Source organism: Anopheles ziemanni, chromosome 2 (assembly GCF_943734765.1).
Source record: "Anopheles ziemanni chromosome 2, idAnoZiCoDA_A2_x.2, whole genome shotgun sequence".
NCBI classification, from domain to species: Eukaryota; Metazoa; Arthropoda; class Insecta; order Diptera; family Culicidae; genus Anopheles; species Anopheles ziemanni.
Genome location: NC_080705.1, coordinates 33,485,934 through 34,009,745, shown reverse-complemented (window position 1 = coordinate 34,009,745; position 523,812 = coordinate 33,485,934). Strand labels below are relative to the sequence as shown.

Below are 523,812 nucleotides of genomic sequence, written 5' to 3'. Positions count from 1 at the left end.
GAAATTGATTGAGTGATAGAAGACCAAACGAGTCGGTCCGGATGCATCGCATGCTGGAAGTTGTAAAACAAAAAAACTCCAAACGGATTGAAGAGCAAGATTTCTCGAATAAAACGAACGGCGGCACACTTCCGGCGGTACCGTTCCGGTTTGTGTACAAATCAAATCGGTTTAAGTGAAATTTATTGGCCCCGTAAAACGGACCCGAAACCCCCGGCTCGACCGGCTGCTCTTTTATGGGTTGTGCTTTTATTTTTCAATAAAAATCCTTCCCCCACCAACCCCCCCACCGCTCTTCATCCTTGATGGTTCCAAGGTTCAAAGTTCGAGCGCGCCCAAGAATTTGGACGGAAGAGCGAATTGAGCGTGGCAAGGATTAAGCCATGGCCATCGGTTGTTAAAACAAATCGCGCACCCGCTGGAGAACGGCGATGGTTCGAATGGTTGTGTGAAAGGAATATCAAACAGAAAGGCGGAAAGGACATTATCGCAGCGGAATGGATGGCCCAAACGGGAGAAACCACCATCGAGACGACTGAAAGAAATGCAAATCAAAGTCGGCATCGAGCGGGAAGCGGAGGTAAACGTTGATTTTACATTTTCCACTGAAGAAACCTAATTCTAGCTAAGCCATTACGTTACGACTAAATTATTTTGCGTGTAATAAATTTTTGATTAAATAGCATCTCCCAGGTGCCGCGGGTATTCGTTTTGTAGAAATGAAGGTTGGTGAATATTGTAAACGAAACGATCCATAGCCGAATTTAATTAAAACAGTACCCTCGTCGTATAAAGGTATCGAAACCAAATATTAATATCATAAATATTTTATGAAATTAAAAAAATAAACTTATTTCATTTTAGCTTTAAAATTCACGAAACAATTTAAAAGCGCAACCAGTTCAAAATTATTCATGGAATTTTCGGTCAACCCCACCGGCTTCCGCCGTGATTGTACGACCACCGGTTGCACCTTTCAACTCGAAACTGAACGTGATGAAATGCACAAGCCAGCCTGTTTTCCTTCCCAATGCATCAAGCTTCATGCAAACTTCATGCCAAAAAAAAAAAACGGACAGATCTCATAAAAAGGCAAGCAAAACATGTTCCGAGTAGCTTCACCCCCGCGGGAGAAGCGAAAGCTGCCAAATTCAATCCTTCAAGCACTCGCCCAACGTTGAACTTTCCCCCTGGACAAAGATTGGATTATGGCACGGCGCTTCCGACGGGCCCGTTCGAAAGAAAACGGGACTGACCGAGAGCAGGTTTCAAAAAAATCCAGGTTTACCCTCGTCGAGCGAAATCGACAGCTGACCAGCCGAAGGATACGATCATTTCCTCCCCAATGCCAATGCTGGCCACTTGTCGGCCGGACGGGTGGCCTCTTTTTATGTTCGTTTTATTTTATCGGGTCATGTTTCGAACCGACCACGGCAGTGCGAAGAAATTGTGGTGAAGAAAAGGGAAGCCACCGTTGTGCAACTGTAACAACTGGGCCAGATGGAAAAGTTACAAGCAAACGAAGAAAAAAAACGTTTCTCTTTAACGCGCCCCGCGGTGAGCTGCGATGGGCGAAGCTAGGGAGAATGCAAAATAGGGACCCGAAAAAGTAAAATCAATAGCGGAAAGCCGAGACCGAGCCGGAAAGCAAAAATGTCATAGCGGTGGAAAATTGGATAAATGCCTGAAAAATCGAACCCAAGCAGATGGAAATGGTAAAAGCAGAGGAAAAAGTCGAAAGTGGAGCAGGGAGCATAAATTCTAGTGCTGGCAGCATGGAAAAAAGGTAACACAAGATACGATTTCAAACGAAAGGACACCGTACGGTGCCATTAGTGTAAAAGTCCGTGATCGGACCGGGAGTGGTTCTTTTTTTCTGCACGCCCTCACATTCGTTATTCGTTTATCGAACGGAACATAATTTTTACATGCTACATACAACCCGTTCCATCGAACCCAGCTACCCGTATGGGCCAACGTGGTCTGTGATAAATGACCTCCCGGCGCGAATGGTTCTGAATGACAATTCCGTGGCGCAACACGGACGACCCGATGACCGGCAAATGGTCAACCGGCGCTAATGGTGTTACACTCGCCGTTCTCGTTACCCCGCGCGATATGTATGATCAAATATGCACCTTTTTCTGTCCATCCGTCGGCATGGAGAGGGCAGTGAAAGTTGCAACATAACCTAGCCCCCCCCCCCGGAATGCCAACGGACGTGCCACGGTGTCGGTGGATTACAAATCGATAACAGGTGTCGAAGTCGACCGAGACCAGGCTGTTGACAGACCAGAAAGCTGTTCGCACTTTGATTGGGTTGTGCCCGGAACTGTACGCCCACGCTTGGAACGATGTAGTATGTGGTTAACCACGACTTGTCGACCACCGTGTCCGAAGTTTACCCTTACCGTACCCCGCTGGGGGTTCCGGTCGTGGGAAATCAACAAGTGACACTCTTTCTCCCTCTTTCTCTAGCCAGCCTTCTTTTCTCCACGTATGGGGCAACAATAACTCAATGCCCTCGAGAGAGGATGGTAACCCTGAACACCCCAGCCATCGGCACATTTTCCTCCCATAGGGAAGTTGGCAAAACCCTCGCTGAACTCACCATCCCGGCTTAGAGCAGTTCCACAATTCACACCGACACTGCTGGCTTTCTGCTCGCATTCATAGTAAAGTTGAGGCGTTGATGGAAATTCTTGAACTGCGGTTTGGTTAGCACTCATCCGGAACTGGCTATCCCTCGGATATCTCCGAACCGAGCGCGCTGAATGGATGTCAAACTGTCAACTGCAACAATATTGGGCATCATCGGTTAGCCAACAGCGATGGTGGGAGTCTTTAGCCGTTGGGGAGCCGTTATGGCGTGAGGTGGGTGGAATTTGGATGGACAGCAATCGATGTCGGTAGTTTCGAGGTCACGCCTCTGTTTGCAGTAATTACGCAATCCACTTGGGCTCTAAATACCACCAGGGAAAGCAGTGCTTAACATCACGTCACAGTGTTGTAATATTTATCTGTTTTCGTTGTTAATGACTACAACTGTTGCGGCCACACACGAAAGTCTATCGACAGTCACATTCACATGCGATCGCTAGAAGCAAAACAGTAAAAAAATACGGAAAGTGAGTGGTTCTTTCATAACCTCTACCATTTTCATTCGTCTAAGTACATCACATTTTCAAGGACGGTCTCCGGAAACTGTTAACCAACGAAACGGATACCGGTGGGGAAAAGTTGTTCCAATTACTTTCTTCTTGAGAAAACTGTTGGAAAAGATTTAGAAAGCCGCAACAATGGGGAATACATTCGTACCAACTCCGGGGGTAGCGGTGCAAATTTTACAGCTTCACGCGTCCAACACTTCTGGTGTGTCTTTTCTGGTGGGCGAATATGAATGGATTGTCCGGAAGCATAATATTTTCCCGGACAGCATGCATCCGCACCGAAGTGGTCGGATGGCTTTCTAGTGTGGCATCATGATACAGCTCTCAATGCAGCGGTACGAAATATAGAAGGCCGGAACAAAAAATGGTAAGTGAGCGGCTAGGCAAGTTTATGGAAGGAAGTAAGAATTTCTACATTTCCCGCAGAGCACTAACAGCAGAAAGCCATCGAGTGGGTATAACGATGACGCTGGAGTGCAACGCTCAAGACCCACGGAAATCGGTACGATGGAGCCAGCGTAAGATATGCCTGGAACGCATAACTTTTTCCTGTCTTTTCCTATTTTTCCTGGCGCCTTGGTCCTCTTTGCTACCCGTACTTGCGATTTGCGCTTGAATGCCTCAAAGTGGAATGAAGAATATCAAGGGCATAGAAGTTATTCCAATGTTTTTGCGAGTGACTCAATATTTTGATTTTTGGGATTCAGCTTTAGACAATTTTGTAAAAAGGACATATTTCTGTTTGCGTTCAAATTGGTTGAATTGTATCGTATTTACGTATCTTATGGAATGTTAAAACATTTTCTGCAGCACGTGTCTGCTTGTGGACTAACTATTATAACTAAAACCAACCAATTCTATTTATTTTACTAACTTTATCCAAACGAACTAAAACTGACTCAACTTCCTTTGATGTACTTTGATTAGCGCATGACGTCGTTGAACCTTCCTGCCATCTTTTTGGTGACCAAGACTCTTGCGGCTCCTCAGGAATCTTTCGAGCTATCGCGAAATTGTTTTGCTTTCTTCTGCAGGCTGCTGATAGAAGCTGCTCTTCGGCCGGTTCTGACGCACCATAATAAAAGTGACTCGCATTCTTCGGCGTATCACTGGTTCGTTCACTTGTCTTTTGTACTGTTCATTTTTTCATGGGAAAACTTTATGGCTTTACTACCTTGCTTTCTTTGTCCCTTTCTCAATCTCACAACCGCTTGCTCAATTGTTGCCGAATGGCTAGGGAATCAACGACAAGAGTTTGATGTTGCTCTTATCGTATGTTTATTTATGAGATAAAACCGTGGGTGAATGTCGGGACTTTTGAAACAACGTCCCACAATGGAGAAGTGTGGATTTGGAACTTGTTTCAGGTTGCTTTAACATGGTTTCATGCTTGGGGCGGTGGGCAAAATTTAAACGTTTTATTAAAGTATTTACCTAAAAAAATAAATCCCAATATACTGTAAGGAAGTGTGATCAATAAATTCTTTCCATTTAACACTAGTTAGTTAAACTGTCCCACCGAACCACAAATGGTGTGTCCGAAAATGCCACCGCCTCGAGGGATGTTTTATGGAGAAAGTTCGGTGGTTAGCATGCCGTACGATGACCACCAGCGTTGGTCATTATCTTTTATGCTGCGTCCGATTGGACCTTTCTTTCGCAAATGTGCAAATGTTCCTTTGCGATTGTTGGAAACCATCCTCTGTTCCATTTCTGTGATTTGCGTACCATGGTACACTCGTGCCAAGCCGCTTCGGGCCGTGATTATTACGTTTTTATTTACTGCAATCATCCATCTACGATGCGCATTTATTTTTGCCCAAATGAAGCTAGATGGGCATGATTTGTGGCGATGTAATTTACTCCTGCAGTGCTGGAACTGGTTCAAGGGCTGGCTAGGCATTGCTTTGTGGGAAATGTTTGCAACGGTCCTTATTTCATAATTTGCTGAAACTTTTCCGAATTAAATCGGGCGGGTTTCCACGGGCTCGCATTATATTTTTAGAGCACCTAATCATGGTAAGTGCGAAAAAATGGTGAGTACAATTTTTGAGCATGTTTTTGTTTTTTATCAGGCACTTTTACATTTCTCGTTTTATTTTGCGATTTTTGTATTGTTGAGAAATTGTCCCATTTTTTTGGGACGTAATGCTCTTAGGAGTTTACAACGTGGAGAAGTGGCCGAAAACGTTGTAAAATGCCACAGACAGGATAATCGTTGCCCATTAGCATGATTTCAGTGTTGCTAAATATAGCAGACATAATTTTTCTCCAAAGTAAACCAAAAGAAAACAACATCAGATATAAGGAACGGGTTGTTTGCACAACACATCCGCACGCTTTCATCATCCACCGTTCCCGGTCTTTGTTTTTCAACTATCTGATCTCATTCAAGTGCGGAGAGTAATAAAACCAACGCTTTTCGATGATGACACGATTAATGGCCATAACCCCCGAGCGGTGCTCTATCAAAACACGCGACCCAATATCCGGCTTCAATCAAACAACACCAGCCTCTGTTTGCTGAAGCTCGGTAATGAAAACGGATCCCTCTCCGGTCGGATCTCGCTCCAACGCTGGCCCGCGTTGTTTGGGTTCTGTGATTTTTTGTGTCATTTTAATTTTGGTACTTTGAAACAAGTGTTGTTGTTGTGGTCGTTTCGAAAGGGGATTCCGGCACTCCCGGGCGGGCACCGTCAGTGGTGGTTTAGGCTTCGCTGGTGGCGGTTCCAATCGAAAGACAAACCCCGTAAGGGAAAGGCGGCCAGGCCGCCAGCAGTTTCACCTCGGTTAGTGCCAAACGTTGGAGCGGGCCTCATGAGGAGGTTCGCCTCGCTACGGTCACCCATTAAACGCTTGATAACAACTCAAATATTTTCCCATCATTAACGAGTATTCAATCTAGCTGAGGAATGTGTGTGTGTGTGTATGTTGTGCTTTCCCTTACCATCCGCCCATCCTTCCTGTGTCGGAAGCAACATTGCGGAACGGAACGTACCGATGGACGAGGTTGATGGAGCAAAACCTTGAACAAGTCTTGCCTACAGCAGCGACCCATGGACGGATAGCGAAGTGATTGGTTTCGGGTGTGGGTGAAATTAGCCCAATTGTTGCAAACAAACGTTTGCCGTGAGTGATCTTTGATTCGATAGACATACCGGGAGCGATGCGGAATGATGATGGTTGTGCCGTAAGATATCCGGGAAGGTTCTTATCCAGAGGAATAATGTGATATCTACCCTCGCAGCCGTTGTTCCACTTGAGGCTTATCCGTAAATTGAACATAAACCAGCAGTGACGCTTGTTTTGCTGATTGTGTTTGCCAAAGTAAACGAGTGGTTGTTGACGTGGTCGGCCCGATGTACTGATGGGTTCTCAAATGGATACAATAAACGCTTTCGAAACGCCCTCGGGAGGCTCTTTGACATGTTTGATTTAATGTTTCCAGCTGAGTGGTGCATAAAGGACATGAAAGGAGGAAGTTGACTGCACCGTAGCTTATATCATGCAGCTGTGCTGAGTATCATGACAAAAGTGATGTTTTTATTCGGCAAATGGAGATGCCATCGGCATGATAAATGAACAGATAACACCTGTTTGTTTAGACTATACCAATTGTTAGCTTACATCGACAAATGTAAACAAACCATGAAGTAATAACATTAATGTCTAGAGCCAGTTCACTTAACCCAATTACAGGATTGAGATCATGGCGCGTCACCACCATTACTTTATGGTACCGTGCTTCATTGTAAATAAATTTTAAGTGTTTTATTCAATGAAGTACCGCAAATTGGTTCCCATTAATTGAGTAAATCCATTCTATGATGTTGCTGATATTATAGGTCATCGGTGTTGTTACTTTCCATTTTTCCACCATAATCCAGGCAGTGTGGTGTTAATTGGAGTTTTATGTTTATTGAACGACACCAGAGCGATGACGTGCAAACTGAATTAAAGTACCGCTTTGACGTAAACGAGACAAGCTTAAAACGTAGAATAAAAGCTAAAGCAAATGCGACGGGCAAGCATGTTAAAGAAAATCCTGCAATGGAAAGTTGCGATCTTCGGCGTCCGGGAGCTTGTGAAAGCATGAAGATGATAATCTTGATTATTTCATCGCTGAACGCTCTTGCGGGTACTACAAAATGGTTGCGCAAGATTTTCCCTCCTCTTTCCGGATCAATTTAGTTGATGCAGTAAAATCAATTCCGGGACCTTCTTTCCATTCACAATGAACGGAGCTGCCACCAGCTGGTAGCTGTGCGGTGCGCTTGTTTTGAATGATTTCCCGCAGGATGTTATTGGCACGACACGCTGGAGAGTTGGGAAGACGCTGAATCTTAAAATATTGGGCACAGGTGTCGGGCGTGGAAAGCGTGCCGACTCGGTTCGTTCCACCGACGAAATCACGTCAACCATCAATCGCGGAAATTCAATTGTCCAATCATAGCACCAAGAATGGGGCGCGGTTGGTGGTATGATGTTTGTAAAGTTTGTTCATGCCGGTGGATCAAATTGTGTGTTAGAAAAAGCAATATCAAACTAGGATTTTTTATTGATTTTGTGACACAACTCTGCCTTCGGGTAAAATCAAGCAGCATACAATTGAATACCATAGATCCCATTCCATTGAACAATTTAAGTATGTTGTTTTTGGTGAGAAAACAAAAACGACATTTAATCCGAACGATTAACGAAATCAATCAATCAGGCCATCAAACGGTCTTGTAAACTGTATTTAATTACATTAATCCACTTTCACATCAATGATGATATTGAAGGTAGAATGTTGAATGCTTTTACATAAAAACCACACCTCAACAATGGCCGTTATCGACTTACTAGTGGGTGATGTAAATGGCAAAGAGATAAAAGCACGTAGTTGAATGAATAATAGCAGTTACAGCGGGTGGAGACATTCTGTAACTAATTCAATCAATGTCCAACATGTCAAATTATAAACGCACGATCAGATGGTAACGAGGTTAACTGTATTTATATCGTTAAAAGTCTGGTTTCATTGTTCAGATGTCTTCAGGACAATGCATTTTGTTGTTTTAAAGCAAAATAATTATATCATATGACCCATATTGACTTGTTTTTATAACATGCCAGTTTCGGATGCCAGGATTCAGAGATGTTGGATTTCTTTTGTTTTAAACGCATAGAAACACAATAAGGAAGTAATTATTCTGTAGACAATTTCATTAAGGAATGTCGTACAGGTCAGCATTAAAAATATTATTGGTCGGAACGATTAAAGATTCAATTAAAGCACATAATACAACCTTCGGCGAACGGCTGCTCTTCACATTTAAAAAAAATATGTAGTTCTATATCCAGACTCGACTAATCCTATGTAGTTCTCCTCATTGCAGGTGCTGCTGGTCTCCTCCACAGCTTGATTGCAGCAGCTTCAATCGAGTGTCTGTCGGTGCGAGTCCTTCTTCGGCGAACGATGTACGGCACACGGTACTAGGGAAGGACAGGACAACGTAGTCAGAGAAGTGTTCCTGGGATGAGCGAACAGCAACCTTCATCAGCCTGCCATCAGTAGTGTTACGTTTGTTTCGTACGCCCTGCGCCCGTCGCCCGAGGAATTTCACGGGAACACTTAACGAAAGCAGTCGAGTAGCGGTTCGCAATTCGTACGGCTCGAGTGGAAAATGATGTCACAGCATCTGAGCTCGATGCTGGAGCACCTGAAGATGGGCTCGTTGATGAGTAAGGGTGGTGGTGCCGGCGGAGCGAAGCAGCAACAGGTGCCGCCAGTGTCGACCGGCTCGACCTCTTCGCCGACTGTTGCCGTCGTCGGGAACGGAAGCATTGCTGGCGCCCCGAACGGTTGCGCGAACAACAACGTGCATTGCGGCAGCGGTGCTCCGCTGTCGAATCATCAGAACAACAACCTGCACCACCATAACCACAACAACAACAACTGTCAAAATGGAGGTGCCGGAGTGACAGGTGCCAAAATGGTCGCAGATATGCCGGTGATAGTGGAGCGAGGCCGTTGCACGACCACGGTGGTGGAGGTGAGCGGCAAGTCGGCAAATCACGTCGGTGAGGATCGCCGTGGGTACGACGTGTCACGGAAGCGGTGCAGCATTTCGGTCCAGCAGCATGGCGTTGGTGGTGGTGGTGGTGCATCGGAAGCAGGAGGTAATTCGCGGTCGAATTATCGTGAGCTATCGCCGGCTTCGCTGCGTATCCATCGCAAGTCATCGCATGACATCCGGAACACGTTGCTAGGGCCGGACGGGGAGGCGTTACACCTGCACGATCCGTCTGGGAAGGGTGGGGACGGGCTGGGCAAGATGCCGACCGTCGTGAAACCGATCAAGCTGAAGAGCATCATCACGAAGGCGGAATCCTACGACACGATGCATGGCAAGGCGAGCGATGTAAGTAATATGGAACATTGATAATAGTTTTCACAATAATCTTTATGAAAAATAGGTGAAATATTTTCTTCTTCTTCTTGACGTAACGACCTCTTGGTCATGCCTGCCCGATAAGGGCTTACGAGACTTGTTTCCCTGTTGTACGTGGATAGTCAGTCCTCTCGTACAGGGGAGGGTCCGGTCTCGGTTGGGATTCGAACCCACGCCGTCGAGGTGGTGAGCCCCGGCGAACATGGGCCGATTTTCTAACCGGCGCTACCGCTCGGTGGTGAAATATTTTAATTATACTTATTTCTATAAAATGAAACATTCCTTTCTAAACTATTCGCAGAATCAGTCATTTTATCTGTAAACAAAGGCAGTCCAAGTAAAACAAATACCATTTTAAACATCACAAACATCTTGCCATTCACGTGATTTATCATGGCATATCGTGTAAGGTTTATTGCACGTCTTTCAATGTAAGCATGCAGCTTATGGTGCTTGCTGACGGATGTATTTTTCTTTTCATGTTTTCAATTTGCATATCCTGCTCCTCGGTGCATGTTTCGTGCCAAGGAATGTTGTTCAGGAGTTGTCTCTCCCTCCCTCCAGAAATCCTTTAACGACAACTTTTCAGCGGTCATAGTTTCACCGTGACCGACCTCTGCAGAACGCGTTCTTCCGATGGCAGAACTCACCGGCAGCTGTGTGTGCCGCTTCCAGCGAAACATCTACGAGCCGGTTCGCTACAATCGCAACAATGCAACAATTGTGGTTTGCTGATGAAAATTTATTATTTGCTTTGAATCTCTGTACAGCGAACTGCGACCGATCGAGTCGTTGACAGTGTCGGATACTGTGCGAGGGGGATAAAAACAGGTCGTCCTCACATAGTCGTACGAACTGATGGAGCTTTGGCTACGTTGAACCACGTGCGCGTTTCCTATGACCTCGGCGGCAAAGCAAAGCATAAGGCCAAACATAATCCTTTCGATGTCGCGATGTCACCGGACCCAACGTGCCCGTTGCCGCGCAATGAATGAGGGCAATCGTCGCTTTCCATGAAAGTTGCCGGTTGCGTCTCGCATCGATCGAGCAGAACTCATTCGGTACGGCAGCATTTCATCGCCCTATCTCCATCGCTGGCTCCGAATGGCAGTTGACGTTCGTGGTGTGCTTGCGGTGATTTGCACGAGAACTGGCGCAACTTGCGAAAAAGTCCTTAGCCATCTTTCCGGTAATGTGGCGATAATCGTTTCCGACATAAATACGCGAGTCAGGAGGGAAAGTGGTTGGCTAGCGGGAGTGTTAAAGACTTGCTCATGGACTGACGTTTTTGTGCACAGTACGAGACATATTTAAAGTGGATCTGCTTGCGTTGGGACCGGATGAATTCTCGATCCAGTAAGACATTTGTGTGTCAACACTTTAATTCTAACCACAAATGTTGCCAAAACGATGAATGTCAGCTGCCAACACATGGCGGTGATGTTATGGTTTTCGCTCGGATTAAGAAATAACCCAGCGAAACACATTCTCATGCCCCCTGAGCCGCATCTGTGGTTTGGAAAAGTTACCGTTTTGTTGAAGCATTGCTCCGAAAGTGACAATTTTCCCATACCGATGCTACTCACACTATATTTCCCCGGCCTAGCGTTATTTCTATTTTCGTAATGAGGAAAACCACTGGAAGTATGTGACGGAGCGAATAAAACAAAACACAAGAAAAACCCGAACCCAAGAAAAACCAAATTGGAAAACTCCACCTCAAAGGCGACGGCGGCACATCGCCGGGTGCAAGATAACATGAGTTGCATTTTAACTTTGCCCGACATCGTGGGAAAGTTTTCCGCAGGAAGCAGTTCCGAGCCATCCCTTCCTGTGGCGCATTTTGACTGCTTCCTCATTTAAGGAATTTTCATCACTTTCATCCCCCTCCCCCTCACGCTACCCTACCCGCTGGCGTGGGTAGTGGGCGGAAATATTTTTTTCCGAAAATGGAACACCCTTGGAATTCAACTCTGGTTCATTTTTCTGTATGACCAATGTTTTTCACTTCGGTAGGAATTTTCCTCTAACCGGTGATGAGAATGGTTTTTAATTTCTTTTTTCCAACTCTAATTACTTTTTATGACCGTGTTGGTCAGGCTTGTTGGTGGCCGTTGTCGTTGTAATCGTCGTTGTCTTCGTTGTGAGTGCATGCATTGCGTTATCATTTGTTTGCTTGCATTAAATTTTCGAGTCAAAGCGCTATTTTGGTAAAGATTATCTTGAGAACTATCTTTACTTTTAACTTGCTGCTGACGAAGTGTTTATGTAAAATGTACAAGAAAGATTACGTATCGAAATGTAGAGGTTAAGGCTTTTTAGTAGACGTATCGAATATAAATTAAATTGTTTGCTATTCTTTAACTTTCCTCGCGTATCATAACAATGGGGTTCATTATTATCACATTGCAGGAAAAGTTGGCAGTGTTAAATGCCAATAAGAACATGATATTGCCCACTGAGTGACAGTTATGCAGTATCACCTTCGTAATCTACCGTATAAGACCATCACTCATCGAGCAATTCCGTACAAAAAGATGTTTTCAATGCTTCACCACGTGCTTCGGAGGCTCACTAGCAAAGGAGGAAGTTCTTCCACGCTAAAGGTGTAAATGGTGCCTGTCAGTCAGCGCTATAACGGTGGCGACAACTGGTACCTACTGGACGCTCTCAGGGCCTCGGCTGGGCGCTTTAACACTAGCGACCATTTTCAGCCGCAAGTGTCATAATTTAAACACGTCATGGGTACCTGAAAAAGTGTGTTTAAGGCAAACGATGTTTTACAACCTTGGCTACTTCTGCCACCAACCGCCTTCACGAGTGCACTCGTCGAGTGAGTACAGAAAGTCCGAAGAAGTATCACCGATGAATGGAGAGTGTCTGTGCTTGCCGCCATTCAAGCAGATGATGCAGAGCAGAGCAGAGATTTAATTAAAGCTGGCATCCCTTACTCACCCGAACGAGCAGGCACGCTGCCTCAAGCGAGCCGGTATTGATTCAAGGATATTGTCAATTTGTTCTGCTCCGAGTCAGTCGTTTAAGCTTCGTATTAAGACCCCCTCCTCCCGTGGCTATCTACGGAGTATCCTTTAAATGAATTGTGAAGCAGATATTTCGGTCTATTTGAGGTGGACATCGATACTCATACTCAAACTTGCACCTTGAAGGGAGTTCTTCTTCTCCCTTTGAAGTGGACGTATTGCTTCGTCATAAGGAAGTCCCTCAAATGATTATGACGGGGCTTAGACATTGTTCAAACTTTTGCCATCATTCACGTGGAGCTTCTCCGTCTCGAAGGATTGTTGCCGAAGGAAGGATGAATGGTGCTTGTATAGTTTAAGGGAGTTTCTTCAATGCTGTGACAACATTGTTTCACTCTGACACGAGGGTGACGTAGAAGGAACGATAGTCGTTATAGTTTGGTAAATGATTTTATTGCATCCATCTTCTTGGAACGATGGCTGAAGTTCCTGATCCTTCACCGATAATAAATCGTTAAATCGATCGGAACGAGGACTCCTGGTGGGTTTACTGGTTTACCACCCTGATAGCAATCGATTTGCGTAGTAACTTTATTACCAATTACGGCCTTTCCCCATCCAGTTCCTTCGTCCTGTAAGCTGCTTTTCGGGCAGATGGCAGCTGAGGTTGAGGTTAAGGAGGACGCTGCTTCAATACAATCGAACGATTATTTAGGTAACATTGGAACGAAGCAAAATCTTCGGAGGAAGATGTAAAATTTCCTACTTCCCGTTACGTGGCTGGGGAAGAGTTGCTTCCGACATTCTGATACGCCAATCAATCAGATAAACAGCTCGACCAAGAGCCTCCAACCTCGCCCGGAAGCCATTCCAATGCTGGTAGAAATATTTAAAATGAAGAAATTGGATCCCTTGACCCTAGAGAAAGCTAGAGCCGAAGAGTATTATTTAGTCGTTTACAGCAATTATCCTCTAGGACGTGGACTGCAATGTCCTTCCCCAGATGCTTTAAGCGGGCAACGTACGCTGGTTCTCTGGCCGAGTCTGCCTGCCTGAACAGAAAAGCGACCCAATCGTTCCATTTGAGATCCATTACTTCCGTTTAAAGGATCCCCAAGGATCCGGAAGAAAAGGACCTCCACCTTTCCCCGCTCGGAGCACGTTGATTAAATCATCTCAGGTGGTCGTTGGGCTCTGGTGGCGATGGCATTAGATGCTGGTGCCCATTCTTTCCGCTTCATGCCGATGCTGCAGACCAACCTCAGACCATCGCCCGCAGGAAGGGCATCAGTCGCTTATTATTGCAATCCGGTCACGGAAGTCCGTCGTTCGCTCGTTCGTTCGTTTGTTCGTCCGTTCTTATCGGAACACTCTCGCCTGAAAAAGGTGCACGAGGGTGGAAAATTACCACCGACCCTCCCCCTGGAGGCGCGTGATGTTTCTTTGTGGATGGATTTCCTTTTACTTTTGCGACGTGCTTGTTTACACTCTCCCTCTGCCCAATGCCAATGTTGACCGGTTGAGCTTCTTCAAACGGTGGAGCATTAACTTGAAGCAAGGCGCTCGGTTGGTTCTTTATCCTTTCGCAAGATCACGAGGCGCTGAGGGTTCGGAGTGTAAGAGCACGATAGGAAGCAAAACATCACGAGGAGGGAAAGAGAGATAGATGGGTTTTGCAGAAGATGACGGATGACAACTCCAGTGGATGATGGCTCTATTAACTTGTTTACGTGCCAAATCAGGTCGTGCATCGTGAGATTACCCAATTTTTCACACCCCGCACTGGCCCAGATGGTCAACCTTCGTGAAAGGATAATTTTCGTGGGAAAATGGATCGAAAGTAGCGCTTGCTCTCGTGCATCCCTGGAATGAAGCTGTTGGCTAACGTACGTTTAGGGACCAATGGCGACATCTTTAAAAGAGTTTCCTTCCCCGTTAGATAGAATCTGAAAAATAGCTCCCCTTTTTCCCACGATACGATCATGAAGCTGCTGGTAATGCAAGTACGTATGTGTGTGGGGTGAGAAAACGAGCAAATTTATTTTTATCTACCCGATGGTGTCGTTTTGCTTCCGTTATCGATAATCTTTCTCCACCAGCTTCTGAAGAGGACCAACCCCAGGACACCGTTCTCGTGAGTTGGTTGGTGGTAAAAGAATTATTATTATTGTCACTTCTTTACTTCTCAGTTATGTGCTTCTCACTGTGTGTGTGAGTGTGTATACATCCGCAACGATATGCAAGAGGGGGGATATCGTTTGCTTTTATCTCGTATCGCAATGGAATGGATTTTTCCCGCATGCCGAGAAACATCCCTGGCGAAAAGGAATCACCACTGACGTTGAAGTTCTTTAACGGAGTTAGTAACGCTAAGTCCTTCGTCGTTTGGAACGTTTTGTGCCGGGGACATGACTTTTTCGCCCGCTCGAAGTGACTCCCCTCAGTGATCAAGATTAAAAAATGAAAAGGGAAAAGAAAGCACGGAATCTCTATTTGACATTAAGGCAAGTCTAAAAGGTAGTGGGAGCCGTGTGACTGCTCGTTGACTGACGGTAAATAAATTGGTTCCAATTTGTATATTTAACTACGTTTAATTTGCCGGTATTTTTTCCTTCCGCCTGGTTTACAATATTTTCAAAACGTAAAAGATGCCTATAAAGGTATGAGAAAATATTTAAAAAAATATCCGTAGGTACCTTTTCTTAACCATGGGGTTGTCGGGCATAATTATTCCGTAAATCTCTGCTATTATTTTGCGATGAAGAAATTCAAAACATGGATCGCTTTCACGACTTTGTGCACCGACACCATTGTTATTAAAGTGGGACTTTCACGTTATCCGGGTCGATCCTTTCTGGAAGTTTACACTTTCTTACGTGGGATGGATAATGGAAACAATTCTTCACGTTGGTAACTCTTTTTAAGATGTTTTCCTTCCGTTTTCCTCTTTCTCCGTTTGTGTAGTTGTACGGTGGAAACATTTTTCTTTTCCTTGTAACACCTCCCTCCACTCAGCAAGATTTTTCCACGGGCATACTTTCTTTTCTAACGGCTAAGAAAGCAAAGAAAAAGAAGAGAAAACAACACTTCCTCCTGACAGCTTCTTTTATTCAATCTGCGGCTTGGGAGAATGTCTTGCTGGATGCTGAATGCTGTAGCGCAGTGGATTACAGCAGCTCCTACCACGGCGAAGACCTGATGTCGTGCGGTGCTGGTGAGAAAAGATTTCACTTTAGCCTTAACCGAGGCCGACACCGGGCCCACCGGAACTTGGGCTCGTACAAAGTGGATGAAAAGTGACTGGAATTTAATGAGATTGTACTTAGGCAATTACCATACGGAGTGTGTATTTTTTTCCCACCTCCCGGGCCACTTTTGCGCTCAAGAGCTTAGGGAGATTTGTAAGCAGTTCTTCTTGTCGCTAGCCACCAGAGTGGCAGGGGAAAAATATAGAACTCACACCCCTCGAGGGGGTTTGTTTGATTACGGCAAAAGCATACGCCGGTAACGCTTTTCTTCCGTTGACTTCACGCCGCGACCTCGCGCGACCCGCCTTCACTCGTGTAATTCAATTACTTTGGGCCGTACATACCCAATTTGGAACGCTTATGTTAATCGTGGAATTTTCACAGTACACGGATCTCACGTGCTAGCGTGTTCGATACTGCACTCGTGGGCTTTTCCGGGAAATTTTCGCGTGCGAATGAAAATCGTTGATGCCGAACACCGGTAGGCTGGGAATTGAAATCGGGGATCGTTTGAGGGGCAATTTAGGCTCAATCGATGTCGGTTCGGTAGGATTTTACAAAGCCGAGCGGAAGGGACGGGTGGAGGCGTGTGAGTGCTTGTAGGCTTATTGTAATTTAATCTACCCTTGAAGCAGACAATCAATTTTAATCGCAGGTGTAAAACATGCAAAGATTTGCTTTCGATTTCGTAGGTTTGGAGTATTTCAGCGAGAGAACGAAATTTTCCATTTTCCGCTTCCATGAGTATGTTTTCTTGGAATATGTTGCTCTGATGTTACCCCAACATTTCAATTCGATCAAACGGTTATTGAAATTTCCAAAAATGTTTATCATTTAAAAAAATCAGTTGATTATTTGGATTTGAATCCCGAGTTGGTGAGTTCAAGAATGAGAAAAGCTAACATTTACTTTGCTATGAGTGTTTCATGATTAACACAAAAAGAGGACCCATGGGATCCTTTGTGTGCCTTGGGGCCACTTACAGGCCTTATTGCCTTCCATTGTGTTTTCAACAGATCACGACTAAGTCGTTCTAACTTCGTTTAAACTGAGGATTAAATTTCAATTCAAAACTTTACTCCACCGAACCTTCCTGGTCAGCTTCATGTGAGGGTGTTTGTTTGTTTCCCTTATGATCCATTTTAGGAGAGCAGCAGATGCTACCGCTTTAGCAGATTACCTTCGACAGCCGCAGGCCTGGCTTAAGGCCAAACCAGAGAAGATCTTGACCAATGTAGGGCAACCTAGTGAAGTTTTCTGGTGAAGCTAAAGAACGTTTGCTTTGGACCAAGTTCTGCTGAGCAAAGTCATCAAGTATTCATCACATACAGGCCTCATTATTTCGTTTCCCAGAGATCGCAGTTGCCGGGGGGTAATCTAACCTGATGCTGCTGTGCTGCTCGGAAGTCAAGGCCATGATGGGCTTCAGCTACTCCTTGATTCGACGCATCGAGTGCAAGTTTAAGAGTGGACAAGCATTGTTTTACTGAATCAGCATTATCTGTAACATTTTATGCGCAATTGAAAATCTTAAGGTAAACTGTTTTTCATTTATGGCCTTATTTTGTTTCTGGATTGCTCTAGGCTAGTCCTATTAAGATACTTTGAAAACTTCATTCATTAAAGTGAATTGTATAGCTTCCTGCCAAACATGGGATGGTCTTCTACTAAATCGTGAAAGTTTTAAAAGGATTTTTGAAAAAGATAACAGAATGAACTGTCGCGAACCCAATGCAAGTACAGCTAACGAGAATAATTGCGCTTGATATTCTTTCTATTCCAAGAACATTTCCGGGGTTTTCGAATGTTGTCCTACTCTAGATATGCTAGCAAAAATTAGCATACAAGGTTTTTCCCGAAAAAGGAACACCTTAATAGCTAAGGAGAGAAAATTAGATTGTGGAAGCATGATAAAATAAACAATCCGAGTAAAAATACAAAACCAAGAAGGACATCAATAGCGCTCGAAACCGCAACGCTGCTAGTGTTCCAATCGATTAAAAAATTCAAAAAAATGGTAAAACATAATGCAAAAATTAACCATCGCATGAATAGATCTTACCATTTGCATGTTCAACCGAACACGACATCGTTCCGGTTGGGCTGGCTTCTCTCCATTTTCATGATCATCTGCAGCAAAAGCGGTCGTTCTCGGTAAATCTGTGTCCCAAAACGGCCGTTAAATCATTTTCCCGGCGCGCGGAAAATGATATTTTTATTATCTTACCCCACAGCAAGGGGGACCGGCAAAGTTGTCGGCGGACACTTCGCACCGAGAATGCCATTTTCATCCCCGAAAAACTCTCCGGGGGGACCTTTCATCCCCGGAATGTTGAAGTGGAAATCGAAAGAGAAAGCGGATGGAAGATGGTGGCTGTTGTCCATTATTTTATCTTTATTTTCAAATCGCACCGGACGTCCAGACGCGCGTTTGGAGACAGGTTTAACGTTGTGTTCAAAGTCTGGGGGGTTGGTTCGAATTTCCGACGGTTCTCAGGAAGCCAATGTCGCCCGGCATGTCGCTAGAGAAACAGTTTTAATTCCGTTAAATATGGTATAATATCGTTGGGCTCGAGACCGTCCCCGGAAGCGATTCTGGAACGGTTGATGCCATGAAAAATCCCCACGACGATAGATATTGCTCGGGTTCAAGGTATTTGGAGATTGAGACGCCTTGTTCGATGGTGTTTGACGCTGGTTCAACCTGCCGATCGATTGTGGAGCGTAATTAGTATTCCGGAGGGTTTTAGGTTGGGGATTATGGCGTTTGCGGTTGTGGTCACATTTTCGTTAAGCCATGATGAATATTCAGGGGTACTCTGGGAAAAAGTGGGGGATACTTTTATACCTGCTCTATTATCATAATCGGGTCAATGATTTCTCACGCGTTTTTTTGCAAAACATTAAACGTTCTTATAAATAGGAACCTATTTTTGACATTTTAGTCCCTTGCACAATCAAAGATCGTGTCGATAACATCTACATTTTATCTGGGCAGGGCAGGGCAATGCAAACCAAACAAAAAATGAACACAAATGAAGGAAGTCAGAATGTCTGAAAATGATGGTTCCATTGATTTGTCGATCCGTGCTAAGTGCTCTTAAGAATTTCTCGCCGAGTTCACTTTTCGTTTTCGTTTGAAATGCACCGTGGTTCACTTCAACTGGACAAACTTTCTTTCAAATGGTAATCAAGTTTACAATTCTGTTGAAAATATTATTCATACCACCCCGACACGGCATCACGGCAGTATCTGCTGCAGTGCCGACGGAAGGAGTTTCTAGTGGAGTATTTTATTCATACCGAGGCGAATAGTCAAGTGTCAAGTGGTACGACGGAGCCTCTCTAGCAACAGGTCCAGCGGCAGGGAAGCAAGATGACAGACGAATTAAACGGCAACCAGTTAAATGCGATGATAAATTTCAACTTCCCCATCCCGGACGGAAGCTTGTTTAAGATGGGAGATGAATGAGGTGTTTGTTGTTAGCTTTCTTGCCTAAATTTAGACAAAGTGCAGTGCACTGTATACAATTTTATCTAATGGTACTGAGTTAAATTTAAGAATGACAAAGTCGTACCAAAAAAGGAAAATTTGGTCGTACCTTAAAAGAAAAGCCGATGAAGTTGGCGTTAAAAATATCTAAAAAGGTCAAACAATCATTCAATGCAGAGTGACTGTTTCTATCAGAAAGAATGTTTATTTTTCTCAGCTCAACTCTTCAAAGGCAAGTCATGAAAACTTCATAAAGTGACCGAACAAGTTTTTCGCCCAATATTTATTTCTTGAGTCAATAGTGTATAAATAAGGCGGCGATCTAAAAACGAAAAGAAAAGCGAAACTTTTTCTTAGTACCGTCCCTGCAACCTCTTCCATGGCAGGGTACAAAAGGGTCTTGATTTTGTTTGTTCTTGCTTTCATCGAAAATATGGTGGCCTGGCAAAAGGTTTGTGCTTCACCGTCACGAGCTTTGGAGACTGTGCTCTAGTTGCAACATCTGGTAGTATCAAATACCTGATTTGTTGTGTTGGACTATTTGATGATAACTTTTTCGTCTATAAAAGCTGCATGTTTCGATGTCATTATTTTTAAATTTATTTATGTTGATTCAGACGAGCATTAAAATTGAAGAAAACTGCTTATCTTTTATTGTCTTATTGTATTTAAAAGATCTTATCATTTTGTTGAAATTGTGAAAATCGTGATAAACTAATGACCGGCACTATCTACATAATTGTTTAAATGATTCTCTTTTTATCTCAATTGCATGACTTTTAGTCAATTGCTCTAACATTTGTGTAAATAAAACCACCAACTTTTTCCTGATTGACACGATAAAACTTCCACTTTTTGTGATTTGATAAGCATTACTAAGTGTAAATGCTTCTTGATGGTGGATTTAGTCCTGCGGTAGGGAAAACACTGAGGAAAACGCTAGCGACGAAAGTTAAACATGAACTTGATGAAATGATTCCAAGCAATAGCTTGCATAAGTGTCGGACAAGCTGGTGGCCACTGGAAAATGCCAATTGCACCGGTCAACGCTTGCAACGGAAGATACCGAGATTGGAAATACCGACGGTTGGGGAAATGTAATTTACACTTCAATTTAAAGTTATCCGGTGTCGTTTGAATTTCACGGTGTCAGTCGGTTGTGGGGATCCAACCTTGGTCAAAGAGAGCTTACTTTACAGGTTCGGTGAACGTGGTTCCAGAGCAATAGGGGGGTTGTATCCGTAAGGGTAATTTGAACAAGAGTCACGAATATCTTTGATCATCCATTGGTTGTCGTGAATAATCCTTCGACAAAAGATTACTCTCCGAGCAAGAGTCAATTAATTTAATGAAAAACGCCTGAAACTCTACGTGATTCATTAACAACATCCTTCGAAGGACAGAAAAAGAAAACTAAAAAAGTAGAAAAAAACTTCTTGAAAAGAGTGTACAGCATCATCCCAAGATGATTGACCACTGTCTGAAACGGACGCACGCAATAAAATCTCGTCAACCTTTTACGCTTCTTAGATAACACTAAATTTACGATGAACCCGAACCGCTAATCTGCACAAAAGGCATTGGTCACGAGGTCGCGTTTTATCGTATACGACATTAAACATAATGTTTGACCTGCCCACGTTTGCCTCGTCCAACAATTCCTTCGTTGTTCGAGCTTCTACAGATGATAAAGCGTAGGATGGTCGGATGAAGCCTGGTTTGGTTGAGCACGTGGTCCCGCGGGAAAAATAGACTACAATACCGAAAAGACGAAACAAAACCACCGAGGGTTGAGAAAAATGGTAAAAAAATGCTCTCACAAATGGAAAGTTTATGAGCGCAAATGAGGTTGGCCATTTGGTCGTTATAAATAAATCATCACAGGCTCTGCAGGGTAGATATGGAACCACTCGAGTCTTGACGGTACCATGAACGTTGATCTGGATAGATGAAGCATAATTAGCAGAAAGTAACAAACTCTCATAATTTAAAGGCACATATTGAACGAGCGAAATATGAAATATGAATCGTATTCTGTTCGCTGCGGTTATACATATTCATTTAAAAGTGAATGATTATTATCGAACATTATTTCAAAATGGAATCATATCTTAGACAAAAAAGGTAACATGGTCTCTATGAAACAAACTCCATCCAATCCTCCAATCATTGATTTCCTTTGGAGAATTGCTGACCGTAATGTTTGACTTGGTGTATGTCATCTCTATTTCCTCTTTGCGATCACTCTTCATTTTTTTTTTGTTTCGTTGATTTCCGTTTATTATTTTCCTTCGCCGATGCCTAGACAAGTTGCCTACGCCAAGCGAGGGATAAAAAATATTTTATTTCCAATCATTTGCTTAATCAACACGCAACAAGCGCGTAATTCCTACATTGAAAAATGATTTTTCTAAATTATCCGTGACTATACATCCTCCTGATATGAAACCTGAACAGAACATCTAGATCTAGGTTTTTAGATAATGATATGCACATTACATTAGCAATATATTTTTTTCAATTGTTGAAAACTGACAATTTGAATAGCGAAACCATCAAAATATTTACATAGGCCATCCCAACCAAACGCACATGGTGGACAGTCTGCCACAAGTCTCGACCCATCCTTTGACGACCAGCCGGCAAACACGCGACCAATGTTTGGGCAGCAAACATTGTCGAACGCTCCGGTTCGACTATTTGTATATTCAAAACAATTTCACTCGAATGTATGCCCCGTGCGGGAACTCCCTGCCGTGCGCTTGCATTCCTCCCCGGGCGGAGGATTTTCACGAATTTTCACCGGCTTTCGGCACCTTTACCTTTTCGCCAGAGCTAAGCAATGTTTATGCTAATGTTACCGTCTCCGTCTCCGAGTTGGAGATAGACTTTTTCATCTGACCAAGCGACCACCGGGCCCACCCTTGGGTATCCTTGATCCCGTGGTCGTGACGTGTGGTTCGTGTAAATGTACTAAATTCTTGTCATCTGGCAGACCGCCAAACCGAATGTGAAACCGCCGGGTGGGGACAACGTTGAAGGTGGGTGCGAAAAGGTAAACAAGAAGCGAATAAAAACCCCTGGAAGGATGATGACGTCGCTGGAAAGGATACCGCCGGCGTGGGTCCCTTGCTGAGCCGGTGGTTGGGATCTCCTAGGGGAGGTAATATTCCACGAGCAGGTTGTTCGTGAGCCCGACCACGCAACGAAATATCATTTCGGAAGAATCTTTGCTAATCCCCTTCCCAGAGCACCAGGTGCACCGGGCAGCTGGCAAGCACGTGCACGTTCGGTGAGCCGAAAGCGGAAACAGCAATAAATGAAATGAAAATTGTCATTGTTATTGTTTCGCATAATGTGCTACGAAAAACAAGGGCAACGCGGTGTCGCTGACGATACCGCTGACCCAAACAGGAAATATCCGGTGCCCATCTGCGGACGGTGGAAAGGAAATGAAAATTGAAAATGAAGCGCAGGAAAATTCGAAGATTTTCCATTTTTACACATTCTTGTCGGAATGGAGCATACTTTCGTGCAAACAAATTGTGACGTTTTTATTGTACTTCTCACAGACTGTGTTGTTTCCCACGAAGATTACATTCATACATCTTTTATTAAAAAAATACTTTTTAGTAAAAGATTTTCCGCCAAATGATGATACACCTTTTCCTACTGTGTTTCAATTCCGCCGCACAGGAAAGATCCGGTCTGGACATTTTTCAGATCAGTAGAAAAATAAAAACGTTAAGTATACATGTGGAGAACAAATCAGTTTACTCGCCGGTATAATGTTTTATACTCTGCTCATTACATGGTGAAATGAAAAGGATTAACGGATAATGTGGGGATTAAAAGAATACGGATGTTATTATGTTTACCCTTTCGATTTCCGGATCAAATCCTCAATTTACCGTTTAATCTTTTGATTATGGAAAAAAGGACCGGATGATCTGTTTGAAGCCATATTCATATCGTTTTTGGAGGTATTTTGGGAGGGTAAACCAGTTTATCACGAACATATTTCTTGAGAACTTAAGGTTTTGGAAATTTGAAATATTCTATTGTTGGAAATTTAAATCATATTTTTCTCACTCCAAAGCAAGTTCTGAGAAAATTCCCATTTAATTTATTAAGTGTACGGAAAGGAAAATTTAAACACGGGAAACTATTATTTTGTTTCCCTCATTTGCTCGTGAACTATGCAAGATTACGTCAGCGAAAGCACCGGAAGCGATTTGACATGTCGCTGAATTTAATATTTCTCATAATTCAACCCGCCACCGGGCGGGACGTTTTTCTTCCCTCCATACTACGCGATGCGCTTTCACACAAAGACATGGTAGGGTCGCTCGGTAAATATGTTGCTAAATTACTTCGTGCTGCACGGAGTAAGGCTCCATTTTTCATCCCTTCACTCTGAGGGCAGCACTATTCCCTAGTTTATCCTCGAGGATGCTTCCTCGTTTACAGAGCGTATGCACAACAACAACGGGAGCAATCTCCAGTTTGCTAGCTTAAATCGTAGCTTTAGATGAGAAGTCGCGTTTGGTTTTGCCGCTCGTTTTTAATATCTGATTTTTGCTTGTTTCCTTTCCTTTCTTCCTCCCATACAGGTGATGTCGTGCTCGCGTGAAGTTTGCATGGGAAGCGTCATGACACCGCATCTCATTGGGACGGAATCCCGCAAGTCGGATGTGGTTCAGCAGCACGCAAAGGATTTTCTCGATCAGTATTATTCCTCGATCCGACGGTAAGCCAGCTTTAATGCGCTGTTTAGTTAGTTTTATGCAATAAGAAGTTATGATAATGTTTAATATTGGTCGTGATACATTAACAAATTAATCCATTTGTGCCATCCTAATTCATCACATGGCAATTAAATGAACTTTTATTTTCAAAAGCAAAGTGAAGAGAAAGATTTTAGATGTGAAGCTTTTTTTCTCTCTCGAGTAATTGCGTTAAAGCATCCGATGGAGGCGCCTGGTTGTTTTTACAAATAAAGCAGTCGACGAAGCCAGACTACCATTAAATCAAGCAGTGTTTGCTGAGTTCGGCATTTTCGGCATCCAACATGAATCACATGTTAACGATTTATGTTTTTCGCTGCTTTCATCATCTACTTTTATGCATATCTTACCCACGAGCACCTTTCTTGCTCACCTGAAGTGCTTGTATTCGGGCCTTTTTTCTTCTGTGTTTGCCTTGCTACGTTTCAGAACGGTGAAAAATATGCTCCACCCGTGAACGATACGATAAACAAAAACAAAAGAACATCCTAGTTCGCTAGAAGTCGGAAAGGGTTCTTTTGCCACTACCGCGGACCGTGTACTGCAGTGCAAACATGCCTACATATATACACATATTGACAAACGGTAGGGAAGCAAACCGATGATCCTACGCGCGGCCTCGCTAGCATCAGGGGACGATCCGTTTAGTAAGCACGTATGCCGGCACGATCTGCGTTCTCCTTGGAAGCGGTCGTTTTGTAGCCCCCCGAGACCGAGATCGAGTCTCCGAGCACTTGCACGAAAGAGGATTGCTTTTATACGCCCGCTCTGCCTACAGACGGAGGTCGTATCTTTTTCCCAACTCCGCGCAGATTCCAGTGGCACGTTTTTCCTCCCCCAAACGTACCCACATAAGGCATGTTTGAAGGAGGTGAATGGTGACTTTACATGTGGGGGAGCAAAATATGGCTTTCGAAGTTTTTTTTATTTCTAGCTTTGTTCATCCTGAGGGTGGTTGACATTTTTTTCTCGAAATTCAATTGGATTCTTGTGCGCTACGTTTTCAACTAGGGACCACAGGTTTCACACCAAAAGGATTCAGAAATAGCGAAAAAGAAAAATACTCAGTTAATCCGGGGATTATTACGGTGATATGTTAGGGATTTTAACATTTAACTTGTGCTTTAAACCATGTAGAGTACGAAACCGGATAACATTGTAATATAAAGTGTTTAGTCGAAATGCTCACACTACGATTAGTTTATTATTAGGGTTTTACTAAATGATTTTAGTACAATTGTGCGCAACAACTTTCATACTGTCCAAATATGAAAAATAAAAACTAAAATAAAGTGTTCGATTAGATAGAGAAGATATTTAAATTGAATGCATGGGAATTACTTAGTCCACTTGTTTAAAGAAAACTTTCATATTGGTATAAAGTATTAAGCGATATTCATATAATGAGCTAAGCCGGTATTTTATACATTTATTTTAAATTTGGGTGAATTTACTTTAGCACAAAAATAGTAGAAATGGTAAATCTCGTTTACAATATTGTTTTCAAAGAAAAGCGTTCCATATACGTTACGTTACGCGGAGAAAACTTTTCCATGTCGCTCGAGAGCGGCTGTGAGTTTGAGCATCTTAACTAATGCGCAAATGTTCCACAGCTTGTCATCACTATCCAAATCGTATGTTAGACCCACGGGGATACAATGCACTTTGTTTGACACGCCACAAGTTCCTACCACTACCGGTTGAAGTTCCGGACTTCCTCTACCACCTGCTCATTAGCGTGTCCAATGCAGCGTACGCTCGCTAACTAGCGATGGTGGTTTTTGGTGGAAACTTGGGAACGGTTCGACAGCTCGATAAGGACGCCAAGCGAGCCACCCATTGTGCATGTCACTGCAGCCGACGCACAATCGCAACCGCCTAACGATGCATCTATCTCGCGGCGAACAAGTGCTGGCATGCATTTTCCGAACGACCTCTAAGGGGTTTTAGATGGTTCGTGCCCGTTGAATGATCTGTCCTGCAAACCACGGAAGTTGTTGGAGACGGTAGATATCACCAGCTGGAACGGGAACGTAAGTGAGGTGATAATGGAACCCTCGGGGAAACATAATTACAGCTAGGTCGGTGTAGGAAATGAAAGTTTTGGCACTCAGAAAGTAGCTTGTCGTACAATGAGGACTTTGAGCGTTAGATAACACTCCGCTCTCGTTGTTAGGTATGAATATTTTGCATATAGTTCATGGCGAAACCAAAGGCCATGGTAACATTTTGTTTTAATTGTATCAATAACTCAAACGAAAATGTCACGCTTTGAATAATCTTGGAAGTTCCGTTTGGCTTTTTGAAAATCCTTTCTTTGCCTGTTAAGGAATGAATAACATTTTATTCGACTTCTAATCAGCACACTGCAATTTTTCTGGTTTGCATTGAGTCTGTAACGAATTGGTATCTATCTTGCAAGCAGCGGATTGCTTTCAATACCAAGTAGATAGCATTCGTTGTTCAAGCAGTGTTACAAATAACAAAATCCCTTATTTGTTTCGTAGGACCATCATTAGGATACGGATGTACAAGGAACTCGCCAAAATAGCAATCGATACGAAGGTTATAATTAATGGCCGGTACATCGGTATCGGAACAAAGATTTTCTCTGTCCCACAGTTGGCATTTCTTTGCGCCCAGATTTTCGCAAAGTTTGCGTTTCGATTTCGATTTATCTTCTCAAATGGTTTGACTAGTCGATTTCCTTTTCAAAATGGAACTCGATTTGTCGTGATCGTCGTATTTTCTTCTATTTGCAACCAATTTTTCAAGTTGTTAATACCGGTCCGTTTTATGAGACGAAAGATTAAACTGCGTTGATATATGTTATTTGTAAGCACTCAAGAGCAAATTTGTTAAAGACAACTTAGTCAATTCAGGTTTAAAATGGATTGATTCAGTTCTGAACAAAATATTAGTTCTAATATTCAAAGTTTATTTTACCTCATTCTATAAATTGCGCTAGGTGCAGTTTTATGTTTTAATATTTTCTCACATGGATTAAAGATTAACTTTTCTACATTATATTTATATTTGTGTTTACTCACTCACTGTTTTAGATTCACGATTAATCCATGTTCAGTATCGTGTTGAGCAGCGTTGTATTCCTTTATAATTCTTTGAAAATCTCATGGTCCAACTCAAAAAACCCATCCTTCTCAGAAGCAAATGCATACGCGCATGAGGATACTGCATCAAGATTGCAGTGCAGCTGAAGTGCACATCAAACAATGTGCAATTTGTATGGTAATTGAAGAGAGACACATGCCACTTAAAAAACGGTGCCTTCTCAGAACAAAATCGCTTCCAATCGTTTCCCGATCGTCTTTATGTGTGACGCTTGCGTTTGTTCGCCGATCAGTCCCGAGGGAGCTTAAAAGAAATCGTGTTTGTACGTTCTCTCTTCTTGTTGGCGGCTTTTATTCGGCAAGATCTCGCGCCAAAGGAAAGTGAGTGATCGAGGGAGTTGAAATTTGTCGTATTGAAAAGTATACATTTGTTCCGCTTCTAGATACACATTTTCTCTTTTCTCTGATGGTTATATAGAACGATTTTGGTAGTACGAAGGCAACCGGTTAGCTTTTGTGACATGTTTCACATTGAAATCAGTGTTTTCTGTTCAATAAAGTTTATGTTAAGGTCTACGCTATACGGTGGTAAATGTTTCTATGACATCGAACTGGTTTTGAATGTTAGTGTTGGTGGGTAAAATTGAGTACCGATCTGTGTCAAATCGCGAAGAAATTATTTGGAACGTGTGTTCAATGCAATGTCAATTTTCTCTCAGCTTTTCTAGTTTCAAAGACCTCTTTCATATTCAAGTTTCCCGGTTACCGTTTTCGTCTGCCTCGGAAATAAACTGCATATTCCTCAATTGCAATCGCTTTATTTGGGAGGCATGCGTTGCCTGATGTTGAAGTGAAACTGAAGGCATCCAAACAACAGACTGTGTTAGAGAAGAGGAATACGATAACGAAACAAATTGATTACCGGATGCCACGGTTGAATGTTTGTGCCGTCTCGTACGTGGTATTTCACTCGAAACATCGTTCTCTGCTCGAGCAAACCATCCCGAAACAGTAACGAAGGCATGCCGTCGGAAAAGGCTGGACGCGCTTTATCGTCGTTCGATATTCATCTCACGTTTAATGTGCCTCTGTAGCGTTTGACTGTAGTCTCCCGAAAGACGCGGCGAGTGGAAGGAATTAATTTTCAATGAACGTCGTCCACATTCCCGTCTGAACGGCTGCTGATGAAGTGTTGGTACCCTAACGCCCTGCGCTCGACCAAACCGGCGGACGGAAAGGGTGGGCTTATTGTGAGAAAATCCCCACTCATTACATTCTATCTTTCCCGAAAGTCCTTTCGATCGACTGAAGTAGATCCGGGTCGGGGACGGGTGGAACAAACTGGACGGGACTAACGTAATGAAAACAAATAAACACAAGTCAACACGGGGAAAAGGTTCGAGTGGAAAGCCAGTGGGCGCGTGCTCCAATCGGTCTGGCACGACCTCCGTCCTTGCCGTAATCAACTTCCGGCCTTTAATTTCCCTCATTACGGCATCGCAGTAGAATTTCAATCGACGTTCTACCGGGACTACCTGGAACGACGGGACTAAATAAATCACAATTTCTGACCTTCGATCGGAAAATCCTGACGCCCACCCCTACCTTTGCCCGTAACCGGATTGTGTTGGAAATGGATTTAGCCGATTGAAAGCCGGGTGGTAGGGCCTTTGTTGTGGAGTGGCTGCAATTCGTTCCATCCGTTTGAGGCGGAAATGGTTAAATCCTCGTTCTCTTTCCCGCGAACCAACACCAAACACTCGCACATTTGTCCTTTGGTCGGTGGAAAAATACTAGTTTTTGACACACAATCGAACCGCTGCTCGGGGTTTGGTTGTGGTTTGTTAATAAACGAACTCACTTTGTGAGTGCTTGTGTGGTTTTTGTTGCATAGCGTGGAGTTGTGGCTTTGTGACCACAATAATGTGTCAGTATTTTTACAATGAATGGTGTGTGCTTTGAGTTTTTGCTATAATTCCGTGTAAAGTCTGTTGTGTTTGCAACTGTTGGATTTTATCTGTTTTATCGGATTTTATTTGGTTTTACAAATGGGAGAAGAGTTTATTTTAGGTTCGTGTAAATCCCTCCAGAGTGATTGCTTTATCATGTGTTCCTATAGAATAATTATTGCCCATCGGATGCAGACAGTGAACGTTTTCCACGGTCCCCAGCGTACCTGGATTTCTTCCACTTTTTATTCTGTACTATTTTCCCATCTGATGGTTCAATGATTTTCGATTAGCCCAGAGCATTATTTTTCCTTCCAAAAGGGCACCATTCCTTGGAGCTTTCATATAAATCTACCCATCCGGTGGGTCAACCTCTGACAAAGGGCAAAGAATTTACGACTCCCGTGACCATGCCGTGCCAGGGTTGGAATCCCGGAATCCCACAGCTGTCACCGAAGGGTTAAAAGTAATCCACCTCGGTACACAGGTACGTGTTTTGCGTTGCTTCCGTGGCGTATCTTATTATTTGCGATATCCCTTGCGAGGTAACCGTGGGACCGTCACGTTTGGCCAATGTATAAATGCCGGTATTGGGACAAATTTCGTAAAGTATTGCAATTCGCACGGTATCAAATGGAATTTGGAGGAATTTATGTAACTATTTCTGTCCGTATTTTTTATTTATCGGTCAGTTTACGTCCCAAATGGTTTCTCGTTCAGTGTAGTTTTACGGAACAGGTAATAAATTATAAGCATCATTTGGTTTTAAGCCACAGAATCTGTTGTTGTTTCAGTTAAAACGACATAAGAGCCAGTCGATCTGACGTTTCTTATATGTACTAAATATATATTATATGTCCATTTTTAATACATTACATTGTTTACGGTAGTTACAAAACATTGTAAAGTTTTCTTTCTATTGACTTGAAAATGAAATCTCGTTCGGTTCCCTTTCCTTCGACATGCGAAACCACTTGAGCGCGTTCAACAGATGCAAGCGTGGTGTCCGAGCAATATATTAAGAGAAATTAAAGAATAGCAAATTAACTTCAAAATATTGTATAGTTCGGAGTTACATCGACCACTTCGGAACAATACATATCTTTTCAATTTATGCTGTTCATTTTCTCCCACTCTGATATTAACAAGGGTATCGAGCGAATGTCTGACGCACCTGAAGTATTGTAACAATGGGTCTGAGTGAAGCTTGTAGGTTTTTACCCTATATGTGCTTAACACATTGTCTATTTTGCACCACAACAGTTACAGGATCAACACAATTCGAATATTCTATAGAGATGATACAGTATTGTACTGCTTAATTGCTGTTGAATTATTGATTGGAATAAAAAAATGAATCTGTCAAGATACCCATCACACCAGGCTTACATACTCATCAGGCCAGAAGTCATATCCAGTTATCTGGTATTTTTGATTGAAAACGAGCATCGTAAACTGCTTCATTAATCATCGATGCTCCAAGCGGCATGTTGCTGCCTGAGGGTTCGTTTTAAATTGGTTGATCATGGTAAACATGAATATTTTATGCTACATTCGACGCGCCTATGTTCGGTAGCGATTTTTAACAAATAACTTACATTCTACAAAACAACATCATAAATATCCTCGTCCTCGCTTCAATGAGTTTCGATGATGCAATTATGTTCATTTACATCACCAACAACATAACAAGATCTATCAGCATTTTCTGACGGTCCAAAACTGGATCCGATCCCCTGGTAATTTAATTTGTTACCTACTGACCCTTGGTGTGCGTAATTAATTTGGTTATTTTTGGCAACATCGCTTCTATGCTGGTCAAATGATAATGTTCCCACTTAGATTGAATTGACTATAAATGGCGCCTAAATTAAGTGAAAATTAAACCTATGTTGACTCGCACGCAGTCGATGAAGATTTTCATGGAAAAAATCAAGTTTTACCTCCTAATTAGTTGAACATGAAATGTTCTGTTACATAAATAATTTCAATGTGTCTGGGAATAAAATGAATTCATTTATTTATTTTTGAAAATACCAACGAATTCTAGCACGAGATAGAAGTAAAGGAAACATTTACCGTTCCGGCGATGAGCTGAATGATCATAGTAATTTTCCATGAATTAGGTAGACTTAAATAAGAAGAAGTTTAAACGTGGCTTTCAAACTCGTTAGAACTTGTAGATGAGTTTTATCGTCATTCCCAACCAGATCTTATCTACATCAACTGATTTCAATTCGGTTTTGCCAACGTTAGCACTCTAAGTATAAAGTTTTATTTTTATTTTATTCTTTCATTGGTAAGTGAATGGTGTCCAGACAAATTCTTGTTGGAAATTGTTTTGTTTCTGCTTTGCATAGAAATAGATTTGGTTTACGTTTTTCGCGTGTCTTTCATTTATTTATCTCCTGTTGAAATGGCTGCAATGTGAAAGGAATACTGCGTGATATAAAATAATACATTTAATTCAGATAAGTAAAATGAAGTTAAAAGAAAAATTTTAAAAGTTTATGTAAAGTTTTATTTTTAAAAGCTAATTTCATACAGCTTTCCCAGGAAAGTGTAATCAATAGGTTGAAACAATAAACAGATTATAATATTTACATGCCATATATAAAATCTTTTTGCCATAAATCTTTTACATCTACAAAAGATATGATACATGGTTTAAATTAATCTCTATCGGGTAAAAACGTCACCGAGTTTAAATACTTCCATTGTGGTATTTTCAACCACTAATCGTCCAATAATGGGATGCAGTTTTCTCCTCCATTTCGTCCCCAAATCAACTGCAGCTTATCAACTACCTACATTCAGCTAAGCTGAGTGTCAATTTGTTGGCCAATTTGCACGTCGGTTTCGGTTAGAATCACATTTGTCAGTATCAATTAAGACCTGCTCCATATCCCCGCTTCCCAAACCAACACAGTACATCACAAAGACCACTTTTCGGAATTTCACCAGCTACATGAAGTAGTAGTGTCCGTTTGCCAGGCCGTCTGGTTGCGAGTGTGGGTCGAGATCGTTTCTTTTGCGGAAGCCCACAAACGGGCTTGTGGGTGAAACGATGGTGCACTGAAACGGATAAATACTGGCCGTTCGATGGTGTGTTGTGGACATTGCGTTGCGCTACGTACTTTCGGTCCTTTGTGGAGGGTTAAAACAACTCAACTGGTGGCAAACACTCGTGGCAGGAAAATGCTCGGTCGATACATCATACAATGTAAGTGGCATTAAAATGTTATTAAACACCATGTGGGTGAGTGTGCGGGTTCGCTGGGTGGAAAACAATTTAAATGCATTTATGTGAGGGCGTGACATAATTGGTTGGAAACCGAAATACATTTAGATGCGGTCTTAATGCCTCCACACTCTCGGACAACGGTGTGGCACAGTGTTAGAGAACTCCGCTGTGAACGGCAAACGCGCTTTTCGAATGCCGGCACGCTACCGGTTGGAGGATTTAATTTATCGTGATTTCGCAGCGTCAGTGTAAATAAACGAATTATTTGATGCACACACAATACGATTATTACAACCGGCCGAGCAGTGCGAGTTCGGCGCGGTGCGTTCTGTTGTGCTCGGAAGCGTGTGATTTGTTTGCTCGTGTGAATCCTGTTTTCACTGTCGTTTTTTTTTCCAACACGAACCGTTGCCGGAAAATTAGTGGCTACTGTTATTTATCATCCACGGAACCATCCATTATCCTCTCTCTCTCGTGTTTGGAAAGATACGCAGAAAAAAACGGAACATTCTTTCCGTGCCGAGAGTTCATGCCACTAATTAGGCGGTTAATGATGGTAATGTTTGTGAAAACAGACTCAAAAAAGGCAATGTTTGTAGTGATGAAAAAAAAACACAAATAAACAATGAAGAAGGCATCCTCCATAGCCGTTGCTTTGTTCGGTGCGGTTGTTTTTTTGCGTGGTATTCCACTTTTTTTTAACGCCATTCTACGGCTGGATGCAACTTTTTCGTGCGGAAAGGCGAGTACACTAAACTTTTCGTCAAGTGCTTGGGGCACTCTGTACGAAATGCATTTTTAAATCAACAACATACAACGCATTCAGGAGCTTCAGCAAAGTAAGGATAAAATAACTAGGGCCAGAAAGGAGTTCGTGTTGTGCGAGTAAAAACCAACCACCAGGAATGTGGTGCCTTTGCAGCGATGCACCGGATTTTGATCCGTTTTCCGGTGGTGTACTTATCATCGTTAGATGTTTGGCGGAATGGAATCTTGCTGCAGCGGTTACATGGTTATCTTTCGGCGAATGATCCTATTTATCTTGTGCGATGGCTTGCTAAATGCAGGTTTTTGTGGGTTAGAGCTGTACACTAGAAATTTTACTAGCGACTATTTCGATAGAGTAGACAACAACTGAGTTAGGATAGTTTGCTCTACAGTTATCTCTTTGTATCCTTTATATTATTTAAAACATTTTGCAAATATAAGTAGTAAACATTGTACTTTATCATCGAGTAGAACGAAATTTAAAATACTATAAGAAGGAATATCTTTCCAAATAATTGCTTTTATTTCGACAAACGAAATCGAACAGCAAAACCCTCCACAAGAAAGATCGGATATTGGTGACGGTATGTTTTTGAAACGTTATAAAAATCATTCAGATTAAAAATTACTCACCATTAACCGAAAAGAACTCTCCAATTGTAAAATTTTATAACAACCATTAACAAATAATCATCATTAGCTGCGATTGTTATGCGGCGCGTGCCATTCTACCAATTTAGCTTTAATATTCCTGCCTATCGAATGTATTCCACAATAATCATTGATTATGTATACGCCTTCAGACGCACGGGACAAACTGAATCGAGCTGGTGGGCGGAAAAACAGGTCCAGCAGACCGTGCCAGGCGTTGTCTTACGCCCAATAAATGTGCCCATCTCAATTACATCCGGCACGAAGCCGAAGGGCCATGATGGTTCGCAACAGGAATCTCATACCATCGGGTGGACAGCGGGGTGGGTTTTTCCCAAGCGTGCCAACGTGACGCATGCCGTCTGGTCGCAATGGGATGTAAAACTTTCCCACGGACACGACCGTACTCCTTCCCCGGATGACCCTTGTCAGACACTCCTGTGTGCTTTTAAGACTCGCACGGCATCTCCGTCACCCTTCGGAAGGTATCCTGGGGTCACAGAGATTTAATCAAAGCCGGAAAATTGCATACGCCAGCAGAGGAAACGGTGGTGACGACTGATACGGCCGAGCTCGCCCTTTCGATCCATGATGAGCTTGTTGGACGCAGGAAGAGGCGCTCTCTTCCAACCATCAACATCATCATCCTCATCGTCATCATTGTCAGCTCGTCGTCGTAAACCTGCCGACAAATCCATTTTCAGCTCGCAATCGGAATGGGGACAAATAAAACCGAACGAACATCCTGCCCTCCTTCGTGCTACGGTGTTCGGGTTGCTATCCTCCTTTCGAAACCAACTGGACATCATTGTCGGCTGTCAGGCAGCCTTTCTTCACACAGGCTCGTGATGATGGTGACGATGCTTACGACGGATGTAAAATGGACCTGATGGGAATGACCTCTTGTGCGCGAGCAAAATAGGCCGAACGAACGTGCATTGTTGATATGTTAGTGTTTCCTTTCGCCATACGGACGGAAATATCTTCGAGATACCGGCACTCTCAAGCTACGTGCCGTCCGTCAATGCAATGTTTTGCTTACCGATATCGTCTTGTAAAATTGACCTTAGATGCATTTCATGGGGAATTTAAAATGCAAGTGTTTGCCATAGAAAGGTTCAGAATCGTTTCCTTAAGTTATGCCACTACTTATGAGAACCTTTTGAAACGAATATGCTTTGTATAACGGTACCCTTTAAAACCATCGGTTCGGTGAACAATGACTTGACAGTAGTTCAATGGCAACAGTTTCCCGAGCGCATCGCCAAAGGTCATAAAGCAGAACATCACTTTTGCAGTCACTTCCTGCGGCAAATTTTCTTCAGCAATGTTTACGGTGAACCGTTTGCTGATCATGTTTATCGTCAACATCTTGTAGCTTGGGTTGACGGTGAGGAGACGGAGTTGCTTCAGAAGAACTGAGAACGACAGCACTTGTCGCTTGATAATGACGTTTATAAACTGTTAGCGCTGCCCATTGTCCCGCTTGGCAACGGTCACTTTCTCGTCGTTTAGCGTGCCGGTGGAAAACTGCTTGCGAATCCGACGCCCGAGGGTGCAGTAGATCGAAAGTTTATCGCTCGATTGATGGCTCTCAAACCCTTTGTGGTTGAGCCCTGAGGATGAGCAGATTTGCTGAAAGATGCAACAGAATGACTTTCGTTCGGGAGGAGAGAAGGGGCACGCAGAAGGGGAAGCAGTAAAAAGATGAGATGCTCTTATGGTTCCGAGAAAACATCAAGAAAATTGCATTCAACGATATCCAAAGTAGCTCTTGCAAGGAGTAGCTTCTTGTTGGAACGTTTTGACGTATGTTATGATATCTTAATGGCAACAGGAACATAACATTTGATGTTATTGAAGATTATTTAAGATATTTAGTGTGGTATGTTTGTGGCAACTGAGTTAATTTCCAAATACAATAGATCGTATGAAACAGAAGTCAAATTTAGGTTTATTTGTTTAGAAGTTAAGAGTTAAGCGATTATTTGTATGTATTCCCATTTTTGTTTGGTGAAACTTCGGAAAAGGGTTTAAAAATATTTTATCGAAATATAAAGCAGAACCTGTTCGTCAACCTTCACCATAAGATCGCTTATTGAAATATGGTGTTCTTGTGGTTTGATTTATGTTTTTTGAATGACATGCTCATGTAAGATAAATTAATTTTGAACTTAAATAACTTTAAGTTCTGTAGCTATCAGTATCCCTGTTTTGCTTGATGGCATTAACAACTGTTGTACTAGCGTTTATTAATATTTAAATGAACTTGAACCTGTTTCAATTCAGCATTCTTTACTTTAAAAACTTGGCATACTTATGTCATGCGAAGTTGTGAAAATGAAACAGTTGACCTGAATAGAAATGCATCTACAAACTCCAGCTCCAGAGCGAAAAAAACGTGCGCAACTTTCAGCAAATTATCTCCTACTTCCGTATACCGTATTTTTTGTTTTGCCCCCTACGGACACCGGATGAACTCGGTCCGCCACTATTAGTCGGCGAAGGGAAATTTATGTTTCTGCAAGTTTCTTGCAAGTTAATTCAAACGAGCGTCTCAACGGCTACGGGTTTGCGTGTAGAACGAAGGAAGGAACGAAAGTTCAGCCGGCCGAAGGAAACTTAATCCGGCTGCAGAGCTCGGCGAACGCACATAGGAACGACGAAAAAATTGTACGGATTTTTTCAATCTGGTCCCAACCAAAGTCAGTGTCCGGGGCACTAAATTGTGGAAGATAACCAAGCAAAATTATAGCTGCTCTTGTTTCCGGACGGGACTTTTTTTAAGCTTTGCCCAGAGTTTCATTTTACTTTTCCAGAGTAGATTTTTGACCAGCTGCAGGGAAAGATTTCCTTCTTCCACCATCCGAACGTGATCACACGAGTGTCCATTTTTTTTCCTACCCGCAAACAAACATTTCACTGGCTCTACGTTCTGGTTCTCCTGTTCTTCGCAGATTGAAATCGCCCGCCCACGAAAGCCGATGGCAGCAGGTGCAGAAGGAAGTCGAAGCAACAGGATCCTACCATCTGACGGAAACCGAGCTAATCTACGGGGCCAAGCTCGCCTGGCGCAACTCGTCACGCTGCATCGGTCGGATACAGTGGTCCAAGCTGCAGGTAAGTGGCTCCGAAGCGGCTGCACGTAATTAACATTGAGGGTGGAGTGGCTGCCTAAGGAGTGAATTAAAACAAGCCTTGCAATAAACCAACACCGCTCGACGGCAAGCAGCTTATGATTGCTGAACGAGCCAGAAGAAGAAGTAAAACACTGGTGTGGACCTATGAACACAACTTGGGGAGTGATAGTTAAAGTGATTAATTATTTAAATTGAGAGTCATAGTCCTTATGTAATTAGCGTTCTTCGGGCACGCTCGGTACGGGCCAGAATGGAAGGAGACGAATTTTCCTCCCGAAGAATCACCATGCTCTACCTCAAGGTTGGTTCACGACTCGCTACTACGACCGATAGAACAAGTGGCGAAGGCTACAAAAGTGAACAGCAAAGTGGAGCAAATTGAAAGAGAGAAAATTAGAATGGCGCGAACAAAAACGAAAAAAAAACCTTCCCACCGAAGCACGCGCCAAACACGGTAGAGAAAGCGCCGAGCTGAACGCCCGACCGGACCAACACAAGGGTGTAAATTAAATGATGGAGGAGGAAAAATTAAATTATTTTCATTATCGCCTGCTTTGGCATGGGAGTGTGAACTCAACCGTACCCCGACTGCACGCCCTCCTTTGGGACCGGGCCCCGAGAACCTCTCGAGCGGAGTCGAACCTGTGGCTCGGTCTCCAGTATCTTTACGCTGGCAACAAAACGGCAACAAGCAAACGAGTCCCGTCGGTCGGTTCACTGCTTCGCTCGGGAGATGCTTTGCCATTTCTGGTTTTACGGTGTGGGTTTCTGGCTGGCCTTCGCATGTCCCGCTTTCCGAAGTTTGCATGCCACATGCCAGAAGGGGACGATTAATTGCCTAGAATGTGATAAATAGTGTAAAAATGGTGCAAACCACAGATTCTACATGACCTTTCCTTGGTTCACACTTCTAATTGAAAAGGGAAAAAGAACGATCTGTTTGGTGCAACTTCTTCGATATGAAGAACGCTACAAGATCCGGTAGAAATAGCCTCCGGGTTTTAATTAGTTTGTTTGGTTTGGACTCATTTCGTTTGTGGTTAGTCATCTGATGGGTCTGGTAACTAAAGGAATACATTCCTACCAATTCCTGCGGCGGATGGAGGCGCCTAGTATTTCATGGGTTTTCAAATGGTCGTGAAATACAAGGCGCCTCCATCGTAAACAAAAAATCTCAAAATATATCTAATGATGTAGATTGAAGGCAATTATAGTAACATACAAAATTAAGTCTTTAAGAGCTTCTTACATAACATGGTAGTATTTTGCCTTCCTCGTTGGTCATACCAAAGACCAAGTAGTGGACGTATTTATGAACGCATCTTCGTTTAAATTCATGCAATAAGAGAGTGGAATCTTTTCCGGAAATTCCTAAAATTCAGCTGGAAGGAATCCGGTTCCTTTCGAACACAAACGATACAGTAGATGGGCTGGGTCAATAATCGTGCCCGGCGCAGATTTCGCTGCCATTCTTCGGAGAAGTACAACTTACCTGTCCTTAGAAGCTTGGTTAGAAATGGTTAAACACAAACTCTTAAATCGTTCGCTGCTCAAAGCGCTTGCGGGAATTTTAAATGAAAACCCAAATCCAACGCAAAACGTAAATTTTCTTGCTCGGTGCGGGGCCCGGGTTTCATAAATTTTGTTCACCGCTCCCAGACCGAAGCTCGAAAGAAGCAAGTCGCCCGAGCGAAGGACAAAGTTGTGGAATTAAATTTCTTACTCCACTGCACCTTCGTTGCATCAGCTGGCCGGTGCGTTCTTGGTAAACCCCGGACCGAGAAGCAAATCCAACCTTCTGCGAATGACATGACCGTAAATGGACGGTGGTCAGGTATTTTTATGTGTCACACTAAGGGGACCCTTCCCTTTGATCGTCCAATTTTGGAGAGAGGCGGAGTGAGGATGAAAGAAAAACTGGCAAAACTTGAATTACCTTATGGTGAAATGAACTTCTTCTGCCATTCCGGAGTGACCCCAATGGTCCGTAGAGTGTGGCACAAGGGAGCTGAAAATGGTTTTAATTTACATCTCCATAAGATAAACAGTCGGGAAAACCCGTACGAACAAGGGAACGTAAGCCACACCACCAAACCACGACCTTCGGCCGGAAGGTTGGTTAGCGGTGGGCAGCTGTGCGGCCACCTGTGAATGGGAGAGTATTACGTGTTGGGTTTGGGGCTGCTGGAATCACCCGAGTGGCCGGCCGTACTTCTTGATCCACAATTCTCCCAGAGGTATAGTTCGAAAAACGCCAGCCAGGATGAAGTGCCGGGTGGGTGTTGTAGCAAAGAGGATAATCCTCACAAATATTCAGTATCATTCTTTCGTCCAGAGCACGGAGTGCCTGGGGAATCAAGGTAGGATTGAGGTGTTCTGTAAGGTTTGTGGTCGGGAAAGGCTACCGAGCTATCGTTCATCGTGCACTTTCGAAAATGTAAAACTGCCAGACCGATTCTGTATTCCGGTATTCGGGACACTCCTTCCGTTCCCCGGTTCCTATCGAAAATGTTTCCCAACCTCTGGACGATATAATCCGGCTTCTGTGCACGATGATCCTGACTAAGAAACGCTTTAGAATATCTTATTCGAAGGAGAAAACTGTTTCCGGATTTGCCTGTTGAATTGAAATTGGATTTAATTTTCGCCAATGGAATGAAAAATAGAATGAGAGACTAAATGGAAAACACGATACCGCAGTAACAATGGAAAGAGTTGCTTTAAATATGGTTAAAAATGTTCACAGCTGTTTCATTCGTTGGTTTTCATTGATAAACTCTTTCCAGGTTTCAATTCAAGCCGTTTACATTGGCAGACACAATCGCTTGTGTGGTTATTTTCCAATTTCATTTCACCTGGCACTTTTGTTTTCCTCCACTGATTGGCTCACACGGCTTGCATATGCTTTTACCAGTAACATCATTATTTGCATCGGGAATCCACACTGCCACTACACCGCAATGCACTTTCGCCGTTGCGCGCTGAACAAGACCTTTCATTCGTTTGGTTCCAATTGTATGTTTCTTTCCACCACCAGTTCGGAAAACTCATACCGGATGCAATTGCATTACGATGCGTTCGCCGTGCCAGCGTGGGTTTGATGATGATGATGATGCCGTCGCTGGCACGCGAATCCAATCGACTGCATAATCCGATGATCTGATCGCACTGATGATATCAAGCCGATCAACCACCAACGATAATGCTTAACGTTCGGGGTCGTGCAGCACGGCAATGGTTTTCATCGCTTTTTTCCGTTTTTATTTTTCTTGTTCATTTTCTCCCAAATACTTCCCAGGGGTAAAACGTTCAAGAACCACTCTTTCGCACGTACTCTCACTACGCCGTCTATCTTCTCTTCCCTTTCGTGCAGGTTTTCGATTGCCGATACGTTACCACAACGAGCGGCATGTTTGAAGCGATCTGCAATCACATCAAATATGCGACCAATAAAGGAAACCTCAGGTATGCTTTGCAGGGTTTTTCTTATGTGTTTTTATTTTGCGTTTTACTGCTTGTACCTGGCGCTGTAACGTTACCCGCCTGTAAGTGCTCGGTGGTGAGATTCACGTTCATTCACTTCCCTTTTTAGTATCCGGGCGTGATGTGAACGACACACGAGAGTCTATCATAGTCGAGTCGCCCCAAGAGCAGCAGTTTCCGATAAAATTTGTCCCCTTGTTAGGAATACCCTTAAAGCGACACCTTACATGTTTTGATGATGGAGAAGGGAAAAGTATCAGGTTTCCAAAGAAGCGAGCTTTATTTAAGTTTTGTTTCCATTTTCTACCTGTGAAATAGGTTCCTTGAAAATGTTGCTTTAAACTGCACTAAATAAACGTTACTGTTAAGAATTGTTACATACAAGAAGAAAACACTTGTTCAGAAATAATAAACCTTAACCCGTTCCAGGAACTATCCACACCAGATAATCAAACTATTACATTCAATTTTTCGTAAATATGTCTAAGCTAGCCCGGGCTTCGTCCGATAAGCTCATCTGATGTCCTCTCCGTTTCACACGTTTCCCCTCCGCAGATCGGCCATCACGATTTTCCCGCAGCGAACAGACGGCAAGCACGACTACCGCATCTGGAACAATCAGATTATCTCGTACGCCGGCTATAAGAACGCGGACGGCAAAATCACCGGCGATCCGGCCAACGTCGAGTTCACTGATGTATGAAATCGAACCCAACGCCGCCTCGTTCGGGGTGCCTTTCTTCCTCGCGTGTCGTCGTAGGGTTGCTCGCTAAAGTGTTTACCGTTCTTTCCTTCCTCTTTTTCTTCGCCACACGCTTTTGCCTACCTCAACATCAACATCGTCACCGTCATCGTCATCCATCGGTCATGCTGACGGCCTTTGATTTTCCGGCGCGTGGGGGGGGGGGGTGGCATCGCTTTTCCCGTTCGTCCGGGTGCCAGTTTTGCGTCAAGCTTGGCTGGAAGAGCAAGCGCACCGAGTGGGACATCCTGCCGCTGGTCGTGTCGGCGAACGGGCACGATCCGGACTACTTCGACTATCCGCCCGAGCTGATCCTGGAGGTGCCGCTCAGCCACCCGCAGTTCAAGTGGTTCGCCGAGCTCAACCTCCGGTGGTACGCCGTGCCGATGGTGTCCTCGATGCTGTTCGACTGCGGCGGCATCCAGTTCACGGCCACCGCCTTCAGCGGCTGGTACATGTCGACCGAGATCGGCTGCCGCAATCTGTGCGACGCCAACCGGCGAAACCTCCTGGAGGTAGGCAACCCGGCACGACACTGCTCGAAGCCGGGCCGGGCCCTTTTCGAGCTGCCTCGCAAACGTCAAACGGACGAGCTCGCTAACAATCCTTTCTTTCCTTTCCGTTGCGCTGCCGCTCAGCCGATTGCAATAAAAATGGGACTGGACACGCGGAACCCGACGTCGCTGTGGAAGGACAAGGCGCTGGTGGAAATTAATATCGCCGTACTGCACTCGTACCAGAGCCGCAATATTACCATCGTCGATCATCACACCGCCAGCGAGAGCTTTATGAAGCACTTCGAGAACGAAACCAAGCTGAGGTAATCGATCGATACTGGGGACAACGTCCTTTTTCTCCATTTCGGGGTTCTGGTGCTCACATGGAAAACCTCACCTTCCTTCCATTCGGCTTTTCACCGCAACTGGAAACCACGAGGTGGATGGTGTATTTCCCTGTTCCCTCCGCCTAATCGCACTCTCGATTTTTTACTCTCCACCCAGGAACGGATGCCCGGCCGATTGGATATGGATCGTCCCACCGATGTCGGCTTCGGTGACGCCCGTTTTCCACCAGGAGATGGCCGTCTACTATCTCAGACCATCGTTCGAGTATCAGGTAAGCGGTGCGGTGTACACCTGTTTTCCAATTGATCATAAATTGTGTGGTGTTTCTATCATGCACCATAAATTAAAGCCTCCGCTTCCAGGAGTGGAAGTGTTTGTGTGGAGATAAAAATGATGAAACAGTGTTGCTGTTGTTTTAAAAGGTGGCCACGGCTACAGGTGTGAATATGATCGAGCTTCCTGTTTTATTAGGCAATGAAGGCCAGAATTTGGGTACTGCTTGTAAATGATGAGAAATCATCCAAGTATTAACCATCAAGTGTATTGTTCCTGAACAAATGAACAATACTACACCTATTGCAAAGTTACTGATAATGAAAATTGTACAAACGTAAAACTGGATTATGATTTTGCAGTGGATTTAACAGGCGGAATATATGATCCATTTTACATCCGAACGGTTAGTAGTCCTCGATAGAAGCTCAATAAATGGTTATGAAAGTTTTATCCAAATTTGTCTGTTCAAACGACAAAGACAAAAAGGCTTTTCCGGAGACAAACAAAATTGAAGCCCGCGAGGCGCAGAAAAGTTCGATATCCGAAACAGGCATTTCAGTTGAAGCTGTCGACGGAAAAACGTGATCGAAAAGTTTCTGATTATCTCCCTCGATTGGGGGAGGTGGTACGTCGGTTTTTGCTCGGAATGTCAAAATGATGAAGCCCGTTTAATAAACCCTCGAGGAGCACGCGTGGTTAAACGCTTATCATTTAAAGGTGACAGTATAAATGAGTCTTACTTAGAAATACTTTGCAGGTTAAAAATAGACTGAGGGTGATTGTGCTTTTTTTACCAATATTTGAACATACTTTAGGCTAGCAGCATAGATATGTTACTGATCGGTTATTTTTTTATATTTGCAGGAATCGGCAATGAAAACGCACATTTGGAAGAAGGGTCGGGATTCGGCAAAGAACAAGAAACCTCGACGAAAGTTCAACTTCAAACAAATAGCTAGGTATGAAAAAGTCTTCAAATTATCCCAATCGAATTATCTTTTATGTCGATTACAATGTCACTCAAATTCCCCAAAAATTTAAATGGTATTATTTCAAGCGTTCATGGTTCGATCATGCAATATGTACTGGAATTTAAAATTTTTCGAAATTGATTAGAAAACAAGATACTTCTAATTAAAGATCTTTAAAAAATCAAAGACAAAACCATAAAAAACTATTTGATACGACGGGCAACTGATTATCCCCATTCTTCCTATTTCCATCAAAAACAGGAAACATAAAATTACATCACGGACCGGATTCACCCAACCAACATTATTATCCCATCTATCCGTCATGGCTTTGCTTTCTCAATCAATTTGCTTTCCTCCAATGATTACAATGGCCGCTCCTTTCCAGTGAATTGAAAACAATCTTCCTGCAGTCGTAAGGGAACGGAAAATAAAAGATTGATGAAAAAACCGATGGTCCATTTGATCATTTGCTGTTTGCCATTAAGAATCCTTTTCACTTGCCGCCGTGCTCTGTTGGCCGCACGGCCTACAACCAGACCAGTACGACCAGACGAGATAAGGACGTGTAACTTGAAGGAATTCCGGATTTTACCCGGCACGGCGGCAGCTGACGATGCGGTTTCCTTTTTTCGATACCGGAAGGACGTGTATGTTTCGCGCGTCGTCGTCGTCCCTTTTGTTGAGCGATATTTAATTTTATTTCACTTTTCTACCTGCTCCCTTCCCCGTGAGTTGGTTCAACCATGGTGTAGCGGAAATGGGGTTCGTTTTTGTTCCATCGACCTTAAAGGGATGGATGGAGGATTAAAAAAGGACCAATAACAAAATATGGTACGGTTCGGTAAAGTTGAAAGTGCCTTAACCGTCGTCCCGCTAAACGGCGTTTAATTATACTTTAAATGGAGCCCTGGGCTAATGTTTTTTTTACCATCCAACATTTTATGCTTCCTTTTTGAAGCGGGAACGCCTGCCAAAAAGCTTTCGGAGAGGTCAACGGTACGCAGATGAAAAAGGTGTTGTAACCCACACCGGACTGTTCGGGTGTTTTTTCCTCTACTGGACTTAACCTGCCTGCTTCTGTCATATTCTAAAAGCCCCGAAGTGATTGGTGATTTAACTCGACTCGCACAATGGTGAGGTGGGGTTTTCAATTAAGTGAATAGCTTGTACCTTTTGAATTTGTGGTACAGAATAACATTCCAGGGTCGATGCAATATGCATCTGTGAAGTGAAATCCTCTAGAAACTTTTTGAAATCAATGTTCCATTTTTAATCAAGCTCGTTCTTTAATAGTATGTGAATAAACCAGTGGAAAAATACTTACCATGAACCGAGCAAAGTTGTGATTCGAATACCTATTTATTATCACTAATAGCACGCATTTAAGCATTGCCATAAAATCATTGGCGCAGAAATTTTGCTCCTAATACCCAACAGAATGGTACCAAATGGGCGTCTAATAAAAATAATAACCGTTCATTCCAAACGGGACGGGAAAATTAAATCGGAAACCAGCAAACCAGTGCACGCACTGAAACCGATTCCAGCCGGGACCGGAATCGAAGAACACTGGGAGTTAATTTGTGCCCAATCCCGGTAATCGACCGACGGCACTTCTGGTCCGGAAAAATTCACGCACATCAAATGGTCCGTGGATTGTGTGTCGCCAGAAAATGTGCCACCCCATTGATCCCATTCATTTTGGCGAAAATTCACAGACATTCCCGGCGCTCGGCCACGCGTCCGAGCGCGCTCTGAACGGAGGAAAAAGAAAGAAATAATGAAACGTCCGAATGAAACGAGCCTGGAAAAGTCATAAATTTAATAGCCCAATCATAGGCTAGAATTACGCGGTCAAAAAAAAGGGCACGCACAGTGACACACATACACAAAAAAAAAACACACACACGTGTACACATAGTTGTTCAAAGCGTAGTGTCCGGAACAGTCTCCCAGCATCGGAATCAATCTACACCAAACATCAATAGACGACGGGGGGAGGAACGGTTTTCCGGAACGGTACATCAATCTCGCCTCGATCGCTGCCAGTGGCAGCTTCGAAGGAGCCCGATTGGCTTTTCATCGTGTGGAATTCCGGATGGAAAGTTATTCCTTCCTGAACAAGCAGACCACATGAACTGGTGTTCGACGGTCAGTTGAGAATCAAGCCTACTGGAACTGATTTTCCTTTTTCTTTCTTCTCAGTTTGGGCAAAAATATTAGAAGGAATGTCAAATTCAGTTTATGCCCTCAGAATCGCAAAGAGTGGATGGTGTTGGTACTTATCCATACATGAATTTGAAAGCTTATGCTTTATACAATAAAGTTGGAATTTCTGAAGCAATAATTATTGTGTAAGCGGCAGAGCAGAGTTCACGAGTTAGATTAAGAAGTAAAAATGGTACTCTAATATTTTATGTCGTTTACGAATTTTTGTTTAATGTTTCCCACTTAATGCTTCCTAAACTTTGACACCATTCCCACTCCTCCGGAACTCTGCCACGCAAGCTGTGATCCACTTTATCAATAACAGTTTACCGAGTTGCTGCTCGCGGTCACAAAAGGCGGCTCGGCACAAATTTACCAATAAATATTGACCCTCCAGTCCTTTGGCCACGGCCAACAGAACCAGACGCGCTGCTCTTCTCGCCAAGAGTACCAACCTGTTCGGGTGCCACGATACGGATGACTTTTGCATGCAAAGAGCAACGGTTCACCACTCACTACCACTAACCGCTGGAGGGTGGAGAAGAAGGGTACAGACCAATCGAGCTTAACATCACCGAGAATGCACTCCAGCTGAAGCAACATAAAGTGCCGACCAGTTGCAAAACGCGCACCCCGAATCTTTTTCGCCCACTACTCCAATCCGCAGAGAACTACAAACAACCGACTGGTTTTGGGGTTTGCGTTTGCAAATCGGACATCCAGGATGGTCTACCATTTGACTGCATGCTTGTACTGAACAGCGTTACGTGCAAAGCTAACCATAAGCTAAACGTTGGAGCATTTTCGAGCGCACGGTTCGTTGAAAAGGTTACGGGTTAATTATTTACACATGCGTTGCATCTGAGAGATGTAATCGAGAATGCTTTGAAAAGAAGATGCATCGTGGTAATTAGTGTAATGTTTCACCGATTTGTGGGGAAGAAATTAACCGAAATGGAATTGACCAATCAATGCCGATAAACAGAACGAATCAATTGGAGACGGTAATTTCGAAAGTATCGTTAGTACGATTTCGAAAAGTCAGGAAATGTACAGCGATGGCCAAAACTCAATCCACAGCTGGGAGCCGTGGTTAAAAGTATTGAGTGCCCCTTTTCCTCTCGAACCGTGCGTGGAAGGGTGTACTTTCCACTCAGTTGCCGATGTTCCCTCGAGAGGTCCTGGAGGTAGAAAACTGATTTCGTTTGATTGAATTGACCACACCGGTCAATATTAAATCGCAAAGTTCCCCTTTGCAGTGCGAAGTAAAAAAGTTACATACGGATCCACATGGACGTAGTGTTTTAATAGAAGTACAAACCAAAAAGTTTAACGTTCACCATTCAATACACTCCTGTGCTGCTGGAATGACGCAAGGCATGATTAATGTTTTAGTTGGTTTAACTTTCATTCGATTTAAGTGAATTTACCCACCAAATGTAAACCGTGTCCTATATTGCGTTCCTATAACCGTTCCTTATTTTTTAGAATCAAGAGGTCTTTTTGTGGAATAATAATGAAGTGTCACCGGTTGCTTTAAGAATCAATGGCTTCAATTTTTCCCGCAGTGCTACTTAATCTTCTAGATGTTATTTTTTCTGACCAACAATAAAAATGTATCACAGCTTGACAAAGGTTTCACATTTCCTTTGGTATAAACCCCCACCCACAGGGTGTCGATTCTCATTTTAGAACGATCACTTAATATCCGTATTAATGGAGAGTTTAATATCGGTAATAAAAATAATAACCATGCTACATTGCGCTTCGGCTCGGTACGGCGTGAAAACCACCTGTTCCTTTTCCCACGTACTCTCCGTGTACGGTAAAGAAAACGTAATCTTCCGACGATGAATGAATAAAAATCACAGCGCATTAGCAACAAGAGACGTAAAAAAAGAAGATGGGAAAAAATCAGCCATCCAAACGCGCGATGAAAAATCAGTGGATGACATTTTCCGGGCACAGTGTTTGTAGAAAAGTTGGCCGCACATTTTCAAATTTTCTTTCCCTCCCGCCAGCCCGGCCGAAAGTGGCCCAGCGGAGCGTCAAAAAAAGGCTAAACGGAAGTACCATGCTTCCATGCCATGTTACTGCCATCATCAAATTGCTAACATAACAGCCAATTTGCACCATTCGTCCGTATCCGCCCGCCTTCCCCACGCGTCACCCGGCTCGAATGACTTTCTGACCTTTGAATTCGCTTCTCCTGCCGGCACTTTCGGGAAGTTGAGCATGAAGTGACTTGAATGGGAGCCATTTGGTCACCCTCGAGCGCATTGGGTTTATTTCGCACGCGGCCTGTTCTGCTCTCGCTTTCCCGGCTGTGCATATGCCTTTTGCCGGTCTTTTTCTCTCCTCGGCAAACGGAGAACTCATCGACTAGCTAGACGTGCAGGACATGTCCTTGCCGATTTCGGTCTCCATTTCGCATGAATGGAGATGGCAATTTTTGGGGAAAAATTGAAGTTCCTTCATTCTATCACTCCCGCTCGTTCCATCGTTTTGTACACTTGATCTCGGTTCAGGTGGTTTGCAAGATGAACCGACGAACAGGGTGGGGAAAATCGCCGGGAAATGTCTTTGAAAGACCATTGGGGGAAAAACACTTGCCCCACGTAACGCATCTGCCCTTAGGGGCAGCAATGAAAATCACATAAAAATCAAATTCAATGAATATTTTCGTCCTAAAATGGGCACAAATGGGTCATACTAAAGGCTAACACATTCTTGCTTCTATAAACGATTATTGTTTAGTTTTTTGCTTGTCTCTTTACCGGACACAAGATACCGCCAAGCTGAATTAAATAGATCATGCTAATTTTTAACTCATTACGCATGAGACGACCTAACGAGAATGAAATGTTGCAGTTGGATATACTTAAAAAAACTGTCATTTTTTGAGTTGCAGCTCCTCGCATATAATGCAAAACAAGTCTTCCGATTTTGAATGTGCATTTGACGACATAAAGACATCCAAAGGATATTTGATTTTAAAATAAGAAGCATGTCTTTTTGCCTTCCCTGTCATGCTGTTAAGTGAGCAATCACTTGCCAGAATCGTCTTCTCCGAGCGCTTCAGTGTGTTGCATTTGCGGCCAAGTAAAAAATGGAAAACAAACAAACGACCAAACAAACGAGGAAGAAATACGTCCAACACTCTTAGCTGCAGATGCTCCACGCGCCCGTGTCTTGATGATGTATGGGAAAAAGTTTGCCACTCCGGTGGCGATGATGTGCGAGATGCACGTCCAGCGGAGAATTTTCGCGATTTTTCCATTGCTTTTATTGCAGCGTGTGTGGCTGCTGTTTTTTCTGTTTTGTTCAGAAGTTCTTTTTTGACACTGCAGCGACACATCGTACACTGAACTTACCGAGCAGTCTTGCCTGTTGGTGGCATATTTGCAAACATTGTTAGTATCTGCTATTGTTGCGAGTTCTGGAAGGCATTTTTCAATTCTTTCTTGTCCCGTTTTTGTAGTAGATAATATTAGTAAATAGTTTTGTGTAAATTTTGTGAGTAAGCTTTTGTATTCATTCACCATCTAAAGCGTATGCCTTACGATGAGTTTCCTTTACCTTGTGTTTTCATACACTTTTCCCAATGCATTCGGGCTTGCTTTGAAAATTACACGGGTCTTTTCTTTTCATTAGTGCATTCAAGAACCCGTCCGTTACGACATTCACGGCCTTACGTTTCGTACTTGGACGTCCTTTATTCCAGTCCTTTCTTTTTTGCTTCGATTGTGCCATCGTTTTTACCAATGACCATCGGGGTTCATTTTAACTTTTACTCACCAATGCTTCCATCTTTCTTTCCATGCTTCTGGTGCTCCTGTCAACCGTTCTCGCAGAGCTGTCAAATTTACATCGAAACTGTTCGGACGCGCCCTGTCCCGTCGGATCAAGGCGACGGTACTGTACGCGACAGAAACCGGACGCTCGGAGCAGTACGCCCGCCAGCTCGTCGAGCTGCTCGGTCATGCGTTCAACGCACAGGTAAGTGCAGGGTAAAAAAATTGCACGGGGATGTAAGAATGTCCTGGAGAGGGTTGGACACGGGATTTTTTCCCATCTTCTGTGGGCGTCGGGTAAATCGAGCACAAACCTTTCCCAGAGCAAATTTCTGTGGTACGGATGCTGGAGATGATTAGAGCACTGACACATTGATCCACCGTACGAGTGTAAGCGCTAAAAGAAGTCCAATGTAGCCACAGGCAATTACGGAAGCAAGAAGGTCCGACAGACGAACAACTTCATGTTTACTAATCAGGTAAGATTTTTCATGCAGCACTAGATGCAAAGCCAACCCAAAGTTGTGCTTGATGGATTGGAAGCAACAACGAAATGATAAAAAGAGCTTTAAGCTGCTTTTCCGAACAGTTTTTTCATAGCTTTCTTTATTCAAAAACAATTTGCTTCTTCAAATACTCCTTATAAACTTTATGGGACTCGACAAAAATTGGAAAATGTTCAACCAGACCGATTTGGCAACGCAACGAAGCTTCCACTTCTTTTCAGTTTATTTTTAAATCTATAAAAACTTGCGGCATCCTTTTTCCTTAAAATCACTTACGCAAACTTGAACCTTCGACTTCTTCCGACACCAAAAGTATGCTTCGGAATAACCAGGAAAAATTTACCGATCCTACCAGCAATGCTAAGCATTCACCCGAGAACACCCTTGTGGGAGTTCCACAACGAGACTTCTAAAGCCTTTTTCGTGCTGAACTTTTCCACGAGACAGCGCGCGTCGCACGGGCAAAGATCTACGGTTTTGCTTATTCTGACAATTTCCAGGTGCCCAAGTTTGGCTGGTTAGACCGAGCGACGGGGTTTTATTTTTATTTAATATTATTTTTCCATCAAAAACACCTTCTTTTACTTGCTGAGAGCTTCATCTTTAGCTTCAGCGTTCCGTTCGTTCGTTCGTTCGTTCATTCGTTGACATTTTAAAGTGTTTGAATACTCTTTTTCCCCCCTCTCGGCGGCGACAGCGCGCTGCAAACGTGTTGCATGTTTAAATACGCCTCGAAGGCACCCGGAGGAAACGAGCTGAAAAATGCTTCTGCTGTGTAAATCTACTTGGAAAATTCAAAGTGGCGCCTTGGGGGCCACCGGGGTAGAGGTTATGTTTATGTTATGCTTGTTTACGTTCTCAGCAAAAGTGGGCCGCATCCAAGGAGGGTGGGAAGGGGGAGCTTTTTTGATGCTTCACCAAAGGAAGAAATTGGCCTGACTCATCGTTTTGCAGCGGGCTGTCCGCAGCTGCCGAAAAGGTTTTGGAATCGTGGAAACCCCCCTGGGAGACGCATCAACACTATTTTCCACTATTACCGTTATCAGTCCTTTGCGCTACTTTTGTTGGACGGATGCCGTTGTTTGTTCCTTCTGGCGCATCCGCTTCTGCTTTCATCATGCTAAATGCTTGTTGAAATCATCGGAACAGGATTAAGATGAGTAGGAAAGGAAATGGTTGACGCTGTGTTTTTCTTCATTTTACGCTGGTAGAGCCAATTCCCGTAGATATCCTTTCTGCTGGTCGGTGGTGCCACGTTGCTGGTGGTGATTTTTTTCTCAATCACGTTCGTTTGAATTTTGCAGCGAAATTGGAAGCTCAGCCATCCGTGATGGTGTAATCATGGCGCGATTCTTTTTAAAAAGAAAATCAAAAGAAAAATAACTAGAATGTGCATTTTTTTCAATTTACTAAAAAAATCCGTTATGATGATTCTTAAATTGTCTATTTTGAATGAAACTCCAACCAAAATGTCTTATTATTAGATTATTTTGAAGGATATCAAAATGAAACCCACAAACTCTTAAGATTCAAAATATTATGTAAAGGATACTCCCAACTATTTTATTTCTTGTTTCGTTATAAAGAAAGCATACATTTCTGTCTCGGTCCAATTCCAATTTAATCTTCATCATCGTCAATACCGTCAGCAGTTACAATAACCCAAAAATACCACATCCACGAGTCCAAATAATCATTGCGCCAACCACAACCACGTGTACGATCGGGCAGTCGTCCTGCCAACGAAGGAACCGGCACAATCTCCGCCACAATTCATCCGACCCACGCTTCCGTCCACAGCCCGCCGTCACATTTCAATCGTCTGGAACGCTTTCCGCTCCACGAAGCACAAACCAAACACAACACGTCGACGAAACTGGGGGCGAAGGAAAATGGAATATTTATTGTTAGTTGTAATTTATGTTGCTTCGGTCTCGGCCCCGAAGGATAACGTTCAGCATTTTCATCCCTTTTCGCGGCCGGGTTTCTCTCATACGCGATGTGCCAATTCCTTTTGCCCGTTCCAGATCTACTGCATGTCGGATTACGACATCTCATCAATCGAACACGAAGCCCTGCTGCTGGTTGTCGCTTCCACCTTCGGCAACGGGGATCCACCGGAGAACGGCGAGGTAAGCACAGATTCTTTGTGGTTTTTCCACGTTTTTCATTCCTTCTAACGCCTAGCTTCGGTGCCTTACCTAACATTCTTGGAGAAGGAAAGCCTTCCCAGAACGGCGCTTTGGAGGTGTTTAATTAACCACATGTTCGATGTAAAATAATATCCTCAAATTAGCTGGATCCTTCGCTTTGGTTAGTGTTTTCCCCATCAGAAGCTTAACTAACGCTCTGCTCCACCATACAGGACCCCGTTCAACGACTTACGAAGCTGTGCTTAGAGTAACCAAACTCATCGAAACGCCGCCAGAACATGGAAGGGACGTTGCCTTCAGAGAGAGAGGAATTGCATGTTTGCAATAGAAGTGGAAGAAGTTTCAATGAGCCCTAGAATCATTAAGGAGTGCTTGTGGCACTTGGAACAGTGGCGCGGTTTTTCTGCGAACATATTATTTAACCCAGTTCCCGGCAGCAAATTGGTTAAATGGGTTTTATGAAGTAATCTTTTAAGTAGCATTAAAATTGAAACGAGATGTGCCATCCGCAGCCAAAATGAATTCGGTGGTCGCTTCGGTGAAGTGAGCGCTTCAGACTTCGAGAATGTGGTGTAAACAAAGGATTGCCGTAAAGATCTTGTGGTAGCTGTTAAAGGGCTTAATACTTTACTGGTTCTGCAGTGAATGCTGTCTGCTTATTTCGATTGACTCATTAGTTATCTCATTCCCATACTTTTCTCAGACGGTACATTGAAACATTGTCCTTACAATCAATCATCGTCGAAGGAGTTTGTCAACCCATAACATATTAATTCATCAAAAACCCCTTCACACATATCAGCAGACAACGCAGACTTTCCTAAACCGCCAAAACACACTTCTTGACTGGGTTTGCCAAAAAATTATACTGTTCTCCGACGGAAAAACGGTATAGAAAATTTCCTTCTCAAAACCCGCGCAGACCGTCTCGGGAACAATCCAATGTTTGCACGAAAATTCCAGCCCGACATGAATAATGAATTGTGTTACGTGATGAGAGCATGGAAATCACACGTCAAAAGTGGTTTAACATCTCACCAAACCGAAGGAAGGGGCGAAAAAAATAAACCGAAAACCACCGGATGTGTCGTGGGATGTGTCATTTATTTCGCGAACGCCACCACCTTCCCAATTTTCAATCCACACCCCATTCGACAGAGGCTCGTACTGCACGATTATCCTTCATCCTTCGGCGGTTTCGGATGCATGGGAGGAAATTTTATTCCTTACGACGATAAAGACATTCGGTACCGTCAGCATTGGCAGGTCGTTCCTTAGCTTTGCTTTACTCATCTTTATTTATGAATGTCATCATTGCGACGTGCGGTGGGAGACGGTTTTGTTTCGACACGTTAAAGGTACATTATTGTGTCCATTAACACACTTTCCTACGGATGTTTCAAGCATGTACTAACACGTTAACGTCTCTGTAAAGTGCTTCATCATGGAACAGGACCAAACATATCATGAATGGGAAATGCTTTAACATGCTTGATTTACTAGGCAAAGGTTTGCTATTTTTAGATGAAGGGCACGCAATTTTTGAGATGCTCTTCTGTAGTTGCATTTTTCTTTTATTTATTTTTATTCATTTAATTATTTTATTTTATTTTATTTTATTTTCATGTCATATTATTTTATTTTCATCTTTTGTTCGCAGTCATTAAAAAACTTGTTGGAGCACAGAAAGTCAAAAACGGTCAGTAAAATGCACAATATTTCTCCATCCGTATAGAACTTCACGGCGATCTTTCGGGAAAGAACATAAACATTCCGTTTAATTCCTTTTTTTACAGCAAGTGAACTTCTAGTGATGTGTACGAGAGGCAATTTTATTAAAATCTCAACCTTTTCCTATCGCTTATCGTTATTGTGCAGCTCTTCGCGCAGGATTTGTACGCGATGAAGCTGCACGAAAGTGGCCACCACCAGGCGCACAGCGAGCTGACCATTGCCGCATCCTCCAAGTCCTTCATCAAGGCGAACTCGCGCAGCGATCTGGGCAAGTTCGGACACCTGGGTGGCCGCAAGATCGATCGGCTGGACTCACTGCGCGGTTCCACCACCGACACGCTGTCGGAGGAAACGTTCGGCCCGCTGTCGAACGTCCGGTTCGCCGTGTTCGCCCTCGGCTCGTCGGCCTACCCGAACTTTTGCGCCTTCGGCAAGTACATCGATAACATCCTCGGGGAGTTGGGCGGCGAGCGGATGATGAAGATGGCCACGGGGGACGAAATCTGCGGCCAGGAGCAAGCGTTCCGCAAGTGGGCACCGGAAGTCTTTAAGGTGGGTACTTCTCCGAAGCGCAACCTCCGAACCGATGTCATTGCAAATTTTCCACCCTCCCTCGAACCAGATTGCCTGCGAAACGTTCTGTCTCGATCCGGAGGAGACGCTCTCGGATGCGGCGTTCGCGTTGCAGAGCGAGCTGTCCGAAAACACGGTCCGCTACGCACCGGTACAGGAGCACGAGTCGCTCGACCGGGCACTGTCCAAGTTCCACAACAAGAAGTCGACCGAGTGCTCGGTCAAGCGGCATCCCATCAATCTGCACTGCGAAATGAACGGCACCGAGCGGTCAACAATTTTGGTCGAAATCGTCGCCGAAGGGGTGAGCATTTTCCGAACCATTGTTGTAAATAGCGTTTTCCTCCTCCGAATGTCCTTTCCGGGACAGCACCAGCTGTGAAAGAGGGGAAAAACGTGAGCGCCTGCTTTCCAATGCTTTCAAAGGGGAAGTAGCGGCCCATCAACAGTTGGCTCTGTTTCCACTTGTTGCTATAATGTAGAATTCAACTAGTTACATTCAAACAAAATTCGCCGAAATTTAAGTTACAGAAAATCGTGGTATTTTTCAGTTAATCAGTTAGAAAATTTAGTTCAACAGTTGCAGTGTTATTAATTTTGAATTGATCTGGAAAAAAATAATACCTCGAAAGCTCTCGTCAAATGCCTTTTTTCCCCTGTGAGTTCCTGTTTAGCTTTGAGTGTCGACGGGCTTTTTCGTTCATATGGCTGTCTCTTTCACTAGCCAGTGAGCAACAAATTGTATTTGATGCACCATTGCAATTTCTTCAGATTGATTACGAACCCGGAGACCACGTGGGCATATTTCCGGCAAACCGGAAGGAAATCGTCGACGGTATCATTGAACGGCTGACCGGGGTTAACGATCCGGACGAGATGCTTCAGCTGCAAATTCTGAAAGAGAAGCAAACCCAAAACGGTATGTGCATAACAGAAACAGACACTTTAAGACTGCTTGAAGTTATATTTATTTGTTTGTCTCTTTTTTCAACAGGTGTCTACAAATCGTGGGAACCACACGAGCGGCTTCCGGTGTGTTCTTTGCGTACACTGCTGACCCGTTTCCTGGACATTACGACACCACCTACCAGGCAGCTTCTGACGTACTTGGCATCCTGCTGTGGTGACAAAGCGGACGAAGAACGGCTGCTCATGTTGGCGAATGTAAGACCGTTTTGGGGAAAAATTGCACCACAGAATAGAAATGTCATTACATTTTATCTCTCTCCACAGGAATCATCAGTGTACGAAGACTGGCGCTACTGGAAGCTGCCCCATCTGCTCGAGGTGCTTGAGGAGTTCCCCTCCTGCCGGCCCCCAGCAGCCGTCCTGGTCGCCCAGCTGAACGCCCTGCAGCCCCGATTCTATTCCATCTCGTCCTCGCCGCGCCAATACTCGAACGAAATCCACCTGACGGTCGCCATCGTCACCTATCGGGCGGAGGACGGCGAGGGGGCCGAGCACTACGGCGTTTGCTCAAACTATCTGGCCAACCTGCAGCCGGACGACCGGATCTTCCTGTTCGTACGCAGCGCACCCTCGTTCCACATGTCGAAGGATCCAACCAGGCCGGTCATTCTGATCGGACCCGGCACCGGTATCGCACCGTTCCGCTCGTTCTGGCAGGAGTGGGACCACATCAAGACGGAGATGGTCGATTCAAAGGTGGATATTTGTATGCTATTTAACCACTAGTCGACAGCTCTCTTCATTATACGGTTTCTCTTTTATAGATTCCCAAAGTGTGGCTTTTCTTCGGCTGTCGTACGAAGAACGTCGACCTGTACCGGGATGAAAAGGCAGAGATGGTACAGAAAGGTGTACTGGATCGGGTATTCCTCGCCCTGTCACGCGAAGAAAACATTCCCAAGGTGAATAGAGCGGGGCAGCAAAAGGCAAAAAAATCTATCCAACAACATTTTCACCGAAATGTCTTCGTCCACAGACCTACGTCCAGGATCTCGCGCTGAAGGAGGCGGAGTCGATCTGCCAGCTCATAATGCAGGAGAAGGCGCACATTTACGTGTGCGGCGATGTCACCATGGCCGAGCACGTGTACCAGACACTCCGTAAGATTCTGGCCACGCGCGAAAACCGCACCGAAACCGAAATGGAGAAGTACATGCTGACGCTGCGGGTGAGTGTGATCGTGATCGTGACCGTCGTGCTGCCCAGCAAGCGATCGTTGTCGTGAGGTGTTGTTTTGACGGGCTCCTATCGGTTAATTCATATGCCCCCTCTCTCCGAGTTCTACAATTTGTTTGCATATTTTTCCAACACCCTGGCACGTGTCCTTGTGGGAACGGTTGCAAAGAGATTGCCGGCGCCGGAGGGTTGTTGTTCGGTTAATGAGTGATATTTGCATCGGCGCCGGAAGATGATACTAATCCCACGCTAGCTTATTGAACTGCAATCCAATGAATGGTGATAAACATCATTCCACGTGAGAAATGACATGAGAAAATTGAGCAGCGCACGATTTTATTGCTGTTGAAACATCAAAAGACTCAATCGACGAATAAGCGACGAACCCGTTGTTTGATTGATCCAACTTTTTTTCCTTTGCATTTTTTTGACACTTGATAAATTAAAATATTTTCTAAGCTGAAAATGAATTTACGAAAAAATAGAACATATTTTTTAAATTGTTGTATAACACCTCGTTTTAAGGACGAGGTTATCATTTTATTTCCTGCCATCAGTCTACAAAGCACGGAACTATTGACTTAAATCTTCATAAACCTTTTCGCATCTCGCCATCAAGCAAAATGAGTTATTAAATTTAATAGCATCTATACACTGGACGTAAGCAACTCACGTTTCTCAAATAGAACTGCCATTAAAATCACCTTTGCGACAATCTATCGCGCCTCGTGTCAATTTGAATGTTTCACAAATCGTTCACCAAAGAAGCCTCGAACTCGTTGTGAACTCTCCGTCGGTCCGTTGATTCAAACGGGGTGACGAATCAATCGATTTCAGTTCCGAATCATCCTACACATGCAAATGAGTTTCGGTTAGGCTTGTTGTTATTTTTTCTTCAATCTCTCCTAAGCACGTCCTCTGAATTGCCCCTACCGCCCTTAGATGATTATCAAACGTCTTAGAACAAATGAGAGAATCGGAAAGAGGGACGTAGGGGAAAAGGTTGATTGCAACGGTATGCTGACGAACGATTGGTACGAATGAACCTGACGCGCGTTGGTCAAGCTCGGCTCGCTGCAATCGAATCGAATCGATCAATTCGACGAGCATTACGATCACGTATTGACGCGGTGAAGGTTTCGGTTCGGGCTCTCTAGGTCGGGCGATCGGGTGATCGGAGAAGTTTGTTTACGGAAGTGGGGCGAAACGGTTCCTTCCCGCTTTGCTGGTAGAGAACAATCGGTCGTTCCATTGCAATGGCCTCCGGCTGGGACATTGGCCCACGAAATGCAGCAACCCTGGTAATTGCTGGCGTAAACAGATGCATTCGGTGATAGCTCATCAAAGAGATCGCGCCGTAGCTGATTTATTGCTCGGTGCTGCTCGGAAGCTATGAAAATCAAATAGTCTATTTCTTCTTCGTTCTTTGCTTGTGTGCATTAATCATTTCATTGATATAAACCAAACTTTTTCTTCCGACAGGACGAAAACCGCTACCACGAGGACATATTCGGTATTACGCTGCGTACGGCCGAGATTCACAACAAGTCACGTGCAACAGCTCGAATTCGAATGGCTTCGCAACCGTAAGACGCCGTCGCTTTGAGCACGTTCAGTGCAAAGCAATGATTGCACCAAAGTTGGCAGACACGTGCTGCAGTCTTTATTGAAGTGGAATTATTGAACAAAAAGTAAACACAACAAGGACGGTGGATTTCAAATCCAACGACCGTTTTAACTGACCGCAACGAACATAAAGCAAGTTAAAAGTATAGTTAATCGATTCGCACATTCAAAAACATGTCTCTGTGCTGAATACAAGAAAACTTACATTTGGAAAAAGAAGCAACAAGACTTTTCTACGTCTGGACAAAAAATCTACTTTAAAAAGAATCATGTTGAAAAAGTCCTCTCTCGATTAAAGTGCAAAACTGAAATCAAACTGAACACCAACCGCGGTGGAAGGCTGAAGGCAGGCCAAACTTTTATGCCAAACTTTTAAACCTACCCGTTGTTAACTGCACCCCACCCTATACCCATATTCATGCATCGTTTGAGAACATTTTAAATCGCACAATTTTACGCACACTTATCAAACCTCTTGATGTTTGCGTGCACTTTCTGCGTGGACGAGTTAAAAGTGTCGGGAAGAAAATCTCTTCACCAGATCGTTTTACTAAAATTTCTAAAATGAGGAGCAAACAAACTAGAAGCCGGTGAAACTAAACAAATTACGCCTATACATCGAACATTTAGTTTGAGTGCTTGAGTTTTTCATTCGTTGAAAGATAAACAGTTCTATCCAACGCACGTACATTTTTGCAAGACATGCAGCTGAGTAAAGTTAACACTGTTTAATTCAAGCTAAACTAACATTTAATTCGGTTATCTAAGAAAAGGTAATATGGAAAACGGAAATAGCGGTGATACGGTGAGGGCAAACAATGTAGGATAGAAAATAGGATTGTGTCTTCAATGGAATACGAAAAAATGAAATCGTTAAAGATCACAAAAATAGATAGTTTCATCTTTAAAGTGACTTTATTACGCTTAAGGGCGAAAGAAAATAACAAGAAAAGAAGTATGTAAACATATGTGATGAAGTAAATAGATAACAGAAACAAATGGAATATAAATACTATATTACCAAGCTGACGAAACTAAGAACTAAGGCATGAAATGTAAAGTTGGTCTGAAAATGTTATGTGAAGACACAAAAAGTTACAAGAGTATCTGTTGTTATTCAATTTGCAGTTTTTCAAATCAAGTTTTCCGAGTTATTCGTATCAACAAACAAACGGGGTAGATATAATTTTCACATAAACATAATTTCCTATCTTTACAGAAAGAGCATTCAATAGTAATAGGATAAAGACCATTCACGTCAGTCTTTGTGGTAAAAACACACATTTATACTAATAGGCAGAGGTGGTTTTTTTATGTAACTGTTAAACGAATCACAAATCGCACAACATTTTACCAACGTTTCGCCACGCTTTGTCTCAGATGGAAGGACAGAAAATGTGTTGCTAGAAGCCGGAAGTAAAGATAGATGTGCTGCCATAGTCACGCAATGGCTCCTCTTTTCTGACCCTTCGCTCTATCAATCTCAGCTACTCTCAATGGATGTGTGTGTGATATTGTGAACTAACTAACTATATTAAATTTTATCGAGAAATCAAAAGCACGAACAAAACAGAAAGAGAAAAAAATATATATATGGAAATCAAAGGTATTTGAGCGAACGCAAAACTACAAAACAAGGCAGTAACTGCTGAACATAAGAAACCAACCAAATCAAACAAACCTAGCTATACATAAATATATTATTATACACTTACATATATATACACAATTCGATTATATTCTTATACACACCTACATTGCTGCTAAAAGGCAAGCCCCCCCCAGAATACTGCAATCCTTAGTGGTTACGGAGCTTCGATCGGAGAGGTCAAACAAAACGGATGGCACAATGTGGAAGGAAACTCATAACAAAATCTATCCTACCGTCATTTTAAACTTCATCATCCCGCGATTCGGATTCACGCGTATCAAACGGGTTGGAAAGTAAATTTCGTTGGCAGTGAAAGTGGCTCGAAGACAGAAGGAACATGAAAATAAAGAGCACCTGCGGGGGAAAGCCTACCCACCGGTCTGCGATCAATCGACCCGGGAAACGAAAGAAAGAAATAAGAACAAGTTTATCACTTAAATTACGATGTGAAATATTTTTGTTGCCCTTTTTAGTGGAAAGATAGAATACAATCCCTACCAGCTAGGTTGCACTGCACAAGGCGATACGTTTGTCCGAAGGAATCGCAGCTGAACACGAACAGGAAACGTGTCGATGTATTCCATCCCTTCCCGGGCAGTACAAGCCTTCAGTTCTTGCAACGTTACAGTTCATGTGTCTTATGGCCAGCAGGCAAGCTGCAGGATGTGTATGTGTGGGCTCTTAAATTTACCGCTATCGATCGCCATCCTGGACCGTCCTTCGAGATCATGGCAAACGGCCGCCATGCCAACCTTGAAAATGGAAACCAAAACGTGAATAAATTGATCCGGACAAGGTAGGTTTTGCCCGGTAGCTTCCGGAAGGAAGCAATTTCGTTTTTGGCAAAGTGTTTTCCTTCCAAATTTGATTAAAATGCTCTTTTTTCGGGGTTGAACCACTTGAACTATGGACACACCTCTGGTACAGCGCCACGTAATAGAAAAGCACACTTGTTGATTGTATTTGCATGAATAAAACAGTTTACAATTGAGCTCCAATTATGGAAAATCCAGCCATTTATTGACTCATCTGTAACATATGGAATAAATATGGTTTTTTCCCCGTTCACAAAGTAGTCTGTTTCTAATCAGTACGTTTCATTCATTTGGCTTCTATTCATTCATTCGTTCTTTCTTTCCTTCCATTTTAGGCGCACGTACAACCGGGTACTTTTGCGGAACAATATTATGCAATGGCACACAACGAGCCTCGGGTTGAGTTGGCCGGTTTACGACTCACGTTTCATTTCCCCCCAAATGCCCGCGAAGGGTGTAAATCTAAACAAAAATAAACGGCGACAAGCTGAGCGTTTGAGGAAGCAGCGAACTGAACTGAAAAGAACTACTGTTGGAAAAAAATAGCAATGTATTTTTTCTATTTTCGACGAGTAAAAATGTTCATATAAAATGCTCTCAAAATCTTTGAAGATCAGGTAAGATAAATAAAGAAGATAAAAGAGAATAAATTCATTATGTAGATAATATCAATTGTTTCTTCACCTCAAAACTACGCGACCAACATTCATCTGAAGATGTGCCTCAGAAATGAAAAATAAGCCGTAATTCAAAACGAACTTCTCCGACGCACCGAATCTCCCCCAGAACCTCCACCCCCTCCCTCTTAACTCTTTTCAGCGGGAAACCTAAAGCCCCCGTTAAAACAGGTTAACCGTGCCGCGAGTCACGCCCGCGTTCTTGGAAGCTAAAGTCGGCCAGCATTCTTTGGTTGCGAACGTCTCGAGTTGAGAAATGAGCGACAAGATGTGTTCGACGAACAACAATTGTCATCTGTTTCAACAAAACTTCCCTCCGTTGGATGTAGATTTTTCTACGCGAAAACCGGGCACGCCAATTGTTGTACGTGAATTGGCGCGAAACTAATCGAATCCGGTCGGGCGGCTATTGCTGAGCGCACCGAAACGTCACTGGTCACCAAACTGGACTTCCTCATGCGGCCGATGGAAATTTGAATCCCCCATCAATACACACGGGCGCGGTCCACGAACTTCTGGGAATAAGGGAAACCACAAAGTCACGTCTCGTTCGACGAGACCTGCCAGATCGATGTAATTCTACGACGCTCGGGGAACCAATCATTCCGATTCTGCACGCCGTTGCACAAAACGCTGCAAGCCGATCCGGGTCCGCCGGAATCGGGAATGAATGACGACGGCTAGCAAATCAAACAAGTAGCGCTCCCAGCGCGCCCCACGGGTCGGAACGGAAATCGAAATGATAATTCTGCGTGCGTTTCACTTCGCGTGTCGGATTTTCTTACGGATACACCGTCTGGCACCGGGACGGGAGGGGGGAGGGGCGGGGGGGGGGGGGGCGCTATATCGTAAAGCAAGGGAAGCAGAAAACGGAATCCACCGTTCATCACCTGTTCTAGTAAGCCGAGACATTGCATAGGTGTGCAATTTAATTTTTCGGCATCTACATTTTCGACCACGCTTCCCAATGACGAAATTGAAATGAAAATTTCGGTATGTTGCACCGTGAATGGTTAATTTTCGGTCAATTTGCTGGTTTTACGTCGTTATGCTGACACGGCTGGGGCGGGTTTTTGGTGGGAAGTTCTCAGGCGGGTTTGGTGCTTTTAGTTTTAGCTTCGTATATTTTCATAACATATATCAGTTGCACATTTTTTCTGCTACTTCTTCGCCGGAATCGATTATTTTTGTTCCAGTAGACAATTTGGCATCGGCCGATCGAATGAGGACGATCGATTATGGTGTGATTTATTGCTTACCAATTTTGTTTTGAAACATTTTGTTTTGCTACACTTTCAAGCTTCGGTAGAATCACGCCACCTGCAAATTGTTTTTCAGTCAGCTTTCTTTATCGGGCTAAAAATAAATTGTTTTGTTCGCAACAATGGTGTGGAATGTCTTTTTTTTTTCTTTATAAATAAAATACATCTAACTTATTTTGATCTTATATTATTCATTTTTCTTATAACGAATCTTTCCTATCAACATTTCCAATTACTAGTTTTAATTTTCCTTTCCGCTAACCACGTGCTTGAGTTTGTTTTTATTCGCGTTCTCTTTGTTTTTTTCCGCCCGCAGCACATCTTTCGACCTTTCAGGGCCGTTCCCTTCGTTGGACAAAAACTTTCCAAAAAAGAATTGACGAAAAATAAAAATGAAAACTCGGGGTGCCAGGCGTCTATCGGCATCAGCATCCGGTAGAAAGCCGCTCCGCCACCTCCCTTCGGGATCGTGCTGATCGTGCGAATAACTGGATCGTCACTGTCATAAATCATCGGCTCTCGGCGGGTTGGGTTTACGATGATCGAAGGCAAATCGTCCGGCAGCAAACGACATCCCGGCGTCCGTCACCAGTGCAGGATGGTGCCGGTGTCGCTGACGTCAGATCTTCCGTTTTGCTCAAGGGGAGACGAAACTCCGATCCGTCCGTTCGGTTGATGGAAGCGAGGAGGTCGAGAGCGGTGGTGGGAAGAAGTGAAACCTGGTTTCGCTGGCGCCTCACAAGAATCCGGAACACCGGCCCGGTCGACCGGTCCCATTCCTGGGTCATCTTGATCCGCTTCCCCGATCCGGAATGTGCCACCGTATGGCCTAAAGGGAAAGAGGGAGAGAGAGAGAGAGAGAGCCCGAAAAGGCCAGGGGAATTCCGCTAAAAATATCCACGCGACACGACTCACATTGGGTCTCAAAATCCGCGTGTCTTCCCTCAAGGTGCACAGTTTGTGGCGCAGGAAGCGGGATGCTGGAATGTCTGGATGCCGTCCCGAGTCTCGAAGGGGTCTGAAACGGGTCCGTTATAATTCTTCACTTTACGACCTCCTCCCCATATCCAAGCGGCATAATTTGACGATTCGCCGGTTCACCGGTTCGACGGCGGAAGGGAACAGGTTTGCTCGTATTCATCCTCCATCGGTTTTTGCCCATTCCTTTTCTCCTATAAATAGAGGTTCCCTCGAATCCCTCCTCCGGGCTCCAGCTCGGACAATTAATCAACCGGATCGTGCCACCCCGTGTCCGCGTGAAGTCGCGCGCCTGTCCCCTGGGGATGAGGCGCCACACGCTGTCCGATCGACGCTCGTGATGCAGCGTGATTCTGCCGACCGATCGACATGTTTTGACACATCCCGATGGAATCCCGTGCCGATGGGTCCGATCTTTTCGTGGATGATTAATGGAACCCGGGCGCGGTCGCGTCCAGCCCCATTCCCGGTGGCGGCATTCCTGAGCGCCAGGGTGGAGAGAGGAGTGGGGGAGGGGATGGAAAACTCCTAGAGGGTATGTAATAAAGAATCACAGGAATATAGTAATGATGAATTTAAATGTAATTAAAACACATATATTTGATAAATAAAATAAAATAAATTGTTAAGTCAGGTCTTCCAAATATATTCAATTACAAAAACACACATATAATTTCAATGCGTGTCTCTAGAAATTTAAAAAGATACAACACTGTTGAAGAAAACACACACAATCTTCCCGAGCTTGCCCGTCCCGTTTAAAAATCCTACAGAAGCCGTCAAGATTAATTGAACGATCTGTGCAGCCAACTGCAGTCGCGTCGAAAGTGGTCAAACCATGGATCGCAGCACGCCGTGACCGACAAATTTATCCACCGACGAAGCGAACCACCGGCGCCTAAGAACGAGTCTTCGAGAAAGGTGAGAGAAAAAAACAAGGAAGACAAACATGGAGGAGTCAACTCCTGTCGAATGCATTTGAACGTCCGCTTTCTTCGCCGGCTTAGAACCGGCGGTAGTTAATTTTAACTGTAAACCCCGGGGCCGCCGAGTCCGGTCCATTAACGTATCAATCAAGGTTTATAATATCGATCATCAGGTTGCGTGCGACCGGCTGCAGAAGCCGTGTATTTGCACAGGTTGACTTCTCGAGTCGGTCCAGATCGGCAGGAAGAAATTCTTTCCCGTGTCTTGGGCGGAAAGAATTGCATCAGCAAATCAGCGAATGGTGGTATGGGAGAAAATAAAAATACAATCAACCCTTCAATTAACGACCATCGCGGCTGTTAATGAGCAGCGTTGGCGCCATCCAGGAATCTCCCCGCCCTTCTCCAGCGATGATCTTCGCTATTTCTGGTACATCTTTTCTTTTTTTAACTTCATTTCTTCCATTGGACGTGTTTTCTTAATTGCCTTCGGAATGGCGTTGTGCCATTTCTGCTCACGTGCTAACGCCGCAAGCTGACGATTTAAATCATGCCCGAAAGAGAACCTTTAATAAATGGCAGTACCGCTTTCCACGCGCCGCAATAAAATAGGAAATCCATGCAGGGTTGAAGTTTTGTAGGTGCAAAATGCGTCGTTTGTGTTTCCGGCAATTAACAACGATTGCCCGGAGTTTTGTTTTTTTTGCCGCTGCACTCGGAGATTATTAGTGAGAAGATATTTTTAACCGATGTGGCGCAAAAGCAAACCCCAAAGATTCTCCCTGATTGAGGTGGCGCGTGCCAAGCTTAGGGTGTAAAGTTCTGCACCCTCCAATTCGATACTTGATAGTGATCACGATTTCCATCGAGACAAACAAGACACTAAACGATACGTCAATTCGTTTCGGTACGAGATTTGGTGCTCTAAAACAAGTGTCTACTTAGATCGGAAATAAAAAAAAGCCCGCCACGTGCCGCTTCGAGCACGCGCTGCTGACCGGTAAGAAATAAGAAATTGAAAAAAGTACGCAGCCAGATGAACTTCCAACGGTCGTGAGAGCGTGCAAGTTGAACGCGAATCGCGATCTGGATGAACGGCTCGGAACAATTGCCGGTAGTGACATTATGATGGAATTATACATATCTCTTTAATGGTTTAAAGTTTATAAAAACCTTCATCTCTTTATTGAAATAATTGCAATTGTCGTTTGAAATTTGAAAAGAATTTCTACTGATGCTGAATACTTTTGTTCTGCACAGAAGAGCCACCGTTCATCCGCTCCACGGGGACGTTCATCCGCTCTCGGCATTCATCGGAAACCGCGAGCGAGCGCGCCGCGTTCCAGGTAAATTATAAAAGCTATCGTCGGCCGCCGAAGCCGCCAGTGCAAGATAAAACGGTGCAACGTTCGGATCGGTTTGTAGGTGAGCCGCTTGTGAATAGGAAAAACGGTGGTGTGGGTCAATGTGCGCGCGTGCAGGAAACGGCGTTGGTGGTTCCGCTGTATTTTCCCAAATAAATAAATTCTCATCCTTTCCTTCGCCCTCTTTCGAATGGTTCCTTGACGAGCGAAGTTTCCGTTAACGCGTTTGTGTGTGTGTGTGTTTGTGTTTTGATAAATGTAAAGTCCTTTTCATGAAGGATATTTTTTGAAACCACGATTCAAACAGTTGTGATGCAGTAAAACTGTTGTTGTGAGTAAAAGGGGTTGCCCATCCAAAACAAGTGTGTCCAACCGAACTGTGTGGGGGAGGGTGGGAAGTGAATGCATCTGCCTCGAAAGGTTGCGTACTGCCGTGGGATTTGCCATACAGAGTTGGTTAAAAACAGAAAAGAAGAGACAAAACAATAACAATTGCGCTTTTGGGGTTTCAATCATTCAGTTTTCCTCCAAGCGTCGTGACGAAACGCCGTTGCAAAGAACAGCGCTAGGAAGAAAGGGTTTTTGATTTTTCCACGCCGCGTTTTTGGTGCGTAACGAGCGAAGAAAAATTCCTAAATTCCTCTCCCCATCCTCGAGGCCACTCCAGCGACTGGGGCGCTCGAAAATTGGCGAAATCTCGTCACCGCCGCCGCCGCCGCCGCCCGCACGTTTCGGAGCTTCGGGCTTTGTTGGCCGAATGGCTCGAAGCGCGCCGGGACGGGAGCAGCATAGAAAAAGCGCAAGCTTTCCCCGCGCGCCGACCGAAAGACACGCGCAAATGCAGCGGCAGAAGTAGTAGTTAGACGTTGTTTTCGTGCAAGCACCGTTGTTGCTGGCCGATCGCGACAAGAAGCAATAGCACAAACTCATGGCGGGTTAGTAGTAGTAGTAGTAGTAGTAGCACCAGCCGTTCGATAACAAACGCCAAACCGGGTAGGGTGCAGGGTGGACTCGGGGTTTCGAAAGGGAAATTAGTGAAAACGCCGCGACCGGACAACCGCTGTGGTGTGAAATGTGAAATGTGCGCCGGGTGCTAGTGTTTTTCGGTTAACCGTTCGTGCATTTTTGCACAGGAAACGGGGTTTGCGAGTGGGAGAGGGGAGGGGTGGGAAACAATATCAAAGTTCTTCTGGGAAACGGTACTAAAAAGGGGTCGAATTTTCACTCCCAAAACAACCTGGCCTGCGTTAGTGAAAGTAATTCAAATTACTTACACTGAACGGTCTGCAGTTACCGGAATGGTAGAGAGCATCTTCTAAAACTTTTTACCCCCGTAGGTTAAAAACTTTTCCGAATCCGAAGCTGCGCGTGGTGAAGAGCGGAGTCAACGAAAGAATAGGTTCGAATAGAGAAAACTCGACCGAAGCCAACAAACCCGTTCGCGTGAAGTGTGTTAGCAAACGAGTTTTTCCACCAGAATAGTTCGAGAAACGAGGGAAAAGCATTTTTCCTCCCCTATCGTCCCGCCCCGCCCCGAGATACGACACGAGAACGCGGTCGAGAACAACTCCCGTTGGCTCGCTTTTCATTTTCCAGTGGAATTCAAGGTAAGTTGAGCTCGCAACTCAAACTCATAAAGTTTAATAATGCAACATTCCAGCAACGACTTTGTTGTGTGGGCCCGATCTGCGATGTAACCGGACCGGGGAAAACCTTGGGTCCACCCGGTATATCTGCGGCTTACAGTCAGTCAGTCAGTCAGTATCTTCGTATCGGGAAAACACACGCGCTGCCACACGACACACGGCAAACTGGCACAAAACTATGCTGTTCGATTTTAAATATTTTATCGATAAAACAAGCGCCCACCGTGGAGGGAACATTTTGGCGTGTCACACCGGTGGGGATCGGGCTGGGTGAGAGGGGGTGCCGGAGCAGAAGGTTGCTATGCGGAGGAAGTTTTTCCTTTCCGCGCATAAATGTTGAACGTCGGGTGGGCGCGCGTGGAGGGCACGGAATTCGGCAGCCCGGTTGGGAAAAAGAGGGGAAAAAATATATAAATATTACCCGCCAAAGCAGCAACAGCGCATACAGTTACACGGCATCGGGGCACGCTCGGAAGGCATCGAAAACGCAATCAACCGTGCAGCACCAAGCCGCGGCCATCGTCGTCGATGATGATGCACTCGCTGTGTGTGCCGTTATGGTTCGCGATCCTTTTTCGGCCCTCGGTCCGACCGCTGTGGCTTGGTAGTTGTGCGAACAGGTGTGCCGGCGTTGATAAATCGCTCACCTCCTTCGCACCGGTGGAAAAGCTGGGAATTAATCACGAGGAAAAATTGCGAGTGTGAGTGGGAAAAAATCGGGCAGGGGATACCGTTTAAGGACGCGATAGAACGAAGACGAACTGGGAGAGAACCGTGGCGCATCACGCCAGACAAATGATCAAAGCGCGACTTTCTCTTTCCTTCCCTTATTATTTTTCCCCGAAAAGGAAAAGGGTCCTCCTGCACTGAAAATATTGATAATTGCTTCATTTTTCTTCGCCACGAAATAGATAAAGGGATAAAGAAGGAAAGGGCACAGAACTCAACCTATATTGGAATGGTTTTCTTATTTGAGCTACTTTTTCGCTTCGATAGCTTAATTTGTCACTGAAGCTTGTCTGATAACAGCGAGTGTTCTTTTTTTTCGGGATGGAAAATGCCGGCCGTTGCAAAAGCACTGATACCATCTACAGGAGGAAAAACATCAACTCGTGGAAAAGACAAAAAGGAAAGGAAAAGGTTCGCTTGCAAAATTGAATCAGGATTGGAAAACAGCACAAAAACAGCAAGCGAAAAAATATGAGACACAACAACGATTTCCATGCTCCATTTTCCGATACCGGGGGTGCAACGGGTCGTCCACCGTTCTTTCGACGTTTGGGAAAGTGGAGCATTTTACCGGAAAGCACCAGTGGTATTCTTTCTGTGTCATGGACAATCGAACAGTGATGGTTTTGAAATTAAATTGCAAATGACTCCATTCATTCTGTCTGTGATAAAATCAATTATGGATCCATTTCTGCATGGAAAAGCAGGGAGCTATTTTCCAGTATATCTAGTCTCGGTTTCCCTTTGCGGAAAAAGTAGGGCTCGAACGAAAATCGAAGAGTCACACCCTTTAGAACCATCAGTTTTTCATAGTTCAAAACATGTTTTTTCATCATTCGTATAGTTTTTTTTTATAAAATTGGTATTTATTTACGCGTGTACAACAATTTTTTCTTACGTACTATTTAACAATATTACATGTTGGACGAGAAACAAAAGCATTCTTTTACATACAGAATGCTTTTACAAGGAACATGTCATCTACATAGTTCGAATGACATCATGACATCTACATAGTTCGAACTGATTAAAATACAAATAATTTAATCACCATAAAAAAGTACGACAACTTCTTGCAACTTTATTCCCTTTGTAAGGCATTATTCCTCTTTTGTTTGTTCAACTTTATTGCTCATTTATGCCGCATGCAATATATATGAAGCAATTGCAGTAAACTTTGTAACCATACTAAACGAAATGTCTCAATTTCATCGTCCCCATTTTTACGGATGCATTTTCTCTGCTTTGACAACAGTCGATCTTGGTATCGATCGTGCGTTTGTCTTTGTTTGAATACTCTCTTCTTTCCATTTTCCTTTACCCACGAAACTCGTGTGGAGAAAAACCCCAACCGTCATCGCGTTTAGTGAGTTCGTCTTTTCCGAGGAAGCTGCAGTGGTGTTGGCCAAAGCGCTTCTTTTACATAACCAAAAAGTGGTGGCGAGGTGGCAAAGAAAAGAAACAAGCAAAACTATCACCCGTTCATAAGCTACCGAATCGCAACCAATCTTCCTTTGAAACCACCCAAAAACGAAACACGTGCCACCCTTTTCTTGGCCGCACGATGGTCGCCCGTTTACGAATTTATCATTTATTGAATCATTAACGGTTTATGCTTTGTTTGGGTTGCGCTATCTCTTTGGGCCAGCAGACACACTGCACAGCTTCAACCGTTTTGCTTTACCCAACGTAGCTCCATTGTTTCGGGTTTCCCTACTGTGCTCGTGTGTGTGTTTTCATAAATGGCGAGGACTGGTAGACGAAAATTCGCCAGCGCAATTTTCTCGATTTTACTTTCTCGATCGAAGAGGGTTTTGCGTTGTGCGCGGTACAACAGCCGACGTCTCGTAACCGGTGGGTGACATATTTCAACGCCGCGTAAACCCTTTCATCTTCAGGTCTGGTTCGCCCGGGGTTTTTAACAACACTTTTCCACACGACGGGGTGTTTGGTCGAACTGTGCGCATACTTTCCGAAGCGTTTTATATTTCATTTCTTCAGGATGAACGAATCGATAGTTTCGATTTTCCATTTGAACTCGTTTTGGGAAAAAAGTGTTTGTGCCGCAGATGTGCAGACAAGGCGGTTGGTTAATAAAATTGCATAAAGTACTGAAGCATTAACCCGTCTCTGTTTGTCATTTTTAAAAGATCAAATAGAATTTTAGTACAATTGGAAATTCTTTCCCAAAACTCATGGATCCATCATCCTAGATATTTCCAACTCAATGATTCCTTGTGCAAAACCGGGGATAATTTATATTGAAGGGCAAGAAGGTGGAAAATTAAACTGACAGCACATTTTATGAAAAGAATATAGTTCCCTCTTGTGAAAGCTCGGTGGCACGAAACATGCCTGACATTCCGTGACAGTTGAACAACCGCTACCACCTCGGGAGCTCTGGATCGTATCGGTGTGTGTGTGTGTGTGTGTGTGTGTGCGTGTGCGCTGCTGGAATGCGCATCGTCGCGTAGAGCCCCCTCACCGTCTCCCCACCCCACGCCAAGTGTCAAGTTCAAGTTCAGTATCCTTTTATTGCATCATCTCGGCGAGGCCGCTGCCTCGACGCTTCAGGGCTAGCACCCCTTATTACGGCAATCAGGCGGTCGGATACGCGCCGTACGATACGCGGGAACCCCTGCAGCATCCAGTTTAATGGCTTGCGAGCGGGTTATTTCGCGCATACCTTCCCGGTTACGATTTATGTAAGCGTCCGAAACCGAGACGACGGAGTGGAATGGTCGGGAACTTCTGCGGGTGTATGCTGAGCATCTCGTCTAGCTCGTTCTTCCCACCGTGCAGCGCAATCATTCCCCATCGCAAGTCCACATCCACCCCTCCTTCCCGGACCTTCGTCCGCTGGGGAGCTGAAGGCAAGCACTCCAACCGGGATCGGACGATCGGCGATGGTGTGATGCATCGTTGCGTTCGACTCTTGAACCCCCACCCGTCGACGCCCCTCGAAAGATCGATCGTACCGTTGCGTCCGTCTTGGGATGGAGAAGAAGACACCGGGTTGTCCGGCTCGGGCCCCTTGGACGCGTTTGGCTAGCCGCTGGGCTGCTGGAAAGTTCATTGATTCCTTCACTATGTGATAATTGCTGGCCGAAGATGGTAGAGAACGTGTGGGCAGATTCCCTAGTCCTGGCCCCCCAGTCCAGACGCAAAACACCGTCCATCTCCGGACGTGAGCTTTTTTCGATTTGCCGTTTTTACCCATTCCCCTCCCTCCATTTTGTTTCTACTTCAGGGGAGGACGTGCGGTTTCAAGAGTTCATCTCCCACCCTGATCCCGGGCATTACACCATCGGGCTCGGGGTATTTCCGTTGCAGACCGTGGCAGGGGATGGTCTGGCCCTGACTTTGATTCTACACCACAGCTGGTTTGCTGCTGCTGTTGCTGCTGATGATGATAATGATGTTAATGTCGGACGAAGGCGTATACGCTGCTACACATTAGACTATGGCTTGCGGTACTGCTGGGATCTGGAGAGATCTGGAGTCTGCGTTGCACACATTACATCACATACCGAAGTGAAGATCCAGCGGGCTAAGACCGTAGACCGTCGGTTGTGTGTGTGTGTGTCTTTCCAATCATGCAACCCTAGGGGCTTTTCTTCTACCAGATGATGATGACTGCGCGATCCTCGCGATTCTTTCGGAGACTACCAGCGACCCGGTGATTATTTCGGACCATCGGACGACGACGGAATGCACGGATCTCTTGCTCCGGCTACGTGAGTATAGTAAGTTCACACTTTGTAAGTCTTGGAACATCCCGGCGGTCGTTGGCGTCGCTGAAGAAATGCGCCTATTGCGAGTGATAATGAATCCTTACCGTAGCCGGACCGAAGGGCCGTCCGTTCCGCTGATCGTATCGATTAATGAGAGGAAAATTCACCTGCAATTAGCCTACGAAATACTGCACTTAGAGGCGAATAGACTATGCAGAAAGGCGTGGAAAATAAATGGATCTCTATAAATAGCGAAAACCCCGGGTTCCAGGGTGGGATCCCCTAGAACCATCCGAACCATGCTCGGGAAACATAAATCCAGCCCTGCACGCCTGGCGTCACTTTGTATCCATCGGTCTTATCGGTGGCAAGGTGAACAAATACGCGCCTTCTAGAAGGCCTTCGCAGCGTGAAACCGTTTTTGTGTGTGCAACAAGAAAAGAGTACCAAGAGCCAAAGGTTGGGAATGAAGTCCGGCTGCGAATGCAACGGTCCGCTCCGGTGGCCGTAGGCAACCTTCCACAAATCACACACACAATGCTCAATGGCCATCGTCCAAGTGGTCCGACGGCTGTCACCGTGCGTCGTCCGAAACGACGGTGATTTATTTGTCCACTCACGCCGGCGATGACCGGCGCACCGGCACTAGAAATAGATGGCGACTGCCAGAGTCACATCGGAACGTCAGACGTGCAGTAAGTGCAACCGAACCGCGGAGGCTCCCGCATCCGAACTAGGAAGGTTCCATGTCGGAGGTACTTCTTTGGGGTATGGTAAAACAACATAGAAATCACACGCCCCCCAAAGGCCCGGGACAGAAGATACTGGAGGTGGATAAGAATGATGAATTATGTAGATCTGATCGTAGGATTTGGAGTACGCACGAAAAACCGACACCCACAATTCTGCGCGAACCGACTACCAATGATGAGGGGGGCAAGTGCATGTGCCAGTTTTTGCCAACCCACTCCAAGACCAAGAGGAACTTTCTGAGGTCGTGGAAGAAGACTCCTCTACAAGGTTTTTTTGGCGTGAGATCCAATGCACGTCTTGGGGGATAGTAATTCGGATGTAAATTCGCAATTTAATTCATACTTTAGCAAGGACTTTGGCACACTCTTGCTCTCTCTATCTTTTGTCGAATCGTATTGCAGTTCAAGAAAGGGAAATGTCAGAGCGATTTAGAGGGTGCGATACGGTGGATTGGCAAAAATGGAAACCAATTGATTGTCTAGTAATTGATCCGTGCGGCCAGGCCCTGATTTGTCGAGAGCGAGGGTGCTACGCATCGAAACCCACAGCCGTGTGTGTGCAGTGTTAATGGCAATCCGCGCGCTCTCCGCGATTGTTTTTGAGGTAATGGATTTTCGAAGGTGATCGTGAACGCTCGGTTCGATACACGGTGACCGCTGGAATGTACGGTGCCCTCCGTACGTGAGGGCACATTCCATGCCTGGCGTGTTGAATTCCTCTTGTTAGTTTATTGCATCAGCTCTTCCGCTTTAGACGTCGGTATCAGTTCGAGAACCCACTAACGTACAGCTCTTTATATCAAGAGAGGTCGCTAGAATTGGAACTGAATAATCCCGAAGCTTCTCGATGAAGTGAGATATTTGGTGATCAAGTTAACATCTTCTTTGCCATGTCAAACCGTGTCAGTCGACAAGCCTTCGGAATCAAATCCGTCGTACCAGCATTGACGCTAAGCCCGCTGTAAGAACCCCCAGCTGGAATGACTCACCCGGAAGGAATTCCAATTATTCCTACTGCGTAGCAGTGGCTTCCGATCCAGATAGCCTCATCGGCAATTCCTAATGGCAAAATGCTTCGCGCGATACGTCCTCCTGTGGTTGTTTGTTGCTCGTGACTTAAGGTGATTCCTTTCTCATGGGACCCTTTTTTTGCCCTCTTCTGCGTCTTTTGGCATCGCCTGGAAGATGCGTCCGGACCAAACCGGGCCGCAGTACACGAGTCCCCCAGCTTGTAGGAAGACCGCTCTCGAACAACACATAATTTGCCTTAACGACCGCTCGCGTTCGAGAGACGTTGCCTGCCCTCGTTTGTGTGCTCACGGTCTCAACGCCGGACAAAGTCGTCTACAGCGACCGGCCTCCATGCGAAAGGGGAGGGGGGAATCCTACGTGATCTCCGATCTTGATCTTGGCAATGAACTAAGAAGTCGATTACGCAGGGGCAAGGAGCTCCGGAACGGAGGTTCTTCTGCGCATTCTGCGCAAGATTCTAATTCCAGTAGCGTTAGTCTCATTATCTGTCTTTATTCTTTGCTACCGTTGTTCTACCACTCTTGTCGACTCATGGGCCACGAACGACCGCTATTGTGGTTCGCCACAGGTAGCGATCGGAGGTTCCTGCTACCTGTAGCTGTTCTTGATCTTTTTTTTTTTTGTGGGTTTGTGTTCCCTCCCCGCATCTTTCGTGCCCATGCCCATGGTCAGGATGACTTCTCATACGCAACATTCCTTCGTGCTGGCGTGTCCGTGCGCAGGTGAAGAAGGTACGATGTAATTTGTTCGACAACGCGTCATCCTTTAAGAATCTCCTTAGTTCATGCCTTCGATCGGAAGGTATTTGAAATTCCCACGCGTGATATCGTCCCATGAATGTGTCCTGATTGGAATGGAACATAAATAAAACCTCCCCAAAAAAAAAGGGTCACCCAAAGCGCGAAGAGCGTTAAGGTAATGTCAACGAATCTCCGGTAAGGCCATATACTATCACATGCTGCGCTTCGGAAAAACAACATGTGCGTGAACGGAATACATTCTTCGTCCGAACCCGAAACAGGTTCTCCCGGCCCCCTTTTCGTGCCGGTTCCTGCCGATCTCCGGTCCTCTCATCCCGTTACCAGGGGCATTCCCACCTTGGCTTGTTTTCGTTGCCTTTTGCGCGGCACATCTTCCCGTGGACTTGTTCGATCGATCGCGTCCATGTCGAAATGGTGGCTGCGCGTACCGGCATCCCTACGGTCAGTGCATGGAATTCAACGGCACACATTCCGCTGGACGCTGGAGGTTCATTTCATCAATCCGGCGTTCCAAAATAGGTCGCCATTGCGACGCCATCAAACAGGGTCGAGCGACCGATAGCTGGATATCGGTTATGGTAGGAGGAGATGCGTCAGCTCCGATTCTGATGTGAATTAAATACGCCTGGACCACGAAAGTACGCATCGTGCGCTTCCGATCATAACATCCCGCCTTCCCCGATGCCGTCGCTCCTCAGCTCCCTCGTCCACTTTTCTCGCATTCCGTGACAAACACACATTCGATGGCCCACGCCAATGCCATTGACATCTGAATCACCGCGCACGAATCTCGCAGTTTCGTATCTCTCCGGTTTTCCGTCGCAAACGAAAAGCACAACAAAATAACTCGAATCGTAACGAACACCACCACCACCAGCGGTCTCGTGGCCCTTCTCCAAACCCCGGTGCCCGGTCGGTAACGGTTTTGCGATCGCTGCAATCATCGAATTCGCGCAACCGAATTCATCGTCGCTCTGCCGATGTCTGCATCCCCGCGAGAAGGGGCCTCCGATGCAGACCGGTGTACGGTTGTAGCGCCAATATTGCGTAATGCGCAGTATCACGCTGCTCCGGTCCCGGTCGTTGGATGGGCTGGGTGACTCCAAAAATGTGTATATAAGGAAAGAAAGCAAAACAAAACCTGTGCCGAATTTTTCGCTTCTCGTCGATTTTTATGTTGTTCACCGTTCAGGTGCAGCACCGGAGTATGTTTCCTTCCTCCCGGGCGCGGGTAGTATGGATGCCTAATGCCGGCCCAGGTTGATGCGTCAAAGCCAATACAAGACATGCCGAACGGATCATAAACCGAACGATCGATCACACAGATTGGCAATCAGCGTGGATGATGATTTAATTAGTGTCTGTGTGTGCACCGCATGTTGAATAACGCCCGTTTCTGCAAATGAGCTCGGGTGATTTTTCCTTTTTTACCTACTTCCGGCAGCGGGTAGAGAGGGAGCGAGAAAAATCTCTTACGGTTCAACATTTTTCCGCACATGTTTTACTACTTTTAAGGCGGGAAAAAACACGATCGAATGTTCGCTATGTTAAAAAACGGACACAAAACGCACAGTCATTGTGCTAACGTCTCTCGAGCCATTTTTCTTGTTTGTTTTACATGTTCTGGATCGTTTCCAGTATGGCTTAGTTCTCTGGCGTCTCAAGAAGGGAAGCTGCTTCAAACCGTCCGTTGATCGTCATCCCCGTTATCGCAGCTGAGGCAAAAAAAAAATCAAAACCAAGTAACCATCCTCCATCCACAAGTACATCCACTCCGACGATCTTCTCTTCAATTTCGTGGAAACTAATTACTCATCGAACGAAAAAAGAAACACACACACACACCTGATCAAACAAACAAACGGGCCAGCTTCTGACTCGCCGTGAACAAGCTGATGCTGAACTGTATGCACGTTGTAAAACGTGTCCTCATCCGTGTCGCGTTTCGTTGTTCCGCATGTGTGCTGTTGTGCTTTTGTGTGCTTCCTTGCCCCGTGCATCCGTGGCGAACGTCAATGACAACGTTTTATTTTGTGCTTGCGCGTTAGGTCGTGCTGTCGGTCTGTTGATTAACGCAATGATTAATTCAGTTTAAAATGTCTCAAGGGAAGCAAACAGTGTGTTGCAAATGGTTTACTTGATGGGAAAACATGCGTTCGGTTACCTTTATTTTGTACCGCTTTGTTCTCGCCGAGGTCACGCTGGGTATGATAAACGGAACGAAAAGTGCAACCCTGAAAGCTTCAACGCCGGCGTATGCAAAAAAGCAATGTCTATCACACTATGGGATGTTTAAATATCTTCCAAAACAGCTGCAGATCGTCTGATGCATACGGCATGACGTACCATCGTAGACGTCACAACAACATAATTAATAATTTGTCTCCGAATCCATCAATCCGCATGCCTGAAGGGTGGGCTGATATTTTTGGACAATTTGTTTCGTCCTCGTGTCGGCCACGAGTAATTGAATTGTAAAGTGACCGCCACCCACGCTGACTCACACCGAAGCGTCACTAATTCATACGTTGATGAGCTTTTCTGGGCCAAATATAAGGTAGGCCCCGTAATTGCCTGACCCATAAATGTCACGGTCTCTTGCATGCTTTCGTTTCGAATAGAATGGGAGTGACGGACTCCTATCTGTGATCATCGAATTTAAGGTCTTAGGGATCTCAGAATAGATACCTCTTGTCCTGTTGAATGTTTATAATAATTTAACACCAATCATACGGGAAAGTGATTCGGTGAGAAAATTAAACTATATCGGTCCCCTTAAGCGCAATAAACGGCCAAATGCCAAATTGCATCGTCTTTCGCTGCCATCAATTGGGTCTAGCGGAGTACGCATACATCAACCGTTGTTCAAGCGTTGTTGCTAACGAGAGCCGCGTTTGGTTTCGGGACATTTTGACACACCACATCCGTTTACCTAACCGTGCATAATAACCTCGAAAGAGCGAGCGTTGCAGTACGACGGCGGTGCATGAGTTGGAAGGTGTGCGCATTATTGCTGGCCGCAAGAAAATTCGTCCATGGTTCAGCAAACTGCACTGCACATGAATTATGCATCGGCCACCCCATTATTGACGCGGGTGGTGTTGAAGACGAGACTACCACAAACATACGACACATACACACAGTTAGATACACCCAAAGGAACAAGGGACAACCTTGTTAGGTGCAGGTGTAACGGAATGCATCACACAAGTTTGAAAAGGGGTTGGATCTTATCATATCGCTGAATTTCCAAGAATCTCCCTAGGGTCTGGTATGCAGCAATAACACAAAATAAAAACAAATCTATTACGCCATGCACTCGACTAGGCATTTCTATCGAGCCCTGTGGTGTGATTGGGTGGATAAATAAATGAAAGCATCACGAGACGCGCGCGGTACGCAACGACAACAATGTCCATTTAAATATGAATGAATTTCGTGATGAATGAATAACAGCAGCTGACTCGGTTGCAACTCTTATGGCGGTCCCAGGTCTGGTTGCAACCGAAGTGGCATATGATGTTATTTTCCACTTTAGCGATAACGATGGCGTGTGTTCTGTGGTAGCATTACTCCTTCCAGGGGATGAAGACTGATGCAACGCGATATATTTATTTGCGGAAGAAGACATCAGCAGACGGGTGGGGATGGGATATCGTGCCTTTGGGCAGCCGATAAATATGTCTACACGTGAGCAAAACATGTTGTCCAATCGTTACAGTTATGCCAAATCGGCAAGACGTAGAGACCGGCAATACTACCAGTTGAAGAAGTCTTCGCCGTAACAGCACTAAAGTACTTAAAGGACTAAAGAGAACGCAAATGATCTTATTGCCTATGTTTTGCAATGAACTAGTATGTTTTACTAGTATTATCCTATAGTAAATTCTTCTACTACTTTCTTCTGGTATGTTTCCAAGTACGTTTCCAGTAAATTTTTACTTATACCACTTACGATAAATATACAGAAAATAGGCTAAAGACGCTGATTTCCATTCATCGGTCGAAATAGTAAAATTGGAGACAAATCGTGTCTTTGAGGAATCATTCTGGAATTGAGTTCAAATGGGGTCATACAAAATCTTGCGAATCACTCCTGGGAAGTCGTTTGACAGCAGACTAATGAAGAAAATTAACTTAGGTCCAGGTCTTCACACTAGCCGGAAAACGTGGAATAGGAACGGTTACACACACACAGGCATACAAGCAACCGTGGTCAGCAAGCGAAGGCTTTCGGATCACAGCAGAGACTTTTAGCTAACACACGATCGGACCATCCGTCTACGTGACTACCGGACCGAATGCGTGCACTCTGCGCGCAAGGTTCAACGCTGTACCGTCGGGGTATGCACGATCGCCGGTCGATCGACCGGTTGTTGTCTTCGACCGGCTGGGCCGATGTTGGGTGCCGACCGAGTGGTGGTGGGGAGGGAGAGGCCCGGGACTGGTCTTCACCGACGGCAACGTTGGCATCGCGCGCGCACACACATATTTCGTTCCGTGCGATTTTATAGCATTGACCTTGCCTGTGCCGCCTTACTCCAGTATGACTCGCTTACCAACCCGATGCCTCCCACTGCACAAGCCCATCTAGCCACACCACAGCAGCATACCTCATGGCAGCATAGTCGCGAAACGTGTTCCATTGCGCTGGGCGTCATATAACATTACCCGTTCGACGCACACCAGCACAGGCCCAACCCCGGTGGTTCTGGTTTTTGTGCGACCAGTCCGGAGTTATGCCGGCGAAAACGGTTTAGGAGATTGTTCCGTTAGCGGTTCGGCAAAAAAAAAAGACAAGCCACTTCCGTTCCTCAATTCTAGCACATCCCGAACAATGATCCACCAGTCCATGCGTTTGGGGAGTGAAGTAAACAATGCTCCTCCAGCAGAAATTACGAATTGGGTTAACAATTAGAATCGAAAGTCAGATATTATCGAACGGGATTCTACTGACATTCAGGAATTGGAAGATCCCTACCTACGACATTCATTCAAGAACCAAAATTCGATTAATTTTGCACAAACATAAATGTGCCTCTTTCCTGGGAGAGTCCTGTACACCCAGTAATGACTCATTGGGAGCGTCTATCAAAGCCCCAAACCTACCGGAAGGTCTTGTGCCAAATTAATGGCAAGCTAGGAGTGGAGTACTGTCCATTTTTTTTATTTTCGCTTCTGCCCCGTTACCAGTTCCTTGTCTTAATCCGATTGCTAATTGTAGCGTTCACGACTACTTTGGCAAAAATACCCACTCTCAATGCGATTTTAAATCTCATTTACTCTTTTTTGTTGGTTCTTCCGGTTCTCCATTGCATTGGATCTATTTTTGGCCAGTGTTGTTTTCTTCTTTAACCTCTTTGTGCTTCAGTTTTTAAATGCGTTAGATCCATTTCATTTTTTTTTTCGCTTCTAACGATCATGTTTTAGCTTCCATTGTTGTGTTTGTGATGGAGCATGCTTTATCGTTTCCGACTTTTTTTCCTCTGTTTTTTCCTCTGCCCCTGCTCACCCTAGTGGCGAAAAATAAATGTCTGCTTCTATGATTTACGTGTGTCGCTACCTTCAACGGTACCCGTCCTCGTAATGGAGGCGCCCACCCCCTGGCGGAAAGTGAAGTTGCGCACCGGACCGGCCGCCGGGAAAGTAATCTGTTTCACTTCTGCGTAAAGTTCGGTGATGGCGTTTTACTCCAACGCAGAACCATCCTTCCCGCGACGTCGTCTCCCATGAAACACAGCCCAATCGATTGGTTGAAGCTTCTTCGCTCGCTCCAATGCAGTTTTTCCCCGCTAAAATGGAGTTTCGTACGCCGTGCCTTCACCATGGAGCTTTTCGACTTTGTTTACGCCGAAGTTTTTAGTCGTGCGCTCACTCTCACTTTGTGTGTGTGTGTGCAACGAAGTGACGCGTTCTCTCGTGCCCTGAATTTGGTTTACTGTTGTCCGTGTTGTCTTTTTGGTATCTTTTCCCCCATTTTTCGATCGGTTGCTTTTCCCGGTAGCTGATGTGTTTTTTGTGTTGGTTGTTGATAGTCGCATCACTCGTCAATACAACGATTAGATTTTCTTTCCCTTCGGTTTTCTTTTCTCCCGCTCACCGCATCACGTTTCGCCATCGATGGGGATTTTCTAGTGCACACACCACAACCCCTCCGTTTCTCCAACCCCTCCCCATGCCTGTACACCCCTTCCTTCTAAACGACCCTGTGAGGTTTGACCTAGATTTTCACTTTTTATACTGTTGTTTTGTTGATAATTCTACCCTCGCACTCGACACTCGGTGGTCGTCGATGTTGTGTTTTTTAGAGCTTTTCTAATGCCGTTTCAGTGTTCCGCGCTTGTTCGCTCTCCATTCGTCTTTTTTATCTTTTCTCTTGAATTGCAAACGGTTCGTTGTACCAAGTACCCTTTCAGAAACATTAAGCTCCAACCGATCGGTACATCGTTCTTTTTCCACTTTCCAAACCACATGAAATACACCACACCCAACCGGGTATTGTCATCCGATTCATGGTGACATGGAAGGAAAAACTCCCGGAAACCGTTCGATTTTCATCTCGCAAAAGAGGATTAGGAATTTGTCACGTGGAACGGAAAGTTGGTCGTGAAAGTGTTGGCAACGAAACTATAAGCGGATTTGGCGTTTCTGGTGGATCGAATGTTCATTACGAAAATGGGTTCAAAGTTTATTCGACCGATTGAAGCCCCAACGCGTTTGAGTTCGTCGAAGCATCATTTTTGGTGGTTGGCAAAAATTAAAAAAAAAACTAAACAACAAGACATTAAAGGTGCACGGTGCAAAGTTTCCCAAGGTCCGCCCGGCCGAAGTTTGTTTTCGATCAAAACAACCACCTCCACCGCAACGAACCGCACTCTCTGGTGGAAAGTTGTTGCTCTCTACAATAAAAAAAGAGGAAAACAAAACATAACGACGATCTGCAACCGACGAAACGGTGAAGCCTCAGCTGTCACAAGTTGTTTAACTACCAATTGTGACATAATAAACCATGGCAAAGCAACGGCCGGGTGGCCCACGGTCACGTTCTATCGAGCGGCTGTCACCGGCGATGGTCCATTCTTGCGGTCAGCTTGTCGTAAAAAAAAGTAGCTGATGCACGCTACCTTTTTAATAGCTGCCCGCCGGGTGGGTAACGGTTGTTACACTATATGTGCACTAACCTGAAGTATGTATACTCGGAGGGGTTGGGAGGGACGCCCAAAGGGGCCCTACGGACGCACGCGACCATCGAAAGCTGAGCGCAATTGAGCCAACCACAGTGTGGACTATGGGCAATAAATTCTCTTGACCTTTGTGACGGTTGTATGCAGCACCACCACCACCGCCACCGTGCTTTGCACGCATTGGTTCCTCCCCGGATGGTGAAGATGGGGGATGATGAAGTCCGGGCCGCGCGAAACGGGTGGTGATTCTTTTGCCTAGCTTGGCGATTTGTCTGATTCTTTTTTTCGTTTTCTTTTGCCACCCAAAGGCAACGGCATAATCGTGTCCCTAGCCATGACCACTCCTAGGAAGAAGGAGTAACGTAAAGGGGCTATAAATCGCCCGAAACGAATCAAGGCAGGAAACTCACGACAATGGAACGCAAGATCTCTCCTACCAATTGCCAATGGCGTTCCTTCATGAACTCCTGGTAGGCGAAAGTGGGGCAAGATGCACCGGTGGGGTGAAATGCACTGACATGGTTTAAGCTTAATTATAAGACATAAAATATAGGAACGAATGGAGGTAACAGAACACTTTAAAAATTAAGTCTGCAATCACGTAAGAGTCCCCTATTTAAGATATAACAAGTTTAAAAAGGAGAGTTTTCAATAAAACATACAGCATCATCAAAGATCTCAATTTGGCATTTAACGTATACAGAAAATAAATAAATTCCTAATCCTTTCATTCTGGTTGAGGAGACAAACACCTAAACATCCTTATTCGGGGGTGAAATACACCGGCTTGTTGAGGGACAGAATACATCAGTGTAAATATTAGGTAAAACACTCCAGTTTTCCAAACTAATCAAAATGTGTTACTTACTGAGCTAATTCAACTCAAGATTGCACATATTCTGCATTTGAACTGATAAATGATTTAAATTGTCGACATCTCGACATTTTGTATGGTGTGATAAAAGATTCATTGTTAATAAATTAATTTTCATTTGGTATAGGAAACAAATTAATTTAAATTGTTTAAAATGGTTCTTTAAAAATGGTCGATGAATTGCTCTAGTTAAGGTTTTATATCGAACTACACTCTGTACTACTTTTTGGGTAATCTAGCCCCGCAATTTTGAATGATGTGTAGAGCAGCGTGCTCTTAAAAATATTGGTTTTAGTAACAAATGTACAATTTTAATGTCGTATTGGTTATTTTAAATAATAAAGATTTGGTTTGTGAAACTTGATGGGAGAACATTAATGCTTTTCGCTGAGGGGTGCATATTGCCCCACCTTACCTTACTTGGTGAGCTTTCGCCAGCTGATTGTTGGCATTCGAGAACTCACCCAGCACCCCTTACCGAATGGGCTTGCCATGGCGTCCCGTGGGGGTTAACGGGTTTTCGCTCAAGTTCACCAACATCGGGACAATTTTTTCCTCCTACCCCCACTGCACTCGGAACCTCCATTTCCTCCCACTACCTGCCGCTGAGGAGTGGGGCCAACGGTAGATGTGGCTTAATTACCCCACAACATGTCTTTCACTTTCGTGATCTATTTCCGTTCGCCGTTCTGTTATTGTTTACTCTGTTTCGCCTGCCCGTCCACTGCGCCATTGCGAACTAATCGCCGGTAACCGCATTAGCCCGCTATCGACGTTCCACATCTAAAACACTTCTCTCACACTTTCACGCCCTTCTCCACGTTCGTTTTCAGATCCCTCCACCCAACACCGCCGGTCCACCGAGAGGATGGATAATCCCGTAGATAAACCGTCCGCCCGTCGGCGAACAACCCGCTGCAGTCCCTCCCAACGGCTACTACTTCCAGCGCCGGCACAGCGGTTCCTCGGGGCGACGATGCTTCTACTGCTGCTCACAGCGTCCGTCGTACAGACAGGTGAGTAATTGGACCGACACGCAAACACCCTCGCCCTCGGCGGGCTCCGAGTAAGTCGAGGGACTAAAATTAGAAAATACTTAACCTAGGCGGTCAAGATAATGATGTTTTGGATGTTCCCTCGGATCGATCGACAAGCTTGAGAAACTGTAAATTAAATCGTCAGCCGTGTTGAACACGTGGCCACCGAATGTGATGGGAGGGGTTTTTAATGCAGTCATCAACTAGTCATAGAGTTAGCTTTGTCTAAAAGGGGCAGATACTTGATAATAATTTACGTAAACAAATAGGCCTTTTTTTAAATGTGGCTTCTTATAAATTGGTAATCGAATTCAACAAAAAAGCTACACCCCTTAATTCCTTTGCTTGCAATGCTTCTGGTTGCAAGCCCGCACTAAAATTAATCATCCTTGAACTAAACTTCAAGCACCCGACGAAAGCAGGTCCTTCTACCTCCCGCTTCCTTCTAGAACGCGCGACCGTCAGGAAGGGTAATTTTAGTTTCATCACATCCATTCATTGACTTCCGGTACAGGCGGAGGTGCTTTTTTCTTCCCCATCTTCTGCTATTTGTTACTACCTTGTGTATGTTTTGCTGTTCCGGTGCGTTGTGCGCGGCCATCATCCCGCATTCTGCTGCATATTTTAAGCTTCCTGCGTTTGCATTTGCCATAACTCACGCGCCCGGATGAATTATGCTTAATTTGAATGCAATTAACCGGTGCCATTCGCCCGGACGGGACATTAGGAATGTTTTGTTTTTCCCTTGACGGTAGCAAGCAGTAGGCTGCACCGAAGACGTACGCGTGTCCTCATAGCCAAGAAAGAGGAAGGGAGGCAGAGAGGGAGAGAGTGAGTGAGGAAGGTTACACACATGAAGTTTTGTTTTTAGAAATGGCTCATAATTCTGTCATGGCACACTCGTCACTTGGCAATTTATTCATGTCCCGCACTAAATTAAATTCCCTTGCGGTCCTCCTCCTCCGTTGCTTGCCGATGGTGAGGCGAAGGGGTTGTCGCCGGTGGCGGGAGGTGACGGTTTTCGTACCGCGAATTATGGCCCACCCGACATGTCGTCGTCCGGTGACCTTGAACCGCGGGCGAGACCGGACGAGACCAGGGCGACCAAACAAACATACCGCCGTGCGCCATAAACGGAAGGTCTCTTCAGTTATGCAGCGTTCTTCTGCTGGCTTTGTTTTTTCTCTTTACTTTTCGGTCGTCCGTGCCATGCCTTATGCCTTCGAGCGTGCCCGGGCGATATCGCACCCAACCCTGTACATCCGGATGTGTTTGTCTGTGTATGCGTTGCTTGCACGGGGAGAAAAGTGTGGTAACGGAGGTCCTTAGCGGAGGAAGCGGACAGAACGGACCCAACCCTAGCACACACACACGACATACCTGTCTGTGTTTGTAGAGTTTGCGAGAGTGACCTTCGAACTATTAGCGGCGCGAAACCGAGACTAGACCACCAAGCGTTGGCCGGTCGGCACTGTTTGGATATTTGCTAATTACGCTTGCAAAGCACATAACTGCTGATAACAACTATGTTGACCGAACCGGCCCGCGCCGCGATGGGTGAGAAAATTTGAAACATTGTCACGACGACACACAACGACCCCGGCAAAGGTCATCAACACACCACGCATGATCCTACCGGGTGTCTTCGATAACGAGTGGCCAGTACCTGACATGACTTCCGAAACCGCGAACGTTCACTTCCGCCATGTGCCGACTTAGAACTCGCCGGTTGGGAATTCTCGAGGTTAAAGGCGTCCCCTAGGAGGCGTTAACACTGCGCTGTAACCTTTCCAAACAGTCACGTGCTGTAAGGTACGGAGGAGTTTCCCGGTGGTGAATAATTTCCAATACTGTGGATCGATATCACCGAGCCCGACCCCGATACAACCCGATTCGATTGGAGCACGCCTTGACCGGCCTTGCCTTACGACCTTACGCATACGTAATTTTATCGGCGCACTCGTCATCTGAACACCCATCCGGATCTTCCCAAAAACAACACCGTGGTCACTGCGCTGAGCTTGTGTTGTGGAAATTCCAACCATACAAAGGCTGCTACGATCTCCACATTAATTGCGGGCTCACCCACACAACTCGTCGACATTCGGATATTCCCCAACGTCACCAAACTCCCGGTCGTATCCATTACGGGTTATATCAACCCCCAATCTTGGCTCGAAACTAGCTCGTGCTTCGAGATGGGGTTTTATTCGTGGATCTAGGCTGATTGGTCAAGCGGGTGCGTTGTGACGTCGACAGGTTAAATTTAACGAGGCAGACGATGGACAAACGTTAAAAGCGATGGAGGCTCATTAAGCGGTATTTATTTTGCATACGCTTCATCCTCGCGCTAATGAGTTAAAAGGTTTCAGGAAAAGTATTTGCAAAATTAAATGAAACGGAAAAGCAAGCAATTATCGACACCTATGAGGTGGGGTTCCAATTAGGGATTAAAAGGACATCCTTTATTCGCTTTGATGATGCAAGAAGGGATTAATATTGCAGTACCGCAAAGTGCATGTTCATACTGAACTCTTACGTTGTGCCATACGGCTTAAGCTACTGGCTTAATTTTCGCTGCGAAACAAAAATCATTTTTAACTTTTACCGATGGAAGCATGGAAGCATCCCAAATACAAAAACTGTGTAAAATTTTGGATAATCCCATGTACCTTTCATCCTTGGACACAATATTTCATATTATCCAACGCAATGCAATGAAATCCTTCGTCGGAATGGAGATGGAGCAAGGGTTGCGTCATCCTTTTTTATGGCGAATTTTTGCATAATCTCCTTCTCATATTCCGCGACAACGAGGTGCAGTAAGTCAAGTTCAATCAAGTTTTTATCACCAGGTGACAGTTGACACGCAGGACGCTCAGTCCTACTTATCAGTAGCAAGTCAACCGAACGCGTCGGATGCAATTGGAGGATCGTGAGCGGACAGGAAATGAAGTTGCAGAACAGTACCAAATGGTCGTATTGAAATTGAACCCAGTCTTGCATATGGCTACTATCGGTCCAATAAAGGTTGAGGCCCCCTTGCGCTGGTAGCTGACCGTTGCAGAAACCTGAACCTTCCTCAACATAGGGCCCGTGAGGTGGCGCATGTGGGTTTCTTGTTGCATTTTCGAATCGCCCCGAAGAAAGAAGGAACGGACGGTCTTCTGCACGGTCGACACAGCTTGGCAGTGGCTCGGTAACCTTGGCAAAAACCAACATCCCCTAGGCCGCTACCGCTCGTTCCCTCCCGTCGACAGTTGCTCGCCCGAGGAGAAATGTAAATTATGCAAATTTTTCGCGTCTATCTCTAAGCGCCTATCAGAGGGCGATGACGTTCCGGATATCGTCGTTCGTGCCGTGGTCGGTGACGCTACATGCCGCATCCCGTTTCCTTCAGTGGGAAAGGGGGAAACATGAACCTAACCCGTTGTTGGGGTGAAGAATTTATCAACCTTACCTACCGTGCTCATCAGTGGTGTGATTTTTCATAGGTACCACGACAAAATGCCACGAGTTCCTGGTGCAGGTCAATGCCAGCGATGTTATGCAAGCGATGCATTTTACCGACCACGGAATTATGCAACCCGAAAGGCACCCTCTTTCAGCTGTTTCGGTCTAATTTTCACCCAAAGGGAAACGGTTTAGAAATAGCACTTCTCCACCACGAACTGGCTGCCGGCATCGAGGTAAAGGTCTTCCGAGAAGCTAGGTGACGCTTTCCCTGCGATGCACGCGAACCTACCGATATAGGTGCAGATAGGAAAGGCCTCGGAGACAACCCCTGTTGGATGAGTTTCGCTTTTAAAAAAGGCTTCGTTTGCTTCTCAAAACATGGTCTCAAATATGTGCATTGCAAGTAGGACTCTAGCATGGGGCTTTACCTACTTACCGACATGTGCGCCAAAGAAGAACGGTCATCGTGCATTTCCTGCCGGTATCGAACTCTCTGATTAATGGCCGGCAAGACACACAACACCACCGTTCATAGTTGCTTGAAGTGCTTGCGCTTGCGCTGAGCTGGACAATGAGGTGTCAAACAAAATCAATTTCACTCCAACAATACGTGCCATCCATTCTTAAGGCGAGAAGATTTACCTTGCGCTTTCCACGCCTCTGCCAGGAAATGGTGTTTGCGCGCACCGGACTTTAGCTCTATGCAGTGCGCCTAACAAACCATTTGTCACCTCCATTTGCCGATGCGCTGGAGTTCGTCAAGGGCAGTTCTTCGTCTTCTTGTGCTCGTTGAGTTCCTTCGCTGGACAAATAGACACCGGCGTATTGTGTGATGTGCAGCGGAAACTGCTTCATGCACTCCAGGCGCTACATGTGAATGCACCTTAACGATGGTCTTCGAACGGTTCCGTTCTTATTTGCCTATTTGCTCGCTCAGGTCCGTAGCGGTTGTTTCGTTTCCTTGCACTGCACGAGGCAATTAACAGGCAGGCCACATGCAGAAACCCAATCTGCGCTTCGTTTGCGCAATCGAAACTGATGATTTGCGTCGGGTTTTGTGCAAACAAAACGATGGAAAGGATGAGATCCGGCGAGATGGGTGATCGTCGGGTTTTTTGTTGTTCTGTTGAACTCGCTGAAGAGTTTCCGGCTCAATAGACATGTAGACTAGAGCACACGGATGTTGGACGTTTGCCGTTCTGGCACCCCATTCTAACCCACACGTGCGCGCTCGGTGTGAAGCGGTGATGAGCACCCTCCTGCGAGGCTCATTTAGTGACTCTGCAAATAATACCTCCACCGTAGCGCCCGCCAGGATGTGATCTCACTGCTCAGGTATGCCGGGCCTAGCTTCCCGTTTTTCGCGCGCAATGACTGGCCACGATCGGCGGCTAATTGTGATTAGGGAAAATTATAGGGTTAGCATACATGAAGAAAAAGCAAGAAACTCTCTGGAGACCAATGAGGTAGCATCCATCGGCTTTGCTAACTACCTCGGAACGATCACGGCGAGCCGGGTCTAGCACACAAATTAACTCGCTTCTAGAACCGCTGTTTTGTCCGGCACTTCACACGTCTTGGCGAATCACTTTTCCTTAATCCTCCATACCGGAACTAATAAAAACCAACCAAACCATCTAAGTCCCACACACAAAGACATGTTATTGTGTGTTTTACCTCACTGATCACCTAACTGCAACGTCTTCTCTCATACCAGAATTCTCTACACTGCATCGCTAACAAAGCGGGAACTAACCAGAGCCGCGTGCAAATGCGTGCGTGCCAGCGTCGATTAATTTGGCCGTACAGTTTCGATGATATCTCATGACTAATCTGCTTCCAAAGCTAGCAGAAAAGCATCGCAAAAAGAATCTCATTCGGGCACCTTTACCCTCCGCCGGATTGCACACTCCCGGGGCTGCTGAGAAAAACACCCCAAAGATAAATGTGCTAAGATGTGCGTGACGGACGATCACGTGAGAAATCTCTCGGCTCTCAACACTACTCGTAACAGCTTTCAATTGAGATATGATCGTGTTGCAGGGGACGGAGGAAAGTAATAATTGAAGTGAAAGAGAAAACTGGAGGTGGATGTAATGTGGAATAAGTTTTTCATGATGGTTTAAAATGATACAATTAATGCTATTTATTAAAACTATTGATAGACAAAGGTTAGAAGCTGTTGAATATTAAAATGAACAAACATATCGTTACGTGTGGAGTGTTGGAAATTGTGTTTGCCATTTATAGATTCCTTTTTATTGCAATTATACACGAGTCCAATTTATGTATCGTTTGTCATCGATCCTTCAAGCAAACAATAACGTTCGATATAAAACCATTAAAAAATCTACAACAACACAATTTAAACATTCCTTGGTTCGACAATGCTCGGCACGAAAGACATCATTACTGGTACTGGACATTACTGATACCATCGCCATCGAGTAGGAGACGTTAAAAACTTTCGTGAAAACTTATGCAACCAGTGAACGACAGACCATTGGATTGCGATTGGATTGGAGATATTTTTAGCAAAGTTTACCATTATTGTTAGGCATATAATATTGTTTGTTTGGTGATATTATTACTTTTTTTAAGCTTAGTAAATAAAACAGTAAAAAACATGGATTCACTTTGTTGTAAACGTTTTCGTTCCAACGAAGCTAGCCGAACGACAACATCGCTGAAACGTCGCTGGCGATGTTTTATTACATATAAAAAGGATCGAAGGATGGGCCTTCGGGCTCACTTTTAATTCGGTAACAATTATAAAAGCCCGATAATGTTTTTGGCATAACACAACATGCCACTCCGCACACTTTACATCAAGCACACATTTTTACATTAAGTGAATAAACTTAGTAGGCCAGAAAAGCTGGAAGTACTAAAACTTATACTTTTCACCTGGTTTCTACTTAGTCTTTTACAAAGGAAAAGGCAAAATCTTATCTCCAGAGAATCGGTAGACATCAATCATGTTTCATGTGTCTTTTAATCTTCCATTGCCAGGACCCGTGATCCGATCGCGCCGCATGATCCGCGAGATCTACGTTGAAAACTCGGCCGCCACGGTACCAGAAAACACACCAGAGCTGTCAAGCAGTAGCAGTAGCAGTACCAACGGTAAGTCACCCCTCCTTCCCTAGTGCATGGCGCTGACTCCCGGCATGCCGACAACTACAACCAAACCTCTGGGCCTCTTCGTGGCGCTAGTGCCACGCTATGCTTGGCCCGTTCGGTTACCGTTCGCATGGTGGTGGTGCTCTGAATTTGGCTTAATAAAAGTGAAAACTTTCATTGAAATTCCTTCCGCTTCTCGCTTTAACCATGCTCTCTTTCTATTTTTCGATTTTATTTTTACTTTTTTCATTTTTCGGTTTCGTTGCTCGGCGTCCGGACCGATATATGGACCGATACTGGCGTGAATTGCAGCCACGACGAGTGACATGTGCCTGTACGACGGGTCGTACGTCGAGCGGTCGGCGATTGCGTGCGAAAAGAAGCACGGTTGCCGTGCGATCCAGAAAACCGGCGAATGCTGTCCGGACTATCAGTGCGGTACGTATGGTGGGTTTCTTGGGTATTGTCTTGTTGGCCAAAAACGCGAGCCTCCTCGCGGCCATGACCCCGCGAAGGCGTTCTCGCTAGCTTCTCATTATCAAGATGCTCCACATTGCAGCCATGCTTGGTTTGCGTTGAGGTTAATGTTGATTCGGGTTTAATTTCAGTTAAATTTTCATGTTTTTCCTGTATGGTTTTTCTTCCTTACAGAATGCCAACGGGATGGCAAAACGTACGCCACCGGCGAGAAAGTGTTCGACCCGAATACACCGTGCCGATCCTGTTACTGTCAGGGTAAGTTAGGTTACAGATACAACGAACGAATGCAGTGGCGGAATTGCACTCATGCAGGCCCGAAGCGGTAAAATAAACATGACCCCTATTCAATACTAAAAAATTGTTTAAATTTTCGTCTTTTTTGTGTGTTTTTCAACAAAATCAATGTTTGCTATTACTTTTATCCTACAATCATTAATAATTCTGGATGTTCCCTCGAAGTTTGATTTTATAAATTTTGTTGTCAAACAATTCTAATTCTATAAATAGAGCAGAAAAATATATAATTTATACTTCGCTCATTAAGATCTGCACGAAATATTCGCTTAAAAATTCACATAGTTTTAGAAGACATAACGATTTTTATTTAGAATGGTATGTAGCTTTTTCAAATGTATGGCGAAATCTAACATGATATGTTAAGAAGCATTGCTGGTTATCAGTTAGATTAAACTGTTTAAATTTTTCAACGCATTATGTTTAGCCCTATGCTTAATATATTTTCACACATCACAAAAAACCTCTGAAAAGATTGGGACTGTGAAGGGATTAAGTAAAAATTTTACGAACTTGGCCCTTGGAGGCTCGGGGCCCCTTGAGAGCTTGGGGCACCCCTGAACAAATGAGGAAATTACTTTTCGCTGCTCCACTATTATCTATCAAAGATATTGTACTCTAGCGTCATAGTATTAAATTATTTCTCGTTTGTTGTGATGAATTTCCATCAAAGCCAATTACATAACTTTGACTAGCGAAGAAACAGATCGAAATGAAATTAAATTACTCTCTACTCGCAATCGACAACGGAAGAAAACTAATGGTTCGCTGGCACTTCAACTTTTGCAGGCGGTGAAATCACCTGCAGCGTGGTGAGCTGCTACAAGCGAAACGACTGCGACCCGAAGTACATCCCCGGCCGGTGCTGCCCAGAGTACGACAACTGTCCACCGCTGGGTAAGTAGTCGTCGAAGGAAGCGAAGTGGGGCTCGGAAAGCCAACCGGAATCGCGTTATTACGGTCTGGTGGGCCACCGATAATGTGTGTGCGCTCGACCGACCGGCAACAACCAACGACGATGGCGACGACGTCGACGACGACGACGACGATAGATTTAATATAACAAATCGACTTCCACTTATTTTGCTTCCTTTTTTCTCTATTTCCCGCGCACTCTCTTGTTGTGTAGAAAACTTCAAAATAACAGAATCGTCCACCACAAACACAAAGGATGCGGTTGTCGACGGTGCGGAGGAAACGAACGAGGTGAAGGGCAACTATGCCGCCGAGGCGGAGGACCTTCTGGCATCTGGTGGACTTCAAAAGCAGCACGCTCCGGTAACGGTACCGACGACGACGACGACGACGACGTCAACAACCCTCGGTCCAGCGATGACAAACGAGAATCCGCTCGGTATTAAGATCAAAGAAATCACCAAACCGGAAGAGATTCGTCTGACCGACAACCGACCGAGCGCCGGCGAGCAGCAAATGCAGCAGCAACAGCAGTTCGCGATGGCGGCGGCGGCGGCAGCGGCAGCGGCGGCCGCAGCCGGACGCAACACGACACCGGAGCCCTCTACATCTCAGAGCGAGGAACTGGTGAACCTCGAGCACCTGGACGTGAACGTACCGGACGACGACGGGGAGAATGGGACGAAAATCGTGCGCCACACCGACGGTGACGGTGTGCGATCGGAGGAGGACACCGTGCGCAAGGAGCCGTCGTCGAGCGAGGAAACGCAAAAGGTAGCCGGTTCGGTGGTGGAAAACCGCCTGGAGTCGGGCGAATCGTCCACCACGGCCGGAGCCATTTCCTCGTCGACGCTTTCCGAGTCGGACGAGTGGTTGGACGTGAAGGAGGTCGCCGAATCGTCCTCGAGCTGGGCATCGACGTCGGGACCATCGTTTGGGCTCTCCTCAACCGCCGCTCCACCGATGGCTCCCTCTACCAGCGGGCCACCAGCTGTGGCACAGGAGGAGCACGAGGAAGGCGCATCCGAGAGCAGCATGAAACTATCGAAACCGGAAAATGCGCTCCCAGCGGTGGTTCAGATCGGTGATAAGCTGGTGATTGTCGATCACAACCAGCCGAAACCGATCACCGTCATCCAGGTGGAGGAGGTGGAAGGTTTGCAGCGTGGCGAGGACGACACCGTGTACGATCAGGAGGCATACACCGAGCGAAGCCATCATCACGCGGCCGAGAGTGGTCGCGAATCGTCGAAGAAACTGAAGCTTCACAGCTCGGCCGAACAGGAGCAGGAAACGCTGTCAACGCAGGCCGATTCGAGTGGTTCGTACGAGACAATCTACCATACCGGTTCGTCGGAACAGGTGAACGCTCCCGTGTCCTCGGAGGAGATTTTCGAAACGCAACTCTATACCGAAGGCCCCGAAGATGCCGCACCCGGAGTGGTGAATGACACGCAACCGCAACAGGGAGAACCTCTCTCGGTCAGCCGGGAGGACTTCCTGCACATGGATCCAGCGCTGGAACCGGCCAAGCTGCAGCAGGAGCAGGAAGACCACACCGTGGGCGCTAGTGGAGCCGGTGGAATAAGCTCGGCGTTCGGCAGCACCGAAGAGGGCAGTACCACCATGTCCGACATGTCGGGCGTTTCGTTCAGCTCGGAAGCTTCCGGCGACGAGATGATCTACGACACGCACTTCTACACCGAAGGTCCGAACACCTCGTCCGAGGAAGCGAAAGAGCAGAAGCTGACGGCAGCGACCGGTACCGAGGAGACGTCAACCGTCGGCAGCACGTACGTGCCACGAAACCCTCCGGCGGTCGCCGACGAGCTAACGCCCCAGACGTACATCGAGGACAACGAGCCCGAACTCATCCATCCCGGGTTCCAGCCGATACCGGAAGATTTTAGCCTCCCGCAGCTCGACCAGCCCGCGATGGAGATGGGTGACATGATGGACCACCACCACGCAGGGGCAGCAGCAGCGTCACCGAAGCAGGTTCCCAAAAAGCAGGAGAAAATTCTCTCAGAAGTGCTTGAACTGAAGTCGAACGGTAGTGTCTCCACGGCCCATCCGGAAGTATCTTCGTCCACCGAGGGGGGTCCTTCGGAGCTTGAAGAATCTTCCAACTCTCCCGCCTGGCTGAAGGAAGACCCCCAGCCACAGCTGAGGGCGCCCGGTGAACCGCTCCTCATCCCCGAATGGGAACGCAAAAACGGAACCAACAGTACCAGCTCGGAGGAAGATCTCACGTCCGCTGGTGAGGATATGCGCGTGCTGAAGATGGATTCGGAGGAATACGACGATACGGTTGGACTGCTATCGACCACAGTCGCACCCTCAGCGAAGGCCGAAGTGCGCTCCGAAGAGGCCAACGACGACGACGACGACGATGATGATAATGCCGGCAAGTCGGCAAGCTCCGTCGAACAGGCAACATCGTCCGGATCGGCGAAATCGGTTCTGGACATCGACGGCCCGGCGTCGGCGAGCGCGACCGATGGTCAGGGATCGGACACGGTGAACCACAATCCAAAGAATGACGTTGAGAGTTTGAAGGCCGATGAGGACGAGAACAATGCCACCGCCGACGAAGCGGTTCCGAAGAAGGTGCAACAGTTGGAAGCGGGCGAGCAGGCGGCGCATGGTCCCACGCTGACCAGCGTTTAGATAGAGGATGTAAGATCGATGCCATGCATGTAGCAGCAGAGACAAATAGAGTGTGAGAGACAAGTAGAGTTGGGCCACGGAGAAAACCTTGGAGCCCGTCAGTAAACCAACCAGGTGCCAGTTAAACTTTCTTCTCCGTAGAGGGCTCCTAATGATTTCGGGGCTAGAGCATTATCGCGAACCGGGAACCCGCAGGATGGAACTTGTTGGGGATTTCTGACTATCTGCCATGTGCCATCGAAATTTAGATTTCCTTAGACGCTCGGTCCGCCACAACACGAGTATTGTTTCGTTATTCCCGTTGCCTAAGAAGCATTCCGGCGAGCTGCATTTTGGGGGCACGACTCAAAAATAGCGACAGTAAAGCTACTTACGTTTCTAAATAGGCCAATGAGGATCGAACTCGAATACTGTGAACCTCCCCTCCCTCCCTCGACCAGATTCGCAAATTTATTTATTTACGCACCGTCTCGTCTTCGGAGCAGCTTCCCGTTTCTAAAAAATGTCTGATGCACCAACTCCTCTGCCGGTCGAGCAATGGGTAGAGGTCGGGATGAGAACGCATCCGTAACTTCATATAGATTATAGTCCTAAGGCAAGCATCGCCAACAGTCAATCTACCGATTGGCATCATTTAACATTTCATTGCTCACAGTGCCGTATCGGTGTTAATGTGACGGTGGGATGCATCGTCCGCTTCTTGGCAACAGCGCCACAACATGCGTCCTGGAAGCGGGGTGGTGTTGGGTGGGCGCGATACCGCTTTTCCGAAGCCGCGCCATGCCGGAATTAGTTTACAACTAAGAGACTGTTGTGTTTTAGGCGCTAGTGAATAGGTATTTATTAATTATCATACTATTTAAACCCTTCCCCGGTCCCGCCCAAGCTTGACGAGTGTTCGTGCCTCCTCCCGAAACTCTGTTAGATGATTTTCCAGTTTTTTTCTGTTTTCTCGCGCCTCTCACCATATTTTCTCAACTATCAACAAAGATGTCTTGAATTGGGAAACAACGAGGGGATTTGCGTTAACACACCCACGCACAGACGAACATGTTCCAACTGGGAGGATGATGAAAGCGAATTTCGTAGCATTAAGAGTAATGAAACATAGAGAGGAAAAAAAAACATTAGCAGTCATATCCTTATTTATGGTGACCGAAAGCACGGACATAAAAACGAATCTTGTTATCTCTGTACACTGTGTGAGCCGTCGCACAATATTTAGCTAATGCGGTCCATGCTTACGGGGGAATTAAAACCACCTTACTAACCGAGTCCCCTGCGCGGGGGACAGAAGTTGCAGGGGGCCTGAAGCATTTTTTTCTATTCATAGAAGCATGTTTCACTAGTTTTTCAGTATAACCGTAACATATTATTGATAAATACAAGTATAATTATCATTAGAAGCTCAGCTAGTGTCTGGGAAGCAGGTGAATGAATGGAACTACATGCAGTAAATAAGCCTAAGAGCATAGTTTAGATGGAATAACTTAGTTAGCGAAATTAATACTATTCAAACTTGTAAAAAGTGACTACGAAACATACGGAATGGAATAAATATTTCTACGAAGATACAACAGCTACAACAGTAAAACATTAATTGACGGCTATTAACATTTATTTGATCCGAAATGCCCTTTCTTCGCTAGTGCTAGAAGGCATTAACGCCCTTCGGTTGCGACTGCTTCGATGGTTTCGAAAAACGGCTTTTTAAATGATAAATATTTCAGAAGCCAGAAACAGGCAATCGGCTTGAAATATACTGGTGTATCAACTGTTGCATACATTCAGGGGCATTCAAAAGGTTCGTCGCTTTTGCTCAAGTCTTTCGTTTTCGAATGTTTTCGGAGAGTTCCGCAATTTGTCTCTGATGTTATGAAGTGTAGCTATTCTCATATTATAAATTTAAGAAAAGATTAATATAGTAGAAACATTTTCGAAGTAAAGATAGTTCGTCCAACTGATAAAGGATCATCACTGTAATACATTAATGCCGGTGTATTCAGTTGCCATACATATTGTCAAATGAATCTTTACACCCCCGAACCCTCCATGTTCGGAACAACATAAATCGATCGATATCGACTGCACGATGGCGTTTGTAAATGCGTTCGAAGACAAGCATTCGGACCGGCGTCAAGCAGACAAGGATGGCTGGAAGCGTTTAAGTCGAACAAAAGGGAAAAAAACAACAAACACACAAACATTATCCCTCTTCCTAGGCGGAAAACGTGACTTCCACACCGCCCCCTGCTTCGGCCGGTGTGGGTCACTCCCGTGGGCGCGTGTCAGCCAATGCTATGCCTCGCGGTCCCTCAATGTGTCTCGTGGGGGGGAAAACGAGAGTGAAAGTTTACAGTTTATCACTTTTCGATTCGTGATCGACGTACGGGATCACACCGGGGGACATCCGTTGGGACCCAGCCAGCCGGCCGGGTGCTTGTCTGCGTTAGTGTGTTTGTATGTATGTGGGATCATGTTTTTGTTGGAGCATTCATATCGACAGTAAAATCGTTCCGCAGCACGCGTCATATTCGCGCGTACGCCTCGTTGACGTTTCCCTTCGCAAATCGCGATGGTTTGCTCATTTGCTCGTCCTCCCTCCAGACGATAAGCAAATCGTTATTATGTTTTGCTTTCTTTTGACGACCTCTCGCTCCATGCTTCCACCCAGTCGGACTCGTCCGCTCGCGGAACTCTTGTCTACATGTCCGGTATTTACGTTCGATTTGCATCTACCCGAAACGACTTGTGTGCAGTACTGTAGACACCTAAGCAAACACTGGACCTACGATTTTCGATTGTGATTGCGTATTATTTTAAGTGCTCATTTTTATACAATCGCAACCTGCCTTATGCAATAGATGAAATCAAATTTCCACCCACCCCACGGATTCGATAGGCATTCGTTTTCAACTAATCAACCGAAAGTGGATAAACTTTTGGTCCGTTCGTCTGCCTTTGAAGGTCACCTACTCCGATAAGGAGTTTTGCACGGCTGCAACCGTCATCTGATGTCATTTGCAACAAACTGGATTGAAGAGGATACCATAAAATTAAGGATTCTACTTTTGTAGCTTTCGATTTCAGCAAGCATCGTGTCGCTTTTATTCACCCAAGTTCGTCACTTGCTAATCGACAGCGTGCAGTTCCGAGCCAAACCTACACGCTCATCGCATCGAGGAAAAAAAATCAAATAAAATCCGATGCATCTATCTTGAGCATCACCGCGAATTTATTCTTTCCTGGTCACACTCAGTCTCCCACTCTAAAACACTCTACCGGTTTAAGCATATTCAACGTTCGGTTTCCATCGACCGCGAAGGCTTGGTGCCGTCGGGTGATAAAGTTTGTCACCGTCGCTCTTTAGTCTGGCCGCAGGTTTTGTTTTTTTTTTTTTCGTTTTCGTGCATCGAAATTCTTCCAACCAGCCCAGGAAAACCAGTTTTAGAAGATGAGAAAAATCGTAAAACCGCACGGCGCACGGTTCCAAAATTAAACAAATCTTGCCAGTTGATGTGATCGTCGATCGTAAAGTGTTCTTATCGAAAGCCAAGGAGCAAGGCAGCATTTCCCAATGCAACATAGGACGCTGGCAGAAAGTATGAATATCTGTAAATTGATGACCTTTTTTATATTGAATCAGTTTTTTTTTTAATGTTATTTAGTTTCAATTGATTAAAAAATTTTGATAAGAAAACAAAATGAGAAAGAAAGAGAGAAAAGAAAAGAAGAATATTACAAAAATATTCAAACGAATGATTAAAGAAAAATAACTGTTGCTGCAATAAGAATTATATTTTTAACTACCGAATCATCATCAACCAGGAAGTGATTATAACGTCTGTGGCGATAATGGAAATAGTAAAGCTTATTACACGCCAGGAAGTTGGTTTGTTTCGCCCGAAAAGAATATTATTGCTGAAAAAATAAGATATTTTCAAAGCTATCATGAATTGGTTTACCACCTGACGTGCAGATCTCTTTAATATCAAAGGCTAGCATAGCATTGAGACCATTGATCCCAGAGCAGTACCCTTTCAAGGCGGACAAGTGAGGCTTCTGCGCGAAGGTGTTCCTCATAGAATCTTCGGCATCCCGTCCTTCTGTACAGGTTCTAAGAATAATATTTACCAAAAAGTCCACCAAATCCGCACACGGTGATCAAAATCAAACAAAAACAAGTTCTTCTGGCTAAGAATCGTAAAAAAATAACCCCACCATATTTCTTCATCCTCCTGCCTCGACGATCGTGTTTTGGACGATAAGCAAAACACTCGAAAATGGAATGTTAAAAAAACAACACAAAGTAGAGTCCTGCAAAAAAATAAAACAACAAAAGTTTAGCATCGTCGCTAAATTCGATTTTCTCTAAAAACTTCGGAACGCGAGGAAGTGGAAGGAAGGGTGACCCGTGAAAGGCCGCTGCCGGTGGAACATAAAAATCAGCTCACAGCCCTTCCTCCTCCTGCTCCGGGATCGCGACCATACGGTAGGCTACATTTTAACCTTGCTTTTCTTATCTTTCAATTTCTCTCACATTTAAAGATGCAAATTATCTAGCTCCGTCCCGTACCGGCCAATCCGGCTCCAGGGTCGCTTCTTTGGTTTTCTCTTCGCGCTGGCGATGCGCTGGAATGAGCAAGCTGAATCGAATTTTTCTTTATTTATTTTGTTTTACATTTTTTTTCTGAATCCACATCTCCTAATTTGCTTTTTTAAAACTCACCGGCACACATACACGGACAGGTGTCCGTATGGGCGGTAGGAAGCTGGCAGATCACCAATATCGTCCATATCAACTTCCCCAGGCCAAATTTAGGGTGGAGATGTGTACAGCGAGTTTGGATGGCTTTTTTGCCTCCGCAGCATCCTGACGTGATATCTTCCGATGAAAACCAAGACACGCACACCGTACGCCATAAGAATTACGTCTGGGAGGGGAGAGATTCATATAAAGACAGCTAGCGGCCAGTCGTTGTTCTATCGTTTCGGATTACTGCAGTGGAAAAGGTAAGTTGTGCACCGTCCGCGATCGCTGAAGCTCGTCATTACGAGGGCCAAGTGGAATAAATGGATCTAACAAGGCTCCAATGGTTGAAGTTGGCTTGAGTCGGATGTCAAGTTGGAGTACGGTTAAAATAGGAGAACTCCACCTAACTCTGCCTGTTTGCTTAATTTTCCATAATTTCTCTCTCTCCCTCCAACGTCCAGTATCCCAAAGACGATGAAAGTAGTGCTCTGCCTGTTTGCCCTGCTGGCCGTGGCGTTGGCCAGGCCACAAAACGAAGGCTACCAGTTCTGGCCGGAAACGCTCGCGCGTGCCCAGCAGCTGCAGTTCGTCCTGCCGGAAGAGAAATTGCTCGACTTCCAGGTTGCCCCGCTGGTGAACCAGCGTGAGAACGTGCCGTTCAACGTGCCTGTTCAGGTGAACCAGATCGTTGTGCCCCTGGACGAACCTGCAGTCTACCAGCCTCTGCAGCGCAACGTCGACGAACTGCTCACCCGCTACTAAGCGCAAACCAACCGACCACTCGCAAAACGCCCTGGATCCTCCCTGGTCTGGAGAGAGAAAAGGAAGCAAAACGCAACCGGATCGACATATGATCGCAGATGGCTCGAACTTTGGAACAAGGAACAGGCTGGCTACGATCGGATACGACAGACAAACGCCCAGCAGCCGGATCGTCTCGCGGTGTGACGGCGCTGGGCTAGGCAAGCGCCCAATGGACACCGAGCTGGATGTTTCTACCACACGACACAAAACAAAACCAATTTTACTATCATAAGCACCCTACTCTTATGGATACAAAGTTGATTTCTTCGAATGTACAAAGCGACGAAACTGAGGGCTACGAACCGAGGAGACCAATGGTGTCGGCAGGGAGTGTCGCACACCAATCACGACAACCACGAGAAGGCAGCCCATGGCTGGGGAGGGGGAAAGAATCTCTCCCCCAGTAGCACCTCACCGTACCACCTATGGAGGCGCCGGTTACCATCACCACCTCAACATGGCCTGCCGTCGGATGAGCTTGTTGTTTGATCACTGGAAAGACTTGTGCAATTTTTACAAACTTAGTAAATCCTAAATGGAAAATAAATTTATTTTAGTGTAAACTTAAACACCTCCATTGCTTTGTTTATTATTTATTCACATAGCCTAAGTATGTTAGAGTACGATTTGTTCGCTTAAATTCATTTCATGATACCAAAACAGTCTTATTAAAGCTGAACCAGTTCCGGGTCTTCGCATGTATAATGTATAAATTTAACATCATTAATATCACCATCACCACCATCGTTATCACCATCATCATCATTATGGTTATTTCCATCATCACTATTATTAGACATATTTTCTGAAAAACTTTGTTTCCTTTTTGCTAGAAGAACTATTATTTAGAAACATCCTTACGAACGAATTAATTTAAGTTTTCTGCTCAACAAACATGTATAATGCTTAACTCTGGATTGATAAGAACTAGAAGCAAGTTATATTGGATTTGTATTGGCTACCAATAGCGCATTTATGTTTAACGATATTTTAACTTTCTATTTCTTTTGCTTTGCTCACAGAGTGGTATTCTATGGATCATTTCAAAGTGTCGATGTTAAAATATCCTACGCTGTCATCACCCGGTCATGAACATATACAACCTTAAATCTCAACCTTATCTTAAATGTTTTTTTTTTTTTAATATTGATGCATATTCTTGTAGCATCTAAATATAAAAACTACAAATCCAATGCTATTATATAGTATAACGGTTGCCTTGTTCGAGTTTTCACATTTGTTTCCGTTTGTTAAATTTTTATGGTAAACTAAAGGATGCAAAATATTTAGTACAATGGTTGTACTAAATTTTTCAAATTTTTATCATACCGACTGTATTCAGCAAATGTTATTTAAAACCGTTTGCTGAAACGGATATATTCAGCATGTAAAACAATAATTTAAATAACCACTTCTTGACTAATGTTAACAGCTTATTCCAATGTAACTGACTAATAACAAAATAAGAAACAATTGTTGATGACAACATGAATCATTAATGAAATAATCTTCCTAAATTCTTTCCTTATTGACGTATAACATAGTAGACCGTTTATTATTAACTTGGCGTGAATGGAAAATTAATGAACCGATTTGCTAAGCCACAATTGCTATCCGTTGTAAAATTTGATAACAATCAATCATCTATGATAGTCAATCATTTGGCAACAAGGTCCGTTAGTACCCGTGAAGATGTTTCAATAAACGACAAAAACCTGTTTTATGTCAATTCTTACTTCGATTCTCGAATGAAGGAAGCTGAACCTCCAGTTTTTACATTATTTTTTAAATTTTGTCGACAACTAAATAAAAAAGACAGGATAATGATTTTAAACAGAAAAGTTTTATCATTTAACGTATGGTTTCACTTTCGACTCGAGCTTCTGTAAGCACCAGCTTCAACATGTTCACCGGTACCAGAAATCTTAAGCTGTGACAGCATTTGAGCTTCTTGGTTCACCGGCTCATCAATTTTCTGGTTCCACCACTGGGGAGGATTTCATAAAGTACTTCAACTCCTTCTCACGTTCGTTCGTTCCTAGCCGAACCTGTGGTGACGACGAACGATCGTAATCATTAGCATCCCAAACCGGAGACGGCTGAGAAGAAAATCTGTCGATGGGGAGGGAAGAGTGATAGAGGGTGGGGGAGGCCTCAACAGGGTTGATTCCACGAAAAACCACGATCGTAAAAAAGTAAGTGTTGTGTTGTGTGAAAAATAGAGATGAAACAGAGGCGTAGAGCGAGAGTGCGATAGAAACCGAACTCCCAAGACTCCATGGGAGTTACATGGGATTGGATGATGCGAGGCCCTGTGCGCCCCCGGTGCGAGTGGAGGGGCGCACCGTTCGGGCATATAAAACCAACGGCATCGGTGGCGCCAACACTTTACACCGTCACCCTGTGAACCGTGTGCGTCGACAGACTCGCCGATCGTCGTCTCCCAGGCTTTCCCACATTCGAAGCAAAAAGGTAGGTGGTCGTAGAATTGCGACAGAATTCGTCGATTTCCCGGTTGGTGGCAAATAAAAGTGAATTTAACCAAACAGAAAAAATAGTTGCAGGCAGTTTACGGTAGTGTAGTGTGCAATCGTGAACCAGGGAACACAAGCATTTGATTAATGAACAATCAGCTTATCCTCTACGTATGGATTATGCGCAGAAGCTTTTAAAAAAATGGTTAACGAATTGCAATACGTAATACCCGTTCGTCCTGCGCACGTGCAGCAAACCACCCAGCGACGCCATGTCGAACGGCTGGGAGTCGCGATTGGCGCGCACGTAATCGCGTAACGCTTTCCACCGGCGGAACGGTGCAATTATCGAGAATGGTGCTCGAAATCGAAAGCGATCGCGGTGGGAAAGGGATTCGAGCACGTGAAGAAAGCCCGGATGGAGGCCATCGAAAGTGAAAACTGTTGAACGTGCCCGCGCCGAAACCTGCCGCGTTGAAGGGGAAGGAGGCGCAGGAGGAGGAGGAGGAGCGACTTCTGCTGCAGGGTCATCCAGTGGAGGTTCCGTCCCATCGTCGCTTTAATGTGATCAAAGGAAAGGAAAAGGTCTCACTGGGCGATCGGCCGAACAGTGGATCGTGTCGTTCATTAAGGCACCAGTTTTTGTTTTTTTCGGTTTAATTTTTTTTTTAAATCCACCCGGCAAGAGAAGGTGAAACGGTGGTCGAGCTCGATTACGAAACTTGCCTCCCAACGGCGTCCGTTCGGTTCGAAGACACCACCGTCTGCTCCGGGGGCAACTTCGGCGATCTGCGGCCGGTTTCATCGACTCAACTGATCTGTTGTCTTTTGGTCGACAGGTCCCCTCTTCTGTGGCCGTACGACATTCGCTCGCGTGCAAGTGGGTCACTTTTTTGGGAGTGTTCGGGTAGGATTATGCGGGCAAACGAAACTACCAGAAGAGCATCCGCCACCGGGGAGCCTGATTTGTCTGGACAGTCGACTTAATTTGGCATCGATTTATCTTCTCCTTTCGTCACCATAACAGCATCACCATGAAGGTTGCCATCTGCCTCTGCGCTCTCGTCGCCCTGGCCCTGGCCGCACCGCAGCAGCGTGATGGAGGAGCGCTCACCGACGAGGCGATCCGACAGGCCCAAACCCAGCAGCTGATCCCACAGGACGCCCAGATTCAGGGAGTCCAGCAGGGTATCCAGGTGGCCGCACTCGAGTCGATCCCCGGAGCCCAGCGTGTCGACCTGTTCCAGCTGCTCGGCGACCAGGTTCCGCGTGAGGTCATCTCGAACCTGCAGTCGCAGGTGGACCAGGTTGGCCAGAACTAAGCCTAGCAGTCACCGACGATCGAGTCCTTTGTCCGTGTCCATGAGATTGGATGTTCGGACTTCCATTCTTCGGGGCCTTATTCCCTCTAATGTGGCCAGTTTCCTACTTCAACCTTCTCATCTCTATCTCCTGCACCTCCTCCCTATCACCTACTATTTGAGCAGCTATAGTTCTATCGCCAGTTCAGTAGCTCGTTCGATCACCCGATCCTTCGTCAACCAACATCCCGATGAGCCGAAGACATCATGCGGGAAGGAAAGGAGATACATCGAACAGCAACGGGCGGAGGGGCAAATAACAAAAATCTTCGAATCTTCGAAACGTTCTCGGCTTCCTGCCACCCCAACGGATGGGCCGAGACGCTGGCTATTCTTCCACGAAGGTGCCAACGAAATTGTCTACGTCTAAGAAATTAATCTTTTCGTACGTTTGTGCTACGGAAAGTCGTGTGCGTGTTTTTTTAATTATATGCTACAAATGTTGATGTTTTACACTTAGTAAGAAAAACGAAACGAAAGACCAACGAGAGAATGATAGCAAAAAGCAACAGAGAGCTATACTGAGATGAAACAATAATAACAACACCGTTCAAACAAAATCAAAGCTGCGGGTTTTCATTCCTTTTATATTTACCACCGGATGACGAAAGCAGGCATCACAAGCTGCGTTGGGGCTGTTGGCTAATTGATGGCATATTTACACAGCTACTGATGTTATTTGAGGGAGCAAACATTTTCCGTCGCTTGGGCACACAAGAAAGATTTTCAAAAATTTCAAACCTTGAGCATGGCCACCGGTTGGATGCTGCTCCGGCCACTTCGGTGAACTTGACCAAGTAAAAGGAGCCGCTGTACAATATCCTGCTGTGAATGTCTTTTGTACCCCATGGTTCAGCTCAATCATAAAGGCCAAGTGCATACAATATGCTTTTTCCCCAAGTTCGAGTGCGTGGTAGTCGCCTCGGATATTATGAGTTTATTTTTTATGCTTTTTACAGTGCAGTTTAAACTTCGAAGTGATGATGACACATTAAAACGGACGAACGTGCTGGATGTCAGCCTACAGCCAGTTCACCCATCATTGGGCCATCATTCACTGTCAACGCGAGGTGTTCCTTCGGTCGTTCGGTCTGCAGCGAGTCATTCATCTCCAGCTTTAAAACTTCCTCGGCAGCCCGCGGTGTGGTTTTGTCGCCAACCGTCGCTATCGTAGGGTCACTCCATGGTGGTTTTACGATACTAATTTTCTCCTTTTGCTAACTAACCACCAAAAGGGTCCATAAATCTAGTTGCCCTTTGGTGAAACTGTGCATGTCTTCAGGCCTCTTTTTAGAGGCACAGTTTAGAAAACCAACACCTTGGGGTGCGCGCTCCCTTAACCGTCACAATTCATCATTCGCGGAAACCACAAGCAATACCATCCGGTTTTAGAAATACGTTGCTATAAAACATAATGGTTAATGTTCGTTTATCTTTTCTTCTCAAAACCCCTATCTGTTTTAAAACTAGCACTGATGAAACAAATGTGTAGATGTAGTGCATTTTTGGTCGCCTAATAAACCCTCCTTTGTGTTGGTTGGATCGACACGTTGAAGATCATTTAAATTTGCAAGACTAATTAGCATAGAATAAAGCATCACCTATCGATAAACAGAGAATTGATCTTTTTGTTTCGTTTCCTCCATTTTGGTTGCACCAAGGTGTTTTGCAAAAGTGTGCAAATGAGCTACAGATACATATACTTATCTTCTAACCGACGATTTATGTTCCAAACGCACTTTCTTCATCGTTCCAAAATCAATGTCAAGCAGCAAAAGTCTTTCATGCGGCTCCTGTCCTTGGTGGGGGTTGAAAAGGTTTGAAAGTCTGGTAGCACCCGTGCAGAATCGTAGAAAAGCTCCACGGTGAGGCTTAAAAAATTACCATAATCTTCACCGGTCAAGTCAAGGGCAGCCCGTGGCTCACTCACGATCACTCACGTTTTGCCCCCCAAACCGCTGGTGGTGTGGTATATGAAATTTAAAAGTGTGATAGGCTTGCCGCCGAAGATCACATTCGTTTCTTTCGGGCACACAAATGAGAAAGGTTATGGCTTTCCCCTTGGCCGTGGCCAAAGACCAAACGGTGCTGCAGGTTCTAACACTGAGCTGGTCTGGGTTTGGGCAATATTTTATGCTAATTAGTTTTTCTATCTCCGAAGACGAGCGAAAACCCACAAACAGGTATGTCTAGAGCATCGCTGGTTGGGGGGCGTTCGTCGTGCGGTGGTTATGGCATAATCTGTATACATTAATTCGGCCCGGTAATTAATGGCATCAGCACGGTAACGGATCCGGTTTGGAACGTTGTGTTTAAATTGTGACTATAGTTCTAGCAGCCCAACCTCATGCCAATATCAAAAGAACTAGTTTTTGTGCGGATCATCTTGGAGATCAAATTTGGCGAATGAATCATCAAGTCTAACCTTGACTGCTGTGAATTTGATTATTATTGATGAGAAAAGCAATCACAATGTTCCAAAAATCAATCTGGTCGATCTTCAATGCAATGTATTGTATGTATCAGAAATAGAGCGAGATTCAAAACGACAATTTATAAACTGCGTGCTTTGCGAGATAGGCTTCAAATAAATCTTATTCCCAAATTGGTGTTAGTTAGATTCCTTGTATGGGGATAAAAGCACGATTGGGATTAAATCAGCACGCAGCCATAATACGTGCAGTCCCAACGGAATTTTTAAAAAATATATGTCAGCCACGCCACCATCAGATCACTTCCTTTCAAGGTACATGATACCTGTCATACAAGTTGACAATTCAAAGTTTGTAAGGAACATGGTGCAAAACGGACCTCGGAAGCATTTATACGCATCAGCTGTAATTTACAGCAATTGTTTAGTAAAAGCATATTTAATTTATCCAAATGGATCTTTTGCACTTTCTTGTGTTTTGTTTATCAATTCCACAATGTCTCTATTTGTTGGAAGCAAAGAATTTGAATTTGTGTTTCATGGTGTGCATTGCCCCTCTTTCCCTGTTTGATTACACAAATCAACTTTCATCTAAGTACGTCCTGCAGTGTTGTGGTGTTTTGGAATGTTCTTCTGTGCCTCCGCGAAGGCAAATTTTGTTTTCATAGTCGTGGTTTCGGTCGATAACATACAAAATTAGGGATAAACAGATTTGTTCGAAAAAAAAACTGAGTGGCGACTCGTTTCACAATTAACGATTGCTAGTTTTTCGCGAGTAGACAGACAAAAATAAAACAACCGTAAGTACTCTGCAGGTGAAAAACAAATCACACATCGAATCAACGCAACTACACAGGGGAAGCAGTGTATCTGCGGAGCTTGCTGTAAGCAATCAACCCACATCCAGGACCAAGTGCGGAACCGGGGCGGGCGCCAGGATCCTATGCTCTCATAGCATGTTGCATAGCGTCGCCAGAATCCCGCTAGCGAACTATCTGCGTTGCTGCACGTCCACGGCCAACCTGCGAAAAGTACCCCCACACCGCAGCGGTGTCGCTAGTCCCCATTCGCTCGTCGAGCACAACTGTTGTCCGTTTTCAACCGGCCATCCGCTGCAGGTGCACCAACTTACGGCGTCCCCCCCGACTTCGCCCCAGCATCACCCGCTGGCGAGTATCAACACGCAAGTACGGTAAGCTGATGAGATATGACTCGACGGTACTAGTTATCGATTTTTCTCTACTAATCTACCCCGTGTCTCCCTCGTGATTGTAACTCGTTTCGTTGCGCAATTGGAAACTATTATCTTGGAACCTGTTTTGGACCGCTTACTCGGTGCATACGTCGAACAGTGCCTGCTCGAACAAGGGAGGAATAACGATGGACGCAAACTCATCGGGAAGCTCGTCCAGCACGGAGAAGGAACCAAAGTTCACCAATCGGTTAAAGCAGGAAAAATCGCCATACCTTCTGCAGCATGCCCACAACCCAGTCGAATGGTACCCTTGGGGCGATGAGGCGATCCAGCGGGCACGGGATGAGAATAAGCTGATTTTCCTCTCCGTTGGCTACAGCACCTGCCACTGGTGCCACGTGATGGAGAAGGAATCGTTCGAGAGCGAGGAGGTGGCCAAAATCATGAACGAACACTTTATCAACATAAAGGTTGATCGTGAGGAGCGCCCGGATATCGACAAGCTTTATATGATGTTCATTCTGCTCATTAACGGGTCCGGAGGGTGGCCGATGTCGGTGTGGCTTACGCCCGACCTTGCGCCCGTCACCGGTGGTACGTACTTTCCACCGAAAGATCGCTGGGGTATGCCCGGCTTTACGACCGTGCTGACGAAGCTGGCGAACAAGTGGTCTACCGATAAGGAGGATCTCACTAGGACCGGGCGATCGGTAATTGAAGCGATCCGCCGAAACGTTGACCAGAAGCGAACGGAAGAAATGGAGGACCCGACCGGTGTGGAGACACTGGAGACAAAGTTTAAGCAGGCGATCAACATCTACCAGCGTAACTACGATCCGGTTTGGGGTGGTTCGATGGATGCACCCAAGTTTCCCGAAGCATCCAAGCTGAACCTCATGTTTCACCTGCACGTGCAGGAACCGAAGCACAAGGTGCTGGGGGTGGTGCTGAACACACTCGATAAGATGGCCGCAGGCGGTATCCACGATCATGTGTTCGGTGGTTTTGCACGCTACTCCGTGGACAAAAAGTGGCACGTGCCACACTTCGAGAAGATGCTGTACGATCAAGGTCAGCTACTTTCACTGTACGCCAACGGGTACCGATTGACAGGGAAACCGCTTTACCTCGCGGTGGGAGACGCGATCTATCGGTACCTGTGCAAAGACCTACGCCATCCGGCGGGCGGTTTCTACAGCGGTGAAGATGCCGACTCGTATCCGACGGCGGATAGCGCGGAAAAGATTGAGGGTGCCTTCTACGCGTGGACGTACGGCGAGGTCAAGGAGATTCTGCAGCGAAATGCGGAAAAATTCGGCGACCTTGGAAAGGTGAACCCGATGGAAGTGTTTGCGGAGCACTACGACATTCAGGAGGCGGGCAATGTTGAACCGAGCAGCGATCCACATGGACACCTGCTCGGTAAGAACATCTTCATCGTGTACGGGTCGGTGCAGGAAACGGCGGACAAGTGTGAAACCACGCCGGAGGTGGTGGAGCGAATTCTTCGCGTTGGCAACGAGCTGCTGCACGAGGTGCGAGATAAGCGACCGAGGCCTCACCTGGACACGAAAATAATTTGCGCATGGAACGGACTCGTCCTGTCTGGACTGTCGCAGATGGCATGCGTTAAGGATGCGCCGGCGAGAAGCGAATATTTGGCCACGGCGAGCGAGCTGGTAAAGTTTATTCGCGCGAATCTGTACGATGTGCAGGCAAGGAAGTTGCTTCGGTCGTGCTATGGAGGCAGCGAAGAAACGCTAGCATCGTAAGTAGACGTTCTTAACACCCGGTTTTGTAGAAGCAATCGTATCTGTGCTAAAGTATCGTTTAAATTCCTTCCCTTGAAGAGAGCATCCCATATATGGATTTATAGACGACTACGCCTTCCTGATCAAAGGACTAATCGACTACTACGTGGCCTCACTGGATGAACACGCATTGCACTGGGCGAAGGAGTTGCAGGACATCCAGGACGAACTGTTTTGGGACCCAAAGCATGGTGCCTATTTCTACTCGGAAGCAAACTCTCCCAATGTGGCTGTGAGACTCAAGGAAGGTAAGGGAACATTCGTTAAATACTTAAGAATCATAAAACCCAAGGTAGAACATTGTTTGAAACAAAAAGGATAGTTGAAGCATTTGAACAAAAATTGTTGCAGGAATTTATGTTGTGCTCGTAAGAAATGTTTTGAATTTTGGTTAATTAAATATGTAGCTTTAAAATTTGTAGGTACCTTTAAACTTGATAGATTGTTCAAGCTCAGTTCAAAATCTTTTTTCAAACAACTTTTTCTTCCTTTAAGATTTGGATAACAGTTGTTGATACCTTCAAGTTTTAGTATTGGACACATAGCGCTTGTTGGTAATCCAAGATGGCTGTACGTAGTGCATTGCACTCATAATTATGATTATGACGTACATTACTTTTCCATCAAAGATCTCTAACATTTGGCCGCAAATTATTGAATGATTTCAAAGATTCGTATCGCCTAAAAAGAACCAATATTTGGTGTCTTCCTTTTTATTAATCAACATGCTTAACTGCGAAGCATACTGCGATTTTTACAATATGTTTTACTAGCCAAGCCTACTGTGTTCCCGACTAAATTTAAAGTTCAAGAGGTAAATTTGTCAAGTTCTATCAATTATTTCATTCACACTAGATCACGACGGTGCGGAACCATGTGGCAACAGTGTGGCCGCCCACAATCTTCTCCTGCTGAGCGATTACTTCGAAGAGGAGCGACTCAAGGAGAAGGCCCGTACACTGTTCGACTACTTCTCGCACACGACCCCCTTCGGTTATGTGCTCCCGTCGATGATGTCGGCCGCCCTCCTGGAGGAGCACGGCAAAAACACCCTCATCGTGGTCGGTCCGGAGAGTGCTGACGCGATCGCACTCGTCGATGCAGTGCGCCAATTCCACATCCCGGGCATGATCATCGTGCAGCTGAAGATCGATCAACCGGCGCACATCGAACGGCGCCGCAAGTCGCTGGACAACTTCAAGATGGTCAAGAACATGCCGACGGCGTACATCTGCCACAACAAGGTGTGCCACCTGCCAGTGACGGAGCCGGAACGGCTTTCGGAAGAGTTCCAACCGCGATACACGTTCGACTATCTCGAGTACGAGAACTGATTCTTCGAGGCCTAAGGTTTTCCAATCGTTCGCGAATAGCGTTAAACCACAACTATTCCTTACCGTACCGAGGATAAGAAAATAAGAGGATAGATGTGACGACTGGACGATGGAAAGCTGGCGGCCGTAAAAGGTGTGAGAAAAAAAAATGGCGACGATGGGATGAAATGATGAATGGCCAATGAAAATGGGACTCGAAACTAGGATAAGCTAATTTGTGATGAACCGAGACGAATATCAAATATCAAAATATGTGTGCATGTTTGTATGGAGAAAATACTCTCTTTTGCATTAAGCGTTGTTTAAAAACAGCACTGTTAGATATTTGCGTTGTTTAAGTGCTTTAGATATGCCCACTTCATCACGTCGATCGCGATCGCGCAATGACAGTTATCTGAAAGATATGAAAACTTTATCGTTTATTGTCCTTTACACTGGTAAGGGACATGTTGTTGCTCAGAGATAGACTTCGATAGTTCAAAACAGTTCGAGTCTGCATTCCCAGCCTTGGGGCAGTGAGAGAGAACCGCCGATCAACGCGTTGTTAATGTAAAATCTCTCCCTTTTTGTTTCGTTGATAATTTATTTAGCCCAGCATCACGTGTAACGTATAAATGCATCCGATAACCAGTCAGCTTGTTTTTGTTTGCTTGAGGCTGTTTTTTTAGGGGAAGAAAAACAAAATTTTAAAAATAAATGTGTTTTTTTTTGTATTTCCTTAGTTGAGAGTTGAACGATATTCAAATGCACACGAAATATATTCTATAATAAATACACAACCGTCAAGGAATACACCGGACATAATCCTTTTTGTAGAAACGCGCGTGCCAAGTAGAATGAACCGAATTTTCTTTCAATGTGATGCCATGTTTTCAAGCGAAAACCGTAGATCAACTACCGTAAAGTACTAGAACCGATGATTATCGATAAAGGGCGAAGGTGTAACCTCCGTTTGGAAGGTATCATTTTTAATATGCAATTTTTCATAGACCGTAACGCCCACGTTTTAATGTAGCGATTTAATGTTCCGGATTTTTAAATTTATTCTTAGCACAAAGAACCAATAGACAGGCAGCAGACAGGTGTCCAGACGGACGGCACAATTGTTCCCTATTGTCGTTTTGCAATTGTTATATTTCGTAGTGGAACCGAGCACTCGTATCGTACACACTCCACCGGATAAAGTAATATTTACTTGGACGGAACGAAAAAAAGCGAAGCGGGTGATTCCTATACTAGGAAAGCAAAGCAACGTGTGTGGCAACAATTTTAGAAAGTGATTAAAATTTACGAACCATCATATTTCGATCTTTTTTATATGAATGCTTCAATGCCACATAGGGTAGGATTTGAATAAAATGTTACCATTTGCTAGAGTAATTGCACAATGCAACAGGAAGGTAAAGAACTTGTGAACTCTTTTGGCCGGCGCAACATGGGTGCGGGATATATTCCGCGTAAGGAACTACCAAGTTGTGGGGCAATAGAAGGCAATTATTGTCCGATTTTATCTCATTTTATTCTCTCTCAATTTGAATCGTTCTAGAATACACCGATAAACTCTCGAAATAAAGATTTGACTCAACTGGATTAAAAACAAAAACCCCACCAGCATCTACTTTCCCATTTTCTTTCTCATTACCCTGGTCATAATATTCATTGATACCGTGATAGGTACAATAGTGTATAATACATTTATTTATAGTCTCTTCTTTCACTTTCAGCTAGGGTTTCACATCGCTCGAATATCGGTGTTTGTTGCATTGTTGCACATATGAATATAGTAATTCGTCTTTTTCCGTTTCTCAACCACCAATTTCAACAATACGCCGAACGAGCCACCCTCGGTACAAGCAGTGGGGTGTGGTGTCGGAAAACACCAGTTTCCCACATCAAATGTCGCCCGTTTTGTTCGCCACTGTTAACAAATGTCTTTCTCCTATCGCAACCGACTATCCCACGATTCATCTTTTTTTTTTTACGAATTATCCTTTTTAAGAATATAGCTACAATATGTTCATGCAGGTTTTACGATCACCATACTTTTGGGGTAGTTTTTATATTTTATTTTTTCCGCACACTTTATGGAATATTTTGCTTTCGTGCCAAAATGTTTGCTAAGGATGGTTGACTGCATTCGAGGATCAACGAGGAGGTATGTAAATGCGGACTTACGGCAGAGAAGGTTAAACGTTGTGTTACGAGCGCCTCCAAGCTCCTATATATCCGATCAAGCGTTTATCGAACTGTTGCTTGGACATTGTTTTTCCGACATTCCATGCTTAACGTATATCTGTTGTTATTGCTCTTCTTTTTTCTCACATCTTTTTTTTTTATAGGAGCCATTCTTTTGAACCATTAAAGCCTGCTTTCTTTGCCAATCACCTTTATATGGTCACTAGTAAAAAGCGTAACGCGATAACGCTTACGATTCGATATTGGAAATCAAACCAAGCACATAGCACACCCAAACAGGCGGAACTGAATATGAAAGAAAGAGAAAAGTAAAGCCGGGGGCATCAGAACATCAGCAAAAGTATCCACTAAGCATCAACACATAAAATAAAGAAAAGAAACTTGCAAATGAAACAGATAAAAGCAGAAAAAACATACACTAGCACTTACTATTATATTTTTCAAATGTTCTTACAAGAGTAGTAAAGAGGGATGGAGTTAACATATCAATATCTTGCGTTATCATGCGATTCTCTCTATAGTGTTTATCGTGTGTATCTCTTTTAAAACAAGCTGTTTTGTTTAAATCTCATTTCTTTCCCTTTTACTTTTTTACTTTTTTTCATCTTCTTTCGTTTGGACGGAAAACACCGAATCCACCGGTGTACCAGGGAGGGAGAGAGAGAGAGAGTTTAAACGAGAGAGAAACACAAAGTGGAAAAGATAGGGAAAACTGGGGAGGAATCATACCTACCGTTTTCCATTTCTAGACCACTGGTTTGTCGCTTGTCGATTTACGTTTCTCTCGCCTTTTTTCTGGATCTAATCGCTTCCTAAGCTTAAGGTGGTACCTCGTTCTATTCTTTTTCCTAACAGCACGTGCAGTTTTATGTTTCCTTGCTTCCGAGCATGGAATGATCCCTCCGGAAGGAAACTTTTTCTTCTCGACGACCGCAACGCAACATACACTAAACACGCACACACACAGCGGGGTAACACTCAGAGACACGAACTACCGGGCCAGGATTCTCAACTTCCAACAACCACACTCCACAATCCGGTTCAATTTCAGCGATCCGCTGATGCCAGGCCACATCCATTTATCCGCTCGTTAATTGTTAGTTGTCGTTTAGTAGGTGCTGATGATATCGATAGATTATTCCTTCCCTAAATCGTTTCCACCGGCCGCTCCCGTATGTTGTGGGTTAACTAGTTTTCTTTACTTATTTGCTCGCACTAGGGCCCCGGTACGGCCCAGTAAAGCTTTTAAATACTTCCCATCCCACCATACGCTAAGCACTTTAACTTCCTTTGTTTGCTTTCTGTTTCAGTTATCCCAGCGCCAGGTTTATCTCCCTTCTGCCAACATGACTCTCACTTTCCTATTGGTTTACACAGTGGTTTTTAAATGTTTTTCATATAGCATGGTTTTCTGTTTCAGCGTTATAGCTCTTTTCTATCCCTAGGAACGCGTGGAACAAATGCTTCAAACCCTCCCCGGACTGCTAATGTCTTGCCGGTGAGTCACGGGACGATGAAGTATGACGTAAGTAGTTGATGGGGCGTAGCGAACTTATACGAACACGGGGTAAGGGAATTCGGGGATTCATCTATCGCGCCGTGCAAACCCTATGCTAACAGCAAACAATGTATGTACAATCGATTAACACGAAGGCGGGCGGACATGCAACATATCCGATCCAGGCGGTGCCGGATAAAGGGGGGAGGGGGGGGGGGGGGGGTGGCCACAACCTCACACACAAACACACACGCACACGTACACACTCATCTCGCAGCACTAAACAAGCCACACAAACACCTGCGTAGAAAAGCGCCATGACATCATCTAGAAACATACATTCCGCTCGAGCATTCTATTCACAATCATCCTCTTCTATTAGTAGCCATATGGAGCTTTCTATTTTGTTCCCAGCGCCGGGACAATACATACATTTATATATGTTAGCTAGTACTAGTACGCCAAACCGGCGCGTGGATCTAATCATGGCAGAAGGGAATGTGATCTACCGCCAACGAGAAGTTCATATTTGTCTTAGAACTCTTACGCAGGTCAGGTTGCCAACGTTATGTCCCTTACCGTTCGCGGATGTGTAGCATTGAATTTTTCTGCTTCCCAAACTTTGGCGGAAGAGCAGAAGGAAGAATGGGGAGTGCGCTCGGGGGTACGATCATTTATAGCATAACGAGTTTTCATGAATTGTTCCATATTCTTCAACCGCTCCCAATGTGTTATGTTAGACAAAAAAAACAAATAATAAAACAATGTATTCTGTCTGAATTAAAAATAAAATTAAAACCGTAAACACAGCTACATACTTCGGCGGCACGGATTACACATCGAAATACCGCACCATAATATTTGTTTTTTTGTTTTTCTCCTGCTGAAACTATTGAGGGTTAAGAGTTACACTTAAAAGTAATTCACAATCAGAATATAAATAAGACTTCATGGATAAAAGATTACCCCAGCTTTAAACGATGTTCTAACAAACTGCGTGTTCACTTTATGATGGAAACAATCTACCCACTGCACACGGTGGAGGAAATGAGCGATATGCAGCCGATGCGGATGGAGAAACTGCATCAGACGACGACGTTTCACTTATCGGTGCACAATAGTTGGACTGCTGTAGCTCCGGATGATGATGATGATGATGATGATGGTGGTGGTGATGGAAGTTTTCGTTTAGGTCTCATTCGGTTGACTCCTCCGGGAATCCTGTCACTTCCGTTTGTTCCTGCACGGGGTTACCGTCCGATTGGTACGATATTCGTAGGCGCATCCTGAGCGTTGCCTGGATTGTGGGAGAAGGGAAAACCAATAGAGATGATACAACTGTTTGCTGCTAGAGCCAATGGTTTATCAATGTGTACTAACCTTTGCCGTGCTTGTGACTCGCATTTCTTGTGTTATGGTACCGCCCGGTGGAAGTGTCGAGCCGGACGGGGAAAGCATTTGCAGCGCGAAACTTCTCGGTACAGCCGCCTTCAAGCAGAGAAAAAAAGAGCAAACAAATCATGGTCATTGGCATCAAGTAATAGTTTGCGGTTTGCGGCACTATTTACCTGGAACAAATACTGTTCGAGAGTGGTAAGTGAATTGTTGGTGGCCGTCATAAGAATCTGCAACGAGCCTCCGGTATGCTTGGCGGACAGCTGCACCAGGATACCGCTCTTGTCCAGCGCGGTCAGTACTTTGGCGTGTTCCTAAGAATAGGCGGCGATAAAATTCAACTTATATTTCACTAAACTGCAAAAATACAATCCATCACTTACATCATTGTTATTGATGACCGCCGCCGAAAAGTCGCTAAACAGACTACCACCACCAGTGCTTCCCGTGGTAAGAGCTCCCGCCGGTGAAGTCGGGGACGTGAGACTTCCCAAACCACCGAGTGGCGACGATCCCAACCCGGACAGAACTGGCATCGCCGAAGGTACCACCCCCGACGTGGTCGTCGTTGGCGAAAGGTTGGAATTCAGCAGGTTATCGAGTCCACCGAAGGATGACGAATTTGCTAGCAGATTGGGCTGAACGCCACTCGGCGTGATGCCACCATTTCTTATGCTATTATCGTTGAGACTGTTCAGATCGAGCCCGATGCCACCGAGGGACGGTGTGCTGGCCGTGTTGACAGCGGCAGGTGGTGTGCTGGCCGGCATATCGAGACTGCCGAGCAGGTCTAGCAGATCCTGATTATTGCTGGTCGGCGGCGGCAGGCCACCACCAACGGTCGTTTTGCCGTTCGTTGTCGTGCTGCCAGAAATCAGCACGTCCGCCGTCGGTGTCAATCCCAAACCATCGATTGGATCGTCACCACCACCGAGCAAATCAAGAAGGGCGCGCTACGTAATAAAGCAAAGGTATTTTAAGCAACCATCTTTGTGGGGAAAAAATCAAATTGCTTACCGAATCCGATCCCACTTTGCCTACTCCAACCACACTATTTCCTGTGTTGATCATCAGTGAGCTATCGCCGTCATCACCTCCCTCGATCAGATCGATCGTGGGCTGCTGATCGTCGAACACACCACCACCATCGGCATCGGTGCCGTTCGGTAACGTTTTCTGCATTTTAGGCATTTTTTCCAGCAGCGCTGGCCGCAGGTGACTGTAGTCACGGAACAGCTGCGCGAACTCGACACCTCGCTGCTGCAGATCGATATTTAAATGCGATCCGAATGCGTCGATGATCTGTTTTACACGCGTTTCTCTGGAAGAAGACACAAAACGACATTCGTTAGTACCCTATAAAAATCACTTCTATTCCATCACTTACTCTTCCTTCGAGCGAATGCGAGTGCTTAGCTTGGCCAGCGACACCAGCGCGTACTGTTTCGTCGTCGTCGAAACCGAGGTAGACCAGAGCAGCCGCTGGTAAATATCGACGAGCTGATGTTCTGCAGGAAGTTCAACATCTTGCGGATTTAAACGTACAGTTCGTGGGGTCGAGGAACATACGTGTGATGTGCACGGGTTTGGTGATCAAGCGAATAACGGTGCGTATTTCGAGGGAGAGATAGAGAGACAAACAAATACTACATATGATACTGATCTACTAAAGGGATTGATAATGTGTACAGGGAAGTACAGGGTGCGGTAGAAAAACATCGTACACCTGAACATCTTTTCAACTCAGGAAAATCCTTTACTGAGATTTTATCTTTTTTTTTTGCTTCATCAAAGTAATGGCAATCTTTGACAGAGGCACTTGGTGCTCTGCAAGGTGTAAAGCTGGCTGTAGACGTCACATATTAATCTGTGCAGATCTTTGACGTCTACAGATTTCCTTTGTTCTCTCGTACCCATCGTCTGTCAAACATCCCTCCAGATACGAGGGTTGCCTTTTAAGTTTCGGGATTTGAAAAAACTGGTGATGCAATCTGTTAGTTAACAATTTTATCGTATAGTTTGACGTTTTTGAGGTTATACGTACTCAGAACGTTTTGACATACGAGCGCTATTTGTGTTGTTAAAAAAATGTTCAAAGTGTCAATGTCCGCCAAATTGTGGAATTGTGTCGTGGACATTTTCGTGCAATTATTTTTTGCAACTTTCGATGTGAATTGACACAGCAGTAGTGCATGAATGAACTTAATTCAACTTTTGGCGATGAAGCTCCATCAATGATCAGTATTTATCGATGGTTTGGAGAATTAAATCGTGATTGGAGTTCACTCCAAGATTAATTTCGTGAAGGTCGTCCAAAATCAGTTGTCGTTCCGAAAACAATTGATGCTGTGCGTGAACGGATATTGCAAGATCGTCATGTGACTTTTTGTGAGATAGAGACAACCTTAGGTATTACTGGGACCAGCATATACTTAATATTGCATGAACATTTATCTGTCAAAAAAATTTGCTCGTGTTGGATTCCACACAATTTGTCAATCTCTCAGAAAAAGACTCGTGTCGATTGGTCCGAAGAAATGCTCGAAAAATACGATTGCGGTGCTTCAAAACTCGTCTTTAATATCGTGACAGGTGATGAGTCGTGGATTTACGTGAATGAGCCAGAAACTAAACTGCAATCGGCTGTATGGGTGTTTCAAGATGAGCCGAATCCAACCAAAGTTGTTCACGCACGAAGCACTTCCAAGCAAATGGTCGCATGTTTTTTTCGGAAAAACTGGATTTATCGCAACCAAACCTATAGAACAACGCAGAACAGTCTATTCTGAGTGATACACAACAATTAGTTTGCCAGTTGTCTTCCAAGAAATCAAGAAATTCAACCGCCGTCGACGGATCACCCTTCACCACGACAATGCGAGCTCTCACACATCGGCTCAAACAACTGCAGTTTTGAGTACTCAAAACATCGATTTGATGAGTCATCCACCATATAGTCCTGGATCTAGCACCAAATGACTTCTTTTAATTCCCTTACGTAAAAAACAAACTTAGAGGTCAACGTTTTTCAACACCTGAAGAAGCGAAGATCTCTCAAAAAAGGCTCGTGTCGATTGAAACTTTAGACATTTTTTTAACAACACAAATAGCGTTCGTATGTCAAAACGTTCTAAGAACGGATAACCTGAAAAACGTCAAACTATACGATAAAATTGTTAGTTGGTAGATTGCATCACTAGTTTTTCCATATCCCGAAACTTAAAAGGCAACCCTCGTATCCCGAATATCTCGAGGGATGTTGGAAATAGCTAAGGAAAGGCTGTAGACGTCAAACATCTGTGCAGATTAATATGTAACGTCTACGGCTTGCTTAAGGTTACTTGGATGAATTACGAAATGAGGTTACTTGGATTGCTAGGAACGAAAGGATGAAAAACCTACTAAAACCCATATCGGTCGCCGCTGCATAGGCTGCTCGAACATGTCTCTTCCATCCTATGAGGTGAGGTGCCAGCTTCTGAGTCTCCTTTCTTTAGAGATAAGACGTACCCATGTTCTAATTCTGTTCACAGCTGGCTTGCTATTGGATACTACTGATGCGCCTTGCTTACTTCAACAAATCTTCTCTATGTTCCCGTTCCTGATCCTAAAGAATTCGTCACCGTCATCTGCCATTCTCCCATCTCTGCATCATTAGATTTAAACTATCTCGCTCCATTCTTGCCTTCTTTCCTATATGCTTATGTCTATTGCAGTTATGATTACATTGTAGCTGTGCAATTTCCAATAACAACATATACATGTAACACTTCAAGCAAACAATTTGACCAATTTTCGATTTTTTCATACCACACAAAGTAGATTGTTCCTTACATCTGCGTTATTGTAGTAAAGGATGTTTTGTATGACATCGAATGCCTTTCTAGACTACAACAAATATGAAGCTTAGCAGTGCTCTTACCCACGATACTAGCACGATAAGGAACAATGCACGATACACACACAAAAACTGGTCGGAACATGTCGCCATAATGCTTACCTTCGATACGCTCCGAGCTGAGCACCAGATCACCGTACTCGCCGATCGTCCACACGGCCACTTGCAGTAACGGTTGCTTTTCCTCCGAGTTGGCAACATTGTGGACGGAGCTCCACAGTCGAATACCGATGTAGGCCTGCTCCTCTGGCGGACTGTTGAGAATGAGATGGATCGTTGACGATACCACATCGTCTCGCACATAATTACCGGCCTACAAACAAGAAATGAGGATGAATTTAATATCGACGAATTGATTACGGTATGGCGTTTTTATCAGAAGCTTATTAGTCGTACCGCAATCAGCACACTCAGCAGCGTATCCAAACGCCAGCGAATCGACGTGGCATACCGTTCCGCCACGTGCACCATGCGGCTGCTGCACTGGGCCTTAAACTCCGGATCGGCCTTCTCCAGGAACACGAGCAGTTCCTTCGACATCGCCCGAATGTTCTGTGAGTTGATCAGCGCAAAGGACAGCTCCATGGCGCGGCGTCGGATCGACACGTCCGGATCCTTCAGGCACTCGAGTATCGTGCTCCGGTGGCGCTGAACGGCCGAAATGTCCGCGTGCACCGTCCGGAGCAGCGTGTTCAGCGCGACGTACCGGATGTTCTTATCACTGTTTAGCAGAAAACGGCCAAGAATGTTCACCGCCAGCACACGAAGGCCACCCTCGGATCTTTTTAAAACACACAAAACGAAACGAAAAAAAAAACATAAGTTAAATCATCCCGGATCAATGTTGGAAACGGATTAAGGGGCGACACTCACTTGATGTCCATAATCGAAAGCACCGTCTCGTAGAGTATGGTATTGCCAACGTTTTTGCTCGTCTCCGTATTGGTCGCCACCTGGGCCAGGATGTCGTTCATCGCTTCCGACGCATCGGGATCGTTGTGGCCCAGTATTCTCAGCAGGCGAAGGATTTTAACCTACCGGAGAGCAGGGAGCAAAGAGTTCGAGTGCAATTTAGAAGAGCAATTTGTCAACGCACGTGTCGTTTTGGATGCGCTTTTCGTAAAGCACGAAAAAAAAATAAAAGAACCCGACCCACACATACCTGCAGGAATGGATCACTGACACCGCTCACGTCGTGCTCCGGGGAGTAACCGGCCAGGATCAGATTCTTCAGGATTCGTACCAGATTCGGCACAATCTGCACCGGAGGAGCAATGCAAAGCAGCATTGCAAGGAGCATTCAGATGGACATCCACCAGGCCCGGCGAGAAGAACAGAGAAGAAAAGCCAAGAAAAAGACAAACATTAGTTGCCACAACCTATGGGGGGCGTGTTGGGGACGTTTCGACGACTGCAGTCTATACTATTCTTTTCTGTTTATTTTTTCCTTTCGTCATATTATGCAGGCTTAAGGGCGTGAGCACAAACAAGGCGAATGTGAATGCGTTTTCCATTGCTTTGGTACGTTTTTCACACCGTTGTCGTTCTTCGTCGCCATCGTCGTTCTCGGCCTCGGCCCCGTGAGGATGAGTTAACTTTTGTGTTCGAGTGTAGTATGCGTATTGTATGATTTCTATAGCACTGTATAGATGAGTGTGTGCAGATATGGCCACCAGAGTCATATGATGCTAAAGTTGAAGTGAACGCGAAAGGAGATCCGTTTCTATCTGTAAGCTCAGCACAGTCAGAGCACATTGCCTTACAGGTTTTTTTTTTTCGCTACCATCCTTTTATCATTCGCTCCGGAAAAAAGGGAATCAGAATGCAGCAGGGCAAGCACGGGGAAGAATGCAGTATCAACTAATGGAAACCGAGCATGCACCGGGAGGGAAAACCGCTGGGAGCCGGGAACCACTGCTATGTTTGTGAAGGTAATGAATTTTTATGGCCCGATCGGATAGAATTCCATTTTCCCGGCATGAAAGCGCGCTCCACCTGGAGCAAACGTGCAAACGTGAAACGATAAGCAGAAAAAGTAAAAAAATACCAACAATTCTACGAAATCGGTCTGCTATCAAAAGAAATAGCTTCCTGATTTATTACCAATCCCATTTCGAACGAGATGAAAGGAAGTCCACCGTGATAGAAATGGTGGGGAAAGTGAACGAGATAAACATTGAAAAGCACTACATATATTGCTGGATGAAAACATTATTTTAAGCCACATGTTCGAAACATGTGTTGGGAAAATCGGCAGTTCGTGTGATGAGAAAAGCATCAGTATGTGTATCACATCATTTTGGGGCGCACACTTTGAGAAGCGAATAGGTTTATGGGCCGCAATAAAAATTTGTTCACAAAATCCATAGGCATAAGGTAAGAGAAAAAATCATCTAATAGAAGCGTCAATATGTAGCATGAATACATTATAGTTGCAGTTTTTTAGGCGTCGAGCCAAAAAACTATCCGTCTGAAAGAAAACGGTACAGACGGCCGGCAGCAGTTCGTCCTTTTTGCCGGCATGCACGTTTTTCCTTTGCGAGTATGTGTCAATGGTCGAGAAACTAAAAACGAACGATATGTTTTCCTCCCTGTGTGGTTTGCATATGAATACACAAACCTTACGACAGGATGGGAAATGAAACTGATGGCCGAACGGACGAATGGAAATACGTCGAACAGAACCCGCAAGGGAATGGGCCTGGGGAAAGGAGGAAATAAGCGACCAGCCCCTGAAAGGACAGCCATTTGCCAGCCACGTACATACAAACAGACAGACACACACACACACACATGCATACACTGTGATCGGTGAAATTTAAATCATGTCGCAAAGAGTGAAACAAAATTCGACACAAACCGAGCACGGTTCATTCACAGGGCCAATATACAACAAAACACACGTAGAGCAACAAAAAAAAGCCAAATGAAGCATGGAAAAATGGAAATGTTTGCCAAACGAGCACAGCGTGTGGCCGTTCTCTGATAAATTTCGTTAGTCTTTCGGTGGGGAACGGAAAGCTCTCCAATTGCCAACGGGATTCCACCGTTCAAGGGAGATTTCCGAAAACCAGACAAACACAACGGTTTGAACAGACAGCTTGAAAGCCACAGGCCAAGCGCCACCAGACCAGACCGTCCAGTCCAGTTGAGGACGCTTAAAGGCACGTGTGCACATTTCCGAGTGCAGCAGCCCGAGCGCGAGCGAACTAATGTGCACTGCCCGATTATGAATATTTTAAGCGATACAACGGAACACAGATGACACGAAGCGATACTGCACCGTTTATCAAAGTCCAGCACGGGGCGGGAGGGAAATGGAAGGAAGCCTTCACATGCTGCGCCAACAAATCAAATCCGAATAGTAAGGAACTGGTTGGAGGAAAGTCGTTTTTTATTGGTCGTCGTATTATATGGTGCGTTAGTGTGGACGTAATAGAGTAGAGAGTGTGTTTATTGACATTGCGATTAGATGAGTTTATCCAAGCTTTCTGATGATGATTAAAACATGTGAGAGGAAAACGTAGGGAATTAATAAAACAATTGTACTAGCAAATAGTACATGTGGATAGTTTTATACAATAATACCATTTGTACAGTGGTTAAGGAGAGCGTTTGAATAAAATTGCTGTGCCAAAAACGGAACGCCGAGAAATTAAGACTTAATAAATATGACACAACTTGAAACACAAGCTTTACGGGAAACTAAAGCGATAGTGAAACACACAACTCCCCCAACCGACAGCAAATTAAACGAACATCGGTAAAGTTACAAAATCAACTTCGATCGCGCCGGTGGCCAACCGAACCGAAGCGACCGGGGGAGGAGCCCAGCAACAAAAGCAATCGCAATCGCAAACACAAACAGTAAGAAACTTTTCCTCATGGGTGGAGGGTGGATGTAATGCCAACGTCTGGGCAAAAGCATAACGGCAAACAGTGAAGAGCAGAAAGTTTTACAACTAAAACACACAGTGAGGAAAGAATGAAAGAAAAAAGGATTCGAAGGACGCCCGAAGTCCCTGTTGCGCACAGCAGGCTGTGTGTGGCTTCCTTATGCTCGGCTGGAACCGAAATAGTATTCAGCAAAAGGGAAAACTTTCCAGCAACAAACAATTCGATGCGAAAGGAAGAAAGTAAGGGACATGTGGCAAGCTGGGTAGAACACACAACTCCACAACAGTTCGCTGTGGCATTGGACTTGTGACGGAAAATTTACAAAACACACACACACACAGTAGTACCCAGAAAAAAGGACAAGCAACCGCGTTAGGCAAATAGCATTTAGTGAATGCCCGTGAAGTAGAGGCAAAAAATGTTAAACAGCTATAAGTAGGCGACGAAAACACAAACACCGACTGCTAGGACAATTTTCTACCGGAAAATGCGAGAAGCGAATGAATAATTAACGGTGAAGCGCGACACTTTACACGAAAACTGAAAAGGACTCTTCTCTCGAGGGAGAAAAAATAGGACGATAATACTACTATCTGTTTTGTATGATAAAACAATCAAGAAAGAGAAGATTGGACAGTTACATCTACCGTACGCTAATTAATGCAAGCCACACATAAAAACACACACTGAAGCTGATGGAGGAAACAGGACAAACAGGGTTGTTTCATAGCAACTGCACCATTAATTTCAACGGAACACCATCACACGCTTCCGTCGCAACCAAGCAGGAGGCAAAAGGCGAACTAACTAAATCAGCTAAATTACTATGCATGAAACTGAACGCTTAACTCTCCTCCGCTTTATCGCATGGTTTTAAGGGAGTTCATTTGGGAGCTGTTTTAGTGGGCGTTTTATGTACGAACACAAACACGAAAATAGTCTGATGGAGAGCTATCGATGAAGAAAAGTTAATACAGACTAGCGGGCAAAGATAATGTGAAAAAAAAACTGATCGTTTTTGGAGGAAGAGAGAGAGAGAGAGAGAGATAGAGACAAAACGATAGCGAGCGAGGAAGTCAGGGATGTTGATAGAGATGTGAGCATTACCTCTTGATTTCCACTATCCTGGCAAGCAATGAGCAATGTGGTTGGGGAGTAACAGCAAGAAAAAGGTTAAAAATGGGCTGTAGAAAATATACTTCTAGACGAAAGAGGCGGTTATGGTTATGGTCGGAAGGTTTCCTTTACTTCAGGATGAACGGAAACAAGTTGCCTTTTCAATCAATTGCCCTACAATCATAGTCGGCTTAGTCTACCCTTGCCTCATGCTTAAACATTCGTCGAGGAAAGGATTCTTCGTTGAGCAATTTAAACGTGAACCTACTGTACAGACTGTGTTGACGAACATACAAAAATCAAAGTAAAACTATTCATATTCATAACCCGGTTTCCTACAATGTCGGCAGTGTAGAAAATTGATCTATGTGCATTGGCATAAGTAGTCGAAATCGAATTGAAATAAAAATTTTAAAAAAATTTTAAGAATAAGAAAAATTCATTGTGTCGTTGTGGTGTATCAAACAGCGAAATCGAAAGTGATCGAGAAATTCGATCCTATACACAGTGGGTTGTTATTTCCTATGTGAAATTATATTTTACTAAAAGGAAAACTTCATCGCGATGTGAACTTTTCTACGGCAAAATTAATGCAATTGTGTTGCTGTTGTTGGTGGAGAACAAAAAACAAGCTGCGATACGCTCCTTTACTTACAAAAAGGGAGAAAAACAAACAGGATCAAAACTGCAAACCTGCTGCTACAGTACAACAAAAAGTGTTGATAATATGTTTGCTTATTTGTCAGTGGATTTGCATAAACGATCTCGGGCATCTATTTGCATAGACTTGCACTACAATACTACACAATCATACAGTCTCTAGGGGACTGGCAAACTACCTAACGAGCCCACTAGAGTTTGGCGGACAAAGTCGCGCGGCAATAAAAATATGCGCATTCTACTCGATGGGCACGCCATTAAAAAAAAAACAAACAAAACTCAATATGTATGATTTAAAAAACCACCAGCAGCAGGTATAACACATCGAACGTGGTTAACGAACCAACTAGAAAGGAGAAGAAATAAACTATGCGTATGTATATATTGAACAACAAAATCGCTCGAAACTTGTGGCGCATACCATATCTAAAGGTTGACTAGTGATTCTATGCGTCTATATAAGATAGATTACGAGAGAAAATTTAACTAACATAAAAAACTGTTGAATTGAAAAGTTAGCGGGTTGTCCTATCGGAAGGATTCCTTCGTGGAAATTAATTGTAAAAGGAGCTTCAATGACAAAGCAACGATACGCTAGAGGAAGGACCAAAGAACAAAAAATATCCCCGCTGGTCGCCAAGCAGCGATAATACCGCTAACTTTAATGTCGAGGGAAAATGTATTCAGTACGGACGGGGTTTTACCACAGTGTTAACTTAAGGGGTAAAAGTTATCAGGAGCTTTAACTGTAGAATGTAATGTGGGACATGTAAAATTGTGGTAATCAATTTTATCGAAACGAGATTTTCGCTATCTTTGCTTACCTTCTTGAAGTGATTCAGCGTGTCCGAACTCTTTTCGCACATTTCCGTTATGAGTGTAACGCCAGCGATGAGAATACCTATCGTAGAGCAGAACAAAAATCGATTATAAAACAATATAATATTTTGGTGCGTTGCTGCCAATAAATGCTACTATGCAGAGAAACCCAGAATTCCTTATGGCTTCACTTTTCCTAATCAACCAGCATGTCGCGGTGGCATAAGTAACCGTCCCTCGGTTGTTCCGTTCGGCGGCTGGGCGATTATTGCGTTAGTGTTAGCGTTGTTACATCAGCCAAGCACCAGCGGTACCCGCGGCCAGCTTCTGCCGGTGTGTCGTTGATGATGCACGTGCAAATTTTGCAAACTTGCCCTAATGAATACATCAGCATAAATTAGGTCCCGCCCGAGAATGTCAACCTGGCAGTTTCAGTTTATGACTGCCAGGTGTAAGTTGGGATCCCGCATAACTTTTGGAAGGTCCAATTAAACCATGTTATAGATAACAGCGGTGCAAGCGAACCTGAAACCATCTGAAATACTTTATCTAACTTTTTTTTCCTTTTCATAAATATTTGAAGCATGAAACATGAACATGAAAACGTTCCACATCGACGTAGCTGTTCAAAATTTTACAGTTTATGTTATAATGAAAGCATGAATTTAATCCAAAAGGACCACAGCCCATATACGTGAACGTGTCCAGAAAAAATGCCCTATCAACGATTTGCAACGATTCTCCTTTTGCAGCAAAACCACTTCCTTATCTCGTTGACGGCACTAGAGATCATTGGTATTCATGGGAAAACTCTGATAACTAGCTCGAAAAAACCTTTCCAATATGTTCGTGGATGTTCCAAGCGCAACGTGCATCGATGAATCCAGCATTTGGCATGAATAAAAATCCAGACTGGCACCTGCCAGCTGCCGCTATGAATAATTTCGCAGCAATTGAGCGATGCTCCCGGAGTGAAAAATAAACATGAGCTTTTCATGATTCGAAAATCCCTCCACGGATTGGTCCTAGATAGGATGCAGACCCTACCCGTCATCTATCGATCGATAGTAATCGTCAGTAAGGCTTGGACATCCATAAAGTCAACATTTGAGCACCGTCTATTTCAAACATGCTGATCCAGCTTTCAATCCGGAAAAAATGGGATCGCAGGTTCCTATCGTCCGCGCAAACTTCAAAGAAAAACCACGCCGGTATCATTCCTCCCATTTTCCCTCCAGTGTTACCGTGATTTTTCTCGTTCAAGAGTGACCGGGTGGCCGGCAGGAAGATCTCCATCAGTTCTGGTACCCGCTTGATGATCCGGAACGCACACAGGGCCGCTTTTTTCCGGATGTACGCGTTCGGAGAGCGCATCAGTTTCTCCACCTCGCCGGCCAAATCTCGGGCCATTTCCGGCGATGCGATCGCACCGAGCGTGCAGAGCGCCAGCCCCACGACGAACTGGGTCGGACTGTTGAGGTCACTGTGGAATAGAGGAACGAGAAGCGAGCGTGTTAAACCGTGGCAAGGATTGACACTTAGCGGCGCAAGGTTGCTGCTAGCTGTACGTACTTCTTCAGACAGTTGGTTATGAGCAGATGGACGTCCTGTCGCTCGTCGAGCAGCAGCATCGCACCGAGGTAGCCGATCCGCTTGTCGGTGAAGCGCGGGCTGGCCGTCAGCTTGAGGCACTCGAGCTGCCCGAAGTGGGCCGGATAGCCGAGCATGTGTATGTACAGCAGCTTGGCGATATTGCGACACCGCCACACGGAGTCCTCCTCGCGGAATGTGCTGCGGATGTAGGCGCACTCCCGGTTCACCACGGCGCGCTCCTCGGCCGCCGTCCGGGCGGCACGGATTTGTCGGATGAGATCGCGCAGGCGGGTCGGTGTGGGAATCCGCACTGAGAAGGAAAAAAGAAGGCGTGAGAATGGATAAGAATAATGTTGGTCATGATCGTGAAAAATCGAGGCTCTTTCGCCATGACAGCATAGCGCATTTTTCAATTCATATCGACACGTATCGAGTTTCACAGGAAGTTGATAGTGTCCAACAAGGGAATTTATAAAAAAATGCTGGTCTGCTACTGGTGAGTTTGATAAATTAATTTTCTTTGCCACCATCACCATGTGGTGTTCCCGCGGGGCGCATCATAAAATCAATTTAAAGTTTTTTCCATCGAAGAAAAATAGTTCCTAGCTTTCCCTCGAGGCACACCCCGCTCGTGTGCCACCCCGGTCTAGGGGTTGAAACCGACGCACAACATCCGGTGGTGAATGCTAATTAGTTTCAATCGATAGCACCATCGGAACTACTATCGATCCTCAAACGCTTCGTCGTTTCTCGAAGTAGATTCATAATCACACACACATACACACCAAGCGGTATGGAAAAGGAAACGGAAGTTTGTACGGTGTCCGCCGGTGCACTGAACTTCCGTCGACCGATGGAAGCAACCCTTCAGGCAGAAAAAATATATAGATGAAGAAACGGTTTCAAGGAACGGAAAATAAAACGGTTCAGACCACACCCTACACTGAATTTAAAATAAAACCAAATTCGTCTACTTTCCTCCACCATCCCCGGAAGGACGGGATGAAAATGGGAAGGGACATATACAAAGCCGTTCCAGGTGAAGGTTTCCCTAGCTGTCAAGTCCAGATGCGGTACTATCCGGTAAACGGGCGTTTATTCAGTGATTTGTTCATGCGTGCCGAAATGTTTGCTTATTTACCTCGTTCTATCGTTTCGTTGATCGCTTGTCGTATGGTGGCCATATTGAACGCTGGATTGAACCTGCAAGAAGGGGAAAAGGATGGAGAATAAAAACATAAATTTAGTATAAAGCAATCAGTATACGGGGCTGCTTGTCAATAGAGCGATCCTTTTTAAGGTCAATGGGGTTTGAGAAAACATTGTCGCCAAACACATGTCACGTCACACACCTGTGTCCCATGGAAGCCCTTCATACCTTCAACCCAAATCCCTTCAGGGGGAAAACACAGCTTAAGTAGAGATTTAAAAGTAATTTAACGGTGATTCACGGCAATCTGTAGCAAGAAGCGGAGCGCGTTCCCCAGGGAAGATGTTGTTGTTGCTGACACACACAGCACGAAGGGAGGTTGTGGCAAGAGAACACCAAACTCCCACCTCCGTCCATTAACCACAGCGAACAGGACGTTGTGGCAAGGGAATGGAGAGGCAGCAAGGGCGGGAGGAAAATAATTAGATAATTATCACTACGCAACTTTATCGGGATGGTTGGTTGGTGGCGCTATCTGTCACACCACCAACAACCTACGATCGATAGCAAACCCCACACACAGGTTCACAGTGGACAACGGGACAGAGTGGGTTTGCGACACCACCTTCGACAACCGGGAACGAACCTTTATCGGTGGATCGTCACAATCCCAGCCAGGTCATTAATGTGCGGTGTTAAAATGGAAAATATCACCGAACAAGACCGCCTTCGTCATCGTTGACCGAGGGAGGGGGGTGGGTTACAATTAATTATACTCTGTGCAGTGATGCACGAACCTATCCAACCTACTAATATCCGGTGCAGACCGTTATCGACGGCCTTCAGGCGTCACCTGGCGTCGGGTTGAGATTTCAGCAACACGACGAAACAGGACGTTGCCGTGGAAAGCAATAAAATACGATTGACGAAAGAAAAGTCGTACGGGGCTCGGTTATGCTTGGCCGTAAAATGGGAAATTATCTTCAACTACCTATTGGCAGTCGCTGGTGGCCGTTGGCGGCGATTGCGATAAGATACCATTGTTTATCTAGAAGCGTGTTGGAAGGCCTTTACAGCAGACAAACACAAACAAGATAATTTGATTGGTGAGTTTCCTCAAATGTCTTCTTTCCGAATGGTTTTATTTGGCAACATTAACATAACGAAAAATAAAATAAGTAAATACTTTTCTCCAACCGTTCCAGCCTAGGTTTTATTATCCGAGATTCAATCGCCACCGACCCAGGGAGTGTGTGTCGCAATCTCGAGCCACCAAAACCAAGGAAGCCGGATCGGATTACGTGGTGCTTGTGGACACGCCGATCGTGTGCTATGCTAATCGATGTGGCACGAAACGTGAAACCCAAGCGAGAGGGAGCAAAAAAAGCATCATACAACCGTATTATTCAGAGGGAGGATGAAATGTGTAATCATATCCCACTGATGGCGATGTCGTATGCCAGCAATCGGGGGCGGTATATGGCGCAAGGAGCACAACCATTGATTGATCGGTTTGTGGCGCTCAAGTGGAATACCGCGAGGGATCTGTACTTCCTTCCTTCCGTGATGCATCAAGGGGGACCACCTGCTACCCCAAACCCTAACCATCAGCCAGTTCATGCCACCCACTTACTTGCACACGTCAACACGGCTAACACATCGTGAGAGGGCGACGACAACAAAACCATCAACAAACGCCCCAAAGAGCATAATCATAAAGGGGCAAGAAAAAGTCGAACAAGAAGTGTGGCAATCTTTCTAGTCCCCTTTTTCCCCCGAAAGGTGAAAAAAAAACACTGTAACCTCCAGTAAAGCGTGCACTTGCCTTGGGGAAGGGAAAATGGAAAGGGACAGGATTGATGTCGACACGCCCGGGTGGATGATGTTAAATAATGGTTCAAAAATCATGTGGGTTCTCCTTGCGGCTCAACGTGCACGAGAGCACAGGACGGGAACAACGGAAGTTTATTTTCGGTGGCTGGTTTTATGTGGGTGTGCTGTTTTGTGGTCTGGAAAATGCCAACAACCGACCGGACCTGTGAAAGCTGGGACTTCGAGTGGACGTAGGTTTCCTATGACGCGAAGAATGGAGACACCTTCTCAATGGCGCTTCCTTTTGGCCATACCATCTTCTTTTCTAAAAATGTTATAATACACCAAAAAAGAAATAAACTGACAATGCCGATAAACAAAATAATAATAAAAAAGGTTTTGTCGGAGTTTTCCCGAAGCATGGATGCTTTAATCTGTGAAGTGAAAGAACAAACCTTATCGAGTATAACATTAAACACCGAAATGGGAAGGTCGAACAAAGCAAACAGATATTATGCTTGCTAGGGGTGTTATAACGTTTTGAATTTTCCAAAGTCTCTAGAATTGGTGCCGATGGTGTTGTAAGCCAATCATTCACAATTAACATGTTTATGTAAATTACATGGAGCGCGGCCTGTCCATTTTCCTTTCGTAGTGTGAAAGTGTTACATCGTCTTGAGGAAAACATTAACCGAACAAGAAAGCCGTTACTGAACAAATGGTCAAATGTAATAAATGAACATTAACAGACAATCTCGAAGCTGTTTGCACATCATGTTGAGCAATATTTGTTTCATATTTTAATTTATTTTTCATGATTTTGATGAAGAAAAAAGCAACAAGCTCACCATGCCAACTAAGACGAAGAATTGCTCCCAAAGTCACGGCTTACGTGATTAAATCTTTGATGGTGAAAGAAAAATAAGCTTCTGTAGCGAACATTCTGTGTCACAAGTTTAAATGCAAGTTTCCCTATTCTTCAGCTAAGATTCATTTCCCAGAAGTACCATATCTTTCCCACAATTCTGCAGGACCTCTCAAAGCTCCAAACCACAAGTGGTGACTGTCCACAACGACCATTCCTCCCTCCCCAGTGCTCTTTAGCATAGGTTTTTAGTGACTGCTCGAAGGTTAAACACTGTATCAGGCCAGAAGGGAGTTGAAGCGAGCGAACGCAATCTCGTCAAACCTCACGTAAGGCACGTAAAATCAAGGAGTGTACGATACGATGACGATGCGGTTCGAGTCGCCGAAAGGACATCCCCAAAATGAACCTCGTCATTATGTCATACCGGTCAGTGTGAGAGAGAGACAGAGAGAATGAGGTAAATCTGACCAGGAATCGGGGAGGGAAACGGGGTATAGTGTTGTAGATTATGATGATGGTTTCGATGGCCGGTTGGCGTGTTGCCCACTAGCAGCTTTTTCTCTATATTTTAGTGTCAAACCATTCTCCATAGGACAGAAGACAGAAGGTTCGCCGTAGAAACTGGCTCGATGAAAAGTTCTAAGCGGCCGTTGAATTTTTGAACACTTCTCCTATTAAATTTGCATAAATATGTTTACTTTAATCCTTTCCCAGTAAATGTTTATAAGCAAGGGACCAGTCACATGTTTTTATAGCATAATTGTTAAACACAGGTTTTGAACAAGCGGCATAAAACTGATGCATTACCCTTAAAGTGTTAATGATCCAATATGGATTAACAAAACCGATACAAATCTTAACTTTTCCAACACTTTAATACATAAAATCCAGAAAAGTGTAAATTGATCTCTGTGTGGAACGAAAACTGCCATTTAAAGTTGCACAAACGAACTCAGTTGAAACGACCTCCGTATATTCCGATCCCGTTGAGGTGGAGCAATTTTTTGTTGTTCCTCATGCGAATTTTGTTCCACCGCAGGACAGATGAGTCATGTGGAAAGCGTTAGGAATGACGTATTGGGGCATACATATTTATTGTTTTCTACCTATTCAGACCTATAGTTAGGTCAACACATCGGTTATAGTTTATATGATACATAATAAAACATGCCTGAGTAATACAAATTATAGGCTTTACTTACTGCCTGAACTCTACACTGATCCCAGGTGTAAACAACTAATTTAAAGGTTTGGAAAAAAACAAACATAATTTAACAAGTGTCTGAGGAATAGCCGGATGCTTATCAGTCGCCTATCAGATATACGATGCTCCTCACGTACGCATTACAAACACATTGCATTATGTAAGCGAGATAAAGCTTCGTGGTTCCATATGTTTTATTGTTAAATTATCCCTAGCACGTAAACTGGAGCGTGCACCAAAGCACATAAATTGCTGTCAAATAAATCCATTTCCAAAAAACACTGCACCTACAAATTTCTGCCTACAGATGCAGTTTCTCTCGTGCAGTGATTGAACGAAAATCCCATTAAATCCACTGCTTGGCTGCATTTATCCATTCTGCATCCAATGAGTCTCTGGGGAGTGCTTTCCCACGGGTTCCAGGTACTACCAATAACAAAAATCGGACCTGAACGTTTGTTGTTGCTTGGTTGTGCTGGCAACACACAATGACTCAGCTCATCTCCGTATAGCACCTCGAAATGGAGCTTTGTCAGCTCCGAAGAAAGCATGAAATAACTCCCGGTTTGGCATCGCGTTTGTGGTAAAAAAACTGTTTTATACAAATTTATTTGTTATTTCTAATGTAAACATGCTTTACATAGATCCAAACAAAGTCGAATACTAAAGCATCTTAGCAACTTACTAGCCAATGACAGAACTAAGGGGATAATTCTATCAGAAACTATGATTTTTTAAAGTGCTGTATTTCTCCTAATAAAGTCGAATCCTTTGCATCGTTAGATAGAATATTTTCAAACGGAATATTCGACCGAGTAGTTATAATGGCAAGTGTCAACGCAACGTTGAGCAGAAACGTGGAGAACTTCGTACTTCAAGTGAAGCTCAAACACGGAACAAAATAATCACGTAGCCTAACTTCGATCGTGTGGTGACCAATTCTAGTGATCATTTGTACCGGAGTAATAACCAGCTGGGGGCTGCATCTAATGTAGCACACGTTCTGGTATGTGTGAGTATATAATAGCAGATACACCAGTATAAGATGATGATTTTCGCGGCTACCGGGCTTCGTACGGAAGCGACCCTCTCGATGACGGTTGGCGGATGTTATTACGTGGCCATTGTAGGCTACTAAGGGTACGTCAGAAGGTGGTAGGGGGCAGTGTGGCAGACAAGCGTCATTGGACAGGTTAAGCCGTTGAGTAAACTCCACCGCTCCACTCGGGCCCTGCCTGGAAGAAGCCAAACAATGTGTCACTTTTACGGAAACAATCGGAAAGGGAGTTCCGCAGGCGAGTTTTGCATGGACGGAATTGAGCGGGTTTTGTGCATAAGAAAGCTTATGTGCTTTTCGAAAGGCTACCAAATGTGTAAAAGTCAACCCAGCTTTTGAATGTGTGTAGCTTTCCCCGGTACAATGGTTTTATCATAATCTTGCTATATTGAGATAAATTAGGAAAAAACCTACGACCGCGTAGACAGTTGAAGATTAATGAGCTCACCGTAATTAATCTAAATTGAACTTAAACGGGGCACGCTTTAGTGCAAATGTCTCGGGGGGGTGTAAAAAAGGTTTCCGGTGTGGCGGAAGGACGTCCCATTTCCCGGGACTGCTACTACTTACCCATGATCGGAGGCATTCATCGTGACGTTCTCTTCGGGGGTCGTACTACGCCGGTGGATCCTCCAACTTTCGCACGAAGATTAATGTCCAACGACGACGATGGTTTCTCTCTGGTGGTTGGCAGATGATCCTCTTTTCCTGCTCGGTCTGTTTGTCCTCCCTTCTAGGGGCTAGCAGCAGCGATGGTGGAAGTTCGCGGGAAACTCCGTACACATGAAAACAAACACTCGTGTGCAAGTGACGTCCTTTTCCGCGGTGTGCTCACTTTGCTGCGGGTTTAGATTTATCACACTCACTTCTATTATTTTTACACAGCTTTTGTATTTTTCATACACTGTAGGCGTGCTATTGGCCACTTGCCACCGGAAAGGAACAATCGGGGCGGAGGATTCCTGTTTTGTCGTCCATGAATGGTAGCTGTTGCCGTGAGATTTTATTTTACCGGATTTAACCCAGTTTTAAAGTAGGCCGATTGCTTGAAATGATGTTTTTAGTAGTTGCCTATGGAGACAAATAATATAGAATCATTGCTTGCTAAAGAAACAACTTTCCCTAATTTTAGAATAACCTATTCGATGCATGAGAGCAATAAATCCAGTGACATAGAAGTAGGTTAAATACATGGTGTAAAATTGCCTTCCAATTGGACGCCAATGAATGAATCACAAGTGGAAGCATATCAATTTACGAAGAACCTTTTCGCTAGATGCCTTTTAATTGAAAGATCTTTCGTGTATGTTGTGCTCTGCCCGTCCAACACAGACTCTGTTTTTAAGTAATTGTGCCTCGAAATCCTTCTTAAATTACAGATCGATTCCGGCGATGTAGCGTAATATTTGTAGCGGAAAAAAGGTTGACTGTCGTCAGTAGCAAATGACGTCAGCTGTTTGCCGAATGTGTGTAAATTGTTCTAGTAATGTTGTGGTCTGCCAAACGCGTACGACCGAGTCATTTGAAAAAGCAAATGTGACACGTTTCACACTTCAATGGCAAACGAAGGATGCAACTGGAACAAAGCAGGAATGCAACCGGGTGCAGTCGATGTAGGTATGGGGGGACCTTATGCAGTCAGTCGGTGTGGTTTATGAATGTTTCGTCAGCCTACTTTTGTGCCCCGGTTCTTGTCGTCTTCCATGTTCCATCTGGCGTTGATTATTAAATTGCAGAGGCCAACTGCAAATTATGCTTTCTTCTCTTCACTTTCTTTGGATGCTATTTGGAGCACATTCACTTCACAAACACATCATCGTATTGTATACAAACACATCTGTGGCCCTTGTCCCCAATGGGGAAGAAGTCCTTCAGCATACTTTCCCTTTAGGTGTTGTTTGTGGGGTACAAAATATTATCGTTTGCAGAAGTACAACCGGGGGCTAGGGTTTTACGCAAAATCTCCGCCAGTCTAGCAGATAAGCTGGCATGTTTTCACCGCATATTTGTACGAACGTGCTCGAACACTTTCCAGTTGAGTTGGTTAGCCATTTCCTGCGGTATGAAAGGTTTGTAATTCAATCAAACACCATACGATTGCATGAACAAATAAGCTCCTTTACACAGGCTTGTACTACTTCACCGAGGTCAAGATGTTGTGCCCGATTGAGCCACGAATGCCGTAGCCAGAAACAAACATCATCCGCGCAAATACACTTCTTCGACTTTTGAAACACCACTTTCTCAAGGAGGAGGCATGCTTGGAGCTTTGACATCGACACACAAACACACATGCGCACGCACAAACACACACGTCAGCATGCACCAGCCGTCGATGAGAAATCGCTTAATTCAGTGGCCACTTTATGGATACTGCAGTTTCCCGGACGCCCCGAAACGCGGTCGAGCTGGCCTTCTCGCCCGGAAGCCTACGCCCGATAGTTGGTAGCTGGCATGTAAGTGAGCTGACCCCGACATACATATCGGCACGTACAAACGCACATACATGCACTCTGGCCACCGTTCTTGCCTTCCTGCGATCCGGTTTGCCCGGACTCCAAAACGATAGGGCTTTTTTCGCACACACGGCGTTAGCGGAATGGAGCTAATGAACGAAACTCTTACTCGACAATCCACGACGACGGGAAACAGTACACTCTTCTTACACCACCGATGCAGCTACATCAATCTTTCCTGTCGAACGCAACACAACGGCCGAACAACTGGTCGGATGGTCGGGAGAGCTTTTGCAGAACCGCACCGCGAGCCGTTTTTGGCAAACGTCCACGCAAACAGACGACGTTGGCGATGGCAGAAAAAAGGGATATCACTTTTCTGCTGCTGCTTCTTCGGTTTCCTTCGAGGAAGAAAAAATGAAACTCCACTGCTAGTCGCAGACAGCGACGTCTGATCAAGAACTGAATCGTGGCGAGTCGACGGGGACTTCCAAACGTCATTTTGACGTCAAACGTCAAACAAGATGTAGAACCAAGGTTGAACAAACTGCAAGCACCTTGATCAGAATTTGAAAAATGCATAAAAATAGCCAATTTTATAAAACTTTATTATGCCTCGGCCAATTCGAACTACAGATTACTCGCGTTTGAAGACAAACAATTCAATCCAATAACGATTCTTCCGTTATTCTTAGTTTATGAAAAACTTATTTGTTTTGGAAATAGCTACACTATCCGATTCGGACAAGTGACCCCTCAAATGGAAGGTCTTTTAACGCCACACAACTTTCTGCGAAATAAATGCTTTGGTTGTTTTCTATTCTTTGAGAGAATGAATTGGGTCACGAACAACGAATAGTTCTGTAATTCAAGCAATTCAATTGTAATATACAGCCTAGCGATGGGTCGAATCGCTGTACGATTCGGAGAAGACGAGCTCACTCAGTTGTTGATGTTGGGAGTTCCTTGCTAATTTAAATTCGATTCATACACATATTTCAGCATTAAAGCCAAGCCACACTACAGACTTATTGGTACGAAAAATCTCATTTTATTAGGTTAACGAGAGTTAAAAAGCACTTAAGTGTTAAGTCGATCATGATATCAGTGATCAGGTGAGTGATCAGATATTCCCCACAACGGGTTGCAATTTGTTGCGATGAGACTTAACGTACGAAGAGGAAAGATTGGGTGCTGCGCTCCCGCGGTGTTTGCGTTATTAGACGACTAATCTTTGTGAAAAAAAGATGAATGAACCTAGAGTATAGTTTAGGTGCAAGGGTGTGTGTTGTGTGTGAATACATAAGTAATTTCCTCAAAAAGCAAATGCGAATCCGGGCGATACTCCGGGCGGCTATGCTTAACGATCGGCCGGAGTTCGGACATCGTCAATCTTGAGAATCATCTTCACGAGCTGCGTCGCAAGGACAATCTGTTGCTTTTTCGAGTGCAGCGATTCGATGACGTGATGGTCCTTCATGTCCGAGTTGCCCGTCAGCATACAGTCTACGCCCAATGTGGCACTGTTCTCCACACCCTGGCGAGACTTCAGCTCCGAGAGGGTTTCAATGGGCGGTAGACCGCTGTTCTCGGCCAGTGCGAGTGGGATCGACTCGAGCGCAACACTGAACGAACGGAACGCGTACTGCTCCAACGTGGACAGTTGATCGGCTTCACGGGCCACCGCCAGCGAGCAGCTGATTTCGGCCGCACCACCTCCGTACACAATACGCGAATCACGGATCAGTGAACGCACCACACACAGAGCGTCGTGAATGGAACGCTTCGCCTCGGCCGTGACCATCTGGTTGCCACCACGGATCAGCACGGTAACGGCACGCGTGTTCTTGCAGTCCTCGATGACCAGCATCTTGTCCTTGGTTGTACCGAAACTCAGCTCACGAACGAGACCCGCCGATCCGAGTTTGTCGGCGGACAACTCTTCGAACCGCGGCACAATACGACCACCGGTGGCGATGGCGATCAGTTCGATTTCCGGTCCACCCACCCAGCGGACGGCTGGAAGCTGCTGTTGCAGGAGCAGATGGTTCGCCTCATCATCGAAGCCCCACTGGCAGATGGCCAGAGTCGCGCCGGCATCCTTCACCTGCTTGACCATCTGCAGGAACTTCTCCTGCTCGTACTCGCGCAGCTTGCGGTAGTCATCGGCAGAGGTAACATCGAGCTTATGCTTAGTCTTCGGCTTCGGTGGCTCGAACGGGCAGGTGAGGATGGCCAGCTTAACATCCTTCAGTACCGTAGGCATCTGCGAGTGGCTCATAGTTTTGTCCACCACCACACCCTTCACCAGACAGGTATCCTCCATACGACCACCGACTTTGCACTCCAGCTTAATCAGCTCGAAGTTGACATCCTTCTTCTCCAGATCGGCCACGGTCAGCACCGCATCGACCGCGATCTCCGCCATCTGCCGGTGGCACTTATTAACAATCTTGCTTCCGAGTGTAGTCATAGCAACGCGGATCAGTGGTTCCTTGTTGTCACGCGACACCGGGAACGGCTGCGCAATCGTATCCAGATGCTTGACGGCACACTGGGCGGCCAGCTCGAAACCGTCGGCAATGCGAATCGGATGGATGCCCCGGTCGAGCAGAGATTCTGCCTGTTCGAGCAGTGCTCCGGCCAAAACGACCACTCCGGTCGTGCCATCGCCGATTTCGTCGTCCTGCGACTGACTCAGCTGAACCATTAGTTTGCCGATCTCGTGATCAACATCCATCAGCTTCAGGATAGTTGCACCGTCGTTAGTGACCGTGACCTCACCGTCTCCGCTGACCATCATCTTGTCCAGTCCCTTCGGTCCCAGCGATGATCGGATGATTGATGCAATCTGCTTCGCGGCTAAGATGTGACTCTGTGTGTAGGCGAGAGAACAAAAGTGAGGTTAGGTCGAATCGTCAATCCGGCTGTTTACGAATTCATAGTTTCGGCAATGAAAATTAACAGAAATGATGTTTAAACTAGGATACGACAAGAGTTTGATGGATGAATTGTAGAAATCATGTGTTTTTGCGATGAAACAATAGCTTTTCCAGCTCCTAACATGAAAAATGCCTCTCGAAGATTCGGTCAGCGAGGCGCAGCACCATCACACCCCACGGATGGTGGGGGTCACATCACATGCAAACTTACCTTGATCGCTTCATTGCCGGTCAGGCGCTTCTGGCTCTCCTGGTCACGGAGGACGATGAACGGTCGCCCGTATTCGTCACAGGCGAACGTTCCCGGTAAGGACATCATCTTTACGGGATTCGACGAATGAGTGCACTAGCCAACTGCACAAAGGGAAGAAAGTAGGCGATTGATGAATGAACAGATGAAGCTTTTTCCGAATTATCAATCGAAAGGACAAAAGAAACTTCCCACCTACCAAAGAAACAAATGAGTCACGCAGCTAGACGGAAAGAAAAAAGATCTTTTTCGATCCGGCACAAAACTCGAATGGCCGACTTAGAAAATCCTCGTGATATTTACGCCACTTGACGTTTTTAACAACCCGGTCGAGATGCGTTTATACTGCAATGTTGGAGAACGGGTTCACATGGTTAATGTGCGTCTACACGTTGCTGCGAAATCCCGCGACGTGCTTTTCTATGTGGGAATAAACAAAAGAATTGTGGTTAAGCTGCATTGTAAAACTCCAAGAACGATACCAATTATTATTTTAGTATGCTTTTAAGCTATTCTTATGGCTTTTTGAACGATTTTTCGTATAATTTATTGATGTGCATTCCGTACGTATATCAACTAAGAAGGCAGCATTGTGGTGCTCCATTCGGTGGCATAAACGTACTTGCTCAGCTCAATCAGTGTCACTTGACAGCTAGACAATTGCGTTTGCTGTTCTGTTCTGTGTTCAGAGTAAAATGGTTCGCGGTGGAAAATAGCGAAAGGAAAAACGGGTTTTCGTACATTCCACGCACGACTTCGACGGATTTGGTTGACCGGCACCATCGGATAGCGGCGTGGAACGCATTATTGAATTCGGTTTGTGTGGTACGCGCTTGTTTTTAGCCCCGACTGTGTTTCCGTGTCAAAAACCTTCTGCATTCGACTTCCATTCGTGAGAAGATTTGGATGTGGAGCCCCAAAGTACACTGCTGCGCTGATGGTTTTGTTACCGACCCGTGTGTGCTGTGTTGATTGTGATTTTGTTTTAAGTGCTGTTATTCTATTGTGTTCTGCTGCGGACGGTGTTGCCCTTGCGCTTAATGGTGGTCCCTTCTTACGGAAGTTAAAGTTTAATACGCACATCGTTTAGCTCATCCGCAGTTTCGGAGTGTAAGCTGGAGACAATCTCGTTTGCTAAATAATATACCACAAATGGCAAAATAATGCGTGCGCTTACTCTTCCCGTGCGGGATGTTTGCTTCCGTCTGTGCCAAGTGTTTTGCTTTCCACGGGGCTAGGGGTGTGTTCCCCCTCCCCGGGGTGGTGTGTACAGAATTGGAAACATCCTAGTTCGTCGAATGGAGTCGTTGGCCTTTGTTGTGTAGGGCGAAGCTCCCCTCAGGGCTGAACAGAAAAAAGAAATTCGTGGTGTACTTTGATCTATCGGAACGATATGATGATGGTTTTTGCATGAAGAAAAATTTTCGCAATCAAACATCGGTCAATCCTTGGAGCAAATAAAAGAACCTGCCATCGTCTGAAGCGTGAAAACAAATCCCCATTATTACGGTTGTAAAAAACTTTGTTTTTGTCAAAAAGAAAACTCATCCAGTGTAAGTGTTGATTAGGGAAAATGTTTCGCAACGAAGCTAGACGGTGGTAACCGGTACCACGACTGAATAAGGGAGATTTCCAAAAACGCCGCGATTACTGCGACCTTTTTCGCGCTGATCCACGAATTTTGGCTTGGAATTTATTAGAATTCGAGCGAATATGTTGGTATGATTTTGGTACCGTTTTCTTTTTTTTTCCTATACGAGAAACGAAAAGCGAAAACGAAAAGATCATGCTAACGCAGTAGCATCGGCACGAACACATCGTAGAGCGCCCCAACATCTTCATCCAGCAGCACCAGAAACGCCAGAATATCGTACGCACGCATACCACTTGGCATTCTTCGTTCGCCGGACGGAAGGAAGAAGGGTTTTTTTTTGGTCGAAAAAGGAAAACTTCTGCGCTCCCGCTGCGCTGCTTCCTGAAACGGACGTATTCGGGCGAAATTTTTGGACTCGTCCTTCCCGTTTCCTGTTCCTTCCCCCCTCGACCCAGTGTGTGTACGACGTCCGGATGTGTACGTGTGTGCGGAACGGCAAATAACAAAGCAGCCACATATCACTCTTGCACTCCGAGGGGAAAAGGTCAGTGGATTGCGAAACGATTTTTGGAAAGGAATTTTAAACCCGCTTCCGATGTTCTCCTCTTCTCCGCTGTTTCCTAGGGTTTTCCATCCATTTTTGGAGCTGGTTTTCCCACTGCTGCCAATGGTGATGAATTTTCTTCCACTCGAGGAGAGAGTGTTTGTGGCGGATAAATGCCACTCTTACCGCCGCCGGCTTCCGGGCCCGTGGTTCTCCACTTTTCCACCCGGCAATTCGGCGGCTGCTCGTCCTTAAATTCGTGCGTACGTGTGTACCCGGTCTGCTGGTGTTCGTATCTGCACGGGCGCCGCATCGGATCCTTTGAATCGGTCCGATATTTTGGTGTTGGTAACGTACGGCAGAAAAGGAAGCGACCCGAAAGGTGTCAATGAAATGTGGCTCGGGTTCCGAAATACGGTAACGTTGTTTTTCTTTGACGCAAACGTATCTTCCCTTCTGCTTTGAGTTGCAATTGAGCGGTCGACTGTTGCGAAAAGTGTTGGTTGTGTGACAAAATTAATGCAGTTTATCGGAGTTCAATCCTGGAAACCTTATACAGCCCCCATATTTATTGCTAACCATAGAAAGTTTTTTGCTCTTTTCATACTCCAAAAAGTGCTTGAATGGTGATCGGGGTTGAAAACAAACACGCACCCAGAACAGAAGCTCCACGTAATCATCGTTTTTGCTTGCCCATCGGAAAACACGGAAAAACGATTCAGTCATTTTCCGTAGCAAGCGTGCAGTCGAATGCGTACGTGCGTCTGTGTGTGAGTGGGCAGCGTTGCGGATGTGTGCGCGCCATTTTTTGGCAAAACCATCGGTATCCTCATCCTCGGCAGGATCCATTCTCCAGTGAGCCGGGCGAGGCGAGCGACACTGTGAAGTGAGCGAGCGAGCGAGCGATTGGGCTTGATTGTGTTTGTGCTGTGGTGCTCGTGTGCCGTGTCCTCGCCCCACGGTCGTTGGTCGTGTTTTCGTGCGCGGTGATTACGCTGCGGTTGCGATATTATCCTTCGTCGCCTGCCCGGCAAAATTTTCCGAGCCTGTCGCCGTGAGAAAGTGAGAGTGAACGTGGTGAGTAAGTGAGAGTGGAAAAGCTAGCGTGAGCCGTGCGAGCGCGCCTTCTCCTGCATTGTGGTGGAAAACTCCGGAAGTGAGTGATCGATTGGTGCGGCCGGCGTTGTGTCGTTCAGTTTCGGTCCTTCGCCATGGCAGGACCTCGCGGTCCGTCCTAGGATCCGGATCCGGTGATGTTGCGTTGCCGTGCGTCGATCAAGCGAGTGTAGATTCTTGGATTTCGCGAATCCATTTAGATGCACCTGTCCGGTTAATTTAAAAATTGATAGCAAAGCGTAACGTGAAATAATAATTACATCGATAAAATATTCTACCCAAAAGGAGTGCACGAATCAACCCAGAAGCACATCGAAAAAGAAAATAAAAGATCAAGTGTAAAAAAAATACATAAATTGAGGAAGCCAACACTCCTGATGCCCGGAGTGAGGCAGTTGCGAAAGCGAAGCGCAAAAAGGGAAATCCAACATGAAATAATCAAGTGCTAATCTCTGCTGATGAGCAACAATTGCGATCGTGATCCATCGAAACGTCTTCGTCTGCGCCACCACCGCGTTACGGATCGTTTCCGGTCGCTGCGCCTGTGAAGCCCGTGACCCGGAGCAAATTCAGCAATGACGCAGGCCATCTCGGCGGTTACGACTATTATTGCTCCTACCATCCCTTCTTCTTCTGCTACTACTACTACTTCTACTTCTACCGGCCCCGGACCGGGCACGACGAGGATCGTGATTGATCGTAAAGTGGCAAACCGTAGTGAAACGTTCGCCACCATGCGGAACAAACTTGGACGCCTTGGTGGTGGCGGTAGGATGCTCAGGGGGCCGCGATGCTGGTCGACGGTTTCACTGCTTTCAGCCGCCATGTTCCTGCTTCTGCTGCCCAGCTTCGGCGAGCACACTTTTGCCAAAGGTAGGTATATTGGGGTGTTGAACATTTGCTACGATTTTGGGGCAGACGATTTCTTTGGAGGGTTTTTTTAATAGTTTTAACAAACTCTTTACATGCTTTACGCTTGTAGGCAGAGAAATCATTCCTTAGAAGTTGGATTGAACAAAGAAGCCATTTCATGTTCAACAAGCTCCTTCAGCGAACCAACGCTTTGGTGCAGGGGTTTCGAATATGATCGAAGCGCCAGTGATGAATAATGATGACCGGGTCATGATCGATCTCCTTCCCTTTATGCCCACCGAAAGGGAAGAAGAAAAAAAATCACACACACACACACACCCCAAACCAGTTGGCTCCAGTTTTTCAACTCTTTTCCTTCATGCCGGTTCATTTTTTTCCATGCTTCCTTTCGCGTACACGATATTTTTAGCGATGACTATTTGACCATTCGCACGCTACAATGTGTCTATTTCCACCGATTGGACGTTGGATATTCCTGTACGGGTTGTTTTCTACTTTTTCCGTCTCAGCTAACATCTGCCCCATGCCCAACCGGCGGCATGCGTGTAGTTGGCACACACAATCTGTCAATCAGTTCGAAGAATGTTTGCTGCTTCGTTATTCATCATTAGGTGACATGCACTTTTTCCAATTATCTTGGGTTTTTTTTCTCCTCTGTACTCCAGCAAAAGGGAACGGAAAAGGCTGGCGCGCGGTGAGGCGCCTGTTTTTTCACACTCCTTGTGAGGGGTGCTTGCTCGCACTCCAGGTGGCCACGGATGGGTTGGCAAACGTTTTCGATACTATGTGTCGGCCTGGAGCGTGTAGTACTTGGGGTGTAAATACACCTTTAAAAAAACCGCCCTTCCCATGTTTTCCCAGTCAACCCCATCACTTATATCACGACGTGTGAGTGTTTGATTGTATGTGTTGAAGAACATTTCGTACCTCTTTTCATTAAACATCTACCATTTCTTTTTTCGGCGGTGATAAGCACACCGTCGTTTATCTTATCTTCACGTCATATATTTTTGTTCCCGCAAAAATTCGTCTCGTTACGTTGGAGAGGTCGGGTGGTATGGTATAGCTGTTAACCTGTGCGAATGGTTTTGCAATTACTCGAAATAAGCCTTATTTATAAGGCTAATAACAATGTTTTATTTCAATTCCGTGCGCGGAAACCAATGCTTATCTGCTCCGGTTTTAATTTTATGATGGGATAATAGAAATGGAATGAATTTTAAAAGGTTTTAAACATTTAGACTTAGCGCAGAGGGATAAGATTTAGTGCCGCACGATAATGCATTCACTTTCTTTCTCTCCCTCCTTCTACCGGTCCGCGGCTGGCACTTACTCATCATATTTGCAAATCACTCCCATCCCTCTTCCATACATACACACACACACGCTGGTGCATTTTGATGTGGTACTGCCTTTTGAAGAGAAGTAGTACACCAGAACCGGTAGATGATCGATCGAGACATGCAACGAAGATTGCCGGCCGGGACGAATGAACTGCAATGACCCAGTTCATGCACGATCCTTCCCCGTCCCGCCGGTTTTTCTCTATACCGGCCCCCGGGTCGATCTCCGCCCTTTCTTCAAGACGCGCTGGATCTTTGCTCGGATCTTACGGCATTCGCGTACTGTGTTGGTGGTGAGGGGACTAAATTTGCCTGCTTCCTCACGGCAAGCTGGCACCGAGTGTTTCGTATCCGCACGTGGTCGGACGGGACGGCGTGTAAACTTCGACTTCAACGCTGATGATGATCGGTGAGCGCGCCTTCGGTAATTGAAACGATCGTGTTCAATTGTTTTCAAACGAGTATGGTTCCATCTCCTCCGATTAGGTTTACTTTGACTTTTTTTTCTTCCTTGGTGTACCATCAGCGGTCATGTCGACCCATTACAGTTTTAGTAAACTTTTACCGATGACTGCTTGGGTTCTCAAACAATGGGGACGGTACGATCTCTGTTGAGTTTCGAACCTAAGACTGTCCCAGATCTCCCAGGTTTTTAACTATAAACCATTTTGAATGCAACTGTTGAATCTTGGTCTCTGTCACGCACTGTGTTTGAATTAAAACAAGGTACTTTCAGCCCTTGATGGGAAACAAAATATGTTTGGTTTTTTTGTTTTGGTAGTTTGTACAAAGTTTGATAAAAATAACCAGTTCCTAAATGCAGATGAACTTAATTGAAAAAAAAAATGACAATCTGATAATTCTTCAAAAAGTAACTTTTTCGTAAAGCTGTGTTGCGAAGGGTCTCGCAGTTATTTTTTTATTTGGACAGAACTTTTAACACAACTCAGCACCTGGAAGTTTTGGAATTTTTCGGAACAAGTTTTTGAATATTTTGAATTAAAAATTCAATTGAGGTATTGAGGGTATAGATTTCTGCCCGAAGAATTTTTATCACCACTACGCTTGTCCTCAATAAGATCTAACCAAGCTGGATCATCAGTTTTCAACGCGGCTAAGAAGATAACAACCCGCCTAGACGGTGATCGGTCGAAAACAAGCTGCATGGGAAAAATAAAACATGTCTAGACTCGCGAAAGCAAACGGAACACCCTGGTTGTGTCTTCTTGCTCCCTCGCGTCTTAGACTCACCCCTCGTTTGGCCGATCGAAAAGGTCGCTACATTCCACTTGGACCTACCCCCTTCCCGGGCGCCGCCGCCGCTCTAGCCAAGACGCCGATCACCAAACCCTACCAAACATGCAAATGCTGCAACTTTTGTTCAATTCGTCGCCCCGCGCCTGAAGCGGGCGAGAAGGTGGTGGAAATCGCCGTCCAAATGGGAAACAGGTTTTTGGCAGACGGCAGTTGTCTGGTCGATCGGGTCTTTGGACGGCGGTCCCCGGAGTTGTCTTCGCCGTTACCTTCATCGTCTAGCGGAGAGCTCGTCCGCATACACTATATAGGCTTTCGTGTCTTTGGCGGCGCGACGATCGCGCCTAGACCGGCTTCGAAGCCGCGTGCGCATTTCAGACACTTTGACGGCGTTCCCTCTTAGCCGTGGATTAAATCGATAGAGTAAGTTAGTGAAAGAGAGAACACACTGCATACACACAGACGATGTTGCGTGCGGGAAAGGGGAAGGACCACGACCTAAGCTTGAGGAAATCTTGAGAAAACTGTCTAGCAACTTGGCAGACAATCGACGCACCGGGTCTCACGGAGGGAGATGGAGGTCGAGGTCTGACGAGGAGATTCTCTCATGCACTGTTGAACCAGCTGTACAGTTGGTTCGTTTGCCAACCGTCTAGGCGTGTTAACTGGGGCCCAATTTATTGTCGTCGGTCGGATGAAATTGTTTTCGTCTTCGGAACTGGAATCGCAATCTCGGATGGGGAGTGCCTGAGTGTGTGCGAGAAAAAGGAACACATACGCTTGCATGTTTCGGCAAGAGCGTCACTCCACATTCCAAACGGTGTGAATCTTAACAGTTGGTGGAAGTGTAAAGCGATTGCATATTATTCCATGACCTGGAATGTTCGTTTCAGCGACAACATCGCGTCGGATCAGTTAAAAAAAAGAATGCAAACAAGCTTAAACCCCACATTATGATGGACACAGTTCGAATTTAAATTATTCTTTAAGTAGACGAATAATTTAACGACGCTTCCTCGAGTTCGAAGTGACTAATCTTCTCCGCAAGACGCGACAACATTGTCTCGTCCAAGTTTCCGAGGACCTGAGGGTTTGGTGTGTGTGTGGATTGGTGGGTGGTGCTAGACCTCGGAGGTCGTCAATACAGTTTGACGGATTGTTTATGCATCCTCTAGCCGGTTACGAGCCGGCGGATCAACGAACGCGCGCGCCCCGACGTTCGGTGGCGAAAATTGGGGTCGCCGGTGTTTGCGCAAAGTCTGCGCAACGATGATGGATGATGTTGGTGAAACGGGAGCCTGCTCCACCCCCCGCACCGTTCCTGTTCCTCCGCTCAGCTCTTGGTAGTAATTGGAAAGTGATTATTTTAAACATTTGCTTTTCATTATTGTAATCCACGCTCGGAGGGAATATTTTAATATTTCCCCCTCCCAAGTCAGGATGGAATTAATTTCATATTTTTTCAGCTAAATGTTAATGTAAATCTTGAGCAATGTTTTCGACTTGAACTATCTGTCGATTAACAACCTGTGTTGTGTAATGCACACGCTAAATTCGAAGGGGATCGATATTGTACCCTTCCGTTTGCTTGCAGCCTCGGCGCCAAGCACATTGCCGTGGGTTTAATTTCAAGGATTACATCCACTTGTTTGTGCCAACAAGACAGCGAGGCAGAAACCGCCGACATTGGACTGTCGTACTGTAGTGATTTACAAATGAGTCATTTTAAAACCAAGTATCGGATTTCTTTATTGATTGCTCATAACTGAGGCAAGTTTGTTTCCGTTTATTTGTTTCTAGGTTCAGATTCATGAATCTTTGCTTTAAATTTAAGATTCATGAATCTTTGAAAGAAAGATTCACTAATCCCAAAGATTAATAATTGTTTGAAAGAAAAGCCACGGATATAAAAATTGTTGCCATCTTTCTATTTCAAGATTTATTAATGGTTCGTCAAAGATTCATTAAGATTCATCAAAGTGGAAGATTGAAGAATCATGAATCATTCGGAATGAATTTATGGGTAAAGCTTCATATGAATGAATCTCGTCAAAAGATGCATAAGTTAAAACTCTACATTCTGCTAGAAGTTTTCGTAAGTTGCTCGAAAAAGCTATGCTTCACCACAGTTAATATTGATCGTTCAATTTGATCTGTTTCCACTTTCTCCGCACAGAAGAAGCTCCGAAGCAAGAGACCGTGCATAATGTTTTAACCGTCGGGTGGTAGATTGATACTAATAACTTCTAATTAATCTGCAACCAATTACGTTTGCGATTGCATTCCATTTGTGTGGATCCACCTCCGCCGGACGCCGGTTACGATTGCTGGCTTTCCACCCGCGCGAACCTGAAAAGACCACACACACACACACACACCCACATTAATCCATTACTTCGTGTGGACGCCCTACGAGACCGTCTCTAACGAGCCACCATGTCGATGCACCATGTCGATGCAAATCAATTAAGTCCGCCCGGTTTCGCCACCCTCCCACCCCGCATCATCCACCCACTCGTTACGGTGTTTCGTTCCCCATTTTCTTTTCTTCCCGCTCATTGAGTCATCAATCGAAAGCAATCACGAACAAATCGTCTTGACGCGTTGGTGTCGGGCGGTGGAAATGCGCACGGGATGATCCTTTCCGTCCCCGTCACTGCTCTCCTTGTTCTCCTGTTACTTGCCTCGGGTTGTCTCCGGTAGAAAAACCTTCCGTTGCCCGACGGGTTTCTTTACGGTTCATATTTCCTTCGCAAATCGAGTAATTTACTCGCAGTACGTGCCAAAAATGGGTGCGGCAGTAGCGAAAGACGGTGGGCAGCTGCACCATAGCTCCACCTCTCGTCGGGTAGGGTGGGTTTTAAGTGCGTTAATCTTATGATTTGCTTTGCTTCCTCATGTTGCTCTTAATGCTGCCCGATGATGAGCGTTACAGATTTGTAGCACATTTATCGGACCATTATGCGTGTGGGTGTGGGTTTGTGCCCCCCCTCCCACCGCTCCAGGAGGCGTAGAAACAACGGAATGCAAACCACTCTCCCTCGCTTGACCACGGATAACGATCATATGTCGTTGTGCTAATTTAATCTGCCACAGTTCATGAACCACCATGGCTATGTATGGTGGCATAAGGTCTTTTCTCTTGTGCATCACTGCATCGTGTGGTGTTGAGGAAACATATTCTGAGGAGCGATTCACTTCTTCCATGTTCATCACAACTTGCTTGTTTTATAATGCAACTATACTTTTTTGTTCTCATCATTACATGTTTTATCATGATATTATGAACTGTACAATTAATACATTGGCTGCCAAGCGATTTTAGCACACTTTTTTTGTTGAATTCTTTGTTGATAAAATTTGTCTATAACATTTATTCTCGGAAATCGACGATTTTCAAAGGCTGAGTAAAGACTCCGCTCCCCAAAGAATTAGTTTTTAATATTACTACTATTAGTGTTTTAGTTGCAACTACTGCTATTAATGTTTATGTTGCATTTTCATTTATTTATGAGACGAAACGAATATTTTAGAACTAATGACAGCGGGCTATCAAAAATGATAGTCATGGCAGTCAACTTGTTAAAACAGAAAAATGTATAGGTTGATAGTCGTGATACTGTACAAAAAATATACATTTCTAGCATGATTGTTGAAGAAATTTTTGAAATCATTACGATAAATAATTTTGCTGAGAACAAAATCAACTAAGGCGAACACAAACTGTATCGTTGTTTTGTTCAATGTTCCCGTACAAAACAGGGAGAAAAGGTATCAATATCGAGTGTTGTGCGTTTATTTGTTTCCATAAAGCAGCAGCACAAGGGGCCAACCCTTCCAGTAAAGTACGAACCTTTTCGCACAAACCCGCGTATCGCGCTCTGGTGGAGCGTTTGCTATTTTAATTACCCACGTGTTCTTGCTACTTTCGACCGGTGCACTGACTGCAGCAGAGGAGAGAGACTCATTAGTGAAAAAGCAAATCATAACTGCACCCACCGCGGCAAAGCACGGCCAAAGGGTGCGAAAGAGTGCGGAAAGATATGCGAACGAAAACCAAAAATAAACAAATCCCCAACCATAACATCATGAAGGTATTCCCGTAACTATCAAATTATAAGCCAAACTAATTGAAACAATTGCTGGCCGAGCGGAATGGGTTTATGTTTATGAGTGTGATTGTGTGTTTGTGGTTATTGCTTAATTCGAGTATATTTTGCTGCATAATTAAAGAGCGGAGTATTTGTTTCACTTTATTGATATCCAAATAAATTTCCAACTGAATATACATTTTTTGCGAATGTTTTAACGTCCAATGTTTATTTATGGGAAGGCTATTTATGGAGCCCTTGATCGTGCGATTTGTAGGAAACCCTTTTTTCGGTCGTAAACTCCTCAACGAACGCGTATCTACATTTAACACCGCCAAAGGGGCTGTGTATGGTGGAGAAAAATCACACGCTGCGCCGGTGTGTGCGATCAACCAGAAGGAAAAGCCTCACGATTTTCCTTCCCCGATCCGAGCCACTGGTGCCTTCCTGCGCGATGTTGGCTGCTCGTTGTCGCTCCTAGCAAACGTGAACGTACAATTAACAACCTCTTACTGTCTATGGTCAGCGTTCCACGACCACCGGGCAAAAGGGGGAGGGTAGTGGAAGGAAGAACAACAACCCAGAGAGGGGAGGGATGGACGAGCCCTACTACTCGATGGCGTTGCGTTGTGTCGAATCCAACCGATAACAGAACCCCGTGTTGATGGAATGATTGATTACGTGCGTGTGTAGTACGCTCCGGGAAACAAGTTTTCCCTCCTATACCACCCGTCCCCTCAACGGCTCCTCTCTCTAAAACAGCGATGGGAAGTGCAGTTGCAGTCGGGTGGAAAATACATTTTACTTTTTCGATGCGTTTTACTATGGATTCAAAGGAAGAAGAAAATAAAATAGCCGATCAAAGTACCGGAAAAAGGAAACGATGGAAGTGGAAACATTGTTCCGAAGGTTGTAATCTCAGCTTTAGTTCAATTCGTTTTTACACATAAAGTGTAACTCGAATCGGGTGCAATAAATCATCGTTTCGGGTGAAGGATGCTGCGCACGCGAACGCACACTCGTGAAATGTGCATCCAAATCCATTTTCCTTTTTCCTTTTTCCTTTTGCTTGTAGCGTCTGTTAATCACTATCTCCAATTCTGTCAATCATTCTACCGCTTTTCGTGTTCGTCTTTATGTTACACTTTCAATCGAAGACTGCGAGCGCTGCTGTTCGCCACTAATTGGCAAAACGCACACCCTGCACCAAAGTAACACCGTTCTCATTTGTGGTAATTGAAAACCCACCATCAGCCCATTGTTGTTCCGTTCCGGGGGGGAAATTAGGTTCAGGTGGCTGCTGTTTTTATACAACTCCTTGTTTTTTTAACATAGCATATTTCCCCAAACGTCACGAGCACGCGGGTAATAAGTGATTGATTGAGTCTCGAGCAAATCAGCATTGATATTTTGAGTGGCTCTGCACAACAACGAACACCACCAACGATGTAAGTAGGAGGTTTTACATCGTCTCGTGAAGTCGTTAATTGATTTCATTTCTCACGCCTTTTCATCGTCTTTCTCTTCCCTCTCTCTAATTGGTCGAAGAATTAATGCAACCGGGTGTATGTGTGTGTGTATGTGTGTGCGTGCCTTAGTAAGCCTGTGTTTAGCAAAGCGGTCGATCCTTGTTCCTTGAAAAACGCTTGTTTTGCCGCCAGTAATGTTCAACTACCTCCCGAGTGGTTTCGTTTATTGATTTCTTTCGTGCCTGTATGGCGCAACTGGTGGGTAACCTCGGTGGGGGAGGGTAGGAAGAAGAGGAGAGGGTGGCAAAAATTGACATACCAATTGGCAGCCGGAGAAAGCATCGCCTAATGGTCTCGGTTTAGATACTCTGCCGCTGAGGTGTGGAAGAATGGAGCTACAAGCTTTTCGTTCGCCAACGGGTTGACGTACTGTTGAGCCTGGTTCTGATGGAAATGGTTTCGGTTTTCTTCCCGATACCCCTTTTCCGATGTGTTTCCCATCGTTGATCGCATTATGCCCCGGTGTGGCAGACCGGTTCCTAATAAAAAACCAACCTCCGAAGGCAGGGGCCGGATCGACCGGTTGCATAAAAGATGGAAGTTAATTTGATGTTACTCGCTCCGGTCCTTTCTATTTGCTAAAACCAATGTCAAATTCGAGATACAATTTTAGGAAAAAGAAAGCCAACCGAAGGGAAAAACCTGGACTAATCTCCTTCATATATGGTGGTGGTGGCTCAAATATGGTCTTAAAAAACGAAACAAAAATCTTCTCCAATCGTCTCTCACCGAAAGTCGGAAGGCACAACACCGCAACAAATCAACCTCTCACAAATTTGTTTGTCCCCCAGAGACATCAACCCTTGTCCGACCGGCGTTGGCGTCGTCGCCGGCTGTCGGCTGGATTCATTTCATTTTCATTTGATCGGAGCGGCGCTTGTTTTTGCTAGTTTTTCTTTCTCCGAGCATCGTTTCGATTTTCCCTCGCCTTCGGTTGCCAAGGGGGGTTTGCTTCCTTCTAATCTCATTTTTGGGAATTGGAGAAGGGAGTTCGGTCCTTCGGTCCCGACGCAGAGAAGATCGGTAACGAAAAGAGCGCCCAAACGCCGGCCAAGGACACACGGAAGGATGTCCGTCTCCGAAGCGAACCGAATAGCGGAAGGAGGAAAGATGTCCTTAAATCATTAAGCAGACAAACATGGGCCACACTTAATGGCGCCGATAGAGGGGCGGTACAGCGATAGGGGAGAAGAAGGAAGAAAATATGGGTGCCTGAAGGAAAAACAACGAGCCAGAATCCCCCCGAGTCGGGAGCGTTCGATACGGTCAAGTTTGTTAGCTTCAGCTGTCAGATTGTTGCTTTTCTTTCTTCCTTTTCGGGGGTTTTTTCGGGAGCTTTCTTCAGTATTACGTAATTTCCTTCCGCCACTCTTGGGAACTCGGAGGCTTTTTTTGTTTCGTTGTATCGGCAATTGTGTTCCCTTTTTCCGTCTCCATTCCGGAGAGAGGTTTTTTCGCCTCTTTTTCTTTCGATAAGCTCATTTCTCTGCCTATATCAAAGTGGACTTCTCGGTTGCGAAAGGAAGGACGAGTTCATCGTACCCTCGGTCTTACAATTTACCACTTTGGTGCTGTTAGTTCGATATTTCGTCGCTGGTGTTGTGCTTTTCCCTTGAGCAATCTGTTTCCACTTTTCTTTTGCATGTTCTTATTACGTTTGCTCAGTTTTCCACATGGTAGTTTGATTTGTTTGTTTTGTTTTTTACACATGGTTTGTAAAATGAAATATATAACATCATTTTTCGAAAGCAAAAATACACGACTCCATCAAGAGTGGAGCATTATCATTATGCCTGTCTGGAGTAGGCATGTTTCTCGGTTCTGCTCGGGCTTCCGCCATCCTTGTGGCGTCGTTTTGAGTTTGAGTTAAAAGAAAACGTCTGCCGTTTTGCTTCCCATCGCCAGCTGTCATATCCTGGCGAGCGGCTCAACAGACTCCAATCGTTGCCCAACGTGCGTATGTGTGCGTGTGGCGTTTATGCGTACGCCCCAGTGCGTTCCTTCCGTCCTCCCTTCTCCCTCTCAAACACCCTCGCCCAAAGAAAGGGGAGACGACAAGATGACGGATGACGTTTGTGAAAGGTCATTTCCCTTTTATTGCCGCTCGGTCTCCGGGCGCGATGGGTGACGATGACGTCGTGCTTCCTACGTTTTCCCTTCCTTATGCGGGGGCGGTTCCCCTTCCAACAATCATACGGGGGCGGTTTTATTTTCCTTTCCTTTTCCTTTTCCCAGCATCCCTCGAGCCCTTCGTCACTGTATGTGACCCCGAGGAAAAGCCTTTTTTTTATTTTCGTTTGTTTTGTGCAGTGCGTATCTCACTTCCCCCTCCCTCCCTATTTTTCTCTCTCTTATTCTCTCTCTCATTCTAACTTTCTCTTCCTCTTTCCGTTAACCTTTCCTTGGCGTATTTTCACCACTACTGGTCTCTGCATTCTGGGTGAACGTGGAAGGAAACGCGAGGTGATTCTGCTGCCGTTTGGGACTGTCTCGGTCTGACTCTTTTTTCCGAGTGTTTCTATATCCCCTTCCCCCCAAAGATAGTGCGTTCGAATAAATTGCTCGAGACGAGTATGTCTGGGCACAGTTTGTGAAACGGAAATCATTTTACGGATTGCGTTGCGTAAATTTTCTATTGCCAACAAAAACCTGACACAATTTTCATCAATTTCAATTGCCCGGATGTACTGAGGAATAGATTTTAAGTAAAATTAATATTACTGTTATATGGATCTTGAACAATTTTAAATAGAACGCCTTCCCGAATCACTAAAAGAACTTTTTCCCGTAAAAATACAATACAAAATGGCTCTGCTCGGAATAGAGCAGACTTGCATAATTCTAGATCACTGCCACAAAAAATCGATAAATCTCAGCCCGCCCTCGTGCACGGTGTATGCAATCCTCTCCTAATTATTCTGTACGTACTGTGCCATACCACATGCTTCATGCGCAAATCATTTGCGCTCGTACGCTGAAATGATGGAGAAATAATTGCTCCCGTGTATAAACAACCGGCCGTACCAACCGGCAGCCTCTTCCGGTGCTGAAGAACAGTGTGCGGGTGTAGGTTTGTCTTCGTGCCACCGATTACGCTACAAACGTTGCAGTTGTACGCATCCGAGTGTACGCCGCCTTCCTTGCCGTATCGTACGCGAGATGAAGTGCACTACAGAAACATAAAAAAAATGGGAAAACACGGCTTCCGTTAGCAAACGGAGTTTTTCTTTCTACCACGGCGTGAATGAAAGTGCGGGTGGATCATTCGGGGTTGTGGTTTGAATGCTTTTTTCACCGTCGCAACCATTTTTTCCCTCCCTCGAGAAGCAATAGCAAACCGGCGTAAGGCATCCCGGAAAAGCTTCCGCCTCACGACTCGCGGTGCCAATGGAGACGCCCAGTACCTCACGTCGTACTAGGGGTTGGTTTTTCGTTTTCAATTTTTTCGAACAAATTTCCACACGCAACTTGCTTAACGGTGCCGGCCACCACGAAGAGTCGCAGCCTCGCAGCCATCGTATCCGTGTCTTTGTTCGATTTATCATAAAGAGGAATGAACGGCAAGCGAATCTATTTCGACGGATTGATAGGCGGCTCTCTGGAAGCGTGGGTGGCGTTGGTGTCTGGCTGTAGTCCCTTTGCCTGGTGTTCGGTTTTTCTTTATTTATTTTTTTTGTTTCGAGCAAGCAAGGGTTGCATGTGTGCCCTTCGTTTGGAATATAACGACGAGGTTAGCACCTTTCGCGCTTCTCACAAGCGCACACGACTGAAAGCTTTCCCACTCGAACCCTCCTGGGAAATGGAAAATTAATTATTCTTCTTCGACTGGAGCTGCTGGAGCTGGAGCTGGAGGTGCTTGTCTGCTGGATGGGACGCAGCTTCAAAAGTTCATTATCCTCTTTATGATTTCCGGTTCCATTGCGTGGTCATTTTCCGGACGACGGAGCGCCGGTCCAATATTTAACCGGTGAGGAAATATTGCCAGTGGTCACGACTTTGAAATATTAAGCGTCGTTTTGCATGTTAATTTATCATCAAACCCACGATTAACTAATTTTGTCAGACGGAAAACATTGTTTGATATTTTGCAAAAAAAGTGTATATTTTAAATAATAAATAAAAAGATAGTAATAAACAATGTTGAAAGGATAAGTCATATGAAAAGATTTAATTATATAATATGATAAACAACCAAAACCAAACCAGTGGTAGTTGTTCATTCAGGGCCTATTTTCGTTTTCTGTCCCTGCTCTTGCAGAATCATATTGGTCTCAACAAATCAAAAGTATCAATCGGATACCTGTTTTACATTTGTAAAATAATCATTAACAGACCTGCTTCTCAATGGAAAATTTGTTGCCCCGCATTGCAAAAATCTTTCCAAATCGAAACAAGACATTTCGTGGTAGGCAACACAGGGAAATAAAATGGGAAACAGCTTCTTTCGCCCACTTTAGAGTGTGTGTTTGTGTTTTCACCTCATTGGGGGTCGATAAAAGGAATAAAAATAATTTAAAATAAACCAAAGACACTGAACGCGAACCACCAGCTGCTGGGGTGTGGGGATGCTGGGGTGGAATGAAAACATGAAAGCTCAAATCTGTGTTGTAAAAATAAAGACCAAAAAGGCGGTCCGCTTCCTTCCGCTTGCTCCTTGACATTGACCGGTCAACGGGATGGAAGGAAAAGGGGGAACCAAATAAAGCAAAGCCGACGAAGAACAAGTGCTTGAAACTTGCAGCGCGGGGGTTGAACGCAGAGTGGGGAAGGCCTGTTTTTTTACGCCTGTAGTGTCGAAAGATAAATAAAATAAAATATTTAAAGTACGGCACTGTGATTTCCCACCGAGTGTTTGCTGCCCGGCTTATCGCCGTGTCGAAATCCGTCCCTTCGGTTTTCGCGCCGCTCGTCCGCTCATCTGTCCCCGGTTGGTTCTTTGGGGAATTTTCCCAACCGGGACTCGAACGCACGGACGAAGGGGAAGGGTCAAAAAATAAAATAAAAGAGAAATGCAAGCAGGAAAAAGCGATCCCGCATGACAGTGTGACAATGTTTCCATAACATGAACCTTTCCGTCCCAGAAGCCGGGTAGTGTGTCAGGAGGGATGGGAAGGACCATGAGCAAAGTGGATATTGGACGAAGAAAGAACGAACACCCAGTGAGGAACATTAGCAGGAATGCTGTCGGCCAACCGGGCCGGGGGGTTGGAAAGGTCAAGAGGAGGAAAAGTTCAGCAAATGAAACATCCACAACGAACGGTGTGCGGTGTCGGGGATAAACGGAAATATAAGCGCGCAATATTTTGCCCGGTTTTATCTGCCTTTCATCCGTTTAGTGTTAGCTTCGGATACTCGGAAAAAGGATATCTCCGTTTTGTTTTACTTTTTTCTTCTCCCTGTCCCCGTTTTACACCCGTGTTGTTGTATTTTCACTCGTCCATCGCCGAGGGAGTGCGCGCTTTGCATGTTTTCCCAAGCACACTTGCTGCCGGAGTTTCTTGCGAGTTTTAAGATTCATTTTTGTTTTGTCTTTGCTGCAGCCCTTTTGGTATTGTTTCAATTTATTCGACTCCTCCGTGTGTGTCCGTGTGTATGTGTGTCGCGCACTACAAAATGCGCTTGGTTTATTCATGAACCTGCTTCGCATCGCCTTCATTGCGGCGTCCCTCGGAAAAAGGGGTAACCGGAAAATAAGTTTTCCAGCTTTTTGGAAGCCATTTTTCAAGCCGAACCAGTTTCTCGGGGCCATCTCAAGGCGCACATCTTCTGCTCGGGTTCGGCGAAGAGCGCATCCCGTACTGTGTCTTGATCCTTGTTTATAAGTTTTGCCGTTTCTCCGCATCTTCACCACGCACCCCGTCTGCTTGCTTTTCTGGCCCGTTTGTCCGATGGAGGATTTGCCGACTCTTGACTTTTCCAAACCGGTCCTTCTCTGCACGACGGTGATGGCCTCTCTGGACATGCCGCACCCACCTGACCATCCATCTCATCCCTTCCCAACCCTTTTTTCTCACCTACCACCGTGTGAAAAACGACGACGCTCAATTTGGCTTTTATGGGTGTACTTTATTATCGGACATTAAGGATACACTGATTCCTTCGGTGTGCGACCCTCTGCATTAGGCGGGCGCCGTGTCCATTGTGCCGGGTGATGGGGGGGATGGGTTGTAATTTGTTGTTGCCATTGTTGATGCACACTACACGCACTCGGGCATATGCTTCAGGAAGCGGTGGAACGTTCACGCTGAGCTTCGGGTTTTGAGCAGAAGTTCACTTTTTTTTTACCTTTACAACATAATACCGCTACTAAGATTTAGATATCAATTTGCGGTAAGTGTGTTTCGAATGTTATAAAATTGACCTTTAAAACAATGACATCGGGTATGCCGTAGGCGTAAAGTCTCCATTTTTTATTTTTAATAAAATGTTATTAAAATCGTCTAACATTAGAAAATCTAACAATAACTTTCCTGGTAAGTGTTTAATTGCATAATATAAATATGACCATCGATAACAGTAAGGTTAAATACTAATAAACCAAACCAAGTGCATACCTGAAACAGTTGAAATTGGACCGGTGTTCAAACTATCTCCCGTCGTAACTTATGGCCGAACGTTTGAGGGGGTTTTCTCTCCATTTTCCGTAAACTAGGATACCGACACTTGCGCCACACACACGCGCTGCGGGTGCACCTTCAACTCAGACTCCAAAATTTTTTTTCCATCGATTTCCTCTACATGCTGCACTTCTGTGGTTTCCAATTCCTTCTGCTCCGCGTGCCACCTTGTGCAACCTTCGTTTCGGTTTCTTTGTCCTTGGTCATTGCCATTGCGGTGGCTCCTGCCGGCATCGATTGCTCACCGAATCCTGCCCGTTTGTCTGTGTCTCTGCGTGTATGTGTGTGAATCGGTGTCTGCGTTGTGAGCGCATCGACGGCCGAGGGGTCGCGTGTGAAAACCGGCAAGTTCAAGTATGTTTACATGGTGCACTACACGGCGACGGCGGGGACTGCGGCGGAGAATGTGCACACATTGCAAACCGCGCACCAGCGTTCCGGTGCAACAATGCGCTATGCTTTGCTTCGCTAGCTGAGAGTGCAACACTCGTGCGCGATTGTAAAGAAGGCGCAACTATTGGAATTAGTGTGCGGTATATGAAGATGATTGACGGGAGAGTCTGGCGTCGGGCGCTTTTTTTGTTGCACTGTAAGTTGTATGTTTTCTTTGTTTGATGTGCTAATTTTCACGTGATTGTATTTGCTTGTTGCTTGTATTAGATTGATGTTTGTTGGAAGCTGTCTTGAAAATGGTAATCGAGTGTGGGGTGACTTGTTGAAAATTTACCAAGAAGAAATAAAAATTTTCAATTTCAATTTCATTTCAATATTAATACCAAAAGCTTATACAGGAGGATTAATACCAAATGCTTCGTGATAAAATTTATGTAAAATGATACTACTCTCCTTGTAATGTGCGTAGATGGCACTACTACTTCTTGGCGTAACGACCTCTTGGTCATGCCTGTCCGTTAAGGGCTTACGAGACTTGTTTCCCTGTTGTACGTGGATAGTCAGTCCTCTCGTACAGGGGAGGGTCCGGTCTCGGTTGGGATTCGAACCCATGCCGTCGAGGTAGTGAACCCCGGCGCTCATGAGACGATTTTCTAACCGGCGCTACCGCTCGGCTGTCGCGGACCCCCCATTTCCCCCCGTTTCCCTATGGCCACACTCTATCCGATCTACTTCCTTTCGGTTCTGGAGTGCCAGAGAGCACTGTGGTAGATGGCACTCTCGTACCTATAATCGCTTCAAAAGTAAAAATAACAATCAAATTAACTAAACGTCGCCAAAGGTTTATTCAGATCATTAAGTGGAACACCTTTATATACCGACATACTCCTTGATAAATCTCGAATTCGGATTTGGTAATATCAAATATCTAATCACGAACGTAAATCTCGAACGTTCGGATCTCGGAATAAGTCAGAGCATCAATTGATTTTATATGTCGATACTCAAAGGGTGTTCAACATGGTGGGTACATTCTAATGAATTGCTTTGATTTCATTAAAAAAGACGCTTGTTACTTTTATTAGCAACTAAGTAATATTTGTTGCTTTTATTAGCGATCTGTTTCGTACCAATGGAATTGAAGAACTTCATTCGAGATGAACCCACAAGTGCAGTTAAAAATAATGCTGCTACCGTTATAGTATCATTTGAAAAATTATGGATGTAACTTGTTAATACAGGTTATTGAATTGAAATAAAGTTGACTAGCAATATAGTTCAAGAAAAACCTCAAAGCCTTCCACAAACAATAAACGCAACACGGCTCGAAAAATAGTTGATCAATAATGAGAAACACTATACCGACGAAGTGGCAGTCAAAAACAACTAAGACAAAAATAAAACGCGACTCAATAGTGAACGCTCTCAATGCACACAGTACGACAAACTAATAATATCAATCAACCTAACGACTAAATCACCGCGCAAACAAGACGAAAAACTGGCACCTCCGAACGTGGCGTGGCCCTCGAAAACAGCGCGGTTTCCGCCATTAAGCCGACCCGCAAAAGGAACTGTTTGCCTCGAGACGGCAAACGTTTCTATTCTGCCATTTGCGTCTGGTCACTTTTGAGTGACGGGTTGGGGTCCGGGGTCGGAGGAGTAGGTTTGGGGCCAGAATTCGGTTCGCTCTAGCACCGTCATTATAATCACCACCGCCGCCACGTTTGACCGCTGCTGAAACAACAACTTTCACCAATCATGCGGTGGGGCTTGGCTGTAGACTGGACCTTTTTTCCGGAAAAACATAAACGAAATGCACGACAGGATTTTTTTTTTTGCGTTTTTCGGTTCCAAAGTCTTCAAGCGGCGACGATGATTTACAAAAATTGTATAAAATAAAAAAAATGTGTTTTTGTCTACATTTACATTTTATTATTAGAACTAACATAAACATATTTGTGGCAACCTTAAAGTTATCCTTTGATAACGTTTTCTTGCATATCCCCTTAATGCATACTTACGTAAGAAAAATAAAATTCTCATGCATTTAAATCACAAGCAAATAGCAGCAAACTGAACGATCTCTGTCGTGTAGCTTTTATTTACGAATTTGTTTGTTCAAACTTGCCGCGATGCGATGTGTTTCGTTTTCACTCCGGCAGCGAAATGTGAAACATAAATACATGTGTCGAATGGCATAAGTTTGCGCTCATACGCAAACTCCCAATCACACACACATTCCTGAAGGGATTATCGTCGGAAATCGGATTCGACGAAACGGAGGGCCCGGGTCGTGTACCATTTAGGGGCTTAAGTGGCTGGAAAGTTTTCGTCATTTACCACGCAGATATTTTAAACCTTCTCGCAAATGGAAAGCAAAATGAAATTCTTCGGTTGGTTTTTGGTTCGGGGTGTGCGGGTAAATTTGATTGTTTATCTCTTCCACAAGGAGATTTATTCGGTTGGGCTCGATTGAAAAATTAAACCTTTTGCTAGTTTTGAAAGTAAAATAAATTATTTGGAAGAGGTAGTTTTGACTGAGTGGTAATGTTTTAAAAATTTGTCATTTCCAGCATCGTTCATTGCTTTGTTGGGATCAACTTTGAGGTACTCAAATAAACTCCAGGTTTTTTTTTCTCAAAGTCATTGTGAATCATTCAGTGGGAGGAGTTTTCCATCGTGGGATGGGGAGAGTCGAAAGATTCCAACTCGAACAGACCGTTAAGGGGTCGTTAAATTAAAAATAACTATGTAGGAAAGAAAAAAGACACTCTGCTTCAAGTATGCGGAAAAATTTACGATAAAAGTCGTTATTAAAAAATAAATCGTTGAAACGAGTGACACTCGATACGGGGCAAAGGTTGGTTGCCTTCAGCAGCATAATAAAACGCAAGGGCACCGAGCCGCGCGTGATGTCAGACACCGTGATTGTTGTTCCTGTTGCTGCCCAACCGGAGGCGTCCAAGCCGTGTCCTTTGCCCGGTTCGATTTGCTTCTGCGGATGCTGACCTACCCATTCCTGGGACTTCTTCGGGATGCACCGTAGTGTGGGATGATGCCATGAACATACCGGCTTTCTGCTACGGCGTGTGCGCGCATATTTCGAGGTGGGAAACCTGCTTCGATAGGTCAACGAGCAAGTTCCGCCCGAGACAGGTTTTCCACTCCCCTAGGAAGCGACGTTCCATTAAAAGGAAAGAAGAGCGCGAATGTCCCTCACCTTTGCTGGCCACCATTTTTGCATCTGTTTTTTCCGGCTGTGGGGCCGAAAGAATGATCTATGGGAAGTCGTTTTATTCGGGCGTCGTTAGGTATTTCCGAATGGAATCGGAAAACTGGACGCAACGAAGATTGAAAAAACGAAAAAAAAAACAAATCACGTCGATGCTCGGTCGCTTTTGCAGGGCGACCTCCGTTTCGCTGCCACGAAGAAAAGCTCCACAGCACAAGTTGGTGTTTCCGAGCTTTTTACGAACCTTCTTCCGTATCCTCCCCTTCTCTCCCCTTTCTCATTCGTGTCAGGGAGTTTATCGGGAGGGAAAAGTTTGATTTTCTGCCCAGCAATGACCCGGCATTTATTTATTTTTAAATTCATTTCTCACGTCCCGGAGATCGTCTTGTGTCACCGGCATTTGGTTCAAACCGTCCGGGGTGATGGTAAGTTCTCCTAAAAAAATGTTTCTTGCCATAAAAACGTTTCGTTTTATTCTACGCCAAAAGCAGGAATGGTTAGGAAAAACAAAGAGAATCAAATTTTAAGCAGCGAATTTTCACGCTAGTATGAAAAATCGTTTCGCATTAGTACGTGCCTGCAGGTTCGACACCAGCACGGCCACGGCTTTAAATTTATGTATATGTTTAAAATGTATAATTTAAAGTCGGTGCTATGGCTAGCTTTAGATGGTCCTGTTCTTCATTGAGACACAGCCCGTATGAAATCCAGTTGGAAAGTTGTAGTTTTATCAACTGATCATAAATCGTTTAAGCTATAAAACATTACCTTCTTGGCGTAACGACCGTAACGTAAATAATAAAAAATAATAGTAATTCAGTTAATTTCTCTTACACCAAAGCAAAGTTCTAAAGTACGAACGATTGCTCTGCGCAATACTTAATCTCGGCAAGAAACATTTCTGCCCCGATCGCCCTGGCTTTTGCGAATAAACAGCGATTCAATTTGAGAACGAACATCAAAAAGGATAAAATCACATCGAGTTAAGAAGGCGATTGATGAAATAAGCAGAAGCACGAAACGCGTCCGAGGCGTATGAAAATTCAAATAAATGGAAATCTGCAGTCCACGATCCAAACGCCATCCGCACAAAACGTTCGATGGGGAACAAGTAAGACAAAAACGAGTGTACTCACCAGGGCTCCTTAAGTTCGTTATCGTGCCGTCGACACCATCTTGACAGAGGGAGTCGAAGAAATGGTAAAGGAGAATGCCACAGCAAAGCTGCCACGGTAAGGTAGAAGTCTTTCCTTTCGGAGAGGGTAAGGATTTTTTCGACGATGATTTCTTATTCTTTTTTTTTTCACCGCCAACGCGCGTAGCGGAAATGATGGCACGGAAAGTGGCTGCCTAAGACGATGGCCACGTACCTCCCGTCGGGGTTTATGATGTAAATCATGTTTGATGATCGTTTCCTTGAGTCCTGGTGCCGGAGATGATGTTTGAGATGTATATTTCGCAAGCCATATTTCTCTCCGTTCCAGCGTTTGTTGCGGGGTCCAGGAAAAGCAGATACTGATGGCCGAAGCAAACGGTTCCATCGTTACGAATGGTTGCAAGGAAGTACTCTCGCAATGCAAAAATGACACGAACAAAGGGCAGGCAAACTTGCAACAACAGCGATATAAAGATTAAGCAGGACGGTTCGTTCTTTTTCCTCTATTATTGTTTTCACTTGTCCCACGACGCAGGTTCCGGCTCCTAGATCCAATTTTATGGACAGTTGTTACGGCCACAATAATGGTCTCCGGTCGGGGTTCGCTTCTTTCCTTCGCTATACGCCAAGTGTTTGACGCTCATTGCTATCATTACGCTTGTTTTTTTTTGTCTCCTCGTGCCCCGACGTGGCGACAAATTATGCTAACTTCACGGTGCCGCTGGTTTGGTTTGATAATTTTTCCTATCATCCAACCCCTGCCGCCACCTCCTCCCTCCCGTCACCGCAGGCGCGCGGTTTTTGTGCAAACAGCACTGCCTCCAATCTCCACGAGCGAAGGGTCACTTGATGTTCATCCCCAGCCAAGTCCAGCAAAGCCGGAATAATATATTCCGAGGAAGAAAAACGTAACCATAAATGTGAAAAGGTTCACCTCGCCAGCCTCTCCACCGGAGCAGTCAGATCGCTAGCAGCAACATCAGCCTAAGTTTGCGTAGCGCTTTGCATGGTGTGATTATCATATAACCGTAGCCATTATCATAATCATGGTATTGCTCTGCGTCAGCATTAGGCGATGGATGTGTTTTAGCCTTTTGCTGTTCACTGTTTGCCTTTCCCACTTTCCGGGGTGGAAATCCCTTAAGATACGCACGACGGTTACATACACCCTTTTTCAAATACAGAATACCAAAATAATGTACAGACAAACGATTGTCTTGAGTCAAGCGATACAATTTTGTAGTGACGAACGGGTTGAGTGAGAAAGTTACTGATGAATTGAATGATTTTATTTTAATGAATAAAACAAAGTATTTGTAAATCTGTTTCGATTTGATTTGATTCGATTTTCGGTTTCAAATTCCTGTCAGGTATTAACACTAGAATCCAAATTGGGGTCATTTTGACCCCAAAGTAATTTTCTATTTTAATATCTCAAAAAAAATGGCTGAATATGTTTACAAATTTCTACAAAAAGAAGACCAAGAGCCAAGTTGACTATCTCTAGAATGTTTTTAGGGGATACAAAATCTATATTGTAAATCCAGAAAAAGTGTGCGCTAGAAAGTTAACGCTTCGAAATGCTCGCGTACGGAATAACGGAACAAAGCACAGGACGGAAACAACGTATGGACAATTTTGGAATCCACGTCTTCAAGGTTTATTTTGGGACTTCATTTGTTATCTTAAAAATATGGAATTATTTTTTAAAAGTGGCCTAATATATAAGTATTATAGCGCACCCTTTTTTTAGATCTAAATGATACATTTTGAAAAAATAAAAGTTGAAAAGGATTGAAAATCGATTCACATCGTTCTTTTTTTACTTTACACCGAGCTAGCGGAATGATGAAGTAATAAATCAAAAAATTAAAAAAAAAGCCAAAAAATAGTCAACAAATATACTAAAAAGTAACAGTTTACGGATTTAAAAAATCTTCTGAAATAGTGAAGTTATAGCGTTTTAAAAATAGGAGTCAAAATGACCTCTGAAAAGCATTCGGGCAAGATTCCAAAGCAATGTATTCTTGTGTTAAAACGTCAAACAGTGAATTTAGTTCAATCCTGTTTGGGATCTTAATTCCTGTTTTAATTCTCGGTGGCTACTAACAATTCATTTTGCGTTTTCAAATTACAAAAAAAAAACTAATCAAAAGATCGTAACCAATGATCAGTTTGATTCAAATCCTCAAAAAGAGTTGTTACTTCTAACACTTAAAAGTAATAGATTTGTTTTGCTTCTTTTTATAGTGCGAATTTCAACATATTGTTAATTCTTATTCGTTTCTCGACACGATGAAACGCCTAAGCTCAGCTTTTTCGTTTGAGTAATGAATGATTTCGTTAGACGTATCGAACAAAGCATAGTTCTGTGTACTTTAAAAACTATCCGAATCAGTGGAGATATTATTATTCAGAAATCAAACGTCAGCTAATGAAATGCAAACAAACATGAGCTTCGTTGGTTCTAGTCATGACGGGTAATGTGGTTTTTGTTTGTTTAAATCTTATGCTAATGTCTCGTGGGCACATCTCTAGCAGGTGCTCAAGGTTCCCAAGACGTTCTATTTTGGAGTTGAGATAAATAAATACAAACAAACAAAAAACCCTCCAACACCTTAGAGTAAAGTCTCTAATTCATTGTGCTCACCACTTAGGGAGGGACCGTCCCGTGGTAAACGCATCACGATCCCAGCAACTTATGATTGATCGACGGATGGGTAACTCTTCACTCGCCCGGCACTAACACGCCCGAGGACAAAGCTCAAATTGGTCAATATTGACCCGGTTGGTTTTGGGTTGGTGGTGGTGGATGTAATTTGCATCGACAGCGATCTCCACTTACAACGCCGCGTGTCAAATTGTGGTTGCAAACGGGCGGCCGGCAGCACTGGAACCACCTTGAACTTATCTGGCCCCCAAAAGGGAAATTCCACTGCCGCCCAGTGTTGGCCGTTTTTGGTTTTTGTTGTATGCTTAATTTTGTACCGCGGAGATGATTGAAGGTTTTTGTGTTGTTTTTTCTTTTCTTTTTGATTTGGGGCTGCACGGGACCAAAGGCCGAGGTTCGTTCAATGACACTCAAAGAACCCGGACGTAAGTGAAGCGAGAAAAATTAATTGAATAAACATCGCAATATCTTGCCTTTCGGGTTCGAACGACGGGCTGAGATTTGATCAGTTCTACCGTTGATTTATGTTTCGACAAGTGTTTGGCATTTCTTAACCTCCTTCATGCTGTATGTCCATGAACAACGCTTGCGTAACATGGAGGCATTCGATTTCGGTGGAAACGGAAAATTGAAGGCTATTTTACGCGGACAGACTTGCGCAAGATTGTGCCGATCGAGCCCGAAGCGGATGCGACCGTCCGAGAGTGACGCGAATGATGCTTGTTCGAAGCATTCGATTTCCTGGAACGGCCCCATTCGATCGTACGAGCCTCACACTGTCGGTAATCTTTAATCCAGAGCATCTTATCACACCGAAACCGCCGGTACAGTGTTTGTTTTACGTTCAATTAGTCGCCGGATTAAGGCAAAAGAAAGAATTACTTATTGTCGAGGCACTGATTTGAGGAAAAAAAATAATAATTTCTTAAACACCAGCTCAGATAACGGCGTGGTGCTTCTGTTGTTGATTAAAGGGAAGAATAACTCAACTAAACAACGAATGAAATACACATTCAGCGTCGTCAGTTCCGCTGGCTTCCTTATCAAGCTTAAGACGAGAGCACGTCTTGGTGCGATGAAGTTACACCTCCCGTTCTAATCGGGTTAGCATGTTTGTGTTTATTTGTTTGTTCCCATGCTTAGAGCGTTGTTGTCTAGTGTGTGGTAGGGAAAGGGGTACGAAGCGGCACAAGGTTGCGTTGGGACGAAAATAAAAACGGCCAGCGGTGCTTAATTTAACACTTCTCCAATTTAACGCTCGTTTGCCAGTGCGCTGTTAGCGAAGTTTAGGTTTCGAGTGTCAAGCATCAACCAAAGTCATTGCTCATCATATTGAGAAGTAAAATAAAAGGCAACCTAATTTAACGAGGTAATAAAAGTTTGTGAATTGGAAAAATTAAATTTAATTAATTAAACTAAAACACCCTTTTCTTTTTATTGGCTAACGGGCAATTATGCAATGTTTTTTTCCGTAAGTGGTTTAATTTGCTTTGAACATTTCGCTGTTTATCGCATTTTTTCTCCCAAATTTATTTTTGTCTAATACCGGGAAGTGGTTGATATCAGCAATAATCCAAGCACGTCATCATGGAGTAGTTATAAATCAAAACGATACGCTGCTGCTTTACTCGGCTGTTATTTATATAATTTTTGCATCGTTTCTTACCACGTTCGTATGACAGTGTGTTGGTCAGGTTTCTCCTTGTAACTTCAAGTGGTTGGTAAACAGATGATCCCTTTGAACATTTTGGATGTCGAGTGTTTTCGGCAAAGAGACTGACGGTGCCACTGTTTGTGCAATGCTGTTTAGTTCCTATGGGAACCAAGCAAATGAGGTTGTATTTCAACCCCAAAAAGAACAACCCTGACCTACGCTCAAATCATCGCTCTTTGAGGACAAACTGATCGTTTGTTTTTGTTTTAAGTTCTCTGTAGTCTACATTGACTACAATCTATTATACGGATTACACACTTCTATACGGCATAGTATTTGTGCAATTATACGTACACTTCAAATCACTTCCTCCACGTTTGCCTTTCCTCGTTGTTGGCTGGCCCTTCGGTTATCTTATCTCGTGCCTCTTATCACCGTGAACGGGTTTGACTGGTAATTACAAACCCATTTTACCTTATTTCATGGTCCTCCCTCTTTCTCGCTTTCTCCGTGACTCCTTCTCGTTCGCTCCTGTCTGCTCTGAAAAGGGAAAGGGTGGGTTCGTTCGGACAGCGACTATTTAATCGATGGTGGTGTGATGTGAAGTTTTGCCTCGTGCTGGCTCTTTTTTTCCATAATTCTTTGCCTCCATTGCAACTTGTGTTGTTGTTTTAGGTCACTTTGTTTTTCCTGCACTATCATTTGTTTGCTTTTGCGATCATTAGACAAAGGGAAGAAGTGGCTCATATGTTGACACTTGGTTTACATTAGAAAATGTAGTGTAGTCGACAATGGTTTAAGTACATACAGTAGAGGGTGTAACTGTACGTGAGCTGGTAATTTAATTACTTAACATTGCCTTTCCGAATTGCTGGCTATTTTTACATATTTCCATTGACGAACTTTGATGCACCTTGTGAGTAACCGATTGTTAACCTCTCACGTAATTTCGTTTCGGTTTTCTGTGCTGTGTGTGTGTGTTTCCTAATCAGATCGACAAACTTCCCAAAGGGAACGCCAATCAATTTATCATTACTCACTCTGACAGTCCAATCAATTAGGCACCACCAACGAACCGTATCGCTCCCTTCAACAATGTTCGATTGCGAGGACAAAGAATAAATCATCCTGCTCTTATATCGCTGTCGAGTGTCGGAGTGCGCATATCTTAACTGGTGAACGACCGGCGTATGTGTAATCCTCCAGGATATTCATCATGCAACACGCCGTTCCTGGCTCCCTGTGTCGCCCTGAATGTGACGACAAACTCGTAGTACTGCACGATAATTGATGGCCACCGGAGAGGCTCTTCCGAACAAGAGAAGGAGAGAGAAGGTGCTCTGAGCGACGACGAGGACGCGGCGCAAGTCGGTGGTGATGTTTTTAAAAGTTCATTATCATTCCGGTTTGCTGCTGATGGATGCACTTTCCACCTGCATGCACGCGATCCCCCGCTTGCCGATTTCACCCTGCGTGGCTGCAAACGTACCCTCAGTCGTGTATCACTCACCGGCACATTCCAGAACGAAACACCGGACACCCGAGGTGTGTGACGGTCCGGTGGATGGTACAGTTGGATGAAGGCGGTGCGGTCCGGTTGACCACGGAAACAGCTGCTCCAACTGGCACGACCACGAACAACGACGACGACGACGACAACGACGACGAGGGCGAAACAGAGACCCATTTCCTTCTGCCATTAGTTTGTCGATGTGATTTTTATTCAAATGTAGCTAAAATGTAGAAGTGGTTGAACGAAGTGCTCGAACGTCTCGCCGGTGTTCACAGAATCGATGTTATCTGTAATTTCTGCTACTTTGTTGGCGCTCCTTACGAACAAAACGTAGAATAAAAAGAACAAAAATTCACTAATACATTTACGTCGGCCGACCGGAGGGCAACCATCTTTACCGTCGTGTTGGTTTTCCGCATTCGCAATCGATTGGATGCCATCAATTAATACTGCTTTAGCACTAGAATTTCAATTTAACCCCTACGCCATTTTAGATTTTAATTTTTATTTTTACAAAAAATAAGGCTTTTCTTAAAATCCAAAACTACATTTAAAACAAAAATTTCAGATTTTTCTGTTCGACCAGTTCCGAGAACCAACTTGACTATGCCCTAATTGACCCCTATTTTTAAAACGCTAGAATTTCATTGTTTTTGAATATTTTTCAAATCCGCGAACTGTTACTTTTTAGTATATTTGTTGACTATTTTATAACGTTTTTCGTTTTTCGATGCATTTTTTCATCATTCCGCTAGCTCGGTGTAAAGCTCGGTCGAAGTTAAGTTTTTTCAACTTTCATTTTTTCAAAATGTTTAATATAAATGCAGAAAAAACTGTGGGCTAGGAAGATAGTATGTTGAGGAACATTAAAAAAATCATATTTTTGCAATTACAAATGACGCCTGGTCCATGAATGAAGCCAATTTTCAAAGATCGAAAATAACGCCAATTCCAATAGTAACGTGTCCCGGATAACGCTTCGCAATGCTCGCTTACGGAATAACTGAACAAAGCACAGGACGGAAACAACGTATGGAAAATTTTAAAATCCACGTCTTCAAGGTCAATTTGTTGCTTCATTTGTTATCTTAAAAATTATGGAGTTATTTTTTTAAGATGGCCTAATATATAAGCATTATAGCGCACACTTTTTTCTGAACTTACATGCTTCATTTTGAAAAATTAAAAATTGATAAGGATTGAAAGTCGATTCATATCGATCTTTTTTGCTTGACACCGAGCTAGCGGAATGATGAAGTGGTATATCGAAAAATTAAAAATTCCAAAAGATAGTCAATAAATATACTAAAATGTAACAGTTTACAGAATTGAAAAATCTTCCAAACTAGAGGAGAACTTTTAAAAATAGGGGTCAAAATGACCCCTAAAAAGCATTCGGGCAAGATTCCCAAGCAATGTATTTTAGTGTTAAATTTGAAGCTAGTTTAAATTGTTCTAACTTTGTATAAATTTTCCGAGACGCTTGGTATTTATTTTTTTAACAATTTTGCTCCGCTATTTCCCAGTAGTCTTCTCGTATTATATCATTCTCTTTGTCTTTGTCGTGGTTTGGATGTTGTTGTTCTTTGCCGGCACAGCATCATCGCGTTCTTCTGCACGATGGGCCTCGTGGGAAGTGGTTTGTTTTTCTTGCAATTTACCACCGTTCGAAGGCAGTCCATCAGTTCTGCGGAGGTGTGACTAGATTCTGACTGATGGTAAAGGACTGATAAATTTACATCGCCTCGGTTTCGGTTGCCGTTGGCGTTCATTTCGATGCAGAGCGCAACGCGAGGGGGACCGCTTGATGAAGACGTCTTGAATTCATCGACTCCTGCTCGTCGTCGTCCTCGGGCCGGTTTCTTTTTTGGCAGATGGAATCTTCAAACAGTGAGCAGCGCTACAATTGAGAAATTTTCCACCTCATTTACTTTCATCCGCGCTCGGTTCGATCTGTCCCCCGGGGGAATGAGAGTGCGTGCGGGGGGTGGTTTTTCACAAACGCGCCAGTGGCAATGGTTTCCATTTTCCGCGCTTTTCGCCGTCGGGGACGTTGGGCTCCGCTGCTGGCACGCTTCCTGCCGCCCCCGGCATATATGGAAGGCGCGGGGTGTGGTGTTTGCCCGCATCAAGTTAATTGCCACCGGCGTGCAAATGTGCGCTCATCCACCAACTGCCGACGATACACTGTCGGCAGTGTTCTGCCGCTGGGGCGCTGCTTTGTGGATGATAAATTTCGCTAACCAAAAGCCGCAGGACCCTACGGCCGGAAGCAGCAGGTCTCACGAGAGCACAGGCGGGGAGGTTTTCCATCGCACGTTTTTTTTTGTACAGCAACAACTGAGAGGAAAATTCGCACAGACACTCCGTCGGGGTTCGTCAATCGGAGCGGCTGGGGCTGGGGGAAAGCGCGAGGAAAACGCGCGGCTCGATTTTTGGGGCATCGACTTTGATGGTTTTATCGTGCGTTCACTAACCTTCTGTTGACATTGAAATCGAGCACCACAAGGGAAATGCCGTTAGGTGTGGTTAGTCTGGTTGGAAAACGAAAACAAAAAGCGTCGTAGAAAAACTGAACACCTAAAACTGGTCAAAGTCATCAAACTATGGTGTTGGTGTGAAATGAGAAAAAAATGTAGAAAAAGGGAAATAAAGGCACATTAAAATGCGAAACAAATTTTTCCCCCAGGTTCTCTGCCGTGCCAAAAATGGTCCCCTAATTCGTGGCCGAAACCGGACGGAAGCTGATGTGCTCTGGCTGGAGATGCGGGGAAAAACGTGTGATGTGTCCCGGTGCTTGACAAACTTGGATAGATTTGGAAAACTCGTCGTGCGTGGCTATGTGTGTGTGTGTGCAGGGTGTTGGGGTAATAAAATTTGAATAAAACCCAACGGTTGTGCGCGCGTTATATGTTCATTTCGTCGCCTGTCGTGTCGTGCGGTTTAATGTGATGGACGTCGCTGGGGAATTTCGTCGTTTTCAAGGCAGCACCCCAAACGGGTCATTAGAGGTGGTCCGAAAACCCCATGATAATTCCGTCCCAGCGAGGGATGGGGGGCCACCACTCACCCGAGGGGTTGGTAGGCGAAACAATCTTTCCGAAACAATCATTTTATGTTGGGATGGTTCTGACGGGGGTCCCTAATGTCTTTCGGCATGGATGCTTTTTATTATCGATGTGTAACTATTTGCAACGAAAAACCCGGTGATTTGTCGCATTTTGTGAGACCCTATAAAAGTGAATTATTTTGCCTGTTCCGGTAGATTGCTTCCCGCTCATCCGTTATCTAACGAGTACCGGGTTTTCTTTTTCATTTCGTTTCATATGTAATCTGCCAAATCCATCAGCATCGACGATTTACCGACACACGGCCGACGATAACGATACGTCAATGCAGCAGCAGCAAGCGAAGGATCACCAGCAGTCGCATGGAAAGTATTCCAGCTCGAACGAGAACTTTTCCCCACCGGCGGCCGGTGGAGCGCAGGCTTTGGCGCCGGCCTCCCTGCAGGCGGCCTCGCCCCAAACGATGACACTGACGGCGGATAAAAATAAAACTAGTAAGTAAAATTTAAATCCTTCCCACCCTTCCCGAGCCTGGTTGCTGCTTTCAGATTCACTCGCCGACCCCTAATCCATCATCCGTGTTGCTCGTGGGGTGAAAAGCAGATTTTGGGGAGACTGGTGGATCAATCTTCGAAAAGGAGTCATTGGACCTTTCATTTAAGAGCCGTGTAAAGTTTTATAGATATTTCCTTGTTTTTTCTCCTATCCAATTGAAAACCTCTGGTAGTTCAAATGGAAATTGATAACTCTACGGTCAGGTCGAGACAAGAATAGGAAAACAGGGCCGACCTGTATGATGATAGGAGGTGCTGGTAAAAAGTCGCGCATTGCAGACAGAAGATTGAGCAATGTGACAGGATCTCCCAGGGATTAACAAGTGAACGACAATGTGTATGTTTGTGTCTGGGAAAAATGCTGATACACTTCCGCCCAGCCACAGGCACCCGACAGGGGAGTTGCTTTGCCTGTCAAAAGATCGTCGGAGGTAGACAAGGAGGCGACAAGCGACAAACAAAGGCGAATACAACATCCACCTTTGAGTGGAAGACATAGATCGGCTGACTGTCGGCTATACACAAGAGAATAGGAGTGTTAAATTGACTGAAAACGAGAAGGATATTTGTGTTGATCGTGGGCGAGTTACTGCGAGCCAGCGAACTTGGTACCATCACCAAGATGTCACCATGGAAGCAAACAAGAGTACGTAAGAGAAAATGAGTTTGCGTCGAAAAATCGAAATTAATTAATTTCCAAAATATGCTTCTAGATTTTTAATGAGCTGCGATGCGAGAAAAGCGTGGTGAACATCATTAACTTTATTCTTTTAGTTTGAATTTTATTACGTATAATATGTCGAATCATGGGAAGAATTGTATTATTCTTCTTCAATTTAAGGATTTTGCGTAGATCGGATAGTACCAAGATTTGTATTGTAAATTCGTCAAAATCGCAATTGGCCAATTCGGCTTAGTAATTATTATTGTTCAAAATGGTTCGACTGTTTTCAGGAAACAGGTTGCTAATCCTGAAGAAGTTAGTTGTAGTATATAACAGGGGCTGGCTGATAATTGTTTGGCCTATGATAGTAAAACACATTTTTTTTGCAAAATTATTTTTGTTATTAAACATACAACCCTTCATCGATTATAGCGGTGTTTGAATTTTTCGATACCATTTTTCTAGTAGTATTTGTCCTTGGCACAAAAAAGGCCTCAGTTTCGGCGATCATCTCTTCATCTGACGAAAATTTCTTCCCATCGAGCTTCTTTTAGAGATCTGAGATAAGGAAATAGTAGCTGGGAGTCAGATCGGGGCATACGGGGGGTGAGGAAGCAATTCGTAGCCTAATTCATGAGTTTTTGCCATTGTTTGCTCATTGTTTGTTGTTTTGCACAGAACTTTCTCATATCCAAATACTCGTGAACGATATGTTCAACACGTTCCTTAGATATCTTTAGGGTGTCAACTATCTCGATCAACTTCACATTGCGGTTGCTTTTACTAATTTTCTTAATTTTTTAATGTTTTCCTCTTAAACGCCTCTTAAACGCCTCTGTGTTCACCATCCTCAGTGCTTGATTTCGTTTAAATTTAGCATACCAATATTTGATGGTTGATTATGGTGGACCAGTGTCTTAAAACTCTTTATCAAGCATATTTGGCTTCAACTATATTTTTCCTCTTCTAAAAGCAATACTTTATCATCACGCGAAATTCCTTCTTTCCTTCTTCTTTCCTTCTCTTTCTTCTTGGCGTATCGTCCTCTTGGTCATGCATGCTCGTTAAGAGCTTACGAGACTTGTTTCCCTGTTTTACGCAGATAGTCAGTCCTCTCGTACAGGGGAGGGTCCGCTCGGTCTCGGTTGGGATTCGAACCCACGCCGTCGAGGTGGTCCTTCTTTCCTATAATTACTCAAAATACAGAAGTTCCGTCACACAAAATACTCTAGCTCACTAGATTATTGTCAGAGTGCTGTCAAATTCTAGCAGAACTCGTTTCAAGGTTGGTACAAACTAAAAATGATATGAATTAAAATCTACTAGCGCTTTCTATGTGTCAGGCCAAACAATTATCAGCAACCTGTTATTTATTTACATCTAAGAGTGTATCAAAAACGGAGGAAAATTCTTTCCCACGATTCGTTAACTGCTTTTCACATTAATTAACTTGAAGATGGGGGATTATCGCGACGCTTATGAGTGCAACGGCATCCCGTTCTGTCTAGTTAAAATGTGAAAATACCTAAACCAACTGCTTCTTACACGGCTCCCATGGATGTATGCTCCCTCAAAACTCTCATTACCGACAATTTCACTCGATTAAAACGTTAATTTGAAGCTCGTGCAATCGGATGGAACATTCTACTTCCAGTTTCGTAGCATGGACCGGCTTCGGCGTACGGCAAGTTACTCTTTTCCCCGTCTCTAGTTAAGCGATAACACTTAGAGGCAACGGGCGGGTTTCTTACCCGCACGGTCAAGTGCGATTAACCTTTTCGCCCGCCCGCCAGCTGGCAGTTTCAACCTACTGTGTGTTGCTGCTGCTGCTCAGCTTACGGGCCAAATGGCGCCATTTTCGGATGGCTTTTGGATTCAAGTTAATGCGCTTCCATTCACGGGGATGTTCCAGGTTCGGGTGACGTAAACGTGTGCGGTAGAAAGTGGGAAGAAAATGTCCAGCCCTCTTGGCGAACGGAGTGCAAGTGTTAAGGTTTTCTGGAGGACTCGCTCATGTGCCCGGCGACTGCCAGAGAAAATTGAAAGGATTGAGAACGAAATGGACGAGTGGAAATGGAATTTATACCGAGGGACCGGACGAAATTCTCGGTAAATTAAAAACCATAAATTGTAACCCATCCGTTTTCCCGGCTTGGAGGGTTTTTTTTCTCACGATATTTTTGTCTCCTTTTAGTTTTACGTTCGGGTATGCTTTTCGTACGGCATAGCATGGAGGAGCGTCTTGCGAAGATCACGCTCCAGTTCCAGCATATTCTTTCCTAGTGTGCTTATTTATGTGATGTATATTCATTACCACTTTTCTCATATCGTCGTTTGGCTTTTTCTACTTTCAGAATTATTAAAATGTCACTGCGACATTTGCAAGGACGAAAACTACGTGTGCGAAACCGATGGCGTTTGCTTCACCTCGGTGACGAAGGAAGCCGACGGCAAACACAAGTACTCCTACAGGTATGGTCTTATCTGCATCCAATGGGCCACACCGTGCCACACTGACCACAATGTGTGTGTGCGTGTGTGTGCGCGTGAAGGCAGTATTTCTAGATCGTTATCCCTCGCCACTGGCGATATTGTTTCACCAATTCACATCGCCCATTTTCTCATTGATTTGCTGCTACGCGTGGCAGCTCGCGTCGGGGGCCAAGTTATTCATATCAGAACACCCCTTTCGCAACACCCCCCACAACAACACCGTCCATGGTCCTCGTCGTATTCGTTGTCATTTATTTTCACAACAACAACAGCTAAAAAAACACATCCACGAAATCGTCATTACTGCCAATCAGCCACCGATTCACACCCCAATACCCAAAACGTTTCCGTCCATTTTCGTCAAACGTCACCCACACACTCAGCTTTCTATTCGTCGAGCGTCGTGTCCCCCCGCGGATAGCAATCAACTTTCCTTCGGTTCTTTGAAGCGTGGTGTCATCCAATAACGAGAAGAAAAAATCCCTTTCTTTGTAACACGGTTCATCGACGCACAACCGTCAACCGGGGGCCCGGTTCTAAGAGTAACCACCTGAAAAAAGGGCACCATCATACACCAGTTCATTACACATCCAATGCGTACCTATTTTCCTACTACCGGTTCTTTCTATTCGCGCTCAATATAAATAATTTTTCCGAATAAAACTCCCACCCCGCACACGGATCTAATACCAATTTTGTGTTCGTCTTTAGTTTGCCTCTCTTGTCCGTCTAACTCCTTTCCTCCATTTCTATCGTGGGCCATTCCTGGTAGTAATCGCCGAAACGACGCTTTTGCGACATCGTCCTTATCAACCTTGCAGTAAAATATGCCACCAAGCGGAAGCGACATGATTCCGGTTGGAAACCGGTGTAATGCTTGTAAATAGTCGTTTCACTTCCGATGTGCAAAAAAAAGGTTGGCAAATGACTGGAGGAGGAAGAAACAAAGTGGATACTCTTTTAACGGTCGGAGGATGTGTTCATCTTTTCCTCGCTGTGGTTGCTTGAGGATTGTAACGGACGCGATGGAAAACCGGAACGCGCACCCACAAACAAACGCACTGAAGGATGGGCAGGAAAATCTAAGAAACCATTTTAAAGGGTTGCCTTGAATTCCACTTCCACGTGAATCCTTTTTGTGTTGTGTTTTTGTGTGCGCGTCTGAGTGTTCGCAATGTCGCCCGATCCGTTGCCATCTGCACTGACTGACTGCTTCGAACTGTAATCGCCTTGGATACGATCCTTGAAGGAATAGAAAGTGTAACCAACCGCATCCGCCCAAGGCTGTTGTGTTTGTTACGGTGTTGTGTTCCTTTTGATTGCATTATCCTCTTGCGCCTTTCCTTGTGATAAGTGAAAAATCATTCGAAAAGTCATGCTCGTCCAGAAGCTTCCCTTCTTCGTTGATCGTTTCCTCGTTCTCCTTCTGTTGTTAGGAACACTTGGCTAGCTGCATCGCGCCAATCCACATTTCAAACGGTGTTTTGCGTTTGTGTTTCACCTTCACAATTGATACTGGCACTAGAATACAAATGGTGCAACCGATGGGCACCACAAGATGGCAGCGTTCGTTTAACATTGGTTACAACGGATCGGAAAAATTGAAACTAACAAACAACCCTTCAAAAACAAAATAAAAAAAAGCAACAAATCGGGCAGAGAAAAGTGGTAACGAGAAAAAGATCTGTTGTTACCATCCGGAGCTGTGTTGGAAAGTCTGCCGTATGTTTTGTCGCGGTTTTGCGACCGATTTTTTCCCATTGGCGATCCCCCGTCCCGTTGCAGATTGTGTTTTCATTATTAGTATGCTAGAGCCGTGACCATCGGTGGAAAGATGTCTAAAGATTCTTTCCCTTAACCACCTCCCCGTTTTCCTTTGCTTTTCTGCGTCACCTTGTTTGTCATTCCATTCCCGCCAGCGAACAGTAATCCGGAACGGCATTTCCCGAGAACGCGTGTTCGAGGAGCGTTTTAATTAAATCCAATAATAATTTCAAGCAAATTCATGTCATCGTCCTTGCGCGTCCTTCTTCTATGTGTGTCTATTTTGCTTCGTCGTGAATTCCCCCCCCCCCCCCCCTCAAACCTCCGTTGGATTATGATGGTGGCATTCGTCTGCTCATAAAGGAAGACAATTTTTTTTTACAGCTTTCCACACTAACAACAACTTCTGGACGTCGCAAAACTTCTGCTGGAGGTGGATTCGTCCATTCCGACGCTTCTTACTTTTCATCGTTCCACCGGTCTACGATTTCCGTCCGTGTGGCATGGTAACAGTACATGACTTTTCCGCGGCTCATTGTGGGTTCCTTATTAGGAGTCGTTTCACGTAGAAAACTACAGCTGTTTGTGATGACCAGAATAATGATGTGGCTACCAACAGCACCGGCCATGGACAACTTTCGGTTTTTCTCTCTCGATTTGTTGCTTTTTGGAGAAGTTGTTGTTCGTTTTCTTGTTGCTGCCGTGGAATATATTCATATTTCTTCACTGTTTTCTTCGCTGGAACCTTTTGAAATTATTTCGTCTTTCGGAAAACTCTGTTGTTCGAGAATGTCCTCTCTCGTGTGCTGTCCATACAGTATTTTTCCTTCTTTCATTTCTCTTGTTTTCTGTACTGTTCTGTTTGTTTCTTATGTTCTATACTTTCTTGCAGAGAGTAAAGTTCAACAACCAATCGATAACAATTATAAATTAAATAGTAAGGGCATCCATTGTAGATATAAAACTATTATTTTTAAACTCTCATTTGTTAGAAACACATTTCTTTAGTGATTAGGTTCCCGTTTGATTTTTTATTACAGCATTGCCCTTTGCTGTTGAACGGTTCTTTCGTTTTGGCAATGCTTCATCTTATTGTTTTGTTTCATATTTGCACTTTTATTTCCAATGTTGATGCACCCATTAATTCATAAGAGTTCGATTTAATCATGATGTTTAGAGTGGTTGTAGCGCATTAGCTATAATTTTAAATCAAAATTTTGCTACCACATTCATTTATCGTGTGATAGTATCTTTAACGTTTTCCATTTTATTTTCTCCCACCTTCTGCTCATTCAGCTTTTCATTTCTGTTTCTGTTTTTTTTCTCTCACTCTCTCACTCCCTGAAAGAAAACAAGAAATACCTTTTCACTTCATTTCACTAATATTTATTTTACGAGCGACATAAAAACGCAATAAAATTGCAAAGTTATGGCATCGATTTCAGTTCGGTTTTTCCACATTTCTTTTTTTTTATAAAACAATCTTCCTACTCCGTTCTCACCCGTTCGTAGCGGGTTGTTTCGAAATAAAAAAAAAAGAACATCAAATTAACCCTTACCAATCACGACCAAAGACACGAAAACATGCCGTTTTACATCGTGACCGGGAGGACGATCGACGCAACGATTACTAGGGAAAAGAAGGACAATTTTCCAACTCATTCGAACCATTTCGTTCGGCCGTCGGGTCGGTGCGCTACCGCACGTCGCGCTATTGTGGCCCTTCATTGTCGTCAGATTGGGGAATGGAATATATAAAATAAATAAATCGGATCGAGCTAGGAGGCGGTGGCAAACGGTTTGGAGGTGGCCAATTTCTTCTTTCGCGGTCCGTTGGTGGTAAATGATTTCTCCGAGAACTTCGGAGGGAAAAATGAAACGATCAGAGCCCGTTTTATCGATGTAAGCATATGTGTGGCAACATTAAAACATGCTCACATGGTGGGCTTCCGTTTTTTTTCCCTGTAAACATTCAAAGCTGTAACGAACAAAAAGAGAAGCTTCCCACGGTGGGCGCCTTCGATGTGGTATTTTTATACTCTCTTTTTTCATATGCCACACCAATTTTCCTACCCCTTTCGTGCAACCTTTTCAAGGCAGAGGGAAAACACAGCAGCAAGCCTGCACACTAGCGCCACGCAAGTATTCCACACCGTTTGGTAATTTTATGGCGTCTCGCAAAAGTCGCGGAATTGAATTCGAATTGTAATGGGATTGCGCGCTACATTAGCCGAATTGTTTCTATTTCTAGGGGTATGGAAAGGTGGGTGGAAACTGGGTGCAGATGTATTCCAGCAAAATCTGCTTTTCGATACATAGCGTGGTGGCTATTAATATGATGGCACATGTTTCACATTTCATAACCCGTTTGAATATCTAGAAATTGATTTTCATTGCGGCATATGCTCATTGACGATTATTTAAAATTGCCAAATGTGCGGCCAATTTTAAGACTTCATTCTTGTTTTTGGAAGAAAGCTTTGTTGGTTGAAATGTTCAACAAATGTAAAGCATGGTCATTATTGCTGCTGTAGGAAATAGAAAAAAAGATTAATTTGAACATCCGAATCTACTTTTCAACGTATCAAAGGTATTGTTTTTCGTAATGGGCTATTTCCCGTAAGATTAGATTAATTTTGCTGTCAAAGAAAATAAACCTCCATTACCACCGCGGATCATAACAGCTGCACCCAGCATTCATTCGTTGTAGTACAGTTAACGGTGACTGCGTGTTAATAAGGATTTGATTTACGAGCATGCTGTCTGGGTCGATCGAAGAAGCTAGCTCCGGTAGCCTCCCCGATTACCCCTGGAGAGATGCATTCCCCCTCTGGCAGCCATAGGCTCGGGCGCTAATTTTCCATTTTCAACGCCTTCCCTCGGCGAGTAGTAATCGAATGCGGGAGTGGTTTGCGCTAGGGTTAACTACCCGTCGGCTGATTGGACGGAATCCCGCACCGAGGCGAGGTTTGGCCAGAGCGGTCTCAGGAGGACGGTGGGGTTTGATTTTAGTTGTAGCACTCCAGAGGCCAGGGTAAGCAAGTAAGCAGTAACTATAACTAATAGGCCGGGAGAGGATTTCTCCCTTCCCGCTGCCACACAAGCGCCCGATGGACCGTGACCATCCAGCGGTCTCGGAATGCCGCGCGTGGTCAAACTAGTTCCCAGCCATACATTCCCTTTCCACTTTCCACCGGCAGCCTGTGCTTCGCACACATGGGGTATCGTTTTGCCGGACAGTTGGCAATTAAAACTGTCCATTTAATGGGGAAATTGATGGCCAACCGGAGGCCTTCCTGGGCATTGGTTCCTCCTCCACGAGGCGGTTAGGTGTTAGCGTGAAGGGTTGCCTGCAGGGAAAAACGCTTTCGGGTAGATTGTCTGCTAATTAAAACGAAAGCAGCTGCTAAACGATGGTCAGTGTAGCAGCCCTACATACAGGTGCTGGCTCGTCCATGCGGTGAGAAGGAACGTTGGAAAACGTGTTCGTTCATATCTCATTTCACTGTATGTTTTCGTTCAGCTAAATGATAAAAATGTACGTGTTTTATTATTTTAATGGGTAGACTTTGCTTTCCCGTCCACGGGGTACAGCTTTGCATACATTCATTCGAGTGAAAGTGTATCCTTGTCAAGGAGTTGATCTGTAATTATGATCTTATGACGTCTGGACAGAAAGTTAATTTGGCTTTTGGTTTGGACGACATGGTTTATTCCTTCGTGACCAATTTATTCAGGTCCCTCGTTTAATTCGCAGAACAAAGCTTCAACTTGTTTTGGGACAAATTATTCTATTTTAGTTGGAAATTAGATTAAAACATCATAATTTATAGGCGAGTCCATTACACAAAAACGATCCATGGTTTTAACATTAAAATTTAATGCTGACTATTCTGCGTAATTTAATTAACGTAAAAAAAGGTAAAAACGTACTTCTACTGCGTCGTGTTGGTAGAAACACTTTCCAATAAATGTTTCAAACTATACCAGTCGAATAAAATTTGAAGAAATGGTACACCTCAACCAACCAATGCCACCACCTACCTCCTGAAAGTAAAAGTAAACCGGAAAGGGTTCACATAAATTTAAAATCACACACAGCGAAAAAGTGCTCTTGTCATCTTTGTGATCATCCAAATGTTTGCTAACTACGCAACATAGCGCAATTTCGAAGAATTCAAAATATGTTCTCCCCATACAATCTTTTCCAAAGGTGCTTACATCTGATGGACTATCAGGGTCCATTCACCTGGAACTGGTGTCGCAATAAAACTGATGACGAGCCAAACGATCACTACTGTTGCTACGGACCCGACTTGTGTAATTATTATCTCAAACCCGCGAGACCCATGGCGGAAGGTGCGCTTCAGTTTTAATTTATTTCCCTTTGTTTTTGTTTTATTTTCCCAATTTTGGTTTTGTTTCATTTTTTTGTTAATATTTTTGATTTTGTTTCCTATTTTTTTAAATTAATTTTGGTTTGAATTTGTTTTCGACTATTTTTATATTTTTCAGCAATTCATCTTATTGTTGATGATTCTTTTGAACGCTTCTTTTGTTTGTTCGATGGTTATGCTTTCGTTTTATTTGGAACCTTGATATGTTTATTTTTTTCTACTTTCTCTGTTTCATTCTGCATCTCGTTTAAAAGTCATAGTAGATCAGCACTGATGATTGATTTTTGTTTTTAACAGGTTGGACAATTAAAAGATGCTTGACATAACATTCGCAAGCAATCAAATACGTGCCGTGTCGTAACCACAGTTTTGCTTTCCTGCTCACCGACTAAAACAAGCCAAAATTTTCACAATCGACTGAACAAGACAACCACCATCACCACCAATATAAGAAGTAGATTACATGATTGATATGATAAAACCAGCGACCGTAATGAATGATTATACGAATGGATTGTGTCAGATTGGTATTGTTAATTTGATTTTATTAATGCCGTTCTTTAGTTTTGTTTTCACTAATATTGCATTGTTTTTCTTTCATTTTGCTAAATTATCAACCTGACTTTTCGAAAATGAGTGTTTATTCTGTTTCTGTACCAAAACCAAACTTTCTCTAACATTATTTTTCTGTTTTTATTTATTATTTTTCCTTTTCGCAAAATTCTATCGATTGTAGAAACGAATTGGTTTTTACAGCACAAGTCCGCCTCTAATATGCTGCCGATTTTCTTTGCCATCCCTGAGTTTCTCCTCACCGCGGTTGCCTCCATGCATTGATGAAAGGGTTAAACTGTTTCGTGTGATCGGGAATGGTTTTAGTGGATTTGATTTCTTCCCTTTTTGGTATTTGAGTTGATGCTCCACCCCAGCTCCCTGAATATCCTACCTATGTCGTTATTTCTACATTAGGAAATACACTAAATCAATTTATTACAGGAATCAATGATATTAATCGAAACATTTAATGTACATTACTACCTTTCGTAAAGATTTGTTCGATCGTAAACCATGTGTTTAAGTACCATTTTCTCTTTCTCTTTTTCTTCCCTTTTTATCTGTCTCTCTCTCTCTTTTAAAACATTGTTGTTGTGTTTGCTCCGCGAATTGTATACTGTATACTAAATGCCTCGCCCAAACCAACCTCATATTGGTATCATGCGGTTAATCGAAATCCGTCACTCGAATCTACATGCTCTTAAATGTCAAACCAACCTCCACCAATCTACATCACCAACCATCATGTTCATCATCAACAACTGCGCCCCACCCCCTATCAAAACCCATCATCCGACTCGAAATGTGTGGTGGAGTAGCTGTAAGCCGAAAAAGTACGACCTGGCCGATCGGCTGCCCCTGAGTTGTCTAACCTCGAAGGAAAAGAGTACCACCTTCAATATCGAGTGTTGCAACACTGACTTCTGCAACCATAACAAACTCTTGACACTGCCCGAACCAGGTACATTTAGATCCATTTCAAACCTCAATTCATATTATTCATTTCACTTCTTTTACGTTTCAATTCCCTACGTTGGTACAATGGCAGTAGATGGTGTCGTAGAATTTATAAGAAGCCTTTATTTAGTCTTGCCGAAAAGCGTATCCTAATTGAAGTTTTGTGTAAAATAAACCAAATTTTTAACCCACCCATACACACCTACCCGCGTCTGAAGCAGCAACAAAAAAAACGAGTATTCAGAAGCGAGTAGTAGAACACGAAAGCATTTACATTTGGCTTCCTCTTATGTGTCTGTAGCTAAAATTGGAAAGTGGTTTACCATGTACAGCGAACTAATCTTTCTTTTATCTGCAAATGCAAATGGTCGCGACGGATATGAAAATGTATATTAAATTACTATTCTCTTCTTCTTTCCCACTCCAAAGCTTTTGCAAAGTTTCCCCAAATCTATCAAGCTGTATTAATGACTTATGCGTATGGTTTTGCTCCGCCTTGTTCTTTCGCAGTTGCTCGTGATTTTCTTACATTTTTAATTCGCGTGGATGAAGTTAGCTTATTATGTGTGTCTAATTCTATAATTTCTTTTCCAATGCTGTTAGCTATTATTCTCGCTATTTTAGTGAATGCATTTCCCTCTTAGCTAGATTTTCTATTGCGCATAGTGGTAGAAAAAATCCACTAGAAAAGTATTTCTGTAAAGTTAAATTCCTAACGTTTAAAATAAACACGTTTTTAGTTATCGAATATGTTTTTTTTATTGTTATTTTCGTAAGAGCTTATCCTTATGCCAGAAAAATGAATGCGTTGTATTCTTTTTTTTTCCAGTTGAAACAAAATGTATTCAATTTGCCTACCCTGTTCGTTCTAGTCACATTCAATGTGTTCTCCTGTTGTAGGTACTGATAGTAGAAGGTCCACTTGATATGGTAATATTCCCAATAATTGAATCAAATGGAACCTTTGTACCAGTCAAACGGTGCATACGCTAAAAGGAACGCGCCGATAAGTCCTCAGTAACACCAATTTAGTAGTTTCCTCCTTCCCCGTTGCTGTTTCCGGCGAAACTCACTCCTTTATTTAGCGATGGCAACCATTCGATTGGTTTTTCCATGTAGAGTTAAGGGTCGATGAAATGCCAATTTGTGATCGCTATGTTACTGAGTAAAGACGAGCGCTATTTTTGTCTTTTTAATTTCATTCGTAGAGCGTTGCATATTTATAGCTTATTTAGTCAATTAATTAAAGCTCGGTACCTGTTAGGAATAATCGGAGCAAATGAATGAATAATGGCGAAAGTGCATTTGGTTGTGAAGTAATGGTTACCCGCCCGGTAAGTGAATCGTTTTAATCGAACACGGTACTTTAGGTTTGGAAGCTAATTTTTATATGCTAATTCATATGGGCTTAAATTAGGATAGAACGAAATAGAAATTTGGTAAGGAAGAAATAATTGTCCGATACTGCAACCCGCGACGATCAATTGGCTAGCAATGTTTGTGCAGCAAAGAATCCTCTCGGCCGTAAACTGGCAACTGTTGTAAAAACGGAACGATAAAACCTAGCCCTCCCTCAAATCAGAACCTTCCATACCTCCCGCAGGCGGTTCCGATTCGCTCCGTCGGGGAATATTTTGGCAATTCCCGACCATTTCCAGCCAGGCGGCCCCTAATGGGTTCCGGTAAATGAAGCCAAAGTACGGTTACCGATAAAAAAAAGGCTAGCAATGAATTCGAAATTCGATCTCCGCCACCTCCACGACGTGGGCGAGAGAGGATCGGTATGGCAGAAAGGTGGGAAAACATTTTACTTCTTTCCATCAGGCGGTGTTGAATAATTTAATCGAATTACTGTTACTAAACTGCTTAAATATTTATCTCTGATTAGGAAACCTCTTAAAATAAAGAATTTTACACTCGCCCGCTTTTTTGTTTTGTTTGAACGCGAATTTTCCGGACTCGGGTAGTTCGTCGCACCAGCCGCATGGCGTCGCTTCGGTGGTCCGTTCGGGCGACCAGGCGTCTCCATCGGTGAACAAGTGTCAGCGTGACTTGATTGGGGACTGCTGGCCCTTTTCGGTGACTACTGTTTGGGATATTTTCCTCTTCCTTTTCGACCACTCTTTTTTTTGCCCATCTCGTTCATTCGCCCTGCAGGTGCGGACCAAATAGAGTTTGCGAATTCCATTGACGTCGCTTATCGTTATCGACACCGAACCGATTACCGGTTGGAGAGACGGAACCGAATTAAAATACCTTCCCAGGAACGATTCGGTCGGGAAGTCGACACTTGCCCGATAGTTGGGTTGGTTGGTTTGCGGGGATGCAGCGTGTCGTTTCCACCGTTCCGTTTGGAATTCGACGGTCTCGACGATAGCATCGGTGGTCAGTAATTTGATATAGGGAACCGTTGCGATGAATCCGTTTCAAATTCCGTTGCGAGCGTTCGAACGGGAAGACCTTAACGAAGCGCTTATTTTATCCGCAGACTATTTTAGGATCCCTTTCGATGTCTTTTCGTGGTCCAATCGGTTTTCGTTCACTGATAAGTTCAAGCGATGTTTGGTGAAGCTAATGCAAACACATTTGAGTTGTGTAAATAAATTTCGTCTTTCGTGAGATGTGTTCTTTTGTCACGTACAGGTGACAAGATTTGACACGGTGGAAAATCGGCAATCTAGAATTTAAAAAAAACCGGAATCAACCCTTTTTTGGGACATGGTTTTCCAACCTTTTCTTTTACCTACGATTATCTACTCAGCTATGCGTAAACGGCGACGGTTGTTGATATGTCGCTTGGAATGTAGATTTTTCAATTTTTCCACAGAAAAACCCCCAATATACTTAGAAAAAAAATCTTCTATCCTCACTTGGGTTCAATATGGCCAATCGACCGTTCAAGAGTTGGAAGCAAACAAACAAAAAAAAAGTACACCCGCTAAAGAAAAAGTCGATTCAGAAAAGTTCACGTTTCGCAGCGGAACGACGTGCGTTTTCATGCGAGATAACCCCATCGATTGGAGGGAAAGTTTTTTGGTTCGCTCTGTGTCCCTTGGCGGGGTGATTTCTCCCTCCAGAGGCAAAAGAAGTGCAAACTGTCCGCTGCAAATCGTGCAGAAGGGGGCACCGAACCAAGGTGGCATCTGTGCGATTTCCTGTTTCCTTTCTTTCTGCGGCACCGGTTTTCGGTACGAAACGATATCCGTTTTCTCACCCACCGTCTGGAGCGGAGCACAACATAATCCGGCGATCTTTAAATACGCTCCTCTGTACCGTTTTCTGTGTATGTGTGTATCTAGGTGTGTTTTGCTACTTCTTTTTTATTTTGCTCAATTTTATATGCAATACCCTTTTTTCTGGAATGCATACTCTCGACCTTTGGCAAGATAACAGATTAACAAACGTTCGAGAGCAGCAATCACCGGCAAATGGTGCGAGTAAACATTTTAGAACCATTTTAATATTTAAACTCCGCTACGCCACGGGTTCGAGCTGTACGCGGACGGGTTGGGGTAAATATTCCCTCTTCAAATTGTTTAAGCATTAAAGGATGGGTTGAGTGAAAAAAGGCGAAGCGTACACTGCTTCGCGTAGAATAACAATCCGGATGGACAATAAACCGCGGTTGACAGCAATTTTGTTCCCTTTTTCTTACCCTCCTGAAGTAATATCGTTGGTTACACATAAACATTAGGCGCACCATTCGAATGTCGAGCCATGTGCAGTCGATTCCGAGGGGAAAAAAAGGTGCGTCTACAGCAACGCCACACATGTGCCTTCCGATTCTTAACCTTCCGGGCCGCCGAAAGATACATTACCTCGGCGGGTACAGGTTTATGAGCCGGGCTGTGCGTGTGCCCTTTCGATTATCCACGACGCGCCGGAGGTTATATGGATGGGTGCGCATTGGATCTCCGTCACGGCTGGTGGATCTATAAACTTCAATTTGTCCATCTCCAAAGCCCAGACCTCGGTCGAAGGAACGTGTCCGGTGATAATGAGGAGCATGCAACGAACCGACGGTTCTAGAAATGTGCGATGCAAGAGGAGAACCGGCTGATGATCGTGATCCTAAGAGCCTCGGCCGGTCATTCCTCAACTTTTCCTTTGTATGCTACACGCTTTTATTACGAGCAATCGTAAAAGCAGCTGTGAAATGAAAACGACTTCTTGTACGGGGATGTACCGTGTGTTTCTATGGGAATCCCCCCCCCCCCCCCCCCTGCCCGCCCGAAGGAACCGTGTCCTGTGCGGAATAAAACACATGGGTTCGGGCGAAGGAAAAACCGGCCCCGGGGAAGATAAAACTTCAAAACGTGAACTTCCTTTAATGGTCAATTTCAGTTCTTACAAGAACTTACATGGAACGATGATGGGGTCCTTCGCCGCACGGACTGTGGAGACTCCCTTTTTTCCGTCGTTTCCGTAACAATATCCTTTCTTACCACAGCAGAGCAGCCGACTCTCGGCGGTTCTTGGCAGTGGGAGACTAAACATAACCAAACAAAAAAAAAGCCGCCCTCATATTTTACCGCAATCAAGAAAAGGAGTTTCCGGACCGAGTAAAGTCCTGTAATCGAAGCCGTTGAACAGCGGAAGCCCGGAACGACGCGCGAGTGTCGGTTAATTGGTGTCTGGTTTATTGCACTGTTAATTTTAAACGAAACGACACGTTACGGTGGATGCTGTTGGATAGGAATAAAACCAAAAAAAACAAATCGGTAATAAAACAACTCCAAACGATTTTACGGATTATGTTACGAATTAGCTTCTGCATCGATGTTAGTAGCTTCGGTAGTAATAAAAGTCTTCCAATTAATAAAAGTGCCTTCGTATTTTTTTTTCTATTGCGCGTATTGAGGGATGATAAAGAATATCATCTCTTTGTTCTCAACAAGCGAGCGATGATTGTTATCTCGTTGTTCTCACTTTGATGGTCATATGTTTCGCTGCTTGTTCCCATCGTTAATTGGATTGTTATTTGTTTCGAAAGATTTTTAAGTTTCTGTGTTCTCAAGTTGTCTCTTTGTTTTCCAATTGAGCAAAGTGAACTTGTGAGACTTATGTCTTGATTTATTTTGTGTTAAAAAAAGATTACTGATTTGATTATTAGAACTAAAAAAACAATCCACTTTTTAGGAAAAACAAACATTCAAGCCCATTTACCTCATGAGGGCGTTTAAAGATTCTTTGCGGTTAGAAACCGATTAGCTATTTATTTAGACCGATTTTCGTCTTTCGAAAGTTTTCTGCGTCGTAATGCCAAAAGCGCCAACGCAACGCCCTTGCTCTGGTAGAAAGTTTGATCCGTTTTTACCGTTGAACGGCGTTTCCTTAGGACAACCACCGACACACGCGTGCAGCCATTTATCATCGCTCCAGCCACCATCGGGTGCACCCGACACGCAAACACATACACATCGGCGCACCGGAAAGTTTCGAGACCGTAATCTGACACTCCATCGTCCCAAAGAAATGGCATCGCTGGAGAAATTCTCCGAGTTACCCGAATGTTCGCTGGAGGGGTTGTAAACGGGTACGGTGGCGTTGCACAACACTCACGCTCATGGTATGCACAGACGGAACGCCGCGCAATATCCTTTAGAAACAAAACAAAAAATTGTCGTCCTCGCTCGGCTTCTTCCCCTCCTCCCCGACCCCACCCGCGGAGTGGAGATAAATTGTTGCGAAAGTGTAAAACTGACACCAGACAGATAAAACTGTGAAACCTATCCAAACCCATCGAAGGGCCCAGATTTGGCACGCGTGGGGGAGAGGAGGGAGGGCGCGTCTCGGGGTGTCGCCGTTTTCGGTGCGGAAAAGTATCGGTCCAAAAATCTCCCACTAATGTGTTATCTGGAGCCGATGACACTGATATTGAATAACACCGTCATAACTCGCCAGTAACAACATTAAGATATGAGTTACTACATCGAGACGAACGGTGCTGCTGCGGAAGGGTTGAGTGCGCGGAAGTGGCCATCAGACGAGCGGGCCTTTATCCATACTATTTCGTTTAGTTTTTGAACGGCTCGGGTTTCTTGTGGCACCACGAAAAACACCCAAGAGCTCCACTCATAATGGTCGTCAAAGGGATATAAGTTGCAACATCCCGAGATCCGGCCCGGATTACCCCGTTCGGGCGTTGCGTCGTAGCCTTTCTCCCAATCTGCCTGTGTTTGGTGCAATTTGCAAACACCGGACGCCGTACGGCACTCGGATATGGCTCCATTTGGTGCGAGTGACCCATCAAAAGGGATATTTTATGACTTTCACCCGTGCTATACAGGACGCACAGCTTCCAAGAGATCCGACGCCAGATATCCAAAGACCGTCGTCGTCGGTTCCGTAGGAGTTTGCGGTGAAAGTGAAACCCACCCATAAAACTCTGGAACAACAAAACCCACCGGATTAGGCTCCCGTCCGTCGGCCGGGCAGGAATATAGGTTCAAAAGGCAGAAGCCATTTCAACGCCCCCGCTCACCTTTACCCGCGACAGGAATATAATGCCACAGAGTTAATTAAATCAACACAAAGGTGTCGTCGCATTACCTGGGTTTGGGGTGCGCTGCGTCCGTTGCATTGTGTTTTATGTGTTGTCCTGTGGTCCGGTTTTATTTTTCCTCCTTCCCGTGGAAGGATTCTCCTTCGAGGAGGAAAACTGGAGGGAGGCCAGTCATTTTTATGGATCTGCTGAATCCCATCCGGTTCCGGCTGTTGATCGCCCAGCCGTCGATGAAGGTCACCCAAACGGTGGTGGTGTGTTGACCACAACCACTCTTACCTTCAAGAGCACCAGAAGAAAGGCACCGGAATAGAACAAAACGTAAGCTGGTGCTGCGAGCTGCTGGAAGAAATTTAATTAGCATCTCTTTCACAAGCATCGCATCAACTCTCCACCCAAAGACGGCAGGTATTTGCCGTTGCACAAAAACCACTCTTCTCGGAAGGTTTGCCAAAGGAAACGCTGATTGCTTCTCGGAGTCGAGTCTCACTCGCGCCTCTTGAGTTTGTTTTTCCGGCAAAACGCAAATCGCTCCATCTTCCAGCAGCCACCGGCGACGGTTGTGATGGTAGCCGAAATGGAAATGGATGGCTAATGAAATTTCCTTCTCCACGTTCGCCTTTGCACGAGGACAATGGCCCCGCTCTGCCGGTTGCACTTTTCGTTGCACCCGAGACGACACGATGGGGGACGTTTAAGTAAGATTCAGGCTGTATTAGAGATCGGTCTCGCTTTGGGGCTGCTGGTGCAAGCACGTCCTTGTCCTTGGGTGGACTTCCGCAGACAGGAAGACGAACGTTGTTGCCTCCTTCACCGCTTCCGTTGGCTTGTGTTTCGCGAAGATTCTTGTGGCATCTAAATTTAGCTGATGAATCTGACGCCTGAGCCCCGGTTGCATCAAATCTGTAGATGCTTTTGCGTCTTTCGCGCGTACTTCATCGGTTGCTTTCTTTCTGTGTTCTTTGTTCTTCTTTTGCATCCCTTTTTGTTTGGTGTTGTATGAAGTATAAGTCGAAAAATATTGAAGTTAATTAGGAATGGTTTCTTTGTTTTGCAGGCAATCTTAAGTGATCTTCTTGGTCTGTTTTCACTTCTCCTTAAATAGATTCGAATTCGTGGAATAAGTTGTTTTCTTCCAGATTCAAAATCGCACTCACTAAATAGGACTGTTTTAACACTTTTTTCTGTTAAAGTAATATTTAATATCTTCATGCTAAGAAGGTTGCGGTGAGTTGTGGTTTTTACTCTTTATGCAATGTTTAAAATGGTTGATATTTGATCGATTTCACGGTCAACAACAACATTTATACAACATCTTGTTTTATAACTCTGATGAATACACCTTTACATATGTATACATTGTTTACATTTTTGTTTGTGTTAGTAAAACTGAATTTCAATAGTAAAATTTAGATGATTTTATCGAAAAGTAATGATCAAACAAATCTTCAAAAATTTAAAAAACTAAAACTTAATGTGTGGAATGTTTCAGAATCGACGGTCGTATTGGTGTACACCAAACTCCATACAAAAAAAAAGTTGAAATATGCAATAGATTGTTTTTATTAAACTTATTAAAATCAGGTATAGCCTGGATTGAACACACTATATAATTAGGTAACACTTTATTGTTATTATAACGATACTTTAGAATATTCCAAACTCTTCACAGGACATTTTATGGCGTTCCGCACACAGAATTTTCGGAGACAGCCTCAAATTTTCAACGCTTTTTTTCCTATTGCTGGGTTGCTTAGTGTCACCTTTCTTTGTTACGTTAGTGGCCGTGGCAATTGGCGAGGTCATCAGGACAGAATTGACGAAAGGGACACATTTGCTGCCTAAGACTTCGAGCCGAAGACGAAAAGACGCAGCGGTCAGCGGGGGAAGCGAATCCAACCGTAAATTCTGCGGCTTTTGTAAAATTGGTTGTGTCCGCACAAAACAAACTTTCATCGCGTGTTCGCGTGGTTCGTCGGGACGAAACTTTCGGCACGCAATACTGCCTTTTTCCCCCGCCCTCCCCTCGGGTAGTCCCCTCGGCCGTTAGCAAGAAGTCAAAAAGTCAGACTCTGGTGTCTCATCACAAAGGAACGAACACACGCGTTCGTCTTTTATCCCCCTCCTCCCTTGGGAGGGTCGGCGAACCTCATTCAATTTGAAGCTCGAGTTTGTGTTTTTGGCGGGACAATTTTCAACTTTCCCCGGAAAGAGTGCGCGCGGTCGAATTAAGGTTTTCGGGTGTGCAGCACTTTACCGGGCACGCTGGGAGGCGGGGGAGCGGTGGCATCCAGCGATTGCGAGCAAGTATTTTCTAATTCTAAAGTGGGTTCTTGTTAGCTGCTTGTTGAGCCATCGTGTGCGACCCCTAGCGCGTCCCGGAACGATGTGAAGTCGTGCGTCGTTTTGCGGCATCAATTCGATGGTGCACCTCCTCTTCCCCAGGTCTCCGCAGGACAAGCCGCAGCCCAATCTGGCCGAAGTTTTATTACCCCATCTACTCCCTTTCCCTGCGGAAGAAACCGATGATACTTTTGGCCACCCTCCGCCACAAGAGTGGCCAGCTTATGTCTTCTACTTTTCAGTTCAGCCGCGTTCCGTCAATGCTAAAATACAAGAAGACACGATGGAAACTCCGGGGCAAACAAAAAAAAAAAAACGAAAAAAACCAAACGGAAAACTTTACGGCGGTGATGAAAATGCGTGATCAGAATCTTTTATCAAATCGAGCCATCGTTGATTCAATTAACCCGAGTTAAGCCAGGAGCTTTCCGGACGTCCGGTGTGTTTTCCTCGTTCGCACGCGCATGTGTGTGGGTGTGTGTGTGTGTCTGTATTGCCCGACGAAAGGACGCGGCGGAGTTTATTTTAGTATTCACTGCTTTCTCCAGCACACACTCTTCCGCGTGTCTCGGGTATGATTTTTCTAGCCAACCCTCCTCCACCAAGCTCGTCGTTGGCACCCTTGTTGTTGGCCTTTCTTCCGGCCACAAAAGGTGCTGGTCGTTGTTGTCTGACGCTCGGCGGCGCCCACTGTGTGCCCTACCTCCTCTGCACCGGTGTTCATTTCCATTTGTCCATCGATGAAACGATGCAAGCCACCATCCCGGGGGTGGAATGTGATCCTTTTTACCCTGCAGTGAGCTCGAACTATTTGTTAAGTTAAACACCATTGACTGACTTTGACTTTCCCGCGCCGGGGATGGGTTCCTTTTGTTTTTTTTTTTTTTTGTAGCTCGCACTTCACTCACCGACCCCCTGGAAGAAAATGTGTTTGCAATCGAGCGTCCGAGTGAGTGAAGCACCTTTTCGTGATCGCAAACAATGATTATCGGCAGGTTTCGGTTGGCAAACGGATTACTTCCTATCAGCATCGGTGCGATCTTTTATTTACTCGCAATCAGGATGGACGGTACCCATCGAAGGCTCTGTGCTACCGGATTTGTTGATGACAATTTTTGCTTGTCAAACATTATTTTTGAGTAAGTGGTTTGTCCTACAGCGAGTGCTTTTTTATTTTACCTGACAAAACAATCTGTTGGTGTGTTTCTTTCAAGTTACCGAAATGCGTCTACCATGACGGCGATGTTTAACGATTAAAATTGTTCAACTTTCATCGTTGTGCCAAGCAACGAAATAAGTAAGAAAAAAATCACCCTCTCTCAAAGTGCTGTGCGACAAACTTTTTCGCTAATCCTAGGACATTCCTGTTCCGAGCGACTTACTTTTAGTGAAAGTTTTTATTGTGCTTTCGGGTGGAAGGGGGGTTTCTTTCTTTCTGAATGCCAAATCACATCTCTAGCTTCTCTTTTGCCACAACTATTGGGAGGGCAAAAGGCTCATTTTGTGCCAACCGCACCGATACAATCCAATTTGTGGGCGGACGCTTTTCCTTGTGTTCTTTTTTTTGTTTTTGCTCCTTCGTCCAGGAAAAACTTTTTGCTCGCCATAGGAGGCAATGAGTTCGATGAGTTTCGTGCCATTTTCAGGTTTTTGAGCTCCAGAGTTTCATTATGTGTGTTGCCTTTCATCCGAGCCCGAATTTAATGGTAATGTTTGGGTGGGACTAAGCTAACCGCCAGTGTTTTCGAGGCGAAAGCAACATGCGATTGTTTTGTTTCTATTTTTGCTAGCCGAAAGAAAGGGCTTTTCGTTGTAATCCTCTAGACTAACCGTTGGCTTGGTGTGCGGCCTACCGGAGGCGTGTTACTTGTTGTCTGAGATTGCTGGGCATAGGTGAACGAGGTTTATCTTTAACACCCTCCCATGGCCAGACGAACAGCCTTCGGCGCTCAGATTGCGTATCGGTGAAGGAAGGGTTCTGGCAAACCCACCTGTTTTCGTCGGTGGTTTTCCACACGGTTCGATTAAAATTCTATTAAGTGATGCTATTTTGTGTACACATCAGCTTGATGCTGCATTTCAATGGAAATGTTTGTTGAGTATGTGTACCTTTCAACTCCATTTTCAATAAAATGGGTAGGAGGAGTGGAACCTGCACGAAGGTTGATCGATGTTTTCTTAGATCGTTATAGATGTATTAAAATACTTCCAGTTTGGTCGTGCGCAACAAAAAAAGGTAGCATTATTTCAATGGACTTATTAAATAACATTACTGGGCACGGCTCCAAAACAAGCATTTAAATCTGAATTATAGCACCATCGTGTGAAATACTTGCGAGTGCCTGTAAATTGTACGATTAAAATTGTTTCTCCAAATGGTTCACCTGACCACAACCACCTAGGTATCTGGTCTGGTGTCGAATGGTACCAACATTCGCACAAGCCCAAAATTCGTCGTGACGGTTGAAATTATGGTAAACCGATTCCAAAAGCTGCCGGGGGGAAGCAGAAGGTCCATAATTCACGCACAGAAACGACCTCCGCCCACGAAAGTTGCCGGCGACAGTTTCCTGACGCCTCGCTGCCGGAATGGAAGATCCGTCGTCCACGCCAACGAGGGTGGTCGTCTGCATTATTCGAACTGGATTGTGGTTGGAGAAAAATAAACACACACAAATGCCCGACTTCCCTTTGGTGAAGCGGATGTGCGTTTTGGTTATTATTGTAATTTTGGGTTTTTAGTGAGCGTTTGCTTGAAAGTACCAAACTTAAGGCTACCGAAAGACGCGAGACGGCGCAAGCGACCACTGTACGTTGGCCTCAAGTATGCAAAGCGGTCGAAGTCACATAAATAAAGTGAAGTAAAAATGGATGTGTGATAAAAAATAACGATACAGCCGAGATCGTTGTGCGATCGTCAAAGTCGTCGGAGTCGTCGTCGCCGCTTACAAATGGTGGCCCAATACAGTGGCACGCTTGCTTGCTTGCGTAAAGTAGCGCATGAGCTCGCACAAACAGGTCGAAAGGAGGCCGTATTCGAATCGATTAATGTTGACGATGACGTCGATAATGGTAATAACAGTAATAAGCTATGGCGATGATAAAAATCAATAAACGTGATGTGAGATCATCATCATCTTCGGAGTGGCGTTGCGGATGGTACGTACTGGATGTGAACTGATAGAGAGTGAAGTGTGTCGGGTTGAAGCTCGTACGTGGGAAGTAGTTGGAAAGCGCGCTGGTCAGACATGAAGACGGTGCGTAGGTCTCGTACCAACTATCCAATTTGATGGGAATTTTTCTATCTGCACTTACCAAAGTGATCATATACTGATAGATAGATTAATTAGAACTTTTTGAGATAACTCATGATTTTTTATTAAATAGTTCTATTATATACTTTAGTTTTTTTTTAAATGTATGGAATTTTGTGTACATTAAAAATTCGACCAATACTGAACCGTGGATTGTGAAACTTTCCACACATTAAGTTTAAGCATTGCAGATGTTGTTGAAGATTTGTTCGATCATTATTTTTAGATAAAATCATCAACTGAATCTCAATTTTATTAACTCAAACAAAACAGGGATGTATACGTATGTCAAGGTGTTTCCACCAAAGTTATACAAAATACAACACGGGAAAATCGATGAAATATCAACCATTTTAAATATACCGTAATTGTATTTATTAAATTAACACAGAAATCTCAGGTAAACAATGAAAACCATAACTCCTTTCTCAATCCCTTCTTTACCGCATCGCCGGGCGTCAAGCTAGTGTTATATATTGTTCACTTATCTCTTCTGTTTTAAGAATGTTAATTTCTTTAACACATTTTCAAGGTACATGTTCGACGTGGGATCGTCGCATCAGATGCATTTGTGTACGATCACTATAATATAAGACACTCTCAATTTCGATAAAGATTTTCAAAAATATTTAGAGTTTTGTGGATGGTATAAAGTAGTAAGTAAGTAGAAATTATTCACATTCCGTTGTATAATCGTTTGAATGTGGAATGATGATTTCAGAAGTCGATAACGTACATACCGAAGGTATTCTTCAACGCATAAAAAAACTGTACGGGACGCAGTCAAATGATGTACAATACATGTATTTAATAAGATGTCCGATGCGTGCCATACCTCGGGCCTGTTCTCAGAGCTGGTTGCAGAATCGACTAATATTTTTGGAGGAAATGGCCAGCATATACCGCGCGAAATGAAGGTTAAGGTCTTTTATAAACTTCATAAAACAAATTGAATCAAAGCTACGTTTTAGGGACCTGTTTTGCGTTTCGAAAGCGTGTGGAGGACCCAACGGCAACAAATGGCCTCTCGATACATTTTTTGCACCGTTAAAAACTGTGAGAAACATCTTCCATTGGAATGAAAAAGAAATGTCAAAAACAAAATCGGAGAAATTTGTTTAAATCATTACATCACTGAATGGTGCAAATATTATCAAGCACATGGTAAAGCTAGGCACCTGAGTGACGATCTGCCATTCCAAACCTTGCGACGAGCCGTTTTTGAGCGTCTTTTCAATTGCTACCATATTTAAGCTACTTTTTTGGATGACCGAATCACGCGTGCGTGGTTGGAGCCAAATTGACTTCAAGTTCAAGTTTAATAGCATCCTTTACTTCAAATATCTGATGGGATAATGTACACCATTAGTTAGCTTTCTTTCACCCCGGGACACGGGGCACATGTCGTTTTGCAGCGACATGATTATTGGTGGTGATTTTTCATACCCCCCCACCGTCCCAGCTCCTCTGCCTCCGTCCGTGGTGGTGACGCAAGGCTCACTTTCTCTCGTCTTCAATGTCATCATCAAACCGGGCCGCGGGGGTCCTCGGCAAGGTTAAACCCATGAGGACAAAACGAGACAACGGTAATAAAGATAAATGATAAAGTTTGCCAGGAAAAGGTGCCATTCATCGTGATGGCTTCTGCTTCCACCTCCACCATGCCGACCGTCGGTTCGGTGTGCACTCCATCTAAACGATGTCATCCATCGGAGACGTCGAAAACGTCAGGATGTTGTTGCTGCACATCAATTATTTTAAAGTCGAAGCACATCGTCCGTTCCGGCCACACTCCGGCGGGAATGGCTGAAAGTGTATCCGCATTCATCCCGATATCCCGATCTAAGGCGCCCAAATTGGATAAGAAGAACTTGTCGAGGCAAATTAGACAACTTTTCAACCGTTCAGGGGTTTTAAATCGTTGCAGCAAAACACAACCATCGTTGGTGTGCTGTTAGATACCAAAGCTCAACAATCGGCATTTGCTTGTTCTGGCCTCGACCTGTACCGGTTGTTGTTGTTTATCTCGAGACATTCTTTACAGAACGTGTTTGCGCTTAATCTGCCCAGCCGATGATGACTGATGACTTACATTATCAAAACCGGTCATTTGTCGACGGGTCGTTTAGAGAGAAGGGGTACATATTTCAATCTGCTCACTGTACACCGATGCACATCGCGTTCCAGCTTTGAGCTAACGATCTGTAATGAACCAGTTGGACAGGTGGAACAGGTTGATTAATAGTTAATAAATTAATGGAGATTGAATAATATCCACACACAATATCCATATTATGTTCTATTAATAGGTAATCTTCAAGCATCTCTATAAATTAAATGATACGTATTGGATAACCAAATCTGTAGAGTTATGAATATAACGCTTAATGCAGCCTTTTTCTTTGAGTGCAATCAATCAATTCCATACAACCATGAAGCGTTCAGGTCTTTGGCCATTACTCGTCACGCAGACGCACTCGGTCCCCTGGCGTAGGTATGTCATTCCACTCGCAAAAGGTGTTTGACCAGGTCACGCACGGTACTCAATCCCCCTCTGAATAGCACAACCGGCAGACGGGTCGTTTGTTTGCTCTTAACTTGGAAATTAGATTAATCGATCAGCGGCAAAGGCAAAGAGCAGATGGAGAAGGCGGCTGCAAGGAAGCAATTGGAGTAAAAAGTCCTATGAGTTAAGATGGTCATAAAACAACACTTCGGTATAAAACAGATGCACAGGAACAGGCCGCTAAGCGGCGAAGGAGAACGCCACCAAGTCCAGACGCGGAGCCTATGAATAATAAAGTGATTTGATTTTATAATCGGTTCGAATCACATTCCTCCGGTTTGCACAGCGGGTCGAACCCCCCTAGCTCGCTCTGTACCGTCTCCTTCTGCACGTTGACATCGCCGTGAACCGTGAAGCGGCGCTCCAAGTAGAACTACCAGATCATGCCGATCGTCGACTGGTGTGCGAGTGGTCCATTACATCAGCGCGAACTAGACTTGCAACAAAGTGTTGTGGAGGCCGTCTTTTCCGTTGCTCTTTCGGGACCGGATTTGGATAGCCGGGGTTCGATGGCATGATAAGACACGGCTACGCAGGGCCGGCTAGACGGGGGAAGAATTCGGATCTCCGCCTATACTAGGCCTATCGTTTCGGTTTGGGTGTCGCCTTCGCCTTCTGCGAATGCGATGTGATTCGTAATTTCAATTTCAATTCGTTCTCGTTATCCTTGGCTGACCAGCCAAGACACTTCCTCCGCTCCGCCCTCCCTCTCACTCCAGCCAAGTAGGAGGAGGTTGGGTTGGCTGAACCGAGCTTCTCAGCCACAGTTCCGTTCTTGCCATGTCATAGTCACGCCGTTTGGGGCGGGGGATCATCGAGTTCGTTACCGATTACCGTCGTCTATCTCTAACGCCAAAGAGAATTGCGTTGTAATGCCCCCCCCCCCCCCCCCCCCTCTCTGGCGTGCCGGTCTCTTACATTACCCTTTTATTTATTCGCATTGTTTCCGCTCCCGTTCACACACTGCGGCCTGACCTCCCCATCTCTCGCGTGTCTGGTTCTCGGCCTATTTGTTTCGGGCCCGAGATTGCATGATACTGACCATAAAATTCAAATTTGAAATAATTTACCAGCGTATAAATTTAATGATACACAAATCCCAACGGCGGGCACACGAATCCGTACCCCCGGCGGGGGATTATCGTAAGCGCAATGGGGAGTTGTCTCAGCTACCGGAGTGTGCCATATGTTCGTAATTTTATCCAAAACTATCCAACTTTCCACCGACAACAGGAAAATAATACTAAAACTCCCTTCGCGTTCGTCGCAGCATCCCAGCAAGATACCGAGCACGGGTTTGGGCAACCGAACCCAAAGGCAAAGAAATGCGCATAACAAGCATAATTATCTTCATAGTTCAGTGCCGGCATGAGGCGCCTTTGGAAGTACACTGAGTTGGTTCGGCGTCTGCGAGAAAGGCGTCAGCTGCCGTCTCGTATACGCTTTGCATACCCGCCAAGGTTTGCCATATCGGTTTAATTATTTGCCCGAAAAACAATTCGTTCGAATATCGACGTTTTAAGCCGAAAAAACTGACGGTGTGTACGTGCTTGTATGTATGTGTGTATGTATGTATTTGTGTGCTATAAGATAATTTTTTCTTAGCTTCGATGCAACAATCGCTTCCTCAGGCTGGTGGCCAATTATAAGTGCCGCGAACTTTAATTTACCATCCATCGTCAATTAAAGTCGACAGAAATGAGAAAATATGCTTTCATAAGATTATCTAAATGTATATTTTACGATCGAGATAGATAGAGTATTAATTTTACTTTCAGATTTAGACTAAAATGTATCTTATAACCGTGTTTATTATCAACATTACATATCTCTCTCTGTCTAATTTCATGACTTTCAAGTGATGTTACTTTGAATTAGAAAATTATTTCTACTAAGAGTGGTAATACTTTAGTCTGAAACATTTGTGTAAATATATTTTTAGCTAGATTAGAAAATAAAATTCGTATATTATATTATATTTGGGTACAGGCGGTTTTTCGCTAGCGGGGGAAGAGGTTCCTAAACGAAAATTAACAAATGCCCAATCAGTCCCAATTAGCCATTGGTCTTGTTGAATTTCTCTGCTAAATCTCTTTGGTCATCTGCGTATCTTCCTTCATATCTTCATCGATAGCGCGTGTCCTTTTTTTTAATTGTAAGCAAAGCAAACACTTCTCAGGGTAATTTAAGTCTTCCACCGTCTCGCAAATGGCCCAAAATCTGTGAAATAATAAAAATTATTTACTTTATTTGCGCTTTATCATTTATCATTAAGCTCGAAGCCTTTCCACGAAGGAACGGGTCGCATGGCGGATCGTTTACTTGGTGTCTTCGTTGTGAAGGGTTTATTAATGGTTTCCTATTTCGCCTCGTGTTTCTCTTCACCGCTCTCCGCCCCATGGTTCCCCACTCTGCTGATATGAAATGCCATTTCAATCCTCCCCCCCGTATCATCGTACCTACATCTTTCATTATTTTTCATTATCTGCGTGTGATCATCTCGCTCAACTCCCGCTCGTCACAAGGATCATCAGAACGCAGTGTGCCGCCTCATGCATCAACCCATCCATCATCAATCCATCCATCCATCCATTGATTACAACAACATACACATACGCCAGCGGAACTGGGTTCCAGAAAGAACCGGGAAGCAGGTGGTGGCGCTAGCACGTAAGCTCACATTTTTGTCCCTCCTCCCGAAGCAGACGGCGACGGGGTCGAGGGCTCGGCCAAGGGATGCGCTCCCGGTCGAAGTAGTTCAAGCGAAAAATTAAGCCAAAATCTTGCTTAACCCCCCAAACTCTCCTCTTTTCCGGGGCCGATTTTCATGGTTCATACACTTGTTTTTATTTCACCATATATCCCAAAACCTACGCCGGAATGTCGGTCGGTTCCTGGTATTCCCGTCGGATGCACGTTTGCTGCCCTCCTACCAATCCTACCACCAACCAAACAACCAACCACCTCCCGCGGCCCATCCATTTCTATCTTTCGTGCGTTTGCGGGCCGATTAGGTGCTTGGAAAAGAAAGAGGTAAACCTGAAGCATGATCCTTACTGGTGCCGGCAGAAGACCACCACCGAACAGCATTGGATGGGTTGTTGCACAGAGCCGAACTTCTGCAATCTGGATATCAAGGTCGATGGAGGTGAGCCAGCCCGCCCAGGATGGGGGTTGTGGGACATCTCTCACTTCGCCCTACTCCCTCTCTCTCTCTCCAGCCATCCATCCCCGTTCCATTGCGGTGTCTCCTTTCGCTACACTAAAGGCTGCTTGTTGGTTTTCGGTGGTTTCGAGCGCGGTGTGAAGGGAATAATCCGTCGTCTCTTGTGTTGGTGTGTGTGTGTGTCTGGCTGGGTGTGTGTCCTTTGCGTATCGTGACGTGTCGACGTAGGGCGTAGGGAACAGAAAGTTTTACATTTTCGCGGGATATCATTTTCATCTCTATCTCTCGTCGTCTGTTTTGGTCATAAAGTAATTGCTCATTTCTCTGGTGGCTCATCCTCGCGTACAACAACATCATCATACCCTGTATCGCATTGTTTGGTGTCATCCTTTTCGACTGACTTGTGTTGTGTTTTTGATTCGATAACTATTAGCTCATACATACACTACGGTTCGCATCGTTGGGAAATAAACGCCATATTTAGCGGCCATATATTGTTGTATCGGATAATCTTCCTCTTAAGGGCTAACCCCACCTACTTGTGTCGTACTCTTTACCTGGAATGGGTTAACGTGCGTGCGTGTACGTGAGTGTGTGTGTGTATGTGTGTTGTTTCATCCGTTTCGTGAGCAAATTGATTAATTAAGAGCATTCGGCAACGCAACAACCACTACACTTAGTGTCGAACGGTCGAACTTAAACCGCTGTCATATGTTGGTGTATAACCATTATTACTACCTTGCATCACCCGAGTGAGAGTTCGAAGGCAACCGTCACCCCGCATCGGTATAACAACATCCATCGAGGCCATCATCGAGGTATTCCCCAAAGAAGAGGAGGGGGTGGAAAAACAATTCCACGAAAGTTACTGACATGAACCAAGCTACAAACAATACGCCATAAATCCATTGCCGTCTCCCAGGGGCCGTCATCATCCATTAGATCCATATCGGCAAGGACCTGCGCCATTTATGCCACCCCTTTCCCCGCCATCGTGTCGTCGTATCCTGTCGTGTCGTCTATTTGTCCTCCAGTTTTTGTTCGCTCAGGTTCAATATATTCCTGCGGCCACGATATTTCCGAGTATCGGAGCCCGCCAAAAGGCACAATGCGTCCTCGTGGACGGTGTGCGTCTTTGCCGTGTCCTTCCAAGAAGAAGGAAAGGTTGATGTGGCAGCTTGATTCGTCCATTTATTCCGGTTTCCGTTCTGTCACTGGCGTCCTCCACCGATATCATCGCTTTTGAAGGGAGCCATTGTTCTGGTGTAGTGCCATGCCAATGAATCGTGCGTGTTTATTACCGTTTCATTCCCGAAACTCATCCACTAACGTCTACTTGCGTCGGTTCGGTAATTTTAAGTGGTTTATTTATTTTATAAATATTCTTATATTTTATGGGGTGAAACATCATACTTACAGATATTACAATCTATACTACTTTCACCATATTATTTCATAAAAATATTAATCCAAAAAGATTGCCATGATGCTCCAGGATATTTGGATAAAGGGATTATTGTCATTTCGATGTTAAAATATATGTAATCAATTTATTCGTGCTTTTATACTGTGTTACTGCAAAATCAAACTATTATTTCATCCAGTAAAACAATGCTCCCTCCATTCCCGTGTGTTGCCTTCGTCGGTGTACAACATTCGTGCTTTTCCATGCTGCAGCCGAAAGAGGGAAAAACATTCGGATCCAAATGCTCCGTCATCGTAGCGTTTTCTTACTATCGGTCTATCGGTCGCTCCTGACCGCAGACAATATTTTAACCAATTTACGAACTACGCCGCCGAAATCACTGAACCCGTTCCAGCGTATATCCGTCCGGCCACACGAAATAGACGATTCGGAGGGAAACGGTTTGCCCGGCACTGTTTGTTATTTATCGATACATTTGTTGCGGGTGGTGGGAAAGAGGTGTCCCGGAAGGGTGCTGGTGGAATCATTTATCAACGCTCGAGGAAGAAAATAGTGTTGCAGTGGTTTCGTGAACCATTTGGCAAAACAAATGACTTCCAAAAGTAGCTTTTGGGTAGCGAAAGGAATCGGAGAGAAAAAGAAGGGAAAAAATACATTCGCTTGGTGGTTAATGAGTGTAGTTGAGAAGATGGAAACAAATGTTAATGCTGCATGCATTAATCATTCACATTTTAAAGCACAGCTATTTTTCATTTTATTTTGAGATATTTTTTATTTGAAAATGCTGAAGATATGCAGACGGACGTTTATTAATTCGATACTTAAATATTTTAAATTATTTTTATACACAAGTACCTAATCTAAATTCAACTGCATTCGATTGCGAGCTGCAAATACTTCTATTGATCTCAGCCCGTCCACAAGAAACAGGACATTTGTGGGAAAGATTAGTGTATTCCGTTGGTAGTGTTTGTCTGTGGCGTTTTCCCTCGGCAGCATTACCAGCGTCATCATATCAGAGCAGTTTAGCATAAACCGAGCACTTAAACTTTTGTCCATAATCGTTACGCTAAACGTGCGTTTTCTTCGCAAAAAAGAATACTTTGAACCAATGGAGGGAAACAAGTAGTGTTTGTCTGTATGTGTGTATATCCTTTTGCTTTTCACTTGGATTATGCGACCACTTCCTCCGGTGCTATTCCGTACGCTTTTTATCTAACTTAGGAAGATTATTAGTTGCCTCTTTATACAAGTGTGTCCTGTGTGCGCATTGTTTTAGCTATGTAGATTACTGAATGGTTTATTTTATTGTGTCTTACGTTTCTCTTTCCTGTGTCTTCCAAGTTTGGTGGAAGCTGGGAAAATTGTTTTTATGCGTATGCGTGGTCGCACGATGTCAGCGTGTTTTTGATCGGTTTACCTCGAAATCGATCCAATCAAACTTCGACCAATTCGACCTGCAAGTTGCCGTTACCGGAACAGAGGTTATGACAGGAGATACGATGTGAAATACATGGTTGGAAAAACAAAACGCGAATGGTCCATCCGTTTTCGGATTTCAACGGCGTGACTTTTAGAAGAGTTTGTTGTTCCGCCCCCGAACGGACTTCAAATACTCCGAAAACAAAGTACTTTAAGGAGCCCTCACCGTGCCGAGGGAAGTGTTTGGCTATATACATTCGCAGTGGCTCAGCGCGTGTCAGGATGCTGTTAGCGTATCGTTTATCTTCAGACACCGCAACAAAATGAAGCCAAGAGAGGAAGAAAAACACTTGCCATTCGTGGTAAGCCACCGGCACACACATCAATCACGAGTCAGCCAGTAAGAACAAACAAACACTGGGCGTATGTGTGGCTTGGGTCGTGCTTTCTGCTTGGTTTCACCGGGCGAACAACGATTTCTTCGGGAGCTTTTCCTCCCGATTTCCCACGCGTATTACTTTCGTAGTTTTTTTTCTTACTTGCGACTTGTGGCCGACTTCAAGCATCATTGGGTCTCTTGAGGCTTCTGGGGAAGTGGAATGGCAAGTGAGCAATTATTGTCCATTGGTGTTGTTGCTACTTCGAGAGCTCCCCCATGGTGTTAGGTGATCATACTTATAAACCTGAGGAAGATTAATAGCATAGGCGTGAGCTGAGGTAGACCAATGGAAATGAAATATTACTGACTCAGATCAGTAGAACTAGTCTCCACACAGTTTAAATAGAATTAGACCGTTTGATTAAACTCTTCGAAAGCGGCGTACAGTGTAATCAGTTGTATAAGAAAAGTCTTGCACAAAAAACTCGATCGCAAAAAAGGACGTGGAAAAAATAAATTAATTCAGAATTTCAGACCCGCGCGGATAAATATGCTAATAGGGGCTTATAAGTTGTAATAGTTTAGGGCAAAATGGAGAAGACGAGGTCATGTTTTATGGTTGAGCGCGTTCTTTTTTCTTCTTTTCAGCGGTTTTGCTTCCTCGAAAAGGGAGAAAGTTATCGTGAAATCTCAACCGGCCATAAACCGCACATCTCACCAGCTCCGAGAAGCCAATTAGTAGCTGTTCACGTTATTCCGCATTATGTGCGTGTTGCGCAAAGTTTTACATTAAAAGGTTTGGTGGAGGCCGAGAAGGCGAGTAATAACGAAGAAAAGAAAGTTGAAACTAGTATAAAGGAAAAGAAAACAACAGAAGGATTCATAAGATGCTAAAAGGATTATGTATTGTTTATGAAATGGTTAAATCTTTTGCGGAGGGAGTTGTTGAGAGCTGTTTTGAACAAAACTTTAAGGGTTTCTTTTCCCACTATTCGTCATTGAGTAAGTTCAAACATGTGCCGACTGCTCGCTTGGCTCAGTCAGTACAAGAAGCACGCAATTGTATTCTTTTTCCCTTCTCCCTGTTTTGCACGCAATCGTTGGTTTTTGTGTACTACTCTGGACCATTACTATTCATCAAAAGGTTTCCTTTTGTATGCCATTGTTTCTACCATACAACTTTCTATCTTCCAATGTAAATCACCTCTGTTTCTTTACCTTTTTGCATGTTTGTTTTGCTTTCCTAGCTTTCAATTTTGGGCATACGAATCCTAGCTTAACTTTACCGAGCAAGGTCTTAACCGTTTTTCACGAGCGTCGAAAAGATTCATGTTTGTCTCTTCTTCTTCTTCTTTTCTTTTTGCGCAAAAGCCATTCTTTCCACACGCCCTCAGCGGCATGTCCTTTTATTGGCACGCATATAAATAACGATTGTTGATTCGGTTCGCTTCTAAGGCTTTGGTGTTTGGTGGTCTTGCGGGAGTTTTTCTTTTACTCTTTCCAGAACCGAACACACGCGCCGGATAGTTTATTTATACCACTTTCGGTCCGCTTGTTTACGTGTTTTTCTTTCGCGAATCGCTAAGAAGCCAGTGGCGGTAAAGTAACGTTGAAAAAAACATAAATTCCACAGCCTTTTACAGCCGCCCGAGGAAAACCTTATGTTGTTTATGCACGATCCGTTTTATTAGTTTATATGATGCTGCTTCTATTATGCCTTCAACACTCTCCTCTGTTCTCATGCTTTGATACGAAAATGTGAGCTTTTCTTTTCTTCTTTTGTAGTATTGTTTCTAAAGGTTTATTTTGTAACATAAAACAAAGCATACAAATATTTAAAACATCAGCAATGCCGGAAAATGTGTATTGGACGGCCAATGAGCCTCTTTGACGGATGATCGATCCCATCATGGCATGCTTTGAAGAACGAAAACTTAGGAAAAGCGAGTTGGCAATCGGTAGAAGAGTATAAAGTGATCGTGAAGATTTAATATAGTGAAAGTTGTTCAGGTAGAGCATTTATTTTATACACAGCAAGGAATAGTTTGGCAGATTAATATTCATCGGTCGGCATCGATAAACAACAATTATGTGTGTACACTTTTTATATGCTCGCACACTTCCTCCATACATCTTGCGGGAAACTTTATTGTTTATGCTTGCGTTTTCCAACAAGCAAACATGCAAGATCGAAGGAATAAACCCGTACGGTACGTGGTTGTGCTGCAAACATGCCGTCGCCCTCTCCATATCGCCTTCAAGTTACTTGTTTTACGACTACATACGCGCTTTTCCCGCACATAAAATCACGAAGCGGCGTTACATTGTAAAGCGGGTCAAAGGAAGATAAAAATGAAAAGGATCTTCGTAAAATGAAACCACGGGAACAATTTGGCGTGAAATAAGGGTTCACCGAGATTGTGGGAGGATTTTACAAACCCTACAAGGAAAAGGGCAGAAAAAAAAAATCTACCTACTCATGAAAAGCTGTCTGTTTTCCCTTTCCCCCGGACAAACGGGTTTACTTTTCCATGCCATGTTTTTACGCACGTCTTTAGTGGCGTACAATTTGTGAGTTTTGTTTTTCTCTGCCAAAATTTTCCTCATTTCTCACTGCATGCTCCCCCGTTCTCGTTAACTGCTTGCACTTTACTACACACTGTCCACCTATAATGTTGCACACGCTCTGGGTTCCACTTTCACAAGCCAGTGCTTCCTTGCGCGTATCTAATAACATTTCGCTTAAGCTGCCGCCTTTCGCCATCGCTGTGAGTGCATGTGAATGCTCCGTGTGTGTCTGTGTGTATGTGCATGTTGGTATGTTTTTCCTTAACCCCCCTCCCCAGAAGGAGTGTATAATTTCGGTGATGGTGGTTATCGTCCGTAGTCCACGTCGTCGTAAAAACACGTGAATGATACTCTAATCCCCTTGTTTGCTCTACGATGGTTTTAGTTTTTATTTTAACGCTTCACTAACTTCAAATAGGATTTGCACAAACTTTTGCCTGCTTTTGAGTGTGTGTGTGTGTGTCTGTGTGTCTTTTACTTCTGCACTTTCCGTTTTGCCTCCTCTACTGTCGCTCTCTCGTTGGACTAGTGCTAGACTTTCTATATTTAAATGTTTCTTTTGTTTAACCCGATATGCATGTTCGTATTTGTGTATGTGTGTATGTATGTGGGATTGTTTTTTTTGCACTCGATTAATATAACTTGTCGTGTTCGAGTACCCACTCACGGCCGTGGGGCTTCACAAAGGGTAGCGTACCATGCGCCTCCATAATTCTGCCAACCTTATTCGATGAGGTCAGTAAAATTATGAAAAAATCACGATCCGCTTTCCCTTGTGATCCCCTGTTGTTAGTGTGTAGATGCAAGATGAAAAAATAATAATAAAAAAAGTAAAAACACCCCACTTGTTGCCATTCTCCAACGTGTGTGCCTCCGAACAAAAAAAAAAAAAAAAAAACACTGCCTTTTTATTATTTTTTGTCCCAAACCCGAATCTTCTCCCTTCTGTAAATCTCTCTCCCCGTTTTCTTCGCAAGTGCTTTCGGTAGACATTTTCTAATCAAACTTTTCCCATTTGCCCACTCACCTGGCGCTTCACCAAACGATCGGTACCGATTGGAAATGATTGCTACACTATACGTGTAAACAGCACCCACAGAGGAGAAGTGGCCGTTTCCGCTCGTGGTCCCCGTCCTGCTGGTCATCCTTACGGTGATAATTTCGGCAGGCATGCTACTGCTTTGGCGCACACGCCGGAAGCGCAACAGTGGGGCTCGTCAAATTCTGCCGGAGGATTCGGTGTGCGGCGCGAGTTACCCCATCCTGAACGGGCACACGACACTGCAGGACTTTATCGAGATGACGACGTCCGGTTCGGGTTCAGGTGAGTCGTCGACGTCATGTTAGCGGCCGCTTACGGAAAACTAATTTTACATTTTTCTTGCGAAATTAATTCAATTTTTCAGCCGGCCTTCCGCTGCTGGTGCAACGTTCTATCGCTCGTCAGATTCAGCTGGTCGAGGTCATTGGCAAGGGGCGCTTCGGTGAGGTGTGGCGCGGCAGATGGCGCGGCGAGAACGTCGCGGTGAAGATCTTCTCCAGCCGCGAGGAGTGCTCCTGGTCCCGGGAGGCGGAAATCTATCAGACGATCATGTTGCGCCACGAAAACATTCTCGGTTTCATCGCTGCCGACAATAAGGGTAAGGGTCCGGAAAGGTCGGGAGGTCACGGTGCAAAATTTCAGGTATTAAAACTGTGTTTGTGTTTAACTTTCCCTTAGACAACGGCACCTGGACGCAACTTTGGCTGGTGACGGACTATCACGAGAATGGTTCGCTGTTCGATTTCCTTACCGCACGCTACGTCGATCCGGATACGATGCTCGAGATGGCGTACTCGATCGCGACCGGCCTAGCCCATCTGCACATGGATATCGTCGGCACCCGGGGCAAACCGGCTATCGCCCACCGAGATCTCAAGTCGAAGAACATTCTGGTCAAGTCGAACCTCACCTGCTGCATAGGCGACCTCGGGCTGGCGGTGCGACACATCGTCGCCACCGACACGGTGGACACGCCGTCGACGCATCGTGTCGGCACCAAGCGCTACATGGCCCCGGAGGTGCTGGACGAGACGATCAACGTTAATCAGTTCGATTCGTTCAAGCGGGCGGACGTGTACGCGTTCGGGCTCGTCCTGTGGGAGATCGCGCGGCGGTGTAACGTCGACGGTGTCTACGAAGAGTACCAGCTGCCTTTCTTCGACGTCGTACAGCCCGATCCCACCATCGAGGAGATGCGAAAGGTACGCCAGTTGGGATTTATCCTTTTCGAGCGGGCAACAAACGTATGCTAACGATAATATTCTTCCGTTGCCTCTCCTCGAACAGGTTGTCTGTGTGGATCAGCTACGTCCCAGCATACCGAGCAAATGGATTGCCTGCGATACACTGCACGCGATCTCGAAGGTGATGAAAGAATGCTGGTACCAACATCCGGCCGCCCGCCTCTCATCGCTCAGGATCAAGAAAACGTTAGCCATCCTTCGCTAAACGTTAGCTCGTTTAGGTGGTAAGAAGGTATACATTGTTTAGGGTATCATTCAAAATATTTCATTTCTCTGTGAGCCTCCCCGATAGCCACTTAAGGGATGAATTTGAGGTTCTTCAACACCCTCAGCAAAAGTGTAATCAGCAAAAATGTACACACAGGGGCTGGGGATAAATGAGCTGGAGTGTTCCGCAAGACGGACAACAACGGAAACGAAACATAGAGACAGAGTGAAAACCGCAAACACACAGCTAACTAACTAAGACTCATTTTTAATCGTAAGACCTATTAGTGCGTAAGCCTAACTAAGAAGACACTGCGAGATGTGGCAGTGTTGCATGTTTCTTGTAGCTGTAAGTAAGCCCGAACACTAGAGTGAGGGAGTGTGTATGTAATGTGTGTAACTGTGTATGTACAGGATGGGTGATTGCTGAAAGGCTGTGTGAATGAGGTACGCTAGTAGACAAGGGGGAGACATATTGCCACCCTTTCCACGGTATGAGAGTGAGTAGTTGTGTAGCGACTGCGACCGAAAAAATGCTGCCGTAAGTGCACCACTAACCGTGTGGGAGAGTTTGTCCTCTCTGCGCCGGTTCTTTACATGTGCACCGTGAAGAAAACATTCATATTTATTTTTTCATTATTCAACGAAAAAGGAAGCCATTATGACCGAGGGGCGGCACGTGCAAATCCCGTAGCCTAACATTTTTAAGTTGAACGTTTTATTCCACCTGGCGTAGTGGTCACAAACTACGCGTCCCAAACCAACCAACCAACTAACCAACAAACCGGCAAACAAAGACTAGAAACATATCCACACCCCATTTTTTACAAACCGCCAACCAACCTCCGCCAAGCAACAGAGAACAGAGCAAAAGAAGGATTAGGAAAAAAAAGCACATGCATACACGACACAAACAAGCATAATTTACGAAAAACTAACATAGAACAAAATGGGACACAATATTGTGTCGAGCAGAAACAACGCATCAACAAAATAAGACGACAGATTGAATGGAAATAATGGCTACAAGGAACCGATTGAAAACGAAACAAACAAAACATTCTCATACCTCCAATTTTTAATAAGAGAACGGAAATAAATTTCCGGCAAAATGAAGAAAAGAAAAAATAACTATTGAATATAAAACAAGGTGTGTACAGAAACAAAAAAAAACAAAAGATTACATTAGAGCGAAGCAAAATTCACATCCGTAGTGTTTGTAGAAACAAGTTTTCGCTGTAGGAGATTGTATTGGCTATTGGATTGGTTTACCGTATACACCATTTAACCGGAATGGAAAACTCCTGATGGAATTTATTCATGTCGACTATATTTTGATGATCTTCAATGTATGTGTTGTATGTGTAAGTTTAATTCTTCGATCACATGCAGTTTTTCGGTATCAGTTTTTTCACTGGTTTTGATCGTTTTCAATGCTACAAACCACAGGAAAAATTAACCGACACGTTGACCTGAATGAGATAAATATATAGCGAACGAAAGGACGCGCTGCAGATGAAGGTGCATATGAAATATTTTGCTTGGAAGATGCGTGGCACTGCGGGAAAGTTACAATGTTGTTGTAAGAAGAGGGGGGAGAGCTTTCGATAGTGGCGTTGCTAAAGCTCAGGAAAATGTGTACCAAAATGAGAATCTAAGCATGTAATAACAAATTGAAAACCAACAAACTGGAACATTACCTGTATCGATTGCTTCCACGAAACAAACACTACATACATACATAACACACTGGAAAGGGTAAAGGAAAACGATATGCACAATACAAAATCAACAGAAACAACAACAACAACAAAAACAAAACAAGAAAAGACACGTTTAAATACCAATATTTCAATGTAAAAGTCTAGAGTACAGTAGCTGTGTTTTAGAGAGAAGCTAAACAAACACAACAATGATAAAAAAAACCCAGTTCATAAGAGAAACCCCTATTCGTACCCGCGTTGAAGCCAGCACAGATGGGCCAATTAGGCTTTATTGAAAAACTGCTCAGAAATACCCAGGTCAGTGCGCGTGATCGATGGAAAATCATCCGAGGAAATCAATAATGTTCATAATGCAACATGATACTGCCGTTAAATGAAAACACTCAATACAAAACAAAAACTAACAAACAAATTCACAAACCTAATCGTACATACGAGATTATACAGACATTGTTGGCAGGGGAGAGCCTCCCAAAGACAGAAAGTGCCGTGGGGATTGGATTGCCGTTTGCAACTTCCTGCCACCCAGAGGCCATTCTTACATCCTTCCTATTGCGTTCAGATAAGTATAAGGTATTAAATTCATCTGCTCAGACCTCCGGTGGTTTTAGCTCCGCTGTCTCGGTGCTCGAGGAAAAACCAACCCGTCGGACAGATTAACAAAGCATAATGAGCAAAGCTAGAGGTGGCAATGTTGGTGGCGAATGTATTGCTAATGAAGTGCAGAACCTGAACAATCATACCGTTTGCCAAACATTCTTCCAGTTCGAAAACACGAAACCTCCCAATCCAGTCCAATTCCTGCCATCATCAAAGTCAACTTGAAGCCCGAAGAAGGATTATTTGATCATGTTTGCAAGCAGAGGATGGAATAAATGTATGAAAGTGAAGAAGTATGTTGGATGCTAGTGCAGCAACTTGCATTGATAAAAAAAATCACACATTTAACTTTGTGCAAACTTATAAGGAAACAATTTTGGATTTTGGAAAGAATAGAGCAAATGCAGCATTTATATGACTGGAAAAATAGATTGCTACAAACGAGGGTGAACGCAGTGTACAAGCAAGTAGGAAGAGGATCAGGAAGGCGACAAGCGTGTGTAAATGAGAAAAAATACTTTACTGATACTATCAACGATACAATATTGTTAATGCAGCTACTCACATGATTCCATTATTCTTGTTAATAATTTTATTTTATGTTACTACTTTGTATCATTTTATTACTTTTCAATCACAGTCACCTACCTGCACTATATCATGAACTTTTTAAAGTTACCTCAAAGATTGTTCGGAACGAGGAATTCATCATTTTCAATGGCTTATACTAATAAGTAAACTACATGGCCCATTCAAACTTTAGGACATTAGTCAGTTTGAATGTTTCGATTTGAAACTTCATCCAAAGTACCAAATATACCAAAAAGGAGGTGGATTTTGCTTTGTTTTCTGTAATTTTTTAACGTTTCTAAACACCAACGCGAAAAAATAACAAATTTCACTAATGCTAACTGTCAAACACATTTTGAACCTACAATCAGCTCTTGCAAACTCAAATTACCATGGCAAAGTGAAATTTTTTATTTGCTACCAAGGTAATGAGAGTTTACTAGTAGTGCGAGGATCGAAAAGCGTATACCAGATAACGTTGAGTGAAAATTACTGTCGACTAAAAAGGGCTTAAGCAGTGACGACATGCGATCTTAACATGTTTTGAACTTATCTACTCTTTTTTTTGAACTTCGACATTTTGCGTAGAGCCTTACACCGATCGGTACAAAGTTGTAGTTCAAATAGACGTTGGTGTCCGAATGTATGTGCTAGTGATGTTCAAATGTTGAAAGGATTGAAGAGAGCATAGGAAAAACAAATCTCATAATAACGATCCAACAAAGGTAAAAAAAAATGTCGCAAACCTGACTAGCCTTCAGAAGTGCATTTACTTCGGAAGTGGATGGGCCAAAATGTAGTAAACGACGATGAGATGATGGATTTTGTTAAATTCCGAACACTAAATGGAACTGTTTTCCACAAACACACACCAACACACACACACATACAGACTAACCAACAAACCAGCAATAGTATTAGGTGTGGCCACACCGCCGTACCAAAAAAATGATAACCACAACACTTCCATCCACATTACCACATGAATTACTTTCAACAATAGCCATTTTACAAGTTAATACATCATATCAATAGTTTTCACTGATCTTTAACCTTCACCATACCGAGCAAAACTAACGTGTGATCATATCTTTTCAATTTTTAAACAAGTATCTGTATTTTTTGCATTAACATCTATTTTGAGTTATATTTTATGTATATTTTTATGTTTTTGAAGAACATGAAGAACAAGAAAGGTCGTTTCAAAATGTCTAGCTCGGTTTTCGATTGGCATCGATATTTTAATGCTCGGCTGGATGAAATGAGCTCATGAGTAGTAAATAATATTTCTTGTAATATTTACAAGATTAACAAACCAACGTTCATATTTTTCCTTTGTTTCGCTTTCGCTTTCCCTTTCTTTGAACGATGAAATGGAGCTGCAATTTCACAACATTGCTTTTGGGAAGGTACATGATAGAGAACGAGAGAAAAACGGTTGGAATTAAACACAATGAAATATAAAACCTAAAGAAGAAGAGCTGATCGTGGCACTCAGCGAAGCTAATACAGACCTGATGTATAATATAAAGTTCTAAAATATTGTTCACAGAGTAAAAAGGTTGGATGAGAGAGAAAGAGAGATGCGCATGATAGAAGAAGTTTTCATATTCGATCAGTCCGAAAGAAATTAAGTTGATGGAGATTGAAAAAAATATATAGCACCGAAGTGATGGATAAAGATTGTAGGAATTGAGTGTGCACGATCCCTCAAAACCTACAGAAGGCACAAGCAAAACAAAAACTCTTTAAATGTCACCTGGTATAACGAAAATGATGGACATTTATTCTATCCAAATTCCCTCCGTCTCCCTTTCCCCCCAGAGCATCTAAACCATGTTAAAAAAAGAAAAAGTAATAACAAATAATGAAAATTGAAGCAACAAACAAAACAAAGGAAAAGCAGACAGAAGCAACACAATACAAAGCAGAAGCAAAATATTATACAAAGCAAACTCGCTCATCCCCGAGCAGAGGTGAAGGAAACGTATAACTAACGAGGAAAGTGAGACGGAATTAGAACAAAAAGGGAAATTACTGTAAAGAAACTCTACACACTTACAAAGTTGTTGAATGTAAGAGACATTTTGTTGGAAACAAACAGAAACACTACACATATATGTCGGGAGAAGGATGAATGAATACTATGAAGACAAGAAGGATAAGTGCTGTTGTAAACATTTGCTAACACGATAAGGATCATCAGACTAGACTTTAGTTCCCATCTATACGAGGATTGACTAGGATGAAGAAAGGTTCGTAAGTGAGCTGCAGCTGAGGCTGATCGAATCATATTTGCTCAAAAATACTAGTTCCGCCATTTTCTGGACGAAGAAGTGCACATTAAAACAACAAAACATCAACGATGCAGTTCGATTGTAGCACTTTCTGCTGTTTGGTTTTGTGTGTCACTTTCATCATTTACTCTCTTTCCATTTTTTATTTGCTCCTTAATTAGCATGTAGAGGCAATAGCAATAGTTGAACCAACAGTAATACCTCGAATATACGATCCTTTTACGTAAAGCATCGGTATACGTATATTCTTTTCTTTTGTGTGTCCTAATGCCGTGTGCCATCATCAGCGACTACTATGCCGCCTCCCGTTCCACGTTGCATTTGTCGCTCATGTAGACATTGTTATTTTTATTTCGCCTGTGGAATTTGTTTAATTGCCGTACGTTGATCCAGTGCTAGTGCACCGGATTTATTTCATACGCGATGTGCGTATCATGGTTTCCCTTAGTTCACTACGGAAACGGATGAAATACAATCAACGATTTTCAAAACCCATGATAATAGCTAGCAACTTTCATCCAACGCCAACTCTGTCAAACGCCTTCTGAATCCAAAGCCAGCACTCGTAAAATTAACATTATCATGGCAACGCGGAATGTTTCTTTCGTTGCCATGGCAATTTGTAACATACTGGTAGTAATGGTTCAGCAATTGTTTGACCGTTAAGTGAAAGTTGGCGAATGTGGGCTTAAGAAAATAATTTACAAATGAAAAAATGTTTTTCAAGGGAAAAAAGGAACCAAAACACTCTTTTCAGTCCGGTTGAAGACTCGTGTATTATTTTAAATTAAGTTGTGTACCCTTAGTTTAGTTGAAAAGCTACGATTCACGCTTGAAATCGAGCAAGACACGCACGATAATCTTGCGGTTAGTTTTAGAACACACAATTTAACACAATATGTGGGATCCACTAGGAGTACACATCGATTATAATTTTCTACCTCATTTATTTCATAATTAAAGTTGTACGCACCCTAAGGGAGAGGATGTATTGAAAAAGGAAGAGTTTGGTGGTCACACGAGCCGTTGCTTGACATTTACTAACACTCAACAATGGGCGCACCTATAAATCTATCCTCTCACAAATCTAATTAGTTTTATAAGGCAACGTATATTTTACAATGTTCCAAGGAAAGTTAAGCATGTAGCGCATTAGCCAGCAGTTAGGAACACGTTCCTTGTTAGCCCTGCAAATGGGTGAGAAAACTCAGTGCAAATGTTTTTTTGTTTTACTCCATTAAGTGCACTGTCCATATCCTTGTTTTCGTTCACATGCAGTGTGACTATAACTGCAACAACTTTTTTATCTCACCCCCTATTCTTTAAAAAAGGATTGCAAGCAAATGGTCGAGAAGGAAAATTATCACTATGGCAAAATAGAAAACGAAATTCAGAACACGCAAAAAACTAAAACGACGAAAGAAAATCATACATACACCAAATTGGCAACAAACAAAAGCAAGGTGGGTAAAACAATACCCTTGCTCTAAAAGTAAACATTATTGTGATCACACCCGGAAGCGATACGCGTCAAAACAATTGAACACGTGAACAGGGAATGAGAAGAAGAGACTAAGATTTGGATTAACAATCGGAATTGTGGAAAGCTAAAAGCTAATCAATAAAGAAACAAAACGAGTACATGTTTGGAGCAAGGGCGAAGAAAATTAACACTTTGGCTACCAGTGGTTTTTGAAATCAAAGCAAAACGGCACTCTGCATTTTAGGTTCTATTTGACCTTTTTGTTAAAAAAAATCGTTTCCCTGTTGTTTCAAACGCACATACTTAACAATTTCCCCGTGAGCACTGCGAGAAAACTATTGCTTCGGAAAAGAAATCGAAAGAAAAGAGAGAATGAAACACTTTGTGGACCTGAGTCGAGCGAGATCGTTGTAGAAGAGAATAGAAGATAAATGGGCTCCTCCGATATGTTTTATCCAAATAGTTTCTCCCTACACGGCTGAATGGTACGAGATACGAGGTGCAAAGCTTAATTCAACTATCAATTTATCGATAAGTTGCTTATGTAGAATGGCGGTGGTACGAGACAAGAATAATTAATGGACACATTGAGCTGAAATGGAAAGAAAGCGTTTAAAACGAGAAGTGCTGAAGTTGTCATACGGACATGAAGAAAAGGTTTATTATTACTATTATTATTATTATTAGTATTATCATTAATTATCTTATTATACCTTTCATTACGGTTAAGACTATGAACATTATTATTATTGCTATTATTACGATATGATTATCGCATACACACAACCACTACCGAATCATACTATATTATTGTCATGATTATTCTTATTACTATAATCCCACATTAGGTACAAGCTAGGTCTAGTGGAGAGGTTTAGGGCGGAAGGTTAAAATAAAACACAAAACTCTGGGCTACTGCAAATCCGCACCCGGGTGCTGGTGGCGCATAGTGTGTCACGGCAGGGAAAAGGAGATGTTGATTTTTGGCAAAGAGGCCAAAACGAAATGGGCAGATGGGAGCATTAGGGATAAAACGGGATTAAACGAGTTTCCTGTGTGGAATTAAGATGATACTAAACTCACCCCAAAAACACACACACTAGCACAGAAACGTGTGTTTTCGAATGTGGAGAAATACGGGAAAACGTAAACATGTATGCCGGAGAAGAAGATATAGAATGGTAGCAAGTAAAGTAAAATATTGATTAAAAACAATCCCCTATGATAAATACACTGAGACATGAAACCAATGTGAAAATGTGACACGAACCAAAAGCACACGCTGCTGCGTGCTGTTAGCGTGTGGTCTTTTGTGTTTCGAAAAATCATTCTTTTCCTTATGTTGCCCTCCGGCAAGTGTCAGCAGCTGCACAGAACGATTCAAGCACCGGTGTGGACCGGGAAGTGGAAACTAAATATTAAAACCACCCTTCTAAGATAAGAAGAAAAAAATTTAACTGAAATAAAAACCAGAAAAACAGTAACAGAGTGAAAGGAGATAAGCAGAGAGAGAGAGAGCGAGAAAAAAAAGATAAACAAACAAACAAACAAACAAACCAACAAAGTGCAGACCCCGATTTAAGGATAAATGAATCAAGAACATGAGAGAAGAAAAAAAAACATGAAACAACAAAACAAGAAACCGTGATCGATTATTGTCTTTTTGTAACAAAAAATTATAAAAAAGTGGAACATCCAAAACCGTGTTTTTTTGTGAGTTTTAGTCGGTACGCAAACAAAACGATGAACGAAAGAAACTTTCTTGGTGTTTTCTATCACGCAGCCTACTACGAGAAAATTATCGTCTAATGAATTTGTTTGTTGAGGCCTGTTGGGTGGATTTGTGCGAGGAAGATAACGCGCCTGCGCCCTCGAGTGGATGGCTTAATCTGGCGCTTGCTTAACTCTGTACTTGGCCTTGTGGATTGCATCTTCGTTCGTTAGTCGTGCCGAGACATTCTCTCGAGGAGGACCCGCGCGTTGTCCTGGTTAATCAGAGTGTATAGTTGCTTTCGTCGCCAACTGTGCCCTTGTTCTCCTTTACGCTTCGTGAGGAAAGTGAAGTGTGCATTTCTAATACTTTTGTAGCAAGTTCGATACATGATTTAAACCGCTTTCGGTGAAGTAAAAGTACTTTACAGTGTTGTCGGTCAATTAACGAAATTAAATGTCCCTCGCACGCACATTAGCGTTATCCGGCAGGTTGGCAAATACCATCATAGTTCAAACGGCACACCCTCGGAGCATTACAGTAGGCCGTCACCATGGCATGTTTAGTCAACTAACCGTATCCGGTTCCTCCTGTGATGCCCTTATGACAAAGCCATGTCAGCGCACTTTTGGTACCTCCGAAACGGCTCGCAATCGCCTGCTGCGGTCAAAGTCCGACGAGGCGGTCCGTCTCGCTGATCCGGCACCGACGTCATCGCGTCCACTGATAAGCGTTGCCTCCTTCGATGCGGCGAGTTCGCGTGTGGTGTTGAACGTTGTGCCGTCCGCTTCGGCCGGTTCAGCAACGGAACGGTTCGAATTTCCCGGCGTCTGGCTGCGGGACAACTGCCAGTGTGCCGAGTGCTTCCACCGCGGATCGACGAGTCGCGTGCTGAACTGGGAGACGTTCGATGTGGACCGGGCGCGGGTGGAGGACGTGCGGGTGCAGGACGGTGGCCATGCACTGGAGGTACTCTGGGAGGAGGGTCATCGGTCGGTGTACGAGTTGTCGTGGCTGCTAGCTCGAAGCTTTCGCGAAGGGGACACGCGGGAGTACCTGCGCGAATGGTACCGTCCGGATCCGGTGTTGTGGGGCGCGGGACGGTTCGAGGCCGGCGAGGTACTGCAGGAGTTCCAGTTCCAGGAGGTTCTGCACGAGGATGAAGTTTTGCGACGGTGGATCGAAGCGTTGATCCGGTCCGGGGTGGTCATGATCAAGGGAGCACCGCTGACGGAGCACGAATGTCGCCGGTTGGCCGAGCGGGTTGGATTTATCCGAAAAACACACTACGGGTAAGCACAATTCACACAACGCACACAATTTCAATCCAAAACTCCAGCCAGAACGGCAGCTTGCAAGTTTTCCCGCGCTAACCGTCACTTTGAAATCGGATAAGAAATGTTCCAATTTCTCGCACGGCACGACGTCGGTCCGATGTACCACAATTCGGCTCCTTTTTGATGCGGGTCGCAGCAAAAGCAGCAGGTAGCACCTGAGCTGCTGTTGCGGTAGGTCAGTTCCAACCGTTTCCATACCGGCCGGTGGTGCGAGTGAGACAACTACCTGCAACGCGTTGGAAAGCGCACCACCCTGCTCACGCATCTAGTGTGAGCGAGTCTGCTAGCGGGAGCAGGTGTGACGTCTCGCTCGCTCTAGCGGTCCGGTACGAGAAGCGGTTGTTACCTCCTGGTTGATCTGCGCTCCTGTTACAAAATCAAAATTTGCACCTAAACCGATTGCGAGCGCGACTTCGGTTTCATTCGGTAAAACGCGCTCGGCCTTCCCGAGAACCGAAAAGAAAAATTGTTTAAACGGTTTAAATGCAGCGGGAATTTGGCCTTTATTTTGATGAATATTTTAGATTAAGTTATTAAAATCGACTCAATGTCGTGCATAGTAAGTTTTAGAAACTTTTTGGATTTTATAATAGATACATTTCGGATAATAACGGTCATTCATCGAAAGGAAACATATATTTAGAGATTTTTTTTTTCTTTAAAATCATATTCAATTATTGTATTGACACTACAGGTGTAATAATACATTTTTAAATTATTTCGCGTTTCATAACAATGGTTCATCGCAATGGAAACGTTTATCTTTCGAGTGTTTCTTTCTTTAAAATAATATTGAATTTTTGTTATTTATTGTGCTACTAATAATACATTTTTGAACTATTTGGAATATTATTAAAAATGGTTATTTCGGAGTTTTGAATAGAAACGCAAAACATTCGAGTATTTGTCCACATATTGATTTATTTTGTTACAAGTAATATAGCAAAGGGATTCCACATTTGTGTAACATTTTAAATTTCAAAATGCATACCACGTACATCGAAGCGGAAACGTAAACCGTTCGAGTGTTTCTTTCGGCTTACACATAATAAAATATTACAATTTATTTCGATCCGCTTTTATTTTATTTTATTGTAAATATATTGTTTCCCACCCGCTCCCGGATAGTGAGGAATTCATCGTGAAAGCTAAGGAGGGCACCAGCAACGTGGCGTACCTTTCCACCCCCCTGCAGATGCACACCGACCTGCCCTACTACGACTACAAACCGGGTTGCAATCTGTTGCACTGTCTGGTGCAGTCCACGAACACCGTTGGCGGGGAGAACCTGATCGCGGATGGGTTCTACGTGGCGGAACGGATGCGCCACGACCATCCGGATGACTTTCGGCTGCTGGCGGAAACGCTCGTCAACTGGAGTGACCTGGGCGAGGACGAAGGGGGTGCCTTCCACAGTATCTACCGTGCGCCGGTCATCTGGTGAGAATGTGCTCTGTCACGATTGTTATGCATCCGTTATCAACACGTCTCCCATTCGCTGTTTCCCGTAGCATCGGTCGTGATGGCCGTCTCGAGCGGATTAATCACAGCGTACCCCAGCGCGACAGTCACTTCAGTGTGCCGTTGGATCGGGTCGAACGGTGGTACCGGGCGATGCAACGCTTCGTGGCCATACTGCACCGGGAAGCGGTAAAGTTTCGGACGTCTCCGGGCGACATTCTTACGTTCAGCAACGTACGCATGGTACACGGGCGAACGGGGTACACCGACACGTCCGGGAACACCCGGCACATCGTGGGCGCCTATCTCGATTGGGACGAAATCTACTCCCGCTGGCGGGTGCTTAAAGCGGCGGCAACGAAAAACACTAATCTCTAAAGAAAAAAAAAACACATTAAACCAGCCTTTGTTTTAAGATAAATCATATTTTCTGTTTTCTCTTGCCGGTGTATGGGAGGAGAGCGAGAGTGTGTTGGGTGTTGAATATAAGATTATAAGTAAACGTTTGCTTTCCTTCATTTAATTGCTTCAATTACACGCTACACGGAAAGAGGAAGAATCGGAATGGAGAGAAGAGGAATCGAAAGCGGGACACTCCGTTTACAACTTAATCCAACAGCAAGGAGCTAATGATATTGCCTGGTCCCGGAAGATCTTCAAATTCGGGGACGATTTCATCGTCGACTGATGCAAACAAACACACGCACATGCAAACACGCAAAAAATAGGTAAGGGTCTAGTGGACTGGACTAATAATATTAAACGGGATCCTCGCTCTACGAAAAAAAAAAAACGCACGATCGCGATCGGCAAATTATGTTTACGAATACTAATAATAATAGTGTAGTGTAAATAAAATCCAAGTTAGGTAAGATGAAACAAAAACAAAGCTAAATAGCATCGCCGGCATCAAATCCGGCGGAATTGCTAGTATAATGTGTCGTTTTTACGGTTCGCCTTCTCTCAGTTCTCTCTTGTTCTCGACTTTTCCTCTATCATACACACGTACGCGCACACAGACACGCTGCTCGGATCTTTTTAAGTAGTTTATAAAACTATGCTCCCTAAGTCTAAGTGCATAATTATAATTGATTTGCATAGGACGATCGATTAAAAAATAGTTTCCATAAAATCACAATATCTCTTTCTTCTTTTGATTCTCCTTCTGCTTGTGTCTCTCTCCTCGATTGGCGCCTGCTTTTTTATACTTGCCAAACATTTTTTCTCGCCCTTTCGTTTTTCCCTCTAAACACCCTTAAGGATACCGCGTAACACAATAGAGTATGATTATAAGCCTATGCGCTAACACAATGCACAAAACCACACAAGCAATGCTAGTTTTTTTATCTTCCGTTTCGATTTCTTTCACCACGTTCGAAAACTTGTTTCGAGCGCTTCTCGATTTCATTTCTTGTTAGCTTTCTGATAACGAATATCCTTCCGCCCCGTAGCAAACTATTTCGAATAGATTAGCCTTCTCGCCTACTGTGACCCCAATGCTTTTTTTAAGTAAACGATTGTAAGCACCATATCGTATGTTTCTATTCTTTTCCCCGTGTCGTGGCAACGCTTCAGTAGGCGACGACGGTAGGCAAAACATTCTGGATCGGGAATAAAATGCTATCCTTTATACGAAGAACGAACGAACACAACACACCGGAAGGAAGGATCATAGGATGGTTTTTCGTAGCGGGTTGGAAAAGAGGAAGGATTTCTCCAAAAACAAACAAACCATGGTGCAATCTTCTTTTTTTACTATGCAATGAAAAAAATGACTTCTCCATACCGGGTATAAAACGAGGACAGAAGGGTGGTGGAAAGCGGTGCAACACTCTTTGAATTTCAACTTCTCTCCGTTGAAATGCAAGAACTTGATCCGTTAAGGGAATAACCGTACAGGGTAGCGATGAAAAGGTGTGTGTGTGTTTTTTTAAAGAAAATTCTTTCTTCGTTGTAATACATTTGAAAGTCAAAATATGAATAAAAGTAAGGAGTTTGAAGCGTACAAAGAGAATCATATAACTATGCGCGTTATCCTAAGAAGCAGACGGGCAGGAAGTTTGACTAATTACAGAAAGGATTATCAGACCTATGTGTATCTGTTTGTTTGTGTGTATGTGTGTTTTTTATGTACAAAAACCGGAAAAATGCCTTCACTTCCACCATTCTGGTATTCGGAAGCTACCTACGGGTCGCTGGACTCTAATCATCAAATGTTTTCTTCTTGCCTTATCTCAATTTTTTTTCTTCCTTGCAACACACATACACACATTGAACAGAACCACTTAAAATATTCGAGAGAAAAGAACAAACAGCCAAACATACATCGACAGTGGGACGGCCGTACACAGGCACCGCTGCTTCCCTTTCCCCCCGTACATCGCAAAGGGAACAAAGGTTGAGGTTTTTGGTAGCTGGCCCGTTTACCGTTTAACCCATTTTAAAATCACGGTGACCCTCATCACTACTAGACACTAGCATTTGCTTAAGAATCGATCCCCCTTCCTTCCCCCTTAAGGCTAACATTCGCTCTGCACCAGCGTGTCCTTTAGCGCCGCCAGCTGCTCCTCGCCGAGCTTGATCTTGTCGGCGATCTCGCGCGAGTCAACGATCAGCTTCGCCTTCATGTTGATGAAGTAGTCGTAGTCGGCGTACTCCTCGATCGTGAGGGCCTGCTCGAGGATGCGTGCGATGATCGCCCCACGCCGATCGATGTCGTCCTTCAGCTGCTTCGCTTCGTCCAGCTGCTCGAGCAGTCGTTCCCGTTTCGCTTCCAGGATCTTCTAAAATGGCAAATATGAATCGTATCAGTAAGCACCGCCTTGTGGTACGCCGGCATGCCAGGCGTGTAGTACTCCATACCTTGTCCGGGTGGTTCGACTCAATGCTGTGCAGTGCGTTGTCGGTACGGGCCAACCGGCCGGACAGGGACAGGAGTAGCATCGTGATGTAACCGACGTCATCGACGTACGAGCGGAACTTGGAGGCGTCGGTTGGGCGCACCTTCTGCGTCACCTTCAGCGCGACATCGTTGCCGAGCAGATCGTTGGCGTTGCTCTCCTCTGCGATGCTCGTCTGTTCGTTCGTCAGGACTAGTAGCTTTTTGCCAAGACGTTGGACAAGTTCCTCCTGTGAGTGCAGAATGAATGAAAGAAAAAGGTGCCAAAATTAGCAATTTACTTTTGATCATTTTCGTTTCATTTGTTCTCAGTATGTTCGATCTTTAGCATGATCGTGACAAATATGTAGCAACATAAATCATGCGTGAAAAGATCAGTTTAAATTAGAATAAATCTAGCTTAAGGCTAGATAAAAAGCAAAATCATTAATCGAACATAAATTATTTTCCGTGCAACACAGCGACAAAATCTTAACTATGCAAAAGCACTTATTTTCATATGTAGTAAACCATCCTTGTATAATATCGGCCCGATATTTTTGACTCTTTATAATTCTCTTCTTTTAACGATTTTATATATCTATCATATAGATTCACCAAATATTTTTAATTTGGTTTGTTAGTAAATTAATCTACATTCTTATCCAGCTCATTTAAAAGTTGCAACTCTTTCGTACATAGACGTAACTGAATAAAAGCAGAGCATCATGATTTTTAATTTAAAAAATTATTCAAAAAAGGACCTGACACGAAAAGCTATGTTAAAATTAATGAAAATACAGAAATTGTAATGAAAAAATTACAGTAACACAAATTCGTGCGTAAAACACAACCAGAAGCACGGTAGCACATAGGGAACTCTTTCTCGATTATGGCATTCTTGGAAACATTTGACGTAGGTGCTCCATTCGTTAATCAATCAGCCACGAGAGGGATTTGTTATGCAACTTTTTTCCTTCTGCAAATACGACGGTAGTGTAGCACCGATCCAATGTATTCCCCGAAGGTAACTTTCGGTGGAAAGATTCTCATCCTACGTAGGTAACATTTGTCAACCTCTTTGTAGCTCCACCTCGGAGACTCAGGTGTAGGAGGAGACTTGTGCAAACACCTTCAAAATGAGACGATGAACCATTCACCTCACTTGGGTGTCTTGTTTAACCGGTGTGCCTCACTTGCTTCCTTCTGGTTGTTTGCATGACACTTCCTTTTCCAAATCGCGTGGTGACCTTCACGTGTTAAATGCACCAACAAAAAAACGTCGATCACAAGAAGTCCACGGTTGGGTTTGTTTGGATATTCACTTCTCATTTGGTTGATTTTTGTTGTTGTTGAGGTATCAAACATCAAAAGTCTCGTTCATTACCAACTGCTGCCTCTGCGGAGGGATGATCGACGGTGCTCTTCGATACTTCGATGACATCGATGGTCCGGCAGCGATGACGACAACATTGCCGCACAGCAGATGATGTCCAGTTCGGGCAGCCGTTTCTCAGCTGATCGAGATCGAGATCGGTCAAAATATGTCTATCCCCGATCCGTCAAACACACCACGTAACACTGGCCCGTGTGGAAGGGAACTAACGCACGATGAGAGTCGGCCACATATGTTGAACCCCGGGGGTGTCGACGACCGTGTGTCGTTTTTTGCGGAAACCCCGTGGGCTGCTTCTAGACGCACTATCTCTTGCTTTGCTGCCGTGGATGTGGTGGGATCTACGCTCGCGTTCGCACTCACTACACGTGACCATACGGCACACGCGCGTTTCGGTTCACGCCTGGTTCTCCGTCCTTACCGACACGAACCGTGCTTCAGACGAAGCAGAAGGCCCACCTATCTATCTGCTAGCACACATGGCCACGGCTCGACGCACGGTGGGACGCTGGTTGGTCGGTTGGGTGGGGTTGAGTTGGAGCGTTGAGAGATTTAAAGCTCAACCTCGAGCGCCTCTCGTACGCCATCATCATGTTCCGGAATGTTGCAGGGTAGCGAAATCATAGAAGGGGTGGACTTTTTGCCTCCTTTTTTTGTTATCTTCCCTCGACGGAGGCCTCTCAAATCCTCCGTAGGGAAGATGTCCGGTTCCCCCCTTAAACATGGTGCACTTTTACTATCGCTTGCACGCGCTTGTAACACGATCCTCTTACGCTCGGGGCTACGAACGGGGCCCGCCGCGGGACGGGGTGTTTGGACTTCCGATCGAGCGTGAGATATTCGCTTTCGCTGATTCACGACCACCGGGCACAAAAGCAAGGCCACCGAACCGGGTGATACATCCGAGGGTAGTTGTGGTCGAACGTTTCAAGAGGTTGCTGTTCCAGTTTAGCCGCATAGGTTCTCATCTGCCAGTGACATCCTCCATAGACTACTGCTTCGGTACGCACGTCAATATCACCGGATGATGGAGTCGAGTGTTTGATGCGACATTGGGCTCGTCATAACAAGCATTAGAAAACGCAAGTCCGGCACAAGAATTTATAGCGGTATGGCACTTATTTCCTCGCGGTAATTGTACTTTCCATTTCATACATGCTTTGGCTACTCCGTTTGTTTACGTTTGCTTACCTTCTTCTTGGTCAGATCACAGCAATCACCGTTGATCAGGGTCATCTCGCGGCTGTAGCGCGCCATCAGCTTGGCCTTCGGTTCCGAAATTTGAAAGTAGGTCGAGCTGGACGTCAGAATATCGAGCGGGCTGGAAAGAGCAAAGGAGCGGGGTTGGAAAACCGGAAAGTTTAATTAGAGTTCAATGTTTGCTAAAGAACGCAAACAGCTTAGCAAACCCTGGCGGCTTGAGGCGGTAACGTACCTTTTCTGTGGACCGCCACCTTCCGTTGGCGTTGCGGTCGATGCATCCTTCTTGAGCGGCCGGGGCGCAATCTGTATGTTGAACAGGTCGGACACGTAGTCCGACGAGGATTTGAATGTTTTCGGCGCTATCATGGAGAGATGAGAGAGGGAGAGATGAAGGAGAAATGTAAGAAAATCAGTTGAGTTCATCCGTTTAATATTTTTTGTCCAACGAAATCCGCCTACTTCGTCAGCTTACAAACAGGAAGTGACGCTTTCAAATTGAAACCTTTAGTCTGAATTGGCTTACAACAAACAGATGGGTGTACAATACTGGGTTGGCGGATTGGTGTTTCAATTTGATTTACTCAATCCCCCACCTCCAACGCCGGGGTGGGTGGTCTTTTTCCCATCCACTTTGCATAAATAAACACTTTCTCACTGGGCGTTCGATGGGGGAGTAGCGCGAGAGGTATCTCTGTGTGTATTTAATTCCCTAACCAGATCGCGTTTGTTTTCTTTTGCCACCCGCCATTGCAGTTTTCCCACACGATCTCTTATCGATCGCGGTAGCCTGGTTTTTGTTTTGTTTAGGCAATAGTTTGTGCAGTAAAGCCAAACCGAAAGATGGGGGTGGGTAACAATGAGGTTTGTGGTGGCTTTTAAGAGATCCGGTCTCTTGAAGGGAATGGACTGGGCATGGTTGTTGCATAAAACCGTTCCACTTTGAGGTGGAACAATATTACCATTATCGGATCTCGTTTAAAAAACGGCGCCAGTTATCGAACATTTGGGCAAGAGCAAATCTTCATCGAAAGGAAAAAAGATAGCAGAAAGAAATCCAAATGTTAAGATACGGTACCCTTGGAAAGTGAAATTACTAAAACTGTTTTCCACTACGCATCATCCAAATGCTGCAACATAACGATAGAGGGTATAGACACCACACGCTGACGCATCGTTGTTCAAAGGGAAATTCGGCGCAATAAAAATTCGAAAAGAATTATGATCAATCAATGGGGCAAGGAAAACAGTTTCCGAATTAAACTGATTTGGTGCTGCGCGAAGAAAAGGGAAGCAGACCTACTTTCTCCATCGAAGCGTCGTCAAATTTTGCGTTTTCGCTTCAATGCGTGTGTTATTTTACTTTTTTTTTGTTGTTGTTGTAACGCATATGTTTGTTAACCGTGTTTTTTGTTCGTTGTTAATGTTTTTCGAATCGAAGTTGAAAGTTTTTCCCTTTATTTTCCTGTGGCAAGGGTTTTTGTTTCCGTCGTGAGATTTTTCGCTCGCTTTTATCTCGAATGCCCAAAACAAACTTTCGATTTTATCGCACCCAGGGTGTTGTTTTGATGGTGTTTAATGGTCGTCTCTTGCCTAAGGTGCTCCACACCCCGGGTGGCTCGTCCATTACCAGTTGTTTGATGTATCGGTGGGAAATCGGTTTGTGGTATGATCATTGTTACCCGCACCCCTTAGTGAGGAGATTCTTTTTCTTTGTGTTTTGTTTTGACGATTTACAGAAACCCGGAAAACACACCCCCAATCATCTTCCACCATCGCACACAAGGGATCACGGGGAGGTACGCACACTCGTACTGTACCGCGGGGGGAAATTGGACCGCATGTGTATAATTGCTTGTCGGACAGAAGCATCGCAGTGTCGTGGAAACGAGATGCCGACCACAAGGTCCAAGACACGGTGAGGGTGCCACTTTCGCATCATATTTTACCGTGACAGTTTTATGGCCCCGCTGGGCGGAAAATGATCCATAAATGTCCGAGCAAAGCTAGATGCAGTAATTATATGGACCATTCACATTACGGTGAATACGCGCTTCATGGGAGGCTTCTCTTTCGGAGACATTTTCAATTTCTTTTGCGCACACTTTTTTTTTCGTATTGAATTATTTTCGACACTTTAACATTTTCCAAAACACTTGAATTTTGATATCTTCTGAAGCTAGATATTAAACACCAACCAAATTTACATGGAAATGTCTATCCCACATCGTCTTGTTGACTCATCGGAGTAGCTTCACCGACCTTCCGGGCTACGACGCGGTTCAACTTACCCAGTATGGTGTGCAGCTTATCGGACGGGGACAGTTGGCTGACGAGATCGTGCGACAGTTTGTCACAGTCGATCTCTTCCGGGTGAAGCTTACGCGGTGCCGGCGGCGGTGGCGTTTGCGGCAGCGGCGGTGAACCGTTGAAGAAGCGGTTCTCTTTTCCGGGGCTGCCGGGTGTGGGCGATGGGCCGGGCAGTGGGCTGCTGGAGGTCGATGTGGCCACCGTTGCGGTTGCCGATTGCGTACCGTGGCTGATGCTCGAAATTCGAACCGTCGACTCCGGACTGGAGGAGTGCACGGCGGCCGTGGCCGGGACGATGGTAAGCTCGGCTAGGGCAAGCCCAAGAAGCGCGTTCGGTTGCAGCAGGCCGTCGGCGTTGTTTTCGGTTTGCGAAGCCGCTTCGGAGGTTGGCGCCTGGACGCGTAGTACGATCTCGGTTCGCTGCAGCAGTTGCTGGACCTGCGCCACGGACTTGCCACCACCGGCTTCGGTGTTGTTGTGGTGATCCACCGGGAGGCTTGTGGCAGTGAAATTAATCTCCTTCGTGACACGTTCTAGTGCCGGCGGGTACGGTGGTGAGTCACCGGCACCGACGTGATTATTATCTCTACCGTCCAAACCGTTGTTCACAACAACGCCGGACCCGGCCGTTTCAGATGACGACGATGATGATACCACCGCTGATTTGGTGCTACGACTTTCTCCTTCTCCTTCCTCTTTGGCCACGGCGGCGACGGTTGCTGCAGTGGTGGTGGTAGCAGTAGTAGTTGTTGTGGCTGTATTATTAGCTGGTGCTGCGTCAACCGACGACAACGCAGGCGCATCGTCGTGTGCGACTGAACCGACGGACGAAACTTCACTGACGTGCTGCGTGGAGCACTCGGGTGCCGTAGGCAACGGCGTTACCGATCCCTCTACCGACGGTCCCACCGTGGATGCTGCTGTTTGGGCGGACGCAGACGCAACGGTATTTGCGTGATGTTGCTGCAGGTGATGCTGGTGGTAGTGGTGGTGGTGATGGTGGTGGTATTGGTGGTCCAACCCGACCAACCCGTTCCATTGCTGGTGCGGTTCAAAATTGGTCGATTTTTCTGGATTTTCATTGCAATTATTTACAGTTGGCGCCGCCGGCCAGAGGTGGCCGGTGCTAGTGCCGTTCAGTACCGGCAGAGGAGTGGAGGGCAGCGGTGGCGGGATACCATCGTCGGCGACGCACGCCGGGTGCTGCGGTTCCTCGGCCTCGCCATCCGTGGTGGGGTTGATGGAAGCGATCGAGGTGAGGGTAGCGGTGGCGCCACTGTTGGTCGTAGTCGGAAGGCCCAGGATTCCAGCGGTTCCGGCGTGTCCAGTGCCGCCGTTGTACAGCTGGTAGCCATTGCACTGGCCACCGTCGGTGGAAGATCCGTTGAGCGATTCGAGGATTTGCATTTTCTTCAGGTCGAACGACGACTGGGAGGTGTACTTGGGGGACGTTGCCTGGATCTGGGCCAACGGGGGACTACTGTTGCCGTTGTAGAGGGAGGGCGGAGATGCCGCCGTTGACTCCTTCGCAGGATCACTGGAAGCGACGGACGTCTGCGACGAGCCGTTGAAGTTGAACAGCGACTTGAGGCTGTTCGCGGTTGCAATGATCGGCGCCGAGTGTGGCCCCGCCGCATGCTTCATCTTGCCATTGTGCCCGTTATGATGATTGTTGATATTGTTGTTGTTGTTGTTCATACTGGTGTTGTTGTTGTTGTTGTTCGAGTAAAGGGAATATTTCACGCCGGCCGGAAGCACATCCGGAAGGTTGCATTTCGGCGAGGTGATGATCTCCTCCGGGAAAACGTCCCCGCTGCCACCGCTGCTAGCACTGCTTCCAGTGGTGGTGTTGCTGCCATGGTTGATGCAGTCCTCGTTCGAGGTCAACGTTAGCTTATAGCTGCCATGGTCCGGGTCGGAGTGCAGCTTATCACGCGGCTGCCTCGGCAGGTACGAAGCCTTGGAGTTGCTCCTGTGAAGAGGGGGAAAACGAAACGCAAAAATAGAATGAAAATCAATCCAAATTAGGTCAATGCACAAAAAGGTAAGCACACATCTAAAGCGAAGATAGCGCCACGCGTAGGCCACCGGGATGCCTATGTACAGAGGCACAATTGCAAATGAGAACACGAGATTCCCCCGGAGGCCACTGTTGGGTAGGAAACACAAACGTACGTTACCAACTATTTTCGGGCGGGCGGCTTAGCCTGGAGGTGCACCAAGCGTTTTCACCCTTTTCTCCCACGTGTTACGGGCCACGTTTTACTCCGAAAGATGGGGGGACTGGGAAAGAGGAGGCAAATCCGAAACACCCTCCTCCTCTTGGTCCCTTCCTTCTACTTCCGACAATTAACCGTTTCTTACGATCATTTTCTACATCATCATTATCTTGTGAATTTTGTTTTGCTCTCCCTTGGGGCTTCTTCTTTACGCCACCGTCGGCGTAGAGTTTTGGTTGGCCGAAAAGTCCAGCAAGTTTAAACGGATGGTCGGGCAGCGAAAAGGCGGCGAACGAGTCGTAACGAAATGTGTATAATTAATGGTCCGCGAAAAAGAGAAAGAAAAAATAAGAGCTCCGCTAAGGTGAACGGATTAACGGGATTCGTTGTGGTTCGAATTGGATTGGGCTTGGGTTTCGATTCCGGATACTCTCCGAAGGGACGATCGTTCTCGTCCAATGCCAGGCTAGGCGTGTTTGTGTTTGGTATGTGCGAATGCTCTTAATGAGTTAAATGGCATTAATAAAATGGCGTTTCAAGAGCACCTGGCAATTAAGACGCAGGGTTGAAGGAAAAAAATCTGCCCCAGTCGGGTGGTAAGCAAGTTTAAAATGTTTTTGTAATGTTACGCCTAGAGCTATGCAACCGATCCCACACTTTGAGCTATATATTCGAACTTTCGTTGTGCTCGACTTTAACGGATATATTGCTCGAATCTACTTCATGCACCAACCGTTGCCTATCTCTAGGCGCAACAGAATAAAACCAGAGTTAATTCAAGCGGGGCACATTTTGGATGTCACTTAAAATTTAACCAGATCCTAGTCATAATAAACGCTTTCGTATGAATCAAATAACCGTAGGGGTAAAACCACCTTTACATTCAATACTGCCGTTCAAATTTACTTAATAGATAAGGAATTAACCCACATCAGAGCACAACGTCTGCCCATTTGATTGATAAAATTCTCACTGTAAAGGATTTTTTGCACTGTGTGAACTGTATTTATCTAACTCAAGTGTGACCGGTGCATGCACACGGATGACGAAGCACTCATCGCATATTAAGACTTCTGAGTAACTGGTTTCCCCGGGTGCGTTATCGGATGTATCTTATAACCAAAGCGCGCCTACTAATAAAAAGGAAAAAATAAAAAAAAATTTCATGTCAACAAACGTACAGTCAATTGCTTCGATTCCCCGTTTGAGTACAAACTGACTGAATTTGTATGAGTCCATTGTTGAAAACGTTAGTTGGCGTGGAAAGGAAATGTCACATACTTTTCTGTTGATCTAAAACATGCAACAAATGTTTTGGGAATTTTGATTGAATTAAAAAAATACACAAATAGTGCTAAAACATTCACGTCCTCAGGATGTTAATGCGTTTACAAGCCACAACCGTCATCACACATTTGTTAAATGATTTTTTACTCGGTTTTTCTTAGCCACCGAGGAAAGCGCGCCCAGGCCGAGGGTGGACAATAATGGGCCCGTTGTAGTCCATCTTCACCGTGAAAAGACGACGGAGACGGGGGTTGGAAAATAAAATCGATGCTTAATTTAAAACACAGTGTGAAATGACGAGAAAGTGATCATCGGAACGGCGATGTTAGCATCTGGGATGGGGGGAAAGGAAAAGAAAAGTGAGTCTGTACACATATGATGCAGCAAAGATACGACTCGGCGCGCAGCTTCTGGTGTTGATGGTGGCCTTTGTTTGGCCATTATTTCTCGCCTTTCCTTTCGATGGCAACCTTTTTTTCCCCTTTTGCAGGCTACTTTTTTTTGTCCATGACGAAAGAGGAGAAAGGTTGATCGGGGCAAGGTAGCTAGAGTCCGTAGTAAGTGGTCGCAATTGTGGCGACACGTTTACTACTTTGTCGAGCACTCCCCGACCTTATAGCAGAAATAAGTTCCCTTGCGATGCGTCCTTTGTTTGGACCCGATGCAGCTGACTGACTGACCTTAATATCTGATCGACAATCGGGCCGGTAGAAGTACGGCCGGACTTAAGGTGTTAGCATGCGTACCCTCACACATGATCACGAATTAGGTGGCATAAATAAGCGGCTCATAGATCAAGCAATCGATCTGTGTTTTTTAGTCCACAAATATCACGTTTTATTTCCTACTGCGAGTCACGACTGAAATTGCTTTCCTGGGGAAACCAATTGAATGCTTCGAAGTTGCGTATTAACAAGAATGAAAGTTCACGTTTTTCTTGAGAACTTTGTTTAACGTGGCAAACGTAGTCTATCTCCACAATCGCTACAATTTTCTATCATGGTACAAACAAATACTAGCGGTTTAGAAGCAGCGATAGTGTAGATAGTATTTTTACTTTCAACGCAAATTGTACTAGAAGGGCATCTTTCGGTCGAATGAGGTAGGTTAAAAATTGTCACGCACGGTGAAGTGCTTCCTGCTAGCGGACGGTTCTTTTCGGACTGAATATTTGCCCTCTCGCAGGTCACGCGGCACTCGATGAGTTCGTGGGGGAAAAATGTGATGATAAAGCTCCGTCGTTTATCAACGGTTATCTATATTTTAACGATTTCCGTTTATCTTTCTGCTACTTATGGGTTCTTTAAAGTACTCTGGGTGGATGGTATATAAAAAGGAGAAACATTTCTCTGCTACTGGTAAGTTTGAAAGTGCCGGGACAGAACCAGGACTAGTGTGACTAGGAGCAGCAGCAATTGGTCGAGTCGTCGATCCATTCCGTCAGTTGTGGAATATTCTTCCGGTGAAGTGTGGTGTTGAAGAAAAGCTTTAATAATGTATTCTAAGCAAGTATTAGTTTGCCTGGTTGTGGTACAGTTTGCGTGGATGCTTGGTGCCACTTCGTTTGAATGCCCGAATGCAGACTCCGAAGGAGGAAGGCGTACAACAAGAATTTACGCCCTGCCGCACAATTGTACGGGCTATGTAACGTGCGTTGGAAAAATCAAAATTGAGGCTCAATGCCCTGATGGATCGGTGTGGAGTGATCAAGTTAAAAGTTGTGTACGGACTTATGGAACCGATGTGAAGTGCGCCGTTCATGAGCATGACCGCGCACGAAGAGATACCGTAATAGAGACGATTTCCGTGTGTACTGCAACTTGTCCGCAGTTTTTTGATCCTCGTTATCTTGTACTTATCCCTCATACGAATTGCACCAGGTATAATCTATGTGTGCTCGGGTTGAGGTTAACCGTGTCGTGCCCCAATGATTTGCGATTCAACCAGGAGAAATGTGCATGTGATTTCAAAGAAAATGTATACTGCGAAGGCGACGAGCTCACAACAGTAACTGAAGTAGCAAGTGAATCTACTACAATGGAGTCTACAACCCAAGCAGTGACGAAAGAAACTTCCGAATCCACAACCGAAGAACCGACTACGGAATCTTCAACGGAATCCACAACTGAAGCACCAACAACCGAAGAATCGACTACAAAATCTACAACCGAAGAATCTACTACGGAATCTTCGACGGAGTCCACAACCGAAGAACCGACTACGGCATCTTCGACGGAGTCCACAACCGAAGAACCGACTACGGAATCTTCGACGGAGTCCACAACCGAAGAACCGACTACGGAATCTTCTACGGAGACTACAACTACAGAACCGACTACGGAATCTTCGACGGAGACTACAACTGCAGAGCCAACGACCGAAGAATCGACTACGGAATCTTCGACGGAGTCCACAACGGAAACCGTGACGGAGGAAGTTTCGACAGAGTCAACAACTGAAGAACCTACGACCGAAGAATCGACTACGGAGTCTACAACCGAAGAATCTACTACGGAATCTTCGACGGAATCCACAACCGAAGAACCGACTACGGAATCTTCGACGGAGACTACAACTGCAGAGCCAACGACCGAAGAATCGACTACGGAATCTTCAACGGAGTCCACAACCGAAGAACCGACTACGGAATCTTCGACGGAGACTACAACTGCAGAGCCAACGACCGAAGAATCGACTACGGAATCTTCGACGGAGTCCACAACGGAAACCGTGACGGAGGAAGTTTCGACAGAGTCAACAACTGAAGAACCTACGACCGAAGAATCGACTACGGAATTTACAACCGAAGAATCTACTGCGGAATCTTCGACGGAGTCCACAACCGAAGAACCGACTACGGAATCTTCGGCGGAGACTACAACTGCAGAGCCAACGACCGAAGAATCGACTACGGAATCTTCGACGGAGTCCACAACGGAAACCGTGACGGAGGAAGTTTCGACAGAGTCAACAACTGAAGAACCTACGACCGAAGAATCGACTACGGAGTCTACAACCGAAGAATCTACTACGGAATCTTCGACGGAATCCACAACCGAAGAACCGACTACGGAATCTTCGACGGAGACTACAACTGCAGAGCCAACGACCGAAGAATCGACTACGGAATCTTCGACGGAGTCCACAACGGAAACCGTGACGGAGGAAGTTTCGACAGAGTCAACAACTGAAGAACCTACGACCGAAGAATCGACTACGGAATTTACAACCGAAGAATCTACTGCGGAACCTTCGACGGAGTCCACAACCGAAGAACCGACTACGGAATCTTCGGCGGAGACTACAACTGCAGAGCCAACGACCGAAGAATCGACTACGGAATCTTCGACGGAGTCCACAACGGAAACCGTGACGGAGGAAGTTTCGACAGAGTCAACAACTCAAGAACCTACGACCGAAGAATCGACTACGGAGTCTACAACCGAAGAATCTACTACGGAATCTTCGACGGAATCCACAACCGAAGAACCGACTACGGAATCTTCGACGGAGACTACAACTGCAGAGCCAACGACCGGAGAATCGACTACGGAATCTTCAACGGAGTCCACAACCGAAGAACCGACTACGGAATCTTCGACGGAGACTACAACTGCAGAGCCAACGACCGAAGAATCGACTACGAAATCTTCGACGGAGTCCACAACGGAAACCGTGACGGAGGAAGTTTCGACAGAGTCAACAACTGAAGAACCTACGACCGAAGAATCGACTACGGAATTTACAACCGAAGAATCTACTGCGGAATCTTCGACGGAGTCCACAACCGAAGAACCGACTACGGAATCTTCGGCGGAGACTACAACTGCAGAGCCAACGACCGAAGAATCGACTACGGAATCTTCGACGGAGTCCACAACCGAAGAACCGACTACGGAATCTTCGACGGAATCTACAACTGCAGAGCCAACGACCGAAGAATCGACTACGGAATCTTCGACGGAGTCCACAACGGAAACCGTGACGGAGGAAGTTTCGACAGAGTCAACAACTGAAGAACCAACGACCGAAGAATCGACTACGGAATCTACAACCGAAGAACCGACTACGGAATCTTCGACGGAGACTACAACTGCAGAACCGACTACGGAATCTTCGACGGAGACTACAACTGCAGAGCCAACGACCGAAGAATCGACTACGGAATCTTCGACGGAGTCCACAACGGAAACCGTGACGGAGGAAGTTTCGACTGAGTCAACAACTGAAGAACCTACGACCGAAGAATCGACTACGGAATTTACAACCGAAGAATCTACTACGGAATCTTCGACGGAGTCCACAACCGAAGAACCGACTACGGAATCTTCGACGGAGACTACAACTGCAGAGCCAACGACCGAAGAATCGACTACGGAATCTTTGACGGAGTCCACAACGGAAACCGTGACGGAGGAAGTTTCGACAGAGTCAACAACTGAAGAACCTACGACCGAAGAATCGACTACGGAATCTACAACCGAAGAATCTACTACGGAATCTTCGACGGAGACTACAACTGCAGAACCGACTACGGAATCTTCGACGGAGACTACAACTGCAGAGCCAACGACCGAAGAATCGACTACGGAATCTTCGACGGAGTCCACAACCGAAGAACCGACTACGGAATCTTCGACGGAGACTACAACTGCAGAGCCAACGACCGAAGAATCGACTACGGAATCTTCGACGGAGTCCACAACGGAAACCGTGACGGAGGAAGTTTCGACAGAGTCAACAACTCAAGAACCTACGACCGAAGAATCGACTACGGAATCTACAACCGAAGAACCGACTACGGAATCTTCGACGGAGACTACAACTGCAGAACCGACTACGGAATCTTCGACGGAGACTACAACTGCAGAGCCAACGACCGAAGAATCGACTACGGAATCTTCGACGGAGTCCACAACGGAAACCGTGACGGAGGAAGTTTCGACTGAATCAACAACTGCAGAGCCAACGACCGAAGAATCGACTACGGAATCTTCGACGGAGTCCACAACGGAAACCGTGACGGAGGAAGTTTCGACAGAGTCAACAACTGAAGAACCGACTACGGAATCTACAACCGAAGAACCGACTACGGAATCTTCGACGGAGTCCACAACCGAAGAACCGACTACGGAATCTTCGACGGAGTCCACAACCGAAGAACCGACTACGGAATCTTCGACGGAATCTACAACTGCAGAGCCAACGACCGAAGAATCGACTACGGAATCTTCGACGGAGTCCACAACGGAAACCGTGACGGAGGAAGTTTCGACAGAGTCAACAACTGAAGAACCGACTACGGAATCTACAACCGAAGAACCGACTACGGAATCTTCGACGGAGTCCACAACCGAAGAACCGACTACGGAATCTTCGACGGAATCTACAACTGCAGAGCCAACGACCGAAGAATCGACTACGGAATCTTCGACGGAGTCCACAACGGAAACCGTGACGGAGGAAGTTTCGACTGAGTCAACAACCGAAGAACCTACGACCGAAGAATCGACTACGGAATCTACAACCGAAGAAACTACTACGGAATCTTCGACGGAGACTACAACTGCAGAACCGACTACGGAATCTTCGACGGAGACTACAACTGCAGAGCCAACGACCGAAGAATCGACTACGGAATCTTCGGCGGAGTCCACAACGGAAACCGTGACGGAGGAAGTTTCGACTGAGTCAACAACTGAAGAACCGACTACGGAATCTACAACCGAAGAACCGACTACGGAATCTTCGACGGAGTCCACAACGGAAACCGTGACGGAGGAAGTTTCGACAGAGTCAACAACTGAAGAACCGACTACGGAATCTACAACCGAAGAACCGACTACGGAATCTTCGACGGAGTCCACAACGGAAACCGTGACGGAGGAAGTTTCGACTGAGTCAACAACTGAAGAACCGACTACGGAATCTACAACCGAAGAACCGACTACGGAATCTTCGACGGAGTCCACAACCGAAGAACCGACTACGGAATCTTCGACGGAGTCCACAACCGAAGAACCGACTACGGAATCTTCGACGGAATCTACAACTGCAGAGCCAACGACCGAAGAATCGACTACGGAATCTTCGACGGTGTCCACAACGGAAACCGTGACGGAGGAAGTTTCGACAGAGTCAACAACCGAAGAACCTACGACCGAAGAATCGACTAAGGAATCTACAACCGAAGAAACTACTACGGAATCTTCGACGGAGACTACAACTGCAGAACCGACTACGGAATCTTCAACGGAGACTACAACTGCAGAGCCAACGACCGAAGAATCGACTACGGAATCTTCGACGGAGTCCACAACGGAAACCGTGACGGAGGAAGTTTCGACTGAGTCAACAACTGAAGAACCGACTACGGAATCTACAACCGAAGAACCGACTACGGAATCTTCGACGGAGTCCACAACGGAAACCGTGACGGAGGAAGTTTCGACTGAGTCAACAACTGAAGAACCGACTACGGAATCTTCGACGGAGTCCACAACCGAAGAACCGACTACGGAATCTTCGACGGAGTCCACAACGGAAACCGTGACGGAGGAAGTTTCGACAGAGTCAACAACTGCAGAGCCAACGACCGAAGAATCGACTACGGAATCTCCTACCGAAGAAACTACTACGGAATCTTCGACGGAGTCCACAACCGAAGAACCGACTACGGAATCTTCGACGGAGACTACAACTGCAGAGCCAACGACCGAAGAGCCGACTACGGAATCTTCGACGGAGTCCACATTGGAAACCGTGACGGAGGAAGTTTCGACAGAGTCAACAACTGAAGAACCGACTACGGAATCTACAACCGAAGAAACTACTACGGAATCTTCGACGGAGTCCACAACCGAAGAACCGTCTACGGAATCTTCGACGGAGACTACAACTGCAGAACCGACTACGGAATCTTCGACGGAGTCCACAACCGAAGAATCGACTACGGAATCTTCGACGGAGTCCACAACCGAAGAACCGACTACGGAATCTTCGACGGAGACTACAACTGCAGAACCGACTACGGAATCTTCGACGGAGACTACAACTGCAGAGCCAACGACCGAAGAATCGACAACGGAATCTACGACGGAGTCCACAACGAAAACCGTGACGGAGGAAGTTCCGACAGAGTCAACAACTGAAGAACCTACGACCGAAGAATCGACTACGGAATCTTCGACGGAGTCCACAACTGGCAGGGCGGAAGTTTCAGAACCCAATACTGAAGAATATTCATCTACAACTATAGCATCAGCTACTTCGAGCACAGAGATTCCTGTCACTGTTTCGGAAATAATGAATAGCGTTGCAAAGGCATTCGATAAACTTTCCAGCATTTTTGAAACAATTGCAAAACTATTTGGTTCTAGTAATTCGAGCAACTGATCAAGATAAGATGCTTTGTTGGTTAACCATTCCATTATACACTTGATCCATTATACACTTTGATGCCTTTATGTGCCTTTGCTTGCTCATGTGTATTTAATTTATTACATTAGTATTCGCTCATAATATCACCAACATTTAGCATCTTCTTTCTGAAACAAATAAAAAACGGTCAAACAAACATGTTCCGAGAACACAAATACAGCTAATTCCCTTGTGCACACCAAAAAAGCAAAGCATTTGTTTTTACATTGCGATAGTGATGACAAAGCGTGTCAGCGATATTTAAGGGAGCAAAAAGCCACATTGACCATATGACACCGCAAATCTGCAAACACACACACGGGAACTCACGCACTAAAGATGCAAAACTTCCAACTTACATTACTGCCATCGTTTTTTTCTTGAAAGGAATGTGAATCTTCGGGCTCAAGACTTCAAACCAATGTCGCGTCCCGGCAGAAGAGGAGGAAGACGATGCGACCGAACAGGTGGAAGAGGACATATTACCCTCCCCGCCATCATCGGTTGCACTGACGTCGTCTACCTCGTCGTCGCTACTGATCGCATATCCTCCCTGTCGACAGTTGAGCGAGTACACCGATGCAAGTGGCACCCGCTTTTCACCTGAGTCCTTTTCGATCACAACCTCGGGAGGACTAGTGACGTGATAGATGTGATAGTCCTTGCTCGTGCAACTGTAAACGCGTGTGTATGGCGTGCGAAACAATGTAGTTCGGTTTTGGAGCATGCGTGTGTATGGCAGTGTTGTTAAATTATGTGGGTTTTTTGCACAAGTTTCAAGTGAATGTAAATGTGGAATGTGCCATGTTTGTAATGGAATAAATGAGGGAAATAGATAATGTAAACATCATCAACCAGAAAAGTAAATAAGAAAAAAAGAAGAAAATGATGAATTAATTCATTAGACAATCGTGGTTCGCGTATATCAAGTTACAGTACAAATGTAAAACGCCAAAACCATTCATCAGTACATAATTAGTTAGGACATAATACATTTAAAATTTATTTTATGATAGGAAAATGATTAAACACTCGCAAATGTTGTCTACTTTCGATGAAAAACCTATTATTTACTAGAGCAACTTGACCGGTTAGCACACATTTATGAGTATCTCTTGAAAATTTTAAACATTGCTATTGCTATTGAGAGTGATCTTGTTTGATCTTGGCAATGTTTGTGTTTCCTTTTGCTCGATTGTGCTTCTCAGAACTTTCGATTTTATTCATTCACAATCATCGGTGCCGTTGGAGCGGAGAAAAGTCGAATCCTCACCATCGGCCACAATGTTGTTGGAAGCTCGTGCCGTTGCTCAGTTGGAGTTAGTGAAGACATCTTCACTGTTTGGATTCTGATGCTTGAAATGAGCGGGGTTTGTTTTCCCTTTTCTGCACTTTTGCCGAGAATCGGTAGGGTGTTTATTTGCTGGTAGCTTTTTTGTTTATCTTTCCAACTCCAGTGGCACAACCTCCACCGTTTCCATGTCAGCGCCGGAGCTAGCTGGCGGGCACCTAAACATATCCGAAATGACCTCGTTAACAACCTTCCAACCATATATCGGTTGGGGAGCTGCAAGAGCTGGGGCGTAGACACCGCCACCTCTGTAGGCATTCGGAAGTGCTTTTCCTTTCCTACAATTATTCAGCTGTGTTTGTTAGTTTTCCTTCGGGGTACGCGGCGCGAACGTTCGGACTCTTCAAGCGCCGAGTTTTGTTTAGTTTCCATTTCGAGCACGCCGCCATTGAAGGTTGGGAGGGGAAAAAAAACCTTCAATTCTAATTTGCAACCCAAAACCGGGTCGCGTCTGCGAAAGGGTGCCACCAGACATCGGATACGGCTGCATGACGGTTACGTTTTGTTCACAGCAGAGCCCATCTCGATGGCTGAAGATAACGCCGCTCGCACACGGTTTGATCATCAAAACAACTAGCGGTCCCACAGCAAAGTCGAGGGCCCAGAGACGACCTCAAAAGGCTCGCCGAAAATGATACCGGAGCGCGGTTGTGAAAGAAAGTTGTCCGGAAAAGGAAATTTTCCCACCGATCTCTGCCCCAGTCGACATGTGGCTGTGAGATTTTACGCCTCACCATGTCGACATGTGTGAGCGCGGTGATCGGTGGTTTGCTGATCGCAGCGAAATCGGAACTGCGGGGGCTCCCTGGAAGGAAGGGGGGTGTAACTGATGCTTTCTTCTAAGGTTTGGAGGGGGGGCGAAAAAACTAGCATTTCCGGACAAACGATTTGCAACAGCACTTTGCCCACGACCGGTAGTAACGAGCAGCGTGAAGTCGAACCGAATGTCGAACCATCGGGAGCGGGACACAACGGATCGCTTGCTTATCGTTGCCGCTAATCTGCCGCCATCATTATCATCTCCGTGTTTTCACGCACGGGAAGATGTCGTTGCGGATAGACCCCGCCAACAGGGGGGGGGGGCAAATGGCTGATTTACACTGACCCTGGATGAGAGTGTCGCAAATAACGATCCTGTCGGATTAGCGCGAGCGGCCAATCGCGTCGTCGGAAACGTCACTTTTACCAGCCAACCAAACGGGAACCACAATCACACTCGCCCGCTAAAGTGACAGCACGACGTCAAAGCTCGGAGTAGCTCGGAGCGGTTTGTTGGGGAAAAAAAATGTGTTAAACTCTCAATCTCTTTGGGGGGTTTGTTTTTATCCATCCCTTCGAACGTACTTTTCCGATCCATCCAATATCTTCGAGCTGGTGGACCATAGAGGAATGGAAGGTAAGCTGGCAGGAACCCTCTGAAGCGTACGTCCGTCTGTCGTCGGATGTGTCGATTGCTGCGGCGGTAGCCCAAAGGCACCTCGGTATCATGACATCAATATTCGACTCCGCTGTAAATCACTACAAATCATTCGCTAATTTGTACCGAGCGGGTTGGTTGCGCTGCCAAACTCCCCCTTGGGGGCATGTAGTGACGAGGGATTAGGGTTGGCGTCTCTCTGCCATCCGATTCGGAACAGTTACCCCCGGGCGATGTGACCCTCAGTGTAACCGGTTCATCGAGCAACCGCATGTAGATACATTGCGCACTGATGAGTCGCATCCATCAGGAGCGCTGTCTCAGCGAGTAAATGGTTTCAAACGAGGAAGACATTAGAGGCAAATTAGAGCGCCTGCGCTCGGGTACTTATCGCCGCAATTGCGAGCACCAACGAATTAAGTCATTTATAAGGCAGACGCGATCCCGGAACGCCTTTGATGATGGCCGCAGTGTGAGCGGCTTCAAAGATGTCTTTGTCACAACTATTTCCCCCTGCTAGGAGGACTCAAAGTATTTCGACAAAAATGTATTACTAAACTCGAAACTTCAAACCAAACACATAATACGGCACTGACATTACTTCTGGTTAATTGTGTTCTGCTCAATGCCATGCAGTTCCTATTCAACTTTCAACCGATGCATAAGATATAACCGGTACAAAAATGCTGCTCTCAGAAGCTTGCCACACAGATTGCGATCGCGATCGCCGCTCTAATGGACTCTTGGCGTGTGAGGCCACTGGCAGTTGCTGTTTTTGGGCAGAAGGAAAAAGAATAAACTTCTACACTGTTGCACGGAAAAGGAGGGGTTTAAAAAAAACACGAATATGCCGCCGATCGTGACCGGTTAATGAGATTACGTTGCTCCTTCGATAAACGATAATCTTGCACGGGACGCTAGTCACGCTATGTGCAAGACACGCGCCCAACAGCTGCCCGATGTTGGCTTTGTAGGAGACTCCAGCTACATTTGGTTGGTGGCGGCTCTAGAATAGATCCGATGTTAGGTTCAAATCGAAAAAAAAGTGAAACATATATGCTTTGGGTTCACGTCTTCTGCAGATCACTTGGTACGGAGGACGTCAGCCATAGCCACTGCACGGTAATTACATGGATGAATACTTTACCGTAACAGAATCTCTGACATCACGTATCATCCCCCCTGGGCAAATTTGTAGAACCAAACGCACACGTACCTGGAAAAAAAGGTGAAAAAGTAAAAGAGAATCAATTAGTGGTGATTGATTTTTTCCATGGTTCTCACGTTAAATTCAATTACGAACGATCGTCGATCATTTGGTTAATTCAGGGGTAAGTAGTTTCGTGTTGTAAAGTAGTAACAGCAGCTCGGCTAGACTTTTGGGGTAAATCGCTGCAATTCCAAGGTAGAACGGTAAGTTTACGAGTCTCACCTTTCAAAGGGACCACCGTGGTAGCGTTTGATTCTCGGTTACGCTTCCAGCGGTTTTCGAAGGAGTAAAGTGGTAGTTCCTTACACCCTAATGAATCCGAATCATTCCATTTCTGAATGCAACATTTCACGAGTCGGCGGCAACCCTACAATTTATTTAACTTAGCCTAGAGCTACTTGTTTCTTCTCCATCGCAAGACTGATGTCCACTTGAAGTGAGCAAATATCAAACTGGCTCCACTCGATTATGGCTAGTACAAAATCAGAGCGTAAACTAATCTAAAACTTATGCCATATCGCTTCGCACCACGCGCAAATGAAGTGCAAAACGGCTCTTAATTTAGTTGCAAGTTGGCAGTGGAGCAAACATTACCATTGAAGCCCTCCGCCACAAAGTGTTGTGTTAATCCTCGTTCAAGTGTGGCACTCGAAGCACGACTCGCTTGGGCTCGCCCAGCCCAGGTGGGCCCTGGGTGGTTTGCTCTGCTCGGTCGTCAGAGTTGCGCGGTTCTGCTGGATGACCTTTGCGCAGCAATTCATCCATATCCATCCATGGAAACCAATGATCCGATGCGCCAGCGCCAGGCGTCTCCGTCGCACGATCCGGAGCGGAGTACACATTGAGGCGTGGTCCCCCGGTCACGCAGCGTGCGGCGCTTACAGGATTACAGCGGAGGCTTAAATCCCCGACACTCGGCGTAAAGCGGAGCGCCATGAGATCAACCGATCATAAAGTTTGCCGCTGAACGGTCTGTTTAACCTCTCGTGTCTCGAGCCGTTTGGGGCAGTACAAGGGAGACGGGAAACAACGGAAACGGGACCGCCTTATTAGGACAAACAAATATCAAATGTCAATGGTTAGCTTGGAGGAGAATAATTCCGTAGTTCATCTTGATATGGCTTCCCCGACGCCATCGATTTTAACTGGTCAACAGCGAGCTGCTGGAAAACGAAGGTCTTGGTTACAACTTGCTCTTTAGGGAACGCTGTACCAAATGCGTCTGGTTTGGGACATCATAATCAACGAAAGCATAGTAGTCAACCATTGGCTATTGTGGATGAATGCAAATAAAAATTTATTTCTATTGGATCGCTCGTGATGAAGAAAAGAGCAAAATACTTCCGGAATAAAATTAGACGGAGGCTCAATAGATTAAATTTAGTTTAAATTATGATATGTTTGATGAAGTGCATCAATTCTAGGCTAAAAAGACTGTATAGAATATAGTTTAACTCTTATTTATATCTCCACCATTTTAGTCTCTTAATTTCAAAAAAGTGTTCACCTTTCTCTTTCGTTTTCATACCTTAATACCGATTAATGATGCACAAGAACCCTCACCAAAGTGTCATCGAAATTCCACGGTCTTGTTACGGTTCGAAACACAGTAAAAGTAGTTCAAAGCAGTCAAAAATATGCTGTGAAAAAATAAACCATCGACGAAAATCTGCCTTCGATTTAAAACAGGATCATCACCAAGTCATGCGCTGTTAAAGGAACGGCGAAATGGATCGGCTTATAGGCAACACGACGACATCCAATCCGTTGTTGACAACATCGTGTGGTGCTCACTCTCACTCGCTTGGAAGAATGGACTAAATTCGGACGAATTTGGGCACAGCATCCCGAAGTGTCGGGCTAGACAAGGGGGCAAAATTGGTTAAGCACTAAGTCGTGAGCTATGCTTCGGGCTGAGCCGATATCCGTGGCATGACCGGGGGATGAAATATGAACCTAATAATTATTGATGTGTCTCCTGCAACCCCATCCCTCCGCAGCGTAAAAAACCGATCTACAATCGATTTTACTTTTCATTTGATGTCCGCCGTATGCGATGGGAATCTAACAGCGTGCGCTAGTAGCTGCAACATGAAGATCACCGACCGTTTCCAACGTGTCGTGCTCGAACGTGCCTAGTAACCGAAGAAGATAATTAAAACAGAGCACAGACCGTCCCCGTGGACGAGCACGATTTTATTATTTCCACTCCGAAGAAAAACATAAACAATGCTGTGGTAAGGGTTGCTGTTTTTTTTTTTTTTTGTTGTTCGGAGAGAGCAGAACATGAGGGTCTCATCTGCACACATCGACTGCAGTGGGCGCCATCGCTGCTCGGAGTGGCGCAATCGAGCGGACGCGTTAAAGTAACCTTTGACAGCAGGGCTTAAGGAAAGTGAAAGATCGCTCCCGAAGCTGACGGACACAAAAACCGATGCATATCGTCAAAAAATGGCCCCGAGGCCGGATCACGATCGCAGTTGTCTCGACGGCGGAGGATCATAAAAGTGTAACGACCAGCATAAGATCGTCAACCAGCGTACGGGTGCGTGATGTGCATCAGTTGGGAAAACAGAAAAAACACGCGTCACCAACTGTGAGAAGTGGTTTATGAACAAAGAAACGGTTCTAGTGTGGCGTCGCTTATTGAATAATTACTTATTTACACCATCCAATCGTAAGACACCGTTCGTCTGGATCACTCTGGTTAATAAACGACGGCAGATACTAAAAAAAAGTACATGCCTAGGCGCCATGCCGGTCAGGATGTCTGGGATGACGACAAACACCCTCATATTGCAAAGGAAACCAGTTTCCGGACTGTTAAAGACTGTCCTTCTCGGCTACGAGGGCGAGCGATGGCCAGGGAATGCATTGTTTTCGTTGACAAAATGCAATTTGAATTTCAAATTCCTGTCCATATGTCCAGTCAGGTGAAGGCGACACAAGTGAGAGCCATTTATTTTGCCATCTACCGATGCGCAACACTGCGAACCACCGTGTGAGTGACCTCCCGTCGGTGATGGTGAATTCAAATTAACCTCAACTCAAGCTCATGTCGGTGGAAAATGGTGCTCTGCACCTTCGTTCTGTCGTGGTTTCAACTGTGACACGTCTTCATTTAACGCGAAAACTAATGGAGCAATCATTTGAGTGAAATTGTCCAAGAAGATCGTCCGTTCTGTAAGATTCTCACATCACAACACCGCAATTAAGTATGTATATGAAGTACTTCCGGTCGGGTGGACCTTTTGTATTTACTACATATTACTTTCATCGTTTCGCAAGCACCGCCCGCATTTTCCCACACATCCAACACTATGGACGGGTCATTATCGTAACAAAGACGGAAAACCAGCTACCAGGCGCTAGAGACAGTCGTTTCAAATGTCACTTGCTTCCTTATGTTCCCTAGTGCTCGATCTCCGTCTCGGAGCACTTTCAATTGCAACGGCGATGGTGCAGCTGCTGCAGCGAACAATCCACCGACCGTGCAGCGCGTCGGAATGTCATCGTCGTTTGGGACCGAACGCATCCGTATTCATACATCTTCTTCTACTCTCGTCGCTCGATCGGGTGCCATCTTCCGGTAGAAAGTAAAAGCGACCGCTCCGGCGTGTCTCGGCGATCGATCGATCGTGGCCAGACGGCGGCAGTTGCAACAATCGGTCCAATCTGCATCGTAAATTAGTAAGATTTATCGGGCCGGGAGGAAGGCGTCGGTTGCGCGGCAAAGCAAGCGCACACCCACCGTGGCAAGCATCCGGCGAGATGGATGATCGGTTGGAATCATGGCATTCTTGCGGACGAGCCGTTCCCCATCGGACTCTCCCGTATTCCATCCAACCCCTCCGCAGTGTCGCATCCGAACAGGGAGACGATCAATTGGAAGATTTCTCGCCGGGGTCAATCAGGACGACGAGCAGCAGCATCAGCAGAGGGTGTTGATGTGGTTAAGCAAATAAATAAAACCTACCGAGCTCGAACGGTATCGTTCGAGTGTAAGGACCACCGTGCCGCGAAAAAGATCGGGCAAAAGGCGACCGCCATGGGTTTCAATCATCAACAATGGCATTCCATACGATGTGTTTGTGCCTTGATGGCAAAGGGCGCTGGCCTTTTACAACGAGTAATATTTATGGCAAAAATGTCGGTCTGCAATTTCATTCACGCTTATACTAGAGTTGTGTAACTCCGATTCAGATTCATAAATGTGAATGACTCTTTGCTACGTTTTTGAGATTAATGAATCTTTTGATGATAGGTTCAAGAATTCCAAACAATCAATAATATTGAAAGAACTGAAAAGTATAGCCAAAAAAATGGAAGAGGGCCTGTTATTTTGTCGCTTAATCCAGTGGCGTGAATTAAGGAAAGCAGTATGAAGATTCATGAAAGGATCATTAAGGATTCGAAAGATTCATCAACGTTTTAAGATTCGATTTCCAAAAGACTCATGAACTATTCTAAATTAATCTTTGGCGAAAGAATCATATGAATGAAACTCGCCTGAAAATTCATAAGGCAAAACACTATTTTATACATCGCACCGACTTGACATATAAAATAAGGATACTACAGAGAAAAGTACACAAAATTCATTTATAATTGTTAAATTAATATTAAGCTGCATTTTGATGCACGTTACAGAGTTGATCGGCGAACCTGTGACGACGATCTTCCAGCTGATGGAGATACACCCAAGGTAATCCATCTTGCCATCATGCACTCTGGGGGTGCAAGTGCATCGATGCGCCAAAATGGCTTTTAATTACTTTCAATAAATTTTATCCACTTGACACCGGCAGTCCCTCTTCTCCTCGTATGGCATAAACTCATCAATATCTCTCCACGTGGTGCAGGTCGCTTCATGAGCTGGCATCATGTTGCATAGCGCAGCGCCAACACGGATACAACGCGAACGAAGCACGCACTGGCCTCTGAGGAGGTTTGCTGACTATCGCTCCAACTGGGATCAAACACCAGCATCATCAATGGGCGAATTGTAGACCCCGCACGAACGATGACCATTGGGTTGGAAGTGCATTTCAACCCGCTTAGCATCTCCCTTACGTTGGTGCACACGCGACGATGTGTGAGGAAAATATTTATTATACTAGAAGCGACCGTCCACCGAGCGTATCATCATCGTCGTTATGTCGCGATTTAGATTTGTCCGCGACAGATAAAGTCGGTGAAGAGGATTCCGAATGAAACGACCGGCTAGGGGTTGGTATTTCATTCCCAACCGCGATGGTTGATGATGGACCGGTGTGGAAAACGTTTCCGCTTCCTCGTGACGTAAGAGGTGAGATGCATTTTTAGAGATGCATAAAAGGCTTAATTTAGACAAAAAGTTTTACCACACAAAATCTTGGTCTTCTTTCGAGAAAGGCGTGTTGGATTGAGAACACTCAAAGTGTAAAATTCTTTCCCGGCGCAAAGTTGATGCAGGAAATAGTTATGACTAATGAATCCGCCTCGAGGGCGAACTAATTGAAACATTTCTCACACATTAACGAGTGCGCCGCCAACCGGGTGCTCAACCACCCGTGGCGTTGTTGCCGATGCAGCTTCGGTCTGATCAGTTTCCACCAGTAGCCACCACACAGCAGTTGCATTTTTCACCCATCCGAGCGCTGAAGGTCAACCCCGACGGAGAATAGATCGCCCTATCGCTTGCACGCGATGTACCGGAGAGAATAGCCGGAGTGTTTCCTCGTGCAACAGACAGGGCGGCAAGTACACATTCTCTAATGGAGAATTTTATCTAGGCATCTCGACCGCGTTGCGGTTACGAGCTTTGGCACTTTCTGGCATGATCGGCGGGGGTTGCTGCTAGCGCAAAGGGTGGGCAATGGTCATACCGCGAGCACCTGCACCTGTGCTGTGAACGAGTATGTGTGTGTGTGAAAATTGCATAACTTCAGCACGGTAGCCAGTCTTGTGGGTGTGATTTTTGCACCCGTTTTAAGTGGAATGGTTAGAGTATGTCACAGATGCTACATTGAACCACGCATCGGGCGTGATTGAGATAAAATTATATTAAACTAGAGTAGGTAAGGTTCTGATTGTTTTGAATATCATACAAGTGTACTAGACTACGGACGCTTTTTGATGAAAGCAAACATCTCTTAATCAAGAGTAACAATGTTATTTGGGTTACACTTAGCTTATTCGTAATTATAAAATATTTATTTGTTTACATTATAAGATTCAAGATGTAAATTGAATCTTTTTGTTAAGTCATATAAAAAATTATTGTTTAAAGTTTACATGATGCGCCATGCGGCATGGAAAATGCACGCGCAAATATCAGGTTTGCTGTAATTTGTTTGCGTTTCGTGTACACCGTAGCAAATTAAATTGCATTCAGTGTTTATTTGCCGACAACAACAGCAGGGATAATGGCTATACGAAAATCTTTTCAACAAAGATTATACATTATACATTATGCCAAGTGAGCAAATCTTAACAACCCGAATTTATTACTCGCTGAGTTAAAAATAAACTTGCGCAGATTTTGACATCTGACTGTCCAAATGACAAGATTTTACAGTTTGCAAAGCTTGCTTTGCGAAGGATGGAAAATTCTTAGCATTACAGTAGCTCCATTGCCATTGGCAATGAGTTATGAGCATTAAAGACAAGCTCCGTATAACATCCATAGATGATGCGAGACGTAAAAACGGAAATCAAGTATTGACGTTTCCCACATCTAAGTAAATGGAATAGAGCAAACACATTAAATTTGCAGTAATCTTTACTGTCAGTTGCATATGTGAAGAAAGTAGCATTTTCCTTAAAGCAAAGCGGTTGAGTAAAATAAAAGCCATGCGAAGCTGAATCGACTTACTGTAGGCTCAAATGCTGCTTCTAATCGTGCCACGTTAATTGCACGCAAATAATAATGCGCACACGCCAACGATCTTCCAATCATAATCATCTTATGGCAAGCTAAGAGGCAAAAAGCACACGCGCTTTCCACTCGATGGGATTTTCCTCCTTCTCCTCGTCTCAACACAAACCAGATGACGCTAGACGCACGCCGGGGCTGGACGGAAATGCAGATCGATGCAGTTGGCGTTAATTTCCATCCCGTTGATTGGGTGACTTTTCTACGACCCGAAGGGGTGAACAAAAAAAACATGTGTATAGCGTATGAGAGAACGTGTGCGAGGGCCTTTGGCTGTCCGCGTGCAAAGTGTCTGCGAACATGCACATTGCGTGAGCAATAATCAGTGGGTCTTAGCCTGCCTGCCTTCGTTCGTGGGCTCGATGGCATGCATTCATTTACCTTGCTTTCCATATGAAAACTGAAATGAAAAACCACTGCAGTGCAGTTGCATCGATCGCCAACACACGCGTGTGCAGCGCGCCCGAAGGGGATTATGAAGATGCAATCAGGCGTGCGACCGACTGGGCCCGGTGACAACTTGGAATGACGTAAAAATTGTGTGCGAACCCATTACACAATAGTCAGATCATGTGAGCCTTCTCCCCGCTCGATCGTACGGGATCAGTGGGACGAGATAAGTGAAAGATCACTCATCGGGGACACAGGTGCAAGTGAGCAGTTAAATAACGCGTAAATATGATACCACGCACGACAAGTTGAAATATGTCAGGATGAGAGGCACTTGGACGTTAATAACTAATCTCTGTTGATAGCATTTAAGGACAAATTGTAAGCATAAAACATGTGTTATTTAGGTAGACACATTGGACTATAAGTTTAATAAAAGTATCATTTAATAATATAATTTTCTTCTTAAAACTATTTGTTTTGCTGATCATACTGCAAAAGAGATTTTATGCCGTAGAATTAAGTCAGAAAATTGTTCCTCTCCTGCCAATGACATTTTGAAAAGTCAATTAGACATTTTCTCTCTTAAAGGTTGCACAAATTAGCATACATTAATCGTAACAAATATGTACACATTCTAGACCACCCTATCGTTGTTGGTCTTGTCGTTGACTTCCAAAGTATCGTGGAATTTGTTTGTGGAATGTAGTGCGCCTTTGCATACCAAGTGAAAATTGAAAACCGAAATCGAAAGATCAGACATGGGCACGTTCGCTTGCCAAACGGGGAAAACAAATTTCCCCCGCGTGCAACGAAACCGATTTGCATGGAAAGTGATTTTCCACGAAGCAGATACCGCTCTCGATGCGGACAATCAGTCTATCTTCCTAATGGGCGATAACGGCCGGGGTGTGCACGAGCGTAGCACACAAGATGGCGACACTGCGCTTTCCTTGCAGCATTATCATTAGGTGCAGCAGCCTTCGTCCAACATTGTATAGCGAAACTATGGGGCTTGCGCCGGGCACCAGCACACCATGATGATGCTCGACACTATGTAATCAGTTGGATATCTCTATTTTTGCAAACGACCTCACTCGCTGCCCCTCGATCGATGTTGGTTGGGTCGTCTTTTGCATATTGCTTTTTTATAAACATTTTATTCGCGTTACAAGCCGCGGCGACATCGGCCACCGTCGAAGGCATAGAGCAGGAGACCCAGATCAACCCAGAGGTCCCGGGCGATCCCGTCCTGCGGAGCTGCTTTCGCAGATTAACATCTCAATGAAGTCGTCTGCAGCGGGTTCAATTTTCCGTGCCATGGGGTCGTCCGGAGGCTTGCGAAACATCTCTCACTCATTCCCTTCCCTATCTGCCGACCGGCTCGATCACGGAACTTTGCAAGAAAATGCTAATTTTCACGAACCCACCACCGCGATAGATACGTAGGCCGGAGGGAGCCGCTAATCGGCTGGAGGTGAAAGAAAAACCTGGAGCCTGTTGCTGCTGCTTCTGTTGGCTGTTAAATAGTTTGCACAACCGGCACTTTCCTCCCGACAGGGCGGCGATTTGTGAGTACGGACGCCCCAACATATTACTTGCAACGTTCAACTGTGTGCGGTGGGAAGATAAAGATAGGCGCTACATGTAATGACCCATCGTGTTCATTCTTCAATCCACTCAATGTCGATAAGCGAAAGGTTTTCTTGACATCCCAGCAAATGATAACGATTCTCCACTTTTCTCCTCTTTTTCTGAAGGGAATTTCTTACAATCCTTGGGACTGCACGTTGGAACGTCGTGATGAAGGTCGTCCCGTGACATGCTGTCGCCTCGAGGGATAGGTCACCTTTACTTGGATGCGTTGCATCAAGAAAGCGAGAAATAAAACAACACAATTTCTGCTCTTGAGACTAATTCCAACACACATGTACACTTTTAAATTCTCCTTTGGTGGCCCACGAGCGAAAAGCTGCTTCGATCCGGCTGTCTTCATGGGAGGCGGCCAAAGTCTTGTGCTGGCAGGTTGTTCGGTTCATTAAGAGGAGCTCCACGAAGCTTCGGCCGTAATTTCTTCTCCCATTTTGCAAATGATTTCGATCGTTAAATTGATTTCCACTGCTGGCAACGGTGGCGCCAGCAATTATAAATTGCCCTTCGGAGGAATGTAGTACATTATGTCGAATACAGACTTTTAACACCGGGACATTGATTATTCCAATATCTCCATTGCGGTCGTTGGCCTCGCCGGTAACAAATGTTTTCTGCGCCCATGATCGTCATATTTGGTTTGCATTTTTGCACGATTTATCTCGTTATTTGTTCGAATTAATTTCAGCCCAAAACGGGACCTCACAAATCGGACTCGATCGGCAACGACATTCACGTGCCCTCAGAACGTCAAGGCAAACAATAATGGCCGCCCGATGGTGTGTTCGCTTGACTCACGGTAGATGATTGCACACATCTTGTGGCACGATAAAACTGCAACGATGGCACGCTGTACGATTCATTCAATTCAGATATTGCGAATGATTCAAAGCAGATGATTTTGCTGCCTCCCCCCGCGTCTCTTCCCGCCCTCAGCCCTTCCTAAATCCTGCCGCGTGCGAACCCGATGATTGCCGGGATTCGACACTGCCGGCAGACGGATGAGATGCGAGCGAGAAGAAATTACTTCATCGGGGGAATTATTTTTAGATCCTTGCCGACACGGGCGGGTTTTGCAGCGAGTCGCCGAACAGTGACGCGTGGTTTCCTTTTTTCTCCTATTCGCTTCGATTGTGTTGATTTGCGATCGTATTCGTTAAGAAAATGGTACCCATAAATGATGGAGCACTATACGTTCTAGAAACTGCACGCCGCAATTCCGCAGTTCTCGCAATCACTGACGACACCTCACGGATCGTATTCCACGGGCTGTTGTTGATTCGATAGTTGCCGCTTCTGCCTCGCGCGTTGGAATTTTCACCATTCCTCCCTGGAGCTGCGAAAGAATTTTGCTTATTGAAGGGTGCAAAAGCAACGGTGGCCCGAGTGTCTGCCATCAAACTTTTCATTATGATTTATTGTACAGGCACACACACACACCGGCAGGTAGTAACAAAATCGCGTCTCATGGAAGAACGCCACGTTGTTCCTCATCATCCCAGCCATTCTATACCAATTTCCCGAAGCAGAATAATCGTGCCATTATTTATATGATTCGTAGTTTTCAGGCGTAATTGGGAATGGAATGTGGCTTGCATGGCAGAAGCCGACACCGGATCCGCGACCCGTCTTCGGATCGAGACGGCTCCCCGTCAGACATTGCGGCATGTGTCCATCGTCAAAATGAAGTGGATCGCGCGCAGATGCTTCCAGCTCCACTCGTGTGTGGTGGTAGGTCAATTTAACACAAACCCACCGTAAAACAACCCTTCGCCCGCCGTCGAATGGCTTCGAAATGCTAACAGTTTAATTGTTTAATTTCTTACTTTTGTGCCGCCGCGCGTTCGAATGTCCAGAGTGCGAGGAACTAGTTCCTGCCGCAGTAACATTTTTTTTCGAACAGAACGACCTTTTCGCTGGAGGGTGTTTACTGTCGAAGGTCCATGGACGCTCCCCGTTCATCCTTCGGTAGCCAAGTAGAGGAGCGCTAAATGGTTAAATTGATTTGATGATTTTTAAATGGGTTCGGATTTTTCTTTGTTGCTGCTCTTCTAATCCGAAAAAGGAACGAATTGGTTAATTCGCTTGAATTCAATCAATCATTACAAAACGAAAGAAATTAAAATTTAAAAAAGCTATGAGAAACTGAATTGAAACAAGGTTGCATATCGAATGTAGCTTAAGGATAACTTCTGTATAAAAATATTAAAATGAGTTTCAATAGATTCTTGCTAAAGTGATCTACGGCGATGTCGAATTGTAAACAAACGGAAATAGAACTCATTCCGGAGCTGCATTTGGTGAGAATAAACAATTGATTCGCCGCCATGGCAAGCTATATTGAGAGGCATAGTTTGTTGCAAGCTGTAAACAAAAGCACTCTGGTTTCGTCTCTCTAAAGATTATTGTCTCTTATTGCTTGAGCCTCCATCCGCACGTTCGTTAGTTCTAGAAATTGCTCCCATTGCTTCATCATTTACTGCTTCGGTATTAATGATCGCAGTCCGATCTGCTGCTCTGAACCTACCAATAACTGAACCCGACGCTAGCGAGCGATTCTACGAATTAATTTAGCAAAACGCGGTGAAATCGCAGTGTGTGTGTGTTGCGCAATCACTTTTCCACATCGCGGAGCAACGGTCCGATAACCTCCGTAACGGAATTTCCAGCTGAACAAACCTTTCCTTGGCTAAGAATATAGAAAGCACCTACAAATAGATGTTCCGTTTGGCCATTTATTATTGCAAAGCGATCGGTCTACCGCGACTAGAACCACCGGGGAAAAAAATCGCAAGACCTTTGCTGGCCTTTAATTAGTTAGTTAGTTTTCGCCCCCATCGATAATGGTTTCGCTTGCCTTCTGCATTTGTTTCTTTTTTCCTACCATAGCTACCGACAGTACCCATCAGCAACTGGATCTGTAGTCAATGGGTTGGAAAATGTGGACGGTTGCTCAGTCTGCAGTTCGGCGAAGTTCGAAGCGGCAGAACACTGGTTGGGAGCACCTAGTTAGCGTGTCAGCAAGATTAGTGATCTCGTTGCAGTTTCACTTCCATTATTCCCGATGGCCAGCGGAATGCCCTGGGCAGCTGTTTGGAAGGCCGCAAGAACAAGGCAATGCTGCGTTCTGGAACACATTCTCCCAATGGAGTGCACACCGTCTTATCAGAGCCGTCTCGGGGAGGGACGTGTAATTTAATCCCAAACACGATTCGCATCCCTTCGGCGCACGCTGCATGGATTCGTACGTATGTTGTGGCCAAGTTCTAAAGAAAAAACCCATCCATGCGTTGTGAACACACTTAGAGTGGAGTGAGTAAGGAAAGGATGAAATGCATCCGAGGAGAATGCAGTAAAGTATCACCCTGTTGCAATTATTTTCTCGTTTGGATAAAACATCTGCCACTCCTACGAGCGTAACTATGAAAGGAACGCTTGTGGAAGTGCGAGAGAATCGATCCAATCGACGGAATTCACCAGCCTTCGGCTTGCAGATCGGAGGAAAAAGGGCGTTGGAATGCCGGAGAGAATCTTGGCGGCCGTGGAGTCGGAAGTAAAAATTGCAGAATAATTGGCACATGTCAACCAAGATGTTCTTGCGCATGCTTCGGTAGTTTATGGTAATGAACGTAGTCCCCGAACGATACTTGTTTGAGGAAAGACAAAGATGGTTATTTATGGTACAAGCTTCAAGGTAGTTCAAAAACTGTTCTGGCAACATCCCAATATTTGTTACAAAACCAAATCAAAAACTCAAGGGAAAAGTAATCAACCAGTTTTATGGCTTATGCAATGATTATGCATTTGTTATTGTTTCCGAGAAAAGTACCGAAAACATTCCCATCAGTTTCAACTCGGTTTTATTAGTCCGCATTTGAGCGGTACCCCGCCGTTTCGTGAGCTCTCTATTTATCACGGCATCACGGTTATGTGTGTGTCTCAATTTGGTACGTAGCTTTCTTCGACGAGGATCGTAAAACTCCGCGACACTGGACGGCAGAAACGGTAATAAAAATCGTACTCGGTTCACGGAAACCAGATTCAATTATTAACTCAAAAAACAATCGGGCATACTAATGTGCTGAAGGCAATGGTTAAGTGTGCGTCGCAATTTGAATAGATTTCAATCAGTTTTATGAGTTAACGACGAAAGAAAACCGCGCTTTGGTAAATTCCGGTCAGCTGATATTGCAACATTCACTCCTTGACTGCAAACACGGTTGAGCTAAGACAATGAATTTTTATGGAGTATTTATTGAAAAATGAAATAATAATTTCGAACAATGCTCTTAGTTTCATTCAAGGCAACGCAAAACCGATCATCGGAACTTGACGTGCGGTAGGTTTCTACATTTTTTCGGACGATCTTTGGGCAAACAAATAAAATTCCAACGTTTGAAATACGATATCGGTCCAGTTTCCAGCGGTAGGCTTGTTCGAAAGCTATCAATTTACATAATCACGCGAAACATCGTGTCCCATCTCCCTGGACTGCCTGCTGTTAAAAGCGCTGTTTAACGATGTTTGTTTTGTGTCCTTTCGGCCATCCGAAACGCACCGTCTTATCTGGAGCAAGTGGCAAAAAATCAACAGTGACAGACATTACATAAAAATCGATCGATAAAGATGATGAGGTGCCGATGCGATGCACGGTGCTTAAGACCGACGAAAGAGACCATCAAAGAGTCACACTAATTCCTCATGACCTTTCTGATGGCCCGGTTCGGTAGCGGCCGGCTCTATACCTACCCATCAACAACACGAGCGCGTCGCGAGATAGTAATTACACCGCTAGTAAAGTTTATGGTACCGCTGTGCTAAGCCCACGACCGTATCTTGTCAAGCGCCTGGTTTCAACACCTCATTGTCAGGTGGGAGAAGTTTTAAACCTCCGGTGCGAAATTACGGGCGCATAGCGATCGTTTTCCCCCCTTTCTCTACCGCCACATTAAATATTTCCAATTAACTCAAGGTCGCCACTGGAGTGGTAATTTCCATGCCAGCTGATAGGAGAAGGATCACCGTAAAGCAGGACACCTCTACTGGCTGCTGCTTGTGGGTCACCCATAGAGTATTGACAACCTTTCGAGATAAATTATAACAAATGGGTTTTGCTACCGATTTGCGCTACCGCAATCGATTACCTGACCCCTGTTACGCAACCCGGTTGCACTTTGGCTGGTCATCTCCCCCAGGTGTTGTTGGTACACTGCGTGGACGTGTTCGTTCTCCAGCACTTGTGGTGGTTCTCATGTGGTGGAACTAGCACTCGTAGACATTTTAGGGAAAGCAATCACACGAAGAAATACCACATGTGACATAAGACTCATTTTGGTGACCTCTGGTGTCAGCTCGGACTCATCGGAAGGTTCCGATAATGAAGCACCGCGAGCAACACGCCAACAAAAGGCAGGTAAATCGATGCATACATTATGCTTTTAGAAGCTGCTGTGTCATGTCAGGCGAGAGTAAACGGTACATTGAAGACAATCAAAAAATTAAGAAAAGGTAATGCCACTCCGGCATGCAACTCTATTATGAGCAGTCGAAAAAGCGTGCAACTTTTTTACTTCTTGTCATTAATGCTGCGTTGCTGGACATGCAAAGTAACCAACGGAGAGCATAAAGAAACAAGAAAAGCAAGCGAGTCCTGATCGAGAAACCATTTTTTTAATCGAATAATTGATCGATCGATCGATCGATCATAAAATTACCGAAACTGACCTATATTTATCGATAATGAAATCGATCACATAGGAGAAATTCAAGAAACAAACAAAAACTGCACCAAAGGGCTTTTGGCTTTGTGACATTTAACGAAGAATTGAGATCAGAATTGATAAACGTATTTTCCTTTATCACCATTGACGTGGATTGAGAAGGGTTTTGAAGCTTTTTGTAATGAAGAGATGTTCCACAACACTAAGTGCTGTTGCTTAATTTAAGAGAACCAATCGTGTAAAATATGTCCGTCGGACCCATCTCGACGGGCTGTAACATAAACCAATCGTCAAAGTTTTATTATGTATACACGAAAGTGCTTACCATACGATTATAATAATCACAGCATGATCATCTTGCAAATAAAAACTTAAAGAGCGATAGTTTTATCATTTCTTCATCAGCTCAGTGCCTCAGAGTTACATCAACTCGCGGGATTGGAAATCGAGACAACATCTTCCTTGGAGCTCACTTTCTGTCAACAAATTATAAAAGCACGGTTGATGTTTCTTTTTATTTCATTTTATGCTTGTTTAAACGCCTTGGGAGAAGATACTCTCCGACACTCAAATTTCTGTCTGATGAAGATAAAGTGCGATACGCAGAAGGAACGATGAAAAACAAAACAAACAAACAACCCCAGTAATCCAAGGATCACGCATGATCGCGATGGTATTTCTGGGCATGCTTTCGTGAGTTATCAGGCTAATTATATCATGACATGTGGTCATGATGATCGTGCCGTCGCTACTAGAATCGCTCACCGCTCAATGGGAGCCTCATAAAAGCATAAAAAATGAACACTTTTACCCTGCGGACCAGCACGAGTAACAGGATACTTTATGGCCCCGTGGAGGGAAGTGGCATAACGAATTTACTGTGTTCGTGAAAAAAATCAGAAAGCAATAAGGAACTGCATTGAAAGTCGATTATGGCCGCACTTATGTTTACATCGCGCGTCCCGCCATACATTTGTCACCACTGACACTTCTGATTCGCAATAATCCATTTCTCCACCGTCGCAAACAAATGGGCCAGCGGAAGATATCGTCGCTTGCGCTTTTCCTTTGCGAACACCAGGAGATGCGGGTCATTGAACAAACCCCGATGGCGCGTGGGCCGTGAAGTGCACATTTTTCGCAGCGCGTCGTTCGTTACGACGATTTCGACCCGGAGGTCAAACGATGCAATTACACTAAATCGTCGTTGACGGCGAACAGAGGGATTAACGCTCATTATATTGAACTGATTGAATCTTAACGCCTTCTGCTGTCCACTCTATCGCGGGGTGACTCTACGGCGGTGACAAATGTGGACCCATTTTCTCCACCCGCTGGCTGTTGGGCGCTTGTCCGCTTGATGATGGTGATTGCCGGTGAAGGTTAGCAAATTGTTCCGCCTGATGTTGGTTTGCAGAATGTTCATGTCGATGAACTGATGACCTGGTGCATGTTTTACGTTTTTGTGAAAAAAATGGCACTTTATTGTACAGTACAAAATACAGTCTCAAGTTTTGATAAATTGTTTATGAAAGTATTCCTATTTGCCTGGTTATATATTGATAGTATTTAAATATTTGGTACAAGGCCTACATGCATGAAATCTCTATTTCTCAATCGGATAGACCTTGTAACCTGCATCGACAGAACTATGCATTAACGTATGTGTCCTACATTTCGCGCACGTTAGCAATTACTTTTAACAGAAATCATGCCCCCCCGTTCGCTTCTACGCACTCTTAGCATAATTTTGCAGCTGTTTGACCTTCAGAGACCTTAATTGTTATCAGACGATTTCTCACTTGACTTCGGCCACAGCATGGTGGTGGATAACAAATCGGCCAGCACAGTGCGTCTTGATAAATGACAAAAATCTTCGATAAAAACACGTTTCGCATATTCTACTTCGGTGGGCTGACGGTGGCAAACGGTGGCTATATCGCCGCGGTATGGCGTAGCGAATGCATATCTCATGCGCATAAATATATGTACTTGTCCAAACGAAGGGACGGGCAGATTTAATAGGCTTCCCCGGCGAAGCCACACGTACGAGAGAAGTAAAAACGATCCGATAGGGAGTCGCCACCAGTCGCTTAAAATAACCCGCCGGGTCCACTGTGTTACGGTGGAGGTAATGGACAAAACTACCGTTATTCCGATACTTCGCTGCCAAATACTCCCCGAGGGCGTAATGTAGAATCCCCCACTCGGCCCCAACATAGGGGTGTTTTGTCATGGTCCCGACCGTTCCATGGCATGATAAAAAAAACAACGATAATTTGACAGGCCAGAGCACACCTCTGAGGTGCGCTTTCCATCATCCCTTTGCTGCTGGACATAGACAAGCGCACCACTGGACACACCACCATCACACAAAAGGGCCACTCGCGGTTGCCGGCGAAAAATGGTACCGAGCCTTTGCAATTTTCGCTCCGATATGCATTTATTTAAATTGATAATGCATACCCAATGTCGGCGGCGAGGTTGGGACCGAGGTGGAACGAGTGAAAATGTGTTACAAAATAAAGAAACTCCCGTGTCGCTCGTACGGACCTCGCGCGAGCGGTCGAAGAATGAGCGGCAGAATGTGTTAACCACAGTGCAGCAGCGGCGTCGGGTGCATTGGTGGAAGTGTGTGACCACACCTTGCTATCGGACAACGTACGGTGCAGAAGACTGCCGAAGTTTTGCAGGAAGCTGTGGCGCAACGACGATCTCCAACGGTACATTTGGGGTCCGCGAGCAGGTCACAGGGCCGGGAAGAACTTAGCAGCGGTACCAGAACCAACCACAAGAATGCCCCGACCGACACACCTTGTAGCATCCGCCGCAGTTCGGCGTGTGCACCTTTTCATTTCCTGCCCACTGGTGGAAGCCTAACTCGGCGACGGATCTTGCGAGTCACCCGGGGTGAATATGGTTCTGGTGTGGCTAACTACATTTTTAACCCGCACGATTGGATCACCACGGGAGACTTCGGGTCCATTGGTTTGTTACCGCACCGTCTCAGAGATTTTGTGTGTGAGAAAGAAAGAGCGCGGGAAATAAAGCAGTTCCATACATTCACCATGAATTTCCAGATATGGAACTCGGTCCGCCGCTAACCAGAATCGCTTAGAAGCGAATGGAAGCGTGTGCCAAGCTGTCGGACTAACGGTTTATGGTTCTGATTTAACGAGATTTATGCGCCCCTTCCACGTTCTAGTTTAGCCAACGCAACTTATTAACCCACAGAGGCTATAGAGACCGTAGTAACTATATGAATTCAAGGGGTCTTCAGGATTCAGTATCAGGGGTTATTCTGTTTTGTAGCTTTGGTAGCGTTTTTGTGAGAATTCTTTTTCGCGATCGCATAACCTAAGAAATACTACTGGATTGTAGAATATTTAACAATCAATAAACACAGTTGAATCATTCTTTTACCCAATTACTGAAAATCTTCAAGAAGGACTAAGTACCTGTAGATTCTACATCGCCAAAAGAAACCAAACTGAGCGCGTCAATTGAATTCTGCTCCTTCCTAATATCCTTGAGCTTTCAGCTTTTTTTTCCTTGCTCAATACATTCCTTCACAGGTTAACGATTGATTAAACCACGTCGCATGGCTAGGCAGTCTTGGACATTAGTCGTAACGCGATGATGGCCAGCTGTCAGCGGTGTGCATGGTCCATTGGAGCTTGTTGATTCGATTCCATCAAATTCAAACCCTCCACAGCGCAACGTCGGTACAACACATGGCCACAATGATCATTCCTTCTCCCCGGCGCATACCGACGATATGTTGTGCAACAATTGCGGAAAAATATACACTTATTATACATTTCTCGCTGGGCGCAGGTTGGAGAAACGCGGGGAGGTCGGAGAAAATCTTAGACCACCAGAAGCGACAGTATTGGACCGCGGTCACTTCGGCCTAGGAAGAGGCTTTGATTAATGAACGTGCTCCAATTTAGGTGAGCTATTTTCCAATCCACCTCTAACCTGCCGTCCTAGTTTACCCGATCCGGTAGCGCATTAGCATTCCCTCGCTGGTCTTGCCTATTCGCGATTCCCCCACATCTGTCACATGAATGCGATTGGGTCGAGATAATGTCATTGTCATTTATTTATGCCGCGCTACTGGGCTAGGACGTGGCCCGCGGACGCAGATATCTTAATGGGAGCTGCTGTTGGGCAGGTTATTTGTTTCGCCATTTGTTAACGAGCATCTACGAGAAGAAAGGAAACGCTACGCTTGTAAGATGTGAAACAACCACTCATAGTCGAAGAGAATTGCAAACTTTTCTGAAGAATCAGCTTCAGCTCATATGCATTTATACTCAGTAGGTATACAGTATCTAGAATGAAATTAGTTCGGTACTTAAAACAAAAAAAAAATACGTTTCATGAAATGTTATGCACACTATTCTAAATAATGTTCAAAATCGAATAAATTAAACATTAGCGCACAATAACTTGTGCTTTGTTCTGTTCCATGGTTCAAATCTCGATAGCTACACAGTGACGAATTAAGATGTACCCTTCAAGATAAACTAGGACAACTTGAAGCTTTACCTCGCCACTCACAAGATGGATTGGCTTGAGCATTGGACCACCAGCTTCGTAGAGGTGCTTGAGTTATCCTTGAGCCCAACGTAGACGCGACGACCAAAGTTGCCTCTACACAACGGCATCAAAATGTCAAACAAATGCTTACCTCAATGGTGCGCTCTCGCCGTTGGCGCTACTGCCGATCTTTTGAACAACGTCAGAAAGGAAAAAAGTAGAAGCCCGGATGTACGCGATTGCTCTGGAAAATCCACGCTCCGTTCCAAACCCGACAACTAAAAACGAATTAGCACCAAACATACAAATTGCGCACAGGAAACGGTTTACCTCCACATCGAGGGCCCTTTACCTCGAAACCAAAGACACTATCCGTGGCCGTATCTTGCTCAATTTGAATTCAATGCAAGGTCGGCGATTAGTGGACAGCGCGTTGTTGTTGCCGGTAGAATTCTGCAAGACCCTGACAGATGGGTATGGGAAATGGCTTGCTCTACCCCCGATGTTGCCTTTGTCAGCCCCGCATCCGGTGGCGATCGGAACACGATGCTTGAGGCGAAGATGGTAGCAGCTGGCAGACAAACCCGGCTTAACGACTAATTAAAACTGAATTTTGACGAACTGCGCAGAAAAAGCTGGCCGTCCATCTTCGTGGAGCACCACCGGAGAAGATTCGCTTGTCAGAAAGTCCAACGGCTTTAACTGCTTGCTGCTACGGGTGTCGGCTCCTGTGTCGATATTCTTCCACTCGGAACAGTACTACGGGAAAGGGTACTGAACTTCTAAGCGTTCTGGGTAACGCTCGGCAAAGCTCACGCCTTAATGGTTCAAAGACTTTCCTCCCGGGGGTAATTGATTTCATTTTGTTCTGCTGCTACCCAAGCGAACCAACTTCGCTAGCTAGTCTACCCGATCGGATAAGACGGCCAGCCGCCAGTTAGTGTGCAGACTTACCAGGCCGGTAACCACCGTAAATCGCCCTGTGTTGAGTGATTATCGCCGTTTTCCGTTGGTCTCCCCCGCAATGGGGTGTAGGAGTGTGGAAAGCGATCTGAACCGAAGCGCAACGAAAAGCGCCACGATTCTGCGGAAAGTTCTATCACTAGGAACCGCAATTAACCGCCAGACGGACAAGTCACTCACCTGAAACAGAGAAGGTAAAAAAGTGTGGTTAAAAAGGTGTACAAATTGCATTGGATGGAACTTGGCTATCCATGGTGCGATGTCTTTTAATTAAATTACACATTTAGAGAGCGCAGGATAATGAAGAAGTTAAATAAAATTACGAACGATCATTTCAACAACAAAAACTTATTGCAAGCTCAAGTGTGGTCTTGGGAAATAGTTGACTATTATTTTTTTTTATAAGCGACTGAGCAAATGGTTCCAAGACCTCATCCTACACCCAAGCTCAGCTACTTTCCAAGGTATTTTACGGATTCTAGCCGGATGGAACCCTAAGGCACCGTAGGAACTATGATTTAGGTGAGGTTGAATTATGATTTACCGGCTTCGCCGTGGGTTTCCAAAAGCCGTGACAGTGATGGCGACATCGCCGCCGGTAAATTCTCACGACCCAGGGTGGAACACAACTGCACCATCAGCGGGGGAAAGACAAACAAATCTTTTCTTTCTGGAAGCGTTCTCTCCGTTCGCTCGTCCACGATCCCAATTTGCGCCCTACGTCTGAGGGTGACGCTTCCCATTCGTCACTTAGTGCCTTTCGGAGTGAGTAGGCTGCCGTAACGGTTCCACAAATTAAATCACACTCCACGCTGGGATGACACAGGAAGCGGAAAAAGTGTGTCACATTGTACATGTCATTCCGGGCGCAAACCGTGGTCTTCAAACGCAGCGGGAAGATCCACCGTTTCCCATCCGTCTTCGGAGGCGGCAAACTTTGTGGTGCGAGCCGACTTTCCAGTCCCCGATGTTTTTGGCTGATTAGAAACACGGCGAAAAACATGCATATCATCGTCGTCATTATCATCACCGGGCGACAAGCTGTCTTATCACCCAGGTGTTGATCATTTGCATACTATCTGCAATGGACCACGAAACGAGCGTTCGGACATGGTAAGCAGGGATCGTTGGGTCGCGAAACTGGGCCGCATTTTAAAACGCACATTTTGGGGGCAGGAAAAACAGTTAGATGTTGCCAAATGTTGCCATCAAAAAATAAAGAAGGCTGTTAACCAGCCAGCACAGCGCGCGGCCCACACCACCGTCAAAAACGTATGTAGGTTAATTTGTTGCTGCTAGGTTGATGTGTTTATTTTATGGCAAAACAAAGCCATAACACTTCGCGCCTCCTTTTAGGTTAAGTGAGTTTCTTCATTCTACCTTTTGGCAGCATTTATTCTCCACCAAAGGGTTTTGGAGGAACTCCATAAAATGGACACCAGCTGTGAAGTGAAACATCTGCACACAGTATCGAAGAGGTGTTATTAGATAACATCTAGCCGCAAAGATGTAGATGCAACACCTTTCTCCGGATACATCACTTTTTAAAATCGTTTGATCTTTCCTCGTTCAGTTTGGACGACAAAGTAGATCTTTCTTTCTCGCTTTTCCTTTGACTACGATCGATAGATCTCCTACGCTGAGTTGCGATGGGACGCCTCCACATACACTCCAATACTCGGCGGGATACTACATCATCCACTGGCAGTGTCCATCTCCGTAAAGAAAAGATGTACGTTTAATCCGTCCCGAATGCCACCGCTGCTGGATGCTGGTCGGTACAAATTGGGGATGTTGTTGCAAGCTAAAAATATCAACGAAAGCGAACATCTGCCGTTGCGCGGAAGGCGAGTTCCGGGGCGTCGTGACTGGCGCGTAAAACAAATGTTGACGTGCGCTCGTTTGGCATGACGCCAACTGATGACGCTCGAGGACGGGATGGTTTGGAACGTTTTGCGGGAGAGAGTAGCGAACGTTTTAGGCGAGGAGAAGACAGGAAAAAAAGTCTGTTAGATCAATAAAACTATTTTACACTTGCGCGCACATGTTGGTTTGATTTGCTATTTGCTTTGTGTCAGGTTTCTTTCCTTCCATGTGGAGACTTTTTATAGATGGTGATGACTCACAAGACTGGAAGAGAAATGTCTTTGAATGTTCTAAAAGACTAGGAGAAAGTAAGAATAGAACCAAATGTGCCAGAAAGCCGCTTTTAAACAAACCGCCCTGACGCTAACAATGATGGGATCATCGTCCTCACTTTCCAAACATCTTCGTTCGGAGTCACAAACCGGATGTTCCTATTTATCCCTTTAACATTCCAGCGGGCGAGCTACTTGCCTCGAGCTGTTCGGAAACTCCCAAACACAGTCATGGGCGTTTTCGTTCACAGTTTCCAGGTTGGACACGATGAAGGAAATACTTTCATCGCCTCCTTACCGCGCTCGTGCGTGTGTGTTATCATGTGCTGAGACATTTGGGAAGCAATATTTTTTAAACTCCTCCCAAGGAGGTGAAACAAATTATTGACTCGCTTTAATTATCCCCACTCGTGTGTTAACAGCCGATCCTAGGGGACGATCTTGCACCTGATGATAATAGGCCTTTTCAATCCGAACATGAGCCAGTGTTAGCGGCATTAGCCCTCGGGCTAGGTCACTATCGCCCCGGTATGCACGGGGTTTACTACGTTACCATACGTTACATAAATGCCCTAGTCCGATTCCAGTTTGATCCTATTAACCCTCGGCCAGCCCAGTACCGAACGCGGGCTAACGGCCCAGACCAAAGGAGCGAAAGAAGACCGGCCCTTTCCAGTGTGTCTTTTTGATAGCTTAATCAGCGGCTAGGTTATGTCTTGCAAAGTGGTCCACTGTCGCTTGGAGCACCTCTGCCGAGGAAGATTGAGTGCACAAGTGGAGCTCGGTCATCATCAATCACTACGAACCGGAAGCACATTGAGCTATGAGCATGGTCCAACGAAAGCCATGCATTATCTAGAGTCACACAACAGAGGTGAAACGTGTTTCTTGGTGTTCATAAGACATATTTCAATGCTGAAGTATTTTATTAAGCCACCTCTGTCAATTTGTATTCATCTTGGCATAGATCACTTATGCAGGAGTAAACCTGTTTGGACAAGTTTTGACATTCTGTTCCTTTTCAATCCATTCCCATCCCCAAATTCTGGACGCAACAGTCCAGTTACTCTAGAATGACGATCACGTACCGGGTCCACTCCGCTCGTTGGTGGAATTTCGTTGAATCTTTCGGCAGAAGTGTGTCATCGGTATTGCACGACGTTGCGTGTTAGCAGCGGCCGTTCGTTGACCTTCTGCGCCATCGCGTTCCACGAAGTACATCTCTCCGATTTCCTCCAACACCTTCCACGGAGCAAGTTAAGCGATGAGCGCAAGTTTTGTTTCGACTTTCGAGCGCCGGATCGAAACAGCTGCGTCGATGGGGAAGCACCAAGACGTTGTGCTATGTCGGAACCATTGATTGCGCCCCTACTAATTACGAATTGTTGCGCACGCATGCTTGCTCGTTCGCACGCACCCAAAACGCGATTAATTCCGACACGCATGATTGGCGTCTTTTACTGTGGCAAACTCGGAAGGTTTAGAAATGTTCCCACCATCGACCACAAGGCACGAGGAAGTGCCTGGTGAACAATATGGTTTATGTTTCGGGGATCTTGAACCCAACCGGTGGGGCAAAGTAGTCGCACTGAAGAGTGACCTTCAGCTTTAACTGGGCGTTGGGATGACTTACGGATACACCATCATGGCATCAGAAGAGCCTCTTTGCTGTATTTTATCGATTGGCTCGTTTTATTCCGTCTCAACGCAAATTCTTCGAACCCGAAACTCCGCGTTCGTTGACATTTCGAATCCGACGACGAAGGACCACCGACCGACGGTGGACCGGCTGCACGTGGAAGAAATTCTTTAACTACCACCTTCCGTGTTCTGCATGCTAAGACTGGCCGGAAAGCCCATAAACATCTTCGGCGGTGTTGAGGCTCCGCTGCACGAACGTAACGAAAACCGACCCGTGGAGACTACGTTTTTTCGACACAAACCTTAAATTGCAACAACTTGTCACCGCACCGTGCCGTCCCGGGGCGTAATTGGATAGAAGGTTGGATTGGTTTCGGGAGGTTGCGGAGTCGGCACTCGCGACACACAAGGCCGCGTATGGTTTCGGAGTGAAGAAGACCCTCTACTTTTCTCGATGGGAAGCCAAAAGTAATAAGGAGAATTTTCGCAAGCAAAATAAATTACAATAAATTATCTTCACTGCTCTTTGAGCTCGGTGGACATCAGAATTCTGAATTTGGTTGGCAGTGTGAGCAAACGATAGTTGCAAATATTACGCCAGGAAACCTGGCACTCAATCTTTTGCGAACTACGCAGAGTACTTGAGCCACTCGAACTTGACGCCACCGTCAGCTCTGGCAGCCCTAGAGTTCGAAAAAGAACCCCAACGAAATCGAGGAGCAAACACCACAAGTGCTTCCCTACCCTCTTGTGATAAATGACAGCTGACTCACGGAGTTAATTTTAATTTTCTTTACACATTTTGTTCTTTCTTTTAATTTCAACTAATTCCCTCGACAGCTCGCTCCATTCGGCCATGAACCGTGACGGAAGAAAATTGCACGCCACTTCCCTTGAAAAAATGAACATCTCAAGTGGGAGCTTCTGCGGGCGTCGAATCGGTTCCGGCGCAGCAAACTCAACGTTTAGGTTGCCATTTTTGCAACACTTGAGTTGAGGTCTGCAACCGTATATACTGGTCTGTTCTAGAGGTTGGTTTGTGGAGTAGAGGAAGGAAATGGTATAGAAGACTGCCGCCATCTAATCGAGTGCAGTCCGGAAAGCGTGTAAAATGGGGAGAGAAACATGATCGATTAGATAAAGTTCTTCGCAGATCAACGACCGGAAGAAAAGTCGATAGAAGGTATTTACTTTGTGTTGTGTAGTTGTATGATTCAAATGTGGAACTCATCCACATTCTCCACAATCAATTTAAAGTATCAAACAACTGCACAGAAGAGTTTACATAATTTAAATTTATAAATAAGCTCAACGTCTAGAGAAAGATTGTGTAATACTTCATGTTTCTTCCAGTTTACGGATCGGCTAACCTAACAGTTACTGCTGAAGATATTTTAATTGAATTATGCCTAATCGATCCATTACAGACCATTATCGAACAGATTCGTATGCAAACATCTACCGTTTACGCTCGTAATACTTTCCTGCCGGTTGAAGCGTGTGATTTTATACAAATAAGCAAGACCTTATCCTACCATCAAGCAATCTTTCCAACACGTATGATAATAAATGGTATGGTAGGCACCTCTTAACCGCTCCTTTTGACCACAGAGCTATCCCTCGGTCTAGACCGTGAGTCAACCGGTCTAGACAGTTGTGATCCGCTCCGTTTGCATACGGAATAAACTCCTTCGGCAAACCGGCAACTAAAGATAGGCTTTGTCTAGACGGACACAGTCTCTGCCCGCGGCGACTGAACCAGGAACTAAGCTCCCGATTCCCTAGTTCATCTACCGTATCGGGGAGGAAGGCCCGTTTGGCAGCAGGCTATCTCCTCCCGCGATCGTGACATGCAATGCGCATGATGATAATTTATTAATTGCCACCCATCCGAGCTCCGGGAGACGGGCCGATCGGTGGTGATGCCTTTGATGCACTGCCAGTGCTACGCAACGCTTGAGCGTGAAAGAGGTTTCCATCACCAACAGTAGCTAGCTAAATCCCCGAAAGGAGTTTCCCTGCCACGCTACATCCGACATCGTGCTAAATATCCCACCGAGTGTTTGGGCCTCTCAACCACTGGTCTAAGCCTTTTTGATTACCCAGGACCCGTCGAACAGTTTGGAGCTACAAATTCGTTCCACTATATCTGAGTTTGATCCTCAGCATTTTCTTCAACACAAAGAGAGCAATCGGAGACCTAGGGTAAGACTCCCGCGGTACGCTAGATTGAGTCGTGCGATTTATCTGCTACCGTGTAGCGCAAAGTCCTCAGGCACCTTCCGGAGGTGGGACTGGATCCAATTTTCGACCGCTCCTGATCAGTGATTCAATTTTCGCTATGCGCCAAAAGCAGAAAGAAAATACACCCCGAACTGGGCTCGGACTGGTCCTGGTCTCTGTCCTGGGTGTTCGTGACTTAAAGTGTGGGCCTAAGCATGGCTTTGGCGTGGAGCTGCTCGATCTATCTGACGGAAGCCTTGCTGTGCGTGTAATAAAACAACACAGCCCGGCTCAGGTGGAAAGATACCCGCCCGACACACGAAAAAAACTATAATTAAAGTGAAATTATAATTTCAACCACTCGCTCCTCTCACCGGCTATAGCCTGACCGCCTTCGGTACGCACTTGTGCACAAACCCCCCCCCCCCCCTCCCCCCGACTACGTTTCACCGCATCACAAACCCGCTTCGGACGTTGGGATTTAGCCGGCAGCTGATCTTTAGTATTTTACACCCTTCGGTGCGCAATGGCGCCTGGGCTATTTGGGAGTCTTAGGCTGAAAGTCTTTCACCGGGACGATTCCTCCAACCCGTCGGATATCACCGCGGGGAGGTGCGCTCACAGTGTTACAAGACAGACGGGTGGCAAGCGGCCCTATTGCAGGGGATTATTATTAGTCGCTGCAGGCTCGGATTTCATTCAAGCTTTTACCAATCGATCTCGCGCACCTCGCGGCTACCACGGCCCACAATCGACGGCAACAGAAGGAAGAAAAAACACATCATACAAACACCAAAGTGAACATCAAGTTTTAGGAAACCTGATCGGCTGTGGCAAAACGGAACGAACCCGCGCACGGGCCAGCAGTGGAGGCAACGGTTAATGCTAAACAGGTTTTCCGTCGCATCACACACCAGGAGTCACCACCTCCGGGCAAGCACTGGGCAGCCGTATCAGCTGTGCCGAATGCTGGATGCTGCGGTCGGTGATTATCGGCGATCCTCGAGGGGTTTGTTGTGCCACGGGTGCCTCTTCCACATCGGGAGTTTTTGGCAGCGGCCGAAAGAGGTACCGAGAGCGGGTGTGCGCAGGCCAAATCTTGTTTACAGCATCGCAACCTGTCGCTTCCTCCATGCGGTTCCCAAAACCGATCCCACCACGGTCTCTTCCCAACGTCTTCCGGAAACGGCTATCAACAAACCGTTTGCCTGTGCGGTGGGTTCTCTTTGAGTCAGGCGGGCGGCAGCAACCTGTTGCCATTATGGCCACAATGGATTGCTGCCCCCATACCGCAGTAGTGGTGGTGGTGGTGGAAGCACGAAGCCTAGAGCGAAGGCCCAATAGGAGAACACTAGTTGCCACTTTTGTAACCCGTCACTTTAAGCGGCCCCGGGACGCAGGGCTCCCGCAACCGGTTGCAGTTTCGTGTTTCGTTGCAGCGGGTTTCAGCTTGCGTGGCGTCCTCTCTTAGCCAGAGGTAGTAGTAGGATGGTGGTGGCGGCGGTGGTGGTGGTGTGCATATTTTCTTTTCTGCCCGGAGCTCATCCGATCGCATCCGAAGGGGTCGGCCGACGGAGAAAGGCCAAAAAGACGACAACGAAAGAGCGGAACCGGCGAGAAACGGGCGACCGACACCCTCTCGAAGAAAGTTTTACCAAGACGACAACGTGTTTGAATCACCACGACGCCATGGGACGGTGTGTGCCTTGTGTCGGTTTTGTCATACACCCGTCCCGAAACCATTTGCCACCACCTTCCACCCTGCCTATACACACAAACACACACACACACACACTAACTCTGGCGCGCTCGTTCCGTGTGATTTTACTTTCATCGGAATGTAGGAAAACTGGATTTCGGCAATCGATGAAGTAACAGCAATTAGTTGTGGTAATGCCGTTAAGTTTATGATCGCCAACATCCTCATCTTTCAGTCAAAACGGCCGCCAATGACGCGCTCCGTTCCCCGCTCGCCAAAGGGATATTTCGATGGATCCACCACCGTTTGTCGCCCATTTGTCAGCAAAAGTGGTAAATTTATGGGTGTTTTATCGGCGCTACTCACTGCAAAGTGTTTAATTGTGTACGTATGTTTGTTTGTTTTCTGTCATTCGACTGCTTTTCAACGTGTGTTTACCGCAAGGGGGAAAATGTTTGAGTTTTCACATTCATTTTCAGATGAAATGAGCTGAGAAAAAGGTGAACAGATCGGTGATTCTCACCGTGTAGATAAGTGGCGAAAGGGGTAAGTTAATAAAAACTTTAAAAAAAGATATCACATTATCTTACCGATAAATATCTTTATCGGTTTGGTAATTCTTTTGAACAGTCGAATAAATAAACCGTTACGTAACCAATACTGTATAAACATTTGAAAAAAGTGAACGAACGTTGGTACGAACATGAGCAACGAATTTTAATTAAATAAGTAAGAGATTTGGTTATTAACTTACATAACCTGAGCGACAAAAAATTTATACCACCAGTTCTATTTAAAATTAATTGAATGAATAATTCTTTGCGAAACGTTCTACAGAATACAAACATTAATGTACTACGATTCCAACGCAACAAGGTTGATATCATTCACAGTTCATTAGTTCAAAAAGTGATTAAAATATCCATCAATCATTCAGAAAAAGACCACACGTTTGTGCCTTCACACGAACTGCAAGGCCTTTTAAGTGATTTTCATTCCCAGCCCGACAACATCTGGCATAATAATTTGCGCGCAAAATAAAAACTTTAATCTACGCTAAGCCGGTATTTGATGTGTCTAACAGACTTAGATATAAGTGAGATCCTTAAAAAAATCTACTTTTTCGGGTTTCCGAAAGTAAAGTGGGTTCGTTTAGATGATAAAGTTTAAATAAACAAATTGGTACAATTGGGACTGTAAATACTTCATTTTTCTTAAAATCTATCTATCGTTTGTATATGAATTTTATCAATCAATTTGTAACATCACGTGGTAGGGACTGAAATGTTCATTAATTTTTTTTTTAAACCCTAGTGAAGTAATGATGTAATTTCAGCATCAAAATAGGGAAATCTTGAGACAATTTATTATGAATCGAAAGCTACAACTATCGACTTGTGTGTTCCTTTGATTTTATCTATGATTAAACCATGAAGTTGACAAAAGCGTACACGTTTAGTCCGCAATCTACTCATGCACAATTTACAGCGCGATCTGCTCACTCTTTCACCGTGTCGCTGCTTTTAGGTGTGGAATGCTAAAACAAGCCCATAATCACACCATCCGGAGCCGGATGAAACCGCTCAGGGAAAAACGAAGCCGCTCGTCTTCTAGCGATCGTAATTCCGAGGGAATTAAAACATTTCCTTTTCAGCGGCAACATCTTCTGTCGATCCGTCGAACCGGAAGACGATTGCCATCGCCCGAAAGCGCACGAATCTGTGAACGCAGCGGTGGAAGAATTCAACGGACCGAAAGAGAAGCGGAAGTGTAAAATTTGTACCATCCGCGCGAGTGATCGCATTCCGATCGTAAAGGAGAGCAGCGTAGAAAGAAGCAGACAGCGCTAATGGTGGATAGAAATGTCAGGAGAGCGATGATTGGATCAATGGCCGGTCGTTTTCGTTCGATCGATCCGATTTTCCACCTAATTGAATCGTGATCAATCCCGACGCTCCCTCTCCGAACAGGGGTAGGCGGAATGGGAGATGCAAATAAATGGAGGGTGAATGGGAAGGTCCAATTATGTTCCAATCACATCAAAAGGGTAAAAGAAAAATATCTAGGAAGACTAATTCAAAGTTCCACATTAAGAAAAAAAATCACATCTGTTACATTATTGATGTTTGAGGTGTGAAAAACAACTCGCGATACTCATCAGCAAGATACCAGAAGAGTTTGAAGGTTTTTTTGTGGCCAAACCAAAGCCAGAAACGGTTAGTAGTGTACCGTGAAAAATTATACGGCACGATTCATCAACGAATGAGGATTCGAAGCTTTTTTGTGTAAACTATACCGAGTCTTCAAGCTGATTAAACCAGAAACAAACCGAAGGAAATACCCTAATCCGGAGCGAAACCAATCGCAACTACATAAATAAATAAGACTCCATGCTCCATGCTGTACTTGGCCTCTTGGTCGTTCGAAGGTCGTCTGCAAGTCTGTTGTAGTTTCTTTCCGTTCTTTTCGGCGCAACAGACAACGCCAGTCAACGTTCGTTAACAACGAGCGCGTCTTGCGCAACCGAACCGAAAGGACGGCTGGAGCTGGAGTCACCAACCTTCGACGGCTGGGATTGAGTCGCCCAGAGTCGGAGGCAGTTAAAGGGCAACCGGCATCGAGTCTTATCCATGGTGGCTCCAGCATCGAACGATGCCGAAGGTCCGGTTCGTTAGGGCGTGAAATGTAAACTAGCTTGAAAGTACTTTTTTATTTGCTGATCCCGGCCAGGCCCGGTGGACGAATGTCTGGTTCCAGGCGCAGGGATTCCGTTCCGTAATTGAAATGGATTATGAAATATTTCACAAGGATAACGGTAGTATGCACGCACGTAGGCGGCCAATCTTTCTCGATGCTCGATAGGCTAGGTTATAAGTCAGAGGTAACGTGTGGTGAAATGTGGTGAAAGTATTATCCGAATGACGATCGAAATGTTACTTGCTGTTCTCAACGATCTGTTGTTCTTCAAAAATGGAAATAAACGCCGATAAGAAAAGCAACAAAGTTGCATGCCACGGCACAATAACTTAAACTATGCTAACTGCTATCCTTTCCCGATGCCATATGTTATCAACCAATTGCACCAAGTTGAAACCTTGGAATGCAAAACGAGACGCCCGCAAACCTGTTTTTCGTTTAACAACCCAAACGGACAACGAGCTCGAAAACTGAAACCAACTGTGGCCGGGCGAACATAACAAATGCAGGGACATGGCACGCTTTATTGGTTGTTTATAATATTGTGATCGTTGTAGGAAAGAGAATGGTGAGACGCGGATAAAACCCACACTTAAGTGTCAAATAATTCGTTGGGAGTCGAATTTATCTGCACAGCCACAAAGCTTGTTTTTTAATTGATACATCTTTCATCGCAACGCTGAACGCCGGGTTTCTATTTCAGCATGGCACACGTAAATACGAACACGCCGCATTCCACATCCGTGATGGGGGAAACGCACGCAAAACACTGGCCGGAGATTTACCGAAAATTTGCCATTTTTGTTGGTAAAAAATCGTTAGGTCAAGCGCGGTAACCTTAGATATCGCAGAGTCGTGGGGGGATGGATTACAACCGAACCGAACCGGGGTAATCTCACCAGCGCAGGGGTTCATCTGTTGGCCAACCCTGTGAGACTGATCCGTTTGAAAGCTGTCTGCAACAAATCAAAACGTTTGCAAATGCTATTAAAGAACCGTTTTCTTCTTTAGCTGAAAATATACCTCCAAACCTCCCTCCAAGGAAAGAGCAGGTAAAACAAACAAACACGAACGATTCGTACACGGCCCTCGGGTTTGAGGGTTCCCCGCACACAAGCCTGAGCCGCGTTTGGGGAACGCTCGTCATCGTCAAATCGTCATTAGCCCATTAAAATCTCATAAAACAAAATCCTCATCAAAAAATCATGCGCTGTCATCGCGGGCACAGGTTGTTGTGCCGGTCCGTCCAATTCCGGGCGTCATTAGAAAGATGTCATTGGACGCGGACGCACGATTATCTTCCCCTAGATTCCCGGGGACCTCCATCTCCAACCCGGTGGTTATGCCACCGCTCCGTGGGGCTTCTGGAGTAATCTTCGAAAACGTTTAATCGAACGGCACATTCCGTACCGTTGCTCCGGTGACGTCGGGTGTAGTGTGGTCGTTCAACCAAAGCTTCCCATCGCACGTAGGCAACAGGTAGGCAGCCGGTCTGCCCAAACGCGTTGATATCTCTACAACCCTATCTTGCGTTAAAATTTTAAACTATCCCAATGATCGGACCATCCGATTTAAGCTCCCGCTTCGCACAGTCCCACCTTTTCCGAAACGCTTTCGAAACATACGGCCCAAGGTATTGTCCGGTGTGGAATGGAGGCCGGACGCGTTGGTTTCTTGCAAGTAAGCCATTTCTCAAGAACGTCCCGCTGTGACCTTGCTTCCAGCATTGGTGTTCCAATTTGAAACGCCTCTCAGCAACGCATGGTCCCCGCGCGCCACAGGGTGGAAACTTCTTCGCTCCCGTCTCAATTATCAAAAAAGTTCTTCGCCGTTCATCGGTGGTTTCAAATGATGATCTCTCGATGCTCATCGGGCGACGTGGCAATCCCGCAATAACGGACCTCGTGATCGGAGTGCTTGGGCCCGTTTTTACCCCCTTCGTATCGGGAAAATTTTCACTCCACCGGAGAGAAGCATATCGTTTTGATAGCGCTGCGACGCGTATCGCCAACTCCGTTTCCTCCTTACCATGCTCATTAGCTTCATTAGATTAGCACGATTCTAAAACGATCATAAAAAGAGTACTTAAAAGGCGCGGTTTAAAATCGGAAGAGCTGCCCTTTCCTAACGGGGCTTCACAGTTCTTGGACGATGGCTTGACGATGGCTTGGAAACGCAATTAGAAAAGCATCCCCGCGTCCCGAAGGCCGTGGAAACGATTGTTTCGCAATAAATTGCGAACCCGGCGGAAGAATTCGTCATCTTTGCCAGGTGACTACAGCCGACATCTATTAACGGTTGGCCCCAATTTTACATAGGGAAGCCCGCGTTGAGGTAGTGGTAGTTTGATTGTCAGCATTTAATTGCGTCCGTAGATTGGATGGATATCCATCGTTCGTCCGCAGCAGGTACACTGATACGGCCCGATCTAGCCGATTGCCCTTTCACCTTGGGCTTGTCTTGCAGCGAGAAGTCGAGTGGGAGTGCGATCATCTCGGTGCCCGTTAGGTGACCTTAACAGAAAGGTTTACTTCCCTGTCGGGGCTAAACGTTGCGATCTTTATCGCTTCATATCGCCGCAAGATTACCTACTCCACACCTAGCGGTTTGGACCGATAGAATATACATTTCCTCCCGCAGCACTTCCATCTTGTTGGAGCTCGTTCCTTGCACCCGGAGATGTCTGGTTGAACTTACCTAAAAATAGAAGAAAAGAAACGGAACATTAATACCATGTAGCGCAATCATGTCGCAGCGAATTTAAATCTCTTCCACATAAACTCCATCAATCTGCAAATTGAATGCTTCCCATTGGGCATGAAATATGGAAAAATAAAATTCGCGGGCCAATTTATTTTGCCGGCGGGGTGCTCCACTAAAACAAGACAGAAATGACCCAACCCGTGCACGTAAACGTGTCAAATCTAATAAAACGTTATAAACCATACAAGATCATCTAGCCCCGCGCGCTTGACGGTTTGTCGAGGAAGGAAAAAAGGGGAGTAAATTGGACTGAATCGCGGCCAGCAAAAAGCATACACAATGACTACTGCGACTGTATGGAGGAGCTGAGAGCTGGTGACCGCATCACTTTCATTTTTCGTCGTTTGCATTTTTATTACATCCGAAAACATGGAAAATAGCACCCGGTGTGAGAGGTATCACAAAACAAAAAAAACTGAACGGTTTTATCCGCAACGAACTGCGGGACGAAATGCAAATAGCAGCACGAGCGAAAACAAAACCAAAAGACAAACTGGGCGCCAAGGGATCTCTTTCGCCATCGAAAGCGTTTCAATACGAAAAAACGACCTCTCGTAAAGAATCGAATCGAATCAAAACGAAGCATACATAAATGCAACACCGCGTGGTATGTGGCAAACCGTGCGCGACAGGAACACCGCACGAGGAGACCACTTCCGCTCGACGGCGGGCGTGAAAAAAAAACCCGAAAAACAACAAACACGCCGAAAACGAGACGACCGAGTTGCGCAACAAAAACCGACGACCGATCCGGTGGGCTCATCTCCTGCGCGGTATGCCAGCGTCCATCCATCCGGTTGTCTCCAGCTGCCAAAGGCCACGCCGGGCGCTCATCTTGAGGCGACATCGAAGCGGTTCCGGTGCGCTCCAAAGCGCCGTGCCATCATCCCATCCTGACGCACCGTGATTTACATCTGATTATATTGTTTTTATTATCCCCTCACAAACGCCTCCCCCTCGTGGATCATTGGGTGGGTTTGATGTTGTTTATGTGTGCGTTATGTTTTTTCCATAATCTAACGTAGTGTGGCATTGTTGTTTCATTCCAAGCATCGACTGTGTTTTGTCTTGCAAGCATTGAATTTTATTTATCATCTCTTTCAAGTCTTAAGAGCCTGGTTTTGCGGGACCAAAGCAAAAAAAAAAACCCAACATTGGATGGGATTCATCGGTGCTTCCTCGGCGGCCATTTGATGGCCCCATCGAGGTACGCCTTCGAAAACAAGAAAGTTTTCTTTCCCGCATGGGGGAAGACGAACCAAGATTACCACAACGTCATCTAATGTGGTTTTTGCTTCGAATCAAAAATCAAAACAAAAAGCTTTGAAAGAAAAAAAAACCCTGCCCATCACCTTACGTGAAAAGATCCCGTGTTGGGTGTTTTGTGTTGGCGCTCAATGATTTTTCCTTTAGCACACCATTACTTGTCTAAACGATGCACCATTCCAGTTATCATTCGGTGGTTGCTTTTGGATGCGGGTGTCGTTCCGGTTGGTTTCGAATAAATCACCATGAAACCTCCTTGCAACTTCCTTCCCTGGTACAAGGTGATAATGTGGTAAAAAGACACTGCTAGGAACTGGCGCAAGAGAAAAAAAATGTAAGGGTTTCGTGAAGACAAGAAAATGCACTCCAACGCTGCGTGTGCACGGAAATTTCCATTCAAAGGCCACGCGCTGCGAGCGTCAGAAAGAAAGCAGTAAATAAAATGAAACCACAAGAGTCCATCATTTCAACGGCGTGCGGTATGGTATCCGAAGAAATTGTAGTTTTAGCGTTGACGGCTTTAGTTCGAGTTTCCTCCAGCCGCAAAGGGCTGCCACGATTTTGCACACACAACGAAACAAAGGTACAATGGGTCCAGAAACAAATGGACGTAACGATGGCGCGAAATTCCTCGCCGCGAGGCTCTCTCTGCTTTTTTTATTATTTAAATATCGAGAGTGATCTGTTCCCTACGCGTGAAGCAAAAAAGAAAAATCTGTTAATGGTGGCAAAGTGGAAAAAAATCGTTCCACACGCAAAAGTGACAAATGAATGGACAAACGGGAAAACATCCCATCGGAGGTGTTCACTAATTTTTCACGGCCTGCGAACTGAGGCGTTTGCAAAGGTTGACTAGTCGCACCCCGTCGCACACTCGATGGAAAACACCTTCGCTAAGCTTTGATTTTATCAAGCAGCAAATCACGCTGCAGCGCTGTTGACTGTTGGGCTTTTAGAGGCCACGATTTTGGGAGATAATTTTACAAGAGAAAATTATTGTCCCATAATGTTTACCCAAAATTGTCCAAACTGTAGCGGGCTACAGCTTCACGCCAGTTGTGGGAACACATCATCTAGATTAAAATACAATAAGAGGGAACAGCTTGAGCATCAGAGAGATGAACACTTGCTTCCACTTTACGAGCTTTAATAAGTGTTCATAACGTAGCTTACGTAAACACCGGACGTGGCTTTACCGGACGAGCGGGTAGTGCGAGTGTCATCAAAGCCGACAAGCGAAGTTAGTCAACGTTACACTCTGACTTCTTACGATTAGGAAATACGGCTCAGGTGAGCACTAAAAGCCTGCAGTTCTGATAGAACAGGAAATTCAACCCGACACTCCCCGGGAATACCCGGAACAATCGAACGCTGTTGAGTTATGATGACTGAGCTTCGCGCTATCAACAACTATCGAACGATGCGACGTATACATCATAAAATGCGTCTATTTACAACCCAACCTCATGTACACGAACGAATAATTGATCGATAATTTTAAAAGTATTATCTAACTCGCGAGCCCTTCCCACCATACGGAGAACACAGGTCTGTGTTTGGTGTTGGCATCAAGAAAATGAGTGATGCGCCTTGAATACCTCGGAAGCGACAAACAACTCTGTCTAAAGGCACAATGTAAGATTCCGGAACTGTGGAATGCTGCTAATAGGATGCCCGCCTTGGGATGGTTATAAATAAACACTAGCAGGCTGGGGAATTAACATGGCGAGATATAATAAACGACTGAAGTGAGGTGTGGAAGTAAAGATCAACACTCGCCTCATACATTTTTTCATCGTCCACTTAACATAACCGCCCAAATATGCATAGTTCTGAGGGAAGGCGCCATTCTGATGGAATTATTTGGCTAAATATTCTCTCAAACCGTCCCGTCGTTGTAAAGATTCTGTTTGGCTTCGGGCGGTTAGGTAAATAAATAGTTTAAACCCATTTGCTCCACCCACAAATGGGCTGGAAAAAGAGGGGCACCATTCTATCAGCACCCCAACATTTATGCCTTCCGTTGGGGCTGACCCGCATTATTTAACGTGCCGTAACGTGGTGGCATGAAATTTATTCCATTCTTCCGCCCCGGGAAAGCAGGTCAAACAAAGCGGTTCTCCAAACCCCGTCCCGTTTGTAATCTCGCTCTCTCGTCGTCGGGAAGTGGCCTGGCCACCGGAATTCCAGAATGCAACCCGGGAGAAAACCGGGCGTTAATTGTCGCTTTTGTTATCGTCATCGGTTGCGCTGAAAGGTACCAGTCGACCGCCGCAACACCCCCGGGGCGGTGGAAAAGCCGGGTGAACGGTAACAATGGTAGGGAAAAGTGGGAAAATTCTTATCCACTCGGGGGGAGGAAGGAGAATTACATGCGTGAGCGAGTGTTAGCGAGGTGGTTGTGCGCGTCTGACTTAACACTTACCGACCGTTTTGTACGGCAACTAACGGCAACTAATATGCAGCCACATGCAACCATACCTTCGTAGGGCTGGTTGGAGGTCCCGAAAAAAAATGGAAGACCCCTTTGGGAAGGTGCGTTTGGTAGGAAGTCTATTGTTAATATATTTCACGGGTTACGCTACTGAAGAAAGAACCTAGATCACCTATCAGCGGGGTGTTGGCGCTCGGAAGTAGGTCTACCGGAAATGGTAATTCACGAATGGACGCTTCCACCATAAAAGAATTAGCTTTTCTTTATCAAGACACTGGAATAAATTTCAGGAATAATTTGCGTTTGAGTACAGAAAACTCGATTGTGTACATTGTTGTTTTTCACCAACATTTTTCTTTAACTAAATTACACTAAAAATGAAAATAATTGACACAATAGGGCCTATTACGAAACTCGAACGTTAGAGAATTTCCAACTCAAGCGTCACATTCACATTAAGCCTCATCTTCGAGTTTCCGTTTGGTTCCCGGTTCGAAAACTTTTTTGTCGATCAAAGCAATCTGTCAAAAAATGTGGGAAAATTTGTATTACGGTTCTCGAACGGAAACTCGAATTCGACATATAATTATCCGTATGTCTAGTGCTACGAAAAGTGCCAAAAAGTTCAAATGAAGTGACCACGCGGGAGTTCCAATAGTAAATTCCAATAAATTATAGAAAAAAAACACGCCAAACTCTTCACAGATTTTTCCCAGCAGTTTGACTTTCATCGAACCCAAACAAGTGACCATAATGCAATTTTCTCTAACGTTTGAGTTGACGATTTTCGTGTGATGTGACAATCGTTCGAGAATCATAATAGGCCAAAATATTATATAGCGAGGTATAACGTGTCCGGGTGATCGTGATGGAGACACTGCACCGAACCACCCCGCAAAGGGCAGCTAACGTGTGGAAAACATAAATGGAAAGTTTATCCAACAAGGAGACTCTTGAAAAAAACAACCCTTGATTGAGCTATCGTGTGATTTATCGGTGACAGCAAACGTTGTCTCCACATTGCACGGTGCAGCGGACGCATGAGAGTTGTCAAACATACGTACACGCACATCGGGTGCGGTAGCACGAAAAGGAAAAACAAACCCCCATCTGCTGCAAACCATGTGCAACACCGTTCATCAGCCGTGTTGTGTGCTTTACTGGCATTTTGTTTTTCCCACCATGTTTCCAAAATCAACCTTAACGCGGGTGGGCTTGGGTGGAAAACCGTCGGGGGCGAAAACTGTGTCACTGTGGTGTGCCTGTGGATTGACACCGGTGGCAAGGTGCTGATGCCGTGACACCTTCTCCTCCCCCTACACACACACATCCTGCGTGCGCGTGTGTCTCAATATGGAGAGGTGCGATAAATAATGGCAGGTTTTCGGTGAACCGTAAAAACACGGTCCACTCCCCGACGTTTTCCTTTTCCAACTCGTACCTGTAGTAGCACGTCGTTTTTGCGGCTGCCAAAAACGGTGTAATGACTGAATTAATTAAGCCACCCGAACCGACCCGCGAAATGGATGGATCATCATCGAACAGGTTCGAACAAACGTTGCCGAAGAGTACACAAAGGGGTTGGTTTTAACATCTTGTGATATGTGGTGGTGGGGTGTTGGAAACCATTTCGCAATCATTTGCAGCCAAAGATGAACCACAGGAAGCATGTTTAAAATACAACTCACATCAAAACCTACCACCTTATGCCGCTAGCCCGAAATGTAAAGCAAAATGGTTGCTCTCGTGCTATGATTTTATGCTACACGCATCTCCTCCATCGGGTGCGCTTTATGGTCGAACTCCATGGTCGAAACATAGGGTGTACTTTGTGCACCCAAGGGGGAGGGGAATATAATTTCTACGCTGACTGAGCTTCCCCCCTCTCAGTGCGGTCAGTGAAATAACGCCACAAAAGGGATCGGGGGTTTTGATGGGCACACTTTCACACTTTTCGCGAACTGTTGGGCTACTCAATTAGAGCTACGCGAGTGAAGGTCGCGGATGAGGCTAATGGCACGCGAGGTTCACCCCGTGGCGTCAAAATGCTAACCACGCCAGGTGTGCCTGTGTGCGCTTTCCTATTAACCTATTCTCGGGAAGAAGTAATTGGCTAGTCCATATTTGGGGTCGGCTGTTGGTTTACTTTCGTTGGACAAAAACGAGGAAAACTTGGTGTTTGAGATCACCGTGCCCTTGAGTGAAGAGATGCCCGCGGCTTGATCTCGGGCGAAAACAAAAGGGAAAATTTACAATTGCCACCGGTTCGTTAAAAAACTATGCAAAATAAGACCCTGCTCCGTACTTCAACTCGCAGGGAAATTTCTTAGTTCAAGTGGTAGAGAAACTTTTTCCTTTGAAAACCATTTTCCACGGCTGTGAAAATTGTACAAAGACTGTAAAAATTTGGGATCAAGTGCGTCAAAAGAAATCGTGTATCATAGGCTGAAATACATTCCACTGGTTCAGGTAAGCAAAGCACACTTGACATGGATTGATCAATCGTTTAAAAAAATAAACGGATTGTAAAAAGGAGTAGCAGCAGGTGATGCAGTGTTTGTTACTTCATTTTGAAATAAAAACAATTTTTTCACAACCGATTGGATAACCGGTTAAGTTGGCGGTATCAAAACAAATAAATAAAACATATTCTCTCACACTTTCAAGTTTACCAGCCCGTGAAAGTGACGGTTGGGCGCACGGAGACACGCGCAAAACGTTCAGTTTCAGTTTAAAATCCGACCCATCGACCCTACTACCTAATCCCGCATGGCGACAACGTGGTATAATATATTGTATAGCCGGCAGGCATCGAATGCAGCATACACGTAAAAAAAAGTGCATCACGCGCCGGCGCAGCTTTCCCATTGCGCGCACACGGGAAAAGCGAGCGCAATTCGATACTGCCATAGGTACGTATCGCACACACGCACGTCACGTGTCCGCCACCACAGACGACCTTGGTGATGTGTTCCACTTTCAGGATTCATGTGAGCGAGATATCGGCCGGGGGCCCAACATTGTCCGTGAGGCTGGCTGTGGCACATTCCGCCATTCGTTGCCCCCCATACCACACCAGCTTCCTCGGCCGACAAACGAACGGTGGGGAAGCAACCACAGTGCATGGCGGGCGGGAAAATTCACATCTCACGTAGTCGCGACCGTTTTCTCCCAGGCCCTAGCGTGCACGGTACGTTGGAAAATGTCTGCTGCTTTAAACCCGAACCACCAAGGGGAAGGGAACGGGGTAGGGTGAGGAAAACGGACTATTTTTCCGCCGTACCAGGAGAACTCTCCCAACCTAGCCAGCACACGCCAGTGTGGTTAGAAAACGGAACACAACGCTGCAGAGATCGGTGGCTTCGTGTGGAGAAAATCGCTGTGTGGAAAAGTCGAGCCAGCATTAGCCGCCGACCGTACCGTTTCGATACTTCGGAGGAATTCTTTGTGGTCGCCCGATCGTTTAAGGAATTTTGTACAATTAGCGTACCACACAAACCTGCAGCGCGCACGGTGGTGGTTGAGCGTGAATTTTGAGGGATGAAAAATGGGCCGAACCGATTGCCTCGACGCTTTGAGCGGAAAAATCCGCCGACAAGCTGGAGAAGTAAGTGTAGCGGAAAGTGTCGGAAACATTCCGGTACATATGGTTTTACAACTGCTGGAAGTTGTTATTCCGATTGTGCGAAGAATTTTTCGGTAACCATTTCAAAGAGGCGCACCGAACCGTGGCGTGCAAGTCGCGAAATATTGCACCACAAATACACACCCCCCCGTACAAAAAGGCAACGAGGATCTTCGCGGGGGGTGTTGGTGGTCTACTTTAGGTCAACGAACCGATTTACGCAGGTGCTACCAAGAAGCGGCCACAACAGTTTGACGCCACCGTTTGCATTTATTCGGCCGCCAACTTACATAACTTCCTGCCGAGCTGCAGGTCGAATAAAACAAAATATATTTCACTCGCGTCGATAAGGAAAAAATAAATGTGCAAAATGGTTGTAAAATTCACAACTTTTTTTTCATCAACAACAGTTGAAGTTGATCGATGTGTGACGGCGTCGTGGTCGCTTTACCTCACCCGCATTCGCATATGCTCGATGCGAACGAGCTTCGTCAAACCGACAACCACCAAATGGTAGCGTTGCGGCAGTAAAACCCACTATAAAATCTTGAGCTCAAAAAACTAAATTTCGTTCGACACATGGTGTACAAAGCGGTACCCATCACAACACGAGTGCGTCAAGCAATAACACAAGCCGGGGGAGTTTTAGGCGAGTACCAGAGCCAAATCGATCGATGGACGCCCGATCCGTGTTTGTGCTTTGCAACGTGACGCCGCGTTGGGCCGGCGTTGTTGTGTAAGAGTCCAAAAACCTGTTGCCACAATGCAAACGCTTTTTAAACTTCTTTTTTTTCCGCTACGAGTCTTGCACTGTGGTCCATCCATTCAATAGCGGTTGCAATTGAATTACCGATTTGCCGCACTGTGGGACCATTCAACGGGCGAACGAACATGGCTTCAATTGAAGGTGTAACAAAATGGCGAAAGACAACCCGAAAAAAAAGTAGATCAAATCGTGCACATTTTAAGGTGCAGTTTAGTTGTGTGTTTGTTATTATTTATTTCGGTTGGCGTTTTATCTCCGATCGCATAATTGATTGGTACACAACAATTGGAAAGAGGTAAATCTTCGGATTGTTAGAATTCAATTGACGGGACCGAAAGCAGATTGAATCGGATTTACTTCGCTATTCAAAATAGTTGACATTGGTAATTCCGATGGAATCACAATAAATTTAAAAAAATCAGAACGAAGACTTTAATCGTACTTAAAGGTCACATTCCTTGTTGTTGATGAGATTTGTTGGTTTCCAATTATTTTAAGAAACCTCTTTTATTTATCACATCAATCTCAAAAACTTGGCTACCGATAAAGGATCGGACGAACGGAGCAATGTGATCGTATCCGTTACGCCACCTTCGCTCATACGAGGAACCGTACCGGATGACATTGACAAAAATGTGCAACAGAGGACAGGACGCAGGCATTGTTCGTTCTAGTGGTTTGCACAGCTGCCGAGCACGGTGTGCGCTGTTGTAAAGGTCTGGCGGGCGGGTGCACAATGTCACGGCATTCTTGCCGTACTTGAAACCCTAACTACAAGTACCTACGGTAGCCTGAACCTCCGAGGCACCTGTTGCGGCGTGCCAGCAGTATTCGGAGAGAATGTGCATTCACTTTTCCATACGAGATACGTCGCGCTTTCGGAGAAGGTAAAGCCACCGGAGCAAGTCAGGCAGCTAAAGGCCCACCAAGGTCAGGCAGTAGTAGTGCAGGGCAAACGTGTGTACTTTATATGCATGCACTCCGTACACTGGCGAGCACGTATCCATCCAAGTGCTGATGGGATTAGTCTTACGCAAACCGAGCAGAGTCAAAATCAGAGCTTCTATAGGCAGGATTTAAATTTTTTTCGAAGGAGTGACAAGAGGACCAATCATACCGACATTGCTTCTGTAAGTCACGCACAAATAGCGTATATACAATGTGCCAAAGCTGCCCGAACCAACCAAGTTGATTGACTCGCACACCAAACCAACCTCACACAAGGCAAACGCAGCAAGAAATATGTTCTCTGTTGCGAATTCAATATGTTTGGAACTCCTCCGGGCGTCGTGGGCACACCCAGTTGGTCGGTTCAGTTCTCGCGTCCCGCAAACAATTTGTTACATTTCGAAATCTAATTTTAAAACCTAACCATTTTGTTTGAACCACAACACAACCACCGCCCTACGCGGCCCGGCCCGTCGTACCGGGCGACATTGATGGTTTTTTCCTCCCTTTCGGGGTTCGGTGGGCGATAGCGACCATATGCTACTGTGGCTGATTTTGGTGCGGTGTTGGTGTTGTTCGGTGTGGCCTTTACCGGCTTGCAGTTAACCGATTCGATACGCGATACGGCCGGGCGAGCAGTGTGGTGAAGCAAATCTTAGATCAATAACTCTAGGCCTGTGGTGTGCGGCAAAAGGTCCCATCGGGGGAGAGGTTCTACGAGTTAACCCCTAGGAGAGGTGGTCCCCGCGCCGTAACAATCGTCCCTACTTCAGAGTTGACTTGCAGCCCGAAGGCAGCCCTTCCTAACGCCGCTCGAAGTCGTTAATCTGATCTCATTTAGCCCAGTGTGCCATTTGATGGAGCCATACTGACAAGCCGCCCGCCAGAGTAAGCGGATAGGCGGAGGGCTGCGTCTGTGATCGTCTGGTGCGACGATGGCGACAGCCTTTCAGGTTGAGACGAACCTCGAGAGGAGGGGGAATGATTGCAATCGCTGTCGCGATCCCACATAAATCATACCGGATCGATCGCCGGGCACGGGACGAGGAGATACCGCGGGACGAGGGACTTGTGCGGAAGAGAGAATGAGAGTTGGTGCCGGCGGCGGCAAAAGGCGACAAGACGACGATCGGTGTCGATCGGTTCAAGATCACTTGCCAGCCGTAATGGTCGATCATGGACCGCATTGGGTTCGTGCGGGAGATCTCAGATCTTCGGCTCGGTGCAGCACACTGGTCAGATCCTCTACAGTCCGGGCGGAGTATCTGGTCGCGAATTGTGACCGGTTACACATTCCACGCGATACTTCGAATCTGCACCACTCGACCTGAACCTACAATGTGCAGTGCGCTGTGAAATGGGAAGATCTTCATTTTGTCACGCCGTGTCCAACGTTCCAACGAGATTCTCCATCATTACCGGCGACAACCATTGTGGACCGAGTTCTTGCAGACGGGCTTTCTTTCCCATTCTCTGGACCACGTCGGAAATCGTGCAGCGGAAAATGGCCGCACCGATCCCTGAGAATCGAAGCGCAGGCTTTCGGAAAACTCCAGCCTCCGCCATTATCCGGCCCACAATCGGCGCTGGTCGACACCCGCGATCGATCGGAAATGCGACCCATCATGGATGCCAAGGCAAAAGAGTTGTCGAACGGTCGGCGGAACCGGTCGAACGTTTGCTACGGCTTCAAGCCGTCTTGGCGACGGCGGTACGCCACAGTGAAAACCGGACCTGCCCCTTCGGGCATCGAGGGAAGAATATTAAACGGATCTCCTCCCCCTCTTTTCACGCGCGCCTTGGCCCAGGCAGGGTTGAGGTCTGCCCGAGTGTGTTGCATGTTTTTCCCTCATTTCCATTCGTTTTCACCTCACACATCCCGACGCGCATAATACCGCGTGTGGAGGATCCGGAGCTCGTCGGCCATACATTGTGCACACGTGACTCGCAGCGCAAGGAAGTGAGCGACGGTGTGGAGCTTTCCTACGACTTCAACGCGATCGTCGTCGATATGGGCATGGTAAAATTAATTTAGACCAAATGCTGAACACAAACAGCTCCAAAGGGCCCTCCCCTAATAAAGCCTAATTTTACGGCAGAAAAGGTTCGTGAATGAGCGTCGCCGTATACGAGCCAGTTGACTAATGACCTGGAAGAGATACTATCCCTTCTCTGTCTTCCGCAAGCCGTTTGCGTGCGTGTGTGTGTGTGGGAGAAAGTGCCTAAATTTACTAAGCACGATGGACAAACTAGGCGACCTTAAAGGTTGCGGGGTTTATATCAATTTGAGCCGTTTTGGATTGCTGCGTCCGCCACGAGGCCAAGCCATTTCTCCGGAGCGCGGGGTTTCCAAATTATATCATAACCAATAATTCACACTTCCTGCCGGGATGGCTGAGCATAGACGAGGGCGAAAGCAAACGAATTACGCAAAAATACGCTTTTCTTTACGAGATTAATCAGGTACGGTCAATAAAATGGCTAATGGAGACTTTTATGTAAAATATTTACGCTATGATTTATAGTCACGATTGACCCGAACGGATGCTTATGACTTCGTCCTATACTTCCGCTTGCAAATCATTACCATTTCTAGCCAAGTTAAACACGGCCTCCTGGTGGACAGCGTAAGAATTTGAAGAAAATTGATGATGTTTATGCTCAACACAAATTGCAGTCGAGCAGAACACAAGACACAGTGAAGACGGATGCAAGTCATCCCCGCAAAACACCGATAAGTTGCCGCCTCCCAACCAACCGCTTATACCGTCATCCGAGGCTGGCCACAAAACCAGTCATCCGGACTCGACCACTATCATCACCATCCGGTCACTCCGACCGCAGTTTTCATACGATCCATCGGAAAGAAAAACTGGTTAGCTCCACCATACCCCGCACCACTCGAATTCCCTCGATTTGTGTGAAAATCGAAATGAAAATCAATAAACCAGTCTTTCGCGGGACCCTTTCTCGCCCACCCTCCCCCCGGGGTGGTTTCAAGTACCTCCGGAGTGAAGCGTTTCGATCGATTGACCGGTTTCCGCTGCGGTGCGTTATCCATCTGCAAGTAAATGCGCGACTTCCACCACTAGGGCAGCGAAAGAGAAAGGTAGATCGAAGGGAAAATCGAGCACCATGTGAAGCCCACGCCACACCACGGTGACATTATTGTTTTACCGATCGGGGTTCGGCTAAATAAAGTAACGCGTAAGCAAAAGTGGTTTTTCCAGCGAAGAACGCACGCCCGAACGCGAGGCACACAAGTGTGCAAAAGTGGTTCCCGTTCGATCTCTCGCTCGACAATCGACAACAAACGCGGCCCAGCAAATGGCGAAAGCGGAAAAGGTCGAACCGCACCTTTCGCAGTCAGCTAGGAAAAGAGAACTGTACAGGGCTTGTACGTGCGAAATCTTGAATAGAACGTGCTTTATGGATAGGAAATTTTCTTATACTTGAAGATTATTATTTATAACTGATCGGTTCGCATAGAGAGCAACATTTAAAAACAACAAGTGTTGACGCAAATTAAAGATAAGTATATGCAAAAAGAATAGTAGTTGAAGAACTCAAGATACTCAATCTGATAAACAATTCTGTTACACTTTCCGTTACTTTCTTAGGCTTCAATCAACTCCAAAACACATTTCTTGCACAAATATAAATTGGTTTTTAGTTAAACTCCTCAACAAAAACATATCTTTATAGTCTCACCATCGCAGCCTACATAAGCTAAGTTGCCAAGCGGTCACTGAACGGTTTTTTAGCGAGATTAAAATAGATGACTTTTTGATATCATCTTTTTGTGCGCTTTCCAAAATGTGTGATCCGCAAAATAAAAAAAAATGGCAATGATAAATAATCTACCCACGATCGCGCGATTTCGGCTGAGAAGCGTCGCCACTTCATTAACCTGGAACTCGGTGAGGTTGAACGTAACGGGTCTGGAGATTTGGAACGATTTATTCTGCGCAAGAACTTCTTCACGACGTTAACGCAGCTCATTCCCAACATCGTTTCCTTACCTCACTTCCCTGCTGATGCGAACCCTTGCTTGTGCCAATGGACTGGTTTGACCAGCTATGCCGAGAGCCGGATCCACTGCGTCGGACCGGCAACAGGACGCGTGTTCATAGCCTTAAGGGACATCGGACATGGTTCACTTCGACGACAGCTCCCATTGGCGAGGATTCAATCGACCTTGATTGCTCGTAAACTCGTGATCGTGTTATGCTCTCTCCCTAATAGATGGCGTGGATGGAGAGGAGCAGATGCTTATTTCTTGTTGTGGTTGCGTCTGATGTCTTTTCGGTGGGACGTTTTTGGAACATTCTTCTAAATTAACCCCTCCTTGTTTGCTCCCTCCGCCGATCCTGATTTACGATTCTGCCTTTTCTTTGATTTGCCAGAAGTTTCGTTAGCCTTGGACCTTCTTCCAAACCGAACGCCAGCAAAACCTCAAACGCCGCTGATCGTGATTGACAGAACTCGCCATTTGGAGCCACCGATTTAATTGAATTCTGCGCGCCTGCTGGGTGAGGTCGAACCGTTTGCTTCGCGCTATCACAGCCTCCAGAGCGGAACCGGCGTGTCGTGAAAGAGCTCTTATTGATGCGGTGCTATGCTGGGCGCAGCTGTACAGACACGTTGCGAAAACTAAATTTTAAGTCCACAAAAAGGAACGACAAAATAAAAACGACCTCCTGGAAGCTGTCCAACGACGAAGCTCACAGAAGTTCGATCGCGAAAGGCTTTAAAATTGCGATGGCTTTGCTCCGATACCGCGTTGACAGCTGACTAATGACCGTCGGAAGCAGGCTACCGCAAGCTTTTGCTTTGAGATTTTGCCTTTCGCTCTCCTCAAGCTTAAGAATTTAAACCCGGTGGCCCCAAACTCAACGCGGAAGGTCAATGAATGGACGCGTTTTGTCTATTCGGCCATAGGATAGTAGGGAAGAAAAAAAACCCAAGGAACTTGCCGACCAAAGCAAGATTGGACGAAAATCGTGCCAGACTATAAAATGAACCACGTGGAGTGGCAGATTACGGAGTTTTTGGTTAAAAATACTGTTAAACCTAGCGCGACAAGCCCCTTTAATTTAATTCAACGCAAAACCTCAGCAGTTCAACGATTGAACAAACATAAAGCACTGGTTTGGAAGAATCTTATCAGCTTCATCTATAAATCGAATACTATGGAATGGTAAGTTCGCCAACGTTCTTCAGGAGACACCTACGCCTTTCTGAACGAAATCCTAATTCTATTTTTAGTTTCGACTATTTTGAACGAGCCAAATGACTTTCGAATTCCAAAATTTAGATAAATCACCGGTTGCAAAGGTGTGGTCGGCTTTAGCAGTGGAGAAAATGTATAATTGAACCCGTGAAGGAAATCATTTCTAAATCTATATGAAGTTATAGGTTTCAGTTGCTCGATCCAATGTTTTGTGAAAACTGTACCCCTCGCAGAATTACTCTTCGCTAGACCAGGATGTTGAAATGCATGAAGAATGTGTTTATTATCTTTTGCGCATCGCTTAGCCCATCGCGTTACCTTTTCGGCTCGGTACACCGGTTTCGAAATATGTTTTTCTGTTTCTTGAAAAACAAAACCAAAAACTTTCCAGAAGCAACCTCTGGAACTACGAATAGCAAGCACAGTAGCACCGATTGTGGTGAAGCTGCCGTCGACGGCACGTGAGGGAACAAAAAGTTGCCAAAAACCAGCCAAGGAAGGGTTCCATCGCGTACCTCGGCACATAATGCAAGAAGGAGAAAGATGGGAACCCCGAATGGCCTCGACACGTCTTGCGGACCAGAGCAGACAGCAGCTTTCTTCAATTTTGGCGCCTGCCTTCGCTCGGTCGGTTCTTGCCACGAATTGAATAACAACTTCCTCTTCCTCTCGTACAACCGTAGGCCCACCATTCGATGTTGCTTTCCACCCCGTTACCGATGGGTGATTTTTTCGCTTTATTTTTGCACCCGAAACACAGAGAAGGAGAAAAAAAAAGTCGAAGGTCACCCGTGGAAGCCCATTCCAATCCCGAATGCCCCAAACGTGCGAGAGCCCACGGACAGCAGAAAGCCGGCAAACTCATCAACCTAGATGGGGAACCGGAAGTACGCTCGGCCAACTCCTGCAAACGGAGGGATCGTACGGTATACATCGTGGAAAGTGAAGGAAAGTTATTTCACTTTTATTAGGTCATTCCTCGGGACTAATGCGGCAGACCGTCGAAGTAAGTTTCGGCCACCAAGCAGCGAAAGAAAACGTGAGGCGCCAATGGCTACGTAAACAACAGTCTCCCCAATCGTTCGTCGTGCGGATCATAAAAGTTTAATTGTACACTCCAACGCCGAATTCAAGATCCAAAAGTAATTGGAATCGGTGCATGAACTTCAAACCACAATTAATTCTGGTTTGATGAATGTCAAATGTTAGGGAATTGTTTGTTAATTCTATTACAGAGCTTCATGTAGTGTTAGATGTCTGCTCGCGGCAATCCCAAGATGCGCAGGAAACCCAAGAACAAAACGGTTTTTATAGTTTAAAAAAGAACACAATACCACGCAAAGCCGGTGGAGACAAGAATCTGCCAGCGTTCCAGCTGAGTAAACACGATGTCAATGTGCCCTCTTCCGACTTCGCTTGGTAGATTCCTGGAACGAAGTCGAATAAACAGCGACCAAGCGCGTCCTCCTAATCCCCGACAACGCTATGGAATATGGCAAAGACTATCTGGCAGCAACAGTCAAGTATGCGCTCTGCTGGAACGTCGCGTGCAGCGTAGGCAGGCAGCAAAGTTCAGCTACTTTCGGTTAATGTGAATTCCATGTTGTACTTTTGAGTACCCTGAATGGAAACGTGCATGTAGGAAAACAAAAATTGTTTACGACCGTAACCATTTGTCGCGCATGGGCTGCATGGGAAGAGAAATGCTTACCAAAGATCAATCACTTTTCAGAACACTAGAGGTAAGTCCAACAGCATGTCACACGTAGGAAGATGCGTTGAAAAATGTATGGTTTATGAACGATGAGTAATAGCTCAAGAGTGCTTACAAGCTGCTTACAACAACACCACTTCGGAAAAGATGACTTTGACGGGTCGTGACCGTTCTTGGCCGCTCTTGACTTTCCCAAGAACGGTTTTCAACTCTTTGCCACCGAAAATAGCTCGCGCCTAATCTACCATCGGTGGCATACCGCCGTGCGATGTTCGCCACTTTGTCCAACAAACCGAAACGTATGTGTGACTCACACGCTCACATGGGCTTCCGTTCTGAGGCGTGTGCGCGCGCGCATCCATCGCTTTTCGAGCGTGTGGTTTGTTGAACTCTTGACTCCCGTCGACGTCACCTACTATACAAACAGTGCGCATCCGTAACTCCACGTGCCACGGGGCGCAACAAAAGGGAGGCAAACGAACTGCTCACGCCAAACGACACGGCTCCATCGTTGTCGTTGTCGTCGTCGGTGCGGTGTCGCCTAATGGCTGATGCACACGTCGTCGCCGGCGGGGGCGAGAACGCGCGAGAAAATTAGAACAACGCAACCACAGTTATCCACGAGCCGGGTCCCTTTGGTGTGAGTGATTCTACCGTAGATGCTCGCTCTGACGATCGGTGATCCCATTGTCGATTGCGTGATCGCGTCGAGCAGCAGCCGATTGAAGATTCACCGAAACGCGAAGATGAAGCGCGATCGCCGCAACTCAATAGTGGTTTACAGCAAAATTGACAATAAAACGAATTCATCAACCCACCCCGGTTTACAGCACGACTCATCCGCCATAAGAAAAAAAAGAGACCCAAGAAGAACCAGCCCCGAGTGATCGGCGTACGTTCTTCTGCTCGCAATTCGTGATCGTGGTTTGTGGTGAGACGGTTCTGCATTGTGCATTTTCGTTGGCTGGCATTCAACCCGAACGATGAAGTACGATGGCATCCAACGGTGCACACGGTGCATCGAGGCATTGGCTCTGCACGCTTTTCGACACGCTGGAGCACTTGTCAGCCATTGGTTTTTGTCCCCTGTCCTGTGCTGTTGTTTCCCCCCCCCCCACCAAAAGAAGTGCGCAAGAAGTGTTAAGTAATCCACAACCGCAAAGATCATGAGTCATACCGCCTTCTGTTTCGCGAGGCGAAGGCAAAAGGTAACTCCAACGGGAAACGGGGGTTGCAGCAAGACAGAAAAAACCACGGAACGGAACCGCAACTACCCCGTGGAAGATCTGAACTTCAACCGCGAGTGCGCGGTTTGGTTGTCCGCAGCGAACAAACAGTGACAAACGGGCCTTATAGAAAAGAACAGTCGAACCCACCACCGCCAAATGGTGCGCCATTTGTTGGCCCCCTTTTCGACCGGCGGGAGGACGCCTTCTTTGTTCGATGCTCCGGGTGCAGAGAGGGTGGTTCCAGTCATCCCCCGGGAGGGTGTCCGTGTGGGGCATTTTGCGCTTTATATAGCCCGCCAAAGCCACCCTCACGCCGCCACACGGATGGATCGTGCGAGAACCGTTACGTGCGGGGAAAAAACCCGGCAAACAATTAAAGTACGGCACACAAACTGCCGAACGATATGCCGCCGATTGCGTCGTTGACTTTTGAATACTGAACCCGGTGGCTGCCAACCCGGGCACGACGCCGTCGCATGACACAAAAGTTTCAGGAGTAAAAAGAACAATTGCGGTTTCGTCCGACTTTATGGAGATCAACCGACGGCAGATTGTGGTGCGAGTGTTCCAGAAGACTAGCCGCTCGCTAGTGGTTCGTTCCCGCAGGAAGATTTGCATGTGGTGTGGATAGAAGGGATAGGAACAATAATGCCAATGCTCCCGAAAATCCAGTTTGCTGGTATCTTGTCGTGATGAAGTATGGCGACACTTTCGGTAGTTTTCCACTTTGTCGGCTGGATATTCTAACAGTCCATGCCTAATTCATGCCTACGACCCAACAATTAAAGTAGTCACACATAGATTTCGTTTCGTTACAACATAAACAGTATAGAGTGGAACTACCGTGCACCATCAACATTCGTAATTTGAATTTCAAAACTAAATCTCTAGAATTATGATGTTATAGAACTTAAAATATGACTTTTTTTTAGAACGTTTAGAGCTACAATCAAAGGACTAGATGAGATATTCTTCGCTATAAAAGTTTATTTCCGGATTATTTTAACCAGCATTCAGCTTCTTTCCTAGCCTTAGACGTACACTTAAACAGTCGATACTGCAGATAATCGCAAAACGATGGACCAATTATTTTAAATCTCTGAAGTAAGATGGAGCGTCATAAATCATCTTCGTGAAGGGATAGTTTGCTGTTTTGCTCTGCTCAAGAGTAATAGCTGAACATAACAGTCGGAGAGTAGTAATAATGAAACATAATGAAACATAGTAGTGTCCGGAACCGGCCAACTACGACCAACCCGTCTGTTTTGCCGACAATCAATTATGGTCAGCTATAACAAGCTAGCGAAAAGAAGCACCCCAAGGTCCCACTCACTTGTCTTAGTCGCCCGTACTGCACTCCTGCTTGCCAGCTCCTTCCGCTTGGTAGGTCAGCAGTTGAGAAAATGATCTTCCCCTTACGAAAACCAACCAACGCCGCCACGCTCTGCGATGGAAAATGATGCGCGAAAAAGTTTTACACGGCCACCACACGCCGCCGGAGGGAAGGAAAAGCCTTGGCAGGAAGCAGCGGCTGCTTCGCAACACTCTCCCTGCAGTGCCGGGAGGGCCGCAGCTCATCATCTCCAGCCCACAGCACGCCAAGTGAAAGTACAAACACAATCTTTCCCCGGCTTTCCCGACGGAACGGTGGAGCCCTGGACCGCGGACACTATTGTGTAACTCCGGTGCACGAAGAACGCAACGGATCTCGCGAAAACTGCACGCGTATGGGAACGGAAGACCTCGTGGTGCCCCACGTGTGTTTGTGTGTGTATATGTTTGTGCGTTGGCGATGCAATGCGACCAGCCTCGCTGCCACATGCCGCCACCTTATCTGCACGCCATCGTCATTAAACGGCGTACTTACGATTGCATCTTGACGCGTACGTAAAATATACGCGCGTATGTTAAAGATGTGTAGGATACCGCCTTTCTAAAAAAAATATATATGGGGGGAAAAACAAGGCACAAACTTGCTAAAAAAGCGGGCGACGGGCTACTCTATACCGTCCAAACAATAAGGGAACAGTCTACAATGGTAACCGGTAACACAGCATTGGGAAAGATGGTGATCGAAACGGCAGATATAGCAACAGATGGAACCGTTCTGCGTGGAAGCACGACCAATGCAGCTATGGACTAGTTCTCAGGATCATATGAGCTCTGTATAGATTACTTTATTGCGTAATCCTATCGTAATATCCTTGAAACAATCTATATCCGGGATTGTGCCATTTCACCTGGCAAGAATTATAGTCAGTAAACCCTGTGTTCTTACCTTCCAATCCGAAACCGGCTTCCGAACACCATCTTTGCAGTCGGGCGTCAAGACACCTTCTATGTTTTCCTCTTTGTGAAGCCTCCGACGTTTCTTCAAGCTCTTTGATCCGAGTTGCAATTTGAAACAACCGGATGAGAGCTGCCCCGGATAGTACTTTTACAATCAACCCTAGCTTAGTGGGCGAAAGCACCTCACAATCGCAGGCGTCGCAGATCGACCTCTGAGTGCGTTCTGCTAACCTAATTTTTTTCTGGACACCTCTTCCGGCCCGAGTAACACTTTCTTCATGTCACACACCGCCACTCAACCACTGCACTCATCAGTTGCGTGGGTACACCGTGGGTGCTGTGTGGTCGTCGCACCGACACACGGATGATAATAGCGGATACGATAATAATGGGCCTGGTGGCACGGCTGTGCTGCGGCCGATCGATGATCACATCTGATCGCAGCCGTCACCACTATTAGCAGGTGAAAGAGCCGCGATGTTTCTTACTTATACCTGCTTCTATCGCTTTTTTTTTTATCTCACACTACACGGGCACACAATCTCTTATCCAGACACATTTAGCAAAGTACCAGTTGCTGTTGAAAGATTTATAAATATGATATACACTTCATTCTGACGAAGGTTAGATGAAGCGAGGGAGCTTCCCACGAAAGGTGACACTTTAAAGTTTTCTACACCTTGCTTACGACATCACACCTTCGATCAAATGGACACAACAAGCAAACAAAAAAAAAATACTAGCACTGCGTTTAGTTACTAATTATTTCTCGTCAGCTAAAGGTGGTGCGGGTTGATGATCACTGACAACAACAAGCTTACATGTATTTTCGAGCATGCAAGTTACACCTCACCCCGTGTGCAACGGGAAACTTCGTAAGGCTACGCTTCCGCTGCACTTTGCTCAAGGTCATCCGTTGGATCCGGGAGAAACAGAGTGCAGTAGACCGACCGAAGTGACGGGGTCTCAAGTTACTTTGGTAAGAACCACCACTTGATACATTCCTCTTCTTGTTGTTCTCATCAAACCACTTTATAAAAATGGTGCACGCACAGTACGACATATCCCCCTTTGGAGGATTTATTCGCTTACTTGGGGCACGGAACTGAACTGCACTGCCCAACCTACTATCGTCCAAATACGCGACCAGGTTCTTTTCTCACCATATTAACGCTGGTCCGCGTTAAGAAGTGGAAAGTAATTATCACTCGAGCACAGCAAAAAGAAAACGCGAAATGTACGAAGAGACGTCATCCATGCGCAGCCACTGGGTTGCAAAATGACGCACGTCCGCACGATTTCCCATCCAATGATCAACTGAGCCCCATTGGAGTCGCGCACTCTGTACGCTCTCTGGCACATGATCGTGGCGAGCTAAGACGCGGTTTTACACCACCATGTAACAACTCGAAGAGAAATAGAGAGAACTTGTTTGGTGGGAGAGACCGGCAAGCGGAACGATCGTACGCTCGAGGACGAATAAGCGAGCAAAACAGAAACGATCAAAACATTCCCAACGTCTTCTTGGGCGAAGACCAGCGCGGCGTCCGGTGACATTTAACGCGAGCGATCGCGAGACGGTGTAATTGGACACCGGTGGCGTGCGGTGTAAAAGGCAACCAAATGAGAGATCTGCTCGGTGGGTTTCACTCTCCATGCTCCATGCGTGGTAAAAACGCGATTCTCGGAAAGTCTTTCTTCAAATCCGCGAGATAGTTGAGGCAAAAAAGGGAGCTTTACAAGAAAAGCTTTACGCGCCGCATCAAGAGGAACTAGAGCGGAATGGAAGCTTTAAGATCGGGCTGCAAATTGTGGCAAAAAATTAATGGTTTCTTCTCGGTAATGTTTGCGATGCGTGCGAGGCAGCCTAAACGAAATCGCCAGTGGGAGATCCCAGGCTATTTTAATAATTATATCTGCTGCTCGCATTCGGGAGCAGACGCGAAGGCGTACACAACCCATGGTCTAAGTGCTATGTTGTTTTAGCTCCGGCCTTACTTCTAGATGTTTTACTTCTTTCTGCTCTGTGAAGCGACAACCTTAACACGTCTGCGATCCGGGGGAACTTCAATCGGTCACTTCACGTGTGGTTCAACCCTCAGTATGTTCGCACCAGTAGGTCATCGCGTCAGTAGTGCATATGGTGTCGTTTTGAACCACGTACCACCATACACTGGATCTGTGTTCGTCCTGTATCTATGGTGGAACCCATGAAGTGGTTACACGGGGTTCGCTGATGTGGGTCTGCCATCGAAACGATTGCATATGACGTCCGATGGGTCGCGTTGTTTGCAACATTTAGCGCATTTAGTTCAAAGCGGTTCAGTGGGCTTATTTGAAGTCCACAGGCTCAGACAACTCGAACGAAAACCGATGACCAAAACAAAAAAGTCCAATGGAAACACCCCGCGTTGGTTCTTCGACTGTAGAAGGCTTCCACCCGCGCACTGGTGAACCGTGTGGGCGCCCCCATCGTCTAGCCCGGTGGTGACGACTGCACCTGGTATCGATCTGTCACTCGGAGACCGAGCGAGCCTACCGCCTCCGGGTGGCACTGTTTCAAGACATTTAATAAAAACGACCAGGCAGAACCCATGGGCTTGGCTAGCGGTATACTATGTGTGTGCGCTGGCCAACGCTCCAAATGGATGTCATCTGAATGACCGAAAACTACACACTGACTGAGCCGACCACAAGGCAGCCGGTTGTTGAGTTGTATATATTTGATTTCAAAAAGCCCAAGCGGTCCACGCACGCACGTCGCGATCCCACCCGGACGACCTTACGTGAAAAGGAGAGCGCAAGCGACCGAACCTAGATGCGACCCATTTCGTGAGACCGGAGGCAGCACCGTGCGGACGAAGATTGCGCCTATGATTGATGGACATTGATGGCGAAATCTGCCCGACCGGTGGCAGTTTGGAAATGAAATTTAAATTAGCGAGGGCAGAGACGCTTATATGCGCAGGGCGTACTACTAGATCTCGACCCTTGCGTTTAGTTTGATTTGAATGTTCGTACACAGCCTGTTCAGGTCGGTTGCAGATGAACAATGGTGTTGGATTAGGTTGATTAGCTTACATTGAACTTAACCCAGATCCAAAAAAAAGGTCCATTAGTTGGGGATCATATTGTCACCCAACAGGTTTAGGTGCTGGACGCGAGAACCTACTGATGAAGGCGAGCGCGTGGTCGTTTCGCCAGTAGCAGATCTGTTTACCTATTGCGTAAAGTTATCAGTAGCTAGAGAGATAATCCCTTAAGTGCTTTTACGACAGTTTATAAACCGAACGACGAACCGGTGGGTGTTACGTTGCGTACGCCTTCAATTGAAGGCGAGCATAACGAGAGCCCTTTTTTGTTGGTTCAGAAGTTCAGAATCAGTAATTGAACTATCAGTATAAAGCATAGGCGTGAGACGAACTAAATTGAGGCAATGGGAGATTGACATCCCAAAAAGGGGTTCCATGTTTATTTGATGAATCGTAACAAATTAAATAAATTCCCATCAATACCGTCAGGCAATCGACTTCTGTCTACCACACCAAAATGATCCTATCTTGGCTACAGTCTGTACCCGACATCAGACATTCCATATTTTATTTGCATGTCAACGATCTTGCAGCGCCCCACTGCCTTCTGCCTACGTAAGTGTCCGGTGCCGAGATTATCCGTAGTCGTCCCTTTTTCGGAGAGTTTCACTTTCGATCATTTCTAGAGCACTTCAGCGTCGTCCCACGACGTACTGGACCACCATCGATCGAACGGAGGATGGTGTTCTTTCCTCCCCGCGTGCCATACCGAACGTCCAGGTGTTTCACGCTGAGAGACACTCTGGAGGGAAAGCTGGACCAGCAAGCTTGCAAGCTAGCCAACGCGTTGGTCAGCCTTCATGTCCTCGATTTCCCCTCCTCGCCGGGCTTCGGGTGTTCCGGGAACTGCACTACACAGATCATCTCTCACCTGGACTGTGGCGAGAGTTCGTTACGGGTGAAACGAAACGAAATAACAAGCCAATTTTCTGCATGCAGACGCGCGCGCGCGAAGAAATCATCCAACCCTTGGTGCAGCTCCAAAGTTTACCATATCCATGGCCACTCTGGTACCATCTGGAGCGGCTAGGTCTGACCTATTCACACCGCTTTCTTCACTCCAAACCGAGTTCCTCCACCTATCCACCCGGTTGTGCCATCGGATCCAATCGAACCCAACTAAAGGTTCATCTAAATTGGATGTTTCACCATCCTTCACCGGAGCGCCGACGTATTCTGGAGCATGAAATAGCTTTCGAGCGAGAGGAAAGCCTGGAAACGTGGCTCAGACTGGAGGATAGGTGGAGATTTTTCAACCGACCTCAGTCGAGACGTTCGTGCGGTACACCAAAGTTCAACAGCGACCCTTCAATTGAGATCCTAGCTACTCGAGACGAAGAACTACGAGAGTGAGAGCACTACCAGCGCGGGGCTGTTGGCAATACAATCGGGATCAATATGGTTTTCTTTACTCGCTGTTCGGTCTTGCGCACGTCCACACCGGATCGAAGGTGCGATCGTCGTCATAGGCGCTTGGCAAACATCTTAATGACAGCTTAACCGATCGAAGTAACAGTTTATTTGAACTGACTCCGATCGGGGAGGCCAAGCTCTAAATCTTGGGCTACTCCACGGTTCACCGCCGATTTGCGGCTCTGGACGTCTAACGAAGGAACTCCGCCGGACGATCTGGCAACTCAGATAGGTTTTGACTGAATTCAGACATTATTACCGGGCCGCACACAACAATCCGATCGCAATTGATCCATCGATTCTGCCACCCTTTTTTCCCGCCCGGTTCGCTTCTCACGATTCTTCCCCTCGGGTCATCTGTGCGCTCGGATGGGAGCTTTATTGATTTATGGAGCTCATTCTTCGATTGGACGCGCGGATTCCATCCCAAACGAAGCATTTTCCGCACTTTCAAATGAACCCCGGAGGCACGACGAGGGGAATCTCGCCAACGCTTTCGATCGGGCGCTCGGTCGGGTTTCGATCCATTTTCGCGCCCCCAAGCCTTTTTCCTTTCGTTTGTTGTATGCTAATGCGTAGTCGTCGGCCTCCCATGGCCGCCCGGACGTTTTCATTGCTGCCTTGCATGCGCGCACCATCGGTGTGGATTTGAGTTATTGGAAAAGTTTAATGCTCCCCCCGAAAAAAACGTCCGCCGGGCAGTAAAATCTCACTTTCGATCTAAGGCCCGGCTCGCCCCAGGGCGCCCAGGGTGGAGTCGGTGCAGCGAGGGGCCGGTTGGACGAAAGCCGGTTGATCGCGAATTACCGGCGCGAAGACATGCCGTGCATTACAATCCCGCCCGTGGGCTATCGCAACAGGTGATGAAATTAAATTTCTGTCCGGGTTAGGTTGAAAGCGAGAACACGCCTTGTTGGGTTGTTCCTCTAAACATTTAACGGTGGGTAAGGAAAATTTACACTGTGTACCATAGAAAGTGTTGAGTTATGGCATTATGGACAAACATTTCAAAGAACTGTCGGAGAATTAACATCGGAACCTAATTGGTCCCAACGTCTGACTTCCAATCCCGCGTTTTCAATTAAGTTCCAAAATATAACTGCCCTGCAATGGCCCTTTTTTTGCGAAACAGTAGCAGTCTCGCCGGCGAAGAGTACCATCAACCGATGAATGACCTACCGCCGCCGTTGCTGAAATCGGGGAGAAGCTAAAAGCCACAAATTACGAACCATTGCAATATCAGTGCCCTGCCCGCCGATTCCGATGCCAGCGATCCTCGCGTTGCACAAGCGTACGACGAAATTTCCCGCGTATCATATTATCATTTCCCAGCGCTGGCTCTGCGCAGCAGGATGTTTCTGGGTCGGCCCAGATCAAAACCTGGCCGGGTTGCTTCATCAGAAACAATTCAATGACGTCGCTTTTGCCCTTCCCTGCCCGGCGGTGCCTTTGGCGCACAACCGTAGGCAAAAATTATTCATTTTTCGACCAGTTGGAATAGTTTCACGTTTCCGAAGCATGGACGGATGGAAAAAGGCGCGAATTATGTTCGACAGTCTTTCTCAGGGGGGAGGGTTTTACTTTTTTCTTTTGATTACCGAATTCACGTCTCGGTTGAATTGCGGCATCAGGTGGCAACACCGTAGCAAATCGTGATCGTTTTGAAGTTATGACTTCGATGTTCATGCCAAAGAACCTTTTTTTTTTGGAAATGCTTCGAAATGACCGTAGTTATCGGTACCTAGGTGTGCAAAAGTGTCCGAAAAATATGTGTCATGGGCGAACAGTTTCCCCGGGACATGACACACACACACACACCCAGACAACCCTTCTCACAAAATTGATCATGCACAGCATCGTTGTCAATTCCGTCCCGTCAAGGTCATCACGAAATTGTGGAGAAATGCATAATTTTCCTCTCATTTAAGACGGCCGTAAGTCGTACAAAAAGATCAAATTGAAAACAAAACCAAACGGAACGCACACGAAATGGAGTTGGATTGTGGGGAAGGAAATTATAGGCAGCAGGGAAATAAAACCGCCCCGCCTATCGGGAGTGGAATTGAGAAGTAAACGCCCAAGGGCTCGTTATGATACCAGCAATTATGGACACCCACTTAAAGTAGGAGAGTAGGTGAGCGTGCGTTCCCATTAGCTGGCGGAAGAACGGGGAGGGTGGTGATGGGTTTCCATCTTCACGCGGGGAGCCGCCCGTCAGCCACTTGATGGCACAGTGCACTGCTCTCGCATCAAGTCTAGGTGCATTAATCCCGACGCGCCCAATGCGTGAGATTATCGTAGGGTACACCTAGAATGGAAGCCACCTTCAACTAACCGTGGATGGTGTTAACGAAGAAGGTAGACGTAAGTTTATGATTTCAATTTTAACTGACCAACTGTTGGCACCTTCGGGGTGTTAAGCAAAGGCGCTGATGGAGCTTGTTTGCAGCCGTTGATGTGTTGTTCGGGGTTGATGGCATTCACCCTCGACTGTCTCACGACTGCCGTGCGAAGAAGCACCAACGATTTAAAACCTATTACTGGGTGTTGAAAAATATCGTCACGCTTAACCTTTGCATGCAATCCAGTTAGATTTTCTTCCTCATTTGAAAACCAACACGTTATCGCATTCTTTCTGGCTAAACGAAGGAGTTCAGGTTACGGTTACCTAAGCTAGTTAATTTTCTTTGTTTATTTTTAATTTAATTCTAAAAACTTGAAATTGAAATGAGTTTAATTTGAAGGTAATAAATACAAATAGTTTTATTTTTGTAATATTATGTTTTACTATGGATTCACTCATTTTTTAAATCTCTAAACAGCAGTTTTTCATTGTTGTTCATTTTACAATTTACAAAGACAAAGACTAATATTAGAAAGGATAATAAGAACAATGGAAGGAGTCACCGCCTACCTTGCTGGATTATATGGTAGCTACTTAAAAACTATATCCATCTAATGCTTCTGTATAACACATTTGTTAAGGCTAATTTCCGAGGTTCCCTCCTAGGTCTCCGTCCACCCACGACGATCGCGTGTGGAAAAGGGAAACCGATAGACGACACCCACACCCGTGTTTAAGTGTATCGGCAGAATGCACGATCATAATGGTTACGATCAACGAAAATGCCACCGATGACGTATGGCAGAGGCTTGGAAGAAATAAAATTGAAGGCAGTGGGCTTTCCGAGATGATCGGCCAAACAAAACGAAACCGACATTCTCTAAAGCCTCGCATAACCACCGCTAATAAACCGCGTGTTTTAAGCCACCAAACGCCTCGTGCCATAGATCTTCCCATACGTGTTTGTTTCGATTCGATGCAGTCGAATCGGTTCCAATAAATTGCAGCTGCAATATGTCTACAATTTACTCGCAACACTTCATAAAACATGTTACGCTATCAATGAGCCTGATGGGGGATGGTGTGCATGTGAGTGTATGGGTTTGTCCAGTGGAGGGCAGTCGATTTATTTGGGCGCCAGTCGCCAGCAGTCCGTTGAAAGAGAAGTGAAAGAGCGCCCGAGAAGCCATCCGCGGCACGGCACTAATGTTGTTTGAAAGCTGAACGCCACCGGCGACCGGCAATAATTCACGCGAAACGCGAAAGGGTTCTCCATCGCCAGCGTCCACTTCGGGTGTTCTGTGGTACGATTTTTATTTTCCTACAATAGCACGCGCGCTTATGTCGCGGTTGAGGTGTGAACATACTGGCTTCTTGGCTCTATCCGTCTTTATAAATTGACTATTGGCGCGGGCTGGACGCGCCCTCTTCGAGGCGTTAAATCGCTATCCGGAATGTGTCCCCGTGCCTAAATCGATGATAACTGCAGCGCGGCGAATGCTAAAGTGCCTCCTCGCTAATGAACCGATCCGGGGCAACCTACGCCGCCAATTGCAACATGCGCGAAACGGAAAGGAAACCGAGCCCTGTTTTTCTATATGCAGCAGCTATATGCTTCTTTCTCGCCGAGCAACCACTCACATGAAACGCTTGGCCCGATTCGCGAATGCAATTGATGGAAAAGCAGCGCTGACCAGCGTTGGAAATTTTCTTCGATTTCAATTGACGCCCAGCTAGCCCCCTACGCAAACGCGGTGTTAAACAACGGAGCGTGGAATATGTGGAGTGTATCCCACGTTCATAATTCAGGTCCCGATTTTTGCGCCATTTTCAACGGCCGCCGTGCGGTGAATGTTGTTTATGAAAGGGAAAACAAAAAGGTGCCTGTTGGTCCAGTTGCTTTTCTTTGCCCAGACCAGTTCCAGTTTGTAACGGCAACGGAACGCTGGTAACGGTACGAATATAAATCGCGTGCACTAGAAATTGCATACCTTACGGCGCAAGTGGTTTATAGCATATTGCTATAATCCTTTATGATCTTGCGTTGAAAGATAAATAGAAAGTATCATTTCAAAATCAAAATTTCAACAAAATATGTTTAAAATATGTTTTAAAAATTAAGTACCTTCAAAATCAAACAAAGTACACAAAACAATGTTTAAGTGAATGTGTTGAATAGTTCAGCAAATAAGCAATGCCATTCTTACTGCTAAAACATGTCGGGTTGCGACGATCGATCGATGTTTCAAGAAAGATCAATTAGGTGACCCCGTACAGGATCAACGAGAAAGAAACCTCGGTTTTGGTGTCCGCTGCTTCCAGTTCACGATTTAAGACCGGCATGTTAAACGTTTGCGGATAATAACGACAACATCGTCTGCGCCGCCAGGAGGCTTTACATTGTAGCCATCCAATGTAAACAACATGCGTACTCCCGTTTACCAATGTTCCGCCCTGTAAATGCCAAACAAGCTATAACACTAAGTGCCCTTTGCTTTCCACCGGCATCGTGTAGCATCGCAATAGAAGGCCGACCGTGGCTGTGGACGGGCGCAGAAGGGCGCGACATCGTCGACGAGATCTGTGGCGCTCCAGTTCCATAAATCGTCCCGCCCCGCGTGACGATAGAAAATCGTGTACCGGCAATATTATTGGGGACGACATTCGGAAAATGCATAATGTCACGTGGGAGGGGTACAAGTAGCGAGTGGCATGAGCACGGTGGACGTTAGGACGTTAGCCAAGGGTCAACAACTTTTCTGTTGACCTTAAGCGCTTCCAGAAGGATAGGGTACATAAAAATTGTGGCATGTACTTTGATTTTTCTAATTTTTCATACAGTTGCTTTCTTTGCATTATCGGGAGGAAACGCCAATGGAACGAATCGAACCCTTTCCATCAAACAACGATCGCGTACGACACGATCTTTGGTCTTCTTATATCACTTGGATTGTAAAGCAAGACTACTGGACATTTTCACGATGCCCACGACCATAACGTCACACCAAACGCTCGTGTTGGTCGTGTTGAGGGATGACTCCTTGTCACTTACTCGGTGTACGAAGTGCTCAAGAACTCCAACGCCATCGAGCTGTGCAGAAGCCTGATTTACAAACCTCGTTTTTCCTCGTCGGTCACGATGTTGGACAAAATATATCTTCCAGTCGGCATCAAGATGGGGAAAATGAAATAAAGCCTATTCTTTTTTCGGGGTGGTGTAGATTACGATTTTGCTATTGACGCTGAAGAAATCCTGCTGCTTTGAAAGTGCAAATGGTACGATGTTCACGATTGAAACACGACGATTGTTCTTGGAGATCAGAAGAAACACCGCACTGCAGGCTCGTGACAGATTCCAATTCATTAGCTGTCACCATTCTCTGACTGCGATTGTGCAAATGAGATACACATTTAACTCTGTTTTATGCTTGCAATCTGGTTGGTTAGAGCAAATATAACTTCGCCAAGGAAGCGTTTCGTTAAGCACTAAACGGTCCCGAAGGAGGATGTTTATACTAACGGTACATGGTCAGTGGGTGGCATGAACGTTTGAACCGTATTGTTCTATTTAAATTTATCAATAAACTGTCTATCACCATCATCATCATCATCATTCAATACAAAGTTGCTTAGCTTGTGCAAACATAAAAAAGGAAAGATAGGTTGGGCACGGGTTGGAATCGAGCAGAAAACCATCGCGCCCCAAATGAATGCACCGCGCGCGACGATAAAGTGCAAAAATGTTGCAGCCATTAATTGCTCCTTTGCTGTGACCGTCGGTTCTCCCCACGGGACCGAGGCAAATCCAGTGCTGATTTCCGTGCCGAAAAAGGAAAGCAATCCCAAGACTTGGTGCGGGCGAAAAGTGTAGAGCGATAAAAATCTAGCCATTCCGCGCCATAACTGCGCGCATGCCGCTAACGGGTCTTGCAATGGCCGGTCGGTCGATCGCGACTAGCTGTGCTGCTGCTCGGTGGTGATTTATTCTGTTTCCTAGCATCTCCGCTCGAGAAGATCGAGACCCACGACATAAGGTCGCGAGAAAACGATTCTTTTTTAAGTAACAAACTAAAGCAAGAGCCAAACCGATCGTCCTACGACTTGGTGCAAATGACTTCACTTCCAGCAGCCAAAGGGGAAGTTGTGGAGAAAAACAAAATAGTCCACCACTCTGTACCACAATGACGCAGCTGTAGTAAAAGCTGGTCAAGTATCTAGCCGAGCGTTGGAAAGATAAGGTTCCCTTCGGTGCAACACCTTCTTTCTAAGGTTGCAGTGTTTGGAAAAAAGGAAACGAGCACGAAGTTAATATTTATGGTAACCTAATTATCGTGCCCTGCTCGGCTAGTGCCATAATCAATCAGCCGATATTCAAATGGGGTCAAAAGCTTGTAGGTTTTAACTGGAAACACACCACTGGAACCGATACGGCCCCACCGCAGGTATGAACAGAATGGTTCATCTGCAAGAAGGAGGTCGTCTATGTGCCACACAAGAGTAAAGCAGGTTCCGCAACCGCTTACCGGATTAGTCAGTCCGATCCGATGCTTGGATTAAACGTGCGATCAAACTTTTTAAAGCGCCAAGCCAAGATCAATTAATGTCAATGTTGAGGCACACTTAAAACCACAACAATATTTCCACCGCGTGCACGCGAGAAAAAACGGGGGAAAGAAGAAAAAACTCAGCAACAAAGCTAAAATCATGACCGATCAAACGGCCAATATTAATAGGCACATTGATTTGATCCCGCTGCAACCACGCTGCGAATCGAGCTGACTGCACACAGTTTCATCCACTGCACCACGATCCAAGACCACAACCGTTATAGATCTTACCGCCAGACCACGGTGCACCTGGATCGAAGCCGGGTGCGGGTGGTCATAATTTGATTATAATAAATTTATGCCCATTAAGAATAGGTCAACTGCAGCCGCCGTTCGAACGACGTAGCCGATGTCGACAGGGAGCTCAATCGAACCGATCCGCTTGGAAAAAAAGATAAACAAAAACACCGCAAAGAGATTATACTGCGACTCGACCGAATTCGGTCGGCCTACCGCTTAGATCCCGAATGGTTGAAAATGATTCAATTACAAATCGGTATCCCGATGGTTGGATCTCGCTGGTACAACTCTTGTGTGTGTATACCTAACGACGACCATTGCACGCTTGCTTGGCAACGATTCAATAATTAGGGTAACTACGCGCCCCGCTACGGGTCAGATATCTTAAGTTCACACTGTTCTAATGGCGATAGAACTGTGCACACAATGATGTTGTTAACATGCATGTTTCATTAATTATCGGTTACTTGTATCGCGATCGCATTTATACTCGTCACCTTGTCTAGAAACAGGGTGATAAAAGTGTGCCGGTGAAGCTTACACCGTTTACATTGCTAAGGTGTGACGAAAAACATTTGGTCTGTATTTGAATGCAAAATTGACGCAAATTTAACAGTGACAATTGACGCAAAATTGAGACTTTCCGCTCGTTTCCACATACCTTTTGCTTCCCATGGAGATGAGTTGATGATGCTGCTGTAGCTGCTGTTGATGCTGAAGCTGCTGCTGTTGTTGTTGATGGTGATGCTGGATAAATTGCTGCTGCCCATTGCAATCGGCCAGCGGCTGCACTGGCATGCGGGGCTTCAACGGTGGCGGCGGAGTTGTGCCGTTCAACGCCGCCCCATTCATCTTGAGAAGATACTCGGAGACCGGTATCTGTTGCGAGTTGTGTGTTCGCTTACGGACGGAGATGCGTGTATCCGACTGACGACCGGCAACGAACGCTGGCTGCTGCTGCTGTTGTTGCGGAGCAGGAATCATCACCATGCCCGAATGTGACTGTGTCACTTGAGCCGTCTGCTGCTGCAAGGGTAGCGATAGGCGATGGTTTTGGTGGTCTTGCCCTTGCCTACCACTGGCCAGTTGATGCGAATGTCGGTGATGCTGGTGATGTTGATGGTGGTGCATTGGCATCTGCATTCCGCCACCATTCATGGTGGATGTGGCGGAAGCCATCGAAGGAACCGTTTGCGTTTTGGCCATACTGGAAGCTGGTCGCCGTAGAACACTCATACTTCCACCATCCGACGGAGACAGTGGTTGCTGTTGTTGCTGCTGCTGAGGTTGGTGGGGCTTCTTCGGTACCATAGGAGGTGCAACAATGTGTTCAACGTTTCTTGGCAACTGCGGAACCGCCGGGGGGGAGTTCACTGGCGAGAGGTTCTCAAATGTGGACGCTCGGTAGAGACTCTTTTTGTTAGTCTGCCCGGCGAAACTGTTCCGTCGGCTTGCGGAATTCGATCGACAATCGCCGGAATCGCTCAGTTGGCGCATGTGACGCAGCAGCTCCGGCGGAGGTGGTGGCAGTGGTTCGTCCTGATTGATCAGCAGGACGTCCTCTGTCGGTGTCATCACCGGCGGAGGAGGTGGTAGCTCAGGACTAGGTATCCGTAGCATTGGGTTTTTGGGAGGTCGTTCCGGTACCCAATCGTCCAGCGCAATGATCGGGCCCATGATCATTGGCCCCAGGAGGTCCTTTGACAGCTGTTGACGTTGTTGGATCAGTTTATCACGAATTGACGAGTACTCCGATGCAGATGATGTTCTGGAAAAATAACGAATACCATCAATAAGATGTAGACTATTTTAAAATCAACAATTTGAACTACAAAGAATCAATCATACCTTCTTACGGTAGCCATATGGGCGGAAGGATACGGCCCCGTACTGCCTATAGGTAGCATTGAGGCACGGTTTCTCGGAGGAGGCGGTGGTGGTGGAGCGCCATCTAAAGTAGAGATCATATCATGACTATCATGCATCGAATGTGCTTCGACCCCCGGAACACTTGGCAACCCATTGGTTGGTACAACTGAGGATGAGAGTATTAATGTAGCATTGCTGATCATTTGCTGCTGTTGCTGCTGTTGATGGTGATGATGAAGGTGATGTTGTTGAAGCTGTTCGGCAAGAGGTGAATGTTGTTGCGAATGAACGCCGGGGCTCGCAGGAACAACAACCTTGTTCAGTAGGTTCATCGTGTGCACCGACGCGAGCTGATTACGCAAATTGTTCACGGCCAGCTTATCGAGCTGTTGCTGCACGGCTAAGCTACTTGGTGGCGAGTAGCTTCCCATCGAAAGTGATCCATTCGACAGCTCCATCATACTACCGGCGGCCGACGAGTACGCACTGGATATTGAGGAACGTTGCGAGTGAGACGTTACGCCAGAGGACACCGCCGGCGAAGCACCACCCGGGTGCGCCTTCATCGATCCGGACTGCGGCGAGTTTGACGTCGACCCGGGGGATCCTCCCCCGGAGTGGCTGCTGCCTCCGGAGCTCGTCGATAGGTTCAGCGAGTTCGGCCGATGGTGGATACTCTCGCGGGCGTGCTGCTGCTGCCGCTCGAAGTACGAGATGACGGCGTTCTTTTGGAAGGCCTTCAGCGAGGGGTTCGAAATGCGGTGCGTTTTACTCGGATCGAAGTAGGTGTACCTTTGCTTGCCAGGCGGCGTGAGCGGGCTGGGCGTGGATGCTGCGGCGGCCGCAGCAGCTGCCGCCAAGTTCAGTTGACTGAGATGATTTTTGTTGCTTGCGGTGCCACCGATACTACTTCCATTTAGGTTGGACGTGCTACTGCTATGCTGGTTGATGCCGTGATGTTGCTGCTGCTGCTGTTGGTGCTTTTCCAGCTCGTTTATCCGATCCGCCACTGACTGCCAGTTGTGAGTATTAAGTTGTCTACAACAAAACAGGAACAAAGAAATGCACAATGAAGTAAGCACGTAGATATCGCCAAATGCGGAAGGTAATTGCCGTGAATGCGCTAATGTACTCACTTGAAATCGACCATCGATCCGTTGGCGGAAGTTCCGGCAGTCCCGTTGCCGCTGCCGGGCGGCTCCGTGTATGTGCTGATAGGAAACAATCGATTATTGCTACGACTAGAGCGAGTGTTCGGCGCGGAACCGGACGATTGCGTCGTGGTGGATCCCGTGGGCGAAGGTTGTTGCGCAGGCCCGCCCCCTGTAGACGACGTCGTGATTGTGGTTGTCGCCGTCGACGTTTGGGATGATCCTCCTGTCCCACCGGACGAGACGGTGGTCGAAGGTGAATGATTGTTGCCGCTGGCACCGTTCGTGACCAAATGACTGTGTCGGTTGTGTTGCTGCTGCTGGAGTCGGTGATGGTGGACGTTATGTGGCTGCTGCTGCTGCTGCGAGCGATGCGTCAGCATGTGAGAGTGATGCAGCGAGCCCGTCGACTGGGACACACCGCCGAGCGTGGATTGGTCATCGTTCGACATGTACAGGATGCTCTCGGAATTGTGCCGCTGCGGTGTCCGGACGCGCGAACTGTGCGCGATCAGCTGCGAGGTTGAACCTGTTGAGTCAAGTCGAAAGCAAAGAAAACGAGGTAAGTAAAAATAAAATCCCAAAACTTGGCCTGAGAAGCGCATAAAAAAAACGTTCAGAGAAACAACAAAGACTGTTTGCCTTAGTCACCACCATCATTGGATGGTATGATAATTTTTGCAGTGCCAAGTGGTTTGGAAAACAAGTTCATCGCTTCATTTCAATGGTGTGTAAATGTTTGCCCTATACTTTAGCGGGACCGTCGGTGGAAGTGGCCAAAGCTTTGATTGACCGTACCAGCCCGCTAACACTTTGTATATCTATTTTCATCTGAGTCGGAAACAACGCACATACCACGTCGATGGATAAAGGGTGTTTTCTTGGGTGTGTAAAAATAGTAATAAAGTCAATTTCTCCTCCAAAAAAGGGATAGTTTGTGACTCATGTGGACAAACAATAGTACTGGCTTAAGGATATGTTGCTTGGCTTATTCGTGTATTTAAGCTCAGTGATCGATAAGACAAATACAATTACAGTTTCGCATAATGCGAGGGTCGTAAACTGTTCCCACCCAAGGCCATAAACTCCGCACAAAGTATCAAATGATTCGTACCACTCTCGTTCAATCGGCCCTCGCCTGTCAGCGAGCTCAGGAACAGTAAATCAGCTCAATTTCCTGGTATGTCAACAAACATGATACAATACACAGAATTCGTGTTCTTCCACGGCGAAATCGCTCGCGCAAGACATTCGAGACCGCGCCACATTGTTTTAGAGGCAGCCACTGGGACCATCAATTAGACCACTCTGGTCAGCAACCTCCGGTGCGAACCGGCGTGGCTCGTTACCGGGTACCGGGGGAGGTTCTGAATTCTTGCACGACGGTCGCCCGCCCCGAGGGTGACGTCTTGAAATCGGAGATCGAAATTCCTTCCCTCGCCGGCGGCTTCCTCTCGACAGCTGGAGCTCATGCGATCTTTTACCAACCACCACCAGTACAGTTCCAACATCGATCAATGATCTTGTGCCGTCGACGCGGTGCACGCCGTTCTTCACGGTGGCGGCAGCTTGCGGCTTATGCAAATGATGCCGCCCCGCCGAATTGTGCATTCTCGCGGTGCGCCGACACACACGAACACCGAAAGCCCCTCGCGCCGTTGTTGTGATTGATTCATTGTTTCGCATGGGGTCTCCCAGGGTGCGATGGCGCACACCCGTGCCGATCGACTGTGTTGCCGATGGAAAGTGGATCACTTTCCGAGCGATCGGCATCGGCGATCGCGAAAGGGAAATTTACGTCGATCACGCAATGTGATTTACATAGCCGATGACGTACCGCCGACGCCACTCTGCGATCGATCGAATCGAGGACTCCCGCTTCGCTGGAATGCGAATGAACTAAAATGTTCCCCCCCCCCCCAACCCAGGCACACTCCACACTTCGACCGCAGTCAATCGGTCACTTTCGGTTTCATTCGACGAGGGAGCCATACCAACGCTTCCCCACCGGTTAAACACTTTCAATGTCAAGCCGTGTCAAATCCTCCGGGCGACGATGATGAAGTCAGCTCTTGTTGCGAGCAGAGAAATGGAGGCGGCGCTCCGGATCTGAACCAGAAACAACACCAACCATGCGGATGTGTTATAAACACGGTTACATTCAATTTCAGCACCCTGTCGCCTGCGGTCGGGCAGTCTCTCTTTGGCGCCTTCTTCGGACGGCAGGACCCGGAATGAAGCCCTGGAATGGCACCCAGGATCGACCGCAGGAAGCAACCGCAGCTTCCCCGTGCGAGTGTTGCCCCGGAGGTACTCATAAAGCTTCACTCATTAGCGGGGGAACGCGATCATAAAGCAGTAAACACGATGACGCCGCCGTTCATAGCTTTTGCAAATAAACGAGCAGTTTGGTTTCAATAAGTTGAATGGAAAGAAATCGAATTATTACAATAGCCGAATGTTATTCACAACCAATAACTTCTCGAACTGGAGAAGAATTAGCCCGTAGGCAGCACAGACACCCACAATAGAAGTCTCAGCACACAGCAAATGGATATCTAACTCCAAACTCCATTTAACTTTAGGACCGCCTAGGAGAACTTTATATGGAAGCGATTCTAATTGCATGGTTATAGAAAACTGTTGTATCCAAATAATAAAATTAACCACGCTTGGTCGGAGACCGGAAACCGAAGAGGCTCGAGGATGACATAAAACGTGAAGGATAATTGCACAACGGTGCCTTTTCCAGATGTCAGCTTCACCGTGTGAGATGCCCATCGTCGCGTAACGCAGTAAATAAACTGTCCAATGTCCTCGAACTCTATGGCTGCCCTGCGTTGGCTTCCGAGGACTTAAGCTGCAACTTGCGGACCGTTAGGTGGCACGGGGGCGTATGTTGAACCGCACGGACACATTTCTTCTTTGTGCGTCGCTTTGACGCATGATTGAATTATAATTGAAATTTTACTGCCTTTGCCGAGGCGACGTGCGAAAAGCCTTTGCTAACGAGGGATGGGGGATATTTAATTGTGCATCTCTTTGGTACCTCGGTGGTGGATTTTAAAAAGTGTTTACTCATAAATAAGGCGGAAGATATACGGAGCTCGCGATGTGATTGCTAATACTGCGCGCCTATAGCAGTCGATATGTCCTTGAGTGTCTACTTAGGCAAAGTACCAGACAGCGTCAGGACTTTAATTAAGACGCACTACATGAAGATATATTGCAGAAAAATGTCAAGAACGCTAAGTGGAATTACTATAAAATTAAAATCACTCAACCTTAAAAAGCACGATTCTGTAAGTTCCATACTTGAAACCGTTCAGAATGAAGCACCTCTTCAGGCAGATTAAAGTCTTTCAATAGCGCAACTGCTTGTCGCAAATAAGTTAACATCTGAACGTAGTGATTTATGTAGTGATTTTTTGCAGAAAATGGGAGGAAACATGTGTACATAGTTTGAATCGTGTTCATTCTTTTCCCGCCCATCGTATTCGCGGGGACCCTTATTAGAATCAATATCCACCAAAGCTCCATCATCATAAACGCAAAGCAGAATATGTTGTGTTCGGGTGTAAAATTTATTGGTACTTCCCCACCCCCTTTTTGTAGTAACACTTTTTCGTACCGTTGTCGACACACGCAACGCGAAACACAACTTGTAGATTGTGCGCTCTGACAGTATCGATCGGTCGCGATCGTCGCTCTCCCTTTGCTCGGATAGATCTTTCAGATCATTTTATTGCGGAAACCGCGTTGATTGCAATATTGATTCGTGGCTGTGCGCCACCAGCTTGCAATACAGTCGTGCCTGTCGCAGAACAAGACGCATGGCGGCCGACTTGGAAGTTCTTTTGCTCGCAGTGAGGTACTCTGACCAAGACCGAAGGCACTCGCGTCCCGTTCGACCCTCGAAAGCAACCGACGACGGTGTTGGTGGTGTTTTATTGATCACCTTCGTAATTGTTTTCGGTACGTAATGGTTTTCCGTTTCGTTTTTATTTTCTTCTCTCTTCGCCACTTTACCAATCAGCCGGTGTAAAAATTGATGGCCGAAGGGATGCCGATCGGAAAAGTCATTTCCTACGCGTCTTAAGTAGAAAATACGACAGAATTGACCATCACTCTCGCCGGCACCAAATCTGCACACTTTGGATGCGTTTGTTGCATCGTTTGTGTGCGCTGTGCAAAAACCATGATGGGGCGTTGGATCTTACGCAAAATTGCAACGCGCGAATAAAATACGGCGCATCCGCCTCTAGCACGTCCCGGGAAGGGAAAGGTTGGTCGACGACGGTGGACTACCGGCACAAAAACTCAACACTCAGAGGGGTCCACAGGGCGTCGATGATCGCGCTCGCGGTTATGATGGATCGATGATTCCTCAATTCCGTTTAATCCCCCCTGTTACGGAAGAAATAATCCGCAAAATTATGGCCTATAAAGTTTGTGATGAAAAACTCCACTGTGAGACTGGGGCTTGGGTCGTCGTGGATCCCTAAACTGTGGTGAGTTCCTCGTCGGCCAGCGGGATGAACTCGATGCAAGTACTGCAAAGCGAAATAACTTGACAGAAAATCGACAAGAATTACACAAAAGTGGATAAATCTCTCAGTGCCACACAATGTTGCAGAATGTTGCAGAATGTATCGGTTCTTTTTATTTCGACATATCGATGTGCTTTCCGGTGCGATCGCACTCTTCTTCTCGCTGCGGCCCTAGAGAACTCAATCGATCTGACCCAATGGAGCGCAGGGGTTGGTCGAAGTTTATGACACCCATTTCCTGATATCACGAATGCGCATGCTCATTGGAAGCAATCAAACGATAAACTGTGTTTGATAGTGATCCGACAGAGCCTTTGCGAGGATCGTAAAGAACAGTTCCAACGACGTTAAGCAGCTATCAAAAGATTCTCCCCTATAGAAAACCATCTTGCTTGAGTTGTATTTTAATTTTCACCAACATCCTGTCATTCGATGATTAAACCAAGGAATGCAGTTACAAGGTACTCCAATCGTTGGCGCCAACTGTCTGCGTAGTTGTTTTTGCAAAGAAATAAAAAAGAGAAAGAATACAGAATACTCGTCCCAAAAGAAGCAGATACGCGACCGCTGCAAAAACCGATGCCGCAAGTCACAAAATAATTAGCAGTAACATTTCGCAAAAGCCAACGCATCCCTACTAATTATCGAATGTGTGTGTGTGTGGTGTGTTGGTTGTGCCAAACTTTGGTTGCGTAGCATAAACTAATCGTTTCTCTTAAACAAAAAACTACGCCATTAGTTAAAAAGCCATTTGTTTTGTCCTGCCCCGAGGGGATATAGAACTAAAACTTGTGTCCGGTGGAACAATTTTCGGGGTTGGGTTTCCACCAAAACGGCCCTTTTACCCCGTATCACGAAAATTGCACCTGCCACAAACCGCAAACGTTAATCTCCAAGGTCGTGGGCCAGCATGGAGATGCATAGAAAAATAAAGAAAGCAACACGAATGAGGCTGAAGGAGAAAAACAACCCTGTAGCCACCGGGAGGCTACGCCATCAACGGCACACTGCACTTCTGCCCGTGCACAGCTCATCGTTTCAACGAAACGCTCCCCAAAACAATTGCAATGCTCGCAGATAGGGCTAATCATTGCCTGGAGGAACGAAACGAAACAAAAAACACGGCCATATTTATACCCCAGAGCCAAACCGTACCATCATCACGCACCGGATGGTTGCAGACCCGAACGTCGTGCTCTGCGCGGAACGAAAACGGACCATTTTTGCAGCAGCATCATCATCCTTCTGCCTGCATTGAACGTGCGCGCACCCCATCTTAACGTGCAAAGGTGTCTTCCCTTGATCTTGGACGTTTTTTTTTTTGCTCATCTTTCTCCCGTCCGATTCTTTCATTTCTTTCTTTCTGCTTAACCTCGCCAACATTCCCAACCGGGAACCGCGAGGTCCTAAGGGAGGGTGGTAGTGGGGTGTGTGTATACAAACTCGTTTCAGTTTCTTTTTCTCGCTTACGGACGCCACAACAAACCTGTTCTCTACGGTCCCGGGGCCAAAGAGTTTTCGGATCTGACGGAGGGACCTTCGGGGAGCCCGACTCTTATTCCGTGCCATCAACCTTCTTCCACCAATCCTTCCGCCGGGACGGGGGACGACGACATAGAAATCGTTCTCGTGCATCAACCCAACCATTGCCAAACGCGCCATACAACGAAGAAATCTGCCGCCGGTGCTGCTAAAGAGGACGCTGGAACATCGAAAGCATCGGCAACTTCCACACCGGCACGGAAAGTGCATTCACTTCTGCTTTCGATAATATTCTGAACGTCCAGAGTGTTAGAGTAGTCCCCCCTCCGGGGATGGTGGAAAATGCTGCCGGGGAAGCAGAAGTTTTACGACCTCCGGGAGGGCTTGATCTGCTGCTGCTCCCCGTTTGCAGGTCCCTTCCCCCAACTACGGGAACTTTCTGCTTTTCTGCCAAGGAACGAAAAACCGCGTAAAAACTGACCGTTCCGGAGCAGGCAGGCACACTCATTATAGTCCCTCGGCGAGAGGTTAAGCTGGCCGATCGTTTAACGATTCGGAAAGTTTCGACTTCCGTTCCCGAGGGAGGAATTTGTGTGTGCGGTTGAACGGCGATCAAAGCATGAACCCAATTGAACCCCACTGCCTCCATCCAAACCGGCAGCCGCCATTAAGCGGCTCAGATATTTCTCAAAAATAGAACTCAAGGATTTTGCCGTAAACAGTCTTCAGTCATCAGCAAATCAAACAGAGTTGTGTATGTGTGTGCTAGTGTAACGCTATCGGTGTTTAGTATAACTTCTGGACAAATTAGCAATTAGCAGGCAATGGAAGGAGTCTTTTCGCCTTGACGTTTGTGTTTGACACGAAACGAATGGACGTTGAACCTTTGCCGGGGAGACGCTGATAATGGTGATCAATCGTGACTCAAATATGACTCCACGTTCTGTTCATTCGCTCCCTATTCCACCCCCTCAGCCGCTTAGCAGGCTCCTCGTCGAGGGAGGGAGGTAAGGCGGCGTCCGAAAGGCGTTGATTCTGGTTGACCTCAGCGTGTTGTCTTTCTTTCGGCATTATTTTGTGCCAAGTTCTTGTGCGGTTTCCACTGTGGACCACTCCTTAAAAACGGTGGTCAAGACTAAAGCCGACGTTAGAGATACGGCGCTAGTGTTGAGCCCAGCATTTGAAAGCCGAACAACAAGGGTCTACATAGCTAGAGCATGCTGTGTAGCTGATTCTACATTCAGAACTCCACCCCAGCACCCCGGCTGCGGAATGGGTCAAAGCTCCGCGAAACGTTAGAGCGAAATCCTTTTATCGGACTACCGGAGCCCGATATCGCCGACGGGGGAAAACCAGTTCTTTCAACCGTGAACCCCCCCTTTGCACCCAGTATCCCATATTTCGGACCCGGCCCTCCCGGGGTGGAGAGTTACACCAACCTTTTCTTCACAACTCTATTTCTTGTTGTCATCGGTGGGTTCGGTTTCGGCGGGCTCGCTCTAGAATCATGGCTAGGCAGCACGCGATCCATGCTGGCACGGCCCTTTTCGTGGTCAAACGTGTCAAGAGTTTGCCGAGTACCTCCGAGGCACCAACACGAATGTCCAATTTAGCGAGTGCCACTGCGAACAACGTTTTGGGACCCAACTCCGCATGGACTCAACTCTGTTGCTTCTAGAACATTTCGCCACCAGGACTCTCTGGTTCGGTGTGAGGTACGCGTAGAGTTCATTTTTTGCGGGGAGGGGCTCCTTGGGCGTGCTTGTATGGCTTCCACCATCAAGAAGTTTCCCCCTCCCCCCATCTTACTACTTCACCGTTTTTGGCTAGCCGGTCATCTCGCTCGAAACGCGGAGCGCTCTATGCCGAGGGATACTGCAACACCCTCCGAGGCACGAAGTATTTTTGCGTTACCCGTAATTTATTGGCAGCCAGATCGAATTCAAGGTTTCCGGCAAGGAAAGCAGGCAGCACGCGCGTTCGGCCGTTTTCTCCCAGCCGCGTTCGGGCGTTGTCATCGGGGCGACATTGCGACAATGTTCGCAGTCGCAGATAAATACTCCGTATTTCCGTGGGTTCAGCGTTGGAACGCAGAGGAGGAAGTTTTGCGTACCAGCGTCCATTCTTGTTTTGCTTTGCGCACTCGACACGACGATGGCGACGACGAAGGGGGCAAAGGATAAGGAATCGATGTGTTTATAAGAGGATTGCAATTCGTTCGAACATGGACATTGATCAGCTTAAAGGGGAAGGCAGAAAAAAGGCATCGATGCTTGCGCCATGTGACACATATCCCTTCGCGGTTATCGAATGCGTGCAAGAGACACGCGTCGCAGTGCCTCTGATAGCTTGCTGGACAACACACTGCCATATGGAAATGTGCACCGTACCGGTTTCGATGCTTCAATTATTCATTGAGTTGTTTTTTTAACGTACCACTATTTCGAGCAGATGCTTGTTACTAGCAACTACAACACAGTCCATCGTTGCAGGGTGAATAAAACAACGTTGAAAGCTTTTTTCAGGATATCAACCGGTCTACCAAGAGGCCGTACCAAGAGGTTGTTCAATTGGTTCTTCGTCACCGTCGATAATGTTTTGTTAACGCCCACGGCAAACCCGGGTTTCTCACCTTTTCGCAACACCATCTGCCACGATTACTAAACTGCGTACTGCTCCTTTTTGTCACGCCAGACGTGTCGATACATCTAAGCGGACGGAAATGTGCCAAGTAGAGACAGCCAACATCCATCTTGTTATCTTAGCAATGTTTATGCTCTGACCATTTCCGTCTTCGCGCCTACCCTAGGCTACTGAGTTACGCCTGGGTTCGAGTTGTGACCTACTGTCCGATGACGTATGCTAATTTGACAGGACCTATTTCCGCGCACGTTTATTTGGAGAAGAAACAAAACAGCAAGGAACCATATAACTCAAAAACCGAACGGAGCATTCACGAAACGGAATGTTTGTTGTGCGGTGGAGGACTTTTTGCCGAATTTTATTTTGCGGATCTAGGCACGCGCGTCAACCGTAAAGCCGTAAATTAATGCTGAAAGCAAAAGTAGAACTCGTCAATGTTTTATGGAACGGTTGTAAAATGATATCATCACAGGGGAATTTAATTATTTTCCGCTGACGCTCAATTAATACATATGTGTGTTGGTATGATACGTTGATACTGAAAGATGTCAACCGAACCGGGCGTGCAATAACACGTCATTGGTCCGGGGGACATAAATACCAAGCCAGTGCGGGGACCAGAAAAACAAGATTCTCGCAGTTTTAACGACATTCCCGGTTAATACAATTGCAAGTGAATGAACTGAATACATGGAACATTTATTCAAACAACCACTCGTAACATTAAAGAAGGTCACTTTGAATGCCATCAAATACGCAATACGGGCCGCAATTGCAGTACAATGATCCAAGCCGCCAAGGATACGCTGGACCGAATAGGACGATAAATTGCTTATAAAAATGTAATAAATTGATCGTTTCCCACTCCTCGCGTCTATGGTTGGTTATTGGCGACAGTCAGACGTTGGCAGCACACCGTTATGCAAACAATCTTGACAGGATCCTTCGCTACCAAACATCGATTGGCATCGGGGATGGCCTCTCTTAAGCAGTCCGTCAATCAGCTCCAGCGTCCCGAGAGTTACGGCACACTCGAAGCGTTGAGAGACTGTAGTGTAGAAAGACAGCCATTTTCCAGAACGATTCGCACCGCACCGAAACGGGGACCAATGGTTTTCCAATGCAGCGTCATCATTCTGCCAGCACTGCCACTATTTTAGCTCGAGGATATTCGCGTGCACGCCGGGAAACTGAAATGCTCCTTTGCACGCAGATCACCCGTCCCGACCGAGAGGTAACCTTTTCGGTCGATAACCTTTTCCTTCTTGCCCTGCATGCTTTTTGTTATGTTGTTTACCCCGTTGTCCGCCGATCGGCAGCAGTCGCAATCACAATAAATCCATCAAAATAAATAGTAAACATTTTAATAAGAAAGCAAACAAACGGAGAGTGAGCCCCTGAAGGCTACCCTGCACAAACAGCAGGCGATCAGGGCTCGAGACATGATCAGTAACTTCCTTACTTTCAATCAAACTGCCCTCGGACACTCGCACCGCAGGGCGAATGCACCGACCCCAAACGGTACCGGTAATGTACCGGGACGGTTCTGTCCGACGTAAACAACAACAGAAAAGTGCATTTCAAAAAGAATTACTCCCCAGCAGCTAAAGCTTGCTTCCACCGACTCAAGGCACGTTTAAAGATCGCCAGAACGGCGTGCGAGTGAAAAGGCTTGCGTGTTACAATTTAACATTCTTCGGAAGGGTGAGAAAGATGGACACGAGCAGGGTATGATTTACTTCCTTGCGTAGAGTAGAGTGTACAACACCTCGCACACCGGGGCGAGCGCAATCTCGGGCGCGAGCGCCCTAAGTGGACAAAAGTGATCGTAATTGCACGGTCGGGTGATTATTATCGGGCTTCACACTGAATCATCATCATCACCATCGTCGCCGGATGCAAGCAAACAGGAAGACAAAAAAGGAAGATGCTTCGAGCCGCGGACGAGGCTCAATTTACCCGCGGACGAAGCTGCATTGCGCCGATTTGACATCCGAGCAGTGGCGAACGGAAAAGAACGCGAAAGAAATCCGTCTACACCCACGAACGGCACCCACAACAACCTAGACCCTTCGGCGGATGGGCAACAAGGACATCGACCTTTCGCGGGTGGGAAAAAAAGGTAAACACACCGCCCGCCCTCCGATCATTCCGCAGCTAAATCATTTTTCGTACTTGAAACGCACATAAAAACCACTTCCTCCTTTTTGCGCGCCTGAAACGTCAAGTGAGGTCACCGTCCTCCGGTGTTGCCGATGGTATATCGGCGGGTGTAGCTTTTCCTACACCTTTGTACTTCGAGCAGCACACAACGCGCGTTTTCCAATAGGCTGGCATTAATTTTTGCCTATGTGTGATTCTAAAGAGTGGAATAAATAATTATCTCATTACTCGCTGCGTGGAAAGGGAAGCATTGGGTCGTTGGGAGGGAGGAAAACGTACAGCACTTCACCCCCACGTTCTATAATTTATCGCTAATTTGCATGAAAATGGTTTCCTCCTTTCGTGCTCATCCCTAAGAGCCATTGGGTGCGAACAAAATGCCACTTAACCGATCGATGCTCACTTGTCGTGCGCTTTCGTCAAACGACGTGGGCGTCGGACGTAAGGGCATTAAAATGAAAAACCAATTCATTTGCACCTACCTTTCAAGCGAGCAGCAGATGGAGGGAGCGAAAAAGAACCTAGCTACTGTTTCCTAGCCACTTCGAAACGAAAAGGGAGTGTTGCAGAGCCAGTGCCGGACTTTCGGTTGCAGTGCCCCATTGCACTTCTCCGCGAGTGGCAAAACTTTAAACCATCTTTCCCTAAACCGGCACTCAGGCAGCACCTTTACACCGGCAGGCTGAGGCTGTGGTGATAAATCTTGAAAATAAATAGGAAAAGTAAAATCCATCCAACCAGGCCCAGCCCCGCCCGTTCGCTTCGTTTTCGTGTTAAATTTTACTCGCACCCAAAGTGGTGGCAGCGAAAGGGCACCAGTCCATCACTCTCTCAGGCAGGCAGGCAGGTAGGCATGCGAGCGGGGGAACGTCCAGAATGGAACCACAAACAGCGCATGCTTGTGAAAGGTCAATCCCGGCCCGGCACGCCATCCGAGCGGGTAAAGAACGGCCATTGAAAACGAAAGACTTCAATCGAGAGTGCTTGGCAGCAAGCAAGCGACGAACCCGGCCGGGCGCATATGGTGAATTTATCGGTCGGATTGAAATGAATACACTCGCGGATGGTGGATGCACCACGCTCTGGCGGTGGTGGTGGTGGTGGTTGATTGCTTCGTTCAATGGGCGATGAAGTAGGAAATATTCATTCAATCACCACCGAGAAGGGTAAATAATGAGGCACCAGGCTTCCACAGCAATGGGATGAAGCGATGTAAATTGCTTCCAGCAAAAAAGCAGCACGCTCGTGTGCACCCGGGAATCGATTAAGTTGTTCGTAGGCAAAAGCGATTTTGTTCAATAAAAATTGTGCGGTGATTTGCGTGGAGGAGTGCGTACCCTGAGCTTTTCCTTCCGGGACTGACCATTATCACTCTGTTAAAAAAACGAATTGAACTCATTTTCCCGAACGACCGCAATCACACACGCGTGAAGTTCTTAACATTGTTCTTTACTTACCGGCACTGGATAGCGCGGAGGTGCTGGTGGCATGGCTCGCCACGGACACGTCGCTCATCGAGCCGAGCCACTTGAGCGTCTCCGTCGAGGAGCTGTTGCTTTCCGCCGAGCTGTGATTATCGCCGATGCTGCTGCTCGTCGAGGACGCCAGCTGCTGCAGGTCCTGCTGGGACCAGTTGTGGGACGATCGCGATAGAAGCAGCTCACTGTCCTGGCGCAATCTGCAACAAAAAAGGGTGGAGAAACAATACACGTTGTAATCAGTTGCCGGTCGGTGGAATAAGGTCTCGCAGGATAGTTCAGGTTTTCTAGGCAAAATAAATTACCGCGGGCCAAACGAAAAGGTACGAAACATGACAGCGTAATACACACGCGCGCCCCGCAGGACCTCTCTCGCGCTTCGGCAATAAATAATTCGATCCGTGCCCTGAAAGGCGTTACATTTAGGGGCTTTGATCGAGTGCTATATGTTGCCCTTTTTTTTTTAAGCCATGGGGGTTTGTTTTTCATCTGCTACATTTCTGTTGGCGTTATTATTGATGGGCCCGCGTGTGGTGGCAAATTTCGAAACGGTTGTCACCCGGGCCGAGCACGACAAAAAAGAACCGAAATGGCATGCCAATTCCACACACACACACACACTCCTAACCCTGTCAAACAAAGGGCAGCCTCTCCTCTACTGGCTCGATACTACTAAATCGCCTTACACCCTTTTTCGCGCGACACCTCGGGGAGAAGGATCGCGCCGGCCAAACATAATAAACCATTCGAAGCGATCGGGCACGATACGTGGCCCCTGTGTTTCGGTAGCGGGCGGGTTGAGCGTGATAAACTTTGACTAATGGTCGGCGGAAGATTATTTATTTATTTTATGGCTTAACAGTAGCACAGGATCGGGCGCGGCGAGAGGGCCCCACCGTTCCAGACCGGTGTTGTTGCGCTGTTCGGTTCGTGTTTGCACGTCATGGCTACTCATATCTACACACCTCCACTTGCACGGCTCGGGTGTCTGTGATCTGGAATGTATTTTCGCTCGCGGAGTGACCATTGTTAAGCAATTGTGTTGCGGCAGCATCCTTTGTGCATTTTCCATGTGTTGCCATTTGGGAAAGCATGCAAACACCACCGCAAAGGGAGGGGCCCTTCCTTTATTTGCATTGCCTTTGTCTAGAGCATGGTGTGAAGTGAGGAAGAAGAAAACAGGATCCACGGAATATTTATGATTTTCATGTAAAGCACCACTTTTAACATCAGCTCTTGGGTAAAGGAGCTCGATTGTATGAGGGGCCGCTTTGAAACGAAAGGCAATAATGGAAATAAAAATATGGGCTCCCTTATCATACAACCACCAGCACACGTCGTTTAACGTGAATACAATTAATACTGCACCAAATTGAATATCTATTGTGCAAGCAAGGAGCCATCAATTTTACTTTATCTTGTGCTCATCCACTGCAGGCTTTTATCTTTTGACATGATCAGATTGTATTGAAAGAGGATTCATTCCATTTTCGGAAACATGTTTTCCCAAATAAACATGGATGAGATCACATCATGGATGTGCTGAAAGTAGCTAGCAAAATGGGCAGCGCGGTGACGTAATGGAACGGATTCGTGGAGGAAACGTGCAACTTTTAGTGTCAATTTTCCCCGATCACGACTGGTGAAAAACGGAAATATGATGCCGGCTAGAAACACGTTTCTATCGAGCGCGCTGATCGTGGCGGAACTCACGCAACCGAAATTGGAAAGCATGAGTGCTAAAATGTTATTCCAAAAAGCAACGAATTACACGCGGAAAGCATAAAGTTTACACATAATTCATACCAGTGGGTTTAGAATGACTAACATTCTACGTTTGCAACAACGTCAAAGTAAACGAATAAAATAATCATAAAAGTAGACCATGTTATCATACAAGTTTAAGCACAAGATTGCTCAAGTGAAAAATAAATCTCAGCTCAAGAAATATAAACACTGTCGAACAAAACTCCCTTTGAAGGTGAAGCGAACCGCGTTGCAGTGCACCACTTGAGTCTTCCGTGGGTACAGGAAGCTGGCTTTAAGGGAAGAACTGCGCACCACCCCTACAGCGATGTCTGCGGTGATGTAATAGAATGTAGTCCACCGGGAGATCCATCCGCAGCCGTCGTGGTTTCTCCTTCTACCGGTCTGCCTTCACCTCTAACCCCAAGCTATCGACGACTACGCAAGTAGCAATTTGCGAGCGTAGGTTTTGTTTTAGTTTTAGCCCCAGCCCGGGCATTACGAAGAAGCCCACAGACACGGCACAGGAGCGCGGCGCTGGCTGAGCAAACGCGCTCGAAGAAGAAGCTCCCACTAAGGCACTAAGGCGATGGGCGCCGACGAGTGGCTTCACTAACCCGACCGACTTAGGGCTCCTCCCGCAAGCACAGGGAAGGAAGTTACGCAAATCGGTGTCTACCGCTCGCGCCTCGGCCGTGGAAGCGCTAACGGCGTTTCAACACCGCCTCCGTGGGCTCTGGAGGGAAAACATTGGGCCGATGTAACGGTGGTTTTCGGCTTGCGTTGTGTCTAACCTCCATCGCGTCGCCTGCAAAGTGCATTGTATGTGCATCGCCGGCGCCCAGGAGAGCCCTGGAGGAAGTGACGCATTATCACATTGTCGTAGCCGACGCACGAATGATTGATCGGGACGTACCACAACGATTCGAATTTCACACAGTCTCCACCGAAATGAGGACAAACGCATCGCTGGGTTGAAGACCAACATTTGTTTCATTTAAAAGCGCGTATACGAAAAAAAGCTCTAAAGAAAAGCATTGGCTAACATTGAAAATGAATGTAAAAAAGGTAACAAAGCGAAACGATAGAAAGTGATAGACAACAACCTGCATAAAATTCATTTTCACGGTATGATTGAAGGTAATTCAAGACGTGAACAAGAGGTAACCTCTGTGTATTGAACAGTTGTCAATAAGTATTGCCAACATGGTAATTTAAAACCAGTGATTGACTGAGGGAAAAAAAATTGCCTCGATCGAATGTATTAAACGTTGCAGCAATCAGTTTTGTTGTTTTGTATTTTTATGTATCGCTTCCTTTACTTTTCGAAGCGGTCAAATCCATTCGCAGTTCGCAAGGCCATCGGAGGATATCGCCGAACAGGATCTATTTAACACCAGGATGTGAAGGGCTACGCACAATCATCCGATCGCCAGGCTCGAATAACCCTATCGGAGGCATGGCGCAGTTCCGGTACGATACTGTGAGAGATCTTAACGCGTCCTGACACTCGACAGTTTTATGCTTTTCGGCATAAAAGCTTCCACAGCACTCCTCGCCTTCTTTTAACCGCATTGATTCGATTTGGGGATTTCGTTGGAATTCTGTGCCATCGTCGGACGTCGTACGCAGTAATACCTGCCAAAGGGTTCAGTTTCACTTCAGTTCACACGCATGTTGAGTTCCGTTTGGCAACGGTTGTCTCCTTCGCTTCCTGAGAGTCAACGGGCCAGGCAAATTAATTCCCAACCGGCGGCGTGTCGGGTAAGGGGTTGGTGCTGTCTGCTTATTTCAATTTGCAACCCCAAAACATACACAGGAAAATAAGTGCGCGCAAAGCCGTATCATTATGCTGAGAGGCGATATATTTTTAAATCCGCCATCTTCCATCGGAATCGATCGCGCGTTCCCGTGGCGCGCGATCGTTTACCCCAAAACCCGACCCCCGGTCCCCAGGCACATGGGAATGTGAAACGGATTCGCCGGTTTTTTATTACCGAGGTCATGAACTTCTCACTTTCCACCCGTACGTTTTATCATTCAAATTGCACGTGCGCGATGCTGTTTTCTCGCGAGCTCCCGAAGAACTGCCCGCGCGTTCCACCGTTTCGCACCTCCACCCGCTACACGTACTGAGCGCATCTCAGCTGTGTGTGGTACATGTACATGAACGCATTATTCGCGAGCATATTCACAAGAAACCCGACACCACCTACACGCTCGGAGCCAAGGCACAAAGTGGCAAATTGCGGCAGAAAAGCACCTCTGCCTGCGCTCATCGGAAGGCGTTGGGCCTTTTTTCTCAGCGCACTTTACCGGATGCTTTGCGCCTTCCCCCTCCCATCGGCAATCAAAAGCACACGTATGATGAAGATGATTATTTTTATTACCAGCCCTACAACACCAACATTACCCACCCTCGACGAATTGAACGCTTTGTGATATTCAGGGGGGAGGCAGGCTGAAAGGGTGCTGGCCAGAAGCGATATGCTACAACATAATGCACAACAATAGCGTGATGCGAACGAAAGGTATGAAATATTTTTGCAAAGGATAAGAGAAAAACCAATGGATTAAAATTACGATCCGATATCCAATGCGGAGTTTTCATGCTCACCCTCAGTTGCACACTTTTCACTTTCTTGCTTGATTTACACACAAATCGACGGAGGCTTGTGCGATCGATAAAATGGTGTCTTTGAAGCAACTTTTGAAAAGCATCTGCAAACTCAAAAGGAATGTTTTACTGTAAAATCCTTATCTAAACTTGATAAGCAGAAATCATTGTGGCAGTAAGAAATGAACAAAAGCAAACTAGTATAACCTAGAATTGGGTCTTATGGCTCTTGGGATAAGATTCATTCATGTGTATCTTTTATGAAAGAATCATTCAGAATGATTCATTAATCTTTGGGGGTTCATTAATCTTTGGGGGTTCATTAAACTTTGGAGATAAATAATCTTTATTCATGATTCTTAGAAGGTTTATGACTCCTTAGAAATTCGAATCATGAGATTCCTGTATCTTGAAATATTCTAGCTACGCTATGAAAGGTTGTGAAATTAGAAACGACAAGTTTGTGTGCATTTTGTACGAAATTTTGATAAATCGCGTCGAGAAAGGAATTGTCGTTTGTATTTCATAAATCTTGAAAGATTCCAGATTCATTTGGAAGAAGAAGAATCATGTCATCAATCCCTTAAGAATCACGAATCTGTATGATCCTTCGTGAATTTCGAAAGATTCATGAATCTTTATGAATCCCTCAACCATAATGGATTTTGAGATTTCTGAATCTTTTGGACAAATTTAATTTGTTGAAAGATTCATTGATATTCATGAATCTGAATCTTTGTTACACAACTCTAGTATAGATCCTTTTCCTAAATATTCATTTATCTAATCGACCCGTAAGGAATGTTTATTCCCAAAGGGCTAGAATAGGAAAAGGTTTATCCTAATTTCCCATAAGACCACGCCAACACGCAAGGAAAGTGTTACCCGAAAGTTATATTTGGCAACCCCGACACCATTCTGTGCGTCGGTTTCACTGCAAGTAATAAAAAGGAAAAGCGAAACCAACGCATTCCAAGCTAAAACTTGCAAATGCCCGTTTGTTTGAGCTGTCGGAAGAATGTTCCGCATCAGCCGGCATGATGCGGGTAAAGTGTTCCACAGCAGCCAAGCCAGAGCCACAGGTAGTGCTGGCACTTGAACCATACTTTCCCCCGGCATACCAAACGGAACTCGCTCGCCACGTTCGCGAACCGCTGACACATGTGTGCCGATTCCGAGCCGCGTGGAAAATGGTGGCTGCCCAGTGGAAATCGAAGTGTGCACCGCCGTCGTGCACTTGTGCGCCGGCAAATAGTAGTAGTAAGATGAGGATCGTGTAACGATCGTAATCGGTTTCGCCAATTTCGTGCGAGCCGGCATTCCCGGCTACCAGGTAACCTTTTCCCAGCGGTAGGCCGGCCTGCTTCCTATCGTTGCCGTTCTTTCTCCGCGGCCGAGAGCAGAAACAAAACCAAAAGTGAACCATGAAATTTTCCCGACACTTTTAGGAGGCCACACTCATGATCATCATCATTATTTTAAAGAGGAGCTTTACATTCCCGCCGTGAGCCAGCGGCGGTTCGGTAGCGGTAGCGATAGTAAAAGCCCTTACTCCGTAATCCGTTCATCCCCGGCATCGTTTCGGACTGACCAGCATCCCTTGCTGGCCAGAGACGCGTTGCGAAAGACATCTCCAAACCTCCCCAGCAACCCCGGTCTGTTGTTGACGCGAAAAGGGAGGAAAAACTTCAACGCTTCACGGAATTGCGCCGAACCGCGCGGTGTGATCGTAAAAAAGGGCCATGGACATAAATGTTTACCTCCCTTTCCCTTTCCTACCCACACCCGCAATGCAAAGCCTTTTTTCCCGGCGATCCGACACGACCCAGTTTGCGTAAGCTTCTGCCATTCGGGGGGCACGATGGTGAGAGTCCCGAGCTTAGAGGCTAAGAACAATGACTGCTCATCTCCGTCCGCTCGCCGACGCCGAAAGCAAAGCCGCCGTCCATCGAAAGGGAAGTCTTGATAAATAAAAACCATCCTCATGTTTATCGCCCAATTGGAGGCGCGCTCAGAATGGCGGACGGTTCGGCACGGTCAGATTGAAGTCACTTTCGCGGCTCGGAAACACTTGACAGGCAAGATTTATAATCGGCAGTAAAAAAAGAGCAAAATGGTGGAATCTGCCAGAACCGTAAAAGTGAACGGAAAAACGGGTGGCCGCCGGTGTTGCATGAATCATGACTCACGAGCGGTTCGAAATGAAGTGCCAACGGATTGGTGGAGCTCTTAAGGTCGTCTTTGTATATTTAAACTGATTCAAGTGAAGTCTTCAAGTGCATTTACCAATGTGTTGTCATTTGGTCAGGAAGCAAACATTTGATCAATACCATTTTATCAGAAAATCTTCGTCGAACAAACTTACATTGCATCCAGGTTGATAATATCTTTTGAAAATAGTCCTCCCTCCCAAGCCTCAAAGTTTAATAGACACACCTGACAAACCACGTGAACCAACTGTTTCTCTCTTTTGCAGGAACAAATTAAATTTCAAGCTCAACTAAAACACGCCACCCAGCGAAGCCGTTAGCTTGTGTTAATTGTGTGTTGATTTTCGTCTCGATTTAAATACCATCAGCAGTATAGCAAAGCGGGCGACAACAACTGACGGTGATGAAGACTATTACCTTTTTCTTTCCCCGTTCCACTTCTTTCTGTCACTACCTTCCCTTCAGTGAGCTTGACCTAATCCCCCAGTTGTTGGTCGCATAAAGCTCGCGGACCCCGCTAGATGGTAGAGAAATCGTTGATCTTCAACGATTCCGAACCGCACCGCACTTAAGATTGTTATGATTTTCCAAGTGGGCTTACGCACGCCTCGCTCGCGCGCGTTGGGCCGGGTTTTATGTAAGCGATTAGTGAAAACAGCAGCCGGAGGGACACTTGAGATGAGGTGCAATAGAGGGGCCCGAAAAAAAAAATACAAACGACACTTGGACAAAACACAACCCTTCAGCCTTCGAATGCCTCCGAAATCCGGTTAACAGAAGAAAAAAAACATGCTCAACCCGAACATCCGAACGACATTCGCTCAGCACGGTTTCGGCAAAAAGGATGGAAAATGATTCAAAATAATTGACAAAGGAAACCTCCCCACTCGCCTCGGCTGCTGCAGCTCAAGTGACACGCTAATGATGACAGCTTGGGACGCGTGGCGCAATTGAGGCCGCCGAAATTACTGGAGCGCATCGCGAGACGCATCGGAGGCAACGGTCAGCAGAAGATCGGCGATGATCGATTAGAACGAGTGCGATACAATTGCGACTCCCTGCGGATAAAGTTTTTTGCATTCGCCCGGCAAGGTTGATTGTAAATTACCGCCCAGCAGTCGCCACTTCTGGGGTAGCTTAACCTCAAAAAGTGACAGATGAAGATTCCAATTTGAAGGTTTTCACCAACGAGATGCGATGTCTTGGATTGGTGGAAAACGCAAATTTTTATGCATTTATTTTTGTGAACAGACACGAGAATCAACGAATCAAAATCTTCTCAAAATTAGAGCCGGCTCCGTTCCACAATGCAAAACATCTCAACACAATGTCACGCCACTCGTCAGGCCTTGATTAAAATTAGAGCGATATCAGATCGTACCAGTTCACGATCCCGGTGAAATCTGCCAGCGAACCAATTACCTGCTTGGGGGGGGAAAAACATTAATTCTACTCCTTTCACACGCTAGAAACACATCGAGATGTAGCTCGCAAAACGCAGGAAACTGAGTCGATGTGTTGGTACGCGGTCGTAGAACACAATAGTGAAGGCAGGAGGTTGGATTTCAACTAATTTGCTAGACGCATTTCAGCATCACCACCTCACGCCGAATGATAAATGCTTTTTTAGCTCCACAGCACGAGGTCGTATGTCACAATCTAAGATTCCATTGCCGGTAATCTGCCACCCGATAAGCCCGATGGAGGTATGGGCGAGATTAATACGCACCACCCGCTCTCAGATGGGCGTAAATGAATCCAATCAGCCCCGCACCCCCGCCGCCGTCATTTGTGGCGAGTTATTGCCAATCCATTTGGCACTCGGCTTGTGGCACAACATGATGCTACTTCTCTTCATGGAGTAGAGAGACAGAGAGATGACGAGGGCGAAAGAAGACGCACACAACCGGGCCGGAGATGGGCATCGGTGGTATCCACCACCAGTTGGATGCACTTTTCAAGGTCTTAAACTCCCCACAGCTCGATTACTCGATCAGGCGCGAGAACAATTGACCGGGTGGCTGCAAATTGATACGCCTTCGACCAATGGACCAAAACGACAACCACCCAATAGCTCGAAGACCCGGAGATATGGGAAGAAACCAAGGCGTTCAGGTAAGGAGCGTGCAGTTCAACGTCTTCGGCCATGCAACCGACCCCATTGGCACTTGTATGTTTACACTTAGTAAGCAAATCGCCAATCAGCGTAGCAGCCCATAATTAACCCATCCGCCGATCGCGATCGTTGTGGTCCGCGCCGGCGGATCGTTTAGGCGCTCCATTAATTAAAGTCTCCCTCTCCCGGAGTAGTAGTAGTTAGACGACGACGCTCCCAGGCGCGCCCGCTCCAATCAGCAAAATCTCAAACTCTGATTGACCGGTGGTCGCAAACCTGAACACAGATAGAATACAGTTTCCACGACTTCTTGACGTCGTCTCATGGGGATCTCAACATCTGTGCGTTCCCAGGTTGTTTCGCCTTCGGGACCTTAACAATCTAGATCGGTTTCAGAAAGAAAACAAGTCTCAGCCACCGAATGGGATGGGACCTCCCTGTCGGACGACCCACGCGCCCGCATGGAGTCGATTACAACAAAGTTGCGGCAGAAATATATATTCGTTTGCCAATTGTCAGCAAGCGATGGTGCAGATCTGACACTCGGGGTCTCCGTCTCGTCACGCTGGGTGTCTGGGCGGGCGAGCAGCTTGTTCGCAATTGTCCGCGAGCTCAACCGCGACGCGTAGGCTCTGATTTGTGATCCTGCCGGCACAAATGGCGTGCAGCGATGTTGCGGCTGGGCTGGAAGCAGAATAACAAACAACCAAGAGAATCCAAACCCTCGGGACGTTGGTATAACAATTGCGAGGCGACAATGTTGCCGCGGCGATGGTTGCCTCAACAGACACGCCGTCTGGAGCCGGGGGAGACGCTGACGATGACCACGACGACCGGACTGCGGTGTGATGGTGGTGGCTCACGATAAAGTCAATCTGCGTAAATTACGATCGCTAATGATCGCGAGCGCGCCTGACCATCGAAGGTCCATGTTCCAGCAGGCCCCCATTTTTTCTACTACCAGAACGAGTAGGACTCCCACCTGGAACGGCGTTTTTCAGCGCATTATTTTCGTTCCACCAGTTGCAAAACCTCGTGGTACCCCCGGGGGACTGGAATCATGTCCACGACCGCCGCAAAGCAAAAGACAGCATAAAAAAGGAACCTCATCTTCATCCACGTCCTGGCCGCGGACGACGTCACGTACTCGGACAGAACGGTGATGATGGCTTCCGCATTACGGCGAGCGGCGGTTGGCCGTCCTCCGCAGTAGAAAGTGAGTGAGCGCTTCCTTCCTGCAGCGCGCGGCAGGACGACTAATGACGACTTCGGCGCAAAAGTAACACGAGCGCGGGAAAGTACGCGCCCGGGAAAAAAGGTCATCGAGAGTGAGAAATATTGAACACCTTCCCCAAACGGACACGCGGGGGGTTTGCATTCCCCCGGGACGTCCTCCCTCGAACTCGTCCACCCTCTGGTGAAGCTCGGCTCGCGAGGTTCACCGTGCGGTTCTTGTTCAAATGGATCGATCCGTTATTCCTCCCCCCTGGGGTTAAGAAAGTTGAGGCTTCACCGGTGAGTTGGTTGGTTCCCTTCGCCAGCACGGGATGAAGAGACCGAAAGTCTGGACAAGACCCGACCAACCGATCGTTTGGATCGCGAAGTCTCTAGCCCTCGGGGATGGAAGTCGGCCTTTCTTCGAACCAAGTCTAATTAGTCCGCGCGCGCCTGTCCGTAAGTCACGAAATAGAACTTTTCCCGAACCTAGCATTTCTTCTGCCGCACCACCAACCATGCAGAGAGCCAGTGCACATGCCCCCATCTTCACGCCGCTGTGTTCGCCGGCCGGTCATCTGTCTGCACGAGTCTCTCTGTCTCTCACACTCTTGGTACTCATCAACGGCATCGATCGATCGATCGACACCAATCCACGCCACGAGTTGGAACGAACATGCACTCGCCGGACAGCGATGCTAAAATGAACGAGCCAAACGTTTGGTTGTTAGCAACTGACAGGCGCACAACGCAGACTCGCAGATTTGTAGTTTTTCAGTGTAGTTCCCTTACAACGAGCGGGGGGCTACAGGCTGGCTGACCGTGGTGTGGCCTTTCTCTGCTCACGATTCTTGACGATTTCGACGTCAAAACTTCCGCCAATTCGGCCGGTGGCTTGCGGCGCTCGGAAAAGATCGACCGTCCTGGGCCGTGCAACATCTTCTGCTCTCCTCATGTTGATGCTTGTTAGCATAGCTTCAACCGGTAGCTTTCCTACCGCAGATTCCAATCGCAGAAATTGACATTCGAAGATGTGGTAAAGTTAAAGCTGAACAACAGTGTCAAAGTGCGATCGTTTCGCTAACCTCGCCGAATGTACTTGGCGTTGGAATGCAATGTTCGGCAAACGTGTCCATCGAGGTTCCAGCGGATGTAATAAATTACTGGAAAAAAAGTGAACATGAGTTGATTTAACCATTTTTTTAACTAAACAACTTCCTCTGATGGCTTGCCAAGTGAGAGGACTTCTTTCGAAGAGAAACAAAAGACCACTTGAAGACAACGATGTCAGCAGCTCGTCAGTATCGATGTTATTCCTCGAGGCGGTGACAAAATTGGGTCATCGGCGTAGGACCATCACGAACTCACGAACCCCACGATATCGACCGACCGACCGACCGGTAGCCCAGCTAGACAAAACCACGTAATTGACCCGGTCATCCTCGAACGGGCGAGGGTAGCGTTGCGCCGTAAGGTCGTAACTCCGGCATCCAGCAGATACACATAATTGTCCCTCGGAACGAGGAACGGACTCTGGTATGTCTTCCTTTCGGAAAAGGCAGTTAAAATGTACGTTCTCCAATGACCTTGTGACCCGAATAAGGATGATATAACCGAACTCCCGTTCCCAGTATGCGATATATAACTGTTTGTGGGAAGATTTACCGGAACCCTTAGTTCTGAACAAAATATAGCTTAAAACCAGGTATCGTAACCATTTCATGGAATTTGAAGTCCGCTGGTCTACCAGCTCCTGAAACATTTTAGCATCCCAATAAGTCACATAACTGCCTCTTCCCACATATCCCATTGTAATTCCAAACGCCGGCGAGGCTCAATCTGACCCGATCGTATCGCAAAGAACCCCGGCGAGGATCAGATTGTATCATTCGGCGGGGAGAAAGTTGCCAAGTCCTACAGCTTTTCCCACTTCTGCCGTCAAGTATGTTTTACTTTCATCCACAGACACCCGTCTGTTCGGCGCGCTTCCGTAAAGACCCTATAAATCTGCATGCCGGTGGCGTGCGGTTCTGAATGCTTTCGTTTTCGATTCCTAATAGCTGTGGTGCGGTGTCGTGCGTCGCCACTTCGGCCCGACCGTTGGTCCACTTATGCTAACGAACCGCAAAATCCGACCCCTCCAACGCCACCGTTCTCCTCGACGCGGATGAAGGCAGCGGCACAATCGACTGCTTTATGTTTGGGCTTTCCTCCCGGCGGGCTGCAGACAGCCGCCAGCCGAATCCAGATGGGTCGGTGGGACCCCGTGGGCTCCGGTGGCTCTTTAGCGGGTCAAATCCGTGGGCTACCGGTGTTTATGGTGACGGTGGTTTTTTCTACTTCTTTAATTTCTGGCCGGTTTTCCCACCCGAATCTCGTCTCCGGCGCTGGTTTCTTCATGCCGGTATCAAACACTGCAACCGCGACCACGCGTTGCTCCCAATTTCGATCTTTTATGATCGGCCCCGTTCGGGAGAGATTTTCCACGGGATCGATCGACGGGCTGATAGGAATGAAATTGACGTTCTGTGAAGGCGGATGCTTTATAGCTGGACTATAAACTAAAATTAAACCAATGACCTTCGGTCGAAGGGATGAATTTTTGTCGTAAAATGCTAGCCCAGGAAGCTTAAACCGGGACTTTCGTTGCTTTCTCAGGGTTTTTCGAGGCGATATCAAACATTCGCGTGGACCAAAGGGATAAACATTGTGAAAGTTCAACCTGCGGGATTAAACATTTGCGATATAAACAAATTATAGTTCGCTTCTAGTTGTTACATACTACTTTATATTTGAACTGCAAAACCTCTTTGACGTTTTCGTAGCTTCCTCGCGTCTCGAGAACTAACTGTTACTCAAGCAAACAATGCTTCGGGCAACCCCGAATTCCACCCAGAATAACGTCAAACTGCTCCCAGTTGGGCTACCATCATTACCACGATCGTATTCTGTTTCGTTTTGAAAGTGAAACTGACCCCATTCGTCCCCATCGGCATCAGACATAGCTTCTTTCCCTCTAGGGGACTTCCAGGTCGATGAAACGAACTTCCATTGCTTGTTTTTTAAATCGTTTTTTAAACGAGTACACGGCACGTCAACGCAGATCAGGCAAATGGAGGATGGCCAGGTTGACCGAAAACTCCTGACGACATCGGACGCGTCCACGACGCGTACTTTGCTCGTTCCGCCACGCTGTGCCTCCCGGGGACGGGTCAATTTCTTGGTGACAGCAATCCCATTCCCAGCTACAAGACACTGCAGACATCCTCCAATGAACGGCTCTCGCTTCTATTGGTTTGTCAGCGATTGTGTAATTATGCTGCCGACACTGCCGTTGGGTGCATGATGTCCATCGCCGCTCGGTACTGAAGAGATCCCGGGACCGAGAGTTCACGGAACCCTTCATTGAACAACAACCTTCTATACTCGCGGTATACAAGGGGTATTTACAGTCTGCAGGAAAATCCTGCCAATCGCTCCCCGGTTAGGAGGATGTTTGAAGCTAACAAATTTCATTACAATCGTTTAACGCCATCGACTGAGCGTGATACAATTTTCCCTGTTCAAGAATCGATTTTCGTTCCCCCGGAGTTCATCGCGATTCGATAGAAACGATATCCCGGAGTATCGGCGCTATTAACATTCCGCCACGAATCTGACGGTGAAACGAAATCGAAAGTTCATAGCCAAAGAATACCTCCAAGACGGACGCAGTAGTACGGATCCGCTACAGGATTCTTCGTGATGGGCGACAACGATTTAGAGATTCGTCCGCGCTTTGTCATCCAAGGTGGATAGAAAACCGAAACAGAAAAAAAGGAACCAGATCGGTCTGGTTTGTGCCCTTAAGGCAAAGCAATCCAAGCCGATGTCTCCGCAACACCACAACGCCGAGGTAACAAAAGGGAAAACTTGCTCCATTATGCACGGGGGGGATCACAATCGTTAAGCCGATCTCGTCAACACGCTGCCACTCGCTCGCGTGTGCACTATTGGAAGATGCAAACGGAACAATAGAAATGTGCACCCATAAGTGGTGGTTTGTTTTTTTTCCCTCATCATCTAGTTTTCATTTCAACCGTGATCCAGCAGCCAGTCTGGGCTAACCGGAAGAAGGAACTGGTCGAAAGGGAAATTCTATGCAACTTTCACTTTTTCTTCCGGTCACGTCAACGAGCCGCAGACAAAGGATTGATCCGTCGGCTCGTGTACCTCTGGCAAAGATCGACTGCAGACAATCTCGAAGGGTGAAGCCAACCGGCCGGAGCTGGGAGCAACAGGCCGAAGTTCTTTATGAGAAAGCATACGACTGATTTCGCTGCGCGGTGGAGGTACCGTGGGGTCCTTGAATTAATTTCACCATACCCGATATAATAATTCGTGTATCCCCGCTGGACTACTTTCGCGGCGGTTTAAGGAGATAAAGATGCCCGTCGAGGCTTTTGCGGTCGATGAGGTTTATGTCCTGCCGCATATGCGGTACTTGTTGACTGTGGCTGTTGCCCGCCGAGGAAGGTGTTGCTTTCGCCAGGAATTTCCCTCACCGAAAGGGTCCATTTTGCGAGCTGATATGCAAATAGCCGGGTCGGTCAATCAGCAGGCTTCGATATGGTCGGTGAAGGAAAGCGACGCGAGATTGACTACTGGGTCCAGAATGTAGCCTCAGTGGCCGAGCTGGTGAGCTGCCATGTCACACAAGGTACCGTGCAGTACAACCTTAGCCCGATCGCAACCTTAACTACATGTGTTACCGTGATCGTAGCGGCCGATATCACACACACGGGACAGGAGAAAGACCCCAACTGGCGTCCGATCCACTTCCAATCGACAACGACTAACAGTAGGGCAGTCGGCTGGCCACGCTTGTTCGGCTGTCAGTCTCGTTACGGCACTACCGGCCACGACCAGCCCCAACACAGGTATAAACGCCTGGGATCATTAATTTGGCTGTCAGTTTGTAGGGATCGGGCCGGATCCCTACGGGGTGAGCGAGATCCAGAATGGGGAGGAAATACGTGGAACTTAAATATCGAAATCACAAGTATCTCTCCCTCCCGTTAGCCCAAGCGGATGCAAAATGGCACACCACCACGTCCCGTCGTAAGGGAAGTCTGGGATCTCAGCGTTCTCTACTTGTCGTGCCAAAATTTGCGTCCACAAACCAATACAAATTTGCCTTATGGTTCCCGAGCCGGATACCGGACTCCCTTGGGACAAATCCCAGCGTCCACCGATGTATCCCAGAGTCCCACACTGTGGGGCTCATTAAATGTGATATTTTAAAAAAGTCACAGAGCCACAATTAAACGGCCGCGGGTGTGTGCGTTCCCCTCCCACCCCAAGGAAGACGAGAGATGCAACGAAAATAACGATATGGAGCAAAGAGAAAGGGTAAACAGCGGCGAAAGGATGAGAGGGCGGCGCCCCCCAACACACCACCACCATCGACACTGTTGGCGCGGAACGCGAAACTAGGCCAAACGCAATTTGCCAAATGAAAATGACAGCAGCACATCGTTCAAGCATCGGCCGGGAGTGAGTGCGGTGGCGCGGCGTGGGGCATATGTTTAGAGAGCATAAGATTGAATGATGGTGGCCCATGAGCTGTCGGTCGCCATCGTCGTCGTCGTCGTCGTCGGAGTCGGTCGGTCAATAGGTTGAAGCCGGCAAATGGTCATACGCATGCGCGCTTCACGTTTCCCATCTCGATCGCCTTCGGTGCGCTATTTCTAAACAGTCGATGCGCATTCGGTCCGTTAATTACGTTCCCATGTTTTCAATCTCTCTCTCTTTTCTCGTCTGTCGCGGCGGATGAGCTGCTGGACCCGCCGCGCTTCGGCAGGCCGAAAAGCCCAATGGGCTGGAAATCGACGCCGACGGATCGCCTACCGCCGGGGATGTTGTTGTTCGAGGCATCCTAATGTACGCAAATGAACGCGCAAATCGAACTCCATGACGTACAGAAACACTCACACACGCCAACCTAGTGATCGATCGCTTGATGAACAATTAGACGACGGCCACGAAGGGGTTTCGTTACCAACCGGCGGCAGATGATGGCAATGCTGCCCACGAAGGCGACTGGCGACAGCAGTGGCAGCGGCAACAACAGCACCCGCAAATAAATCACTCTAGGGCGCGCGAACCATTTTGCTGCTCCCTTTGTGACAGGTCAGTGTCAGCAGACTCCCTTCTTTTGTTCCGCGAGGAGGCGTTAAAGGTAAAGGGGCGCAGAAAAAAGATGGATAGATTTGTGCAGAGTGTTCACTGGTGACCTATCGTAACTAAGGTGTCAATAAATCACACGACTTGGCGGAGAAAAGCAAAGTGATACTCTTATGCCGCATGCATGGAAGTTCATATGAAGTACTCCGAAAATTCAGAACTGACCCGAGTTGCAGTATGTTGTAGAAAATGTATACAATGTATTTGTAATTTACCAAAGAAGAATAGTATTCTACCACAAATCTAATCGAGTAACACATCACGTTGTTCCACGTGGTATCTAAACACTCTTCAATTTTCGGAACAGATCTAATATTTCACACTAGTTTGATGAAGGGGAATTATGGTTTTTACTCTTTAATTGAGAGTTATGTTTCTATTTAATAGTTACAATCATGGAAATGTTTGAATGATCAATATTTCATCGATTTCCCCGTGTTGTATAAAAAGAAAGTTATAGACAATCTTTGGTTTGTGCAACACAAAATTTTGTACATTTTTATGGTGTGTTGTTTTTTGTAAGGTAAGTGTAAAATGTGAAAATTCTTGTTTCGTTTTCGTTAATAAACACCTGCACAGCTTAAACTTAATATGTGGAAAGTTTAAGAATCGACGGTTCAGTATTGGTCGAGTTTTTAGTGTACAAAAAACTCCGTGCAAAAAAAAAACTAAAATATATAATAGATAACATTCGTACAAAAAGGAAACAAAACTTACTATAGAAGAATAATGCGTAAAATAAATACTCTAGCAAATGCAGTTATGCTAACGAGAACTCAAACCTCATTAGACTTTCGTAGGTAATTATCCCTGCAAAGCGTGATCAAGATCAAGACCATCGAATGGACCAAAATGGGAGTTGATTACGTGATCGGTATCCGATCCGCAAATAAAACCGTGAAACAACATCAACAAACCGAAACAAAATGGAGGAAGCGGCACTGACTGTGAATGAAACATTCTACACCCCCATATCCAAATGTATCCAAAGTGCTGCAGGAAATGGCAGCAAGGAGGAAGTTTGTGGAAGGGAGCGCGGGAGTGCAGGAAGTCGGCAAATAAACAAGAAAAGTAACAACAGTTTCTCTCTCCTATCCTATCCATCAACCTAGTTCTCGACGAAGGGCGCACTTTTGAATATCAATCCCAGCACGAATCGGGATCGCTTGAAACTGAACTGTAGCAGCATCCGTTTCAAACCGATCGGTAGGAGTTGGCGCAGAATCAGTGTTCGAGAAATTGTATCGACCTCCCGAAAGATGATTGGTTTTCAGATATGCTCAGCCATCATTAGTTTTATTTGCTTCTTGGCCTCAGGAACACTCTTCAATGAATGGTGGTTCATTTATAGAAGAAGGAAAATATCATGCTTATGTTCTTAACGAGCAACAACTGCTGGCCTTTCCTCCGTGACCTTTAGCTGTAAATCTGGCCCCAAACGAAAGCAGCAGCGTTACTACCCATCGCATCTAGGGTTGGTCTGAACAAAAACAAGATCGATAGAAGAAAAATGGCAAACAGATTCCCAAGACGGGAAACTCTAGGCAAAGCGTAGAAAACATTTAACATCAACATCGACCTCAGACTCCTATTGTACTCTGGACTAGCCAACGCCACACATGCGTTCGCCGGCAAAAAGGCTCGGCCCCCGATCGGATGGATTAGTATCGTGCTCTTGGCGTACGGACGGCGTCGTCGAACATTCGCCAAAGTCGTTCCGGTGCCGGTTCTCCAATAACTGCCGGCTTCAAAACCACTCCCTCCCATTCTGCGGGACATATTTGCGGACGTCCATTCATTCTGACCTCACCGCAACGGAGAGGGCCTAAAAATAGCAAAACTCAAACCGTACGCTGCTAAGACATTGCATTGTGTTCGGGAGGGCTGTGAACAACGGAGCAAAAGAGCCGAAATTTGCCACATTCGTGACCTCTAGACGAAGGGTAGCGAATATCTGCCGCTTTGGAAGGGCATCGTACAAAATGGCAAAGAACTTCAGTGTATAGGCTCCGTTGTCAAACGATCACGATTGTTTAAGGCTCTCCGATGCTAAATCAATGCCGTTTCAGCAACAAGACCCACCCAATATGAATGAAATGCTTGATACAGTTTCTGACCTCAAGACCCTTAAACAGAGGTCTCCATCAGAGGGCGTTGGTGCTCCGTTATGAAGATTAAACTCTCCGTTACTTAGCCTTGTGGTGGTGCTCGAACGGGGTCAGATCTTATCAGACTTTATCCCAAAGTTCCAAATCTGACTCCATCGATATCGCTCGGCCAATAGAAGACCGCCAAGCGTAGCGGAAAATGCGGACCAACCCTTTCCGTAGATCTAAGTTCTCTCCGTGAGCGAAAGTTTGTGCAGCTCCGGTGGCGGAACCAATCGTCCCGCTGGGACGTTTCCTTTCGTATTCGCGCGCGTGACAAGCAGCCACCGCCCGGAAGAGGAAAGTGAAAGGACGGGGATCGATGGACACGGGCGCAGGATGTTGATCTTGACCTGGAAAAGTCACAGCCAGATGAAACCATCGCTTCACTTCCTGGGCGTTAATTTGGCTCGTTAGAAGGTTGATGAAGGTTGTCAGATAAGCGCTGTTTGGCACGACTTGCTTTAGATTCAGTGAACGATACCTCGTTAATGTTGTTGTTGATGTTGTTTGAGGCTGGTGAAAAACAGATCGATTGAAAAGCAAACCACAGTTCACTGCATCCTCAGCCATATTGAGGCCTTTGTGAAGAAAATTACATGCTTCATACAAATGATGTACATTTGGAATTCAATTATTTGTATCCCGTTGAAATTTTGCTGCAACTAAAGTGCAAGATGCGCTTTATGTCTTTAGGAAACTTATATCAGTAAATCGGGAACTATGAGGTACAAAACCAACAGCGACCTTGGACTTTCGGTACACTTTTCCACGTCTTTTGAATGTGCCTGCAGTTCGTTACCAGCCTCTCGATCTTCCAGACATTAAAGCCTATCAACTTTGGTACCATTAATCAACTTCATCAACGAGTTACCAAATGAACTTTTCTGCTCCCTTTTTTCCCAACATCCCACCATCAAGTATCAACTGATGGACGGGAGGTTTTGTAAGAAATGCTTCATTAGACCGAGCAAACCGCACTTGCGCTATCTATCTCATGCGTTTGATTACGCCGCAAACTCCAGCCAACTCCTACCAACTACCCAATAAGAACCTGGGCACAAAACGATCCAATCGAGCACGGGAGCCGTCGAAGCACCTCGGGGCGTTTTTCGAAGGTAGGTAACCTATCCCCCGGGGGCGTTTTTGGAGGATCCAAATGAATTCAAATTGAACGTAATATCATTCGGTATTTCGGTTACGCGCTCATGCCTCGGAATCGGAACGTTTTGTGGGCCTCATATCGAAATGGTTGTGCAGCGCTACGGTTCGATTCAATCGGAGGAAATTGAAAGGAGGAATAAAAATATAAAGCGAAAAAAAAACAACGACGGGATGCCAAGGTATATTGGATACCGAGCGGACGGTGCTCATAAGCATGAATTTATAACGATTGTAATATTTTAACGTTGTTTGATATGCCGCCAATTTTCAAAGTAATTTTGCGCCACCGATTGACATGAGCAGCAAAGTAGCATGACGCGGAGTCGTTCGTTTACTTTGCAACTCACTTGGTCGGCCTCTGCTAGGGGTGAGCCTTGGGGGAGCAAATTCACCACTTCGGCCACAGAGCAACCGAGATCTATGCGAAACCGATCGATGCTGCCCCGCGAGCTTCGTCCCGCCGGACGCTGGTTGATGGAATCCAACTAAATGCGGCCCATTATATCATCTTAAAATGTGAACCTCACGCGTAACCTAAACTAGAGCCCGACTAGACCACACCAGCGCGATCAGCGTGTCTTGACTGCTTTTCCTTATTTATTTTGCCCGGCCATGGCCAACATTAAACATTTTTCAAAAGCGGAAAACCGATCAAAGCGTCCATCAGCGATCTCCGGGCTTCGGTTTGATGGGGCAGAGCCGAGGTAGGAAAATCCGGACGAGTGGTCCCCGCAGATGCACGCCCGCCAGGAGGAAATGAGAGAAAATATAATATTAGATTTGATTCATTCGATTCATTTGCCTCACCGTGCGATCGTCCGTGCGTGTGTGCGCATGTGTGGCTGCATGATCATACGAAATGGGGCCGGCCGGGGGTGGTGGTGGTTCCATGCCGTTTGTGTAACATTTCCTAACCCAAAACTTCTTCATCCTCTCCGTACCTCTACCGTTCCCGGCACCCGACGTACCTCGCGGCACCGTTATTATTCTGCCGAGAGGGGTAGTAAGGCGTCAGATATTCGGCGTTCATTAGTGACGGTTTTCATACGAGGGAATCCATCATAAAGGGAAGTGGAGGCATCGGCCAAGAGAAAAAAAAAACCACCACGATCTGTTCAAAATAAACAAGCGAATCCAAAGCGATACACTTTTTTCCCACACATTTTCCCACACGAACCAATCGGCCTCCTCCCTGTTTGGGCCGTGCTTTGGCCATTTTCACGCCATAACCGATTGATGCCGGAATCAATCACAGATTCGAAGGATTTTCCGGCAATCGATTGCCACCAGTTTCGCCAGTGTTATGTTGCGCGTTCGCGTTCGTTGCCTTGAATGTTGGATATTGGTCCAGCCGATTGCGGTAGCTGGCGATTAGAATATTAATGAGCCTGTTATTTTTTGTCTGCTTCGTTCTAATGATTATGATCGACTTGCTAACCAGAAAAAAAGAGTAGATTTTGGTGATAATCGAAACAGCGCGTTTCAAAATTAAAATTCAAACAAACTGATCGATGAAACAAAGATGAGATTAGATAAAACACCATTGCCTCGTTCAGTTAGTTTTCTAATTTAATCACAAATTAATTCACTCCTGAAGGATAGCATCAATCGATCCATCTAACCTCTTTGCATAACAAATAGGCACACGGAATGCCCCACCAGAAAGTAGGCAACTCGAATGAATCCAACGCTCCCCGAAAAGCTTCGGCCCCAAAAATTGCACCGTGACCGGAGCAGCATGATTCATATTTCAACCGCCCCGATGCTCGAATGCTCCATTTCGCAAATTTTAAAACATCCAGCGGAGTGAAGCGCCGGCCATTCTAACACACGCTGCCAAACTCCTAGGAAGGAATGTATGATGAGTAGTGTCTCTAATGAGCTCAGCGTCATCCTCTCCCCACACCCCCATTTGATGTGGGTGGGGAGGAAATTTGCGTCAGTCAGTCCGCGGAGCCAGCGAGATGAATATGATGGGTGGGAAAAAAAAGCCTCACACATGAAAATCTAATCCGCAACAACTACAGAAAAGAAACCAAACCGAACGAAATTACACCCACCCACATTTCAAGCGCGATGCAGCAATTTGCCTTTACTATATTTCTCTATTTTGTTTCTCCATACCGGGCGTGCGCGCACCCAATATCGTGGCCGGTTTTTCCCCCATTTCTCTCTATGTGTGTGTTTTCCTTCTAATTCACGCCGAATCTCGTTGGAAGTTTTTTTCTTCTTTGTATGTTTTTTAATGCTCAATTCCTACCTCATTGGCTCTATTGTTTGTGTAATAATTATATGCATCCTCTCGCGGTGCGTATGTGGAGCACATACAAGCGCACCAAATAATGTTTTCCCGTGCAAAGTCTCAATTACTTTAACCCACAGGCTTCTCGCCGCGAGGTTGGCGCGGTGGATCATGCACTCGGAATCAAACCTACGTATGCAGACGCGCTACGGTAAAAAACACTTCTTCCACTTCCTCCAAACTGAATCTTCCCCCCCGCTGGGGGTGGCAGGAAGTAATCTGATTTTTTTATTTCTATTTCACTTCATGCATAAAAAGGTTGTTTACCCACAAATATAAACTTGTGTTTGGGCCGCACGCAACCGCGCGTAATTAAGATCCGCAAATTATGGCGTGGATTATACATTCGGCCGCGATGAGCCTTTTCATCTCGATGATGTTTTTATTTGCCCCGAACAATCGATTTCGACAATAAGAGCATACATGCTTTGCATGTAATAAGGAAAAAGAATAAAATGTATCATCCATTACGGTCAATGGCAACGTAGATATAGAAAGAAGGAAAGGTATCACTTTTTATTTCTAATTTCAACTCTGTAGGTAAATTATAGAGTTCAAAGATAAATAAAGTTTTAAATTCAAGCAACACTTGACTGGCCAAATAATGCATCAATTAGCAAACTATGTGTGTCATATGGGCAAATAAATAACTAATCTACATTTACATCGGAAAGCTGTTCCGGAACATAGATTTTTAGAAATCTCAACATCGAGATCGACACAGTCGGAAGAAAGCTTCCCTACCGAAGGCTGCGTGTTGCTTTCATTAATGCAAGTTTTGTTTTGCTCTCACTTTCCATACTCAATGCCTTGGTGAAGAAGAAAACAGCTTCTGCCATTCCAAAACCTTCCGTCTTTAAGTGTTTTGTCGTGTCTTCCGGAAACTAACGGTTCGCAGCATTGGGCATTAGAATTTCAACAGTCCTTCGTTTTCCACCGCCTGTTTCCTATCAATGACTGAAAGCGTCCGTCTATTGTGTGTGTGTGGTATCGATAGGTTTTCATTTCTCTTTCCGCTGCGCTAACCCTGACCGAGTGACAGACATGGCGGGTTGGGCGTGCAACCATCATCACCCAGCTGCAACTCTGCCCTCGCCCCGTCCAATGGCATGATGGTGCAGTGTTTGATGATGCGTTAAATTAATGACCATTCTACTGACCCACTGGTTCCGATGTGATGAGTGTGCCCGCCTACGGGCCTCAACTATCGCTTTCGTGGTCCGTAGGCTCTTTATCTGAATGCTAAGGGTTAGGGACCAGGTGGACATGGAAGCAACATGCATTTTTTAAGTCGAACTTGTGTGACGTCAAGGGATTTCAATTTCCTTGGGGAAATATTTCCATTTTCCCTCGATACTGCTCTGTTGCTACAATTAAATAAGAGACCAGATGAAAGGCTGCATTTTACTCGAAGGACTTCCTTCCTCTAAAAGGAGGAAGTCAATCCATCACCTTCCTTTATAGAAGTCGCGTGCCCGTTCCAAACGAATCTCATGCTTGTATCTTCACTGTCTAAAACGAAAGGCAACTTCATCTCAACAACATTAGCGTAACTTACCGATCGAGGAACGGCGTCGAGCTGGAGTCCGAGCTGGAAACGTAACTGTGGTAGCCCTCCGACTGGGCGTAAGACGACTGCTTCTGGTGGTGGTACATCGTCGTCTGCTCGTAGTACGACCGACTGTACTCCTCGAGGCCAGCCTGCGTCAGAATGCTGTTGCCGTTCGTTCCGCCGGGCCCGTTCGGGGGCGTTGGCGTGTGGTGGCCATTGCTACTGCCGTTGCTATGCTGCGCTCCACCCATCAGCAGCATCATCGCCAACGAGGGACCTCCGGACGTTGGAGTGTTGCCGGTGGATCCACTGTTGCCATTGGCGGTACCGCCCCCAGTGGAGGGCTTGCCGTTGTGCTGATGCTGTAGTGCGGGATGCAAATTACTCCCGGCGGGACCTCCGTTACCTCCTCCTCCACCACCGTTTCCAGTCAGCGATGCTGTACCGTTGTACCGTACATCCTCCTGAGGATGAAATAGATACATTCAATTAGTAAGGGTAATGAAATTCATGCTTTACGACCATAGTGTTCATGTTCGAGGATCTGCGTCCATTTTTAAAAAATTTGGAAAAATTAACCACCTCCTTTAGTTTGTATATCATCATGAGAAGAAAAATAACAACTATTCTTTGTTTGTAAAAATATGTGATTTATGAGTTTGAACCCAGTGAACTTGGTTCGATGGATCGACGCTTTCGTGAACCAAACACATAACAATATTTCTCCTATAAACTCTGATCATGATCTCGGCACGAACAACACCACCGCTACCCTCACCACTCTCCTTCGTGCTAATTTTCTCACGAGGGCAGCCACACGATCCAAAGCCGCACACCGATCGGGAAACAAGAGAAACATTTTCGTGGAAAGTAAGGCGCCGGACCAACGGCCAGTCACCCGGCCGAGAAAACTGGGAAACGGCCACGCAAACAGCTGTAAAACAAATTAACCATCAACAACCACCCCAAAGTTTCCACCAAGGAATGGGATGGGATCCTCGGGTTGACAGAATTGAATCATCTTTCTCAAGACGTTCGTTTGCTTTTTCCGTTGCATCGTGCACTGAGCGAGGGAGCAGGGTGTAGGTCAAGAAAACGTTTGCGTCTTGCTTGGTGGTAGCAACGTCACCGGTTGTCTTAGTATACTTTCGATCGACGGGGAGGGTGGGAAGCGAGAGCGTTCGAGAAAGTCGAGTCAGTTGTGGTAAAATTTGTGCAAAACGGCAAACAAATTATCTCATTACCACTCTATCGGGGCACGACTCGCAATTACGGGCTGCACGGTCGCGTCCTCCAACATTATGCTCCCGCGGGCCAGCCGAACTTCTTCCTCTCCCCCTCCACGGTGAACCTACGGGAAACCTTCCGCCCAACGGCACGGGGATCGTGCGACCACCGAGATCTCCTCCCGGAGGATGGTGCCAGGCATCGACGGGGAAATGTCCGCGACACTTCAGACACCCCATCGAAGGAAAGCGAACGAAACTTCCTCACCATTTCCCACAGTTATTATTTTGCTAATTTTTTCTTTCGTCCCGCATCGGTCACCCGTTCCTTCTTTCTCCATCGGTGAGCGAAATTGTCATCGACAGGGCGAAGCGGCTGAAACGATCTCGGAAATGGAACATCGTGTTGCAACCCATGCAACATGACCGCTGGTTCCGAAGGCCACTCGTTTTTAAACTGGCCTGCGCTTTATCGTAATGAACCTGGCATTACGTTTACTGTCTCTTTTTTTCTGGGCCAACCATTTTCGTGGCCAGTTGGAAGGAAAATGGTAACGTGTTTTTCTTCGAACTCGTCTAATCATTATTTGCTACGCTCTTTTCGCATCCGGCCCGGAATTATCTTATCGGGCTAGTCTTGGCTTATCTAGATGGTAGTGTTTATTATAATTATTTATTTTGCTGATCTGCAGCGGTGTGTTTGGCATTCTATCGGTCGGTTAGCGATGAATTGATAAAGGTATATATTTTTTTAATTTGGATAGCATTGCTTTTATAACCAAGCAATATATTTAATCATGAATTGATTTTAAAGTTTTATGTATCATATGAATCTTCCTCCCAAGATTCATTCCATTTGCCTTAAGAAATATTTGAAAATTTGAATCATAAAACATCGTCGAGTCTTTTCGAAACTTTGATGAATCTTAACAAATCTTTAATGAACTCGTCGATCTGCATGGATCCAACAAAAAAAAGGAGGACTTTACTTAGAATTCTTCGTAGGCCCTTAACGGGGCAGGCATGACCAACAAGGTCGTTACGCCAAGAAGAAGAAGTTTTACTCGTCTATTCATTTTACTAAAATTTGTATCTTCGATTTTTACATCCACTAGTTTACACACGTTTTCCAAACAAAGCGTTCCTCGAATGTTATCCATCAACGAGAAATAAAAAAAAAAAAGCCTTTGTATTTTAGTTGAAAACAACTTTCTTGGATGAAAAACACGCTTTTTAATCGTTTTATTGTCGGTAGGAACATCATTTACTCACAAGAAACGATGAATTGGAAGTTTGCTCCTCCAATCGATTGCAAAGTTCTCCGGTGGGTTTGCACGATTTCCCTTGCTATTTGTCATACTCCCCTGTGTGATTGCAACTTCCCCGATACGTCTGTAAAAAGCCCCTGTGTCGATGAGCTTTTCGCTCCACCGCTTGAAGCATTCCATTATATAGATCGATATGTCCATTTATAATATTCGGTTGCCTAAATATGACTTTTTTACGTTTCTGAGAAGCTAACCACTCATTTAAAGTTCGCCGTAAATTATGTAGATTCTCGTATTTTCTCATTTAGTTTAAATATCTTTAAGTTGATGCGCACACGGATATAAAAACCGACAGGCGACGACAGGACCTGGTCCAGTGGAAAAGTGAACTCCCTGGCTTGCAGAAAGGAACCCACTGGAGAATCCTTCTTCCCCATCAGAAGAAGTCAAGCCACATTCCGGCGGTTTGGTGTAAGGCTTTCGTGCACGTCGAAACCTGAGCCGCTCATGATACGCGGAGGCGGATCTGCGTTGTTACCTTCGGCTAGTGGAAACCCTCTCCCACTTCTCGGCCCACGTGACCAACGCATGAACCCGGGGGGAGCTTTAAAATTATTGCCCCAACCGGCGGCGCGTGATGCTACCGCTGCGCAAGTACTTCATGTGCGCTTCACGCTTCCGGGGCCGACATGCCGGCCGCCTTTTCGCCTTATTTTTTTTAACTATTTCCACCCTTTACTGAGGGGGGGGGAGAGCCCTACTTAGCACGATATTCAAATTGTAAGTCCCCAACCCTGCCCTGGTATGCTGGTCCGAAAGCCCCGTGCTCGGGCTGAAGATATCCTTTTCGCGCATGATCGTGCGATCGCGTGCAGAGACGCTGTTTGCTCTATCAGGAAGTTAATTAATCTCTCCGTTTATCTCCGTAACCCCTCCGCCCCGCCCAGGAGGCTTGCCAGCGATCCTCCGCATCCGACATGCAACACACACATCCAGGTCGCGAAATTCTTCCACAGCTTTCCCCGTTGACCACCACCGAACGGCACCCCTCCTTTCGTTCCGTGTTTTCGAAACGGTGCAGATCAATTTCAGATCGACCCCGAATGCAACCGCATCCCCACACATTCTCCTTACCCGCGAGGCCGAGGAGGAGTTTGAATTTTTAATTCATTCGCCGTCCCGGAGATAACCGTCCGAAAAGGGCGTGCTGATGCTGCTGCAATGCTGAAAGCCTCCGCCCCTAGAACGCAGCAGTGGAGGAGATCTTGTTACCTATTTGCAATTTTAATTGCAACTATCTTTCCTTCCCTACCGTCACCGACCGCTTGGGGGCACCCAAGATGAAGATGATCCAATGTGGTGGCACGCTTTGCATGATTTACATCTCTCTCCCTCCTCTGCTCACTTCCACCCCCGTGTCCCCGTGGTCAAGCAGCGCGTGCACCGGAGGCAAACCTTTTTGTTTTTCTTGTGCCAAGGAAAGGTTGTCAGAATTTTTCTGCACCTCCGTTTGGTGCACGGCTACCGGTGTTACGCGCAACGATAATAATCATGCAAAACCACAACACGGGAGAGAGTTGGGACAACACCGGACACGCTCCCCGTGGGTCGGCAGGAATGTAGAATTAACCGAACATCGCCAAACTGCTGGCAACAGAGGATGATGTTGCAGCAGACGTTTTGTAGCTACCGTTTGTTTGGCGAAAACGCACGGTGGAACACACTACACGGCTTCCGTGTAGCAGCATGTCAACAAAAAAAAAAAAATGGCGGCTAGTGGGCGGTAATCATGTAAAAATTAAAAATACATGCAAAATAAACATGATAGCCATAAATTAAAATGTGTGCCCTGCGGTTCGAAATCGTCGTAAGAAACTTAAGCTTAATCGCTTACCAGCATTTATCAGGCGCTTGTTCGCCTCTTTTAAACAATTCCATAAAACCCGCAGAAACATTTTACCAGAATACAGAATGAAGGAACATTAATTAAGCAAACTACAGCAAGGCCATTGAAGGGCATTTTGAAAGCATCGTTGCATCGTTGTTATTGAATGTCAAATGACCACCAATGAAGCCCCCTCATGTCCAAATAAAGTAAGCAAGGCACAAAACGAATGACACCTCTTCTTGCGATCACAACCACGAACCACCAACCTTGCACACTCCCTCTGGCACTGTCTTCGAAAATGTTTTTCCATTTTGTTCGTGCCTCGAATTTCGCCCACTCGAAATCCCTTGAATACGGATTAAGGACAATATGGATATCGAACTGGTTATCCAACCGATGCGGATGTAAATGTCAGCCAGAAATGTGGTGCGTGGTGCAGCAGTCGCAGCGAATTGAAACTCTTGACAGATGCCACACAGGGGTTTAGCCCTACATGGCGATCCGACGTAATACTTGTAAAACGGAGCAGCAGAAAACAGTTCCAGAGCGGAGCAATTATTCAACCATCTTTAAAATAAATAAACTGTTTCAAATCGAACAAGAATGAAACACATTGCAACCTCTTTTTTCCCAATCCAACACCACGCCTTATAAAGATTGATCTTTAATTGCGGTAATTCCACGTTTCAATCGCTTTCTGTGCTTGCCAGCATAATGACCGTGAAGCAGCAGCATTGGAAAACCAGTAGCGGAATTGGACCAATTATATTGTCACGCAGTTGAAAGGCTATGCCTTATGATACCTACACGCGTGCGGAGCGCGTTTAGAAAAACTGGTTCCCTTCCTTCGGTTCCACACTGGAAGAAGAAGGTACCGTCAAGATTGTGCGAGCATATCATCAGTGGGTTTACCTTTGGTCCGTCGAAAGTTGTCCATTTTATTTGTTTACCAGCACCATTGGCCCACAAAACTGAAACCATCACCCACCTCTTCTGCTAAAAACGGTGTACGGGGTGGTGTGCTAACGGCTTTTCCAGATCAATCATAACAGGTACGGGCGAACATATTTTTCATACCTCGCACACCGAACCGCCGTCCCTTCGAGGATGAGAAAGTACATGTCCGTTTGGAAATCTTTACCGATACGTTTCGATTAGCGAGAACGATTTCCTTCGACGACGGCGCGTTCGATCGCGTTTATCGCGGAGGCAAATCTCTCTCTCTCTCGCCGTACAAAACCCTTTCCCTCCTCGAAAAACGGCACTCGACGGAGGAACCGGTTCGACCCGTGCCGAGCCGCACCGGATCGATAGTTGATGCATCGATCATGACGATGATGACTCCTGAGGGGGTGTGGGGGGCTGGAGGGTGTCTCGGGGGCCTCGTAAGCGGGTCTCATCCATCTGTCTGCAAATGCGACACGGTAAAGAAGGTGGTTCCGAGCGATAAGCGCTGCGGAGGGAGGCGAAATGCGGGACAAAATTTGTTTGTGCACATCGGATCTATCAATAATCAACGAAATCCTCTTGCAGGGAGCCTCTCTCCGCACACGGTCTCTTCAGGCTCTGGGTGCAGATATCAAGACTTCAGGTGAAATGCGACTCGACCGCCGGTAAGATGGCGGTGCGTTCGAGTGTCCAATCGTCCCGTTGGTTGGTGAACAAATTGACAAATTGATGCCTTCCTAGCCGGACCCATCTTCTCCGTCGTTCACTCTGTCCCCCTTCCTTCTGACCGGTGATGGTCGTAAACCGTTGTCGTCGTCGTCGTCGTCGGCATATGCAGCCGCCGATGCGGTGGCGATCGCCGACCGGTAGCCGACAAACGGACAAATGCACGCTCCCCCCTGTCAATGTGATGTGCCACGGTGTGGCCTAATCGTGGCTCCTGATTGACAGATTAAGCATGTTGGGCGATCGCATAACGGGGCGCGCACACGGACGGACGACGTTGAGCTTCTGTTTCCGCCACACTCCACGAAGAGCTAATGAGCTGTGAGTGTGAGGGTCGTGCGAGCTTAATCATTATTATCACCCACCGTTAACGAGAGGAGTGCGCACTCCTTTCCCATTGCAGCGCGATGATGTTTGACCTAAGAACCCGGAACGTTATTGACATTGGCCGCTCGGATCCGTGATTGACAAATTCATATTCCACCTTCACGGTGTGGGCAGCATAAAACCGATCCCCCAATTAGCATTAGCTACCTTATTCCAGTAGCCAACCTTAACGTGCCGGTCACGTGGGGCGGATCGCGGAAAGTGTTACTCAACCGATCGGAATGTCTTAAGTCTTCGAGTGCCCACCTGCCCTCACCCCCCTCCACCACCGCTGGTGACGCGTTCCAGTTCACACCAAGAACGGCACGGACCAGAAACGAACGGGACTCCGGCCGGACAAACTAACAAGGTTTCAGCGACGTGCCTTGTGGAATGTCAGCGCAGATCAGACCCTCCACCCCATTACGGCCCGGTCCTGGTGGTGCAGCAATTGCAACCAGTTGCTGTTGACGCCATCCGCGAAACCCTGACGTTTCTCGTCGTTCACACTAAGTTGCTGCATGGTTCTTGATTTTCTCGTTACCGTAAAAAAACACATCTCTTAACACAAGGAAAGTCTCAGTAAAACACGTTGAACTTGTTGCTCGATGTCATCGCTGGTGTTTGGTGGAATGTGCTTTTAAAATCGATGAACCCCAATTAGCCCCACGTGACAAGCAGGCAACCGTATGTGTGTGCGGACGTGGACTTCCGTGGACATCGGGGCAGTGTGTCGAAGGAGAACTACGGAAAAACAGACATAATCTTCGGGGGCATCAAGTACCTGTAAAACTACTTCTGTACTGGGGCAAATATGTAATTCTTAGACAGTAGAGTTTTGTATTTCCGATTCAGAATCAAGAATCTGAAAGTTTCTTTGCATCGTTTTGGAGATACATGAGTCTTTTAATGAGGGATTCATGAATCCCAAAGATTCATTAATGTTAAAAGAACATAAATAAATCTCGCCTAAAGATTCATAAGGTACAGCACATTTAGGAAGCATTTAAAGGCGATTGCTTTTTACTTCTTTAAAACGCTACTTCATTATTAAATGCAGTTGATATTTATGATAAAACAGTGGACCTTTCAACGTAGATATCCTGAGATCAAAGATTTTGTTGTTACACCTAGAGTTTCAATATTTTTAATCAACCCCGTCCCCATCCCTCGTTCTTACATCCACGCCGGTCACCTTAATTCGACGAAAGGTTAGCTTTAGTTAATCTGTCGAACAACAAATGACCGATACACCTTAACAAGACACGCACGACTCCAATATCTCATCTCCGTCCACCAGTCTCTCCTCTTCCCCTTCATCTTATACGAATTCACGCGGTGGCAACAGCGATGACGAGAGACGTTAACACCGCCTCCCCCGGAATATCGAAACACACGAAATTTTATTTTCGTTACCCGTTGGAACGACAGCAAATTTGAGGTTTCTGATGGAATTTTCTTGTACGGCAGTCGGCGTCGTATGGGCTTTTGTCGTTTGTTTCGCTGGACGACATATTTGTTTCCCCCCCAATCCCTGTACACCTCTATCACCTTTCTCTTTCAACAACGACAACACAACGAACGCCAATAAAATAAAAACACACTCTGAAACAAATTAAATTATGCAACTCTCACTGCGCCTGCGTGACTTTGAACCACGCGGTACAGCTCGGTCGAACAAGCGAGCAGCGCATTATTTCTTCCTACCGTCTGTGGCCCGGGTTGGGACCCCCAACAGTTGATCGCCGGTACGATCCCAAGGTTCGGCGGATCGATCGACTCGTGCGTTACGCTTCGAATGAGATCGGAACTACGCGCCGTCGCAACAACCCCGGTCGGTTCTGGGACGGTCTCCTGACTCCCCCGGCTACACACGAGTTCGACACGATATACGTTCACCCAACCATCGTTACGCAGGTGATCGATAAAATGCATTTCGAATCGAACAGCTGGAACACGCGCGACCTTGCAACCGGCGGTATTGTTTGGCGCATGTGCCGGAACATGTGGCATAGTCCGACCTTCCCTGGGAGGTCCTCATGCACGACCGGGTGTAAAAAAAGTTCCAATGGACCTTTTTTTGTTAATCAACAAATTTATTTAACACATGTTTCCCAAACATGACACGAGACAGGGGGAAAATAATTGAAATCTTTCAAATTTAAAAGTGAAATAAAATATTGACAAGCCACTGACTTCAGATGAAATGGAACGGAGTAGGTTTCGAATATCTCACACCTTCTTTTCATAAATAACCGCAATGCAATTTAAACACTCCACCGGCGTACAAAAACACTTCCGTCAGTGGTTTTCCAACAAGTGTTCATAATTCCATCCCGATCTCACTGAAGGGTGGCGTCCGCTAACGAAGTACGTTCGAGTCCAACGAGATCGAGCATTGCTTCACGCCAGTACGTAACTACTCCACGTCCACCGCCAGTTCCCTCGAGCGGAGGGAGACGCTGAGTTATCGGTTTGGATGAACGGTTTCAATAAGCCCATATCCGGTGTGGTATCCTGATCAGCGCACACTGTCCGAGCAGGGCGGCAAAATATACGATCACTTCGAGGCGTTCCCACGTGATCATATTTTAGGCTAACAAATTGGCTCCGGCGACGCAGACTTTTGCTCCCTCGTTCGCCAAAGCTGGGTGCCATTTTCAGTTTTTGGTCTGGGCACGCAAATAACTCTTCCACATACCAACTTCCGGCAGCGTACGATCGCCAACGCTTCAACCCTCCTTCAACAAACCTCCGTTCAATTCCGCTTCAGCCTATCTTAGGGTTAACTAAATACTATCCGTAGTCCTTTTGGGAAAGCAATCGTCTACCATCGGCATCGTTACATCGGCCGGGAGGAGTTGAAAGATTTCCACCTCGGGAACAAGCAGGAAAACTTCCCACCCTTCCCCCGTGCGTGCGGGTGAAAATCAGTCCAAGGCGTCGTCCTTCGTTTCGTGTTGGTTGGCAATCAATCGAGTCGGGCAGAAATGTTTCACCGTTCGGAACCGGGAGGGGAAAAATTAAACCTGGAAGGCTGCTGCCACATTGCTCTGCTGCACGTGAAAGGTCGAACCGATGAGACGGTTAGTAATAAATATACCCTTCATTGATGGCACGACATCTACCGGTCCTTTCTAATGGACCGCAACGTCGTTGTGCAAGGGGTTTCGGAAGTGGTATAAATCATACCGTTGGACGGACCTGGTGAGTTGCAACAGAAGGGAAAACCCCTAGAAATGACATTTAAAACATACATTTTAAAATATTGCGACGATGAAAATATCCATTAAAAAGACATGATTTAATTTAAGAGCATATGTCAGTTTGAAACACACACTGAAGACAACCTTAAATGAGACGGAGCACATTTAAACGCATAAGGGTGACTCGGACTCGGCTGGACTTCCAGAAAAGGTAGGTGTGATGCGTGAACATGAACTGTGTCGCTTCCAGATACCGCCAGATAGACCAGCACCAGTCGTTACCGACGTGGGCTAGAGACCCACCTTCGATACCGATCGACGTTGCTCATTTTGGAAAAGAGTTTTTACTGTTAGTATTTTAGCAAAGGCACGACTGAAACCTGTCCGGCAACCATGGCACCGCCCAACACCGACAAAGTAACGGACCTGTAGCTCATTGGACCTGTCGACAGCGCTTCTTCTTTAGTCGCTTTTCCACCGAACACATACCAAACCCCTGGCTTTTCCTTCGCCACTGCCATCGCGAGGGCAGAATCATTCTCCACGAAGCACCATCCTCCACAAACTTTTACGCGCCGGTACATCTTCCTCATTGCCAAAAGCGCCTACGGACATTCGGCCTTACCGCAGCGCCATACGACCCTCCGACCCCATAACTGGGGCAAAACTGGAGCATCACACTCCGAAACTGCCCCCAGAGCAGATACAGTTAATTGTAATGGTAGGGTTGCGCGCGTGACGCCGTCATTCGCACACACGGTGCGCGCCGCAATTGTTTTCCTTCCTTCACCGAAATTGAATTCAACCCGGCACTTCGCCACCCGGGCGTTATCTGGTTTTCTTCGCGAGACCAAACGATGACGCTGGTTTGAACCTATCCAGTTGATCCGTTCGTTTGCCACCGTTCGCACTCCAGATGGTTCTCGACGAGAGTTCTCGCGTAATTTGCTCGCGCGTCCATATAAATTCGGGGGGCTAGGAAAACAAACGGAGCCGACGATCATCAGCGCACGACGCAACAGTAAAACAATTCATTGCAAAGCTTCCACAACACCAGCACCAAAACAAATTCGGCCACTGGGAAAAGGTAATAATTTTGCCTCAGCGGTAATGATTTATGACCTAGTAAAATCAATTCTCGCACCCGGTTGCATTATGGCGCGAAAATGCGGCCAAAAGAATACGGTAACAAATTATTTCCTTTTCAGCGGTTGGCTGTTGGCTGTTTGCCGCAAGATCACAGCAGCTCAGGGACCTTTATAGGCCAAACATGGGGCAAACAATCGCAAAAGGCGTAATCAACAGGCAGAAGATGGTTGCAGCAGTTGAGAACGGGCTTGATTCGGGCCAGTACCGAAATGATGAGTGCACCCACACTGGTGCAACGAAAATTACAATTTAATTAGAAAGGAGAACGCACGAGCACGAGCAGAATGTTCAGAATGGAGAACCATCACCCGGGCCAGAAGTATGCCGAAAAGCCCCACAACATCGGAGCGAATCCACTTCGATCCGATGCCGTCCGTAAACAGTATAACCACCCGCCGCACGATGGATGAATGGGTAGCGAATGGGTATTAGTCCGAATTCCATCCCGAAGCCTTAGGAGTAACCAGGTAACGCCGGCAGCCTTAGCCTCTGGTGAGACTCAGTGTCTTCGCCGTTCTTCTTTTCGCATGCCTTAGTCTAACCAAAAAGTTTAGCATATTGACAGAGGATTAAGATTAACGGTCATTAGTACGCGGGCTCAGAAGCCCAAGCCCCTTTTCTGAGGTGGTCGAGTCAAGTGTCATGTTTAACTCACTTCCTAGGAACTGTTAATCCCGCCGTTGTTTTGCGTCATAAGGCGCTCTACTGCCAGACGACGGCAATATGAAGCTAGTAGTACCAGTAGCTAAACTTTGCGTTACCTTCAAGCGATATGAGAAGAACGAATATGTTTCATTTCGACATGCATATTCTTTTACATGATAGAAATAGGTTAAGCATGTCCAAGTCTGTCGAGTTATCCCCATGAAGACGTGAGCCAAGCTCTACTTTTGCAAAATTCTGCCTATCCCTTTATCCCCAGTGTGAGTCCCCGACGAAAGCCAGGTAACAGATATCTCCAACAACCACGCAACGGACATCCTCATTTTCGTTTCAGCTTCGACCCACCATCACTCCGTGCGAGCGGTTCAATTAATCAATAAAAGGCAAGAATTTATACCATTTACAATTCAATAAAAATAAGTCAAACGGAAACGGTAGGACGCAGCAGCGAGGCCTTGTACGGAGCTCGTCTATAGATCTCCCACCGGGAGACGATAGCCTCTCGGGCGGGTAAGTTTCATGGTAGCACCAACCGAACCGGTCCGCCGAAGGTTGGCTACAGGAATCAAGGGCATTGGAGATAACCATGATGATGATGATGATGATGCTCATCATTATCATGTTGACGGACGGCAGATGGATGAGGACGAAAAGCTAAACATCCAAAGAATGGTACTGGATTGACGAGAATCAGAACTGGTACTGGTGCACCTCCCCATATATAAAAGAGTTTTTCATCCCTCAACTCCGGGACCACGCAAAAGACATACATCCGTGCGTCACACATTGCTGCCACGATTAGATTAGATTCCTGAGGGCGAGTATACGGTGCTGGGATGTGTATCGATCGCGTAACATAACCTATAGATCATTCGGTGCCCGGTTCCCCACGGTGGTGCCATTCCGGGAATGTCTGGGACGGGCGGAGGTTCCGGTGCAATGTCGCCTCGGCACGACATGAGCAATGTTTGCGGCCTACGGTTGATTGCCATTCCCTGCGTTCCCCGATGATTCCGCAGCAGATGATTCGTTGGATCATTATCAAACCTAACTGTAGCGTGTGGGGTGCACACATCCAAACATGCTCCCGTTGTTAGCCTAGAAACGGGAGTAGCATACGATATATCCAGCAACCAGCGCACGGTAGCGACCTAGGAACTCATCTATTTCTCCAGCCGAATGCGTTCCCACTTCTGCCAAACGACCTTCCGTGGTTCGACTCGTATTAACACTGCACGCTTAAACGCAGCGCTTAGCCACGCAAACATCTCCTCCCCGCGATCCTGATGTCTCGGATAGAAACCTTCTGCAGCACGCGATACAATTAAGAGATAATAAATTGAAATCATCTTCCTTCACCTGACCACGCGAGACGCGTACATCACCCCGTGTGTCCCGGGGTGGGACTTTTTAATCGGCCGAAGAAAGATTCCATTCGCCAAATGGCGCGATGATGTCGACAGAGACGACGCCGAGATCCCGCACTCTGCTGCCGATGACGGTTGATGATGATGGTGATGGTGATGCCACGGCAAGCGGGATAGGGGGATCCATCTTCATGGCATCTCCCATATCGTCGGCGTCGGTTGGCGATCCCGTTTTCTCAAGCTTGTGCCACAGCGCTTCCATCAATCTTGGGAAAGCGTGTCCCGTTCGTTTTGTTTTTTTTTGTTTCCATTTATCGCCCAACCTCCGCAAATGCGTGCGTGCGTGCGTGAGTGTGTGCGCACGTCAGGTGTGGGTTTTTGTTTTATCTTCCAGACTCGTTTTCCCGAAGCTTTCCCCGCGTCAACCGCGCGCCGCGTTCTGTTTGTCTTCTACCTGCTTCGCCGCATAGAAATAGAAGAGAAGCAGACGGGGGAGAAAAAACCCACGATCGCGACCAGGAGCGCAATGGAAGATTGTTTGTGCTGAATTTCCGTTCCCCGGACCGTGCTCTGCCACTTTCTTTCTGCTTCATATGGTGCCAGCGGCATTGGACCTGTTTTATTAGATCGTTCAAGGTCATATGCAACCTCCTCCCATCCCCTCCCATCCCGAACAGCCGATCCTCTCAACGGATACCGTTACCAAAACGGAGCGCAAGACGAAACGAAAGACCTCGATTGGCAACAAAAACCTTCGCAAACACAGGCGACGAACCTCTCTCGAAAGCGTCCTCGAGGCGGTACAATCTTTCGCCTTTACACATATGCACACACACACACACACGCGTACATTATTGTACTAGATTTTCACCGCGCGGCGTATGAAACGGAGCCGCTGTTTGCGCAAAAATCCAGCTTCACCTTTTCCAGGAGAGGTGCGCACAAGCGCAAAAATAAAGACACCATTCGTCGTCCAACGTTCAATACCGTTACTGCCGCTTTATATTGTGCACAAGTGCTGCGGCCGTCAAAGCGAAGAAGAAAGATGGTGGGCTGCAGTTTTCAACCCACCCTAGACAAGCGCTACACATTTTGAAGGATCCCTCCTGCGTCATGTGTTCCCTTCACGAGGGTGATTTGTGTGTTCGGTTTTCAAAACGGTTCACTTAGCTAATGGTCTGCCGAATGGGTTCGGGTTGGAAATGAACTTAATAAACAATTCCATGTCCCTACTCCTGCGGGGCATGCATAAAATGGTGCCGGTGCAACGAAAACATCAAGAACAGAGGGGGAAATCTAAACGCCTTATAGGTCAGGTACTTAACCAATATTAATAGGAGGAACATTGCAGTACTATGTACACTGATTCATACTCAAATTTTCAGTTTCTAGAGATCCAATATTGAGCTTTAATTAAGTTCAACCCTTCAAAACTAAATGGTGACATAAAAGGCCTGTCAATGGTCGTGTTACTGCAGAGTAAATTCTATTTTTACTATAAACTCTAAAGCAGAAATGCAATCAATTTCCACTACAACGAACCGCTTCAAGACCACTTAGGCTAGATAAAAAAAAATAAATAACTCACCCAATTTCCACCCCACACCGCCGTGGCCTTTCGCTTTTTTGGAGAGTGAAAAAGAGGAAAAGTGTGAAAAATCTCCTCCAAGATGCAAGTGGACGCTGGCAAAAACGGATTGGAAAAGCTTAAAAGCTAAATTGATCTTCAACACAAATTGGAAGATAAACAAAGAAATGAAAATATTGCAAATTGAATGGACCCACGAAAATGTGACGTAAACGATTTTGCCGGTTTAAATTTCCTCCGAAAATACGCATCGTGCACAATACACAAATCTGGATCAAACCCCAAAGATGCTTCACTTCGCTTCGAGGCTTTACCGCTTCGAGCTAATCAACGTTTCTTTTTTCATCATTTTTTTTTTACTTTTCCTCATTTTGTTTATCTAAAACTTGTTAATCGTCCCAAATCATTCCGTCTAACATTTCTCTTCAATTCATTGAAAGCAAATGCATGTTTTTGTTTACCTGCCTCCCTTCCCTACTAAAGGCGCGTGCGGTTAAGCGCTCGCTAATCGAAAAACAACAAGCGCTACTGATCGATCACAATTTAATTAATTCAACGAAAGTAAACTCTAATTTTATTCACCTCGTTTCGTTTAGTTTTTTTTCTCGGGAGCTTCCTGGCTTGCTAGTGGAAGATATAAGGCAACGGATTTCAACCCATCTTCTCTCTCCATTTGTTCCATGAGTAGTGAACCACGTACTCTACTAGGTTAGCCGCTAGTGCATACTGTTTTGCACTTTCTTCTTTGCCGCCGTTGAATGAGTTTTGGCCAATAGCCATCGGGTGGTATTAAGTTGCAAATTTTCCAACCCATTCTCTCTGGCACCCCCTTTTTCAAGAAGGAAGGCCCCCCGAAACGTGAAGGTTAATGGCAATCGATTCGCATTTGGTTCACGGGCACCAAAAGAGTGCGTTTCGGTGTCTCGAATGGCTGACTCTACAAATTAGTTCTGTAAAGTGTTGAAAGTGAAGCTCGGACACTTTCGGCCAGCTAAATGATGTCACGAAATAACGCACCATACCGGCCCGGAGAAGAAAAACCCCAGTTGAGGTTTCTATTTTCGGACACCCGATGCCCTGTATGCTGGAGTATTTGGCACATTTGTTTTCCAACATTTGCATTTTCCAACCTTCGTTTGTGAAGAGTGTTTTGTTTGTTTTCCTTCCCTTGCAAGACACTGTGTATTTGTGTGCTTCGAAGATAAACAAACACTTATGCTCAGGTCAGAACGGAATTACGATTTTTTAAGATGATCAAACCCGCACCGCAAAGCACCGAAAGTCACACACGCAACTGCGCCTAGTGTAAATAGTATTTTTTTATATCATAACCATTAGTTCCGGACGGATACCGAATGGATTGCCATCAAATAGCCGTTTCCGCTCGGCATTCACATAACATAACTGCAAGTTATACGACTCAATAAGTTGGGTAGTGTAAAAACTGAGAAAAAAAAACAACACCAACCATAAAAACAAACAATCGTTCAACCAAGCAAACAATTGGCAGTTTGGAAGAGAAAATTACGAAAGCCGAAACGTCCTCCCAAAAACTTTAATCCACTGGAAACGCGCAAACCATTTCAACACATCCCGCCGATAATAAGCCCAATTTCCACGCAACAGCACCGACGACAACCGATAGGTCGATCATTATCTTCTAGCACCAGGCCAGTTAACAATCTGTTAATCTGCTATCTGCACACCGACCACTATCGTTTACAACGTCTGACCCCCGCTTCCCTCCTGATGGCGGCGGAAGGGACGACCGGGTAGGGGAGGGGGGCTAAACGACTCTTTTTTTAACGAATCAATAATTTACTGCTACGGACGAAAATTGAGTAACCGCGTGTCATCGAGCATCGGGCAGGTAGTATCGTAAAGTTTTATGCACGCATGAAGCTCCAAACATCAACCCGAGAGCGTTGTGTTTGGGGAGCTACCAAAAAGTTTTCCAATTCCATAAACAACCAATAAACGGTCTTGGGACCGAGCTCGGTGGTTGGATGCTTCAATAAAGCTTCAGTTTCATGATCTCGGAACCGCGCGTGGAGGAAAGCGCTTACGGTTGTAGGAAGCACGAGAGGAAATAAACAAAAACCAGATACCATCGTATACCATTTTTAGTCAAAATACAGTCCTCTCGGGCACCCTACCCGATGGTGATCACGGGGTGGGGTAATAATTTAGCAGAAATTACGAGCCACGAAGGGCAGCGGTTTTGGATTACACGCGCTGCTGTAGCGCCATTGTATATCACTCGTCGGAGTTCGGGAAGACATGGTATGTGTGCGTTTTTATCTTGTCCTTCCCGTGGCCGATCGAACACCTCCTCCCTGTTGGTGACCTGTTCGGGTGACGGTCGACGGTTCCACAGCTGGTGCACAGAGGTCTACTGGGTCCACTAATCGCGTGTCGCGCGTGCTGCCGCCGAAATCGAGACGCTGCTACTCCAGTGGTCAATAGTATTACGTGTTAACCTTCTTTTTCGCAGGGGCGGTAGCCGGCATGGCTGTAGTGCCACATATAATGAGCATAAATTGGGCCGGGCGCAAATCTCGGAACGCCTGCTGCTCCCTAGACTTAGCACCTCGATTTCATTCAGCTGTGTCCCTGTGTTATGCTGTTGCATAACTGGAACTTTCTCGGATGCCTTCATCAACCTACGCTGGAGAGGGGCTTCGCAGGGTTCAGGGTACGCGTGACAACTTCGCTGGGTTCCCTCCTTTGCGTGGGCTGGAAGGTTGGTTACCGCCCATTCATCTGGAGCAAAAGCCAGTCGCCAGCTGGACTAAGGAAATTCAAATCTACTTGTCCGCAAAAAACTAACAGGCGGCAAACGACACGAAACACACGAACTGGGTTCGGTATGGCGTGCACGATCAGCCACAGAACGCTTCAGTTGAGCAGTCAAACACTAAAGGGGAACACATTCGCACATTTTGTTGAGTTCCCTTTGGCAGGAGTAGACACTGGGCTGAGGATTTGATTTGCAAACCGGCGTGTTCAGCAGACGTCAACGTCCTCCTCGAAATGTCGACCGGTTACCGTTCTGGGATGTGACTTGGATGCGATAGAATCTAGACTTCAGCTCACCGCGCCCCGTGAATAACCTTTACCGCGCGGTACCCGCAGTATCCCGCCACAAACAAGCTGTTGACAAAATGTCACCCAAGAAATAAGGTTATTGCACACCCGCTTCAGCGCCAGAAATAGCAATCGTGGCGTTGTCATTTATTACCATTTTTGGAGAAACCCCCAGACAGACTTAGCAGCTCACTCGCGTCCAGAAGACGTTGATCGAACGCTGTCCGCCGGTCGGGATATAGGCTGGTGGTGCTAAGCCAACAAATCCAAATCCTTTACCGACCAAACGGCCCAAGATCGATCGATCGCGGGACCTAGATTAGAATGATTGAGCGATTCTACCACCCCTCGAGTGCCGGTTTTTGTTCTCCGGTCTGTGCTGGTGATCGGTCTGGCAGGACCTGATCCACATCATCCATACTTGGTGACATTGCATCACCTCGGCCAGACCTGCATCAAACCACCCCCCGGAGTGATTCTTTCGCGACGGATTTAGCGGAGCAGCGGTAATCAACAAATTAAACATTGCGACACGCTGTGTAGGTAGCAGGCAGTCGGTCCGACTCTTCTGTCCTGCGGTCCAGCGAGTGCGCCAGGTCAAAGATCAGCCGGTGGGAGGCTGAAGAGGTAGGCAATCAATTTGTATTATTCGCCCGTACAATTTTACGCATAAGTGGTACACCGGGTTTGCTCCGTAGGGGGACCTACCGTCCGCTTTTGACATGCAAAGTTCAGTAAACATTTAATTTTACTGCCGCCTGGTGACGATTTATCATGACTCACAGGCACGCACGGTACAATGCAATTCACACGGGAATGTTTCGCAAAATTTTATTTCAGCTTGTTTTGTGCAAAGCAGCATTTTTATGACATCGAGAGCTTGTGGTCCCCCCCGCATCCGTCACCCGACAACAACATCCCATTGGGTTTTATTATTATTTCAAGCAGGTCGCAACACTCAAACATCGTACGGTCACACACATCCGAATGCTGCAATGATTATCGATAATTTCATCCACGGGCGGCACGCCGCTAAATAGAACGCTCTGCATCACATTCGGGGCGTTATGGTTATGTCGAATAAAATTTAATATCGAGCAAACCATGTGTGTGTGTGCGTGTGTGCGTCGGCGCACTCGGAGCCCAGCGTTCCCAGCGGGTACGCAAATTACTTTCCAAATCGAACCCATTTTACAGCCCACTTATATTTACGATCGATTTATAAATCATTCGATTCGGGCAGAGCATTGTGTTGTGTACGGTTTGCGACTTCAGAAGGTGTTGATCGCCGCCAGAGCATTAGACGACATTTAGCACAGTTTTGTGACATATCATAAATAACCTTGGTTATTTTCCATATTTAAGGAGACCCCACACAATTTTGCATTCATATTAGAGATGAAAATGACAACTCTTTTTAAAGAGCGAACAATCATCACGATGATTCGACTCTTTAAGTCACTTTTTTGTGATTTATAACATGTAAAATGAGTTATAAGTCGTCGCAGAGATTTGAGTCTAATTTCAGATTAGATTCAAATGAACTGAACTGGAACTTTACGTTTATATGAATACACATACAGTTTGGGATTCGAATCCCTATTGGAGATTCGAATCCCAATTTAAGATTCGCTTCTCTGTGGCGACTCTTTTACCAACTCTTAGGATTCGAATCCTTCATTGGGATTCGAAACTCCACTTGGGATTCGTATCTCAACTTAGGAGTCGAATCTCTTTGACGACTAGCAACTCATTTACTCACTCATTTATGCTTGTGGAAGTCAAATCATTGTAAAGGGTTCAAATAAAAAATGAGTAACAAAAACTATCCGTTAGGATTTTAGTCAACCATTCAATAGTAAGATTCAAATCATTCTTACTCAGCACGCACATCACTAATTCATATGCAAACCAGTGGTATGTTAGGTAGCTTTCAACTCAACTTCGCCTTGAGCAGTTCATCAAACGAACCAATTTTAAACTAAATAACTAATAACCTTCCCCTTCAAACTTTAGGTGATTTTTGCGCACACGAAAGCCCTGTTAGGCTGAATTGCAAACTATCAAATATTTAACCTTTTTCAAACCTTCATCAACCAAAATCGACCCCAATAGCGACGATCCCGTGTTTTATTTTTCTTACGCTACGAGCTGCTTGTGCACCTTTCGTTTTCGATGCACTCGCGCATTGGGAAACGCATTCAATTAACACTCAATCATTTCCATGATTGTGATGGAAACACGCGAAACATTTATGACTGGGCGAATAATATCCCCTTGAGAGACGTTCCTCCAGCAGCTCCCCGTGTCGCCCCGTAAATTATAAACAAGTTTAACTTAATTTGCAGCCTCTTGAGCCAAAGGTAGAAGTAGCTGCCGCTCGCCGAGCGTTGCCAAGCAAAACGCTCGGGTGAGCGGAGGGGTGTCAGACTGGAGTGTGTTTACTTAATGCAAACAAATTACCTAAAAATCAGTCAATCTAGCCCAAACTTTTTGGGAACCCCCTCCACTTCCACACTGGCTTCTCTTTCCCGCCTAGTAAAACGTGTTAATGACTGGGGTTCGATTGTTGTTGCGCCCATCTCCTTCTTTCCAACCCATGCGTTGTGCGTCGCAAAGGTCAGTACTTTCCCAAAGCGCTTTGGCTTTGCGGAGACCAACCTCCGTACGAACGATGGTGCGCGGCCAAGCTAAAACAAAAGCGTAAGATGTCAGAAGATCACAAGAGCGAAGAATGTGCAAATTTTGTGGATGGAAAAGGTAGCCTTCCGCCGAACTCAAAAACGTCTGAAATCGAAACAAATGTTTCCTCGAAGCTCCGAAGATTGACTAGTCCGTTGCCTTAACCTTTTGCGAGCAGAACGCGAAGTTTGAGACCATGATTGTTTGACCGATGTTTCCATCTGCAAATGTTCAGTGCGTTTAACCACTTTAACATATTTACGAATGTACCAGACTGCTAACTAATAAATCAAAGTTGAAAATAACATTCTGTCTCTATTAGAGTCGATGAAAATTCACTTACTCAACTTACTGAATGAGCAATGCAATGCTTTTCCTTTACTACCTCCCCTTCCGTTACGGTGTATGCCCGCAAGGTGCGTGTGAAGACTCGTCAGGTTTAGTCAACCTTTACCAACAGCAACACGCGTTCTAAGTCGGCATACTCCAACGAAAACGCCCAGCGAACCGCAACGGGGCACGTCCTCGTTTTAAACACGCCCCCGAGAGAAGTTTTATGCAAGACACAAAAACAAACTATCGGGTCGTGTATATTTTACGCGAAAGTCACACGTTCCGTTTTGTTGATTGTCCACGCACTTCCGCAGTGAGGTGTTACTCGCTGTTTTCCAGGCAATTCTATCGTAAAATCATCGTCACGCATCCGATGAAGCTAAAGAAGGCGTCGCACGACTCTGCAAGCCCCGGGAGAGATTGAACAGCGCCCGATAAGTAAATGTTTGTTGGTAGCGTTTTTTGAACAATTGCAATGGATTGGTTACACTGGAAGAATTGTTCGGCTCGTAGAACCGTTACAAAACCTTTACGGCGAGCCGTGCGATCAAAGCTGATAAGTAGGATATACATTCGGTGTGATGAATTAATGAAATTCAAATTTAGAATGACCATGATACGATCCACCATGAAATCAATTTTCCCCAGCTGTTATCTAACACATCTATTTGCTTGTTTCGTACCATGTTAGCTATTGAATTCAACCATCGTATAAATTACTCACATAAGCAGACTTGCACAGGCAAACCTGTAACCATTTGACAGATGTTACTGCAAAGCTTATTACCACGAGCGTCACCTGTACGGGCATCCTCACTCACATGCTCATCATTTGCAGATTTGCATATGGTTATTTCTTATCACCCTGCTTATTGCACCAACAACTTTCACTGACTTATGCAACAAAGGTAAGCGTTAATGCCTATGCATCCCCATTAGTAGTTTTCCACACTTTTCCCATTTCCATCTGCATCAACGTTTGTGGTGTTTTCTACGGCTCACTCTCCGATTGCAGGATTTATAAGTACGAAACAGGATTGGAAACACACACACACACACGCACACGGAGCGGAAACAATGGGGAGAAAAAATCCACCGGTTTGCCGTAAAACCGTTTCCATCCGGCAGAACAGCAACCGCTTTCCTCCTATATCCGTTACGGCGTTATCGTATTCGTACGTTCATGCTGTCAAGTTGATCGTGCAAAACAACTGTCACTCGATCGCTTTAGCTTGATTGTCATCCGTTTGGCGATGTGTCTCCCGCCATTGGTGCAATGAGGGGGTAAAAGCAATGTAATGGCTTGCAATAAGTCATATCAGTGCTGAGCCCTCGTAGTACCCCTCGCTCCCGATCAGCTGTAGTCGCTGCGAACAATCACATCCTCCTCAAGCGCCTGTTCGCCTGCTTCCGGAGAGTTGGGGATTTATTCCAACCCATCAGGGTATAAGCATGCGTACGTGCGCGCCAGATCTTACACACGCACCCTGGAACCAGCTGAAGTGGCGGTCACAAGTCGACCGTTGTCATCGGGCATTGAAGTTCCCGTTTTTCCCTTCGCTTGAGAAGGATTTCCGCCCGGCTCTGAGCGGCACACAGTGGTTGTTCCGTTACCTGCTTCTAGGCGACTTCTGTGCGTTGGAGAAGCCACACGGAGAGGACCCTCGTCCAGAAGATCAACGTCGAGTTGGTTTAAAAGATTGCGTTGATTTCGCGATGTGTTCATGTGCGAGTCGTTCGACGGCTCACAACCTGCGTAGGCAAATACTTTTTCCAAGCTTTCTTTTTTCTTTCCATAGTTTTTCTCCGCAAAGATGTGGTCCGGGCTAGGATACCTTTTTTCGTGTTCATTATCAATTCTTATTTGATTTTTTTACGAAAAAACTACTGTTGTATACGCCCAAGGCGAAATAAACAGCAACTAGAGCTTCCAGTTTCTTAGTGATCCCATCGATATCATTTAAAAAGAACTGACCATCGAAGGATGGAAAGTATGGTGTTTTTATTTTCTTCGCACTCCACCCGGATCCTAGTTTACGAGAGTCGGATAGCGTTTGTTTTTTTTTACTTTGCAGACATTTTTCTCTCCCCCTGCCAATCGCTGCAAGCATCCATTAAAATCACAGCTGGATGGAAATGCATAATCAAGCAAATGGAAAACTCTACCATTCATGCACACACACACATACACGCGCGTGGAGTGAAAAGGGGTGTGCAAACTGACAAGCGCGACCGGACCACCCCCAACGCGGAGGGCGTAAGTGCAGATCCATTCCATATGAATTACGGCAAACCCGGACCAGCTGCTCGCGGGTAACAATTCAGGTGGTTTTTCCTTCCTTAAGACATGTTAAAACACACATACATTCATTAGAGAAGTTGATGCTTATGCGAGTAAATTTGCTTGCACGAAGCGCATAACTTGGAAGGTGTCAGGAATCAATAGAACCTGCCCCGACCGGGAGTGTATAGTAATAATAATTAACCAGATTGGTTTACTGTTGGCTAGAACCGGCACAAGCGAGGTTGCCGCTACTCGTCGGTGCGTCTTAGAAGGTGTTTGATCTGGGCGCAACAAGTGCATTGCTCTCCCGGGTGCAGCAGGCTAATTGATTTCTTTGTCCGCTGATGATTCCGACTCATTAATCATAACCGGTTACGAATGAAGTAGCGTAATGAAATCAAACCACTCTCTATGCTTTTATGGTTCTTCTTATAAAGCCAATCATCGCCCATCATTATGCAGCAAAAGCACACAAGCACCGGACCCGTTCTTCCGCAGAAATATTTAGTTTTCTTAATAGTTTTGGAGCATCAATTTCATTATTCCATACTTTGGCTACGAACGTTTCTTGGCCAACATTTCGCCTATGAGATAAAGATGCTAAACCCAAAGGTGAGCAACGATCACGATAACATATTTGATTAGTAGGTCTGTTCCATGGTGCGTAAAATAGAGCTAACTTAGTGAACCTACGCTGAATTGACTCTAGTCTTTTTATTCAAACTGCGGAATGTGTCGTCCAAGTAACAGAATTAAATTCTAGTATCGAGCGAACTAGCGAGGTATAGAGAGCATTTAGGTACATTGAGTCCTTTAAATCCCTGGAGTTTCTCATAATAAAGCCCAGTATACGATTTCCTTTGTCTATCAAAGTTTTTTAGTCGTCGTTTAATGTGAGTTTATCGTCAAGAATGGTGCCAAGGTTGCGAATTACATTTTTACAGGCCAGCTCATGATTATTCAAGCAACAAATGCTATATTTTAAATAAATTTATATCGCAAAACTCATCGAGAAAAACGAAATGCTTGGTTTACACGAGACACAAAAGACTGAAAATACAAGCGAAAATATAATTGTACATCATCACAAAACAATATTTTCCAATCGCTCGCTCTTTATACCATGTGCGCACATTTCAGCAAATCATTTTTTCACTCGGCGACCGAAAAACATATTTCGCACATTTTGACATTTGCCTGATCAACTGACATTATTTTACCGTTTGCAATGGCTGCTTTGCGCTTCATGTAAACTAAGTAAAAGAAACAACAGGGAGAACAAAGTTTCGCCAATTTTTCATCCCACTAATTGTCCTAGTCAACTATTATATTGCGTTGAGAGAAACTGATCGAATCACCTGCGCACATCTTCTGCCTCTTTCGTTGGTGATAGTTATGATCGCGAAAAAAACTTCGCTTCCAACACAATATGGAAACCAAATAAGCAGCGGATGGTTGTACCAAAAATCTGAGAAAAAAAAACTAAGCCGATGAGTTGTATTTTTTTTATTTTCTTCCTCAAACAACCACCGAATAATAATTCCACTTTCTAGTGCACGAGGCAGTACTTTTCATTTCTTTGCTGGTCAAAAATTTTAATTTTAATTCCGGCCTGCGAATGACCTCGGCTGGTGGGTGCCGTACCCTGGCGTCGGTCGGTCGGTCGGTCGGTTAACTACGATTTCTAATCGCTCATCGTTCCCCGTCACACTGCCCCGAGACCAGGGGGGGGGGGGGGGGGGGGGGGGGGGCTGGGAGTAACTCCTGAAGAAAAAAGAGGCCGCGCATCATAAAATCCTCCCACCAAGCGGACCACTTTTTGGTAGAGCCTTTTTTTTTCTTCGCTGCTTAAAATCTGTCCAGGTGGAGGAAAGCTGGGCTAGAAAACGAAAATATAACACTCACTATCTCACATTCGAGTCAAAGTCGTGACCGTCTTCCTGTGCGTCGAGGCACCGACCCTTTGAAAGCGCTTGTTTCCGATTGCGCGTTATGGTTTTGCCGGGCCAGCAATATTTTAATATCCATCAAAAGCCGGACCCCATCCGATACGTTTCGTTTGGCATTTCGCGCATTATGCTGATGTGCTACGTTTTTCGAGGGCTCTTGACCGTATCTTGATGTTTGCTTCTATCGAAGATCACTTCTGACATAACGATCAACGCATCGCTTCGGGACAAAGAGAAGAAAGTACAACGCGGAAGACAGTTGCAGTTTCTCATCAACCCCTGGACCTGACTTGAGTTGGCCGCACTGCCCCCCTCCTCTCCTCGAGGATTTGGAATTTGAATATTTATTTTCGCTAACGGCAGCCACGATGGAAGGGTAAACCTTCTTAGTCCAGCTGCATCCAGGTCCTAGATGCAACCAGCTGGTTGTCCAGTCCAGTCCGGTCCAGTGATTTCCGTAGCGTATGTTTATGCTATCCATAAATTTGATTGGACGACTCCCATCGGTCTTCGGCAGACCGTCACCCCTAGCATGCTAAGGGGGATGCATGCTAAGATCAATGTTTATTTACATTTTATAGCACTTTGGCGAGCTACCACTCCGTGTTCTAGCGTGCTGTAACACGAAATCAGCAGCCGCTGCTGCTGCTGCTGCTGCGCGCGAATTGTTTATTTATGCAACTGCATTCTGCATACACTTTGGCCAACCCAAGAACCCAGGTTACCTTCTCACCGATCAAGAGGCGAGGAGGTGCGCACTTGTGCGGGGACGATGATAATTTTGCTGGCTCAACCATTATCCATCCGGGTGCATCCTACATTGTAACGATCTTCACAAGAGCCTACCCAATCTGGGGTGCATACATATGCATTAGGAGGGGGAGGAGGAGGACGCCCTACCAACCCACTGGGAAAGTGTTGGCAATTTTCTACGGCACTGCCCCGTGCCTGTCCCTAGCTCTCGGTCTTTCGTTCTTAGGTGATCGCGACTTGGTTCTTGGATGATTTCGTCTCCACTTTCCCGCACTCCGTTCGATTAGACACCGTGCCCCACACAAGCCCGCACACTTAACACACTTCACGACCGTACCGATTTTGCGGATATATATATTTTTTCTGCCAACTCACCCTACCTTTCCCCAATCCGAAACGAAGCCAGGAAAATCCAGCATTTGCAGCTCTCCAGAATCCATCCATCCTCGGCCAGCCCCTGTTGAATATTCAACAGTGGAAGCAGAATGGAAGGGAACAGCACTTAAGAGCCAACCAAGAACCCGGCCCCCATTGCATCATACGAAAGTGCATAAATTTTCCTGCCCCTTGCCCACTCTCTCTCTCTCTCTCCGCGATCCCTCGTGCTGCATTTTGCACTCAAACGATCTCTTGCGTTGGGGCAAAAATGGGACAAACTGATATGGCAGCAAAAGGCGGCAGCCTCCGCCGATCTGCGGTCGTCGTCGTCGTCGTGGGCTGGAAAAACGGTACTTCCAGTGAGTGTGTGCTATCGATCTTGTTAGTACTTGTAGAAGGAACCCTCCCCCACCCCTTCTTCCGGTCACCGATCCGGCAAACAAAACAAACCACCTAGATTGCTGCATACGATTCGGTTGCGATTGAGTTAATGCAAAATAATGCAACCCCGAGAGCGGAATTGGGAGAGAACACGGGAGGATTTTACAACACCCCCCCCCCCTCCCCCCCCCCCCTCCCGGGAACCAATGCAACTCTATCGGTAGGTTTTTTTTTCATTTGCATGCTGCTCTATCTATTCTTAGGTCGATCTCCTTTCCTTTACTCTCGCACGAGCGAGTTTGGCTGGGAAAATCAAACCGAACGAAAATGACGCCAGCCGATGGAAAATTGCCACCGCCTCAAGTGGTGGAAGAGTGAACCTTAACACACAAAACCAAGAAAAGGTTTTCCATGGCGAGAAAGTTCCCGGGGCGGGTGGGATAGAGGGGAAGAGAGTGGGTGGTTCAAATTTTGCATTTTTATGTAATTTCCAAACCACAAAATCCTCCCACTTTCCCAAGCCGCGTGCAAAGGACCGTACGTCGGTTGGTAACCCCGAGACGCGCGCCCGGTACTGTGTATCGTTATGATTGCCCCTGTTTGAAGCGAGTTGGGGATGAATTTTTATGCTCGTTTTTAGGTTTTGTTGTTTCCTGCGAAAATCACGATCCGGAGGGTAATTTTGATTTTTGTGTATGTGTCGGTTTTTGTTTTTTTGCTGCCTTCATCTCACGAAAAGTCAATAATGTCCGTACATCTCGTGCACCTGATGCCCGCTCCATCTCCACTCACCACACTCGCCCAACGGTTGCAACGGAATCTGCATCAGCGACGCGGTATCGGGCCGCCCGGTTGGCATGAGCAGCGCGAGTAATGTGAAACGTTGGAAGCATGCAATTAAAGTCGTATCATTTACACTTTTATGGCTTTATTTTGCTTTTTATTTTTTTGCTTCACGCTTTCTTCGAGCCGTGAGCTTCTTTTGTTGCTTCTTCAGTGCTTGGTTGCAGCTGAAGTGCAAGAATTATTATGGAGATGATGAACGAAGAGCCGCGCGGGTGAATATGGAATTGATGGATCCGGAAAAATGTGATGATGACACGACACGCCCTCTCTCGCTGGGGTTTGATTCACACTTGTTCGTAAGTGTGCAGGGGGAAGGGACTGTCCGTAGTCCAAGAGATGCCGTTTGGCGCCTCAAAATAAACACCAGTCCGGAGGTGAAAATAATCCAATTTGACTGTTTCGGAGCCACACGGAACAGGCGCAGGTGGTCTAAACAATGTGACACAACAAAACGATTTTCCTGCCGTTCCTCGAACTCCAAAATGATACTCTCCGCACTGCCGTTGACGGGCATTTTCCCAGGGAAACAATCAGCGATCCGATAGTTCACTGACACAGCAACAAACAAACCACAAATGGCTTTGCGTGTTACCAAGAAACAACTGAAGCGTTGAAAAATGTAAATGTTCGTCTGCCGAAATAAAGAAATTATTTCCCATCCTGCCAACCGATTCCATTCATCTTTTTATGTTTTCCCTGCCAAACTACTTCCCCCCTCGGGAGCATCAACTAATCACGAATTGTATCGAAAGGGGAAAACTTTCGTAAGACATGAAACGCGATTGTGTCACTCAAGAAAGTGTGGTAAAGCCGATAAAATGATCTAAAGATATGTGTAACCACTTTATTTGCGCAATTTCATTTTATGTAGGCTAAATTACCTACCGCTTCATTTTACATTTCAGCAGCAGATCTTTCTGCAATCCACGGCACTAATACTAGAAACAGTGGCAACTTTCGAAATATTTGCTAATCGACTTCAATCAATTGGTTAATTCATGCAATCAACGAGTCAATCGATAATTAATGGATTCTATCGTCCAATTGTTTTTTGTTTTGTTTTAAGTTCTGGTAGTAATTTCGTTAAGAAACGTTGTCTATAGACACATCTTGTACAAGAAACCTCCATACTCTCGACGCATTAAAGAAACCACTGTGACAGTTTAATTGCACGATAACTGTAGCTGCAATTTGCATACGGATTTGGAGCTGAAACAACAATTAACACCGTCGTTTGCTTTTCACGGTATCGATTTGTCGATCGATTTCATTTCCCTCTTCGCTGTGGCTCTTTCAGTTTGCCTGTTTTTTTTTTCTGCAAACCGAACGATCAATTACCCCCGATCGACCGTAACATAACCCAGCGAGCGAGACTCCCAAACGTTGATCGCCAATGCGCGCCGATATCCATCGCAACTTCCCAGCTGTCCGCCGATTGACGATCGATTATTGCGCGCGGAGTTTGTTTGTCAATTGCTGCCTCCACAAATCCAATCCGGAACGCGGCTGGGCGGTCGACTAATTAACGGTGACATTTCTTCGCCCGACCGCTAAGCAGAAGAAAAGGTTTGGTAAGGAAGAAATGTCTCAACCACGGAGGTCGTCTGGTTCGATGTGGGTGGGTGTAAAGCGAAGCTTAACAATCATTGCTTCTTCTTCAACGGTTTCACTGCGATCGATTGTTTTTTTTCTGTTCTTGTCTAACGTTCAGTTGTTTTAATTTTGTTTGATGTGAAATTTTCCAATCGACTGCTTTCGACTTGCCAACCTCAATTTATCCCTTTGGAGATTTTGTTTTTCTTTCCCCTTTCCTTTTTCCAAACAATTTACTCAATACTGCCGCATCGTTTTACTCTTTCCAACCCCTTTCAACTCCAGCGTCTCATTACCATACATTTGCGGTCTCTAATTAGCGAAGCCAAATTGACTTACGAGGCCAATTATCGGAAAGGTTTTAAGGATTTTACTTCAGAGCTCCCTTTTCGGTCCTCCTTTCCCTTCCTTCCCCAACTTCTTAGGTGAAAATTCGATCTGAGCAATACCATCGGAAGAAAGATACCATCCGATTGATAGGTTGATTGCAGAGCAACATCTCACCCCTGCGATTGTGATTGCTAAGACTTGTAGCAACTCGGAGCTTTTTTCATATAGTTTTGTGTAAACGTAAAAGCTTTTCAAAAACAATTCATCATTGAGTGCATTGCTAGGCAATATTCCGAGAAAAGAGAATTTGGAAGATTGACGGATTTTTAGAGTTATCGTGTATCCATGCAAATTACAAAATAATTAAATTTGACGCAATAAATCCATCACCACAAGCCACCTTCGGGATGCTTTGAAATACTGCTCTTAATGAAGTTTTTGACTATGATTTTCTGAGGCAAAACGAACGCCATTTTGGGATTGAAAATAAATTTAGTAATATTTTCAGCCGACTGTCCTACCGAAGGATCCCCTATCCTTCAACATCAAAGATCTATCGGTAACATCAAACAGTTGGCAACGATACGAAAATCCTTTTAACCCTGATGCTCCAACGTAAAAGAATTCGAGGCGAGCCGCTTGGGTTAAACGGGTTAATTTAAACCCAATAGTAAAACAGGATATTAAACCATCCACGAAATCAAAATTTCAACCCTTGTAGCACGATGTTTTACACACAATTTCTGATTTCAAGCTAGCCACTAATTGTCGACTGATAAATCAATTTTATTACTCCCCACTGATTCATTTAATCTTCAACGGCTCGTCACTACTACTACCGCCTCACTCCTAACCGTTATCCCACAGAGTGAGCTGACATTTCAGGCTGCTTTCCGCTGAACATCGCGAACGGTTCACAACAGCCCGTCTGGGAATCGATCGCACCAAACCATCCTTTTATTGCTTTTCGGGCGTTTTTTAGCCCCATAAACTCAGCGAAGATTGAAGCCACCGAAGCGGTGGAAATCAGCTCGGCGCTAATCCTTTGACGCGGTCCGCGGATGCGAAGGTCAGACGAACCGTAACCGCAACATGTTCACCACCGTATGGCTTCGCCGAACATGCTATAATAGTCGACTTTTTTCACAACTTCAATTCTTTCTAGCAAAAGAACCTCGAACCTTTAGCGGACGGGTTGAATTCCTGGTCCAAGGGAGCCACACATAATGCTACTTTATTGCTCTGAAATTACGAATTTTCCGCCGAACACTTTTGCCTCCTTTAAAGAGGCCGCCTGTGAGGCATTAGATGATTTATGGTAAATAAGAAATAAAACATTCGAACCGCAAGAATTTGCAAGACGGCCTCACACGAAGCGCAGAAGAAATCCTTTTTGCTTCACAAAAAACATAACTTTAAATATTTCATGTAGGACTTCAAAGTCTCGCTCTTGCTACCTAAACGTTGGAACGTCGTTCAGAAAGTATCGCTGGTTACCTCAAATCATTCGACTGAATTCTAAAACCAATTGCATCGAGGTGCGGAATCCTATATTTGGTCACGCCATGCGTTGACTTTCGTTGGCTAAATTCTTGGACGAAAAACAAAGCCGGCGACAAAATCGTCGATCCACGCGACAGCAGCATTCGTTGCTGCAGGCCGACGGTGACCCTCGTTATTATTCAATCGTCACATTAAATTGGATTAGACGCGCGATGGTGGCGTTGGCGGTGGCCGAAGGAACGAGCGCATGCGCCGGGGAGCAGAGCAGTTTTGGGGCCTTTCGATCTGGCTGCTCGCCGCCGGGGCGGGCTCCGGTTGTCTTTTTTTTCCGTCTGCCCATCTAATTCCACACTGACCCACACGTCTTCTTCCAGTAAAACTGTCACCTTGAAGCCTAAACGCGTGAGCGATGCAAAACACGGTGAGACGAAGGGAGGAAACTCGATGGTGGCTGCGGATCAACAAAGTCCCGTTTAGCTTTCGTTCGTTCGGGGACAACGTCTAGGTGTTCGCCAAGAGTTACCCTCATGGCGGGATATACAGAGACCGAGAGCGAGCGAGAACCAGTCGCGAGTTCTTCTTGATTTGGATTTAGCAGCTCGCGCGACAGACAGCTCAAAAGTCCACGCATCAGTCCGAGGGGTGGGTGATGTGAGGCGGGATCAGTAAAGTGCCGCTTAACGTGCCAGAGCCAGCAGAAAGCTATGCGAAGAATGAGGCAGGCTCTGAGCCTAACCTCTTTGTTACCGCCTCGCGCCGTAGGAGATAAATGGCCGTTTGAAGGTGCGTTTTACGAGGTCTTGAGGTCTTCATATCATTCCACTCCTTCTCACAGTCTGCGGTGGGACCACAGCACACCGTCCAAAAAGCGGCAGCGTTTTTAAGGCCATACCAGACCAGGGAGTCCGCCAAGCCAGAACCGGACACTTCCATGTGCTCGCGACACATCACAGAGGCAGCGGAAAGATACCAGCTTTGGGCACGTGTCGCACTCTGCAGTGATTTGAAGTTTCCCCCCGTTTGACGCAGCGGATGCTTGGTGCACCGTTGTTGCCATCGAGACTAGGGCACCTGTGGGTGGAATAGACACTTTAGGAGTGTGCCTTCTGTGATCGACCGAAGACCGCCTTTTTAGGGTGACAATCATTTCCAGCTGGTCCCTTAGGGTTCTCCCACGGACGCCGGGAAAGAAGTCGCCTATCGACGGATCACACCACGACCAAGCCACACCACGTTTTTCAGCGTTCGATGTTTATGGACCAACGCCGCGACTAACCCATCGGTCCCCGAAGGCGCATAACCGCGGAGCCCATATGGTTCTCCAGAGCCCGGCCCGCCCCGTCAACCTGTCACACTTAATTTGGATCGAGGTTTCACATGAGCGCGCACACTTCTGCACTGGACCAGGTAGGTAACTCCCATGGTCGCTCATTTGTGACGCACTAACGATGCCGTGAACGATTGCGATGACCATCCGCGCTAGATGGGCTTGGGAAAGTGCGGTGTGTCATATCAATTTTGGGGAGACCTCCTTCGGCTCCGGTTGGGGAAATGGTAGCCTGTTGACATTGATGCCAATTGTGGTAATTAGTGTAGTGGTGTTAATTTAACTCTGTCCATTGTGACCAATTATGGGCGCTAATTTTTTGTTGATTTTCGCTCCACACGTCGATGTGTTATTGAAAGATTTACACCTGGTCCGGTGTTATTTAGCAATTAGCGGTGATACCAAACCTCAAACATCTATTTCAATGGAATCGGAATGTTTTTAATTATTTTGCAATAGTAATAACAACTTTTGCGTTAATTCTCCAAAGCATTTTGGCAGAGGTTGATGAAAATGTCTTCGATGAATACTAACGCTTCTTTTTAAAATTCAAACGGTTCTTGCCCAAGTCGATCGAGATAAAAACGACGTCTTTCTGCGGAGCGTATTAATTGCCATCATCTTGAATTGTGTTGTGGTCCAATAAAGCAATAATGATAGGATTACGCAAAAAAAAAACAGAGCGTTAAAAACATTAAAGCTGGTTCACCGCCTAATAATTACAGGACCGGTCCATCTTTTGGCAAGAATTTTTATTGCCTCCACTGGACAGAGTGAGGGGGTACACACAAAAAACACAGAACAGACACACTAACACAGTTTTTCCGAAACTAGTTTGCGCGCTGGTTGGGAAAAATTCCCACCAGTAGAATAGAAAGAAGAAGCCGTTGCCCCCGGGCCAGAAGAACAGACTAGGAAAATCTCCAGACGGCGTCTGTGGGGCGATTAGACTGGGTTTGCTAGCCAAAAATTAATTGGACCTGATACGTCTGGTCAGCAGGAAGACGAAACCATACGGGCGATGTGATCATAAAACGAGCATGTACAGTTAACTACCCGAAGAGCGTGGGGCAAATAGAACCAGGAATTACATTAACCTATATCCATTAGTGACCCCGTTTTTCGCGATCAAATTTGCCATGTGCCATGCGAGTACCCAAGGGCCTGACGCGCGCTCGGGAGCGATGCCAGATGGTATTCAGTAATTTTAGTCGTGACTATATCGACAGAAATTGGGAGAGCGTCATCGCGCTGGGGAACTCGGGTTATTGTTTTCCCCGGTACGATGACGGACGACTGAGAGATTTATTTAAATAAATACCGCACAAGAAGATAAAATCATTTCGATCTCTATGATTTTGTTTAAACTATCAGATGCACGATCAATCCCCGCAGCTATACGGACTATGTAGCCGTGACGACTAACTGTCCAGTTTATGATCGTCCATCATTTGGTTACGGATCTTATGCCCCGCCGCATGGTCCTCAGAATATGTAAAGGAAGCTGTTTAGGGTGGAGCAGACAGCGGCAGCCACCCGAAACAACGACCTCATAGCCAAGGATGAACATAAAGAAAAGATGATGCTAACGCCATGTACAATTAGCCCAGAACAGCGGACGATTTCTGTTCCACATCCAATTCGGCCTATCATCAAAAGGTTGGCCCTGAATCATGAGACGTTTCGAGAGTACTAATTTATTGTCCGTGCTTCATATTCAAATAGCTCATTACGCAGCAATGTGACCGCCAGAAGATGCCACCGCTGCTACTTAGCGCCTTCCTTTTTCCGGTGAAGCTCATTACGCAAACTAGCACCACTCGAAAGTACAGACTTTGGGGCGTATGCCGAGGTTGGCGGTTGGGTTTTCGGTTTGATTGGGAGTGACATTTGGTGGAGAATCGGAACAAAAAGTAACCAAAAATTGATGCTGCCCTCCCTCGGCATCCCTTGGCATGCTGCAGTGAGCACATCAGGGTCAACACCGTTGGGCGACGCGGTGATGATTCCGATTCGGTGGCACGCGCGCGCACACAAACCTCGCGCTCTTCTCCACGCCGCTCGCTAATTAGTTGAGAACTTACGGAAATGCCAACCCCTCCGGGCGCTTACACGGCACAAACAAGCATCGAAGGCATCGTAAACGCAGGCCGCCCCGGGTATTGTGTTGCGTTCATTGTCGTTCGCGGGGCAGAGAGCTTTCTTCTCGAGGTGGCGCCCCGTTCTTTAACTCGCCTGCTTGCCCACTTACACTTCCGCTGCTTGCTTCTTGCTACTTCAGTTTCTTCTTCTAATGAGCATATCCGCTCCCGGGACCGGAATCGATTTAAAATCGTATCCAGGTAAGCAAGAGCCGTACGTATGGATGCTCCGGTTTCCTTCCCGTTTGCCCAAGATGGAGAGCAAGCAGGAAACAGGGGGAAGCGGGAAAAGTTATGTGACGTTTCGTTTGGTGAAGGTCGTTACATCCGGAGGCAAGCGCCGCTCGTTGGGTGAGAGCATCTCTTCGGGTTTCGTTATTCGTTCCGACTTTGAAATTGGCACTCTTGGAGGAGGGTGGGGTTTTTCTTTGGCAAAACACATTCACCCACCAAATGGGATGAAGGAAACCCAAATGAAACGATCACTGGAGAGTAGGTCAAAAAATAGACGCCGTAGGCAGCTCCACCAGTGAGTTGCATTTTGCCCGGAAGGGGGAAAAATGGAAATAGAATTGGCAACACTCTTCCGGGAACGTATTCGCCTTCTACCGCTCAACTATCGTTTTACGACGTCAAAGAAAAACCACACTATCGGCCAAACGATAGGAAGTGTTGATGAAGCAAATTTACCCAGCTCCCAACCGGCAAACCTACTACGAACTACTGAGCTCTGAAGCCATCTTGATCTGTTAAACATCCATCCGATGGCGCTTACGGTCACACGCGAACCTGGCCTAATTCGGCAAGCCGACGTTACTGCGACGTAACTTCACCAAGTGCCATCGCAGTGCGTGACTCAACTACTTTCCTATCCCGGGCGACACGGAAAATGTACGCAAAATAACCTCACAACACAACGGGCGGTAACCTCATCAGTACACCGTGTTCCAGATATGATCGGCGCGGCCGCTTCGGTTCGGTCGCTGTAATTTGACAGTTTCCAGCTCCACATACCTACGGAGAAAGAGCAGAAGAGAAGGAGAAAATTAATACACACGCCGAGTTCTGGAGGTGAAATTATACGGTTGAATCTTAATGCGCGAGGAAAACATTCGCCGCAGACGACAGCGAGCAAAGTAGCGCGCGCATTAAATAACAATGCGATGTACCGCATTACCGCGATGTGCGACTGTTATGATACGATCGATGAGTGCATCAATGTTATGTCATAAAGACTACTTGAAATGAAGATGAAAAAAATGGCGGCAATGAAAACTGCTGGTAGGTCAGTGGAACACGTCCGATAACATTTGACACACGTGTATGAGAAAATTTAAGCTTTTGTTGAAAAAAAACAGACGACTTCCGAACCGGTACTTTTACAACAACAACAAAAAACAACGGATACACAGAAAATCGCAGGCGCTAAGGCGTAAGCATAAATTCTCCCGACTTTCTCATTGCACCCGATAGCAGCTTTTAAAAGAAAGTTTATGTGAAAACGTTTTACCATTAACGGCGGATAAGGCGAGAATTTATTTAATCTCTAAAAAAACACGCTTACCGAATGCAAATGAGTGTGGAGGAGCAACATTAGCGGTAGCAGTTGTTTGACACTTTTTACACCGGTAGCCCATCCGTGGTCATCGTGAGGTAGTTATTCAAACTGTAAACACACAAAATATGTGTACCGTTTTGTTCCTCGTGCCTTGTGGCCTTTGAACGGGACGACCTTTGCAATAAATTCGGTTAAATCTTTAAATGTTAAACCCAAAAGCAAACGATGAATCGACACAATTCACCGGATGATACCCGCGCATACGGGAGGATCTTCGATGACTTCGGTTGACCACTAATTCTCCAGTAACGAAAGCCGCTGAAATATGCACGCGGATTATTACAGTCGACATTCTCCAAACAACGCTGGCCTCAAGCAGAATGCGCATCACTAAAACACCCCCAATTACTGGCTAAAGATATTATTTGACCAGCTGTGTTCAATTTTAAAAACTATCTCAATCAATACCTCCACCAAATTACGGACACCTCAATAACGAGAGCTTCAGCAAACAAGGAAAAAGAAACACATCTCATACGTGCGCGTTGTTTGTTGCTCGATTCATTACTATTTTTGATTTTCATTTCATCTCCCACCCACTCGTAAGGAGGAGTGGTGGGGCGGCTGGGTCAGGTTGCGCAAAGAAACTGGAGCAAACTCTAACGAAATGTGCTGAATGTGCCCAACCCGATGCACATGGAACACATATCGGCGCCGCTTTATGCGGTAAAGAGAGTTCAGTCAGTGCCTTTCTTCCCATCCGCGGACATCGGCGAACATCTGCCGGTGATTCTGTACGGTTCATCCCACCAACTGCGCCCGAGTCTGCTCAGGGTGGGGGAGTGGAACGGGGCGTCCAAAACAAGTGACCCGCTTTCGTTTTGTGTGTTCCTGTTTCTGTATCTCTTTTTTTTTTCTACTAGTATGTTTTACTTTGCCCCGCTCCTTCTGGCGGCTCATTTTATATTTTCCCTCGGACGGCAAAGTAATCGAAAAAGGGTAACAACAACCCATTGGCACTCGGGCGAACCGAGCGAACAGTTCAATTTGCTTCAATTCACCTCGAGTAAAGTCAAACCACAGGCCGAGAGCGCAGTTTCCGCACCTACGTTCATCGTGCGCCATATCGAAAGGAAAGTGGGGAAAATGGACGATCTTTTTCTACCCGCGCTCCGAAGTCGGCGGCTCCGGGCGGCTCCGAAAACTCCATCAAATTGATTCGTAATCAATAGAAAACCCATTCCGAGACGCGAAGACGCGCACGCGCAGCACGCCGGCTGAAGGAAAATACATAATCCAAAGACGCGAGAGAGTTGGCACCAACCGAAAAGATGACGCTCATCCACTTACAAGACCCCTGCGCCTGCTGTTTGCTCGGCTATATTCAACCCAAGTTGCTAGCCGTAACAGTGGTGGAAGATGGAAGGAAGTGGGGTTTATTCTCCTCGAGAAAAAGGTGAGGTCCTAACGAACCCGCCGCCCGGCCATTCGGACGACATTGATTGAAGGTCGTTCGGTGGAAGAAGCGAACGAAGGCATCGCGCGGAAGGCTCTACAAATACGCGAGAAGTAAACACGACTACTACTACTACTGAGGATTCCTCCTGCTGGCGTGAAGGTATGACCCACCAGCAGCAGCAGTAACAGCAGCTGCCCATCTGTGGCCCAATTTCGGCATTGTTTCCCGCGTACTGATCATGACCTTATTTTCCCCCGTTCCATACCACGGGGCCACTAGAAAGGGCATGACTATGGTCATTTGGGGCTCACGACGGGACACTGTGCGCTTTGAGTGTCGGACGAGATTTTTGGATGCGCTTCAGCTACACAATCCAACATTGCCTGGGCACGGGATCTTCAACTAGCGAATCGATTCCAAAAAAGGAAAGCACGTGTTAATGGTGAAATGAAAAAGAAAACCCACTAGCTGCCCATGAGCTCACGGTACCCCGGGATCTAGTCTTGAGAGGTTCATAAATCTAGCCACGGAAGAGAGGTGGTATGGTTCAAAACAACGATGATTAGCAACGACCAGCACACGGGGAAAATAACCCGCAGTGCAGCTCTTCCTCGCAGTGGAACAAGACCACTATTAAAGGTGGATCCCAAAACAAACATACTAACCCCCAAACGACCACCGCATGGCAGTGTGGCGATGAATCTTCATCTTGATTCAACTGTTCCAGTTAGGGTCTTCTAACCAGCAACTCCAGACAACCGTCTACTCTCTTCTCCATGTGGGGGCATAGAATTCTAAACCTCAGAGTGCACTCATCCATGCAATTCCCCTTACATCCATGTTGTTTTTGAGGGAACCATGGGACTGCGGGAAAGAGCGACGCCACCAAGCGATACGAAGAAGCGATTTTACCGACGAAACTCCAACGAAACGAAGCGAAACGAAACAACAACAAAATCTGAGCCACCATTAAGCCACGAAACCCACGACCCCTCGGAGTGCAACGAGTTTGACTTGCTGGGAAACGAAAACGGATCCACCTTCTGGATAGCGCAAACCCGTGATCGTCTTCTTTTCGCCCGCTGGAAGAGCAAGCTGGCGACATATCTAGAGCTGTCGTCCGAGGGACCGGGCCGCTTATCTGATATCTCATTAGAACTTGGCCCCGAAATGTGCCACATAACGAGTGACGGCTTTCAGCAACGTTTTTTTCCAGAAAGACCCAGTAGGGTCGCATATCTGCACCTTCATGCGCTTGTAGCGCTCGCGAGGAAAGCCATAAAAATGGCAAGGCGAATGAATGAACAACTCCCATATCCACCCTGCCGGGTGAGATCAGAGACCCTAGGTTCACCAAAGTTCGTCCAAACATTACAAACTGACGTGGAATGGTGGATGGCATCTCTTCCTTACAGGTCGTACCCATCCAGACATTCCGTGCCTTGTGCCTGTTCCAGCGGATATGAAGAATTCCACTGCTGCAGAACGTTCGTTCTCACGCCTCGCCACGCCACGGTGACACACAGACATCTCCGCATTGCCGTTGCGATGTCGTTTAATGATGTACCTGTGCCATCGGAGACCATCGCTGAAACAAATAGACGTCAGCGGGTCGTCTCCGCTAGGACACACGCTGGTGGTAAATGTGTCGTTACCGGCCGTAAAGATGATACGCCGAGCTTCGAAGGCGTCGCACTCCACGGTATGGCCGATTGTCCGATGGGTCCATCGTTAATAGTTCACGCATCACACCGCGGATCGCGGCTAGTCCATTTCGTATCTAATCCAAGTTGAAATCAGCACATGAACAAGTTCCCGCGGTGAGAACCCGAGTGGAAGAAACGTATAAACAGCATAGAGCCTCTTCACACCATACGACTCCATTCGAGGAACTAGGCGGAAGCGCTATCTTAATCATCGAGTAACGAAGCCATCAGTGGCCGTCGACGAATGCGGCTCACGTCATCTGCTGACACTGCACGGAGTAGATTCGCGAGAACCTTTGCGGAATTGCAAACATCACACGTTGTACCTATCGTCCACTCCTTTTTATCTTGTTCCTTAGAGTTCATCAACGCTTCCCGCCCAAGGGATATGCTTAGAAAATTAATTGCAAATTTTACTACTATCAACGTCTTCGACGAAAAAGTGTGCTAGATTCCCATCACGCACTCACACTAGGCAAACATTTGTTTTGCGGAAATTCTCCAAAAAGTCTATCATAGTGTCAGTCTTTCGCTATTGAGCTAAATGTTTGTTCTCAATCTGAAGACAGTCTTAATTGGATATTCACTTGAGTTTCTGGTACCAGATGGTTGTCCAACGTACCCGTGATATCCTTCGCCTTCAAACTGACTCCGTCCAAGGGATCGCAGAGCAAAAAACTCCTTTGGCCAAGTAAAACGATTCACCGAAAACCGCAAACTGTAATAGACTAGTTAAAAAAAAGTGCGCTCTCAGCAACTTCAACCACCGGCCATTGCTGTTTTTTTTAACTGTCAGTGCCGGTAAACGATGAGTCACTGTGTCATGTTTCAGAGAGGGCTTTTGGAATTGCCACGGCATGGACACCTTACGACTCTCCGGTCAACAAAACCGATTCCATTCTACTTCAGCCCCAACAACCCACCCACTTCGGAACAGCCCGGATCTTTTTTTCAAATTTCATCGTTTTTTGTCTGAGAAATAATTTCAAAAGCACCTCGAACACGATCTGAAGGTCGTTCGAAAGCAGCTGTCACTGGAGGCCGGAACACTGGAACCGGTGGAAGTAGCCACCGTCAATGTTACGGTATGTACGAGTGAAGGAAATGAAACATGACTCCAAGACGCTGGCCGTCATCATCGTCATCGTCCAGCGTATGTTCGCCTTGTATTTAGCGGAACTTACAATGCAAAGCAACGACCGATGGACTACTTCAAAGAAAAACGAAGAAGCCAAGAGGTAGACTGGTTAAACTATTTGTCCGACTTCTTCACTTAGGAGGAGGTGTGGCAGTCGGTCGCCAGAATGTTCAACACTACTCTGACAGCTAAGCTCCACCTTAAATGAGCTGGGGACAGCAACAGGTGAATGGAAAAGTTATCCCACAAAATATTCGCGAGCTATGTTTCTTAGTCGGTTCCATTCGTTTGGATGCAGGAAGTAGAAGGTGAAAGAACTGGCAGATGTTGCCTGCCAGTGTTGTACACTAGCAATCGTTGTCGAAAGTTGTTGACAAAGTGACACCCACGTCAAACGCCGAAAAACAACGGCACCACATATGAAAAACGTGATTGGAATGGCCCCATGCGTCTTATTTATTTGTAATTTGCACTCAAGCAACCACAATCGGCCAAAAATGGTGAAATGAATAGCTAAGAGGTAAACACCGCGGATCAGTGTGCTTTAAACGTTTTTACCACGCCCAAAATATATTTAAATGTGCTGATGACTCGGCGGTCACCATCGTACCATAAGCGGAAACTATTTTGCAGTTCAACGACCACAAGCTTATTGAATCACACCGTTTCCTGTGGTTTAGTTCTTAAAGGTGTGGTTTTCGAAGAATTTATGTAAGCTAGTGGATAACACACGGAATATACAGAAATTCAAATAATTTTATTGGGTTTACACTCGTTTTGCTAATTTTTGCTCACAATTGACATTGTTTCTTCACTTTAGATAATTTTAAAATGTCCTACTAGTATATTTTGATAGTCATTCATTTGAGCAGTAAATGTTACCGCTGCTTACTGGACAAAACTCATCCTTTCATTTTCTCCAACTATGTTTATTTAGTCTCTATTGATACGATGTTTTGATTCCCGACGAAGAAAAGCTCAAATTGGACCAGCTACTTTCGCATGTCCATCACTCACTATCACTCAAAACAATGAGGAAAGTGCCGGGCTCGAAATCAATGAACGTCCGAACACCAAAACCCCGGCGATTTCCCACGCGACTTTTGTGCTCAATAAAAAGGGAAATACTTTCAACTCTCGTGACCACGTGTGGGCATCGATCTCGCTGTCGAGCAAAAGAGCAACCGACATCCTTCCCATCGGACATCGATCGTTGTTATTGAACAATCTGTCAGTCAGTCATAAACTCGTTCCCTAGGCGCCACATTGCTGACGTAATATTACATTGCATTTAAAAGAGGCCCCGATGGTCAACTGCTGGGGCTGCCCTAAGTGCCGGTAAAGCAATTGGGAATCGTTTGTTTCGTGTCTATTTTTAATTTAGTTTCCTTTTCTTTTCCTTCAACCTTACCCGACACCACACAACAGTGCGCGGTCGTTGTAAAACATAAGAAGGGCCTTCAATGAGCAACCAATCTTGGGTAGCCTATAGCACGTCTCCGGTGGTTACCCTGCGCCGATCGGTACACAAACCCTTTTTCATCGGTGCGCCTATAAGAGCCTCGAGGCGGCCCTTTACCGAAGCTTCGGGAGGTCGCGCCAGCGGTGAGCCACCTTTGCAAGAGAAACAATAAAACGTGTGCGGTGCTCACAATCGTGAGCAAAGCGCGGACGTCGATCGCCGCCATCCAAACGCATCTCCCCGCCGCCGTTGGACAATCTGTCAAACCGCACACGCCATTTGCCGTCAAAAAAAAAACGGAAACCGTACCACGACACCACTGACAGCCGTGGAAAGTGAAAATGAACGACGACGACGACAATGGACGCTGGCGTCTCGTTGTTGCTGTTTGTTGATGGTCCTGCTGTCTTTGATAAAAAGCAACCACGCTCGCCATAGCTACGCTCACCTTCCTTCCGTCTCCCCCATGGTGCGGGCATCATCTTGCCAGGAGGAGTAGCATGATTCATTAGTTTTGCCACAAACAAAAAGGCTTCGGTTCGCTCGGAGCCTTAAAGCTGCGCTCTGCCATTTAACCGTTGCATCCGTTTTTCCTCCGCAACTAAACCGCAGGGTGCAGCGGGATTGCTTCATCCACTGGAGAAGCTTGGATGCTTCACGCAAAAGATTTATGACGAGGTAAATTGTGGGTGAGCGACCGATTCTACCTGGATCTATTGTGTACCGTTGTGCATCACTCGAGTAAGGAATATTCAGATGTCAAAATCTGCTCGGATGCGACCTTGTAAGACAAACAAGCACAAAAAAATCAATTGCGATATTAAACTTGTTGTGGCAGATAGCTTTCGCCTTGAAATAAGCTACGGCTCTTAATCAAAGTTGAAACTCAACACCGTTAAGTCATTTTTCTATTGGCGAGAAAAACTAAATTTATAGCTATAAATAAGATCCGCCAAACAACAACAAACTGCACTTTAACCGTTCCGTAAGCCTTCGTTTAGTGGGCAACATTTATCATCCGTGGTCGCGTGAACGCGAAAAATAATACTATCAACTAACCGGTCGATTTTGCAAGCAAAAGTCGGTCGCGAAGTCAGTGAGTCAAGTCTAACGTCAAAAGCTGAACCAATTTCCTCAACCGGAACCTACCCCGAGCTCCCGAACTTCGAACGGGCCGGAGGCAGCCAACAGGAACCGAAACCGTCCGGGGAAACGGCTGCAATGTTGCGAATGTTGTGGCCCCCGAAAACTTATTTTTGCCATTTATTATGACCCCAAAGGAAGCCACAGCAAAAGCTAATTGGAACGTGTCCGGTAAAATATGGAGATGACACAGCCATCCGTCGGACGTTCCGTCGAACGGACAAGCCCCGCTGCTGGCGGAGGAGACCGGAACTGTGCCACCACCCTGTGCGCGCAGCAAACGGGTTGGATAAAAAGATTTGGTCGAGCTGAACGCGCGAACCTCTGGTTCTAGTACTGCTGTAGACGTCTTCTACAGATTAATTTCTTCTCTCGTTGGGAGCCCCAACTGCCGAGCCCGGAATACTGATACAACTCAAGCTCATCGGGCCGTAAACATAAACTGCTGATGAAACGTCTGTCTTCCAATTGCCTCACGTTCAAGAGCGCGCGCACCCCTGGTTGAGTTTGCTTTGAATGGCCAATAGCTTTACATCTTCTACCATTTCTTCTTCTAAGACCAGTCAACGCAATTCGTGCTGAACCGAGCCAGTTCAAATGTTTTCACCCATCGGTAAGGAGGCCTCTCGCAAGTGTGTACACAAAGAGATCCATAACTCAATTATTGAACGGTGCAGTAATGTGCGCGCCACCGTCCACAACGAGAGGCTCGCGGGCTCCACAGCACGGAGCTCTACGCGCGTAAGTAATTTAGATATAATTATTATTGATTATAATTATTACCATGTGAGGCTATTAAGTGCAAAATTCGCACCGCCAATTATTACCCACCCCGACGCTGAAGAGAAAAAAATAAGGCTGGCGTACTATTTCTAGAAGTCTGGCGTCGACGAGGACTCAACTCCACCGAGTACATATGCACAACCAGTGCTGATGGTGATGATGATGACGGTGATCAGGACACACCGCTTGACCCTGAGTGGTGGAAGTGCACGCACACCCGCAAACGAACCCGCGCACCGCTCGTCGGGGCGCCCAGACCGACAGGTTTATGATTTATTCAATCTGCATCTCCGACGGTCAACTGTTTCGCGCTGGCGTCAAGTCAAGCGCACACACATCGGGTGGCTTTACCAAATTAAATGTTTCACAAACAGCCACGGAAGGTGCAGTAGCTGCCCGGAGCAACGACGGACGAGGGCAAGAGGCACACAGAACCAACAGACGTTTCGACGTGTGCGGAGCGAGCTCGTGGAGTCGCCGCCTGCTGTCGACAAAACTGCCGTAACCTTCTGCTCACGTTCTGGCCATAGAGCCACGGTCTCTCCCATCGGATTCGGACCGTTTCGCGGCAAGGGAGCCGGCGCGTAGTGATTATAGTACGTGCGTCGGTGCGATTAATTTCTACGTACACAAAAACCCTCTATACGCTTACCCGAGAGCCTAACCCGTCCCGAACATTCTTCAGCTCGCCTGATGTATGGATGTATGCATGGGGGAACTCATGTGCCATTGCAGTGACATGCCCGAAAGCTGAAGACATACACACCACGCTGTACATTCCAATGGACAGTAGCTGCCCGCTAGGACGCCCGACGACCACATCTCGTCTAGAGTCTAGTCCTATCTTCTAATACCGCAAAAGGCCTCACCCCTCAGTATCTCACGAAGCAGCTTCCCTTCCGAGGGGAGAACCGCGCGGTAGCTAAATCATGACGCCATGCATCGTTTAGCTCGACGGCTGCGATAGGATTCTACGACCACGGCAAGCATAGAAACCTCGGAACGGGTTTCTGTGCTGTGGTTTCAGTGATTCTCTCTTTCTCTCTGTGTTGCCTGCGGCTCTCTAACAGTTTAGCTGATAATCTAATTTATTACGTTTCAGTATTGGATTGGAAAGGGGAGACTAACAGAGTGCGCACCGCCCAGTGGTATGACGTACCGCCACGTCAGGGTAATATGAATGCGATTGCGACGCATGTCCATATCAAAACCACCGTCTCACCTGAAAGCACGTGGAGACCCATATGGTTGCGACGACAGGAACGATGGTGAATGTTTACATCTTCAGCCTGTCTCATGTATCTGTACACTCTGTCGTAACAGCAATGCAGTCTAGCACGTAGTGCATCACTTTCTCGAACCATACCGGACTGCAGACCTCATTTTCCAAACTTAGATACCATTCTCAAGAGACCTTTTGATAACCGGCAACGAGAAAGCGGGAAAGCTCAAGTCCAACAGACTTCAACAAATGTCTCCTTAATTCTCACTTGATTTCTTACCTCAGAAATATTCATATAAATGTTGCTCTGACTACCTCACCGATGAAAAGAAATCATATGCCTGTCTATGGCGTATTCTCAAGGGTGCCCTATCATTGGAATTGTAGCGACGTGAGCAAATGTCAGTTAGAAACTGGAGATGGAATTATGTTACCCACGGGGAATCTAAGAAATAAATTTCTTCTCACTATTTCTTAATAATTCCCCTCGTCAAAAAACAACTGACAACTTTACCAAAGAAAGAAAAGCTCGCTTCTGAAGCATTGGCATAAGTAGCAAACACAAAATTGGTATGCACAACACATTCCCCTCTCAACTGCACTCACAATTTATATGCATTTTATGAGATCAAAAAAAGGTACACAGCAAGTATGTGAGCCGAAACAAACTTTCAAAACGCGGCCAGTAATCGAAAATACGATCAAGTATCTCGACACCGTAAAATAATAAAAAAACGAAAAGCATTGGCTTCAAGCACGTAATGTCTTTATTTTCTGCACAAATATGCATAAGCATACTCTGGGATTTGGGGCAGCGAGCGGAAAAATGACACCGTGGTGTGGAATTTGAACTTAAAACCCGAAGAATAAACAATCGTTTTGCACATTCCTTACCCGGCCCCGTTGCAGAACCTTGGATCAGAGGATCACCATATGGTTCATGTTTCATACTTTAAAAACACGGTTGCTGCTTCCTTTAAACCTGTTTTGCTAACTTGTTCCGGCGACGACCTCCTTATGCCTTTTTCCGGCCTTCTACGGTCAGATCTTTTACCAACAGCCCGAGTCAATGTACGAATGCACTACGCGATACGAAACCGCTGCACCAAGCGCAAGGATGATGTAATTCACTGTCAAACTGGAGCACCTTAAGCGTATTGTTTATAGGGTCCACAGGGAGAAGGCTGTGGTGGTGGTGGATATCGACCCGATAAAAACAATCCGATCTCAAGAATGCGACCCAACGCGTTCGAACAGAGATCTCGTACCGATCTCGGTTCGCTCGTTTTCGCATGTTTATCTACCATTTCCTTCTTCGGAAGGAGTTTGTGGCGTAGGTGTGTTCTGGAGAAGGACCACGCAGAATGTAAGCAACACAACACACACACACACACGCTGCATACACGCTCGAATCCTTCCCTTTTTGCCATGAAACAGTTCCCCGCCATTCGCAGATCCTCCGACGCAGCTGGGTTGATGCTGGTTAACGGTGACAGATAAACTGTTATTCTGTCCCAGCATGGGGTAGCACAGCAGCGACCGCAGAACCTCTGCCACCAACTGTGCTGTTTTGGGTTCGCTGCTGGTTCTGTACCACCACTTAAACCCGTTGCCATAATCTAAACAAATTGCAACCCGTATCGCGCAGTTTGGAAGAGGGCGAGAACACTCTGCTCTGGAGCCTTTCCAAAGCGAGCGAAAAAAGCCGCTTAAGGATTACCCACTGCGAGAACTGTCTTTCGGAATGATTAACTGAAGCACTCCACCAGCGGTCTATTGTTTTGTTCTTAGCTCTAGCAGAATGTCTTCTGGCTACTCACGTTTAATATTTTCGAAAAATAACATCCAGAAGACAGAGGGATTATTATTCTGCTCGCTAATGAAATTCATTCATTTTTCTTCGATTTTTCTTTCTACGAAAGTAAAATAATATAAAACATACAAAAGATTGTCTGCTAAAAGCTGTGCTTCTCGCTTTCCGACATCGATCAAACATTCTGCAGCTTTTCCCGAACAAGCAGATGATCTGTCTCAATCGAATGTGTGTGGTCGAAAGTTGATTGTTAACTCGAATGCTTACTTGTAGATAATTTTACCGGTTGCTAGAGACCAAACACACAATATCCAATATTCGCTCAGGTGACGGCAAAGCAGCCTGAAACCGACAATCATTTGATATCCGATTAAAGCTTAGCTACGGATCTTTTTCTCACAACCAACTATAAAGGAAACATGTTAAATGCTGATAGCTAAGAAGCTAAGAAGTTTATTGTTTTAATAGCGTATTAGAACGCATACATGTTTTTTCATTCCCCATGTTAAAGAAGTATGTGTTTGTATATTTTATTTTTATCAAAGTCTCATCTTCTCTGTCCCGCTTTCTGTATTCTACTTTAGAGAACTTTGGAGAAGTTTGTCGTTAAACCGGCTCAGCTACTTATACCTAAGAGAAATTTAAGCCAATGGTAGCCAGCGACGCCACAAAATTTGCACCTTGTCAGCTTTTACAACAACTTTAGATATCTATGCCATGTCCTTCCCAGGATCTATCTATTATATATTTCTTTAGAATTCTTATTTCCGAAGCCGCACATCAATTCTCCTTAAACCAACATATTGGGTTGATAACGTTAGTAGCACAAATTATAGGTAAAATGATATTAGGAGTGTCAAGTACGACAACACACAAGAAGATGAATGTGATAAATGCGACAGGAGACAATTCTGGAGGCAGACTTGTTAGCCAGTTCTTCTGATAAACGTAAACTTCATACCTTCAGTGAATCGCATGAGAATCTCGAAGGTCTCAGTCCCAGGAGTACCAGCACAACCGAAGGGGTACATAAACTTGCTAGAGTGGACAGTTGGAACAAGAACCAGCAGCGCATTCCAAAGGGTCCATTCGACGCCGGACAACGTATAGCTCGGCAGAAGTCAGGAGTTCTCCCGTTGGCCCGTTAACAAGCATCGCGCACTGCACGTTGATAATGCCGGTGTCGACTTGCATTGCGACGAGGACGGCATCGACGACGACGACGACGACGATGATGATGATGACGACGACAACTAGACGCGCGTCTTCTTTGTTGCTGGCTGACCACAAGATTGCGACGGTGACAACGACATCGAGGCGGTGTCGAACTCGACAACTAACATCGTGTCCAACGTCACCGCACCGATGGCAGCAGCAACGTTCGAACTGCCCACAGGGATTCGAGCTCGAACTCGGCAGAAGCCATCCTAGGGGACATGTCCTCTCTGCCTACCAGACTTTCCCGCTCGAGAACAACAACTCCGGCGGGGCAACCTAGAACGCTCCGCAACCCGGGGAAGGATGGATAGAAGCGAATGCGAGATGAAGGCTCACGTTTGTCGCGCTGCCAGACGCCTGCGAATTATTGTTGCCATTATTTCTCTCTAGAAGCGTCCCTGTCCAGAGGCTGCGCGCGGTGTGGTGAACGGTGTGGTTTGCGACGTTCGCTTCGGTCCTCGCCACGTACGATTCCGCCCATCCATCCCAGCTCCGATCGGTACCTCCCAGCACTTCTTGTGGGCATTCTTTCTTGTCCGCTTTCTTGGATCGTCGCTTTCGCATTTCGTCTTATCGTTCGCAACCTCCGCAGAACCTACTGCGCACTTCCCTTCCCCCACGGAGCGACCAGATGGACAGACCGAGAGATCGACAACAAGGCTTCGATTCTTCTTCGTTTTCCTCCCAAGAGGCGGAGAGTCCCCGAGCCACACACATACACACACACACACACATATATATATGAACTCCATGCAAGACCCGTTCTACACCCTGGGCTTACTATGTGGGCAACATAAAATATTGATCTTTGATGTTGTAGCTATTCATCCGAGCTAGCATGTAGCCGGGAGAGAGACTAGTCGCGCCTTTCCCTATCACCAACCCCCTACCTCCACTGCCACTCTTCCTCCAACTCAATCGCATCCGCTTCCCCGATTAGGTTTTGCCCTCGGGTTTTTCAATCGCTCTCTCTCATCTATACATATATTTATGATAGCTTGTAGCCATGTTTGCAGAACTAGACAATGGCGCACAGGCTGCTCCATGCTTTTTCCAAAGGGGAAGGAAGGGAATGGGGAGTCATCCAAGATCTTCCTGCCTTCACCACGGTCCGTTACGTCAAGCAACGAGCTTGTACGCTCCTTCCCTATGCCCTAAAGATCGCTTGGCAGGATCCTCCCTCATTCCTTCTCATCCTGCGCGTCTCGTATGGGTACGAATTGCATTCGTGAAGCTTCACGGTCGAAATGAGGCATTGGATGGTTGGTTTGGTGTCGTGGCTGCGATGCCGGTGACTTCGTGTCATCGTTTCAAGGCTCGATTTGGTGGTCCGTTTTGCTTCCCCCTTCGTTACATAATTTACCATTCCAACTCCAACCGCATTAACGTCAATTCAACCTTTCTTCAGGGTCACCCTGGCAGAGTTCCGTTCGATTAGCGAAATATGTATTCTCCACCCGGGTGGCGAAAATAGGACAACCCTTCGACTTGTTCTCCCAAACCCCTAACCGTTCGAGCACCGTAGAGGAAAGCGAGGATGGAGAGGGTGCTGATGTTAATGTTGAGCCACGAATATGCCAATTACAAATGCGAACACACGATTGAGGCTGTGCGATAAATCGGGCATACATAAATGCACGATAAAATCTACCACCGCTAACACATCCAATGAAATTCGAAACTCAACCTCAACCTGGCCTTTTCGGTTTCGAACCGGTGAGTGTGCTTGTTCTACTTGAGAAACTATACCAAACAGATTCACAATCGAATCAGACGCTGCCCCCCTCCCCCTCCGCCCTCGGAGGTGATGTAATTGAAATACAAAAATTATCCCAATCCCACACACACCGGATAGCGAAAGCGTTAAACCCGAAACACCCCGATACCGCGGCGAGAGATTAAGCAATCAAACATTTCCTGGTAACCTATTTCGTCGTGCCGGCAACACGCACAGCAGGTACGCAACCCATCCCAGGGGCGGTATGGGAGTTGGGTGCACCTGATGGGTGAGTCGAGACGGAACGGAAGGGGGGTCCGAAATAATTGGATTAAAACGTAATTCGCTGCTGCTTCCGGTGGTGGCTGATCCGGCGCCAGTGTTATGACCGGATTTCGAGAATGAAGCAATCGGATGTGTCTAGTTTTTGTCTAGAGCCGTGGTGAATTGTTGAAGATATACTTGATGGGCCAATGGGAGCGCCGGCGTTGGTCATGGAAACTTTTTCAAGAGCGTTAATCACAGAAGAAGAGAATTCCTCCTATGTTTGTGTTTCTGGTATTAGATTTTATCGATTACGAAAGGATGTTAACACGCATGATTGCTAAACCCATTTGGTACCTAGATTTCCTATCTGATTCCCAGCAGATATTACGGAGTTAATTTTCGAGCTCAAACCCAGAATTTCCGACAACCATAACTCCCGGTATTCCAAATCATAATTCAGAAACTCGCATCGAAACTAAAACCGCACCCTCCGTTGACGACAGGCCAGTGTCTTTCCATTTCAACAAGGAACCATCGAAAACACAAAAGTGGGTCTCGCAGCGATACCTCCGAAAACAACAATAAGTTCGATCTACAGTTAGGCCGCGTTTTGGGGCTGTGCGAGTAATGATAGGGAACCGGCGCAACAAGCTCGTTCACTCGTTTTCCAACCGTCGATTGGCGACCGTTGCCGCGACGTCGAGGTCACGGGAAATTAACAAAAAAAAAATAACACCACCCTAACCTCAAAGCCCCCCCTCTAATCAGACCACACTGAAACGAACGAAACGGCGGAACCGACACCTCCAACTCCTGCCATTCGGCCACTAATGCTCTCCCTCACCCTTCGGTCTAACACGCCTCATTCGCAACACGCCTCCCGGTTCACCTTTAGAGTTGACCGGTCTCCCGTCAATCCGTCAATCCGACGTAGCCACATTGGCAGAAATGGGAATGGCCGGTCCATGGGATAGAGGAAGTCAGAGCGGGACCGGCTTTCAGTGCAAGGTCCCATCTGATAACATCCCCCCATAGTATGAGCCAAAGCTCGCGAAGTTGGGGAGTAAAGAACTCCCGCTAGGAGGATGAAAATCCAGGGGATAGCTAAACGCTATGCATGAGAGTAAAATGGGAGCGAGTGATGAATTGATATGCAGAGAGGTTCCTAGCAGTTGGAAACCGTACTAAACGAAAACAGTTCATCCAAGTCCCGAAGAAGAAAGGTACCCGAGTTACCTAGGAATCTTCCTGGTCTCTCTGGCAAACATCGCCACTAACGCGTTCCCGCCCTCGTTTGAGTATCCGAGAACTGAAGCTGTTATCGATGCAAACCCGAAGGAACGGTCTATCGACTCTGGCTCTGTGTCGGAGAATAGTGAGGTCCTCCCGTGCTCAGAAGATCATTTCTCTAGCCGAAGCATGTAAGAACCTTCAGAGTGCAGATGACAGGCACAATTGCGGAGACGTTGGGGACGGAGAAGATGATGATGATGGTTGGTGGTAGAAATCGAGATGAAATCCGAGCGATGAGATTAAGAAATGAGATTAAGATAAAGGTCAAACCCTTTCGGAAAAGGATCGTGGCAGGTGGCAGGCAGGCACATGGGGCACCCGCCGCGCGATAGATGACGATGATGGAACAGACACACACAAACAAAAGTAGGTTTCTACTCTGAGATCCCTCTTTCCCTTTGGTGGAGATTGTTTTTGTTTTTCTCCTCCCCTATTTTCCAGTTCCAGGCCATTTTTCGTTGCGGTAAAGAATTTATCGGACTGGGAATGCTTGGTATCGAACAGGGAAAAGACTGAGGAAACACACACAGGCACACATAGGTACATATGAGCCCCTGGATTTGAAAGAATCAACCGGAGGCACTGTGCTCAAAGTAGATCGTACCCACACGACTGACGGCTGCCTTAAAGATCGATAGCGATGGGGAGCGGAAAGCAACATCGAGCTCCCGGTTGGTTGTCGGTGCTGCTTCACCATCAGTCCTCGTGGATGCAGACCTCACCACCGATCGATCGTACAGGTGCGATCCTCTGAAGACAGATAGGCTCTAGGAGGAAGAGACTACAAATAAACCTCAACACACATCTGATCCCAGGCCGAGGCCACCGACACCGGGGGCAACCCCAAACGCGAAACCATGTACACCAGGCTAGAATCTCTCCTACACGCGCGGGCCACCCTTTCCCTGCTGCACCGCATTCCCACTCATGTCGGACAGCTTGCGGTTGGCGGTTGTTAATCACTTCATTTACCATTCTACCGAGGGGGTTCAGGTCGAGCACGGTCGGGGTGGAAGGCAGGAAATGCCACATCGAAACCGAAATGAAAACATACACCCATGCAGCAATCAGTGGAGCGTGATCGATTCATCCGTATCCCCTACCTTGCGATCCCAAGCCAGCTGCAGCGATAGCCGGCGACTGAGAGTGCAGCCGGTGTCTTGGCAAAAGTTCAGGGGCATCCCCGGGAAAGGGCTTCTGCTCCAGTGCACATTTCCACACAACCTTGCCACGCTCTCCACGGTGATCCTTGCCATCGAAAGGGCGGAGAGGGGGGAAGAGAGAGAGAGAGAGAGATCACAAACCAAAGATATACCTGCGAAGACGGCCGGGACCTGCCAGCTTTAATAGATTCATCCTGCACCCAATCGGACACGGTACCGGTTGCGGAAGGAGGGGGGAGCAAAGGGCCAAAGAACAAGAGCCCAGCGGTTCATCAGATTGCCTCTATCCTCGCGTCCATCGGATATAAAATGGCTACGAAAGCAAAACAAAAACTTAAACCTAATCTTACCTCAGCACAAACATCATCTGATGGCCAAGGTTGCCAGTTTTTCTCAGCACCCTGCCCCGAGGACGATTAATTCCTTCCCCGGAGTTCGTTTTGGAGTTGGCAAGATGTACTGGCGGACGCAAAGGCGAATTATTGCAGTTTTACTTCGGGCCATTATCACTTCACTCCCGATCTCTGGACTACGCCATCGTTTTCCTACCTTTTCCAACGCAAGGATCTAGAACTATACATCATCTTATCTTACAGAGGGCACATACCAACCGCTTTCTCGCAACGAATTTCAAATTGAATTAAAAATTCCCAACTCTAGGTCTCTATTCGACGCGATCTATTCTACGCCTCGAACTAAGACGGTTCGGGAAACTGGATTTTTTCAATTTCTAGCAAGTCATTCCGAAAAAAAACAACTTGTCGAGAAACTGAATCTCAATGCAACCGAGTAAGACCCATTAGAACCAAACGAAGTACACACACACACAGACATACACACGGTCGCCGGTGTGGGGTATCTTCTGAGCATGAGCTGGCAGAATTCTGAGATGAGGACCGAACGCGAACATGCCAAGAACTTCACCTCCGGTCAGGAGTGCAGGAGTCGTTCCTATAATTTTCTTAATAAAGTTTTTCTCACATTTACTTTCCGGATGCCAACCGATGGAGAGCCGTAGAAAATCGAAAGGATTGAAGCGTGAGAACTCTCCCCGATGAAGCCCGGAGGTAATGGCAGCCATTAAGCGAATGATTAGTGAATTTATGCAGTCAAAAATTTTCGAAGTCATATTTGACATGGAAAACATTGTTTGCAAAGTGCATACTCTAGGTGAGGAAAAATAATGGAAAGAGTCGAACCAGGGTCAGGAGAGAAAACGGAAAATACTGTTACTGAGTAATCCACCTCCGATGCTGCGTTCTTTGCCTAAGAACTAATGTACCGTTCGGTGCCTTGTTTTCCTTTGCCAGAAATCGATGCTCGTTTCGTTGGTTTACGACGCAAACCGACGACCCCGATGGGCATTTTGAACTAATCCATTCCGCCGTGTCCAGCAAAGCCCGGGCATTCAATATTGTAACCGGTTGGTTGCGACGTCGGATCAAAATCTTGACAAATGCCGCGGCAAGCAGAGCAAACTCGCAGCAAACACGAAAGTATATAGCAACAAGTCAGCAGAAAAAGTGCCTCCCTAATAAGACGCCTTTTTCTAATCTCTCCGTGCTTTCGTGGCGAAAAAAACAAAAAAAGCGAAACCAGAGCGAACCTTTCTGCCAACAACGGTAGGGCTGCAACATCGCGAGCCCACGAACAGGAGAGAAAAAAAAAACATAAACGCTGGTGCGCCCAAGTGCCGGGGAGCGCTTCCGATCGGCCCAAAAACTAACCCAAGGCACTCCGAAAACCGACTCCAGCATCGAACGACTACAACGCTGGGCGACACAGCGACGAACCCGATCGCCACTCGACCGCGGCAGGGGGCCGCAGTCGGTGCCGGGTGAGGGCAGGATAGGCGGGAGCGGGAAGGGAAGGAGTTCATTGACTCGCACATTCGCCATTTGCCATTCGCCATTCTTCGCCAAACCCGCCGAAGTTCTCTCGCCGCTGCACGAATTATTATCCCCTTCGCTTTGCACCGGAGGTTTCCAGTTTTTGCTTTCAAGTCCAAGGGAAAACACACGGCATGCAGCGTGAGATGCGCGGCGGCGGCCGTAGAACGGCCGACCAGCACGAACCACGGGCCGAGTGGAGAGAACGTTTAGCGGCCCATCCGGATGGGGGCCTACATCATCTCATCTCCCACCGCCCTGCCACCGCCTGGACCCGCGGCGTTCACTCGCGCTCGCGAGTCGCTCGAAAAAGGACTGTAACACAGCTAACACACAAAACAAAAAAATAACACAGGGAAATAAAACAGCGCCTTCGATGGCTGCCTGTGTTTGTGAACTTGTTTTCGTTTCTCGATCACTTTCGACGACGACGAGCAGGGAAGCGAGCAAAACGGTGACGGGCAAGAAGATGAAGAAGAAAGCGGGCGATTAAAGATGACCCCTTGATAACCACGCGGGACAAACATTTAATACATATAAAATTGAACGAAGGAAATAAAATAACGGAACAGAATGGAAAATATTACAAACGGCGAAAGATTGGGCAAACGGCCGAGGAGAAGAAGCTTTTGGCGACAATCAAAGCACGCGAAGACCCTCGGCACTTATGTGCACACGTACTGAGAGGAATGTTTTAATACGCTGCCCAGCATAAATGCATCTGCAGCAGCTGGTAATCAGTGCCGGCACAGCACAACCAAAAGAGAAATGCAAGTAAATATTTTAAGCCCAAAAAACTAACCATTCTGGATTGAATGTAAAAAGCGTAACAAGACACTTATTATCGTTATTTGAAAACCAACCCGGTGAATGTGTCATTTTGGGTTTTAATTCTTTTCATTTGTTTTAAGGTTAAACTTTATAACGCAATTTGCAGACAAGTCAAAAATGTATAATTAATGTTTGTGGTAATTAAACAATACCGAGCCTCAAACATCTTCTCGTCTCGTTATACAAGAAATACTATAGTATAACGCACGATTTTTTTGAAACGTGTTAACTCCTATGTTTTCACCAACATTTTGATTCACATGATACTCCACCTATCTTGGCTACTCCTGTTTCATTAATATTTTCTCGCCAATATTCGAAGGTTATCGCGATAATTCATTGATTTCGCCTGCTGGCCATTGATATTATCAAATGAAAAAATACTTCCTCCCATTGGCTCGAAATTCTCACACAATCGGGAATCTGATCTCGAAACAGACAGTTGGATTATACTGCAAAACCGATAACTTTATAAATGAGTTCCTTTGAAATATTCAAATTTTACGGCAACCCTCATCAGCAATCCTAGCCGTGGACCATAACAATCCATTACATCTAGGTTCAGCAATTAAGGATTCGAGCCTCTTTCGGGATCTCCCGAGCCAGAACTCAGCCTCAGGCTTGGCTGCTCTGTGCATCAATGAGCATTAGTATTTCCATTTTGAGCCCAAAATAAATGATTCGCAATCCAAAAATGGGAGCCTCGCGGCTTCTTGGCCGTCGGTTATGCCATTCTTACCACCCTGCCCGTACCACAAGCGCAGAGCAGATTCTCGGCAGACCGGCGACAACGACGGCGACAAACCGGTTCCCCATCTGACCGGATGACGCTCTGACAGTGCGCGCGCTGGTTGAAGCGTAAGAATTGCGGCCGGTTTTGTCGCAGCAGCAGAACCGAAACGCTCACCTGGGCCCGGCCCGGCAAGGTTCGTGAAGCAAATTTCATTTCTTCAGAGATGCTTGCTCCTATAACAACCGCGGATTTAGCTCTTTTTACCTGCCATCCATTTTTTTTTTTTTTGTTACTCGTCCCTCGTGAGCTAATTTATTCAGCAGGCTGGTGAAAAAACTATCAAACCCCCTCTACTATCTAATGCTAATTGATTGCTAGATTAAACGGTTCGTTGTAAAGGGGTGAGGAGCGGGGGAGGGGAGCAGGGATCAGGCTAGGACCCGGTGAGTGGCGTCGCTATCGCTCCTAGTCAATATCTAGATTACTTTTCCTACGGACACCATTTAGGAGCCATTATTCTTTCGGAACCAACCAGCGGAACTTTGTGTTGCTGTAGATCGAAAATCTTTCCAACAACTTTTCGATAGGTACTCGTAGTATATGTGTATGTAGCGTGAGTACACTGCCTCCCATGGGTACTAATCTGCATACTGCACGCTTCTCGTATCGCAAAGGATCAGAAAAGGGGAAAGAATGGCGACACGTTCAATGGTTTTAGATCTGGTTTACCTTCGAATTGATTTATCGATACGGTTTCTGCTCCACCTCTGCGGGTACCAACGTAAGTTTCGATTCGATCTCCAAAGGTAGGTACGCTCGACACCATCGTGCAACATTTCTTTGCGTTATGTTTGAGCAGTTTTCCCCTCGCACACATAAATCATCAACATGTCCGCGATGCGAAGTACACATCAAGTTGATGATCGAAAATGATAGCTTGAGCATGCGACTTTACCAATAAGAGAATTATGGTGGAAAATGTTGGTATCGATCTTTTCGGAGAAGTCTACAAGGACAGTTTAGAGGGTACACTTTTCATTGCAAAATTAAAATGTTAGCCAGTATAGTAGCTGATTTTTTTTATATTTCTCCTTGAACGTACATCATCGCGTGCAAAAAGGTACTTTCCGTATATGTAGATATTAAACGTTATACACTGCGTTCCAAAATGAGAACCTCACTTAGTTTTTTTTCAATCTTGTCCTAATGTAAATGTTCGCAAGGAATAATAAATAACAGAAACATATTTCAAAAGACCAAAATTTAAAAAAACTTAAGTGTCCAAAAATGATACTCACTTAAAAAAACATTCAAATTCAACAAAACCAACCACTTCGAAATTACGCAATCAGTTGGTAACAGTAATTTATTGTTGTTATTTCCTAAATTTGTCAGTTAATTTGAATTTGGACCGTAGAAAATAAAAATAAACGTGAATGCGCATCTGCACTTCGAGCAATCACCTGGAGCATCTCAACAATCAAAAGCTCATTTTCAAGCAAGATAATGCCACCTTGCACGCACACAAGACAACAAGAATTTACCTAGCATGATCAAATCGATCGGGTATCAAACAAATGTCTTGGCAAGCCATTTTCGCAGATCTTAATCCAACAGAAAATGTGTGGGGATATGATAGAATGTTAGTTAGAGAAATTTATGAAGATAGGAAACAGTACGATACCATATAGGAGCTTGAACTTACTAATGCTTGGGGTTCCATATCAGTAAATACGTAGAAAAAATGATCGTACAATATACAATCACGAATTATCTAAGAAATTAATCCTAATGGAGGAACCTACTGATTACTACATCACTTCATTTACATTCATTTTTGCTATTTTCGTTTGTTATTTTATCAAATCCCCAAGTGAGACTATCATTTTGGGACAACATACTTTTCAGTTTCTTGATGCCAAAGGATCGTTTTCACCTAATAAAAAGTACTCATTGCACACTCAAAAATAGTTGTGTATTTTTTTTAAATCCTATGTTTCATATAAGCTCTGCATAGAAAAAACTAAGTAAGGTTATCGTTTTGGAACGCAGTGTACCTAATGGAAGTTTGTCATCGCTTCAATAAATCACCTTTCTCACGCTAAGCTGTCACTCGAGCGGATAGTCCTGAATATCACCTGAAGCTTTAAAACACTGATCGTACGGTATGACACCGCCGTGGCCTAGTGTCCTGTGCTGCACCTCACCAATTCATCGGAGAACTACCAAACCGGAAAACTCCTGAACTGCCACTTACCACCTTTTTTTTTTGGAGAAGGGAAGCAGCCAACATAAACCATCGTGTAGGCGGCAAGCAAGTAGCCAGCACTAGCCGTCGATTGTTCCGTCGATCGGGGCCTGTACCTTAAGTGCCTGCCCGGAGATTAAATGTAAACGGCCATCAGGAGGCTCACACACAAAAACCAGTCCCGTTATGCTGACAGCGCCGGAGAGCGTTATCGGCGTTACTCTCGCTTAAGCTTTAAGCGCTCGTGCGCGGGCCAGCGCGATTAGCGCAAACGGCCCCTTCGGGGTCCACAAAAGCGCGTTAAAAGGTCCTTTTACAAAGTGTTGTCCACCGTTCGGGCCCCATGCGGGCTGACGTCAGTCTGCGCTGAGGGGTTGGAAAGATACGAGAAATTCCGTAACCCCGGCCGAACCGAAACTTCCACGGATTCGTGCGCTCAGTCCTGCCGGATTAGTACGGACCAACCGGTTTCTGCCGCCAGCTGGCGGAGATTGGAGGAACTCCTGAGTTGTCCAACATTCCGGACACAAAACGTCCCTCACTTGCGATACCCGAAAGGATTGCGTGACGAGCGTAGATCTTCAGCGTAACCTTTCTCCAGTGGAGCGTTTCCGCATTTGCGGCACAAAGGTAAAAGCAAAATGTTCCCGACGGAAATCGTCTTAAACTGAAGTTCCTCAGTCTGCGAAGTCGGGGCGTATCCTATGTGTAACAATGTTTGTCTTGCATACATCTTCCTACGGTCATCTTGACCCTTCCATTAGTAAGAATGTAAAATTCACCACCTCAAGAGTAACGCGCTCTAGAGATCAATAACCCCAACCTCCACTATCTTTCGCGACAACACCACACCCGGTGAATCCATTTCGTAAATGTTCTTTCAATGTTTCACCTGATGCCTATCACTCCCGGACCGGTCAACTGCGGCCCCCCCAGATCAGATAAAGTGCAATCATTCTCCCGCCTCGCAATCGGCCTCGAAGGCGTAGGGAAAATAAAGAGCGCATTCCATCGATTTGCATCGCAGCCCACACGGGAATGTCCGCGGGAGGTTTCTAGTTGGAGGCAATCCAACTCCGCGTGATCCTTCCGATCGACGGCCGTATGTCCGCGCGCGATCGGATAAGATTAGGTGAGCTATTTTTACACACCTGCGCCGTCACACTGCTGATCGTGACAGTATTATCGGCTGCTGTAGCCGGTTTTGCCCTGAAAGCATTCCTCGACCAGTGCTGGGCAAAAAGGTGCCAGGTACTCCGCACGCCGGTTATCCGAAACATACGGTGGAGATTATTAACCTTTAGATGACGGCAGCCTACGATAGGAAGAAATCCCAGACGTCGACACGAGGACAGAAGATACATCAACGGAGATACTGATCCTCCATCCAAGATTCTGACTCTATTTTAAACTGAAACTAGATCTTGTCTAACTCTCCTGTATCGAGAAGACTTCAGATCTTCATAAAACGCCCAACACGCACAATAAAGTGACGGATTACCTCTCCGAGACTTTAACATCGACGTTTTCGTACCCCCGAGCCGATTGAGTTCCGAGACGCTAGAGACACCTTCAATGCCAGATGAAACACCATCCGACAGTCGCGACGGTCGAGCGGATGTGCGCATTTAAATGAATTCAGTGTCGAAACACACTGCTCACCAGCTATATCGGTGAAATCAAACCCTCCCCGACGCCGGAAATGTAACATTTGTCGCGTTAGGATATATGTTTGTCAGCCTTGAGGAGCTCTTTAGCAAGTCTGTGAATATTTATCCGCTGATAGCCAGGAAAGTCGTTACCATTTACCAGTCTTTTGAGGGTCGAGTTAGTAGATCTTGGGGAACCATGGGGAATGTCTGAATTCCGCAAGCAAAACTGTTATTTGAATGTCTACAAATTCGTCCCTACCAGATCCTTTAGGAGGCGCATCCATGGACACCGTTATTTATCGTCCGAAAGGAACATAACCTACCTTTAGTGCTGCATCCGGATATGGTCGTCGGTGATAGGACACGGTTGAGGCAACCGTGTCAATGACCGCAGTCGCCGTTGTGGTGGTTGATGATGATGCTGCCGTCGGTGCAGGTGTCGTTGGTGTACCGCCACCACCACCACCACTGCCCGCACTTCCCGCCACCGTCGGAGTTGACGGAACTGCCAAAGCAGTTGAACTCGCGACGTTCGGAGTCGCGATAAGCCGCATACTGCTTCGCTTCAGATTGTTCGCACTATTGTTACCGCTATCATTGTTGTTGGTGCTATTGCTGCCATTGCTGCTGGTGCTATTATTATTGTTGCCACCATTGTGGATGCTCGTCGCGGAGATGATGCTGTGGTGTTGATTCGCTGCTGTTGTTGCAACGCTCGTGACCATACTTTCTGCGGAGGTCACTCCGGCGGGACTCTCGCTACCAGCAGGGGGTGGAACAGCTCCCCCCACACCTCCTCCACCACCTCCGAATCGCGTCGGAGCCGTCGCCGTTACTGCCGTCGTGGTCGTCGTCAGCGGCGGCGGTGGCGTCGTCGTTGTCGTCGTCGTTTCCATTGTGCTGTCGCCAATAGACACACTCACATGCACAGACACACGCGCACATACACACCCGCACACCCACACTCGCGGACACCAAACTCACCTCGCCGCGCAGATATTGTACGAAAACCAAACCGTGTTGTGTTCACTTCACAACGGCTACCACGCCAACCCCGCGCACCCGTACGTGTAACCCACTCTTTCCCCACGCCTCATCGGGCCACCGGCGACGAGTGTTTTCCGTTTTCCCCCTTTCCACCGACCGCCGACAAGAAGGAGGCGCCCCCGGATCAACGCTTTCAACGGGGGTTTGCGGGGAGTAATTTTTCCTTTGAAATTTTCCTCTCCTCACATTAATTCAAACTTTTCGAACACACACACACACATACACACGCACACTCCGCCGCACCACATGCCAGCCGGCTGTACCATTTACATCGGGGCTTTTCCCTCGGTGGGTGGGGCGGGAAGTTGGGGGAGGTTTGCTTTCTTCACACTTTTCCGACCGATGCGCGGCCGGTTTCTTATTCAACATCAGAGCAGCTTCTTATTATTATTTTTTTCTTTTGCTTTCCCGACGCCACACTATCTCATCATTTCACTCTTTCACTTCTGACCTCTGCCTCCTGCCTCCGGCCGCTAGGTTCGTCTGCACAACAAAAAAACCGACCGACGACCGCCGGCTGGCTGGCTGGCATTCCGCGCCGTTCCCTGTTTTCTCCTATTTTTCCGAGGGCGAGCGCGATTTTCCCAAAAGCTGAGAAAACAAAAATGCTAACCACGAAACTGGAATCTAATTTTCACCATTCACACCGCGCGAAGCCCGCGAAACACACGCACATCCGGATGCTCCCGGAGGCGGGGGGGCGCGCGATCGCACTGCTCAAGCACCACGTTTGGCGGGAAACTACGGGAAATCCATTCGGGAAACTCTTTTTGCCAGCTCCAGCTGTGAATGGTGCGAAGCGAGGAGGAGCCAACGTTCAAAGTCACAATCGCGGAGGTTGCAGCGCGAAACTCGTGTTGATGATCGTGTGTTTTCCAACACTGTGGAAAAACGAAGCAAACATAAAAGATAATTAGAAACTACGACGACGACTACGCTTAGTGGCAGCAAAAGGGCGGACAACGATGAAGTAGAACTGTTTAGATTTATTTCATTTTTTCGAACCAATCGTATCATGAAATGGACAATAATGCTAGTATGTAAATCGTTTTGAAATTTTCGGTCACTTATCTAACAACTGTACAAAATAATGGAAACAAAAAAACTGCGAACACGATCAAACTCTTGAAACAAAACACCCTACCCATCGCATCTTCTCTTTTGGGGAGAAAAAATGGAAAACTTCCATTAACACTGATGCGGAAACAATGCGATCGACCCGCGGGGCGCGACGCAGTATCAATATCCGATATCGAGAGCACTTTCCAAATCAGTAGCGCCTGTTTTGTGCCGCCGTACGCAAATGGTTACGAGAAAAGAGATGCACAGAAAAAAAAATTTCTCGCACCTCCGCGCGATAAAATCGGTGGAAAATTAGACTGTTGGTAATGTTGGCGATACGCGCGCCCGAGAGCGAGATGCGGGCTTCAGCAGCGGTCGGCCTTTGACCGAGCGGATCGAACGCCGACAAGCCGCAAAACATCGCTGGCCAGCAAAGCTTTTAAGCAACCGTGGATTGATAATTGCGCCTCGAAGTAATGAGGAAAAATCGAGGCCGGGTGGCACGCCGTACCGCGAGCGAGCGCGGCCTCCCCCCGGGGAGGAAAACCCACCATTACTTTTTTGATGTCCATTAAACAGCCGAAACAGACGCCTACAAAAACCGACCCACGGCAAAAGGCGTAAAAACACACGCGCGCATCAAATTTGGTCGGTGTGTAAATATAAATCGAAAATAAAAAACAGCACACACGCACCGGAAGGTAACAGGTAAAGATGGCGTAGCTTCTATTGTGGAAATTGATACCGTCCGAGTATCACAGAGCCATGGACGGCAAGCAGCTGGTATCTTCCACGACACCAGATATTTAGATGAGAATAACATTTATATGAACATTCCCCTATTCCTATAAGTCTGCTATGTCTTGCCAAGAATATACAACAAACCGTAAAGAAAGCATTAGGGAAAAATAACGAAATGAATCGAACGGTATGTTTGAACTCATCAAAAATCAATCAAATACTACCTGTTCGACAAAAAGAACACAGAATAAACCTCCAAACAATTTTCCCCTCCATTCTCAAGTGCATCAATTCAAACGATTTCAACGACGCTTTCAAGCGACGAACCTCACCCGTCCTAGGAGACTCGCTGTTCTACCGTGCTGAAGGGCCGTCGGTCGTCCCTTTTCTTTACCTTCGCTACGTGTTGCCTTTGTTTGTATTGATCTTTTTCACCTTCGTCCGTCCTGTTTTTTTTTTGTTGTTATTTTTGTACAATCCTGAACCATTCTTTTCCCCCTCTCGAAAATGTGTCCTTTTTTATACTCCTTTTCACCCGTTTTATCACTTCCTTTCATGCGGTCCCGGTGTCCATATTGTCTGCCTCACATTAACAGGTTTTTTTTAGGGACCGACGCCCTCGCACTGCCCAATCCTTCCCGATAGATCCATTTCAACGTGCAACGAGTGACGTGCGCGGGTCCTTTTTCAGCCCATAAGTTATGTCGTGTTTACTTTCCCCGGTTTCGGCCGCGTCTAGCCATTCCTTTGGTTCCGATATGTTTCTTTTTTCTATCCGAAACATTCATCGCCAAACGTATGAAACCAACTCTAGCACAGTTTTATTCCTCCGACTGCTGGTAACTTCAAATAGTTACAACACTCAGCACGTCCAACGCGAGAAATAAATTATAGCAAAGCAGGGCCCTTAAAACTCCCAAAATAGGCAACTTCCATAATGACTACCAGCGTTGAACGATCGTTTACGAACACAGCCCTTAAGAAGGTGGTTTATTTCGCTTTCACCGTAGCATTTCTTCCGCCGCATATCCCGGGTTCATCCCAAGTTCCCAAGGTTCTTCTTTGGCTGCTCAATAAACTCGCCCTTCGCGCGGAGAAACCCCCCGGGGGTGTCTTGCGAACATCCGAACAAAAAACAACAACCGGGATCGTTTCCCATGCCGGCGAAGAAACAATTGCGGGTGATAGAACTTTACGATCCGGCTTCCACCGGCTTACGGTGGACCAACCCGAAAACCGGGCGAAAATGCCAAGTAACACCGGAGGCTTCGATGTGGTGGAAATGCACGAAGGAAGAAACAAGACCGCCGATGCTGAAACCACTGTTCGAGTGCAAGTGCACGGGCGGTAGTAAGCTAATCCCGTAAAATGGTTTACAATCTTTAACACGCATTTAATGGCAGGTACTGGCGAAGCGCACACATCGACGATAATAATTTCGAATGGTTTTCACCGGAACGGAGCTCACCGCTCGGTGCTCTCTTTCCGCCGGACGACCGGAGGCCACACAACGGGGTGGGCCCAAGGACAAACGATTGCTTGGCGCCGGCAAGTCGACGGTGAAGGTGCTTCCATCTTTGCAACCCTGCGGAGGGTTTCTATTTTTCCACCAACTAGAGAAGCGGCACATAAAATTAAAATGAATGACGCATCTTCTTGTGGACGAAAGATTCATTCTTCGTACGTGCAAGAATTGAACAACTTGTCTAATTTTATTTAACGTTTTTTCGGTAGACATCATAAAACAAGACTTCGCTGTAGATCGCTTGACGGACATTATTTACTAGTTTGAAAACCTTTACTCCAGGTATTCCCGATGGAATGTTCCCTTCTCTAACCCCCCTCAGAAGAGCCGACGGAAGAGAGTTAATTATAATCATATGATCGAAGGGCAACTCGGTACGTGAGCGTGTGTTTATGAGATGTTTTCATCGCAGGAAAGAAGGCTTCGAAAAACCAACAATCATACCCTAAATTGTCAGCTGAACGAGGGATGCTGCAATAGGTCTAGGATTAGGAACGCAAACCACCAGAAGAGGTAGTTATAGAGAAATTTATTGCGTCAATAGACTAAAACATGCTGTTGCAAAGCGGAAACATGCAATTTGGCTAGACTAGTTTCTTAATTTATTTAGGGATACATTTGAACACAACTTAAAAATACACAGTCGTTCCACATACTGTAATGTAGAAATCCCCACATCAGCCCGATGCAAGCCTGGATGTTAACATAAATCAGTAAAATTATTCATACTAAATAATTGCCTGTTTGGCTTAAAATAAATTTTCCATTACTGTCGGTGATGTTTACCTGGGGGAAATTAAAACGGTTCCATTCCACTTATCCACCCCTTCTATAAGCTGGCCATTAGCTGAACTCTCAACAGTGGTAGTACCGTACGGGGAAAAAGAATGTTGATTTCTCGCAGATTAAGAGACATCTTCCGGATTTAACGATTTTCTTCTTTTACCTTATCATCAAAATAGATCGGCTCGTTCTTCCGCTCGCCCGCCAACCTCTAAACAATGGACCGCCCAACAGTGCGTGAACAAAAAAACAACAAAATGAACGTTTATCTACAAACACCAGAAATGTTATGATAGCACTTCCTGTTGCGGATCGCTCCAACAGTCCAGTTTACGATTTTTTTTTTGTTCTTTTAGAATTTCCCATTTTCCCATGACATCGCGCTACCGATCAACGGTTGCTGATGGCGGTCGCGTTGATTCCGCTGATGAGAATGACGCTGTTGATGAATTGCGCTCAACGGATTGCCAAAGCCAAATAAATCATCCATCTAAACGAAGATAACGAGCTTAGGAACAGCCACTCCTCCCGCCATTTGCGGTGCCTTTCTCTCTTTAGGTAAGATTAACAGAAAAAAAAACTAACACAATGTTTCTTCCACCATAGAACGAGGGAGTGGAATGTTAGAATACGTACACAGTAAAAGGAGCAGGTTAACATTTTTGCCAAGTCAATTTCTCCTTCCCATAGCAGTTTCCATAGCTTCCTCTAGCGGTCTATTCAGGGTTTTGCTTACGTTCGCTTGGAAGTATTTTCGCTAACCCCGCGAAAAAGGGGGAGTAAGCGGGGAGGCAAAATATCGGCATTCCAAGCACAGACTGACCGTGAAGGCCTCCGGTTTGCCATGAGCTGGAACCACAGACATTGCTCCCGCACGCTCGTCTCGCCAGAGATCTCTCGGCCGGCCCCGCTTGCGCACCAGAATGGGTTAAGTAAAGCAGAGGAGAATACACATTCGCCACGGATTCCAACGATGGCAGAAGAAATAAAACACAAAACAAAACCCGCCACGAAAATGAAACTCTCCATCCGCGAAACCGGAAAGAACGCTTTTGCTTTTTCTTCCTCCTTTTCCCCGTCCGGCGCTTTTACTCGTCTTCGCCGGGACGCATTATATAGCCATTCTTCAACACCTGGCGGGCTCTGTGTGAAGCGAGAATGATTTGCTATCGTGGCTCAACATCGCGCATTTCTATTTCATGCCTACCCGTACCAGGTTGGAGAAGCAAAGAAGGAGATGGGGGCCAAAGCTCGGTGGACGACTTCCTATGTTCCACGGGGCAAGAAGCACGTCGCTTCACTGTCACACACTCATCAGAGCAGAGTTATGATCTGAAGATACTAATAAAACCATAAAATCAGCGAGACTGTTGATCTGCAATGGTGATCACTTTGGGCCGAATCTCTGGCAGACCGAAAATCCAGAACAAAATCCCTGCCATAAAATCGCTGAAAGGAAGGAAATTAATCTTTCAAAGGAGGAGAAAAACAACCTCACACTATAAAGCCGTGGAAAAGATAGCACAAAACATCCATTTCAATAAATTTGCATACATTGCAGTATTACGTGGAACCTGTCCAAATTAATCATCTTCGGGAAAGATTCTCCAAGGAAAACATGTCCAAAATCAATCCCCTTCAATTTGCATTCCAAAAATCCATCTGAGAGGGATCTATCTTTCTACTTCACTGCTCGTATCCACGTGTCTTTTCCAGGGCCAAAGCCCACCCCGACTGGTGTTCGATGATAGGGCTTCGTTTCGCCATGATTTCTTAGACGGAAAGAAACATCAAGCGCACTCAACCACTTCACTTCGCCCGATGGCTACCGTAAAGCACGAAGCCCCGGGACCGGAAGTATGAATATTAGGAATGTGTGCGCGTGTGCGTAGCGAGGGGTTGGAGGAAAAAGCCATACGAATGGCTTGTGCTCTAAATAAAAACGGACAGTTTTCTGAGAAGGTTGTCATAAATCACAAACATGTGATCGTTTTAATATTTATCGCGTTTCGGTCAACGATTTTTAATCCACGATGACATCAAAACTCACAATTTCGAAAACGCCACACCGATGTCTAATTGTTGATGGACAACTGATAATTTTATCTGTTACCATCAGTTGCACGACTGTTGGGCAAGTGAAAACAGTACAAAATACCTGCATTCTGTCAATCAGTTTTTTTGAAAATAAGAAACACACATGTTAACACGACTCCCATCCGCCCCAGACTGATTGGTTTAGTCCAAGCATTTTCTTCCTCAACACGATCTTGCTCCTGCGTGCAACGTGAGACAATCTGCTTCCCCCCGTTTCCGCCAGCCGACCGGCCTTCGATGCTTCCGTTACGGTGCAGCATGGCGAAAATTTGAATAACCGTGAAAACGACGTCTTTTCCGGTGCGCCAAGCAAACGGCTACCAAGGTTTGTTACGCCAGCTGCATGCGCAACGATCCTCCCGTTCGCCACCGGAGATACGCCACCGAAGGGCCCCAACAGCGCGACGGAACAATTTGTCCAAATGAGTTTATTTCGATTCCAACCTCGTCTGTAACATCGCTCTCGAGATGGAACAAATTGAATCAAACATGCATGACATTCAGCTATCCGTATCAGCTTAATAGGGCATTAAGCGTCGTGATAATGATGCATAAAAGGGAACATTTTTACTGTTCTGTCGCTTTTACGTATCACTATTTTGTATTTGACAGCGTTCAGAAGAAAACACTTCACGCGAAGGAACATAATTAACACATCGATTCTAAATATTTTCCCAAGCCAGCGAACGCTGCTTTGGTCTAGCAATCTCGCATAATTTACAAGTGTAAAATATTTCCCAGTTTTATGACGGCATAAGCAAAATCGTACCTGTAATTGCGAGCAAGTGCTGCACTTCTTCGTTTAAATAATAATGCCCGAAAGCAACGACACCTTAGAATGCTTTCTTGTTCAAAGATACCTGCCACCCTTCTTCAACTGATGGCGGTGTAAAATTGAACCCTGCCTTCGGCATGAAGAAAATTACACGTGATAGAAGGAGAGAGAGAAAGAGTAGGAACAAAAATGGATGGACCGGGAAAAAGGTAAATCCTTGAATGTTCTCACTTTTCTCACTTTCCGTTTCGCATGATCGATGAATATTCATGAAAATTGAATGATATTTTGACATGCAAGCAAACACATACACGCACACAACAGCCAGCCCTTCTCGGCACAAAGAGGTCCGGCGGGGGCCCCGGATGGGCGAACATGAGAAATGTGTTTTTGGAAAGAACAGGTATTTGCATACAGCCTGCGCTCCGAAGGGCTCCGATTGGGAAAGAATTAGAACCTACGGTTGGGGTACGCGCCTCGAGAAACCCTGTGTTTAGCCTCGGACGCGATCCTACTATGCGGAGACAAACATTGTGCGGACGTACAGAAGATTCTCCTGACATGCTGCTTGTATGCTGTGTGTCCCCCCGCGTCGAAACGGAAAAAGAATTATCTGCTGGGGTGTTGTTGAGTTGCTTGCGCACACGCGGGGACGTCAAAGTCAACATCATTTCCACTTGCCCGGGGTCTCTTGGCAGGTTGTGGTACGTACGATCGCGTACAAAGCAGAGCATTCTATGCACGAACCAGCGACCAATATTTGTCGTTCAGGTGCGCGTTCCTTCAGGGACAAATAATAATATCTACGGACCTTGTTGTCTCGACGGGCGAAACTAGGAATTTTCATCGAGTTCTGAATGAGACAGGTCAAAGCACCAAAGACGTTTCAGATCGAGGAGCTGAAAAGAAGCATTGGTATGTTATTCATTACTTTTTAATCAGGAAGAAAACGCAGAAACTTCAGTACGAGCCCGCTCCAACGACATTCGATCTTGGCATTAAGCTGCTAAACCTATGCTCAGCTTCCAGCCGGCGTTGGGAAGGCTCACCAATACACCGGTCGGCCAGAGTCGCGTATGTAGCAGTGAATGATCAAACGCGTGTAACACGATCGTTCTTTTTACCAGCAGCCAACAACAGCACAACCACCGAACAACGAAGCCCTGTTTCAACTCATCGATTGAACGTTTGGCTAACCCGTTCTTTGGCTTTCGCATTCTGCGTGTTGGCCACGAATATTTTGGCGCGTGTACGCAGCCAAAGCTGGTGTGCGCTCGTCTGTGTAGCATAGGGGGAAAACCCTCCAAACCAACCCAACGTCGCCGTTTTCGTCGCCGTTGCCTTGACAGAGGAAACCCGTAAGTTTCATTCTTTCGTTCCTCCTTTTCCGCCACGAATCTTTCTTGCGCTGTTCTTCCATCGTGTTCCACCTTGTGCTCCAGCGAAACCGGCCCCAAAGGGAAGCAAGAACTGGTGAGAGAGAAGCTGTAGACGTAGAGCAAAAGAAAAGAAACACCAAGAAAAAGGCATCCAACTCACGCTGCTGCTACTTCTGCTGCTTTGGCCGGTAACCAATACACACACACACACGCGCGCGAGCGCGGATCTGCGACTAACTCTTCGTGGTTGTCTCAGGCAGCGCAAGAATTTCTTCGCCGCACCGCACAAGGGCGATCGCCCAAGTGCAGCCCATAGGTCATCATATCCATCCACCGGCCGCCCACCGCCCCTCGGGGCCATCGCGTGGTATTGGTGTGGCGCTGGTGCGTGAAAGCAAGCGCAACGTGTGGAGGAAACAAACAACCGGGAAAAAGTGGACCGATGCCGACCGGGTGCACCGGTGCAGGTGGGAGGGCGGGAGGACACGCGATCGACGACGAGGCACATTTGATCATCACGAGAACGAGATTTTCTGGTGAGAAGATCTTCCTCAAACAAGTCGCGAGATGTGCATCCAAAGCTTGCGCAAGGAAACATTGGCATCTTTGGCATTAACAAAAAGCCAACTTACTTATCGTTGATATCGACTTTGTTCAATAAGATAATGTGTTTGGACGCTTCGATCCATGGAACGTTCTCAAACATTTTGGAAGTCACTCATCAAAACTAAAATAAATTTGTTCTAATGATTTTTGTATGACAACAAATATACATTTCTGATCAGAAGATATGCGAGGAATTGCGCATGTGCATTTTAAAGAATACGGTGATGCAATTAATTTTTCAAACTACTCGCGCTATTTTTCTTGCTGGTTCCCGCGAGCTATACGATAAATGGTTAAACAGGGAAGCCCTGGCAGAACCATTCAAGAAGCCTCGCTCACCTTTACCAAGGTTACACATTGTGTCTAAATTTCTCAGAAACCCCAGGAGAATAACGGCTATCGAACCTAATTGAAAGCTATTGATTCAATGTGTATTATTATACCCGTTTTGATTTGTTGGACGACAAAAGCGACACGATTCGGGGGAAGTGACCTTGTCACCTGAGCAAATTCAACATATTTCGTACCCCCTTCTAACCGATCGGCTCAAATATGCTTCGCTGGGAATTAAAGTTTACTTGCAATTCCATGTGCTCTGCAGGTATCGCTTCGATCCAATTAATTTTCATAGCTTATGCGAAGCGATGAATGAAGAAGTCAACCTAAAATCATTCGATCACAGGTGAACAACAACACTTGTCTGCTTGGTTGTTCTATGTTTTTCAGTTGATGGTTGTTTCCTTTAACCCACAGAAAGGTGTTTTCTAGCACACGACACAAAACCGAAAGGTGGTCACAATCAAGAACAAAACACACGTCCACACACAAACACACAGCCAGGCTGGTTTCTGGTACTCGCAATAGAACACTTCGATCGTGGAAGATCACTGCAGCCGGCATGATAAACACATAAGTTTCCATTAATTTTAAGTCTACTGACTGTGAGCTTTTCAAAACAGGGTAATTCCACTTCTCGTAAAACAAACACTTCCATTTGCCACCGTAAATTTACAACAGCAAATTTTAAACATGTACGATCGCATAACTTGTCCTACTGTGAATAGCCACCAGAATGATCACGATATCTCTTATAATGATCACAGAACGGTCAATGATCACATCATTTAAACCAGCTGTGAACAACACATGTCTTACAGCATAAAGCTCCTCAAGCCTCCAGCAGTTCAGGCTCACTCAACAAGATCAATTTCTCTCTTTCGTTAACTTTAGCAAATCCTATATAAAACATTGTACGGCATTGGTTCAACAGTACAAACCAATAGCAAGATCAGCTTCATAAAATTCCCTTCTTCATCTTCCTTACGTTTGATTTAATAACAACAAAATCTCGCACAGCAACAAATCCACGACGTCTAACCTCGACACCAGTCGACTCGCAACTGACGATTGTTTTGAATAGTGTTGGCAGAATCGGGATTCGGAAGACTCCAAGACTCGATCCGTAGATGGATTCTAATGATTCGAATCACATTTGACAGGATTCTAAGGATTTGATTCGATTGGGATTCGAACCAGATTTGATTTGTTTGGGAAACTATTTGATTTGGTTCTGACTTGATCCGTGTTTTTGAAATGTAATGGTTTGAATGTCTCAAAATTGGAATAAAGACTAATTGGAAGTGCAAAACATAACAGTTTAAAAAAAAATCGCTGTGCCCGATTTGCAATGCCTGTGGAGAAAATCGTTTCCATACGTTACATCGTCTTTGCGACTGTTTGATGGATTAGGATTCGAATTTGGGGATTCGATTTACCCACCACTAGAAGAAAGCTGCAACGCGCCAAGCTGACATCAATAAGTTTCAAAAATCTTGGTCACAACGTTAAATACTCAAACTCAAACAAGCTAATTTGTTCATAACTTTTTAGTGCCTGGACCAATTTTAGCAATAGACCCCTTAAATGAAAGGTCTTTTGAGGGCAAGCTGTTCTGTAAAACGAACATTCTTCCTAAATTCTTCATTTTTGAATGAGTCTTCGGTACAGAAACGTTGGTTGATAGTTTCAAATGAAATAACAAATTTGTTAACAATTCACTTTTCAAGCGAATTGGGGCAACTATTTATGGCTCGGATATCAAGTATCAGGCTGTGGACTGGGGGATGAGCACACAATTCACATAAACTAGCACATGCTCTACCGCTGGTGCACCGCAAAAGTCAATACCTGAGACCAAAGACGCTACTTTTAACGGCTGTTACAAACGTGCACTGTTTCACCACTTTCTCACTTATTCACCACGTTTTCATTTCTCACTACCAAACAAGGTTTCTTTAGCAAATATTTATTTTTTCTAAAAGGAAGAATTACGGAGGGATCTTTGTTGTATGAAGTTGTTGTGTATCTTCTGAGGTCCTTTAATTTGAGGGATTTTTTGCTCTAATTGGACAAGGTATCGACAAATTATTAACATATTGTTTTTTTTGCCATTTTTCAAATTGTGACTAAGGTTCTTAATTCTTGTTGATGCAAAGCTGCACGGACAGCTCGAAGCTGTCAACACCAAGCTGAAGAACAGCTGTTTGGAACGTAAACAAACCATCCTCGATTTCGTTCGATTTCAATGCATCATCGTTTGGTGTGTCATGTAGGATATCGATTTAGTTTTAAACCAGTTCTGTGTTTCGTTCTGTGTTGTACACTTGTTTTACCTTAGTGTGGCGAATTCGTTTTCAGTTGTATAAAGTTTTGTAAAGTGTAAAAGATTCATATCATTGCTCACTCCTTAAGAGCTTCCATGAATGACACACTTTTAGCAAAAGGCTGTGATTGCGTTGCTGTGAATAAATTTGCATTAGCATAGAGAAGTTTGCCAAATGGCACCCGGGGACTCGTTGACGCCAGAGAAAAGTATCATCGTGAAAGGATGGGAGAAACTGGACGACGATGTTATCATCAAGGAGGTGTCTACCAAGGGCAAACACGTCAACCTTTGCATCCAGTATCTGGCAGAGCGAAACGAGCTGTCGATGACGGAAGCGAAAAATTATTTCCTTCAGAAGGTAATCTGCACTGCATCTCCACAACAGTCTCTAACTCTCTCATCAGCCGGCGAAACCGAAAACCTTTCAGGCAAGAGCTGGTCCATCGTTGGGCTGACTAATGAATCGCAACGCCTTAGGGTGCGGTAGAGGTTTTTGCGGCTTATTTTGTTTATTTATAAATCTGAGCTGCCTGCTTGAAAACTCGTTTGCGAGATGAAACCATAAAATCGAACCGTTCCCTCCCTGCACTTGCATTATCGATGGATTGTTTGCGGGTTTTACAGCAAAGCTTCAACCCGGCTCAAGCTTATCAGTATGTAAAGAGCAATATAAGTGTCCCCGGGAGCGACGAGAACGGGATGGCGCAAAAGTGAACCGAGCTCAAAGTGTACCCCTGCCGGAGTGCGGAGTAGCTGATGTGCTACCGCCCCACGTTTGTTGGCGAAGAAACTTGAGCTTACCCTTATCGGCTACGAAGCCGAATGAATAATGCTGACGGAAACTGTGACGGAGTCTGCTCTCGACCATCGCTCGTCTTCGTCGATCAGTAGCGATCCGATCGGCCGCTGGCACACACACTCGCGGCAGCTGCAAAAACGCAGATCCAGATAGATTTCACAACCGATCGAATCGTTTCTTTTCCGTTGCTTCATTTTGTAGGTTAATGCGTACGTCTATCGCTTACTGTCGAGTCGACAACTTCACAAAGCTCACCACATCCTAAAGAACATCGAACGCGTGCCAAAGTACGTGTTCTACCAGATCGCCGCCGAGACAACCGATACGGGACTCCGGGACTACATACGGGAACATCTGACGCGGACAGTCGAAAGCTATACCGACGGCGAGGAGCAACGGATCGCGGCCAGCTGGCGGGTGTACACGCAGCTCAAAGCAAACGTACGCCAGATGGCCGAGGTGCTAAACGAAGTGACCAACGGATATACGGTACTCGAGATCGAAACGATGTCATTTAACACGTTCTGCATGAAGGAGGATGTCTACCGGAATTCGGTTGCTGTGGATTTATTCTTCAAAAATCAAGGTAATTAACATCGTGGAAATCCAAACGGACAAGTTATGTGCGTGAGTCAGATCTGACAAATAGTATCAAATCAAGAAATCCTATCAAAAAATCCTTCAGTGCTCAGTGTCGGTAGCCTTGACCGCCGTGCGTTCAAACTCACTTCTGGAACGGATCGTGTATGAAACTCTGTGTAGTGTAGAAGTCCAGTGAATCACCCATTGCCCTTTCCTTTGAACGGCATTTTATTTATAACTTCTCAAGTTAGAGATTATTTTGACTTGCCCGTCGTAGTCCGGCGGGTCCTCATCTGGTTCATTGCGGCCCATCTGGTTCATGACTATATACAAAGCATTGCAAAATCCAACAAGTGATAAGACATCGAACATGCAATATGAGTATTCCCCCTGTATGAGTATAAAGGACTTCCCCCTTTTCGAAGGGTGTGATCATTGAAGGTGATCGTAAAAGGAGAAAAATAGAGAGTTCCTTGTGGATCATGTGATTCAGTTGAAATATGTTGTTAGAATATCACGTGGAAAGTTCCTTGTGTGGCTGAGCAAATGAATGCCTATGATGGTCCTCAATATTGGGCGATGGACAATATTGATAGTAGATTAGATGGAACGATTCCACGGTTGACAACAAGTATGCGATCAAGTGCGACGAGTCTAGAACTATCTGCATCGATCCATCCGATTAAACCGAAACAGTTATCGAAGGCAAGGCAAACGTATTGATGAAAATGGGTGGGAATGATTCAAGGCCATTCATAAAAAGGGACATGGATGTTAAAGTGTCAAACGGAAGGCCTACAATCGCTTTAAAAAACGTCAATCGCTTGAAACCCAACCCTAACCGAGAGTAGCCACTCCAACGTTCGGAGTAATCAGCCAAATGATGGCCGTAACTGGTCCCAAAATAAATAAAATAAAATACTCCGAACGGTGGCAGATAAGCCTCACAGGAGATTGGTTTGCGTCGTTAAGTAGGATCACTGCTGGTGGACTATGGAATGCACGTTTGTTTTTTTTTTTTTTTGCTGACCTACCCAAATCTAAAATGAAGTCTCGCGTTTGGTGTTATTGTTTTAATCAATTTGTTTCAATGCTTTCCTCCTCATGGCAGAAACGGAAATTTCCCCAATCCTTGATCGTTACACCGTATGGAGCTATCTGCTGAAGAACAACATCGCGAATCTCGTTAAAATATGGATCCAACTGAACAGTAGCCTACGCCGCTGCTTCCAACAGGGAGTCGATCCTACGCCACATCTGCTGCGCATCAAAATCGATATCTACGATGATCCTCGGTTTAACGAGCGCCTGCGACAGCTATTTCAGCGCTGGGAGATCGACGATTTTATGCTCTCACAGTTGTCCCACCACAGGACCCTTTCGCGCAGCGAAATCCTGCTGAACGAGCTAGCCCGCCTCGGCAAGTTTCTCGACCACGAACGCCAGGATGCGGTGGCGATTTTGCGACGACTTTTCACCACCGAAAGCTACAAGCACAACCGCGATTGGACCGAGGCACGCTGGTTTCGCGAGCAGATAACACGCAGGCTGGTGGAGAATCGGTTTTTCCCGCTGCTCGGATTGTCCATCGTGAGTCAAGAGGTGCTGGAGCAACTGGCAAACGACCCGGCCGGCCAGCATCGGGACGAGGTGAACGTGTTTCTTCAGTTGCAAAAATTACAAGACCCCACGATCAATGCGAAACAACTGCTAGAGGTGTCTCGTACCACATCCAATTACATCCTTACGCACAACAGGGCGTTTTATGAGGAGAATCCTATTGTGTATCTGTTCGAGTATGGTCTCGACGAGGGAAACACTCGATTTGATGAAAGCAATCCGTTGCTGGCGAAGCTGCCACATTTGAACAATTTCATCAAACGGAACAAACAAACGCAGCCGCAACACGATGTCATGGTGAAAAAGCTTCTCGCTATCGCTGGTATTCCTGATGCGGGGAAAATTCAGCAGTTTCTCTTCTACGGCACACGAACTGACGCCAACGGTGCGGTCGAAGAGGAAGACGAACGTGCGGCTCGAATGGAGCTGCTCGAACAGTACGGCACCATTCCACACTTCAACCATCCCCTGCTGGTGGAAAAGTACGGCCAGCCGGTTACCCTGCGCTACACGCACTACATCGGGCTCCATCGGGCCTGCTACGCGGTGTACGAATTCTACCGGGAGCAACTACAGAATTATTCGCAAATTTCCAGCCGCCAAATAAACAGCGCCGCACAAACGGTGGCCCAGATGGCAATCGGAAAGTACTGGGACCAGGAGCTAGTGTCACATGCGGTTGCTTTCATGGAAATGATCGGTGTGAGCAGTGTTCCCACGAGGGGCTATCTACGCTGCCTCTCGCTGGTCGACCGGCCGGAACAGGTTGGCCCCGGCTCCGGGCTACAGAAGCTAAGCATATCCGGACTACTGCATCGATGTGAGCAAGCGATAGCCGACAAACCGGTCGACGATCCGGAGCTGCTGATAGATCTAGAAGCGATGACGCTGGTTGCCCGAACGAACGGACTTCCCTACCCGGAAGCTTACCTGAGGGAGCGGCTTCTAGCGCACGATGACTGGTATCGCTTTTTGCTGCTTGTCGACTATCTCAACTACCCGCAGGAGCAGGTGGTGGAACTGTGTCGGACTGGATTCCACACAGCACGGATCGGGAAAAATCTTATGGTGGCTCTGCTTTACCAATCGAAGGACGGTGACAGTGTCCGGGACGTACCGCTGATTTCTAGCTCGGTTGGATCCATTAAAAGACGTTCTAGTTTGACACCACGACGCAGGCGAAGGGTAAGTTGCTTTTCCTTTTACTATTAGTAGGTTCCGTAGGTTCCCTACGATATCCCGTGAAAACATTCTTTTCCAGTCCGGATACCTTTCACGTTTGTTTCCAATTTCGCGAGTTCAAGGATGTTTACTTAACTATTGTGCAGTGGGTGCTTGGATTAAAGCCAACCTAAATTTATCGGAAAACATTATCCAACGAGTACTTGATGTAGTACAACCAATCTCTTTAGAACGATGGAAAGAAAACCGTTGCAATTTAAATTGCCAGTTAAAAAAACTACCTTCAACAATGTAATTTTATCTCTGCGTCCAACCTCCAACTTGCCCCGTATCGGAGAAAACAAAAGAAAGCTGTTAATGTATAGGTTAGTTTACTGCCTAGCCCGTCTATGAACTCACAGACACAAGAATACTGTATCAACAAATAATACTGCAGTGAGTAAACATAAGCAGATTTTCAGACTTACACCTCGAGGTTGAATGAGCGTATCATCAGTGAAAGTAATTAAAGCACACAGGAACAGAAGGAAGGTTTCTCATCCAGCTAAATGTCGGCCACAAGTACCCTACGACTGCCGGGGGGAAGTCTTACAAGGAGATAATTGCTAGACGGACGGTACGCAGGTTCTTTCTCTTTTGTTTTTCTCCCAGATGTGCAAACCACAATCTTGTTGCGCAATAAGCATCAAGTGAGACAGGGGCAAGTAAGAACGAAAAAAAAAAAGAACGTACATCCACTGCTATAGCGGATGATGGACTCATTTTGTGTGCTTATCAAATGTGTCCCATATCAAACCCGGGCGGCGAACCGACGAATGCGCCGACATGATGGCCGGATGGTCGGGCGGGAAATTGTTTGAACCAAAATAAAATAAAACGAAACCGGTTTACTCCGCCGGTCGACAACGGTTTGGTTTGCGGACTGGAGCGGGTCGGTGACCCGGTCATGCCGTTGCGATACGCGTAGAAAAATGGGTGACATTTGAAATCGATCGTTTTATGCATCCATGCAAAGGATGTTCGCTATTTCCACTCAAACGTGAAGGAATGAGATTGCCTGTGTCCAGAAATAGAATGTTCTTGGACAGGGGATTCACTTGATTGCATTCGATACTGCTGTATACGTAGATTGTTGTCCACTTCTAATGGAAGTAACGCTTTATCATTCTCAAGCAAGCAAACTTACTTAAGCGTAAAATCTTTTACTTTTCCTCCCTTCAGGCTAGCAGCACGACGGCCGATTCGAGCGGGCACTCGAGTGTGTCAAGCGAAGGAGATGTCATTTCGAGCGGAGGTCGCACGAGCGGTGTCACCGGTTCCACACCACCGACACTAGGCGCCGCCTCCGTTGACGAGAACTCGTGCTACGATGGCGCCTGCTTCCTATCGGAGCGTTACGACACGGATCTCGTTTCAACGGTGCTGCTGTGCTCGAACGAACCCAATTCCGCACCACCACCATCACCGCCATCGGGTTCGATCACGTCGTCCCAGTTCGAATCCTTTGCCCGCCTCATCGTCACGGCAGGGAAATCTGGAAGTCACCGGGCGCAGCGCTATCCGCAAACGTATCTGAATCTGCTCGACCGTTCGATACGCTCGCGATGGCCACTGTTGGCACTGCTCGCCGGCGAAGTGTGCCCGCCGGAATGCAGACGACATTGCTGGATCGTTTGGGCCATGCTGGCTGGGGATTATCCGTTTCAAGAGCTGCTAGCCACAGGCGAATGGGGTGGATCAGTTTTTGTGAGCGGTCTGGTGGAGCATCTGGTTCGAACTGGTCGCATCTGTACGCTCGCGAGCTCGTTAGCAATATTCTATCCCCGGTCCAACTGGCACTATCTGGCGAGTTTCCTCAGCGTCACTGAAGACGTGCTGTTCGATCCGGATCGTGCCTCCGATTTGCTCACCACTTTCCTCGTCAGTTCGTCCACCGGCGAGGAATGTTTCTTGCTAGGCATTCCGAAGTACGTGATGTTTAACTTCAGTGCCCGTCTGTTGATGATCCATCTGAGTAACCGCGCGTCCCTGCACCATCAGCTGCTGCTCCTACGGGTGTACGTACGCTGTGACTTTCGGTGTTTCCTGATCGCCGAGGTTGACTTCGGCCGGATGCTGCGTATTTGCGAAATCGTGCGCCACTGTCAATCGATCACGATCGACTTTTACGCCCTGTACGAGCGTTCGTGTGCCGGGAAGGAACAGGAGAGCGAATTCTACGAGGCACTCTGCGAGCGGTTGGTGAAGAAGAAGTACCACGAGGCAGCGATCGCTGTGGCGGATGAAGCGTCCCTTCCGCGAGAGAGTATTATATTCGAGCACTGGGTAAGTGCGTTCGAGGCGACCGGATCGGTGGGCGACTTTGAGCGTTACCGGGTGGATAGCGAACGATATGGGCTGGGACCGGAACTACGCATCAGTTTCTTCACTCACATCGCTAACCGGCTGGAGTATGGCGATCGGCAGCGCTACGAGCTGCTCAAGTGCGCCCTAGAGCTGATTCGCGAGCATGGTCTCTATCCGAGCGAAACATTCGACCGCGATCGGCTTGAGTACGAGCTTGCCCTCAGCTACGTACGCTGCACCAACGAGGACACGCTCGAGCTCTACCGGTCGCAGTACTGGTGCAACAGGCGCCAGCAATCCGACGCATCCCAACAGGCCGGCCAATCGACGGCCATCCTTTACCACACCTTTCTCGAGCTGAAGGAAGTTGCCGGTATCGACGATCTGACCCTCTCGAATCTGCCACTTGCACAACCGGAGGAACGGCTTCGGCTCGACGCCCTCATCAACCGGCTGCTCGACTGCGGGGACATTGTACAGGCCCTACGCTACCAGGCGATCTTCGAGCAGCGGCCCATCGATCTGCACTTTATCGTGTTCTGTATGGCGCTTGCCGAGGGACTGGTTAGCTTCTACAACCTCTCGAAGGAGGAACGAATGCTGCTGAACGAAGACCGAGCACGATCGGCGGGTCGGTTTCAGCGACGCACACTTTCACGTATTAGCCGCGTCAGTCAAAGCTCGACGACGGGCAGGATAGACGGCTCGCCGATGAAGAGCAGTGGCGGTGCGACGCAGCTAGACTCGTCCGACACGAGCACGGCGGGAATGTCGGACTTTGAGGAGGTTCCATCGCGCGATCGACAGGATATTTTCGAAGCAATAAGCGTAAGTTTTTTACGGAAAACTTAATCAATTCGAACAATTGGGGTCATTCATACTGATCAAACGACGCTTTTCTCGACGTTTCTCAAAATCTTATACAAAAGGAGTCAGGAATCAGACGCTGTCGTTCTTTTCTAAATCTTTCAAAAAAGGTTTTTGTTTTCAATATATTTATTTTTTGTATGAATCGAGAAAGGCCTCGTAATCCTCGTCCTCAATTGCATTGTGCAATAATTCTATAGAGGATCAGTAATTCAAATTTTGCATAGAAAGATAAAACTGCTTGCCACTTACCAAAGTTGGTGTCTACTCATAGTGATTTTTGCGCCCAACTTACACTTCTTTCTACTATTTTAGGGACTTGGAAACCGTATCACACACGGCCAGGATCTTGCTCAACGTGTCATCCTCACGTACCGCGTTGCCATGTACCTCGATCGCGACTACAACGAACTGCTCAAACTACGCGATCCGCTTGCCTTTCTTCCCGAGATCGTGCGGGAAGACTGCGTCCACAAGCTGGAGGTGATCAGCGATATCATGACCGCCACCCGGATGAGCGTGGAGAGTTTCACCGATTTTCTTGCATCGGAAATCGTCTCGTCCGTGGTTCGGTCCAAGTTTTACCTCTTCCAACAGCAAAACTCTCAACAGCAGCAACAGCAGCAACAACAGTCGGGCATGAAAACGGATGAGCTGCTGTGGGGCTACAATATCGACCGGGAGTTCCATCTGTTTCTCGAGCTTGCGCCCAACACGACCGCGCTCGGAAATGTACTGCTGCGGTACTGTAACGCCCTCCGGTTGTATCGCAAGCGTGAACGAAAGGACACGAATCAGAGCGTTCAGGATGCGCTAGAGTCGTTCGAGACGATTCCAGCGCTGCGCAATGCAAACGACGTCGTTGTACTCGTTGATCGACTCGATGAGATCCTGCAGCGGCAGGTGCTTTCGCTCAAGAAACAGAACACGATCATCGTGGCGCTGTTGGTGAAAGCGCACGATTGTTTCGTGCACGAGTGTTCGATGGAGGGCATTATGGAGGTGTTGGCATGCTGCAAAGCTCTCACCGCAATCCTAACGGCGGCGAAATCGTGGAACCTGATCGTGCGACTGCTGGTTGGTATTGGCCGGTACCGCGATATGTACTACTGCTTCGAAACGCTCATCAAGCACGAACAGTTCGAGTCACTGCTCGGTCAGTTCGATGATCGCGCGGCAAACGGAAGGCGCCTGCAGTCGGCCATTATCGCCTACCTGAACGAGCACTGGCCCGAGCGAAAGGATTACTTCCGCCTGGCCGCGTTACACTTCCGCATGCATAAAGAGATCGCGGAGCTGTGGGAAACGGAAGCGAAAGCTACGATCCATGCGATCCTCGAGACGTACGAGGTGACACTGATGGTTCCGCTGCGAGGAATGTCGATAGGCAGTGGCCAGCAGACACCGATACCTAGCATTGTGTACTGTCAGCAGCTGCAAGCAACATCGCTGGTGCAGACGGAACTTACGAGAGCCATGGATGCCTATACACATGCCGCGGAAACCTATCTGCTCGATAACAACCTCACACTAGCCCAGCGAGCGGCGGCCAACGCGGAACTGGTAGCGCTACAGATCTGTCTCGTTCGTCAAGCCATTGCCGCGGAACGAGGAACGACGGGGGCAGGTGGGAACAGTGGTTCTCCCTCAGTCAAGCGAACCGATCGATCGTCAACCACGTCCGCGACTTCCACGGAACCAACGTGCTTCTGCACGTCGGTGCTTAACATCCGCTCCGCAGAAACCGACGGGCGGCGTGTAACGGTGGGACCGGAAATTACCGGCACCAATGGGGCCACCGGAACGCTCCTGTACTACATCAACTTCCTGCTAACCGTCCCTCAGACGCTTATCGTTGCACGCGCCTACAGTATCGAGGTGAACTGGGCCGGCGCGATCTATCAGCACTACGTCCTACGCGGGGAAACTTCCTACCTGGAGGACTTTCTCGAGCGAATGCCGGTGACGGATGCCATGATTGAGACGCTGGTGAAAATCTTCCAACTAGAGCCGCACATTACACCGCAGATGGAACAGGCGATCGAACGGTTCATCGGACGCATCCAGTCGGTAACGCTCAAATATCGGCTCGCGTCGCTAGTCGGACTCCGCAAGACGATCCACGGTCTCATCAACGGTGGGGCGGTCTACTACCTGAAGGATACGAACTATGGCAAGAGTGAAACAGAGCAGAGCGTAGGAGGAGGAACAGGAGGAGGAGCTGGCTGTGTCACAGGCAACACCGGCAGTAGCGCAGGAGTAGGTGGCGGTTGTGTCAGTATGACGAGTAGTATGATAGGAAGTAGTAGCATCGCTAGTAACACCAGCCCATCGGTGAACACCATGTCCAGTTCGTGATGAAGGGAAAGTGGTGATGCACGAATGCATCTTTCTTGTGATTATTTTACACACGGGACTTTTCGCCCGGGGGGTGTGATGACAAATGCATTGTATTTATTTTCTCCCTTCCCAACGATTTCAACATGGCAATAAATTTCCTCCCTATTTGACCATTATTACCCCATGTTGTGTAGTCTTTTGGATTCCAAATGTCCTTATGGCGAAGGCATTAAGGCCACAGCCATAAGCAGAAAGCATTAATTTCTCACAGGTCCTTGATGAATCTGTATATATATCTGTAACTTCTCTTTTCTCTACTCTAGAATGTATAATTGCCAACCTGATCATGATCCTTTTTGTGATAACAAGTCGGACATCGGACTCACCCTACTTACCGTAATTAAATTTATCCATTCCATTCAAATACCCTAATCAGGGGTTCCATTCGACAATCCAAAACCACCCACTGGTCTTCTGTTTGTAATCAATTGTTTGTATTTCACTTTTGCTATACATATCTTGCGTAGTTTTCCACATTCTGCTCCCTTTCTCTCTCCGGGTTTGCCTATGACTATTATTTTTCATGCTTATTATTTATTTACTATCATTTTTTTTTTTTGTAATATTATTTTTCATTTTCATCCCTCCATATGTCTTCCCTTGTTTAGTACTAAGCACTGCTGCGTTTTTCTTGTGTATCTTTCCTCTTATTTGTTTCTTTTTTTCGTTTCTTGTACACATGACATTTTACTTTCGATTTTGTTAAATGTCTCATACTATATTACCATACGTTCATAAGTGTTGCCGTCTTTTTACTTTAGATCGTTTCACTCGTTCTGAAATGTGTTAAACATACAATTCAACCAACAACGGTTATTTGTTTGATGATCTCCTCCTTCGTTTTTGTCACTTTCGGTTCCTTTGAACCTTTCCGCTTTGCAACTCTCAGCAGCCGGGTCGAATAACGATGACGCACTTATAATCACACTCTTACTCTTCCATGAATCGATTTATTACCGCTATTAAAGTGTTGACGTGTTATTTGCTTGTTTTTATTAATTTTGATTCTGCTTATGTACCGCCGTTGTCCCTATTTTACTGCGATTCACTCATCGCTCTTATCATTGCGATCACTTTTGCACGATCGACATATTGCAGTAAACTGAGCCAGTGCTTCCAGCGTACAGCTAGCGATTGATTTTCTCTTATCTGTGCGCATTGATTGGTAAACTGTTTTGATTGATTGATCAAACATTATTTTTTGTTCAAATTTATATTTTGTGTGGTGGTAATGGTGGGTGGCGTGGATTTACTGCCCACATGCAACGTGTACTTACGTAAAGTTCAGTGAGTATGTGAGTTGAACCGGTGCTGATCGTAATTTAGGGTGATGAGTTTGTTATTTTATGCTTCCTTTTTTGCTACTAGTTTGTCACACTTCTTAGCACCTTCCGAGATTAAACTACCGGGCTGGAAGGAGTGTGTGCTTATTCTGATTTTATCAACCTCTAGAAGCCGCTTTTTTACTTTTCTTCTTTTCTTTGTCCTTCGGCACCCATTTAAGCCATTCCCGGCGATAAGTTCGCGGGATTCCATGCACGATATCGCGCAAACGGTCGAGTAGTAGCGCACATAATAGTAAAAGCATCCAACAACGATAACAAAGCATTCACAAACACCGGTCCTCAGGGATCGGCAACGTCCTCGTCGTCGTCGTCGTCGTACGATGAAACGTAAAGCAAAACTAAGGCATACGTGACCCCCGTCCCGGAACTGGGAGGTTGCCCCTAGCACCGAAGGGTTGGTAGGGTGGTAGCATAATTCAACGATAATTTCTGTGCAATTTATTTAATATTTTTTTTAGTTTTTTGAGTATTCTCAAACTACCATGTTCGGGAAGGTTTGTTTGTTTTCCTCTATACACCAGGAATTTCTTTTTTATACTTTCCCTATTGCTAGTTGCAATGAAGTATCAACTGATAGGATGAAGGTTTAAAATTTAACATTTTTTTAGTCCGCCCTTTAAGCACCGCAATGCATCTCGAAGTTTGTGTTTCAATTCATGAAAATGTTTCAAAACAAACAAACAGAACGGAATTGTGAGAAATGGTGGAATTAGCTTTTACTCACTCACGCAGGAACACATTTACATAAACACGAATAAGCAATGAGAATATAGTGGTATAAAACGCCTTAGAAGATTATCAATTAAAACTAAAGATCACGCTGCATAAGATCAAATCCGTTTTCTACGTAGCGCTAAAAGATGCAATACCTGGAATAGTAGTACATACTTTGAGAAAAAGAAAGAAAAGGAAACTTCATTTATATCGACGATTTCCAATCGAATGATTAATTTTCTACATAGCCTCAACATTGTGAGCAGGCACACGCCGACGAGGCTTTTCTTACAAAAATAATACACACACACACACACACAGAAAAAAAGGCAGTGTAAGCTTTATGAAAACTATAGTGAAACCACTAGCGAAATGAGGCGATCGTATGCAGATGGTATGCTTAATGGGATGTACAATAAGACGATATGACGATAAAATTAGTTATCACAATCACGGGAAAACACGTAGACGAAGAGCATTTCAGGCTCGCTTCGAAGCCGGACGTGGGATTTATGAGCACAATCTGGATTAGATGGGTGATCCATAACCTCCCTTGCTGTTTCTGCAGCACACCACCACTGCTCGATTGTGGTTTTCTTCTCCCGCCCTCATTCCAATGATAAAGAATCAATTTTATTATGAGAAACCAATCCTTAAAGTCTTTCAAACACGTAAACGCGAAGGAGGGCTGAGGAAAACATATTTGTTTTATTTTTTTTTGCCTCGATAAATTATCATTTTATTCTAAAGCTAGAGCTCTTTCACTTCCCCGCTTCGCTGTCTTTAAACAACATTAAGGCTTTTAATTGGTTGTTTTAACATTCAGTGCCACTACTCTCTTTCTGCTCAGTACATACTAAACTCGTTTCCGGTAGCCGTACGCGTAATAGTTGTAGATTTTTAGCCGTTTTGCGTTGCGTTTGTCCGTCTCATTTGCTTGTGTATTAATAATTGTCTATCCAATATGTACAAAAATATGGTTAATGTATCCTTTGCTAGCGATCGCTTGCATCTTCCTCAACACCACTTTTGCCCTTGCCACTTGCAGCTACGATTTGCTATGTTTCTAACCATTAACTATACGCTATGCCTTAAACGGTAAATATTCATATGCACACACACGCACACACAGCTTCACTATTACCGCCCTTCCTTTGTCAACGACGATCGGCGACCATGATTTCTTTGCTAAATGTTAGTTGTTGATTACCGCCCGCTCTTCGTTTATTATCAGTTTATGTACGTGCGAACACAGGGTCATATTTTTTCGTCCTTTAGTGTGTGGTTGAGATGGTCACACCAAACGACAATCTACTGCTTCTTCGTCAACTGCATAATCTTCATTCACCCCACACTCTTTTCAGCGCAATACCGTTTCCAATCAGTTTTTGTATTCAATTTAAACTACCGCTACTATTACCACTACGCTACTTCTATTATTACTATCAGCTTACAGTGTGCAGTCCTTTTGATTTCATTAGTTTCGGTTTACTAAACGCAGCCCGCAAACTTCCCTAATTCCCAATCTCTTATCTCGATGTCAGCGCTAGAGTGGCCTTCGTGTTTTAGACGAATACCAAGTTTGTTTTCCATCTTTATTATGTTGAATGTGATTTGTTCTTTTTTCTCTGCTCTCTCTCTCTCTCGCTTTATTTGCTACAAAACTGTAACAACTTGTACGGTTATAGATTGTTGCGTTGTATTACGATTTTGCTTTAACGTTATCATTTTCTATCATTTTGGGGCGGGGGCTAAAGTCCACCGTCGGAATTCATCCGAAGCCGAATGGAGCAACACTGAAACATATTGGTGGACAGTAAAGACTTAGCGTTACGGAATTTCAAAACATTATTCAAATTTGATAAGATTCTTTAAAGTGAAGTGAGAAAAAGTAAGAAACATTGTAGAAGATTCTTCAATCTTGAGAAATAAGAGAGAAACAACTGAAGTGTCGTTTTTTAGCAATCGAAAAGTGTATTGGTAATTACTTTTATGAGCATAATGTATAATAAGAAAAAAAAAACCCTTCATGGTAAAAGAGTGAGAAATCTAATATTGGTGGCAACTTGTTCTCTGGGATTCTGGGGCTTTTGTATATACGATATAGAATGTTTCTGTTGTGGGTTATACAGCTATTACATACATATGATTTGAAGCAGAGATTAATGTTTGCCCTTCTGCTAGCCATTGAACTATTCGACACCATTGTTTGCACCGCCGCGAAACGCGCGCGGTGAACGGGATGGCTTCACACTCCTAAATGTACATTCACAGTCTACACAGTAAAGATTTTCTTGATGCTCGTTCCGCTTCTCTACGGGGAATACATATATTTATGCTTGTCTCATACACGTTAATTGGCAGTAAGTTTCGCTTTACCAGGGGTTCGATCGTATTATTTTACGTTTAATGATTGATTTCGATAGTATTTGAGCGTGGAAGAATATTCCATTCGGTATGAGAGTTGGTATTCATCAGGGTGCGCTGGTGTGAAGTGTCTTTTTTTATTTTGGATTTTGCGTTTTAATAATTCTTATAACTTACACGAGCAAATTTTCACGTGCATTATTTTACTAACAAAAAAAAAAGAACCGGGTGTCTATAGGAATGGATACAATACTACATGAAACTAAACCGCTATGTCTTTCCTAGCTAGTGATAAAGCAGACTCCCAGCTCTATGGGGAGGGGGAGGGGGGAGGGTACTAAAAAACGTCCTCTCTCATCAGTCTAATTTTGCTATAGCCGATACTTAAACGACGAACCAAACCAATAAACCGTCGTCGTGTATGTTTTTGTTGCCATTTCCATAAATGAACGCGACTATAACAACCACAGTACGTCACAATCTTAAACCCGCCCGCGCAAAGCTGAGTTCGCAAATTCGTTAAAACGGTCACAACTGTTATAGTTTTTGGTATTGTTTTACTCTCCCTTCGCAGCACCGAACCTCTGTACCTAATGATAGAACATTTCAAGCCGAATACGATAGGTATTTTGATTTGTCCTAAGTTCCTACTAACAAGGAAAACAACATCCGCTTCACTATATCCTTATTCGTGTTCTTACTTGGTTTGCTAATTTTGTATTGGGTTGTCATTCGATATATACTCCCGTTGTCACTTTCTTTATCCAACTTGCAGCGGAATGATAATATGGGCGTGCTCATACTCGTAATTTATATGCTTTCCCCAGGTCATTTTTGGGACCACAACACGGTTGCAAGAAGCCACAACATAAAATCAATAGCACGAGTGTTGAATTTCACCCCTAATAAGTCATTGGCTTTGAACACACACAGTCTCGTGTTTGCATGCGACAAGTCCTTCTTTTGCAAGAAGCAAAAACTAAACGCATACGCTGAAGGCAGTGGAAAACTTATAACTGCATGGTAAACACTAGAAACTTAGGGGGGGTCGAGTGATGGACAGTGATCTGTACGCGTTGAAGGAAGGAAGCGATGTTTAGGAGAAAAAAAATCAAAAGCCTCAAAAGTGTTTTTTGTTAACGCGACTGTGAGAGATTGGTAAATCATTAATTTTTAAACGCAAAACAAATATGTTTGTCCAAATTTTCTCCGGATTTCATTTTTTCGTCCTTTTGCCTACTGCCCTCTCTAAATATGCTACATTCGCTGCGTAAACAGCAAACAACAGTACGTCGATATGCGCGCAATTTACATTTATAACAGCCTTATATGATTCAGTTTTTTTACTCTTTTATTCTCTCTTCCTCGCATCTCTGAATGTTCCATCAAACTTTCCGCCCAAATGCGGAACTAACTGTACACAATGTTTTTTTGTGAATCATTTTCGCGAAGGATTTTGCCTAAACAGGATCGTCGGAATCATTACTATCGCGCATGTAAAATAAATGTATGAATATTGGAACTTTTGTCATCGTTTTCCAAAATCGTTTTAAAGCATAAAGTAATGAGAACACTAGCCACTAGCGTTTACCCCCTTGAGAAACGGGGTCGTAGTCAATAGCTTGTAGTCTGAGAGATAGGAATGGAACTTAAAAAAAAAATGGTATAGAAAAAAGCATAGTAAAATTATAAATGTATCTACAAGTTGTTTTGTGGGCAAAAATTATCCTCGCAAATAAACTTCCGCCATGGAAACTCCCCCAACTTTTAGCTAAAAGAGCAAAGGGGATGGGGTGTGGCGATCGCCCCCGGTATTATCTATCTAATGTTCCTCCTCGGTCCGTGTGTCGAGATCCTTTTCTGTTTCTTGTTTTTTGTTTATCAAACGTATAGAGATTTCCCTATGAGGATTACGAAGGACACAATCATGCCGGATACTTATTTCTGCTACAACTATTACACACTATCACGACCCCTTCGATATTGGAGTTCTTTCTTGACAGTGTGTGTGTATGTGTGTGACAGGGTAGACACTAAGAAAGACCTTCCACACACAGCGAGGGGAAACACACAAGTAATCCTATCGATATTTTGACCGTCGATCAAATTGGTTGCTGCCAGTGTGTGTTATTCAACTAGAATTTGCCTACGTACTCTACGAAAGACGACGATGTGGTCGATGAGATGGCCGATGCTAGACGATGCTATTGGCCAGGGGGTTGTAGCAGCTGTTCGCTGCCGGTTGATCCAGGTGGTTGAGTATTGCTGCCGTTGCCATTGCTGCTGTTGCTGCTGTTATTGCTATCCTCCTCACCGGTGTCCAACGCCAGGGCAGCCAAGTGCGTCGGTGACATCACCGGTTCGCGGGCGAGTGTCGGAAGATGCTGGTGAAGCCTTTTCCTTTCGCAGGCACAGGAACTACCATCCTCTAGGGTCGTCGATGTCGATTCCGTAGCACAGGGAGGCTGGACACCACCACCAACACCTCCACCACTTACCATAGGCCGACCGGAAGCGAGAATGCGCACCTCGAGTAGCGCTTGCAAGGAAGCTTTAGGATGCGGCTGGGAATGGTGTTGCTGCTGCAAGGATCCCGCAAGGGAAAGCACCGGGGCCGGTGGGTGCATGGTAGAAATGGCTGCCGTGGGAGAGGTTTTGATGGTTGAGAGATTGTTACCGACGGAAGGAACACCACCACCACCGGATGCCACTACCGACAGTGCCGACGAAACCTTCTTTAACGATCCCACAACACCGTAGGACGAAGATGATGACGACACTAAAGGCTTCTGGTGGTGCTAGGAACCCATCGGAATCCCTCCACCGCCACCTCCTCCGACTAGGCTACCGGAGCTGCCATCTAGTCCACCACCGCCGCCGCTAACCATGGATGAGCTCAGCTGCTTGCTGATGGAGGCTGCCGTGCTTGACGAGCTGCTGGTGGTACTGCTGCCGACGGCCGTCATCGTTACCCCAGCCTTACTCAATCCCGACGGGCTTGACGGACGATTGGAGCGAACGACACCGGGAACCCGGGAGGATGTCGTCGTAGTTGCCGCTGCCGTTACTCCAGCACCGCCCGCCGCACCCGGATCGGTCGTTCCCGGGGCATCCGCAATTACGCCAATCTTCACCACCTGCGGCGATTGAGGCAACATCCGGTGGAACCAGATGTGATTGAGCGCTTCCTGTGGCGTCATGCGACGCTTCGGATCCCACCGCAGGCAGTGCTTGACAAAGTCCAGGAACAGCTCGTCGCTGTAGTGCAGCACCTTGGCAAGATCCCGAGTCCCGGGTGCACCCCGGTACCGGCCGCGCCGACTGTAGCTACCCTGAATGTCCTCCCGTCCGTCCGCCCGAAAGCTGAGCGAACAGTAGTGCGGGAGGCGGTCTTCGCGATCGAACGCAAAGTACCGGGAAGCGGACCGGGCATTGTCCAGCAGCTTCAACGGTGGCATCCCCAGCAGCTCGATGATGCACGCCATCTGATCGTACTCGTCCTCGCCGGGCAGCAGGGCCGAGCCGGTGTACAGCTCCGCCACGATGCACCCGAGCGACCACATGTCGATCGCCATGTCGTACTTGGCGCCGAGGATCACCTCCGGGGCGCGATAGAACCGCGACTGGATGTACGTGTAGACGCGCTCGTTCTCGAAGCAGGACGACCCGAAGTCGATCACCTTAATGCCCGAGCGGCCCTGCTGCTTGAGCAGGATGTTCTCCGGCTTCATATCACAATGGATGATCTTGTTCTTGTAGAGCGCGTCCAGGCACTTGAGCAGCGAGTGCGTAAACTTGCGCACCAGCTGCATGCTGAAGCCCTTGAACTTGTTCTTCTTGATCAGCTCGTACAGGTTGATGTACAGCAGCTCGAACGTGATGCACATGTGATTGCGGAACACGAAGCTGTCGTACATGTGGATGATGTTCATCGAGTTGTAGCGATCCTGCGCGCGCAGATGCTTCAGGATGCGGATCTCCTCCTGCGCCTGCCGGTGGAACCGCTGCTCGTTGCGGATCATCTTGAGCGCCACGTGCTGGAAGTTGCGGTGATCGTACGCCTTCACCACCTGCCCGAAGCTGCCCTTGCCGATGATCTTCAGCACCTCGTACCGGTAGGCGATGTGATCGTGCGCGATATGGATGTACGAGCCCTGTTCGTTGTCGTAGTCCGAGTTCCCGGCGCCGCGCCGCTTCTTCGCGTTCGCACCGATGAAGTAGATCCGCGGGTAGTTGTAGATCTCGTGGTGTTCGTACTGCGTCAGCTTATCCATGTACAACCGGAGCACCTCGAACGGTGCCAGACTTTCCGTCATGCGCACCTCTTCCCCTCCTTCACCTTGCTGATGCTGATCACCACTCTTCTGCTGTTGCTGCTGTTGTTGTTGCTGGAGTGCTTGCTGCTGTTTCTGGACCACCTGCTGCTGGGCCGCCTGTTGCTGCTGCTGCTGCAACTGTTGCAGCTGATGTTGATGCTGCTGGATGAAATGCTGTTGAAGATCGCACACTTTCTGGTCCACCGAGTGGCCCAATTTGGCCACCTTCGTCAGACTAACCTCGTCCTTCTTGAGCGTGTTATTGCTTCCACTGCCGCTACTGCCGCTCCCACCGGCACCACCTGCACCGTTGTTTCCCAGCAGGTGCGACTGTTGTTGCTGCATGTGCATCGTCTGGTCCTCCGGATCGAGCAGGGTAATGTTTCCGATTCGGGTCACCTTGCAGTAGCTGGATGCATCGGCTTTAGCCACATTACCACTGCTACCACCAACAGCACTACGAAGATGATGCTGTAGCTGCTGCTGCTGCTGCTGCTTATGGTGGTGCTGTTGCTGGGCCGCTTGTTGCTGCTGTTGCTGGTGTTGCAACGAAACCGGTCCCGATCCGCCCGCTCCCTCATGGTGGTGATGGTGATGATGCTCACTCAATCCCATCTTTCCGATGCGTGTCATTTTGCTATAGTTGATCGGTAGATCGTTACTACCGATGGCACCAATAGCGCCACTATTATTGCTGCTACTACTACTATTGCTACTATGTTGTTGTTGCTGTTGCTGCTGATGGTGGTGCTGCTGGGCCAGCTTTTGCTGTTGCTGATGATGGTGAGTAGAGTACGCAAGCCTTTCACTGTTGCTTATGCCACCGACGCCGGACGAGTGCGACTGCTTCCCGCTGCCCGTTTGAGGAACAACGACGAGGATACTACCACTGTTTCCGCTACCATTTGTCGACCCATTGTTGATACCACCACCGTTGGCCCCTCCTCCTCCTCCTCCTCCTCCACCATTGTTGCCGCCCACGTTGGCCATGGTGCTGCTCACCGCACCGTCCACATCGCACAACCGAAAGGTGAGACTGTCGAGCATGTTGCTGCCACTTGTCGTACTCAGTCCACTCGGTAGACTGTGATGATGGTGATGATGATGATGGTGCTGCTGCTGCTGATGTTGATGCACCTGCTGCTGCTGCTGCTGCTGTTGCTGCTGTTGGTGTTTACTCTGATGATGTTGGAGCAGTTGCAGTTGTTGCTGCTGCTGCTGCTGCTGATGCTGTTGTTGGTGCTGTTGTTGAAAATGCAACTGTTGATTTAACTTTCCGCTACTTCCACCCGCGTAGCCAATGCTTGTTGCACCATCACACAGCGAACCGATCCACTTGTGGGTGTTTGATTTGCCACCGAGGCTGCTCAGGTTGCCGCTGCTTCCACCGAATAGAATGGCCGATGACGTCAGCGAGGACGTTTTCAGTGCCGTCGACGGAGCAATCAGTGGCGGCTGGAAGGACACCAGTCCGCCGCCACCCCCGCCGCACGCACCGACACTGTTGATATTGTTGCTACTCCCACCGACGATGCCGGCGCCTCCGACTCCTCCTACCGGGCCACCGTTATTGCTCGATACGATCGTTCCTGTTGCGTTGCCGTTCACCTTGTCGCACCGGAGCGAGCTGGTCGATGCGGACGAACCGGCAATACCGCCACCGTTTGCCGCCAGCAGCAGGGAGTATCCACCACCACCACCACCACCGTTACCGGCACCGGGCACCGAGGACTGCCGGGTGAAGATGCTGTTACTGACCAAGCCGCTGACGCCGCCGCCGCCGCCGCCACCACCGTTACTGTTGCCACCGTTACTACTGCTGCCAGCGTTACAGTCCATATCTACCACATCACAGTGCGCAAACACGCGGCTGCTCGCAAGCAACATGCTCGGAGGAAGCCGAACGATGCCTTCCACCTACACGACCGCCAAAACAACCGCCACAACCACCTCCACCACCACCACCGGCACGGTTAATAACAACAACAACCGGAAGTGGGCGCAGTTCGGCGGTGGGGTTGTTTGCTACAGGAGTTGCTGCTGCTACTAGCGAGGGACTTTGTTGCTGCGGTTCCCCGATGCTCGCGGTCATACTGTTGTTCCGCAATGTAAGACGCCTAGCCGATCGGTCCAGAAATCGCATTCGATGGTTGCGCGAGAATTGCTTTGCCGATGGTTGGTAATTGTGCGTTCTCTTCAGGGTAGAGTTATGGTTCTTCAACTTTGTGTCTCGAGCGGCGAAGAGTTTTTTTTCCCGGTTTCCTAAAAAATAAAAAGGAGAGATGTTAGTGATTTTGGTTTCCCATTTAACTAAACGACACGACTAAGAAAAATGCATAAAATGTACCGGGTGCTCGAAGAATGTTTGCAGCAAATTGAAATATAAATTTCTTATGGTTGTGATACCAAAATTCAGATAAATATGATAGCAAGTCTCGTAAGCCCTTAACGGGCAGGCATGACCAAGAGGTCGTTACGCCAAGAAGAAGAAGAAGATGATAGCACTCTTACAGTTTATTGTGTAAGGAATCAGAAAAAACAACCAGAGAATATTATAGGTATCGATGTCGAACTGTAAATATTTTTACAATATTGTAATTTCTACGCACCAATCCCACAACATTTTAAATATACGTAACAGCATTCGACATTAGCTTTTATAAATATAATGAAAATTTAAGCCGATCGTTTACCAAAAAACGAAGCGCAAGGCTATGAAACAAGACTGAATTTTTAATATCGCTCAAAATCCGCAGCACCTTACCGTCTGGAAAATATCTCTACTTGCTCTAAATAAATCTCAACATCACAAATAATCACCAAAACACTGTCCTCAAACAAACAAAAGACGGTTCTACATGACAAGTTGTCGGACGGTAGGCCGTCGAACGAATCAATCGATCGATCGGGTTTAATTGTACGACCAAACTCAACCCGCGACTTGCCGAGATTTCACAACATTCGGTTGTTTCAACCGAATCGATCTTCCGGAAAAAGAACGGTCGTATTAAACAGTATCGAATAGTGACAGTTGATGGGAGGGATTGTCTTTTTGATTAAATGTGTTGACCCAGCATCGATATTAGGATAAAAACCTGATTTTGATAAATAAGTTCATTGCAATTTCACTTCGAATCATCTTTCAACAAACAATTTTATTGCAAACCGATTACTACAATAATACAACTGTGTAGTCAAATCGGATTCTTGACAGTCCTGAGTTTTATTAATGAGAACCTTCCTTTTTTGAAAAAAGTAAATATTGTTCAATTTTTTTAAATCAACATGTACTTTTTTTTGGCTTCCAACCAACTAACCAACCAGGAAGAATGTGTGCTCACTTCCTAATTTATGAAAATATAAAATTAAGCCAACAAAACCACCCGCATACACACATCATCATTTAACGTGCATTCGTTGCTCGAAACAATCTCCTCGGTCCGTTAAACTCGGTGAGTTTCCTCGTCGCGTTGGAATCCGGCGTCGTCCGCTCGAAACATTCGCCGGAACAAACCGAAGGCACAAGGCTTTTCACAAAAGCTAATAAGTTGTTTGCTTTACGATGATGCACCAACATCGGAAAACATAAGCGACGTCATACAGTTGAGCAGCGTTATGCTGCTGCCGCTGGCTAATCGCACATGGGGCTTGGGGGTGCTTGTTTTACCGATGTGCTTGTACTTTTCTCCAGATGTGTGTGCTCGTGCCTCCTCTTGGTTGGTGAAAGCTGCCCACCGCATGGTCTGCAGAGGGGGGGGCCTAATACAATGTTTTTTGGCAAATGTTTGCTGCAGAATCTAAACCGCCGGTCGTCGTTGGCGAAGGCCTTCGTCGCCCACTTTCGGTCCAGACGACGACCGGTGGCAACAATCGATCGAACCTAAATGAGAGTGTAATTTCGATGGTGTCGGGCCCGGAATCAAAAACCGAGCAGCCGCTCGGACGGCGACCTTGGACCTTATTCTCGAGTTCTTTTGAATCGTAATAATTTAAACATGATGACAACAGAGGGGAAGCATCAAGAACCCCTTTTCATCTAATTAGAAATTGTTGCTAAGATGGAATAGTATCGATTTTGTCTTCTGTCCCCCAAAATCAACGAAAGATGTAGATTTAATTTTTAATTTGCATTCGTACGAACACTTGCCGATCTAGATTGAGGCGATGACGGACGATGACAAATGTAAATAAGGGTTGCAACGTGGAAACGACTTTAAATCCGTGCCCGTACCTCAACTAACGGTAACACTTTCACCTACCGAACTCCTGCATCGACCACGGGCGGGTGTTCCATAAACGGACACACAAATAAAAGGATGCACCAACGAAGGTGGTTAGTTACATTGCAGAGTTGCAGAGAAAAAGGAAAACCATCCGGAGGAGCCGACGTAAATTCGGAATGAAAAAAAAGGAAACATCGCACCACAGCTGCTCTCACCCACAGATGCAGAAATGGGCCCCTTACCCACACCACACCCAGGCTTGGGGTGGTGCCTGGACGGGGACGGGGAATGACGAACGACCGCGTAACTGGCCGGTAATAAAAACGGGAGCAATAAAAACGGTGCACAGAGCGGAGGCGACCCAACGCCGCGGGTGGCAACGGGAGATGGGAGTCCGTAAGATGCGCGACGCTTTACCGATAGCCACACTAGGCCGCATCGTTTTCCTTCTTCACTCCAAACGCCGCCGCCCCCTTTTTCCCGGTCCCCCCTGCCAAAGCTCATTCGAAAATCTCCACCGAGCGCGGACATTCGGAACAAAAAAGACCGCTGCACGGAACGGAATGAAAAGGAAAGAAAAGTAAACCTTCGAATACCTATCGATGGATCTTCGACTTTGGCCGCATCAAACACGTCGTCTAACGGTTTCATCTTCAGCTTACTTTAGGAGGAGCTGGCCGGTGCTGCTGCTGCTGCTGCTGCTTCGTGATCGCCCCTTTCTGCAAACAAACGGCGGTTGGCCCACTCGTGGAACGCATATTGCATTTGCGCATTTGCTTTCTTTTTCTTCGATCATTGGGAAGGTTTCAATGCAAAACACACTAGAGTGACTCGGAAGCCACAATGAGCCTCACGTAACCGTAATTTTAAATTATAGTGACATCAAAGGCCCAAGCAGTTTGGAAGAAGGTCTAGGTCAACATCTAAAGTTAACCAAAAATAATTGTTGTTGAAAAATCCAACACTTTAAGATTTTTTTGAAACTCTTTACATTTCTTGTAACTGAACAACAACAAATTAAGAATTAGAATTATGGAGTAAACATTTAAACTATTCAAAGAGTTTAAATGTTTTAATTATGGTATATTTGATGGTAAAATGACACCTCTTTATCAAAGATTAGTGCATAGAGAAGTTGGGAAGAGAATTGTCTACGATGAAATTATTACAATGAGAACTTGAGAACATGAGAACTTGAGGACGAGAGCATTAATTATTTGCTTCTAAGAAGAAACCGAATGTTTAAATCGAGCTTTTTGTTTAAATAGAGAAATTTAGTAAATTTACACATTTATACAATACACATCTTTAGGTGATCGATCTGGGTCGAAAATACTCGCATACAACACAGTAATACAAGTTATAATTTCCAACTCAACTCATTCACAAATCATAGGCTTAACTTAAAGATCAACTAGAAGGAATTTATATACTGAACCGAAAGAAAAATCCCTAAAAATAAAAAGTACTAAGCAGCATCCTTAGCCCTGCATGTGTCCATCCGGTAGAAACGGAACCGGAACATTCCCGGATAATATTGCACACCTTCTGCACCTTCGGGTGGTGGGAGTCGCACCTGTTTGGGGCGCTGCTTCCCACCATTAGGGCTTCCACCTCTTTAAGTTCCTCCGGCTTGCGATGCTCTCTTTCCTTCGCGCAATCATTTCGCTGTCCCGCTCTGGTTCGTAAGACGATTACTCCAGCTAAGCCGGGGCTATAATTAGAGCCACCGGGGGCCACCGGGGGAGGGTAAAGCCGCCATCACGTTCCGAACGGCGGTTCCCGTTCGGTGTTCTATTATCACGTGCGTGCGCGGATGCTTTGTTTCTACTTCTTTCACTTCAAGTTAAGATGTTTATATTTGACGATGGATTTTGTGTGTGTGTGGTCAGCGGGAAAGGCATACAATTGCGTGTAAAGTAGCATACAGAACCAGAAGAGGAAATTGTTGCGTGCGATCCAACTGAACGAGATGAACGTAACATGAATTCCGCCTGAGTGGACGGGGGATTGGAAAAATCCATTTTTAAATTATAATTATATTACAAAAGCACAGCTAAGCTTGTACAAGCATGGAAACCGTTTTGCCCTTTTGAGAAAAAAATATTTCTAACCAAGTTCAAAACATGGATATTGAAGATGACCCAAGATCTGCGACTTAATTTTGTCGATACCAACAATCACACAAATTTGTTCACGTATAAAAATAGAGTTCAAAAGTAATACTAAAAAAAAGGTTGTCACTTTCTTAAGTAGCCTAAAAGGCCATGCCACCACCCGCCGAACCGAGGATATTTTAAAACAACCAAACCATGGGGTGAGGAGAAAGCAAACTTGAAACTGTCGGACACAACCTGACTGTAACATGATTGGCAATGAACCGAAAAACCAACAGAAAAAAAAATCCGTAACGACACATCAGCTCACCGTCGGTTCCGTAATGAGTAAAAACTAAACCGAAGAAAAGCTAGAGTAACAAGTAAAAGAAAACAAGGGTTCACAGTTCCCCACCCAATCCGGCAGACTCCTTGGCGCGAACGATACCCGCTATAAACCACCGCAGCGGCAGCGGCGCGTCCTTCACATTGCTGGATTTGCTTTATTTATCCTTCCCTGCCACCACTTGGCCGTGTCACATTTACGACCATTAACTGTCAAACCGTGTGTCGTCCGTCGTCGAGAAAGTCGCGCCGCGAACCGAACGAAGAATCCGAGCTGTCCAAAAGCACAACAGAGTCGCGGCGGACGAACTCGCGCAGCGTCGTTTTGATGATTGGCAATGAACCGAAATCACCCAGATGTGAAAAGTAGTTCGCAGTTTAAACGGAAAACAAAACAAAAAAAAAACGCCCATCGACACGACCAACATTTTCTTTTTTGTCCTCAACGTGTATTTTGCTAGGCACAAAAGCTCCTGTCGCTGAATATAAATTAGTAACCGGAGTGTTGTTGTCCATCGCATCATCTCCGGGGTCCGAGCAGCAAAGCAGGGCGGCGGACAGACGTGAAAATACTCTCATTTAACGATACGTCTCCGCCGCGATCCATTTCAACTTGAAATTAATTTTATTTCAACACGATTGAAAGGCAAAAGAAACAGTTTCAATTTCACCTTCATCTAAAATCCTCTTTCTTTAACAATTTTCTTCTCTGTTTCCTTTGCTAATCATTAGCTTTTTCGCTGCGGTTTGCGGTGTTTTCCTCCGGCTCTCTCGCGGCCCTGTGTGCAGTAATTAAAATTTCGCCTCGATCACTTTTTCCCGTCCGTGCCTATAACCACCAAAGCTTTGGAGACCGTTTTAGCAGCTGCAAAAGAAAAACGTTCCACATGTTCGTGTATGTTCCGAAAATTTACAGCCCATTTGTTTGCCATCGCATCTTGCATCTTGCCCTGCCCGGTCGGTGTGTGTGTGTGTGTGTGGCTTTTCCGATGATGCTTTCTCATATTTTCCATTTACTTTTCCCATCCTCCCATCCCTCTCTCTTTCTAATTTCCGTGCCCCGCGGACAGTTAGTCCGGAGCTCGTTCATTCGGTGAACTTTTCAGCATCATCATCATCTGCACCCGAGAACGCGGTGCATCGGGGCTGGGCTGCCGGCTCGCGACATGCAATGGGTCGGCCCCGAGGGTGCCAATGCATTTAACTGCATATCGATCGTGCACCTAACTGGGTTGATGGGGCGCAAAAAAAAGGACTTGCCCAACATGAGGGTCAACAATCTCCTGAACAAACGGAAAATCCGGGGAGTTCATATTAGAACAAAAATGATACTTGTATGCTGTCAAAAAAGAAATGGCTGTCTCACTTAGTGATGTTTATAATTTACTTTGTATGGTGACTTATTTTTTTTTTAATCATATGGAATGAGGGGATATTCTTAAACCGGAGTAATTACTTATAAGATAGAAAAACAAAGCATTTGGGCTGTGTACGTAAAAACAGGGAAAACATACACACGCGGGTTTTTGTAGATTATGATTACTGTAAAATATTGCCAGGTTGCATGTTAACCTTATGGCGCCCTATCGACTGTGACCCGGTGTGTTGTTTTGCTTCCCACTCTTGCCATCCTCCACAGGCCACCACGGGGGTAACATTAATGTTTTATTTTCATTCTATTTTTTGTTTTGCACCTTCCTCAAAGCATCGGGGACACGAAAGAATGACACACGGAACAACGCCCGCCGGCGCAGCAAGAACTAGCGAAGTCAGCTCGACCAAAGTAGACCCCTGGTGGAAAGGCCGCCGGGAGTCGGGGCGGGAGAAACCAGCGAAACCTGACCATACCTTCCCGCCCGTTCTGGGACGCACAACAACCCCATCCCCACCCCACAAGCAGGCAACCGGTGGGGCGCGTGTTGAGACAAACATGGTTGCTCCGAATATAATTGCTCCCGTTTCGGGCACCTCCTCCCTCGAGGGCGTTGGTGGTGGCGTGGGTGGGGTGCGTAGTGTATGGGTATGTCGCGAGGTGAATGTTTCTTCTTGCTCCCTTGCTTTTCGCTGCGGTGGACAACTAATGAATGACCACGGTCGACCGACGACCACGCAGCAGCAGCAGCACCACTACCACCAACGGCATAACTTTTCCACTGGTAGCTCTCTCTCTCGGTGTGTGCTGCGCGCGCGGCCGATGAACCGCATCGAAACCGCGGACAAAAAGCGCCGTCCAAGCGTCCACGAGTCCACGCGGGTCCCGAGGACGCGACGTGCAGTACACCTCGATGGTGGTGCGTGTGCGTGCGTGATGCTCCACCACGAGAAGCGGTCAACCGGCATCAGATGCGGGGAGGAGATGGTGGTGGATCCGCGGTGGGCCTTAAACTCTGCCGCGCGCGAGGCTTTGTTGATGATGAGCGCGGCCAATAAACGGTCGACGCACGCACACAACCGTAGCAACATCCAGAACCTGGCCGCAAACCAACACAACGACCCATCGCGGGACATCGCGAAGTACAGGCTCCCCCATGATCGCCGGTCATTCTCAGATGTTCGGACCACTCGCGCCCCACGAACGATACCTACACAGGACCTGTTTCGTTTCACTGAAAATCCGAGCTTTTGTTGCCATTGCCTTCTCCCGATATCGGCTGAAGATCAGCAGAAGACGTTTAACAACCAATACAAGCGAACGGGAATATGTGTGCGATCAAGCTGGTCGCCCTGCACCTATGTACCATCATAATAAACATCAGACATCAGAACAGTGCCGTGCTCCGGGTGCTAAGTAGAAAGTCCAGTGCAGCTAGCAAAGGGTTCCGGCGGAGAGAAGGCTCGCGAGTTTTGTTTTTCTCCCCACCGAAGGCAGCCATCTGCTGCAGCGCCCGATGCTGCGTGTCCGTCCACAGTCAAGTGAACGTCGTGGGTGAGGAGTTTGCTTCCCTCCGCACTGCACGAGCAGGCAAGGAGGCTAATAATGATGTTTCTTGACGAAACGTGAAAAACGGTACCCTGGGGAGGTGATTTTCACATCACTTTATTTTTCTTTTCAACTTTTCTAATGTGGGAGCGAACGATCTTCATTATGTTTAGCAATATATGCTGTTTCCGTTCACCTAATTAATAGATTGATAAACTTCCGGAAGCGCTGTAAAGTGGAACAATTTCGTGCGTACGACTTTTTTTTTTGCCGACAGTTAGCTTTCGGACCATGGACTATCAACGGAGAAAGGCATAAAAGTATCAACACCTGCCATCAATCATAACCCCTAATAACGTTACAGAAGCATTTGTAATAAGCATACGCCCAAGGTTTATGAATGGGTTGCACATAATCAATTCGAGGAGAAGATATTGATTTTAGAAAGGTATAAGAAATGAAATGTAATGAAACATTTCTCTCAGTAAAATTCATGAAATAAAACGATTGAGAAAACTGTATGGATGACTGTTTGGGTTTTTTTTCTGTTACAATAAACAGTTTGCGAACCAAAAAACGAACTCTTCGAAGATTTGCTAATTGGAATGATATCATTTAACAACATTGAATGGCCGTTTATTAACAAAAATACCAATCTGTCATGGAGAAGACGTATTGATTACGTGTCTTTCGGTTGAAGAAAAAAAAAAGAGGAACCCGCACAGCAGTCAGAGAGATCATGTAAAAAAAGGCGTTCATCGATCCTTGCCAAGAACACTTGACTTCTAATCTACCTTCAGCTTTCAACGCGTTGCTGGAAACCATCGAACCCTTCCGTAGCTATTTTTGAGTACCGCCCCGGTCCACCCAAGGCACGACCCCACAACGGCCCATTTTCCCGATAGAAAACATACGCATCTCTTTCCTCCATCACCTCTTCTACCGGCCATTTGTGATTTCATTCAATGGGAAACCATTCGAATTAATTTATGGAGAATGAACTTTTCCTTCCCAGCCGATCCTCGCGGCCCGATCGATCTTCTTTCGGCAGCATCCATTTATCTCCCCATTTCCAGCACCGAGATGAGGAAAAAATCCCTTCTCGCTTGCTGTTGTCTGTTGCCTTCCTCCTCGCGGAGTTTCGGTTGGGGCTTTGCAAGTTTCTTTCTCTTTCTTTCGTTGAGAGCTTTAGGGAAATTTACCTCTCGCTCGTCCCATCATCGATCCAACATCGAGTTCGTCTTGCGTTTGGCGCGAGAGACCGCGAGAATGCGCGAAGCGAAAATCGAATAACTCGCGATGATTTCGAATTGTTGTTGGGGCTTTTTTCTTTCCTTTCGCTTCTCTTTGGCGTTTGCGGGCCGTTGGCTGGGCTACTCTCTGCAATATCCATTATTATTTTAATGGAATCACATCTCTTCCCCCGCCGGCCTGCCTTTTGGATTCCACACCCCGCCCCTTGAACCGCCCGGCGCGTCCATCTACTTTGCAAATGACCACAATGTGTATATCAATACCATCCGCCAACTTCCCGCGCACCGTTCCACCAGCCATGCTTCGGACCCGCGGCTCATATGGTGCGTCCTTCTGCACACCCACGGGACTTCCCCCGCCGACCACTTAAGCTCGCTCTCTCACACCGAGTGCAGCAGACGGAGCGAAAGAGTTGACTGACCGCACGTCGTCGTCGTCGTCGTCGTCGTCGTCGTCGCTGTCGTCGGTGGCGTTCGAAGACGATATGGCTTTGTGTACCCCGCCAGCGCACCTCACGCCGTTCCATTGCATTAAACCCATCGGGTGGGTAGGGTCGAGTGCATGCGATCGAGAGTCCCGGAACCGCGGAAAAACACACACACACAAACAAACACATGGCATAGTTTACACGTTCTGCATGGTAGGCCGGTCGGGTGCGTGCAGCGTTCTAAACAAGGGACGCCGCTGTACGGGTTCTACTGCAAGCATTAGTTTGTTCTGGGCGAACCGTGGCGGCTGCAACTGGCCCTTGCGCGCATGTTGCGCTCTGTTCTCTGCTCTTCGGTGTTGGATCTTACACCAATTAACAATAACAGTGGCCCAGTCAGGGCTGGGGCAGAATGAAGAATCGGTCGGAATCTCCCTAGGAACAGGATTTCGATCTGTTGTGACGATGGATGAAGTGATGCGTGAATGGGGAAGATAAGCGAGGTAAGTAAAGGGTAGGGAAAAACTGAGAAAAAGACAAGAGAGAAAGATATCTTGCAGATACCATCAAACATATTCTAAACAATTAACCCTTACGCGTGAAGGGGATACCAAAGTGTAAGATGTTGGAAATAGTTTGTTCCACACACTCCAACTCCATTTTTCGGGAAAGTTACGGACAGTGCTTAATTTTATAAATCTCCCCTCGAAGGGTTTAAGACATCAAGAAACCGCGATCAACCGCGAACGGACGATGATGATCGTGTGCTGGGCAGCGCCAAACTTAGAAGTAAGAATGCAGGCACAAAGCAGACAGCCGCAACGAAACGAGAGTAAGACGATGCCATCACATCAATGGAAGGGGATGTCCGAAAGCCCCCAAATAAAAAAAATCACACACACATACACACACAGAACTCCAAAATGAACGTCAAAAGTGAAAGATTCGTAAAAAAGAAACGTGTAAACGTTCGAACGTTGCCTTCATTTCGGGGCGATGGTCCCGCCGATGCGGTGCTGCTTCGAGGTTTCGACCTTCTGCGCTGGCTTGTTTTTTTCCTACTTTTGGATTCTGCCGATCGGCGAACCCCCTGGTTCGTTCCCCAGGTTGTCCTGACGATTCCTTCGCCTCGCGCCGAGGTAAGGGACCGGACAGCAGCCGAAAAAGCAAAGAAACAAACCACCCGGAGGACCGAACATAAGATCGCCGGATTTTCGTTTGGTTCATGGCAAACCTTTGTGATCACACGTCTTTGACCCTGGTTTCGCCGGTATGACTATGCAAGCGCGCCCGTGTGTGTGTGTGTGTATCTGTGTGCTTTGTTTCCTTTTTCTTAATGTTGATGTTTGCTTTTGGAGATGTTTTCATCAACTCCTTCCGACGTTTCTCGACCCTCGGTTCCTCGGCACAGGAAGCTGAGGCTCCGCCCGTGTAATGAGAGAAAATTGGTGGAAAATGGAGAAACGAGGCGAGATGAGCGAGAACAGCCGTAAGTGCTGTGCAGGAAATGTTAATTCGTTTCCAACCCGAACAGGTGCTCGAGTTCAACAAGAAGTATGGTAATCCAAAAGGATATTTTTTCCTCACGAAAAAAGGCATCTTACGGGTGGTGTAGCTTAAGCTAAAAGCACGAAAACAGTATCCAATTATTCAACTGACAATATATGTACATTGACAAACGTTCAAATGTTTCTTAGATACTTACACAGCAATAATTCCACGTCTACCGTTTTCTTCCATCCGCAGTTATTCTTCTCCATTATCCAACACTGGATGAATCAAACAGTCAAGTAGAAAAATCGTTCTCCTTCTTCTCGACCACTGATTCTTTCTCCAATCGGACCTCGAACGGGGCAAAATGTCCTGCTGCGGATATCCTTACGGCGCGCGCTGGAAAACAATCCGCATCCACGAGCTTCCTACATGGACACACCAATTTAAAATATCGAATCGGAAAGGCATCGTAACACGCAAAACCTTCCGTAGCACGTAGGGCTCACACTGTTAACATTCTTGTGTGGTCAGAATGTTGAAAAAAGGGCAAAAACAATTCACTTCACAGAAAAAAGCACAGGACACACGAAAAAGCACAACGAAGGAAAAAGGGCGAACCATAAAGGAAGGACACACGATATGGCGTTGCAGGCACAGGTATATGAACCACTTGAGATATTTGATTTGACAGCTGGGTTAACCCAGGATACAACGCAGGAGGCGGTACGAAAAGTTGACCGATTTTCCGCAAAAAGAAAATAAAAAAAAACGAAGCACACAGGATTCTTACAGTACGTCTTTTACGAATAGAATGCTACACGACGCACTTGCCTGGGTGCACAAACACAAACACACGCACACACATATATAAACACAAGGACACTCCGGTGGCGAATCTAACTTCGACTTCGTCTTCGACACTGCACTGCGCGTTTTGAAATCGACTGAAAAGGACCCTTTTTCTTCTTGGCGACACTTTTCTCTCTCCTTTTGCAGGTTTACACGGATTACACGGATCTTTGCGGGTGTGTTACAAAACTGTGTTGGCAACAGGCCTACTAATTTTCTTTTTTTTTCCACGCGGATATACGCACGGGAAAAGCTGGATCGCAGTGGAAATTTACATCCCATGCGCGACGGTGGCTACTGAGCATCTAGATTGGAGCCTTTTGCCAGCTGGTAATCTGCACACATTCAGTTTACACACACGCACACAACCAACAATCTCGGTGGTGTAAAGTTAAAAAATAATAACTTTCAATCGCAAACGGTGTTGACAGGAAGTAGAACGAAGGTTTAAAACATGTCGTCTGCAGATTATTTCTTGAACTTTGTCTCGCAAATGTTGTTGTTTAATTGTGGTAGCAGAGTATGTTTTTAGCGTTTGCCAGCGTTGTTGAATGGGTCTATTGTTTCGCGAGCAGCGAGATGTGGAAAAGAAGACCCCGCGAAGACCGTGCTTCCAATCGCTCCCTCTCTTCCTCACGGGAGGTTCAAAGAATCAGGCCAACGGGCAGTAGTCGATAATTATATTGCACGGATCGAACGGGACCAGCCGCCATTCGGTAATTATTCACCCCGTATATGTGCTGTTATGCCCGAGCAGGTTATTCGATTTTCGGGTAGCGTTTTGCCTGCTGCAATTCGATCCCGGAGTCGGTTCTCCCGGGGGACGCACATGGAATGCACAGGTAGCTTTTACAACGGGTGACCTCCACCTTCTTTTACCACGGAGACGGTACAAAACGGCAACAAAACACGAACACGAACCGAGTAACACGCGCTGCGGACTGTTTCACTTCATTTTCTACTGCAAACAGCACGCCTTTTTCTCATGCTTGACTGATGGTTTACGATGGTGCCTCGGGAGGTTACTTGTTTCGTGCCTCTTCGCTTTTCATGCCATTCGCAAGCGAATATGCACATTGCCCGTCGACTCCATTTCTCGGCCGCGTCTCGCGATTGCTAAAGATTCTACTGCAGGGGCTTCCGTATCCCACTGGCTAAATGAGCAAGTCTTTCACCTTGCCTAGACCATGTTCTATTTCTTTGTCAGACACTGGTTTTCCTTCGTCGAACGGGAAACGAAACGAAAACTCCCGTCAAGAAAAAACCCCGTACGAGTGTCGAGTGTTCCGATCTGCAACTCCTAGAGTTGGTACGTGCTGTTCCTGGATTTGGAACTAATGCTCAGTTCCATAGAATTACTACCACTAGGTTCATGATGCAGCAAACCGGACGGTGGTAATTCAAGTTTTATAGTGATTATTGCACGAAAAATCAAATTTCGGTTGTTTTTCATAATTTTAAAACAGACTACATGTATTTTTCATGACTTTGTTAATCTTCTTGGAGGTTTAACAGAAATATAGTTTTGGAATTAGTTCCTATGAACCTACCCTGTGGGTAGGCGCGACTGACAGCATGATGTAGCCCTCCCTACTTTCTCGTAAGAGACGCGTTTTGGAAATTTGTAGATTGTGTAGGCCAGAAACTCACCTCGCATCATGGACAAACTGCTTATATTGCCTCATAATGGTGCCTTTTTTTGTTTAGCCTTCGGTTTGTTTCATTAATTGCAATGTTTTTAACATAAATCCTGGTGGTTTATGTTCACAGATGTGAACATCTGGATCTCTGGTGACAAAGGTTACAGCTGTGCGTTCAGTTCTCACATTGTCCGATACAGTTTATTTCATACGGCACGTTACACGTACAGAACCAAACCCAGTATTATAGATGCTGAGGGACGGGTTGCCCATTCTTGCATTTTTCAAAATTTGATAAACTTTCCTGAATTTGTTGAGTGTTAAGCAAATTTGTAGCTGTGAAGAGGCTTTTTTATTTATTTGTTAAATTATTTTTCCATTTGGTAGTATATCGCATCTACTCGAACGATATGATTTTTAGTTCTAATTTAAAATGCTCCTCGCCAATTCCGAATATGATCGAAACGTCAATAGAGAAATCGGAACCAAAACATTCTGAACCCATTTGTGTGATATTCGTGTGATAGCACCCGGCAATTTTTTTCCAACACCCTGCAAGGACTTCAACAGTCAAAGCGCCATCCTTGCTGTGATGTCAGACGGTGAAGATTCCCTGGAAGAAAAGCTACGCAAATTTCGCCTATGGAAGGTAGATGCAACCCACGTTTTTGCGAAAAACCGGCGTAAATAACAGTTTGTGTCGTTCTTGTAGGAAGCGTCCTCGGAAGATAGTGGATCATTCGTGCAAAACATCTCAAAGGATTCAAGCAAACACGAGGAAGCGGAAGCCTCCGGCATGAGCGGAAATAGGGGTGGACGCCCTCCATCCCATCTGAGAGGTCGCGATTTGGGTATGTACTATCGAAATCTGTCGCTTCGCAACGCTAGCCAGGAATCCGATGCTTCCTCCCGCGGTGGTGGTGCTCAATGGCGCGGTCAACGCCACAAGGGTCTGCAGCGTAGAAAAAACCAGGAACGGGCCATGTACGAAACCAACGAAGCGAGTAGCTCGGGCAGATTCCGCCGGTTTCAGGATCAGCGAGACATCACGTTGGAGGACCTGCCGGAGGCACCACCGCCAGCCTTGCGTGGCAGAGCTCTTGGTTTGTTCTATCGTGATCGTCAAACAGCCAGAAAGACGCAACGGGAGAAGCGAAATGCGGTCGACATAACTATCCCCGGCTGGCAGATACAGCAAATTCGTACCTATCTCAAGCTGCCGGGCGGCGACGAGCAGGGTGACATCTTTCGAGAGTTTGTCGAGAATGAAAACATTCGCTCGGTATTCAAGAACGAATATCTGCGTGTCATCACGAAAACGCTCGACGAGGTACTGCAGATGGAAAGCGCCAAGTATGTATGTGAGCTTGAGGACAATGAACCTACCTCCCCGTCCGCCCTAGATGGGGAATTGTTCGAGGAGTACGAGCGTGCACGACAGTCGACGCATCGGCTGAACGAATTCCGTCGTCGTTTGCCAGCGTTTGAATCCCGCACGGAAGTTCTCGACATGATTGAGCGCCATCAGGTTATCCTGGTGAAGGGTGAAACGGGAAGTGGTAAGACGACCCAAGTCCCGCAGTATATTCTCGAGCAAGCATCCTCCCGGCGACGGGGAGCCCGGTGTCGTATATTGTGTACGCAACCTCGGAGAATTTCAGCCATCACTCTTGCGCGCCGTGTCGCAGAGGAACGTGCTGAACGGTTGGGTCGTTCGGTTGGTTACCAGATTCGCCTCGAGGCGGAACGGCCTCGAGCGAGCGGAGGAAGTATCATGTTCTGCACTACCGGCATAGTCCTCACGATCATGCAATCGGATCCTCTTTTGAGCGAGTATACCCATCTCGTGCTGGACGAGATTCACGAACGGGATGTCATCACGGACCTGTTGCTTGCGATAATACGAATGGTGCTTCCGTACCGAAGAGATCTCCGAGTGATCCTGATGAGTGCGACCCTGACGGCGGAAACCTTCTCGGCGTACTTCGACAACTGCCCGATGGTGGAAATCCGCGGTATCACCTACCCGGTGCGTGAATATTATCTCGAGGACGTACTGGCGGAGTTGAAATTCTACCACTTTACGGATAAGTCTTCCAGTAGATCATCTTACCGGGAGCGGAAGAAACGAACCCAACAAGAAGGTCCCTTTTACGACATGATCGAACCGTACTGTGCGGAGATTCGTGATCGCTACCCGCCACAGGTCCTCCGGGGACTGTGCAACCAGGGAAGCGAGAACAACCAGAACGAGCTGATCGTGGAGCTGCTGTACTACATCACATGCAGCAAACCGGAAGGGGCGATATTGGTGTTTCTTCCCAGCCTTGTTCAAATTTCGGATATTTACAAACGCATCGGTGAACATCCGCAACTATCCAAGGCACGGCTGGTAGTGTATCCGTTACATTCGCGCCTTCCAACCACCGAGCAGACGGCTGTATTCGATCGACCACCGGCCGGGACGCGCAAAATAATCCTTTCTACGAACATTGCCGAAACGTCCATCACGATCGATGATATCGTGTACGTGGTGAACGCAGGTCGTCACAAGCTAAACATGTACGAAAACGGTGTGTCGGCGTTGCGCGATGAATGGATTGCCCTTTCGAACGAGATCCAGCGGAAAGGACGCGCTGGGCGCGTACAGGAAGGTGTATGCTACCATCTGTACAGTCGCGGTCGGAGGCGCACGTTTCTGGAGAATGTCCCACCGGAGATCGTTCGAGTTGCGCTCGACGAGGTAATTCTGCAGATAAAAATCCTCCGTTTAGGAGAAGCGCGCACGTTTATGGATCAGCTGCTAGACAAACCGTCCGAAGAGGTCATCGAGGAGTCGCTCCAGCTACTAAACCGACTGAATGCGATCGATGACGATCAGAAGCTAACACCGCTCGGGTACCATCTCGCCCGGCTCCCGATGGATCCGCGCACGGGCAAGATGATCCTGCTGGCGAGCATCTTCAGCTGCATCGATCCGATCACCTCGATCGCGGCCAGTTTAACGTTCAAGAATGCATTCTACAAACCACTCGGCAAAGAGAAGGAAGTCGATCGGATCAAGCGTCGGTTTGCCGGCGACGCGGCTAGCGATCACTTGATGCTAGCGAACGTGCTGGCCGAGTGGCGCGGCGAAACGAACAAGGCTGGTTTTTGTTATAAGCATTTCCTCAACAATGCAACCCTGCAGCAGCTGAGCAACATGAAGCGACAGTTTTGCGAGTACCTGCATGGAGCTCGGTTTCTCTCCGGACCCTCGGCGGAAGCGGCGGATAATAATCGGCATGCCGACAACAAGGAACTGCTGGCGGCTATCGTTGGCGCTGGACTGTATCCGAATGTGGCGTTCGTGCGGAAGGTAATTCGTTCGCGCAACAGCCCTGATGGGCGGGCAATTCTGTGCATCGAAGGGCAAGGACGGGCCGAAATTCACCCCGGATCGGTTAACGGAAACCGTGGAGTGTTTCATTCAAAGTAAGTCGAACAAAACCACGTGCTTGCAGTGACTTTCACGTGAATTTATGTCAACATTCTCCTATTGTTCCCCTTTTTTCATGGGTAGCTTCGTCGTGTACTACGATATGCAGAAGCTCTCGGCGCTAACCATGTTCGACACGACGGTTGTCAATCCGTTTCCGTTGCTGTTTTTCGGTGATAATCACGTGGAAACAGAAAGGGACCACGAACTGATTTCGATTGCCGGACACTATTGGTAAGGAGGAAAACTAAAACAAGCTTTTGGAATAAGAAACTACATACACATACTCTTCGGCATCTTCCATTAGCCTGAAATGTGATAAGGCAACGTACAGTCTGATACAGGATCTTCGCACCGGGTTTAATCTGTTTCTGCAGAAAAAGATCTGCGAACCTTCTCCGGTCGACTGGAACGGGCAGGAAGGGGAACTCTTAAGGTAGGCATAACAAATCTGCAAAAAACAGCAGTACGATTGGTTCGAATTCATTAACATTCACACTATTTTCCCCGTTCTTATAACTCTCCTATAACTCAGGGCTATCATTAAGCTAATAACGATCGCTTGCAAGTATGATGATCATTTCGACGATGATGATGCCGGTTTCGGGACGGAGGACCCGTAGAGGTAGAAGCTAAAGCTTCCCTACAAAATCAACCACTCATTTCCGGCAGCGTCACTTGAATTATAATGAATTCTACGAAAAAAACTATATCTCTCAACTTCCTGTTGTTTTCTTCCTATCTTACAAAAAAAAAACTCTGTGTATCCCAACGGCAAAATGAAACAGTTTTCTCCCCTCTGTTTCATTCAATGTTCGTTTCATTTCGATACCGTTACCAGTGATCCGGAAATCCTTAGGATTAGAACTGGCTCGACTACAGCGTTTGTCTGCGTTGTGACGTTGTGAGCCTCCCCTTTCCTCTCAGTTTTCAGTTGTTATTCGGTTCGAAAAGAATAAACTTCCCAAAGATACTACCCTCGAGCGTTCAATAGACGCCATAGTTTGGAAGTATTGAAGATGAAAGCGACGGAAAGAAATAACAGCGATGCGGAAAGGATTAGTTCGCTTTTTTCTACATTACTTCCTGCAACGCGTTGCTCCAGAACAATTTATTAGATTGTTTTTAAAACGTTCACTTCCAAAGACTGCGCTTAAGTTTAGTAATATTCATTGTGAAAAATTATTTGAATTATTTGTGATACGCATATGTTGAAATGTAATAAAAACAACAAATGAAATAACATACATCAATCAACAAACCAGATGTTTTAGTTTAACTTCGAAACCAATCCGCTACTGGATGTTTTTTGCAATAATAATAGTTTGACTAAGACCTTCAAGCACTTAACGTGACTCAACAGAAACATGTCCTAAAGCAACCCAACAGAACGCTTGGCAATCGATCTTGACGTGATGAGTATTAATTCCCCGCTTACCGTTTTATGCCGAGTGGCGATTTGATGTCAGCATGTGCGTAATATTTATTTCATTTCCGGACGTCCACCGGAAAGCCATCTACAGCGACGCAAGGCGTCCAAGGCAATCACAACCCGTAGCTGTCTACCTCCAAAACAGCACGTCACGAACGGAACGAAAGTTGGTGCGGGCGGGTGGGCAAAAATGAAAACTAAGCACCCTCTCGATGCCACGGCCGCGACGGATTCTCCTTCGGTGACGCCGCCGGTCGATTGCTTTCCTATTAGCCGGGTGGATTTAAGTTAATCCGGGAAATAAATTTTTATTTCCTCCCCCCTCCGGTCGGTTTTGTCGGTGACTCCACTCCAGTCCCATCGACTGCTGCAGGGAGATGATTGCTTTGCGCATACGCATGCTCTTGCCATGATTCGTCTGGCAGGAGGTTCTGCCCATTGGTTTCATTCTGGCCCTCAGGGCGGGTAGGTTGTGCAGAATTATCTTCGGTCCGTCGCAAGGACTGTTTATTCGCATTCCGCCGTGTACCGTCGAACGCAATGGACGGCGAAAAGACAAGACACTCGGGAAACAACGAATTGGAACCGTTAAAGTGAAAGTGTACTTAGGGTCATATTTGAAATTTCGGTCGCAAGAGGGACGCACGTGGTAGAGTTAGAAAAATGTTTGCATTAATACTGGTTTTGCTCGCGTTGGCCGGTACCTCACGTGGTGGAGGACTGGAGGAGTCCTCCTGGCGGACAGTGGAACGTGACCTGGCCCCGGATGCACTACTGGTGCGGTTGGATCGACTGGTGAACGTTTGTGTAGCGAACTACGAGGACCTAACCACCGATTTGCTACTTGGTATCGCTATTGCCAATGGTGAGTAATGGCAAGTGGCGTTACATCTTTCACCACAAATAACTTTAAATAATCCTTTAAATAAGTCCTTCTCATGCCGGGGCAATTGATGATGTTTGTACTGTAATAATTTTCATGAAAAACGCCTCCATTAAATGTAAAAGAAAAGGCGACGAAGGAGCGAAGTGTTATTCCACTGCAGCATTTGGCTGCGGGCTGTTTTCTTTCCAAAGCCTAGTTAATCCAGTTCTCTCGCTTTCTTTTTGTTGGGCTCGTATCTTTGGCTTCCTTATTTCACATGGCAAAGGTAAAAAAAATCACTTTGATTTAATTGGAAGGAGAAAAGGTCCTCACTCGTTTTGGTGAATTGTTTTGATTCAAAAGTAAAAAAAAAAATACTCATGCAACCAACAGAAACAGTGAAAAATAGACAGCATTTTATAATTTCAATGGTTGGAGTAAAATTTTGTTAATCAAAAGGAAATTTTAACATTCTCCCATACCAAGCTCAACTCAAAGGAATACTAAAGCAACCACTTCAAGAATCGCAGCGTCAGTTCGTGGAGTCGTTGGCGAAAAAGTGCGATTTTGTCGAAAGCCGTATCGAGAGTACGTTCAACTTTCCAAGCGGTGCGAATGCCGTCGGTAAGCATAATTATTATATCTAAGTATATTTTATCATTAGTTTGGCCGTGAATCTCATCTTTTACTTCAACAACCCACTTAAAACTTAATTCAAGTTTTATATTTATAATTTTAAAAGAAATTGTGACGTTGATATTCCAAAGTAGCTATTAACTTAAACATTTCCTGATCCTTGTTTATAAATTGGGTCCTTTCCATTCGCAGTTTCAAAACTTCTTATTGATTCAAACTTTTGGAGCCTGGATGACGAACTGCAGCCACTTGGGGGAGTTTCTGGGCCGGTTTCACGCCGAGGAAGACGACGAAGAAGTCAACTACTAGGCGACGATCCTCAAGCTTTGATAGAAAGCTACCTCGAGGCGATCGATGCCGGGGGACCTAGCGAACAGCAATCAGGTACATCTATGCCCATATGGTTCTGTTTTGCAAACTAGTTCTATTCGCCATCGTAAATTTCCCCCCCGTTCGCTAGATGAGTGCTTATCGGAGCTGCTGGTCAGTGAGTCAGAAAATGAGTACAACGCCACCAATGGAGGAGCCACAGCTGGCGGCAGCGGCCATCTAAGACGGCTGACGCTCAGCCGCGAATGTAGTGCAGCGATGTCGTTAAGAAAGCGCTCCTATGGTTACCATCTGACGCATAAGTAAGTCAGGCGATCGAACATCTGGTGCAGACGATCCCTTCCTTCCTCCAGTGATCCTCAGACAGACGGCAGGTTCCACACGATTTCTTGTTGTGTGGTTCTCGTTCTTGACCTACCTGACCCGCTAGACTGACTTCCTTGGACTGGAGGACTCTGTTTTTACCGTGCACTCAGCCAACTGACCCCTTCTCCTTCTTCTTCTGACTTCTTATCAAACCATATTTTTGTCCGCGATGCTCCAGATTGCTCTTCTACATCGTGCTCGCACGGCAACGGTTCGCCAACATCGATCGGAGCTTCGTGGTGGCCGGCCAGCGGAAGCTGTGCGAGCAGATTCTCCGCGAGGCGGACCTCATCGCCGGGTTTGATTTTCCCGACCTGTTCCGCGATCTGTTCATGGAGCAGGTGTTCCTGTGTGCGTTCGTGCGCCCTCCGCTGCCCGAGTTCACCAATCCGGCCTGGCTGGCGGCCATCGTCGGCTGGCAGAACGGCGAGGGATGCTTCAAGTACTATGCGGACGAGGGCGATGGAGTGGTTGGGCCGAACGCACTGACGACACACTGTTCGACCCATATGACCGGTGTCGGGGCGGCCCTATTGGGATTATTCGCAAGGCTTCAGCTGGCGCAGTGAGGGACATGAAACTCACGCCGCGTCATAGTTAAACTCAACACCTCCTCTAGCTGTACATGTCAGGTTGCGTGTCTATTGCATGAATAAATATCTTAATCTGAGTCATATGGCTCCCAACGGTAAGCATGATTAGCGCCTATAAACAGACCGGATTCATTCAGTAGCCCTAGCCCCCTTCAGAAGCCCCCCTCCGAATGGAAACCCCGAAATATATATGTATACCCTGCCGATTTATTAATACCTCAAAACACATGATGAACCGCAGGTCTACTTAATCGTAATTCAATACGGTCCCCCCTCCAAAACCACAAGCATGTTACCCACTCCCGTTTGAAGACTCACCACGTTCGCAAATGATGGCGCTCAAAGGAAGAGTTGTTGGTAGCGGGAAGCAAACGGGCCACATTTGCAAGGCTTCAACAACGTATGTACCCTCTGCGGAATATATGCTCGCCTTCTGTCGAGGCGCATGTTAACGCCGCCGTTCTCCGGTTTAGTCGGTTTTATTGTCCCGCTCGGTAAGGGGTTCGCTTTTGCCTGTCCGTGACCAACGTCGGGTGTCTAGAATGCTTCGCCAGTCATCATAGAGAGAGGTTCAGTCTTCGTCGGGCGGTATCGCGCGCAAGTGCGCCTTGATAAACTCACTCGGACGCACGCTTATCAGTGATTTTAATTTCAACGCTACCACTTCAGAGCCTACTGTTTGTGTCGCGGGTGGGAAAAAAACACACTTTTTCCGGATAGTGCCCCCGACCCATGTGTACACAAAAAAACCCCGTGGTCTTGGGTGTAAACTATTCCCATCTCAATGTTGGCGTTGGTGGGTTTGTAGTGAATGTGATGAAGAAGTTAATTGTTTCTCTATTTTGCTAAGATACCACGAAAGGGTATGAGTTTCTAAGATAAGGTAATTAAGTAAGAGATCTAATCTACCGGATCCAGCGTGATTGTGAGTTTAGTGTCTCGTGTTTTCCTCAGTTCTCCTGTTGAAGTGTGTCTTCATCTACCGGGAGGGTAGTTAACGCGTGTACTGTTCGAAAGTCGCTCGTGCATTCCAGCTTCCCTGGTTGAAGCATCCTCCTCGGGACGTGTATGTTGATAAAGCAGATCGCGGGACGGATTCTGGAAGAAAGCAGGAAGCTTAAAGTGCATTTTTTTATTGATGAATTGCTGCTTGCTGATACGACCGAAGGGAGATTTTTTTCCTTGCTGTTTTTTTTTTCGTTGGTGTGTTTTTATTTTTCAAACCGGCGACGGAGTAATTCGGAACCCGAGCGATAAGACGGTCCACCCTAATCAACGTCATTAAACGTTACTCGCCTGTGAGTAAGGCATCGTGATCATCTAAACGTCGAAATGTCCACCACGCTAGCCCGTTCGATTGATAGCTGCGCCAAGCGTTCCGGCAATCCTGTTCGACCATCCGAACGGGCAGTGTGATCGCTGGTGGCGAACGGGTAGGTGATCGCGATCGAGTTTCCACCGGAACACGAGTCCCCCGGAAGTCCATCGTCGGTTCGGTGGATGCGCTTGGCTGCACCTTCGCTCCAAGACCCACGGCAAAGCAATGGCCGACCCAACGATACAGACGTTCTGCTGCCACAACCGGATACGGTCCCCGCCGGCCATCAAGCTGATGTCCGAGTTCGATACCGACGGTTACATCGTGGTGTGTTTGGTATCGTCCGTGTTCGGTATTGCCGGTGCCATCTATCAGGTAAGCGGAAGTGCGGAGGGAACGAGGAGAGAAGTTTCCTTTTTTCCCAGGGTTTCACCCACACACAGAGTGGCCGGAAGGTACACCGGGGAATCCTAGCAAGTGCCGGGGAATTTGTTTCGTTCCGTTTCGTTTGGTTTCGTTTTGGAGTTCAGAGCAGGTCGTATCTACAGTCAGTGGAACAAGTAGGGAAAGGAATAATGGAGAGGTGTACGAATTATGCTAGGTTATGCCCGCAAATCCACCTTACATGTTACATAGTATTGTGCAACTTACTTCACGTGAAACAAATTCTTGATTAAGGATCTGGAAAATCGCCAGCTGTATTTAGTAAAACCCCAATTTTCGTCAAACTGGAGGTAATTCGAGGTCATTGACTTTACTTATCATTGCTACAACAAAGTCATGGTTAACTGATCATACGACGATCAGTTCTGAGGAGGAAAGAAAAGTTATCTTATCTCCGTAATAACTTAAGGCACCTTAAGAACATATCTTGCATCATCAGTGTTGTCAACACAGTTTGTCTGTTTTGCCTTTCAAAATAGTCTTTCGTTGTTAAATCTTTCCTGTTTCATTACCGTCAAATTCCCATGCATTACTATTTACCAATCGTGGACTGGAAAACCTATGGAATGGGGTTATCAAAAACTATTCATTTGTACCATTTTTTCCGAGGGCCCCCAGAAAAAGATTGACTCGCGGCTCCGTATCAACGAACGGAATTTATTTTTTCCATTTATTGAATCATTTACTTGGTAACGAGCAATTTTTGTTAATTAAAATACGAAAAAGAAATCTCGTGGAAGTATTAAACCATGCGCATTTCCTTTTGATCAGTCGTCCATGCGCTCCTACTGCTTATCGGCTGAGAGAACTCAAAAAAAAAAAACGCAAAAATGTGTATGTTCCTTACGTCCACAGTGCGCTTTCTTCGTTCAGCACACAGTTTTCTTAGTCATAGCCCGACATTCCGCGTGACCTAGGGTACTGGATTTTTTGTTCGTTTTGGCCCTCCTCGGTGGTTCTAATCGGTGACATAATACAACGTTCCGTTCTGTTTTGCCCGGTTCGTTTTCACTCAATTAAACAGTGAAAATATACAACCGAATTTAAATAATAACTTTGTTGCATTAATCAGTCGTCTCCTTTCAAGGAGGGTTTTGAGTAAAGAGATTGATTAGAGATTCCGAAATTGTTTAGACATTCAAAGATGGGTGGCAATAAGGATCCAATGAAGTCAAGAGATTGACTGAACGCAAAAGAAGTAGAATAAGAAATCATTATTAAAATCATGGAATACGATTACGAACGATCGTGTGGTTTAAATTTTTTCCCGCGCAGATATGGATCCGCCATGAGGAGGGACCAACGCATCACGCCGTCCGTCGGAGACGCGGCGGCGAGCTGACACTGTCTAATCAGAACATTGGCCGGCAGATCATCGTCTGGCTGGCGGTGGCCGACCTCTGCGCATCGTTCGGTGTCTTTCTCCGGTCCGCCCTGTGGAAGTACATCAAGGATGTTATTCCACCGGACAGCGACGTGGACGATACGACAAACGTCATCTTCTGTGCCGTTTCGTCCGCCTGGATACAGTATTTCTACATGTGCACCTGGTTGTGGACGCTGTGCTACGCCATCAACGTAAGGAGGCAGTTGACTGGAGCCCGGTATGCCTTGCGGACGTACCATTACTACGTCTGGAGCATATCGGCAGTGCTGACCGGCGTCGGATTGACCGTGCTTTACGTACCCGATGCAGAGTAAGTGCAGGAAACGGAGGAACTCAATTGGAAACAGAACTCTATAAATTAAAGCGAATTTCTTCTTGACAGTTGTCACAATGTCCACGATATGACGACGGCGTACATGCGAATATTGCCCAATTACGTGATGACGTACGGGCCGATGATCGCCGTTATGGTTGCCAATCCGGTGCTCTACTACCAGGCGTCTCGGGAAATCGATCGGCAGCTGGTGGCCCGCTTCAGCCAGATGTCCAACACGGAGCGGGACCTGATGACAAAGTTTAAGCTCAAATTTTCCCTCATCAACCTTGTGTTCTACGTCTGCTGGCTCCCCAATCTGGTCAACGGGATCGTCCTGTGGACGATGTGGTATAGCCTACCCTTCTCAATGGTCATCACCGTGTGGTATATTATGGTGAGTTGAACGGGGGTGTGTTGAAAAGTAGTCGAGTTTTTCTCACCCGCATGTTATTGTCCACAAACTTAGGCTATTACCAACCCTCTGCAAGCGTTCTTCAACACATTGGTCTACCAGAAGTGGAACTGCCGATGGCGGTTTCGCCGGCAAGCAAGTACCGATGCTAATGCTGAAGTTAGGGTAAGTATACCACCTTAACGTATCTTTCATCCGCATCTAATTCTCCCTTCCTACACATCCTTCTTCAGAGACGCAACCGTGCCTCGATGGTGTACAATGAAGGGACCCCATTGCTTCAGTCGAAACTGGACTCACCGTCAGCCTCCACGCTGCAACTGCATCAGACCTCGGTCGAATTGATACCGACACCGACGCGTAGCATCAATAATTGCTCGCTGGTCTGACGCCGGATTTGTCCGCTACTTAGCTGGAATCGACACTCCACGAGGCCAGGCCGTTGGGTTTACTACGGTTCGACAATGAACGCCAGCGACTTTGTGCATCTCATGTGGCGGGAGTCACTGATCGTAGAAACGAACGGAGAAAAGCAAGAACAGAGCTCTGTCTTTCCAAAGATTGTGTATGCTCGGACAGAAAACTGACGCTAGGAAATAGGCTAGGCATATGTAATATAGGGCCATTTTGTACAGACGTAAAATTCTATCACGTAGAAAAGCTCATTTCAATCAAGCGCAATTTAGAACAAGGAATATTTATATTGACACTAACTAAAATAAATGTTGAAGTATAATTTTCGTCCATTTTTGTTTTTTTACTAGAAAAGATTAAAAGTTAAATTGTTGTTATATGTCATCAATTTATACACAAAAATTTTGGCAGAGAAGATATTTCCACAATTAACCCCCAAAACTCTGGATCAATTTTCATCGACCTCAATTTTCATCAAATCAATCGAGATTTCAGATCAGCAATTTGGTCTTTTTGTTTAAATTAATTGATTGATAAAATACCATTTGCGGAACTCACAAAGGTATTCGTACGAAGGCAGAAAAATTTTCATAGTAAGGTTTCAACGCGAATGTGAAAGGAAGAAGGATTAACATCAATGGATAGTGTAGTAGTAGTATATATGGCCTATAGAGGCTTTGGGCCGTGTGGCTTCTTTCGCCTCTTTCTAAATCAATCGATAGACCATGCAAATGCATCGAAAGGCGAGCTATAATAACCACGAGCAAATACAACAAACACAAAAATTTGAATGTTACCAGAACAACGAGCGAGCGTGTGATGCATCGAGCGGCGTGTGAAAGGTATTGACGGTGAACGCTTTTTTCTGACCGTCGCTCTTCGTCGATGGGTTCTTATCGGCCGCAGGGTTAGCGTTTTCAGGCCGTGTGGGCTCCGTGTGGATTTCGTACACCGGTGGCCGGCGGGTGGTGTCCAGATGCGTTACGCCCATCTCGGCCCCTGTTTCCGGCGATCCCAAAACCGGGTAAAGATCATTCGCTTCCGGAAAACTACATATGACATACAGTCTGACAATAAAGTATCCGTACAATCACCAATTTCAACTTTAAACCTAGTTCTCTCATCTCTTAACGATTTAAACGATATATCGTAGATAAACTTCTATTGTATCCAATGAGGTCTTAGCATTTCGAAAAAGTTACTTGTAGGTCACTTTGTTCTAAAGAAACCCAAAAAAGGCTCAAAACTGATGACAAAAAAGTATCCGTACACCCACCTTTTTTGACGAAAAACACCGGTTTGGTGAGGTTCTAGTAATCAAAGTATTATCCTTTTTGTATCTTTGGTGTTGCTCGGAATTTATTATCTAAAACACAACATCAATGAATAAATTATTACACACGTTAAAACTTAGTCTAGCTAAAAACGATACCGTCCTGGCCAACGGTCGAGGAGCAAAAGAGGATGAGTGCTCATGGGAGCTTTCCGGGAAGCCGGCGCACACATCAACAAGATGACAATTGCGTGTCGTCTGTGAGTGGCAATTGGCGCTATACACACACAGGCTCCCAACATCCCTCCTTCTTTAATATCGCCTGTACGGCGCCATCCATTGAGGTTGTCTTCGAACTCGCGAAGACCGACGTGGAGGTGGTACAGGCGACGGCGTATCACCATCTGCAGTTTCAAACCCTGGCGAGGTCGGGGACAGGAACGTTTCCGGGGACAGCTGCTTCGACGACAACGATGACGATGACGATGGCGATGACGATGACGATGACGATGATGATGACGACGACGGCGATGATGTGGAGGAAGACGGTGAAGACATACAATCTTTGGTTTCCACTTCCTGTTGATGACTAGTAATTGGACTAGAATATGGGCCATGGACTCGCTCAACCATGTCCCATGCGCTCAACAACACGTCCAAAGGCAGCGACCTCTTTGAAGTTCCATCCAGTTTAGCAGCAACCTTACTGGTAACGTTTCCATCCACTCGTGTCCGCAGTTGGTTTACATGCGAACGTATTTTTCTGCCTTGGTCGATCATTACCTCGTACATGACTTTACCTATGCATCTGTTTATCACACCAGGAACCCACCTCCAATTATTTCGACAATATTGTTTGGCGTATACTAAATCGTTGATCTCAAATTTCCTTGGAGGTGACGTAACAGCATCGTTTGTTACAGGTTGTAAGCTTTTTGTCGGTCGTAGCAGCTCCAAATAAGTACGCAGCTTCCGATTGAACATTATCTCTGCAGGTGTTTTCTGGTTCAAAAGCTTACTCGGTGTATTCCTGTATGTCAACAAAAACGTGTCTATCGCCTCTGATACAGTGCTTTCCCCCGTCTTTATCTTCTTCAGTGCTCTTTTAAATGTATCTACGAACCTTTCAGCCTGTCCGTTTGACTGCGGGTGAAAAGGTGCAGTACGAATATGCTCTATGCCGTTGATGTTACAGAACTCTGCAAAGTCTGCGCTTGTAAATTGAGTGCCATTATCGCTTACAATAACAGTTGGCATACCAAATCGTGTAAAAATATTATAGAGCATACGGACAGTGGTTTTCGCAGATATACTTCTTGTAGAGATGATTTCCGGCCACTTTGAAAAGGCATCAACAACTAATAGGAAATAGTCACCATCTATAGGACCGGCATAATCTACATGCACCCGCTGCCACGGTGCGTTGGCTGTTGTCCACGAGATTGGTAAACTAGACGCAGGTGACTTTGCTGCCGATGCGCATTGCTGACACGATTTAACAAGACCTTCAATGTCAGCATCCAATCCGGGCCAATACACATAGCTACGTGCTAGCGCTTTCATCCGCTCTATTCCCGGGTGGCCAACATGTAGTTGCTGTAAGCATTTGTTTCGCTGCGACGAAGGTATTACCAATCTTTCCCCAAAAAGAAGGCATTCTCCAAAAGTAGTCAACGACTCGCGCCTACTATAGAACTTTGAACAATTTCGATCCATTACCGATGCTTGTGGCCAGCCAGACTTTGTAAAATTGAACACCTTCCGTAGTTCAGCATCATTTTTCATCTCGCGTTCAACATCAGCAAAAGTTAACAGCATGACATTACTCACATTGTTTACAACTGCTCGCAGGTCTTTCTCCATTTCAATGCTAGCAATCACGTACTCATCCTCAGGTTTTTCATGCTTGGCAATCAGTCGGGACAGAACATCGGCATTACCGAACTTGTCTGAAGGTACATACTCCAAATCGAAATCGTATAGCAGCAAGGTTAAGGCGTAACGTTGCAATCGGTTAGCTGTATATACCGGGATACCTGCTTTAGATCCAAAGATTCGTAACAGTGGTTTGTGATCTGTTTGTAATCGAAAATGCCTTCCGTATATCATCTTATGGAATTTGGTAACCGCAAATATAATCGCTAACCCTTCTCGATCTGGCTGACTATACCTTTGTTCTGTCTTAGACAACGTACGTGATGCATGCTGCACTACCTTTATCGACCCGTCTTTAAACCGATGACTAATAGTCGCTCCTAGTGCAAAGGAAGAAGCATCCGCCGCGACGATGATTTCTTGACGTGGGTCGTAATGAGTTAGCAGCAAATCTGAAGAGAGTATTGCCTTAAATTGATCGAAAGCATCCTGGCACTGCTTTGTCCACGTAAACGCAGCTCCCTCTTTCAAAAGATTATCTAGTGGATGACGCAGCATGCTGATGTTTCGCACAAATTTGCCGTAATAGTTTACTGCGCCTAGGAATGATCTCACTCCTGTTACATCGGTTGGAACTTGCAGCTTCATTATAGCATCTATCCTAGCAGGATCCGGTCGAAGTCCCTTCGAATCAAGCAAATGACCCAAGTATTTTATTTGCTTCTTTTGGAACGAGCATTTATCCAGTCGTATGGTGAAGCCGTATTCCTTTATACGTCTGAGCACAGACCGAAGGTTTCTCATATGGGCCTCTTCATTTGGTCCTCCAACCACAATGTCGTCCAAATATACAGCAACACCATCGAGACCTGCTAGCATTACCTCCATCAGCTGCTGAAAAGCTCCCGGTGCAGTTTTCACGCCTGGCGGAAGCCTGTTGTACACGTACAACCCTCGATGAGTGTTTACGCTAAGCAGCGTTCTGCAAGACTCTTCCACCTCTACTTGGAGAAACGCATCGGATAGATCAATCTGGCTGAAGACCGTACACGTAGCCAGACTTGCGAAAATGTCTTGCGGAAGAGGTAGTGGGTATTGGTGAGGTTGCAGCATGTTATTCAGTCCTGTAGAGTAATCACCGCATATTCGCATCGTCCCGTTTGCTTTACGCACAACAACGATCGGCGCTGCCCATTCTGAATAATCCACCTTCGAAATTATTCCATCTTTTTCCAGCCTTTCAAGCTCGTTGTCCACTGCTTGAAACATAGCGTAGGCCACAGGGCGTTTGGGACGAAAAACAGGCGTTGCTCCATCTTTCAGCTTCAACTGAATTTTTATCTTCGTGCAGCAACCCAGCTCACCTGAAAAGAGCTTAGGAAACTCCAGCTGTAGCTTTGCACTACACGGTTCATCCAAACCAACGCGGTTGCATACTGAAGTCAACGGCACATCCCACAAGCTGAACAGATCCATGGCATCTCTTCCAAAAAGTGACAATTCGGCCGATGTCACACGAATAATGCACTCCATGCATTTTTCCGCTACGATCATGGAACCCACAAATTCACCTACGATGTGCAGAAAGTCACCAGATGCAGTTCTCGCCTTAATATCTGAAGGAGTCAGGACCGGTTCACCAATATGCTGCCATAGTTTGCGTGAGATGAGGGTGATATCGGCACCAGTATCAAGCATCATTTTTATCGGTATTCCGTTAACAGTCACATTCACGCATCCACGTCTGCTTCGGACTGCGTTTACCGATACAATTCGTACGGTGCGTTTTTGCTTCTTCTTATTTGTCCAACGAGACGCAGCATCGCAAAAACCTTCTTTGTGTCCAAACTTATTGCACTTACTGCATTTATGGTTTTTAAAGGTGCATTTTCTAGCCCAGTGGCCTTCTCCACACAAAAAACAAGACACTTTGCCTTTTCCGGAACGGTGCTGTTGGTTGTTATTAGCTTGCCACTTTGTTTTGGAACTATTGCACTCTCCAACCATTTGGACAATTCGCTCTCCCTCGATCAGTGCGGTATCATGCTTCAGATTGACCAGTTTTTGGCATACATCAGTTAGTTGCGTTAGGGTTATATCTTCTTTCTCTTCCATGCGGCTCAGCAGTCGTACGCGCACATCAGCGCTTTGTTCGTCTTTCAGACCGCATACAAAAAGCAAACACTTCAATGTTTCTTCGCTGAGTCCTGCCAATTCCGCTTCTACGGTGGCCTTATTTACCCTACACGCAAACGTAACGTAATCTTCGGTACGTGTTTTTTGCAACTGAAAGCATTTGTATCGTCGACTTATATCGGATTCTGCCGTTCCGAAAAGCGCTTTTAGCCTTACAACTGTTTCCGCGAACCCATAGTCACAAGCTTTTTTTGGCAATATATAACTGTTGTACCGCTCATGTTCTGCCACTCCGAGTTTCCGCAACAGCAACCTCACTTTAGCATCCTCCGGTAGCTTGGCAGCATCCTTCTCGAACAGATCTTCAAACCGCCCGTACCAAGCAGCAAAGGTGACGCGTTCCTCGGGATCATATCTAAACTCTGTTACGTGCTTCGCCAGCGAATCAATCAAAAACTCCGGCACTATCGATTCACGCACATTTACAGCTGACATCATCCGCGTTAAAAAACTTTCCTGCTGCTTTAAAAATGCTTCCTGCTGTTGGTTTAGGAGACACTGTTGCTGCTTAAACATTTCGTGTATCCATGCGGTGCTCGGATCATGGCTGCTTTGCGATGGCGGCAATTCGCCGTTGGGGTCAGCGGGGTTCATCGTACCGTGTTCGACGTAGATAATTTTTCGCTTTTTGTAGATTTTTGTAGATCGCACTCTCGTTCTTCACCTCGTCGCCACTTTTGTATCTTTGGTGTTGCTCGGAATTTATTATCTAAAACACAACATCAATGAATAAATTATTACACACGTTAAAACTTAGTCTAGCTAAAAACGATACCGTCCTGGCCAACGGTCGAGGAGCAAAAGAGGATGAGTGCTCATGGGAGCTTTCCGGGAAGCCGGCGCACACATCAACAAGATGACAATTGCGTGTCGTCTGTGAGTGGCAATTGGCGCTATACACACACAGGCTCCCAACAATCCTAGCCATTATTTCGAGTTATTAAGGGTCTAAAAGTATGGCGGCAACAACTTTATATCATCATTTAACGTGAAATGGCCGGTGAAACTAGGCAAAGAGCTGCAACCGATAGAGAACTATCTTTTACAGGTGATGTAAAGGGAACCTAACTTGGCAAGTTCATGAACCCTGTGGCAAATCTCATGCTAAGTCTCAGGAACTTATAATTTGTCGAATTAACCAGGATGTAACTAGACTAAACCCTGCAAATAGACATCTTTCGTGGTTACTCAATCGCTATGGGAGGGTGATTGCTCGAAAACCTATGAAGTCCTCCATACTTAAAGTTCTCAAACATGACGAACGAAGTGTCTAGATCACCAATCATATGATTTGGATTACAACTCTTAAGAAGGTTTTTTTGGACATAACAATTATATTGCATAATTGTACGTTGCAAACTTTTCGTTTCTTAGGAAAGAATAAGGAAGACTGGGGATTTGCAAATCGCTGTATTTTGATGCCATTGGCGTGTCGGCACAGTATTTTATACACTATATACAAACTTTATACAGACAAAACTAAGCAATTTTGGCCAAAAAAACGAACAACAATAGAGACTTGACGTCGAACTCAATCATCAATACGAGCAACGTTGTTCCAACTATAATACACAGTAGTTGAGAGCACAGTAGTAATTATAAATCATTTGTGGGACATGGTCTACTTCGCCCATTTTATTCCTTGGACCCTAGGTCCCTTGGTAAAAGTTTAGATGTTCTTCAACGTTCTCTCTGAGTAAAATAACGATGCCAAGAATAACCACTTTATGAGATCGTACAAGTGTTGACGATACTCAAAAAGTGTCCGTATTCGATCTCTATACAACTTTTGTCGAAAGATGCCTAGAATTACCATCAACAGGACATTATCTTGATCTTAGCAGACATCTTTAGAACTATTATGGAATCGGGTCAAACTTCCAGCATCTTTCGAAAAAACAAAAACTGATAGAAATGATGCCTTGGCACTTGCAGGCTATTATAGAGATAAGTGGCATTGATTGGAATATATTGGCACATCATGTATGGATGGCACATCATCAATACTCATCATGTACGGATACTTTTTTGTCATCAATTTTGAGCCTTTTGTGGGGTTTCTTTCGAACAAAGTGACCAAGTAATTTTTTCGAAATGTTAAGAACAAAATAAATTTTTCGAAATGTTAAGAACTCATTCGATAGAATAGAAGTTTATCTACGATATGTCGTAGTATATATATATATATATTGTCAGACTGCATTCATAATGTTATAAAAAATGCTGAGGATAGAGCTTCGGATCCTCTTCTTCCGCAATGTCCCAAAGCGAAGGTTTCCAGCCCTGGAAATAAGAGGAAATACGTAAACACAAGTAATGTATATATTTATCACAGCGAAGGTTTCATTTTTTCTCTCACTTACCAATACGTATTCTTTTCTACTGGGCCGATAGTACTCAACTGTCTGCCATACTCTATCGATCACCACCGTTCTAGCCATGTTTCTTTCTATTCTTTCTTCCTCAAGCTCCTCGTCAGTCCAATGAAATACATTGGCTTTTGGCTCCTTCCAGCACCTGAAACATCGACATAAATCCAAAGGCATTCCGTTCGTTTTGAGTGCGATTGATACGATATATGGACTGAAATGCGAGCAAATTGCATTTCACAGTCTACTAGATGCAATCGGGTTGATTTAACATTTTCGCAGTTTCAATTTAGATCTCAGTTGACAGAGATTTAAAATTTTCGCAATTTCTATTTAAATCTCAGTTAGAACCAGCGTTCAACATGGCTAGAACATCTGATGTGTATATTTACTACGTGTAAGGTTTTATTTTTTTCTCGTACTTACCAAAACTTGTTCCTTTTTTTCTAGTCTTGTGGCTGTTGCATTTATTGCCTTCGACTCGGCTCGTTGGTGAACTGTTGCCGGTAAGTAAATATCAATCAAGGACAGAATTTATGAAGACTTCGATGGGAACGTACTAAAAACTGTCAACAACAATACAATATGCCCAGAAGCAATAGTGAAAACATTTGAATAAATTTGTGCAGAGTGTACCGAAACATGATAGACGGCATTTCAAGAATCTGGCAGAATGGGTGAAAAAAACATCAATGTTTCTCAATCGAAGCGATATGAACCCTCCGTCCGAAATCTATAGGTTTACATTACGTTACGGACGACGTTATAACGTTCAAAATCGTGTTTAGCGTAGCCGTGAATACGATGCCAGTTGATTACAAGGAAGTCGAAAGCGTGGGCCGGATACCTTTAACGATTATTTAATGTTTTCAAAGTAGTATCCTGTTGAATGGAGTATCATTTTGAAAATGAAATTTAAACCCTATCTTCACGTTCGAGAGTAACTGTCAATAATTTTCAAAGGAAATAAAAACCATGAACTTGTTAGTCATCATTTCGAATATCAAACCATTACATGGTTTGGTTTCTTAATGTTAAAGTGATTTTATTTTACTTATAACTTCAGCTACTTCGATTTTCATTACCACATAGCTATCTTAAAATATACATACATACTTTCGTCTTCGTCTCCTCCTCCCGCTCTGCAATTCGATTTGATGATGATGATAAAGGGATTGTGTCCGACCAATCTGTTCTATATTCCTATCTTGGATTTTTTTATTTGCGTTTCCCAACTAATCGACTTGGACGATCAAAAACAAAAGGAAAAAAAGAAAAAGATACTCATCGAACTGAACCGAGGCCATTTGAGTTATCGAATCAACGTTTCCAAATGTTACAACCTTCTACATTGTTCAACGACTAACTCTTTAACTGCCGGACGATCAACGGAGCTGAACGTTAGTGTCCGCCCGTCCCAAAACTCCAGAATTCAAACACATTTTTCTTCTTTTTCTTTTATTTGTTGTTAAAAGTCTGTACTGCTTTTGTCGACCTGTTTGTTTATCAAAAATTATCCTATCAACTTATGCGCCTAGCAAATGATTCTTCTTTCTTCATCGTACAGTTGAGGGTTCGGGGACTGGGATCTCTCAACCCGCCCCCTTGCCATTGAAATTGTACAATGGTCGATAGTTCCCAAGAGTTATAAACAATTTGAATCGTCGCAAATACTGCTACACACTCTCTAGCTCTTATCTAAATTAATTTGAATATCCCGATCAAACAAACAAAAAACCACTGCGCGGTCATCAGCTTAGTTTATACAATTTAATGCATCCGAAAAATCGGTAACGGTGTTTGCTGAGGGGGATATAAACTAAAAGAGGTAGAACTAATCCGGTTCGAACTGTTCCACCTGAAGTAGAGTTGTACCATTATGGGCCTATTCCATCTCGTTGCCACTTTCTATATTCCTCAGCATTTTTTTTCTCTTCCTTTAACTCCTAATAAACCATACCTAATGCTTATGCAATCGGGCCAAGTACTCCACGTTGATTTCACGCCATCCACCATCTCCTCTAGTACCCGGACCGTGTGCGGGAAGTTTTCGTAAAGTACTGCTTGTCACCCCGATCCAGGCCACGATCGTGCGATCGCTCGCGGTGATCTCGCAGGACGCTTCCACTTCCGCCACTGCTACCACCACCCCCACCACCACCTGCACCACCGCCATAGGATGGAGACTTTTCCTTCAGATGATGATGGTGATGCTTTTCCCGGTGCGACGACGACGACGAGGTGGACAGTGGGGCTGCCAGATCGCCATCGTTGTCCCCGTTCTGGTGCGATAGCAGTTTGCTAGCCTTTTCCTCCTCCCGGCGCAAACGTTTGTCCGTCAGTAGCGATTCCTCCGCATTACGATCCTGCTGGAAAGGGTGGGGAAGGGGGAGGGGAAAATAGGTGGAAAACATGTTTAAAACATCCTCTATTGCCGGGATCAAAATTAACCTACCCGCTTGCGACCAAGTTTACGTTCCTTCCGGAGCTCCTTCTCCTCGTCAGTCTTGTCCCGTTTTTCCTTCGTCTTGCTGCTCCGTTCCTTCTTCGACTCGGACACTAGCTGCTGGGAAGCGGAGTTGGAACCATCGTCGTGCTTGCTCTACAAAACAACACAGGTTGACGTATAAATAAAGCACTTTCACTTTCGTCTCCAAACTTCTCCCGGGAAGCAACCATATTGTATTGCTCTCGTTCGCAACTAATCAGTGGCAAAGGGATTCCTTTCGCAGACATGAGCAGGTGGTTTCAGGCAAACCAAGGGAAATCGGTTGTATCGGTTCTTTTTTTTCCATGATCATGATGCGAGGGAAGCGGTGTAAAGAAGCAACATCAATTCGAACGGTAACTTTGTTGGATCGAAAATTCCTCCTCCAGCTACCCCGTAACACACAAGCCGAATCATTTTAAGGGTTTGAAGCATTGATGGCTAGTTTAAGTTTGAAAAAAAGGCAATCTTTCAAAGGTATTCAACACTTTCTGTGGATCGTAAAACATATACATTAAGCCACGAGCTATATCTCATACATACCTCGGTATCGACATAAATCGATTACATTATGCCGCGTTTCATGCGAAGATTGTGTCTTCCTACGGTTGCACATTCAACGTGTCCCCTTCTAATAACGGCAAATGTTGCCCTGACTGAACGCCTGAATTGTTTCACGTTTGATGCTGGTGCACATCGTCATCATTCATCAGGCCACTTACTTGTCAGGATACCGAAGGATTCACCGTTGGCTTTTATGTTACCGGTGGAGTTTTATATGCGGTGGAAAAAGCCGCGTGCCGGAAGTCTTCATGGTTGGAACTCATGGTCCTTCGCTTCAGTACGCCCAGTACGTGTTTCGGTTTTTTTTTTGTGCAGCAGATTATGAACATTGAACGAAGAGTTGGATCCATTGGACCAGAATTCGGTTTTCCATTGCGCGAAGGAAAATTTGTTTGTTTCAAGAGTGTCAAGGGGAACAAACACACGGTTAGGTTTGTGTTTTTCATTTCTTGATGCCTTCAAGGAGATGCGATTGAGAAACGTGGTGTGTTCAAGAGCAAGAAGAGAGGAGAAGACTCTTTTCGATAGCAACAGGATTCCCCGATCTTAGAATGTGGATAATCGTTCTCTTGGATGTTCGTTTTGCCCCGATTCGGGAAGGAGGAATCATCATTCCAACCTTCTAGTACCGTTTTCACACCGCGTTTGTGGATGCGATGCATTTGGAGAAAGTGCTGGTTCGCTCCGAAGGTAATTGAATGAAAATAACCACCGGAACACCCAGGGCCCTGACGAGATGATCAGCTGCTGCTGCTGCTTCGACCAATTTCGCTTCCTTTTGCACCTTTCGCTTGCGAAGAGACCCAAGTAACTCTACACCACCAAGTTGGCGTTACACCAGAATACTAACCTTCGAGCTAGAAGAACCTTCCACCTTGCGGCGCTTCATATCTGGAAGGAAAGAAATAGTAACGATCCCACGTTGAAAGAAACTGACTCAGAAGCGATTGGCTCTCCACTTCCCGTGCCCTATCCTACCTCTATCATGTTCCGGTGGGTCTTGGCTGCGACGAATGCTGCTGCCGTGTTGCTGTTCGTTGCTGGAGTTCGACACTGAGCTGAGGTCTCTTTCGCTGCGATCACGCTGCTGGAGGTCCCGTTCGCTTGCTCTCGATTCCCGTTCGTGATCGTAATGATCTGCAAACCGGAAAAAGGTTTAAAAAGTTCGTTCCCGTCTTCGTCGATCAATGAATTGCTGTATGGAATGCTCACCTCGCTTGTCACGACGCTTTTCTTTTTCCCTTTTTCGATCGGCAAGCATTGCGGCGGCGGCCGCTTCCTCTCGCTCGCGTTCCTTCTCCCGAGCGCGCTCTTCGCGTTTGATTTCTTTCGATGATTTTTCACGCGCCAACGAAACCGATGATTCGCGCATCGACGCCGACGAACCTCCGGCATTGTTGTCCCTCGAGCCACTGGACGATGACGACGAGGACGGTTCCTTCTTGATCATGTCAATGGTGCTGCTGTGACCGCCACCACCACGGTGATGGTCCGACGATCCTGCCAGGTTACCGTTGGATGTGGCATTACCACCCGCTGCCATGGCCGACGAGGACGTCGATGATGAATTCCCTCCAGTGGTGGAAGTGTTGTTGGTGCCGTTGCCCATCGATGAACTTCCTTGTCTGGTGCTTTGTCCTCCTGGGGATTGAAAATTCACACCGGTTTACCATTTGATACTCAAAACCCTGAAGGTAAGGCTGCAGTCCAAACATACCTTTCACATCGGCCCCATTTATAGCCACCTTGCTGTCCTGCAGTGAGTCCTGAACCGCGACCGTTGCTCCGGCCAATGACCCGGTAGCACTCGAGGTCGTGGTTGCTTTGAACGGTTTCTCCGTCACCTGGTGGAAGTCCGATTCCAACATCATCTGCGCGGCTCGGGCCTTCAGCTGGCCGATGTAACTCGATGCCAGCACGAACAGATCCTGGCGCTGGTTTTTCTCCTCCTCGCGCACCTTCTCCACCTTCTTCTCAATGATCTGCGACAGTTTGGCCAACACCGGGAAGTGCGGCAGGATGCGCATCAGGATGATGAGCGAGTTCCGGATCTGCATGTAGTCCTTCGAGTCCAGACAGAACACCATCGCCTTGGTGATCTTGTAGTGCCACTTGTGGCACACGTGCCGATAGTTCTCGTAGTTGACGTGGTCGATCGCCTCCGAGTACTGGTTGCTGACGCGGAACTTGGTAACGAAACCGGGATAGTTGGCGCACTCCTTGTTGAAGGTGGCCTCGTCCGAGTGCCAGCGCATGACGGTTTCGAGCATCGCGCACAGGAACCGCCCGTAGCGGGTCGCCTCGTTCTCAGTGCAGGACGTCACCGAGTACGTTATGTCGCAGAATATCTACCGGGAGAGAGTCATCATTTTAAACCCATGATCTATAACTCATACACGAGAACAGTTTGTTCTGCTTACCCGATCGTAGCACAACAGTGTGCTAAAGTTGGCCGTCTTCAGATTGTGGATGGTATGCACAAACTTAGCACAGTAGATTGCATCGAGCGCCGTAAAGGTGCACCGCGGGAACAGACACAGCTGCAGGAACTGGGTGATGGTTTCATTCTTGGCCGACTTGGCCGAACGCGACAGGAACCAGGCGTCTTTCTCGTTCGTCAACCGGTGCATGATTTTGTCCACGTGCTCCTGCTGCTTTTTCCGCTCGTCCTGCAGTTTGTCCATCAGCGCGACGTAGCGCTCCTGTTCTTTCTTGTTCTTCGACGCGTTCTGCTCTTTCGACTCCATTACGGCATTTGCGAGCAGCCTCAGTTTGGTAATTTCCCGCTGGTAGCTCTCGACCGGGACCTGCAGGTCGTACATCGACAGCGACCAGAAGCTGACCAGAAACTGCGGACTGATATCTTCCCAGATTTTCGGTGGATGCAGCGGGCGTACGGACTCGATGACCGGGTTCATGACGTGCGCCGTCGCCTCGAGATATTTGCTCATCTTTTGCGAGGTGGAAAGCTTCTTCGCGTTCGTGTCCGCCTTACGTAGTTGGTCGTACTTTTGCTAAAAAAAAGGCGAGAAAACGAATTTGAGGTTGAGTAAACACATTGCATCTGTTAGGTAATGATCAGAGGCGGATCAATCTATTCCGGGGTCCAATGCGGTGGGATAATCGGAGCCCTACAGATATTTTCTCGAGGGGGTCCGCGACAACCGAGCGGTAGCCCCGGTTAGAAAATCGGCCCATGAGCGCCGGGGCTCACCCTACCCTGTACGAGAGGACTGACTATCCACGTACAACAGGGAAACAAGTCTCGTTAGCCCTGCACGGGCAGGCATGACCAAGAGGTAGTTACGCCAAGAAGATGAAGAAGACAGATATTTTCATTTCCCTAAATGTTTCCAAAAATTCATCATACATGTAGGATAGGAATAAATTCTGTAAATTATTTTGTTACTTCTCCTAACTCCGCTAGATATCTTCTAACGAAGGCAAATTAGTTTTCATGAAAAATATCCAGACAAGAAGCTAACCTAATGCTATAGTATGAAGCAGCATTGGTTTCTTGTACAATTTCCGATCGGACTCCGATTCAGATTCGATTTCCAAATATTTCTATAAATTCATCAATAATATGATGTGATAGGTAATTCCGATTTCATTATCAACTATTTGAATGTTGCTGTTCATTATGGGACCCATATTCTGAGCTGGGACGACATAAACATTTTGTCGTGGAAATTACTCTTTTCAATACTTTTCTCCGATGATTTCGTTCTATACTTTGTCTTTTAACAAATTTAAATCTATTATATTTTAAAAAGAAGATCTCTTATATATCTCTCTCTTCTAGGTGATGTTTTGATTTTTCGCTAAAACGCGTGTATCAATATCAATGGGTTTTGTCTGAAATTTTTAGCCCGTGCCCCTCGCGGCCGCTCACTCCGTCCATAGGTAGTGGTGGTACTTACATTGATTGCATGAGAAAACATAGGACGCGCAAGGAAAAAGGCCACATCGGAGTGGATGTGGTACCGCTGCAGCATACTGTGTATCGTTGGGAGCCGCTCCACGTATTCCTCCACCGAGTAGGTCGAGCCGAGGAACGTCCCAAACTGCACCAACGTATCCTGGCACTGGTCGTACAGCTTCCCCACCAGCTTCAGGTGGCTCTGGGCCGTCTCGCGGTAGATGACGCAATGTTTCTGCTGCGCGATCAACAAACACAGGGCCACCGCTAGATCGTTGCTGGCCAGTGCGTCCTTCAACCGCTGCGATGACTTTTTCGTGTTGCGCACCTGGCTGAAATAACCCGCCTCGCCACGCAATAGTTCCCCGCCGCACATTGCTTGCAGTTGCTCGTTCGTCATCTCTTCGGCCGCCTCGATGCCGGCCATCTTCTGCACCACCTCCTTGAGGATGAGGAGATCGAGGCTCTTGTGGGACTTGAGCTGGTTCGCCACGTACTGCAGCAGTCCGCTCAGCTCGATGTTGTACTTCTTGTAGATGGCACCGCAAAAGTTGGCCAAACTTTGCAGCCACAGCGAGATGCTGGTACCGTCGTTCTGCATTGGGTTCCGATCGACCTGCTCGAGGGCTTCGATTAGACAGTAGCCGAGCACGTCGTACGACAGAGACGTCAGATACTTGAGCGAGTCAACGACGGGGGCGATTAGATTATCGTAGATTTGAATTTGCAGTAGAATCTATGATTGAGACAAAAAGAGCAAACATAAAATAATGACGATATTAAACCATGCAAGCAGACACCAAAAACCGATTCTAGCTTACATATTCAAATAGGAATCCAGGCGAACAGTGGCTCAGTTTGCCGATCAGCCTTCCCACCGGTTTACTGTTTTCTTTGCTGACCCGCTTCATCAGTGCCTTGATTTGTTTCTGGGCCGTACCGCGCCGTTGGATCAGCTTCGGCTGTAGCTGAAACGTGTCATTTTTCCAGCGCGCGTACAAACTGTACCGATACTGGTACGGGTAGAGTTTCACGATCGACCAGATCTCTTCCGCCACGCAGCAGTTGCAGTCCATGTAGGCCAGGGCGGGCAGCACGGAAGCATCGAGCAACGACAAAATGTCGTAGTACAGCTGCTCCTGATCGCTCGACGTCCCGGGCGCCGGTGGATTCATCGGGTCGACGTTCATGTCGGTGAGGATGACACGCATCAGGCGCAACAGTTTGTACAGCAGCACCGAATCGTAGTGTAGCGATGGTCCAAGTGCGGTAAACATCGGGAAAGCATGCAGCCGCAGCTTGGTCAGTGCGGTAACGGGCGGTGGGGCAAGTTTGCTGAGCGCACCGTACGATGAGATGGCGCGACCCTTGATGTTTGCCGGCAGGGCACACTTGAGCCGGTACACCGGTTCGATGATGATGTGCAGCAGGCGGCAGAGGGCTCGTGCGATCGGTTCGTGCACCATGACCGACTGGTCCGGGAGCTTGCGGAGCAGCTGGTGGGCCGTGTTCCAATCTCCGATGAGTAGTAGCGCCTCGCAAAGGCCCCACTTTTGATTGAGGGCATACTTTTCCGGTGCCGTCTCGAACTCGGGCTCCTGCTCCGGCTCCTTGTCCTTATTGGTGAGAATTATGTTCAGCTTGCGAACGTATTCTTTCGCTTGGTTCATTTCCGCCTCCCAATCGGCCTGTATCGACTTATCCGTTGGGTTGAGCTACGAAAAGATTAACATTACACCATTAAAGCAGGGTTTACACGCAGCAGTTGCAATGGAAACAGCTCTCCATTTTGAGTTGCGTGCTTCTCTTTCCTTACCCATGAGTAAATATCGTCCAGCTTTATCACACCGTGCTGCAGCAGTAACGCGGTTACCTTGAACAGAGAGCTCGGTGTGTTAACGTCCGCAAAGTAGCGATACTTGTAACCGAGCACCTCACAGATAATGTTGCCATCGTTGATGTACGATTGCAGCAGAGGGATGAAAATGCGATCCTGCTCCGGGCGCGCCTCGAACGACTCCAGGATGATATCTAGCACCCGGTTGGGATCGAGATTGAAGCAACCAATCAGCGATTTGATAATCTCCAGTATGTCGGTCACCGTGATCGTTTCCTGATTAAATTCCTGATTCAGTTCCGTGATGAGCTTTGCGTAGCCCTCACTTTCCTCGCGGAATAGATTGAAACGGCGCTGTTTGTAGCTGCAAAGAAAATAAAACAAGGAATGACGAACGGGTTTCTTCGCCTCATTGAGGGCAGCATTTGATGCTTACTAGAGCTTCGTTTTCACTTTTATGAATCGTGTGTAGAAACTTCGATTCTTGATTGTCCCCACGTCTTGCAGTGTGTCGATTTCTAGTCGCTCCTTCAGCAGCTTCTCCGACACAAATCGTTCCGTTTCCTTGACGATGTAGCAGAACGTGGAGCGTTCTTCGCTCGGTGGCGCATCACCTGTGCTTGTGGCCGTTTCGGCATCAAAGATACCGAACACATCCAGCAGAATCGATGGGATGTCGCTGTGTAGGCTCTATGGAGGGGACAAGGAGAACAGTGTAATAAATAAATTAGACTCCCCGGTGGTGCGAGTTTAGCAAGGACATTGATTCCGCCACCAACCTACCGAAACTTCGGCCAGCATCTGTAGGACGCTATCCTTTTTCAGCTGGCCATGAATGCCACGCGAGATCAGCTCGTAGATCGCCCGGGAAATGCCGCTCTTGCGCTCGTTCTTTGCAAACAGGGGACTCTGCTGTGGGTCGTCCTTCACGATGGCTTTGCATTGTTTCAAGCTGATAAACGCCGAAAGGGTTTCCGACGAACAGGGATAAACAAAAACACCGAGAACATACACCTCGTTAGTAGTGGCGGAAGTAGGGGGTTCGCCGGGTGGGAAGGTTTGCCATCGACTCGCGAAATGCGTTTCATGTGCCGCAAAGCTTCGTGCCACATAAACGGTGGAGGAAAGAATCCTTTATTCATGCCATATTTTCTTATCCCACAATCCCAATGCCTGCTCTGGAGAATTTCATCACTTTGACATTTCACATCACACACGCATAAGAAAGAGGAAGGCTGATCCGACTCGGATGCGATGCCGCCACATTCACGGATTGTTAGAACTTATTTAGAACGATAACATCGGGCCGACGCATAGCAAATACGGGAGGATATGGTGTAACGATTGAGGAAGGATATTTACAACTCTGATTTTCCGCTTCGTTCCCAGGATTTCCATATATCGGCGTTGAACATTTTCGCATCAAGCTTCGGCACACAAATTACTTTGCTTCACTGCGCGGTGTGACAGTTCTTTCGAACACAAGATTTGACAGCTCACCGTTTACACACGACGTTGCGAACTGTTGTGCCTATCGGATATTTATAATATTCACCTGAAAAAAAAATCATACCAGAAACATGAATTTATGGGCCAACAAAAATTTACTAAATTATACTTCGTTAATTTAACTAACCAGCATTCATCGCAATGTTTCCCAGTATCAAGCCGTTCCCGAATGGGCCCGGGTTGTTGACGTTTCTGTCAAAACAAACGCGAAAACAAACAGCAATTCGGCAGGCGGTACGATTAATACAATACTTTTCACTGAAAATAACGCAAATTGTATAGAGAATGGCTTCAGCCCAAGTGGATCAAGTAAGCAAAGGAAACGTAGTAATCGCCCGGAAAGGTGGTAGTAACATATTTTCTAAAATAACTTTCTATCAGATGATGCGAACACAAATCGATACGGCATGCACAACTGCGGAGGCTTTCACCAAACTGTACTACGAAAGTGTTGACAAAAAACGGCATGTAAGTAAAGAACACATGTTAGTTAAAAGCGTGCTCTAACCTGTTCCGCATGTTATTTTTTCAGCAAATGGCGCGGTTGTACATGGATAATGGACTGCTGGTTTGGAACGGTAATGGTGCCAACGGGAAGGATGACATTCAAAAGTTTTTCCAGGAGCTTCCCCGATCCGAGCACACTCTGACGACGCTCGACACCCAACCCATCGTGGACGATGCCGTAGCGACACAGCTAACCTTTTTAATACAGGTTTCCGGAACCGTGCGACTCAGCGGCGCCCCGATGAAACCGTTTCAGCAGACTTTCATGATTACAGCGCAGGGTGATAAGTGGAAAATCGTCAGTGATTGTTTTCGTTTGCAAGATGGTTTATTTTAGCGCCAGTTTCGTTGTAACCACTTAAAATTCCTACTCCTATTGATACACATTCAATACATTAAACATGAAGAAATTACGGAAAGATGAAGTCAGCTTATACTTTACGGAAAAATATGTGTCTCAGATAACCATTTTGCTAATTAAAAAGTTATTCAGTTTTGGACTTTTTAACTTCCGGTTCGTCCTCGCTGTTGAAGATCGGTTTTGGTTGTGTTTTTGCATACGCCGGCGCAATCCAGTAAGGGTTTTCGGCCGCCTCTTTAGCGTACTTGAGAATAGCCTCGCGGGGATCCTGATCGTCCTCAACACGCTTGCTCAGTCCCAGGTTGCGAATAACGTACGAAGAAAGTGTACCACCTGAGCTTGCCACTCGGCCACCCTGTCCGCTTGTGATGGGCAGATCGGGGCGCTTCGATTTGACCGGATCCAGCCGTTCCTTCTCCAGCTTCTTCCGTAGGGAACGAGTTTTCTCCTGCCGGAACAATGGCAGCGCGTGAGGTGTGATGATTTGCGTGGTACCAACAATTTCCGATTTCTTTTTCTTCCGATGCGTTCGAATGACGCACTGCTTTGCACCGCGCATACTACGCTTCTCGTCGTACAGGCCCCGTATCACGCCGTTGCCGCAACCGACGAAAATTTGATTCAACTTTGGATGCCACAGTGTCCGGATAACGTGCGAGTCGGTGATGGGAAGTTTCGCTACCAGGTCGAAGGTTTTCGTGTCGTACACGTACAGGTTGGCCTGTTTTGCATCCTTCGGGAGGGATTCCCCGGTAAGGATCATTGTATCGTCCGGACTGTAGCAGCAGTCGGTCGTATCGTATCGGCTGTACAGGCCATCAAACACGTGCAGCGGTTTCTTAAACGCTCGCATGTCCCACAGTTTGAGCGTTTCGTCCATCGAGCGGGAAGCTAGCTGGAAGCCGGAGTAAGAAAACAGTACCGCTGATATGTCGGACCCCTTAGTGTGCGCGTCGCGGATGCAGTGTGTCGTGTGGACGAACATTTTTCTCGTATCCCAGGTCTGCAGTGACCCATCGCTACAGCCGGCCGCGATCAGTGTCCCGTCGCGGTTGTACGCACAGCTCGTCGGAATCGTCTTCAGCCCACCCTGGGCTCGCGTTTTTATCACCGCACGCTGTTCCTTCGTTTTCGCAAAGACCCATGTGCGCAGCGTGGAGTCCATGCCGCTAGTCAAAAACTCTTCCCTCCGAACCGGACTCCAGCAGCCGCTCGTGAGCCCCGCGATGTGACCTTTCGTCTTCGACATGTCCGCGATGTACTGGTCGCCCTTAACGCACTCCATCTTCTCAAATCCATCGCGGTCGAGCACTTTGGCCTGCGAGCTGCCCGATACCACCAGCATCATGTCCCCGGAGAATGAATAGTGCAGGTTACGGATGGGATGGTTCTCACACGGTTGCAGCGAACGGAAGCTTTTCATCGATTTGTCCATGCCGGAAAAGTCCCAAAAGTTGACATTGTAATCCATCGAACCGGATGCCAGCCGAACACCGGACGGGTCACTGGCAAGGGCAATGACGGCCTTGTTACCGTGACGCATTTCTACCTCGTGCGAGTGTGGTAACTTGTTAATCGGTGCATCTTCGTCGAACTCATCGTCATCGTCCGCTTCGTCATCGTCGTCCGAATCATCGGAGTCATTCCTTTCCCCTCTTTTCCTTCGGCCATCTGCCTCCACTTCTCCAGCTGCCGTTGGAATGGGTCCAATCATGTCACCGTCGTCATCACCATCATCATCTTCCCCATCGTTTTCGTCACCCTCAGCGTTCACAGTTTTGACGAGACTCTTCTCATCAACCAGTGCCTTCGGGGCGTTTTGTTTCGCTTTCTGAATCATTTCGTTGATATCGAATTGTTTCGCCTGTTTCCTCCCAAAGCCGGATATACCCATCACTTCCTGCAGTTTACTGTTGTCCAAATCTTGCGCTATTCGTTCCACTGCATCCGGCTTCGCAGATTCAATCCGCCCGAACGAACCGAATCCGGACGTGCTGTCCTCTGTTGCTGGGTTAAGAAAGAAATTGTTTAACGCATATACAGATATAAAAACACTAACACTTACCGGAAGTGGTAGGCTTTTCATCCACCACATTGGAGCTGGTAGCGGACGGGGTTTTAAGATTAATTTTACCAAACGTTATTTTCCCTCGATTCATTTTCTCTACCGAAATGCTAGCAAAAGCGTGAAATGTTTTGTTTATAAACATTAGCTGGTGCTGACGGTCGATGTAAACATTTGTACCCTTCAGGAACGGCTCGAATGGCATGGCCAACTCACTTCTATTTTATACCTCCAGAAGAGGAATTAACACTTGCAACTTTGATGTGGATTTCGTCAGATCAAAAACTAAGATTAGATTGGTGCGTGGTTCTGTCGCTAATATTTGTAGTTAATACAGTGAGGTTTGTTCTCCATCATCATCCTTTCAGGAAGTTTTGAAACAAGCATAAAAATGTCCCAGAAGGCAAATGTACTACGGGGCAAAACTCCGGTACAGCTCTTGCAAGAGATGGCGATGAAAATGAAGTCCCCGGTACCCGCGTATCAGTACACTGGGGAAACAACGTCTCCGTTGGGACTGCAAGCAAAACTGTTCACACACTCCGTTGCCGCGTTGGGGAAACAAGCGACCGGAGTTGGTCGAACGAAGCAAGACTCCAAACATGAAGCCGCCTGGCAATTGCTCCGCGTACTGTTGAATCTACCGCCCGAGGAGGAAGACGACTCTATGGCTGCTGCAGACCAACATAACCAGGCTGCTGTGATGGAGCAGTCCGTCGATCGTGTGTCCCAGCTGCGGGATATTTGTATCCAGCGTAACTTCCCACTGCCCGAGTTCGAACTGGTGCGCAGTTTTGGCCCTTCGCATGCACCCTCCTTCGAGTACGAGGTGCGCATTCGTGACATCGTACGGCGTGGTACACACTCCACCAAGAAGGGAGCCAAACAAATTGCTTGCCAGGAGATGATCAAAACGCTTCAGGCGGTATGTCATTTTTTCTTCAACTTTCCTGGTAGTTGTTTGCACTCTTTTGAACGGTCCTATCCGTTGCTCATTCCCAGATGCCGGTGGATGACACGTTTCTACAGGTCGTATCGATCGACGACGCCATCGAGGAGGAGGAACAGAGTGATGACCACATCATAAAGACGTACTACGAGTACTCCCAGTCGGACAACAAGAAAAAACTAGGCGTATCGATAGCCGATCGTCATAGGTTTTTCCTGGACCTTCCGAGTGTGCGCATCGCCGAGGCCCATCGAATCATGATGAACGGCGAGGAAACCGTGCGGGAAAAGTGCCACACTATACCGACGGCATTGGGGTTAAAGTTTAAAATAACACCCAACAATCCGGTGCTTACGTCACACAGCGGTAAGCCGATGCACACGTTTGAGCTGTTAAATTCGGAATACGACTGCTTTATCTTCAAAGAAAATGAAGATACCTTCTATAAAGAGGTTTATCAGTATTTTTGCTTGAGGACAAACTTCCGTCAGGTATGTTAGTGTTAAGTTATATTTGATTTTTTGTACTACCTATGTTCGAATAAGATCATTAGATTACATTGCTCATATGTACTGAACACACATTTGACCAACGTCATATGCCGGGTAAAGGTGGATGGAAAATTCGAAACCTATTTGCTACCGTTAAAAGCCTTGGTCGTGCGATTCAAGCCAAACCACCGTACCCTGGCATACCCTGATGGAATTTATATCATAGATACGAAGCTCTCCAATAAAATCGAGGCCAACAATGGGATTGAGCTAGCGGCAAGCACAATAACATCCAACTGCCCACCATCAGCGGCTCTGTCAGAAAACTTCGACGGGGTGACGTTCAAATGGGTGATCATAGTGGCAAAGTCGTTATAATCTCCGCCTATCCTGGGTTAAAACTTGGCACCAACAAATCGACCGCTCTATTGCAGCCAAATGATCGTACTGCAGTTTTGCAAAACCTTTTCGCCAGCAATCAAGACAATCGAAACTGATACTACTGTATCAGCACTCACATACGCCTCTGAGTCATGAACATTGTTCAAGAACAGACCCGCTTCTATCGGGTTCGAGAGCAAAATGCTCCGAAGGATATTTGGCCCCGTATGTGTGGAGGGACGATGGAGGAGCATATTACAGCACCAAGATGTGTGAGTTGTATGGCGGGCTTTCCGCACTGCAGCGAGTTACACTCGGTCTGGCTCCGGTGGGCTGGATATAAGATGCGAAAGGCACTAGGCGACCCCTGGCCCGTAAAGTCTTCTTAGATTGTCACATGATTCACTGAGCGATCACTGCAAAACGGATGCTGCCACCAAAGCTACTATATTTTTGGCAAAATGATGCGAGGTTAATTTAATTGTAAACACAGGAAAATGTACTAATTTGTCTTTGCAGCCAGAGCGTGTGAAAGTTAACGATTTGGAAAGTGCTTTAGATGGAATCAAAGGTCTAATGCTAATGGATAGATTGAAGCTAATACCGTGTACTATAGATCACGTAACGTCCGCGGTCATCCCCATCGAGCCTGCTGACAACGATGAAGAAAACTATCAACCGTCACGAAAAATATTTCGACTAATGGAATGAATAAAAAAGCCATTTTTCAGCGGTGATCGTAAAAGAACTGCCCAAAATTTAACCTGTTCACAGTTTTGCCCGAGCCTGATTCGGGCAAGCGTATGGAATTTGTACTGCTTTGTCTGGCTCGGGCAGTTTTTTTTGGCCACGCGCAATAAAATTCTAAACATTTTAGGAATTTTTTTTTCTTTGGTTTTAAACCAAAAACTAAACAAAAATGTTACTGAAGAAGCATTAATACTACCTTTCCGTTCACACTAAAACTTAAGAATAATAATAATAATAAACAAAAATGTAAAAAAATGTGACAATTTTTGGAGCCATTTTCTCTAATTGGCTAGATTGTGAAGGGGTTGATACAGTTAATATTGATGAAAAAATAACATCAGTTAGGTACTTTAAAAAATATTTAGACGACTGGAAAATGGCTGGACCTGTGATTTTGCCGATGTTGCCATGTTTCTACATGACATGTTTGAGACCTACACGGTCAACTTCTATTCCGCGTTGGACTCAACATTGCGTTTAAAGATTATCCACATATTTTCGATTAATAACAATTGATAGACCTTGGAAGGACTAGCAATGTTCGGTACGGAAGTTGATCTACATTTGGGTAATTTCCTCCAGTGATCTTGGGGCATAGTAACTGTAGAAGGGGTATATTTGATTTATGACGTTATGCTTGAAGAGAATCGTAAAGCACTCAGTTCTTCGTTAATCGTTTCCATCTAGCATCTTTGCTTTTTTCCTTTGCAATGAAGGAGTATGTTTACTGTAGTTTGTTTACTTTTGTATTTTGATTTGTGAGATTACAATTGCTCAAAACATGAATTTCATTCGTTTTCCCATCATAAATGAGGTTGAAAACATCAGAAAATCGCCGAAAGCTTCGGTTAAACTCGAAGCCAAAACAGTTTTCTGATACAATGTAGATAATCAAAAGAATTTCAGTTGGACCACGAATATAACCTATTTACATTTCAGGTTTCCACAAAACTTTAGGAATATTTTTTTCCAAAAGAGTGGCCTTCCTGATATGGTGATGTGTGACCGAATTCAAATAATCGATACCCGGTTTGGTGGGTCCCATCATGACGCACACATAATAATAAGTAAGCATTTTATAGATCGACACAGAAACTTTTTATTCAACGATAGATTGCTAGGTACAATTATAACAAGAAGTTGTAATGAATGTTTTTAATTGACAGTCTTTTTGATCAGGTGATGCAGGTTACCCGGCAGGAGACTGGCTGCTGCCAGTCTATTACGTTTTATATTGATCCAGATTCAGGGTCTCCAGAATCTGAATTCAATAAGAAGCATTCGTCTGGATGTATGATAGTGGTTAGTGGCGGCAATCGGTTTGCTTAAGAGTAGATTTAGATGCGTGTTAGGAGTAGATGGAATGTTTAATTATGAACGGCAGAAGTGTGACCAAATTATCAATGTTGTGCTTTACATAACATGTTTTGAAAATAATATAGAGTGGAACCTCCATTTGTAATCTATACTAGAAGATCTGGGATATGATTCCGATTAAAAAAATAAGCAAACAATTACTGTTTTTGTCCTTTTATTTTTATTTTTTGTGTGCCCGCTTCAAGGCAATTTTTTTATTAGCTATTTCTATTTCTAATTCTTTTTTTTTTCTTCTAATACTTTGTTGTAGTCAATCTTGTCTCTTTCGAGAGCTAGCCTCTCTTCTTCTATTTTCTTCTTCGATTTTCGTCTTTCAATCAACTCATTTTTTTTTAGCCAAAAGGCTGTTATACTTTCGCTGGTCACATAATTGCAGCTCACTATTGACAGTTTTTTCGGCCTAGCTGCACCTATTTTCCGCAATGATAGGGGCGTTCGTCCCCGTGTTGGCGTCGGAGCAGGTGTTGATACGGTTGTTGATCAACCGTTGGTTGGTACCGTATAGATGGTTCCGCAGATAGTTCCACCGATGGTTCCTCCGTTGCATCCACCACTGGTTCGTTCCCCATTACAACCTTCCTCAGATCCAACATCGCGATGGCCTGCTCCTCGAGCTGCGAAAATGCCTTGACCGAACAAGACCCTACGCCGATTGAGTGGTAAACGCGATTGTTGTGGGCGAGCTTCTTTTTTAGCCCATATTTATATCCTTGCCAAGCCTGGAACGAAGAAAAAAAAAATCATTGATTAACTGACATGGTTAATATTTTGTATGATATAACATGCTTACCCTTTTCCACCCTGTTCCATCTTCCGATGGAGGACCAAGGGGGTTTAATTCGGCTGCTACGGCGGTCCAAAATGTTGGACTCCTCACGCATTTTTCCCGCGCAACGTCGGGATTGCCCTCTATGAGCAAAAGTAGTTCCCTTAGTTGGGTCTTCGTAATAGCCTTACGTTTATTCTATAAAAATAAAGAGTTGTATTAGGATAACTGAATAATAATTGAACGACATTTTTTTTAAATAAACCAATTACCTCCATTGTTAATTCCTTCACACTATTAGTTAAAACAATCGCACTAAATAGCTCAAACAATCCACACTAGTCCATGCTCCACTTGCTACTAACACGGTACTTGTACGGCTCCACGCGAATTTGAAAGAAATACATGAATATACATTTCATGAAAATCTCGTTGCATTGCATTGGTCGCCATAGAAACTAGTTCGCTTGAGGGAATGGTCGGATCGCAATAGCCACCAGGTTAACTGCGGAAACCCCCTGGGGCAGATCGCCTGAAGAAACCCGTTGGCCTGGAGAGGGATGAACTGGTTTACTGTAATGGTTTTAAAATTTGCAAATTCAGCCAAAGAAAGCGCGCTACTGTGGCGCTTTCATTGGCGCCAACCGGAAATTAATTTTTTTGTATAGTAATATTAGTAACCAGTAATAGAACCGCAATGTGATCGTGAAAGTTTCAGATGTGTACTTTTTTTTTTCGCGCTGGCGAAATTAGAAGGAATTTGAAAATAGAATATGTTATTAGATGTGTCTGCAGGACAGGCGAATTAAGCCCGGTTAGACAAATGGAAAATAATGTCCTTTTCCAAACCAAACCGATTGTTAATTCTCGATTCCCAACCTTTGTTTGTGATTCGGTGTCCAAAACAACCCCTTTAGAAATAGCCCAAATCAGTAACAATCTAAAACTGGGCAAAGTTTTCTTCTTCTTCTTCAATGGCCCGCTCGCAGTTGAGCACGTCGTGCTGACATGGCCTGGTCACCAATCGTTCTCCAGGTAGCTCGGTCCATGGCTGCAGCCCTCCAACCCCGGTCGCATCCGATGTCTCGCAGGTTCTGCTCCACTTGGTCCATCCACCGAGCTCGCTGAGCTCCTCGTCGTCTCGTGCCGGGCGGGTCGCTGGTGAGCACCTTCTTGGTGGGGCATGAGTCCGGCATCCTCATGACATGCCCCAACCAACGAATCCTGCCGGCCTTCGCCACCGTCAGGATGTCCGGCTCGCCATACAGCTCAGCTAACTCGTGGTTCATTCTTCTCCTCCACACGCCCTGCTCGTACACACCGCCAAAGATAGACCGGAGCACGCGCCTCTCGAAGACTGCGAGGGCGTTGGCGTCCTCCGTGAGCAGAGTCCAGGATTCATGCCCATAGAGAACGACCGGTCTTATTAGCGTGCGGTATATGACACATTTCGTGTGCGGGAGAAGCCATCTGGACCGCAGGAGTTTGTGGAGTCCATAGTAGGCACGATTCCCCTGAACAATGCGCCTCCGGATTTCACAGCTCACGTTGTTGTCCGGAGTTACGACAGTGCCGAGGTAGCAAAACTCCTCTACTACCTCAAGTTCGTCGCCGTCCACTGATACACTGCTCCCCAGCCTGGCTCTGTCACTGTCAGAGCCTCCGACGAGCAGGTACTTTGTTTTCGTCGCATTGATCATTAGTCCAATCCTTGCGGCCTCGCGTTTCAGTCGAGTGTACGCCTCGCACACCGTCCTAGTGTTCCGCCCGATGATGTCGATGTCATCCGCGAAGCCGAGGAATTGGAGAGAGCGGGTGAAAATCGTGCCACGGATGTCGAAGCCCGCGCTTCTCATGACACCTTCCAGAGCGATGTTGAATAGAAGGCAGGAGAGTCCATCACCTTGCCTCAGACCCCGGTGGGATTCGAACGGATCCGACAGCATGTTCGAAATCCTCACCTTACACAGCACCCCCTCCATTGTGGCCTCTAACAGCCGAACCAGCTTCTCGGGGAAGCTGTACTGCCGCATGGTCTTCCATAGCTCCTTCCTGTCTATGGTATCGTAGGCCGCCTTGAAGTCGATGAAGAGGTGGTGCGTCGGGATCTGGTGCTCCCGGCACTTCTGGAGGATCTGCCGTAGAGTGAAGATCTGGTCGGTGGTGGATTTGCCTCCAACAAACCCAGCTTGGTAGCTTCCGACGAAATCTGTAGCAAGGGGCGCGAGTCTGCAGAAGAGTATCTGGGATAGGATTTTGTAGGCGGCATTGAGGACTGTGATGGCTCGAAAGTTGGCACAGTCCATTCTGTCACCCTTCTTGTACACTGGGTGGATGACACCCAGCTTCCAGTCCTCCGGTATCCTTTCCTGCTCCCAGATTTTCACAATTAGCTGGTGCATACTGCCGGCAAGCTCTACCGAACCCATCTTGAATAGTTCTGCCACCAGCCCATCACTGCCAGCTGCTTTGTTCTGTTTCAGCTGCTTGATGGCACTAGTGACTTCGTCCAAGGATGGTGGGAGCACCTCGTCATCTACCTCATGGCTAATGTGCTGCTCAATTCTGCCTGCGTCGCTGCTGGACTCCCCCAATTCCGCTCCGTTCAGGTGTCCGTTGAAGTAGCACTTCCACCTTTCGATCACCTCTCGCTCGTCCGTAAGAATGTTGCCCTCCTCGTCACGACACATTGCGACGTTTGGCGTGTAGCCGCCTCGTGTCTTCTTCAACATCCTGTAGAACTGGCGAGTTTCCCCCGACTGAGTTAGCTGCTGCAACAGTTGTTCATCCGACTCCTCGAAGCGGCGCTTCTTGCTCTCGAAGAGCCGGGTTTGCTGTGTCCTCAGTCGTTTGTAGTGTTCCACGTTCTGACGGGTTTCGCGCTGCAGCATTCGGGCGCGCGCTGCGTTCTTCTCGGATAGTGCCCGCCTGCACTCGTCATCGAACCACTCTTTCCTCTGGTTACGTGGCTTATGGCCCAGTGTCTGCTCGGCTGTGCTGCTGATGACTCGCTCCACCATACGCCAGTGGTCATCGAGGGACATCGTGGCGGTCGCGTTGTTGTCCGGTAGCGCTTCCCCAAGCGCTGACGCGTAGCCCTCGGCAACAGCAGGTATTCGCAGCCGATCCGTGTTTAGGCGTGGGGTAGGCCGGTGACGCAGTGTATTGACAGCGCAGAGCTTCTGCCGTAGCTTCACCATAACCAGGAAGTGGTCCGAGTCGACGTTTGCGCCCCTGTACGTACGTACGTCGATGATGTCCGAGAAGTGCCTTCCGTCTATGAGAACGTGGTCTATTTGGGAATATGTCTGCTGTGGTGATCTCCAGGTGTAGCTGAAACGAGGTTTGTGCTGGAAGAAGGTGCTACGGATGTTCATGTGCCTCGAGGCTGCGAAGTTGATGAGCCGGAGGCCGTTGTCGTTGGTTAGCTGGTGGACGCTAAAGCTACCAATCGTAGGTTTATAGGCCTCCTCTCGCCCGACCTGAGCATTTAGATCTCCGATGACTATCTTCACATCATGTTGTGGGCAGCGGTCGTACTCCCTTTCCAGCTGCGTATAGAACGCGTCTTTGTCGTCATCGCTGCTCCCAAGGTGCGGGCTGTGCACATTTATAATGCTCAGGTTGAAGAAGCGTCCACGTATCCTCAACCTGCACATCCTGTCGTTGATCGGCCACCATCCGATCACACGCTTCCTCATAGCACCCATAACAAGGAACGCCGTACCGAGCTCTAGCTTATCTCCACCACTCTGGTAGATCATGCAATCGCTGCGGTAGCGGCGCTCCGAAACTCCCTTCCAGCGAACCTCTTGAAGTGCTACTATCTCGAAGCCGCGGGCTCTCACTTCCTCTGTGAGTATTCTGGTACTCCCGGGTGAGGTAAGAGACCTGCAGTTCCATGTACCGAGTTTCCAATCGTAGTCCTTTTTTCGTTGCGTGGGTCGGGCATGATTGGTCCAAAACGGGTATTCTTCGTGGTGACTATTCGTTGCAATTGTACAGAGGGTGGCTTGCAAGGCCTCTCCCTCCGCCTCCTATCTCGTCGGTGGAACAACGCATCCTAGCTGTTTTACGTCCCGTAGGATGCCAGGACAGGGTGTACAGCCGCCCCTAACATGGGGAACAGACGCTGGTTCGAGCCGCTCCTAACATGGAGAACATACGCTCGGGGATGAACTACTAGCAAGTAGCAGTCCATTCCCCCTCTCAATTCAGCCTTGCCGCCCATCCGCCCAAGGGGGTGGGTTTCCCCGTGTACCCAAGCTTGGATATTTAGGCGACAAGTTACCGTTCTGTACGTCGCGGACGTATTGAGTAGGAGTTGGGGAGGAGAGCCTATAGTAGCCTTCAGGAGGCGTCGGATCCAACCCTTTACAGAACAAAAGGGGCAAAGTTTTATAATAGATATAGATTCTTTCTATTGAGCTAAGGTTCTTCAAACCGGGATGAAGTTTAGAGTGGGTGTAGATTTTTATCTATTGAATCAACTGCATTCTCATCACTATATGTTAATGCAGATCACACATTAAACATGGACCGGTATAACCAGACCTGTAGTTAGAAAATTGAAATTCTGTTGGAGATTTCGAGTCGAAATCGACAAATATAATTAAGGAGATATTTTAATTTGATCAGGCTTTTGTGACTACCAGTTCATCGTTTTGGCCTGATAATTTTGACAATAATTAGAACCTGGATTGTTTCATTACCATTCAACCAAGAGCATGTCATAAGCCAACCAGTGAGCCAATATCATATCAGAATAACCAGGATTCAAGTAGCCTCTCATAGTTTGATAGAGCGACTGAATCTACCAACCGGGCTTAGACTTAATGGAAAGCGATATTACCCTGCGCATTTTATTAAAGATTTTTTCCAAAACACCGGCCCGTCCAACCGGGTTAGGAATTTTACGACCTTTGTAAAACGCATTCCTCAGACTCAAGCCGTCATTATCAATAGTTATTCTTTTAGGTTTGATATAACATATCTTAGAACAATTAAAACCTGGTGATTAGATTGATTTACATTTACATTTACATTGAACCATGATCATGGCATGAGCCAGCAATTGTGCCAATATCATATCAGAATAACCGGGATTAGGATTTGCAACACACAGATTGATACAGCATGAACCTTCCAACCAGGCTGAGGCTTTGAGTAAAACATTATTTTTATTTACCGAATCTACTACATAAACTTCCCTAGATTTGAATGCAAGTTCTTTCATCAACATGGGCCTTTTAACTTAGTAATACTACTAAAATACACATTAGCCGAATTTGACGGACACGAAGAGTTTCACAATATCCTCCTTGTCCATCCGGGATAAAGCTGGCCGTACCAGGTTTTGACTAAGGCGGATTCAACTTAAATGATAACACTATCATTTTTTTTCTGAACACAAACGAATTGCTACTCTTGAAAATGTTTTCGATGGAAATTTTCTCGTGATGTTAGTTTTTGCAATGAGTTAGTTATAGTGATTGCCTTATAGGTTGCCTAAAAGTTTGTGATAAAATAGACTGATACACCCAGCACCAATGCCTTACATAGTACATATTTTGTAGAAAGATTACATTTTCATTCGGAGCTCTCTCTTGCGAATGAGGATTGCATCGAAACATACACTTCAGTGGTGGAGCAACCGAATTCCTCGGTTGACATTTTTTTCAAAATTTTATTCAATTTTTCTACTACCTCTGTTTGATAATACTCGCTAACGGTCGACACGCGTTTCCACTTGAAATCTAGCTCAACCACAAACTGTCCTTGTGGAGTCCACCCAACCTCAACTCGGGAAAAAGAATAACCGCGTGTACTTTCACAAAAAATGTTGTCGTGGTACACGGTCGTTTGGAGAGTGTTTTGTAAATGTGTTATTTTTTTTTTTTGCTGGTAGTAGCGGGAAGAGACTTTACTACTCGTCCGAAGTGGCCCGGCCAGTCACTCGAGTGCGCTGAAGAGTCTCGATTGTGGTGCGTACGGGGTGGAGTTCTTCATCCAATTGTCAGCCGCTCGTAAGGGTTTGCGAATAATTACATTTGAACGGATCAACCTCCCGCCGGGAGTTATGGGCAATACTTCACGCCGACTGAAATGAGCAATCCCCCTGGCCAATTCAATCGGTTTCCTCCTGTGACTGGCCTCGCTATTGACATACGGCGCTCGAGGGGGAGTACGCAATCTGCATTCGGATTTTCAGTCCCCTTCTGCACTTAAATTCCAAACAATATGCACTTCTTGCGTGGTTTTGTTCGGAAAAACGGTGCAGCGTGTGCATTTAAACGTTTGCCAAGTGGTGGACGAGGAAAAATGGAGGGCAAGTCGAGGTATATGGTGAACGTATACCTTACCTTAAAAATTGAGAGAACGGTGTTTGTCCTAATGAGGTTTTTTTTAAGATACCATCAGAAATCTTTCAAAAGCTATGGATATACAATTTAATTTTAATTTTAAGCTCATTTGTTATAACATTTTCAAACCACAGTTTTTATGTCTTGCCTGTAGTCAATTTGTTAGTGGAAGTTTTTTTTTCTGTTCATATATAGCAGATTAAAAAATACTCACAGCTATCGTTATCTCAAAGTTGAATAACTGAAGCAAATGACAAAAGAGCTTTAAAATACTTTTTTTTAGCTCTCATGTGGAACAAATTACTTCCCATTCGTTTCGGATGACAACTTAAAACAAACTGAAATCAATTACCTATATCCATTGCTTTCACAACACGTTTTCTCAACTGCATCGGCAGGTCCGCTAACATATTTTCTTCCACGTATGTTTTCGACGACATTCGTCACGGCAAAGGTACACCATGACGACTCGCGTCTTGTCTGGGGTGTAAGTCGTAAGACGACGATCTTGCAAGGAGTATGGCTATCGGCTCCATGTTCCACACCTTCTGTTCAGTTCTTGGCGTAAGATGCGCAACGAATTGAATGTTGTGTGCCGTTGGTTAGAACAACTGCCACTAACTCGTGGCCGTGACGGTATTGATAATAATTGTTGATTACTTTTCTATTGAAGGTCGATTCAACATGCACATAACTGCCTTTATGAGTTTATTGAAAAGAAATTAAGAAAATTCAAGAATACCTTTAATATTACCATAGCAGAGGCGAATGAATATTAAACATGTTCCATCATATTCTTACTCTATGTCTAAGAAAATCCTGGAACTATTTGACTGCTTACGCAATTGAAAAAAATCTCTCAAAATGGGAAAAGTTTTAATACTCGCCCCACCGCGACGGGGAGCTTCTACCGCGGGTTCGTCGAATCTTAGCTTTTAGTGTTCGAAATTTATTACCTTTTTAATAAATTTTGCCATGAATATTCAGCGTGTATTCATTTGGGGCCGCCTTTGTGTCTTTGGTCCCTGAAATTACCCAACCACCCATGCCGAACCCATTAATTGGGAACGGGGCTACCCTTTTTGGCAATAATGTGGTGATAATGTTATGCATGTTATTTTCCGAGTGGCATCGGTAATCGGGTCGAGTTGATACGACATACGGCTATTAAATGTGGCCGATATCGCCGGTTGCAGGACAAGTGAAAATAAAACAACCAAACCAAACTTGCTGGTGGCATTAATCTAAAAGATCTTTTCGCAAAACCACCAAAAGTCAGGCACTCAGCAGAAGGGTTCGATTCGAGCCGAAGGGCGACCACCGTGGAGTACCAAGTCGTTTCTGGGGCTTGTGTTTGACGTTGTCCCAACGGCTTATCGGCGATTTTGTGCGTTCGTAATCCGGCGTCTTCCCCCGGGCCCGCGTTTTATGTGCACCAAAAACAAAAAAAAAGAAACAAACGGGAAAATCGAAAGACACCTCCCGCCCGGTTCGCCGCCTTTCCCTTTCGAACACAAATTCAAAACTCACGCCTGACCGATTGGCATTAAAGTTAATTTATTCCAAATTCGCGATCACATTTCCCACGTAGTCGGCATATTATGGCATATTTACGAAATATGGCACAGTTTCGTGCAAAGCCGTTGGCCGGCATAGCGGCAGAAAGGGTGAAAAGTGACGTCGAAATTCTTCCTTCCGTTCCGTACGCCACCGTTGAGGAACGTTTTTTTTCTCCATCATTTGTTTTCCTTACCTTTAAGGTGGTAGGGGGTAGTGGTTCACTGTTTTGATTTCCATTTAAATAGGCTTCCATATTCATTGCCACGCAATTCGATGGCAAAATATTTCATGCTTATCTTTGTGGTTTGGCGTCTAATTTTTGTTTTTTTTTGAGCAAACATAACCGTGTCGTTGATAACCGCCGGGGTAGTATAGCATGATGGCGCACGGTACAAGGCTATCTGGCTCTGCTTAGCGTCAGTGTTGGCTTATTGCTCTGTGAATGCCATGCTCAAAGTATTGAGTAATGAAAGAAATGCTCCAAAACTCCTCCAAAGTACAATTTAAATGGAAATATTCGATCACTAATGCAATTTATGCCACATTTCCAAAATATGTTCTGTGCGTTAATAATTATCTTTTGGAGTAATGCAAATCGCGGAAGTTACAAAAAAGAATAACGGAGAAAGCAAAATGATACGGATGATTAACGCCCAAAAACACTTACGCACACTCTTAATGTGCCTATCTTATCCGGTCCCTGTGCGTGTTCGATCGTCCTGACGTGCTTTAATGCCAATTCCTCCTAGTAAAGTGTGAGCTTTCCATACTTTTGTTCGCTTTTCCCACTTTTCCAGTCGTCTGCCAAATGATACTTTTCCTGTAGTATCATAACGACATGGAACAGGTGGTGGTTTTTTTTCTCACCCAAAACCAATGCTTTTTTTTCCCCCAGTGAGTCGTATGCTTTTGGGAAAAATGCTCCCTCTATTCTCCCTCGAAAAGATTTTGTGTGGAAAATAAAGACATTACTTTCGTCCATTCGTGCTATTCTTTCCGATGTGCCCGTCAGCTAATGGGATGAGATTTGTAAAGCTTCTTATCATCATAATGAACACCGAACACTGGTTCGGTATGAGGCTCTTATAAGGTTAGGTGGATTATCCTTTCGAGTGGCCAGAGACACCCTCCTACCAGCAGCGGAGGGTTGGTGGCGTTTGGTGTCCGTGCCGCAAATATCTTGGAGCAAATGGACTTCCTTTATCAGCAGCTCCGGGACGGAACATTGGGCTATAATTTATTGTCACAGCTAATGAAAACGGGCAATTAACATTAGCATTCCATAGGTGAAGAGGAGAGCTTTAATGGAAAACTGAAGTAAATTTCTCCTTTTTATTTGGCACAATATTTGTCTGAATGTTAATTATAAATGAAGAGTATTAGAAATCGAACAAGTTTCGAATATGTTTGGGAACAAACGGTAATAAATTCATGTTTATGCTGTAATGTAGGATTTGTTTTTATTCTTAAATAGGCTAATTTATATTTTTCAATGTTATCAAATTACCTCTGGCGGTTTTGGTTGGCTATTTTACTGCACGATACCATTTTTTGACAGTCCAAAAGTGGTCAAAGTTCGTCAAAGTTGCGCCGCGTTCGCAGAGAACTTCCTCAGCTCGAGAGACAAAAAAAAAACGACGATTGCCAAACGGCATTCAATAAGAGCAACATTCCATCGATGAAATCAGCTGTTGGAAATGGACGTTATTTACTGTTCTCCATCTCGGGGAAACTCACGTCATCAATAGGTGGCCGGCTTTTGCCAGACCTTGACAGAGATTCGTGCTCCTCCGGTCGGTTCGAAAAGCAAAACAAATTTTCCCATTGACCACCCAAACAACACGCCTCAAACTCGGGGGTTCCTTGTCGGGATGCATTTCATTGGGTTACTTCTGGACCGGGGCACACTTTTTCTCTAGCACACAAGCTTGACCTTGACATAGTGAAAACCTTTGGTGCATCGAGGAATTTAATGTAACCGATACCATGTTTTTCGTTCGATTGTATTAAATTAAAAATATTGGGAGTAGTTAAAACTACTTTTTCGAACAATTTGACGATTGTTTGTAATAAGAAAATGTGTTCAAAACACGCAACATGTTTTTCTTCATAATAATAATCCTACAGTCATAGCACATCCTGGATAAGGCATATCAGAAACGGTTGCGAAACATTGTATCCAACGGTGTGAACGTTCAATCGTTCCGCAGGTCGTCCCGTTTGTCCTTGATTATTAATCACACATCTTAAGTGCATGAGATATGCAAATGATCATCATACTCGGCAGGAAAGCCACCGGGCAACGATTTCACCTCCTGGGTTTGGCCGATAGTGGTCAAAGTCAACCGGCGTCTCACGCAACTGGACCGGAAAAACCTTACCACGCCAACGATGATGATTGAACGAACGACGAAACCCTAAGCAGCAGACGTATGTGTTCCGTCGCATGTGGAAAATGATACACTGAAGGTAGGAAACTCAACTGGCTGGAAGGCGTAGGTTAGCCAGCCACGACTCGCAAATATTACAGCGCGTGTACCCTTCGCCAAAGTGCGGTGGGAATGTGTTGGAATTCCCGATGGGCCAGAATATTGCGAGCGACCTTTGTTTGCCCCATTGGGTCGCCGTGATTGTACGAATCGGTGGCGCACACAATCGTAACATTTGAATTTTTATTGCACATCCCGATGTCCCTGGCATGCCCATGACCGTGTGTGGTCGCCGGCAGTTTTCCGCTTCAACGATGAAGGAAAATGAAGAATTTACTCCTTTATGCGGTTGAAATGAACTTACTGAAATAATTGTTTAATGTTAAAATTGATGTTATTCAATTTTTGTATTTTTCATGCTAGAAAACTCAAGATACAATACTCTTTAAAAAAAAGTTCGATGATGTCTGGCATCCTGGGAGAAAACCGCCGTGAATGTAAAATTTTCACCTACTCTCGATTTTAATTTTCACCTTCTTCACGCGCCTCACGATGGGCCGGCTTCCTGCTGCGATTAAACGGGGTGGGCTCGTTCAACATTTAGCGCGGAAATACTTGTTGCCTCGAAACCGGTAGTAGCCGCATTAGCGTCAGCATAAATTCCGTCTTGCCGGCATTCGACCCATTCCATCAATGAGTACCACACATTCGCGTTTTCCTGTTTCGAATAGTTTCTACAAAAAATAAAAAGGAACAACAAAACCGCACCATTGAAGAAATTGAACGAAAGAGAGAAATATACAACCTTCCGGGTTTTCTGGCCGGATCGTTCGAAAAAAAATGTACAGTAAAAGGTATTGATTTTTGAACTTTATCGATTTGCGCCATACGTTCGGAAGTTGGTCCCGTTTGTCTCGGGATAAGCTGGCCACGGGACCAACCCGTTCCGTCGTCGGGGGAGTGAATGATGCAAAAAAAAGTGTACTTTAATCGGAACGGTAGGAAACTTTAACTTGAGGCCGCTTTCTAGGCTTACGTTAACGTGAGCTGTTGTTGGAGGTTAGCTTGCTTTTACATAACCGAAAACGAATACTACTAAAGCTTAGCTACTGTTGAAACATTCACGTTCAACTGTGCGCTTGCTTTAACTAACATTTAACTTCATTTACAACATCGTTTTGCACGCCTGAATGCATCCCAGTGAAAAATTAGTGACCGAAATTATCGATTTTTCTCAACCGCCATTTCCCAATCAGTTTTCAATCATAACATTTTTCCAATGTCTTTCCTTCTCCACACCCCCCCATTGTTTGCGTATCAATCTCTAAATCGCTTCAAGATGAGTTGATACAGCGAAAGTGAATCGAACCGAACTGGGTTTGGTTGGAAAAACAAGGCTGAATGCGAAAGCAGTGTTTGTAAAGTCCTCCGGATGGATTCCATCGATGTAAATGAACGACGGAATCATCACATTTTCCCATTTGTTTGCTGGCGTGATTTCGAGCTCCCCCATGCTAGACAGAATGAATGAAAGAGTGATCCCGTCAGTGTACTGTAGTATACGACATCTTGCTTTGCGGCGCTTGAAGTTAGTAAACGTGAGATGGCAATAGAAAGTATACGAGTGAGATAGACACAAGTGTGAGACGGCTGAGAGCGACAGCACTAGTCACCAGGAAACGGTCGTGGGCGTTTACCAAACCAATCGGAATACTAACACAGCCAAATACGGGTGATTACTTATCGCGCAAGCGCGGCTTTCGGTTATCGATACGTTACGGAGCGTTACTGGTGGAAGATATTTATATCAGCCACTTGGCGGTGCGGTTTTCTTTGCCTGTTTGTTCACCTTGTAGTCTGAGGAATTTCGGGTTTGTGTAATTATTTGGAAGCTGGTTTCTAGTTGATGATTTGGTTTTTATTATTTTTGGATTTTAGGAGAAAATATTCTTCGCATTCGCATCATTTTGTGAAAAAAAAGGTTTAAGCAAACAGCTCGGTGCTGTCCCTTGCTGTCCTGCCCATACATTGCGATGGTTTAACTACAATTTTATCTGACAAACAACAGCATCACCAAGATCAGTACTCACCAACACTAATCGAAACATTTTCAGAATAATATTCTTTTGCAGAGTCAACCTGCATCCAAGCCATGCATTGGTTCTCGGGGAAGTGCACAAATAAATAGGACGCTCCATGGACTTTTCCCATTGGACAGATGTATCTCATGTGCGAATGTGGCAAACCAAATTTAAAAAAAACCTTTCCCTGCGAAAAAAATTACACAACCCACGGCAACAGAATCTAGTCTTATCTTTTGCCTGGGGTCTACCACATACCAGTACACCCCGTTTTCATGTACTTTCACGTTTCGATTCCATCGTCCTATATACTGTGCAGCATCTCGCAGTGTCAGAATAAGCAGATATATTTGTATTAGTTTTACATAGAAGTCCGCTCGGGTTTTGCTATGTAATAAAGGTTTTTCTCTTTCTTCCCGCTCAAGAGATACGAGGTTCTTGGAATGGATACTTAGCAAATGCGATGATGTTACAATATATCATGTAGCTTTTTCTTGCCTCCATTTACCGGCTGCAACATGGGTTTGCGATGCAGAGTGTCATTAGTATATGACACACACATCGAGCAAATCTATATGAATCCGTATAAAACCAGGTTGAATCTGTTCCTGACAGACCGACTTGACATATGATGGTTTTCTCTGCCAAGATGTGTATTTTCTTGCTTGAACATTGATTGAAAGAGAATAATATTAAAAATTATACGTTGCATGAGCTTCTCATGACGATTTGCAGAATAATAATTGACAATGTGTGGAGCACAACAAAAAATAAATAAATGCATTTTAGGATGCAAAACAAACCATTAATCGCCCACATTCGATTCCCGAAAACCAAGCCCCACGCACTTCGGTTTCGATTTCCGTCACCTGACCGGCATTTTGTGCGCCTATTAATAATCCAAAGCACCGTTTATCGATCAAGGTCGAAATTAATAGCGGTCTCTTTGCGACACCGAGGCACGGCGGGGAAACCTAGCCGGTGGTTGTTTCGTGGGCAACTTTCACACCCACAACGAGATCCGGTGCCGATGTTCACTTTTCGTCAGCAAAGTGGTATGCAAAGGAGGTAGCAAAAAGTTCCCAAACACCGCGTGATACCAGGGGGCGGGGAGGCAATAAGAAAAATCAAAAGCAAGGTATCGAAATCGCGCGAACAAACAGAACCCATACAAACTCCCGACAAGTCTGGTGTGATCGAGAGCGAGAAGCTGTGTAATAAACAAAAATCAATCGAAGAAAGAGCTACTGCCCACACTCACCACTGCTCGACTTTCGTGGTTGAGAAAATAGAGGCGTAAAAGGATTTTTTTCCCTTGCCCATGTTTTCTTCTGTTTTCACGAAGGGCGAATGGGGCATGTAGGTTGTTCAGCACGGTCGCTTCGTACGTGACGGATAGATGGCCACTGATCGTGCGCACCCAGATGTACCGTGGAGTGCATCGATTCATTCCCGAAGCGCTCAAGGGCACCATCTGAAAACTCGTCGATGGTTTGCCCTTCGTCGGTCAGCTGGTGAAGTGTTGGATGTCATAAAATAGCCGTCTGTTTCTCTATTAGTCAGCTCAAAATTATTTGTTATTTCGAAGAAACTATTCGGGCTTCCGAGCTATATACTTAACTCCGTAGCTTGTCATCAGAGTTCTGAATTTAATAATAAGTGTCAAAACAATAAAATTTTCAATTTGATTTTGATTTGAGTTTGATTGAAAGGACGGCGGTTAAATATCTGAATTTGAAAATTATTAATTCGTCTGACTTGCCCGCCGTTGGTTTGCGGTTGGTTGACAAATTATTTATTGATTTAATGGAAAAAGTATTCCCCCCCCCCCCCCTCCCCCTCGCACCGGTTTGTGTCAGTTTTGCGTTTGCATTTTTATCATTTCGTTAATTATTGATAAAGAGCAACGATTAATTGTACGATACTCTCATCCATGGCGATAAAAAGCAAGGTCTTTTACTACCGTGCGCTTAAGCTGCCCATTATTCATCGGTAACTGCACCGGTGGACAATTATTTAAACTATCGTGAAATGTGGGCGCAATATTTTAATCAGTTTACCTTTCCGCCAAACCGTTTGCGACTGTCCCCGTCCAAATAGTCCGCAACCGCAACAAATTGCGTGCTTTTCGGATGGGGTCTCGATGATTTTAACGATTTATATTCAACAAAAACAAAACAAAAAAGCCCAGAACAAACGGCGACTATACAAAAGTTGACTGCTCATTTGCCTTATTTGTCCATGCATGCAATATGTATATATTGTTGCGGCGTAATGGAGTGGCTGTTGTTGTTGTTGTTGTTTTTTTTTTTACGTCCGATTTTGTGGACACATTGAGGATAATCGTCCACCCGTGAGTACCCTGTTCCGCCGTCAGCTCATTAAAGCGGTACCGGCCATTTTCCACGCTGGACGATCGCGGAGCGAAAGTTTGTTTTCCAACCTTTTCGGTCCACCCTATATCCGTGTGCCCATCTTGCCGAAATGCGCAGAGTGCAACATTTTTGTCATGCTCCATCATCGGCGTTGGAAGCTACGGTTGGTTTACGATGCTTTATGTTAATGCTACTTTCTCCCGCTTTCCGAGAACTTTATCCTCCCGAGGTGGGTGCGATTTTTCGAGTTCCTTGCATTCCCGGGGCAGCGTGGTGGTGTACCGCGCGCAACAGTAAATGAGCGAGCGAAATTCTTTCCCTCCGGCCCCCGATCCGGGTGGCCCATAAATGCCAAATTATGTTGCTTCATGAAATCGTGACGGTTGGAAATCTGATTTTACTTCCAACTTTAACTTTTTTGGGCAGAAATATTTGGTCGGTGCTTCAGGCTAGTAGGAGACGGTGTGGCAGAGGGAACGGGAGAGATAGAGAAGTGTGTCGCAAGGGCGGAAGAGTAAATGAGTAGAAAATGAGAAAGCAAGTAAAGCTGGAGTCTAAATTTGTGACAAATATTTTATCGGAACGAAGAATATCTACGGTAGCAGGAGGACGAACACTACAGGGTAGACGACCATCGTGGTGTTGAAGGAACTCATTTTCATTAGGAACGGGCAAGCGAAAAGGAAGCAAAGGGTCCAACCCCCCCGGGGGACATCGGGCGAAATCTTGATTTTCACGACTCGCAAACGGTCGTCAGGTATTTAAGGGTAACTTTTCATTACGCTTTATGGGCACCTGGGAAAGCCCCGATCGGGTGGGCACCAGCAAAAGGCGTTTTTCATCTCTTTCTTTTAATATCCTTTGGCATCGGGTGAGCCATGGAAGGAAGGATGGCGAGCTATTTTCGTGTCACGTTCCGTGCGTTCGTGTTCGGGTGCTTTCACTTTTAAGCCATATACATATTTTTTATTCCTTCGCTTGGCCGATGCGATGGTGATTCGATTGAGTGGGGGTTTTCGTCGAATTGAGTCACCTCATCGCTTGCAGCGAGAAGCTAGATGGGCGCTCGCCTTGAGCGCACCGTGCACGGCATAACCGGTTGCTTATTTGTTTTCCACCGTCCGATGGTTAAATCTGGATCATTAAAGCGATGATGATGTGACCGGTCAGATTGGGGGACAGAATGGAATGCCGTTGGGTCGCTGGGGTTGGGGGGAAAAGGTTTTCCTCAGCTCTAAGGCGAAAGTAATCTATAGAAATGTCATCCATTATCGGGAGCAGTGGATGCTAATAAAATTCGAGCCACCGAACGGAGCTTTGGGGGAAGGATATGATTAAGCGACTTGATTGAAATGGAGATATTAGAAGTAGAAAGGATTTAGGTAATATAGTAAGTAAAACCGATACGAAGATTGCATGAGAAGATGGTTAGTTGGGGTTTTTTATTTAAATAATACGTAAGATGGTTTAATGAGTCAAATAGTTTGCACCATGACTAAACAACCAGGCGCCTCCATTATAGAAGAAATATATTTTTATTGATAAATTCGGTACGGAATGGTGATTGCTAACAATTGATAAAAAATAAACATTTGAAGAAAACAACTTTTCTTCCTTTTTCCTGGTGAGAAGAATTTGCGGTTCTCATGAAATTATTTCATCACTGCTTCAAAAATAGATGAGCACGAGCTCAACGTTGGACATAAAGCAAATGTTATTTGCGCTCCCGAATCTCCATCTCTTCCTTCACGTAACTACTTTACTACTGCTCGTGTCGTGTAACTATTATCGCGCGGAACGATGGCGTGAATGTGTCGGAACTTTTCGCGCCTGAGTGTTGGAGCTTTGTTTGGTTGGAGGATTACGGATAATCGCGAGTTTTGCGGTGCGACAGAAAGAGAACCACTGGGGACGGCCGCAAACAAATAGAACGAAGCGAAATGGTATCTACCACAAAAAACCAACTACCAAATCTCCAACCCAACAAGTGTACTACAAACACGGAAAACTATCTCGCCCATCGTGTTGTCCCGCTTGTCGAATGAATCCAACGCGTTCTGCCGCGCAATATGGAACCGGAATAGTTGGTCATCGGAATCGGAAAACGGAACGAGCCGGTGAGTAAGTGAAATGGACACAAAGTGCCTCATAGGATTATTTTTGGTTGGGGTGATGCTTTCAATTATCCTTTTTTTAATCTGCAGTTCAACAATTAGCATCACTTCTTGATACTTATCTTAAAAAAAACATTTAGCAACGTTTCAACAAATGATCAAACGATTTAGATCTTAAAATACGCTTTTACTCGCATTTATTGATGATAAAATAGAAACTAATAAAGTGTGTGTTACATTTCAATTCTTGAATCAATTTAAAATAAAAAAGAAACAACCCATCGAAAAAGATATCACATTTCTTCCGGTTTGAAATAGTAAGTAAAATATTTCGAAATGATCTTCACCACGAACAATAATATTTCTCGTTAGTTTTGGTGTTTTCTTCTCTTACCCCTAGCAAATCGCCATATTTTTCTTCGGGTGCTAAAAAAGGACAACACGATCGCCCCCCACGGGGACGCTTAATTGCTTGCCGCTTCAAATACACGGGGTGTTGTTGTGTTGGGTGGTGTTCGTAAAAAAAACTGCCATCCATTCGCGTGAGATAGAGAGCTAAAATGACGATAGTTTCGGGCGCGCTAGAGTTGCGTTTGGGGATTGAAAAAAGAAAGCAGAAAAAAAACTCAACCACATTCTCAACCCGAACGCCATTGAAGTAAGATAGCAAGTGTAAGAGAAAGGCGACGATAGAAAGTAGAATAAAACTATGGGGATAGCAAAAAAAAAACTCGTTGATTTCCTTTTTTACTAGCCTTGCTTCCTCCGCGTCCACTAATGGCGCCAGTTTTTGCTGCCCGCCGTTACGCTATCGGTCGGTTCCTCGGTAGCTCCCGACGACGATGACGACGACGAGCGCGGTTGTAATGAGAAAGTGTTGTGAGTGTGAGCGAGCAAGTGAGGGAATCATCAACCATCATCTTTGCCATAGTGTATGCGCCCCTTGGGTGTCCTCCCAACCCTCCAATGCTTGTCTTTCGCTCGGATCGATCTCGCAACCGTAGCCGTCAGTGAAATGAGCAACGCGCGCGTTCCCCGAGCGAGGAATATTTGTTGCTGATTTTAATTTCTGTTGTTTTTTTTTCGCTCGGCCCGTTGTTTCTGTTGGCACCGCACTACTGTTGCTGCGACGGCTGGCCCGCTTACTTGCTCCACTATCGGCACGCTCCGCACACAGACGCACGGGTACGGACGATGGAATCGCGATGGAGACGATGGCCAACCAACGACAACAACCACGGCGAGGGAAGTGGGGAGGTCATAGCAGTGGTGCCGCGCAACGCAACGCTCGGGACGCGTTCTGTTCTCGTGTGTGAGACGTGGCCCCGCGGTCGCCGGACCGTCAGTCTGTGTGGCGAATCTCCAACGGGCGAATCGGGTTCCGTGTGGCGCGATCAGTCGCTTGTCAGTGGTAGCCCCGGCTAGGTCCGGCTGAGGTCGCGAGGTTCGGTTCGAGTTGCAATTTCCACCGACACCGCCATCCCGGGGTGGAGGGTGGTATTTCGCGTAGTTTTTCTTCCCCCATTTTCCACTCGGTGTTTGCGCACGTGGTGAAGTGTCTCGAGCCGTTGCCGGCACCACCGTACGTTTCGGTTCTCTTCGTCTCTCGTGGCGCTTGCTGTGCTGGGGGAAAAACAATCCACGCTCGGGGTCCCACAGCTGCACTGTAGAACACAGAAGCAGCTGATCCATACGAGGACAAGGTTTGCTGAATCGTTCGCGGTATTTTTGACTTTGACGTTCGTCCGTCCGAGAGCCGTTTGTTGTTTGTTTGAGACGGGTATGTGCGTGTGCAGATGGAGTGTGGTTCGAAGTTTCGGAAAATTTAGTTTTCCAACTACAAACACCAGTGCTGCGGAGAGTATGCGAATGTTTGATCTGTACGATTTTAACATGAGATATCTTCAAACCGTTGAGAGAGAAAAGGATCTTTGGAGAAGAGAAAATATTCAAAAGTGATTGAAGAGTAACTATTCGTGCTTGAATAAAATCAGATGTTAAACAGTAAACTTGCTTAAGATCTTTGATTTAATAGGGATTTTTCCAATACTATTCGCTTGAATGTGCTATGGGGCAATTGAACAGAAGTGTTATGCCGTCAGCCACATCAAAAAGTTTAGTAAGCTTTTAATTAATTAATGTTTCTAATATTTTCCAATAGTATTTGAAATAACGATATTTGTATCTAGTTTGAGGATAATCTAGAACATGAAAAGTGACTAGTAAAGTGTTGTCGGTAGTGCGAATTTCATATTTTAAATTCATCAAAACGAAATCAAACGTCGAAGAGGCAAAAGCAAAACAACGAAACAAAAAACAAACCAACGAGAGAAACAACACTTGTTCGCTTCACCGGAAGCAGCTTCAGGATGCGGTCTAAGCCGATCGCCCGACGTATAGCAGGTAAGTGCGAGTGGAGCGACATGTTCCGAGAGTTTTTTTTTAAACATTTGAAAATCGTATTCAATTCCCCAAGCAAATGAGGGGCTGGGAGGTTGAAAAGAAATTTTCATCTGCATTGGACGCTTGCAGACGACGAACGATCTCTCTTGTTGGAATGGGTTCTGACTCAGAATTGATATACACAATTGTTTTTGGAAAACAATCCTATGATGTTAATTTTTACTAAAAAAAATAGTTTGTTTGTTTTTTGAGAAAAAAAGGGTAGATTATTGAAAGGCTCAACACTCGCATTACTCACCCTTGTCGTGGCCAAAAAGCCAAACCAATGCGTCATCACCGGTGGTTCCTTCCTTCGATCGATTTTTCGACGCCCCGGTCCGAGGAAGTGGACACCGTGTCTTGCACAGCGAAAGCGCCGAGGAGCGAAAGCCAAAACACACGACACGAACACCGGATGCGGACAGTCGATTAAGAGTGTCCTGCCGCAGGCCGTCTGCATGTGCCAAATGACCAACCGCAGCAAAATCACAAAGCACACCAGCGGAGGGAAAAATCGGGCGGAGGGTAAAGGAGCAGAAAAGAGCAAATGTTGGTGACCCGTTGTCATATCACTGACGACCGGGGAAGCAGGGGGTTGAATGTCCCAAATGACAGTCGGTGTCGGCAGCGGCAGTAGCAGTATATCCTGGCGTCTTTCTGCGGCAGCAAGCAAACTGGCCAATCGGGTACGGCTCTACTGCTCGTTGCTCGTTGCTAACTCGGGCCCGTAGTGATGGTAATGGATGTGACACAGAAAAAAGGACATTCGCATAGCAGTTAAATCGTTTAACCCCCCGCCGGCACAGGGTGAAGGGAGGGGAAGGTCCGGGACCGATGGTGACGATGACGCAAAGACGATGATCCTCCGTCCGTGTCTTGCGGTTTGGATCCTTCTTCTGGTCCGATGTTAAGAAGCCTCCCGTTAACGGGGAGGGGAGGACAGACGGGCGCTGGAGGCGAGAGTGAGAAAGAATCAGTGCGGTAATGGACATATCTGCAGGAGGGCTGAGGTAGTAAAGATTCCATTTCGAGATAATAATTGACAAGTGAAATAAGTTAATATTCTTGCATGCCATCGGCGTGGAAAGACGTCCGTGGGGAACCTCGCAGGACATGACATGCAATCGTATCACCCTTGCTCACGCGCACCACTCGGTAGTGGGGGGGGAGGTGGGAGGAGGGGTCCTTCGGCCCCGATCCAGGCAGGGGTTCCCCGGGCGCTGGCAGATAAAAGAGGGACATAAACCGGAGAGCAGTTTTTCCTTCGCCACGGCCACGAAGGGTGACCGGAAATGGTGGTGGATGGCGTTGCCAGGGGGGGAGGGAGGGAAAGACGACCGCTTCCGGTGGTTCGGAGGACGGTTGAAGTGAAGTGAGTCCTGTAGCAAGGGCTAGGGTCCGTCTGTGGAGCGTCATCAAGTTATGGCTCCCTGTCATATTTCTTTTCGTTTCACTCGCAATCGCTCGGAGTCCGGAGTCGGCCATATTGGCGTGTCCAGGAGGGCAAGGATAAAGATCCTAGCGCCCCTCCCTTCCTCCCTCCCTGTGTTTCTTTCACCTTCGAGACGTCTTATACTCGGAGTGGACACGACAACAAGTTTTCTTTCTCGTGTTTTTGGCCCTTTCCCCTTTCGCCCCCTTTTAATGGATACGATAAATATTTTTACGTACTTATATTGTTTTATGGCTTTGCGGGACTAAACTGACCCGCGAGCTGTAGGAATGGAAGGTCTAGAGATGAGGGTCTCTTGCTGTAGGTCGAAAATGTTGGGTTGTTTTTGGGTTTATCAAACTATTGCAAGTGAAGTTCTATAGATTCAATTACGCTAATATTTTCAGAAAAGCAGGAAAAATCTAATTCAAATGTGAAACGTTGCCACTCTTCACTACTACTACTTCGTTCTATTTAAAGCAAATTGATGAGAACAAATGCAAGGCCCATTAAGACAGGCGCCATCGTTAATGTTGGGGGTTTGTCTATGCGATGCTCCATTTGGCTTGTTATACTTCTCCCTTCTCCAATTGGTCGTCCGCCAGGTAGCCCATCGTTTTGGCTAAGAATTGTCCCCCGACTCCCATCAGCTCGCTCTCGGCCGCCAGCTTGGGGCGTGGTAATAAATGATGGCCGACTCAAATGACTAACCCGCCGAGCCGACTAAAGTGGACAGTGGAGTAAATTTTTACGACCCAATGAGCCCTCCTCGCATACCGATCAAGTGGGTTGGTCTAAAGGAAGGATATTATCATGGATGGAGCAGTTACTGTTATTACCGTCGCCGGTGTGCTTCGGAAGAATACGGATTGGATTCTCCTGCTGCTTCTTCGCGTTTCGCGTTGGTCGTCGTTTGCTACGACCTCGGTGCCGAGGTTTGTGGAAATTCGTTTGGAGAAGCGAAGACAAAGACAGTGCCATTAATAAACGGTCGTATGGCGGGCATTAGAGGGATTCGTTTGACGCCAACACAGTTTGAAGGTTATTTATTTTATGGTACAGAAGTTAGACGAGTAACAATGTCCCACCGACCCGTGAGCCTTATCCGTGAGCCTGATGGGAGATAATAAAGGCACGAAAGGAAGCCAGTTATGATAGTTCATGCGCTCGCAAGGTGGACAGTCGGTAGGCTCATGTTACTCCGGCTGTGCCGTAAGTACTATTTTATGGTAAATAGTGACCGTCCCCTCGCCCCACATTCCCAAGCGCCATGCGTCCCTCCCGAAGGACAACCAATAGAAGTCAATTGTTTTAATTTATCATTCGCTCGGTTCGCTTTCGCTCCCCCTGTCCAGTTTCGAACAGTTTCCTGTCAACTCCAGCGACCGTCATCACCCCCCCCTACCATCACTCACCGGACCCCACGAGACATAAGGACCCTATCATACAGCGGGAAGTAGCTGTACCCCGAATGTCCATCGGGGGTCTCTTTGTGTCATAAAATTTATGATTACATAAAACGATCGCGTTGTGAAGCGTGGCGAGAGGGTCGGGCAGCAAAAAGGGAAGGAAGAGGGTCTGTGCTGAACATGAGTAAATTTTTTTCTTCCCCGGCCACCTCCCCCCACTCCTCCCGTTGTCAAGCCACGTCAAGTGCATGACGCTGATGTTGGGTGTAAATGTTGGTTTGCTTTTATGATGATGGCCTCAGATCTAGGGAACCTCCAAACCGGGGACCTGGGAGGAAAACGGTTGGCCGAGGGGCTTAAATCAGGACACGAGCCACCAGAGTGGACTGCGGATAGTGCCGTCAACTGTCACACGATGGCCACCAACACCATCGAGCACGAACGTCTAAGGAACCCCCTTTCGAGCGGTAAACCCCTTGTAGTCATTTTATTCTTCCTTCGGACATGATTCGAGTGTCCTTTTACTGCCTTTTATAGCCATTGGTATTGCTGCTCCCGTAGGTGTTGCGTAGGAAAGGACGTCCTGACGACGGGCACCCACCCACCACCACCCCTCCCTCTGACCATCCTTGCGGGCGGACACATCAATCTTAACGGGCTCGGGAGGGTTCGTGATTTGCTTCGTCCGAAACCGGGCGGCACGCAAGGTTTTCCGAGGGGAGGGGGGCCCAGGAGGAGAGGAGACCCCGTGGAGGTCAGATAGGGTCGGACGGTCCCTCTTAACGGTTCCTCACGCCCGATGCGGTCCGCATGGGCGGCGCGAACGCCGCCCCCCTTGTCAGGAGGGCGAGCATTAATTGGGAAAAGGGAGATGCCCGGGTGCAGATAAAAACTTTATTTATGACTTTGATTACACGATATTGAAATGTAGCGAGTTTATGTTGCCGTGGTTTGACTTTCTAATTCCGACCATTAAGGGGCCTCACGAGGGGATTTGCAAGTAGCCGGTGCGTGCCCCTTTCCTCGCTTGCGAGCGTTAAGCTGGTCCGGGCACTTTTTGACGCATTGCTTGCTCGAGCCGCGTCGAGGATCAGCTGTCACTTTGACAGCGGCAATACTAACCGATCGGAACGCTTCCGATGAGTGAACGCTGTTTGGCGAGAACTTTCGCCATAAATTGTGGAAAACCCGCAATAGTTGTACTCTGGCTCGAGGAGAAATGTTGTTGGCGTGAACATATTTGTTGAACAATTTGTAGCAAATGTTAGAAACTTTCCCTGTTCATTAAAATCACACTTCAACAAAACGAAACACCTCTCACAATTTACCGCATCTTCTCTTTCGCCGAGCGGAATCTAAGGTGTAGGAAGAACCGATCGTTTTCGGTTGAATCGCCAATTGTTTTGATTTAAAGTGAATTCATGACACATGCTGTACACTCCCATTTCTAGGTATTCACTGTTTCACCCACCACCTACCGGATCCAACCGATCCAACGATGCAAAATACGTGAGCGATGATGCACAAACACTAATATTGGTGTTGGAATTGCTTGACTTTGTCATGTGCTGTGTGATTGCATTGACTGGTGCAGCTGCAATTATTTTTAGCTTCTCCGATCCGGGCAGCGTTGGTGGAAAATCATACGAAACCGGTGCGGGCGTTCTTCTGTTTTTTGCTAGCAAGTGGTTTAAGATAATTTTTTCTCACTCCAAGATGCAATGTTTTTGGTGGGTTTCGTTTGCAAAAGAAGATAAATAATCACGCTGTAACATTAACCTACCATTTATGATGACTTTGAGTTTGAGTTTTGATGGGTTGTGAAATTATTTGGTCAAGTTGTTCTAACGAACTCTAATCTTCTAATAGCATCAGCAAACAAAATACACTTGTATCTTTGCATACATACGGAGGATTTAGTATGTGATTTACATTATACGATAGCACAGCTTTCAATACATCTACTGTTCCGTTTTCGCGAACAAAAATCACTGCCTCGGTTACAGGAAGGAAAACTTTTCTGCAAGCCGCATGCAAGAGCGGACCGTTACAAAAACGGAAATGACCACCGCCAAACATTTAGCACCCACGAAACGGCACCGTGGCACCGCATTTAAATGGTTGCCCATTCCGGCCAGACGGAGGGCAAAATGGTTGGAAAACTCCTGGCAACACTTTCCTTGTACGGGTATCGGAAAAAGTGTTGAAATTCACTATGGCAATACCGTTGTGGGTGTTGAAATATCCCTCAGCTACAGTCTTTGCTGTTTTTTTTAAATTTAAATGCCATATCGTTTCATTCTTTCCATCGGCACAGTTCTACTCCTTTTTTTCGCTCACTTTAAGTTTTCCACCTCGAACACAATGACTAACGCGAGCAGTTTTCTGCACAATGGTTTGCCTTTAATGTAATTATGAATATTTATTTCTAGTTGAAAACTTTTTGGTAAAAAAACCCTTCGCCCGAGATGCTGGGAAAGAAACATGGGAACAATTACGTTCGGGTCACTTCACCCGTTCCATCTTATTTATATCTGTTCGCCCGAAGGTCGTTGCATTTTTATTGGAATAGTTTTCTTAGTTGTAGTTTCAAAATTTGTCCCGTAAATAGTGGGCCACATTTTCGAGTACCGTTTTACCCACTTAGTAGCGAGTTAGTAGCGGCGAACTTTTACAATTGAAATTAAGCTCTAAAGTGGTTGGGTGATTGGTACAAAGATCTCGTGTATTACGAACTAACCAACATTGATATGAGTATGTTTAAAATAAGTTATTTGTAAATTAATTTTAAAAAATAAAAGTTTGAATATTTAAAATATTTGTTTAGCTTTGATGTTGTTCCCAGGATTTATTTACATTTGGGAAAGGCTTTCCAGTGGCGACCTCTTTAGCGGAAATGAAAGGATGAAAAGTGCCCCGGTTTAATTGCACAGTCCAACATGCGCATGTTTTAAAATGATGAAAAAAAAACCCCGATAACCATTGCATGTCATCATCATTATCATGCATGCATGCACGAACGAATGCATCTTGTTCGTGGAACGCGCCGTGCCCGAAGAAGGAGTTGCCTGCGCTTGATTCGTGGAAAATTGCTTATGGAAATCATAGTCCCATCGGGAAACCCTCCGACCGAGTGCAGTTAGCTTCTGAGTGCAGCGGTGGTGCATTAAGAAAAATCAATAGACATGTTGTTGGCTCCTGACAGAGCTGGTGACCAACCGAACGGCTTGTGCTGGATGGGCGTTCTTGTTTGCGCACACGACAAGACACGACGCAAACCTCTGTCTACCCTTTTCCCACCGATCATGATGTTGATGTGTTCGGTTGTGCAGAATTTTTCTTTCGTTTATGCATATTTCTCATATGCATAATGCGCAGGGTAGGCGGAAGCCCTTACCTGCCGGGGAGGGAGGGGAAAGAAATGGTGTTCGTTGGTCATCAGCACGGTACTCGTGTGCACGAAATGATACACCCTTCAGAGCCCCTTCCGCCCGCTGCACAAGTTGCTAACTATTTCCTAGCCACTCACGGGACATTGTTCGCGTTGAAACGGAAGGTTTGGTGGAACAAAAGAAAGATTACGTGCGTTGTCGCTTTCGAAAAAAAAAAAGAAAAACCACATGCATATCCTTCAGGACACGATCATCCCACCCTCGGGGGTCTATTATTACCATGAGGTCATTTGTAAACTTCACAGGAAGGAAGTAGGAGACCTGCAGTAGTCCATCTTATCTTCACGACTGAACCCGATTGCGCCACGACTTCCACAACCACCATCGATGTTAGCGGTACTACCGACTTCCTTAATTCTTATTATCATCGTCACGCTTTTCCACCGTAGCGGGCAAAGAAAAAGGATTGTTTTTAACGACGGAAAAGGATGGTTTGGAAGAAGAGTGAATTATGCTTGCCGTGGCGTGCTAGACGAGTGGACCGTTGCACCTTGTCGCGATCAGTTCATTATTATCATCATTAAAATCATCAACATTATCATCACACACACACACACACATTATCATCAACCGGGTCGCCGTACACGCTTACCTGCATTCGCTTGGTTAAGAGCTTGCCGATCCTCTTGAAGCGGATCGAGAGGGTTGTGTGTATTCATTAAAATTCTAAAAATCATCATAATCATTAAAATAAATTGTTTTTGCCATACTTTTTTGCTGCATTAAGGATGAACACTAATATACCCTCATAAAGAGTATTGTGAACTCATAAACATTGTTAAGACATAAATAAAAAACAGTAAATAAGAGAGAGAGAGAGAGACATATATCGAGTGAAAATTATGCAAACTCTTCATTATCTGAAAGGTTAGAAGCCAGGTATTGAGATTTATTTGAAGAAAGTATCAATGATATTTTATACTCTGGTTAGTATAGTGTGTTTGTTCTATTGCTAACGAATTTCTGTTTTGTAACGGCAAGTAGATGCTTGTGATTTGTTATGGTTTGAAATGCATTTTATTAAACAATGAATTTTTCATAGACCCAGAAAAAGGCAATAATACATTCTTCACTTCAGCAGAACCAAAGTTTACCGTTGACGTTCGAACATATTTGTCTAGCGGGTTACACAAAAAGTGAACAATTCATGTTACTGTAAACGAAGTTCCCCACGATACCATAGAAGTTGACGAATCAATCGTGTTTACCCTGACGGGTCTTTGGAAGAAAAGACGTGGAGTGGTGTTTAAATTGGATTGCAAGTATTCCCGACTACGCAACTAGCAAGGACGGAAGGAAAGAATTCGTGACTCTCACGAATCAAACACGGAAAATGGCTGTCGTTTGATATTCTACCAGCCCGTTCGAGTGCTTGCGTCGCCATTTTCATAACTCTTCAGCTCGTTGGGCTTCAGATTCTGTGTAGTTCTGTTCAGTCAAGAAGTGGCCCCGTTGAGGAGGGCCTGAAGAGGTTCACCTTCGGTACCCCTTTTTTTGTCTGGGCTATTCCTGGGAGTTTCCTTTCCCTGGGAATAGTGGCATTCAAAATCGTTGGTCGGCCAATTTTGCGTACAAGAAGCACACGAGGATAGATCTGTTCGGTTTCCCGATGGCGGGCATGCTTCTTTGAACATTCCGATCCTAAGAATGCCTCGGAGCTGAAAAGTCATTCAAGTGAGAGGGCTGCTCTTGGGATATGCATATGCGGAAAGAATGTTCAGTTCTCTTCAGTTGTCGTTTTTTTTTTTTCGGCGCTAGACAACCAGCTGGAGAAGGCTTATTCGAGATAGATTTGCCGATGCGGACATTGCTCAAAAACTGTTGTTAGATAGTGTAATCACCGGAGAAATCCCATGCGACGATTGATATTTGCACAGATGGTTTGTTCTATTCTGGGTTTTTCTTTAAAAAAAGAATCATAGGAAAATCCCCGAGTCAACCGCACGAGAAACCTTCTGTCTTATCTTTGTTGCACCCAAGGAGAATGTGCATTAGGATTAATTTAGAACCATTTTCTTATGCTTGCCAAGTAAAAGATTTTAAACTAAGCAAGAAATAAAATAAATAGATATGTTAACAATCCCATCGGACTTTCCGCGAGGAATATTCCAAACTATAACTCATTGAATTTTTGTAATTCTATTTGCTGTCGAAAGTTCAGTTTCGAATGAAATATTGATCCTTAATAAAACGTCGGATGCAAATGCTGAACGGCTCCATAAAACAATGCAAATGAAAGAAAATGGGAAGAGATATATTACTTCGAAAAGTGCTGCGATTCGTATTGTTTCCCTCCCTGCATTTTAGAGCAGGACGTGTTTTAAGCGGAAATGATGTTTTTTTCCGTTTAACAAAAGCATTGAAATGTTGGTTGAAAGAAAAAAGAGAGTTGGAAGAAAAAAAGAAGAAGCAGCTGTTGCACCGTACAAATGATAGCCGTTTGCAAACGGTTTTAATTGGAGTGTGGGAATGGAAAATTTTAAAAATTAGTTCTGAATTGTGCATTCGCAGCGAGCAAATCGCATAACTTTCCCCGATTCTGTCAAACTTTGTCCAAGGGTAAGTGCTTCTCGCGCCACGCCGTTTGCGTTCTGTTGCTCTCTTCTACTTCAACTCCTGTTCAGCCGAGGGTGGGTAATAATTATCAATTTTAATTATCAAAAGATTTTCACACACATAATTTTCGCTCCCTCCTCCGGCGCCGCCTGTCGATACGACGTACCCCTGCGTGGCTATCGTGACTCCGAAAAGCCAATTCCACGAGCAGTTCCTTCGCTTCGTCGTACCGAGGGTTTCCTTCGAACCCGGAAAATCGTTTTTGCGAGACCCATAAAGATATGACAAGTGAAGGAAATAAACGTTTTTCCTCGCTTTGAGAGGAACAACGCTTCAACCCCCAGTATCGACGGAAGGTTGGCCTGGCCGGGTGTTGCTTTTTGCTCGCAAAAGAATGCCGTTTTCCTTCCGTGACACGGTACGCTTTCGATTCGGGTGAAGAAACTACGGGCGGGTTTTTCCGGTGTCCTTAACCGAGAACCCCCCCCTGGCCAGGGCGTACGATGAGGGTGGCGGAGTAGTTTATAACAGCTGCCGCTGTTATGCGTTGGTGGTGCGAGGTTTCGTCCTGATGAGGTTTCCTTCGTCGACTAATTAGTGCACGTTAAGAATGATGCCGCGACGCGCGCGCGTGTGAACCAACGATTCAGAACGAATCCAACTGATGAACGTGTGGAAAGTGCGGCAGCCGAGGGTGGGAAGGTAAGAATCCCGGCCTGGGTGATGTCGTTTGTCTGTTAGGTTGCTAACGGGAGGCCATTGTTTTAGGACGTGACCGGAATTTTCCACCCTCCGCAACACTTCAATCCTCAGCCTCAGACCAACCGCTTTTCTTAAGCGACAGATTGTGAATCGTGAGTAAAGTGAAAATTCTTCACCAGGAAGCCTTTTCCGTGCTCGTGTTCATTGGATGTGGCTGGTTGGGTCGGGGCGGGCGATTGAAACACGGGCGCAGGACGATTTCCATCATTTTGCTTTATTTTATTAGTGCCAGCTTCTTTCAAGAATTATTTTGCGCCGTTCCGTCGTACGGCAAGGAAGACGGAAAAGGCCAACCGGAGCGAGATGTTTGCGAGCAAATTAATTTGTTTATTATTATTCATAAATTTTAGCCGTGATTTTAACGCCACCCCGGCTTCCCCGGGGCTGACTTTTATCCGACGCTGGCGGCACATTAAGTGTACGAGAACTTTGTGTCATTTTTCATCCTCTTCCGGCCGGAAGATTCTTGCCAACAGTTTCTTCTTTGATTTTGGAGCAGCCCGAAGGTACGCAGTTTCTTTGGGGTTGATCCAATTTTCTTCTCTTTACTTTGACGATTATTGTTATTGGAACGCATAAGTCATCCCGAAGGACGATGGTTTGCTGGGGAATCGTTTGTTCCGTCTGTCGCTTCTGATAAGTTGGCTTATTTTGGCGCGTTGTCGCAATCGGATAAAATATGGTGAAGGTAAGAATTTTTCTCGACGGTAGGTTTTATTTCTAAACCTGTTTGATGTTTGGTAATAGTCAAACGTGCTATTGTTGGATGAAAATTATTCAATTCCAAGATTTTGATTTTTTTCTTGTTTTCTATTTTTTTTTCTCCGTGAAATTTGCACAAAAGACAAAAATCGAATGCCCATAGTTTTTCATTCATATTTTATCCTAATTCTTATTTCCTTTATTCATATTTTATCGTTTTTACATCTTCCCTAGAAATTATGAAACTGTCCTTAAATAGTTTGGACGTCCTTGACATCCTTTCAGTAAAGTGACAAGCCCATCACGAAATAAAAAAACAAATTTTCACCCCCTACCTTTAAGGTCAAGCGACAGTGACACCATTCTATCTTCCTTCCTTCCGTTTTGCAAAGCGGGAAGTTGAAGGGGAATTTGATGATACTTCACTTCCGGCGTCAATTGCGGGTGTTTGCGCGGTTTCCCCACAGGAGGGTGCAGTGCCATAATTGGTGTCTTTTGTAACAGTTTCTGTTTGCGCTTCGTTTCACCTCAATTAGAGAAGAGAGTGTTCGCCCGCGCGCCGTTCGTAATTGAAATTGTCTTTGTCGACATCGACGAGTAATTATGACATGGCCGTGTGTCATCCCTCCGCAACTGTAGAAATGTGTAGGGAGTGAAGGACATTGTTCCGACCGGGAAAGGGATTGGAAAAAAATACCAGGAGGGTTTGTTTACAAAAGTGATGGTACTTAGAGCATGACTGTGTAGTATGTTTTTTTTTTCATTTACGGAAACACCTGTAAAATACCATAGAAGAAATACAATGGAAGTGGTAGAGACAGCTTTATTATTGCTTGGTTTCACAAACAGATGGAAACGAAAATTTATCATTTCACTCACCACGGTTTCAACCAACGTGCAAATAGTGCAAATTTGGTTTTCTCCTCGGTTAATTTGAAAATCTCTCCAAATCGTAAATTTGTTTGCACGAAAGTGAACGATAAGATAGGACATGCTTTTCGTTCGTGGTACGAGGGCAGTTCTATTTCATTTTGCAAATTTAGATTTATGTTCACCAGTAAATTTTCATCTGTACCTGGCAGAGCGTCAACGATCCATAAAAAAATTAAAATCCACGCTACGACCATATCTTGTGGGTTCTGGTGAAAGCAGCAGGCACATTAGAAGCGACAGTTTGCCATTCGCAAACGGTAGTCATGTAAATTGGAATGAATTGAAACATTTTCCTTCCCTTGCTTTACCTACGGTCTGCAGTGAGATTTACGAAACGTTTCATATTAAAACACGGTGTCTCGTTGTTACGAATATGGAAAGGCATGACACGGGAAGGTTTCTGTTGAATTTGTTGGATAAATCATTTTCTCCTTTTCCCAATGCTTACAGTAGTGTTCGCCTTTTGTGTGTTTGTCTTATTCGTTTTGAAGAAAATAAACGTTTCTTGTCATATAGGGTAAGTGCGCAAAGTAACAGGAAATATGGGAAAGTGTGTGTCATAGAAACTAAATGCTAGAGCTACATGCAGCTGTGCACCCAATAATAGTTTACTCCATTGAAAAGTTTATCAGCTGTGGTACATCGTCTCCATTACTACTTGCTAAGGGCGTTTGCCGAGGAGATTAACATTTTGCGCTATAATACACGCACCGAAAAATCCAATCCCAAATCAGTGTGCCCCGGAAATCGTCCTCGCCGTATCCTGCACGAACGCACTGCACCGTGCTTTACGGCGCATTGTCAGCCGAGTCCAGGGAAAAAGACAGCCCCCGCACGGAGGTAAGTTTCGTTCAGCTGTGTGCATTGATGATTTGGCCGCACGCAGTGAAGGTAGCAACTGCAGGTGAAATACGGCAGAAATTTACTGGCGCAAGTATTTGCACGCTTCCGGTCGGTACTCCATTGCCCCGAGATGACAGCCCAATTTCCTGCACCTAGGTGCGGCGAGGACACTGCCCGGGCAAAGACGGCCGAACCAGTCCGGTGGTGGAGGGTTGACATGCCCCGAAAGGATTGCTTTAATATCTCCGTATCTCCGGGGTGCGGTAAGTATTGACGGCTACCGAACCGGGTTCCCGGGAGAGGTGAACGCGTTCGCACAAATGGAGTCCAAAAGTCAATTTCGCTCCGGGAGTCGTGATGAACCTCGGTGAAGGATGGAAGGCCAGATAGTTAGGGCAAATGGTGGGGAAAGGAAATATGCGTATGCCGGTGCGTGTGTGCCGGTTTTCAAACTGACAGCACGGTAGTTCATCACGGAAGTACACCAAATTGGCGAAAACCGGTGCCAAAACTTCGCTTTACGCACCGGATGCCCGGCATATCCAGGAAGAACCCGAAGAACCCATTCCGTGCGAACGTTGTGCGCTTACTTTACTGCCGAATGTTCCGTATGTCTAGGTAGCAACGTGCCGCCGTCAGGGGACTTCCGGAGTGAGTGTTGTATTAACTATCTAGGAACTGTGTCGAAGGGAGAGAAGAATTTCCCCTGCCACAGGACGTTTTGCGCTATCCACTAATAAACACCCGGTTGCGTAGGACAATTCTAAACGCTGTATTGGAACCATGGAAGGGACTGAGAGAAAAGGCCTACAAGCGAAGGGTTTGTGGTTGTGTCAATACGACTTCGGGCATGGTGCAAAATGGATTGATAATTTGCCTCTGCATCCGGCGCACCAGTCCATGTAGTCTCCGGAGGAAGTTGTCACGTTCAATAAAACACAACTTTATTTACCTCCATACATGGCTATGTAACTCTTGTTAGCTGTAACGATAAACTGGAGCACGGTTTTTGGGCAAAAACGCAAGTTTTGCACATTGAAATCTCGTTCAAGCCGTGACATTAGTCACTAGACCGACTAGCTTGTAATCGCTTCATTATAAAATAGGGTCAAGCAAATGTTGAAAGCTTATTTTTTGTCTATAGCCTCCTTTTATCTTCCCTGATAGTTCGAGAACCGTTTTTTTTTTTTGAGGTTCTTCAACTCAGTTTTTTCGAGGGCTTATTACATCATTTCTACAGATGTTGCTTCTTTTCGTATTCGGCTGATCTCCATGTGAGACCTCCAACAGCAGATGGGCCGGAGCGTAAGTTCCCAACGGGATTTTCTACCCTCGATAACCGCCTTGATAACGCACATGGTCGGCAGAAAAGGAGTGTTTTCAATCGTTTTAACCACGTTTTTTTTGCTCTCATCCCGGGGGGGAGGATGAGATGGATTCAACTGTTGGGTTTCTCTGTGGAATTTGACCAGAAAAAAGCGTCTCTTCAAACGCGGGTGATGCATATTTAGATAGCACTGTTGCTCTGGCTTGTAAATTGTCACGAAAAGGGAGGAAAAAAATCACAAGAGGGGAAAAAAACTGTCACGTAGATAAATGGTTTCTGATTGAGGCTTGCTTTCGGACCAGCAGCCCTTAAAAGCACGATGGCCATGACTGTTTGGCTATCACACTTAACCAAGATCCATTGGACCAAGTGTTTGTTGCCAGTAACATACGGAACTGAAGGCAAACATAGAAGTTCGTATTTGAAAAAAATAGTTCCGTATTGAATAGAGCGTAATGCGTTGTACATTCTTATCTTGTGAAAATGTTAAACCAGTTTGTTAAATGGTTTGCAACTATTATTCATCAAAATTGCTTGTGGATGAAAGGATTCATCATCATCGTTACTGTTTCAGAAAAAGAAGTATTGTAAAGGTACCCTTGCGATTTTTTAATTATAAGCTTGCTTTTTCATACTTGTGTGTTCTCCAGTAGCAGCTTGACCAACTTTTTGCCCAACTTTTGACCATATGGCGACATCGTGCCATCCTTCCCGCGAAGCAAAGGGTAAGAAATCCTGGCATGGGTAGCTAAAGGAAACGCTAAAGATAATATCCTCAAGGAAGCAACACGTTTACTCTCGTGTCCACTTCCGCTGCTGGTTTCATCTTTCCAGTTTCCCTTCGTAGCGTGGCAGTTTACAGGATAATTTATGTACGCACGCACCCTTGCCAAAACCCGAGCACCCCGTTCACTACGATTGTTGTCTTCCGCTGCGGGGTGAATCCCTCTGCCCGCCGGTGTGTATCCTGTTGTGCTGGTGGCGTTAGCCGGAAGAGATAGCGACAAAAACGACTTCCTATCGA

The 523,812-nt window shown here is 45.8% G+C and overlaps 19 protein-coding genes across 23 annotated transcripts; 12 read left to right on the top strand and 7 right to left on the bottom strand.

Moving 5' to 3' along the window:
- The first annotated feature begins 9,229 nt into the window (after positions 1–9,229).
- On the top strand, positions 9,230–57,962 carry LOC131281921 (nitric oxide synthase). Its single transcript, XM_058311285.1, has 19 exons — positions 9,230–9,577; positions 23,943–24,079; positions 36,757–36,919; positions 40,313–40,404; positions 40,978–41,119; positions 41,365–41,679; positions 41,803–41,984; positions 42,166–42,280; positions 43,150–43,244; positions 49,322–49,466; positions 51,795–51,899; positions 53,799–54,206; positions 54,277–54,531; positions 54,999–55,146; positions 55,222–55,391; positions 55,461–55,892; positions 55,961–56,098; positions 56,173–56,364; positions 57,855–57,962. Exons 1-19 carry the CDS (start codon positions 9,491–9,493, stop codon positions 57,960–57,962), a joined length of 3,429 nt encoding a protein of 1,142 aa, XP_058167268.1. The 5' UTR covers positions 9,230–9,490.
- A 25,289-nt stretch (positions 57,963–83,251) lies between these two features.
- Positions 83,252–94,358, top strand: LOC131293462 (uncharacterized). Its single transcript, XM_058321540.1, has 6 exons — positions 83,252–83,399; positions 89,889–90,002; positions 90,312–90,437; positions 90,651–90,734; positions 91,563–91,670; positions 91,903–94,358. The coding sequence occupies exons 1-6, from the start codon at positions 83,252–83,254 to the stop codon at positions 94,356–94,358; spliced, it is 3,036 nt and encodes a 1,011-aa protein (XP_058177523.1).
- A 9,065-nt stretch (positions 94,359–103,423) lies between these two features.
- LOC131281597 (uncharacterized) lies at positions 103,424–103,711 on the top strand. Its single transcript, XM_058310940.1, has one exon. The coding sequence runs from the start codon at positions 103,424–103,426 to the stop codon at positions 103,709–103,711; it is 288 nt and encodes a 95-aa protein (XP_058166923.1).
- Positions 103,712–106,891: 3,180 nt separating this feature from the next.
- LOC131281158 (spermatogenesis-associated protein 20) lies at positions 106,892–111,448 on the top strand. Of its 2 annotated transcripts, XM_058310428.1 has the most exons (5): positions 106,892–106,981; positions 107,038–107,373; positions 107,534–109,144; positions 109,227–109,435; positions 110,043–111,448. In XM_058310428.1, exons 2-5 carry the CDS (start codon positions 107,138–107,140, stop codon positions 110,519–110,521), a joined length of 2,535 nt encoding a protein of 844 aa, XP_058166411.1. In that variant the 5' UTR covers positions 106,892–106,981; positions 107,038–107,137; the 3' UTR covers positions 110,522–111,448. The 2 variants fall into 2 exon arrangements, with proteins under 2 accessions (XP_058166411.1, XP_058166404.1); XM_058310421.1 differs by having other exon boundaries at positions 106,936–107,373.
- Positions 111,449–115,204: 3,756 nt separating this feature from the next.
- LOC131282250 (AP-1 complex subunit gamma-1) lies at positions 115,205–134,287 on the bottom strand. The gene is made up of 16 exons (XM_058311662.1): positions 134,255–134,287; positions 128,735–128,796; positions 127,573–127,903; positions 127,245–127,483; positions 126,006–126,082; positions 124,513–124,530; positions 120,671–120,766; positions 120,382–120,542; positions 119,905–120,289; positions 119,611–119,821; positions 116,998–117,136; positions 116,628–116,931; positions 115,994–116,563; positions 115,784–115,924; positions 115,596–115,703; positions 115,205–115,512 (listed from the first exon to the last, which is right to left on the bottom strand). The coding sequence occupies exons 1-16, from the start codon at positions 134,272–134,274 to the stop codon at positions 115,411–115,413; spliced, it is 2,964 nt and encodes a 987-aa protein (XP_058167645.1). The 5' UTR covers positions 134,275–134,287; the 3' UTR covers positions 115,205–115,410.
- Positions 134,288–137,174: 2,887 nt separating this feature from the next.
- Positions 137,175–139,431, bottom strand: LOC131283014 (T-complex protein 1 subunit epsilon). Its single transcript, XM_058312572.1, has 2 exons — positions 139,294–139,431; positions 137,175–139,015 (listed from the first exon to the last, which is right to left on the bottom strand). The coding sequence occupies exons 1-2, from the start codon at positions 139,399–139,401 to the stop codon at positions 137,501–137,503; spliced, it is 1,623 nt and encodes a 540-aa protein (XP_058168555.1). The 5' UTR covers positions 139,402–139,431; the 3' UTR covers positions 137,175–137,500.
- Positions 139,432–143,275: 3,844 nt separating this feature from the next.
- On the top strand, positions 143,276–209,613 carry LOC131282527 (TGF-beta receptor type-1). The gene is made up of 8 exons (XM_058312019.1): positions 143,276–143,459; positions 172,265–172,477; positions 175,556–175,673; positions 183,229–183,371; positions 208,147–208,380; positions 208,463–208,696; positions 208,777–209,300; positions 209,386–209,613. The coding sequence occupies exons 1-8, from the start codon at positions 143,321–143,323 to the stop codon at positions 209,545–209,547; spliced, it is 1,767 nt and encodes a 588-aa protein (XP_058168002.1). The 5' UTR covers positions 143,276–143,320; the 3' UTR covers positions 209,548–209,613.
- Positions 209,614–218,492: 8,879 nt separating this feature from the next.
- On the top strand, positions 218,493–221,110 carry LOC131293461 (gamma-butyrobetaine dioxygenase-like). The gene is made up of 3 exons (XM_058321539.1): positions 218,493–219,226; positions 220,400–220,711; positions 220,783–221,110. The coding sequence occupies exons 1-3, from the start codon at positions 218,493–218,495 to the stop codon at positions 221,108–221,110; spliced, it is 1,374 nt and encodes a 457-aa protein (XP_058177522.1).
- A 2,141-nt stretch (positions 221,111–223,251) lies between these two features.
- LOC131293460 (protein Shroom) lies at positions 223,252–406,596 on the bottom strand. The gene is made up of 12 exons (XM_058321537.1): positions 406,195–406,596; positions 346,601–347,058; positions 323,280–323,500; positions 310,970–311,513; positions 309,813–310,871; positions 308,626–309,732; positions 239,801–240,115; positions 228,498–230,488; positions 226,442–226,568; positions 226,198–226,327; positions 223,595–223,861; positions 223,252–223,515 (listed from the first exon to the last, which is right to left on the bottom strand). Exons 1-12 carry the CDS (start codon positions 406,594–406,596, stop codon positions 223,252–223,254), a joined length of 6,885 nt encoding a protein of 2,294 aa, XP_058177520.1.
- Positions 406,597–418,723: 12,127 nt separating this feature from the next.
- On the top strand, positions 418,724–428,356 carry LOC131293459 (uncharacterized). Its single transcript, XM_058321536.1, has 5 exons — positions 418,724–418,909; positions 419,552–419,936; positions 421,044–422,737; positions 423,956–425,908; positions 426,263–428,356. Exons 1-5 carry the CDS (start codon positions 418,724–418,726, stop codon positions 428,303–428,305), a joined length of 6,261 nt encoding a protein of 2,086 aa, XP_058177519.1. The 3' UTR covers positions 428,306–428,356.
- A 7,114-nt stretch (positions 428,357–435,470) lies between these two features.
- Positions 435,471–439,281, bottom strand: LOC131282264 (dual specificity tyrosine-phosphorylation-regulated kinase mbk-2-like). Its single transcript, XM_058311678.1, has 2 exons — positions 435,797–439,281; positions 435,471–435,715 (listed from the first exon to the last, which is right to left on the bottom strand). The coding sequence occupies exons 1-2, from the start codon at positions 438,975–438,977 to the stop codon at positions 435,573–435,575; spliced, it is 3,324 nt and encodes a 1,107-aa protein (XP_058167661.1). The 5' UTR covers positions 438,978–439,281; the 3' UTR covers positions 435,471–435,572.
- A 13,649-nt stretch (positions 439,282–452,930) lies between these two features.
- Positions 452,931–456,941, top strand: LOC131294561 (ATP-dependent DNA/RNA helicase DHX36). The gene is made up of 5 exons (XM_058322609.1): positions 452,931–452,987; positions 453,051–455,812; positions 455,901–456,050; positions 456,124–456,252; positions 456,352–456,941. The coding sequence occupies exons 1-5, from the start codon at positions 452,931–452,933 to the stop codon at positions 456,437–456,439; spliced, it is 3,186 nt and encodes a 1,061-aa protein (XP_058178592.1). The 3' UTR covers positions 456,440–456,941.
- Positions 456,942–457,911: 970 nt separating this feature from the next.
- LOC131293458 (UPF0764 protein C16orf89 homolog) lies at positions 457,912–460,014 on the top strand. Its single transcript, XM_058321535.1, has 5 exons — positions 457,912–458,113; positions 458,600–458,737; positions 458,942–459,133; positions 459,210–459,381; positions 459,624–460,014. Exons 1-5 carry the CDS (start codon positions 457,912–457,914, stop codon positions 460,012–460,014), a joined length of 1,095 nt encoding a protein of 364 aa, XP_058177518.1.
- Positions 460,015–461,581: 1,567 nt separating this feature from the next.
- LOC131281943 (G-protein coupled receptor 143-like) lies at positions 461,582–464,304 on the top strand. Its single transcript, XM_058311318.1, has 5 exons — positions 461,582–461,731; positions 463,076–463,497; positions 463,570–463,897; positions 463,970–464,080; positions 464,149–464,304. Exons 1-5 carry the CDS (start codon positions 461,582–461,584, stop codon positions 464,302–464,304), a joined length of 1,167 nt encoding a protein of 388 aa, XP_058167301.1.
- An 818-nt stretch (positions 464,305–465,122) lies between these two features.
- On the bottom strand, positions 465,123–469,178 carry LOC131293456 (uncharacterized protein K02A2.6-like). Its single transcript, XM_058321534.1, has 3 exons — positions 467,798–469,178; positions 467,429–467,677; positions 465,123–465,328 (listed from the first exon to the last, which is right to left on the bottom strand). The coding sequence occupies exons 1-3, from the start codon at positions 469,176–469,178 to the stop codon at positions 465,123–465,125; spliced, it is 1,836 nt and encodes a 611-aa protein (XP_058177517.1).
- Positions 469,179–473,174: 3,996 nt separating this feature from the next.
- Positions 473,175–482,303, bottom strand: LOC131282349 (THO complex subunit 2). The gene is made up of 13 exons (XM_058311785.1): positions 482,216–482,303; positions 481,637–481,805; positions 481,290–481,543; positions 480,833–481,217; positions 479,838–480,731; positions 479,018–479,752; positions 477,515–478,108; positions 476,812–477,442; positions 476,307–476,735; positions 476,073–476,231; positions 475,945–475,985; positions 474,498–474,644; positions 473,175–474,411 (listed from the first exon to the last, which is right to left on the bottom strand). Exons 1-13 carry the CDS (start codon positions 482,266–482,268, stop codon positions 474,064–474,066), a joined length of 4,839 nt encoding a protein of 1,612 aa, XP_058167768.1. The 5' UTR covers positions 482,269–482,303; the 3' UTR covers positions 473,175–474,063.
- Positions 482,304–482,630: 327 nt separating this feature from the next.
- On the top strand, positions 482,631–483,294 carry LOC131282515 (NTF2-related export protein). Of its 2 annotated transcripts, XM_058311999.1 has the most exons (3): positions 482,648–482,671; positions 482,744–482,830; positions 482,895–483,294. In XM_058311999.1, exons 1-3 carry the CDS (start codon positions 482,648–482,650, stop codon positions 483,204–483,206), a joined length of 423 nt encoding a protein of 140 aa, XP_058167982.1. In that variant the 3' UTR covers positions 483,207–483,294. The 2 variants fall into 2 exon arrangements, with proteins under 2 accessions (XP_058167981.1, XP_058167982.1); XM_058311998.1 differs by having other exon boundaries at positions 482,631–482,830.
- Positions 483,185–485,400, bottom strand: LOC131282513 (gastrulation defective protein 1 homolog). 3 transcript variants are annotated; one of them, XM_058311995.1, is made up of 2 exons: positions 485,296–485,400; positions 483,185–485,237 (listed from the first exon to the last, which is right to left on the bottom strand). In XM_058311995.1, exons 1-2 carry the CDS (start codon positions 485,387–485,389, stop codon positions 483,355–483,357), a joined length of 1,977 nt encoding a protein of 658 aa, XP_058167978.1. In that variant the 5' UTR covers positions 485,390–485,400; the 3' UTR covers positions 483,185–483,354. The 3 variants fall into 3 exon arrangements, with proteins under 3 accessions (XP_058167978.1, XP_058167979.1, XP_058167980.1); XM_058311996.1 differs by having other exon boundaries at positions 483,185–485,231; positions 485,296–485,389; XM_058311997.1 differs by having other exon boundaries at positions 483,185–485,229; positions 485,321–485,389.
- A 286-nt stretch (positions 485,401–485,686) lies between these two features.
- Positions 485,687–486,821, top strand: LOC131294889 (double-stranded RNA-binding protein Staufen homolog). The gene is made up of 2 exons (XM_058322942.1): positions 485,687–486,220; positions 486,298–486,821. Exons 1-2 carry the CDS (start codon positions 485,687–485,689, stop codon positions 486,742–486,744), a joined length of 981 nt encoding a protein of 326 aa, XP_058178925.1. The 3' UTR covers positions 486,745–486,821.
- The last annotated feature ends 36,991 nt before the right edge of the window (positions 486,822–523,812 follow it).

Bases quoted from the DNA above. Each gene is read 5' to 3' on its own strand.
- LOC131281921 (XM_058311285.1), top strand. From the start codon at position 9,491: ATGCCGACCGTCGTGAAACCGATCAAGCTGAAGAGCATCATCACGAAG. The intron at 24,080-36,756 runs GTAAGCCAGCTT...TGTTCTTCGCAG, and splicing joins TATTATTCCTCGATCCGACG to ATTGAAATCGCCCGCCCACG. The intron at 56,099-56,172 runs GTGAATAGAGCG...CTTCGTCCACAG, and splicing joins GCGAAGAAAACATTCCCAAG to ACCTACGTCCAGGATCTCGC.
- LOC131293462 (XM_058321540.1), top strand. From the start codon at position 83,252: ATGGATAATCCCGTAGATAAACCGTCCGCCCGTCGGCGAACAACCCGC. The intron at 90,003-90,311 runs GTAAGTCACCCC...CGTGAATTGCAG, and splicing joins TAGCAGTAGCAGTACCAACG to CCACGACGAGTGACATGTGC. The intron at 90,735-91,562 runs GTAAGTTAGGTT...CAACTTTTGCAG, and splicing joins CCGATCCTGTTACTGTCAGG to GCGGTGAAATCACCTGCAGC.
- LOC131281597 (XM_058310940.1), top strand. From the start codon at position 103,424: ATGAAGGTTGCCATCTGCCTCTGCGCTCTCGTCGCCCTGGCCCTGGCC.
- LOC131281158 (XM_058310428.1), top strand. From the start codon at position 107,138: ATGTTGCATAGCGTCGCCAGAATCCCGCTAGCGAACTATCTGCGTTGC. The intron at 107,374-107,533 runs GTAAGCTGATGA...TACGTCGAACAG, and splicing joins AGTATCAACACGCAAGTACG to TGCCTGCTCGAACAAGGGAG. The intron at 109,145-109,226 runs GTAAGTAGACGT...CTTCCCTTGAAG, and splicing joins AGCGAAGAAACGCTAGCATC to AGAGCATCCCATATATGGAT.
- LOC131282250 (XM_058311662.1), bottom strand. From the start codon at position 134,274: ATGAATGCCTCCGATCATGG. The intron at 128,797-134,254 runs GTAAGTAGTAGC...CCCTTCTTGCAG, and splicing joins ATGAATGCCTCCGATCATGG to GTTCAATCCAGCGTTCAATA. The intron at 116,932-116,997 runs GTAAGTGATGGA...GTCTTCTTCCAG, and splicing joins CGCATTCGCTCGAAGGAAGA to AGAAACGCGTGTAAAACAGA.
- LOC131283014 (XM_058312572.1), bottom strand. From the start codon at position 139,401: ATGATGTCCTTACCGGGAACGTTCGCCTGTGACGAATACGGGCGACCG. The intron at 139,016-139,293 runs GTAAGTTTGCAT...GCCTACACACAG, and splicing joins CCGGCAATGAAGCGATCAAG to AGTCACATCTTAGCCGCGAA.
- LOC131282527 (XM_058312019.1), top strand. From the start codon at position 143,321: ATGCGGAACAAACTTGGACGCCTTGGTGGTGGCGGTAGGATGCTCAGG. The intron at 143,460-172,264 runs GTAGGTATATTG...CAAATCCATCAG, and splicing joins CGAGCACACTTTTGCCAAAG to CATCGACGATTTACCGACAC. The intron at 175,674-183,228 runs GTATGGTCTTAT...GTGGTGGAGTAG, and splicing joins AAACACAAGTACTCCTACAG to CTGTAAGCCGAAAAAGTACG.
- LOC131293461 (XM_058321539.1), top strand. From the start codon at position 218,493: ATGTTTAGTCAACTAACCGTATCCGGTTCCTCCTGTGATGCCCTTATG. The intron at 219,227-220,399 runs GTAAGCACAATT...GCTCCCGGATAG, and splicing joins ATCCGAAAAACACACTACGG to TGAGGAATTCATCGTGAAAG. The intron at 220,712-220,782 runs GTGAGAATGTGC...TGTTTCCCGTAG, and splicing joins TACCGTGCGCCGGTCATCTG to CATCGGTCGTGATGGCCGTC.
- LOC131293460 (XM_058321537.1), bottom strand. From the start codon at position 406,596: ATGGTCACGAGCGTTGCAACAACAGCAGCGAATCAACACCACAGCATC. The intron at 347,059-406,194 runs GTAGGTTATGTT...TTTCATCCTCAG, and splicing joins ATCCGGATGCAGCACTAAAG to GAGGATGTACGGTACAACGG. The intron at 226,569-228,497 runs GTAAGTTGAACC...TCTCCATGATAG, and splicing joins TAAGCTGCACACCATACTGG to CGCCGAAAACATTCAAATCC.
- LOC131293459 (XM_058321536.1), top strand. From the start codon at position 418,724: ATGGCACCCGGGGACTCGTTGACGCCAGAGAAAAGTATCATCGTGAAA. The intron at 418,910-419,551 runs GTAATCTGCACT...TTCATTTTGTAG, and splicing joins AAAATTATTTCCTTCAGAAG to GTTAATGCGTACGTCTATCG. The intron at 425,909-426,262 runs GTAAGTTTTTTA...CTACTATTTTAG, and splicing joins ATATTTTCGAAGCAATAAGC to GGACTTGGAAACCGTATCAC.
- LOC131282264 (XM_058311678.1), bottom strand. From the start codon at position 438,977: ATGTTGCTTGCGAGCAGCCGCGTGTTTGCGCACTGTGATGTGGTAGAT. The intron at 435,716-435,796 runs TCGTTCGCTCCA...GCAGCAGTACCA, and splicing joins ATCCTCCCGGGTTCCCGGTG to CCAGCAGCTCGTCAAGCACG.
- LOC131294561 (XM_058322609.1), top strand. From the start codon at position 452,931: ATGTCAGACGGTGAAGATTCCCTGGAAGAAAAGCTACGCAAATTTCGC. The intron at 455,813-455,900 runs GTAAGTCGAACA...TTTCATGGGTAG, and splicing joins CGTGGAGTGTTTCATTCAAA to CTTCGTCGTGTACTACGATA. The intron at 456,253-456,351 runs GTAGGCATAACA...CCTATAACTCAG, and splicing joins CAGGAAGGGGAACTCTTAAG to GGCTATCATTAAGCTAATAA.
- LOC131293458 (XM_058321535.1), top strand. From the start codon at position 457,912: ATGTTTGCATTAATACTGGTTTTGCTCGCGTTGGCCGGTACCTCACGT. The intron at 458,114-458,599 runs GTGAGTAATGGC...TCCCATACCAAG, and splicing joins TGGTATCGCTATTGCCAATG to CTCAACTCAAAGGAATACTA. The intron at 459,134-459,209 runs GTACATCTATGC...CCCGTTCGCTAG, and splicing joins ACCTAGCGAACAGCAATCAG to ATGAGTGCTTATCGGAGCTG.
- LOC131281943 (XM_058311318.1), top strand. From the start codon at position 461,582: ATGGCCGACCCAACGATACAGACGTTCTGCTGCCACAACCGGATACGG. The intron at 461,732-463,075 runs GTAAGCGGAAGT...TTTCCCGCGCAG, and splicing joins TTGCCGGTGCCATCTATCAG to ATATGGATCCGCCATGAGGA. The intron at 463,898-463,969 runs GTGAGTTGAACG...CCACAAACTTAG, and splicing joins TCACCGTGTGGTATATTATG to GCTATTACCAACCCTCTGCA.
- LOC131293456 (XM_058321534.1), bottom strand. From the start codon at position 469,178: ATGATGCTTGATACTGGTGCCGATATCACCCTCATCTCACGCAAACTA. The intron at 467,678-467,797 runs GTACGTTGTCTA...GATTACAAACAG, and splicing joins GGTAGTGCAGCATGCATCAC to ATCACAAACCACTGTTACGA. The intron at 465,329-467,428 runs GTAATGTCATGC...CGCCGGAAACAG, and splicing joins AGCAGTTGTAAACAATGTGA to GGGCCGAGATGGGCGTAACG.
- LOC131282349 (XM_058311785.1), bottom strand. From the start codon at position 482,268: ATGTTCAACGCCGATATATGGAAATCCTGGGAACGAAGCGGAAAATCA. The intron at 481,806-482,215 runs GTAAATATCCTT...GGCGTTTATCAG, and splicing joins CGAAGCGGAAAATCAGAGTT to CTTGAAACAATGCAAAGCCA. The intron at 474,645-475,944 runs GTTAGTATTCTG...GTTGTTTTGTAG, and splicing joins AAGGTTCTTCTAGCTCGAAG to AGCAAGCACGACGATGGTTC.
- LOC131282515 (XM_058311998.1), top strand. From the start codon at position 482,648: ATGGCTTCAGCCCAAGTGGATCAAGTAAGCAAAGGAAACGTAGTAATC. The intron at 482,831-482,894 runs GTAAGTAAAGAA...TTATTTTTTCAG, and splicing joins GTGTTGACAAAAAACGGCAT to CAAATGGCGCGGTTGTACAT.
- LOC131282513 (XM_058311995.1), bottom strand. From the start codon at position 485,389: ATGAATCGAGGGAAAATAACGTTTGGTAAAATTAATCTTAAAACCCCG. The intron at 485,238-485,295 runs GTAAGTGTTAGT...TTCTTAACCCAG, and splicing joins TGAAAAGCCTACCACTTCCG to CAACAGAGGACAGCACGTCC.
- LOC131294889 (XM_058322942.1), top strand. From the start codon at position 485,687: ATGTCCCAGAAGGCAAATGTACTACGGGGCAAAACTCCGGTACAGCTC. The intron at 486,221-486,297 runs GTATGTCATTTT...GCTCATTCCCAG, and splicing joins TGATCAAAACGCTTCAGGCG to ATGCCGGTGGATGACACGTT.